The sequence below is a fragment of the Saimiri boliviensis genome, chromosome 7, assembly GCF_048565385.1.
Source record: "Saimiri boliviensis isolate mSaiBol1 chromosome 7, mSaiBol1.pri, whole genome shotgun sequence".
NCBI lineage: Eukaryota > Metazoa > Chordata > Mammalia > Primates > Cebidae > Saimiri > Saimiri boliviensis.
In genome coordinates, this window is record NC_133455.1 from 113853410 (window position 1) to 114404496 (window position 551087).

At 38.2% G+C, this 551087-nt stretch overlaps 4 protein-coding genes, 1 non-coding gene and 2 pseudogenes across 20 annotated transcripts; 3 read left to right on the top strand and 4 right to left on the bottom strand.

Annotated features, from left to right (window-relative positions):
- Window positions 1-3810: 3810 nt before the first annotated feature.
- MGST1 (microsomal glutathione S-transferase 1) lies at window positions 3811-133219 on the bottom strand. Of its 6 annotated transcripts, none has more exons than XM_074403251.1 (4): window positions 132970-133219; window positions 13680-13827; window positions 10375-10469; window positions 3811-4413 (listed from the first exon to the last, which is right to left on the bottom strand). In XM_074403251.1, the coding sequence occupies exons 2-4, from the start codon at window positions 13803-13805 to the stop codon at window positions 4167-4169; spliced, it is 468 nt and encodes a 155-aa protein (XP_074259352.1). In that variant the 5' UTR covers window positions 13806-13827; window positions 132970-133219; the 3' UTR covers window positions 3811-4166. The 6 variants fall into 6 exon arrangements, with proteins under 6 accessions (XP_074259352.1, XP_010343424.1, XP_010343425.1 ...); XM_010345122.3 differs by lacking the exon at window positions 132970-133219 and adding an exon at window positions 27057-27176; XM_010345123.2 differs by lacking the exon at window positions 132970-133219 and adding an exon at window positions 20231-20394.
- SLC15A5 (solute carrier family 15 member 5) lies at window positions 79785-158085 on the top strand. Its single transcript, XM_003934574.2, has 9 exons — window positions 79785-80145; window positions 84961-85183; window positions 97095-97264; window positions 104405-104625; window positions 108687-108873; window positions 123449-123637; window positions 130836-130967; window positions 152865-152973; window positions 157506-158085. Exons 1-9 carry the CDS (start codon window positions 79785-79787, stop codon window positions 157651-157653), a joined length of 1740 nt encoding a protein of 579 aa, XP_003934623.1. The 3' UTR covers window positions 157654-158085.
- A 41675-nt stretch (window positions 158086-199760) lies between these two features.
- Window positions 199761-439866, bottom strand: DERA (deoxyribose-phosphate aldolase). 11 transcript variants are annotated; one of them, XR_012518583.1, is made up of 11 exons: window positions 439777-439866; window positions 399954-400051; window positions 398664-398811; window positions 397112-397207; window positions 395083-395217; window positions 373606-373734; window positions 323772-323884; window positions 286060-301588; window positions 281998-282106; window positions 223244-223315; window positions 199761-221947 (listed from the first exon to the last, which is right to left on the bottom strand). XR_012518583.1 is itself a non-coding variant. In XM_074403246.1 (9 exons), the coding sequence occupies exons 1-8, from the start codon at window positions 439805-439807 to the stop codon at window positions 301526-301528; spliced, it is 813 nt and encodes a 270-aa protein (XP_074259347.1). In that variant the 5' UTR covers window positions 439808-439866; the 3' UTR covers window positions 281998-282106; window positions 301515-301525. The 11 variants fall into 11 exon arrangements, 8 of the variants coding, with proteins under 8 accessions (XP_074259347.1, XP_074259350.1, XP_074259349.1 ...); XR_012518582.1 differs by having other exon boundaries at window positions 199761-223315; XR_012518581.1 differs by lacking the exons at window positions 199761-221947; window positions 223244-223315; window positions 281998-282106 and adding exons at window positions 318709-318828; window positions 320094-320243 and having other exon boundaries at window positions 301525-301588.
- On the top strand, window positions 205791-205897 carry LOC120360801 (U6 spliceosomal RNA). Its single transcript, XR_005577220.2, has one exon. It is a non-coding gene; the product is annotated as a U6 spliceosomal RNA (small nuclear RNA).
- On the top strand, window positions 384342-385400 carry LOC104652426 (prolyl hydroxylase EGLN3 pseudogene; annotated as a pseudogene).
- Window positions 439867-447963: 8097 nt separating the features above from the next.
- Window positions 447964-468873, bottom strand: STRAP (serine/threonine kinase receptor associated protein). Its single transcript, XM_003934571.4, has 10 exons — window positions 468432-468873; window positions 467579-467714; window positions 460877-460958; window positions 460217-460289; window positions 457420-457516; window positions 456072-456209; window positions 453390-453526; window positions 451373-451522; window positions 450396-450461; window positions 447964-448554 (listed from the first exon to the last, which is right to left on the bottom strand). Exons 1-10 carry the CDS (start codon window positions 468541-468543, stop codon window positions 448493-448495), a joined length of 1053 nt encoding a protein of 350 aa, XP_003934620.1. The 5' UTR covers window positions 468544-468873; the 3' UTR covers window positions 447964-448492.
- Window positions 468874-536691: 67818 nt separating this feature from the next.
- LOC101037513 (small ribosomal subunit protein uS7m pseudogene) lies at window positions 536692-538897 on the bottom strand (annotated as a pseudogene).
- Window positions 538898-551087: the final 12190 nt, after the last annotated feature.

The window sequence follows — 551087 nt, forward strand, 5'->3', positions numbered from 1 at the left end:
ATACAGAATAGATATGCCAAGTCACTTCCTGACTGGTAACATCCAAGAAGTAGCCTCTTTGTGTTTTAATATAGTGAAAGGGAGACTGTATCGGTCAGAAGACTGATTGGACAGCCCAGGAAATAGGAAAAAAATATACAAAGATAAACATTGACTGCACCTATCCAAGCACCCACAGTGGTGAGGGTCCTGTGTCATCAGACTTGGCCTTCCCAGTCCCAGTGGCACACTCATTCCAAGTGTAAAGGTGAATTGGATGTGGGGTGCTGTGGCCAACGGACTGTGAGGTTTTTAGTTTCAGGGAAGAGATGATCTTCACCTTGAAATGAATAATGGATGTGTCAGATTATCTTAGTCTTATCCCATTTAATATTTGATTCCTATAACTCTCTTTGGTTTAAACCCACACCCATCAAACATGCTGTTTTGCCACACACAACACACGGCACCGTGCAGAACACTGGGACGTGGAGTGACTCTGGGATCTTTAGCAGTGATGCCGTAGGGAGAACCAGCAGCAGCTTCTCTTATGACTTAGCTTCCAGGGCAGCTTGACCACGGCAGGAGAATGGACTAATCTCTGGGATTTGGACAACCAGGCCATGGGTCAGTTACAAGTCTGTTTCCATGCATTTCCTGCCATTCTCATTTCCACTTCAGTCTCACTTATGTTTAGGTTCTTCTGAATCTGCCTCTCAGGGCCTAAGATCTCTTGTGCCCTCAAAGAGGCAGTTTCTCAGCCTTCAAAATAGAAGGACTCGTCTATCTGACATTAATTCAGCAAGGATCTCTCCACCTTGTTTAAACCACAGAGCCTTTCAATGTACGTAAATATCTCATGACCTACCTCCATCTATCAACATGCCCAAGACAATATCAGTGCATCTTACAGATGTCCCCACCTATTAAGAAGATTCTACACCATGTAGTATCACATAAAAATATAAAGTTTTGTCCAATATAATACAGATTCAATATCTATATAAATATACATTTGCCTTTAATACAGTAATTCTGGTAAAACCTACCTCTCTCCAATCTCATTTGAGAGTCACTGAACCCTGCCCCCAGAACTCCCAACGCTACCCTATATAATGCCCCATAAGAGGTACAGACAAATATCTTCCAGTTTCAGTGGACCTTGATACTTGTGATAGGGTTGGCTTAGAATAGGTGAGGACAGAACGAGACCTGAATGAAGACAGATGGTGGTTATCTGAAAAAGTAACAGGGCTGGATGTGGTGGCTCACCCTGTAATCCCAGGACTTTGGGAGGCCAAGGTGGGCAGATAATGAGGTCAAGAGTTTGAGACCAGCTTGGCTGATATGGTGAAATCCCATCTGTACTAAAAAATACAAAAATCAGCCAGGCGTGGTAGCGCATGCCTGTAGTTCCAGCTACTCAGGAGGCTGAGGCAGGAGAATCGCTTGAACCTGGGAGGCAGAGGTTGCAGTGAGCTGAGATTGCACCACTGCACTCCAGCCTGGGTGACAGGTAAGATTCCGTCTCAAAAAAAAAAAAAAAAGTAACAATGTTACCTAATTACTAAGCATCCATAATGGTTACACTGGTGATAGTAGTGTGAGTGTGTGCGTACGTTCGTGTACACAGCTATGCATACAAATACAAAGATAAATAAACCACAATTTTTGTTTTCAAATTAAGTAGCAGAAACATGAAAACAAATGCCTCCAATTGCTCATAGGTAACAGTGTTAAGGCCAGTTGTACAATTTCACTTGAGTCCCTGAGTCCCATTACAGGTTAAAGTCACTTAGCAGGCAGACTTCACTGTAAAGCCAACTCTGTTGTGGTCAGGTGGGGAATCCTTGATGCAGGAGAGGCTCGACCAGTAAATATCTTTCCCCTTCATCCACCCTCCTTCATAACAGCAGTTTCACTAATAAATCCCCCAGTCCTAAGGCTTCTCTTCTGAGTAAAAGGATAGTTAGAAAACTATTCTAAATGGTTTTTACAACTTATACTTAAATTTAGAAACTGAACAGGATAATTCTTAGACTTTGTCATTTTTCCTTCAGCATGTTCTGCTCATATACATAGTCCTATACCTCTGAGAATATAACATTTAAATGTCCTTTTCCCCTAAAAATTATCTACTAATGAATATCAAATATTAGTTGCTAAATGGATAACCGCTACAATAACCACAATCCACTCTGCTTCTACTCAGAGAAGCATTACCAAATGAGAAGAAAATTTGAGAAAACAATGAAAGAATTGATAATGGTTCAACAAAGATCTGACCCAAAACCAGGAGCTCAGTTATCTGAATCTTTAGGATTGACAGATTACTGAAATAATTTACACATGGGAAATGCTTAATGGTTTAGAATATACTTTTTTTAAGGGCTTCACATACAGAAAAGTATATGACCTTCAACAAATCTTATAAAGTTTGAGGAAACTGCAGATCAGACAGGGTGAATCAGCTGCCCAAATCTGGAGAGTAGGTGTGTGTGTGTGTGTGTGTGTGTGTGTGTGTGTGTGTGTGTTTATGTGTTTATGCAGGCAGTCAACTCATGGGTTTTGGACTTTTCCCTCCTGAGCTCATGGTTTTTTCTATTAATTAGAGTTCCTAAAGCCAAGATCCACAGTATGCAAAGCTGCTTTTTAACATTAGAAAAAAGAAGTAAAAAGAAACTTGTATGGAATGCTACATAGTCAATTGTCTAATAGGTTTTGTTTACGGACTTGAGTTGCTCAGACTGTGAAACCTAAAACATAACACAGTGAATTTTCTCTAGAGTGGCAAATCTAAATGAACAATTCACAAATGCCATTAAAAGTACTGTTTAAGAAATACATTTCAAATTAAAATGAATCAAAAGATAGGAAAATCCAAAATTAATATAAATTCCATGGACAGCATATATAAGGAAAATATTGATATTTTAAGAGCTCACCCTTTATTATCAAGACTGAAGTATACATTCCATTGAAGAGCAAAAAAATCTAAATTCGTGTGATTTATGTGTTACATATTTATATGTAGAAACCATACAGCATTCTGAGTGCTAAATCTATTAAGTGAAAGTTTGTAGGGAGACAGGATAATCGTAGGCTCAAGTTATCACCCCACATATGATTATAAAAATAAAAGGAGACCTTTAAAATAGACAGATTTTGTTGACATTACCTTACTACATTGATCAAACAGAGCACACTGATATCATATGCCTATTGATGTATTATAATGTGAAGGACATACTACCAAAAAAGTTTAATGTGAATCTAAGAATGAGAAAGTCATAGATGAAACAAATCCAGAATAAGGGTCATTCTGTAAAACAACTGATATATACCCTTCAAAAAAAGTCAAGGTTATAAAAAAGAAAAAGAAAGTCAAAGAAGTCTCTCATTTAAGTGAAAACTAAATAGAAAAGATAACAGAAGGCAAGTTTGGTCTTTGATTCCTGGATCAAAAATAAACCAGTTATGAAGGCAATTATGGGGGAAATTGGAATAATTAGAATAAGGACTACATATATTAAATATTATATTAGTGCTAAATGTCTTGGGTGTAATAATAGTGTTATAGTTATTTGGAGATTGTCTTTTTCGTAGGAAAAACATGCTGGACTATTAAGGAGTGACGTGTCATGATATGTGCCATTTATTCTCAGATGTTTCTGAGAAAAAGAAAACAGAGAGAAGAAAAGCAAATACGAAAAATGTTAATGACTGGTGGGTCTAAGCGAAGGGCATAGTAAAATTTGTACTGTTTTTCAGCTTTCCCTAGGTTTGGAACTTTTGAAAACAAAGTGTTAGGAAAAATAAAACCAAACAAAGTCATTCTCTAAATTTTTTATTTCATATTTCCGTTTCAGCAGTATTGAAATGTTTCTCATATATGTGATTATTTTATAGATTCAAAAGTGCGGCGTTGAGTGAATGTCACAAATCATAACATGATTAAAATGTATAAGAAAGTACTTTAAAAACCAGACAAAAGACGTAAGAATTATGATGTTAAATTTCTAATCCAAATGTAAATCAAGAGTACAGGATACTAGCAATGCTAATATTCAAAATGGGTTTACCCCAGTTCATAATTCCTCTGCTTCTCTCTTACCTAAAACCTAAGGAAGTATTGGAAGTAGAGAATTCTTAAGAAACCAACTGGACGATGAGTTGTATGATTCTCTTTACAGATACAATCTACTTTTCAGCAACCTGTAAGCCATGGAAAGAGTAACTGCATATCCAACAAGAAAGCCCAAAGCTCTGTTTGGCTGGGGAAGGGGTGTCAGATACGCAATGGTGTGGTAGATCCGTGCTCCGACAAAGACTCTGAAGTGCAGGATGGCTGTGGAGGGGTCAGGACCACTCAGGGAATACAGAAGGCCAATTCCAAGAAATGGAACAATATTTTCAAGGTCATTCAGGTGGGCTCTGTAAAAAAAGATAGCTATTAAAAACACTAATTTCAAATTAGTAGATACGTATTCTTTTTTCCCTCTCCTCTAAAAACTAAATCTGAGTACTAATGAATCCTTAAATTTCAAAGTAAGATTTCTTTTTTCTCTCAGATTGCCTTGCTTCCTTATCCACTTGACTTTTATTAAGAATGTCTCATTATTTTTGTTTCTTTTTACTTTTAGTGTATCTTTTAATATCACAGAAGGCATTTTGTAGTTCCTAGAATATCAAAACAACATCTATCTAATAGAACTCATTTCATTTTTGTAAACACAAAATACTTTTTTCTTATGAGGTTCATAACGATTAGCAATTCAAGACTCTTTTTATAAAAATTCTTTTTCCCAAAGGAAGAAAATCCTTTTGGTGTTGATTTTTCTTAAGACTCCTCCTTCACTTCTGCTACTCTACCAAATGATTATTGAGAGAATCCCTGCCAACCCAAACCACTAGGTTGCCAATAATTAATTACCAACTTAATATCAAGAATCTCACGTTCTTACATCTAAATAACAGAACACATAACTAGCCTTTGAAATACAGCAAAATTTTGGCTAATATCGTCCAAATGCCAAAGAAATTAGTTAGGAATGATGGTGTGAAAGTACAAAGGGCACACGAAACGTGGGACAGGTGAAAGAGAAAGAGAGAATTTCCTAAATGTTTTCTTTATAACAGAGCTAGAGGAAAACAAAAAGTATGTTTTAGCCACAGTTTTGCTCCGACTATGGCATCGTGGGTTTTTCTGGCTAAGACCGAATACAGAACACATCTACTATTGACTTGACATTTTCACTAGTGTTGCTGTTGCTGCTCCTGTTGCTTTTAGAGGTGGGGTCTTGCTCTGCTGCTCAGGCTGAAGTGCAGTGGCGCAGTCACAATTCACTGCAGCCTCAAACTCGTGAGTTTCAGCCTCATGAGTAGCAGAGACTACAGGCATCAGCACCATGCCTGGCCAATTTTTTAAATTTTCTTTTTAGAGGTGGGGTCTTGCTATGTTGTCCAGGTTGGTCTTGAACACCTGGTCTCAAGCAGTCCTCAAACCTCAGCTTCCCAAAACACTGGAATTACAGGTGCAAGCCACCCTGACCGGCAACATTTTAAAAAATACTAATTTTAAAATTTCATCTCTCTTCAGCCTACAGAATTAGAAATCGCTTTAGAATCTAGGCTAGAAATGGAGAGTTTGATAGTGTTTGTCAGCTATCGATATGTATTTCAAAATGAAAAAATATTTGATGTTACTCTCTTCTCTAGCATAAGCATATAATCATTACATATTGCCTGCTCAATGATCCCCACTCCATTCCCTTCCTTTCTTTTCTCCTGTCTTCCCTAGATTATTCCTACGTTTGCCTCACAAAGACGACAACTACACAGAGATAGGAAGAAGACAGCAGCAGCCTAGAGAAGCGATGAGTTGAAAAGGCTTCAATAAAGGATGAAAGCAAAGAGAGAAAGGTGTGAGTGTTCTTGTGCCCTGTCTTTCACGGAGCAATACAAGCACTACGGAGAATGAGATGGGAAAGAAAAGACAGGAATGCCATTTTCTATCAAAGAAGGGCCCGCTTTGTCAATTACACCAAGCGTATTTATTTTGACGCTGACTTCTGCAGCACCACTGAGACACCTTCACCTCCAATCTTACGCATGTTAGTGTCCCCCTTCATAACATGCTAAAAAGACAGAAATTCTAAGGTTAAGGAAGAGACTTTAAAGAGAAGACTCTCTGGAAAACAATGTCCACTTCTATCCCTGTGTTGAGCAGTTGACCGTTGGAGCAATGTTAAAGCAGAGGAGAAAGTCAAGGACAGCAAGAGGGCCCCAAGGGCAGAGGGAAGGAGGGGCAGGGGCAGGGCTTTCTTCACCTTTCTAGCTCCTGCATGTTTTTCTAGCCTCATTTCTATCCTATTTTTCCTTTTGAATTCTCTTACTCTTTCATCAGCCCTCAACATTTCTCAAAGATAACACTCCTCATTATCCCAGCAAGGCCTGCTTTCCACAGACCCTTATACTCTATACCAGTGTATGCCATTTTCTATACTTCTTTGAGACTCTGTTCCAGGCACACACCTCTCCAGCTCTCCCTGTGAGCACCTGCTGCACTGCAATATCACCCTTCCATCCTAACCCACCCCCTGCTCCAACGACAGCCTCCTTCCTGGAGCGGCATCTTCCGGAACGTTAGTGCCATTTACGGACAGCTGCCAAAATCTATCACCAGGTGGAAATCAGCCTTCCTGAGAGACCGCTTTCTACCTGGGTCTATTACCCTTCTCCCGCGTGATTACATTTGCCCGTTTTCCTTTCTCTTTTGGACAGATGCTCCCTGGTACACATCTGCTCTGTGACAGACCTTCCCACCATCTCTGTGCTCCTGAGGCCACAGCCGTGTCTCCTTCCTCAGATCAGAATTGCTCGGATCCCAGCATCCACCTGTCCTGGACTAGAGTTGCTACACGCACCTGGGCATTGTCAGGCTGTGAAGAACTACAAAAGGAGCTGCTCAGAAGGCTTCTCCAGACTCCCCCATCTCAGCCAAAGCTCTTCACCCTCAGTACACAGCTGTGTGTTCACATTCTCATCAAGGTATTTTCCCAAATTGACGAGACTTCTCTCCTCTTTCTCCTCCAAAATCCTAATATTCTTCAAGGTCTTCCTTTATGGAATATTCCATGGAACTAATGAAACATGGCTTCATAACACTCTCCAATTATTACATGCACAGGGGTCTTATTTGGGGGGAACATTATAAACCGCTGAGGGTCAGGAACCCAGTCTTAAGGCTCTTTGATAGCATCCCAATAGAATAAACGACAGTGATACATACACAATAATCTCTCCATATAGGTGTGTTCATACACTGGGTCACAGAGGACATCATCCAGTTTAACCCCAGCCTATGGTCGTCTCCTGACAGAGTCCCCAGCAAGTGTCACTTAGACTTCATGGAACACTCTCAGTGAAGGCGTATTCTCTACCTTTAAAGGAAATATATTCTGAATGTCTCCCCTCTTTCTAAACATGAAACACAAGCCTTTATTTTGTCTTTCGAATGACTCCTGTATGTCACCAGCTGGCCTGTTTGCCTTTCAACTTTCTTTTTATCTTTGTGTATTGAATGTGTATGGTCTTGAATGCTTCCTAGACAAGGTAGGATAGCATTAAATAAATACATATGTAAAATACTTTCTATCACTGGTTTCTGTCTGTCCAGAACTCAAATAACTGACTTTAAGCCACATATCTTGATATTTCAACACATATTCCTTTAAGTTTGTAACTAATTGTTCCATATGTGTATGTATTTATTTTCTGAATTATTGCACGCGGTAAAGCATACCTTTCACTTCATCTGTAGCCCCATTCTGTCCCTGCCATTTAAATATGCTAATCATAACAGTTTTACAATTACTAAAGGAACTAGAGAGGTTGGGGGGGGGAGCCTAGCTTAAAAATGGAAAAGAAAGATTCTGGAAACTCTCTTTGAAAAGCATCTCCAAAAGTGTGTTGTTAGGTACTGCTGCGATGGAACAAGCGCGATCTCAAAAAGTATGACACGACTGAAAACTCCACTGTGTTGGAGACGCTCCTCTTACGATGAGGAAAAGCCAGTGTCTCATCACCAGGGGGCGCTGTGCACGCAGTCGCTGCACCTCCTCAAGGGCACGGCCCCTTTTCAGAACCAGGGTCAATTGTTCTCCCTAACATTTATTTGCAACCTGACTAGCTGATCAATTTGGATAATGTCTTCTCCTCTAAAAGTACAATCCCCCATGGGCAGGGAGTAAGGGTGGAAGGTCAGAAAGAATAATAGAGAGGAATCTCTAAAACCCCCCAAAATATCTTTTGTTATGCTTTCACACATGAGATTGACTTGGTTTTTCATTTCAATCTTACTAATGCTACTTGAGGGTCTAATTGCTTCTGATCACTTTCCAGTCCTGGGCAATTTTATAAATACAAGGTCATGACTAACATCATGCATGTGGCTGCCTGCTCTAAAAGGGAAGCGCTAGAGGACCAGACAAGGCTTTAAATGGTTTTGTGTCTCTTTAGTGGTTTTGAAAACTTCAAGCTTCACTCACTTTTTTTTCAGTTTATTATTTTTCATCTAACACATGACTTTTCCTTTGATATTGTTCTGCTATTGTTTGAAATTTCTACAGTGATTCCTTGTCCGAAACTATTATATATCCATATTCTTCACACAACCCATTTTCAAAACTGGCCGATTTACTCAGCAGGACTGCTGAATCAACAGCTTTATAACTAAGGGAGACAGAAGGTGAAATTTTGTGCTAAGTACCTGCACAGACTTTTTCTTAGAAGAGAAACATTCTTGCTTGATGACTAGTTTGGGGGTAGAATTGTTTTGCATGAGTAAGAAGGTACCTTTAATATTAGTGCTGATAGGGTTGAAGAGTCTGTGGGGCAAGAGGAGAGCCTCAAAAATGGTGTAACACTGGATACTGCTTGAGTGAAGGAGGTATAGGTATGGGGCATATTCCCCGGAGAGAGAAGGCTGAAGGACATGGTCAGACAGAGTAATAACATACAACTCGAAATGTTTGTGTAGCCACAGTGTAAACGCCTCTGCACCTCCACTTACTCAAGTCTATTTTTAGCCACTGTTTTTGTGTGTGTGAAGGGAACTGATGAAAGGGCTGGATTAACATCCAGCATCACCAACTGCAAAATACGGAAACGTGCATAGAAGCAGGAACCCAGATCCAGAGTTAAGCTGGAGATGATATGCCGATAGGGAATCTGCAGAAATCTTGGGAGGGGCTTCAGACTTTCACAGAGGATCAAAAAAGGGATAATGCAACCTAGGTATCCATCAATGTGAATTGGATAAAGATGGCCGGGCACGGTGGTTCATGCCTATAATCCCAGCATTTTGGGAGGACAAGGTGGGTGGATTACCTGAGGTCAGGAGTTCGAAACCAGCCTGGCCAAGATGGAGAAGCCCTGTCTCTACTAAATACAAAAAATTAGCCAGGTGTGGTGGCGCATGCTTGTAGTCCCAGCTACTCGGGAGACTGAGGCAGGAGAATGGCTTGAACCCAGGAGGCAGAGGTTGCAGTGAGCTGAGATTGTGCCATTGCACTCCAGCCTGGGTGACAGAGCAAGACTCTATCTTAAGAAAAAAATAGAATGAAATCAAGTCCTTTTCAGCAACATGGACACAGGTGTAGGCCCTTACCCTAAATGAATTAACACAGGAAAAGAAAAACAAATACCACATGTTCTCACTTATAAGTGGGAGCTAAACACTGGATACATAAACACAGATAGCACAACATGCAATAGGGACTATTAGAGGGCGAAGAAAAAGGGAGACAAAGGTTGAAAAGCTAACGGGTACTATGCTCACTACTTGAGTGACAGGAAAAATAGTGCCCCAACCATACCTTGGCTTATTGCTTTTCATTGTTCATTGAATCCCCAATACATTAAAACATAACATCTAAAAAGAGATGGCAGTGGCGAAAGGGACAGAGAAAAAGAGGTTCCGATTTCTCCAGAGTGTCAACATTCTCATTGTGAATCTTAGGCAAAAATACTTAATTCTTCAACCTTTTACATGAGTTGGCAGTCTCACCTATGGAGAAAGATGACAAAACTGCAAGCATCGACTATTCCCATTTTACTCCTCCCTGCCATTACTGTGGATACATCTCTATATAAAGCCATGTCGTTAACCCCAAGAGAGTGTCGATAAAAGTACAGTATAGCAACACTGGCAATGGATGCGATTGCAGGGATAGTTGGAGACTTTCAGATGTCCAGTTTTCTGTAATTGTTATGAGGAGTAGGAAAGAGGTCTGACTTTTTATCCGCATTCTCCAAGACCCTGAGACATCTTCACTGAACTCCTTGATCAAAATTATTTGATCAAATAAGTAATTTCAAGAGACATTGGTTTACCTGCGTACACGTTCGACTCTGTCATCTGTTCGAAGATACTTCTTGGCGTTTTCTCCTTTGCCAAGTGTTGCACAGTCTTCTGGGTTGGCAAAAACCTTTTCCAAATACCAAGAAAATAAAAAACTTATTTCAAATACTGGCTGGGTGTGGTGGCTTACACCTGTAATTCCAGCACTTTGAGAGGCTGAGGCAGGAGGATTGCTTCAGCCCAAACACTCAAGACCACCCTGTCTCCACAGATTTAAAAAATATATATATATATATAGCTGGGCATGGTGGTGTGTCACGTGCCTGTGGTACTAGCTACTCAGAAGGATCAGGTGGGAGGATCACTTGAGCCCAGGAGTTTGAGGATGCAGTGAGCTGGGATTGCACCACTACACTCTAGCCTGTCTTAAAAAAACAAACAAACAAACAAATAACATGGGGATATTCTACTTAATAAATTATTTGAATTTTAGTGGAAGAAATACAGACATCCAGGTTGACCCATTTGGAGCATTAAATCAAACATAAGAGTAGAAGAAAGCATCTATTGTTCAAACTGAATTTTTATTAACAACGCAAAGTTGTAAAAAAGAAAAGCATAAATAAGAACTTGAACAAAAACCAGTGCATAAGAATAGTGAAAAGGAAGCAAATATGGGCAAAGACGTAATTCTAAGTCACCATGGACTATTACTATGGTTCACTGGCATCTCTTTCACAGTAATGTTGACATACCTTCCCTCAAGTGTATTAACATTTCGAAGTGATTGGCTCAACTGAAATAAATACATTTACCAGCCAAAGGTTTCAGAGAACAGACAAGAAGCATAAAAGAGTAAGGGATGGGAAGGGTGTCTTATAGTTTGTTAGAACATGTGCACCTCTTTTCTTTTTCTAAACTAGATAAAACTTTGGGCTGAAGAATATTGTATCATGAAATTTGAGAAGCTGAATTATAGTCCTAGGAGTAACAAGTACACATTCATGTATTCCTTCCTGCAATTATTATGCTGTTTGAAATAATTTCCCCATCCCTTGAAACTTGAAATCTACATTTAAGAAACATTTAAGTATGTGCCACTATTTAATAATTTATGGCAGAGAAAAACACAAACTGCAAAATTCATCTTAATTTAAGCTTAAAAATCTTGTAAGTTTTCTATTTTTTTCTTAATATGATATGAACATTTATTAGAGATGAAGATGTTGAGGAGAACTGATATGCAGGGCTGGGAATATTTATTCCAGATAAAGTTCTTAAGGTCAGGCCTGTCTGTCTTGCTCATCATAGTGTTCCCCTAAATAAGTGCCTGGCACATACTGGATGTGCAATAAATATATGTTGAATAAAGAAATAAATGGTTTATTACAATGGAAAGAGCATGAGACTGGGTTTAACGCAATTTCAGTTTGAATCCCAGTTTCACCCTTTATTTGTATGTAACCTTGGGCAAGCTATTGCTATGCACTGAATGTTTGTGGTCCCCCAAAATTTGTCTGTTAAAGCCTAATCTTCAATCTGACAGTCTCTGGGACCTGAGGCCTTTGAAAGGTAATTAGGTCAGAGAGTGGAGTCCTCGTGAATGGGATTAGGGTCCTTACAAGAAGAGGAAAGAGAGAGCTCTCTTCCTGCTCTGTCTCTCTCTCTCTCTCTCTGCTCTGCCAGTGTGAGGATACAATGGGAAGACGGCCATCTGCAGGTCAGGGACGGGGCCCTCACTGAACACCAGATCTGCTGGTATCTTGGTTTTGGATTTACCAAACTCCAGAACTGTGAGACAAATGTTTGTTGCTTAAGCCGTCTAGTCTATGGCGTTTTGTAAGGGCAGCGGAAACGGACTCAGACAGCAACTTAACCTCTCTTTCACTTCCCCTTTTATATAAAATGGAAGGATGAATCCTCGTTTCACCTGACAATGCTAACAACTGTGTAAAACGACTCCACGATCAAGCACACACAGAAAGTATTGTGGCTCCTGGCACTCTACAAATTTGAGTTCCCTTCTTCTTTTCTTATAAGGCAGGGTCCATTTCCTTGCTAACATTCTGTTTCTAAAGTCAGCGTGGATCTAGGGGGTAAACAGCCACTTTGTGGCCTGATGCTTGCAACAGATCAGCACATGAGAGACTTAACCATGTGAGGATGTGCCCTCCATTAAAATGCAAATATCCTTCCATTCTACCTCAAGGTAGTTGGCCAGGCTCATGCCTGTAATCCCAGTACTTGAGGAGGCCGAGGTAGATGGATCATCTGAGGTCAGGAGTTCAAGACCAGCTTGGTCAATGTGGCAAAACTCCATTTCTACTGAAAATACAAAAATTAGCTGGGTCTGGTGGTGTATGCCTATAATCTCAGCTCTTTGGGAGGCTGAGGCAAGAGAATTCCTTGAACTAGGGAGGCGGAGGTTGCAGTGAGCCAAGATCCTGCCACTGCAGTCCCGCCTGGGTAAGGGTAAGAGCGAAACTCTGTCTTGAAAAAAAAAAAAAAAAAAAAAAAAAAAAGACACTAACAAGGAAACACCTTAGGGAAGACTGTGGCCTCTACATAAAATCAGTGCTCTAGAGGACAAAACTCAGGACAGGTCCTAAAAGAGAAGCCGATGATCTCAAGGATGAAGTTGCTGAATGGGCACAAGGACTACACTGGTGAAAATATTTTAAGTTTGTAAAGGGAGCCTTGCTCTGACCCCTTCCAGCAGGCCTAAACCCCGCCTGAATACAGAATGTATGCTTCAGAATCTGTCTACCACCTTCCCCACATCTGCTCTTTAAAAAAAAGTCATTCTGATAATACTGGGTAGAAATAGTATCCATGAAAGAAGTCAGAAGTACCCAAAATTCAAATGATCATCCCAATCAGATGAGGGTCTACTTTGAAAGTAAGAACTTTAATTCTCAGCCTTTTTTCTTTTTCTTTCTTTCTTTTATTTTTTTAATCAAAATCATACCCTTGATCTGTACCAGAGCTGAAAATACCAGTTAACTGTAAAACAATTATTTTCTAAACCCACTTTGGCAAAATTAATTCCAAAATGAAAGTTTCCTTGAAAACTTTTGATATTCCGGAATATCTCATCTGCTTAGCAGAATGACAAAAGGTAAAAGCCATAATGAAAAAACCATTTACTAGTTTCTAGGAGAAGCGACTGTTCCATAAATATATCAGATCCATCTGTGCCAAACGGTTGCATACTTCACTTACAGCATAAAACAGTGTGCTATTGGGCTTTACCAAAAATAAAAAAAGAAAATTAAGAAAACTCCTTTCCAGAGTTCAACTCTTAAAAGTGAGAAAATATTACCTCCAAATTTCTTACCTTTCTTGTCATTCTATAGAACGCAGTTGTAGCACTCATAAGCATCATTTTTGAAATAATAATTGTTGCATAGGAGGCAAAAGCCCTGAATACTTCATCATCCATTAGGTCGGTAAGGTCAACCATTGTTTCAATTTTGGTCTAGAATCTTAAAAAGATTTTAAAAAGATAAGAAAAAGCAGACATAAATACACAAAATAACTGGAAGATCATTTGATGTTCTTATATTGCAGCATTAACTATACTGTTCTTAAAAATATCTTGGACTATTTGGAGAATAAATGATTATTTAGTTATTAAAATGTCAAAGTAAATAGGGGCTGAGTGCAGTGGTGCAAGCCTATAATCCCAGCACTTTGGGAGGCCGAGGCAGGTGGATCACTTGAGGTCAGGAGTTCGAGAGCAGCCTGGCCAACATGGTGAAACCCCATCTCTACTAAACACAAAAATTAGCTGGCTGTGGTGGTGTGTGCCTGTAATCCCAACTACTCAGGAGACTGAGGCAGGAGAATTGCATGAACTTGGGAGGCAGAGGTTGCACTGAGCAGAGATATTGCCACTGCACTGCAGCCTGGGCAATAGAGCAAGACTCCATCTCAAAAGAAAAAAAAGTAAACATCATTATATTTTATCTAGTTTTATATTATTAAGCTTGAGGACATCAAAGAAGTACTAATTGAAAAAAGGGTACAGTACAAGCAAAAATAAAGAGCAAAAATTCTCTAAACAAAGACTAAAATCACATACTTGCATTGAGGTGAACTATATACAGGTTGAAATCAAAAGGCCAGAGATCATAGACTGATCTCTTTGGAAACATCAAACTATGTACCTAGTAGCAACACTGATGTTTTATTAGGAAGGCCTAAGTTCTTACGTATCCTCCTTTGGAGACCCAACTTACAACTTTTTGTCATTTCAGTAGTATTCAAAATCGTAGACTTCTGGACATGAATTCCAGTCCCAGCATTTAGCTATTAACTTTGCTTGAGAGGTTTAGTCTCTGAGACTAAATTTCTTCATTCTTAAAATAGAAATAGTAATAGCTTCTAACTTAATGGGTTGTTGTCGAATGTAATTGAGATAAAACATGAACTGGTCCAAGAAAATCCCTCAATAAAGTTTATGATGTCTTTATCATGATCATCATCATGCTCACCTTCATCATCAATTCCAAGACAGGCTAAAGAAACGCAGGATAATGGAAACATCAAAAAACAGGAATTAAGGAATTCTATTTATGGTATGGAATTACTATTTATGGCTCATGGGTTTAAGGTAATAGGGAAGGTGAATTCGTTTTACATGATCCTCAGATCATTTCACATTCTGAAGTTACATCCAGCTGAAAGCTGTTCAGTAGAGGAATACAGCTGTCTACACTTGGAAGTATAGTTGGGAAGTGCTGAAGAGGAAAGCTAAGACACACTGGTGATACTGAAGTCAAAACAGGTAGGAATTTAGGGTAAAGCTTAAAATGTAAACTTCCAGTCCTCTGACAGTCATTCTTGTAACCTCCTCTTGTTCTTTTATCAGTCCTACTGTCTACTTCTATCTCTTCCCCAGAAACACGTATCTTTTCTCAGACCCAAGCTTAGATGCTATTTATCCTGCTTGGCATGTAGCACTACTTCTTCTAGATGATGACCGTTCCCGCTTTTAAAGCTCAGCTCTGGCATGTATCTTTATTAGCCTGACATCTATCAGCTCCAGTCTTTCTATCCATCTTCCCTGTAATTTACACATTTATATGTATCACTATTGGTCATATAGCTGTCTTTGCATTGCTGCTAAATGTGATAAAAACCACATACATATATATTTAGCTTTATTACAGTTTGCTATGTGTCCAACTATGCTATGTACTAATTCCATCACCTTTGTTAATCTGTTACAATTGTCATAGCTATATCCATTTCACAAAAGAAGAAAACAGGAATTAGAGATGTTAATCTGCCAAGCTGGAACATGAACATCCCCTACACTCACCACACGATACTCCCTCTTTCCAGAGACTTGCTTAAATCTGCTCTCAACTCTTTAATTCCGCTTAATTCTAATTTGACTGACATGAAGTGAATGTCTACTCTGTGGCTGGTACAACTAGACACTCCTTGATCTGTCATCTTCTTTCTTCTTCCAATTATGTTGTGAGGTAGGTATTATCATTCCCATTTTGCAGATAAAGAAATCAAAGCTACCTAAGTAACCCCTATTTTTGTTTTCTCAGACTAAAAATGTACACGTGGATTTAGGCAAACAGAAACTAAATGTTCAAGGTTTAAAAAAAAATCCCCTATGATAGCAAATTAATCCATCTCGAAAAGTTTCTGGTCTAGAAAGCACAGTATGTTAGATTAGCTCTCAGGGCAAGATAATACTTTCGGTAACATTTAATGTGTGTGCTTTTGTTCTAGTATTGAAGGGGTGAAAGTCATGAATAAACTGCACTATCCTTCAGAGTGTAGGTAAAGTAATTAGCTTAATAAAGGATCCCTAAATCCGAGACTTCTATACAGACTTCTGAAGAAATCCAGCAAGCATGTGAATTTTTTTAAAAAAAATTATGGTAATTTCATTAAGTCGAAAGTTGCTACTTAACAATAATTTTAAAACTAAAATATTAGGCCTCTACTAATGTTTCCAGAATGAAATTTATTTGGTGATGGAACAAAAAAATCCAGAGAACTCTTTTTTTGCCTCAGTGAAAATCAGTATTGAAAGAGTAGAGAAAAAATGGCAGCCTCCCAGGACTGCCAGTGGGAAAGTACACAAAGAAGTCAGTGGCTGGGGAAAAGGGCAATGGGAGGCCTTTCCTTTAAAAACAACAACACAGTGCACTTCACACAGAGTTCTCAATCACGAACAATGTGGCTTAACTCCTCATGTCTGTGATTTTGGGAGACAGTCCAGCACGGAGCCTCCTCTGACACACACCCAATGATGGGTCAATGGGCCGCCTCTCCTCTCCACTTCACAGGTACTCGAGAGCCAGGTAATCAGCAGTAAAGGTAAGAACATTAAGAAACAGTAGTCATTTATAGTATGGATTAAGGCAATGCTGGTGTAAACCTTTTCTTCCCCCAAAGCTGATTTATCAGTAAGTTGCCATGAGTTTGCTGCACAAAACTGGAGCCATTATCATGGTTTGCTCTGCAATCAAAACAAAATTACTGAAAGCCTTTTACCAGGAAAGGTTGCTGGGAGGGAGAAGAACGGTCCAGTATCATAATAAATAACAGGGTGAAATGTTAGGTGCTTTGAGTATTCAAGAAATGAAGGAGAAATAATCTAAGTAAAGTAAGCAGGGAAAAACATTAATCTGGTTACCAATTATAGGAAATATTTACAATGATGGATCATATCTGCACAGTGGTTTGTTTGCTCACTATATTCTCCATTCATTGGCCAGCATGGTAATGAATACCTCGATTCAACGGTATTCTGAATATCTCTCTTGCCAGAGACCAGAGCTCTGTCCCCTAATGTGGAGGTGACTTCCTCATAAGAGGACACAAGGTAGAATGTCAAGTATTCAAAACTCTGGAACTAGATTGGCATTTGGGTGGATCTCAACCCTCCCACTTAATAACTGTGACTTAACTTCTCTGGGATCTCTTCACCATACCTATTAAACGAGATGGATAAGAACTCCTATTTCACCGGATTCTTGAGAGAATAAAGTTAACTGAATATTAAGTCAGAAACCCATTAAATGCTGTGTAAGTGTTTGGTAAATAAAAAAGCTCCAACTTTGGCGCTGTTCTAGACACTGAAGGCTTTAGAATTTTTCTAAAAGCGTTTGCATATTTTCTGTCTCATGACCTGAAAAACTCCAAGGTAGTCAGAGCAAATAATATTGTTTTCTACCTTTAGTGTATAAGGAAATTGAGTCCCAGAAAGGTAGTGAGTAACATGACCCAAAGTCACAGTGGAGAGGCCGAGATGGCAACTTGGTTTTCTCAAGTGTTTCATGTGTGGGCTCCCCACTGCCAGGGTGGGGTTCTCTACAGCCCTGGTCTTCTGGAGGCCGTTCCTTGTCAAATCCCATTCCTGTTTTGTGCGCCGCTAAAACCCCAGTACTATTTATCAGAGAAGAATCTTCACTTTTCAGTCGAGGAACATCCTTTCGCTTTACAGGCTTTTGGCCAAAATGAGCAAAGTTCTCTTCTCAGGATGACGTGGCCAGCCTTTCTATGCCAGTACTGCGAAACACATGAAAAATCTGGACACACATCCCTAGGGCCATGACTCTGCAATTTTGTACCTTCTGAAACTAACAAGTACTACATATGAGATAAAGAAAAAACATAATTTGGTGGCCATGGCAATCTGGAACTCCAGATTAATTCTAGCATGTCCTGAAGGCATTGCGGTGGCTGCAGACTCAGCCCCCTATGTGGTCTCATGCAAAGTGGGTTTCAGAACCCAGGGACTAGGGTGAGATGCTGGTGCCTCTTGGGGGAGTCGTGGGGAAAGGCCTTCCTCAGGAAACTGCTGTGATCTCCTTTTCCAGTCTCGGGGATTAATAAACACCACTCTAACACAAAGCCTTAGAAAAATTTTACTTGTGACTGGGGGCGGTGGTTCACGTCTGTAATCCCAGCACTTTGGGAGGCCGAGGCGGGCGAATCACAAGGTCAAGAGATCGAGACCATCCTGGCCAACACGGTGAAACCCATCTCTCCTAAAGTACAAAAATTAGCTGGGCATGGTGGCGCCCACCTGTGGTCCCAGCTACTCGGAAGGCTGAGGCAGGAGAATTGCTTGAACCCAGGAGGCGGAGGTTGCAGTGAGACGAGATCGCGCCACTGCACTCTACCCTGGCGCCTGGTGACACAGCAAGACTCCATCTCAAAAAAAAAAAAAAAAAAAGAAAAAAAAAAAGAAAAGAAAGAAAAAGAAAAAGAAAAAAAGAAAAGAAAAGAAAAAATTTTTACTTGTCTGCCACAGAGTAATATTCAAATTTGGACTGATATGCGTTTTTTGTAAATGACCAAAGATAATCAGTATACACAGTCCTCTTATTTTGGGAACAGCAGAGGACAACAAAGGCCAGTACTATCCTAATGCCAAGGAGAGATATGCAAAAGGTAGGTCTAGGCTGGGATTCACAGGAGGTTGGGACCTCAAGAAAACTGGGCTTTGCAGATTGCTAGCTGGAGGCCTGGGTGCCATACACCAAAGCTTGGGGGCACCCACTCAGCACTCACTCGGAAAGGAAACGGGGAAAAATAAACGAGGAGCTCAGAGTACCACATTTCAAGAGAAGCAGAGAAACTCGAAGAGTTACATGCACGCCTGTCTCTGCTGTCCCAGGCCAGCTAGGCAGTAACTGAGACTTTAATTCCCTCCAAAAGAGCTCCGTTTTCTCCTTCCGCATGGCTTCCTCCTCCGGATTGGGGGTGGGGCACAGGTGAGAACCCTCCCAAGGGGTTCATCCTTAGCTCTCATGTCACTGGCTACAATATCACACAATAATATCATAATCTAACCCACATCCTCTTGTAGCAATAGCTAACATTATTATTAGTATTGTTATTTAGTATTAGTTTAAAACTTGCTGATGTTTCTCCTATCAAAGTGAACCCGGAAGAGCAAACCCTGTCTTGCAATAGGCATAAAGGCCATTACGTCCCTGAAACCTGAGACACCGCAGGCTTTTGCACTCTTGGGGAGAACAGAAGCCGCTTAAACGACAGGCATTTCCTCGGTTACTACAACCTGCACGTGCTTGTTCCTCCTTCCCCAAAGTGCAAGGGACCCTTTCAAAGAGGAGGCTACTTTGGCTTGAAAAGAAAAAGTTGGGAAATCATCACGCCAGCATGAAAAGACTTTCTGGTTTCCTTCTTGGAGTTTGAGAAACGGGAAAACTTACCCGCACGGGGACAGAAACACAAGTCCCTTTCAGAAGTGATCGATGGAAACGCTAACGTTTAGCGGCTAAGTGGAGCCAAGGACTTTCGGGCTGGCAGAGACCCCCCACGCCTTCCACCTACCATGCGCCCCGGCCCTCCCTGCCCGCCGCCCTCTGCCTGCCGCCCCCTGTCCCCTCCCGGTACGCACAGAGAGGCCGAGGAGGAGAAGCAGCGAGCCTGTCCCGCCGCCGGTTCGCGCGCACTGCGGGACCGTCACCGCGCGGGCCGGACGCAGGCGCCGCCCCTCTCCGGTTAATCTCCTATTAATTAGCCCTCCCACTCTTAAAGCCCGATCCCAACCTACCCAAACCCCTCCTCTAAATCACCCGATTTCCCGCCCAGAGTAACCATCGCCTGCTGCTTCCCTTCCAGCCCTTCTGCTTGGCGCCTTTAGAAGCTCTGGTTCCTGAAATGCCAGCTCCCCTTAAGAGTGGGATCCCTTTGTCCAGGAACTGCGAATCCTCGAATTCATTTCAGAATTGGCGAGGGGAAGGAAAGGGAAGGCGGTTAACCTTTCGTTACCTGAAAACGGTGAAAAAGATCACGCTGAATTTTGAAAGTACTTTTAAAAAAACTTTGCAGAAAGTTAAAGTCTCCAGGGTAAAACTAATTAGCAGGCACTGACAAAATTACCTCCCGTTAGACTTCACCTCCCCTGCGCTGGTGGCAAGGCCTCCTTAAAAGGCTGACCGTGGCAGAATGTAACCTTCACTAAAGATCAGTTACGGTGTTCCAAATTCAGGACACCGGACAACTTGCTTTGTCACGATGTCCCCTCCCCTTCAGGGTCCGCAATGACCCTGGAGGCAATTGTACTGGATCGGTTCATTACACAATCAGCTTAGTGTGTTTTTTTACAGGAAGGTTTAGAGGAATGCTTTGGGAAGCGGTAGATACTTACTCTACCGTCTAGATTAGGGATATTTCCAAGCTTCCTAGTCTCCACAATTCCCACAATACTTACGGATCTACCTTGCATGAGTTCGTTAAGGTTATGTTTTCAATCTCTATTATTTCTCTCCTACTGCTATATCTGACATGCATCACCTGTTGCGATGTCTACTTCCTTTTTTTTTTTTTTTTTTTTTTTTTTTGCTCTTAATTTACTCCTTTAGGCTTTAAGTGCTATCCCTAGGACTAACTTTCTAGGATTTGATGCACAAGTTCACATTCTATTAAAGAAGAAAATAACTGCCAGTTTGCTCTAGGAACAGAAATTAATCTAAAGAAGATCTGAGAATGATTTCTATATAAGCAGAACAGTAGGAGTTTTGGGAAATTTATCATTAGAAGGCATCTGTTCTTCATTTTTATGTCTGTATCTTTTCAAAACTCTACTTATTCAGCTATCTTTGTAAAGTATATTATAATCTGTCTGTAACACTAACTGGGATAGGATAGAATTTGAGATGACATAAATCTATCTATTCTGAATTCTCTCCAAAGAAGTTTGGTATTATAAGTATTTAAGACTCTCTTCATTTTATTATATGGTGATACAGGCCAAATCTTATGAATAACATTAAAGAAAGGAAGAGGAGAGCTATTATTTAGATAATTTGATCTACAGAATGCTAGTTGAATGATTCTAACATGTTTTTTAAAAAGAAAGTAGCACTTGACTCATCTAATGCTCTAAATATAGAATGTGTTCAAACTTTTAACTGATCAATAAATAAATACTGAGTTTCTACTATCACTAAATCATGAACTGCTATTGCCTGTTTTATACATATATACATTATATATGAGGCAATAATATATATATGGCACTGTATTGGGTAGAATATTAGCACTTGATTTAATTGAATAAACAGCTATTAAATAAATGCAATGTACTTGGTTTGATGTTAAAATCTAAAACTAAGATAAACAAAATCAAAGAGTTGTCCTTCAGGATTTTACAATCTAGTAAACACAAAGTCCAAAAAGGTAAAAAGTTGCCATTAAACTTGTGGAAGAAAAGTTTTCATTTAGAAATAAGAAGGACAATTAGGGTGTGAACCAGGGCGGTAACAGGCAGAAGTTGTAAAATAATTGACACCTTTTATTCATCTTTGTTATAGGCTGTTAGATGATTGAGGAAGAGAAAGGGTTGTTACTCAGCTTAGTTTTGTCTGGGTGAAAGAAAGGATTCAGATTTTCAACTCTTCCTCTCACCACCATTTAAATTATAGAATATCATCTTTTAGAGAAACTCAATCCAAGCTTCAGGACAAGTAATACCCTAGTAAATATTAAAACAATTTATAAGATCATTGATTTGGGGTGGGGAGGGCAAAGGTTATTCATCAATAAAAGGAGTTACCACAATAAAGAAAAAAAAAACAAAAACAGCCTGTTCAAGCTATCAAATTAGAAATATCTGGAAGAGCAGAGGACTGCAAGTCCAGTATTACTTTGTCTTTTAAAAATGGACAAAGGAAAAATGTCAGAAAGAATTGCCATCACCCCGTGTTAAGGCTTACTGTAACTAGGAAGAAAACAGGTGCCTATCACTCCTCTCAATTATATTGGACTTTTATTTTTCCCTAAATCCATAGAACAGGTACCCTGCCACAATCTGAAACTTAGAATGCAGACCCTACTGGGAGATTTCAGTGAACACACATAATAATATATTTTAAGGTCAAGAGAGCAATAAAAATAAGCAACATTCTAAACACTGAAGTGTTATTTTAGAATTACAATACACTTTAAACATGTATACTAGATTGTTTATTTCTCCTAATAAACCTGTAAGGGAGTACTTATTTTTCCTATTTTTTTAGATAGACACTCTGAGATACACAGCAGCTTGAAAGCTGTGCTAACTTCTGAAATAAACTCTTAATCTAATAACAGCAGGAGGCAAAAGTAGCCACGATGAAAGGAACAGAACTAAAAAAATGATAAAAATTCTTGAAGCTAATCAAGAGAGTATGGTAAGGGTATAAGGATAGACAAGTAGGTCAAAAGAATAGAATAGAATCCAGAAATAGAACTACACTTAATTGGTCAATTGATTTTCAACAAAGGTGCCAAGACAATTCAATGAAGAAAGGAAAGCTTTCAACAAAAGGGGCTGGAACCACTGAATAGCCACATGGGAAAAAAATGAACTTTGACCCTTAACTGACACCATACACAGAAATTAATTCAAGCTGAATCATATACCTCAAGGCTAATACTATAAAGCCTCTGGAAAAAAAACATGGGCTATCTTCATGACCTTGGGGTAGGTAAAGATATTTTAGACAGGACACCAAAAAATCATCTATAAAACAAAAAATTGCTACATTGAACTTCATCAAAAGACATCATTAGGTAGGCAAGTCACAGACTGAGAGAAAATCTTCCCGATACTTATATCTATCTGATAAAGACCTTGTATGCAAAAGAACACCTATGACAATAGGGAGGCAAAAGTAGGAAATGAAAAATAGAAAATATTCAAAATATATGAACAAACACAAAAGAAGATATCGGAATGACTAAGAAGCACATGAAAGGGTATTTAATGTTGTTAGTCTTCACAGACAGGCAAATCAAAACCACAATGATTGGCTTCTTCCCAAAAATAGCAAAGGTAAGAATTAAAGACAATCAAATATTGGCAAGCTGTGGAACAAATGGAACTCTCATACACTGCCAGTGAGAGTATAAAATGGAAGCAAATAGTAAAACTGTTTCATAGTCTCTTATGAAATAAACAGAGAACTGTTTTATATTCCAACAATTCTGCTTCTAAATACAGCATTCACACAAGAGAAATGAAAGCATATGGCCACCAAAATGATTGTTAAAGAATGATTTTTATCATTTTATTCATACTTACCAAAAACTGGAAAATTCATAATGTCCATCCACAGAAGAATGCAAAGACAAGTGGCAGTATATTCATACAAGGAAATGCTAACTACATCACATAAAAGAGTAATAAACTACCAATACACACAAAAATATCTAACTAAAGCTCAGTATTACACCGAGCAAAAGAAACCAGATGCAAAAGAGTATCATTTCATTCACATGAAATTAAAAAATAAACAAAACTAATGTATAATCATCAAAATGATAATAGAGGTTGTTTCTAATGGAATGGGGGCAGTGATTAGCTGGAAAGGAGCATGGCTTAGTTTGCTCAGGTTGCTGTAAAAAAATACCTAGACTGGTTAAGTTATAAATAACAGCAATTTATTTCTCCGAGTTCAGCAGGCTGGGAAGTCCAAGATCAAGGCACCAGCAGATGTGGTGTGTGCCAGGGCTGCTCATTGCTTGTAAGATTGCTCCTTCTTGCTGCTTCCTGACATAACAGAAGGGGCAAGGCAGCTCCCTTCAACCTCTTTTATAAAGATATTAATCCCATTCATGAGAGCTCCACCTTCATGACTTAATTACTCCCCAAAACATCCCATTTCCTAAGACCATCACAATGGGGATTAAGTTTCCACATGAATTTTAGAGGGACACAAACATTCAGACCTTGGCGAAGCATAAAAGAACTTTCAGGGTATTGGTTACATGGGAGTATACATTTGTTAGAACTCGGCCTATACATTTACAGCTTGTACATTTCACTATATACAAATTATATCTCAATAACAAATTCATTGTTAAAAACGCATGAGTTTCCCACTTCACCTATAAAGATACACACAGGCTGAAAGCGAAAGAGTGGGAAAAAAATATTCCATGTAACCGGAAACCAAAAAAAGAAGAAGAGTAACTATACTTACATCAGATAAAATAAACTACAATTTAAAAACCATAAAAAGAGACAAAGAGGCCACTGTATAATGATGAAGGGGTCAATTCAGCAAGAGAAAACAATTATAAATATCTATGCACCCAACACTGGTACTCCTAAGTATAAAGCAAACATTAATAGATATAAATGGAGAGATAGACTGCAATACAATAATAGTAGGGACTTCAGCACCTGACTGTCATTAATGGATAGATCATCCAGACAGAATATCGACAAAGAAGCATCAAGTTAAACTATACTCTAGACTAAATAGGCCTAACTGACATTTACAGAACATTTCACCCACCTGCTGCAGAGTACACAGTCTTTTCATCAGCATGTGAGTTCTCTAGAGTAGACCAATTTTTGGACAAGTCTCAGCAAATTCAAATAAGTAGAAATTATTCCTAGTATCTTTTCTGATCACAGTGGAATAAAATTAGACATCAATAATAATAGGAACCTCAGAAAATACACAAACACATGAAACTTAAACAATGTGTTCCTGGATGACCAATGGGTCAATGAAGAAATTCAGAAGGAATCAAGAATTTCTTAAAACAAAGAAAATGGAAATACAACATAACAAAATCTATATGACACAGCAAAAGCAGGATGAAGAAAAAAGTTTATAGCAATAAACATGAATATCAAAAAAGTAGAAAGACTTTAAATAACTTAATGATGCACCTCAAGGAACTAGAAAAGAAAGAACAAACCAAACGTCAGTACAGAAGGAAAGAAGGTCATAAAGATCGGAGCAGAAATTCATGAAATTGAGACTGAAAAAAACCACAGAAGATCAATAAAACAAAAAGTTGGTTTTCGAAGATAAAATCAACAAACCTTTAGCTATACTAAGAAAAAAGAGAGAAGACCCAAATAAATGAAATAAGAAACAAGTAGCTCATGCCTGTAATCCCAACACTGGAAAGACTGAAGTGGGAGGATTACCTGAGACTAAGAGTTCAAGACCAGCGTGGGCAATTAGGGAGACCTCATCTCTAAAAAAAAAAAAAAAAAAAAAAAAAAAAATTAATAAAAATGTAGCCAGGTGTGGTGATTCTATGTGAAGTGAAAGATCACAGGAACCCAGGAGTTTGTGGCTACAGTGAGCTATGATTGTGCCACTGCACTCCAGCCTGGGTGACAAGGTGAGGTCCTGTGTCTTAAAAGAAAAGTAAGGAGATAAAGAAAGGAAAAGGAGTCACAACAACTGAGACTACAGAAATATAAAGAATCACTAGAGGCTATTATGAACAATACCTGCCAACAAATTGGAAGACCTAGAAGAAATTAGATGAATTCCTGGACACATACAGCCTATCACCATTGAGCCATGAAGAAACAGAAAACTTCAACAAACCCAAACCGAGTAACAAGAATGATACTATAATAAAAAGTCTCCCTTCAAAGGGAAACCCAGGACCTAATGGCTTCATGACTGAATTCTACCTGAACATTTAGAGAAGAACCAATTCTACTCAAACTCTTCAAAAATAAATAATAAGGGGGAATACTTTAAAACTAATTTCATGAGGCCAGGATTCCCCTGATAGCAAAAGCAGACAAAGATACAAGAAAAGAAAACTACAGGCCAATATCACTGATGAATGTAGAGGCAAAAATGCTCAACAAAATACTTGCAAACTAAATTAAACAATGCATTAAAAAGATAATTTATCATAATCAAGTGGGATTTATCCCAGGGATGTAAGAATGGTTCAACATACACAAGTCAATAAACATGATGTATTACATTAATAGCACCAAGAATAAAAAATGTGATCATTTTAATAGATGCTGGAAAAGCATTCAATAAAATTCAACGTTCCTTTATGCTAAGAAAAAAACCTTAGCCAGTTGTGTAGTGGCATATGCCTATAGTCGCTACTACTCAGGAGGCTGGGGCATGAGGAATCCTTGAGCATGGGGTTCGAAGCACCAGCCTGGGAAATATGGTGAGACCCCCATCTCTAAAAAGCAAAACAAAACAAATCCCTCAACAAACTTGGTAAATAAGAAACATACTTCAAAATAATAAAGCCCATGTATGATAAATCCACAGATAATATCACACTGAGCAGGAAGAATTGAAACTCTTTCCTTTAAGATCTGGAACAAGACAAAGATGCCCACTATCACCACTTTTATTCAACATAGTACCAGGAGTTCTGACCATAGCAATTAGGCAAGAGAAAGAAAGGGCATCCAAACTGATTTCATCTTTATAAATTAATGAATGTATAAAATAATCACATGTACCCCCAAAACATGTATTTTATTATGTATCAGTAAAAAAAGGAACATTTTTAAAAATCAAAAAATTATAAATTTCATTGAAGTTGACAATAAAAGAATAATAAGATAATTATGTAACTATCACAAATAGTTCCATCTTAATATTAGATTGAAAGTGTTGAAGGTAAATGTAGGTAAATATGTTATAAATGAGTCTGTGAAATTCTACTTTATTTCTGTGTTTTTGTCTTTTCTAGGGGAACAAGCAATTTTATTGTTTGTTTCCTTGTTTTTCCCAGCATGGGGATAGTCTTAAACGCAATTGTGTACCAAGGATTAAGAGGGAGATTATCCTTTCATTCAAGTAGTCAAGCAGCAATCTTCCCAGAATTCCCTGGCAAATGTTTCAGGCAACATGGAGACTAAATTATTTATCTGCTGGATTCATATTGACTTTTCCAAGATACAACATTACACTGATTCACGTACCAAAGGTTCAGGGAGGGCATCCTGCCACTCTAGTTCCAAAACTGCAGCTCCACATTTAAGTTAACTTAATCCCTTTAGTACAGGTGATGTATTGCTGGCTTTAAACACTAAATTCGCAGAAGCAAACCTGAAAAATATGGTTTCAAGTTAAGAAAACAAACATTATACACTATTCGCTAATATCTCCATAATTGCTTTCATTCTTTTGACATCACGTAAGCTTCCTGACAACAATTATCTGAATTGATTAATAAAAGTTATCATCACTATCATGGAGTTTCTTTTAGAATGATCATAGCCTTCCATGTGCTGCAAGACATCACTTGGTAAATCTTATAGAATCTAGTGTTTTCTTTTAAGTCTGTTTAAAATTCCTCTTTTTCTCTGTTTTGATTTAGTAACTTTAGATCTCTGCATTATGTTGTGTTTCGCAGGGAGCTATTGACTTCAGCTAAGGAACCACGAACAATAATTATTTTGCATTACTAAGCTCTGGTACACCATTGTCAGACAGGCACTTTGCAGTACCACTAGTTTCAAAATTTAGAACAGAACTGTCAAACAAGCAAATGCCTACACCAAAGACTTCTATTTTCCAGCTACAGGCATGAGTTCTATGATGTGCAGTAATAGAGTGAATCTTTGTGTTCTCGGGAAAACTTCTGATTTGACAGTCCCAGAAACGAAAGCCTGTTAACTTTCTAGAACAGATACATCCGTGGTAGCAACAGTACACATTTTCAGGCAAGGCTGAAGTGTGGCATAAGTGCTGGAAAGGCACACTGAGATTATTAAGTGGCAAAGACAATTGTTTTTTTGATGAGCAGAGGTCAACTTACCCCAAACTGAGAGCTTCTGATTTGATTCACCTCAGTTGGACATTTTTCCAACCACTCAAGAAAACTTTTACGGAGTTACCAATTTATAGGCAATTATAATTTTTATCCAAGAAACATTATACATCTAATACTACTGTTTCCCAACATTTTACAAAGCCCCACATTATCAGGGACATACATTTTATATAAGTTAAATGTCTTCTGTCTTTTCAGCACCGCCATGTATGACCTCCTTAGATACACAAGGACAAACAACTTCTGTTTGCAAAGTTGACCTTTTATCCCTTCACATTTTTATAACACTTCAATTATTTTCTAGTGTCCTCTCTTCTACTGATAATTCAATTCCCAAAATAACACTTTAGAGTAAGTATTATCTTCCTTTCATAGATAAGTAAACTGAAGAACAGAGACTAAACGACCTTAAAATGTTACATGGCAATTAAGAAATAAATGGAGGGCCGGACACGGTGGCTCATGCTTATAATCCCAGCACTTCGGGAGGCTGATGTGGGTGGATCAAGAGGTCAAGAGATCGAGAGCATCCTGGTTAACATGGTGAAACCCCGTCTCCACTAAAAATACAAAAATTAGCTGGGCATGATGGTGCACGCCTGTAGTCCCAGCTACTCGGGAGGCTGAGGCAGAATTGCCTGAACCCAGGAGGCGGAGTTTGTGGTGAGCCGAGACAGAGCCATTGCACTCCAGCCTGGGTAACAAGAGCGAAACTCTGTCTCAAAAAAAAAAAAAAAAAAAAAAAAAGAAAGAATAGAAAAGAAAAGAAATAAATGGAGGGTGGGAAGTATAACTGATTAGAAGGTGGGTGGGCTAAAATGCTGAGCCTTCACAGATGTCTCTGTCTTTAACTATAAAAAAAAGGTTAATTATTTCCTTTTTACTGGCCTATGCAAGGCTTCGGAATGAATTCATACTCATATATTTATTACTGCTGAATTATAAATCAGAATTCCAATTTAATCAGTAAAAAAGAGAAGTTTTGTCTTTCTGCTCTACAGCTACCGAGTCCGCTTTATAAGGTGCTCTCTTCTTAGGTGGAAACTCATATGTGAAACAGCAAATTGTCCAGAATGAAAGCAATGCTTTTTCCAGGCTGTAGTAGAATTTGGATAATTATCTCAGGTTTTTATCAGAGGACACCTTCTGATTGACCATAGAAATATTATTATAGTTTTCCTAACTGGATTCTCCAGTTTTATCCTCTCTTTCTTCACCTTCCACTTCCAGAGAGCCTCCCCAGGACTTTTTGAAGCACAGCTCAGAATAAGCCACCCCTCCACTAGAAACCCTTAGGGGCTTCCCTTGTCTGGAATTTAAGCACTTTAATTTCTGCCTAGTCTACCTTTCCAATTTTATCTCTGGAATGTGCCATGTTGCAATAAAATTAAAGTGTTTGGGAAATGGAATGGGTCGTCTTTTACCTGGTTTGGTCAATGTCTGGGGTGTCAAGATCTTGACTGTAAGAGCTAGGTAAGATTCACCCGCACTCAGTGTTAACAGTGTCGGAAGGCGTTATGTCACTCAAGCTTCCTTCTTTGAAGAGAGTGTGGAAGATTTTTTGAGAATCACTATGCAGGCATCTTGAAAATAAACATTAACCCTTAGTATACATATGGAAAATTTAAAATTTCTACCTACGAAAATTAGTAATTTGCAATGTCTGGCACCTTCAGAAGAGGTTGGCTACTGAAAATGAGAGAGTTTAGCCAGGTCTAGATAAGACAGACGTAGATAAAAAGAAGAGACGGTTGCTGGAATAGAAACCTACTGAGGCAGAGTCAGTGAGGCTTCAGGAGCAGTTGGAGAAAGGGTTGAGACAGAGATGAGGTAGCTGGGGCAGACCTGATGTGACTTCAGAAGAATAGACATAACTAAAGGAAGGAAGGGGTGTTTTTTTTTGCACAACTTTATGGGGTATATGTAAAATTGTGTTAAAGTATATAATGCACAGTGATCAAGGCAGGGTATTTACCATGTCCATATCCCAAGCACCATGTATTTTTTAACTATAGTCACCCTGTTCTGTTATCAAACATTCAATCGCGTGTTTGTACCCTTTAACTCACTTCCCTTTGTCCTCCCTACTCACCTCTCCCAGTCTCTCTTTCCTAACAGAGATTTTTATTGAGTTTTTAGACATAATGTCTAATGTAATCCTCCTCCCCTTTCCCCATACTGTCTTCAGTGGAGTATTCTGCTCTCTGTAAAGTCAGGAAATTGATTTTCGTTTTATTGGCCTAGGCAAGTCTAGTCTATTTGCCTAGGCGAATCATGAGAGTATGGAGCTGGGCTTCAATGGATGGGTTGAGAAGAGAGGGATCCCTCCAGCATAGCCACATCTTGGCGAAACAACTAATGCACAATAAGCATAGAGCAGGTTTTTATCACTGTTCCAGTTCCTCCTTGGGAAGAAACTGGCAATCATTTGATTCAGTTACTCAATAACTGGCAATAACTTGAATCCAAGTGGTTTTTTTCTTCTGTGTGTTCTCTTTTTATGCCAGCAAAACCTATGCTGCATCCTAGTACAGAAACTATTGGGAAGTCTCAATCTTTAATTGGAGATTTGCTCAGAGGGCAGTCTGTTTATAGAAGTCTATATATGACTTATATAGACTTTTCTTTTCAGTATCATCTTTAAATGCTGACTGGCTGTGAAAAATGATGCCCTCCATGTCTGCCATCTTTTTGTAAGAGAAAAATCCTTTTCTTCTGTTTTCTTATTCAAAGAGGATTGGAAATACAGAGATAGCGTTTAAAGCTCCTATCCTGATTTTTTAAAAATGCTCCTTGGTTCAAATGAGATCTGTAAACAGGGTGCACCATGTTAACAGTGATGAGAGCTTTCCTGTGAACACCATGAAGCCTCACTCCTTCACAATCCCTGTGAACTAGGTCTTAGGAAGGACAAAATAGGTATATTATGGGGCCAGTAGAAAAATTACCACTATCTTAACTATATATGAAATTTATGATGAGGCAGAGAAAGTAGAAGAATAGATTGAAAGGATAAATGTGTGGAGGTGGTTAATTTACGCATGTTGCACTTACTTCCATTGCCATACATGTCTTCTGTCCTGGCTGAAAGTATCTCTTTTCTTATATCAGTCTCTCTAAATCTAGATAGCCTAACCTACCTCCTACTGCTTCTTAATTCTGAAACTCTCACCCAGTTAAAAGTGATTTCATTCTCTGCTGAACTTCTGTGGTAGATTATACTTACCTGTTTTATGACATGTTTATGTTATCTTGTAATTTGATTACTTTTGTAATTTTAACACTCCTGCTAGACCATGCTAACTCACTCTTGACTACAAACCATGGCCCTAAGTTTGTTGAAAAGCTATACACACACACACACACACACACACACACACATACATACATACATGTATATATGTATATTTGTGTATCCATATTCTATTTTTCAAAATGTTCATTATGATATATATTATCATTATGATATATATTATCATAATATATATTATGTACATATGAAGTGCAATAATAAATACACATAATACAAATACTGTATTATGTCTTTTACCAACAGTACTTAAGGCCCTTTACTCCCAAGATCCTCTCAAGTGATAGCAACAAAAATTACAGAACACTTACCACCTAGGGTTATTTGCTAGAATAGATCATCTCAGTCCTTATATTCCTACCACTGAAACACACCCTGCTAGTATTAGATCAAGTAGTTTTCAAACTATGTTGTCCCATAGGGTTCTGCATTCAAATGAAATCTTAAAGATAACTTTAATATTTAAAATAATTGATAGCAATATGCAAGTCTTTCAGATGTTCTAAAATATTTAATGACTGGAGAAAATAAGTAATTCTTTGGTTAGGAAATCCCTGAAGCATCTCCATGACATCTGGGGATTTATCTAGTCCAACTTCTCCTTTTAATTGGAGAGGAAATTGAAGCATAGAGAGGCTGTTGTAACCTGTTCTACATTACTCAGCTAGTAACTAGAATATACATGTTCTTGGTCTAAGGATCTACCTATTGTATCACTGTCCTAATTCTTCTTTGTGATTATTTTAGAGCATGACATTTCTTGGACCTAATTTCAGACTGTGACATACATCCAGTTTGAATCCTAGAGCTCCTACACTCTGCTTACACCCAGTCTCTAAAGTCTAGGGTCCTGCTTCATTCCAGACCCCAGGAAAGGCCTTCCCTACCAAGAACCTCTGTCACTCAATGGCTATGCTCCGGACCTCCTCAGGGCTTGTCCTCAACACCTGGCCTGTTGTGCAGCCATCTTCTTACCACCTACATTGCTTCTCATTTGACAGATAGTGAAGATTTATTTGAACCTGAAGATACTTACACATTTTCTGACTATTCCACATCTGGCCTGATTTTGCAGTTGAAAGCACTCCAGCCTCCACATGCCTGTCTCTGAATTTACCACCCTCAGGCTGAGTAACAAATCTACACTATCCCCCTATTCTTCTGCTTTCTGTGTTGCTCAATGTACAGGGAATAGAGCTTGAGTTCATTCCATCTTGGTTCTCTAAGAATCAGGTCGGGTAATACCTCTCTCTTGCTTTCTCCTTCACACATACACAAGTGTACAAGGTACTAAGACAATACATAACTACACGCTTATGAATAGAACAGGTAATACTGAGAGAATGTAATTAATTTCTCTTCTCGGGTCCACAAGGGGTATGATTTCAAAGGCAAGAACTTCCTAGCAACATTCCTGGCCTGTCTTTTTTCACATCTCCGTCTGGGAGCTTAGAGATCTTTGTTTAACTTTTGCGCACGGGAAGATAGACTGAGTAGGTGAGCTTCCTTTGTTTAGAAAAGCCTTCAAAAAGCTATGGGAGGGCAGTGGGCCAAACAACAAATCAGATGTCAAAAATCAAAGCTCAATCCCTCCAGCAGAAATTTAAATGAACTCCTTTCATAGGACAAAAAACTTAAATGGGGCAGGAATAACTCCCAGGTTAAAAGTCTCCTTCTCTCTCATCTGTGCAGACTCCATCTTTGGATCCCCTCCCACAACAACGTGGGAGCTCGCTCACTCTCTCTATTTCTTTCTCTCTCTCTCTCTGCATAAATAAATCAATTCTGCAAAACTCTCTAGGTCTGATATTTACTTCAGTGAGCTCACTGTGCCCAGTGGGGTCCTCTCCCCCACTCTTGGGTGAGTGAGGGACCAAGGGCCTGGAAGAACACATCCTATGGGGGAGCAACCTCAGCCCATCATCCACAATTCTGTCACAATATCAACTTCAGTGCCTTAGAAAAAGGAAAGACCAACGTTGGTGAAGACAAACCAAAAAATGCTTTTAAAGAACATCTCTTCCCAGTACCACTGGATAGAAAGTCAGGGAAAGGGGGCCATATCGGGGACAATATGAGCAAAATAAGAGTCATCAGAAATACAAGGAACAATGTGAGCAAAAGAGTCACCAAAAACACAAGGAGATGGACTTGGACTGAGAAAAAAAGTGAAATGTTTATATAGGGGATTCTTTCAAGATTATTTTTCATTGGACTTTGCGATTAATGATTTTGTAGTCTATTACTATAACTTTGGTCACAAATCCTTCAAGGTTTCTGGTGTTGATTTAGTTGATTATAACCACATCCTTCTCTTTACTTGTCTTTAGGTGGGCCTTAGGCAAAACCATGAAGTAGGCAATAATTCCTCTGTCAAAAACGGTCAACCAGACTTTCCTCTGCACATAGAAAAACAAGAAAATGTCTGCAATGCTATCCTAAATCCATCTAACAAACAGTTGCCATGGTCAGAATATGAAAGAGCATGGTAACTACCTGCATCCTGAAGCTGATCTCAAAGACTTTGGGATCTTTTCCTGACTTCTCTCTGTATATTTGTTAAAACTTTTTATATTGCAGGTATGAGAATACCCTACACAAATTCAACTAAAAGGGATTTACTGACTCATATAATTAGGTAGTCCACAAGTATATCTAATTTCTGTAAGGGCTTGCTTGAATCAAGTGTCATAAAATGAAATTAGGATCTCTCTCCGTTTCTCTGCCCTGCTTCCATGGTGTTGATTGCATTACAGGCAAACTCTGCTCATGTTTGGGTGATATGTCAGACCCTGTGAGCGCATTAAGTCACAGAATTAAACCTTCTTGACCCTAATTGTTTTAATTGGATCTGATAGCTATCTCTAAAAGTAGATGAAATGCACTAAATGTTTGACACTGGATGAGTGTACCTGGAGAGGCAGGGATGGAAGCAAACTTTAGTCATGTATCAATTGGGAAACTTGGGAAGAGTTTTAAGAATGGGGTAGGGATGCTTGTATTCCAGGCAATAAACAAATACTAAGACATAGCAATTTTCTATGACTCTTTGTTCCCTCTGCTTCCTTTTATTGTTTATTTCTGGAGCCAGGTGGTTGACTGGGGTTGAATTTCACTTCTGCAATATACATATCTGCCATTCACGCCCCCTCCCACACACCCACATTCACACACACACACACACACACACACACACACATATTCCCTTCAATAAGTTATTTTACTTCTCTATACCATATATTTCCCTTCTGTAAACTAGAGATAATAATTGTACCTATCTCATGGGGTTTTTGTGATTATTAAATAAATAAATAAATAATGCTTAAAACAGGGCCTGGCACACAGAAAGTATTCTCTTGTATTTATTACTATTATTTTATTATATCACCTCCTTTGATCCTGACTTCTTTCCTATTTGTTGAGTTTCCAGTTCCTTCAAATTGCCTTACTCAGAGTTCCCAATGGAACTGTTTCTTGGTCGAGTTTTTCCAGTCTTCTCTGGCTTCTTTATCCGAATGTACCTATGCCAATGAGATTTTTATCAGTGCATTCTTTCTGTGATTTACAGTAGGCTGGTGGCTGAGAAACATAGGGGTGGCTTTTTTTGCCACCTTTCCCCCAAATTAATATCAGTGGACCCATAATAGTGTTGGCCTCAGAATTCTCAGTGAGAGAAGTTTAGGGGCAGTGTTCTGTTTGGGAAGAGAAATCAGGAACTTATCCTAAAGCTGGTTGCAAATATACTGTTTACTTAGACATACGTTTGTTTGGAGTAGTACTTTTAAGGGGGTGTTTCTACCATCTCCCTTTAACCCCCCAGCCACAAAGTCCCCCAGCCACAAAGTCCCCCAGCCATCACTGGTTGCTGCCACTGGCCATCACATATCTCTGAATTACTAGCTTAGTTCTTATTGTTCCGTCTCAAAATCCTATGCAAACAACAATAAATTTCCTTCGTATTCCTATGTGCTCTAAATAGCCACTATACTATGTAAACTGTTCCCTTTCAATGTAATAAGTCTTCTCATCACTAAATCAAAACTAATTAGCTTTGTTTTTCAAATTGCTGACACTGGGGGGTCTTCGCCATAACAAACCTGTGTGTGATTAGTGATATAATGGCTGGTGCTGAGCTTGGGCAAATATTTATAGAGTAATCATATTCGATAGGGTTGAATAATCTCTTGGATTAAGTGTGAGCTTCTGCCAGGCGATGCTGCAAAATTGTTCTAATTTAATGGTACAGTCCATTGTTCCGTCTGCTGATATAACCTCTGTAGACACTGATACAAATATAAACAAGGATATTAGGGAACATTATGGCTCCTTTATTGGCATTCCTGGCAGCAATATGCCAGAAGAATCCAAATATCACTTTGTAAATATAAATTATGTGACAGATAAACAGCAGTACATACATGGAGCAGATCAAATATACACACATCTAGCACAGGTATGAGCCTAAGGTAAGTGAATTGTTACGCCATTAATATATTAAACACTACAGGAAAAATTTTGCTTTTATTTACTTTCAAGAGCATTAATTGGGTAAATGAGCTGTAGAGTTAGAGGAGGATTTCTTCTATATCAAGCTATATTGATATTAACTCCAACTTCTCAGAGAGAGATACAGGAAATGAACCTGAAGATACATTGTTAATTCTTAAAATGTAACTCTTAACTGGTAGTCTGAAAGGAAACTCAGCCCTTGGAAGGAAGAGATGAAGGCAGTAGTTTTTCCAGATTTATGTACATAAGCAGTGGCCAAATGGATACTAGAAATCCCATCTTTACACACCTTGCCCCCCAGTGCTTTCCCAACCAGGTTATAGGGAGCCATGAAAGTAAAATACTATCATACTGACAAATGACTTGAAGAACCCGGGTCATTTCCTTATGCATATTCATAACTTATCATGTTATACAATTTTTTTATTTAAAAAAAGTTATATATTTGATATGTATAGGTAAAAAGACCTTGAGCTTTTTATTTGCATTGATTAATTGCAAGTGCACCATTTTAAAAATACAGCTTCACTATCTGTCTTAAACACTCCAACCAGTTAGCTATATTTAGATGTGAGGAGGAGGCAGAGTAATTCTTAAAGAGTTCTATGTTTCTTACAACTGACTTGACTGACAGTCCTTAAGTGCTATTTCTTTCAAAGCAAATATGACTCACAGCCCTTAGGTAGAGTGTGTGCACAGGCTAGAAATATTGATCGTCCACGTCCTAGAAACATTCAAACACAATAAAAAAGAATTTTTAACTTAATTCTGAATAATGCAATAGCAAAATCATATGAACAGGACACAATCGACAATGGTAATGTATCTGTAATATTTTATAATGTCAAGGATTTAATTTAAACTCAAGAAACAGTAACTGTCTTTCCAGCTTGAACTCACCCTCTTCAGCTTAACTGTGACAATTCATAGAACAGGAGGTGCCTAAGGAAACTAATTTAAAGATATAAATAAATATGCACTTATTTAAGTCATTTAGTACAAAGTACCCACCTTATAAGTAACTCTAGTCACCAGCTCAAAATTTAGAAATGAGAGCAACCAGGAAACAGTTTGGTAGACTTCCCTTGGGGATTACTGATAACGGAATGAAGAAATGTTGTTCCCCAGTAGTCCACATCAACACTGGCCAGAGCTCTGTGGAGGAAGAGGCAGGTTTCAAAAGGGATCCTGGGACCTGGAGGTTCCAGTCAATAGTTGCTCCCCTCCCTTGTGTTTCCTGAGCTACTTGGAAACCCCTTTTTCTTCTTGCCCGTGGCCAGCCTTCTTGCTACAATTATTTCTGGTTCCCACAGAAGGCAGCAGAAAATAATCAATACTGCTGTGAGTTACAAAACATGAAGTTTTCTCAAATTTGACACCACAGAGGTGCCAGCAGCTGGATTTCTTTTCCTTCCAGCAGTGGTTCAATGACAGATTTGCAGTCTACACTTCTGTCACTCATTACCTTGAGTAGTATTTTCTATTTTTTAAAAAAAGTTCAGTTTTCTACAATTAGCTCTTTTCCATTTAATAAATGTATATAATCCTTTCCTGGGGTAAGGCAGATATGCTTCCATACAGTTACACGACTTGGGGAGCAGATGTCAATGAATGAGAGAAATGAGCTAGAGGCAGGAATTGCTGGTGAATGTGAGTTGACAAAGAATGACATCCCCAACGGGCAATTTCCATGCCTGCTGACTTCTGTTTCCCAGGCCAGCCCCTCTGCAAGTCACCACCTTCCTTTCTCATCCAACCCTTTCCCAGTATGCCCTAGCATTGCTTGCTCTTCCATTATAGATCAGAGTAGCAACTGGAAAAATGTCTGCTTAGCCTTCGTCTATACAGTATAATCAGCCCAGTCCTTAGGCACTGATAATTTCAGGGCTTGTATTTAAGAATTTTAATCTCCATACTCAATCAATGTATTTTCTATCATAACACTGCAACTAGTGCAACCAAGTTTTTCCGAGGCTATATTCTTGTTTCTGACCACCTTTATGATCTAGGCCCTCACATAGTGGCAGAGGCTGAATGTTTGCATGCCACCAAAATTCGTTTGTTGAAGACTAATCTTCAGCGTAACTGTATGTGGACTGGAGGTAATTAGGTCATGAGAGCTGACCTCCCATGGTGGGATTAGTGCCCTTTTAAGAAAAACACCAGAAAGGTGATTTCTCATTCCACCAAGGGAGGATATCACGAGAAAGCATCCATTTGAAAACCAGGAAGAGAGCCTTAACCACAAACCGAATCAGCTGGCATGAACCTGGACTTTCCGGCCTCCAGAACGTCGAGAAATACATGTTTATTGTTGAAGCACCTAGTCATGGGGTTTGTTATAGCAGTTTGAACTGACTAAGACGTCTAATTTGATCCCCATCCCTACATGTGGGTTCTTGAATATCTGAATACCCGCTTTTTTTATTTCTGCCAGTTGTCCACTGTGTATGCCCCATAATAACTACCTGTCCCACCTCTGCTTAAGGTAACATGTGAGTTTCACTCTAACCTTAGTTTATAACATGTCTGTCCTTTCCTCTTTGACCCATCTCCCAATTTCAGACTCCCTTTCTGTGTTCACATCCTTGTTCTCCTATGGCTAGATTAGTACTCTGGCTAACAATTCTATTTTAGAAGCCCTGGGGGTATATATGAATTCTTGGTTCTGGTCTTTGTCTCTTCAGCCCTATACTCCAGGTATAACAAGTGTATTACAAGTCATAAAACCATAAAACATAATAGTAACTTATATTTGTTAAATACGCACTAGGAATTAGAAACTACGTTTTTAAGTTTTATGTTAACATGTACAACCACCTTTTCATTTATGCAGGGCTGATAGCCAGCTGATGGGCATATGAATATGGCATTTCCAGCTGTGAAAATACTGCAGTGTTTTCTCACAAGTTAGTAAATAGCCACTGCTCCAGTCTCCCAAAGACCTCCCACCTGACTTCCAAGTTTTCCAGGCTTTCTTACCATCACCTGCTCTCAAGCCCCATAATCCGGCAATCAAAAGGTTGATTCCTGGCACAGTTCTCTGGCCAGTGTTGATTCTGATTGGTTGCTGCCATGCCAGGATGGCTGTCAATTATCTTCAATTCAGCTCTTCACAATCTGAATTATGCCTAATCTACAGATCAGCAAATTGAAGCTCAGAGAAGTATACTTACTCAAGGTCATAAGTTAGTAAACGATAAAGCACAGCCTCAAACTTTGTCTTCCTATCTTTGTAGATATTTCTCTTTCCCCTATACCAGATAGTTCATAAATGCAGAGGAGTCCCCAAACTTAAGTGTTTTGTCAAAATCACAGCTTTCCAGGCCACTCCCCCTAGAGATTCTGATCCAAATCAGTCTAGTTCAAGGCTAGAAATGGTGTTTTCAAGAAGGCGAATTTCATGGTTATACAACCCTTGAAACACTGTACAGGGGCATTTTATTTCAGAGTATACTTTGAGAATGACTGGAAAATATTGTAATATCTTCATGTTTTAGGTGAGCAAGTAAAGACTGTATTACAATTCCCAGCTTGGAGGAAATGTTTTTTTGTTTTGTTTTGTTTTGTTTTGTTTTTTGAGACGGAGTTTCACTCTTGTTACCCAGGCTAGAGTGCAATGGTGCGATCTCAGCTCACCGTAACCTCCGCCTCCTGGGTTCAGGCAATTCTCCTGCCTCAGCCTCCTGAGTAGCTGGGATTATAGGCTCGCGCCACCATGCCCAGCTACTTTTTTGTATTTTTAGTAGAGACGGAGTTTCACCATGTTGACCAGGATGGTCTCGATCTCTTGACCTCATGATCCACCTGCCTCGGCCTCCCAAAGTGCTGGGATTACAGGATTGAGCCACCACGCCCAGCCTGGAAATGTTTTTTGAATAGAATGGAATGTGTGTTTCAGGTGGAAGGCTAGCTAGTGGTTCTTTTAGATGGGGTGTTGTAATTCAAAAGTACAGTCAATCTTTGACAGGTCTGGAAACATCACTAGTGACAACTAGTGTTGAGAATGAAGCAAGATTTTGGTTTATCAATAGGTCAAATGAAAGGACACAGAATGAAGCTAAAGCTCAAATAAAAGTAATTTCATGAAAGGTAGAAAGGGGCACTGAGTTTATTGAGGTAAAATTTTGGACTCTAAAAACTACCACTTTACCCAAATAATAATCCAGAATATACTTTGCAGAATAATAAACTGTGAAAAAATAACTTAAAGGAGGTTAAAAGTATAATGTTATCTGTGGTGGCCATTGGTGCTTTCTCTGAGTGTTGCCATAATTCTGCAGTGGTGTAGATTCTATTAATGTTTGACAATATGGTTCATCACATAAAGCCTTTTTAGTAACATCCCTCACTGGACACTTCTCTCCCATTTCTGCTGTTAGCCAAAGCTAATCATGAAACATAAAAAGGTATCCAGAAAAAGGCAAGTACAGTATCACATATTAATTGCACACAGCCGGTTTATGGTGCAATTCTCTTTTGCATGATGAAAAGGCTGAGAGAGAGAGAGAGAGAAAGAAAAAAACAGAGAAGAAAAGAACAAAATAGATGAGCAATTGTCTCTAGTCTGGTCTTCTAATGGGCACTGATTCATTAAATATTTCTGAGGGCAACAGAGTCATCTAACCCAGTAGAACCTCCTAAGATGTTCTTCCTGACATGTAAATCAGCAATGAGCAGGAGAAACCTACAATGGAGCTGAAATTTACTACCACAGGACGTGGCCCAAGCTGGGTTGGTTCTCTTCCAAGTGACAACCCCTGCCAAACGCTTTAACACCTGCTGCAGTTATCAGCACACTTATTTCCTTAGACAACTGAGAAACAACTTATCGGATAAACCAATAAGTAAAATAAAGTGCCAGATATATCCTCAGCAGAGGTTGATAAAATGAAACATTTAAATAAATGTAACCGAATACTTCCAAATGGCACATCTGACAATGACAGGAAAGCACAGGAGTAGGAGCCTTAGGAAGCAAAACAATAGATAAGCTTTTTTTTTTTTTCCCTATCATTGTACACAGGCAAACCGATATCAAACCTCACCCTCATCATCTGCAAAAAATGTGACTTCCTACCCGGGATGAAGAAAAATGAAATGAAGTAAAACAATAGCAATAACAATAACAAACCTTAGAACTGCATAGTGCAGGGGACCAGGACTAAAGAATACTGCCTTCCCTTATTCATTTGAGCAAAAATCAAAGCTTCTCTTTATTTATTTGTTAGTTGTTTTTTGTTTGCTTGGTTTTGGGGGCGGGTTTTTTTCCCTCTCTAGTACTTAACACCTGTAAGAAAGTCCCTGACTCTAGAGGTAGGGCTTAGCTAATGAGGTGTGTCTACACAACTGGAAGCCCATTTCTAAATGGAAATTGCACTGTGCTGTGAGTGCAATCCCTCCAGGTTGGAGAGAGCATTTATAAATCAGCAGGGGTGGTAGCCAGTGCTTTCTTTTTAAGAAGGGGCCTGTAGGGTTACCACAGCTGGGAGAGAGAGAGGCTGACCTAGAGCTATGGGCTAACGTGATAATTCTCCTCCAAATTAGTCATATTTCTCCAGGTTACCTTCACAGATAGTGAGTAAAAGCAGATATAATCCCTTTCCTAATTGTAAACCAGCACAAGCCTAATTATATTCCCATTTACCCCAGATACTCTAAAATCATAGGCTTTCTGTTTGCTAATTCCTCTTATTCATGGTTTTATGACTCTGGAGGAGGCTTTCGGGAGTACGAATGGAAAAACAGTGCAGTGAGTTAGTTCCACATAGACATTAACTATGAAAAAGTAATGGCATAGAGGAGAATGGGGGTGGAAATAAAAAATCTCATATGTAGTTTAGACTGATTTGGATGAGTGTTTGAAGCCTTGTCTAGTAAGTGCTGTGGCTGAGGCCATAGTTGCAGGAGTACACAGCAGTGTTTTAGCCATCAAGGCTGTATTTGTTATCAATTAAACAGTCTTTCTGCGATAAACTTTATTCCCTTTGTCTTAGAATGCCTATTATCTTTAGTTGACATTTAAGATTTATATAATTTTTTAGTATTTTTTATGTCAAACTATTAGCACTAGCCTGCAGAGGGCCCCATGCACCAAAGCTTATGGGGTCGTGCTAAAGACCATAAGGTGTTAGGAACATACAGTAGGACAAAGCGTGGTGGTTGCAGTGGCAACCAAATTCATTCAAGTCTTTCCAGATAATGTTGCCTCCATGTCCCTTTCTACCATCCTTATGCACTTACGATGTACATGTGTGCAAATGTGCATGCGTGTGTGCATGTGTATGTGTGTGTGTGAGAGGGAGAGAGAGAAAACGAGAAAGGAAGAGAGTTATCAAACTATGTAATTTTTGATGGAAAAATGAACACTCTAAGATAGTTTTAAATGGTTTATTCTGGTTTTTGGTGTAAGCAAATAAAAAAAAATCTTCCAGGTTATTGGCAAGATCACACAGTTTTTGTCTCTTAAGTTTTCCCAAGGTCACACCTAAAAAGGGAATTACGGCACCTGTGTTTAGTGTCACTATCATGGAAGACGAGGCACTCTTTTAGTCTGTAGTTGCAAACATGTTCATTGCTCGTGAACAGGTCAGTACCAGTTCACAAGCTAGAGGAGGAACACGAATTAAGTTTGAACAGGTGCCAAAGAAGTATTCTGAAAGAAAAAGCGCTTGCCACTTCTGGAAATGCAGGCATTTCTGGTGGAGACACATTACTCCAAAGCTATACGGGCCCAGGATTTGACCTTCTACTGCTACAGGTCAAGAAATTTAATGGTCAGCTCCTCTAGATGATAATAAGGCCCATATTTATATAAAACAAATTCAGCCTCACCTTACAACTTTGTAAGCAAACTGAGAACAGGGATGATGTCTCACTCATTTTTATACCACCCCCACAGCCTAGAAGAATTGCTTGCATAGATTACGTACTCAAGCAACATTACTCAAATTGGTCATAGAGAGCAAATTTAATAATTTCCTGTGAAAATCTATACCTTAAAACAGATGGGTTGTGTTTTATTTTTTGTTTCTGAGTGCTTTCTTATCCAGGTCAGGAAAGTTGAATTTAAATTTGAAGGTTGTTTGGTAAATATGAAACCAGAGAACTAGAAATTGCGTGGCCTCAAAAGATGTTATTTTTATCAAGCTATGAAGCCTGGTGAGTCATTCCTCTCCACCAAAGGATCATGTTTGCCAATGTAATCACATATTTTTTTTACCATTGTCAGGTTACATTCTTTCTTTTGAATGCCACCCTCCTGAAACACATTCATTCTTACCCTGCTTTTCGCTTTTCTAGATTCCACAAAACTATTTGTATTTATTGCTGTGTTCCGCATTTTAATTTAATCTTTATCATGTTTTCCTACCAATCTGCAGAATATTCTCCCAAATAAGTCATTGATTTTAATGTTTAGCTTAGAACCTTTCTTTCCTCACCTATCCTGCTGACATTCTCGGACCCTTCAACATCTCATTCAATTTGATACACAACAATCACAGGTAAGGCAGTGGATTAAGGGCTAAGTGGATAATAACATTTATAAGATATGGCCTTTGCTTTCATCATCTGGTATCAAAGACCACACTGGTGAACCTGTTAGGGTATTCTAGAGTAGGGTGGTTACACTCATGGGCTCTGAAACCAACCTGCTTGGATTTACTCGCCTTGATATTTCCTAACCATGTGATCTTGAGCAAAACTTACTCAACTCCTTTGTGACTATTTCCTCATCTATAAAAGAAGAATGTTAATAACAGTTTCTACTTTTTAGGGTTGTAGTGATAATTAGATGAGTTAACGTAGCTAAATTTCTTAGAATAATCCCTGGTAAACAAACAAACAGAGCTCAGTGTATTTGCTGTTATTACACACTGCTTTCTCAACTTTTAAAACCTTTGTATTAACTTATTTTCCATTACCCATAGGTCCACGGACACCTTGTAAATTATCATGTGAGAGGTCTTCTTGTCACCTTATTCTCTGACTTTGCTAACCATGGAGCTGTGGCTGGGCAATAATTCTTCCTAATGTTCATTCTTTCATTCCCTCAACAATTATTTATTGTCTGCTCTGTGCTAGGCTCTTTTAACACTGAAGATATAAAAACAAACAAGATAGACATAAAGCGTCTGGCCTTGTGACATTCTGCTAGAAAAGAAAAGCATATACAAATACAATAATAAAAAGGTAGTTAAAAAGGTGATACCAGAACTTTGAAGAAAATGAAAGGGGTATTGTGTTAATAAATTGCAGTAGGAAGATCATTTGTGAATGATCCGGACATATCGTGAGCTGGGAGACAGCATTTCATCCTGATGAGATTAGGGAAAAAGCCCAAGAAAGAAGATAATCAAGAAAGAAACAAAAAGGGTTTGACGTTTTAAGGAACAGAAGAAAGCCCCATGAATGATATAAAATGAGATGGGAGACCAGGCAAGAAATCTACTTACGTAAGTAAATGGAGTTTCTATGGTTTGGGATTTGGATTCTACTCTAACCAAAACAGGAATTCATTAAAATTGGATATCAGTGCAGAAGAAGGAAACTGGACTCCAACTCCTACCTCTAATAATATAAAAGAAATCAAATAAAAAGAGATTGAAGACTTAAATCTAAAACCCAAAATTATGAAACTACTAGAAGAAAACATAAGGGAAATACTTCAGGTCACTGGTCAGAGCAAAGTTTTTATGAAGAACTGAAAAACACCGAAAACAAAAACAAAAATAGGCAAATGAGATTATATCAAACTAAAAAGCTTCTGCACAACAAAGGACGTAATCAACAAAGTGAAGAGACAACTCACCAAATGGGAGAAAACCTCTGCAAACTGTTCATCCAATGGGGTTAATATCCAGAATATACAAGAAACAAACAACTAAACAGCAAAAAAAAAAAAAAAAAAATCATCATCATCATCTTATTTTAAAGTGGGCAAATAAGCCGAACAGACACCTCTCATAAAAAGTCATACAACTGGCTGAGAAGCCTATGAAAAAATGTGCTACATTATGAATTATCAGGGAAATGCAAATCGAAACTACAATGAGATGTTATCCCATCCCCTTTAGAATGGCTATAATTAAAAACAAATAACAAATGCTTGTAAGAATGTGGAGAAAAGGGATCTCTTACATTCTGTTGATGGGAATGTAAATTAGCTCATCCATTATGAAAAATAGTATAAAGATTTTCAAAAAAACTGAAAATAGAACTAACACATGATCCAGCAATCTCACTATTGGGGATGTATCTCCCCCAAAAAAGGTACATTAGCATGTCAATGACATATCTCTAATCCCATGCTGATTGCAGTACTGTTCACAACAGCTAAGACATGGAATCAATCAGTGTCCATCAATGGACAAACAGATAAAGAGTATGTAGAATGTATAGACACAGTGGAATACTATTTAGCCATAAAGAACAAAATCCTGTCATTTGAAGCAACAAGAATGAGCTTGGAGAACATTAAGTTAAATAAAGCAGGGACAGAAAGACATATACCACACATTCTCATTCATGTAGATTATAACAGTTGATCTCATAAAAGTAAAGAGTAGAATAGTGGTTACTACAGGCTGGGAAGGGTAGTGGGGAGAGAAATTGATTAACAGATGCAAAATTGCAGCTAAGTAGGATTAAGTTCTATTATTGTCACTCTACAGTGTTTTACAGCACTGTAGGGTGACTATAATTAACAATTTACTATATATTTACAAATAACTAGAAAATCGGATTTTGAATGTTCTCAACACAAAGAAATAATAAATGTTTGGGTGGATATGCTAATTACCCTATTTTGATCATTACACATTGTATACATGTATCAAAATACTACACTGTACCCCATAAGTATGTACAATTGTTCTGTGTCAACTAAAAATAATAATAAAAGCAAAACAGAATTCCTCAGAAAAACCCCAAGAATCCATTGAGGGTTCTAAATATGGTCTCCGGGCCATGAGGTGAAAGATTATAGAGAAGAAAAATGGAAGTAGGAGTCCCAACAGGAGGCCACTGCCATTGTGAAAGCCATGTAGAGGAGAGAGGTGGGCAATTTCAGATGTATTCTTGAGATAAAGCAGACAGTGCACCTTTCAAGTAAATGGGTAAGCACCGTGATGCTGACAAGCTATTTTCTCAGTGAACCGGTAAGTGAGGTAGGTAGATGAGTCTTCCAAGGGGGTGAAGAAGGAGTTGCTTGAAATCGATTTGTATATTTATATTACAAAGTAAATGAATTAAGAGAAAAAATTGAATCTGAACTTATTTGTAAATTATTATACCTCATCAAAAAGGTCTTCTATGGACAATACTATATAGATGGTAATGTTTAAAGCATTACAATCCACACTATTAAAATTATTAATAATTTGTGAGAGCTTGCTGTAAACTAAGTGCCCTTCATCCATTTTCTCATTTAATTCACAAAACAGCCCTATAGCCGGTCACCATAATTATGCCCAATTTTATGGATGCAATGAAATTGAATATAAGTGAAGTTACTTTTCTAAGGCATTAGAGCCAGGTAACACACAGCTGGGTTTGAACCCAGGTCACTGACCCAACAGCCTGAACTGTTAACTCTAAATAGAATGCTATTATTCCCTTTTATATCGCTGATAGCACTCTGCCTCCCCCAAACATGCACACACACAGACACAAGCACATATGCATCCATGTTTCCTTACCATCAAAATCTTCACTCAGAAAGAAGCTTACTCTCAGTCTCTCTAAATCCACTAATCACCTACCCAGTTTTGATAAATTACATCTTTCAACAGTAGAATCAGTAATTGTGAAAATCAAGCTTAAGCAAGGCGGTAGAAGAGATACTTCTGGAGACAGAGCAGCCTATTTGTGCCTCTGATAGCACATCATAGCCAGCCCTGTGGATAAATGTGGCCTTAGCTAGGAAAGGATAAATGATAGATGATTTGGAAGAAATAAATGACAGGAGCGTTAAAATGTTTTAGGGCAAGGGACATTCAAATAAATGCTATTGGATGATTTATTTTCCAAAAGGTGTTACATTCACTGCTGAAACACACCTACATGTCTGCCAGAAATGTGGTCGTAAAAAATCTATGTGTATAAAAAATTTACACTGTAGCAAGCTGACCTCAACCCTTCATTTACTAAAGCTGCCACCTTAGCTGCAAGCACACATTTTCAACTTGCACCTAGATTTCAACACCTGGATGTCCCAAAGCTACTTCAAGAAGAATATATTCAAAATTCAGCTCATTACCTTCTCTCCAAACACCTAATATTTGAAATCCCAGTTAACGCATCATTTCAGCAGTTTCCAAAGCTATAAACTTCAAAGTTTTCATAATAGCCTCTCTCACTCTCATTCAGTTCTCCAATTCCAATCCCACACAATAGCAAATATGAACAATTCATCTCCCTTAATTGTCTCACAAATGTACCTACCTCTCTTTACCGTCTTCCTTGACTCCTGCAGTTCAAGTTTTCAGCATGACTCAAGCAAAATATCTTAGCCCTGGTTTTCAAAAATCAGATTTTAAGGCAAAGCATCAGCGTTAAAATTGTACTGAGATGAAGAATGAAGGAAAAAGAAAAGTGAGGCAAGAAAGGAGGAAAAGCAAAAATAAGATGATCTGTTACTGAACTGGCCACAGCTTCTTGAGGAAGTCTGGACAATGCTTCAGTTTCACAAGGTGGAAGGAAAGCACTGCTAAAAAAAAAAAAAAAATCTGTGAGAGAGTAAGCAGATGACCTGATCCTGTCTTCTGTCTCTCATTGGTCAAAGTTCAACTCTTGGGGATTTATTTTTCCCACACTTCTGTTATAGTTCATTTCCCCACCCTGGACAACCACCAGCGATATTAGAGTCTCCAGGCATACTTGCAAGTAGAACCTAAGCACTGAGCTACTATAGCTTCTCTATAGAATTGTAGTGCATGAGATGAAGGTTGCCCAAAAGTTCAGCCCGAAATTCCCGGAGAAGCTACAAACGATTGGAGGTATTAGGAGATGGGATGACTGAGGCTGCAGCCCAGTGTGGTGTGAGCAGTTGCCCTTTGGACCAATCCAGATAGAAAGCAAAGCAAACGGTGAAGGTTGGAGTGTGTAGGCAAGGGAGGCAGGCTGATGTAAAATTACGCAGAAACTGAGTCTGCTAAAATTCACTGAGTGCCACTCCATTCCACTTACACTCTCTAATAACATATGAATCTTATATGTGAGCAAGATGCCCTTACTTCTTCCCTGGAGGGGAGGTAAAAAACGTAATCTTCCAAGATTGTGCCAGTTGCCATCTTCTAAAACAACGTATAGAGGCTTAGCAACCCAAGCTACACCTCTAGCTGCCTTTGCTGATCCAATAGCCCTACTGACATTCATCACCTCTCCCTTCCCTTAACCCATTCTAGATTTTCTTTGCCCTTGGCCAGAATTCCAGTTGATCTGGAGTTCTTGTCTCATAATGTGATCCAGACCTTCATTTTGGAAGAATCTGAGGTCTTAGTCACCTTGTCTTTGTCAGGCTGTTATTGGTACAATTACCTGTTAACAAATATCAGAGTGCACAGAAGCACCAAGGGAAGAGCCAGTGAATCCCCACATCCTACCCCCATAGTGTAGTAGAAACCCTAGTTCCTGATAGTAGTTGGGATCAATTAGCCCAGTCTATAGAGCAACTCCTTTTTGCCTGATGATCTACTGGCAGGGAAATCCTAAAGTAGCCGAGCAGTATGTAAAGATTTCAGTTCCTAACTTTTCTAGGATAAGAGGCATGTGGGAGAATGGAAGTTGAGTGAGAATGAACAAATCCTACTGATCTCTCTTTTTTCTTCATCTCAAATATTCTTGCTATCAGGGACACAGTTCCATGTTCAGGTTGTAGGTGTAGCACATATATGGCACTAACCTCTGAAAGGTTGCCCCTGAGCTGGTGCTTAACTGAGACTATTCCACATCTTATCAAGCTGTCTATATACAAGTTATGAGGAACACACATCAATTTTATATGAACGAACCCAGTGGGGCACCTCCTTTGCCAAAAAATGGATCTCTTGGCCCAAGGCAATGTTGTGCGGGATACCATGTCAATGGATATGGCTTTCTATAAAGGCTTAAAATATAAGGTTGGTATTTGCACTGCAGGCAGGAAAAACAAACTCTCTATATTTGTTTCCTATTGAAGCTATGACAAATTACCATAATTTACTGGCTTAAAAACAACACAAATTAATTATCTCACAGTTCTATAGATCAGAAGTCCAACATGGATCTCACTGGTCTAGGATCAAGTCAATGGGATGGATACATTCCTTTCTGCATTTCTCCACAGGAAGAATCTGTTTCTTTGCTGTTTCTGGCTTGTAGGGACTTTCCACATTCTTTGACTCATGGTCCCCTTCATTTTCAAAGCTCTCAGGGTTGAGCTGAGTCCTCACATTGGCATCTCTCTTCTGATTCTGTATTTTTATTTTTCTTATACAAAACCACAGTGATGATTACAGGCGTGAGCCACTGCACCCAGCCGCTCTTAAGACCTTTCTAAGTCCTATTTCCAAACCCCCCAGCAAATCAAACTCCAAAAACGTTATAAAGACATATTTTTACTGAGGGTTTCCTGGAAAGACAAGGAAGTTGTTTACCTCACATATTACCAAGTAGTAATTTATTTAAAATTCACTAAATATTTCTCTTTGACTCTTTAAAAGTACTCTGAGATCCACTTTTTAGAGCCACTTCTCTCTCTCTTTTCTACTCCATGCTCTCCCTTCTCATGCAAAGCTCATCACCATTCTGGCTTTTCTCACTCCATTCTCTGGCCACTTCTAGCCTCCTACTCTTCCATTAGAAACTTATGAACAGTTTTCCCTGTTCTTAAGTAACTTGGCCACACTCAGTTTATTCCAGTATTCATCTCCAAAATGATTAATAGCTGAGAAGCAAAGGATACTTTCTCCTAGGATCAATAGGAGTAAACACGGGAATTTCAAATAAATATCTCATATTTTCCCTGTATTGTCTTTTACCAGCAGATTTCATGCATCTTCACATTTACCTTAAAGCTGCTCATGCACAAGCCTGTCCACATATGGGTACTCAATAAATATGTGTTTATTGACATCTTAGGAAAATGTTTCAGGAATTTTCATTACTGGTCTCTCAGAGTGTTTAACAATGTTAATCTAACACGTAACTCTTGGACCCCTACTATGAATGACAATGTAGTAAGGGAGCCACACAGCTTTGGATGGAACGAGGGTGTGATCAGAATCCAAAAGTTCTATTGAATCACGCTGTTCATGCCACCAACCAAATAAAACTTGAAAATTGACCTGACGAGGCGATCCAAATGTCTCTTCAGGCTCATAATTTTCTAAGGCTCATTATATAATTTCACATTAGAGTTTTCAGCTCTTTCAATCACAAAGTAATAGACCCAAAACAAACTAAGAGTATAAGCAATATCTAGATCACGGTAGGGAGACTCATCCCCCTCTCAGCTAATTGACTGAACCAGAAAGCCTAATTAGTGCTACAATCACTTCCTAACGGAAAGCATTCACTGTACATTAGAACAACCTAATGTTAACTAACATTGTACATTAAACCTAGATCATGTTCACTTGCAAGGAAATCATTTTTTTAATAGAAAGAATTCAGTTTTAATGTTCTGTAATGGGCCATTTATTAGTATACAAGAAGGTCAGAAGAACTAATTAGAGACTATTTGAGCAAGTGTAAGTAATATGGTTTTCCCAGGTTACCGATTGGGATTCTAAATCCCAGAGCCGTATACTTAGATGCAGATATAGTATCAGATTTTACATGCCTGTGGGACTATCTGAGTGCCCCAAAGCTCAATTTAAATACCAGGTTGTGAAAATGTGCTTCAGTAAAGCAAGTTTAAGTCACATTCGTCCTTTTGATTTTTATGAGATCTGAGCAGCTAAAAGCCTGCTTGGGTTAAAAATAAAAAAAAAAAAATTAGCTCTGTGGCATTCCTTTTTCATTTTAGGTACTTCGGTATAAACACTGAAAAGCAATATCTTTTCTCTTTTTCACACCATCCAGCATTCATGACAGTAATTATCTGGATTGCTTAATTCCTGCTCTCTTCCTGTTTGCATGTAACACACTTTACCAAAATTTCCTCAATGTGAGACCATCCTAACGGTTTCTTTTTTCAGCAGTTGTGAGGCAAGCTGTCTAAGCAAAGGGAGTAATTTTGGAATTTGATAGCAAGGCCCCCGAGGATATGAAAACTAGCTCAAAATGCATTGTACAACCGCCTCAGGCAAGTAAGGTATACCCAAGCTATGAACATCTGGCTTGCAACTATTATTTACATAATGAATTCATTCTACTCCACCCTCACTATTTATCTCAAGATTCTCAGCTCTCTCCCTCAGGGATTGCTCCGGAATACAGCTGAGTGGTTCCTAAACCAGTCTGAGCCAGCCAGGAGCCAGTCCTGACTCCTCTTCCTCACCTCCCTCTTCAAGGAGGTCAGACACAGGTTTTGATCCTCACTCTCTCTTTTAGGATTCACACTTTCCTTGTTTCCATCTAAAGTTATTTTTTTCTCAATCTATAGATTTGTCTTTTAAGCAACAATATACAGACATCATTTAAGCAACAGCAAAAACTCCTTTTCTTCTTTTTTAAACAATTTTCCCCAATTACCTCTTTACTTTTCTTTGTTTACATTTGAACCAAAATTACAAATCATATGAACACAGAAAAATATTAAAGTCAGACTTAAATCATACCAAAACAGACAAGGATTTAAGTCAGACTTAAAGTCAAATTATATAAAATAATTGTGTTTAAGTAAATTTAAAAAGAAAGAACTAGAGCTAAAATTCTCCCTCCAATTAATCTATAGAGACAATGAAATCTACAAGTCTACAAAGGTAGTACAGCAGCGCAACCGTCTGATTCCGAAGTTAAGATAGAGGAACAAAGAAAAAGCGTATCCAAGGTAATCGTCAGTCATAAAAAAAGGAGTAGGAGATTTGTCCTACCTGACACCCAACATTTTTACTAAATCTATAATAGTTAGGACAATGTGGCATTTGCATGAGAGTAGATAAGCAGAATAATGGAAAGGAATAAAGAATCCTAAAATAATCCCACACGAATAATTTGAAACAGAAATTAAAAGTCACTGGGGAGAGTCATGTTATTCAATGAATGGGCCTGGGACAAATGGTTATCTACAGGGAGTAAATAAATTTAATTCTTAACCTGTATCATACCCTAAAATCAGTTACCAGTTTTGTAAATATATATATACCACACTCTCTCTATATATATACATTATATATGTTACTATTATATATATTACATATGTAATATATACTGCCTTTGCTATACAATTACTATTCTATATGATATATAGAATAGTAATATACATAGTATATGTAGAGTAATATATATGTGTGTGTGTGTGTATATATATATATATACACACACATATACATGCATATATGCATATAGATACACACACACATACACAGAGAGAAAGAGAGAGAGAGAGAGAGAGAGAGAGAGAGAGAGAGAGAGAGAAACAGGGTCTTGCTCTGTTGCCCAGGCTGGAGTAGAATGATGTGATCATGGCTCACTGCAGCCTTGACTTCCCAAGCTCAAGTGATCCTCCTACCTCAGCCTCTCAAGTAGCTGTGACCACAGGTATATGCCAGGTTAATTTTTAAATTTTTTGTAGAGATGGAGCTCTTACTATGTTGTCCAGGCTGGTCTTGAACTCCTAGGCTCAAGTGATTCTCCTACCTCAGCTTCCAAAGGCTTGGGATTATAGGCTTGAGTCACTGCACCTGGCCACTAGTTGTATATTTAAGGCAAATATGAAAGGTAAAATTCTAGAAATTAAAGAATAAAATACAGGATATCTTTACAACTGCAGAGTGCAGAAAACTTTCATAAACAATAATAAAACCTGCACATGGTAAAGTAAAAGGTGTATCACTATATTCAAACGTTTGTGTTCATCACAATACACGAGGAGTTAAAAAGACAAGCCACAGAATGAAGGGATTTTGCTATACATATTTTTTGACATAGGATTTATACATAGAATCAATTTTTAAAAAGACAACCCAACAGAAAAGGAAAAGCACGAATGGACATTTTATAGCAGAGGCAGAAAAATGGCCCTGTATATGTGAAAGTATACTTATACTTACTCCAAATCAGAAAAACACAAATTGAAGCTACAAAGAAAAACAATCAACTTTTATAAAAATTAAAAGGATGACTGCTGGTAAGGCTGTGGAGAAACAGGAACACCTTTGCACTGTTGGTGCTAATGTAAATTAGTTCAATCAATGTGGAAGACAGTGTGGTGACTCCTCAAAGACCTAGAACCAGAAATAGCATTTGGCCCAGCAATCCCATTACTGGGTATGTATACCCAAAGGAACATAAATCATTCAACTATAAAGGTACATGCATGTGCATGTTCATTGCAGCAGTATTCACAATAGCAAAGACATGGAATCAACCCAAATGCCCATCAATGATATACTGGATAAAGCAAATGTACATATACACCATGGAATACTATGTAGCCATAAAAAAGAATGAAATCCTGTTATTTCGCAGGATATGGGTGGAACCAGAAGCCATTATTCTCAGCAAACTAATGCAGGGACAGAAAACCAAACACCATATGTTCTCACTTATGGGTAAGAGCTGAACAATAAGAACACATACACACAGGAAGGAAAAACACACACTGGGGCCTGTCAGGGTTGGGAGAGAGACAGCATCAGAAAAAATAGCTAATGGATTCTGGGCTTAATACCTAGGTGATAAGTTGATAGGTGCAGCAAACCACCATGGCACACAGTTACCTATGTAACAAACCTGCACTTCTAGCACATGAACTCTGGAACTTAAATAACATTTAAAAAAATTAAAATGATGACAAATTTTAAAACTAAAACTCAACTGAAAACAAGGTGACGTTCTCTATCATGTTGCTGGTGATAACATAAATTGTTACAGTCACTTGAAAAAAAGTCTATCTTGACATGACTAAGGAAAATTGAACATGGGCGTATCCCATGTTTCAACAATTTCATTTCTAAATGTATATCATATATTTAGGGAAACTCCATGCATAGGGAAACTCTTAACTATGAGGGAGTACGCCTTGTGCAAAGTTATTCTTAGTAGCCTAAACAGGAAATAATCTAATTCCAATTAACAGGTCAACAAATAAACTGTGTTGTAGTCACATAATAAAACAAAACACAGGAGTGGAAGTTAATGAATGAAACTATTACATGCATCACCATATGCATGTAATGGGATATATTGCTGAGGAAGTATATATTGCTTAGGAAGGTGAGGTGTGAGTGGAATTCAGTATAGGTGGAGCTGCAGGGGACATCTAAGGCACTCACAGCAGTTTATTTCTAATCCTATGTGATGCTCTCCTGGGTATTCATTTTATTATTATTCTTTAAACTATACAGTTGAGTTGTACACACTTTTGTATGAATGATATATTTTACAATAATCAAACATCTTTTTAAAGAATCAGAGTAGTAAAACTTCAAAACCCTTGGAAGTTCCCAGAAGTCCTCTTCAAAATCTTTGTTCAGATTGTTTGAGTAGAGGGTCATTTGAAATAACTACCTCTCTGCAGTATTCCTCCAACTGAAATGAGGTATAGAGTAGAAACATAAAGGTTACTCATTGGCAAGATCAAATCCAGAGATTTTAGGAGCAAAAACATGCTCCTCTAAGGTCATTACCACATAAATTTTGCTCATTAGTATATCTCTAATATCTGGCCTAGTAGATGACACATAGTTGGTGCTCAATAAATATTTGTTGAATGAATGAATGAATGAATGAATGTGACACATCATGTACTATAGCAGACTGGATCCATGAAGGACCTTTAAAATTCTATTTAAACATACCAAAAAGTAGTAATAATAGTACCCTCCAATTATACCAGTTAATATTAATATATCATCTAAGCTGATGTAACAAAGAGATCCCCCTCAAAAATTACAGTACTTCAAATAAGATAGAAATGTATATTTCACACATATACCAGTACAAAAACAGGAGTCAGAGGACCTAGACTAGATATGCAACTCAGATTTTGGAGGTCTCGGGGACTCAGGTCCTTTCTTTATTGTTTCAACATCCCCCATAAGAGGAGTTAGCAAATATCTGTAATATTTTAAAATAGTATTTTAGGCTTTGCTGGCCACTTAAGGTATCTGTGGTATATGGTTCTTATTTTGCACAACTCTTCAAAATTATTTTTTTAAAAAAATCTTACCTCAAGGATCATATGAAATGAGACCCTTGGCCCAAAGACCCATGACCCCTATCCCAGAGCACTGCCTGCGTCTTCAGGATTGAGGACTGAGACTGGATTATCCACATTTCATCGGTATTTCAACACATGGGAAAGGCGAATGAGAGGAGGTAAAGACATGCCGTTTCCTCTAAGCAAGTGCGTGGGAAGTCACACATATCACCTCTAATCACATTAACTTGGCAAGGATTTAGTCATACGATCATATGCAGCTGCAAGAGAGACTAGAAAACCTAATCTCTAGCTAGGCAGCCATATGCCCTGTGAAACTCAGATTAGAGTCTCTATTCCTGTAGAAAATAAAGAGAGTAAAACAATACCACAGAGAGAGATGTGGTCTCCTCTATAAACATCTACTCAGTTTTGTTCCCTTCACACTTTCCTTGAAGATAACCTCTATCCTGAATTTACTGTTTATCATGCATATTCATTTGTACTTTTCTATGATAATTATTGATTTTTTTTAGTTTTAACCTAAATGCATATTATCATACTAGATATTATCATTTTGCAAATTCTTTCCATTCAATCTTATGTTTTTGAGATCCTTTCCCTCGTAAATACACGTAGCTCACTCAATCTGCCTGCTGTATAGTGTTCATTAGGTGAATGGAATACAAGCTATTTATCAGTACTTCTGTTGGTGAAAATCAGATTGCTTCCCACTTTTCTCTAAAGTCCAGAGCTCAGAGAAAAGGTATTAGTGAAAGTCCAGGATGGAGATAGTTACGCCCTGAGCAAAGGTCTGTATTATGAAAATTAAGAAAACAGCAGACTTGGAAGAAGGAAAACTTGTTTTTAATCTCCTTCATTGGCAGGTCTTCTTCCTCTTGAATGTTAGTTTTCTGCAAAGTCTTGTCCTTTTTCTTTGTTTCACAGTATCTCTCTTTGTAATATCATCTGCTCCAATGGATTAAAGTAGATAGCCAGCTACTGGAGAAATTGGGGTTCAGGTCTGCCTTCCCTACTCAGACCTCCTCTGCTCCCCATTTCCTCCCTCTTCTCAAAACCAACTACCACCACCATTTACCCATGAAGAGCAATTATGCTCCCTCCGCACCCCACCCACAACCTCTACTTTTAATTCTATATCTCGTTGTTTTTCTTGGGAATGAAGCATCTCTAAAACCTCAGCAAAAAAAAAAAAAAAAAAAAATTTAAACTATCTATGGAGGCTCCATTAAGTTCTTGACAAAGGCCTTCTGACCCACCAGTCTGTGTGTGTGATGTTATTTGTGGCAGGATTTTTGTCTTATGTTTTGCTTTTATGTTTTTTACAGGGGTTGGGTGGTGGAGAGGGAGGAGTTGGAAGACAGTGGGCATGTTTCTAGTTATAAATGTGAAGAAGGTGTCTGAGGCATCTTCCTGTGTGTGTCTGAATACTTCCCTTGTGTGTCTCCTCTAAGCATGAATACACACTGATTGAGTTAATTATTTGTGCTTTTCACCCGTGTTCAACACATTGAATCTTGGGCTTTAATATAGTTGACAGAGGTAGCACCAATTGTCTCAGATATTAATGCAGATTTATGTAAAAAATAGCCAAACTAACGCTGCTCTAGCACGTCTCATTTTTAATTGGCACATAATTGTACATATTTACGGGGTAAGAGTGATATTTCAATGTAGGTATACAGTGTGTAATGATCAAATCGAGTAATTAGCATATCCACCACCTCAAACATTTATCATTTCTTTGTGTTGGGAACATTCAAAAACCACTCTTCCAATTACTTGAAAATAGACGTTGTTAACTCTAAGTCTCCCTATAGCGCTGTAGAACACTAGCCCTAATTCCTCCTATTTGTACTTTATTTTTTTTATCTGTTAACCAACCTCTGGCTACTCTCTGACCCCTTACCCTTCCCAGTTTTCTACTCTCTTATTCTACAAGAGAATAGAAGCCACTTTTCTACTCTCTATTTCTATGAGATCAAATTTTCTAGCTTCCACATACAAGTGAGAACATGTGGTATTTATCTTTTCTGGCACTGATTTTAATGGGACAAGAGTCTAGTTCTAAAGAGAAACAAGTTAAAGTAAACACCTGCCTTTGGGAACTGTTTTTCTTCAACCCCTTTCACAGACTGGTCTGTCTCACAGAGAGTTGTTCCAAAAAAAAAAAAAAAAAAAAAAGAAAGAAAGAAAGAAAGAAATGTCTTAAAATATAATGTGCAACTTAAATGCTAAGGCAACAAAAATCCTTTATTTTTTTCTTTTTTTGAAAAACAAACTAGAGAACAAAAAAAGGTTGGATTCTTCTCACTGAATCATAACTTTGCTTTTATCACAATCTAGAAGTCCTTGTCACCATTAACTTTTATTTTTATTTATTATTATTATTATTATTATTATCTTTACAGATAACCTGCATAAGACTGCAATTCACAAAGCACTTTATCCTCTCCTGGATTTCCTACACGACCTTGGTCAAACCGACTTCCTTCAGGCCTGACTGGGAGTTGGCTGAAGCCTATCAGGAAGCATGAGGCTGGGGCACTGCCGCCCATCGCATATCCCACACCCACGTCCTAAATCCAAAGACTCCACTGCTTTTAGTATTGGGGCAACAAAGTAGGATACATAATAATACAAAATAAAGAATAATGCTTCAGGGACCTAAGAAATCAGCCCGAAGGATGATAGAATCAGAGACTGGATCCCCTCAAATGGTATAACACTTCTATCACTATCCCCACTCCCCTGCATACACACACACTTCACTTGCTTTGAAAATTTAACATTCTCAATCAATTAATTAATTGTAAACAAAAGGGGAAGAAAGGCCTCCAGAATGTCTGGAATAAGGTTTTAGTATAATATGTTTATACCCTATTGACAAAAACAGGCAAGATTGAGATGACCTGAATAACATTCAGGTATATAGACAGATATGTTGGAAAGAAAAGTTTAAAGAGCTTTCCCGGTCAAGAGGGGGCTACTAAGTGACTGTGACTTTTAGCTGATCACTAAGTAGATAATAATACTAGCAGTAGCAGTGGTATGTTGAACTTACAGGGAACTTTCTATTTAATATCATTTGTGGTAATTTATTAATAATTAAATATAAAGTATACCTTGGTTTCCTATCTCCATAAAATGCATGTTAAATTCATCCCAGATGTTCATCCACATTAGCCAACATACCTTCATCAATTCGCATAGCAGAATAGTTTTGTTAGCAAACGGGAAAGGGAGAAAAAAATTAAATTTTATTGTCCACCCTGTGCCAAGACATACTACGAACATTACAACACTGAATCCCCACAACAATCATAGGAGTATTATATTACTATTTTCAATTTATAAATGAGAAGTTAGAGATTTAGAAAAGCCAAATAACATTTTTAATGTTTCACAACTAGGAAGTGGCAGAATCAGTACTTGAATTGTAGCCCATCTGGCTTCAAATCCCAGCAAGCTTTCTTTCCTCAGTGTTAAAATCCTCCCTAGTGAGTGTCTTATGCAACTGTGAAGCAGTAGAATGGGAAAATTTTTCCTACTCTCCTAATCTAACCTTGGGGATTATTTTTAATGGAGAAAACTGACATCAGGCGGGGCGTGTGGCTCATGCCTGCAATCCCAGTACTTTGGAAGGCCGAGACGAGTGGATAACCCGAGGTCAAGAGTTCAAGACCAGACTGATCAACATGGTGAAACCCCGTCTGTACTAAAAAAAGAAAGAAAAATTAGCCGGTCGTAGTGGCAGGCGCCTGTACTCCCAGGCTACTTAGGAGGCTGAGGCAGGAGGATTGCTTGAACCGAGGAGGCAGAGGTTGCAGTGAGCCCAGATCGCATCATTGCACTCCAGCCTGGACAACAAGAGTGAAACTCCGTCTCAGACAAAAAGTAAAAATAAATTGACATCAAGCCTCATACCAAACACTGCTAGTAGTGAAGACCTTAGTGGAAACTTCTCGGAAGACGTGGTTTTGCCTCCTACTACTAAGTCATTCACAGGCAGTGCCTTTCACTAAAACACTGTTGATTGCAAGTGACTTCCAAATCCAAATAAGCGTTTTAGGTCTGTTTAATAGATCAATACAGTAATTCGCTCCTGGGTCCCTGAAATCATTTGTTTGGACCTGATGTCTATGTAGTCAGATTGAGGTGTATATATTAGCATGTGCAGGGAATTAAACAAATAACTTGCATTGCAAAATGTTAAGCCAATTTAGATCGTGTGAAGGAGGGAGTACTGAACTCATTTCCGAGTGACTGGGATTAAATGGGTCATTATAAAGACTGCACCTTCAACAAGCATCAAAAAGGAAAATAAAACTTTTGGCCCAAAATGAAGAAAAACACTCCATCATGTAGAGATGCTTTGGAGTTCAACTGAAACAGAGGTTAGAAAGAAACTAGTAAAGAAAACCTGATATAAGTTGAAGAATTTTTTTTTAAATTTTTCTTTCTTTTTAAAAAAATCACTTCCACTTGACAGTGAAAGACTGTCCCAAGGGAAATAGTAGAGGACCTGTTTTTGATTCTCTTGAACTCAGTGGACAAAACACCAGAGGGAAACACTTTTGCCTTCTCTCCTGGAGGCACAGGGTCTATGTGAAACTAATAATAATTTTCCATTTCTAATTCTGATGACACAAAAACCAGAGTTATGTGCTTATTTCATCGAGTGTTGGATTGGATTGGAGCAGCAACATTTCATAGCAACTGAAGTTTGCTCATTATGTGTGCTGGGACGCCAGCCAAAATACTGTTACAATAGTCCAAAGGGAGTAAAATAAAAAGTTTGAACATGGATCCTTCCATCAGGAACAGAGAATTGGCAGTAAAAGAAAAATTTCATTACAGTTGAGGTGTGACTTATTTGTCAGGTATTGAAGTAAAGGAGGATTCTCCATAAGAGAAACAAAAAAGATGCCTTTCAAAATAGCATAAAAGGAAGTTCTTTGCTGATCAATGAATGATTTGAATGTGTCCACTGATGTAATGCTGTTTACAGTGAAGTCATGCACACGTTCATTTATTCAATCACTCAACCAACAGTTGTTTTTTTTTTACCACAAAGTACTTGTTTTATTTTGTTTTTAACTGACACCTAATAATTGTACCTATTTATGGGGTACAATGTGATGTTTCAATTTAAGTTTACATTGCACAATGTCCAATCAGGATAATCACCATATCTATCACCTCAACATTTGTCATTTCTTTGAAGTAAGAACATTCAAATTCTCTTTTCTAGCTATTTTTAAATACACAGTACATTATTTTTAACCATAGTCACCCTACCAGAACTTATTCCTTCTATCTAAAGGTAACTTTGTATTTGTCGATCAACTTCTTCCCATCTCCCCTCTCCGTTACCCTCCCCAGTGGTTACAGGGAACCACTGTCCTACTCTGCTTCTGTGAGATCAACTTTTTTAGATTCCACATAAGTGACATTATGTAGTATTTGTCTTTCTGTATCTGGCTTATTTCACTTAAAGTAATGTCCTAAATTCACCCGTGTTTCCACAAATGACAGGATTTCATTTCTTTTTATGTCAGAATAGCATTTCAATGTGTATATATACCACTTTTTAAAAATCCATTCATCCATTGATGAATGCTTAGTTTAGCTACAGCTACCATATGATCCAACAATCCCACTTGTAGGTATCCATCCAAAAGGAAATGAAATCACTATAAGAGCTATCTGCATTTCCATGTTCATTGCAGCACTATTCACAATAGCTAAGATAAGGACTCAACTAAAATGACCAAGTACTTTGCCAGATGCTGTCAATACAAAGAGGAGGAAGACTCTGTTCATGTATGAAAAACAGAAAGAGAAATCAGGAAAGGAGATGTATATTGATAATTATACTGCAATATTTTGAAGCACAGAATATAGTGTTATGGCAAAGCAGAGGAACAACATCTTACCTGCCACCCGCTGAGACATGAAGACATCCTCCTGGGGGACAAGATCACTGAAATTAATCTTGAAATATAAAAATAAAACTTGCCCAACTGGAGAGGGTAATATTTATGAAATTGGAGACAGCATGAGTTAAAAGAAAGAAACTAACACCAGAGTTATATTAGGGACTACGGGTAGTTCCGTGCTGATGAAGTAGAAAGAAAATTGAAGGATGAAGAGCAGGCAGAGGCAGATTATGGTGGGCAGTGTGAGGCTTCTCAAGGGGCCCGGGCTTTATTCTGGAGACTGAGATGCTAACAGAAGACAATGGCAGCTGAGTAGAGAAGAGATCATGATGACACAAAAGTGGAGGCAAGGTGATCAGTAGAGAATCTCTTATCATAATTACAGCAAGAAATGATGGCCTGAATAAGGGACAGTATGGTTAATGGAAGAAATGGACAAGGGAACACACCCCCTTCACCCTCGGAAGGGTCACTGAAGATGAACTGACAAAAGGCAGATTCATAGAAGAAGAGGTATACACATTTATGTGATCATAGTTGTATGTGACATGGGAACCTTCAAAATGAAGACCCAAAAATACAAAGGAAACTGTCCATTTTTATGCTAGATTCAACCAAGTACGAGCAGTCACATAGAAATAGGATTGGACCGAAACAGTACTACCTAATGCAATAGACTGGATGGGAAACCCAGCCAGGCCTGTCCGGGTTCTTCTTGGCCTAAGCATGCATTCCTTCCAGCTATGGGGCAGGAACCATCCTGAAATGAGTGTTTTACGACCTACAGTCAAACAATGCATGTCAGATAATTTCTTTCTGACCAGTTTTTTCCACAGAAAGGTGGCGAGCCGGGAAGAGGGAAGTTAGAGTAATCTTTTTCTGTTTTATAGCTGGCTTTGGAAAAAAGAGATTCTGGTTTCTACGGCCCACCCTAGGAAGAGGAATTCTAGTTTTATGGCTGGCCTCAGGGGAGAATAAAGGGCCAGAGACAGGAGGGCAGGAGAAAGTCAGAGGAAGCTTGTGCTTTTGAGGCTGTGTCTGAGGCCTTCAAGTGGAGCTATCATTTTCTGAGTCCCAAAGTAGAAAAGAGAAAGGAGTATGAAAAATATTTAAAGATAAAATGGGTAGAGCCTGATGATTGGATGTGAAGGATGGTGAGGCAGAAGGGCAAATATCTGAAACCTCAGAATTTTAAATGAGAAAGGGGAAGGGAGTAATAACATTTGTCCATAGGGCAAGAATGTAAGAGGCTCAAAGAAACAAGTGATAAAGATGGCACAAAGAGAGAGCTCTGAGAAATCCTCAGTAAATTATGTCATTTCCCACAATACCTGGGCTAATGACCCATTTTTACTTGGAGTTCTTGATTAGATGCCTTCTAATAACATATTCAGGTCTATTATATTTGTTTTCTAATTTTTATTTTTTTACTAGATAACATATAGCTGTATGCTATATATAAAAGTGCTTAAGTACATTTTGGTTGATTCAATTTCAATCTAAATCTGCAAATACGGAACTGTGCCATGCCTGCTTTAAAGTCAGCTGCCAGGCCTGTTCTATAACGCCCTTTCAGGCCCATCATTTACTTCTCTTCATTTTTCTATCAGTGTCTCCAAACAAGGAGGCACAACTGAAAGTTTCTGTTTCATCTGATCATCCTGAAGCACAATTCTGATATCGATCAGCATTTTCATTGTATAAATCTCAATTTTCAGTTCCAACTATTAGTATAGAAGGCATTACATTTTCTGCTATTTGGAATCTCTGACTCAGAGTTTACCTGTTAGTATGAGTTAAGAAAATGAAAAAAACAAAAACATAATTTTGACAGCTATTTAAACAGATCAAACAATATCAAATGGCCTTTCTATTCTAATTGTCAGTAATTTGCCCTGACATATACATTTTTTCTTTCATTTAACAAATATTCATCGAGCACTATTTTGGGGCCCTTGAAAATGCTTCTGTTAGAAAAAATGTAGCAAGAAGTTCTGCCATCGTAGAACTTAATCCTAGTATGGAAAATATTCAATTAAACGTGTGTGTGTGTGTGTGTGTGTGTGTGTGTGTGTGTGTGTATAGAAAGATAGGTAGACTTGATAGATAGGTTAAAACTTGGGCAGAGTAAATGATATTGGACTGAAGGGTTTCCTGGATGTGGAACTTTCAGTGTTAAAACCAGGAAAGTCTCAGGCAAACTAGACAAGTTGGCTTCCCTGCAGTGCGGAGGAGGGAAGTGGTAAACAATTTTGAACAGGAAGCTCAGTGTCAGCTTAATTGAGACTATGTTATCTGAGCAAGTCATGATGGAGATGAGGAAGCTGGGCAGGTGGACATCTGGGAGAAAAGCTTTGTAGATGGAAAGAAGAGGTAGAGAAAAGCACCTAGGGTGATGGAAAGCTTGGTATGAATATATTAGGTCGGTGCAAAATAATTGTGCAAAACCACAATTACTTTTGCACCAATGTAATACATAGAAAGTACATATTAAGATAGATTATGTCTATAAGGCAGTAAAATAAGAGTGAGGTATAAGTCAGAACAGTGTTCAAATCTAGACTCTTCTAATTCCCAAGACTCATACTGGACCTCTCCAAACTCTTGAGGAGCACAATTATGCGTTGTGAGAAATAATAAAATATAACAAGCTTGGATATTCAGTGAATGGAAAGGGATTTAATAAAATTACATTTGTACCAAATCAATGAACCAGAAGAACTTTGGAACCAAAATTCATCATCCTTTTTCTTCAGTATCCTTTGAGTCATTTAGACTTTGTCAATATAAATAAACCCAACATGAAACCAATCAATATAATGTTTTCATACGTATTTCTGGCACTTAGTTTCTGCCTTGTCTTAATGATAAAATATGGGCATGAAGAATCCTGAAACACTCAATAAATATTTGGTATGACCTTAACAATCCCAGTCTTAATCTGTACCAAGACTAAGTCAGCATTTCACAAGAAAAATAGAATCTTGCATTTTCTCAGTATTTTAATTCTTATTGACAGCTTCTCTGGATAATTCACACCAAAGAAAATCCTTAGCTGAGAAGGACTTTATTTGAATTAGTTAGAGCTATTTCAGTAAAGCATGCAATTGTATTAAATTTTAGATTTATTTTGCACGTTGTGGACAGAGTATACCTGTTCAACTAGATTGAATACTTCAAATAAAAGCAGATTTACAAAGCCCAAATCTTTCCTCTTTGGTTATTTTTTCAATTCATGGATGCATTTTGGCCTAACATGTACCAATTCACAGCAGAAGTCCCTTTCTTTTTACTTTTTACCACATCCTAAGCAATTCCTCCAAGGACTTCCTCAGCGTTATCTGCAGATGGGAAAAGCAATTCACAATGCAATAAAATTTATAGCTCATAAAATTATGAATAAGCCAAACGTTAAAAAAGAAAAGTTAAACTAGGTTTAAAATGATTTTTATAATATCAACCACATGAATTGACACAGAAAATGAATTGCAAATGTAAGGGAATGCAACAACTAAATGCTCTGTGCTCTCTGGGTGTTAAATGGAGACTGTCAGCACAGCACAAAGAGATTCAGGAAACAGTCAATGATTTCTCTCAGTAGAGGTGGCCAAAGTAAGGCCCAAAGTATATTTTTTAAAGTAGATTAACTTGGCATGACTGTATGTACACAAGCCCCAAAAAAGGAGGTATCTGGAAATGAGATGATGAAATGATGTGTCAACTCAAATCATCACTGTGGTTTTGTATAAGAAAAATAAAAATACAGCAAATGAAGAATTGAACAATCAAAACTTCAATATCATTTTTAAAAGAAATATTAGAATACATAGCAATGTTAGAACAGACTCAATTTTCCATTTCCCTTAGCTGCTCATGAATACCTTTGGTCAGAGTGACATCAAAATCTAAAAGGGTGAATAATGAAAACATAAATATTTAACCCAGAATGTGTGGATCTGTCACAAGGTTCGTCAGTGGTGGCATTTTGTTTCTTACTATACACATTTTTCCTGGATGACCTTACCTATTCAATTGGCTGTAGTGATTATCTATACATTGATGATTCCCAAATGAACATCATTATCACTCACATGGTTGTGCCCCAGGCCATATTTTTAACATTATCTGAATCTTTTTCAGTCACTTTAACCAGTATGCCTAAATTCTATCTAAATATCCAATCCCAACCTGTCTTTTCCTCTGTATTCTCCATCCCAGTTAAACATCATTCAACCCAATGAGTGTGGGATGGCAGAGGAGGCAGAGATGGGGGAACATGGCATCACTCTTGATACATTCCTCTGGACCCAATATTCCTAGCCCACTCCACATAGTTAGCATATTTAGACACTGATACCTATGACATGTTTGTTGAGTTTCCTTTTTCTCTCTATCCCCAGTATTACTTTCTCTCAGGTCTATTCCCAGCCTGTCCTCTACTTTGCTGTCTATAACTGGGAGGCTTACCTCTGCAAACTCTGTTTATGAAACTCCCTTACCACTTCCTTCTACTTTGCTTTGATCAACGGGGTACATATGGAAAATTGGAGGCTTGGAGAAAGGGGTAAGGTCAGGTTATTTCAAGCTAAACATTGAGCCAAATACACCATGTTTATGAGGCTCATGTTGTTTTTTCTGGGTGGAATTCACTTTTTACCTTTTCCACGTAACAAATTCCCACATTCTTCATGCTCAGCTCAAATACCACCTGATTGTCTCCTCATCTCAGGGGAATTAATTTCTCCCTCTTCCTGAGCACTTTAAAAATACCTTAAGTGTAGTATTGAATGTACCAATCAAATGTATCCCTTGCCAAAGACACCAATATGTTGGTTATTTAAATCAAATAAGTACATTTTAATTTTTAACAACTTGACATTTGACTATTTAGTTCTTCCTAAATCTACCCGGCAATTCCAATCCTGCCATTCTCATTTTCTTCCTACACTCCCACATAAGCAATGCTTTTTCTCTCTTTCATACTGAAACCCTCCAGGAAGCCCTGCTTTCCCTTCTTCTTACTCTTACTCACTCCTTGAGTGACTTCAACCACTCTTACGGCTCCCTCTACCATCGATAAACAAATGACTATTATTTAATCTGTATCTCTGGCCCAGATTGGTCTCCCCGACTTCCGATATGAACAGTCTGGGCATCTCTTTCTCTGTGTCCCATAGGCTTCTCAAAGCCATATATCAACACTTGGTTTATTCTCTTCCCTCACTGCCACCCAGTCTCCTACCACCCACCCTCTTCACTCATCTGCATCTCAGGGAATAAATAGCACTATAAAATTTCTCTAGCCAGAAATCTGGGAATCAAGATTGATTCCCACCCCCCACAGCACAGATACTAAATCAGTCAGAAATTTTTGTAAATTTTTCCTCCTTAATGACTCGTTAATCTGTACAATTTCCTATTCCCCTCATTATAATGCTCATTAAGAGGCTCCTATCACTTATCACTGAGATTAGTTCCATACTACCCGGTTACTATGACCTCCTGTCCATTCTTCCCACTGCTGCTAGAAAAATGCTCCCTTTGCTCTCTAGAATATAGTTCTGACCCCATTAATCCTCAGCTGGAAACTTTTAATGGCTTCCTACTGAGCTGAGAATAAAATCTAAACTCTTCATCATGACTGGCAAGGCTCTCCACAATTTTGCCACATCTAAATCATTTCTCACCACTCCTTCTCTTCACATTATGCTCTAGAACTAGCAAAATGTACCTACAGTTCTCAAATTCTATTTGCTTTCCTGTTTCATTTCCTGGCTCTTTCTCCCCTCTTCCCCGAATGCAGTTTACCTTCTTGTCCTAGACTACCCTGCATTCTTCACTGAGATTTCATGCAGACATCACTTCCTTCAGAAAGTTTGTATTGTACAATCTCATTAAGGTGCACTTCATCCAGTATCCCACAGTGCCCTGTGCGTACCTCTCTGAGAACAATCTTCAATGTTTTCTAATTGTATTTATATGCATTTATTTATATCTCAAGCCTGAGGCTATGAATTCTTTGAAGGCCAAATCTGTGTCTTTTTCTTTTGGTCTTCCTTACTTAGCACACAGCAGGTTTTAAATAAATATTTCTTGAATGAATGAAGTAATCTCATCATACGTATCTGTATACATACGGCATGTCTAAAATATGTAACATATTTCCTTCAGTAAATTGAAAGTTAATGATCGGGCCTTATTCACTTTAGAAACCACACCATCAAGCAGAATGCCTGACATGTAGCAGGTGCTCAATAAACGTTGAATTTTGTTGGCTACAGAAGGTTTAGATCAAGATAATTTGGTGCCTGAGTTTATTGGATAATTAGGCTAGCCCTCTGCTCTCTTGTCCTATGCCAAACTATTAAGACAGTCTGTGCCTTCTGAGGACCTATATTGGGCTGAGCACGATGAAAAGCTTACAAGTGGTACAAAGCTTGGTCTTTGTTCTCTTAGAATTTTACAATCTAAATATATATATTCAGGAATATGTAGATTTTCTATCAGAGTCCATCATATGAGTGGAACAAACAGGACCTTACAAGACCTATAAAATGGTTCACCACTCCTCCTGGCCCCCATGAATCCAGAGCCAACGTTGTTTCCATTCATATATGCTGTTCCACAATACAAAAACTTTTCTAAAATCCATGTCAAGAGCTGGGAAATGAGTCAGAAAAGGACATCTCACTCAATGAGATAACGTACTCTAATTTCCTCATTAGTGAAAACGACATCATCATAAAGAATATCTGCCAACAATCTGATATAAAAATGTACATGCATCATGAAAAATAATTGCTGTTCAATTACTATTGAATTATAAAGCCGTCATTGTACAGTTGCAATAATGCAAGAGCCTTGAAAAGTATGAAAAATTGCTTAACTCAGGTAATTACATGTGTGTGAATAAAGTCCCCAGAATAAAATGTGCAGAGTTTGAAGAAACAATGAAATGAAAACCAAAGAGCTATTTATAACTATATATTTTTTTTAAGTTCTGGGTTTTTTTTCTTCTGTATAAATTTTGAAAGGCCAGGGATAATTTTTGAACTATGAGTTGCAGGAAGAAAGAGAGATGAAATAGCTCTTCCTTTGCTTCCCTCTGTCTCTATCTCTCAAGTTGGATCCTCAAGGAGGGCACTACAAAGATAGAAATCTATCCATAACCATGGTAATTGCATCTTTTAAAATGGTTAAATCTTATTTGTGCCCTGTGCATAGTTTACATATATGAAAAGTAAAATTTATAGGAAGATGATTCTATTACTACTCTGAAAAAGATACATTTCTTGTAAATTTCCAAGGTCTTTAGAAATTAGACTCAGAGAACAAGGAAGTATTTTAAATGTCATCTAATCCAAAGCCCTTAGAACTGAGGTTCTAAGAAGTTAACTGCAAATTTGTGTAGATAGTGGAAGAACTAAGTCTAAAAGCATTTCTACAGCATATTGATTTGATTAGGTATGTGCCATATTGGTCCGAGTCAATTTCTAATTTTTTTTAGTTTTTTTGAGACAGAGTCTCACTCTGTCACCAGGCACCAAGCTGGAGTGCAATGGCGGGATCTTGGCTCACTGCAACCTTTACCTCCCAGGTTCAAGCAATTCTCCTGCCTCAGCCTCCCAAGTAGCTGGGACTATAGGTGCGCGCCACTACGCCCAGCTAATTTTTGTATTTTTAGTAGAGACGGGGTTTCACCATGTTGGCCAGGATGTTCTCAATCTCTTGACCTCGTGAAATTTTTAAGATACTCAAACTTCAAAGCCCTAGGACATATTTTATCCAAGTACAATGTTGAAAAAAATGGGAATAGCCCCAAAGGGGCATGAATTTTATTGTAGGACAAGCTATTAATTGGTTAAGTTAGCTTAGACCAGTCAATTCAGGTCTCAGATCTTCAGCTGTAAAACAATGTATCATAAAAGGCTTGGCCAAAATGCCCTCTTTTCAATCTCATGTTGTATAATTTTGAAATTAGGGGAGAATTGGTCTAAAATGATGAACTTTAAAAATAATATGTCACCATCCTTACTCTTTATCCACCTCACCAATCCTGCCCCCTTCCATGATTTAAATTTAAAATCAAATTTAATTTAGTAGCAACTCAGCCTTTTGGCTAAGAACAAGTGCAGAAATTAAAATTAAATTTCGTTTCATATTTTGCAATTAATTCCAAAACAACCAAAACCTGTCCATTTTCCTATTTTAATAAAAACTTCAACTTTTTCTCAAATTTATTGTTATTCTACAGTTTATGTTTAGCCTTGTATAGCCTTTCCTAGGCACTTTGCAAAGGAATAGCACAGTGTCCCAATACATTTTTATGAAATCCAAATGTTATTCAATACAAGGTGGTTAAATAGTAATGTTCTAAGCTGCTTTTGGCTTGGGAATATTTAACGTTGTTACATAAAGTGTCATTGTGTTCTTTATGCACAATGGGGTATATGCTTCACCTACACTCAAAGGAAAAAGTAATTTCCTATTAAAAAAGAGAGAGAGAGAGAGAAAAGCAATTTGATTCCCTTCTTTCATCAACTATTGGATATGCCCCAGGTGCCTCAAACTCAAAATATCAAATTGTAAAGTCATGTTCCACTCCGTTGTCCTGGTGTGTTCCCTCGTGCAGAACAGCATCACCATCCACCAGTATGCCTATGCTAGAAATCTGTACAGCATTTTTGATGCTTTTGCTTCTGTCATTAAGACTCTACCTCTAATTTTCTATCAAATTCTAGTACTTCTGGCAAACCTTGGTACTTCTTTTTCTGTACATTTTGCCTAGATTATGACACCAGTAGAGTGGTGGTAGTAGTCAAAGAAATAGCTAAGAATGATCAAATCTGGCTGGTACTTCTTAAATGGCACCCAGACTTCAGACCTTAAACAGGCAAAATGGCTTTACATCAAAGACTTTAACTCTTTATACCTTGCTTTATTGTAGAAATTCACTCTGTGTAGACAGGTCCAGGAATGACTTCAAGAATGAGTTAAAATTACATCTTACAAAGTTATGTATGATCTGACTTTTCTTACTCTTCAGTCTCATTTCTCCCCCAACTCCTGCAGCTCCCTGACCCAGGACTTAACAAATCTGCTCTTGCCTTGAATCATAAAAAGCTTTTTTTTAAGGTCCTTAAACAGTAACATGCTCGTCATCACAGAGAGCATAGCCTCTGTTAAGAACAATCCTCGCCTTATACATCTTCTTCCAGCTGAATTCTTTTCCTCCTTTAGATCCAAGCACAGATATTATTTCCTTGGAAAGGTTTACATGGACTTGCTTAGGTTGAGATGCGAGCCTTGCTATATGCCTCCAGGACATTTCTTTCTTCCTCCATCATAGCCTATAGCTCACTGGACTGTCATTCTTGCTAATTGTTGGTATCCCTCACTACACTGTAAGATCCATACAGCCAAGATAGGTATTTTGTCATCATAGCGTTTTGGTGCCGGGCTTCTATTAGGTGCCCAGTACATATTTTTTAGTAGTCAGATACAGTCTACTTGCTATCTGGTAATGCTTTTACTTCATTCATAACATCCTGGCAATGTATAAACCTACATTATTCATTCATTCAGAAAATCAACTAGGCATTCATTCATTCAAAATATTTTAATATATAGGTAGCAAGTGGATTTTAACCGGTTATCAGATCAGGCTCCTGGGAGTCAATTGGGAGGCAAACTTAGTAAGCAGTACTTCTTGTAGAACTCTGTCTGAATGAAAGTAGTTTATATCTGAGTGAAAGTAATTTATGTCTGGTTATTTCAGTACATGCCCAGGAACGTACTGAAATAACTAGTATATTCCAGGCACTGTGCTAGGCTTATAAAGATAAATATGAAACTGCCTCCTGTTATCGAAAAAAAACTCATGGTAAGCAAGAGGCATTCAAACTAATTAATATAATATAGTATGTATTAGAAGAAAGAAATATAAACAGTGTTTTAAGAGCCCAGAGAGACTATCTTTGAGAACCAGAGAAACATTTACTGAAGACGTGACATTTATGCTGAAGTTTAAAGACTGAAGAGAAGTTCTCAAAGTGAATGGAAAATAAAAGTGTGCCCCAAACAAGAAATAGCATGTGAAAAAGCATGAAGAAGTAAAAGAACATGGCATAGTCCTGGCACTGTGAGCATGTTATCCAGCTCCATAGCAAAATAGCAATAGAAGACTCTTATCACAAGGCAGGAGCTTGATCATAAAGGGCCTTTTGTGCCCCAGAGAATTTCTAACTTGATCTCATAGTTTAAAGAAATTGTTTACAGATTTTAAGCAGAGGGGCATATTGAACAAGTTTAGATTAAACAACAACAAAAAAAATTCTGGAGGTTTAGGGAGGATTAAATAGAAAAGTGTTTCCCAACATATTGGATATAGGAATGATTTTAAGTGATACGTGGTTTGGGCATTAGGTAATGTAGAATCCTGCAGTAAAAAAGTGGTTGTTTATGTACTATCTTTCAATCTTTTTATTATACAAAGGAAAAAGCATATGTTGAGTGGAGGTGGTGGCATGAGGCCACTTAAATTTTCTGCTCTACTACTTGTAATTGATCTTGAATAAGTTATTCCCATTCTGTGCCTCAGTTTCCATATGGTAAGACAGGGCTCATAAAAATGATATCTTCCTCATAAGATAGTTTCAAAGATAAATGGATTCATACTTAGAACAGTCTGGCCAAAGAAAAGCAGTTAGTAAATATTAATAATTATTTTTAAGTAGTAGTATTATCTTTATCATTACCTTCCATTTATGGCAAGCAATTTCATTTATGGTAGTTACTTAAAGTTTCCTTGTAAAGGAGGTAAAAGGTCTCTACAAGTAGAACTATAAAACACCGATAAAAGTTAAAACTTTTTTTTTATGGTAAACTATAAAACACAGATAACACAAACAAATGAAAAGCCATTCTATGCTCATAATTTGAAAGAATCAATATTGTTAAAATAGCCATACTGCCCAAAGCAATCTACAGATTCAATGCTACTCCTACCAAACTATTAGCACCATTTTTCACAGAAATAAAAAATAAACAACAACAACAAAACAAAAACCACTGTTCTAAAATTCACAGGGAACCGAAAAAGAGAATGAATATCCAAAGCAGACTTAAGCAAAAAGAACAAAGTTGGAGGCACCACATTACCTGACTTCAAACTATACTATAAGCCTGCAGTAACAAAAACAGCATGGCACTGGTTTTTATATCATAGTATTGGTATAAAAACAGATACGTAGACCAATGGAACAGAATAGAGACCCCAGAAATGAAGCTGCACCCCTAAATCTACCTTTGCTGATATTCAATGAAGTCAGTAAAAATAAGCAATGGGAAAACAACACCCTAGTCAACAAATGGTGCTGGGATAACTGGCTGGCCATATGAAGAAGAATGAAACTAGACCCCTACCATGCACTATGTTTAAAAATTAACTCAAGATGGATTAAAGATTTTCATTTAAGACCTCAAACTATAAGAATCTTAGAAGAAAACCTAGGAAACACTATTCTACGCATCAGCCTTGGGAAGAACTTACGACTAAGTCCTCAAAAGCAACTGCAACTGCAACAAAAATTGACAATTGGGACCTAATTAAACTAAAGAGCTTCTGCACAGCAAAATAAACTGTCAACACAGTGAACAGCCAACCTAAAGAATAGGAGGAAATATTATCAAACTACACATTTGAAAGAAGTCTAAAATCTAGAATCTATAAAGAACTTAAGCAACTGAATGAGCAGAAAACAAACAATCCAATTAAAGAAAAGACAGAAAGACACGAACAAATACTTCTCAAAAGAAGACACACCTTTGGGAGGCTAAGGCAGGAGAACTGCTTGAGCCCAGGAGGTGGAGGTTTCAGTGCACTCCAGCCTGGGTGACAGAGTGAGACTCTGTCTCAAAACAAAAAAAAAAAGAAAAAGAAAAAATCCTTTGCAATAACATGGATGCAGCTAGAGGCCATTATCCCAAACAAATTAACGCAGAAACAGAAAACCAAATACTGTATGTTCTTGTTTATAGGTGAGAGCTAAACACTGGGTACTCATGGATATAAAGATGGCAATGATAGAAACTGGGTGCTACTGGGGTGTGGGAGGGAGAAGGGAAGGATTGAAAAACTATCTGGTACGATGCTCACCACCAGAGTGATGGGCTCATTTGTACCCCAAACTTCAACATCATGCAATATGGCCAGGTAGCAAACCTGCACATGTACCCACTACATATAAAATAAAAGTTGAAAAAGAAGTCTTCTTGTTCAATAAATTTACTTGATTTTTAAAAATACGATATTTTAAATAAGACTATTATGAAAATAATAAGAAAGAAGGCAAAAAAAAAAAAAAAACAATATAACCAATGGCAAAAATCAGGTCAGTCAGAGGGACAAGAAAGGCAAAGAGAGCAAACTGATGAAAATGATGCGCAGGTGACTAAGGTCCACGAGAGAAGGAAGCAATGCCTGAGGCAGCAATGCAAGGGAGACATACCAAAGGACTCAAACTATAGTAGAGTAGAGAAGGCGGAGAAGAATGGATTTGTAAACTATTAAGAATGTTGAATTGGCAGCACTGCCCCTCCCAATCACCACAAAGTGTAAAATAGCCTAGCACATGTTAGGGACTCAATAAATATCTTCCTGAAAATGGTAAATATAATAAGCAAAGAAGAAGTGAAGAAAGAGGCGAGGACATCTCAGTCTTTTACCTTGAATATGTGGGTGAGTGGTGATGCCATGAACCATTAAGAACGGGAGAAAGAGGAGTAGGATTTGGCAAGAAGATGGTGAGTTAAACTTGGAACACGGGGAGTTTGAATTTTCAGTGAGAAAGCTAGACAGAAGTGTATACCCATCTACCAAAAACTCAAGAAGCAGTCTTAGTTCAACACATCAATGTGGAGGCTACCGTGTTGTATTTAAACCAGGCGTTCCCAAACTTTTTACACAGGGGGCCAGTTCACTGACCCTCAGACTGTTGGAGGGCCGCCACATACTGTGCTCCTCTCACTGACCACCAATGAAAGAGGTGCCCCTTCCTGAAGTGCGGCCGGGGGCCGGATAAATGGCCTCAGGGGGCTGCATGCGGCCCGCAGGCCGTAGTTCAGGGATGCCTGATTTAAAGTCTTATTTTCCTTTATGATTAAATAGGGGAAAGAAGAATGAACAATATGGATAACATGGACAGTGTCTGTATTCGTGTTCTTCAGAGAAACAACCAATAGAATATGCTTGTGTGTATATTTCAGTGGATTTTAAGGAATTGGCTCATGTGATTATGGAGGCTTGGCAAATCCAAAATCTGACGGGAGTTTGACAGCATGGAGATCCGGGAAAGAGTGGCAGTTGAGTCCAAAGGCAGTCTGCTATGAAACCAGGTAAACCTGATGTTGCAAAGGAATTTCGCAGTCTGCTGGAGAATTCCCTCTTTCTGAAGGCAGGGGTGTGGTCAGCCTCAGCCTCTTGTTCTATTCAGGCCTTCAATCAATTAGATGAGGAAATCTACCTTACTCAAAGTCCACTCGAAAACACTCACACAGAAATATCCAGAATAATTTTTGACCAAATATCTAGGGCCTATTGCCCAGCCAAGTTGATACATTAAATTGACCATTATGGTGTCCATGTGGTAACTCATTCCCCCATTTTACTTACTTTATACTGATTTATCTGGCATGTAGAATTCAACAAAATAGCAGGGTTTGTAATGATCATTACATAGTGTGGAGGGACAAATAGGAGAAAAACACCCTCCATTCTTAGTTATTCCCAGAAAAGGGAAAAAACATACTATGTTGGAGAAGAATTGAGTATCTTACATGTTCTTGGGACTATCTGAGTTATTTTCTGCTAGGGGCTTGCATTAGTCCATTTTCACATCACTGTAAAAAAACTACCTGAGACTGGGTAATTTATGAAGAAAAGAGATTTAATTGACCAACACAGTCCTGCAGGCTTAACAGGAAGCATGACTGGGAGGCGTCAGGAAACTTGCAATCATGGCAGAAGGTGAAGGGGAAGCAAGCACTTCTTTCCATCACGAAGCAGGAGAAAGAGAAAGAGAGAGAGAGAGAGAGAGAGAGAGAGAGAAGGGAAAAATGCCACACACTTTTAATCCATCAGATCTCATGAGAACTCACTATCATAAGAAAGGCAAGGGGAAATGACCCCCATGATCCAATCACCTCCCACCGGGTCCCTCCCCCAACACTGGGGATTATAATTCAACATGAGATTTGGGTGAGAACAAAGAGCCAGACCACATCAGGGCTGAAGTAATTCTCTTTCACACTGGACAGAAGGATCAAGGTATAGATATACAACTCCCAGAGCCTCTTTATAATGGAAGAGTACAGGTTTACACAGAGAGTGTCTTTTTCACAAAGCAAAAAGTAAACCATAATATGGTATCTTTTCATTTCTGCTTCACATCTTGAACAATGAAGCAAAAATTTCACTCCAAGTCTTTGATGTGTCGTTTTTAACAATTAAATTATAGTAAAGCCAACCTTCATGTTCTTCACAATGCTTTCAAACCAGCTACCAAACATCAGAGTCAATGGAATTAAATGGAATCAATAGGCCTAAAAGAATAAATATCTTCAAATGACCTTTGTGTATACCATTTACAGAGAATTATTCCGATAGAAAAGCTCTTCCCTTAAAAATACTTACTGTTTAGAGGAGCTATGAAAAGTTATTCTGAAAATAAGTACACAAATGGAAAAGCATTGCAGCTGCCCACTGTAAAAACATTTTAAAAGGCACCACCATTTTCTCAAAATCTGTAATCATCTTGGAAGTAGCTTATAGAGATCCTTTGTAATCCTGAAGATTTAAAAATAGCCTCGTTAGAAGCAGGGCTTGCATTCCTAGTGTGTTCCCTAAGCAATCCTTACAAGATCTTATGTATACATGCTCTGGGCACTCAGAAAAACACAGGGATGTCATCAGTTCATCAGGTGAGTATCTGACTAATTTTCTCTATTAAATAAGACGCATTTGCCAATATGTACAAATCTGGTCAATGTTATTACTCCCTGTATTTCCTTTGTGACTTTGTCTTTCCAATGAAGAATTCATTGGAAAGTATAGTCTTTGCCTTCCAATAAGTATAGTCTTTGCCTTCCAAAAGCAATATAGGCTTTTCAATTTTAAAAAATTTCTGAAGTTTATATTGTAATTTTGCATTATACATTAAGAAACTTAAACACTTTCCCACACTTTTAGCCAGCGATATTGCTTCCGAAAAACCTGCCTAAGAATATAATCTGAGAATGGGGAAAGCTTTATGCACAGATATTTATTTCAGCATTATTTATAAAGGTGTTTTTTCTTTCAACTGTGGGTTCATGGTCAAATGTTTGAGAAAGGCTGGCTTACAACAGATCTGAAACAAATATAACTAACCAGTGATGGAAAAATAGTTAGGTAATCTATGTATCAATTAATGCAACCATAAAAAACTATGTTTACAATGAATTTATAATGGCATGTTAAAAGGCTTTATGTACTTAAGAATGGGGTAGAAAATGGGGTAGAACTGTATGGTGCAATAATTGTATACAATTATACAATTTAAATATTTTAAATCTGCTAATAAAAAAAAGAACCAACGAAATTCTCCAAAAACTTTCATGGTTTTTGGAGAATGCATCCAACGAAATTCTCCAAAAACTTTCATGGTTTTTGTTCTATTTTTAGATATTTTCCAAATTGTATCCAATTTATATATATTGCATACATTGCCTTGATAAAGGAAAAAATACCACTTCATTGCAGAGAGCAGAGGCAGGGATAGAGAACAAGCCTGGGTTGGAATAGGGGAGGGGTGGCATAAGACTGCAGTATGTGTAAGTCCCCACTCAAGGGCCCAAGTTTGTTGATAAAGATGAGGACATTCAGTACTCCCTGCCAAGTGTTATTCTCAAGTGGAATTACTACTTGTCCTTTGAGCTCACTCTGAACTTTGCACTGGGAACTAGTAGGGATGTGACAAATAAAAAGGGGGCGGTTTCCCATTGCTTCAACTCTATTCCACATAATCCAGCCCTCCTCACGTCTGCCTCTTGTGCAAACTGGAATTTGGAAGTGGTTCCATGACATTTCTTTGTGGCTCATTGCTTAGAGTAGCTAGAAAATGCAGGCATATCAAAGCAAGTAATAACAAAGGCATTTCCATGTACAATTCTTGACATTTCATAAGCCCTTTTTTATACCAAGCCTCAGAAATGATCTTCTGAGACCGGCTTTACTGTTTGTATTTTGCAGTTAATGTAATAGGCTCATAGACAGAAAGAAATTTGCCTTAAGTGATAAAGGGGCAGAAGTATAACTTAGTTCTCCCAGCTCCCACTTAAATGAATCCTATTTGCTAACTAGTATGTCCCTATTAAAGTCAGATTTCTTCCCCTTACAAATAACTAAAATAAACTTCATTTCTGCGTGGGTGGCTCTCTTGGAGGGTTACCAAATATCCCCTCCAAAGAAGGCAAATGCTGTTGCTCTTACTGACTCAACTGTCCCCAAACCACAGGTTACTACAACCTGGAGCCTGGTCTTGAGCAAGTATACAGAGAGGAGCCAAACAATTCAAATGGGATTATCGTCAGGCCCTGCGAAAGAGCAGTGCTCCTCTGCTTGGGGAGGAAAGCTTTGCCAGGGGCTAAAGAAATCAGCCAGTGGCTAGAGAACAGCTTGCCCTTGCATCTAGGGTAAACAAAAAAAGGAAAGTATCATTTAGGTTCTTTGTAAGCCACAGAAGCCAAATGGGGCTAAATCAAACCAAAATTAATTGGCATGCTTTGAGCCTTCTACAGAAGGAAAAAGCAAGCTTGCCTCCAGAAAGAAAAGAACCAGGGAAGTGCGGAGTTCTCCACCAGGGCCTCACGGGCAGTTCCTTTTGAGTACTGCTGATATGATTTGGCTGTGTCCCCACCCAAGTCTCATCTTGAATTCTAGTTCCCGTAATTCCCAAGTACTGTGGGGGAGCCTGGTGGGAGGTAATTTAATCACTGTTCTCATGGTAGTACGTCTCACAAGATGTGATGGTTCCATAAGGGGTTTCCCTTTTCGCTTGGCTGTCATTTTCTCTCTTTGCCTGCTGCCATGTAAGACATGCCTCTCACTTTCCATCATCATTGTGAGGCCACCCTAGCCATGTGGAACTGTGGGTCCATTAAACCTCTTTGCTTTATTATTACACAGTCTTGGGTGTGTCTTCATTAGCAGAGTGAGAACAGACTAACACACTGCCATCTGAATAACTCAGCTGCCACCATGCCGATTTTTGAGTCATTCCACTCAAGATTAAAATTCCAGAGGAGAAAAGTAAAAGCACTATCTTAGACCATGTGTTGACCCCCTTGGCCAGAAGAAAAGGGATATCCAACAGCCCACCACTGATCTCAGGTGATAGATAGGAGTCATTCTCCAAAGGGAGGGTGAACACATGTTCGAGTGTTGCCCTGGACAGTTCCAGTTTATAACTGTTTTTTTTTTAGGAGTAGTTACTCCTATAAATAGCATCACTTTTCACCCACAAAACTGTCCAAGTTTGGATAATAAATTGTAGGATCAATCTACACAAAGGAAAGATGGGGCATTGTTACCAAGGTAGCAATGCTGAGCAGATACAAATAGCTACCATTGCAATGAGGCTATTAGAAGGGGCCGAAAGAGAATGTTTTGCTCCCAGTCTCTCAGGACCAAAAGATGAGAATCAGAGTCAAAAGCCTCTATCGGTCTCTAGGTTTTGACTCCAGTGCGAAAATAACATTCCTATATTCAAGCGTTGAATTACTATGACTTTGACCCAACAGTTCCAGTCCCTTGTCTTCCTATGTCCTTGCAGCTAAACCACTAAATGTTAAGGTGTTCTCTTTCACTGCTGTTTTTTTAGCTTAATTGGCCCTCCTGCTTTCCAAAATAGAATGCTAACATCCATTCACCCAGCTGGAGGGTCAGGGTGATACCAGATCCAATATTCCCCAAAGCCTGTGCAGGCTAGTTGCTGTATTCCTGACTACTGATTAATAATAAAGGAGTCGAATAGCACCTTTGGATTCTGATTTCCTCTGAGAGGCTGTTCTACAAGCATGGGGTCAACTTAAAGGAAGCAGGGTTTTGTTTAATATTCTCTCCTTTCATTAGTGCACTTAAATTACTTTATTGTAAACTCTACTTGTTACCTAAATGTACTAGCACTTTTGTTACCTAATTAACTTTCTTATCAGAATTCCAACCAAAAATAACAAGAAATGTAATAATGATAAGGTATCGTGCCCCCTCAAAACAGATTTCCTTTTGCACTTTATCTCTTGCTACTATTCTGGCTTGTTTAATTAAAGTATCAGAAATTATTAGACTCAAATTATTTCTTGATCTAGTGCTCAAATTCTCCTGAAAAACTGCTGCCTCTGCCTCAGTATTTAAACCTTTATCAGTGTGAGGCAGATGAGTTTCCACCTGTTTGCAACTGGATTCATGTAATTCAATACAATTTTGGAAGAAGATCCTAATTTTGCTGCTAAGTAATTAAGCAAACAAATCAGATTTGGCTACACTGAGCTATCATGAACGTTTAAATACTTGTGTCTCCTCTCCTGTGCTCTTGGATCATCAAAATGAACAACATTAATGTGTAAAAACACAAACCTTATGAAATTTTAGCATGGGGATGTGAAATTCAAAGCAACGTTCTTACTTATTTTTTCATTAGAGGGACGGGGCTCAAAATATCACCAAGCTCAAACCACTAACATAAGTTGTGTTCAAGAAGGGTAGTCATGTCTGTTACAGACTTTACCGTAACGGATGAGAAAGTACGCTTACATCACAGCATTGAGGAGGAGAAAACTGTAAGACATATTGGTGATTTCTGTTCCTCATACTCTGTGAAAAAAATTCAGGTTGGCATCTGCTTGCTTCTGGTGGAGCTGTGTGAGAGGTTCACATTCTTCGAAGTGGTCTGCAACATGATCCCCTTTTGCACCGTCAAGCTTGGCTACCACAACTGCCAGGCAGCCGTTTTAAACTTGTGTTTTATCGGAACGTCAATGCTTACCCCTGTGTTTGCCGGATGGCTCACTGATGTCTATTTAGGAAGAAACAAACTGGTGTATATTTGCTTGTTTCTACATTTTCTAGGTGAGTTTCCTCTGTGGACTGGATTGCTTGGTGACTTAACTGAGTAGATTTTTGTTCGAATTTTTAGTTTATGTTATTTCCACATTGCTCTTAGCATAAAATGTGATAAACAAGTAACAATGTGGTTTCAATATATTTCATTCTCCGTACTATTTGAAGAATGCTAGTGTGTGTGTGTGTGTGTGTGTGTGTGTGTGTGTGTGTTAGAGGGTACTTTGATGCCTATATCATTGCACATGTATTTTACAATAATTACTCCTTCACCTATCTATCTTACTCCTTAGAATGCTATCCTTTCCCCCTTTTTTACCTCAAGCCCAAATTCATGACGAATTCCCTCAGAAATGTGAAATTCATTGGCTTCACAACTAAGATGAGATGCACTTAAAAAAAAAAAAAAAAAGGTTTTTGAAGTTCATGTAAAATAATTGAGAAATGTTTTTATCCAAAAGCGGTCTTTTAATTAGTCATATAGTAATTAAGATTGCATATGATGGCATGACTTCTATATTATTAACTATGATTATATGCTTTAAAAATGAGTAAATTAGACACTACAGTGTGCTTCTTTACGTATATATTAATGTATATATGCAAAGGTTTGGGACGAATTGCGAGAAATACTGGGACAAGATCAACATAGTTTAATAGGGAAGAGAGAGCAAGTTGAAGAACAGACTAGAATTTTAGGATGAAAGTTCAATTATTCTTCTTAAACAAGAAGAAGTCTCTAAAGATACCATGAAAACAACCTTTGAGAAGTGCTATTCTGCAATACGGGATGGACAACCACAGTGAGGGATTAAACAGAGAAAGAGATCAGAAAAATCCCAGGATGATGGTTTAAGCAATAAAGTGCCGATTCAGGAAAGAACAAGTGAAAAGCTATAAAAACTTGGCAACTAAATAAAGGTACAATTGTGACGGGGGACAAAAATTAGCTCCTAGTTTCTGATCTGAGCAACTTGGGAATATAGCATGCTTTTCACCAATAATGAGAGGCACAGCTGAAATGAGTGTCGGTAGGGGAATGGTTGAGGATGAGATGGATAGATATCAGGTACCTGACATATTACACAATCTCAGGCAGGTGGTAAATTACCATTCAGAGAATCCGTTGGAGTGTAAGTCAAACGTGTAAACTTTGCAGCTGAAGTTCCATGAAATAAAAACTAAGTCACTGCATGGCAAGTAATCAGTCAACATTCCACAAATATTTCTTACTGATACTCTGTACAAGGCATTATTCCGGGTCTGGAAATGCAGTAGAGAAGAAAGTGGTCTGGTTTTGCTGAAGCTGACTTTCTGGTGCAGGGAGAGAGAAAATAAATGAGGAAATAGATATAAGGTGATGTGGCAATGAGTTAGGATGAAAAGTAAAGCTGGGTAGGGGACAGGATGGAATGGACAGTGATGGGGCTGCTACTTGGTGCTGAGAAAAAGCTTTCTGATAAGAAGACATTTAAGCGAACCCCAGACTCATTTACTCTGCTTACTTTGGTAACAGCCCACACCAGTAACATTTGGTGACTTCTTGTTTAACGTGGTAGTTTCTTTCTGTCAGTCTAAATTCTGAGGTCAGTCATCAGACAGGACGGAAATCCCAACTTTAGAATGGGGCAAACAAAAGATTTACGTCAACTCTACATCCATTCATTTTTTCACTAAAAGTTATTTCCTTGTTGCCCTCCACTTACAGCTGCCATCAAATTCCAACCAGTCACTAAATATCAGAGGTTGCAGGTTTTAAAAAGTCTCTTCTGCCTGAATGGCTACAACCCTAGCTGAAAAAATGCAGCTTTCTCATTTTTGACCATGCCAGTGGCCTACTTACTCAGCTGCCGGTTGTCAGTCTCCAGTTCACACTCCATTCTACCAACAACACCGACTTCCTGAACAAATAAATCTCTATATTGGCTCTAGTATCTAAAAAAAAAAAATCCAAATTTATTAATTTAGCATGCAAGAACCTCGCCAACCTATTCCAAGTTCACCTCTCTAGACTTCTCGCTCCATATGCAACCCCAACCTTACTGAACTTCTCCTGGCCTCCTTCCCTAGTTTTCTAATCTCACACATGCTCTTCTCTCTCCCTGAAATTACCACCTTCCCTTAACCTTCCATCCCTTATCCATGACCAGAAAACTCCTGCTGTTCTTTCAAGAACCAAATAGTGTTTGTTACCAGCTTCTCTGTGTTCAACCACACCCATATAAAACCTATATGATTGCATCCATCACTTTATAATATAATTGTCCACCCACATGGCTGACTTCTCTAATGGACTCATTAGTTCCTGAAGAGAAGAGCCAGTGGACCCCCACCACATAGCATCGGATATGACACGTCACGGTGCTTCTATAGCGCTACTAAATGCACATGTACTGATGATGCAATACACAATTGCACACATCACAGAGGAGACTTTTCATCATATATGTCATAGATTCGTCTTTTTATTGCATCATTTTACAACAGATAGGAATAAAGTTTTGATTTAACACAATCAGCCTATTATGACATTTTCTCAAAAGATGGAACAAAGTGCTTTTCTAAGTTACACAAATACACCATTCAAACTAAAAGTGCCTTGTCCCTAAGTAAATGGTTGCTGCATGAAATAGTTTCCCTGCCCATCCTCTTTGGACATCACTTAATCTAGCCAGCCCTCATGTTACACCTACAGAAAAGAAGACAGAGTGGTAGAAAGAGAGCAGTTAGTTCCATGTCTGGCTAACCTTGAAAGGAAACATTTCAAACTCAGTAATTTAAAGGGCCCACCTCATGGTAAATGAATCTGCTGCCGAATAGCAATTAAGTGCACATATTCTTTACATTGTGAAAGCCTCTGCAGGTGAGATGAAAGCATTAGACCACATTTTTATCTAAAGAAATTTATAATCTAATTGAGAAAACAAACCACACGAAGGTATAAAAAGGTATAAAAATTCATACCAAATAATCTTAATGCCAAATCAATAAAATGAAGATCAAAATGAACACGGAGGAACCATTTTTCACTAATCAGATCATCAAAACAAAACAAAAAAATGAATGATGGTAACCAGTATGAAGGAAGGTCTTCTCATACAATGATGGTAGGAGATTAACTTGTTGCATTTTTTTTTCTTTTTTTTGAGACAGAGTATCACTCTGTCACCCAGGCTGCAGTGCTGTGGCGTGATCTTGGCTCACTCTAACTTCTGCCTCCCGGGTTCAAGTGATTCTCCTGCCTCAGCCTCCCAAGTAGCTGGGATTACAGGCGCCTGCCACCACGCCCTGCTAATTTTTGTTGTATTTTTAGTAGAGACAGGGTTTCACCAGGTTGACTATGATGGTCTCGATCTTTTGACCTCACGATCTGCCTACCTCAGCCTCCCAAAGTGTTGGGACTGCAGGCGTGAGCCTCTGTGCCCGGCCATTTGTTGCACTGTTAAAGAACATTTGCCGGTGGTATTAAGAAGCCATAAAAATAGGAATGCCTTTGACTGACAACTTAGGCTAATAAAGAGGAGCACAAAAATTATGTGTCAGGGTATTTTATGGTATTCATTTAAAATGACTGGAAAGGTCTTTTAAAACACTTTATGATTAGAATATCACAACATCACTAGAAATCATGTTGGAAAACTATAAAGATACTTTAAAAATTGTTCATGTTATTTGGTTACATTAAAAAATTAACAGTGTAATCTCAATTTAAGTAAAATCTATTTATAAAAGTATAACTCTGAGTCATGACAATATGGGCCTTTTGTATTATTCTGAGTACTTTCCTCTATTTTTCAAATTTCCTGAAGTAAGAACATATTACTTTTGTAATCCGATGGGCGGAAATTCTATTTCCGGAAAAAAAAAAATTATTTGACTGCTTGATGGTAGGAGGTCCAAGAATAGGAAGAATCACAACTGGGTTACTTTGCAACACTGGGCAAATCACTTAACCTCACTGATCCTGTTTCTTAATAAAAGAAAAAAAAGAATAAGAACATCTATCCAAAATCTGTCCACTCACATCACAAAGTTTGTCCAAGATGAAACAATGTAGTACATGAACGTGCTTTACAAAATACAATGAGCTTAGCAAAAGCATGGAATTGTATGGTAAATTTTATTTGACAGGGAGAGTCATCAAATGTGACCCTGCAAGGTGGAAGAGAGAGGATACTCAACTGTCTTTTGTTATTTTATGTCCTTTCTCCTTCCAGCTCACACTCCTCTGTCCCCAGCCTTCTCACCTGTGTGTGTGGCAAAGACGGCTTCATCCGGCTTTGTGAGAAATAAAAGAAATATGAAAGGCATTACAGGGAGAAAGAGAAGTAGAAAAGGGGCGGGGGAGGGAAGACTGTGTTCTCCTGTAACTATAATAATGTTCTTCTTAAAAGTTTTTATGTAACAGGCTTCTGAGATTTCTGAGATCATGGTGTTTTCTGTCACTCAATTGATTAAGAATAAACAACCTCTGTTAACAGTGGTTTTCTCTGGGGGTGAAAATACTAACAGCTTCATTTTTTATACAATGCATTTCTAATTTTGCCAAAATAAGCATGATTTGCTTATGCTCTCTAAGATAAAAAAGTTCAAGCTTGAGGAGGAAAAAACACTAAAACTCTGGATTAGTTAAGACACATACGGAAGGATATGTTTACAATTAGAAAACATCAGGCTAGCCCCACAGCTGCAATGGTAACCATTAATGTTTGGATAAGACAATCACCACATGACGCTACTGTCAGAGGAAAAGCCCTGTTTATAATGTGATTTGGTGATCCAATTGTTCTATGCTATATTTATTTCTTTTTTCTCTACCTACAGGCACTGCTTTATTATCTGTGGTGGCTTTTCCCTTCGAAGATTTCTATCTGGGCACTTACCACGTGGTTAACAACATCCCAAAAACGCAGCGGCACAGGCTGTTTTACGTGGCACTGTTGACCATCTGCCTTGGCATGGGAGGCATAAGAGCCATCGTCTGTCCACTGGGTGCTTTTGGCCTTCAGGAGTATGGATCACAAAAAGGAATGTCTTTTTTTAATTGGTAAGTAGCACTGATTAGGGGAGAAAAGAGGCTTATGACCGTTCTCACTGTTTACTTTCCGATTCCATTGGGGTAGCAGTTGTTCAGTCTTTGTGATGAATTGCGCTAAGTGATGATGTGATGAATCTGTGACGATTCAGTCAGTAATCGCAGGAGATTCTAAATCTCATGGAGACCAGTACAGCTTACCAGCATCTTCCCAACACATGCTGATACATTTATCCTCCAAGTAAAAAGATTTGAAGTGCTTTGTCCCGCAGAATAGAACGTAGCTTTGGAACCAAACATACCTGGGTGAAAGTCTGGACTCTGCATAACACAAGCTGGCTGGTCTTGACCTAGTCATTTATTCTCTACTACAGTTTATTCATTTCTGAAAGGCAATAATACCTTTTCTCCAGTTTTATTAGAGGTAACACCATGTGTATTGCTGGCAAAGAACTTAGTGCATAGTAAGTGATCAAAACATGGTAGCTGTTAGTATGTCTATATTGTAATAGACGAATTTGGCAGAGATTATAAATTTCTAGGCCAATGAAGAGAGAAGATGCAGAGATGAAACATGGATTTTACAATTGGTTAAAACATCACCCAGTGTCTCTGTTTCTCACCCAGTTCACTCCCAATACCTAAGAGAATATATATTCCATGAAATCAAACAGCCTTCCTGTGACTCTTTCTGTCCCAATGAGTTCTTACGGAGTTCATTTGTTTTTGTGTTTTTTTAAGGAAATAATTTATATTACTAAATACAAATTCAAGGAAAAAATTAATATTTGGATCTTAAGGGGGAGAAGTTAAGCATTTAGTATAAAAATTCTTTGTTGTTGTTGGCTGTCAAACAGATGTGAGCTACACTGTCTATTTTTAGAGTAAATCGTGTCTACATGTATACGTATAGGTATACGTAGCTATCGCAAGCAGTTCCTCTTTTCTCTCTCTTTCTTTTTCTTTTTCTTGCTCCCCTTTTTTCTTTCTCTGATTATATTAGTATTACAAAGCACTCAGCCCTATTTTGGATTAAGTCCTAATGTCAGAGAACACTGCAGTTTTACTAAAGGTAGAAGGAACTCTTTACTTCCTTGCAGCAAATTCTGCCTCCTTGACCTGCCCAAAGGAGAAAGAAAAATCCTTCTTTTTTATTCTATTCGGAGGTTTTAATCCTTAATTAGCAACATCATTTTGATTAAATAAGACTCTGGAGGATTAAGACTGGAGAGCAATCAGTTGTTCTGAAAGATAGCTCTGGAGAATTTATTGTACTGTGGTCTTAGTCATTCAGAGTTGTGTTTAATCAAAGTGACATTTCTCAGTGTTGATTACAAAGGAGACATTATATGAATGAAATATTTCCTTTGGGAAACAGAGGGGACTCCCACTGGGTTTGTGCTTTAGGGCTTCAGGAAGGGGGATGGGGAACAGGGTAAAAATTAATTTCTGCAGCTGTAAGGAACTGGGCCAAATTTAGGATGAACACATTTGGATTTTTAAAAATTATTTTCTGATTTCACTATGTATCTCAGTGTTTTAAAAATTTAAAGTTAAAGCATCTAGAAATGTGTATAAAGAATCGGGCTGTTATTCTTTAATGTGATAAAAGAACTGGATGGTTAGCTCCTTGAAAGCTGAATCTGGTTGTTTTACCTTTTTTGTATTTTTCCAGTTTAAATATGAAAATAAAGGCCAACTTTTAATAATGTTTACTTACTTTACTGCAGTTGATAGGAATGACTGCTGATTCCATTCCTGTACATAGTACAGAGGTCGGTGGCAAGTCGGATAGAGACCTTACTGGTCAACCAGACAGCTGGTAGAATCCTGACTCTCTCACTTAGGAGTTTTGTGGTCTTTGGCAAGTTCCTTAATTTCTTCATCCACGAAGTGTAAATATCTTGGAGAGCTATTGTATCACTTATACATAAAGTATCCTAGCATATAATAGGTATTGAAATTATGATAGTGTTGTTATGATTATTGCTAAATCATGTATAAGCCATCAGCTGAAACCATTGTCTAAGTGCTGGGAAAGAGGGAACCCACTTAAGAGGAGGTCACCTCTAAAAGCAGCAGTTAATTAATTTGTAATCTGTGTCTTCCAGTCAAAAATGCCTCTAGAAATTACAAGCCTGGTAAATATAATTAATTTCAGTTTTGTCTTTAAAAAACAACATACCACTTGAATCTGTAACCACTTGAAGGCTGCATTCAGTCCTGTTTGCAGCACAGATGTCAGATGTTCATAGTTGTGGGACCTTTAATGAGATGTGTCATTGCTTCTGTACCACCTAAAGCTTCCCAATGATCATGTTAAGTAGCATAGACTGGAAGTCTCAGGCACTGAAAGCACCACTTCCGAGTAAGGCTGCCAAACGTAGGTGAGAAAACCACTCCCAGCCAACATTACCATCTGGTACTGGATCTTCCTCAGCTAACGCACCTCACTAAAAAAAATAAAGCTAAACTCCCTGAAATCAAGAGGCATCATAATCTGCCAACATCCTTGTGTCATTATCCAGATCAGAACCTGGCTCATTCCACATATTCTGAAAGCTAAGATGGACAATTAAGAAGCGCCATACTGGAGATCACCTAGGTAAATACACCTGTGCAGATTCTTTTTTTTTTTTATTTTATTTTATTTTGTTTTATTTTACTTTATTTTATTTTATAACTTTGAGGATACATGTGCAGGATGTGCAGGTTCTTTGCATAGGTAAATGTGTGCCATGGTGATTTGCTGCACCCATCAACCCACCACCTAGGTATTAAGCTGAGCATGCATTACCTATTTTTTCTGATGTTCTTCCCCCCCCCACCACCTTCCACCAACAGGCCCCAGTATGCATTCTTTCCCTCCCTGTGTCCATGTTTTCTCATTGTTCAGCTCCCACTTATAAGTAAGAACATGTGGTGTTTGGTTTTCTGTTCCTGTGTTAGTTTGTTGAGGCTGGAAGCAAAAAGAAGGAGGATAATGAAGTCTGTTCCTGGCCACGATTATAAATTCTACCACAATTAACCTCAAATCTTGTTTCTGCATTTCTCTACTTACTTCACCTGATAATTTGCATCCTATCTGCATATCACAATCTGTTGCTAAGGGGTTACTAGGGTGCATTATACATGATTAAAAGCCCAAATAGAATATTGGTAAAGTTCTGGAAAAAGTCTGGAGATTGACTTACTTCACCCCAGAAATGTTGAGTATCTGGTACTCAAATTGACTCTACGTTATTTGTCTCAAACTGAAACATTCTGATTTTAATACTCAAATTAAATATCTTTTATCTTAGGGAAGCACTAGAGGTAAAAATGTATTATCCCACAGCATTTTTCCAGAATCTATTTTAATATTCACAAGAACATTGAGAAAAGTGATTGTCAAGCCTAGGTGCACATTAAAGCCACCTGAAGATTCTTTTTTAAAAAGTGCAAATTCCTGGGTCCTGCCGCCAAAGATGATCATTACTTGGTTAGAGGTAGGACCCACAGACCAGGATTTTTTTTTAAAGCTGTGCAAGTAGTTAGGGTTGAGAGCCCGTGTTCTAATGCAGTGTTGCTGACTTTAATTATCACTTGAGAGCCTTGTTGAAAATGTTTCCCAGGTCCCATCTTGAACCTACCTCCTGGATCACAATTTCCTGGGAGGACGGGTGAGAATGCATATTTCAAACAAGTACTGTGTTGGTCTATTCAGGCTGCAGTAACAAATCAGCAGAAATTGGCCGGCTTACAAACAATAGAAATTTATTTTTCACAGTTCTAGAGGCCAGAATTCTGAGGTCAGGGTTCTGGTGAGGGTTCCCTTCCCGGATGTAAGACTGCTGGCTTTTCCCTATGTCTTTATATAGTGGAAGGGGCAAAGGAGCTCTTGGAGGTCTCCTTTACAAGGGAACTAATCCCATTCAGAAGGGCTCCAACCTTATGATCAAAAGCCCCATCTCCCAAATACACTACTTCCTAATACCATTGTTATAGGATGTGGAACACCTAATACCAAGTTAAGATTTCAACATCTGAAATTTGAGGGGACACAAATATTCCTACTATATCAAGTACTTCAGGTGATTCAGAAGATCGAAGTTTGGAAGCAATTTCAGAGCCACAAGGAAAGTCCAGTGCTACTTTTGAAAAGACATGAAACTAACCATTGATTGAACCCACTACTGTGTTTCAGACTGCTTTGGAACTTTTTGACAATTTTATAGCAATTATAATCCCATTTAGAAATCTACCTGATTGAGAAATTCAACATAATTCTGAAAAGAGAGAGAAAATATATAATTCTACATATATTCTTCAATCGTAAAATCAGTTTATAAGGTACATTTCAGCCAAAAAAACCAAAGCAGTTCATGAAATAATCTTAGTAATACTCAACTGTCCTGAGTTGCATGCTGAAGAGTAGTAGCTTGTAACCGGCTTTGAAAAAAATCACCAGACCTTCCCAAATTTTATTTGCAGTGGCTCTAGCCAATTTAACAAATGCTACCCTCTCACCCTGATAATAAAAGCACCTCCTTCTTTACCTTTCCCAAAAGTGTAACTTTTCAGGAAGTACACTCAGAACTTCTTTCCAAACATATGTAACTGTGGAAACCAAAGACCATTGAAGGAAAAAAAAAAAAAAAAAAAAGAGAGAGTCCTTACATTTCTTAAATTTTATGTTGCCTCCTACATTTTCTTAGGCCCTGCACATTCTTTTTTAAGCTTGAAAGATACATGAGTCAGGACAACTGTTAAAATTAGGATGTTTGCCAGGCACAGCAGCTCACCCCTGAATCCCTAGGCTCTGGGAGGCGTAGGCAGGAAGATCATTAAAGTCCAGGGGTTTGAGACAAGCCTGGGTAACCCCATCTCTACCAAAAAAAAATTCTTTTAATTAGCCGTGCTTGGTGGGGTGAGCCTGTAGTCCCATGTACTTGAGAGGCTGAGACAGAAGAATCGCGTGAGCTCAGGAGGCTGAGATTGCAGTGAGCTATGGATACCCTGCACCAGTCCAGCCTGGGTGACAGAGTGAGATCCTATCTTAAAAAAAAAAAAAAAAAAAGATTGGGGGTGGTTGTTGGCAAAAGAATGAGGGACTGGGAAAGGCAACAAAACAGGTCAAAGAGTAAGATACATAGGGAAAGCTTGGAAAGATTGTAGAGCAGTCCCTCAATTTTTTAAATTAAAAATTTCTTCAATTCTAATGTCTAGTTACCAAAATCAATATTTTATTAAATTGTCTTGTCTTTAACAGCTCTGTTGGAAAAAAAAAATTACAGATAAAAAGGAACCTTAAAGTTTCTATTTGCCCCTTCTTTCTCCAAATATTTGGCTGCCAGAATATTCTTTGAAGTACTTCAGCGGCCAATGGTTATGCTAAAAGAAGCAATGATTGACAACAGACATCCACCATGAAATCAGTGCCCGAGTATTTTATTTCACTGACTCCTCTAACCAGTTCAATATTATCCCATTGAAGAGTCACAGATCCCCTGGAAAATTATCTCAATATTGATCGAAGTAGAATAAAACACTTTCTCTGGAATATTTAAATGGTCCACTAATGCTGTGAAGACCTGAAACTTGCAGGAAATTTGACTCCCTTCTTTGATACTGTCTCAGGTTAGGAAAGACCATTTTAAATAGTTTCTCTTCAAATCACTAAAAATAAACATGAAACACGTCAAAAGTGGCCAGTCTAAGAAATGACAGAATATTTGAGTAATTTAAATTTATTACTAAATTAAGTGAATACTTAAAATAATCTCAGAAGGATTGCTGAGTTTTGCAGCAACAATTTTTTTCTCATTCGTATTCAATACCATACAAGCACAAAGACAAAAAAATTACCACTTATATATACTCCCAATTATTTGCAGTTCCCAGTCGGTATTTAAAAGTAGACTAAAGAAACATATTTTTACTGCTGCTTTCAATTTTTCTTAATCACTGGTATTTGTTTTGCTTTAGTGCTTCGCTCTCTGACTTTTTGTGTGAGAGGTGCTTTATAAATTCAATTTGCTAGTGAGCTATGAGATGAAAGAAAGCAGTCTTAATGGTAAGTTTGAAGACTGTGGGTTTTATTTCTTTTATGTTTTTATGGATGATGCGTATACAATTTCACCCTTAATTATCTGTGGCTTGTCCTGTCCATGGAACAACAAAGACATATATAAAACATGCCTATAATAGGTAATTCTTTCAGAAAATTACACAATCGAATAGGTTGGGTGGCATTTGTTAAAATACATTTAGTACTTCATGTAAAATCTCTTCCTAGACATTCAGCATTATAATTTTTTGGTTTCTAACTACTTTTCACAAGATTTAAGCCTTGAATAATCATAATTTTCCTCGACCCTCTTTAGAGCAATGCAGTTTACATCACCATTTGGTAGACTGAAGAGTTACACACAGTGTTTTCTGGGGAGTTTCTCAACAATGCTTGACATTTTACAAAGGGTTTCCTAAAGATTGAAGGAACTGTAACAGTACTTTTGGCTCCGGATTCTCTGTGTTGCTGCTGCCACAGTCAAGTGTACGGCTTGCAGCAGCATGAAAGGATAACCTGCAGCTGCGTCTAGGAACTCCATCCAGTTGTCCTAGAAAATCGTTACTTTTTGTACCTCACCTACATTGTGATAAATAAATTTCTGTTAGTGGATTACAGTAAATCAGTTTGCTCAATGTGATCATGTTTGACGTTCTATTACTCTTCTAGGTCAATTACGGACAGGTTTTCGTTTTTTTTTTTTCATTGTGTTTGTTTGATTGATTTTTATGAGATGCCATATTCTTAATCTATTTCTTATTTAATCTCCATTTATTTTGAATCTAGTACTCTGCTAGGTCTCATGGAGATAAGGAAATAAAGAATAAAATGTTACCATCAGGGAGATTCACAGTCTATAAACGAAAAGCAAAACTGACACAAATGAAACAATTAAAGAATGAGTATTTGCTTTAGAAGTTCAGAGAAGAGGCTGGGTGTGGTTGCTCTTGTTTCTAGTCCCAGACGCTATGGAAGGTCAAGGCAGGTGGATTACTTGAGCTCAGGAGTTCAAGACCAGTCCGGGCAAAATGACAAAACACTACAAAATATACAAAAAAAAAAATTGTCCAGGCATGGTGGTGCACACCTGTGGTCCCAACTACTTGAGAGGCTGAGACGAGAGGATCACTTGAGCCCAAGAGGTCAAGGTTGCAGTGAGTTGAGATCATGCCACTGCACTTCAGTCTGGGCAACAGAGTGAGATCGTATCTCAAAAAAAAAAAAAAAGTTTACAGAAGAGAGCAAGTAGAATATTCAAGAAAGTATTTAATTAAAGAAAAGAGACTGAATACGGGACTTCGAAAGTGAGACAGGGCAAACAAGAAAAAGGACAAGTTAAGAAGACCAACGTGATAGGTGTGTTTCAGGGCAGCTGGATTTGACGCATCTTTCCAAACACATTCTCACATAGCTATCCACTTCTCTCTCTTTCCTTTGCTACCACTGTGGCCCAGTTTGCCCTTAGCTCTCATCCAGACTGTTAAAATAGCTGTGATTTTCTCCATACCTTGCCCCATGTGCAATTCACGGAGCTGACACAATAATCTTTCCACTGAAAACAAGCTCATATGAGCCCTCTGCTCAATTCCCTTCAGATGGGTTCCCAGTGCACTGAAAATAAAATCCAAACTTCTTGCCATGAACTGCAAGGCCCTAAATGACCTGGATCACACTTCCTGCTTCATCTTTTCTTTGACTATTCTATCCCTTGCTCACCGTATTAGTCTGATTTCATGCTGCTGATACACATGTACTATACGATTATTTGGCAAGGATATGAAGAGACTAGAACTCTCATACACATGTGGTGATTATATTAAATGTTACAACTACTTACAAACTCTTTGAAAATTTTTAAAAATGTTAAATATACATATCTATCATATCACCAAGTCATTCCACTCCTAGGTTTTACCCAAGAAAAATGAATGTGTCTGTCTGTTCAAAGGCTTGTACATGAATGTTCTTAACAGCATTATTTGTAATAGCTATAAGCTGAAAAATGTCTATTAACAGATACATGCATAAACAGTGGTACATTTACATCATGGAATAGTACTTGGCAATAAAGAGGAATATGTACAGATAAATACATTAACAAGGATGAATCCCAAAATAATTATGCTAAGTGAAAGAAGTCAGAAGCCAGATTAAAAGACACAGATAATTTAATTTTTAAAAAATATATATGAATTGCAAACTAATTTATAGTGACAGAAAAAGATCAGTGGTTGCCTAAAGATGAGGAAGGGCAAATGAGAAGGCGAAGGGGGAAGGATGACAAAGGGACTTGACAGAACTTAAGAAGCAATGGATATGTGCATTATCTTGAGTGTGGTAATGATTTCATGTGTGCATATACATTCAAAACGTTATCAAATTGCACACTTCAAATACATGCAGCCTATTGCATCTCAATTATATCTCAATAAAGCTCTTTTAGAAAACAAGAGAAAAGAAAGTAACAGTAACCAAGTATAGTATTGGCATAAGGATAGATTAGTCCAGGCGTCCCCAGACTTTTTACACAGGGGGCCAGTTCACTGTCCCTCAGACCGTTGGAGGGCCGCCACATACTGTGCTCCTCTCACTGACCACCAATGAAAGAGGTGCCCCTTCCTGAAGTGCGGCGGAGGGGCTGGATAAATGGCCTCAGGGGGCCGCCAGCCCGCGGGCTGTAGTTTGGGGATGCCTGGATTAGTGGAACAAAACTGAGCATCAGAAAATAGACCTACATTTGTATGGTCAATTGATTTTCAACAAAGTTGTCAAAAAAATTATTGAGGAAAAGATCATCTTCTCAATAAATTGTACTGTAATAACTGAATATCCAAATAGGAAATAATTACCTCAAGACACCCTACTGAAAATTGATTCAAATTGAATTATTGACTTTCTATAAGATCAAAACCCATAAAAGTGATTTTTTTTTTTCAAAAATCACAGGGAAAAATACTTGTGATTTAGGCTTGGAAAGTATTCTTTACATGGGACACAAAAAGCACAAATCAATAAAGATAAAAATTGATAGACTGAAATTTAATAAAATTTTAAACTTTTGCTTCATTGAGAAAATGAAAAGGAAAGCCCCATATTATAAGAAAATATTTGTAGAACATGTAACTGACAGATGACATGCATTCAGAATATATGAAGAGCTTTGACAAATCAATAATAGGAAAAGAAACTACCCAATTAAATACATATATAGAGAGAGGATTTCCAGTATTAGCCAATATGAGAAGAGCTCTATTTCTCCCATGTACTCCCTCTTACATCAAAAAAAAAGCCCAAACCTAATACAACGAACGAACACGGGGAGATTCCAAAAGGCAGAAAGAAAACAGTCTCTTCCTAGGGTCCTTGGAACTTGAGAAACAGTAACGAGTGTCCTGGTTTTTGTTGCTGTTGTTGTTGTTTTCCTATCAGTGGGGGCTATGGAGAAGCCTAGAACTGGAACCAGGCACAGATGGGTGAGAGCCGAGGTGTGGCAAGGCATGGGTGGCTCCAAAAAAGTCCCTCTCCCCTTACCCAAAGTACTAGGAAAAAGGTTGCTGAAAATAGGAGAAAATATTTTTTACACTATCTGTCCTTCTCCAGCCAAACACTATTAAAATCCCTGCCTCCCTGCATATTGCTGGCCCCATAGTTTCAGCAGACATGAGCAACAGTCTAATATTTTACATAAACACTCGGAGAATCAGACAGGAACACTGATTTCCAAGTGGAGTGGTGTTGCTGAGGCCAAGGGAGGAACTTGTCTTTCATCTCCTGGCCACAGAAACTGGCAGTGCTCTAATTCACCCTCCTGGGTGGTGTCAGCTGGGTACAGAAGGGAGCTGAAGCTTTACTCCCAACCAGCAAGTATGCAGCAGGGCTAGTCTCCAATTAATTAACAATAATATTCCCTGTCCTCAATTACTCTTTCTCCCCTGCTTACTTTCGTGTACTCTCCTGTGTTACGGAGGAAATCATCTCAGTTAAAATTCAACTCTCCACATGCTCCATTATTGTGCTCACACAGCAACAAATCTGGAGAAAAATGCAAAATTATATTATGTTCACATTAAGTTCATGACCATCAAATTGGTTCCTTATCATTGCCTAGCAAGTATATGATGTCCAGTCAATTTCTCTCCTTCTTGAGATTACTATTTCTAAATATTTTCTTTCTTCTCAAATGCTCAATATTCCCTTTCCATAGCCAGTTTTGCCTGTCGGTTTTACTTCTCCTTTTACTTAGAAGAAATAGAGGGAAATAAGGGAGGGAATGAGAGAGGAAAGGAGGGAGGGAGGGAGGCAAGAAAGGAAGGAAGGAAGGAGGGAAGGAAGGAAAGAATGAAGGAGGGAGGGAGGGAGGAAAGAGCAGGAAGGAAGGAAGGCGGAAGGCAGGAAGGAAGGAAGGGAGAGAGAAGAATGAATGAACTAACGGAAAAGGAAGGAAGGAAATGGAGGGAGGGAGGGAAGAGAAAGAGGGAGGGAAGGAAGGAAGGAAGAAAGGAAGGGAGGGAGGGAGGGAGGGAATGAGGGAGGGAGAAAAGAAGGGAAGGGAAGGGCAATTAGAAGATGTTCAGCCTGGATAACACACTGAGACCTCATCTCTACTAAACACAAAAAATAGAAATAAAAATTACCAGGTATGGTAGTACACGCTTTTAGTCCCAGCGATTTGAGAGAAGCGAAGGCAGTAGGATTGCTTAGCCTGGGAGGTCAAAGCTGCACTGAGCCTTGACTGCACCACTGCATTCCAGCCAGGGTGACAGTAAGACTTGTCACAGAAAAAAAGAAAGAAAGAAAGAAAGAAAACAAAAGAAAAAAGAAAAAGGTGTGGACATGCCTCAGGATGACCCCCAGTGGATCACATTCTTGCTTAGACCCATTGCCCTGAGTGTGGGCACAACCAGTAACCTGATTCTAACCAATAGCACATGGGAAAGATGATGGGATATCACTCCCCTAATTATATTGTATGGCAAAGGTGAAGGGATTTTGCAGAGATAATTGAGGTTTCTCATTCCTCATTCGTTCATGTGAGTCAACCAGAGCCCAGATTATACTGGGTGAGTCTCATCTAATCACATAAATCACTGAAACACGTAAAAAAACAATATGTATACAAGTGATATACTTAAATGAGTAAATTTTATTGTATTTAATTTTACCTCTATTTTCTAAGGAAAAGTTAAAATCTCTTCTTTGCAATGGGATTCTAAAGGCAAGACTTAGACCCAGTGAAAGGCTGAAAGGTGGAGATGATTTTCTCAGAACTTGCCAACCAGACTGCTGGAGTAGGTATCTTTCTGTGATACTAATTATTGGAAGAAAATTTGAAAGTGTTATTCAAATGTCAGTCACTTCTTCATTTACATGCCTTTTCTAGGTATAACCCAGATATTCCTGAGTATTTGATGTTTTCCTATATTTTGAAAACTGGAATCTACAGGGAAGAATTAACTTTTTAACTTTTCCAGTTTCATTAGGGTTATTTGAATGATTAAATGTTGTCTATAGCTTCTTTAGCACCACAATGCTACAGAGACTGCATGGCCTTCAAAGCCTAAAATATTTACTGTCTACCCTAAAATATTTACTGTCTATCCAGCCCTTAATAGAAAAACTTTGTCAATCTTGATTTAGATGGAAGAGAATCTTTCTAAATCTATTCTAAAAAAGGATAAAACAAAGATAATGAAACTGGTAAATCAGGGCTGATATGTATACACTTGTTAAAAAATGTAATAATATTTGTGAAACTGGGTTCAGTTAACATGCCATCATTTCATAGTTTATATTTGAATAGAAGCATTAAAATTAGCAATTGTTATCTAAAGCAACTCAATGGTATTTTTATTTTTGTCTGTCTGTATACCCCAGGTTTTATTGGCTCATGAACCTAAACGCAACTATTGTGTTTCTGGGAATATCTTACATCCAGCAATCACTAGCGTGGGCCCTTGTTTTACTTATTCCTTTTATGTCTACACTTATGGCTCTGACAATTCTTCATATGATGTACTATAACCTGATTTATCAGTCAGAAAAACGTAAGTAAATTATACTTTACATTCATTCCTGGATTTATATTGTTTTCTTGACAGATCTCCTTTCTCTTTGATTTTTTGTAACTTCTCTTTCAACTCAGAATTTGAAGATTGAGTCAGTTATTACCCTTGATAGGAATGATTTAAAAGAATATTTTTAAGTAAAAATTAAGATTACTTGGATTCTAATGATAGGGAGACCCTGCTGTAAAATAATAATAATAGTAATAATAAATCACTTCACAGCCATCACTCAAGATGGACGGTATTACAAGATCAGAAAAGTACCGCATTGATGATGATGTGGAGAAATTGTGGGTAACCCTTGTGCACGGTTGGTGGAAATGTAAAATGGTAGAGCCATTATGGGAAGCAGTAAAAAGAGTTCTCAAAAAATTTAAAGCATTTTTTATCATGTAAACACTTTGATATGGTAGGTAAGGATTTGTTAATTTTGTCAGTCTTTCCAAAAACCAACATGCTTTCATTCAGTTTTTTTTCTGTTGTTTTTGATTCTCTATTTTATCTCTGCTCTAATCTTCATTATTTCCTTCCTTCTCCTGACTTCGTGTTGTTTGTTCTTTCTCTAGTTTCTTGAGGTGCAAGGTTAAGTTATTGATTTGAGATCATTCTTTTTTTTAATGTAAGCATTTGCCATTATAAACTTTCTTATGGAAATTGAAACAAATAAAAACAAAACATGCTATGCCAAAACTTATGAGCATCTCAAATTCTGATTTGTATTCTTTTTAGTTGTTTGAGCATCTCATAAGTTTTAGTATAGTGTGTTTTTGTTTTGTGTCCAAATAGTGTCTAAATTCCCTTGTGATTGCTTCTTTGTCCAATGTTAAGAGTAGGTTGTTTCATTGTTTCTTTTTGGTCAATTTTCAGAGCATTTTTATATTTTGGGAGTATTAACACTTTGTCTATGATAAAAGTTGCAAATGTTATTCCCTATTTATCATATATCTTTTTAACTTCTTTCTTGTGTTATTTTCCATTCACAAGTTTTTCCATGTGTTTGTTTTGTCTTACATTGGGGTTTATGTTTGTAATAAAATTCATCAATATTCTCCCTATTGCTTCTAAATTTTGAGTCATGGTAAAAAATTTTACTTGTTTTCAGGTTATAAAAGAATAATTCATCCACATTTTCTTTTAGTATTCACTTTACTGCCTCTTTTCTCACTTCTCTGACCCCCTTATAAATTATATTAGAATAGCTTTTAAGAATAAACCCAATTATATCTTTTTTCCATATTATTATCAACTTATCCTAACCTTACTTATTAAAAAGTCCATGTTTTTCACACTGGTTTTAAATGTCAGCCTTATTCCATACTTTCGCCTGTACTTCTGGAGTTCCTGTTCTGTTCTATTGTTAAGTCTGCCTGTTCATCTTGTTTAACTCAGACCTTAATTTGTAACATATTTTTCTTTTTCTGCTATTTCTCTATACAACTACTACCAATAGCAATGCAATGAGTTACATTTTTAAAAATTAAGCACATTCACCGATGTTACTTTATTTTTATCACATGTCTAGAAGATAGGTGGGAAGGGCACCTTTTGTAGACTAGACTCTGTAGGCTTTGCCTCTGCTCCTGTAGCACTTTGAACACATCTTTACCATTTTCTTCACCGCATATGTTGAAATTATCTATTTATAAACACAATTAGAAATTCCTCTGTCTTATAAATACTTGATTATGTTAAGTGTTCAATCAGTGTTTGTTACTGTTAAACTGAGCACAGAAGCTGAGACATAATATAATTAAATGACTTGCTCAAGATGTCACAGAAAAGAGCTGAAGTGGAACCAGAACCCAGGCCTTATTTTGCTTAGGCTGGAGCTCTTTCTATTATACCACATACGGAGGCAGTGAAGCACTGAAAATATTAGACACAGAAGCCTCTGCTTTGTTTCTGAGAGCTCTGTGGCCTGTGGACCACACTTAGCAGTACATGTTCTCCTGCTAGTCTATAGAATGGGGTCAATATCCAAAAAGTCCCAAATAGCAAAACAAGAAGAAAATGTAAAGTATAGGATTTTTCTTGAAAACCACTTTGGCACTTTCTCAAGTGTCTAATATCAAATAATTTTGCATTTTGTGAATATACACACACAAATGCACACATATGTATACATACATTCATATATACTATTTTTGGATTCAAATTTTCTAAATAGTTGTTCAGCATCCATTCATTTGCTTCTTAATATACTGTTTGAATATATCTGAATAGAGACATACCATTCTCTCTCCTTCAACTAATACAGATCTATGTAATCTGTTTACTGCCAGCCTATTATAGTCCAAATGTTACATAATTTAACATGTGATAAGGTAACCTGTTTTTGGATGTTAACCAGATAAAACTTTATTAGCTACAAGAACAATTAGCATAGAAAATGTTCTCCAGCGGTGGACTTTAAACAAAGCTCTATAAAACAAATATTTGAGGCTTGTGCATTGTTTTGCTTGTATTGTTTACTATTTCTAAATTATAAGATCACCCAACTATGATGAAGTAAAACTCTGTCTTTTCTCTAGTGAAGTATATAATCCCTATTTTGGCTTCTTTCTATCTGATGACTAAATTGGAAATTCCTCAAAGCTGTAATTCAAAGCCATAGGTGACCTTAAAGAAATGATTTTTTATATGCTACCTTTTATTTTAAGGTAACTTTTCAAATGTGGACCATGCATTCCATTATGTTTAGCTGTCAAGCACGGCTTTCATTTGCATTTCTTCCCACTGCTATAATTTTGAGAACTGGCAGGTGACCAAAGAAGAAAAAATGTGCATCTACCATCTAGAGTGCAATGTAGGCTTTTTTTTATTATAATTAAGTAGCATAGATATTCATGATTAGATCAAGGTCAGAAGAGTAGAACATTAGAGCCAAGGACTTAAAGGTACAAAGAATAGGAAAATTGCTATCTAAAAGTTTTTTAAAATAGTAATAACTACAATCGTTAAGTTTTGCAATAAAACACTTAAAATAGCTCATCTGTTTTATTTTAAAATCTGCACGCCTGGTGTGTTTGCCGTGCACATTTAAACCAGAGCCTGAAGTCTCAGTTGAATTTTTCATTTCAGTATTTTCTTCAGTTTCTCATTTCTGCTCCTGGTACAGAAAATCAATTTGAAAACTATAATGATAATGGACTTTTTTAAAGCCTGAGCCTACATGACATCCAAAATTATTTGCATAGACGTCGTGAGTTTTCTATTAAGGCTAATGGATTAATCCAAGGAGGTAGTGTGTTTAGATGTAAATGTTTTCAACAGGGTATCCCTCCTAATATTCAGTAGTAACTACAGTTTCATGGGACAACTGCCACTCCCTTTGTGTAGATAGATTATTGTATACTTCCTTTTCTTGGACTGTCTTGCTGACTTACTGACTCTCTCTCAGCCTAGTTGATCAACTTAGGTTTATTACGTCACCACTTTCCTTCCCTCTTGCAACTCATCTACACATCACCTAGCTTTCCCCCGTCTCCTTAACCAGCTTTTCTCCTGTGATCATTTCCTAACTGATGTGCAGCCCTAGGATTCATTCCAGTGACCCTGAATCTTCTCTTCCTGCCCTCTTTTCTCAACTAATCTCTAGACCCATGGCTTTCAATGCCATCTAATACACCAAATACTCAATATCATATTGACCCCTCTCCTTACCTTATAAAGCATATATGCTGCTTCCTCTTTGACATGTTGACTTGATTATCTAATAATTTCTCAAACTTAATTTGACTAAAACTCAACTCCTGATTCAGCCAACTACAAACTGGCTTCCTTTTTTCTCCCCCTCAATAAAGTCATCAACACCCAGTTGTGTAAGGGAGAAGAAGGTAGACATCTTCAAATCTTCCCACTTTTTCACCCCTTTCCCACATCAGAAAATTTTACTGATTGTTCAAAAACCATCCCATTCTCTTCATTTTTCTTCATGGCTACTACTCTACTAGTCCAGGTCACCACTATCTCTTGCCTGTTCTCCAGGTCCCTAAAATTCATTATCTGCTCAGCTACCAGGGTTCCAGAGTAACTTTTTAAAAATATACATCATAAGATCTCTCTAGTCTATTTAAAACTTCTTAATGGTTTTCTACAATATTGTAGATAAACTGCAAGTTCCTTACTTTGACCTATATGATCTGACCCCTGACAACCTCGTAGACCTCATCTCCGCCCAGTCTTCCCTCTAACTGAGTTACTGCCTTATTGGCCTTTATGATTTCTGAACCTTTCCTGGTTAATTTCTACTTCATGATAAGCCCGGCGTATGTTTCCTAGGTCTCTTTGCCAATTTCTCGTCATTTAATCCTCAAGTCAAATGTCAACTCTCTAGGAGGTCTTCTGCATACCCTACCCTACACTGAGTCCCTGTCCTATCAGCCCATTGTGTTTTCATCATAGACCTTGCCTAATATTTTCCTGCTTTTAGTGTCCCCACAACCACAAATAAGAATCAGGCGTTTGTAGGTACTGTTCACTACTATATTTCTAGGGCCCAAAACAGTTTCCTGGCTCCTAGTAGATTCTCAGTAAATACGTTGAATGAATCAATGATTGTAATGACATTTCTTTGGCATCCATTATATGTGCTTGCTGTGTTAGCTAGAGTTTTAGACCTCATTCATATGTTATCATTTCTTGTTTCTTGAGCATTTTGTTTTTGTTGCTTCATATCATTGTATCTGATACAATTTTATTTGTTTAAACAAGTTCATCTTTCAAATTACATATTCAGCAGAAGCCAGTGCTACACAAAGCCTGGTTCATGGAGCAGTGCTGGTCTCTGAACTGTTTATTGCCAGTATACAACAAAATAAAGATAAAACATATAGAAACATTATAGACACTATACAAAACATATAGAAAGTTACATCTTATGTCTGTTGAATCTAATAATGAAAATATCAGGGTTTATATTTTGTATGTCTTTATTTTATGTTTAGATATTTCATTTTTATTGGATTTCACACATGAGTTGAACATGATAGTAGAGAAATTTTTTAAAAAACTGATTTTTAACACAGTTTGAGAAGCACTAATCTGAACTCTCTTTAGAAATAAAATAATGGCAATGTTTGTTTAATAAGAGTGCATGTATCAATTTGTCATGTATTAGAAGCAGATTCAAATTTATCTTGCCACAAATAGTGATTGTTTATACAAAAAAGTGATAGTGAGTTCAAAATACATTGTATTTCATACAAACTCCTGAATTTTAAAAGTTGGGGGGAAACTGGGGAAAATATCTTTGGAAATAATCTTTCATCCTGCAAGTACTTATAATTTAAAAATAAAACTTATCTGAAAGCATAAAGTAATTTGGATCAGTGCTCAAATAACCCTACTATCTACACACCAAGGCTCTGCAAGACTTTGGCAGAGAACACGTTGATGAGTAACAGAGACAAGATTGTAAAAAATGTCAGGAAGTTAAAGTTAAGTCACCCAGCCCAGGCCTATTCAAATTCAGTTCATCAGCACATTCTCAGTTCTCATCTTACTTAAACCTTAAGTAAACTAATTGAAATAGCTAGGAAAGTCTCATAATAGAGCAGTTCGTTCTCTAATAATAAAGAGCAGTCCCTATTACATCTTTCCTAAAAGAAACAAATCTTGGCCTCTCACAGGTGCATCTGTCTTCTTGGCCTTACCAGTCCCTGGGCTTTCATCTACATCAGGCAATAGTGACCAAGAAGAGGCAAAAGTGACTGTAGCTATAAGTCTGTCTCCTGTCAGCAAGTATCCCGACTTACTCCCAGATGACCTAAACACACTTCACAAAGGCCACCAAAGAGCCACAGCTGTAATCATTCTTGGTCACTACCAGTTTGGGCTGGATTTGATTCAGTGACTTAGAGGTGAAAGGCTCCATATTCAATTACCAGGCCCCCAGCTTCCTCAATTAATCAAAGGCTGACATAATGGGTCTATTACAACTCTTGAAGAGAAGACCAGACCAAATCAATATAACCACTTTATAGCCATAAAGATATATTCATACATATTCTTTATTTAAATATAAAAACCAAGACTCCATGGCACATAAATGAATTTCACTAGAATGCATTTTATCTAGAATTTTATTATAGGAAACTTGAACACAATCAAAATGACTTTCAAACTACTGTATACTTTGAGTGTCTATAGCAGCCTTCTTTGGAGAAACTCAAACATTTTCACATTTATGATGCCATTTATCTGGCTACAATAGTTTGGTGTCTACATAATTTTTTGGAGGGAGGGGGGATTTGCCTGGTCAGAGGGAGTGCTATGAAAAATTGTAACCATCACGATGGGACAGCTGAACTGCTATCTAAGTGGGGGTCTCTCATCTGTCATTGTATCGGGAAATCCTAATGGAGTCAAAGAAAAGGTAAAAACTGAAAGATCATAAAAGAAGCAACAATGACGTTGCAAATCACTAGCAGCAAGTGATTGCTGCCATCTGAAGCAATGAAGTGCTTCTGATGGTACAGCAACAGCCATCTAAACTTACCAGAAACTACTGGAAAAGTCAAAAACCAATTAATCTAATCTGAACTCTTAATGACACTATCAGCATGTATAAAGTCATTTAGAGAGTTCAAAGTTTAACCTTATTTCTGAAATCCAAGGATAAAGTCAAAGCAGGGATTACATTTCCCTTCATCTCCATGTCAAAATAAGAAACCACCCTCTACCTGCCAAGTAAAATGGGGATTATTTATATAATAATTTATATGAAAAAATAGTACTAGTTCTTTGTGTTAAGGATGTTAAAGAAAGTTCAGTTTATTGTAGTTATTAATGCATTAAAGTTAGACACTTTTAAGAGATTCTGAAGTCCTTCACTTTGGTATATTATTTTGTCACCTTTCTTACCCTTTTAATATGTTTCACTGATCTTACCTTTTTCACTTTTTACATCAACTGCTAGGTGCTGGTAGGTGCCACCCTGGGCTCGTCATCAGGGTGCCAGAATCCCTGTCAGAGGTGTGGGATTTGAATCCAACCCCTCGTGTGCTAAAACTTTCTCACTTCACTTCCCTGCATTCTTGAGTTATCTTTCTGATTATCATCTTGAAAAACTGGAGAACAATTCCTATACTAATACATAATATCTCCAATTACTTGCAGGTGGTTCTCTCCTGACAAGCTCTGGGGTGTTGGCTAGTGCACTGAAAACATGCCAGCTGCAATACTGCCATCTTGACAGAGATGTGACAAGCCAGTTAGACCATGCCAAAGAAAAAAATGGTGGCTGCTACAGCCAACTCCATGTAGAAGACACAAGATTTTTCCTCACCCTTCTCCCTCTCTTCATTTTTCAGCTCCTATACAGAATGTGCATTATGCAGGTAAGGACCCGCGATGAGGACCACCCCAACCACAGGAAAGTGATTGCATGTCAACTGTACAAGTCAAAGCCAATTTTCTGCCCAACAAGCACTTTCCATGTACGTCGGCAGGGAGTTATCCCACAGAAGCTTCTCATCACTACAGGCTCTGATCTCCAGAACTAAGCAGGGTCAGGCAGAGGCATACCTGAGGAGACCCTGGGATGTGTTTCTTTTGTGGACCTATAAATGTCTGTCAGTAGGTGCAGACAGTACTTCAGAGTGCATAGTAAGGCAAAAGAGCAGTGCAGGAATGTATCAGATTTGTAGGCAATTACCAAACTTCCCTTTAGTCAAAGGTTTTGCCTTCCTCTCTCATTAAAGCTTTAGAAAGTGGTACTTACAAGTAGCTAAACTGATGGATTTGAGTACCGCCTCCACTGTACTCTTAAATGTAAGTACTAATGAGCAAGTGATTCTCTCCCCACCTACTCTATTAGTTCCTTGGGGAATTAGTTCCTGTGCTGCGAGGAAATCAAGGGAAAACACTGAATCTAAAGTATCTTTTTTAGATGTACGTGATTTTAAATTTTTTAAAATGTGGTTAAAGGCTAACTTATTTATAGAGAAAAATAAATGATTACAAAAGTCTTTGAACAAATCTGGGACTTTGTTCATTGCTAACCCCCAACTTGGAACTTAGAAGGCTAAGTAAGGAGTTACATTTAGAAATCACAGAATAATAGAGTTGCAACAAAAGTTAGAGATTAACTTCATCAGCTACTTTATTTGTTAAAGAGGAAACTTAGGTTCAGAAAAATTAAGTGAGTTTCTTTTGGTAGAGGTAAAATGCCATAGGTCACAGTTAACAGTAGTGCAAGGTAAAGCGGAATCTATCCTCTGTCTCTCAGTACAGTGCCTGCCCCTCTAAATCAGGGGTTAGCAATCCACTATCTGCAGGCCAAATCCAGTCCACTACTTATTTTTGTACATCCTGTAAGCTAAGAAGATTTTTACATGTTTATGTGCTTGAAAAAAAAAATCAAAAAAGAATAGTATTTTCTGGCACATAAAAATTATATAAAATTTAAATTGTAGTGTTCATAAATAAAGTTTTATCAGAACATAGCCATGCTTTTTGGTTTGTCCTATCTATGTCTGCTTATGCACAAAAATAGCAGAGTTGAGTAATTGCCACAGAACCCCTATGTGGACATATTTACTATCTGGCCCTTTACAGAAAAGTTTGTTGACCTCTAGACCAAATAATGCATGACAGCTAGTCTGATTTAGGAGATTCAAACTCCCTTTTGACTCTGCATTAGCAGTAGGCACAAGAACAGAATGCAGCAGAAATATTGCCCATATATGTAAGCATGATGTAATGAAGCATTTCAGAATGGAGAAACTGCTAAAGAGTACAAAATTACTACATGGTCCATAGCTAACCTCAGAACCTTATGTGTAAGTAGCACAGATTACCAGCTCCTTACCTTCATAATGCAATGAATCCTGACATTTCTTTCCATTAAGCTCAAGCCTCTTTGCACGCGGTCATTTTTTTTTAATTTAACATAAATTACAATACATTTTGATGAACTAATTTTTAAGCATCTCACCAAGTCTAGATGCCCAATTTATTGCAAAGCACAGAAACTAATACTTACTGATCACCTGTTATATGTCATATAGCTTCTAAAAGAAAGCTTCACAGTATGTAATTTAATCTCCTATTACATACTTTGCTACGTTGCTATTACTCTCCTAAATCTGAGGCTCAGAAACTAACTTTCAACTTATTCCCAGTCACCTTGCTAGTGTGTGGCAGAGCAATATCCCAACTCAGGATTCGTGTCAAGGGCCATGCTTTATTACCCTCGATACCACTCTTGCACTGGGTTAAAAATCCCAGATACAAACTACATAGATTCCAAAATTATATACAGTAATGCTGTGTTAGAAACTTCAAAGAAAATGCTTAGATCATACTTCGCCAGGGAGGCAGAGGAATTTCCAATAGGATAGGCTGGGGTTAGATTTTTGCCCCCAGATGAAATAGTCCCCAGTACAAAGGCAATCAAAGTACCAAGAATAAAACATCATAGAATTTCATACATATTTTAAATTTAGTAGCCATTATTGACCTTCAGTTGCAAGACATATCTCTAAAATATGTTGATATTATGGCTGATGAGGTTGCCATTTGACGTTACTGGCCACTGAAAGGTGAAAATGAATCTCTATTGACAGCAATTATTTCTGAATACTCATAGGCTTGGATAAAATAAAAGTATTTAAAATTTTACAGGGGGATGATTTCGGAACTTGAGGCAGAGGCAGAAATGATTTCAAGCTTTCAAGACACTGGAGCCTTTTCTAAGATTAGGCAATATATTAATATTGCTTCACTAAAGATTAATAGTACATTTGCTACATTATTAAGTTAACAGATTTCTGTGTCTGTGATTCATGCCGATAATAACTTTATTCCTATTAACAATAATTCTCATTTGAAATCAGTAACAGAAACTTCCAAGTTGTGCTGGGAGCCTTTCAGTCTTAGAGTTGTTCCGCTGCCAGCACTTTTTGTTAAAACACATCATTCATTTTCCTTTCATGGAGGATCCATACTTAATAATTTTATTGAAGTAGGGCAGAACTAACTAATGTTCATTTAACTCTTGCCATCTGTACCCAGCCAAAATAATCCTTGTTTACTATGCTAACAGTCAAATTAAAGCTCAGAAGATAATTGATCACAAGAACAGGTTTTCTATAGAAATAATTTCAGTGAAAACGTGGTCTTGTCCTGTGTGTTTGGGCAGTTAACATGGCAATAGGATCATTTTATAATTGGACTTGGCAACAGCTGTACTGACACCATAACATTGATTCTCCATATACCCTCTTGAATTGTACAATTGAGTAAAGAGAAGGAGTTAGCAAAGGTTTCAAATGAGAAGATATCGTCAGGATATTTGAATGAGGCTGCTCTCCCAGGATGGTGGTAAAGCAGGGTTCCCAATGCAGTTCCTATACTATAAGAGTTCGGAGGATTCATTCTTCAAGAAGACTTGGTTGACTTTCACTCCATGCCACTCAATAGCTTTGTGTACCACTGGGAATTAAAGAAATACTGTGAGCTACCAACGATCATGAGAAGCTGTAACAAAGCTCATGAACTAGATAAGTAAAGGGACACCCCTTTCGTGTGACATCATCCCTTGGTTCTAATATCACACCAGGTTGCCAAGAGGCTTGGAATACACTAAGAAGCTCCAAATTAGTGTTAGAGTTTTAGTTAGCCTTGGGGTTATTTTTTTAAATGAATAAATTCTAGCAATACATTGAGGGTTTGGCGTGGAGCACGGGTTTTTTTTTTTTAAATTATTTTGTATCTTTACTTTATTATGCAAATCTTTTTCATGGCATTTCCTTTATGGAATTCTAGTATCATGTAATTAGTTTGAAGGGAGGGCAAAGACACAGGAAGGTTTTTTTTTTCTCCCCATGTTACTTAGTTCGAATTAGAAACAAAGCCTCTCTAGAAAGCCCCCCAAAGAGCCTATAGCAATTAACATGTGTCCGTTGGGCCCCCTCTTCTTAGAAAAAGTCATTTCTATATTGCCGCCAAACTAGATGCTTTTTAAAGAACCTATTTTAGCCCCAATTTTTTTTTTTTCCAATCAGGGTAAAAACAGACATCCTTAATATTTTCTACTGGTTTTGTAGTAATATTCATGAAGAAAAGTTATTTTGCTTATTGGCAGAATTTAAGTTATTTGGTTTTTTATGTGTCATCTTAAGCAGAAAATTGGGGCCATCATTACTTTTCATAGAAAAATTAAGAGAGACCAAATGACGATAGAGTCTTCCGTGAAGAATCAGTACTATTGTCAATAAACTAGATAGAGTTCCTACCACCAAAGATGAAGACCCTTTATCAGCTCATAACTGGGACCTTGAAAAACTAGGGAACATCCAGCTCATCCATCACAGAATACATGCAAGCATCTGGTGGCTGATGCTTTTTTCAAAGTTAAAACACTGTCTGAATACATGGCTATTTCTCTCTCAAATAGATTCCTTCAGGATATTATCTGCAAACCATGAATTCCAACCTGAATTTGGATGGATTTCTTCTGCCAATTGCAGTAATGAATGCCATCAGCATCCTACCATTACTAATTTTAGCTCCTTTTCTGGAGTATTTCAGCACCTGCCTGTTTCCCTCTAAGAGAGATGGATCATTTCTGTCGGCAAGCATCAGTAAGTACAACTTAACCATTTCATGTGAATAGTTTGAAACTTTTTAAAACAACACTCTCCTAAGATCCGAACTAGCTATATGCTCCTGAGTAGTGTCAGATTTTGACAAATCGGAAAGAAGGTGAATTTGTGACTTACAACATCCATCTTCCCAAATCTCTAGCCAGACATGTGTCCCATCTTCTTCCCATCCTTTTATATTTATGTTTGCTCAGAAGACACACCTGATATAAAGAGATGGTGAAATTTCCAGCGCTGCCAAATGACCTATCCTTAAAGTCAGGCAGTCCTTATCCCTTATGTCAATGTTCTTAAAAATAAACATATTTTTAAGTGAGTTAAATGAATCTTAGTTAATGAATTCCAAATGATCATTTTAATTTCTGAATCAGTAACAAAATTGATTAAGGATTAGTATTATAAATTACGACTTCAATACAATACTTTATCAAGTAGTAAGTGGTATAACAATAATGCTTTTTAATCATATTTTAAAGTGAAACAATTTAGGACATTATTCTCAGAACATAGTCAATATGCCATAAAATAAAATGTATCAGATTGAAATGGAAGAGAAGGATGGAAATCCATTCTGATCATACGCTCCTCTGCCTGTCTTCCCTCGACACCTTCAGGGAACAAGACAAAAGTGCAGGTGCGGAAAAATGTTTCCATCTAAGAATCAGAGAACTCTGCCACTGAACTGCTCCTGATGACTTTGAAAAAGCCACCGAAGCTTTCCCGTTTTACTTTGCTTATTTTTTTTTTCACTGAAGGACATACCTTAGATAAATTTTGGATCCTTTTGTTCTATAAAACTTTTGAAATCACTCAGGATGACTCAGTGCTCAGAACGTAGTCCAGACACATAGCAAAAGCTCTATATAAATATTAGCTGTTTTTATGAGTCATCATGTGCAGGGGACATATTTAATTGTTTGGTGAGCATAAACAGAAAGCAAAGGCAGTTTGAAGTTCTTAAGTAATATGCAATGGTAACCTAACATCTTATCCTCTACTTGAGAAACAATTCTATTGAAATAGTCAAGGTCAGGCATGTAGAAGATTCTCTTCTCTCGCTTAACTGTTCTTATTCTTAAGCTCTTCTTTTGAAATAATCTGGGGAGACTACACAGTCTTCTAGTCATAGATACTTTTTGCTGCTTCTCTGTTTACAGAAGTTACATATCATTGTGTGTGTTTCCTGTTCTTTATCTCCTAGATCACTCAAGATCACATCATGGGGGTGGGTTTGTTTGGTTAGAACTAAAAGTGACTAAACTCACCTTAGTTTATTTTATCATCTTCAATTATAGAGGACTTCAGTACATAACCTTTTGTGATGTGTTTCTTAAGCCAGTAACCCCATTTTTATTTATTGTAATAGGCTTTAGCAAACTATAAATCTTAATAGGTTTTGACAATCCATCCTAAGTCTTAAAAAGTATTTTCTGTCTGCCGATGTAGAAATCCAAAAGCCAGCACATATTTGGTGAATGTCAGGACTAGCATGGGTACTTTGAAGATAAAAAAAAAAAAGACATGGTTTGTATATACCCCTAGCAAGTCCATGATTGAAACATAAGGCATGTAGGACAAAACGGAGGAGAATCGTACTGTGAAATGCCAAAAGTCTTGGCAGTTTTGTAGAGTATCAAGAAATATCCCAATCTGAGCTTCCACATCATGCTCATTACTACAAATTTTAAATTTTTGGATACCTTAGGAAAGTATCCTATACAACGTGGATAAAATAAACTCTTCCTGAGAATAAGAAATCTTAAATTCACTTTGAAGTTCAGCGACTTTCTTTTGGACAAGTCTGTACTCCCACATATTTGAAATCACATCTATTCCTAAAGAAGGTATTTTTTTCTGGATTAAGAAAAGTTAGAGTTATTTAGTATATTATTTGATGTTGTTAATGAATTAAACATTCCCCTTCAAAATTGGTAACAAGACCTATTGCACAGGAAAAAGGAAAAACTAGACTCACTTCAAAAGATACTAAACTGTGTTCCACTGGGTACAGAACACTGACTTCAGTTGTTTCTGAACCACACTCCATTCATTCATTTATTTGCATATGTTTTGCTATGGGAATATAAAAGTGTGATGATATGCATCTTTTCAACTAGATATTTCCTTAAGTTTTCCATATTCTGATTATGATTATGAAAGACTAACAAGTTTTTATCAAGACATAAAAGTACCAATCTGGGGTACTTTTTGATACTGATTTACGTAATTGAATTAGTCTCATAGTAAAGTTACCTTTCACTTTGAACTCAAGTGCCTGAAAATATGGGTGAAGTAGATGAGTATATGAATTATGAATGAACTTATATTTATGAGTTCCTAATTTGAACTTAGGTACCTTTATATACATATCACATTTAATTTCATGATAACTATCATTTAATAGATCAGTGATCACAAAGATAGTCATTTGAACAAGTTTTCTAATTTTAAGGGTATAACATTATTATTATTATTATTATTATTACTGTTACTATTCTGCTTACCAGCTAAATGTAGGTGTTAGATTATAGAAGTTAATGTATTGATGTTAGCTTGATGTTTCCAATTGGCACTAAGAAGTAACTGAAAAACTCCCTTTGTCATCACAATGGACAGTTACTCCTTAGACTCTCACGCTCCCTTCCACATTCAGGAATTCCCCTTCCAGGGATTGTCATGTTTAAGGAGGCAGATGGTAAAGTCAATGGCAATGCCTAATATTTGACATACAAAATCACAGCCCAGACCAAGAGTGAGAGATGGGGAAATCTTACCCATTTGGTCAAACTAGAAATTTACAAAGGAAAAATAAACTTTTTTTTTTGTCTAGTTCATAAACAATGCAATGACAAAAATATTTCTGATTCAAGATACAACATTCCTGAGTTCATCACCTATGGAGGTCAAAAAGTATATCAGGGTACCAACTATTAAAAATAAAATCGCTAAGTCTTCCAAGACTGTGAAAGGCAAAGACTTGATAGGCTCAGAGTGCTTTACCAAGGACTGCATTTTCCTGATAATACACTTGTGTGGATTTATCTATTTAAGTCAATCTTAATTCACTAAATATCCAGAAGTAATGATATTATTGTAATTTATCCTCTGTCATAATTGGGTTTACTTCATTTTATCTTTTTTTTAGTTCAAAAATGTTTACACTATGAGCATTTCCTTTCCTTATCATTAATTAAAATCCTGCAGTATGTGGTATTCAGTAGTTAGTGCTGACACACGCAAGTATTAATCTGACTAAAATTAGCCTAATTAAGATTGTTATTAGGGCTTACGCAAAGCAGAAGTGTACAACACAGTAGGTAGCAGTTATCTTGGCTTTTAAATAACATTTAAATTGAAATGTAGATGAAATAGATTCGCATAACTACAAGACCTTTCTCTTTAAAATAAAAACATAAAAATTCAAGTTCCAGCTAAAAGCCTTTATGACATAGACACAGCCAGTGTAAGTCCTTTTATACATAATCAGTAACTTCAACTGGTTCTAATAATTTGCCGTCATATAAAGTTTTTTTTTTTTTGGTTGAAACCAAAGTGGTTGCTAAACTTAAAACCAAGTCAGGGATCCCGTTACTTTCATTGCAAGTACAATTATCTCAGGAAAAATTATTTTTTAATAGAGCTTTCAAACTGATACATTTTCCCAAGAAACATCACAGTATGTACCCATCGTAGAATACTTGATAGGAGGAACTGTGTAAACACCAAAAGAAGTAAACCATGAATTGTAAACATCTAGCCTGAATAAGTCATTCATTCAGTTCCACATTTGTTTGATAAAAGCACATTAGTATTCTCAATTCTTAAATGTAACATCAAGTTGGAATTAAATCTAAGGTGAGGTAGATCATCTAATATGTAATCTGAAGCAAATAACATGCCTTGTAGAGATATATTTGTGTTTTTGATCTCTATGTAAATGATTACCTGTTCTACATTCAGAAATTAAACACAAACTGAGGCTGGGTCTTTTGAAATGAATTCCAATGGTCTGTAGAAAAACAAAAGATAGAGGGTCAAAACAAAAGATAGAAAAACAAAAGATAAAAAAATTATATATATATTATATATTGTCTGTGTGTGTGTGTGTGTGTGTGTGTGAGAGAGAGAGAGAGAGAGAGAGAGAGAACATGTGATGTGTTATGTATATATTATATACAGGAACATGCCATAAAAAGGGAGAAACAATAAAAATTTAAAAACATATGCCACACTAAAAGTGAGTGACAAATATCTTCCCCAAAGGCAGCAGATACATATGACAATAAAATTATACCTGCCTTTATGAGAGTGGTTCATGAACACTGATATATTAACACTGAGCAAATTTCCCATTCTGGGAATTTGCCAAAATTATGGATCCAAGGGGAATTTCTCAAGGACTCAATAGAATTTCATACTTATGGTTGTGAACTTACATATCAGAAATTCAAACATCAGCCTACCCATAGAAATCCATAGTTTTCTCCGTGAATAGATTTATATCTAAAGAATCTTTTACTAATACCTAAAGAATCTTAACATGCCCACTTTTTTAGTATTAAGTTCAGCTCATTATGAAATCATAAGTGCAACCCTAATGTTCAAATAAATTCTGAATTTTTTAAATTTCACTGCAGACTAATTTGGAAAATTATTACATGGTTTAATAATAGCATAAATTATAAGAGCTTCAAGACTCCTGTGGACTTGTCTGCAGCCACACAGCCAATATTAAAACACACATTATTTATCTGAATATAATATCTCCTATGCAATCGCTGTGCTTCATCTTGTAAATACAGATAGGCTAGAGGTTTAAAATGTGTACATTCTGATAAACTCCACTCTGCTTTGGGTGCGTTATGATCTCATGCAAGTTAAGAAATTAAAAATGGAGTGGATTAAACTTAGGCTGGAATCAAACTTTGCTTTAAATTTTAAGAAAGTCATTTTTCATTGGCACCAGAGTGCAGTCACAAATAAAAAGCAAACATAGATCCTTCAGATAAAATATGCTTTGCCCTAAAATACCTAGGCATACGAGTGCTGTGGTTTGACTGGTTTTGTTCCCTCCCTCCAAAATTCATGTTGAAATTCAATCCCCAATACAACAGTATTGGGAGGCATTGCTTTTGGGAGGTGCGTGAGTCATCAGCGCTCCACGTTCATAAACGGGATTAGGTGCTCTCATAAAAGGGCTTGATAGAGTTCAGCCCATTTTCTCTTCTACCTTCTGCCATGTGGAAGGTGCCATTTTGGAAGCAGAGAGCAGCCCTCCCCAGACAACCAAGCCTGCCGGCACCTTGTCCTTGAATTTTCCAGCTTTTAGAACTAAGAAAAAATAATTTCTGTTCTTCACAAATTATTCAGTCTCAGACCTTTTTTTAAATAACAGCATTAGCAAACGAAGACAATAAACTACATATGTGTGCTTTGCTTGACATTTTCTGGAGAACTGTCTTTCAATGGATTTTGTTAGATCAGGCCTGATAGTGCCATATGCTTGAGCCGTGCTTCTTGCAGTTCAATTCGTATAAGAATCATCCAGAGACTTGGTTTAAATGCAGATTCTGAGTCAATGGTTCCGGAGCAGAGCCTGAGATTCTACACTTCTAACAAGCTCTCAGGTGGTACCTACGCTACTGTTCAGGGAGGACACTTTCAGTATCAGTGACAAAGAAAGTGGCCAAAAGACTACTCTCTCAGGTTTCATGCACGTGTATAGGCAGCAGTGGCCCGGGGAAAATGTCACAATTTCTCAGTAGACCAGGACAAAAGTTCAGTAACAGGCAATAAAAGCTGATGACTAAACAGGGATTACCCAATCACTACAGCTCATGGGCCAAATCTGGCCCACCATCTGTTTTGTATGACCTGCACGGTAAGAATGGTTTTCATAGATGAACATTTGCAACTGATTTGATAATAGAAAACACCAACTTTGAACCCCAATTAGGTGAAATTGCACCCCTCTCCCAAAAGAAATTATTTTAAATTGTATCGATTTAAAATATTGTAGAAATTTATTTTCTCTCTTGTTACATAGGTACCTACTTATCCTCAATTTTGTTTTTCTCACAAAGTCTGAAATATCCCTGGCCTTTTACAGAGAAAAAAATAATGACGCTTGTATAAATTTTTGCTGAAAATTCCATAAATTTTCCTTGATAAAATATGAGCATTTTTACATAGCACAAGTAACATTCAAAAAAATAAAAAGTGCATGATATTTTTAAAATCTAGATTACCTCAAATTAGTTAGGATTAGGAGTGACTTAGAAGATACTCACAAAATTCAAATTCTGAAAGAAAACCAAAGAAAGCAACTTGAATTACTGTTGAAAAGTTCAGTGCTTTTCTTTTTCCTTCCTTCCTCTCTTCCCTCCCTCCCTCCCTCCTTCCCTCTCTCTCTCTTCCTTCCTTCTCTCTCTCTCTTCCTTCCTTTCTTTCTCTTTCTTCTTTCTTTCTTTCTCCTTCCTTCCTTCCTTCTCTTTCTTTCTTTCTTTCTTTTTCTTTCTTTTTCTTTCTCTCTCTCTCTCTCTCTTTCTTTCTTTCTTTCATTCTTTCTCTTTCTTCCTTGAGACAGAGTCTAGCTCTGTTGCCCAGGCTAAGTACAGTGGCACGATCTTGGCTTACTCCAATCTTCACCTCCATGGTTCATGCAATTCTTGTGCCTCAGCCTCCTGAGTAGCTGGGATTACAGTTGTGCACCACCATACCCAGCAAATTTTGGTATTTGTAGTAGACATGGGGTTTTGCCATGTTGCCAAGGCTGGTATGACTTAACTAGTCAAAACCTACTGTTGATGGAAAGCCTCATTAATAACATAAACAACCAATATACATTTTATGTTCTATGTATTACAAAGTGTATTCTTACAATAAAGTCAGCTTCAGAGAAGAAAACGTTATTAAGAAAATCATAAAGAAGAGAAAATATATTTACTCTGTGTTAAATGGAAGTGGATCATCCTAGAGACCTTGAACCTCAGTGTTGTGACACACTGAGTCAGCTGAGGAGGAGCAGGAGGAGAGGTTGGTCTTGCTGTCTTGGAGGTGGCAGCAGTTGAATAAAACCCTCATATAAATGTACCTGAGCAGTTCCAACTCGCGTTGTTCAAGGGTCAACTGTATTTTGGAAACAAAATCTACAGAACTTAATGATATATTTGGAGGTAGGGGGAAGAGAGGGGACCACAGATGTAGAAGAGATCAGATGAGTGAAGGAGAAGAATTCGAAAAATCCAAAGTTCTATTCTGTGTATCCTCCTCTTCAAAGCCTTTTCTTACACATGACCTATCTTCTGGCCTTGTTTTCAACCATTTTATTTCATTTTCTTGTCCCAAATGCAAACATGCTTGCAGGCACTCTGCCTCCCCAATCCTCTTTCAGTTTCACCTGGCCCTGAACACTAAGCAGGTGACTCATTATTTTTTCTCTCTTGATTCATCCAATTTCCTGAGCTATGACACATTTTCAATTGTTTTTTGAACACTTCTCTTTAGATGACCCCTTTGTACCTCCAACTCAACTCAATTAAATTCATATTTTCCCCATATCTACTATGGTCCTTATTTATATTACCACTACCATCTTTCCAGTCACCTGGACACATACTCATCACTAACTTCTGCTTCCTCCTTGCTCTTTGCTTCAGTTGTTATGGTTTTATTGGTGCACTCTGTTGCATTTTATGTTCCTACCTTTCTTATATTTTCCTGAAGTGGAAGCCCTGATTGTAATGTAAGCCCCCATTATACTTCACCAGATTATTTTTATCACTTCTGTCTTCCTACCTCAAATATCTTTCCTATTCTACCAACCAGCACATGACCTTTAGAGTAATCATCCTAAATGACAATTGTAATCATTTCACTTGTGTCTAAAATCTTCAATGATTCTATTATCTTCATTCTATTATCTTCAGAGTAATTTTCAAATTTCTTAAAACTGTATTAAATGCTTCTATGATTTGACCCCAATCTATCGTCTACCTTGAGTCTGAAATAACTTGAGTGTCTCGTTCTCCTGAAAATCTGTCTGATGCTTTCACAACGTTGTCCCTTTGCTCATGCCACATTGCTGCCTTCACCTTTTCATACTGAAACCCTTCTTTCTTAAAAGCATAAAATGATGTCTCTCACCTCTTCAACTAGCAGTAAGTTCTTCTTCTGATACTCCCCAATAGAATATGAGTCTGCAATGGAACAGACTTTTTTTATCTTTTATCCCCCACAGTGCTGAGCATACTATCTAGCATACAGCAGGAACAGAGCAAATATTAAATTGAATTGACATATTAGCACTCTTTCTGATGAGTTTGTAATGTACCCAATAATCTTGATAAATGTGATTATATAATGAATTTGGCCTTAAAGTCAGATGATATGTGAAATGTATATTTTTATGTGAGCTGTTTACAGAACCCAAATCTCTACTTTACTATGAGTAAGCTTTTATAGACCTTAATTTAAAATAGTAATAAATTAAGAATTCCTCAAATTTTTGAACTGAGATTTATTGAGATTTCTTCCTTTTTTACACCTTTGATTTCTTGGGGACACTGGAAAGAGCAGTCTTTATGAATATATTTAAACTCTGAGATATAATCAAAAATTTACCTACCAGTTTCTCTATCAACCAAAATAAACACTAAGCTATTTAAACATTAGATTGATTTTTCTGAACTGAAAGCTTTGCCTTATCTAAAATTTCATGCAAGTTAGCAAAATGTGACTATCTGTAAATTTCAAGTAAATTCTATCAAGCTAAAGTTTGCCTCCACTCTAACAATAGGATAAAGTCCAATAATATGAATGCTAAATGGAGAAATGGAATGGTTAGAGTAGATATGGACTCTGTAACAAAATCCCTACTCATTTTCAACAAAAAACTTCCAGATAATTCCTTAAAAGTAAAAGGAAGAGTTTGACCACTATCTGAATAATTGTTTGCATTTATACTCTTCACTTAGCTAATTTACCTCTTTAAGAAATTTTTTTCTATACCAAAGTTTCTAGTCTTTAATTCTCTAATAGCTACTTTACCTTCTCTGTAAAAAATTAGAGAAATGGCAGACAACTGAGGACCAACAATAGCTTGTTTATTTCAAAAATATGTTTATAATAATAATTAAAATTATATTTTAAAAATTACATATTTAAACTTCCTGCAAATCATTTTTAACTCATATATCTTTTTAATAAAAGTTATTTAGGATGATATCTCTTATTTGGGAATAGAAGTTTTAAATAATTGTTTTATCTGCAATAATAATTGCTACTAATTCAAGGGATCCGCATCTACAGATTTAACCAATCTTGAATAAAAAATAGATGGTTGCTAGTTGTATATCTAGGTATTTTATTATCTTTTTAGCAGTTGTGAATGGGAGTTCCCTCATGATTTGGCTCTCTGTCTGTTATTGGTGTATAGGAATGCTTGTGATTTTTGCACAGTGATTTTGTGTCCTGAGACTTTGCCGAAGTTGCTTATCAGTTTAAGGAGATTTTGGGCTGAGACCATGGGGTCTTCTAAATATACAATCATGTCATCTGCAAATAGAGACAATTCCTAATTGAATACTCTTTATTTCTTTTTCTTGCCTGATTGCTCTAAGAACTTCCAATACTATGTTGAATAGGAATGGTAAGAGAGGGCACCCTTGTCTAGTGCTAGTTTTCAAAGGGGAATGCTTCCAGTTTTTGCCCATTCAGTATGATATTGGCTGTGGGTTTGTTGTAGATAGCTTTTATTATTTTGAGATATGTTCCATCAATACATAGTTTATGGAGAGTTTTTAGCATCAACAGCTGTTCAATTTTGTCGAAGGCCTTCTCCACATCTATTGAGATAATCATGTGGTTTTTGTCTTTGGTTCTGTTTATATGATTGATTACATTTATAGATTTTTTTAGGTTGAACCAGTCTTGCATCCCCGGGATGAAGCCTACTTGATCATGATGGATACGCTTTTTGATGTGCTGTTGCATTCGGTTTGCCAGATTTTATTGAAGATTTTTGCATCTATGTTCATCATGGATATTAGCCTAAAATTTTCTTTTTTACTTGTGTCTCTGCCAGCTTTTGGTATTAGGATGATGTTGGTCTCATAAAATGAGTTAGGGAGTATTACCACTTTTTGTATTGTTTGGAATCGTCTCAGAAGGAAGGGTACCAGCTCCTCTTTGAACACCTGGTAGAATTTGGCTGTGAACCCATCTGGACCTGGACTTTTTCTGGTTGGTAGGCTATTAATTGCTGCCTCAACTTCAGACCTTGTTATTATTCTATTCATGGTTTCAATTTCTTCCTGGTTTAGTCTTAGAAGGGTGTAAATGTCCAGGAATTTATCCATTTCTTCTAGATTTACTGGTTTATGTGCATAGTGTTGTTTGTAGTAGTCTCTGATGGTAGTTTGTATTTCTGTGGAATTGGTGGTGATAATCCCTTTATCATTTTTTATTGCATCTATTTGATTCTTCTCTTTCTTCTTTTTTATTAGTCTGGCTAGCAATCTATCTATTTTGTTGATCTTTTAAAAAAATCCAGCTCCTTGATTTTTTGAAGGGTTTTTTGTGTTTCTATCTCCTTCAGTTCTGCTCTTATCTTAATTATGTCTTGTCTTCTGCTAGCTTTTGAATTTGTTTGATCTTGCTTCTCTAGTTCTTTTAATTTTGACAATAGGATGTCGATTTTAGAACTTTCCTCACTTCTCATGTGGGCATTTAGTGCTATAAATTTCCCTCTAGACACTGCTTTAAATATGTCCCAGAGAGTCTGGTATATTATGTCTTCATTCTCATTGGTTTCAAAGAACAACTTTATTTCTGCCTTCATTTCATTATTTATCCAGTAGTCATTCAGGAGCAGATTGTTTAGTTTCCATGTAGTTGTATGGTTTTATGTGATTTTCTTAATCCTGAGTTCTTATTTGATTGCGCTGTGGTCTGAGACTGGTTGTTATGATTTTCATTCTTTTGCATTTGCTGAGGAGTGATTTACTTCCAATTATGTGGTTAATTTTAGAGTAAGTGCATTTTGGTGCTGAGGAGAATGTATATTCTGTGGATTTGGGTAGAAAGTTCTGCAGTTGTCTATTACATCCACTTGGTCCAGATCTGAGTTCAAGTCCTGGATATCCTTGTTAATTTTCTGTCTTGTTGATCTGTCTAATATTGACAGTGGAGTGTTAAAACCTCCCACTATTATTGCGTGGGAGTCTAAGTCTCTTTGTAGGTGGTTAAGAACTTGCTCTATGTATCTGGGTACTCCTGTATTGGGCGCATATATATTTAGGATCATTAGTTCTACTTGTTGCATTGATCCTTTTACCATTATGTAATGCCCTTCTTTGCCTCTTTTGCTCTTTGTTGGTTTAAAGTCTCTTTTATCAGAGACTAGGATTTAAACCCCTACTTTTTTTCTCTCTCTCTCCATTTGCTTGGTAAATCTTCCTCCATCCCTTTATTTTGACTCTATGTGTGTACTTGCATGTGAGATGGGTTTTCTGAATACAGCACACCGATGTTTCTGTACTTTTTATCTGGTTTGCCAGTCTGTGTCTTTTGATTTAGCCTATTTACATTTAAGGTTAATATTGTTATATGTGAATTTGATCCTGCCATTTTGATGCTAGGTGGTTTTTTTGTCTGTTAGTTGACACAGTTTCTTCATTGTTTTGATGGTCTTTACCATTTGGTACGTATTTGCAGTGGCTGGTACTGGTTGTTCCTTTCCATGTTTAGTGCTTCCTTCAGGAACTCTTGTAAGGCAGGTCTAGTGTGATGAAATCTCTCAGCAATTGCTTGTCTGTAAAGGGTTTTATTTCTCCCTCACTTATAAAGCTGAATTTGGCTGGATATTAAATTCAAGGTTGAAAGTTCTTTTGTTTAAGGATGTTGAATATTGGCCTCCACTCTCTTCTGGCTTATAGGATTTCTGCTGAGAGATCCACTGTGAGTCTGATGGGCTTCCCTTTGTGGGTAACCTGACCTTTCTCTCTTAGCATTTTTTCCTTCATTTCAACCCTGCTGAATCTGATGATTATGAGCCTTGGGGTTGCCCTTCTTAAGGAATATATTTGTGGTGTTCTCTGTATTTTCTGGATTTTAATGTTAGCCTTCCTTGCTTGGTTAGGGAAAATCTCCTGAATAATATCCTGAAGAATGTTTTTCAGCTTAGAATCATTCTCCCCATCACATTCAGGCAAACCAATAAAACAGACGTGAAGGACCTCTTCAAGGAGAACTACAAACCACTGCTCAATGAAATAAGAGAGGACACAAACAGATGGAAAAACATTCCATGCTCATGGTTAGGAAGAATCAATATCATGAAAATGGCCATACTGCCCAAAGAAATTTATAGATTCAATGGTATCCCCATCAGGCTACCACTGACCTTCTTCACAGAACTGGGAAAAAAACACCTTAAACTTAAACTTCATATGGAATGAAAAAAGAGTCCACATAGCCAAGACAATCCTAAGAAAAAAGAGCAAAGCTGGAGGCATCACACTACCTGACTTCAAACTATACTATAAGGCTACATTAATCAAAACAGCATGGTACTGGTACCAAAATATAGATATAGACCAAGGGAACAGAACAGAGGCCTCAGAAGTAACGCCACACACCTACAACCATCTGATCTTTGACAAACCTGACAAAAAACAAGAAACGGGGAAAGGATTCCCTGTTTAATAAATGGTGTTGGGGAAACTGGCTAACCATGTGCAGAAAGCTGAAACTGTACCCATTCCTTAAACCTTAGACAAAAATTAACTCCAGATGGATTAAAGATTTAAACATAAGACCTAATACCATAAAACCCTAGAAGAAAACCTAAGCAATATCATTCAGGACATAGGCATAGGCAAGGACTTCATGACTAAAATACCAAAAGCAATGGCAACAAAAGCCAAAATAGATAAATGGGATCTAATTAAACTTAAGAGCTTCTTCACAGCAAAAGAAACAATCATTAGAGTGAACTGGCAACCAACAAAATGGGCAAAAAATTTTGCAAGCTACCCATTTGACAATGGGCTAATATCCAGAATCTACAAAGAACTAAAACAAACTTACAAGAAAACAACAAACAACCCCATGAAAAAGTGGGCAAAGGATATGAACAGGCACTTTTTAAAAGATGTTTTATGCAGCCAACAAACTTATGAAAAAAAGCTCACCCAACCATTAGAAAAATGCAAATCAAAACCACATTGAGATATCATCTCACATCAGTTAGAATGGCAATCATTAAAAAATCTGGAGCCAACAGATGCTGGAGAAGATGTGTAGAAATAGGAACACTTTTACACTGTTGGTGGGAGTGTAAATTAGTGCAACCATGGTGGAAGACAGTGTGGTGATTCCTCAAGGACCTAGAAATAGATATTCCATTTGACCCAGCAATCCCATTACTGGATATATACCTAAAGAACTATAAATCATTCTATTATAAAAACACATGCACATGTATGTTCACTGTGGCCCTGTTTACAATAGCGAAGACTTGGAACTAACCCAAATGCCCATCAAGGATAGACTGGATCAAGAAAATGTGGCACATATACACCATGGAACACTATGCAGCCATAAAAAAGAATGGGTTCATGTCCTTTGCAGGGACATGGGTGAATCTGGAAACCATCATTCTCAGCAAACTGACACAAGAACAGAAAACCAAACACCACATGTTCTCATTCATAAGTGGGTGTTGAGCCATGGGGACACATGAAGGGGAGCATCACACACTGGGGTCTGTTGAGGGGTAGGGGGCTAGGGGAGCCATAGCAGGGGGTGGGGAGATTGGGGAGGGATAAGATTAGGAGAAATACCTAATGTAGGTGAAGAGGGGATAGAGGCAGCAAACCACCAAGGCATGTGTGTACCTATGTAACAATCCTGCAAGATGTGCACATGTACCCCAGAACTTAAAGTAAAATAATAAAAAAAAAAGGTTACCAAAAAAAAAAAAAGATGGTCATGTATAGACTTTTTTTCTTGTCATTATTCCCTAAACAATATGGTATAACAACTATTTACATACCATTTGCATTGTATTAGTGATTATAAGTAACCTAGATATGATTTAAAGAATAGAGGAGGAGCGTAGGTTATGTGCAAATACATACTCAGCCTTTTTATTTAAGGGACTTGAGCAGCAAGATTTTTGGTGTCTTTGGGATCTTGGAAACAATCCCCAGCAGATATCAATTGTCTTATTTAAATTATCACAAGCACCCTACAAAGTAAACATCATTAACCCCACCTTGGAGCTGAGGAAAGTGATAATGAGTTTACATTACTGGCCTGGGGTCATACATGCAGGAAGTCAGGGGGTAGGAAGTCAACTCAGCCCTTTCTGAGACCAGAGCTTAAGCACTGGATGGCCACACAGCACAGTTAACTGGTGTCTGGATATTCTGAGGGCAAACAAATGATGAGGAAACATGGAATATCAATGCATAAGAAATGCTATGACCTATTACATAAATCTCTAGCTCTTCCTTTAACTTTTTTTTTTCTTCTGCATTATTTCCTTTAGTTGCTGGAAATCTTTTTGCTGCATTGTCTGTGATGATAGCTGGCTTCTTTGAAATACACAGAAAACACTTCCCTCCAGTGGAGCAGCCCCTTTCAGGAAAAGTTCTCACTGTTTCCTCCATGCCCTGTTTCTACCTAATTCTTCAGTATGTTTTACTTGGAGTGGCGGAAACGTTGGTAAACCCAGCCTGTGAGTAAACACTTTTTCAACTAATGTTAGAACATACTGAACCTTTACAAAGAACTCATCACCTCAACCAGAACAATTAAAATGGTAGGTGATCTATTCACGCCCTAGAGAGTTACCACAATACTTCAAGCAAATGTATTTCTTTCATTTTTACAAAACACTTCATTTCTCCTCAGTCCTCTACCACATACAGAACAACTACCAATTCCACCTGGATGTAGATGGAACAAAAGATTTTTAACCTGGTTAAAGGCAATAACCATTTTGTCAGACATACCAAAAGAGGAAAACCTCTGCTGAAATCCAGAAGACAACTCCAAAACACTAAGATGAAAACTCTTCTCTTCTCCCTTTCCTCCTCTCACCTCCCTCCCTCTCACTCATAAACTCACACACATACCCCTTCGAAAATGACATTTAATGTTCTTTGAGAGTATATAAACATGCAAATGAAATGAAAATTTAAGCCAATTTTCCAGATAACTCAATGTCTTTAAATTAAATTACAGTAGATTAAATGTAATCACTAATGTTTCATAAGACAAGTTCAAAATAAGTTTATTAAATGTCAAGGGTTTCTGAATTATCTAGATTGCTTATATTAATTAAACTAGCCATTTTACAATTTATCACAATATTTCAGTGACTTCTTTCAATACAGTAATGTGTGTGTACATATACTTATCAGTGTAATTGATTACTTCTTATGTTTCTATCTTCCTTAAATTTTTCTGCCGTAAGAGTCATGATTGTAACTCAACCCTCTATTATACTTTACAGATAATATTTTTATAACTTCTAACTATCTTCCTGTCTCCAATCTCTCTCCCATTCTACCAACTGGCACATGGATTTTAGAGTAGTCATCCTAAATAACAATTCTAACCATTCCATTTGGGTCTAAAATCTTCAATGAACCTATTATCTTCAAAGTTGTTTCCAAACTTTTTAAAGATAAATATTTAATAAATATATATTTAAATACATACATACTTATGATACCAAAGCAATTCATTAAAAAATGAAAATCAAATTAGGTTTGAGTATAGCCATATATGTATATGTGTCTCAGACTTTGTTTTTTATAATTTTCAATCATTTCTTTTCATATATTTTGCATACATAAATTATGAGACTTTATACTGGGGACCTCGCTGTTTAACATTGCAAGAAAGACAAAAGAAGTGTAAAGCAATGCCACTACACAAATATTTGTGATCTCCTCTGATGTTATTCCCAAAAGTGTGTTGGAAGTAGTCAGCCAAAATTTTCTGGGCTGAGTAATTATTTTCTAGAATAAATAATGAGGAAAGGTAATGAGTAAATATGGGGAGGAAATTCCTAGCCAGCTTAGCAATAATGATTCAACATACAAAAGCCAGAGAGGTACATAAAACCAATGACTGTTAAAAAGGCAGATCATGTGCTATACATCACTTAATCCACCCGTCCTTGATATGCTCATCAGGAGATGAGGTCTAACTGAGGTCCTAACTAAGTCAATTGACTCATCTGCCATCAGGGTCATCAACCAGGGACTGAAAGAATTTGGTTTGATTTCTAGCTTTTCCATTACTACCTACCTAAACTTGGGAACTCATATAACCCCCAAGCCTCACTTTTCTGGTATTCAAAATAGAAATAATTTTATTCTTCCTTATATCAGAGCACTGATAGGGTAAGAATCAACAGGAATGGGAGACTACTCCTTCAAAATCAAATGACATAAAATATTAAAGGGTATTTTGAACTGTAAAATCAAGGATTACCCTTCTGGGAGACAGTACAGCATAGAGGTTAGGCTTTATGGTCTTAAAGTCAGACAGACCTGAATTCAAACCTAGTTCTGCCACTGACTAACTCTGTGACCTTGGGAAAATTATTCAGCATTTCTGGGCTTTTCTCATCATCTATAAAACAGGGAGTTGTTCAAATGACTAAGTGGAAGATTTTATGTAAAGCAAAAACCTCAGTGCCTTGTATATAGACAGCACTCAATAATTAGCAGTTATAATGTGTTGCTGTTATCATTAGTAAAAGTAATGGCAAAAACCGCAATTACTTTTGCACCAACCTAATATCATCTTTCACATGAATTAATAGTGCCAGATTCAGAACAGAAGCACAGGTGTCCTGCTCCCAGCTCTTTTTGCCATAAAGAACCTGAACAGCCAGGAGACCTGGCAGTGTAAGCAAAACTGTCTCTCACCAGAGTCATCCTACAGCCGTCTTTTTCCTCTTACCTCTCCCCTCAAATCCAACAGAAAAGTCTTAGCTTTTACTCTGAAATAGAACTTAAATCTGGCCACACCTCACTATCCCCTTTGTTCTCCTCCCGTCCTATAACACCATCATCTCTAGCCCCGATTCCACCAGAGCCTCTGTATTTTTCTCCCTGCTTCCTCTCCTGCCTATGAGTCCATTCTCTGTTCTTCTCAAAACCTTGGTCCTATCGTTCCCCTGCTTGAAATTCCACAGTAGGATTTTAGAGAGAAATTCCTCACCATGGTGAATAAGGCTCCACATGACTTGGTCTCTGCGTGTTGTTCCACCTACATTTGGTTACATTCTGCCCCTTGACCACATCTCCAGAAGTACATGTGTCTCTAAGATGCCAGAGTTCTTTCTACCCCAAGGCCTCTGCACTTGCTTTTCTCTTTATTAAGAATTCCCTTTCCTCTGTTTTCAAATGAGTGGCTTCTTCTCATTATTGTGCCTTCTCAAAGGTCATCTCTTTGTAGGGGCTTCCTTGAGCATTCCATCACTTTCTATTTCATTACTCTGGATTTTTTTTATTGCATTTTAGGTTTTGGGGTACATGTGAAGAACATGCAAGATTGTTGCATAGGTACACACATGGTAGTGTGGTTTTCTGCCTTGCGTCCCCTCGCCTGTATCTGTCATTTACTCTGTATTTTTTTTTAATAGCACTTGTCAGCATCTGAAATTACTTTATTTATATTTGTATTGCCTGACTCTTACTGTAAGAATATACACTACTGACGTCAGTGTATGCTTTTCCTTCCTGAAAAGTACATGTGCAAAATAGACGATCAACCAATATATTTTGATTGAAGAAACAAACAAATGAAATCTATGACTATTTTTATATGGTATGATAAAAACATATTATTCAAACACTTGACAATGTCCTCCATTGATGGCATTAAGCAAGGAAACACAATGAATCACTCCATAAATGACAGTGGACATAGTCTATCCTACTAAGACATGTTATACTTTGGAGATGAGCTAGAGAAAAAAGAGCAGTAGAAAAGTTTTCAAATTATGTTTTCATTGTAGCAGTGTACACCTCAGTTGTCTCATACTCTATGTTTGTTTATTCAAAAAAATACTGTGTGGGTATCTACAATGTGCCTACTATGGCTCTCCAGGCTTTAGACACATCAGTTAATAAAAATAAGGCAAAAATTTCTGCCATTGTAGAGCTTATAGCATTTCTGTGGTTGAGTAGTAGAGAGTAAGCTGGGAAGACAGAAGGCTCTAGTCTGAGGAGAGTGCACAAAATTGTGATTATGGAGTGGGTGCAGTTATTGATCCAGGACATGGCTTTGCAGGCCAGTCTCTGTTACAATTACTCAACTACGTCATTGTGGTATGAAAGCAGCCATAGACAACATATACTAAATGAATGTGACTGTGTTCCAATAAAACTTTATTAAAATAGGTGGCAAGCTGAACATTACCTGGTCATAGTAATGGCCAACTGCTGGCTGAGGTACAAGGCATAGGCCATGACCTTGTGTGTGAGTGGAGTGGAAGCTAAGGTAGATTGGAGATCAAGGACATTGGAGGTCAAGGAACTGGACAACCAAGATTGAAAGGATGGATGGTTGGAAGGATGATCTATATGGATAGCAAAATTGCCAAGCATTAAGGCAGGAGTAGTACCAGAGAGTGTGACAATGAGAGAGGAACTGACAACTTTGAGAAATAGAGGAAAATGTCCTATAGATTGGCAGATGACAGCACAAAAGAGAAATAGTAGATGATATAATCTGATAACATGAAGCTCAAAGCTGAAGTTTTTTTAGGGTGAAGGGGGAAATAATGGTCTAAAAATGGCAACAGGATAAGGTTCCATTTACTGGGATTATGGTACTTCACACGTTCAAAATAACTTCTTCACCAAACACAGTAAACACATTTTAACTGTTTAAGAACAACTAGAGTAAAAAAATTTCCAGCAATAAGTCTCCAGTACCAGGTGCCTTAGGAAGGTGGTTATGGCCCTGTGTTTTGTAGATTCTGCATATGCCGTGGTGCGGCATCTTTGCAAGCAGTTACCAGCTACTATCTGGAGGCACATTTTTAGCACTCATTTGCAAGAAGACCAGCTTTCACATACACATTGAATATTTCTTCTATTGTATCGTCTTAGTAAAATGGGAATTTTAGAATAATGACAGACTTCTTGATATTATCTACATTGTAATGGGCTAAAAGAAATATCCTGGAGCCTAAAAAACCAAATTGATGATCACAAAACTTTCAAAAGATCAGAACACGCAAGTAGATGCCTAAAAATGTAGATTTGAGAACTTGAAAAGCTAAGTCCTATAAAAGGGAACTGGAGGGTTTCAAAAACGACTAAAATGACACCAAAGAGAGATTAACCAGCAGGCAGAGAGCTGGCAAAGTGTGTTCATGAATTATATACCATACCAGAAGTTCTAGCAAGAGAAAAGCGTAGGATTAATAATTAACTAGCAGAGTAATAATGGGATTGTATGTTCTGCTTTTTCTCAGTGAAAGAAATCAGCCTACTTACTCTTTCTGCCCATTGCTAATTTCCTTGTATTTATAGAGAGGAAAGTTTATAAGCCAAATCCTTTTTATGGCTGTGAATCATTTCTTCCCAAAGCCTATCCAGGCTTCCTCTCATACTCCCATTTGGACCTTTCTGAAAATACTCCAAGGCTCCTGCTGGTGATTGGTACTACACAAAAGAGCTGTGTTACCTTCCCACGAATATTTGAAGCCCTTCTCCACAGTATTTTATCTATCACCATTATTATTTGCATTTCCAATCAGCATTTGTGAGAAAAGTGTGCATTTAGCACTTTCCTTTATATTAAATAATGTACTGTTTCTGCTCCAGAGTTTAAAGCCCAGGAAAGATAAACTGATGCCTTTTCCCACCTCTCAGTTCCAGCACTCGGCACTTTCCTGAAGCACAAAGAGGGACTCCTTTAAATGTTTATGGGATAAATAAATCAAAACATGTGGAGGACACACCAAAAGTAAAACAGAAATGTTACATTAATGAAGGAAAGAACATTAATGCATTTACATCATGTATTAATAAGTTCATGGAAAAGTTCTGGTAAATGCAGAGTTTTGCTGCAGCAAGGTATTAAAAAAGAAAAAAGGAAAAAAAACAGGGTAAATATTCCGAGAGGAGCAGGAGGAAATAATAAGGTCTCTTACTTTTCATAGTAAAGGACACTAAAGGTTTAGGGTTTACTGTACAGTCATGTACCACATAACAACATTTGGTCCATGATGGATCACATAGTGGTTTCATAAGATTATAATATCATATTTTCATAAGAATATAATATCTTTAACTGTATTATTTTTGTGTTTAGATATGTTCAGAATCACAAATACTTACCACTGTGCTCCAATTGCCAGCAGTATTCTGTACGGTCACACACTGTACAGATTTGCTGCCTAGAAGGGTGAGAGGCTACCCATATAGCCTAGGTGTGTAGCAGGCTAGGTCATCTAGGTTTGTGTAAGTATACTCTATGATGTTTGCACTACGACAAAATCGCCTAATGACACATTTCTCAGGACATATCTCCATCACTAAGCCATGCATGACTGTACATCTCTTTTCTATCATCACTTTTCTTTTTAAAATGAGCTTTAATATTTATTAATGATTTCATTGTAGAAAAGATTTGCAAGGCACAAAAGAGTAAGAGGAATATTAGAAATCCAGTAATTCACCCACTCAAAACTAAGACTGTTAATATTATTTAGCATATTTCCTTAAAACTTTTTGGCACACATATATAAAAGAGATTAATATAATAAACTCCCCTGTATCCACCTTCTAGCATCAATAATTTTCAACTCATAGCCAAAACTTGTTTCATCTCTCCCTCATTCACATTTTTTTCCTCCTTGCCATATAATTTTGAAGCAATCCCAAATATCATGTTAAAATAAACATAAAATATTTTAAGACATAGCCCTAAGATCATAGTGCATTTTATTATGTTTATATAGCACGTACAAAATCTTATATACTTATTTTCATCTATTTCTGATTTCAAAAGAAAGTTGTTTTTAATAGAAAATTTTAAAAAATTATCTTTGTGGGTTTTTTTTTAACCTCTTGGCACCATCATTACTTCCAAAAAATGACATGGAAAGAAATGATAACCATTTTGGAGATTCAATGCTTAAGCTATTGTCTCTGTCTGAGTACCTCTCCTGAAATGAGATAATATATATTAAGGGCTTTGTACAGTGCCTGCACAAGTAGGAGCTACTCAGTTTGATAAGATTAATATTGTTAAAAATACCTAACCCTTATTCAGGACCTACCAGTCAGCATTATACTAAGCACTTTACATGTAGTATTGCAGGTAAGTGTCCCAACACCTCCATGAGTGAAGAATGATATTATTTCCATTTCACAGAGTAGGACATTGAGGCTTGAAAAGTTTAAGTCAGTTATAGTAGATAACTGACATGGTATTTTGACACTATCTTGTTTAACTCCAGAGCCCATGCTCTTAACCTTGATGCAAATTTTATATAATACAAGTTTTGTACAAGGAACCTAATGAATTACACAGAATCACAGAATTAGTAGACTGTCATGATATTGTCTAATACAGGCCATCCCTCAATCCAAAATTTATCAGAAATATTCAATTTGGAGTGAAATTAGGATGAATATATTAGGTGACTCAACTACTAAGTAATCAAATTCTCCTTGTAGCGGGGTCAAGGTATATTTTGTCTTATTTTATTCCTTGAAGACATCTGTAAATTGTATCACAGTATAGCTTAGTATAGTAACCTTAACAAAGTCCAACCCAAATTTTGACTGTGTCAGTAAATTTTCTTTGATATATAATCAACATCAATTTCAACAGTATCTATGAAAGTGCTTTCGGGAGAGTGTTCTAAATTCTGACCTCTCTTTCTCTCTCAGTCTCTGTAATATCATACAGATTTGTTCCAAGCACCGTCAGAGGAACCTCCATGAATTTTCTGACACTGTTCAATGGATTTGGCTGTTTCACAGGGGCACTGCTGGTGGAGTTGGTATATCTCATCTCAGAAGGTAAAAACAGGTTCATGGCATGCTTATATACATTGATTTGATGACTAGGGAACTGGGAGACCAACCCTTAAGAGAGGGGCTTTGCCAGTGTGGTCTTCTTTTTTTAATTGATCCACTTTTGCAATTAAGATAGAATTAAGATAGGAAAAACACTCTTGCTGTATTCATTAATTTCTGGGAATTGTTTTTCTTTTGATAGGAGGAGGTAATTACAGAATGTCACTTCTCATGAGACACTGTCTGCTGTCCTTAGTGTATTTTAAAACAAACTGATCATTATATTCTTATTAGATCTTTCATTGAGGCCATATTCAATAATGCCTCACAGCTGTCATAGACAGGCCTCAGAAAACGTAAGACCTGTGTAAATACAGGGCATAGGGTACCTAAATGATCTTTTTTTTCTCATGATTTGCCACAGTTTTTATCTATGCAAACAAAGAGAAACTGTGAGTTGAATAATAAATGATATTTGAAAATTTTCCCAATAGAGATTTTGGTCAGAAAAAACAACTATTCTGAAAAATTCAAATATTATTTGAAATACTGAAGTACCTACTAACGCAAGTATTAAACTAAAGCAAATATTAAAGAACTACTCTTTGATTGCATGTTTTGATGAAAACAACAACCAGACAGGATGACAATAATGATTAACCATCACAGTGAAACGACTTTGTCTGTATTTTAAATCTGGACTTTGGAAATGTTGTTCTAAATGCCAATACAGCTTTAATTGAATTTTAATTTACTTTTGCTTATTTAAGGGAAATAATCACAAGTGTATTCTCTACTTTCAAAAACACTTCCAGTTGTGCACTTAAAATGATGTAAGGAAAGTGTTAGTTCCTGTTATCTTGTAACAAACAAATTTAATTTATCTGCTTTTAAACTATGAAAAAAATCAAATTCTATGAAGGAGATACTCCTTTTAACACTAAATCTCCATTCAAAAAATATTTATCAAGGACCCAATCTGTTCCAAGCACCATACTGGGCACTGGTGACACCATGGCAAGCAAAATAAACACTTGCAAGCCCTCAGGAAATTTCCAGGGGTACAAGGAAGCAATGAAATTTAAAGTGAAAAAGCCAATGGTAGGTATAGTAGCAAAGTTCTTGGGAAAAAACCTAGTAATCCTTGATTGATGACTGACAGGATCAAACTCTACCCTTTTCTTAGTTATCTGAGAAAAATAAGGTCAAGCGTGTGTTGAATATTTACTATGTACTAGGCTGTGTGCTACGTGGAATTGTATGAGACATGGTCCAGTTCTCAAAGAAATCAAATTCAAACCGCCATACTAACTGTGTGAACTGAGGCAAGTTGCTGACTTCTCTAGTGCTCAGATTCTTGGTACATAAACTAGACACAAAGCACTGGCATTAAGATTTTGTAAGATAACTTTGAAAAGTCTTACTTATATTCACACCTGAAACATTTTCAGTGTTGAACAGGTTTCCTTTCTTTACATTGCTCAGCAAAGATACCTCCAAAAATTTGCAGAAACAGAATTTCTAGAATCAAATCACATTTGACATACACATGAAGACCTGCAAAGTCAAATATTACTACCAGTTTATCTTTTATACAAATATAAATTTTTCATAGGCTTAAGCAACTTATCCAGAGTTAGACCAAAAAGCCTGGGTTAACTTCTCCCCAAGATCATCCTCACTTTAGATACTAGCCACAAATTTGGAAGTTCCTAGGGCTGTCATTACCTCTGACAAGCTGTGTATAAATGTGGGGGCCCCACAGACTCCCTCAGGTATGATAATTTGCTAGAATAATTCACAGAACTTAGAAAAGTACAATACTTATGATTACAGCTTATTATAGCAAAACAATACAAATCAGAATGAGCTAAAGGGAGAGGCACACGGAGCAAAGTCTGGGAGGTTTCCGAAAGTGGAGCTTCTTTTATCCTCAGGGATGCACTACCCATCGGACACATCAATGTGTGATGATATAAGAATAATACTAACAAGGAAAGCTCACCTGAATTTCATGCCCAACGTTTCTATTGAGACTTATCACATAGGCACTATTGATTGAATCATTGTGAGCTCAATCTCCATCTTCCTTCTGCTCCACAGAAGCTGGGTTGGTATATGTGGCTCAAAGCTCAAAGTCTGATCATGTGGTTGGTCTTCCTGGCTGGCCACTCTCCATTCTGAGTCATCTCATTACCATAAATTATCTGTGGGCCCTCTCCATTCTGAGTTGCCTCATTAGCATAAACTATCAGATGGGAACTGAGGGTCCCACCATAAATAACAGACATTCTATAGACGGCCTCCACAAATCAGTCCAGGCAAAATTTTTAATCACACAACTATTCTTACAAAAACATTTCACTGAAAATCTAAATTTTTATTGAAAATCTGTTTAGCATGGTAGGAGCTTTTATGCATTATTGTAATTATTACAGCAACTTTATATTGTTATTCTTATTTTTTAAATGTAACAATGAAGGCCGAAAAAATACAGTAAAGTTCTCTAGTCATCACAGCTGGTAGCTGACAGAAATTTAATCCTCTTAGCATTCCAAAACCAATTCCAACATTGATTTCAATACACCAAGCAACTTGTAGAAATCCCCAGATGTAAGGGTTTTTAAGGACATTTGTTACTTTTGCAATATAAACTCCTTTGATGGAGGTCTGTATGATATCAATAATATTCTAGACATAGAACAAAGATGGAGAAACAAAAGTTTATGTAATTTTGGCACAATTTGGTGCCCATGAAAGGAAATTTATCAAGGACATATGGTGAGGGCATCCTAGCAAGATGGGTTGTGGGGTGGGACACTTTCTCAACTGTGCTCAAGAGAACATCATTTAAATTACCACTAATCAGTGTAAGCTATTTCTTCTTTTAAGTGTATTCTTTCCAGTTTATAATAATAGTGTGCTATATCAAATTATATCCCAGTAAATTAGAATCATATAGTTGAATGTTGCCTTAGATCTCAACTAGTCTAATGCTGTACCAAAAATAGAAGACATAGTAACATAATCTAGTGCCCAGAAAGATTCTCTACTTTGAGACAAAACCCATCTATTGATGTGTTTTGTGTACCCATCTATTGATTACCATGTTCTACAGAATAAGTCTGATTTTCCATTCACACAGCAGGTCTTCAAACATTTGATACATACTTGGAGAAATAATATGGCATAATGGTTAAGATAATAGATTCTAGAGTCAGACCACCTGAATCTGAATCCAGGTACTCTAGCTATGTGTTCTCAGTTTCTATTTCAGTAATGATAATAATAATTCGTTATGTTGTTCTGAAGATTAAGTAATTAATATGCATAGTAAATGTTCAATAAAAATCGTAATCATGATCCCTTCGATTTTACACACAAACCATCCCAGTCTTTTCATATTGCAGGATTCCTTGATTTTTCACTATCAAGGCCCCTCCATATGAAACATACAACAACTTGTCAGATCTTTCTTAAAATATGGCTTCCAAAATTGAACATAATATGGGTTACAAGATGGGTACAACCAGGATAAGTACGTTACTTTTATCAACCTGGACTCTCTCTCTCTCTGAATGCCAACAGAGATTTTGTTGACCTTTTCATAGTTCCGTCCTGCTTATGGTCAATTAAAACTTGAAACTTTTTTTTAATTTTCAGGAGTTGCTTTCAGTTCAGTTCTATTCATCGCAGTTCTTTTTATCTAATTAAATGCAGTACCTTATTTTTATCTTTAATAAATGTCAACCCATCATCCTAAGTAATAGACATTTATGAAAATTGATTCTGTGTCATCTAGGGAATTACTAATCGTTACTTCTTTACTTGCTTTGTGTCATCTGCAAATCTGGTAAGCAAGTTCCTAGACTTCTTCCAGGTAATTGATAAAATTTTTGAATTGGACAGGACCAAAAAAAAGTCTTACAGAAAATTCCTAGACCTCATTGCAAGTTAATGACAATCCATTAATCCTCTCCTTTTCGATATAATCAGTTCCCAATTCACCTAATTACTATCATTCAGCCCACATACTTCTCCATCATTCACTAAATGACATCACAGGAGACTTTTCACATGTTTTTCTGGAAAGAGGATAAGTCTCTCTTTGTGACAGTCCCTTAAGCCATCAGAATAGTATTCCTCAATGAAAGAAATGAGGTTCATTTAGATAATTTGGCTATAGTAATCCTATAGTGGTGTAATAAATAAAGGCCCTAAAAGAGAGTGACCATAGCATGGTTTTGGGTAGGTTAGTATCTCTCTAAAACTGTTTTTTCTTAATTAAAAAAAGGAAATTACACTTCACTTTTCTCAGAGAGGACGAGGGAATACAATTAAATATTTGAACATTTCTATGCCAGAGATTATTTTTAAATATAAAATTGTCATACATTATAATTGTCCACTTGGCTAAAGACCAGATCAGTCCACTCAAACAATCAGACCAATTTTTTTGGCAGAAGTGACTGTAATGAAACAAACACTCTAATTATATATTTAGGCACCCTGCATCCTTCAGCATTTCATTTAGTATATAGGATATTTTCAACCTTTAAGGATTCATGTCAGCTGAGCATGTGTGCATGTGAGTGTGTGAGAGTGTTAGTATACGACTGGAAAAGAAGATCAGCTATCACAGTCTTCCAGTCTCCAAGCTGCATTAGTCATTTTTAGCACCATGATGGAGAATGGTGTGAATGCGGTAAATTCAAAAGATTTCTCAAAACTTGACTATGCAGACAGATAACTGTTAGAGTGACATTTTCAGTACAAGTGAGAAAACTGATCCTTCTGGGATCTCTAACTCTGAGTGCTTTAAAGGAGAAGATACAGGACTAAACCCATCCTCCTACACTAATCATTTCAGGAATAGTTTATCTAAAAGTAGCAATGCTAATATAAAGGAATGAAGAAGTCAGTCAAACTGCTTATTTCGACTCTGTCCCATTAACAACAAGATCAATTTCCTCACACTCATAAATTCGAACTTAACTTTTCACAAAAATAACAACACAGAATTCAGTAAAAAATGACATCTTACTTATGGACATACAGGTGACTGCAAGATCCAAAGCAAAATGTTTAAGAGAAAAAAGGGATAATTGGGCAGAATCAAGAGGTCAAGCGGTAAATCTCCTTGTCCCTACAAGCTCTTTCTCCTCAAACTTCAGGAAAGGGGCAAAGAAAGTATCTGTTTAATTTCCATAAGGATTATTTTAATTAAAAATGAGATCTCCTAAAAGACTCATTTAAATATCTATGATTATTGAGGCCACTGACAGTTATGTCAGCATGAATCACTGAGTTGCTTTTGAAGCAGGAATTTGCAGTTGCAGTAAATTTGAAAGAAGAAAATATTTATGCATCTGGAAAAGTATTCCAACTGCATTTCATGGGCTTATGCCTACTATCTAAGAGATATGCTCCTTCAAAATCAGATCTATGCCTCCGGTCCAACTTCATATGAGATTACAGATTTTTAGATTCAGAGGAAAAAATAAGTGACCTACTGCTATAATTCACCCTTAGCCAGGCCCATATTCTACTAGTCAAATGGCTTAGTACCAGTGTTCCTGTGGCTAAGTCAGCAGGGCCCCAGCAACTTTCATAGGCAAACCCTGTTCATGGTCCTCAGTCAGAATTAGGTGCAAAGCCCCTCTCATACAATGGTTTTATGCATTTCAGATACAATTTGTTCTATTTGTTCTATATCCTTAAACTTTTACTCCACAGAAACCCCCGATGCTGCCCAGAGGACTTTGAGTTTATAACAGCCTCAGGAAAGAGCCAGCTTTAGACTATGGAAAGCAACTGTCCATTGCTATTGGCTCATGAGAAGTAGAAAAGGCAGACATTTGAGTCAGATGAACTTGAATTCAAACTCAAGTCACCTCTTAATGAGCTCCTAAATCTGAGCTCATTACTTAACCATACTGAGTCCTAGTTTCTCATTCTCTAAAATGGAGTCTGTTTCTCTTTCTAGACTTCAGTAGTAATTTATCTTTCAAGCTTTTCACAAGGACCAGGAGAAATAGATAAAAACCACCAAGTAAATGTAGGTGGACAAAAATATGATTTTTTATAAAAAATAATGATATCTTAATTTAAGTGGGACCTCAACATCTTCCAAGTGGACTAAATGTATTATCGAATGATGTTTTGGTATGGCACTTAATTCTTCAGAAAAGAATAGATTCCGTATTTGCAGAGTTCATTTGTCCTGTTCAACTCCAATTCCAGGTGGAGATTGGGAGGAGATGAAATTACAAAGTGTTCTGAGATTTTTCTTGGCCTCATGGACCCATGTAATTAATGGAGCCTCCTATGCATGATAAACTTATAAGTCTAGGTAGAGTTAGAGAACGTGCACATGCACACTAGGAGTACCTGGAAATAGTCTTGAAGCTGAAACTAGAAAGATAGTACAATTAAGCTTAGTAAGCATAGGAATGAAGTATTTCTGATAGAGACCACATATATCAAGGCCCATAAATAGAGAATTGATAGGTCCATAAGAAGAACCCTGAGAAAGCCAGCAAGCTGCAAATATTAAAAAAAAAATGAAGAAATGGCATGAAGTATTGTTGGAGAGTTAGATAGAGGCACAAAATCACGTGGGACCTTTGGCTACAGGGATTTTATTTTTACTTGAGTGTTATAAGAATGATAACATTCCAAACACCAGTGATCTATTGGTGTCTTAGGAAGATCATTATGGATGCAGTATGATTTTGAGGGAAAAAAGAATAATTTGGGAGAAACAAGAAGGTATAATTGAAGTAATCCAGGTAAGTCCGGAGTAGTAATGAACTAGAGAGGAAGTAGGCAGATGGAGCTAGGTGAATGGATATAAGCTATATTTTAGATGTAGAATCAGTGTCTTAGCGATGGTTTTGAGCAAGAAGACATTACGGTGCAAGAGAGAGGAGGTAGTATCAGGAAAGTATCCCGGGTTCTGCCAGGAGCCACTGAGTGGGCAAAAATTCCATTTACTAAATTGAAAAGACTGGAAAAAGAACAGACTTGAAAATTTGACATCCATTTGCTTTTTAACACATTGTTTGACATACCTTAAGACATCCAAATAGAAATATCTGGAGGCCAGGAAAAAAAAGGTCTTTGTTAGATATATAACTATGAAACTCTGTGGCACAAAAATAACATTTGAAATCATGGAAGTAAATGAAATTACCTAGTGTGAGTATTAAGAATGAAGAGAAAAAGGAGCCCCAACATTAGAGGTTGGATGAAAAAGAAGTAGTTTGCCATGGAAAATACATAGCAGCCAGAGAGCTAGGAGGGGTGAATTATATATGTACATATACACACACGTATTTCTGAGAGACATTTGAGTATATTTTTCTGATAAGAATGCCTGGGGTAAATAGAGAAGTTAAAAATGGAAGAGAAAGAAGAAAGAATTGATGGAGCTAATGCCCTGAGGAAAGGCATGGTGGACTCGGTCAGGTACAACACAGAGAACTTGGCTTCTTTTCAGAAGGTGGATAACTTCTTTCCTGCACTGAAACAGAAGAGAGACGACAGGCACAGGTGCACGCAGATGTATAGTTCTGATACTGAAAATAACCTGGAGCCTTCCTTTGGCACCCGCCATTTTTTAATGAGGTATGCAGCAAGCCACGTGTGAGAGCAAAGAGAATAGGATGAGAATGGGGAGTAGGAAGAGAAAGGATTATGAAATTATTACGAAGATAAAAAGCGATGTAGAAGAGAAGTGTTAAGATCGCTGGTGGTGGCCAGACATGGTGGTTCACGCCTATAATCCCAGCACTTTGAGAGGCTGAGGTGGGCGGATCACCTGAGGTCAGGAATTCGACGCCAGCCTGGCCAACATGGTGGAATCCCTCTCTACTAAAAATACAAAAATTAGCCAGGCGTGGTGGTGTGAACCTGTAATACCTGCTACTCGAAGAGACTTGAGAATTGCTTGAACCCAAGAGGCAGAGGTTGCAGTGAGCCGAGATCATGCCACTGCACTCCAGCCTGGGCAACAAGAGTGAGACTGTCTCAAAAAAAAAAAAAAAAAGAAAAGAAAAGAAAGGAGATTGTTGGTTGTTGAAGGCCCAATTGATGTTGGTGATCATGAAGTGATCCCAAACCACCTAAAGCATGAATTTGCCCAGTGATATTCAGAAGCTCAATGAAGGTGTAAATATGTCTGATAGATTTTTAAATAGCCTAAAGAGCACAAGACACAGGATGAAAGGCACAAAATCTACTCTTAAAGTAATTTGAGGTAAAAGTCTAGTTTCCTCCAAATATGCAAAATATAAGAAAGGCTTTCTTCTAAAATTAAGAAATTAATGTATCTATACTATTAGCTTAGTAGAGCTGCAAATGAAGAACCAACTGTACAAATAAGCAGGTTCTGGGCAAAAATTGGTGTTGTTATATCCATGAAATTATTTAAATTCAATACTTTCCTATTTTAAATAACCCCACTTATAGACTGATTTATTAATTCAATCACAAATACATATTGGGTTCCTACTATGTGCAAGCACTGGCTAGATACTGAATTAATAATACCAAGTCTGATGTTTAATTAACAAGAAGAACTTATAGAAATATTTGACACTCAAATTAATATCAGATATATTCATTTGATTAATGCTATTACAATTACAGTTCATAGCTAGTGGCATTATCACGCTATTATCACAAAGCATTACCTCTCTTCTAAAACTCATTTCCATGATAATTCACTGAAATCATCATGAGAACACACTATCTTGATGGGTTTTTACCTCCCAATGCTCTTCAAGAGGATGAACTCTTCCTTCTAAGCTGGTTATGCCAAATATCACCCATGCCGGTTCTTTCTGCAGTTCAGGTAAACAATGCCTAGCAATTTCTCTACAATTTTGAAAGACACAGTGTTCCTTCCTGGAAACAGCAACCTGACTTCATTTTTATCCACAATTCCCAAGATCTAGAAATGCAAATTAAAGTCGTGATGCAGGCATTATTATCTAAAGCAAAGTATTGTGCATGTGCAGATCTGAGGCCCAATCTCACTTCATCAATTCATTCAACAAATATGTATTCTGTCCCTTTTCCATGACTTTAGGCAAAGAGTTCAGCTGCTCTGTGCCTTTGTTTCCTTGTTTGTAAATTGAGGGTAATAATAATTTGAGTCATTATTAGATAAATATGAAAAATTGATAGAAAAGTCAAAGTTAGAATACAGTTGGTAGGTATTATTTCCTTCAGGTATCATGAAAATTAATGTGTTTTAAAAATTAACTCAGGTAGGAGAGCTATGAATCTCAAATGAAGCATTTAAATCAGGTTACTGAAAGGAGGAAGGGAAGAAATTAACATTTATTAAGTGTCAGTTATATGCAGACCTTGCTATATGCATTTCACAAAGATATTATTTCATTAAATCTTCACAACAATTATTTGGAGGTAGGTATTTGTAGCCCCATCATATATAAGAGGAAAATGAGCTCAGAAAGTTGCATAAATTGTCCAAATCACATAGCAATGGTGGATTCCGGATTCCAAAGCTCTTGTTACATCCACCCTGGAGACAGACTGTTACATCTTTTTAATTGCACCCTTTTTCGCTCCCAAGCAAAAAGCACATAGTGAAGTAGAAGGCTGCTTCAAATAAAGCAGAGTATAAAATCTATTTCAGTTTTGTCTCAACAATTTTGGACTTTTGCTAAAACACCAGCACTACAAAATAACAAAAAAATCTAATGAAGTCTGAGGGAAATAATTGCTTCCTGACTCCAACTATCTTTTGAAGAGATTCCAAAAGGCACATTTTAAGATTTTCATAGTTCCATTACATTCAAAATGAAACAGTAGTTTGTAAAAAGGGAAAATATTGCATCTTTCTCCAAAGAGAGATAACAGAAATCTGCCTTGAATCAAAAGCAATATGCTATAGCACTTAATACCATGTATACTTGAAGTATCTGGTAAAGCTGTGATTTCAGTAGGACATGGAGTGACATATGGCTGAAGTGAGTGAATCTTAGGGTGCAGAACTGATTCATTTCTGTAATTTGAGGTATCATGATTTCTAGAATAATAGCTTAGGACAGTTTTATAAATAGCAAATAACTTCCAAGCTACACTATCAAGGCTGCTAATGACAAGCCTGCTCTTCAGAACTTCAGCTGCTGAAGAGTCCGTGGTGGTAGAAAACCACCCCTTTCTGTTGTTTTATAATTAACCAGAAATTATTTTTGGTAGTCAAATTTTTCCAGTATGTTTGAGAAATTGGTGTTAAAACACTTTTTTTTTTCCTTTTTTGCTGTAAAGGTAATATATAATCAAATAAATCCAAACAATAAAAGAGAAAAAAAAGACCTTGAAACTATGATGGCTATACTGCTATTTGAGTAAATTTTCTTCCAAATTTTCCTATTTGTGGATATTTATCACAAAGCATTACCTCTCTTCTAAAACTCATTTCCATGATAATTCATTGAAATCATCATGAGAACACACTATCTTGATGGGTTTTTACCTCCCAATGCTCTTCAAGAGGATGAACTCATCCTTCTAAGAAAGCTGGTTATGCCAAATATCACCCATGCCGGTTCTTAATAAAATTAGAGATTTTAAATAAAATTAGAGTTTGAATATAACCTACTGAATGCTCAACCAATACATTTGTATAAAGTCTCTGCTTTCTTGCTTCAAATAATATTGTCAGCATATGTCTATGTCATTTGGAGTTTTTTAAAAACATCACTTATGGTATTATATGTTTCATTGCATATACACATACATACATATATGTGTATTATATATGCATATTGTGTGTGTGTGTGTGTGTGTGTGTGTGTGTGTGTGTGTGTGTGTATACCCTTCCCTCCTTAAGGAATATTTAGGTTGTTCCTAATTTTTCTTGCTATAAATATTACTAAGGTGAGCGTTCTTTTCTATAATCATTAAGTACATGACTTATTTCCTCCTTAGAGTAGAATCCTGGAAATGGGATTATTCCTTCAATGAGGATAAATATTTTAAAGACCATTGAGAATTAAAGCAAAATTGATTTCTAAAAGACTGCATCAATTATATGGCCATTGTGAAATGACAATACTTGTCTCAAGATATTAATTTCAGCCCTAAGCATAATATTTTGATCTTTGTCTATCTGATTGGAAAATATTATATTCCATTGCTATTTTAATTTGTATTTTTTAGAGTGTAAAATTGAAATGTTTATAGGACACTTTTCTCTTCTCTTTTGTGATGTGCTTAGTCATATTCTTCGCCTATTTTTCTTTTGGTCATTTTTTGTCATTTTATATATGCTCATTATACTTTAAGAATATTATGATTTGTGTCATAGTTATCGCTAGTATTTTCCCAGTTTTAACTCAGCATTTTATTTTATAGATAAATCTATTTTATACAAGTTTTGCTGCTATGTGTAATCAAATTTGATGATTAATTTCATTGCATTTATCTCTGGTGGTAGAATTTTAATGGTTTCACATTTTGGACTAATTTTATTATTCATACGGATTTCATTTTGGTTCTATTAAAGGAAATACTTGCTTCAAATAAGCAATATTCACAAGAGAATTTAATATACATTGTGAAAAGTTGGTTAAACTTTAAATATTTCACAATCATATAGTAAGTGAAATGAAACTAATCAGTTTTATGTATTTTAACATATTCTTAGGTGGTCTTGGGACTGTTTCAGGGCTTTCTGTCTTGTTCCTTTCAGCTACCTCTTTATTTTAGCTTATTATCACTCTCCTTTTAATTATTATAATAATTGTATGATATATAGTTTATATCACCTATTACTAATCATACTTTTCTTTTTGGTTATTCTTTATTTATGAAAACCATATTCTCCATGGCTTATACTTCTAGACGAATTTCACATTTTTTTTTTTTCTCGCATCTTTTTTTTTTGTTTGAGACAGTGTCTCACTCTATCACCTAGGTTGGAGTGCTGCAACTTCTGCCTTCCTGGTTCAGGCAGTTCTTGTGCCTCAGCCTCCAACTAGCTGGGATTACAGGCATCTGCCACCACACCAGGCTAATTTTTGTATTTTTAGTAGAGACAGGGTTTCACCATGCCAGCCAGGCTGGTATCGAACTCCTGACCTCAAGTAATGAGCCTGCCTCAGCCTCCCAAAGTGCTGGGATTACAGGCATGAGCCACTGCATCTAGTCCCCCAATCTTATTTTTATTTTAATAAAATGAGTAAAACTTTTATGTTAATTTTAGAAAAACTAAAGTTTTTACAATAGATAGTGGTCCATGCAAGTATATAACATACTTTTTAAATTTAATATTTCAAAGTTGAGTTCAGTAAGCATTTTTCTTCATATATATCCTGAACACTTCTTGTTGAAATTATCATAGACATTTTATACATTTTTCCTTTTTGCTATTTGAACTGAATCATTTTCCCTCATTTATAACTCGCTGAGGTGAACACTGTTACACAGGGAGATTATTGCTGTTTATTAATGTATGTGTCTTTATCTGCATCCAATTTCATAAACTTTCTTAGTAAATTTATTAGTATTTCAGTTGATCCTTTTACATTTTCAGAAAAATTATCCTATAATTTATCCTAAATTTAATATGATATTCTAAAATTATCCTATATAATTTTCCTTATTTCCAGTATTCACTCCCATGCTTTGCGTCTTTCTCAGGACCCAGAACTTACAGGGCAATGGTAACACCAGAAGACAGTCACATTTTATCTTGCTCATGATCTTAAAGAGGATACCTTATATTTTTTTATTAAGTATATTTGTAGGATTATAAACATGATCTTAAAGAATATTCCTTATCATATGAAAACTTTATTCTTGTTTTCTAAGAGGTAAACAAATCAGGTTAAATTTTATTGGATGTTTCTTAAGTAGCTCTTAAGATCACCTTATAATATTTCTTAATCATAAGAAACTGGACCTATCATTAGGGTACATTTAATTAATGATTTTTTCAATATTAAATCATCTTTACATATGTGTGATAGACAATACTTAGCAATTATTCTTTTGCTATGTTCTGGAAAGATCCAGAGAAAAGATTTTTTTTTCTGTGAAAATTAAAAAATGCCTAATCTCTCTTTTTTTCTTAAACTGCATTTTATGTTTAATTAACAAATAATAATTGTATATATCTATGGGGTACAATGTAATGTTTCAAGATATACATACATTGTGGAATGACCAAATCAGTCTAATCAGCATATCCATCACCTCACATAATTATCATTTCTCAGTGGTGAGAACATTGAAAATCCACTCTTTTAGCAATTTTGAAACATACAATACATTATTATTGACTACCATCACCATGCTGTGTAATAGATCACCAGAACTAATTCCTCGTGTCTAACTCAAACTTTGTACCACTTGGCCAACATTTCCTCTTTCTCCATCCACCCCCCTGCCCCACCTCAGCCTTTGGTAACCACCGCTCTACTCTCTTTTGTGAGTTTGACTTTTCACATTTAAGTGAGATGATATGGAATTTGTCTTTCTGTGTCTTGCTTATGTCACTTAGCATAAGGTACTCTAGATTCATCCATGTTGTCAAAAATGACAGAATTTTCTTCTTTTTTAAGCCTGAATATTCCACTGGGTATATACACCACTTGTTAAAATGCACTAATCCATTGATGAACACTTCAGTTGCGTTCATATCTTAGCCATTGTGAACAATACTGCAACAAACTGAGAGTCCAAACTGATTTCAACTTCTTTGGATATATATCCAGTAGTAGCATTGCCGGATCATGTGGTAATACTATGGTAATGCTATTTTTAGTTTATTGAGGTACTGCCATACTGATTTCCCTAATAGCTGTACTAATTGGCATTCTCACCAATAGTGTACTAAGGTTTCCTTTTCTTCACATCCTCATCAACACTTATCTTTCATTTTTTTTATAACATTCTAACTGCTGTGAGGTGATACCTCATTGTGGTTTTAATTTGCATATCCCCGAGGATCAGTGATATTGAACAGTTTTTTATATACCTGTTGGCTATTTGTATGTCTTCTTCTAAAAAATGTCTATTCAGGTCATTTGCCCATTTTTAATCAGCTAATTCAGGTTTTTTTCTTACTGAGTAGTTGGAATTCTTTATATGTTTTGGATATTAGCCTCTTACCCAATACATAATTTGCAAATATTTTTCCCAATCTGTGAGATACCTTTTCACTCTGTTATTTCGTTTGCTGTGCAGAAATATTTTAGTCTGACACATTCTCATTTGTCTATTTTTCCTTTTATTGTCAATGCTTCTGTTGTCATAGTGAAGAAATCATTACCTAGACCAATATCATGAAGCTTTTCCCCTGCTCTAGTAGTTTTACTGTTTCATGCCTTACATTGCAGCCTTTAATCTATTTTGAGTTGATTGCTTTTTGTATCTGGTATGAGGTTAGTGTCCAATTTCATTCTTCTGCATTTAGATACACAGCTTTCCCAGCACCATTTATTGAAGAGACTGTACTTTCCCCTTTGTTTGTGTATTACTCCATTTTCACACTGCTATAAAGAATTGCCCAGTACTGGGTAATTTATAAAGGAAAGAAGTTTAATTGACTCACAGTTCAGTATGGCTGGGGAGGCCCCAGGAAACTTATAATTATGGTGGAAGGTGAAGGGGAAGCAAGGCACCTTCTTCAAAGGCGGCAGGAAGAATACTGAGTGAAGGAGGAAGAGTCCCTTATAAAACCATCAGATCTCCCAAGAACTCACTCACTATAATGAGAACAGCATGAGGGAAACTACCCCCATGATTCAATTACCTCCACCTGCTCTCTCCCTTGACACATGGGGATTAGGGGAATTACAATTCAAGATGAGATTTGGGTGGGGACACAAAGCCTAACCATATCAGTTTGTTTTTGGCACCTTTGTCAAAAATCAATTATCTGTAAATGCACAGATTTATTTCAGGACTCTATTATGGTCCACTGATCTATGTGTCTGTTTTTATGCCATGCTGTTTTGATACTAAAGCTTTGTAGTATTCTTTGAAGTCAGGTAGTGTGCTGTCTCCATCTTTGTTTTTTGCTCAAGATTACTTTGCTATTTGGGGTGTTTAGTGGTTCCATATAAATTTTAGGATTGTTTTTCTATTTCTGTGAAAAGTGTCATTGGAATTTTGGTGGGGATCTTAATGTCTCTTTTTAAAAAAACATTCTTTGTAACTTTTTCCTACTATTATTGTTCATTAAGTATTTCCATTTCTTCTTGGTTCAACTTTGGCAATTAATGTTTACCTACTCATCCCATTTCCTTAAGAGTTTTGACTCTAAAATTGCATACTCATAATTAAACATTGCTATCTCCTCTGCATCTGTTGTTACATATTCTGATTGGATTTGCCAGTTTATTTTGTTATATTTTCTCCAATGAATCATCTCAGAACTATTACATCTAAAAATGTTTAATATATTGATTTCCTGTCCTCATCTTTATTTCCTTACTCCTACTTTCCTTAGATTTGTTGCATGTATTTTCTATTTTTTTGTCTTGAATGTTTGTTTTATTTATATTCTTACTTTAAAAATGAAAACCTATGTGTCTTTAAATGTACCTCTGGTTAGAGTTTATATCTATATCTTTAAATGTGTAAATGTAATTTCCTCATTTTCTTCATTTTTCTAAATAATTTGAGATCAGGGGTTTCTTTTTGGATGAGTTAGTTATTTAAGAGGCATATCTGGCCGGGTGTGGTGGTTCACGCCTACAATCCCAGCACTTTGGGAGGCCGAGGCAGGCAGATCATGAGATCAAGAGCTCAAGACCATCTGGTCAACATGGTGAAACCCTGTCTCTACTGAAAATACAAAAATTAGCTGGGCGTGGTGGTGCACACCTATAGTCCCAGCTACTTGGGGAGGCTGAGGCAGGAGAATCGCTCAAACCCAGGAGGGGGAGGTTGTGGTGAGCTATCCCTCCATTGCACTCCAGCCTGGATAACAAGAATGAAACTCTGTCTCCAAAAATAAAAATAAAAATAAAAAAAGAGGCATATCTTCAATTTCTTGAAGGTTTGGTTTCTTATTAATGTTACTGAAACTTCTGTAAGAGGGTGAAGTATTATTTCTTTATACTAACCATGTTGTAATCGTCATTAAACACTTGTCAATCACACTAATTTAATTCTCTACATCCCTTCTTTGCCAATTTGATTTAAAAAGAAAAAAAAAACTCGCCAGAATGTGTTATAGTCATTGATACTAATTACTTATATACTGTTACTTCCAAAAGACAACTGATTTTGTCATGATTTCATTACTTACAGGAAATTCACTGGCATATCTTTAGTTTGAATTGTGTTTTTTATCAATATAAAAAAACTCAGTGTCCCTTTAAAATGTTTTTTTTTTAATTCAGCTTTTCCTGAAATTAGTATTTTCCATTATTTTTTGTCTTCGTCTTACGAGTTTCTCATTTATTATATTATTGTTATTATTATTTTAAGCTTTGTGATTCTGCATTCAGGGTGTTTCCTGTAAGCAACAGTTATAATATGTATTGTAGTCAGTTTTCCTTACCCATATTGGCCCTTTCTCTGCCTCAAAAGAATAGATTTGCTGAGAGGCAGTGTTTATTAACGGGATATTTTTGCTAAGGCCTAAGAAGTATTGGATGCTGTGCAGCCTACGTATGTCTTGTTCCCATTACCTCTTTTATTTGTTTATCACTTTTTGAAATTTTTTATTGATATGTATTAGATGTACTTGTTTTCAGGACACGTGATCATTTGATAAAGTGATATAATCAAATCAAGGTAATTTGGATATCTATTACCTTAAATATCTGTTTCACTTCTTGTCCTATGATTCTATGGGAGTTGCACTCCCTGATGTAGTTTAGAAGCAGAGGTACTTAGTTCTGAGTAGTGGTACGGAGGGATGTATAGAAGAGTTCCTTTTTCATTTCTCCTCCCTCCAAAAGAAAAATAAACAGTAATTATGCATTAAAGCAAAAGCTATTAATATTTTGTCTAGAACTGACCTTGATTTCTGTGGTGAGGGCATGTTTTTGATCATTTCCTATTTACCACATTGGTGACCGGGGGTTACCTCTTACTCTAAATCGTATGAGATTATGGAAAACAGGTATCTAACACTAGACAGATGAGACTGACAGCAGTTTATTAGTCACACACACTCACAGCCTGGGAAAGGAAAATACCCTGATATGTGCAGGGTCACATGGGGTTGTGCTCAGGCATGCAGTGAACAGGCAGGGTCTGTGGGGGGCAGGCTTTGTAGTAACAAAGTGTTGTGATGACAGCCTGGTTCCTGTAGACTGGATGTGATTGGTTGGTTTGAATAATGTTGAGAGCTAGCAGGGGAAGTGAAACCTGTTAGGTTGAGACTTCTGTAGAGTGTAGATAGTCTGGCTAATAAGGGAACTAGTCAGGTGGGGAGGTCTTCCCTCTGGGTGAGGAGCATATCTAATGAAAGCAGGAAAACATGTGGTTAGACCTTTGGGGTCTGTGAGGTTCAAAGGCATCAAGGCAGCAAATGAAATTTTGAGCCTTATAATGTAGGGCACTAGACAGAGGAAAAATAAGCTATATTTCTCTTTCGTATTAGCAAATTTGTGTAGTTGATAGTGTTATAGTATGTGTGTGTCACCACAGATGTTTCTCAATCCAGTTTCAAAAGCCTTAAATTCAGTGTAAATTGCTCAAAGAATCTCACAGTAGGTTGACTGCCAGTCTCAGGACCGGAGTAGAAATGTTGTCCTTAGGTATTTTAGAAAGAATTTGGGGTAAGTGGTTTCAAAGACTGACATCCAGACATTTCAAAACTTTTGAGAAGATGTTAAAGCCGTAAAAGTGGTAGTTGCATTTAACACCAAGAAGCGGACTATAGCAGTGCATTTGATATAACAGCAGGAAGATGAGGGTTCTGCTGAGTGATGCTTCCCTTGACCTCTCTGTTCCTTCTTTCTTTTATATATAAAATAAAGAATGAGTCTAGATGGTTTTACAATCCTTTGTCTCTAAACTGATGGTGATAATTTCAGATAAATAGAAACATTTTATTTAGTGTCTACAAGGCCTAATTCTCCAGAAAAATTACCCTTTGCCTGTCCCCTACTAATTTATGATTTCCTTTTCTTAAGCACTTAACACAGAATGCACATTTCCTGGTACACAAAAAAAATTCTAAAAAATGATTTTCTAATGAACAAATACATCTAGCTAAGCAAGAGATATTTGGGGGAATTCTAAACAATGTTAAATATTTTGAGTCCTCTATTACTTCAACAGTCAAACACTATTACTAACTAGCTGGTTCTATTACAAAAGTAGTAACTAGGATTCACTGTGGGCATTACAAATGGCATGGAATGAATGGCCCATCAGACCCTATGTGGTACATTGTTTTTCACGAGCCTGTTCAGCTAACCTGCAATCTGGAGAAGTTTAGTTAGTCTCATTCTAGACCTCAAGTCTTCACTTTGTCTCCTTTACAAGGATGCTCCTGATTTCAATCAGCTACTGGAAACGTGAGATGAAAAATGGCACAAATGTGAATTATGACAATAAAAGTTTATAAGCTACTAAAATAAAGTTATAGTACCTAAGAGCTGAGTCAACTGACAATGTTAAATGGAACATTTTACAACCGGTCCTGGGATAATGATTAAAAAAAAAAAAAAAAGGCACACAGAGCATGAAGAAATATCTGACAGGAAACAGGCCCAAGATCCAGCTCAGGCTGCATGATGATGTATGAGCTTACCTGGAAAGCCGGCAGGAGGAGGCGATAATCTAAGGTTTGTGGACTGCCTCCTCTGTGTCCAGCCCTTGACAGCCATTATCTCTTTGACTCCTCATGACAACTCAGTGAGGGAGAGTCTGTTGTCATCATCTCATAGAAACTGAGGCTTAAGTGGTCCAGTGATCTGCCCAACGATCACACTGTTAAGGCAAGACTTAACTTTAAAAGTCTGCCTGACTCCAAAGCCCATGCTCTTTCTATATCTTTTTATACCTATTTCTGTCTCTTCACATAGATAGATAATCTCCATACAAATAAAGTACATTTTAAGTATCCTGAGGAACCTTTCTGTCTGACTTGATACAAGTGTTTGTCCCATGCTATCAATTCAGGCGACACTTCTCTTTACCATGTAAATTAGCTATACGGAGAATGTTAAATGATACCTAAATATGGCAAAAGATATGGGACTAGAATGAAGATGAGCATTAGAAAGAAAGTCACATGCTAAAAACGATGTTTAAGGATGACTAAAGGAGCATTGTAGAAATTCTGAGTAATATAGTAGACTTTTTTTTTTGTTAGATAATCCCACTCACAAAATGTTTTGTCCATATCCAAAGATTTATATTACCTTTCTCTGACTTTTCTACAAATGTCCTTCTCTCCTTTCACACAAAACCCCCAAATACCAAGTCACAGTACTTCTCATTTCTGTTTTCCACAGCATCCCCCATGACGACAGTGCTCTGGTGTGCCCAGGGAGATCCAGTGGTATCTCCTAAAAGGCTGGTATTTGCCATAATGACACAATTTCTTAAAAATATTATGTTTTACCTTTAAAGATCTTAGAAAATTTGTATTCTTCCTCTTCATCTGACTCTGTTATAATATAGTCTTTTCAATTACTTCTTATGGACCAGAATTCATGCTCCAGGAAGAATTAATGTCATGTTAATTCTGAGGTTTCACATACTCTATGCAAACTCCTCTCACTCTAGCCAGAGAAACACGGTGATAAAAAGGTATAATCGCATGACATGCAAAGTGCTGATGTGAAATGGAAAGGACAGAAATACGATTGTGATATTAATTCAAGAGGGGGAAAATGGCACTGTTTGAATAGGCTTAGAAGGATGGTTTAGTTCTTCCTGAAAATAAGTAGGATATTATCTCACCGTATCTTGACCTCCAACTCAACTCTCCCCATTCAAGTATAATCAGATGTTTAGTTCCTGTGTGCACACACACACATGCACACACACACACACACATGCATACACACAAAGCACACATATAAACATCAAAAAGGCTACACAATATCCAATAGACAGACTTACAGAAAAACAGTGAGTGAACTTCATTTACTCATCTAAACATCAGATAAAGGCACCATGTCACTATAGCAATAAAACCATATATTTTCATTATAATAGGACCCAAATAAAATTGTAAAGTGGAACTTACAAAATAGGTATGGTAATATTTATTTTGATAAGTATTATGATACCTATCATAATTGGCATTATTTTGCCAAATAACCCCTATTTGTCAGGCATTGTTCTAAATACTAAAAATAAAAGGATAAATAAGATACACACGGCTTCTGAAAATTAACAGCATAATCAAGATTACCTTTACAACACAGTTCTGCTGACAAAATAATACCTATTTTGTAAGTTCCACTTTACCATTGTATTTATCTGTGCTATAATTTATTTAGGGTAGCTTTCACATATAGGTCCAAGAATATAATAGACACAGCTAATTTTCATTGTTGATCCATAGTAACAGTTACCGAGAAGGTAAAAAACTAAAGACAAACAGCTTTAAATGGGAAGCGGCACAATTAATCACAGTTGCCATACCTACGCACTTGCTGACTGTGATCAGATCAGTTAAGTTAAATCCCATCTAAGAGTGTGCGTTGTCAAGGGAGACGCCAAAAACCACTTTCTACTGCAGGAAACAACCCTACAATCCATGTGTCAAAGATGGTACTGAAGCCCAGTCCTATTGGTTCATAGACTGATTGCGCTGGTCCCACACCCTCTTCACCTCCCCTTCTAGGACTTGTTCCTATAAAAAGGCAAAGAAATGATGAATCCTCGGCATTTTCATGTTCAAAGATGATCATTTCCTGTTCTCATAATGCATAGCATTTAAAAAATTCAACTCATTCAGAGTTACAGTTAAATTCTCTCTGTCAAGTTAGATATTTCTCTTTTAAGCATTCTGTAGTGCTACGTATCTGTAATACATTTGGTAACACTAGATGTCCTTGCTGTTTTCAAAGTATTGCCTATAAGTAAGTATGGCATATATAAGATGTATTATATAATGCATTGTATTTTATGTATTAAATGATACCCCAAAATTCACTGAAGAAATAAAAAGTATGTGTGTAGATAGAGACAAAGAAATATAGAGTTATAGCACAGATCCAAAGCAAAAGTCAAAACTTAGAAGCAAATTAAAGCAATTACCTTGAATCCTGAATAGTTTCATATATACCCCGTATGAAATCATAATGAAGTACAGATACTTTATTTGGTAGTATCAAATTGAAGAATTTACTTATTAGGTCAAAAGAAAATCTCCATGTTAGCCAGAGATTGCAAGTAATTTGACCAACAGGGTTATGTGAAATTACGATAAGGTAGCCCTGGATTTATCTAAGTTGTGAAAATAATTTAACATCTATCACCTACATACATTATCTCACTACCCTTACAATTAGCGTATGAAACAGACTATTTGATCACAGAAAATATTTTTCATTCATTCACTATATATTTGCCAAATAATCCCTACATGCCAGGCACTGCTCTGAGTACTACAAATATAAGGATAAATAAGATGCACCCATGGCTCCTGCAAATTAGTAAAATAGGATTACCTTTACAACCCAGTTCTTTTGACACCTATATTGCATGATGCAAATTAAGGGTGTTTTGTGACCTTCAAAATATTTGGGGTGCTTTGCTTATCATTTTACTGTTAATTACAGAATTAAATAAATTTTGACAAGTTTCAAATGAGCTTTTTTGCTTTGTGGATATTACTGAAGCAAATAAAGCTCTATGAATTGTGGAATGATAAAATATTCACAGAAACTTACAACTCTGCAGCTGAATAACAATTACATTTGTTCCAAACAGGCAATTGGTTTCCAAACACATTAAACAAAGGCAATTTAGAAAGCTTCTTCTTCTTCCTGGCATCATTAACATTGTTGAACGTCCTGGGATTCTGGAGTGTTTCACAAAGGTGAGTAAGTGTGTGGTAAGATGAAAAATTTCTGAGTCCATGAAATATTGGTCTGGGAACCACCACTGAGCCAGCGGGAATTCTGTATGCCATGACTGGACAAATTAGCATATTAGAGAAATTCAACAGATTATTCAGAGCAAGAAATTTCAATTTAGACTTCACTTTTTCCATCGATCCTCATAATAAAAGAGTGCTTTACAAATTCTAAAACATGTTCTAACACAAGATTTTCCTCTCCACTACGTAGCATCACTTTAGAATTAGAAATAACCATATTGATAATAAGAATGAGTGAATCATTATCATTAAAAGCAAATATCATTAAACAAATAGCTAGAAATCTAATGATGCTTGAGATTTGGATCCTATTCAGGCCTTTAAATCAGCAGTGACCATTTCAAGGTCAATTTAAAAAAAAAACTGTACAAAATCCCCTAGCTTGTCACCTGAGACCACCTGAGGGTGGCTTAATATGTACCATCTACTATCCATCAATCCATTGTCAGACCATGTCTCTCTCTCTCTCTCTCTCTCTCTCTCTCTCTCACCCCTTGACATATTCTTGTACAGCTGTGTACTTTTGAGAAAATTCTCTAACATCACTGTGCCTCTGTTTTTACACCTGTAAAATAAAAAACCTCTTGTGGGTTTTAGGGGGACGAATATTGATAAAGCGCTAAGCACAATGTCTGTCACAAAGCAGGAACTAAACAGATTTTCATTTTCCTCATTTCCTTCCATCCATTTATCTCTTTAGTCATGTAGTCATATATTATCTCATCCATTGTCACTTCACCCTTGCCTAGATCATTATTTTATTAACCTAACAAATCTCTTTTTGAACATCAGCTATGTGATAGGTAGTGTCATAAACTAGAAAGATGCAAAGTCAGTAAGTCGATAAAGGTTTAATTCCATCAATGTTCTGCTCTGATTGGCTTATAGTCCAGTATAAGAGAGGATCAAACCTCATGCAAGGCAGAATTGATGACAAAATTAAAAACCTTAATGGCTTCCTGAATTTTTATATTTCGTACACACTAAAGTATATAAATTATCAAACTGATCCTTTCACAGTGCATACTTTTTCTAAATGCTGATCTCATTCTTAGATGGACAATCATATTAGAGAATTAGAAAGTTTAACAGAAAGATCCAACAGGAATGTTCTTAGCATTGTAGCAAAATAGATTTCACAATGAAAATGGAAGTTGGAGGCACGGCCTCCTTCCCGTCCATCCACTGCCTCTAGACCCATAACTGTTGCTCATCCAGTGATTCTCAAACACCTGCACTCTCAATTTTTACTGTGTAGCCTATGGTAAGGTTTGATCCTTGAAGTAATTTAGTTAAATTACTTGAGTCCAGTTCCACAATTCGTCTACTATACAACTTCAGCAAGCTGTTTAACCTTGCTAAACCTCAGTTACTTCATTTTAAAAACAGAACTGATAAGAATAGTAACTGTGTCAAAAGGTTTTTGTGAGGATGAGTAAATGCTCCAAAGTGTTAGCAATTACAGTGGTCTCATACCTAGCCTATGCTCTCTTCTTCCTCCTTTTTATTCTTCTCCTAGACTTACGCAGAGGTGTGGCCAAGATGACCACAGTCATGGACAGAGTTCAGGTAGAACTGGCACTGGACCCAGAATCCATTAGCCAAGGGATTGACTCATTAACATACCCACTCAGCCAACAGGCTAAGCATTGTTTCAGGCACTAGAGTTGAACAGGCAAATTCCCAGTCCACATGGAACCAACATCTAGGGCCCAAATGAAAATATTCACCTGCGATTCTTTCTCTGTGATTGTGGAACAAGTCAGTTCCAGTAAAGAAGTGAGAAATAGTGGTGTGGGGTGCAGAGGATGAGATAAGAATAAAAACAGACAACACACCAGAGATTGGAAGAACCAAAGATGAGAAGGAATGAAGTAAAAAGGTAAAGTTCATTCAGAAATAAATCTAATTCTTACCAAATCTCCATCTCCAATCTACACTCTCTTCTCCTGCATACTTTTTTAGGGAGAAAATAGAGAGAGAGAGGAAGAAACAAAGCAGGAAGAAAAGAAATTAATTTTCCATGTGTTGAGCAGCCTGTGTGTCTTGGGTGGCATGCTATACACACACACACAACAACTGCACTTAACTCCCCACCACCTTCTTGGCATATAGATCTTATCATTCTACTTTATAAATCAGAAAACAAAACTGCAAAGCTAGTTAATTAAATTCACAAAGTTCCCATAACTAGGATTCAACCCCAAATTTGTCCCTGAAGCCCACACTTCTATACTCCTGTTCTGTGCTGCCCCCAAGTGCCGTGGAAGAGCCCTCTTCTTGCTCTCCGACAATTCCTAACTTCGTTTGGGAGAAAACGATGGCCTTCAGTTAAAGTAACTCTACCCACTACCACCTGTTGACCAGCACCCCACAGGAAAAAAATGGATGTCACACAGAAGAAAGGAGAGCCTGGAAAATTTGCCTCCAGAGATTAAGTAGCTAGAACCAATGACATCAATGCCAAAGCACATGTTGCCTTGGGGACCTATTGGCCATTGGGATTGGACAGGCCAAGTCAGAAGAGTTAAGCAAGACACAGTAAGAAATCTGAGAAAGAAAGACCATTGCCTGCAGTGAGGAGCGCATGATCGCGATTTTTTTCTATACTGATGGTTTTTGTCAAAAACATAAGCATGCTTATTATTAACATAAGCAAGAACAATGGCATGCAAAGAAACAGGCAACAGTACCAACGGCCCAGGGACAGCATTATTGAAACATATTACTTATAAATCAAATTTTATTTAATCTCAGCACATATGCAATCATAATCCCATTTTTATCAAACCCAAAGGTGTATCTGTTCAAAGCCAGGTGACAGTGGTAAATCTTTCAAAAACAAGGCAGTCTCAACTTATTCTTGTCCTCAAGATCTTGAGGACAGTGGATTAATTATGAAACAACATCCTCACCAAAATACAGGTAGGATGAGGTCTGTTTTAGCACCCTAGATACCTCCACATCCAAGTTCATATTTGTCTGGCATAATATTAGGGTAAGTCCTAGAACCAAACCAATCTTGTGAGGGCCCCTGGGACATTATCTCAAATTCCCAGCTGCATAAAGCTAGGAATTATACTTACATATAAAGCCACACTTACCTGTCACAGGTACCAAATCAAAAAAAAAAAAATCCCTCCACAATCAAACCTGAAGTACTGCATTGGTGACATGTCATCCTCGAGGCTTTCCAGTTTAGGGATGAAGAAAGTAGGTAGATGAAATGTATTTTCCTTGCTGAAAAGTATTAGGTAAATATGTCTATAGTGCTTCATATAAATATGTATCCTATCCCACATTGGGTGCTAAAATAAAAAGAAATTTCAGGTGTTTTGAGGGGGAGGGGGCAGAGAGTGTTTTTATAACTAACACCACCATCCTTCCAGTGTTGTAAAACACACCTTATAAAGCTGATATTGCACTTGTTTTTTCAAATATTTCAGTCATCTTTTGTGCCTATGCCATAAGAATTTTGAAAGTGACATAAATCAGAGACAAATGACCAGAATTGTTCAGGCAGTATTCATTCTCTTACAGTTATTTTTAGTGATGTATTGAGAAGGAAAAGAAGGTAAAATTAACTTTTGAAACCTTCACAAATCAAAAATAGATGACTGACCTCATCTATTTGTGAGACTCGTGTATACGTGATAAAATTATTCTTATAGCTGATACTCATTTGTTCATTTGCCAAATATTTATTGAACATCTACTATGTATCAATCACTGGGAATAAAGCAGTTAATAAAGCAATTTGAAGTTTCAATTTTTTTGGAACTTACACAAAAGTGTTTAAGAAAGTAATTTGTCTTTAGAGGCAATATGCCATAGAGGAAAAAGGCCAGGATTCAGAATAATCAAGTTCTGGTTCCAAATCCAAACTCTGCCAACTACTATTTCTATGAACGTTAAGCAAGTTAGTTAACCTCTTGGACATTTCAGTTTCTCAGTCTGTAAAATGGGATGATTCTAAGTACTAGCCCCTTATATGGTGCTAGTACTTAGAAGACACTGGAAAGGCAGGCTTTCCTGGATGTTGAGGATGTAGAGTGCACAGTCTAGAAATATATTCATGGAATCCTTCTTTGACAATGGCGGCTTCCACATAGTCTCAGTGCTGAATTTACAAATCCCCAGTAAATCTCTTATGAGTCCCGACCGCCATGAAATCTGTCAAGTAAACAGGCTTTCAGACTTATCACCTTCTCTCCATCAGCACTGAAGATGGCACAGCAGGTTATAAAAAAGCGCCACCTAAAGGTCCTTATGAGACTCTTTACTAAGTCATGAAAACCCTTTGTCCTTTTAAAAAGACTGTTTTGGTGAGCAGCGCTCTTAAATAATCGACAGTGTTGCGCCAGTAGCTATGAGCCCATCATAAAAGGTAGAGAAGCACAGGATGGAAGCAAATGATTTATCAATTCATCTACATCTGGTCCTAAGAAAAGCTTTCTTTCTTTCTTTTTTAGATATTGTAATCTAAATCATTTTAATGCCCAGAACATCCATGGAAGTAATCTTGAAGAAACACTTCTCCTCCACAAAAAGTCTCTGAAATTTTATGGCAGTATACAGAAATTTTCTTCAAGTATTGATCTTTGGGAGACAGCCCTGTGAAACTGTATTTGAGTCTACCTGTCTTATGAGAACAGTATTCATTGTTTTCTTCTTCAGTTGAGCATTTTATGTGTTTCAGTGTAAGAGCCAATATATATGAAGGTGATTTTATAAATATCATCTGTATACTTTACTTACAAAGACTAATTACAACCTTTTTGGTAAACTGTGATGCTTTTGCATTAACATTATGCATTAGAATTAATAAAATAATTTCAAAGTCTAGGTGATTATGACAAAAAAAAGAGTTTTCTATACACTAGTAATACCTTACAACTTTCTACAATGGTTCAGTCATTGAAAGCACATGACTTTTTTTGGAGTTTTAGTGATTCATTAGAAGCAAAATGACAGTATTTTAATACAATCTCTTTCAATACACTTATTGAGAGCTTATTATATGCCAAGCATTGTGACCATATACTATATATAGCTGAGTAAATAATAAACAAATACATGATTTTGCTATATTTGCTCTTTTTTTTTTTTTTTTTTTGAGGTGGAGTTTCGCTCTTGTTACCCAGGCTGGAGTGCAATGGCAGGATCTCGGCTCACCACAACCTCCGCCTCCTGGGTTCAGGCAATTCTCCTGCCTCAGCCTCCTGAGTAGCTGGGATTACAGGCACACGCCACCATGCCCAGCTAATTTTTTGTATTTTTAGTAGAGACGGGGTTTCACCATGTTGACCAGGTTGGTCTCGATCTCTCAACCTCGTGATCCACCCGCCTCGGCCTCCCAAAGTGCTGGGATTACAGGCTTGAGCCACCGCGCCCGGCTATTTGCTCTTAATATTACATTATCAAGATATGACTTCATTAAAGAAATTTTCTCTGAATTTAAAAGCAGTATTACTAAGATAGATGTTCTTAACAAAGAAAACGTCCACACACTAAAAAAGTTGAAAAATAAATGTAAGTTACAGAATTGTTAAATTTAAAGGAAAGAGGAAATTAAGGAAGATAAAATGAGGAGTGAGAGGAGGGGAAGTGACCAAACCAAATAGAGCTACTTAAAGGAATTACATGAATAACATCTTTTGGTCTCCACTGCCAATTGAGAAGCATTCAGAAAGTCATCTTCTAAGAGTTTGTTCTCTTATAAGCAAAAATATGTATAAACTCATTTTAAAAAATCAAATAAAATTAATGTCTGTTTCTTTGTAGCAGTATTTGTCAAAATTTGGTTGAGGACAACTTGCTACAGGTGAATCTTTCGGGCCTCTACACAGACTGCCTTAACCCAAACCTTTTTTCAGATTGGGGTCCAGGAATTGGTGGTTTTAATAAGCACATCTAAATCATTCTCATGCTCCCTAAAGTTTAAAAGCCATTGCTTTTCCAGGACAATTCATGCTGGATAGGACAGGTGAGTTTATCAGCTGACTGCAAATTATTCTACAATTATGCACCTCCCTTGTGTCTACATAAAATATTTTAGGTCTGTAGAATAAAAGATTTATTCAACTTGATTAGGTAGGCTATGCATTTTTAATTGCAAAAGAGGAGCTGTAAAGCACCAGGTGTTTTTCTTACTCAAACTATTTTTTGTTTGAGGACAAATGAAAAGACTTGCTGGTACAGGCATAAATCCTTTCCCTGTAACTTTTTCAAATCCTTTCTGTTTAGCAATCGTTTCCTAGCAAAACAGTGAGGCAGACCCCTGATATTCCTTAGAAGCTTTCCTTGCTGCAAAAGGTTAAATGCCAAGTTTACAATTTGGGTTTAATGAACACCCAAAAGAGCAAGAAATCTTTAAACACTTCACCTCAGTACAAGTGGGAAGCTCTAGTCTCTGCTACTGTTAGAAAAGGGGTCTGCTTCATCTCGTTCTCCCCACTCCCCACAAATTTGCCTTCATCTCCTTAATTCCTACATCATAATAGAAAAAGGTGCTCATTATGCTTTCTCTTGTCCTTAGAGATGAAAGATCTACAGAATTATAAAGTTGACCCAAAGCAAACACCAAAAGAGCTTAGAATTCTCACGTTGGCGTTGACACTCGTGATTAGCTAAATTGCAGTAACTACACAGGCTTCCATTCAGAACAGGATGCATTCGCACAGCAGTTTCTTCTCTACTGCCTAGCAACATTATCACTGAGCACCTGGAATAGTTTAGGCATTAAGTGTAATTGGTTTTGCTTTACATAAATCTGTAGCTTTGTAAATAAGCGGAGCATTTCAGCTTCTATATAACACCAATTAACTTAAAGGGATGCGTTGTTTGCAGAAGCCTGCTGGGTTTCGTACTGTATTTCTCCAGTAATATGCTCAGTGGCGGGTGAGGTTCTGTGTCCCTGCAGTGTTCCATTTACTCCAACCACTTGGTGCCAAGGGTCTGTACCCAGCCACTCATTTGCTCCATTTTTCATTGGTGGCAAAAGGTTGGAAAAGTGAAGACTTCCCTAAGAAGCACCTTCTGTGCTCTATTTCTGTCCATGATCAAGGCCTGAAAGGCGAGGTATCTGAAAGTATTTTCTGTGACCTGCAGAGCACAGGTCTGACCCCACCTGATTCTGTTCACAACTGGCAGTAACATCTCTTTTCTCTCGCTTTTTTTCTTGTAACACTTCAATCCACTGTAGCCAAAAGTCACTACATTGACCCTCTATACAAAATTAAGAAAACCATACTCTTATTACATACATTTACAAGTGAAAATTATTTTCATCAGAGTGACTTCTTCAACGGCACAAAATAACCTTCAAGATCTGCTCCTGAAAGTGGATAAATGTTCGCAAGCTGCATGGATATTTCTCCTTATTTCTTCTTTATTCTGTTTAATCCCTTATCTCTCATATCCCCTTTAGGTAATCTTGATTTATAGCATTCTTCCACCCTGGCCAACCTTTAATTCTCTTGGTGTCTGAAAGTGTTTTATCAACTATCAGAGTAACAGTATCACCAAATAACAGCCCAAAAAGTTTCCTATTATAATATTGCACGATTTATAAGTTGAAGGAGAGAAAATAATCTCTTCTGAAAACTGTCAGGACCCCTTGTTCTATGAAAACAGTTTCCACACTGGTGCTCTGAGCCAGTTGGGCGAGAGGCATCTACCATCTACCCATTCTTTCACTACAAGAGAAGCCAGTGTACAATTATTGGCCCCAGACTTATGAGTAAAGCCCTTAAATAAAATCAGCAGCCAAGTGATGACAGCATACAGGTGCTGCTAGAATTCAGGTCTGCTTGTAGAGAGCAGGGAAATTAAAGAAACCACTAATAGTAACAACTCACATCTATGTCACCTCTTACAGTTTACAAGTTGCTGTCACACATATTATCACATTTGATTAGCACCCCCACTCCGGGAGGTAGGCACATTTTAGCATGTCCATTTTGTAAATGAGAAACTGTAACTCTTGAGACCTTAAGTGATTTATCAAGCGTCACAGAGACAGTAGGTGGCACAGACAGGCCTTGAACTTTGGTCTGTCTGTCGCTAGAGTGCCAGCTCCTTCTGCAACACTCCTAATGTCACCAACATTGGATCATTCCCCAGCCACTTAGGTGAAACACTCTCTACATCATTCCAAAGGGAACAAGAATGGGAGAGAAGATTATGTGAAGGTTACAGACTCCGACAAAAGTTTCTTAAGCATCCCTTCTCCCTCTCAGCTCTCCCAAGGGAGCCATACCGTGTCCGACATGGACCTCAGGATGTCAGAAACAGTCCCTGAAAAGACCCACCCAGATTGAACACCATGGCAGGGGAGCAGTTCTCAATGTCAAAACCATCCTTTCCTCCTTTCATCAAACGGACTTGGCTGTGCTACGGTCAATTGCAAACTCCTTTAGAAAAGCAATTTGAGAAAAACCAAGGTACCCTGAAAAGTGTTACTAACAATTATGATGACTTCCATAGTACTTGTTAAGTTCAAGACATTGTTCTAAGTGTTTTCAATGCATTTGCTTATTTAATAATCACAGTAACCCCGTAAGTTAAATACAATGGTTAATTGTATTTTATAGATAAGAAATATGAAAGATACGGGAGCTAACAACTTTCCAAGGGTTATGCAGACAGTATGAGCAGAATCAAGGTTTGGACCCAGGAAATTTGTCTACAAAATCTGGGGGCCATTCCTCTCTACATAACTGTCTCTCAGTATAGCTGTTATCTACAGGAGGTTTTTCTATATTCCGAGAGAAGTTGAATTCCAGGAAAGACAATGCCTAAGCTTAATGGATTTCAGTCTTTTGCTGTCTCAACACATAAGAATATGACTTCTTCCATTGGTCATTACCAGGTTGAAACAACATTGATACTCAACATCCCTACACTGTCCCCCTTTCCCTCCTTTCAAGAATAATTTTCTCCTGCTTACATGTGAAAGTAAAGAGATATTCTAAGAAGAATAAATATTTCACCAGCAATATTCAGTAAGATGAGAGAAGACATATGGTTGGGTGATCTGAGGTGGAAACAGTTATTGTAAGGCAAGGGAAAGAGTTTGTTAATGCCAGGCGCAGTGGCTCATGCCTGTAATCCCAGCACTTTGGGAGTCCAAGGCCAGTGGGTCACCTGGAGTCAGGAGTTCGAGACCAGCCGGGCTAGCCTAGTGAAACCCCATCTCTACTGAAAAGACAAAAACTAGCTGGGCATAGTGGCAGGTGCCTGTAATCCCAGCTACTCAGGAGGCTGAGGCAGGAGAATCACTTGAACCTGGGAGGCGGAGGTTGCAGTGAGCCAAGATCGCACCTTTGCACTCCATCCCATGACAGAGCGAGACTCCATCTCAAAAGAAAAAAAAAAAAAAAAAAAACAGTTTGTTAAATGCTATATAAAGTGAGGAAGCTAAAGAAGAAACCCAAAGGCACAGTTCTTGGGGCAAAATGCCAGGTTCTGTGGCAGTGAGTGGGCAAATCTGTTTAAGAATTGTTGTAGGCATACTCTTCTAGTGTTCCTCAAATGACAATATATGCCCTCGGTTTCTCATCTGAAACAGTCACAGTTAGATCAAGATAGGAGCTGGAGGTCAACTAGGCTCTCTGCTTCCTTAACTTCTATGCAGACATTCCTGACATTTCCTGGATTCCTCCAGCCCTGTCCTCCTGCCCTTCTTCTCCAGGAGTACTCAAAGATAGTGATGATAAGACTTCCTCTCTCTCTCTCTCTCTCTCTCTCTGGCTGTGTGTTCCATGAAGGCTGTCTAGAGTACAAAAGACACTATGTGAAAATAATAATAATAATAAATAAATAAATAAATAAATAAATAAATAAAAGATGCTACGTGACAGCCAGGACCATCACCCAGGTGATGCACTGTCCCTAGTCCACTCAGAGGCTTTACTAATTATTAAATAATAATAGCACCCAAACTCTGATCTATCATTCATCACACAGGTTCGAATCCATTTCCTGGCTGAGAGTCAGTTTGTTTCTTAAGCTTGGTAAACCACAAGTGACCAAATCGCATACACATACAGTAATGAGTCAACAGCCTATAACAAGTGCCTATTACCATGGTAGCAGCAAATCAGGAGCACCTTTAATGACATTTATGCAAAGAGAAAGGCAATGGTTCTACCAGGGACACAAAATGGAGAAGAATGAGATCAATGGGAGGCAGAGATTTGGCAAAATCGGGGGAAAGACATCAGATCATTAAAGACATTACTAAGAAAACCTACATCTCATCATCGTGGTCAGTTTTTATTTTCCCAAAGCAATCAATAGAAGCAAAATGGGGAGAGTGGAGAAGACATGCCAAATTTTAAAATAAATGCAAGAGCTCTCTCTCAGAAATGCCAGAGGGGAAGTGAGATCCTCAAGTGAGAGCAGTGAGTAGCCATCTGGAAGTTTTGATTTCCCGTTTTGGCACACAGCACAGCACATAGTAGGCATCTTGCTTCGTCTGAGTTGACTATGACTCCACCTTGAGTCTGTCATACTGCTTTTTTACCATTTTCCCAAGCATCTCTTACACAAGCTAAACCTGCCCGATCAATTTCCACTGCGTCTCCAGAAATACGGACTTTTGTTTCTAGTGCAGCTTGTACAGTTCTGCCTTATTTCATTGCAGCCAACCATGCCTGAAAGACAGGAACAAACAAGATGGACAAGCGTGGCAGTGAATACACCATTTTACTGCAATTAGAAGTTCACGGAGAATAAATTATCCTCCAGTTCAAGCTGTCCAGCAGTAATTCTCATTAATAACAACACTTCAACAACAGTCTGCTTCCCACATCAACAGTGAGTGCTAGAAACTTTTTCATTGCTCTTGAAGCAGGAGTCACATCCCAGACGCTAGCCCAGATTGCCATATGCAACACACAAGAGAAGTTTAAATTACAAAGAAGCTTGAATGTAGAACTGGCCGTGAAGTTCACTGGCTAGATAAGCAGGTGAAACATTTCAAAGCGACCCTCTCGTTCAAACTTCCTCTTCTAATTCATGCTAAATAGTAAATGGATTTTCACATTAGTGAGTAAGTCTACCTAATAGTACAGTTTCCTGAGGTCTGTCCTCTTGTTTCATCAGAGATATCTCTTTCACTACCTTTCCAATACATGGCCACAAGGCTACAGAGAATATAGGGTCCATGAAGGTAGAGATTATTGCAAAGATATACACACACATGTATATACATATATTCGTATATATACAGAAATGCATATATATACACACATATATATATGAAGTCCTAGCTAGCAGTTGATGCTGGATGTTATCTAGAAGACCCTCCACATGGGAGTTGCATCCCGGATGGTCTCTTCATGTTGTCTTCCTAGATGAGCTACTTTGACTTTCTTCAAAGCTTGGTGGTTGGTATGGAAAGGGAAGCATCTCAGTAAAGAAAGCAAGCCAGGCTGAAATCCCACTGCCTCTTATGTTCTAGCCTTGGGGGCTAAACAATATCACTACCACTGCATTCTATTTGCTGAGGCAATCTGAAAGCTCTATTTAGATTTAAAGGGAAAGAAAATAGGTTCCATTTCTTCAGAGAAGTAGCAAGATTCTAGAAATTCACTGGGACCAGAAACATTATTTAAGTTGAAAGCTAAATATCTATCTGCTAGCCAAACAAAGGACAGTGGCAGGAGCACTCCAGGTCACCTTAGGAAGTAACATAAGCAAAATACCAAAGCATGAAATAGCACAATTTCTGGGAAGTTCAAGTCATTTGCTGTGACTGGACCACATGACTCAAGGGCAGAGTAATGTGACAGAATCTGTTTCAAAAAGATCACTCAGTCAAAAATGCAAAGGATAAGTGGGAAGGACTAGATAAGAGTTAGAGAGCCCAGTTAGGTGACTACTGCAATATCAGTAAGAGAGAATGAGGTCCAGGTAAGGATGGGATTACTCTGGATGAAGAAGAGGGGAAGAGCATCAGAGATTCAAAGATCGAATAATAGGAAGGAACCATTTACTGAATTTCCATTCTGCATGTAATTATCACTCGTGTAATCTTCACAATAAATTCATATCTTGGAATTATTATATGTATTTTATATATAAAGAAACTGAGACACAGAGAAGTCAAGCTGCTTTCTAATTTTCCCACAGGTAGAGCCAGGATTTGTTGACTCCAGTAATGAAGCCCACACATTTAATTACTAAGCTATACTGATTGTATGTGCTGGTGACAAAGGAAAAAGGAGTCCAGGATCACTACTAGGTTTCTGGATTAAACAACTTATGTGGGCCAGGCATGGTGGCTCATGCCTGTAATCCCAGCACTTTGGAAGGCCGAGGTGGGCGGGTCACAAGGTCAAGAAATCGAGACGATCCTGGCCAACATGGTGAAACTCCGTCTCTACTAAAAATACAAAAATTAGCTGAGGGTGGTGGCGCATGCCTGTAGTCCCAGCTACTTGGGAGGCTGAGGCAGGAGAATTGCTTGAACCCGAGAAGCGGAGGTTGCAGTGAGCCAAGATTGTGCCACTGCACTCCAGCCTGGCGCCTGGAGACAAAACACGACTCTGTCTCAAAAATAAATAAATAAATAAATAATAAAAAAAACTTATGTGTCTGGTAATGTGACAGAAATAAAGAAATGCAAGAGGATGAGAAAGTGGAATGGATAAGAACGTGTTTGTACACAGTGAATTTGAGACATCTGTAGGAAATTGAGTGGAGATGTCAGGTATCTTTATTTGTGATCTAAACAAGGCATATTAGGTTTTGTTCATATGGAAATGGGTTGGAGTCATCAAGCATTTATACTCAAGAAGGACCTTAGAAAATATCTGGCCATATTTTTAGTTTATAAATGTCAAATTCTAGGTCCAGAGAGGTGATGTGACTTAGCCACGGGTAAATAGACTCTTGTCTAACTTAGATAGTAAAGCTTTCAGGACCACTGACTCTCAGTCCAGCTCAGTAAAGTATGTATTTGCCAAAGAATTATAAGGAAAAAAGAAAAGCTTTCATAATCCAGTGCTGGATTTAGCAAACTTAATTCAGTTTAATTTCTATAGAACTTTTCAGAAACTTTATTACATGCACTGGGAATTTGCTAAGAAAGGAGTTTGCTATTCAGAGTGTTCTAAATACATAGTCACTTACTATTTTTTCCCTCTAAATCAGCAAATATTTATTTGGTATCTCCTAGGCTTCCAAATCATTCATGGACATATATTAATTATTAATATATTTCTTACTACTATTTCAGGAAAACTAAAAGCATCTGTCTTTTCTATTTATTTCACTCCAAACAAAATTTTTATCCATTAATACCAATGACTTTGATACCAGACTCTAAATGCATCCAACTGTGGGGCTAAAAGAGATGAAGCCCCAGAAATCTTATTTATCAGAACAAAAAGTTCTGGTCAATTCATCACAACAAGTCTTCAGTCCACGGAATTTGGAATTTCTCCAAATACATAAATTACATGTCTTTTCTTCATTGGTACTGATAATTAAGTTTAAAATGGAGTTAGAGCATGATACACATAGTCACCACATATAGATGCAAAGAAACAAATAAGGTCTGGATTGCACATTGAATGTTTGCAGAAGAGATGTTCTTTAAAAGAGTGCAAGCTTTGGTAGCATTCACTTTGTTCCTCTTTAATGAACAGCAGTTGTTAAATTTGTCTGCCTTCCTGCCTAAACCTCTTAATAATGAGTGAAATTAAGTCCACTTATCTGCCATGTTTGCCAATAGTTATGCCCCCCTTCTTGTTTGGAAGACAGGCAGCAAGTCAATAAACAGACTTTAGCCAAGATGCTGTGAGTCTAGCCTTAGGAAAGCACTACACAGGATATCAAAGAAACCAATCTCACCCTAAAGGCACTTAAAATCTCCTTCCAAGATGGCCAATTAGGAGCAGCTCAGGATTGCAGCTCCCAGCCAAAGTGCGGAGGTGAGTGGGCACTGCATTTCCAGATGGATTTTTATTGCCCACAGACCAGGAGATTCCCAGGCGGAGGAGCCCCAAGGGTCACCAGCCTGGCTGTTTCAGCCAGCGCAGCTATTTTGGCTGGCACCCCAGCGTGGCGATTCTCCGTACAAAATAGATGAGTCCGGGTACTGTTTTAGCTGGCAATTGGAGTTCCCGGAAGACAGAGTCACCCATTCAACTGATAGGAAAGGGGACTGAAACAGGGAGCCAGACCAGGAGATTCCTGGGCAAAAAAGTGCCACAAATATCAGCGCAGCTGTTTCAGCCAGCACAGTGGGTCTCTGCATGGGAAATCACACAGATCCTGGTACCTTTTCAACAGGTGACTGGAACACCTGGGAGACAATCAACCATTCAACTGAAAAAAAAAAAAAAAAAAAAAAAAAAAGGCTCTGAGGCAGGGAGCCAGGTGATCAGGCTCTGCTGGTCCCACACCCACAAAAAAACAGCAATTTGAAACGCTCTGGATTGAGAGTTTCACAGCAAGCACAGCTGAACCCAGGACAGTCCAGCTCTGAGGGGGAGGGGTGTCTGCCATTACTGAGGCACTCCAACACTACGGAGGTAGTCCACCATTGCTGAGGCAGCCTGTTGCTGAGGCAGCCTGCCATTACAGAGAGAGTCAACCATTACAGAGAGTCCATCATTACAGAGGTGGGCTGCCATCACCTAGGCAGTTCTACCTATACCTGTATAAACAGGGCTGCAGGGAAGTTCATACAGCAGCTGGGTGGAGCCCACGGCAGCTCAGGAAAGCCTCTGCAGGCAGACAGTGACTAGGCTGCCTCCTCACTGGGCAGGGCAGCCCTGAAAAAAGGCAGTAGTACAACAGAAGCTCATAAATAAAGTCCTAACTCCCCAGAACAGAGCACCTAGAAAAAAAGGGGGGGGGGGTATGAGTTCTGCTGCAGCAGACTTAAACGTACCTGCCCAGCAGCTCTGAATGAACAACAGAGCTCATAGCTCAGCACTTGAACTCCTATAAAGGACAGACTGTCTCCTCAAGCAGCTCTTTGACCCTCGTATATCCAAAGAGACACCACGTAAAGGAGAGCTCAGACTGACATCAGGCAGGTATCTTTCAAGGACAAAGATGCCAGAAGAAGAAACTGGCAGCAAGACTTACTGTTCTGCAGCTGCTGCAGGTAATCCCCAAGTAAGCAGGGCCTGGAGTGGACCTCAGCACTCCTACAGCAGAAGGGCCTGACTGGTAGAAGGAAAACGAAGAAACAGAAATAAATAACTTCATCATCAACAAACTGGACGTCCACTCAGAGACCCAATCTGAAAGTCAAAAACTACAAAGACAACAGGTGGATAAATACACAAAGATGGGAAGAAATCAGTGCAAAAAGGATGAAAACACCCAAAACCAGAATGCCTCTCCTCCTACAAGGGATCACAACTCCTCACCAGCAAGGGAACAAGGCTGGATGGAGAATGAGTGTGATGAATTGACAAAATCAGGCTTCAGAAGGTGAGTAATAAGAAACTTCTGTGAGCTAAAAGAACATGTTCTAACCCAATGCAAAGAAACTAATAACCTTGAAAAAAGATTTGATGAAATGCTAACAAGAATAAACAACTTAGAGAGGAATATAAGTGAATTGATGGAGTTGAAAATCACAACACGAGAACTTCGTGAAGCATACAAAAGTTTCAACAGCCAAATTGACCAAGCACAAGAAAGGATGTCAGAGGTCTAGGATCAACTCAATGAAATAAACCAAGAAGGCAAGATTAGAGAAAAAATGGGAAAAAGGAATGAACAAAGTCTCCAAAAAGTATGGGACTATGTGAAAAGACCTAGTCTATGTTTGATAGGTGTACCTGAATGTGACAGAGAGAATGAATCCAAGCTGGAAAATACTCTTCAGGATATTATCCAGGAAAACTTCCCCAAACTAGCAAGGCAGGCCAATATTCAAGTCCAGGAAATACAGAGACCACCACAAAGATATTCCTCAAAAAGAGCAACCCCAAGGCACATAATCTTCAGATTCAACAAGGTTTAAATGAAGGAGAAAATGCTAAGGTCAGCCAGAGAGAAAGGTCAGTTTATGCACAAAGGGAAGCCCATCAGACTCACAACAGATCTCTCAGCAGAAACCCTACAGGCCAGAAGAGAGTGGGGGCCAACATTCAACATCCTTAAAGAAATGAACTTTCAACCCAGAATTTCATGTCCAGCCAAACTAAGCTTCATAAGTGAAGGAAAAATAAAATCCTTTGTGAACAAGCAAGTACTCAGATATTTCATCACCACCAGGCCTGCTTTACAAGAGCTCCTGAAAGAGGCACTAAACGTAGAAAGAAAAAACCAGTACCAGACACTCCAAAAACACACCAAATGGTAAAGAGCATCAACACAATGAAGAAACTGCATCAACTAATGGGCAAAACAGCCAGCTAGCATCAAAATGGCAGAATCAAATTCACACATGACATTAACCCTAAATGTAAATGGGCTAAATGCCCCAATCAAAAGACACAGACTGGCAAATTGGATAAAAAGCCATAACCCATCAATGTGCTGTATCCAGGAAACTCATCTCGCATGCAAGGATACACAAAGGCTCAAAATAAAGGGATAGAGGAAGATTTTCCAAGCAAATGGAGAGCAAAAAAAAAGCAGGAGTTGCAATTCTCATCTCAGATGAAATAGACTTTAAAACAACAAAGATCAAAAGACACAAAGAAGAACATTACATAATGGTAAAAGGATCAATGCTACAAGAAGAGATAATGATCCTAACTATATATGCACCCAATACAGGAACACCCAGATACACAAAGCAAGTTCTTAATGACTTACAAAGACACTTAGACTCCCACACAATAATAGTGGGAGACTTTAATATCCCATTGTCAATATTAGACAAATCAATGAGACAGAAAATTAACAAGGATATCCAGGACTTGAACTCAGACCTGGACCAAGCAAACCTAATAGACATTTACAGAACTCTCCACCCCCAATCTACAGAATATATATTCTTCTCAGCCCCACATCACACCTACTCTAAAGTTGACCACATAATTGGAAGTAAATCACTCCTCAGCAAAAACAAAAGAACGGAAATCATAACAAACAGTCTCTCAGACCACAGTGCAATCAAGTTAGATCTCAGAATTGAGAAACTAACTAAGAACCGCACAGCTTCATGGAAACTGAACAACTGGCTCTCGAATGTTGAATGGATAAACAATGAAATGAAGGCAGAAATAAAGATGTTCCTAGAAACTAATGAGAATGAAGACACAACATACCAGAATCTCTGGGACACATTTAAAGCAGTGTCTAGAGGAAAATATATAGCAATAAATGCCCACATGAGAAGGAAGAAAAGATCTAAAATGACACCCTATCATCAAAATTGAAAGAGCTAGAGGAGCAAGACCAAAAAAATTCAAAACCTAGAAGAATACAAGAAATAACTAACATGAGAGCAGAACTGAAGGAGATAGAGACACAAAACACTCTTCAAAAAAATCAATAAATCCAGGAACTGGTTTTTCAGAAAGATCAGCAAAATAGACAGACCACTAGCCAGATTAATAAAAAAGAAAAGAGAGAAGAATCAAATAGATGCAATAAAAAATGATAAAGGGGATATCACCACAGATTTCACAGAAATACAAACCGTCATCAGAGATTATTACAAACACCTCTATGCACATAAACTAGTAAACCTGGAAGAAACGGATAAATTCCTAGACACTTGCCTCCTCCCAAGCCTAAACCAGGAAGAAGCTGAAACCCTGAAGAGACCAATAACAAGGTCTGAAGTTGAGGCAGCAATTAAGAGCCTACCAACAAAAAAAAAGCCCAGGTCCAGATGGATTCACAGCTAAATTCTACCAGACATACAAAGAGGAGCTGGTACCATTCCTTATGAAACTATTCCAAACAATCCAAAAAGAGGGAATCCTTCCCAAATCATTTTCTGAGACCAACATCATCCTGATACCAAAATCTGGCAGAGACTCAGCAAGAAAAGAAAACTTCAGGTCAATAGCCATAATGAACATAGATGCAAAAATCTTCAATCAAATACTGGCAAACCGATTGCAACAGCACATCAAAAAGCTTATCCACCATGATCAAGTAGGCTTCATCCTGGGGATGCAAGGCTGGTTCAACATATGCAAGTCTATAAACATAATTCACCATATAAACAGAACCAAAGACAAAAACCATATGATTATCTGAATTAATGTAGAGAAGGCCTTTGACAAAATTCAACAGCCCTTTATGCTAAAAACCCTCAATAAACTAGGTATTGACCAATCATAGCTCAAAATAATAAAAGCTATTTATGACAAGCCAACAGCCAATATCATACTAAATGGGCAAAAACTGGAAGCATTCCCTTTGAAATCTGGGACAAGCATACCCTCTCTCAGCACTCCTATTCAATATAGTATTGGAAGTTCTAGCCAGAGCAACCAGGCAAGAAAAAGAAATAAAGGGTATTCAAACAGGAAAGGAAGAAGTCACATTGTCTCTATTTGCAGATGACATGATAGTATATCTATATGATAGTATATCTAGAAGACCCCATCGTCTCAGCTGAAAATCTCCTGAAACTGATAAGCAACTTCAGCAAAGTCTCAGGATATAAAATCAATGTGCAAAAATCACAATCATTCCTATACACCAACAACAGACTTAAAGACAGCCAAATCAAGAACAAACTGCCATTCGCAATTGCTGCAAAGGGAATAAAATACCTGGGAATACAATTAACAAAGGATGTAAAGGACCTCTTCAAGGAGAACTACAAGCCACTGCTTAACGAAATAAGAGAGGACACAAACGGATGGAGAAACATTCCATATTCGTGGTTAGGAAGAATCAGTATCGTAAAAATGGCCATACTGCCCAAAGTAATTTACAGATTCAACGCTATCCCCATCAAGCTACCAATGACCTTCTTCACAGAACTGGAAAAAAACCACCTTAAACTTCATAAGCAACCAAAAGAGAGCCCGCATAGCCAAGTCAATTCTAAGTACGAAAAACAAAGCGGGAGGCATCACACTATTGGACTTCAAACTATACTACAAGGCTACAGTAATCAAAACAGCATGGTACTGGTACCAAAACAGAGATATAGACCAATGGAACAGAACAGAGGTCTAGATGGCAACACCACACACCTACAACCATCTGATCTTTGACAAACCTGACAAAAACAAGCAATGGGAAAAGGATTCCTTGTTTAATAAATGGTGTTGGGAAAACTGGCTAGCCATGTGCAAAAAGCAGAAACTGGACCCCTTCCTGACACCTTACACTCAAATTAACTCCAGATGGATTAAAGACTTAAACATCAGACCTAACAACATAAAAACCCTAGAAGAAAACCTAGGCAAAACCATTCACGACATAGGCGTAGGCAAGAACTTCATGACCAAAACACCGAAAGCATTGGCAATAAAAGCCAAAATAGACAAACTGAACCTAATCAAACTCCACAACTTCTGCACAGCAAAAGAAACAGTCATTAGAGTGAATTGGCAACCAACAGATGGGAAAAAGTTTTTGCAATCTACTCATCTTAAAAGGGCGGATATCCAGAATCTACAAAGAACTAAAACAGATTTACAAGAAAAAAGCAAACAAACCCATTCAAAAGTGGGCAAAGGACATGAACAGACATGTCTTTCTTATCTTTTGGATATCCACACAGAAATACTGGTGAAAGAAATAGGACAATGTCTAGGATTTGCTTCAAAATAATTGAACCTAAGGGGAAGTGAGTGAGAGTTTAGATAAATTAAAATTGGCTGTGAATTGATAAATGAAATTAGGATTTGGATGCATAGAAGTTCACTGTGAAATCTTCAGTCCTTTTTGTATATTTTAGATATTTTATAATAGAAACTTTTAAAATGTGCTATAAATGCAGTCAGTATGTCAATGACAGAGGCAATTAGTTGCTTAATAGACTGTTTTTGATAATCCAGTTTTCTCATCTAATGTTTGGAGGATCCACTGTCAGAACTAAGGGAAAAGGAGAAAGAAAGAAATAAAAACACATTGAATATATGCTTGCCCCAGATTTCAAAACTGTAGTTAAATAATCTTTCCCAAATCTAAGACAAAGGAACAACATCTAACTCTCATCCTTCCTATTGACTATGCTGCCTTGAAGTGATGAATCCAAGTTAATAAAGATCAAAAATTTCATGCACCAGATGAATTTTGGGTTTTACCCTGAGGACATATAATAACTCCTTAGTGTCTGATGGAAGGAAGGCATGTATCCAGAGGAACTCCCAGATTATTAAGTATTTTCTCAGATTTTATTCTTTATCCTGAAAAGAATTTCACTCCTATGTATAGCTGAATTGGATATGGATGAGGTTTAAACAACCAGAAATAAGCATTCTTCTCACCCCACGTGCCAATCATAAAAACAATTACTTCTGTGCAAATCTAGTTGAAGGTTAAAGACATAGTAGCTTAGAAATGTTACAGATAATGGGCCAGGGGCAGTGGCTCACACCTGCCCCTGGTGGCCAAGGTGGGAGGATCACTTGCGGTCAGGAGTTCAAGACCAGCCTGGCCAAAATGGCGAAACCCCATCTCTGTTAAAAATATAAAAATCAGCCGATATAGTGGCACCTGCCTGTAATTCCAGCTACTTGGAAAGTTGAGGCATAAGACTCACTTGAACTTGGGAGGCAGAAGTTGCAATGACCTGAAACAGCACCACTCAACTGCTTCCTGGGTGACAGAGGAAGACTCTGTCTTAAAAAAAAAAAAAAAAAAAAAAAAGGAAAGGGAAGGAAGGACAGAAGAAGGGAGAGTGAAAGGAAAGGAAAAAAAAAAAAAGTTGACCCTTCTCAGCAGAATACAGAACATTTCAATTTAGTAAGTTTGGTGCAGCTGTTCTCATAAACCCATGAAGAATAAAGCCAATTGTCCATTAAAGATTTACCAGCCATTTCTAATCTTCACTGTGCAAAGTGTCCATTGGAGATTTCCCTGTACTAGTTGGTGATGAGCACTCTTCCTTTCAAAGTCATTTATGGTCACTGAGGAATCTGAATTGTAAGAAATGGATTGTTGGTTATACAACCAAACATTTACATATGATTACTGACTTTGCTAGATCTCAACTTGTTCCAAAGTATTCTAACAGGACATTTAATACGTGAAAAAAAGTGTTTAAGAAACTAACTGAAAAGTTAGATAAATGGCATCTTAAAACCAGATTACCTTTTGTTTTTGATAGCATAAAGGATGTTTACTTGGGAACTACAACTTTCCCCTCTTAACCCACCACCCCCAGGTTTGCAAAAATAGAGAGAGTAAAAATATATATATATATATATATTTCCAGTCTTCTGAGATAACTAAACTAGAAATATCTAGAGAACTCCAGTAACACTCAGAAATACCAAGCCTAGCTCAAATAGTTCAGTTATTCATACTCACATTAATTATTTCAAAGATAAGTACTGATTAAGTGTGGTGACTCATGCTTATAATCTCAGCACTACGGGAGGCTAAAGCAGGAAGATTGCTTAAGGCCGGAGTTTGAGAGCAGCCTAGACAACACAGTAAGATCCTATCTCTACAAAAACAAAAATAAAAAATTAGCCAAGCATAGTGGTGTGCCTGTATTGCTAGCTACTCAGAAGGCTGAAGCAGGAGGGTTGCTTGAGCTCAGGAGTTTAAGGCTGCAATGGGCTATGATCACACCACTGCATTTCAGCCTGGGCAGCAGGTGAGATCATCTCAAAAAACAAAAAAGATCACTATTGACAACCTGATATGCCAAGCACAATACCTAGTAGCAAAAAGGTGATGAGGACAGAACAGAAAAGACTCCTCATGGATTACACAGTCTAAAGAGGAGTCAAGGTTGTCTCATCTGACACCTAAAAGATGAGGATAATTTAACCAAATGAGGTGGGACACTTGGCAGCCTCCTTACATGACTATAGAAAGTCCTCAGAGACCTAGAATTCTTCTTGCAGGGTCCAGGTGAAGGGGCTTTATCCGCTTCTCTGCACCCCATCTGGGATGAGTTTCAATGAGAATAGCGAAGAAAATAGAATCATTACATAATTTGGAGAATGTAAAAGAAGAGAAGACATATGCCCTACTTCCAATGTGGAACTCTGGGAAATAGCATTTGCATTCATTCAGTCAGCCAGCCAATCAATAAATATTCAGAGAGATCCTGGTGTGTGCCAGGCATACCTTTATAGGGCTGTTGCTGTTTTTTTCTATAGCACTAAAGAAAGGCAGCAACAGAGCCAAATGGCTTCAAGAGATGTCTGGGGCAGAGGATCCAAGCGTTTCCCAAGTCTCTGGCACTTTTAAAAGCTGCGGAAGATACACTGATCCTTCCCTCTTTCTCACAATTTTGTGAAACAGAACTTAGCTCTAAAAGAGAGAGGAGAGTGGGAGTGAGAGCGAGAGCAAGAGCAAGAGAGAGAGAGAGAGAGAGAGAGAGAGAGAGAGAGAGAATAAGTGACCCCAAATGGGCTTGTAGTCATGACGCAGGGGCAAGGCAGCAGGAAGCAGCATGAGGGACCAAATGAGAGAACTGTGTATCTCAGGAGAGACCACTGCAGGACAGGTAATAACCAGGGACTACATACTAACTCTCCTCTTCACTTGCTTGAGACTGAAGACCTCACAGCTTAGATCAGCCCTAGGAAAAAGGAGAAAGTAATGACTTGATGGAGCTTAAATCAGAAACTGAGCAAACTCAGAATTCACTTGGCTGGTATTTATAACCATGGAATAATAGTGTCTCTGAATGTGTATTTAGTAAAGCTACATAAAACGAAGCTATACAAATACTTTTTAAACAACAAAGATACTTGAAAACACTGCAATTGTTGCAATCTGTACACAAGATGGTGTGTGTGTGTGTGTGTGTGTGTGTGTGTGTGTGTGTATTTTACAGGCATAACCAAATGTTCCTGAATATTGGAACCTTCAGAATCGTTACCTTGGGAGCCTCTATTTATGATGATGTCATTTTTCACTCTTTTAAGCCCTCCACATCATTTTATAAACCATACAAAAAAGTCAATCCTAATAGTTTACATTGAGTCTCCATGTTTGATAACCAATTGTAGAAAAGGAAGGAAGGAAGGAAGGAAGGAAGGAAGGAAGGAAGGAAGGAAGGAAGAGAGGGAAGGAAGGAGGGAGGGAGGGAGGGAGGGAGGCAGGCACTCAGATCATGGCTTTATTCACCAAACTTGGCACTTAGAGTCTTCTGGCAGCTCTAAAAACTCGACTGACAAATGTTTATTAGCTCTGAATATATGAAAAGAATAAAAGCAATCCTAGAGATATTTAAGCAATGGACACTGTGTTGAATATACGTATTGTTAAGATGACTTCTGAATGAAAACATTCATTTGGATTTGTTAATACATTTGTGGGAAAATAAGAAACAACACAAAAACAGCCACATTTCAGTCCTGTGTATTTAGGGCAGCGCAAACATCTCATCTCTGACTGAATGGTTATTCCCTTTGAAGTCTCCTGCTCTCTGTCACTGTCTCTATCTCCACTTTGCCTTGTATTCTCCATGCTTTGAAAGGAGCCTTTTCCATGGGCCTGAAGCACTGGGACTGCCATGGAAGAAGAGAAGCCAGCTTGACAAGGCCTGGGTCATGCAGCCCCCGCTGTCTCTCAAGCAGGTATCTTTGCATTTTTAGAAGCATTACTCTTAATCTCATTTTTCATTCCCATCTTGCAACTTTATGCCTTACTATTGATCTTAGTTCTGCTGCTTAGAGACACCAATGAGAAATGCTGAGAACATTCAATAAATAAAAAATATCCATCCCCCTGTACGTGATTCCTCTTTAAAAATTTGTGCAAGTAAAATAGTGTTATTTCTGTTCCCTGTTAGTTCTTCAGACTAAAAGTTTATGCCCGGAATGTGGAATTAATGTCAGGGGATGGGTAAAAGGCGTTCTAAATTTCAAACCCCAATCCTAGTTCTGAGGTCCGTTATTGCCTTTGAGAAGTTGCCTTCTATAATTATTGATTACCTCATACATACTATAATTGAAGTCACATCTCAAAGATCTCAGTTTAGATTGTAGCATGTGTGATTTTTCCAGAATGAGACACGCATTTATTTGCATCACTTCTATTTTTTAAAAGTTGTTGAAATGAGAAAACACTCTTCTACACCACTTATTTTGCTAGTTTGGACTCAACAGGGGATCTTAGTAGATCGGTGCATATTTTATTTAAATAGTCTTTTGTTTAAAAAATACACAAAAACAAATTGAAAGGAGTTTTTATCAAACAGGTGAACCAACTCAGAGATTAAAATTATACCCCTGATCTCAGTACTATGAAAAACTCAGGTAAGTACCATGAAGTAGGATGAGAAGAATCCTGACAGAGCCATCAGGGACTGTGATTTCTGATATTTTTGTTTCCCGAGCTATGCAGATTTCATTTCACTCCTCCATATCCTGATTCCATAACCTGTGAAAATAAAGGGGCTGATCTCCACTGGCACTAGTATTTTCTAGTTTTCATGAATAAAGGGTGAAGATATACTTTCACAAGCATCTTGTTCTATTTCATGACAACTTTGGCTCTCTCTTTTCCTCATTTCTAAGTTGCTTAAGATTATTAAAAATATCCCATCCATGGGTAGCAGAATAGAGAGGGGTAGATGCTAACTGGTTACAGTATGAAGCTGTCGCAACTGGGCTCTTTTAAGTTCTAAGGGATAAAAAAAAAAAAATCTAAGCTGGTGTAAAGAAAAATGGAATTTATTGGTTCATGCCACTGAAAAGTACCATTAGGGGTTCAATTGTGCCCCACTCTCAAATTTATAGGTTGAAGCCCTAATCCTCCCTCATTCACAAATATGTGATTATATTTGGAGATCAGGTCTTTAAGGAGATAATTAAAGTTAAATTAGGTTCTATGGAGAGGCCCGAAGGCCATCTGACTGGGGTGCTTAAAGAAGAGGAAACTTGGAGACATCAGAGTTACACGCTCACAGGGGAGCGGCCATGTTTAGAGGCGCACAGAAGGTAACCACCTGCAAGCCAACGACAGAGACCTCAGAGGAAACCAGCCCAGCCAGAACCTTCCCCTTGGACGTCCAAGCCTCCAGAAGGGTGAAAAGGTAAACTTCTGTTGTTTAAGTTACCTATGCTGTGGTATTTTTTTATGGCAGCCCTAGCAAACCAGTACAAGTCCCTTGTAGGGCTGGCTAAAAAATTTGCAGAATCCAGTGAAAAATGAAAATACGGTTCTCCTACATTTTAAAGTAGGAGACTCATGATGCTAAAATATAAGGCGTTTTCCCTTCTGTGGTCTCGTTCTTACTTGTAATGGTGATTTGTTGTGCAGGTTTTCTGGAATTTGGGGATGATTTTGGTTTGCTAGTTAAGTGTTTCTAAGCAAAGAAAAACTAATATTTTTAGTCACTGAATATTTTAATCACTGAACAATGAAAGTAACATGAATAATTTTGTTAATCATGAATTTAATAAAGCCAAAGGTTTTATTAAAAAATCAGAAAAATTTAAAAATTGAAACTAACTACAGTATAAATAATATTTCATCCATAGTAGGCAATACTAAACAAAATGAGAATTTTAAAAAAATTCCATGATTTGACTTTTCTATTATTTAGTTACTTCTGTTGGTCAGAAAATCAAATTACTGAAAATTACCAATCAGCAAAATTTTTGTCACTTCTCATTTTGTATAATTACATGCATAGTGGGTGTGGTTTTCCATTAAGCAATAAAGTATTTGGTGAAAGTGCCACTGACCTCTATGGGAAAGCAGTTTTTCAAAGGATTCACCCCATTTCACCCCATTTACCTAGTGGTAAATTCAGCAGGAATTTTACCACTTATCTGTGTATTGTGTAAAACCTGTTTTAAATGGAAATACAAAAGCTCTTAAGCCATGTGTAGAACATCAAATTGCACAATTTATATTTCATAGCTCATACGTGCATATGTGTGTGTATATATATATATATATATATATATAATTTTTACCAGAATAGTGGAAAAGCTTCAAAAACTCAACTGTGATGTTGTTTCACTTCTTGACACACATTCTACCAACAGCTTCTATTCTACATTCATGAATGAGTGAAGGAAGACCTAAAAGGATTTTTCCATCTATGTCATTATTATTTCCAGTGTAAATGATTAATACAGAGATGTAATATAAAAGAAAGGTTCTGGCAGATCACCTGAGGTTGGGAGTTTGAAAACAGCCTGACCAACATGGAGAAACCCTGTCTCTACTAATAAAGTACAGAATTAGCTGGGCATGGTGGCACACCCCTGTAATCCCAGCTACTCAGGAGGCTGAAGTAGGAGAATTGCTTGAGTCTGAGAGGCGGAGGTTACAGTGAACAGAGATCACGCCATTGCACTCCAGCCTGGGCAACAAGAGTAAAAATATGTCATTGAAAAAAAAAAAAAAGGAAAGGAAGGAAGGGATAGAAGGGAAGGAGGGAAGGAAGAGAAGAAGGAAGGAAGGGAGGGAGGGAGGGAGGGAAAGAGAAAGAAAGAAAGAGGGAAAGGGAAGGAAGGAAGGAAGGAAGGAAGGAAGGAAGGAAGGAAGGAAGGAGGGAGGGATGGAGGGACGGAGGGAAGGAAGGAAAGAAGGAAGGAATGAAGGAAGGAAGGTTGGTTCTAACAGGGCTCCTTGGCTATTTGTGTTTCTTAAAATGCCAGGGCCTTCTTCCTGCATTTGAACCAAGTTCTGATTCCAAGAAAAAAGATGAGTTTTCGGGTCATTAACACACCACGTACTCAGCCATTGACATACCTCGTACTCACTTTGAGTCACTGAACCTCTGCACACTGCGGGGTTTAGGGGGCTAGCAGGAGTTCTGTACTCGTGGGGTCACTTATGCAAATGGCATGGCAAGGAATGACAGAACGTGCTGATTACATGGGCTCCTCTGTTCACACATCATCTCACTGGGCTTTATTTATGCAATACAAGTTCAAAGATAAAATGTATTAAGATTTTCAACATACCAACAGGAGAGCATTAAACAAAGCACAAGGTCCTTGTGATCATGGAGTCCTGTGCAACTGCACGGGATGTATGACCGTGAAGCAAGTCCCAGTCCCTTGATATGGGGTTATGGAAAACTCATGATAACGTCAGGACCTAATGCCTCTTTTTCCATTATCTGCCTCTACTCTCCTCAGCCAGGCTCTTATTTCATGGTCAGAAATGCAGACGGCTGCAGAAAACAAGCTAAAGAGAGCTTCTTTCTCCCAAGTTCCAGCAGCTGTCTCAGGACCTCTCATTGATTCCAGTGGGTCATGGGAATATTTCTGAGCCAATCATTGTGACCAGAACAGTATAATTCTCTAATTACCCAGGGTTCTATCCTGCTGCCTGTTTCTGAAGTTGGAGATGGAGACTACACATAGGAATAAAGACTGTGAAGAGAAAGTTGAATAGAGTAGTCTACCAGAGGAGAATTGGAGTACAGTTGTCAAAAATACAGTAAATGGATGCCGGGGAGCAAAATAAAATAAATATTGGAGACCATTACAGAGGGCCAGATCTGGGATGTCAGGGTAGGAAGCTTAGTGCAATTAAGCAACTTTACTTGATTCTGGAACTGGAAAAGTCATAGAACTTATGTTGATTATTTGTCCATTCCAAGCTAGGACCACCAGGTAAGGTTGATAGCACAACATACGCTGTGGCTCTTTTTCAAGGAATTGTGGTATGTGCACAAATTCTGCTCCAAGATATTCCATTTGGGTGCTCCTTTGAGCATTTTTCCTGTATTCTAGACATTATCATTCCAAATTTGCCATCAAATTATCCTGAAACCCCACAAAATCATTTCTATTTCCAACTTTCATACAAGAATTGCTTTCAAACATTGCAGTAACCAGCACAGCAATGGTTTTAGCTCTGTTCTATTCAGACCTTCCATGAGACGTGACCTCTGATGAAATGGTGTTTAGGACACCAGCCTGGGGATGGAGGTGGTTCACAGAAGGAGGTTGAGAGTGGAATTAGAACAGAGGAGCAAGAGTGAAAACAGGAGGCCACATTGACAGTTATGCCCTGTGTTTTTTAGAATCTCTCCTGGACCTATTACAGTAGGGAGCTTCGGTCCCACTTGGCATCCCACATAAGGGTACTTTACAAGTTCTCAAGGCAGAGCTTTTTCCACTCCATGTGGAGTATGCCATTGTTGCGTCACATCTCCTCCCCAACACACACACTACCTAAAAAGCCACTCAAGAGAGTCCTGTTAGCACGGTGGCAGCATGCTCCCACAGTGAGACCACAGCCGCCAAGTGTCCTGCTTCCCAGTGCTCCAGAGACCACCCCAGATATTACCATTGTCAGAGACGCTCGCCAGAGCCCCAAGATATCTTGACTGCAAGCAATGTTGGTCTGCTGGAGTCTTTTTGATGCTGTATTCTGAAGCCCTCAATTTGCCAAAGCCATACTTTTGCTACCTGCTGCTGAAGGGTTTCCCCATTTTGTGCTCCACTCTGACACACAAGTAACAAAGCAGAGGAGCCAGGCACTCTCAGGTCTTGTGGAGGTATCAGCGGAAAGAGGAAAATAGAAATAGTGGACACTGTTATGTATACTCAAAGCTCTTTCAACTATCAAAGATAGTAGTTGGAGCAAGCTTGAGTGCCTAGCACTCTCTTCTCCAAGAATTTCTTCCCTGGACAGAGCATGCACAGAGTTCATAGGTCTCTTGCACAAATAGATTCCTGGTGAGTAACCTCACTGGCTTGGCTTTGCCAACAGGAGCAGATGTGACCAAAGGGCTGAGGTGACTGCAGCATAGTTCAAGCTTGTACCACTAGGAGTAAATTAATTTTGATGATATATTTGGCCAGGATAAGATCTGAGTTTGAAATCTTGTTCAGGATTGAGGAGTTTCAGGATTATAGATTACAGAAATGTTATTTCATTTCTCTTAAAAACTTCTGTCATAGATTAGATGTGGTGGCTTACACCTGTAATCCCAACACATCAGGAGGCCAAGGCAGGTGGACCACTTGAGTCCAGGTGTTTGAGACCAGCCTCCAGCCTGGCCAACATGGTAAAACCCCATCTCTCCAGAAAAAATGCAAAAATTAGCCTGGCATGGTAGCATGGATCTGTAGTCCCAGCTACTTAGGAGGCTGAGGTGGGAGGATCACTTGAGCCAAGGAGGGAGAGGTTGTAGTAAGTCAAGATCATACCACTGCATTATTAAAAAAAAAAAAAAAAAAAAATTCTGTTATAGAAAGTTGCTTGGGACTGAATTTAGTGTTCTTGAAAGATCATGGATGTAATCCCAGCACTTTGGGAGGCCGAGGTGGGCAGATCATGAGGTCAGGAGATCGAGACCATCCTGGCCAACATGGTAAAACCCCATCTCTACTAAAAAACACACAAAAAAATTAGCTGGGCGTGGTGGCGCATGCCTGTAGTCCCAGCTACTTGGGAGGCTGAGGCAGGAGAATTGCTTGAACCCAGGAGACAGAGATTGCAGTGAGCCAAGATTGTGCCACTGCACTCCAGCCTGGTACCCGGCGACAGAAGGAGACTGTCTCAAAAAAAAAAAAAAAAAAAAGAAACAAAGAAAGATCATGGAACTGAGTTTATATAAATGTAATTCTGAACAGGAAGTTAAATGTCATCTGGTTCAATTACCTCTTTTGGTCTATGAAGAAATCTTTTTTTTAGGTAGTGGCAAGGCTGGAACCAGAGTCCAGATAATTCTTTCTTTTCTCCTCATGGAAAAATCCCATGATTACTAACACCCTTATAAATTTGGCATCTGCCACATTTAGTCCTGGATTATGGAAAATTTGCCCCTGTTACAATCTAGATCACTCCTTATTCTGTACTCTCAGCAGAAAGATTAGAGAGAAACTGTCAAAATCCTGCAAACTTTGACTGGCTTCTCTTCTCTAGGCCTGTACAACAAAGCTAAGGTCTAAACAGTGTACATCTTATTTTCGAAAGCAGGCATCTTCCAGTTTTCTTTATTGAATTTTTAAAAATCTGTGATCCATCTAAAAGGATTTTTTAAATGATTTCCTTTCTCACACCCACTCTATTTTCCCCACAAACTAGGCTATAACTTTAGAAAGTTAATGAACTCGTGGCTCTTTAAATTGCACAGCCCTCTGTGAGGTTAGCCTTGCTTTCAAATGTAGTTCTCCAGAGATAAGGAAGGGCTTTCACAGAACAGAAAATAATAAAGGTTTAGGCCATTTTAATGATGAAGAGACTGAAGAAAAGTTAAGTGAGAGTCACACGAAGACACTCTAGGGACACAACTGGGACCCATGTGATCCTGTCCCCAGGCTACTAGACAGAACCTGTATATTATTCAAAGAATACTCCTGCTGGTTCTATGATCTCTCTATATAATGAGACAAAGATCAGCCTCTTCTTGAGATAAGTGTGTATAGATGTGTGTATGTGTATGTGTGTGTTTCGTTCACAGCATTTAGCTCAAATAAATATTTTGCTACTTGTTTATAACAAATGTAATGCTTCCTAAAAGCTTACTAATGTCATTCAGTTCTGCCTCCCTCTTTCTGACTAAATGAGGGCCTGTGAGATTAGTCACCTAGGTCACCACCATGAGTGATTTAGCTGTCAGCCTTTCTCCTTAAGCTGCCTACCTGGATCTCAATTAGTGCTGATTATTACAGGGACTTCATTACCCAAGTGAGGAAATGTCTCCCCTGATAAAGTCTATGCTACAGAGAAAGAATTTAAGTGTGTCTGCTTCTGAATCAAACGTCCAAATTTTCAGTGAGCCTGACATCTCATCTGTGAGTGGAGTAAGTGGTGAGACTCAACATGGTAGGAGTATGTCCCTGTAGTACCAAGTCATGAAGACCAAAAGAGGGTCCTGGTAGGAGTGTCTTCTACAGTTACAAAGATAAGTTGCCATTGGCAACTGGCATAACACTGACAGGAAGCCCATGCCATTGCTCATGGAATGATAATCTCTCTTGTCCCCAGCTCTGCGACTCCTCCCCACTGAGTTCTCAGCTTCACCAGACTTGCCCCTAGTCACCAGCTGGGCTTCTGCTGATAGTACCTCTAAGGCAGGGCTTCTCAACCTCAACACTACTAACATTTCAGGTTGGATAATTCATTGTTGTGGGTGGCTTCCCTGTGCATTGTAAGATTTTTTGCAGCATCTCTGACCTCTACTCACTGGATGCCACTAGCACTACCTAGCTGTGATAACAAACATATCTCAAGACATAGCCAAATGATTCCAGAGGAGAGAGGCTCAAAACTACCTTTGGTTGAGTACCAACTCATCTGGAATCATAGAAAGTAGGGTCAGAAAGAAGCCACAAAGAAGCTGGTTCCTACAGGATGATTTTTAACCTTTTGGTGTCCCAATGCTCCTACAGAATTTGGTGGGGAAAACATTTTTACCTAAGATCCATAAACGCATTTAAATACGTAGTGTAAGCAAATTTTATTTCACAGACCCTCTGAAGCCCAAGAATTAATGCTCTGGGGCATTACTTTTTTATATCAATGCTGATATTTTACATACAGGCTTTCCCAAGAAGCAAAGCAAAACCGAAATCCAAAACAAAGTCTGAAAATGCAGAAGTTCAAATACAGAGAAGTTTATAAGACAGAGATATTTTTAAATAACTGAAGTCTAGTCACAAAATAGCTTGGCAAAATTTAGGGGCTCACAAGCTCTACATTTTTCCTTCTTTTCTGAGTGACCCCATCCCTTTGCCTCATTTTCCAGCTTTACCTGCATCCTCATTCTTCCCAGACAAGCATCGATTAGAACAGTAGTAATGGCTCACCTTTATTTAGCACTTTCTAAGCAGACACTATTCTCAGCACTTTTATTTATATTCATTCATTTCATTTTCACAACTCTATGAGACAAATACTATTATCATTTCCATTTTACAGATGAGGGGAATAAAACACTTGGTGATTAAATCACTTTGCCAGAGTCACACAGCTAATAAATGGCTGAGCCAAAAGTCACTTAGGCTGGTCTTAGAGTTCATGCTTTTCGCCCTTCTAGCCTTCAAACTATGTGTGGTCCACAGCTAAACACACACTGGGTAGTAGTTTTCTGATCGTGAAAGGAAATTTTCATATATTTCCCAGGATGTGTGAATACAGCAATCAATGCTACAGACACTTAGCCAACTTTGTTTCCTTACTGCCTTTCTCTACCCCCAGTCTCCCTGTCTCTTAACACCTCTCTTCCCTTTGGAGGAACACAAAGTTTTGTTTCATCACAGCATCCTGACTAATCTCTTCTAGTTAATTCAAGTGACTAAGGCATCATTCACCAATGTTTCTCAAAGTTTGGTCAAGAACCATCTGAGTATGAGCCATGAGTAGTGCTTAATAAAGTATAGACTGCTGCATCTTACCTCATATCCACTGAATCAAAATCTCTAGAAATGAGGCCCACACTTTGTACTACTGTAAACAAGCTCTGTGAACGAATTTGCAGCATGAAAAAATGAGCTCAATGGAGACTTTTGTGGTGGGTAATTCAACTAATTAGGGCTAATTAGGTTGAAGTTCAAATTCTCAGACAGAAGAGCCAAGTTTGGTTGGCAGTTTTACTCTGGCCCTTTCCTTATTTATTTATTTAGCCATCTTCCAAACAATAAGCAGCTGGAACACATGAGGACATGGAAAGACTGTTTGGAAAGATAAAGTGAAGCTAGTACCCAAACTGAAAAACTAATTTCAACTGCATCACTTTTACTGCAATGGGAAGTATTCTTTTCCCGTTGGCAGTTATTGAATGAGTAAAAGATCTATAATCAAGACATAGGATAAGTTTCTAAAAAAGGAAACCATCAAGGAGACTTTACCCCAGTTCTTAGTAAACTCAAGTCTGTGTTTTAGGTAGAAGGATCTTAAAGGAAGCAGAGGCTGCACTTTCCTGCGTGCAGAACCTTACGTGGTTGCATTGTGAGTAGATTCGTTTCACAAAATATGGTCAATGAAAGCTCTGGATAGGTTAGCCAACACCAATTTACAAGAGTTATGCCTTGGCCATTAACCCCAATTAGATGATTTCTTTATTCACCCAACTCCTGATCTACCAAATCTCTCAGCAGTTTAGACTCAACTGAGCCAAAGCTAATCAAAGATTAGGAATCTTACTCACAGTCATTCAAATCAGACTGTATCTCTAAGTGAACTTTGATTTAAGTTGCCAATGCCAGAAGTACTATCTGGTATGTGTGGGTTTTTTTGGCGGGGCAGGGTATGTTGTTGCTGTTTAATTGCTAATCTATAGAGATATTGGTGCTATTGTAGAGAACACATAGCCAAAAAACAAAGTTAGCTTCCTCCTTTGGGAACTATTAATTAGGAGCCTGGTAGTCAGTGCTTAGAAGGGCCATGAGTCCTTTCCCAGTAGATGAGACCCAGTACTGTTTTCCCAGCAGGAACTGAGTGCTGGGACTGCTCCTTAGTTACAAGCAAGTTTTATTGTTTTCCCCAAAGGAAAATAAAATAGTCTAGTGGTAGAATGGAATTAGAGAAACAGAACTTCATTTGGGAGCCTGATAAAATCTTTCAGAAAAAGGAAATCCTCGGTTTTCCATATTCTCTGAATGTCTCAGACCCTAGGTGAAAAAGACATGACATAAATTCTATTGCACTTTGTCTTCTCATTTTGACGTCTACGCTGCCAAGAGATTGGTGGTGCAAAGTCACCATCAAAGTTGGACAATTTTGTCTCAACATTGCACAGAGTTCTGTACTTCAGCTACTCACCAGTAAAGAAATTAATTTCATTGGCACTCTCCTTTTCCTATAAATCCTAAGAATTAGCTGAGTATCCACTGTGCTTTTCATTTAAGAAGGTTCCACTTTCCAAGGCTTTGGGAATTTTTCCTTTTAGGTGATGCATTCCCTAACTATGTATTATTCTTCCTTCGGGACAATTGCAAAGGGGGAGCTGATGTAGTTAAATAATTTTTATTAACTCTAAATAGATAATAAAATATATTGTAAGTAACACTAAATCCTTCTATTTCTATTTTAACTAGACCAAAAATATTTTGAAGATATAAAATCCTTATTTAATTTTTAATTGCCTCCCAAATTCTTAAGAAATTTGACAGTTATTCTTTAACCACTGTGTCCTAGGCTCTTTCGTATAAAAAATATAATTTAAGCTTTTCAAGAAATCTGAGGAAAGTACTATATCACCCCATTTCACAGACAAGGGCCCATGGTTCAGAGACACAAAGCATACTTGTCACATGTCATGAAACAAATAATAGAAATGAGATTCAAATCCTGGTCTTCTAACTCTTAAGTTCAATGTTCAGTCAATTGCCACACTGCTATTACTGACTAGGTATAACTGCTGAGAATAAATGAGTGATCAAAATGCAGATCTTTCACCATGCTCAAGAATGCCATGTATGTTTTATCCTTCATTCCCATGAAGTAATTTTCCATGTATGTTGCAAAGTTGTCACGCTCATTCTTTCATGTTCTTGTCTTTTCCAACTCATACTTGTTTCACCTCTGATGATTACAGTAAAAGTACCCTCAGAGCGACTCCCCTTTTAGAGCTTTTTAAGGAGAAAAAAAGCAATTGGAGAGGATTATGGAAGTAAATATGCAATGACGCAGAATGACATGAGCCAAATAATTCCTCTCACTGACCTCGGTCTCTTCAGTCACCCATTTCTAATCAGTCCTGCTATTGCCAGGGAAAAGCAATCCTGCCAAGCACGCCCAGAACTCTTGCAGGATCTTTCTGAGGGTTCCCTGGAAAAGGCATTGTTTTTACAACTGCCAGTTAAGTGATGCCTAAGCTGCATTTGAGGAAGAGTGGGGACATCCAGTGGCCGTACGGGTTGATAACAACTAAATTATCAGTATGAAGATATGTTGGGATTTTGATAGACACTCTTAAATTGCAAAAGGTCTTCAAAGGTTTCCGGTTTGAATGATTTTTAACTTATTGTACATGGGACTCTTTGGTAGCCAGTCTACCTGCATCTAGAGTTCAATTGCCAGGTATAGCTCCCCAAATAATCTAATTTGTGGACACCTGAGTCACAATCTACTGCTCAAAATTACCTACTACATCAAACTAAGTACATGATGATGTTAATTTCTTCCACCTCCCTCCCCCAACCAAAACAAAATCTGATCGTAACAGGCTGTTTACATGTTTCATTTACATAGATGGCCTTCTGGCCTTGGGTGACCAGAATACACCAGTATTAAAAAGAGTCTTATTTTTGTCAATATAAAGAAAAATGAAAAAGTTCGAGCGGGTCAAGAGGTAACATATTTTGGCTAGCACAATTTGGGAACTGAAATCTTTCAGGGATGAAAGAATACTGTGTCTTTTAGCCTCCCTAGAACAATGTTAGTGAAAGGTATTTGGTGGTGGTCTAATATGAGGTAAATATTTAGTCAATATAAACACTATATAAAAGCTATTACCTTGAAATGCAATTTAATTGCTATGCTTGTAATTTTTTTCCCATCACATGGGGAATTTTAAAACCATTCTAAACCCAACATTCAGATTCTTACATGAATAGGTCAGGTAAAGGACAAGTGGAACAGGTTAAGAACAAAGGAATATACATTGATCTAACTGCTCTCAAGTGGCTTAACTCAGGGGCAGCCTCCTCAAAGAAGTTGTGAGTAGAGGCATCTAGCTTTGAGGCTTTCTCAGTTTCGGTCCTTCCCCTTGTGTATCTGCAACACCTCACTGCAGAACCTAATAGGCTTGCCCTGGACACTATTCACTAACCTTCCTTATAATTCCCATCAACTAGCAAAATTTAGCATCATATACAATCACAGTATTAGAGCAGCACCTTGTTTGCAGTGAAGTGTTCCCTAATCAAAAAGGAAATTAGTGAATCTTTTCAAATTAAAACGTAAAGAACAGATGGTGGTTCCACAGGGTTATTGCTCCAGAGGAATTTTTCCCTAGTAGAAGACAATGCCTTATCACCTGAAAATAACTTGCAATGTTGGAATTTCAGGTATAATGGCAGGTATTCAAGCAGTCTGTCTCAGAGTTTTGCAAATCTCACAGTGTAGACTCTCAGCTATAAATAAAACCAATCCCAGTTCTTATCCCATTAAAAGTAATCAGCAGAAATATGCATTCTGGCATTCCATAAATCCCTAAATTTTTGCTTAAAAATGGTATTTTGAGATTCAGACACAATACCTAAGCCTATTGTCACACTCACCTTGACTACAAAATCTATGCAGACAGCTTACCACTTAATAATTCTTCTAGAATATATTTAAGTTCTTTCATCTCTGTTGCAATGCATCTCTGTGGTAACACAAAGCTGTATTTTAGTATTGCTTTGGAAAGACTAAGGATCCAGAAACCAGTGTTCCAACTCTGACTCTCCCACTCATTGACCATCTGACCCTATGTTAGTCGATGCACATTTTGTGCTTAGCTTTCTCATCTGGAAAATGAGTAAATTAGAAGATCTATAAGAGCATATCCTTATAAAACATCTTCTCATTACATTCCCTTGTTTCTAACTGATCTATTTCTGAACAGCATTAAGATTGTACAAAAAGTTATCTGACACCTTGAGGTCTTTGTAAGAGTCTCTTTCTAAAAGAAAAAACTGCAGAAGTTTCACTATCCAAAAGAGCTTCTCTAATCAGCAAATCATATGTCAACATTTAGGCTAAATATATGTAGCACAGAAATGCCTCAAGGTACATCCACCTCTAAACTTCCGAAGTACTATAGTATGCCTTCTAATTTCTGTGAGATGTGGAAAAAAGGTCAAAATGAGAACCCAGGAGTCTTGCATCCTCATTTTCTACTGTAAACACTATGAAAGCAAAAAAAAAAAAAAAAAAAGAAAGAAAGAAAGAAAGAAAAAAGAGCAGTGACACTGCTCATGCCATCGTTCCCAACAGTTTGCCATGGCATGCATTTGAAGATTGTTCCTATTTCTCTCCTGCCAATATGGGAACAGGAGGCAAATCAGCAATAAGGGATATCACAAGAATTTGCTTTCTCTGTCTTAAGAAGAGCCATTCCATTTCTTGCCTGAAGTTTAACTTGATTATGCATTCATTAAAGACGAGTGATGGCGATGATTAAACAAAAACATCTTTAAAATGCAGAGTTCATTTCAGCCCATTTGGTATTGTTACACACAAATTGGATTTGCGTTGCATCCTGCACAGCAGGTACTCCACTTGAAATCAAAGACAGATGCTTTTATGGGATTAAAAGGAAAACCTAGAGGAGGGGGAGTGTGTTAGAGATTGAGATATTTTGCATTTGGTAATAATGGCTCCAAAATGAAACAGTGATCATATTGCTGCATTACCCATATAAGTGTTTGGACTATGATTAAAAGGAAACAAGAATCCCCATCATAACTTGAATCATTGTCAAAGAAGAACATTTAATTTGCAGGGGGAAAAATGATTTTTCCCATAAATATCTAATAATACCTTAGCATATTTGAAATTTAATCATAAGTGGCTTAGAATTAAACCATTTGAATTATTACTGAAACATTTCAAGTGGTGACATTAAACGCTTTGTTTGAAATTAGCCATTAATTCAAAAGTCTTCTCTAGAGCTGCTGTGAGAGTTTAACTCCTTGTCTGTAAACAGTAGTCCCTGGTTCTCACACCGTATCATTAATCTTCATGCGTTTAGAATATTCACATTGCTGACTATTTACTCTGGCACCTTTGGTTAAATTGTTCTGAACACTACAACTTTATAATTGATATCATCTGCTGTTTTAAAATTATAATACAATTGTCAGCTTCTTGGAAATATCCTGGGAATATTGACCAGTTTTCTTAGAAAAAAGTCAGAACTGATCAATCTCCAGCATAATTCACCTTTCTATTACCTCCAAGAAGCTTTATATGGTAAATTTGGTTACTCTCTTGCAATGTCTTGCAGAGTGTCTGACTCTATAACATGATTTTATTTAGCACTTTTCATCTATTTGATGATTGTATCTCATAGACTGATTGTGCTGGTGGCCCCAATTATTGGCCTCCCTATATCCATGATCACCATTCTAACTGGTGTGAGATGGTATCTCAATGTGGCTTTGATTTGCATTTCTCTAATGACCAGTGATGACCATTTTTTCATATGTTTGTTGGCCTCATAGATGTCTTCTTTTGTAAAGTGTCTGTTCATATCCTTCATTTCTATCCACTGGATTTATTTCCAGCCTTTAGAGCAGCAAAGGAAAACTCTGTTTTCTCTTACACATTACAGACCTTCAAAGAGGTGACCTTTCTCTTCTCATTCATTCTTTGTCCAACATAGTTTTCATGTTCTCCACTAACTTGATCAGCCTCCTAATGAAATTTCTAGAGCCTCCCACTACCTAGCTCACCATTTCAGTGCAGGAGACTAGTCATCTTTGCAGCCTAAAATAGCGTCTGGTTTTTATATGTGGCTGGTTGGTGGGTGGTTGATTGATTAGACGATTTTAAGTAGAAAAAAATCAAGTCTGAAAACTTACATCAAACACTGAATTACTAAAACTAGAAATATTTTTAAGCTATTCTGTATACATGGAGTTATATATTTTTGTTCTTTACTAAAGTGTAAGGCTCCAGCTAAAGCTCAGAAGGACACATGAGAACAGGTACATTATCAGATTCAAAGCAATTTTGTTAGCCTATCATAAACATGCAGAACTCAGAAAATGGTACAAATCTATTTATTTTTTCCAGGTGGAAACTGGTTAATTCAGGATCTGACTGGTAACCTGCATCACTTCTCACTGAGGGCCAAATCCCAAGGTTCCACATCCTTTTGGGTGGTACATCTATGTTCTAAAGTCATGAAGTCCATGTTCTTAGTATGGATATGGTGCCAAGAGTAAAGGTTTCTTCCAGAGTCTTCAAAACAAAGCATCTAATGGACAACGAACTTTCGTTTTGCTAATATGGTCCAATTCCCATAAGAACTTAAAGGATTGTTATGCCAACAAAGTATCTGCTTCATTTGTTTCTTTTTCTTTTTTTTCCTTCTTAACAAAGTCTTTGTCTATAAGTTAGTGGCATTCTGTAATAACCTCAGCTTACATTCATGTATTTCATTCATTTGTATTTTATTTCATATTTGGATTTTTATATTTTACATACCCAATTGTAGACTACTGGTGATGTCTCAAACTGACCCAATATATTTTTTAAATTTGTAATTTAAAAAGTTGGCATTTAAACAATAAAATATATTCAATCTGAACTGTAGAGTCTGGTGAGTTTTGAAAAACGAATACATCATGAAACCACCACCTAAGTCAAAATAAAGGACATTTCCAAGATAGTCCCTTGAATGTCTTTTCAGTGTAAACCAGCTGCTCTCTTTGTGCTTCCAGGCAACCACTGATCTCATTTCTGTTACAATGGATTACTTTTGCCTGTTCCAGAATCTCACTTAAATGGAATTGTACAGTAAATACTGTTTTGTGTTTGGTTTCTTTTTCTCAGCATTATGTTTCAGATTTCTCAGTGTTGTTGTAGTATTAGTTTATTTTTATTGCTGAGTGATAATATCCCATTGTATGTCTATAACACAATTTATCCATTCACCTGTTGACAGCCATTTGAGCTGCATCCAATTCGGGCCTGTTACTTTTTTTAAGCCACTATGAACATTTGTGTACAAGCCTTTCAGTGGACATATGTTTTCATTTCTTTTGGATATATGCCTAGGTATAGAATTTTGGGGTATATGTTAAGTGTTTATTTAACTTTATAGGAAACTGCCAAACTGTTTTCCAAAGTGATTGTGCTATGTCACATTCTCAACAGCAAAATAGATATTGTCCGTCTTTTTTCATTTTGATTGTTCTAGTGCGTGTCAGGTAGTATTTCATTCTGGATTCCATTTGAATTTCTCTAATGACCAGTGATATTGAACATCTTTTCATGGCCATCATGGTCTTCTTTTTTTTAAATATCTATTCAAATCTTTTGTTCATTTTGAAGCACTGTTTGTCTTATTAAGTTTTAAGAGTTATTCTAGATTCAAATTCTTTATTAGCAATTGCAAATATTTTTTTTTCTCAGTTGGATATTTTTCTTTTTATTTACCCAGTGGTGTCTTTTGAAGAGCAAATGCTGACAGTTCCGAGGCTATTTTGATGCTGTCCGTTCATTAACTATTTTCTTGTATAGTTAGTGCTTCCTGTGTCCTAAGAAATCTTGTGTACCCAATTGTTAAAAATATTTTTTGTTGGCTTGGCATGGTGGCTCATACCTGTAATCCCAGCACTTTGGGGAGCCAAGGTGGGCAGATCATGAGGTCAGGAGATCAAGAGCATCCTGACCAACATGGTAAAACCCTGTCTCTACTAAAGTACAGAAAATTAGCCAGGCGTGGTGGTGCATGTCTGTAGTCCCAGTTACTCAGGAGGCTGAGGCAGGAGAATCTCTTGAACCTGCGAGCTGGAGGTTGCAGTGAGCCGAGATCATGCCACAGCATTCCAGCCTCTCTCTCTCTCTCTCTCTCTCTCTCTCTCTCTGTGTGTGTGTGTGTGTGTGTGTGTGTGTGTGTGTGTGTGTGTATTTCATTATAGTTTCTTCTAGGTGTTTTAGGACCATGTCTATCACTTGTCTTTAGGGCTATGATTCATCTCCAGTTTACTTTAGTGGATGCTGTAAAGTAGAGATTGAGATTATTTTTTTTCCATACAAATAACCAGTTTTTCAGCACCATTTATTTAAACAATTATTCTTTCTCCATTGAATTATTCAAGCATCTTTGTCAAAATTCAACTGACCATGTATGTCTGGACTCTATTCTATTCCATCTGTCTATATGTCTATAATTACACCAGTATCACATGGTATTGATTACCATGGTAAGGCTTGAAATCTGGAGGTATAAATTCTCCATCTTCCTTTATCTTTTTCAAATTTTTTCTGTCTCTTCCAGATCTTTTGTGTCTCCTTGTAAATTTTAGAGTCAGTGTATCATCTTTTATCAAAATCACACTCACATTAAGGTTTTTATTGGCACTGGTTTGACTCCATACATTAATTGATGAAGAATTACTCAACTATATTAAGTCCTCCAATCTATGAGTATGATATATCTTTTCACATATTTAGGTCTTCTTTAATTTTTCTTTCAATGTTTCTTGGTATTCAGTCTACAGGTCTGGAATATATGTTAGCAATTTATGCCTAACTGTTTGAGTAATTATTAACTACACTTTTCAAAGGAAAGAAGATCATCAGAGATTATGCAATTCTCCCAATGTCACAGAGCCAAGTGCCTTGGCCAGGATTTAAATACAGAAGTAACTGAATCCAAAGAATGTGTTCTTAACTACTAGGCCAACAATTCTCAGAGGAAAGATAGGCAGAGAGATTGAACCAACTAGGAAGGTTTTCTAAATCTCACGTGCTCATTGCCCCATCAGACATTCTGATATCTCACTGGAGAGAGGATGAGCAGACCCAGATAGTTTGAGAAGCTTCCAAGGTGTTTCTGTTACAGCCTTACTGGTTGAGAACTGGGTAGAGAATTCTTTTACACTCAGTAACCTACGGCCTGGTTAGTTTCAGCTGGTCACCCTTTGAAGCCCTTGCCAGCAGCTTTCTAAAAAGATCAAACCAGGAAAGAAAGCACCTGGCATGTTAATTAAGAGCCAGACAGGTCTTACACAGTAGCAGCAACTTCAGACACAAGAAAAATGGATATCTGTTCTACATTCGGGTCTCACCCAAGCTTCCATTTGACGAATAAGCTTATAGTCTAGTTTTCAGAGATGAGACTGACTGACACAAATTAATTTTGAATACAAATAATGTCTTAAAGTCCAACATTTATTTAAGATACTTTTTCTTGCCGGGTGCGGTGGCTCAAGCCTGTAATCCCAGCACTTTGGGAGGCCGAGGCGGGTGGATCGCGAGGTCAAGAGATCGAAACCATCCTGGTCAACATGGTGAAACCCCGACTCTACTACAAATACAAAAAATCAGCTGTGCATGGTGGCGCGTGCCTGTAGTCCCACCTACTCAGGAGGCTGAGGCAGGAGAATTGCCTGAACCCAGGAGGCAGAGGTTGCGGTGAGCTGAGATTGCGCCATTGCACTCCAGCCTGGGTAACAAGAGTGAAACTCTGTCTCAAAAAAACAAACAAAAAAAAAAAGATATTTTTTATTCACTCATTCTACTTCTGCCCATTTTGCTCTGTCTTCTGTCTCTCCTTCCTTAAATAAGCTAAATCAAATAATGAAGTTTGAAGGAAAGTTCACTAAGAAGCAAACAATAAAATAAAGCATGGGATCTCATATTGCAGATTAGATGTACCTGGTGCTATGTTTATAGAAAAGAGGATCACGGTTGCTGGCAACATGGCAACAAGGAGGTGTGCTCAGCAGTCACCCTGCCTGAAGAGACCACAACATGCTGGTTATGGGATACATCAAGGGATCTAACAGCAGCATGGATGTGAGAAATAAATGGGCTCTGTAGTAACATCTGTGTATGTGTGTTAGAGAGGGCAGGAATGGGGTCGGGCATGGTGGCTCACGCCTGTAATTCCAACACTTTGGGAGGCTGAGGCGGATGGATCACCTGAGGTCAGGAGTTTGAGACCGGCGTGGCCAATCTGGTAAAACCCCGTCTTTATTAAAAATACAAAACATTAGCTGGGTGTGGCAGCACATGTCTGTAGTCCCGGCTACTCAAGAGGCTGAGGCAGGAGAATTGCTTGAACCAGGGAAGTTCCGTCAAGCCATCAGGCAACTGCACTCCAGCCTGGGCAACAGAGTGAAACTCCATCTCAAAAAAAAGGAGGGGTGGGCAGCAGTGGCTGGCAGTTCTCAATAAGGTATTTAACTGGGAAGCAAACTTCCAATAGACATTTATGATAACATTAATAATTGCTAAAATGTATTTACACAGTCTATTAGGTACATCTACTGTCCTCAGAGCTGAATAAGAAGAATAAGACGGTGCTTACTGCTCTCAAGGAGTTTTCATTTCATCAGGGAGAAAATGTACACGTGTAAAAAACAATCCAAGGCATCCTGTAGCAAATACTGCTGACTACCCAGGGAAAATTTCTGTTCCCCCAGTCCACTCTGCACAACACGCAGACATCCTGCCTTTTGGAGAATAAAGGAGCAGGCCTCTTACATGAAATAGCAGTGAACCTGGGTTCACAAGAGCTGAGTCAATTTACTTGCAATATAGCCTCAGACAAGTCATTTGAGGCATCCAGATGTACCCTTTTATCTGTAAAATGAATGGGTACATTAGTAGTTTTTCATGAGTATTCATAGAGATAATAAAGAATGTTAGGTAGACTGTCAACATATTGTTATTGATGGTGGTGGAGGTAGTAATAATAACAGTGTAATTACCATCTGTGTCATCTAGGCCACTGCCTATAAGCCTCATCTCATTTCAATTATTTCCAACTTCATGTGTATTTAGCAATGTCCATGATATCCATTCATCTATAAAAATCATCTAGTTCCTTAGCTCCCATTCAATGGCATTCCAAATATCATCAGAAGACCTGACCCAAGATTCAGATGCCTGAGTGGTGATTGTTGGGACCATTAATTGGCCATGGAGCAAGCTCCCCTTGTTGCCAGTCAGACTTAGAACCCTGTACTTTAGTTACGACTGCATGGGATCTATGCTACTCCCAAGTCACAACACTTCCCGTCCCCTTTAGTCGGCCAATCAAAGTCTTCAGTATTGGCCTCTGATTCTTATCACTGATATAATTTACCCAGAACAACTGGCATCCTGCCAGGAATAGCACTCTTGATTTCTCCATTGTGGAAAGAATATGCTACTTTATGATTAATAGAGCAACTTCCCTTTAAATGCTGCCCTATAGCGTCGAATATAAGAATATTTGTAACAATTCTAATATCTAAATAGCACATTCAATTAGAAGGAACTTGCACATTCACCCTCATAACAACTTTAAAGAGAGAGATTATTTTATCCCCAAATTTAGGAAAATGTGACTGCAAAAGGTTAAGTAAATTTGCCAGTATCATGCTATTATATCCAAGCTAAGACATAAAACCAGGGCTTCTGACTGCAGTGCCTATTATCTTTATATGCCCAAACTTCAGTTTGGTAAATAAATTCTTTATTTGCAACTTGATCTGAACATTTCTTCATTATTCATAAATTCAAATATTCATTCAACAGATAGTGAGTACCTATGTGCTACAAATACATTTATCCTCAAAGATGTTCACAGTTTAGTAAGACTGCAATATATAAAAAAAGGAGCAATGTCCTATTCATCTTTGAATTATCAGCTCTGACACATCATCTGGCACACAACATACTAGAATGAATGAATGAATGAGTAATATATGAATGGATATATTAAAAATTAAATTACTTTTTAAGGCAAATGCTACCACAATAAGAAATTACTTTGAAAAGTACAAAGTGCCATATAAATTTTAAGCATTATAACTGTATTCAGTTATAGGTGAAATTTTCATTTCAGTAGAATGCCAGAGTGAGTTTTCAGATAATCTTAGTAATGTCCTTTTTTTCCTTATTTAGCATTATTTCCTTCATATTCAACATACAATAAGTAGGAAGACTGTTTTAAGTCCCTACTTCAAGAGTTTTTAATCCCTTGACCTGATTGCAATCACTTCAGCAAATTCACCCACACCCTGATTCTGTCATTGCCAAAAATTCCCATATGGAAGGGGAGGAGCCCTCTCAGAGGACTTGGCACAAATTCTTATAATAGCACTTATCACATTTTATTGTAATTATCTGTTGACATGTGTATTCCTCCTCGAACCAATGCCACTTGATAATTCACCTACAAAAAGTTTTCAAGATCTCAAAACATAACTCACAATATTTTTAAAGTAAGATTTTTCTCCCTAAAAAATTAACCCCAAATAAAGTTCCTTTATATTTAGCAAAATATTTAACAATACTCCCACTGTTTGGTTCAGCTTCACAAATACATATCTTTCACTAAAGTCTTAAATCAACATTTAAAATCGTAAGATGAATATTCAATTTTGGAAAACACACACAAGATAATTTGAAAGGACACTTTTGAACTAGAAGGCCTTCTGCTTCTAGTTGATGGTGATGATGCCCAGGCTAATACATTTCACTTAAAAAAGTCAGTCTACTCATTCATTATCAAATTGTAAGCTAAAAACTGTTGTGTGGCTAAGAATCCCATGAAACATTTTCAAACAGAAGTCATGGACCTTGAGCTGATCTTTTACATAAGATAAATTTAAAGTAGCTTCTTTTGATGTAAGGAAATCACTGTTTAAATATCAAATGGTCATTGCTTCAAATTCATTTTCTTGTATGTTAAATTTGTCTTTATATGCGGATATTTCTGTATACCTGCTCAGAGACTCCAAATTTTGTTAGGATCTGATCACTATAAATTTTTCAGAGAAAGAGAAGTAGTAGCATTTTGAAAGTTCAGTATCTGAAATAGTTGGAATAGTTTTTGGCATGATCTGTTACTGAGACCCTTAGAAGCCCGAGATTTTTCTGCTTTAAATAAATATGTCACACACAGATGTTTAGAGTTTGTGCTACATACCAGCACCATGAGATATTTGGGTTTGTCAGGCTATGAGATGTACAAGAACAGAAACAATATTTGATTCTTCAAATTTAGCTAATAAGAATAGCTGGTTAATTTTAAGTAAAATCTGGAACAAAATATTATATAAATAGCATATTATGTGACATTCATTGTTTAATTATGTATTACTTATGTACATAATTAATTTTTTATTTCAGCTTTTACTTTATATTCAAGGGGTACATTTACCAGTTTGTTATATGGGTATATTGTGTGATGCTGAGATTTGTGGTATGATTGATCCCATCACCCACGTAGTGAACATATGTACTGCTATTTCTTTACATGAATTCTAAAGTCCATCCTTTGCACTCATTACTCCCCCAAGATTTTTTTTTTTTTTTTTGAGACGGAGTTTCGCTCTTGTTACCCAGGCTGGAGTGCAATGGCGCGATCTCGGCTCACCGCAACCTCCGCCTCCTGGGTTCAGGCAATTCTCCTGCCTCAGCCTCCGGAGTAGCTGGGATTACAGGCACGCGCCACCATGCTCAGCTAATTTTTTGCACCATTAGTAGAGTCGGGGTTTCACCATGTTGACCAGGATGGTCTCGATCTCTTGACCTCGTGATCCACCCGCCTCGGCCTCCCAAAGTGCTGGGATTACAGGCTTGAGCCACCGCGCCAGGCCAAGAATTTTTTTTAAAAATAAATCCAGGCTATGATGTTCAGATGTTAGTTTTAATAGTGAATACAGTGGTAAAAATGAAAAGGCTCACAAACAAGTTAAAGAAAATATTTAGGAGAGGAATGTTCTGTCAAAAGAATTCCAACCACATTGACAATAGTTCTTTGACAGCGGTTACTCCTGATAACCTACTGTCTAAGGCAGAGTTGCTGGAAAATGACTGACACATTTCATCAAAGCCTCCACTCAGCTGCCTTAGCCAACTGTCGCTGGTAAATGACTTAATCTTTGCTAAACTTTCATGCAGGAAAGCAGAGCAGTTGAAAATGCACCCACATATAGACCTGAAACTCTAATGAGATCATTTGACATTCTGATTGATACAAAATCTACATTGTGTTTTGACTTGCCTGCCATCATTGATATGGTGTATTTCCAGTTTGAAAGGTTCAAAAGTGATAGTTGTTTTACAGTGCATTCCAACTGCAACTGAGAATGAAGAAATGTGGAAATGAATGAGTTAATTGCAAGTTATTTGGTACAAGGTAAATTTTTAATCACATTTCATATGTATTATTTTTTTTCTTAGGGAAAGTAATTGGTTAGGAAGACAGAGGGATATAAATATTTTATGTAATCTCCTAAAAATAAAGAGAGTCATGTGGATTCTTTCATGAATGTGTGTTTATATGCCTTAGGTTGAGGGAATTTATTCATGAATGTTGAAATGCAAGATACAACATCTGCCTAAGTCAATTGTGGATAAGCCACCTCCACCCTAAGACACTCGTAACTTTCTGACCGGGATTTTAGATTGGCTTATATTTTATGGTAAACTCATGCTTTCCAAAAGTGTTAGTATGGCTGTGACTTTTTTCTGCTTAATGCTGATCTTTTCTACAAACCTACATAGCCTTTGTGAGCAGGGGTAGGAATCAAAATGAATTCTGGGAGCTTCCACTGTACTGCTAAGTCAGGTAAATCCTATTATAACATTTACATATAAGGTGGGCAGAGAGGTCCAGCATCTGCATTCGTGTGCATTCCTCCATTTCCATCACTGCTTGAAAAAGATAAATTGCTATTACCAGGAGAATTAAGAAGAAAAATGTTTGGCTTATGTCATCCAAAGCTCCTTTACCAGGAAAATCGGCCTAAGCTTGTAAGTTATCCAACATACTAAGGCTATGTGACCAAAAGCAACGACCCCCAAACTGCATTCTGACACTTACTGTTTTCCCTCTATTTTCCCTTCTATCTCTTAAGAAGACATCAGTCCATCTGTTTCCGATTTTTTACAATTAACCCTGCACGTTAGGTCTCTCTCTCTCTCTCTCTTTCATAATCTTAAAAACGGATTTTCTTTTAACTGGAAAATTTTATCTTGCCAGCAATCAGAGCTTGAATACAGACATCTACAACTTTCAGTCGAAAGTCTTAATACATAAAATTTGAATTGCTTCTAAATTTGGCAAAATGCCCTGCTTTCTCCAAATTCATAAGACAGATGAGACACAAAAGTGAGATAAATGATGGCGTCCTGCTATTTCAAATGCCATATTGATGTAGTCATTATTTGTGCCAATAAGGCTCACTGTCATCTAATTTTAACCTGTTTCTGTGTTAATTATGCTCATTTTTTTCTTTCCTCTCTTTTGATATTTTATGTTCTTCATTTCATGCAGTCTTAAGTTTTCGAGCAACTGAATCTTTCCAACAACTTACTGAGGCCTACTATGTGCAAAATACTGTACTTTTTCCTCTCAAGTAGGGCTTAGGGAATCTAAAAATATAAACCAGATATGCCTGATACATAATATGGGCTCCAGAAAATGTGCGAAGGAAGCAAAGGGGAAAGAAAAAGATGTCAGGAGAAAGACAGGAAGGAAAAATAAAAAGGGTCTAATAATTCACTTTAGGCAAGAAGATGTATATTCTATCTCACCATTCCGCTGTAATTTCTTCACCACAGATGTTATTACCTGATATTTTCTTGCTTATTTGTGTGTTTATTGTCTTTATCTTTAGCAAAATAATAAGGGCCATAAAAGAACAAACTTATTGGTCTTGCTTACACTCGTGAAAAAGTGTTTTTGCCTGGAACCTAGGAAATGCCAAAAAAAAAAAAAGTTTCAGTAAAGAATGAATGAATGAATGAATGAATGAATTCCCTGAGCTGAGAAGAGCAAGAACACTTTCTTTTCTCCGCATTCACCCCAATGTACAACCTTCCTTCAAGAACTGTTACTCCACAACAGTGAGGGTGCCGACTCTGGGTATATCTTGCTCACCCAGTGATCAACTGTTATGTGTAAAAAGGAAAATAAAAATAGAAGCTGAATTTGTGCCTGTTGAATGAAGAATTTTCTAACGAAATCCAGGCTGGAAGTTGATTGTCTTTGATTGGACTCCCCATAGCAGGTTGCATATATGATCTTTGCATCACCTTTTTAGCCCACTTCTCCACTCCTCCAATTTCATGCTTATTTAGGTTTCTCTCTTATTAAATCCTTCTTCATTTAGCTTGCAAAAGTTCTTCTACCTCTTCTTGACCCGGAAATGCTTTCTCTGCTTTCCTGAAGTCCTAGCTCTCTTATTTCCCACTTCGTTGTATGCCCTTTTTTCCACATACATTTGATTTACAGCAAACAGTAATCTATTTTCCCCTGGGAAAAGTTTGGTGGCCTCAGAGAGCACACTGCTAAAATAATGGAAAGTTCATAGTTGATTATTTATCTTTAATTGTAGTTCAAATACTCATGAAAAATCCTTTGCTCCTCTTTGCAATTAGGTGTAGTGATGAGAAAACCTTGTATATTACTCTCCAGTTATCTTTTAAAAACGCTCCTCTATTTGATGACAGTGTAATTGGCTCTTAATTTTATATTGCATAGGTAGATTAAAAAGAGGCAGCTTACCCATGAGACACCTAAATGAGTAGGTTAAAATAGTCATTTTTATGTTATGTATTTAACAAAATAAAAAATTAGTTTAAGGAGGAAAAAAAAGCAGATAAACGAATGAAGACTACCTGTCACCACAAATGAGTCTGGGGTCTCCTAATGACTTGTAAACAAACAGCTCTAAACCAAACAGCTAATGCCTTGAGCAATGTTCCTGACTCTGCAAATTCATTAATTGCAGCCTCCTTTGTGGTCTTATAGTGAAGAATAACTATTATTATTATTTTTTTCACTTAAATAAGATCCAATACCTCCCTGAAAACTGTCATTTGGTAAAAATATTGCTGTAGGGCAGGCCCCTACTAAGAAATGTAAGACATGTGCAATTCACACATCCTTGTGAAATGCAAGTGCCTGTGAACCCTGACAGGCTATAATTACTGGCAGGCAGAGTTGGCTGTCAGTAACTAGTATGATTTTAGTGGGGTAAAATGCTTCACACTTCAGATTTCTTCCTGAGTGGCCTCTTGCAGATCCCTGAGCTTGCCCTATTAGACATTTATATGTTTAGGTCAATGATTCTCAAGAGGGTGGAAGGAGGAAGAGATGCGGGCAGCGAAGGAGAAGGGGAATGTGAGAATCTTCGTGTAGTTTGGAAAACATAATACATTCATTGTTTCATTATGACTAGAACTGAATCTTTTAGTATTCTTATTCATAGCTTAGGAAACAAAGTGGAAAAGTATTGAAAGATCCCTAAGTTTTTCCATGTTTAATAATAATACCTTAGGTGAAAATTTGCCTTCTCCATGGTCCTTACAGTAAATGAAAGTGCCTAAGCACGAATTAGTTTCTCCACTTACTTTCTCCAACAGGATTCATCTAGCAGATCTTTGTGATAATTCTGAACATTGACAGAAAAATCAGATCTGTTCACATGTAGAACCCTCTTCCAGTCTTTCTGGGGTCCAAATGGGTCTTTCAGTGCATTACAGAGTGTTGACAAACGGTTGTGCGGGTCATACTGTGCACGCTTCCAGAGACTGCCATTCCAGCAGGTTACAAGAGTGGCTTCTTTTTATTGCCTTTCACCTCCTTTTCCTTCTCACCTTCCTCATCCAGATAAGATTCCATGATAATTACAATCACTCTCTAGCATACAACCTCACTTTTCTTGCCTACGCTGTCCACCTCGTGCTCATCTGGTTGCACCAGTTACTAAGTTGTTGTCTCTCAATTCCAAATCCCAGTCTTCTTTGCCCTGCTTTGTAATACCAGAGCTGGTTTCTGTAGCCATTTCTCCAGAATAAGCTCTGCCCATAGAGAATGATAGAGGGAAAGTGCAGGGCTAGAAGTGAAAGAAGAGACATTTCTGGTGCTGTGACTGGCATGCAGGCATGCAGTCTCCCTCTGCAGGCACTGCCTCCGTGCACCCCTGTCTAGTAGATAACCATCATTCACCTAGGTATTGTTGTTTATCTTAGATTTTTCTCTGTTCTAGTTGGTGGTATGGTTTCTGTCTTCTGACTGGACCTTGACAGACACACCTGGCTAAATCCCTGTGCTGGTAAACCAATTCTTGTCTACTCTGCACCTACAATCACAAAGATAAACAAGGTTGGAAAAAATATTCAATTCTCCTGGTTGTTTCACTTTAAATCTATCATCAGGAATAGCAAGCAACTCTTCTGCATATGCTGAACTCATTCACTCCTCTTCTTCTAGACCACAATTCACAACTTCTCATCTCTTCTCAAACCTCCAGTTCCTCTCTCCTGATGCCCTCTTAGCTGAGGACCCTGCTTCCTGCGTGATTGATAAAGTAGAAGCCATCAGAAAAGAATGTCCACACATTTCCACTGCCGTCCCTATCAATTTACTTGCATCTACATTCATTTTCCTTACCTTCCTTCATGACAATAGGTGAAGGGTGTTACTATTTGAGATCAAGATCAACACTGGAATGCCAGATCCCATCACTTACCATCATTCCAATGATTATCACTCCCTCTTATACATTGTGATATGTTTCTTTCCCTACTGGATCATTCCTATGAATATATAGCCTGTTTTAATATCTCTCATATTAAAAGAACCCACTCATGTTCCCATAGTTTCCTTCAAGTTACTACCCACTTCACAACTTCCCTTTATATCTAAACTTCTCCAAAATTTGGTCATGTTTGTTCTTCACGTCCTCTAGTCCCATTATCTCTTCAAATCACTCCATCCAATGTAACAACTCTGTCAAAGTCACCAGTTGGACTTAACGTTGCTGATTGATTGTCATTTTCAACTTCATTGAAATACCAATATTTGACCTATTCTGCCACTTTCTCTTTCCTGAAATACCTTCTCTTTTATTTAGGGAAACTTTATCTCTTAATTCTTTCCCTACCTCCATGGCCACCCTGTCAATAGTCTTTGTTGGTTTCTCCTAATCTCCTTCGCTTCTAAACACAGGAGTGCACTAAAGCTCGGTTCTTAGAGCTCTTTGCCTTTTTTTTTTAAGCTTCACTAATTCTCTAGGTGGTATTACAAATGCATGGCTTTAAATACCATCTACACACAGATGGCCCCAGAAATTTATATCTTCAATAATATTCCTGAACTTCAAACTTATATATCCTCACATGACCTCCTTACTTGGATGTCTAATCAGTCCAAAATCTAACTCTTTATTTTCCCCATCTCAAAATTGCCCTTCCTCCAATTTTCCCTTTCTCAGTACATGTCACTACTCAGGTGCACAAACCAAAAATCTTAGAGTCACCTTCTTTCATATCCAACCCATCAGCAAATTCTACTAGCTTTCAAAATATATCTAAAATCCAACTCCTTCTCAACACCTTTACTACTACTACTACTACTACCATTCTACAAAGACATGATCATTGCATACCTTATGATTACGGCAGCCTCTTAACAAGGGTCCCGACTTTTAGACTGTCTCCCATAACAGAGGCTGCTGACTAACATTCTCACTTTTTTATAATACGACTGAAGCTTTGTACAAGGCTGCTTATCTACACTACACCTCCCAGATTCCCTTTCAGTTAGATGTGGCTTTGTTTTCACCATTAAAATATGAGCAGAACATAAATGTGCCCACTTCTAAGCATATCTCCTCCAGAATCTCCTCTTTACGTGATGGACAACACTGAGATATAGTTTTAATCTTGCAAATGAAGACAATGCCCCATGAGGTAATAAGAAAACAACATAGAAAGAATCTGAGTCCCCGATTATTTATATGGCAGAGAGCTACCATCAGATAATTATGTGAGAAAGAAAAAAATTTCCATTGTGTTTCAAGCATTGTGTTTTATAGTTTCTTTATTTAGCTGCTATCCTTAACCTAATACAGAAAAAACTACCATATATGCAATGCTACCATTATAATACCTAAAATGTGACATTGGTTTATCATTAGGGCAACAGAAGGCTGTTAGAGATGAGAAACCCACAAATATTTGGCATACCCTGGCAAAACACCTGGTAAACTATTGCCTCAAACGATTTGGAAGGCAGACCACATGCCTACTGAAGTAGCAGGTCTAGGAAAATTTTCTAGAAAGAACAGCTCCTTGTGCTCACTTTGGCAGCACATTTACTAAAATTGGAAAGACGCAGAGAAGATTAGCATGACCCCTGCACAGGGAGTAGATGCAAATTCATGAAGCATTCCATATTTTTCAGCTTAGAGAAGTATATAAATAAATTGATGGAGCTGAAAAAACAACACAAGAACTTTGTGACGCATACACAAGTTTCAATAGCCAAATCGACAAAGCAGAAGAAAAGATATCAGAGATTGAAGATCAATTCAATGAAATAAAACAAGAAGGTAAGATTAGAGAAAAAAAGAGTAAAAAAATGAACGAAGCACTCAAGAAATATGTGATTATGTGAAAAGACCTAATCTATGTCTGATCGGCGTACCTGAGTGTGACGGACTTTATGAATCCAACCTGCAAAACACTCTTCAGGATATTATGCAGGAGAACTTCCCCAGCCTAGCAAGGCAGGCCAATATTCAAGTCCAGGAAATACAGAGAACACCACAAACATATTCCTCAAGAAGAGCAACCCCAAGGCACATAATTGTCAGATTCACCAGGGTTGAAATGAAGGAAAAATGCTAAGGGCAGCCAGAAAGAAAGGTCAGGTTACCCACAAAGGGAAGCCTATCAGACTCACAGCGGATTTCTCATCAGAAACCCTACAAGCCAGAAGAGTGGGAGCCGATATTCTACATCCTTAAAGAAATGAACTTTCAACCTAGAATTTCATATCCAGCCAAACTAAGCTTCAAAAGCAAAGAAGAAATAAAATCCTTTATGAACAAGGAATTGCTCAGAGATTTTGTCACCACCAGGCCTGCCTTAAAAAAGCTCCTGAAAGAAGCACTAAACATATAAAGGCATAACTAGTACCAGCCACTCCAAAAAAGTACCAAATGGTAAAGAACATCAACACAATGAAGAAACTGCCTCAACTAATGGGCAAAATAACCAGCTAGCATCAAAATGGCAGGATCAAATTCATACATAACAATATTAGCCTTAAATGTAAATGGGCTAAATGCCCCAATCAAAAGACACAGACTGGCAAATTGGATAAAATGTCAAAACCCATCAGTGTGGTATATCTAGGAAAGCCATCTCACATGCAAGGATACATATAGCTCAAAACAAAGGGATGGTGGAAGATTTACCAAGCAAATGGAGAGCAAAAAAAAAAAAAAAAAAAAAAAGCAGGCGTTGCAATCCTAGTCTCTGATAAAATAGACTTTAAACCAACAGAGATCAAAAGAGCCAAAGAAGGGCATTACATATGTAAAAGGATAAATGCAACAAGAAGAGCTAACTAGCCTAAATATATACGCACCAATACAGGAGCATTGAGAAACATAAAGCAAGTTCTTAATGATTTACAAAGAGACTTAGACTCCCACACAATAATAGTGGGAGACTTTAACACTCCACTGTCAATATTAGATCAATGAAACAGAAAATAAACCAGGACATCCAGGACTTGCACTCAGATCTGGACCAAGCAAACCTAATAGACATATACAGAACTTTCCACCCCAAATCCACAGAATATACATTATTCTCAGCACCACATCACACCTACTCTAAAGCTGACTACATAAATGGAAGTAATTCACTCCTCAGCAAATGCAGAAGAATGGAAATCATAACAAACAGTCTCTCAGGCCGCAGTGCAATAAAATTAGAACTTAGGATTAAAACTCAGCATTAAGAAACGAACTCAGAACTGCACAACTTCATGGAAACTGAACAATTGGCTCTTGAATGTTGACTGGATAAACAATGAAATGAAGGCAGAAATAAAGATATTCTTCAAAACCAAAGAAAATGAAGACACAATATACCAAAATCTATGGAACACATTTAAAGCAGTGTCTAGAGGAAAATTTATAGCAATAAATTCCCATATGAGAAGCAAGGAAAGATCTAAAATTGGCACCATATCACCAAAATTGAAAGAGCTAGAGCAGCAAGATCAAAAAAACTCATAACCAAGCAGATGTCAAGAAATAACAAAGATCAGAGCAGAACTGAAGGAGATAGAGACACGAAAAACCCTTCAAAAAAATTAATAAATCCAGGAGCTAGTTTTTTGAAAAGATGAACAAAATACACAGACCACCTGACAGATTAACAAAAAAGAAAAGAGAGAAGAATCAAATAGATGCAATAAAAAAATGATAAAGATGATATCACCACAAATTCCACAGAAATACAAACTACCATCAGAAATTACTACAAACAACTCTGTGCACATAAACTAGTAAACCTGCAAGAAATTGATGAATTTCTGGACACTTGTACCCTCCCAAGCCTAAACCAGGAAGAAGTAGAAACCCTGAATAGACCAATAACAAGGGGTGAATTTGAGGCAGGAAATAATAGCCTACCAACCAACAAAAGCCCAGGTCCAGATGAGTTCACAGCTGAATTTTTCCAGACATACAAAGAGGAGCTGGTATAACTCCTTCTGAAACTATTCCAAACAATCCAAAAAGAGGGAATCCTTCCCAAATCATTTTATGACACCAACATCATCCTGATACCAAAACTCAGCAGAGACTCAACAAAGAAAGAAAACTTCAGGCCAATATCCATGACGAACATAGATGCAAAAATCTTCAATCAAATGCTGGCAAACCGATTGCAACAGCACATCAAAAAACTTGTCCATCACGATCAAGTAGACTTCATCCTGGGGATGCAAGTCTGGTTCAACATATGCAAGTCTATAAATGTAATCCACCACATAAGCAGAACCAAAGACAAAAACCACATGATTATACCAATAGATGCAAAGAAGGCCTTCAACAAAATTAAACAGCCCTTTATGCTAAAAACTGTCAATAAACTAGGTATTGATGGAAGGCATCTCAAAATCATAAAAGCTATTCACAATAAACCTGCAGCCACTATCGTACTGAACTGGACGCATTCCCTTTGAAATCTGGCACTAGACAAGGATGCCCTCTCTCACCACTCCTATTCAATATACTATTGGAAGTTCTAACCAGAGCATTCAGGCAAGAAAAAGAAATAAAGGGCATTCAATTTAGGATACAGGGAAGTCAAATTGTCTCTATTTGCAGATGATATGATTGTATATTTAGAAGACCCCATCATCTCAGCCCAAAATCTCCTGAAACTGATAAGCAACTTCAGCAAAGTCTCAAGATACAAAATCAATGTGCAGAAATCACAAGCATTCCTATACACCAAAAACAGACTTAAAGAGAGCCAAATCAAGAACAAACTATCATTCACAATTGCTACAAAGAGAATAAAATACCTAGGAATATAACCAACAAAGGATGTAAAGGAGCCCTTCAAGGAGAACTACGACCACCACTCAAGGAAATAAGAGATGACACAAACAGATGGAAAAACATTCCATGTTCATGTTTAGGAAGAATCAATATTGTGAAAACAGCCATACTGCCCAACGTAATTTATACATTTAACGCTATCCCCATCAAGCTATCTATGACCCCTTTCACAGGAAAAAAAACACCTTAAACTTCATATGGAACCAAAAGAGAGCCCGCATAGCCAAGACAATCTTAAGCAAAAAGAACAAAGCTGGAGTCATCATGCTACTGGACTTAAACTATACTACAAGGTTACAGAAATCAAAACAGAATGGTACTGGTACCAAAATAGAGATATACACCAATAGAACAGAACAGAAGCCTCAGAGGCAATGCCACACATCTACACCCATCTGATCTTTGACAAACCTGACAAAAACAAGCAATGGAGAAAGGATTTCCTTTTTAATAAATGGTGTTGGGAAAACTGGCTAGCAGTGTGCAGAAAGCAGAAACTGGACCCTTTCCTGACACCTCACACTCAAATTAACTCCAGATGGATTAAAGATTTAAACATAAGACCTAACACCATAAAAACCCTAGAAGTAAACCTAGGCAAAACCAATAAGGACATAGGCATAGGCAAGGACTTCATGACTAAAACACCGAAAGCATTGGCAACAAAAGCCAAAATAGACAAATGGGATCTAATTAAACTCCAGAGCTTCTGCACAGCAAAGGAAACAGTAGTTAGGGTGAACTGGTAACCAACAGAATGGGAAAACATTTTTGCAATCTACCCATCTGACTAAGGGCTAATATCCAGAATCTACAAAGAACTAAAACAGATTTACAAGAAAAAAAAACAAACAAACTCATTCAAAAGTGGGCAAAGGATATGGACAGACACTTTTCAAAAGAAGACATACATGAGGCCAACAAACATATGAAGAAATGCTCATCATCACTGGTCTTTAGATAAATGCAAATCAAAACAACATTGAGATACCATCTCACTCCCGTTAAATGGCGATCATTAAAAAATCTGGAGACAACAGGTGCTGGAGAAGATGTGGAGAAATAGGAACACTTTTACACTGTTGGTGGGAGTGTAAATTAGTTCAACCATTGTGGAAGACAGTGTGGCAAATTTCTCAAGGATCTAGAACTAGAAATAACATTTACCCAGCAATTCCATTACTGGGTATATAATCAAAGGATTATAAATCGTTCTATTATAAAGACACAAGCATACGTATGTTCATTGCGGCATTGTTTACAATAGCAAAGACCTGGAACCAACCCAAATGCCCATAGATGATAGACTGGATAAGGAAAAGGTGGCACATATACACCATGGAATATTATGCAGCCATAAAAAACGATGAGTTCGTGTCCTTTGCAGGGACATGGATGAATCTGGAAACCATCATTCTCAGCAATCTGACAAAAGAACAGAAAATCAAACACCACATGTTCTCACTCATAGGCAGGTCTTGAACAATGAGAACACATGGACACAGGGAGGGGAGCATCACACACTGGGGTCTGCTGTAGGGGGGGATTTAGGGAGGGACAGCAGAAAGTAGGGAGTAGGGGAGGGGTAACATGGGGAGAAATGTCAGATACAGGTGGCAGGGATGGAGGCAGCAAACTACACTGCCATGTATTTACCTATGCAACAATACTGCATGTTCTGCACAAGTACCCCAAAATTACAATAAAATACATTTTAAAAAATAAAAATAAATAAATAAAAAAAAGAAAGAACAACTTCTTATTGCTTGCAAGTTATAATAAAGAAGTGATGAGGTCAGTTGAGAATTAGCCTGTTGGCAGGCAGAAATGGAAAACAATAGAAAGGATCCGGGTTTGAAGACTAAAAAAGCTTTCTGATCACAGAAGCCAAACTTTAAGGCTCTTATCTTGCCTTCTTATCCGAAGTCTACTGTTTCAGAGAGCTACTAAGGTCGCAAGTGGGTGGGTCATGGAGGTTCTTGAGGGGCAGCAAGGCAGAATGACATAAAACAAGTAAAAACACTAAGGCTAGGGGGAAAAAACCTTGGATTTTGCTACAGCCAAATGTGGCTGAGAATGAATACAGCAGAAACCTATCATGTTTTTGAGAAATGTATTTCCAAAGGAACCAAAGCCTGGTCTGCAAAACACCTGTGACTGAGCTTTAAAACAAATGTAGTATCATCAAATTTGTACCAGCAAGAAGCAGGCTGCAAAAGTGACACAGTCCCTACAGAGGATACTTCGGATATTTTCCAGGAAGAAAATAGACAGTAAACTCCTTCGAGAAAGCAGAACCAGGGTTAAATCAAGTAAGTTCAACTGCCAGATTAGGGCATTTAAGCAATTTCTACACAGCAGGACCCATCACTACATAAACCACTGACTTGTTTGTTCATTTGTTTGTTTCCAATAGAGAGTTTTTAATATGATTATCTTATCCTTAGTGCATGATTGTATATAGGGTGTGTTGTTGTATTTTTGTATCCTAGGAATATATCCAGATTTGATGGAGAAAATTGTTCATCACCCAGAGATTTTAGGCTCTGATCTAAATTCAAAACTTAGTGGGACTTAGGGTTGTCTTTTTTGAAGAGGGATTGTGTGTATTTTTACATAAAAAGAAAGGTACACAGATGTTTGGTGGCCAAAGGATCAGGCAGTAGTAGAAATAATTAGTTGTCCAATATAATCTGTTCTCCCCTTCTCCCATAGTCACGCAATCGGTCACCAGCTTTACTCCATTTCCTCGTCTCCCTGCCCTACTCATGTGACAAAGTTCATGACAACGGAGTATGAACCACGACTGAGACAGATCTTTTAAGAGACTGAGATTGCTCTTTGATACATCTTTTCTTCTTCTCGTCAGTCTGCTGCAATATAGAAATATGCCTTTAGCAATGCAGGTGATGACAATACTGAAAACTTGATAGAGAAACAAGATGGAAAAGCCTGAGCCCCTGAATAATCGAATGGAGTAGAATTGTGCACCAGCCTAGAACTTAGATTACTCTATGAGAAAGAAATGTACCTTTATCTTACATACGGAAGTACCTTTGTTATAGTAGTTCATATCAGTCTCCTAGAGCTGCCCTAACAACATACCACGCAGTGGGTGGCTTAAACCACAGAAATTTATTTTCTCACATTTATGGAGGGCAAAAGTCCACGATCAGGGTGCTGCTGTCAGGGTTGGTTTCTGGTAAGCCTCTCTTTCTGGCTCACAGACAACTGCACTTTTTCTTTGTCCTCACAGGGCCTTTCCTCTGTACCCACGTGTAAATCGCTCTACAGGTTCATCTTGCCTGCTGCCCAGAAAAGCTGATGAACTAAAAACAGCCGATTTTGCAACAGAGAAAGAGTTTAATAAACACAGAGCTAACTAAGCAGAAGGACTGGAGTTATCACTCAAATCAGCCTCCCTGAAAGCGAAGAGGCTAGGGATTTTTAAGGCTAGTTTGGCAGACAGGGGTTAGGGAATAGGGAGTGCTGATTGGTTGGGTCAGGGATAAAATCACAGAGAGTTGGAGCTTGTTCTCTTGCACTGAGCCAGTTTGTGGGTGAGAGCAACAAAGCTAGATGAGCCAGTTTATCAGTCTGGGTGGTGCCAGCTGGTCCATCAGAATTCAGGGTCTGAAAAATACCTTGAACACCAATCTTAGATTTTACAACAGTGATGTCATCTATTGAAACAATTGGGAAGATTGGGAATCTTGTGGCCTCTGGCTGCATGACTCCTGAGCCACAATTTCTAATGTATGACGAATTCATTAGTTTTGGCAAGAGTGGTCTGATCCTCCAGCAAGGAGGGGATTTGTTTTTGGGAAAGACTATCATCATCTTTGTTTCAAGTTAAACTATATTGGCTGGGTGCAGTGGCTCACATCTGTAATCCCAGCACTTCGGGAGGCCAAGGTGGGCAGATCACTTGAGGTCAATAGGTTGAGACCAGCCTGGCCAATATTAAAAATACAAAAATTAGCCAGGCGTGGTGGTGGGCACCTGTCATCCCAGCTCCTTGAGAGGCTGAGGCATGAGAATTGCTTGAACCCAGGAGGCGGAAGTTGCAGTGAGCTGAGATCATGCCAGGGCACTCCAGCCAGAGAAAGACTCCAACTCAAAAAAAGAAAAGAAGTTAAACTATAAATTAAACTCCTCTCATAGTTACCTTGGCCTATGCCCAGGAAAGCACAAAGGCAGCTCAAAGGTTGGAAGCAAGATGGGATTGATCAAGTCAGATTTCTTTCACTGCCATGATTTTCCTATGTCAGATTTTTCTGACTGTAATAGTCTTTGCAAAGGTGGTTTCACATGCAGAGACAAAGAAAGAGGAGGGAGGGAGATTGAGATCTGGTGTCTCTTTCTCTTCTTGTAAGAACATCAGTCATATCCGATTAGGGCCCAGCCTTAGGACATCACTTAACCTCAAGTACCTTCTAAAAGATCCTATCTCCAAATATAATGATGTTACGGGTTAGGACTTCAGCATATGAATTTTGGGGAGATAAAAGTGTCCACAACAACCCTAAAACTATAGTCTGTTTCCCATTTCCACAGTTTTCATACTGTTCTTTTTAAAATGTTAGATTAACTCATTATTTGGCTGGAAACTCTCCAAAGACTTCTCCTTTTACTCCATGAAAGCCAAAACCTTACAATGCCCTCCCTCAATGTGATCCCACCCTATGTCGATTATCCTCTCTGTTGGTGTCTGCTGCCATCATGCCCTTGATCCTTCCACTTCAGCTAATTGGGACTCCTTGGTATCCTTTGCATGTACACTAACCCCTATACTTTCTGCTGTTCTGTATACTGAATCTCATTTTACTCCCATATCCACATTGCTGGTTCTTCTGTTTCCTTAACGTCTTTGGACAAATATTATTTAATGAGAGAAACTTTCCATGACTATCCTGCAGAAAATAACAACTCCCCACTGCAAACTCTCCCTCTACCCCTTCCCTGTTTTATTTATATTTATTCACATATTCACTCTCTCTTCCCAATAAAATATAGGCTTTATGAAAGCAGGACCTTTGTGTTGCTCACTGTTGTATACCAATATCTAAAACAGATCTTTCACATGGTAGGTATGAAATTTAGACATGGAAAATGTGGCTCGAATGAACATGCGACTGGACATCCTATAGAAGATGGATTGAGAGATGCAAAAACTGTCAACAGGTATCATCTGGTGGAGGGGTCTAAAATGACTCCCAAGTTTATGGCTTAGATTGGGTTGGTGAAATGGTAAGCCAAGATAGAGAACACAGGACGTGGAACAGGACTCAAGGTGTTCAGTTCAGTATTAAATATAATGGGTTTGAGACGGCAGCAGGAGTTGAATTATATTTGGACCTAGGCACTGATGTGAGTAACCTCTATCTACATATGACTGTATTTGAAGTCCTGAAAGTGGATTATCTCCCCATGAGAAAAAGTGTCACGAGAAGATCAATAATATGTCTTCAGAAACTCCAGCTGCTTACTGATGATGGGCCAAATGAATGGCATTCCTTGTGTCTGAAGATACCTTACTGGGACGATTACATTTATTTTATATCCAACTCTAACGCTGAAACTTTGATAGTTCTCTTCGATGGACAGCATCCCAGTAAGCTCATACTATGCTGTCAACTTTTATGCTGGCTACAAAGAAAAACAAATGTAGTATCAGAAGAAATGACAGCGTTTCACACAGGTATTTCGTTGTCGGTCAAGAGCCCATTTCCTGGGGGAGGGACGGTGGGGTGGGGAGGTGGGAAGAGATAGCATGGGGAGAAATGACAGATACAGGCGAGGGGACGGAAGGCAGAAAACCACACTGCCATGTGTGTACCTATGCAACAATCTTGCATGTTCTTCACATGTACCCCAAAACATAAAACGCAATTTTAAAAAAAAAAAAGAGCCCATTTCCCAGAGGTGAACCTTCTGTTTTCCAAGGGACTGTCAAAAAAAGGTGACTGTCCTCCAATGGCTTTCATGAGGCAGGAGGCACTAGGTCTTCAGTGACAGCTCAGTTTGCCAATTCCTACTCTAAATAGACCTAAGTCTTTGGTCTTTAGCAGAAGCTGGGCTTACAATCTCTTTAGTAAGCCTGCAGAATTGTGTACTGAATTTTGTAATATCAGTGCATCTCCTGTTCCCGCTGCTCACCTGCCCTCCTTCTCTCTCCTGGTATGGATTTTTGATGTTGTTGACACCAGACTAGCTCCAGGAATGAACAAGTCACTCAGAACTGCACAAGAATAAAATTTCAGCCTTCTAAACTAGTTAATATGTGAAGTTCTATTTTCCTAGAAGACATGGATTTTGAAGGATGTGGCACTGGGGCTAAAAGCTGCCCACCTGCCTCCATAAAGAGCTGTGAATGAAGTCAGTAAAGGAGGTGGAATGAGGAGACGAAAAGAGAATTGGTCTTGTTTGCATCATTTTAGCCTCCAGATCAAGGGATATATGAAGTTAGTTCTAGCTTGACTTTTCACAGCTCCCCAAGCCAATAAACTCCTTTTACCTGCCTAAGCCAACTCGAGTTGGGTTTTCTGTCATTCACAGATCTAAGAGCCTAACTATCATAGATAATATAGAGTTAAGATATATCCTCAAGAAGAAAAGGCCAGACCACAACCACAGATGACCTGTGGGAAGACAGAAAATCCACATCATTCACATAACCCCATCTGTGTCAGTGTTAACACAAATGCTGAATCTGGCCCTCAGTTTCATTAGGGTCAAGTTGGTAGAGGAAGTCCACTTTATTGTTTTCAGGCACAATTAGGACTTGCAAATCTGCCCCCATCTAGTAAAGGTGAGATCTATCTGAATCTCACAATCTCAGGGAGCACAAAATCAGGACTGTCTTGGAGACTGCAAGACAATTTAAATCAGATTGTCCAGCTCTAAACTGCTCCTTAGGATAGGTTATAACTATGAGCGATGTCATTGCAATTCTAGAACCTAGGTTTATTTAAGTAAACCTAATAAACTTGTCCCCACGTTTCCTGTTCTCCAGCTTGTGGGTTTGATTAGTGTCATCATCAATTCATCAATGATCTGGATTCAAAAAGACTTTTATCTCAAGATTTTCCACCCTTAGCCTCCTCCCTTTTAGGCAGAATCTTAATGAAATGCGTTAATTAAATAAGCTTCTGAAATAATTCTATTACCTTTTTACACCAATCAATGAATAGCAGGTCAACTGAAATTTTACTCGATCCACCTGGCAAACTACTGGAAGAGGTAACTGTTTTTGTTGTTTGTTTGTTTTTTGAAGGGAATAGGAGCTGGCACTGCCTACACAAACCTTGTTCTTTTCATCCTCTGACAAGGATTCCCGGAGGAAGATCCTGTGGGACACTATCTGTCCCAGCAGGAAAACAAACAAAAGCCCATTCCGCTTTTGAAGTTTATCACTTTTAAAATATTGCTATTATGATGATAAGCCCTTTTGAGATTGACTTTTTTCATGGATATTCTGATAATGTTCAAGTCGAAAGCAAAACAAAGTCACCTTTGGATTTTTTTTTTTTGGCATTTGAATTGTAATTTACTGAAAACTGAACATCTCATTAGCATGGAAAGAGGAGATCAATAAAGTAGGCTGGCATTTAGCCCTAAAATCTGTATTACTGGGCATAGTACGACCATCTCCACAATGCAGGCTGTCTAAACTTTAGCACTTCGTTACACAGGGTCCCAAGTATGGTCTTAAGGTACTTCCAGTGTTTCTTCCTCCACACCTGCTTTCTAGAAAAATGCACCTTATGGCTCAGACTGCTGAGAAAATGCTCATTGTATCTCCGAACCCTCATAGCCAATTTGGAACTAAAAGATAATGCTTTTGGAGGACGTTGGTAGAGACAAGATTTCTTGTTTCTATGGGATTCTAAGTAGGATATTCCTAGCCTTTTCCTAATAAGCGATAATCAGCAGACTCAAGGTAGTTATCTTACACATTCAAAAAATAGTTGTTGGGGATCCACAATGGCACAGGTGTTCCTTAGCCCTTATCCTCTAGGAAGACCATCTAGAGTTGTGTTATTGACTGAATATTTATTCACCATTATAAAGACTGCTTTGGTCTTGATATCAGAGAAATATGTTTCACCCTATTTCCATACAGCCCATACAGTATAATATCTTCATGTAAGTTGCAAATGCCAGTGGCAGTGGATCTGAGTAGACAATTCATAGAAGAAAAAAATGAACAGCCAAAAAAATTTTTAAATCATATGGGAAAAAAAATGTTCAGCCTCATGACTAGGAAATAATATCTAACTTTAAATATCTGTAAAATATAACCCAATTTAGTTTTTAAGAGAGGAAAAGCTTAACTCCTGTAGAGCTCTTCAGAATCACCTGTAACTCTTTCTAAATCTTATTCCACTTTGGGTCCATGAGTGCAGAGCATAAATGGAGCATCTTGCCATTTCACAGGGTGAAATGTCCTTTGGAAACGATGCCACAGACATGGAACATATCCCTTCCTTAATTTCCATATCAAGAACAGACTTTCCAAAGGTTTATGGTGACAGAGAGGTTGACTATTTTTTCTACTTCCTTTAGAAAGTGCTAGCCGCTCTCTTTCAGAATTCCTCTCCTCAGACTTGCCCGCACCCCCACCTCCTCATCTCCTACCCACATCAAAAACTCAAGTTTCTCATTTATCCTGCAGTTTTCTACCCCCTAGTTAGCTCAAGGCATCCTGAGTCACTGATATTTTCCCCTAAATAATAAATCTCTATTCCGTGTTCCACCTCAGTACAGAAAAACTGAACTTATAGAAACTTTGAAATTCCCTGCCTTGCTCTTCTCTTGATTCCAAAAGTTTCTCTGAGAGGAATGGAGTAGTTTAGATATTTGTTTTCTCATTATTTTGAATTATGCTATCTTCTTTAAAAAGCATAAATTGCTGTAATCATTTTTTGTTTCAAATAACACTTTTTCTCCTTTGTATTAACTAAGGTTTCACAATACTCAATGCCAGTCAGAGTACAGTGAGAGAGTCACATTCACACATTGCTACCAGCAGTGCAAATTGGTAAAAATTTGCTGAAGAATAATATAAAAATAGCATTAAAATCAAGACATTTTAAGACTCTACACTTTTGAGCCTAGTCATTCCACTTCTAGAAAATTATAAAAAGAAATAACAATTTAGTGGCTGGGCATGGTGGCTCATGCCTGTAATCCCAGCACTTTGGGAGGCTGAGGTGGGCAGATCACTTGAGATCAGGAGTTTGAGACCAGCCTGGCCAACACAGTAAAACCCCATCTCTACTAAAGATACAAAAAAATTAGCTGGGTATGGTGGAGACTGAGGCAGGATATTCACTTGAACCTGGGAGGTGGAGGCTGCAGTGAGCTGAGATCATGTTAGTACACTCCAGCCTGGGCAACACAAGTCTCCATCTCAAAAAATAAATAAATAAATAAATAAATAAGTAAAAATTTACTAATTAAGTTTTATATGTAAGGGTGTTCCTTGCAGTATTATTTATAATGAAGAATTAAAAGACCAATGATAAGAGAATAAGTAAATAAATCATGATATATTCAATAGGCAGCCATTAGGAAAATTTTGTTTTAGGCAAGGGGAAGGCATGCAAAAGTGTATTATTCTTATTACTGAACTTTAAGCTCTCTAAAAACATGATAAATTATGACTAATTTATATGTGTACCTCCTAAAGTTTCAGCCCAGTGTCTGTGCTATGGTTTAAATGTGTCCTCAGAGCTGAAGGGTTGAAAACTTAATCTCCATTGCAACCTTGTTGAGAAGCGGTATTTCTTGTGTGGGTGTGTTTATGTGTGTACACACGTGTGTCAGGGTCTCTGTCACCTAGGCTAGAGTGCAGTGGCACAGTCTTGGGTTGCTGTAACCTCTGCCTCCTAGGTTCAGGTGATCTCCCACCTTACCCTTCTGAGTAGGGTGGACTACAGGCATGTGCCACCACACCTGGATTTTTTTTTTTTTTTTAAGACAGTGTTTTGCCATGTTGCCTAGGCTGGTCTCAAACGCCTGGGTTCAAGCAATCCACCTGCCTTGGCCTCCCAAAATGCTGGGATTACAGGTATGAGCCACCGTGCCTGACAAGAGATGGAATTTTTAAGAGACAATTAGGTCATGAGGTTCGGCCCTCATGAATGGATTAATGCCATTATCGAGGACATGGATTAGTTATCTCAGTAGTGAGTTCCTGATTAAAGGACGAGTTTGGCCCCTTCTTTCTTTCTCAAGCTTGCTCTCTTGCCCTTCCGCCCTCCCTCATGGGATGATGCAGCAAGAAGGCCCTTACCAGATATAACCCCTCAGTCTTGGATTTCCCAGCCTCCAAAACCACAAAACAAATAAATTTATTTTCTTTCTAAATTATCCAGTCTCAGGTGTTCTGTTATAGCAGCAGAAAACAAAACAAGACAGCCTGTCACGTGCTAAGTGTGCAATAAATATTTGTTGGATGATGAATGAATAGATGAACTAACAAGTGAATTTCGGCTTTGTAAATGAGTGCCCTTCCTTTTCCTCTAATGCTTTGCGGCTTTGTGATTCTGCATGGGCTCCTCTCTTTCAGAGTATACAATTTAGAAGGAAAGACACAATAGACACAGATAACAATGGTGAACAAAACAAGACTCTTCTAAAAGAGATACTGAATAATGTTCATCCTATGGAGACGTGGAGGGAAAGAAATACATGTTCTGCTGAGCACTCATAAACTCTTTTCATGGCTTGGATTAACAGACCCAAGTATATTACTAACTGCCTTTCAACATTTATGTAGTATTCATGATCAGAGGGCAGCACACTTTTCCAAAATCGTAAAAAACATCTTCCACCCACTCTCCCACACTCTCCAACAGTTCAGGGAGACTAACAGGTAGATAATCTGTGCAAAGAACTCAGACTTAGGTCCACTGGCCCACACAGGCTCTTCTTTCATTTAGCTGTTAGTCTTGAAACAAAGTTTCCTACAAAGCAAAGTCCTCCTAAAACCACCTGGTTAAATATCCTCCAAAATAATACATTCAGAAAGAAACATTTCCATAATTAAAGCTGTTGTTATAAGGAGAGATCGAAATAAAAGACAGACACTGTATATCTATGTATGTACTATGGCTCATTGGAGAGCCATAAACTATAATGAGATCTAATTATTTCACCTCCCCCCCAAATCAGTTCTTCTTCTTCCTTCGGTGCAATATTGTCCCCATTGACAATGAATGGTCTGCACTATTCCTGTGGTAGGGGAAAATAATTTAAAGTGCAGTGTTCTTAACATGTGGTGCTGGATCAGAAGGATTATCTTTATACATAAGATTCACAGCGTATATAAAAGGCAGCACATTTTTTTTTTCTTAAGCATTGGTTCAATCAGTTTATTATTCTTTTCCTAATAAGGACTATTTCTTTGGAACTTTGACGGAGGGAAAGAGAAGTAAAATTTAAAAAGAAACAACACTTTGATAACAGAAAAACAACAAATGATTAAATTAGAGATAAAATCCACCAGCTATTCTAGCACTCCTGACATTCCTTTGATAGATTGCTATTGGCAATTCTAAACATAGTGGCTTGCGTTTCTCTCATGCCCCCCTCCCTACTTTTGCTCTCAATCATTCATTCTGCATATAACATACACAGCCACATATCTATATCACTGAGAAAGGATCAATCATTTTTTTCCCTATGCTGCTGAGGCATACAATATTTATCACAGGTTATAGAAAAGAAGAAAAGAAAATCTAAGAATATTCCCTTCAGCTGTATTTCTGTTGTGGAACCAAGAGCATCCCAGTCCTCAGTTTTGCTTAGTTGTCAACTCAGTCCAGCACAATCTGCAGTGCAACGAGGCTGGTAAACTTAGGTGCCCACTGGCCATTGCAAAGAAAAACAGCCCTGGTTATTGGTGATCTTCCTCACTATATTAAACACAACTCCCATTAGGCAAACTCCCTTGCATTTCTTCAAACCTCTCAATACCTTGTAAATCAAATATTTATCAACTGAGAACCTCTTTTCTAGCTGTCTGTTGTTTCAGCTCTGACAAAGTTGGCCACTGGCCAGTTGGTAAAGAAACCTGTGAAAGGAAATCAGCCACAAGAAAAAAGAAAACTCTATTTCATTTTTATTTCACAGAAACAAACTGCCAACAAATCTTCCCCTCACCCCTTTTTTTTTTTTAACTTACTCTTGTGAAAAAGCTTTCCTGGAATGAGTATGGCTTGACCACTCACTTACCCAACAAATATTTACTGAACATTCATCAGCTGAGTCCATATGACCTTGGATCCTTGCAATTCATATTAAAAAGTCGCTAAACTACTATTAAAATAGACATCGTGACTAATATGCAGCTCATAGAAGTACTTGCATACAAGTATGTGTGTAATAAGACGCTGTAATTTACAAAGGTAAATTGGCTTTAGTTTGACAGTGTGCTTAAGAAGAGTAGATGGAACTGTTTATGGGAACTTGCTAAAGGAGACAGGCCCTAAAACCTGACTTAAAACAGGAGAAGGAATCCATATGGTGAGTGGGTGGAGGGAGGTGACAAATCTACATGAAGGCACAATTGGCATATTTCCAGAAAAGTAATTGCTCCCACAGAATTACTATGTAGATGGACCACATTTAAAATAAGTCAGAACCATTTTCATTACTGTTCTATAACCAAATATGTAGACAGTAGACTAACATAATACTATCAATGGTTATCTACAAAAAATTAATGTCTTTGTCCGTTTTATGCTGCCGTAAAAAAAATACCACAGACTGGGTAACTTATAAAGAAAATAAATTTCTCACAGTTCTGGAGGCTGGGAAGTCCAATGTCAAGCTGCTGGCATCTGGCCTTCTTGCTGCATCATTTCACAGAAGAAGGCAGAAGGGAAAGAGAGAGAGAGAGAGCACAAGATACAATAGAACTTGCAGCCTCAAGCCCTTTATAATCAGCATTAATCCATTCATGATGGTCGATCCATCATGACCTAAACACCTCCCATTAGGCCCCACCTCCCTATACTGTTGCAGTAGGAATTAAGTTTTCAATTCATGCTTTTTGGGGCCACAGTTAAATCATAGCAATCAATAAAATTAAATATCATGCATAATCTGCAGCCACTGTAGTGACTTACTGATTTTCAAAAGAAAATACTCAACACAGCAAACACAAATTTGGTTAACCAAGACCAAAGTTTGTTCTAAACTCTGGGTATACAACAGAATCAACAGAATGACAAGTGACAATTTAAAAATATATACCTGCCCAGGGCCCATCACTGGAGTTTCTGATCCAGTGGATCCTAGGGAAGGGCATCAGCGTTTTTCAGAAGCCCTGCAGGTGATCTTACTTTCCACTACAGTTGTAAACTATGGCTCAGCTGATAATTATGCTGATAATTTCTTATTGCAACCAGGTTCTCACAGTAACTGGTTTTGGCTTATTCCGTAAGTATGCCCACCTGATGTTTTGCAAGCCAGTTCTTTAGCTTACCACGCATTTTCCACTTTCAGAACCTAAATTTCCTCTTTGGAAGAAGTAAAAAGTGATCACTCTACTTCCAGGCCCTATAGCTAATGATTTCTGCATGCTTGCACTAGTTTCTTTCATATAATACAAACATAAGAACTCCCATGCGGAGTAAAGCTGCAACACTACCAGCAAAAACCTAATGGCAATCACAAGATCAAGAATTTTAAGTAAACGATGGTGCCAATTTATCTCAGGGGTCGGGGTGTGTGTGTGTGTGTGTGTGAAAAGAAAGAAGGTATGTTCTGTTCTCGGCTCTCAAATCCGGTACCTACACAGTACCAGGCATCTTCCTGGGGCACTGGGTACAGAGTGGTAAGCATCACATCAGAAACCTTGCTTTATGTGTCTTACAGTGTAGCAGAAAGGGCAGAAAATAAGTAAGAATGCAGCATATTGTGGTTCATATAGTAAGTTCTAGGAAGAAAATCAAGAAAATGCAGTGATAGAGAAAGGACAAATATTTTTCTCAAATAAGAGAGTCCGAGACGGTCTTTTTAAAGTCATGACATTTAACATTTCAGCTTTCAGCTGAGACCTTAAAGGAAAGGTATGGTTGCCATATGAAGAAGAAGAGGAAAATGTTTCTGGCATGTCAGAAAACTCAGGGCTAAAGAGAACTTACCCATCTTAGGCCATCTGTAAAATCATGAAACTGGGCTGCACGGTTTCAAATGAGACTTCTTGCTCAAAAATTCTATAAAGAAAATTCTATATTTAGTGAGTAAGGAGGTAGATGAAACACATTAAGCAAAGCATTTTATCTCAGTTTGATAGACACACTAAAGTTAGAGACGGGAAAGATCTGTTTGTCTAATTCCAATTCTACCGATTGGTTTAATGACCCAGAAATAAGGTTACTCACCTCTTCATATTAGTATAACCAGGAACTTCTACTCACAGATGATCAATATGGCATTTCTTGAAAACATCACTTTAAAAGGGAAAGCTTAATGGACAAAAATACATAAATGTATAATGTAAAAAGAAGACAGGAATCAATTATTCTCATTAGTCAACAAGACAGAATAAGAACTAATGGCTTTTAAGCTGTAGTAGGGAAAGCTTGGGTTAAATAGAGCAGAACCTCACTAATTCTCACTTCAATAATTTCCAAACCCTATAATTTCCAGAAAGAAAACTGGTAGTCAAAGCATATTTCAATAAGCATTTAATAGTACAAAGGTAGATGGAGAGATCTTGTGCATTAGGATCTACTATTCCTCAAATTATTCTACAAGAATGTTTGCTAGGTAGAGCCCCATGTAATGTTACCCATAAAGGAGAAGTCCTTTGTCAAAAGTAGTAAACTACTACAAAGTTGGTTATAGCAGTCTTTTGTCTTTGTAGAACTTTCTCTTTCAGTTGAGCTCTTGCTCTCAAAATCAATAAATCATCAGGGTGGTTTCCAGATAGCAGTGTGAATTAAAAATCAGACATCAAAGTATCCTCTTTCCATCAGAAAGGATAAGATTTATTTCATAAGGTTTTCTATCATGTTTATTTTAAATTGATACATATATCACATAGATGGATGAAAACTGTCCTACAGTGTCATCTTTTCTCTATACTCAGAATACAAAGAAAAGCATTGCTTAATAAAGCAACAGAAAAGAAGTAAATGATGTCATGTCTGTATTAGCATTTAAGAGGTGAATCACTTGTCCCCTTTAGTTTACAAAGTTGATGACTATCTTTGGATATGCAGTTATTCAGTACTGCATCAGTGGATTTGAATCAGCTCACCATCACAGCTGATGGGCTGCAAACCTTCCCAGGGGTATGTTAGCAATTTACAGTTGAAGTATGAAATGTATTGGTATTAAAACTGAGGATGCATACTGTTGTATGACAGGCAATGGCTTGCCAGAGAAAATGCCACAGAAAGAGGGCTACAATTTTCTGGGAGTGATAAAGAAAAAGGCATAGCATAATATCAAAGTAGACAATACAAAATACTACTACTACTAATATTGGCCAACATTTGAGCAGTCATTATGTGTCAGGTGCTCTTGGGAAATCTTGCTACCTCTTTCAATCTTCCCAGTAATTCTCAAACGAATTATTGCTATTACTCCTACTTTCAAGACCAGGAAACAGTGACTCATAAAGACTAAATAACTTTCCCAATTTCAAACGGTGAGTGATGAACTGGGATTTGAACCCAGGGAGTCTCACTCCAAAGCCTATTCTCTTAATTAATACACTATAATCCAAGTTATTAGCATGTGAGATAATATTTCTGTGATGTTATTCCTAATTCAAAGACATCTTCAAGTTCTCATATCAAAATCCATTTCTAGAAGACACAAATCATAGTTTCTTTCAAACTGAAAAGGGCGTACCTCTTCTTCCACGACAATCTGGCAATAAAATAAATTTGTTGCCCTGATGTCTAAGGTCAGTTTTACACAGAGGGAAAAAAAGGCCTACTCCTTTTAGCCCAAGGGATTGTGGAAAGAAGGTGGAAGACAGAGGTAGAAAAGGAAGGTAGATGTCACAGTCCTTTATTATTATTATTATTATTTTAAATTTTTTTGAGATGGAGTCTCGCTCTCTCATCCAGGCTGTAGTGCAGTAGCTCAATTCTCAGCTCGCTGCAACTTCTGCCTCCCAGGTTCACTTGATTCTCCTGCCTCAGCCTCCTGAGTAGCTGGGATTACAGGTGCGCATCTCCATGCCTGACTAACTTTTGTATTTTTAGTAGAGACAGGGTTTCACCATGTTGGCCAGGCTGGTCTTGAACTTCTGACCTTGTGATTCACTCACCTCAGCCTCCCAAAGTGCTGGGATTACAGGTGTGAGCTACACACCCCACAGTCCTTTATTATTATTTTCTTCCTCTTACCTCATCTCAGGCCAATCTTGTGAAAGTAGATGGCGTGGGAAGCAAAACCCACAGTTAGGTATGGAAGAGCTCAAAAGCAGAAGGGATTTCACTCTGCCTTCTATTTATGCCTCTGGGAAGAGGCTGCTTATGGAATTACATTAATCCAATGTGACTAGTATCCTTATAAGTACATGGTCATGTGAAGACAGAGACACACTGAGAATGACAGCCCTTATGCAGGAGTGCTACAGTAATGGAATCTTTTTACTTTTTTTTTGAGACCAAGTCTCGCTCTGTCGCCCAGGCTGGAATGCAGTGGCATAATCTCGGTTCACCGCACCCTCTACCTCCTGTCTCAGCCTCCTGAGTATCTGGGATTACAGGCGTACGCCACCTTGCCCAGCTAATTTTTGTATTTTTAGCAGAGACAGGGTTTCACCATGTTTGTCAGGCTGGTCTCGAACTCCTGACCTCGTGATCCACCTGGCTCAGCCTGCCAAAGTGCTGAGATTACAGGAGTGAGCCACCACACTGGGCCAGTAGTGGAATCTTAATAGCTCGTCATGTTTAGGTGGAAGGAAAGCCATAAATCAACTCTCCTGAGAGCCCTCAGTCTCTGATGGTGGGGACAGGATTGAGAAATCAGGCAGCAAATTTCCCACATGCTTTGAAAGGAAAACTAACAAGTTAGTTGAGAAGTGACCAAGCAGAGAGAGAATGGATTTTGGGTATGCCAGCATCACATTTTGGCAGTGGACATTATTAGAACAAGAATAGACTGAATTGTACTTCAGTGATCACTCCTAAAAGCAACTTAGAACACCAATCCCTCAGCAGAGACCAGCATAAAACAGAGACCCATGGTCAGGTAAGTCATCACTCTCCTTCATGTACTTCAATGCCACCTTAAAGAAAAGACAGGAGGTCCTGGTTTGAATTGTGTCCCTGCAAAAACTTAATATTGTAGTCCTAGCCCCCAGTACCTTGGAATGTGATGTTATTTGGAAATAAGTTTGTTGCAAACATGATTAGTTGAGATGAGGTCATACTGGAGTACAGTGGGCTTCTAATCTAATGTGACTGGTGTTCTTAAAAGCATGTGGTCACCTGATAACGGAGACACACTGAGAGAATGCCAAGGTCATGACAAAGGCAGAGATGACAGTTACGCAGCTATAACCTGAGGACCAACAAAGATTGCCAGCAAACTGCAAGACACAAGGAAGAAGCAAGGAAGGCCTCACTGCAAGTTTCAAATGGAGAAGACCCTGCCAACACCTTAGCTTTAGACATCTAGCCTCCAGAACCATGAGACAATACATGTCTGTTTGAAGGTACCCACTTCGGGACATGTTGTTACAGCCTGCTGAAAGCTAATACAATAGGCATAAAGAAGAACTTGTTAAACACTGAGCATTTTATTTGAGTCCTCTAAACAGAGGCCAATATACATAAAGAGACTATTTAAACATAGGATTAGAATATAGCTAAGTTTTTTCTTCCAGTATCGAATAAGGGGAGGCTTGTGAAGAAGATCAGATTGCTATTGAAAAATCAAGAGACTAAATTTTCTTTACACATCTGACTGTAGTTTGAGTAGGTTTGTGATCTCATGGTATGTGATCCTTAAAATTGTCAGAAATTTACCTGATAAATAAATTTTAAAAATGTGGCCAGGACAGTAAACAGTCCTACTTACATTGATGAATGGGAACAAATGATTAGGGTTACAGCAATGAAAATTTCTCTTCTCAGTTTCTCCAATGCGTTTATTTAAACAGCTTCTTATGTTTTAATTCCTTTAAGTGTGTTGCCAGAAATGCTGGTATGGCACAGGGTGTTGACACCGATGTTTGAGAACCTTTGTTCATGACTCCCGCCTTCAGACACATTGTCAACCAGACTCATGCATTCAATACACACAAGGGTTGCGCATTAGAGATGATAGCTTAAAAAGACAAAGTCTCTCTCCTCAGGAAATAGTCAGGTAAGTCACAGACTATAGAAAAGTGTGCTAACTACATGGCAGAATATTATTTTTTAAATAACTTCCCTAAACTGAAGTAAAACACCAAGGGGAGCAGAGACACAGTGAGCCCTGTATAGTGAGTGTACCTGGAGCCACAGGGAACCAGAAAGATGCCCTCCTTAACAAGGCATGGCACCAGCAGAGGCCTAAAGAGGCCATGAGGACTATGGGTGGACTACTTTCTTATGGATGCCATAAGAAAATTCCACAAACGAGGTGCTTAAAACAACAGAAACTTTCTCATCGTTCTGGAGGCCAGAAGTCCAAAATCAAGCTATGGGCAGGCCGTTCACCCTTGAGAGTCTGTACGGAAGGATCTGCTCCAAGCCTCTCTCCAGCTCCCGGTGCTTGCTGGCAAACCTCAGCATTCGTAGGCTTGTAGATGTGTGCCTCCAATCTCTGCCTCCATCTTCACATGGCCTTTTTCCTTGTTTCTTCTTTGTCTTCAAATCTCTCTCTCATACGGACATGAGTCATTGAATTTAGGACATCTTCTAATCCAGTATGACTTTATCTTAACTTGACTATGACTGCAAAGACCCTATATCCAAATGAGGTCACATTCACAGTTACCAGGGGTTAAGACTTTAACACATCGTTTTGGAAGATACAATTCAATCTAGAATATGGGGTGATGGATATTTTACAGACGTTGCCTTTGAGAGGCAACTTCAAGGATCAAATGTTGGTCCCCCTGCGCCCAACCCATCTAAAACCTCCCCACTGCCCAAGCCTCAGCACCACACAGGGCCTTATATATTTAGTCTTACTATGTATAATGCACTCTGGTATTTTCTATTCCATTGTTTTTAGATGCTGGTCATGACTCCCTATATTGATTTTATAACCCATTCATGGGTCACAATTTAGAAAGCACATAGGAAAACACTTACTGAGGGGATGATGCTGCTATCACAAGAGAATCAAATGCAGGAGGAGGAGAAGTTGCTGGGGAAAAGGATAGATGAAGGATTAAGTTTTAGACCTGTTATTTTTTACATGCTGGAACTAACACTTGTGTAGGCTGCTTTTGTTCAGACCATACAATGGGCTAAAGATCAAGGGCTTGTATTAGTTTTCATGCTGCTAATAAAAAATACCCAAGACAAACTGGGTAATTTATAAAGGAAAGAGGTTGAATTGACTCACATTTCCACACGCCTGTAGAAGGCCTCACAGTCATGGCAGAATGTGAATGAGGAACAAAGTCACATCTTACATGGTGGCAGGCAAGAGAGCATGTGCAGGGGAACTCCCATACATAAACTCATTGGATCTCATGAGACTTATTCACTATCATGAGAACAGCATGGGAAAGATAAGTTCCATCACCACGATTCAATTACCTCCCACCAGGTCCCTCCCGTGACACATGGGAGCTACAATTATGGGAGCTACAATTAAAGATGAGATTTGGGTAGGGACATAGCCAAACCATATCAGTGCCCTTTGCCCCTAGAGCTGGTCTTTCTGAGGAGATCTACCTAATGAGAGACATGCCGAACCTACAAGAGGCAGCACTGCACTCCTCACCTCCATGTCCAGGCATTGCTTTGCTCTGTGACCCTATTGCCCCACAAGAGGAGGAAGTAACTTTCCCTGAGCCTGTACATGTTTCAGTAAATACCTGGCAAGAAACTAAGTCCATATATGTTTGATGAACAAGTTATAAAATAAATTGACCCAAAGAAGAATAAGCACCCTCTTATTCTGAATTTTTGAAATTGTAAATGCACCTTGTTGACAGACATGAATGTTAGAGTTATCATTTTAAACTTAGTAGTAATATGTTTATGAGGTGGATGATGCATATGGTCAAAGGCTCATGTATATCCATCAGTTACTTCTGGAGTACATTTCTATACATAATAGTATTTTTTTTAAATGGCTGCTGAATGCAAAGGGATATTCACTGAATATTCCACAGCTCCGTTTTGCCTACACACACTCATATGCATACCCACACATATATTTTCCCCTCCCTTTAAACATACTTATCTCTACTTCTCTCATTATCCCATGCTCTGGTCCTCAGACCCTCCACATGCAATTCTCTATGAAATCTTGCCCTCTGAAAGATACTGTTTTACCACCAACCACCACCATCTATCTCAGAGTATAATCTATGAAGATGGCTAAAATTTTATCAACATGGTTTAGACCAACAGACAGTTTTTATTTCAATTTCAGTTGGGTATCATGTGTCCTGGCGGTAATTTTTATGTACTGATTTTCTTCTGCCTTCAGGGCCATAAGACCTTGATCCTCCACACTCACCCTATGCACCATTGTTCCTAGGAAATCTCACTTAAATGTCAACTACTAACTAGGCCTGAATGAGCCATGTTCAGCCCTTATCTCTTTTCTGAATTTCAGGACTATTTCTGAACCCATCTATTAGTTATCTCTATGTGAAGCTTCCATTTCAATATTTCCAAATAAAATTCATTTTTCATATCCCTCTGCAAACCCGTTACATCTCTTGTATTTTTTTAACTTAGTTAATTGTAGGGTCACGAGAGTCCTATAAATTAAAGGAGAGATGGAAAGTCAGAATAACCACTGTCCCAGAATTCTATTGCTTTGACAGAGGCACTTTACCCTCATATAAGAAGAGATTTAGGACTTTCTATCCAGGGAGTTGGTCTTATCAATAACAGACAATGGAAATCACCCTGCAAAAGCACCCCACCATGCTTATGGAAAAAAAGTCCTATGGACTGTCAAATTCAGCTTGAGCCCTCTTGTTCTCTTTTATTTTTCTCCTTAGTCTATGAATTCCAGCAGGCCAATAAAATCAAGTGAAAGCCTATCTAAAATGTGAAAAAGGTAAGATTACACTGAAGGCTCCAAATCCCTTTAGCCCAGAGATAGGACTCTCAAAAACAAAACCCCCCAAAAAAGGCGAATATTGTATCGACCCAGCAAAAATCCAGATCTGGAATCCCAGTGTGTTTACCTTAAAAAGCAGGTGCCCATTTTAAGCATCTGTGTTCTCTATGAAACACCTTCTAGGTAGGCACTCAAGGAAAGCTTTGGTGTGAATGTCACAGTCTGATTAGATAAGGTGCACTAGCCTGTTAATTGATCTCTAGGCTTTATTCATCTATGTCTTATCAGTAAACATAATGCTCCTCAGGAGACACAGAAAAGCTCTCAAAAGCTAGTGAGTAGCTTTATCAGGACTTTAGCATTCTGTCAGAGCCTAGAATACTTGGCTGCTGGGTAATCTGTAGAGTATGAAACTCTGGCATAAGAGTACAGGAGTATGCCTTGTCTATTTAGCAAGGCAAGGAGGAATTCTTTTTCCCCCATTCAAAGGTGCCACTTGACTCAAAGAGATAGTCATTATTTAGTTATTGTCACTTAATCTGAAAACAATCAATTAATCTCAAATGTTCAGTAATCACTGGAATAGGCAAAGACTGTGCCACACTGTATGATTTAACCTCCTAAAATGTAAAACGCCTGATGCAGTGTTTGACACACAGCAGATGCTCAATAAATGCTCCTGTCTTTTCACTCCTTTCCTCTTCTATATCTGCCCCCTCCCTTTCCTTCTCTGTCCATCTGTCTCTACAACCACTTGATTTACATGACCAAAAGGTATAGAAAATAGGCAGAAAGTATCCTGTGAGCACAATTACTTTAGCTCAATAAGTAACATGGGAAATCCTACTTAAGACATGAATACTTAGAAGTCTTCAAACTCTTTTTTTGAGAGGTATTGGAAGACTAAAGGGAAAGACCTGGTTTTCTGGCTGAGTAGTCTTTTATTCATCCCGTAAGAGAAAATATTTCTGTTTATCATGTAGGTGCCACTCCCCAAATCTCCACAGTCTAAAACCTGTTTTTCCTTCAGTAAACCAAGTTTAACTAGCCTTGCCAAGTGAGAGAATGATTAAATGCTAGACGAAGCCTCAGCAACATTTGAAGTGCAAGACATTTTATTTCACCTTTTTAGGCTTCCTCTTACAGTGCCCCTTCCCTGCTCCACCTGACTAATCCTTAGGAGTCTGTCTTGAACACTTTGCTCTCCAGAAAAAGACAATCATCCTCTCTTTACTGTTCTTCACGACCACTGATGTTTGTTGTCATGCCGCTTCCTGACATGTATAAAGCTGTGGGTATTTCATCAGGACTGTAGCTGGTATTTACCAATTTTAGGTTTGCCAACTCTGCAAAGTAAGAAAAGCAGTTGTTGTCTCTGTTTAATGAATAAAGTGATGATCAGGACTTGTTCAAGGTCATACAGTCACTAAGTGAAAAACTACATAAGCCAGCCTTCCTATTGGCCTTACTGAGATGATGGTGCGCTAAGAATTCTATCAGGAAGTGTCTCCACTAAACTCTAAGGGAGTGAGACATAATTTCAAGATAACAGTTGAGTTTTCATGGCTGAGCTATACAGCACCAACAGTGTGAGTTTTTAAAATTAAAAAATTGCTCCAAAAAATAGACTACCCTAAATCTGAGTTGCGTTCCTGGACTTGTTTCACTAAAATGTCTTTCTCTGAGTCTCATGCCCAGAGTCTACAAGTTGAGGAAGTTAATGAAAGAGATAAATTCCATGGCTTTTTCAAAATGAAGTAACTTAAACATACCTCACCCCTTCTCAATCTCTACATTATAGATTTGGTAGTTGATATCTAGCCAACTCATAAATACTGATGCCTTTAATATGTTAGATTTTAAATTATGCAAATAATGATTGGAAATTACTAGAAAGCAGATTGTTCCCATTTGCAACCTTGGAGCTAAGGGAACATGTATAACCTCTGTCCATATATAAATTGATATTTCCCACACTCTTCCTGCTGATGACAGCAGGCTGTCACGAGAATGTCACCCACAGCATGTGGGTTAAAAAATGCAAAGAAAGAAGGAGAGAAGGGAGGGGAAAGAAAGGGAAGGAAGGAAGAGAGGAAGGAAGGAAGGGAGAAAAGGAAGAAGGAAGGGAGAAAGGAAAAGAGGAAGGTAAGCAGAAAGGGAGGGAGGAAAGAAGGAAATCTTCAGTCTTTATCTAAATACTCAGTATTGAATAAGTCATTTTGAGAACTAGAGAGCAGAGTCAAATTGCCTTTTTGAGTCTTGAAGTAAATTATCAGCCTAGTACAGACCCCGGCTAAGACAGATATAGCATTTAACTTCACGGGTGGCTATAATTTCTGGATTTGTGAAAGAGTGATTCCTGCTTAGTACATTCCAAAAAGGACATGAAGTTTCTTAAGGCCCTGTATAAATCAATTCACAATCATACTGAGGTAGTTTGACTGTGACTCCAAAATGTCTGAGTTTCATTTTCTCCCTGTTAAAGATGAAACCACTGACATTCATTTTTTATGGACATTTCCAGCTGAAGACTTTTTTTCGTAAGTTAAAATTTGAAGAGCATGAAAGAGAAATTATTCTGATTTATGATGACTTCCAATCAGGACCAATTAAGAGAAAATGAACCAGGGAAATTGGAGTGGGGGAGGGAAATAAGATCTGGCATAGTGAAAGTGTTTAAACTGAAGTTTTCTTTCCCTTACAATCCCCTGGGTAGAATCAAGCAAAGGCAGCTTCAGGATCAAGGGCCACTGTGCCCCCAGGCCTCACCCACATCCACTCTTTCACCTCTAATCTTGCTCTAGGCACAAACAACTACCTGGGACTGGTCTATGCACCCACTGCCCTTTCATCAAGAGTCCTTCAGACTTACAGAAACACTTGTCCTTTATTACAGTATTCAGGAATAAATGGAAAGTGAAATCTAGTATTACAGTAGGGTCCATTGATTTCCTGACTTGATTCCCAGCTAAACACCTTCTGGTTTCAAGTTGAAAATCCAAGGTCTCAAATTTCACACATTTTAAAAATATTTATGACAGAACTGTCTTTAGATCTGAGCACAAGAGGCCTTTGTGCTGCGCTTGTGCCTTAGGAGGTCCGCATAGCACATGTGCACATGCACGCGTGCACGCGCACACACACACACACACACACACACACACACACAGAGTCATTGAAGACTGCAATTGTGCCTCTGTCCCTCAGGATCTAATATTGGCACAACACTTCTATTCCAAGAAATGCTCTTCATCTCTTGGCCCATATCTCCCACAAAAAGCATAACTTCATTCAGTTGCTGTAAAAGTTTGTGGGTTGTGGCACTCCTAATGAATGAGCCCTGCTTTGGAGTATGAGGAAGATTTCAGAGGCAGAGACACTTAAGAGGCAAGACAAATTAATTAACTTGTCAGATCTTTCCTCTGAGGTAGCATGAACACAATAGATTATTGCATAATGAAGTATTGTTTCCTAGGAATGCTAAATGTTTTTCTTGATTTTCTTTGTGTTCCACGGTTCCAGAACTACTCACAAATTAGTACAATATAGGAAACCATCACACGTGGTGGCTGAGGAGCATCTTAGGATCTTGTACTATTCATATTACTCTTACCTTTGTGTGTGTGTGTGTGTGTGTGTGTGTGTGTGTTCCTCAACCTCTAACCTATTTACATTTGTAAGTTATCTATTTTATGTGTTGTGGGAGCTATTCTGCACTTTGTAAGATATTTACCAGTATCTCCAGCTTCTGTCCAGTAACACCTCCCCACTCGCCATTCTTTCCCCAATGCCTGTGACAACCAAAAAATATCTCTAGGTAATATTTCTTGCCAATTCTCTCCTAAAGGGCAAAGTTGCCACTGCCTCACTGGTTCAAAACCTCTAGGCTAGACAACATACATGAAGCATGTTATCATTTCTTTACACTGGCAATCTGATGCCTATTGAAGTCTAGAACTTTGAACAGTTCTCTTTATAAAAATATTTCATAAAATTTAATTCAATATTTTTAACTTCAAAATGTCAGTTATATAAATGTGATTTCTATAACATTTAACATGTTATATTCATTTGCCATGATTTGTATTTTACCTTTTAATTGTAATAGATTCTCTTGACTGTTTTGGGAGAAAATATCTTGTTACAAGCATAGATTTAAAAATCTTTAATCTTTTTACACCCACTTGAATTTACATTTTTGATAAACTTATATTACAATTTTGTATTTTGTATAGATTACATTGTATTGTTAATATTTTAAATTATTTGAAAATAACAGAAATTGAAAATACCAACACGGGTCTCAGAAAAATTAAACAAAAAGCCCAAAAACATAGATAGAAAATCTTTTAAAAGATTTTGAACTTTGAAAGATTTTGGACTTTGAAAAACTGACCCACTATTTTAACCATATTACCTTGGGTGAGGTATGGTGAGGCCAAGGTGCAGCTTAAGAGAAAGAAACCAGAAATAATTTTACAGTTTTACCACTTGCTATGATTTTAGCATGTCCCTTACAAAATTCATGCTGAAACTCATTCCCTGTTGTGATGGTATTAAGAGATGGGGCCTCTTGGGAAGCGATTAAGTCATGAGGATTCTGCCTTCATAAATGGTTAAGTGCCTTGTAAAAAGGCTGAAGCGATGCAGCTTAAGCCCCTTGTGCCCTTCTGCTTTCCTCATTCCACCATGTGAGGGCGCAGCAACAAGGAACCATCCTGGGAGTGGAGCGAGCCAGCCCTCCCCAGACGGTGCCTTGATCCTAGACTTCCTAGCCTCCAGAACTTCCAGAAATACATTTCTGTTCTTTGTAAATAACCCAGTCCCAGGCATTTTGTTACAACAGCCTAATTGGACTAAGACAACCGTGCTGGAGAAGCCCTGGGGTCAGAGGAAGGAGACTGCAGGGAAACACCTTCATTGTGGTTTGCGTGGGAAGGAAAGCATGAGGCCAGCAAGCGGGTTAAGGATTGGCTACTTTGAATAAATTCAGCAGTCTGCGAAATAGGGGTGAACTCTGGTTGCCTAATATCCTGACCCTGGGACAATTAGAGCAGGTATAGTGGCCCAGAGTGTGAGAACCCAATCAAGCAGATGCTTGAGGTGCAGAGTTAATGGGATGCTCAAGAAGGACCAGCGTCTAGTCAGTGACTCCAAACCAGATCAAGACAGCACTTTACAAATCTGTTTTACATGAGCACACAGAACTCAGGAATAGGATTTTACAAATTATTTAATAAAGATGTAATTACTAATTATAACAATTAAGTGACCAAGAAAGTTTTTCTCAAAAGACAATAAATGGAACAGACCATATACACTGCTAGAAACTTCATCCTCTCTACTAAGTGAAGATATAATTAATTACTGACCAAAACAATGAAAGGTAAAGTTAGGCTCCCTCTGTACTTCTTGGCCTGACGTGGAAACTATTAGGTGTAGAACTAATATAACTTGATTTTAAAAGACTGAAATGCCTCACAAGAAAGTATATATACTAGGGAATAAATGATGGATGAGGAAATCACAATGAAGGGAAAATGAACAGATTAATAGAGAGATGCATCTCTGTTCTCCAGATAAATAACTACATAAAAGCTCCTGTCTTTAGGGATATTATAATATTTGTTGAGATGAGACACACATGGGACTCCCTAGTGATCAAATCAAAGAGATAATCATTATTAGTTTCAAGAGTCAGAAAATACTTATCAGAAAATAAACACATCTAGTTGTTCAAGAAAAAAAAAAAAATATCTACCTTCTATAGAAACTGGAAACCTGAGGAGAATCCATTCTAGATTCTTGGAGCTGAAAACCATCTGTGTAGTGACAACCACAACTCACATTTGTAGCAGGAGGTTTTCTAGCCGGCATGTTAGCTAACAGATTCTTTTCACCTTAGGATTTCCCATCATAGGAATGTACTGGAGCCAGTGGTACAGTTGTTGTCACCCAAGCTTATTGTCTGTCAGCCTTACCGGACTTCCCCAGTGGGGAGCCAGGCCCAGGAAGGCAGAGGCACAAATCCAATCACTAACTACCCGAAATGCTTCTCAACTGGCAACACTGCCTGCAGTACTGGGGAATTCCCCTTACAATAAATGCACCATTCCTAACCTTCTCTATCTTCCCCACATTGTGGCTATGGAAAATGACCTCTATATCACTTATGGATGATGCTAACAGGTATCTTATCACTGAGCAAATGATGTCATAGCCCAAAATTTGAAAGGGAGAAATCCTGTTTATCCATTTTAATCACGTATTTGTGCTCAATAAAATAAAATGCTTCTATTATCCCAACAGCAACCATCACAACATAGCAAATTCAGTGGGGAAGGAGAGGTGGGTATTACACTGTTGAAGGAGAACAACACTCTTATAACCAATTAAACTCGTTGCTGTTGAATAGCCTAACAGTTTGCACCAACACACATTTCAAATTACCACTTCAGTACAATTTGCTTACAGTTATCAGGGTTACAAATGGCCTTCCAAATCAGTTCCTTGGGAGACCTAAGTTTTCTGTCAAGTATATACTGGCTCAGCAGGGCAATTTCCAAACTGTCCCCAGAACACTACAGGAAGTTAATTTCCAAGTTGCAACAAGTATCTGACCTATACATGTGTGATGTGTGAGCTGTCAGTTCCGCACTGGACCACCTATTCTAAGACTACTTACTTTAACTCTCATTTCTTCCAGTTGTGAAAATATTTTTAAGGTACTCATTGATCTCTGATAAATTGGTTAAAAAAAAATCCCCTCCCCTCTGCAAAGCAAACAAACAAAAAAGCCATCTATTTCTGCAGGCTTGACATTACACAGAATTTTTTTCAGAATAGCTACATTCCTTCTTCTATTTCTACTACACCTGATTTTTTGTTACTGTTTTGTTTCACAACTATTTATATTTGGTGACTGCTTATTAATGCTTAGTACTGCCTTAAATACTTTGCTTCACATGTATTACGTTGTTTATGACCAGGACAATCCTTTGAAGTTATTCCACTTTACAGATAAGGAAACTGAAGTTTGAATGAGGTGAATAAGTCACCCAGCGTAACCAGATAAGACAAAGACCCAGTGTTCAAACTCAAGTCTGTCTAAACATAAATCTGACATCTTTAACCATTAAGCATCTTAACAATTATGCTATTACTATTACTTTTGCAGATGCATGATTTGCCACTTTAATCAAATGTATGTGTATGCATAAGTATCTACACATACATACATACTATATTCCAGGTACATCACGAATTAAATAAACATTTGAAGACTCACGGAAGAACTATGCAGCCATGCTTGTTTTAATTTTCAAAATAAGGTGTATTGGCTGTTTCATTTTTACTTAATGTAGACTCATTAGAGAAATGTGAGGATGTCCACAAAAGAAAAAAATCATCCAAATTCTCATGCTCAAAAACTAATATTGTCCAATATTTTATTAACCATAAATTATAATATTTTGGTTAGAAAACATTCTACGGAATCTATAATTTAAATTTTAAAAAACTGATTTTAGGCCAGGCGCGGTGGCTCAAGCCTCTAATCCCAGCACTTTGGGAGGCCGAGGCGGGTGGATCACGAGGTCGAGAGATCTAGACCATCCTGGTCAACATGGTGAAACCCCGTCTCTACTAAAAATACAAAAAAGTAGCTGGGCATGGTGGCACGTGCCTGTAATCCCAGCTACTCAGGAGGCTGAGGCAGGAGAATTGCCTGAACCCAGGAGGTGGAGGTTGCGGTGAGCCGAGATCGCGCCATTGCACTCCAGCCTGGGTAACAAGAGCGAAACTCCGTCTCAAAAAAAAAACAAAAAAACTGATTTTAAAATATTTTTGACATAAAGATTAGCAGACTTAGTAATCACACAGACACAGGTTCAAATCCCCGCTCTACCACTTCAAAAGCTATTTGACCTCCTGAGCCTGAGTTTCCCTCTACGTGAAATAAGAATGATAATTATTCCTACTCCACCCAGATGTTGTAAAAGTTGAATGAGACAATATGTAAGAGAGTGCTTGGCAAATACTTAGTGTTCAAAAGAAGACGGTGTCAGTGGACGTGATAAACATACATATTTTATCTCTCTGAATTCCTGCATTAAAACAGACAAAGTAATCAGATACCAAAACAAAAATCCATGGCTAACATTTGCAATGAAATTAGATGACTACATATCTTTACAAATCTCAAATATCAGCCAGTGAGGACAAACCACCAACAGCTGCCAGACCACAGTGGTAGCAGTGTCTGTGCCGAGAAAAGCAGAGAGAATCAAAGACAAAGCACTGAGCGCCCATTTAAAAACAGCCACTGAAACTGGGAGGTTTCCATTCCAACAATGGGCAGTACAAAGGGGCCTGTGGTGGGAACTGGAGGAACCTTAGGAATCTAACACTTAGGACCCTTCTTCCAGGATGGAGCTCTTTTCCAGGAAAGGCTCTTGCACTGAGGTGAAACTGCTGGAATGGAATTAAAACTGAACAAATTAGGCCCAATAGAGACAAAGGAAAGAAATGATCCAGATTAAAGTGGAGGTGGAAAACAGAACCAGGAAGCCTTGGAAAACAGCAGAAGTGGGAACTCTCCAAAGTTACAAAAGCTACCTGAGCCAGGCCTCTACAATTTCAGAAAACTGATCTCACATAAAAATGAGCAGCAGAAAAGTATTGAAGTCAAGTCCCATGCAAAGTTCTTAGAAGATAAAAGAGAATAAGGAGCAGAATAACATCACTATAGATAATAAAAGCATATCAGAAAGACAGGGACAGATCAAAACTGTAACCTATTTCAAAATGAGCTAAAAGACATTAGGAATATGATACAAGACGTAAAAGAACAGCTTAAATCAGAATTAGAAAAACTCAGAAATCAGGTGACAGAACATAGGAAAGAATTATAAATAAATGAAAAAGTCATTTCAGAAGTGAAGACTAAACTAGAAGGAACACAAAAGCAAATAAGCACTAAATATGCCTGAAGAGAATATTTGGTGAAAAGGAAAAAAAAATTAAAAATCAAAAAGAAATAAAGAGCTAAAATGGATTAAAGAGAAATCGACAAAGAGAAGATAGGAAAAGAAGATTCACATTATATAATATAGGAATCCCTGAGGAAGAAAATCAAAATCAGGATAAGAAAAAGTAGGAAAAACAATGAATCAAAAATACTTTCCTGAAATTAAAAAGGATAATTGAAAGTACATAGTACAAGAGCACACCACACATCTAAGAATATCATCTCAAAATCACCAACAAGGTGTATTCTAATAAAAATAATTGGATTTTAAAGAAAAAAGTTTATTGAGCATTCAAGAAAAAAAGGCAAGTGGCTTATAAAGAAAAAATTAGGTTACCATCAGACGTTACAATAGCAGTATGTTATGACACAAGAAAATAGAGTAGCCTAATTAATATACTCAAGGAAAGAAATGTCTAAAGAAAATATCTTTAAAGGACTTTTTTCCCAGTAAAAGTGACTTTCTGGTAGAAAGAACATAAACAAACTGTCATCAATATGCAGGAACTCAAGGAATATTACTCCCATGAGCCCTTACTGAGGAATATACTAGAAATGAGCTTCAGATCATCGAAATCACTAGAGAGACATAGGTATAAGGACTGATGAGTAGGACTAAATATGATATGTAAAACATAGTTACTATACAACTAAGATCAAATGAGCACTCATAAAAGAGGAAAGCATAGTTTTAAGGCTACATGTTTAGGTAATATAGATGTAGCACAGCTATAACACTTAATGGGGAGACTGAAGAGAGTATTTGCAAAAATAATTTAGTTATTTTCAGTAACTATATTGCCAGTGGTCTACTAATATTGTTTGGGTGTGTAATATTAGAATTGAGTAAATGATTAATTATATAGTGTTCTGATTCTATGATCTCCTTTGTCCTTGGGAACTAAGATTTTGGGATGCAAGACAGGAAATACAGATGTAATACAGAGGTTAAGTAAAAAAAATACAACAAAACTTGTGTTTCAGAATTTAAGTTGGAACTATCAGTACGAACTCACGAAATAACTTTGTCCACTGAAGATGCTCAGAAACAATTACCATCTCTAACAAACAGGTTGTGACTTTAAAGTATCATTTCCCCCAAAAACAACTTGAAGAAGTGGCTATTTCCATGTCTAGGGTAAGAAATGTACAAGATGCACCTGGAAAACCTTGTCATGCCAAATAACAACAACAACAACAAAATTATCAGAGTAATGTTAAAAGAACTCAATGGCTGGTACAATGGCTCATGCCTGTAATCCCAACACTTTGGGAGGCTAAATGGGGTGGATCACTTGAGGTCAGGAGTTCACAACCAGCCTGGCCAACATGGTGAAATTCCATCTCTACTAAAAGTAGAAAAATCAGCTGGCCATGGTGGTGTGCACCTGTAATCCCAGTTTCTCAGGTGGCTGAGGCAGGAGAATCACTTGAATTCAGGAGGTGGAGGTTGCGGTGAGCTCCGATTGCACCACTGCACTCCAGTCTGGGTGTCAGAGCAAGACTCCATCTCAAAAATAAATAAATGAATAAATAAATAAATAAAAGAACTTGAAAGCCGACCCAAAGAGGCTCCCACTAGCCAAATGCAGGACAACTTGAGCTTCAGTGAAGATATTTGAATGGATTGAATTGAGATTGAAATTTCATCTTTCAGAAGGGATCAGCACGACTCTGGATCCAGCTGCCAATTTGTAGAAATACAGAGAACAGAAGAAAGTGTTAAAGGGGAAAATCCAGACTGTAAGAAATTCTGCAGATCAAATCCCTCATGTTCTTCAATAAATAATTTGTGAAGAAAAGAAAGGGACAGAGGGAGGACCTGCAGATTTAAAAAGATTTAGAAAACTTAAAATTTGAAAAATAGGCAAGACAAAATTATAGTGTCTAGGGATACACAATTTTGATGAAACTATAAAGAACTGCCAAAAAAATGCTTATTATAGAATCAGGATAGTGGTTACTTTGAAGGGAGAGAGAAGTGTTGAAACTGGAACGGGGCTCGTTGGGTAGCTAGAAAAGTTCTATTTCTAAACATGAGTAATTATTTCAACAAATGCTTCGCTCATTAATCTACAGAGTTCTGTGTGATTTTTCTGAAACTGTGTTTAATTTTACAACAGAAATAGTAAACAAATAAGTGCTAAATAAATATTAACTATACTTAAAATTAAACTGAAAATATTTTGTAATATTCTAACGTAATAGTAAGTAGCTAAATGGTAGAAAATCAGAGATTCAAAAGATGACATTCTAAGCAACTGTCCCTGATTGTCTGATTACCACTTTACATTTTTTGGAATACATGGATGCCTAGCACTGAGCTTGAACCAAGTTCTCCCGGGGATGGTTTAGCCTTTAGATGAGAATCCTCTTCTTTACTTAGAAATAATAAGTGACATAGATTATTGCTGGTCAGGCTCCCCAGCACACCAACTCTGGGACAGAGAACTGCATGCATGAAGTTTATTGGGGAGTGCTCAGGGGACCCACATCTGTGGGGAAGTGAAGGAAGAAGGATTATGCCAGTGGAAGAATGCAGTTGCGATGCAGGCGGTCCTCAGACAGTCCCACGGAAGTCCTTGAGCTGGGATAAGTATTCCGAGTTGTCTCACCCTGAGGCAAGGAGCATGGGACTTTATTACACATACCTTGTTCCAGGCCTTATCAATGAGTCATAGATGAGGGCCGCTCTAGGGAAAGGAGTGTGAGCTACTTTTGGCCAAGTAGCTCTCTTCCTTTGAGGGTAATTCCCAGACAGTTATTCAGGTCAGTGCTGTCAATCTCCAATTTCCCAGGTGTTAAGGAATGAGTGCCTCAGTCCTGAAGGAAGATCTGGACAGAGATCCACCACCAAGAGCAATTCAACTATTTTGCTTCTCTTCAGTCAATCTGTGTGTCAAGCATGCTTTGTCTCCAGAAGCGTGCAGTTCACTTTGCTCCTTCGATACCTTTTGAGCCTATGTTCTGAAGAAGAGTTTTGCTCCAAACTTTCAGATGTCTAGAAGTTTGGCCTTTAAAAGATTTTCTGTGCATATCAAAATTGAATCTAAGTGAAAATTTGCAACGCATTACTAGTATCACAATATTCTTACTCATTCGATCAACACTTATCGAATGCAAAGCCGTAGGAACCCAGTGGTGAACAGAGTCCCCTTTTGGTTAAAGTTTACTATATCATGCTTATCATTGAATGCTATTCATTGCTGCAAAATGATGACACATTCTGCATGTACTCTGAGTAATCCTTCATTCACCTCCATTCTGGGGATGAATGCTACAGAAGACATTTATGCCATTCCTTAAAAATCAATAACATTTCAAGATTTTTCTGTGACATGTCTTCTCTGTGCCAAGTAGTTTCTTTAACTTGATATCTACTTGAGATTGCAGCCAGAAAAATGAGGCAGGGGCTTTAAATAGCAATTTAAGATAGAGTTCCTGATGTCTTTATAACAATTGGGTTTCATACTCTTGAGGCAATTGAAAAAAAAATCACACTACTTGTATTTGCACCTGTATTCACTTTTTTGCATAAATACATAGAACATGTGTTAGGATTTAATTCTCCATGGGTGTTTCACATTTCTGCATGTTTAGACATACTACTTGGACTACAGAATATACTTCTCAATCTATAATGATGACTATTATTGGTATTTTTATCATTCTTTAGCCCTTTTGTCATGATTGATTTACATGCTGGTGTCCTCCACACTATTGGGAACTGCTTCAGAGTAGGGGACCACATTCTGTCCACCTTTTTGCCTCCAGTATAGTGCAGTCCCTTGAACATAGAAGAGACTCAATAATTTGTGTTAAAATAAATTGAACTTGAGTACACAGAACTGTACTGTGATTGATGCATAATATTAAAACTTTGCTCTAGCTAATGTTAAAGCTGTTTTGCATTTCTACAAGAGTTTAACAGAACTCTCGGAATTTAAATTTCCAAATATAAATTCCACTGGCTTTAAATAATTGCTTGATAATAAAATCCAGTGTTAAGTTAAATAGGATTTTCTTGTATAAATTGTTTCTACCTTTCATAAGAGCAATCTGGCAGTACCTATCAATTTTTTTTATCTACTTGTATAGAAGTTTGCATGTAAGAATTTATCCTAAATAAATAATCTTAAATATAAACAAATATGTAGCCAAAATGATGTTGAAGTTTTACTTTTATTTCTTTAATCCTTCCTGAAAACCTGAATGGTCCATGCTATCTTTAGTTATTGCACTTCTGTAATTTAGGGAATACATTCTATAAAGGAAAGGGGCTTCCAATGTCCCTTAATAATTCATCTAACAAACTCAAAAAGAAACAAAATTTGCACCTTTAGCAAAAAGGTTGACTATTTATTTAGGTTGTTTATGGCTACTAATAGTTATCAATACAAGAGATTTTAGGAATAGGTGTAGATTCTTGAAAATTTAAAAATGATTACGTAAAGACGTCATTTTGACATGCGTTTTAACTTCACGCCCTGATTTGGTCTTTGTGCCTGTTGGAAGACAACATTCGTTCTCTTTGATAAGCAGTATAAATTTTATCAGATTTTGTAAAAATTAATGAAGTACAAGAAGCCAGAGACAAATGTTCTGTGATACCACTTTGTTAGAGCATGATGACAGGGAGGCTCACTAGGGAGTTTCTGAGCACACATGAGGGAGAGTTAGAAGATCCGAAGATGGAGTGCAAGAGCTGGGAAGCCCTTCTTGGTGGACTGTGGGTACACCCATAGTCTATAGGTTATTTCTTCTCTCTTCCAGCTGCCATCTAACTATAGAGTAGGGGATCCACAGAGTCTCCTATGAACTCTTGAAACAATTCTCCTTCCCCTCCTAGCCTTCTATCTAGGGAGGGCCAACAGAGCTGTCCCAAATATCCTTGAACTTGAGGCAGATTAAACTGTGTAAAGGCTTCAGTTTTCCCCATCAGCACCACAAATACTTAACTCTAGGCTCAGTCTGTAGCAAAGACCATAGTTGCCTCCTGTCTTAGTCTGTATTGCTATAAAGAAATACCCAAGGCTGGGTAATTTATAAAGAAAAGAGGCTTACTTGGTTTACAATTCTGGAAGCTAAAACAGCACCAGCATCTGCTTCTGATAAGGGCTTCAGGCTGCTTGCACTCATACCAGAAGATAAAGGGGAGCCAGTGAGTGGGAGATCACAGGACAAGAGAGGAAAGCAAGGGCAGGGTGGTGCCAGATTCTTTTTAACAACAGGCTCTCCAGGGAACAAACAGCAAAGAGCTCACTCACTATCAAGTGAATGGCACCAAACCGTTCATGAGGGATCTGCCCCCTGAGCCAAACACCTCCCACAGGACCGCATCTCCAACACTGGAGATCAAATTTCAACATGAGATTTGGAGGGGACACATATTCAAACCACAGCACTCCTTTCTTCACCCAGGACCTAGAAGCAAGGCCTGACCACTGTGAAAGTAACGATGGTATTAATACATGGCTTTGAAGTCATTAGCTATGTTCAGAATAAGAGGACTATGGGAGAAGACTATCCTTAGTCTCATTTAATAATAGTAAATTGGTCCAAATTCAAAAATAGCTTTCTGTTGCAGGGAAGTAAAATTCTTGTAAAGGATTTATTTCAAAGCAGTGCTAATTAATCCCTGGAGCTAGACAAGGGTGTTGTTTCATGCTGTTCCTGAGAAAAAGCCTCTCAGGGCACCAGCATTTCTCTCCCAGCCTCTGAGGTTCCAGGGGGCCTGCACAGCTGCACTCGGCCCACTGCCCCTGGGCAGAACCTGCAGAAGCTTCCTTTCTCTTCCTCCCCGGTAGCTTAGCAGACACCCCCAAAATGGATAGAAATTTAAGCAGACACAGAATAGGATGTAGGGAGAAGAACCCAGGAATTCCAGAACTTAATAAAACTGAAAAATTTTTATGGGCTCTGAATAAAAAGGAGGAGATTCCATAGTTACCGAAGGAACAAAATTTCAGAATCATAGCCTTGGGGATAAGTGTCAAAATGTCCCTGGTGTTTCACAATACTGAAGTAGAGAGGCCACTTGTAGCTGTAGAGTTATTAAACTGGGCTAGCCACAGTAGTTCATGCCTGTAATCCCAGCACTTTGGGAGGCCAAGGGAGGAGGATCATTTGGAGTTTTAGACCAGCCTGGGCAGCATAGTGAGACCTCATCTTCATATTAAAAAAAAAAAAAATTAATCAATGTATTAGTCTGTTTTCACACTGCTGATAGACATATTGGAGACTGGGAAGAAAAAGAGGTTTAATTGAATTTACAGTTCCACATGGCTGGAAGGTCTCAGAATCATGGAGGGAGGCAAAAAGCACTTCTTACATGGCAGCAGCAAGAGAAAAATGAGGAAGAAGCAAAAGTGGAAACCCTGACAAACTCATCAGATCTTGCGAGACTTCCTATCAGAAGAACAACATGAGAAAGATTGGAGAAAGAATGACCTCTCCTTGGGTGCCTTCCACAACACGTGGGAATTCTAGGAGATACAATTCAACTTTTCATTTGGGCAGGTGTTACACTGCCAGACCATCTCAATCAACAAATAATTTTTTTAAAATAAAAAATGAAGAAATATTAAACTGCCTCTTTAGGGGAGAAGAAAGATGAATCCATTAGCATCACTATTTGGAAAAAAAATAAAATATAATGGGGGCTTAGGAAGACAAAACATCAGTTTATGAAACCAATATTATTTACAAATTAGGAAAAGGGAAAGTGGCCATGGAATGATATTTTTGAGAGCTGAATAAATGCCAACATGAGGAAGAGCATTTGGGAACAGAGAATTGCATGAGGGAAAGAGGAGCAGAAGGAGTGAGCCAGCAGAGTTCAGGAAAGCTGTACCATGGATATCGATTGATGAAGATAGCTGAGAATACATCTGGAGAGACAAGCAGGGGCCATACCAAAGTCTCTACTTGATGTGTTGGGCAGTAGGGACTCAGGCCATCAATACAACTGTGTCTTGAGATGTAAAAACAGGAGATTAAAGGTAGAGAAACACAATGCACTGCAGTCAAGATAAAGACAGCCATATCCTTGGGAGGGAGGATGTGGAAACCCACCTCTTCACTGACCTACAGCAAACCTTGTGCCCAGAGGCTTATTCACTGTGTGAGTAAGTTAGCTACTCTCTCTGGAATTTGCCTTTTAATTCCTTTGTGGTGGTGGATATTTATACCTATTTTGCAGAGTTTTTGAAAGGGGTTAATAATATAGGTAAAATCATATGTAATACAATGTCTGGCATGTAAATACTCAGTGAATGCTATTTTATTTTATTTTTTCCTTTATTCTGTATTTTTATATGTGACCATACTCCTACTGGAATGAATTTCTATTCCTTTCACCTGTTCAAGTCTGACTTGATTTGTTTATTCGCTTATTCATTAGTTCCTTCATTCAGTGATGGTTATTAAGTGCTTGTCGTGTAACAGGAAATGCGATAGGGGTTGAAGATGAATATGGCAGTGCCTACTGTATTTGAAAAGAGAAATAACTACACAAAGGCAATGTAAAAATTATATGAAATCTCCCGTCACTGCTCCAGTTGTAAGTGATCAATCATCTCTCTGATTTTTTATGCCACTCTCATCACTTATGGCAAAATTACCTTGAAATGTAGTTAACTTTTCTCGTGGCTGTGATTCTTTTCCCCAACCAGATGTAAGTTCCATAAGGATGGGCACTATAGCTCCTCATTATTGTAATCTCCTCGGTGACTTGATCATCAGAATTCAATAAATACATGTTAATGATTGTGATAAGACAAGAGGCAGGACTTTATTCACTCACACCGTTAAGCAGGTGAATTCCTGTCATGTGTTAATGAGCTAATGTTTGGCTCCCCTAAGTTAACATCCATAAGAGGAATGTGTCCTTGTTCATTCCCTAGAAATAATCCTATTCCTAAACGTCAACACTTCTCAAGTCTTTATTCTCACTCCTACCCCACTTACATTCTGTAGATGGGTGATCTCGCTTTTTCTTCCACAGAAAAAGTAAAATGTACTAAACAAACATTCCTCAGACTTTTCATCTCTCGTCCTCACCTACACACTCATATATATCCCCATCTGTATTTCTTCTTCTCCATCCTGTCTTCATTCTTACTTAGCAGTATACTGTACACTTCAACTGTCCTCTGAATTTTTTTTTCTCAAATTCAGATGAAACTTAATTCTTCACTTATTCTTCTCTATTGCAAGCCCAATATGTTTTTGAAGCCTTTTTCTGATGGCTACTTCCTTGGAGCAAATAAGCATTTTCAAGTATCTCTAATTAATTAAAAAGTAAGAAAGATGATGGAAGAGGGGAAGGAAAATGAAGGGAAAACCCATTCCTTGACTGATTCCCCTCCACTACCTTATCTCTATTCTCTATTCATAACCATGTTTAGTTTGGGTGTAGGCAGCATTTTTAATGACTTTCCCCCAAATTACAAAATGACTACAATCTCAATGCAGAAATCTTAGAAAACATATTTCACAAACATTTTTTATGTCTGCATATTTTCTTCAACATAATTTTAAGGGTTGATTATTTTTTTCATGACTGAATCCTAAATTGCTTAATCAATGCCTTAGAGTTGCACATTAAAGTTGTTTCCAATTTTTTTTATTATAAACAATGCTGTGATGAGTATCTGTAGATGTACATTTTTTTGCATATCTGTGATCATTTCCTTAGTAACAAAATGCAATTTCTTGGCCAGAGGCTATATTTTGGAGGAATTTAATGCCTTCACAGCTAACTTGCCTTGAAAGAGTTCACTCAATATCTGTATTTCTCCTGATGTTCTCTCTGAAGCCCAATGAGGTTGAGCTTCCACTTTCATGACATCAGTGACATCACTGAATCTCTTTGAATTGCTCTCCAAGGGCAATTTTTAGATTGGACTCACCAGTCCCTTCCAAAGCATTTGGCACCATTGATAATCCCTTCCCCACTCCACGAAATTTCCTTCTCTATTGTTTTCTGTCACATCACTGTCCTTCGTTTTCTTTCTTGCCTTTCTGTGCCCCCACCTCCCCAGTCAGTCTTTTCCATATATATTGTGCTGCCAATTGAAGTTGTTAAACTGATCTTCCTGGGCAATCTCATCAACCAAAGTATTAAACTACCACCTAAAAACAGATAACTCCAAAATACCTAATTTCAATATAGAAATTTGTCTCCTTGTCCAAAACAGTATATCCAACCACCAACTGGACATTACCTTCAAACCCAGTATTACTAAAATTGAACTCATTATTTTCCACACAAATTTGTTCCTTTGTCTGCATTTTATATATTTATTTTATTTTATTTATTTATTTTGCAATGGAGTCTCGCTATGTTATCCATGCTGGAGTACAATGGTGCAATCTTGGCTCATTGCAACGTTCACCTCCCAGGTTCAAGCAGTTCTCCTGTCTTAGCCTTCCAAGCAGCTTATAGGCACCCACCACCATACCCAGCTAATTTTTGTATTTTTAGTGGAGGTGGGGTTTCACCATGTTAGTGAGGCTGGTCTCAAATTCCTGACCTCAGCTGATCCACCTGCCTCAGCCTCACAAAGTGCTGGGATTACAGGTGTAAGTCTCTGTGCCTGGCACTGCCTGCATTGTATATTTCAGTTATGATGGCTCTATGATAGTACCTAGTTGTCCATGCGAGAAATCTTGGAGCCATCTTCACTTCTGGTTATTTACCAAGTCCTACTCCTGTTCTTCTAGAGTTCTCCTTTCCTCTAAATGTGAATGAACTATGATACATTCACTATATCGCACATTATACTTTGAACAATGATCAGCCTTCCATATTTTTCTGTAACCTATTATTCTATGACTTTTGGTCTCCATGTCATGTCCACACCAGGAACCAGGTCTGTGTCCCCAGTAGATAAGACAATACTTATTTTTGTTACAAGGAGAGATATAAATTAATACTTGTTGACATTCAATAAATGCTTGTTGAATTGAATGAATGAATGATGGCATTTTGCTCCTTGGCAAAATTCTTAAGTAGGAGATATATCTTTGGTGCTTGTCTTCCTGTTCCTTGTCCCTTCTATTATTTCTCCCTCTCCCAAGGCACTCAAGCCTTTCATGTTGACCAGTCTCTCTAGTGAAATAGCAAAAGTGACTTGATAAAAACTGTCCCTGTGAGATGCATAATTCTGGAATATTTGCATGTTGAGAAGATAATGGGATATCACAATTTAACAAAAGCAGATGAATGGCAAGGGGAAGACAATTTGGGATGTACCAGAGGATGTTTGCAGCCATCTCATGTTGCCTGTGTGTAGCAGAGACAGAATTCTTATATGATATATTAGTAATTAGAATTATTTTTATTTGAAAAGATATATGAGGGTAGATTCCAGTATCTCTCATCTACTATATAGAAACCATGGTCCTAGCTCACCCTCTTGGTTGCCCGCTCAGTGACATGGGCTACATTGTGGAAGTCAGTGAAAAGGAAGCCCCTGTAAGGGGTAAAAGCAAAGCTACATTACCATGGTCCAAAATAGTCCCTGCAGTACGTAGTTTTGCTATGTCAATGCGCCACATATCTCAATATCTCAATATAGAAAATATAGCGTCCTTTATTCAATAGTTTAAAGCAGGAGGGGAAAAAATCTTCAAATATGCTAATTCTACACACAGTTCTTGCACTAAGTCATTAAAATCCCTCTTCAAAGCTTTGCAGGTACTTAAGTGGATTTGAAGAAAAGTGCAGGACAGTTCATGTTCCAAGAATTATATAATACTCAGTCAGCTTAGCCCATGTTTTTTCTTTTCAAACTCACAGTGGCCCCAGCTTTATGTGGAAGATAATGTGCTCACAGCAATGCTGATAGGCACAGCAGTCTCCTACTTTTTCAGTCCACAAGATTCCTCATGACACACAGCTAATCTAATGTTCTGCATTGACATACTGTGTTCTCCCAAACAGCACTGCATTCATGCAATGTTGTTTCACAGGTGAGGAAAGATGAAATTTCAGGGTAGGATAGGGACAGCAACAGACTAGTGTTTGAAGTGCTATGACATTATTTCACGAACTGTGTATCTCAATCCAAAGATATTTTATACAGTAGGCACTATAAATTTCACTTCACTTTTTTTAGTATCTGCTGAAATGTATTTTCTTTTATTCCTGTAAAGGCATTAGAATGAAAAATTGAAGTGTTCCCATCTTGCCAAACAGTAATCCTTCATTTCACTGGAATCCGCACTTGCCACTGTTGCTTTCAAAAGCAATACTATTTGGCAAATGACCTCACTGCAGATTCTTTTCCTGTTATCCCCACCAACAAGATGTGTATGAAGAAGGCAATCATGCTTCTCTTCCTCATTCGTATCTCTCCTCAGAAGTATCTCCTCCAAACACAGGACTTTATTTATTAATCTGTGTAACATTTATTGTCAACTATGTGCAAGGAATTCGTATTACTCATTATTCCCCCCTCGACTTCCTAGAATTCACAGCCAGGGTTTCTTTCTTTTTTCTTTCTTTCCTTCCTTCCCTCCCTCCCTCCTTCCTTCCTTCTTTCTTCTTTTTCTCTTTCTTTTCTCTTCCTTCCTTTCTTTCCTTTCCTTTCCTTCCTTCTTTTTCTTTCTTTCTCTTCCCTCTCTCCCTCTCTCCCTCTATCCCTCCCTCCCTCCCTTCCTCCCTTTCTCCCTTCCTTCCTCCCTCCCTTCCTTCCCTTCTTTTTTTCCTTCCTTCCTTCCATGGTGGCAGTAGTGAGATTTTAGTCAAGAATGGAAAGGCACAGTGGCTCATGCCTGTAATCCCAGCACTTTAAAAGGCTGAGACAGGCAGATCACCTCAGATCAGGAGTTTGAGACCAGGCTGGCTAACATGGTGAAATCCCATCTCTAATAAAAATACAAAAATTAGCCAGGCATGATGGCACGTGTCTGTAATCCCAGCTACTCAGGAGGCCGAGGCAGGAGAATCACTGGAACCCAGGAAGCAGAGGTTGCAGTGAGCCAAGATCACACCAATGCACTCCAGCCTGGGTGACAGATAGAGACCCTGTCTCAAAAAAAAAAAAAAAAAAAGATATAGAGTCATTTACATACTTCCAGCTAAGGTGAATACCAGGGATTAGACTTAACCCTTGGCTGAAAAAATTAGACAAAAAAGTTGTTTTCAAGACATTGAACATCAGAAAATTAAGGGCAATGATCACTGAGAAACAGGAAAAAAAATGTTATGACCCTTATGAATGCATCAGCCTACTTACTGAAGAGTTCTAGGCTGTAGGACAAGAAAGAAAAACTCAGAAAAGCCCAGAAGGGTCCCTGAATTGAGGAAACAGAGATGAAACTCTCAGTATGCCAAGGCAACCAGAATTCATAGTGCAGAGTACCAGAGAAGAGAGAGCTTCAAACAAAGAGAGCTCTGAAGACTTCAATGGGTCTCCCTGGGGTGTAAAAGAATTATACCCCATAGAATTCTGCCCCAAAATAGCACAGGTAATAGAGTTACTAGATAAGGACACTGAAATAGTTTTTTTAACTGTAGTCCATGTGTTCACTAAGTTAGAGGAAAGCTTGAGCAAAGATAGACAAATATTTAAAAGATATAAATCAAATTTTCTAGATATGAAAAGAACAACGACTAAGATGAAAAATATAACACATGACAATAACAACATATTAGATGATGAACATGAAAATAATAGCAAATTTTCAGATACAAAATTAGTGATATGGTTTGGCTCTGTGTCCCTATCCAAATCTCATCTCGTAGCTCTCATAATTCTCACATGTTATGGGAGGGAAACAGTGGGAGATAATGCAATCATGGGGGTGGGTCTTTCCCATACTATTCTTGTGATAGTGACTGTGTCTCCTGAGATCTGATGGTTTTAAAAACAGGAGTCTCCCTGCACAAGCTCTCTTTTTGCCTGTTGCCATCCATGTAAGATGTGACTTGCTCTTCCTTGCCTTCCTCCACGATTGTGAGGCCTCCCCAGCCATGTGGAACTGTAAGTCCAATTAAACCTCTTTCTTTTGTAACTTGCCCAGTCTCAGGTATGTCTTTATCAGCAATGTGAAAATGAACTAATACAATTATAAATTATTAAAAATGAAACACAAAAAGAAAAAAGGCTGAAAAAATGAACAGTGTCTCTGTGAGATGCGAGACAACTTCAAGTGGTTTAAAATACATGTAACTGGTGTCTACAAAAGAGAAGGGGCAGATAAAACATTTAAAGGTATCACGGTCAAATTTTTTCCAAATTTGATAAACTCACAAATCCTAGAATCTCAACAAATCCCAAGCACAGAAAACGTGGAAAAAAAATGACATCAAGGAATATCATAGTTAATTTGGTCAAAACCAGGCATAAAATTTAAAACTTGGCCAGGTACAGTAGCTTACATCTATAATTCCAGTTATTAAGGAGACCATAGCAGGAGGATCTCTTGATGCCAGGAGTTCAAGACCAGCCTGGGTAACAGAGCAAGAACCTATCTTTACAAAATTTTTTTAAAAATAAGCCAGGTATGATGGCATGTGCCTGTAGTCCCATCTAGTTGGGAGGTTAAGGTGGGAGGATCACTTGGGCCCAGGAGTTTCAGGTTGCATGAGCTATGATGGCATCATTGCACTGCAGCCTGAACAACAGAGCCAGATCCTGTCTCAAAGGAGAAAAAGAAAAGGAAAAGTTATAAAGCAGCAAGAGGGGAAAAAAGTATAATATGTATAGAAGAACAAAGATAAGCATAACAGCAAACCTTTTATTAGAAACAAGACAACCAGGAAGACAGTAGAGCCATATCTTTTTTTTTTTTTTTTTTTTGAAATGGAGTCATACTCTGTCACCCAGACTGGAGTGCAGTGATGCAATCTCAGCTCATTGCAACCTCCACCTCCCAGGTTCAAGTGATTCTCCCATCTCAGCCTCTCAAGTAGCTGAAACTACAGGCATGCACTACCATGCCAGTCCAATTTTGTACTTTTAGTAGAGACAGGGTTTTGCCATTTTGGCCAGGCTGGTCTTGAACTCCTGACCATAGGTGATCCACCTGCCTTGGCCTCCCAAAGTGCTGGGATTACAGGTGTGAGCCACCATACCCATCTCAGTATCTTTTAATTGTAAGAATACAATTGGCAACCTAGAATTTTATAACCAGCAAAAATATCTTTCAAAAAATTAAGGCAAAATACTCTTTTAAGTGCACTAAGCTGAAATAATGCATTAGAAACTATGTAGTTAAATATAAAATCTTTTTAATAAAATAATAAAAATAATACATTATTATTAACCCTCCCCCTAAAAATTAGCATGTAAAACAAAAATAATAAAAATGTATTAGATCTTAAACATCACTAGTAGTTAAGGAAGTACAAATTAAAACCACAATTAAATACTAGTACATATCTATTAAAATGTCTAAAATTAAAAATACTGATAATGTTGAGTAACTGGGACTCTTGTACACTGCTGGAAAAATATAAAATGTTACAACCACTTTGAAAAAGTTTAACAATTTCTTAAAAAGTTAAAAATACACCTGCTAGTCATTCTCCTCATAGATATTTATGTAAAAGTAATGAAAGCCTATGACCACACAACAACTGTTCACAAATGTTCACAGCTTTATGTGTAATAATCAATAACTGTAAACAGTCTAACTGTCCATCAGCAAATAAAGGAATGGACAAACAATGTGATATATCCATACAAAGGCATTTTATTCAATAATACACAAAAAAAGAACTACTGATACATATACCCACATTAATGAATACCAAGATAATTATGTTAATAGTAATGGAAGTCCTAGCCAGAGCAATCAGGCAAGAGAAAGAAATAAAAGGCACTTGAATTGGAAAAGAATAGGCCAAATTATCTCTGTTCAACAATAATATGATCTTATACAAAGATAACCCCAAAGATTCCTCCAAAAGACTCTTTGACCTGCTAAATGACTTCAGTAAATTATTGTGATATAAAATTAATATATGCAAATCAGTTGCATTCCTATAAAACAACACTCAAGCTAAGCACCAAATCAAGAACTCAATTTCATTTATAATAGCTACAAAAATAATAAAATACCTAGAAATACATTTAATCAAGGAGGTGAAAGAACTCTACAAGGAGAACTACAAAACACTGATGAAAGAAATTACAGATGATACAAACAAATGGAAAAATATCCCATGCTCATGGATTGGAAAAATCAATATTGTTAAAAATTACCATACTACCCAAGGCAATTTAAGATTCAATATAATTCTTTTTTTTTTTTTTTTTTTTTTTTTTGAGACGGAGTTTCGCTCTTGTTACCCAGGCTGGAGTGCAATGGCGCGATCTCGGCTCACCGCAACCTCCGCCTCCTGGGTTCAGGCAATTCTCCTGCCTCAGCCTCCTGAGTAGCTGGGATTACAGGCACGCACCACCATGCCCAGCTAATTTTTTGTATTTTTAGTAGAGACGGGGTTTCACCATGTTGACCAGGTTGGTCTCGATCTCTCGACCTCGTGATCCACCCGCCTCGGCCTCCCAAAGTGCTGGGATTACAGGCTTGAGCCACCGCGCCCGGCTCGAGATTCAATATAATTCTTATCAAATTACCAAAGTCATTTTCATAGAGTTAGAAAAACAATTCTAAAATTTATATAAAACAAAAGAAGAGCTGAAATGGCCAAAGCAATTCTAAGCAAAAAGAAAAAAGCCAGAGGCATCTCATTTCCTAAATTCCAAATACACTCCAAGGTTATATAGTATCCAAACAGCATAGTTCTGGTACAAAAATAAACACATAGATCAACAGAACAGAATAGAGAACCCAGAAATAAAGCCAATACCTACAACTAAATGATCTTTGACAAAGTCAACAGAAATAAACAATGGGGAAAGGACACTCCATGCCATAAATGTGCTGGGAAAACTGGCTAGCCATAAGCAAAAGGTTTACCATACACAAAAATTAACTCTCTTACCATACACAAAAATTAACCATACACAAAATCCATAGGTAAAAATTAACTCAAGATGGATTAAAGACTTAAATGTAAGACCTGAAACTTGAAAATCTGAGGAAAAAAACTAGGAAAAACTTTTCTAGACATTGGCCTAGGCAAATAATTTATGAGTAAGACCTCAAAGGTAATTGCAACAAAACCAAAAATAGACAAATGAGATTACTTAAACTGAAGAGCACAGAAAAAAAAAAAATCAGCAGAGTAAATAGACAATTTACAGAATGCAAGAAAATATGCATCTGACATATGCACCTAATAAACTATGCATCTGACAAAGCCCTGATGTCCAGAATTTATAAGGAACTCAAACAAATCAACAAGAAAAAAGTAGGCAAAGGACCAGGTGTAGTGGCTCACACCTATAATCTCAGCACTTTGGGAGACCAAGGCGGGTGGATCACTAGGTCAAGAGAACGAGATGATCCTGGTCAACATGGTGAAACCCCATATCTAGTAAAAATACAAAAATTAGCTGGGCATGGTGGCACAGCTTGTAGTCCCAGCTAGTCAGGAGGCTGAGGTAGGAGAATTGCTTGAACCCAGGAGGTGGAGGTTGTGGTGAGCTGAGATCGCACCATTGCACTCCAGCCTGGGTAATAAGAGCAAAACTCTGTCTCAAAAAAAAAAAAAAAAAAAAAAAAAAAAGGAAGGCAAAGTACATGAACAGATATTTCTCAAAAAAAGACATACATGTGACCAACAAACATATGAAAAAATGTTCAAAATCACTAACAATCAGATTAACGCAAATTAAAATCAAAATGAGATACCATCTTATACCAATCAGAATGGCTAGTATTAAAACATCAAAAAATAACAGATGTTGACAAAAATGCGGACCACCAACACACTGTTGGTGGGAATGTAAATTAGTACAACCTTTATGGAAAACAGTATGGAGATTCCCCAAAGAACTAAAAATAGAACTGTCATTTGATCCAGCAATCCCACTATCAAGTATCTACTCAGAGGAAAAGAAATTGGTTTATCAAAAAAACACCTGGCCTCATATGTTAATCACAGCACTATTCATAATAGCAAAGTTACAGAATCAACTAAATTGCCTTCAGTGATTGACTGGATAAAGAAAATATGGTATATGTACACCACAGAATACTACACAGCCATAAACAGAATGAAATTACATCTTTTGAAGTACCATGGATGGAGCTGGAGGCCATCATCCTACGTGAAATAACACAGAAACAGAAAACCAAATACTGCATGGTCTTACTTATAAGTAGGAGCTAAAACAATGTGTTCACATGGATATGGAGATGGCAATAATAGATACTGGCCACTCAAAAAATGGGAAGTTGGGAGGGGAGTGAGGGTTGAAAAATTACCTGTTGAGTACACTGTTCACTGCTTGGGTGATGGGCTAACTAGAAGCCCAAAGCTTACCATTACACAATATATCCATGAAACAAACCTATCCATATATCCTCTGAAACTAAAATTTAAAAATTATTATTAATATTATGTTGAGAAAAAGAAGCCATCACAGATAATAGCACACATATATAAAATTCTGGAAAATACAATGTAATCTATATTAATGAGAAGGAGATTCATGGTTGTCTGGGGATTAAATAGGGTAGGGAGAGGGTGTCACCAGGTTATAAATATGCTAAATTATATTTAAGTGAAAGTTAAATAATAATATACTTTGAATGTATGCAGTTTATGTAGGTCAACTATATTTCTATAAAGCTGTTTCTAAAATATAAAAGAATTGCATAAAATATAAGTGCTATGAATCAGGGTGTTTTTTTTTTTTTTAGTCTATCTTAACTGTGGTATCCAAGCATAGACACGTAAGTATGCTCATTTAATATTTCTTGAATCCAAAGTACTAGAAAAACTGGCATGTGGTTACAGTTGTTACATACATCTGTGCCATGTTGCCTTTTCACAAGGCCATGTGCAGAAGATGCCCATCTACTAAGATATGCCCCTGTAATAAATGTTTACTAGCTGAGCTGGTGACATTCTGTGATTTAGAAAAGTATTAAGTTTACCAGCACTTAATTTTGCCTCTTCTCACTTGACTACTGGGGATTATTAAATAATGAATATTTTAAAATATTATACTGACCCTTATTTGTTACAAACTTGGAAACTTTAAACTTGGGTAGCAGAGAGTGCTGACTGTCGACCAGATATTCTTGATCATCTTCCATACAGTAGAGCTGCTATTGAGAAGGGGCTGCCCTGTTAAAGCCTCAGGCCCTGCTATATAATTTGTGTGGACTAGTGCAAAATAAAAATGATAAAAATGCAGACCCCTCTTTAAAATGTATAATATATTAAGAATTTCAAGATGGTAACAGCAGAACATTAAATCAGGCATGGAACCCTTCTAAGTGTGGGTCCCTGTGCCACACAGGTCACATCACCATGAAGCCATACCTGCTCAGCCCCTGTTGCATATCAGGTAGGAGTTAAGGAAAGGATGTGATTAGTTCTTGCCATGGGAATGTGAACAGAAGTGATACGTATCACTCCAAGCCAAGATGTTTAAAAAGCAAGTGTGCCTTTGCTATCCTCTGTCTTCTGCCACTTAGATATCCTTGATCAAAGTGATCTCAGATGCTTTGTGGTGAACATGTCAGAGCCTCCATAGTCAAGTCTCAGAATTACTGCGAGCTACAGAGCCTGCCCTCCCCTCCTCCACTTAAACTAGTACCAAACCAAAACACTGAATGTTACTTTAGTGAAATAGTGTCTGATATGATAAGCCCTTAAGATTTGGGGGACTTCCTGCTACAGCAGCTAGCATTAACTTAACTAATACTTGAGTTGAGAATGCAAGACTTTGAGCTGAAAATCCTTAAAATCCAGAGAGACAAAGGGGGGTTGCTGTTCCACTCATATCAAGTCTCTATCTCTAATTCTCCTCTCTGTTCTAAGTTCTCCATAACTTTGGACACATAGTAGATGCTCAAAGCATATTTGTCCATTCATTATTTTAACAAATAGTTTCTGAGCAATTCCTATGTGCCAGGTACTGGGTACTATGGATTCAGCAGTGAATAAAATAGAAGTCCCTACCCTCATGAAACTTACATTTAAAAGGAAGGCTCCATTAAATAAAAGAATGAAACAAAGGATGAATATATCAGGAGGAAAGCAGACAATACGTGGTAACACTGAGGAATATTATTCCCCCGAAATTGTCATGATACATATAGAATTGCTGTATCAGTTAAGACTAACTTATACATACACTATACATACACTGTAGGATTTAGCTGCCTTTGAGCAGAAAATGCCCCTGCAAATGAATGGGTTTCAAACCATCACTCAGTAGACCTGCAATCATCCATGGTGGCAGGGAGTAATAGAAAGTGGAAGAATTATTCATTCTTTTCTTAACCCAAAATGAAAGGCTTAGAGAGATGCCATTTAAAAGAAATCCATTTCTGCCCATTAACTAGATTCTAATCCACCTGGCAGTGGAATTCTATTCCACTAGCATCACCTTTAGCAGATAGACCCCACATTTTCTAATCATAAACAATATAGTATTTTGGATCTTACTGTAAAAATCTTATAGAAATAGCTATAAAACTCCTGTATAATAGTGAACTTGAAGTGAGTGCTATGAGAAGCATACACAGGCTAGCAGGGATTTCAGGTTCAACATTTGAAGCAATAATCATTTTTTAATTATTGTAATTATTTTACATCTAAGTAAGCATTTTTAAGAGCAAAATATTTTAATTAACATATGCAGAATCTATACAATTTAACTGAAGCCCTTACTTCCCAAAACTCAAGGAATTTCTGAAGGCCCAGCCCAAGCACAGACACAGCTTTATATCAGTCCAGTATTTTACCTACCCTTTTCAAAGTTCATCCCAGCAGAAATAAGCTATTCTAAAATGTTAATTCTCTATTCTGTCTTTTTAAGTACAAAATATATATATATAAAATATGCACAAATAATAAGTATGAGGCTCAGTGACCTAGTTGAATGAAATATACCCATTTAATCACTTCCCAACTTAAGAATGGGAATAATCTCAGATCTCATCTGTGCTCCCTGCCAATCACAATTTCTTCTGCCCTCCCCAAAGGTAACTTCTAACACCACAGATTATTTTTGACTATTTTTTAACTCTATATAAATGAATCACATAATACATTTTCTTTGTTCTCCAAACTTTCTATTTTAAAAACTTTTAAATCTACAGAAAAGTTAGAATACAGTATCAAACAAATCTGGATATTATTAACTTATGTTTTCTAGTTGTTAACGTTTACCTATTCTTGCTTAACCTCTCTCTCGATAGATGATAGATAGATAGATAGATAGATAGATAGATAGATAGATAGATAGCTGAATCACCAGAAAGTTTCAGATTATGGATATAATTCCTCATTTTTAATATCCATATCCCAAAACTAAATTTATACTCTTATATAACCATATAGCCACATCTAAAAAATTGGTAATAACTCCATGATACCTAATATCCAGTTCATATTTAATTTTCTTCAATGATACCAAAAATGACTTTTATAAACTTTATTTTCAACAGTTCTCATTTATTATGCTTGATTGTTAACTGTCTCTTTAGCCTCTTTTAATTTAGGACCTAACCCCTACTTCTTTTTTATCCATAACATTTCCTTTTTGGAAAATCCAGACCAATTTGTCTTTTTATGGTGTGTCACACTCTGGATCTGTCTACTTCTCTGTGGTGCTGCTTAGTTTGTGTCTCCATCATCTGTATTTCCCCTACATTGTAGGTTTGATCTGGAAGCTTGATATATTAAATATTTCTGGCAAGCAGAGTTCATATAAGGACATTCTATCTGTACATCTATTCAGTACACTTTGATATCCATTCTTCTCATGTAACTTCCTTCATAATTCTCTGTGACCATTTCCAAGAATTGCAGCAGATAAGCCCCAGGAACCCTTCAGTAAAACTGAAGACATTAACAGAAAATATGGAGCAGAGATGCCTGTCCATAAGCACATGGCAGCTTGATTGAGTTGGCTGTAGCATCATTTTCACTGAGGACTTAATTCCCCAATCCTCATGGTTGGCTGCTATAATCTGAATGTGTGCCCTTTAAATTCCTACATTGAATTTCTAATCCCAAAGGTGATAGTATTGGGAAGTGGGCTCTTTGGGAGGAGATTAAGTTATGAGGGCTCCACCCTCATGAACAGGCTTAGCCACCCTTATAAAAGAAAACTGAGACCCCTAATTCTTTCCCCATGTAAGGTTACAGTGAGAAAATGGTTGTCTGTGAGAAAGTGGGCCCTCACTAAACTCCAAATCTGCCAGTGCCTTGATCTTACACCTCTCAGCCTCCAGAACTGTAAGGAATAAATTTCTGTTACAGAGTCTTTAATTCCATGAAAGAAGGATAATATACTTTTCAAAAAGTTTTACAGAGAATAGCCAAGCCTGTTTCTTTAGTGACCATTTATTAAAGATAAATATCTCCCTAGCATATTTCATGTCTACTGACATCAAAAAAAGGCGGGAAAATAGAAGTAAAATGAAACTAGAGAATCAACAGGGAGACAATGATAGCATTAGAGAGGTGGTTCTCAAATTTTTTAGGCCATGACTTAACAACCAATTATACATGAGTATGTATCAGGCGTCCCCAAACTTTTTACACAGGGGGCCAGTTCACTGTCCCTCAAACCGTCGGAGGGCCGCCACATACAGTGCTCCTCTCACTGACCACCAATGAAAGAGGTGCCCCTTCCTGAAGTGCGGCGGGGGGCCGGATAAATGGCCTCAGGGGGCCGCATGCAGCCAACGGCCTGTAGTTTGGGGACGCCTGGTATATATAAACTGAAATACACATTTCACAAAACTTATGCTTACTACATGTGAAGAAACCCTTGTATTTTATATCTTAGCCTATGTCATCAAAAAAAAAAAAAAAAAAAAAAAAAAAAGAATCTGTGTGTATCCATAAAATGTTCATAACTCCCAAAGGTCCACGAGTTGGAGTTGGAGGGAAAAAATGCATTAGGCTAGCTAGGCTAAGTGTTTAACAAATAAATGAGGAGGAGTTAGAATAGCTTATCTCAGCTGGGAATTAGCTGTTATATCCTAATTATTCAAATCCACTTTTTTTCTCAGCTATAGCATCATGCAAAGACCAGTTGGAATCAAAAGACTTGAGTTTGAATCCTACTTATCTGCTTTTAGCTGGAAGATCTTGGATGCGTTCTTTGGACTTTTCTGGAAATGTATTCTTCCTCTTTGAAACAGATAATGTCAAGTTCACAGAGCTGTTGCACAGGTTAAAGGAAAAAAAGGAACGTGAAAGTGCCTGGCACAAAACAAGCAAATGCTGTTTTATGGTTCTGGGGGTAAACTCTAAAGCTATAGCGCAATTTCCCTTTTGCTGGAAGAAACCAGAGTAAGTAAACTAAGTGGGCTTTCTCGATCATTTTCAACTGTGTACCATCACCCTGACAAACCATCCCTTCTTGTATTTCAGGCAGTCTGTGAGAAGAGTAGTTTGGACAGGGAGAAGCACTAGGCAAAATAACAAAACAAACAAACAAACAAACAATCTCAGTACATATCTAAATCCTCCAGAGTAACAGGATTCTTGGATAAAGTAACAGTGAAAATTGGCACAAATGACCAGCTCAGACTATCCAAATTCCTGCCATGAAAACAGTAACTGAAAACCAGCAAAATGGTTTAGGTTTGTGCTGGTTTATTCCTCTAAGCGGATGCATCTCGCTTATCATTTGTTTTCATTATTCCTGATGTGTTGCCTATCACATCGCAAGCTTCTTCAAAGGGAAAGGAATAAGCAGTTGTCATAACAACAAAGCTCTTCATTACCCTGGGAACCTTCAACAGCTTTATTTAAAATGAAGGAGAAAAAAGAACCCTAACCAATTAGCTTTATCAGTCTGATTCATGTTCTTCTTAAACTGATAACTGTTTCCTGAAGAACTTACAATTTGATGGGGAATGTGTCATGAATATTTATGCTAACATAAAACTCAGAGAAAAATTGGCAAGCTAATTATCACTTGGAAGGTGTTTCTGGTCAAATTCCTGCCCGGTGATCCATTTGATTTTTTTTAATGACTTTTATTAAACAAATCAAAGAATTAGTGGGACTTTTGCCAACATCTATCCAATGGTTCAAGAACAGCAATGAGACCTATTTAGGTTTAAACTTTAAAGCCAAGGCTTCACCCTCACTAATTTGATTTGCGTTCACTTTTTCATTCAGTTAAACCGGAAATGTTCTTGCCTGCCTTCCTCCTTTCCTTCTCTGTGCCAGAGATACAGTAGAAGTCCCCAGACAGTTTTAATTCTGCCCTTCTCTGCAAAATTAAAAAAGCAGATGTTTTCTTCTGGCTGCTGGAGATAAGACTGAGAAGTAATTATTGTTCTGGTCCCAAATCCCACAGGTGTTTTCATTCCTGCCCTGTGACCACAGGAAAAATAAATAGTGAATCTGAGAGGGTCTTGTTGGGGTGCTCTCCAGGTTCAGGCTTAAAGCCAAATCTTTGAATATCTCCTGCAAGTGAAAATCTATGCAAGAGTCAGCAAGCTTTTTCTGTAAAAAGCTAGGTATTAAATATTTTTGACTTTGCAAGACATAGAGTCTCTGTTGAAATATTCAGTTCTGCCATCTTTGAGTCAATCAGCCATAGACAATATGTAAATCAATGGACTAGGCTGGGTTTGGTCCAACCACAGTTTGCTGACCCCAAAGGCTTCCCAAGAAATTAGATACCTACCACCAAAGAAACAAGTGCATAATTTACTTAAACAATAGTAAACACCTAGATAGCAGGCTCACAAAGGGTTTTCACAAATACTATTTCATTTAATGCTGAAATAAACATTAGCCTAAGAGGTAGTCATTATCATTTTCTTATCTTACACATGAGAAAGTCATACTTGAGTGCTCAGGTAACTTCTCTAGTAGATTGACCAGATGATACCTTTATTTCAGTTTCAGTGCTCTTTCTACCACATACCCAGCTGCCTAATAAACAATGCACATTATACAGATCAAACAGAAATAAATGTAAGTGTTAATAATTTCTATAGATACAGTTAGTGGTCAGCAGAGTGCAATATATCAACCATCATCTAGCTCCATTGAGTCTCCCATGATACTAACTCAAGCATTAGACCAAGCTGAGAATAACCAAAAAGCCAGAAAATTCAGTGTGCTGGGTCCCAGGGTCATTTCTGGAGTGATCATAGAGGCCTAGTTCACTCTAAAGTGCTTTCTCAAACTAAAACCAAGAAAGACTTTGGCAATTATTTGGGGTCAAGGGAGGAATACCAACCAGAAAGAGTTTGCACTGAAGCATACTTCAGGAGCCGTATGAGTCAAGCTTGGAACATACTTAGAGTCTACATATAGGTAAGATTCTTCAGTTATGGAAGATTTTGCAGGCAACTATTCTTTAATTATGACAACTCTACACAGTTAGGACATTGCATTAGGAAACGCAGATGCACCATCTGTTAAGAAAACATGATTTAACTGATTTTTTTGTTAGACTTTAGCCTGACAAATATTAACTCTGTATTGTCCAGCTCAAATGAAAGTCTCAATGAAAAATACTGCTGATGAGGCATCTGTAAGTGATGCCCTATGTATCTAATTCAATGCAATTATATGCCTGACCCCTAGGTGTTTATTGAGCACCTAGGTGCCAGGAAAAGTAAAATAATCTCTGCTTTTAGCAATAACAATAAAACAGCTATATAAATGAATATGATAAAAGAAAGAATTTAGTTTGAAATGGATTTAGTATTACCTAGATTCAAAAACAGAAGAGATCTGGAGACAGACAAGGGAGGTTTCATAAAGCAACATGTCTTAGTCTGTTTACACTGCTATAAAAATACTATAGACTGGATGAGTTACAGACAATGGAAATTTATTTATTCCAGTTCTAGAGGCTGGAAAGTCCAAAATCAAGCACCAAGAGAGGCAGTGTCTGATAAGAGCCTGTTCCTCATAGACAGCCATCTTCTCACATGTCCTTATGGATGAAAGGTGTAAGGAGGCCCTCTGAGGTCTCTTTTGTAGGGACCCTAATCCTATTCATGCAGCCTCCACCCACATACTCTAATCTCCTCCAAATGTTCTACCTCCTAATACTGTCACTGACATGGTCTGGCTCTGTGTCCCCACTCAAATCTCATCTTGAATTGTAATCCAAATTATAATCCCCACGTGTTCAAACAGGAACATCATGGGAGGTGCCCCCATGCTATTCTCATGATAGTGAGTAACTTATCATGAGATCTGATGGTTTTATAAGGGGATTCTTCTCACTTTGCTCTGTACTTCTCTCTCCTGCTGCCATGTGAAGACCACATATTTGCTTCCCCTTCCACCATGATTGTAAGTTTCCTGAGACCTCACCAGTCTTTCCTTTATATTTTACCCAGTTTTGGGCAGTTCTTTATAGTAGTATGAGAATGGACTAATACAGTAAACTGGTACTGAGATTGGTACTGAGATAGTGGGGTGCTGCTGTAAAGATATATGAAAATGTGGAAGCGATTTTGGAACTGGGTAACAGACCAAGGTTGGAACAATTTAGAGGGCTCAGAGGAAAACAGGAAAATATGGGAAAGCTTGGAACTTCCTAGATACTTGGAGGGCTCAGAAGACAGGAAGACGTGGGAAAACTTGGAAGTTCCTAGAGACTTGTTGAATGGCCTTTGTCCAAAATGCTGATAGTTACATGGACAATGAAGTCCAGACTGAGGTAGTCTCAGATGCATATGAGAAATTTGTTGGAAATTGGACTAAAGGTCACTCTTGCTATGCTTTAGCAAACAGACTGGCAGCATTTTGCCCCTGCCCTAAAGATCTGTGGAACTTTGAACTTGAGAGGGATGATTTAACGTATCTGGCAGGAGAAATTTCTAAGTGAAAAAGTGTTCAAGAGGATGCAGCACAAAAAAGTTTGGAAAATATGCAGCCTGATAATGTGATACAAAAGAAAAACCCATTTTCTGGGGAGGAATTCAAGCCCACTGTAGAAATTTGCATAAGTAACAAGGAGCCAAATGTTAATCAACAAGACAATGGGGAAAATGTCTCCAGGGTGCCTTCATAGCAGTCCCTCTCATCACAGGCCCAGAGGCTTAGGAGGGAAAAATGCTTTCCTGGGCTGGGCCCAGGTCTCCCCTGCTCTCTGCAGCCATGAGATATGGTGTCCTGTTTCCAACTGATTCAGCTCCAGCCATGGCTAAAAGGGGCCAAGGTACAACTCGGGCCATTGCTTCAGAGGTTGCCAAGACCCAAGACTTGGCAGCTTCCACATGGTGTTGAGCCTTTGGGTGCACAGAAGTCAAGAATTCAGGTTTGAGAACCTCCACCTAGATTTCACAGGATGCATGGAAATGCCTGTATGTCCAGGCAGAAGTTTGCTACAGGGGTAGAGCCCTTATGGAGAACCTCTGCTGGGGCAGTGTAGAAGAGAAACGTGGAGTTGGAGCCCCCTACAAGGAATTCCCACTGGAGCACTACCAAGTGGAGCCATGAGAAGTGGACCACTGTCCTCCAGCCCCAGAATGGTAGATCCACTGACAGCTTGCCCTGTGCACCTGGAAAAGCTGAACACCCAATGACAGCCCATAAAAGCAGACCAAAGTGGAGCTGTACCCTACAAAGCCACAGAGGGAGACCTGCCTAATGCCACAGGAGCCAATGTCTTGCATCAGTGGGACCTGGATGTGCAAGATAGAGTCAAAGGAGATCATTCTGGAACTTTAAGCTTTGATTACTGCCCTATTAGATTTCAGATTTACATGGGGCCTGTAGTCCATTTGCTTTGGCCATTTCTCCCATTTAGAATTGGTGTATTTACCCAATGCCGGTACCCTCACTGTATCAAGGAAGTAACTAACTTCCTTTTGATTTTACAGGTTCATAGGCAGAAGGAACTTACCTTGTCTCAGATGAGACTTTGGACTTGGATTTTTGGGCTAATGCTAAAATGAGCTAAGACTTTAGGGGAACAGTTGGGAAGGCATAATTGTGTTTTGAAATGTGAGAAAGATGAAGTTTTGGAGGGGCCAGGAGCAGAATGATACGGTCTGGTTCTGTGTTCCCACCCCAATCTCATCTTGAATTATAATCCAAATTGTAATCCCCACATGCTGGGGGAGGAACCTCGTGGGAGGTGATTAGGTTATTGCAGGGTTAGTTGGTTTACAGTTTGCCACAAAGGTTAAAATTAGAAGTCCATAGACCATATTCAGCCTGGAAACTTTGTTTTCTTTTTCTGGTCTACACAGGTTTTTTAAATTTTTATTTTTTATTTAAATGTGTTGCCAACAATAAAAAGTTGGAAGACTTTACATAAGAGTTGGATTTAGGGATTTTCTTAAAAAGTCAGATGATCTAACAACCAGAGGCGTGATTACTGCATGTGAACAATTGGGGCTGTGTAGAAGCTGACCTCTAACATAGGGCATGACCTCTCCTCCCATTTTTCTGGTCCCCTCCAGACCCACTGCACCCATTTGTGTTATGTACATGGCCTCTGTAGGCATCTGAGTTTGCAACAACTAATTCAAAACACGTGAGATATAGTCTAAGATAAGGTGAGAGAACTTGAAACAATTTCAGTATGATTAGAAAGTGCTTGAAATTATCCAGTTCACTTTAAAAATAAGTGACCAACTATTAAGTTATAAGCCATGTATTGCTGAAATAGGAAAAGCAGATTGAATCACATATACTGTGGAGAAGATAATTGAGTTGCCTATCAGCTGAAAATTATGAATTTGATTCAGTAAACAATGCTGAGCAATTGAAGGTTTTTGCATTTAAGAATGATATACAGGAGCTAATTTTGTTTTTTCAAAAAATGTTAATTCTGATTAAAATACATTTTAAAAATGTATACACTTTGTTTCAGAAAGTAAACAGGTTATTTTATGAACTATGTTGAAACTAAATGTACTGTGAAGTTCATTTATGTTTTGATTTATAACTTGGATGACCTCAATTTGAATCTTGTGTCCTATAACTTTTCTTCCTTGTTCTGCATGAATTTTGAAACACTTCCCATAAACTCAAGCATAAATATATGTGGAACCACAATCATTAAAATAGTTTTATAAGTTGTGTGTTTGCCTATTACTTTTCTTTATACAATTTATACGTATTTTCAAATAGAAAATAATTCACATTTTGAAAATAATTCTAAAATACATTTATAAATAAAAGGCAATCATTTTTGAGACATCTATATTCCAATATTCTTCACATTTGCTGTTGACTTTTTTTGAAGTTCACTATAAAATGCCAGCTGGGCATAGTGGCTCATGCCTGTAATCCTGGCACTGAGGTGGGTAGATTACTTGATAACAGAAGTTCAAGACCAGCCTGGCCAACAGAGTGAAACTCTGTCTCTACCAAAAAAAAAAAAAAAAAAAAAAAAAAAAAGCCAAGATGTCAGTTGATGACATTAAGGTGTTTAAAGCTATTTCTTATATAACATTTATATAGACATAGTCAGCCTTTTGAGTCAATAGTATCTCTAGCAAGGACTATTTTTATCCTATATTTAAAATATTCATATTTCCTTTATATGTTCATATAATAATTTCAGTAATTGGTGGCTTATAATAAGCAGGTTTTTTTTGAAGTAAAAAAGGTAATTTAAGCACTTTCCCAATGATAAATTTGTTCAATATCTTACCTTTTCTAAGAAACGATGTCACTGGATGGGCACATCTCACCCTTTAGCTATTTTTTTTTTAATTTCTCTTTTCCATTCCATTACCTTTCTTCTCCTGAGGTTATTAGTCAACTCTCCATTTAAGATATTAGTACATTTATTAAAAATTTCAAGCCCTGAACTTGGGCTATTGGCCAAGAATAAGTCCAGCAAAAACTATAGTTATTTATCAGTTAAGGTTATATTTCATTTCTATTACCACTATATTGCCACTATTAACCATTTGTTTTTAGAACTACAGTCTCCTCAGTTTATTACAAATGAACTTGAATTTAAAAATTGCATGAGAATTTCACGTATTTTTGTTTTTTTGAAAGGACCTGCCTGATGACAAAATAATTTTCTCTTCAAGGCACAGGATCTTACTTAAGCCAATAAATGCTTATTTCTCGCAACACAAATACAAAGAAAACTAGTTATTTTGATAATCACTGGGTTTCTGCAAGAGATACCTACATGTATGCATATATTTAGGTGGTGGTTGTGCCACTCATGCCTCATAAATCAGTATGGCAGGTCCTTATGATGACTTCTGCTTTCATGCTTGACTTCCTTTGTTTTTCAACGTCTTCATTGCACTGAAATCCTGAGATCAGGTGTACTAGTCCAGAAGTGTTTTCACCAAAGAGACATAAACAGACTGGCCTGTGTTCTTCCCAGCCTATCATGTGATTTCTTTGCTTAGTCTTCTACCTAAAGTCATTTTGCCTTTTTCTCTGCACCCCTCACGTTACATGCTCATCTGAGTTTGTTGCCAGTTACCACCCCAGTCTATTTAGCATTACTGCTTTCCGCGTTTCCCATTCTATATGAGTGTCAGTGTTTCATTATATGTTCCCAAATATAGTCACTCCTTATTATCAAAACATCACTATTTGGAATAAATTTTCTGCATTTCTTTAGTCAGCAAATTTTCTTTTTACATTTCATACTCAAACACATTGAACAGAAATTTGGTGATGAGTTATGAGAGTCCCTCTAATATATAAATGAGTCAAATTCCAAATATGTTACTGATTCTGAATTTATCTTATGTAGTCATTTGTATCGCTAACTTATCCTTGGTCAAGGTATTAAGTTCATCTAGTAATTTTGGAATTAGGCGATCTCTACATCTACACAATCCAGAGAGTAAAGTTAACCCTATGTGAAAGATAAAACCAAAACCCCTAAATTATTCACAACAGAGACTGACAATGTGATAGGCTAAGTTTGTAAGGACAATTATTAATCGCGTATCTTAAGCAGCCTTGGTATATATCTTACAATAGGGTCTTGTCTTGACATTCAAATATTATACTTCAGGTTTTATGCCTTGTCGTCTCAAATGATTTTAGACACTTGACAACGTGGAGAGTGTGTGAGTGTGTGTGTGTGTGTGTGTGTGTGCACATGCGTGTGTGCCCGTGCACACACATATGTGTATTTCTGGGGTTTTCCACAGCTTCTAGCTCTATGCAGTGTATGTAACAGGGGCTTGGAAATTTGTGAAGAAAGAAAGAAGGGTAGGAAAAGTGGATGAAGTAAACCGTGGGCATGGCGGCCCTTAAACACCACCAAGATAGAAATAGCAGGGATCAAGGGCTTCCTGATCACCCCAGCTGCTCATTTATCACCAAAATTCCTACAGGGAAAGGGAGGATGACAGGAGAGGTGACCTAATCATATACTGTCCATGTTTGTTTTTCAGGTCTCTGGGTTAAATTACTGGTCTTTTCATTGACAAATGCCCATAGTTGACTTTAGGTGCCCCCTTTTTTAAGTTTCCTTATGACTTTCCTGCCATCCGATATGTAGAGTTCAAGGTGTTTGTCTTCCTCATTTTATTTTTTGGCTTAGAGCAGTCTGTTCTCCTAGAGCCCTCTTTGCCAATTAGTCTTTTTACCTCTTGGATAGGATCAAAGTATAGATTCTAAAGTCCATTCTAATCCACCAAAACAGCTTCCTGTTTTGAACACATTTTTTCCCAGTATCCCATGCCATGATACTCTATCAGTCTGCACGTGCTATTGGAAGCAGTGGTTTAGAGTCATCGCTGCTTATTTTCTGTCCAATATTGTGACAACTCAATATCTACTTGTAATCCACCTTTCATAGCTTCAAATCCTTTCTCTGTGTTCCTTAGGACTTTACCACTGGCCTATGTCAGTATTCTCTGTTCCTTTTCATCCTTTGAGATTCCCCAGTACTGTGGTCCTGGAACAGAGAATAAGACATAGAAAAGCCTAAATTTCAATCCGTGGCACATCACCCTGTAAATCTCTGATGTGAATAATTCAGTGATTCTGCCGTGGTTCCTATCCTTTCATTCACACGAAGATCATCTTTCATTCATCTTTTGGGTGTTGCAAACATTTGAAATACTCCAAATGCTTTATTCTGAAATGAGTAAGAATATTTGTGATCAGAACTAGAGAAATTGTAACTTCAGCCGTGCAACACAATTTTTATGTTCTAGAGAAATAGCAGTGAACAAGGTAAGCCAGGGCTCTGTCCTCATGGAATTCACCTATTACTTTGTAATTAGTTAATATTCATCAACTACATTTGATATGGAAAACGTATGTTAGGTGTTTGGGAATAGCCAATAAATAACATTCCTCTTTCCCAGTTGAATTCAGAACCAAATTAGAGATAGAAAAGATAGACAGATGGAGATCAAACCAACAGCTTTATAGCTGTTAAAGCTGATCAGAGAATGTGGCTTTAAATCTGCCTTTAGCATGGAATTTAAGAGACATGCTTCCTTATTCTCCAGCATAGTTTGACAGCTGCAGGGCATTCTCCCTAGAAACAGAGACCTTACTGTGTGTCAGAGGGCTGACAAGAATGCATGAATCCTGTGGACATGTTAACTCTGAAAAAGAAGTTTAGAGGGGACCTGGTCTAGCATGTTTGGTTTCTTCTCTTGAACATACAGGCCCGATAGTGACATTGCAGGCTAGGAATATTCATATAGAGATCCCGTCACATGAAAACGTGAGGCCAGAGTGATAATAATAAATGAAACTGAGAAAATATATAGTTGAATCAGGGAAAACTTGTTTGTCCTTGGAACACTAAAGATTTATTGAAACTTAGGAAAACCTTTCCTAAGAGTCACGGGCCCACAGGTTAATTAACAGCGATTGTGAGAGTCTGTGCTACGCAATGATTTCAGTAATGGTCATAACACTAATGATGACTTTCATTTTGAAAGCAAAAACTGCAGGGGAAGTAAAGGTATGTAGATTAGGAATTGCCTGCTTTCCATTCACATTTGAATTAAAAGAAATAGCAATCTAAAATACAGTTAATATAACAGTGAGGAGTAATTATGACAATAATTGAAGGAAATATTTTTAATGAAGCATTACACATAGAGACAAGTTGTTTGAATAAGCCTATTAATTGAAAATTCAGTATCACCTTCTTGCAGGTTTGGATTTATTAAGCTATTTTCCAATATAATCTAAGAAGAAACAAATGGTTTTCAACCATAACAACGAGAGTAATCACCAATAAGACCTCAATTGATGTTGGATGACGACTCCCTCACTCTGGAGGCTGCTGCAAACACAGGAATCAGTTATATTCCAAAGCTGTTGCTTGCTCCTAAGAGATCAGGTCACACTGTTGAGTCCCCCAATTTATTTAAATCTGTTATTTTATTTCAAGTGCTAATTGTCTCTCACAACAAACAGAGACTCCTTTCAGCTGCAATTATTGGTATTACAATAGATAATCAACAGGAAAGCTTGAACGCAGAGAAAGAAAAGTTGCCTTGGTTACAAACCTGAAATGCTGTTGGTACTACAGTTGCAGCCATGTTTCTAAATCTCCTGAAACACCTCAACAGCAGAGGGTTGCATTTATTTTCTTCTTTGTGGCCCATCTAACTTAATTTTAACCAACATGGAGACCTGGTCTTATACAAATAGTTTTACAAGGTCTCTTTAATAAATAGCCCCACAAAATAAGGCTTTCATTTAATTAGAACATTTGTATATACATGGTCATGGACTTTCAGAATAAGAAGAAGGAATCAGAGGGTTTTTTTGTGCTAAAGTAGCATATTATTAAATTTTCTCTATTCACAACCATAATATGCAGCCATTACTCTGCATTGTACTCTCATCTCCTTTTTCTTAAAAAGCCAATGGAAAAATAAATCACTTTATGGTCCATCTCTATTCCAGTCTCAAAATGGTATTCTCCCTCTTGAGTGCAGATGGAATGAGGCTAGCTGGGTGGATCCAAAGGTAGATCTCCATAACAGGGCTTTGCTAGTAATTGTTTCATTTTGTTGCTTCTGTATCTATACAGTAAACTGAGGTTTAAAACACTAGGATAATTATTCAGATAATGATCCATTGATATAACTAGCAGTCTAAAACACACATAAGAAAATTCATGCCATACTTCATAGGACATCTTACTGTTTATCAGGCTGTTTTAGTGGCCAGTACAATTTCTCCCTCCACCCATTTATCTTGGTTATGGGAGATTTTCTTGTTTACTTTTGAAATATCTTGTGCACACTCAGAAGACTTACATTTTACTACCTTAGTGAAGGTATTCAGATGTACAAACAACCACCATATATTAAGTCCTTAATACCTGACAAGCACTGTATTAGAACTTTTAGCAAATAGTGTACTAACTACAATATACAACATTACAATCTAATATCTACAATAAATTAACAAGCTCATCATGCAAAAATTATTATCCCTATTTATAGATAAGAAAACTAACTTGTGATTTGAAGGAATTTTGGGGGATTTTTTTAATGCAAAATGTTTTTACTAACAATGTAGAATGGAGTTTAAGGGCCAGAACACCTTGAATAAAATCCTAGCTCTGTCACTTGGAGCTGTGTGGTTATTTGCAAGTAACTTAGCCTCTCATCGCAAAAATAGTCCTTTTATCTATAAAATGAGGAAAATAGACAAATAGGATTATAGTTAAGAACGGCATGATTTAATACATGTAAAGCATTTAAGGCAACGCTAGATACATGGTAATTATCCAATGTTAACTCTTTAAATATTTGGAATATTGCATAATTTTCCAAAGTGATTACATTTTAATGTTTGATTGTATTACTAGAATTATTTCTTCTATCTATAGTAAGTTCAATCATTTCTATCAAAGCCATTGAAGATTAGAAAACACAAGTATGGGTATAAGGTATTTCTGTACCATGCTTTGTATCATTGAATAGGCAGTACAGATTTTAAGCATAAATGTGTATTGTTATTATTTGCTATTTAAGTAGATAATATTTGCAACTGGCTTTAGCCTTTCTTTGTTAACAATATCTAAAGGGATGAAATATCTCAAGTCAAAGCTTAAACTATACAAAATGATGATAAGTATACCTTCCTATTCTGCTGTCCACCATTGTAATTTCATTCATGTGCCTCTCCAATTTCATTAGAATCTACCTCCCTAGGCTTTCTTCTCTATCAAAACTAGTTTTCAAATTTTTCCATTGATAATAAGTGTGCCGATTACTAAGCTGCTCTTTCAGGTGGAAATCTATCCCTCTATACTTAGATCGTATTGCTAGGACTTTACCAAAATTCTCCTTTGTCTGTTAGGCACGACCAACAGAGGGCAGTGTATATATATAGAGAGAGAGAACCGGGAACTTGCTTTTTATATGCATGTTGTTAACGTATTGCCAACAATAGCCTAGTGGTAGTAGTGGTTCCAGTCTTCAGCTTTGTTCATTACTCCTTAGAAACATCAAGTGGGAGGTTTCCCTCCTCACAGTTCTGAGTCCTAATTCCATGGGGCCACTCTCCTGTGACTACCTGAGATATCAGAAGCAGCTGAACAGCTCCCCCTGCCAGAAAGTCTGAATTCCAACTCTGCAGGGCCTTGTCCCTAAACTTCTAGGTTTGGCTAACTCCAGCCTCTTCCCTCCGTTCTCCGTGGCCTGGGTATAATGACTATTTCTGCATTACCTAAATGCTCATTTTTTTGTTTTTTCACTCTTCTAACATATGTTTAGCCAATTCCTTTTTTAAAAAATGCCCTCAGCCAGGTGTGGTGGCTCATGCCTGCAACCCCAGCACTTTCGGAGGCCGAGGCAGGTGGATCACCTGAGGCCAGGAGTTCAAGACCAGCCTGGCCAACATGGTGAAACCCCATCTCTACTGAAAATACAAAAATTATCCAGGCGTGGTGCGGGGAGGCGTCTGTAATCCCAGCTACTCAGGAGGCTGAGGCAGGAGGAATTGCTTGAACCCGGGAGGAGGAGGGTGCAGTAAGCCAAGTTCGTGCCATGACACTCCAGCCTGGGGAACAAGAGCAAGGCTTTGTCTCAAAAAAAAAAAAAAAAAAAAAAAAAAAAAAAAAAAAAAAGCCCTCTACTGAAACATCTGATGTGGTTTCTGACTTCTTGTCTGACCCTAACTGATTCCAAAATGCTACAAATGTTTAAAAGTGTTATACTCTGGGAAGTTTTGCAGATTTATCAAAAAAAAAAAAAAAAAAAAAAAAAAGAAGGGGAATTTTTGGCAACGTTCAGTAAATAAAGAAGTTTTTGTGGGTGTAGCAAAAGTTTTCACTGCATCCAACCCCACTACAACAAATTAATTATACCTCACCTAGGCAGCCAGTTCTGTCCTTGGCTTAAAATCTAACATTTCCTAAAACACACCTATAGAACAATTAATAAACTTATGAATTAGGGCTTTACTGTGTATCTATTAGGAAGAATTAGCCAGTTTCAAGTGATGTAGCTTTATTTGTGAACTTTCATAGCCTGGCTTTTATCTATTGCCCACCAGATTAAGTCAACACTTTTATTTTCTGGCAACAATATTCACTCTCTAGGCTGTTAGTTAGTTGTGTGGTGCTACAAGGAAATACCTGAGACTGGATAATTTATAAAGAAAAGAGGTATATTTGGCTCACTGTTCTGCAGACTGCACAAGAAGCATGGTGCCAGCAACTGCTTCTTGGTGAGGGCCTCAGGCTTTTTCCAGTTACGGCCAAAGGTGAAGGAGAGCTGGCATGTGCAGAGATCACATGGCAAGAGAGAAAGCACAAGAGAGAGGTGGGAGGTGCCAGGTTCCCGAGTCTCACTCTGTCGCCCAGGTTGGAGTGCAGTGGTGCAATCTTGGCTCACTCCAATCTCCACCTCCTGGGTTCAAGCGATTGTTCTGCCTCAGCCTCCCGAGTTACTGGGACTACAGGTGTGTGCTACCATGCCCAGCTAATTTTTGTATTTTTAGTAGAGACGGGATTTCACCATATTGGCCGAGGCTGGTCTCAAACTCCTGACCTCATGATCTACTGCCTCAGCCTCCCAAAGGGCTGGTTGCACTCCAGCCAGGGCAACAAGAGCAAAACTCCATCTCAAAAGAAAAAAAGGCTGACAGCTTTTACTCTTGCCCTGAGACTACATGAAGACAGATAAAAGTCCAGCTTCCCTAGCTGTGCCCAGCTTCCAGACATTCTGCTCCCTGAGTACAGTCACACAAATCACCACTGGCAAGACTGGCAGAAGGACCATCCAGCTAAACCTAGTCCAGCTGGCAAAATAATGAACACATGAAATGGTTATTATGTTAAGCCACTAAGTTTTGGTATGGCTCATCACACAGCAATAAATAACAAACACACACTAACTGGTACCAGGTTGGGTCCTCTTCCCCTTTGCATACCATGAAACAAGCTTATTGTGCCATCTGAATCTGACCTGACCCACTGTTGCCTACAACTCCTTGTTGATACCATTGTGGTGACACAGAAACTACACACATACTTTTTTCATCAATGCATAATGACTTCTTTTGTTACTTGGACTTTTGTGTTTCGCTGCCTATCGTTGCTATTTTCCAATTTTGTCACTACTATGAGATTAGCATCACTCTTGCTTAACTCATTTGTCTAATCTCAATTACTGATGTCTTCCTCCTTTGCTGTCTTTGTCAGGCTTCTCCAGAGAAAACAGTATCAATAGGTTGGATGCAGTATATGCACGTATACTATATAGAGAGATACAGATATAGATATACAGATAGATATTCTGTTTCTCTGGAGATGCCTGACAAACACAGCAAGGAAAGAAGGGAAGACTATATAGGTACATTTATTACAAGGAATTGGCTCATAAGAATGTGGGGGCCAAGTTCCAAAATCTGCAGGTTGAGTTGGCAAGCTGGGGAGACCCTGGAAAAGCCAACAGTTCAGCTGAAGTCAGAGGCAGGAAAAAGTCAATGTTCCAGTTCAAAGGTAGTCAGTAAGGAGGAGTTTTCTCTAATTTGGGGAAAAGTCAGTCTTTTTGTTCTGTTTAGGCCTTCGACTGATTGAATGAGGCCCACTCACATTAGGAAGGGCAATCTGCTTCCCTAAATCTACAGATTTAATTTCAATTTTATCCAAAAACACTCCCACAGAAATACTCAGAAAAAGGTTTCACCAAATACTGGGCACCCCGTGGCTCAGTCAAGTTAACACATAATAAACCATTAGACTTGCTAATGAACTAAATGATCAGTCAAGAGTTTGTCCATGATCAACTCAAATATCTAATGAAGAAAGCAAGCTTTGTGTTGACCAGCATTCACCCAAAGGTTTTGTCCTCCACTACGCCACTGCCGTGATTATCCTTTATGGAAATTTGTTCCTGCCTGTCAGGGCTCTCTGTATCTTTCTGTACAGCTGGAATAGCTTCCCAGTCCTTGGGCCTCTGCAGTCACGAGTAATGCAAGTCAGCAGCAAAGCACAAGGAAAACTTAGAAGAAACACAGTAGTGTCTTTGGAACAGTAGATTGATGAAGGAGGACCAGTTTAGTATTCAAATATATACCTGTGTGTGTGTGTGTGTGTGTGTGTGTGTGTGTGTGTGCATGTGTGTGTGTTCTATATTTTATACAAATGGACAGTGAATTTTAAGAGTATACAATCTTTTCCCCAGAAACTGTATTAATTCAGTTAGGATACTCTCAGAAAAAGACTAGGAATCAGCAAAACAGACTTCATTAAGAGTTTTTTGATGACTCTTTCCTTCGTAATCTGAGTAATGTCAACAGCAAAGTCTAGTGGTATATAAAATTTTTGATTATTCAGAGACTGGTTGTATGTCTTGTGAATTACTATACCTCCCTTCATATCTCACACTTCTCATATCTTTTACCAACTCCAAGAAGAGTGTGGCTTCAAAAAGTGAAATTTGTAACATGGGATATTTTCAGTCTGAAAGAGACTTAGAAGCTAACTATGCCTATTTCTTAACTTTATAGGTTAGCCAACTGTCTTAGGAAGAGAAAGTTTGCTGGGCGCAGTGGCTCATGCCTATAATTTCAGCACTTTGGGAGGCCAAGGCAGGTGGATCACCTGAGGTCAGGAGTTCGAGACCAGCCTGGCCAACATGATAAAACCCTGTCTCTACTAAAAATACAAAATTTAGCACTAGGTAAATACATATATATATATACAAACACACACACACACACATATATATATACACACACACAAACACACACATACATATATATATACGTATATATACATGTATATATACGTGTATATATATACGTATATATATATACATATATATACATATATACGTATATATATACATATATATACATATATATATACATATATATATACACACACGTATATATATATATATCAGTTAGGCCTGGGACACTGGATTTTATATATATATATACATATACATATATTGAGATATACATAGATAAAATGCTGTCCATTATCTTTGAAAATACTAATGCTGACAGCATTATTTTCCTTGTTTACAAGGACAGCTGAAAATACAGCATCCGCAGCTGAAATGCACATGAATAAAATGTCCTTTCAGTATGGTGTCCCTTGACTCAAGTGCTGTCACTGACTGATATCATTTCGTGTGTCTCTGACCAGAGTCCCTACAACACCCACAGCAAGCCAGCAAGTCCACACAGGGCATCTGCCATCATGACTGGGGAAACGTGGAACGTAACCTCTCAGTTCACACTAACCATGCCCTTATGCTTCAAATGTGTTTAAGGAGAAAAGAACTGGAGAAAGAGAAGAGAGGAAGCCAGAAGATGCATATAGAAAGCGATTGACTCCACAAAGAAGAGTTGGAAATTAGCACTGCAAAAAGTGCACTGAATTTGGATGGCTTCCTTCTGAGATGCAGGTACTAAGAATAATTACAGTCTGTCCGTGATTGCCCTTATCCTATGAAAAGAAAAATTCCAAGCAAGGTTCCTTATGACTTCACCTTTGGTGATTTATCCAGCCTCACAGCATTATTTCTCACTGAATTCACCCAGCACGAACTTCCTGTCTCTAAACCCCAAATCCTAGAACAGAGTGGTATCTCACTACCTCTCATTACTCTTTCACTTTCCCATGCCTTTGTATGTGATGACTCCTTTGTTTGGAGCATTCTTCTGCCCTACTTTGCTTTTTGAACTCAGACTGCCAGACTCACCTCCAGAGCCTTCTGCTGTGGAAAGCTTGCCTCCCTCCAGTCTGTTCTAGGAAGTCTGTGGTAGCCTGCCTCCACGATGGCCCCCAATGATTTTTACTTTCTGATGGTAAGGTCTCCACATTGGCTTCTCCCCCACTGAATAAAGCTGACCTGACATATGTAATCTATGCAAAATTATCAAATGTCTGACTTTTGAGTCTAAGTCATAATAAAAGTTGTAAGTCCTACCTTGTTCTCTCTTCAATCACTTACTCTGGGAGAAGCCAGCTGCCATATCCTGAGATTCTTCAGTCATTCCTATGGAGAAGTCAGTGTAGTAAAGCCGTGTGCCAATAACCAGCACCAACTTGCCAGCCATGTGAGTGAGCCATCTTAGAAGCAAATTCTCCAGCCCCAGCCAAACCCTCAGTTGACTGCAGCCCTGGCTGACATCTTGACTAGAACCTCATAAGAGACCACAGGCCAGAATCATTCAGCTAAGCTGCTCCCAAATTCCTGACTCACAGAAACTGTGTAAGGAAACGTCTTAGTCTGTTTAGGGCTGCTCTATGAGATTACCCGAGACTGGGTAATGCATGTTTTGGAGTGATTTCTAATGCAGCAATAGATACAGGATCTGTCCTATATTTCTCCATAGTATCCTACATTTCCCTCCATCAAAACCTATTTCCCTTTGTCTCTTTACTGGTCTGTCTCTTCCACTAGCCTGAGATCATCTTGAGAGCAGAGATGTGGCAATTCGTCTTACAATTTATAGAGCTTCAGTGGCCCCAGGAAAGGCTAATCCTAATGGTTCTACAAGCTGTGCACTTCCTCAAAGCTGTCTGCCAAATGTACACAGGTAAATGGAGGCTGATGTCCAACTTTCATTTGCCCAACAAGTTGAAGGTCTTGGTAAGGGCTGCTGTCACTGGCAGAAAGAGGCATATTTTTTTTTTTTTTTTTTTTTTTTTTTGCACAAAGGCGCCATTACTCAGTAAATCTTGTAAAACGGTCACTATTCTAATTCATTCACTGTGTCAGTCAAGGTTCATTCAGGAGACAGAAACCATAAATAAATAGAATAATTAACTACAACAGTAGATTGGAGGAACATAAGGTTAGTTACTAAGCATCAAAGGAAGTCAAAACAATGCAAGGAAAACAGATTTAGGGAGCAAACACTACCTCTAGGACACAGGCAAAGCACCCAAATAAGGAATAAATTAGACCAAAGACCCCTGCCTACCAGAGCTGAGATACAGGCTTTGTTATAGAGAAGATGGTAGGGTCCGCTGAATGTTGACAAGTTTGCTGAGGTGCAGCAAGAGCCAAACTCGCTGGGAAGCCATCCTTTGGAAAGCTGGGGGAAGATGCCAACGTAGAGGTGCCACAAATGCCGAAAGAGAATACACTAGAACCAGGAAGAGGAGCTCCTTCGTCCTCCAGTGTTCTTCCAGTGTCCTCTATTGCCAGCTTAACTTAGTGTCAGTTGGCAAGGGAGAAATGCTCCAGTATCCATTAGCAGGCCAATGAAGAGGGAATTAGTGGGTGAGTGGATTGATAACTGGCACATCCCACTAGGAATCAGCCTTTTTCTACTATGTCCATCCAGAAGGAATGCCCTTTCCAGATTCTCCCAAAGGCACTCTATGGCCCTACTGGGTTTTTTGTTAGAGTCATGAAAACATGGCTTGGGCTACCTGGTGCTCAAGGGTTGTTCTTAGTCAACTTTGCTCCTAGTAAACTGTCGTGTTTGGATGACTGCCTCTCAGAGGCAATGTGTGTTAACGTAATCTCCCGGCTATTTCTATTGATCATGGCTCCAGCCTAAACTCAGTAGCCATTTGGCACTAATCCATGTCTCATGTCTGACTGAGTTCGCCTACATGGCAACTGATTTCCTATGCCGGTGGCTCCCTTTCCGATAACACAGCAGCCCAGCCTGTACTTTCTGAGCTTGATGTCAATGGAACAGCTGGCCAACTTGTTCTTACAAATGTGGTCCTTGCAACTGATGTTATGTACATCAAGTAAGTGTGAAAGATAAAACACAAAACCCTTCCTAATGCTGGATCTGATGACGATACAGGACTTCTGTCCTTCTGAGATTGACTGGCTCTTAAAAGCAGTTTGGCTTACAGCATCTGTCAGAGAGAGGTGATGTTTTGCGACATCAAATCACAACAGAATCTCCACTAAAAGGGATATAATCATAATAGAAACTTGCATAGAGTTACACAACAGGAAACTATGGCTTGTCATCTCCTCCTATCTGTAATATTTTTCTATAAAATTAAATTATAGCATTGCTAAAAAACACCTAGTAGTCTGCTTATCCTGCTGCTCTGAAGAAATATGCTAATTATATCTTGAAGGAAAACATTCAATTTCCAATGTATTAAGGGCAGAACGAATTCAGTCAACATTTATTGAGTGTGGTGAAGTTATAAAGAAAGGAGATATTATATACTTACATATATACTTATTACATATATACATACAACCTAATATTTCCTGTCATGTCTTCTGTTGGATCCCATACACTTTACTTTTAAAAACTGTTTCTCCTCTTTAATATTTTGATATCAAATGAAAGCAGAAAACGGAAGAGCTGCACCCTAGGATGACCTAGATCTTGCGAGCATCACTATAAACAAGCCTTGAGATGGATATTATCATTTACTGAAAAATCGGGGGGAAGTAAACAGTTGGAAAGTAAATTTAAATCTAGTACTACTAAAATGTCTTCGGTCAACAACTCATATATTCCAGAACAGTGTCAAACAAAACAAAAGTCTAGGACAAACCTTTGAATGTGTTGCCATATTTCTTGGAGAAATACTGAAAAAATAAGATTTGCAAGCAAAGAAGAGGTAAAGGGCCTAAGAATCACCACTTTCAAGACAGGAAAAACAGACAGCTACTGTAAGTCAAATGTACCAATGATGCCTTTGCACAGAACTTAAAGAGTGCTCTTGGTTGGTACCAATCTAAAACGTAGGAATTATGCTGTTGAGAAAGGTAAGAGGTCAGTGGCATAATGATGATAATAAAAATGATAATTAATGCAAACATTCAAACTTTTTCAGTGAGCCAGCCACTGTTCTAAGCCTATGAGGTGGGTGCTCTTGTTGTCAGCTGGCCTGACTCCGCTTTTAACTATACTGCTTCCCTGCACATTCCTCAGCTGAAAATAGAGACACACACTTTAACAACGTGTTCACATAGTTCTGCAAGAGTTAAGATTTCCATTGGTATTAACCTATAAAACACAGAACACAGAATTGCTATAATTCTACTGAATAAATAGAAATGAAGGAAAACATTGGCTGAGCACAGTAGCTCACGCCTGTAATCCCAGCACTCCGGGAGGCTGAGGTGGGTGAATCATGAGGGCAGGAGATGGAGATCATCCTGGCTAACAAGGTGAAATCCCGTCTCTACTAAAAATACAAAAAAGTAGCCGGGTGTGGTGGCACCTACCTGTAGTCCCAGCTACTTGGGAGGCTGAGGCAGGAGCTTGAAACTGGGAAGCAGAGGTTGCAGGGAGCCCAGATTGTGCTACTGCACTCCAGGACAACAGAACAAGACTCTGTCTCAAAAAAAGAAAAAAGAAATGAAGGAAAACAAACTTTTTTTATATTATAAGTTTTGGGGTACATGTGCAGATCTTGCAGGATAGGTGTACACATGTCATGGTGGTTTGCTGCCTCCATCCTCCCATCACCTACATTAGGTATTTCTCCTAATCTTATCCCTCCCCAATCTCCCCACCCCCTACTATCCCTTCCCTAGCTCCTCACCCTCCAACAGATCCCAGTGTGTGATGTTGCCCTCCCCGTGTCTATGTGTTCTCATTGTTCAACTCCCACTTATGAGTGAGAACAGGCAGTGTTTGGTTTTCTATTCTTGTATCAGTTTGCTGAGAATGATGGTTTCAGCTTCATCCATGTCCCTGCAAAGGACATGAACTCATCCTTTTTTATGGCTGCATAGTATTCCATGGTGTATATGTGCCACATTTTCCCTGTCCAGTCTATCATCTATGGGCATTTGGGTTGGTTCCAGGTCTTTGCTATTGTAAACAGTGCAGCAATGAACATACATGTACATGTGTCTTTGTAACAGAATGATTTATAATCCTTTGGATATATAACCAGTAATGGGATTGCTGGGTCAAATGGTATTTCTAGTTCTAGATCCTCGAGGAATTGCCACACTGTCTTCCACAACGGTTGAATTAATTTACACTCCCACCAACAGTGTAAAAGTGTTCCTGTTTCTCCACATCCTCTCCAGCATCTGTTGTCTCCAGATTTTTTAATAATCGCCATTCTAATTGACGTGAGATGGTATCTCACTGTGGTTTTGATTTGCATATCTCCAATGACCAGTATGATGAGCATTGTTTCATATGTTTGTTGGTTGCATAAATGCCTTCTTTTGAAGAGTGTCTGTTCATATCCTTCACCCACTTTTTGATGGGGTTGTTTTTTTCTTGTAAATTTGTTTTAGTTCTTTGTAGATTCTGGATATTAACCCTTTGTCAGATGGGTAGATTGCAAAAATTATTTTCCATTCTGTTGGTTGCCAGTTCATTCTAATGATTGTTTCTTTTCCTGTGCAGAAGCTCTTTAGTTTAATTAGATATAATGATTGTTTCTTTTCCTGTGCAGAAGCTCTTTAGTTTAATTAGATACCATTTGTCTATTTTGGCTTTTGTTGTCATTGCTTTTGGTGTCTTAGTCATGAAGTCCTTGCCTATGCCTAAAATCAAACATTTTTTAAAGAGACTTGTGATAGGTCAGTTGACATATACTGTCTTGTTAAAAGTCATTCCCGATCTTGTCGGTAGTGAGCAGTACTTGGCCTCTTTGTTTATGCTGTCAGCCTTGCCTTCTGCTAACAATATCAATACTAGGGGTAAAGGGGGATAGGTGTTTTGGGAGGCTGTGGATGAACATACGTTTTGATGTAACTACTCAGAGTGGTTTGGGGTGAAACAGAACAGAAGCACCTCAAAGAAGAATCATAATTCTTAAGCATGATTTGGTTGTATTTAACAGAAACTTGCTCAAACATGGCTAAGAAAAATTTGTAAAAGGTTTTAGTAGAAGGCCATAAGGATTTTCCGTGGAACTCCATCACAAGTAATACATCAGATCTCCTGCAATCAAGAGCTGGGGAGTAAAATGTGGACAGTTGAGTTTGTTCTTTCCTACTCTTGGCTCCTTCACCCCCACTGCCCTCTATGGTGGTCCTTCCCTGGGTTAGCCAATGGCCTCTTCTGTTTGCTCAGGTGCCTCTGGGTCACCTCAAGCCTAAGATAAGTCCCACAGGAAAAGAAATGTTTGGCACAATCCAGACCTTGTATAATGTGATCCATCCTTAGATCCAATTTCCTATGGTTTGAGAAGGGTCATAGTCAGAAACTACAACGGTGGGCTGTAATGGCTCACCTTAGGGCTGGTGAGTATATGGGGGAAGGGGCAGGGGTCCAGAAGGTTTTACAGACAAATTAACCAGTTTTCACTCTACATCAATAATAAAAGGAGTTAACTGCTATACTCCTTCCCCAGGGACCTTAAATAAGGTGCTTGACACCTTTTTGCCTTAATTTCCTCATCTGTGAAATGGGGATAGTAAGGTTTTTCGCTTTTGTGAGGATTATGAAATTGAATTCACATGACATGCTTAGCATATACATACATTTTACCTATGATTATTGTTGCTGTTTCTTGTTATTATCTGAAATCAACTCCTAACACCTATAAGTTCAAGAACCTAAAATATCTGAAGACATTCAACAACATTTACCCCACCTGCTTATTTTACTGGCTATTTCTCATTTCATACATGAAAATACATCTAGGATTCCATGGATTTTGGGGAAAATTATTTAAAGATTCCAGAATGGGAGGAAAAGAAGGTTTTTTAAAAAAATCATTTTAAGTTGCTCACACTTTCTCTGCACTCTTTAGGAATAAATTTTAAAAACTGTATTTGAAGAACAATGGAAAGTTTTTAGATTCGAAAGAGGAATATGGAGAAATGAACTTTGGGCAGTGGTCCTTAGGGTAGTTGGTTGAACTGTTGTTATGAAACTGGTCAGTCATTTAGTTCTAGCAACCACTTTCACTGGCTTTTCCATTTAATTAACTGGTCTATTGACCATTGTAGAAACGCTCTGGAATGTGGGCATCATTGAACAAAGCAAGACAATGTGCCCACTATAATAGATCACAGTGAAAAAAACAAGGCTCTGCTGGGAACTGGTTTTAAACAAACTGCCCTATTTTGGAGAGCAGAGGCTTCTTTTTCAAACCTTCATTATTTGGGGTTAAGCAATGATTTCTGGGATAAGATATCATTTTGTCACCATTCTCTATCTCATGAAACAATGATCTCCTCCATTTCTAAACCTCTGTGTAGCATACTTGACAATTATTCCGATTCTAGCCAGTCTCTGAATCCTTATTTTTCTCTGAAATCTGACATTATTACTGTACTAAAGAATTCAGATAATTTCCTAGTTTTTCCTATAAAAAGAAAAACTGCTTTTCTTTTTTTGTTAGATTGGTGTCTCTACTCCTCCACCTCCCTGTATTAACTTATCATTCACTTTGTACTGCCTTCTCCTTGTCAAAAAAAAAAAAAAAGCTGTTTTTTTAGTCCTTTCTCTCTGTACTGTCACTTCAGATTCACAGTTGCTAAGTATTCCAGGAGCCCACCAGAGGGACTTTCTCATGGTGTGATTTGCAAACTTTGAAATAACACCCACCAGCAGAAGCACCATATGCTATGGAGTTACACAGTAAACTGACAGGAGCATCTCATTTGTCATTTGAAATTCAGAAAATGTCAGCAGTTTTCATACCCGAAGATTGCCTAAATGCCTCTCTGGGTAGCAAAGAGTAACATTTACTATAAATGCACATAAAAATATGAAACTTCATATTGTGATTCTAGAGGAATAATAATAGCAGAGCCAGTATTAAGATCTTCACAACTCCATGAACATATGGACAGACATATCAAGTTTTATACTTACTTTATACCCTACATGTGCATCTGTAGGTGAATGGTTCTAGCCATAAGGTTTATGGCATTTGGACTACTCACATTCTATAACATTGGTGATTCAAATTTACCTCATTATGATAAAATATTATACCAAAGAATATTTTTTAATCCATTAAAGGAAAATTTAACATAAAACACAAGCTGTTTCCTTTGTGATTAATTTTTATTAAGCTGCACTTAGCTACCTACAACCAAGCCAAGAGAGAAAACTACTTGGCAATTCTTTCAGATTAAAGGATGTTAATTACTGCTAAATACTATACACTTTCTATGTTATAAAGGTTCACCTAAATTAATGGTATTACAATGCTAAATAAATTAATGATAATTTCAAATCTAGTAAGTGTAGCCAAACTACCCATTAGTTCAGACATTAAAATGACGTCACAATGAAGTCTCTGAATCAGCATTGTAAAAAGCTTAGAATTCTCAAGCACATCTTTCATGTATTAATCACAGTACCTGGTAACGCATCACAACTAAATGTGGGTGATGTGATAGAAGCAGGAGCAAAGACTGCATGAAAACAAAGAACAAAACATGATAAGACTCTGGGTTTTTCCTTTACTCTGAATTCACCATTCGCCACTATGGCCTCCCTGGAATAGAGAGTACTGGACTGGGTTCTACACTACCTGTAGAATTAGCAAATCATGACCTGTAGGGTCAAGGAAACTATCATTTACTGAGCTTCGACTTTTTCTCTTATTTGACATAACACTTTTGCAGGGTAAGTACAGATACCCTTCTTAGCATATGGAGACTTTGAAGCTTAGAAGTGAAAGTTGCCAAGTTTACCCAGTTAATAAGTGGTACAACTATACTTAAAATCCAGTCTCTATGATTCAATACCAAGTCCTTTCCACTAAATTATGTTCCCTGTCATGCAAGGGAAATCTGAAAACCTCATTCACTTTATGATCCAATTTTCTTCCATCCTTTATCACTTGTCCACAAGTCCTGCTATACTTATTTCAGTTCTGGCTCAAGAGGTAACTTGCCTTAGTTCATTTGTGCTGCTATAACAAAATACCTGTGAATGGGGACTTATAAACAATAGAAATTTATTTCTCACAGTTCTAGAGTCTGGGAAGTCCAAGATCAAGGAGCAGCCAGCACATTCAGTGTCAGGTGAGGGCTGGCTGCCTCTGCTTCCAAGATGGTGCCTTGTGGCTGTGTCCTCATTTGGTGGAAGGAAGAAGGGGAAAAGGGGCAAACAGCTCTCTCATCTCTTTCGTAAGGTCACTAATCCATTCACGAGGGCTCTTGTTTTCAGTTCTTCCTTACTCATCAGTAAACCAAAAGTAGAGAGCATTGGTAGAATGTGCACATCTCAAGAAGCTTAACAAAATACTGTAGTTAGTTTTGTGCAGCATCCAGTAAAGGTCAGCTACTAGAGATGATTGTTCTTGGAGGTGTGTATCATTAAAAGTATTATGGAGATGCAGTAGAGGGAAGAGGGTAAGAACACATGCTCTGGAGTAAGAATGCCTACGTCTTGGTTAAAATCTATGTTCTTTTGGGCTGGGGACAGTGGCTCCTGCCTGTAATCCTAGCACTTTGGGAGGCCGAGGTGGGTGGATCGCCTGAGGTCAGGAGTTTGAGACCAGCCTGGCCAATGTGGTGAAATACTGTTTCTATTAAAAATGCAAAAATTAATGGCCATGGTGGCTGACACCTGTAATCCCAGCTACTCAGGAGGCTGAGATAGGAGAATTGCTTGAACCTGGGAGGTGGAGGTTGCAGTGAGCCAAGATCAGACCACTGCACTCCAGCCTGGGCGACAGAATGAGACTCTAACTCAAAAAAAAAAAAAAAAAAAAAAAAAAAATCTATGTTCTTCCATGTTCTAGCCATAAGATCTTGGCCAAGACACTGAAGTATTCTGGGCCTCAGAATATCACATTACGGACAACATAGGATTGTTGTAGAGAATCAGTGAATCAATATGCCCAGACTAATGCCTATAGGATATGTAAGTGTTCATTAAATTTTTGCAGCTGTTAATTTTATTGTTGTTGGAAGACAGAAAATAAAGAAATTAATTATAGCTTGGAGAAATCAAGGAAGGCTTTACAGAGGAGGTAAAATTTGAGCTGTACCTTAAAAACTTCACATTCATAAGTAAAGGTAGTAGAAATAAAAAGTCAGCCACCTAAATGGCTTAAAAGGACCTGCACCATTTATTGACTTTGATGGACAAACCACACTAATCAGAGCTATATACAAATTTCAAATAACTTTTGTAAAACCACTTAGGCTAGCATGCTATTCTCCTTACATGTTGATTTATGTTCTTAGAAAGAACACTGAAAGAGAAAAATAAAGCTCTTTAAAAACACATAGTTGTCAGAAACAATCCAAGATTCCCTCACTGGAAGCCTGCATAAGAGGACTGCTTAGCAGAATAAAATTATTCCGAATGTGTGGGCATACACAGGAATCAATCAGCCCTTTCCTACAGCTCTTGTCTGTTCATTTTATATAGTTGCCCAGTTTGACAAGAAATCCAGAGAAGGGCTGAGAAGTGTTGTCAGCATAAAGATGGGAGAGAAGTGATGTACTAGGCTAATAAAAGGACTCACAAAGGTCCCTGAAGTCATAAATCCTTCTTGCGGCTTTTAAAAGCTGTTTCCTTTGTAGGATTGCTGTGCTGGAGCACAGACAGAGTGCCCTTTCTATCCTCTCCCCTGCACGTTGGAAACCCCGAGCTAAGTGCGTGGAAGGAAGACAAAATGCGATACAACTTTCTGCCTTAACTATTCTCCTCTTCCCTCCATGTGATTATGTTCCAGCCTCGTCCATGGAGAAAAGGGCTCTGCTGCCCAGGCCTCCCCAGCCCTCTCCTGCCTGCGCTGACCTGCCCTCCCTATCAATTCTGATGAATACTTCCTTCCCACATGCATTTGGAAAACTACCAGATTCTCTTATGCATTAATCTAAATCCTTGGACTCAGCCTTATAAGCATTTTTATTAAATAGATAATTTTGGTGGTTGTTTTTAAGTCAAATTCTTTGGGCGAATCTGGCATGGGAAATATTGCAAATGATGCACTGCGTTTTTGACATAGGCTAACATATGAACAGTATCCAGGACATCTTTGAGCATGAGCCACGACCTTAGACACAGCTTCCCCATCTCTCTGTTTGGGATAATCTGCTTTCCCACCTGCGGAAATATGAATTCATTTTATGTTAATTAAGGCAAAATGCAGGTAGGAAAATAAATTGATAAATGCTATTATAAAAACGCACTATCCAAATAAATGACTCATGTATTTTAATTATTGCTGTTTTTATTTACCCATTCATTACTTTTCTTTGTACAGTGTAAATATTTTAAAGTCGTTGGAGATATATAAGAACATGCTCACACCCTACTAAAGATGTTTAAAATATATTTTTTATACTACCTTTTTAAATAAATTTAGTTTTCCCTTCAGGTGTCTATGGTAAGCTATATACTTATTCCCACTCTGCCATCACTGTCCCTAAACGTTTGTGAGTGTGTGTTTCACCACATCTAATTTTCCTGTATCAGGAGATGAGTCCCATCAGCAGAGGTCCCAGAGCAAAGATGACATGAGGCAGAGGTACAACTGACCCGCTGGTAGTGGCAGTGAGAGCTGAACCTTCACTGCATGTGAAAGTGGCATTCCCTACTCTATGGAGAATAATTCAACGTAGTATTCAGAGCCACAGGATAAACCCAGTCTCATTACTTTATAGTCTCTTTTTCATTCTTTGTTTTCCACACACAGCATGGGTTCAAGATGCCATTCATCAGATTTGGTACCAAATGACTTTGGGCTGTTCTAACAAATAAATTTTGTTCTTAGAAGATGGGGATGAAGCGCCACTGAGTCTTCAGCCACTGCTCATGGGGATGATGGGTGCAGTGGGTGGGTAGCCATATATCTAGGGGTTGAGCTAGGATAATTGTTCCACGTGTCACACTACACCAAAAAGATTTTTACTTAGAGCTGCCTGAAGCTGTTAGGCAGAAGAAAAATCAGAAATGTGGTCCGGAAGAGAAGTGAAGATTACAACTAAAATTGTGAAGCTAGTGGTCAGGTTAGAACTCTACGCTAAGCTGCGAATGGGAGATTGAGGAATGGATTAAAAACTCTGGCGATCAGAACTGGGTAGAGGTTTGGAGTAAGGAGACTCAGAATAAGAAGACTAAGACTTGAGGCACTAAAATGGTGAGAGAATGCATGAAGCATCCTTTTTTATGAAGCCGCAGAATCCTGAAAATATACAAAAGAATGTTCCGAGGCTCTAAAGGCAATTCCGAAATAGCAATTCCAAAAGTGTTTCTATCAGTGACAAAGTGACATTGAAGTAAGTGTATAAATATCCCAAGATGCCTCCTTTGAGGAAAACAGCACCTATTTGGGTGTGTCGATTCTGGCATATTTGTTAAACATCAGACATATTACTTTAGAGTGACTCTTTAAATATGCAATATGTTCAGATGCAGGAAAAGCCAACGTGGAACACCGAAGTATTTTATTTCTTTGTTGCTAGTGGTCCTACACATTTCTTTGTTATTTTTTCATCAAAACGCAGAGTCTTCTTATTTGAAAATATTTATGTGTGCATGAAAGGATAGCAGGTTTTGTGCATTGTTCTTTGAAACTTGTTTTTTACATTACTGCATTTTCACACATCTTTTTCCGTGGGCAGAATGACTCTGTTCTTCTTTATAACCATCGGTTCACAAATCCATGGGGACTCTACATGCACAGCTTATGATAACTTTCTAGTTCTGAAAGATTTGGGGCAGAGAGAACTATATTAACTTTATAGCAGCAGATGAAGCCACTTGACTTTATTTGAACCTTTTATCAGTCTGTCTCCATTAGGAAAGGTGACTTGGTTTGCTAGGTTAAAGTAGGTCTGGTGACACATCGGATGACTGTGATTCAAGTCTGAATTTCATCAGTTTACTTTAAGATTTGGGCTAAGTTGCTTTGCCTTCTGGAATTTCAACTTCTCCCAGTGCTTCCTACCCACTTCACAAAGATGTTGTGAATATTAACATCAAAGGGCTTTGAGCACTCCAGAAGAAAGACATGCTCCAAATACAAGGCATTAAGAAATCTGAAGGCTCCACTTCATGATTACCATATAAATTATCAGGAGGATTTTACCAAGAGAGTAGTTACTTTATGCTAAATCCAGCTAAATAATGGAGGAACACTGCACAGAAAGGACAGGAACTAACATAATGTCTTTAAGGTGTATATAAAATAACACTTCAACCAGGTGGGATTAAAGGTTAATCAACATGCAAACTATTTGTAGCAGATATTTTACAGCATTGATATGCTTGATTTTTAATTACAGCATTCCCTTTTGATCGTGGGCATGGAGTTGAGTACAGACGACCAAAAATTGATGGCAAAATGGTCAACATCATTAGTCAGCAGAGAAATGCAAATTAAACCACAATGAGGAAACTACACATTCAGTTGAATGGATAAAATAAAAAAGATTGACATTACCAAAGGTTGATGAAGGTGTGAAGCAACCAGAACACAGGTAAGCTGCTAGTGGGAGGCTGACGTGGTATAACTACTTTGGAAATCAGTGTGGCGTTTCTTACAAAGCTAAACATAAGCTACACAATGACCATGCAATTCCATGTCTACCCAACAAAAGTGAAAACAAATATTCACAAAAAGGCTTGTAGAAGAATGTTCATAGCACATATATGCATCATAGCTCTGGACTGAAAATAACCCACATGTCCATCAACAGGTGAATGAATTAATAAACTGTGATATCCATCCAACAAAACACTAGTCAGCAGTAAAAGGGGCAGATTCCTGATTCAGTAACAATATGAGCACACCTCACAGACATCTTGAGTGAAAGCAACCAGATAACAGAGTGTATCAGGTTGGCAAAAACCTTCTGCTATTATGTCCACAAAAATAGTTCCCAATTTCTAATCATATTGTTATATATATCCCCCCCCCCCCCACACACACACACACTCTCACGCTCACACAACTTGTGACATGTTGGAATGTAAATCCATTACATTAAGAATAAAACTACAAAAATAAAATTTTTGAGTGTTTTCTATATGTCAAGCATTATCATGGGTGTTTTATATGCATTGTATCATTTAATGGAAAAAGTACTATTATTATCCCCATTTTATAGACCAGAAAACTGAGGTTTAGAGAAGACAACTGCAATCACACAGTTCACTGTTTAGTGCTAGCTTTGTTTTTGTAAGAATATGGAACTTAATATATAATCCCTTATTAACCTGTAATGGCTTATACCACTTTGTGACACAGAAGAAATGAAATAGACTATGGATTAGTTCCTGATAAATACCTATGTTTATCAGGACCTAGTAGCCAAGAAGTAATAGAAACTTGATCCAAACTGGAAACAAAGAACATAATTTGCTTGCAAGAAAAGATATCAATATTGATGACATAAGTTTTCCATTTTCTTTTGTACAGTTCTACTGGATTCAGTCCCTGGACTGCCCACTCCTAGGTTTTACCCATCCCCTTTAGTTTCCTACTTTCTGCCTTCCCAAGAAACTCACAGCTGTATCAACTCATCTGCATTCACACTGTGCACAGCTAACTCAAATAATCTTTGCTCTCACATACATAACAAGGACTCAAACTTCAGTTCCCCCAGGAATTAAGGCAAGGAATAAGACATATGTAAACAGCCTCAACTCCATTCGTCCTATAACACACATATAGATATACATATGTACAAACATACATATGCATATATACACAGACACATTTAGGGGGGCTTAGCATCATTCTCCTATGTACTCCAATGTTGACCGATGGGATTTCCCACATCCCTCGCTGCAGATCCTAAAACTGGAGATCTGGCAACTCAGAAATAACTACTGTCACTTATCTTACTACCTTGGTTGAAGCTCTCCTTGCTCCCATGTATCAGGTGTTAGGAATGAGTTGCCACCATGGTTCTTTCTGCCCTGTTCTGTTCTTCCTGGTCCCCTTTTGTTGGGGACTAAAACCCTGCTTATGAGACTCATAAAGTGGCTAAAGTCCTGCAAAAGCATGGAGACAAGCACAGTTAGCCATGCTCTTTGCCTGCCTGGCCATAAGTACCCCAAACCAGATTCCTTTCCATGAGTATCTATGCAATCCAAGGAACTCTCTTTTTGAGGGCAGTGGCGTTCTGGTAAATGTTTAAACATGGGTTATCTCAGGAAAAAAGATCTGATTTATTGAATTTACCAATTTCCATGGCAAATGCCTTCATTTTTAAAAGCTTTATTTGTAATGCAATTTATTTAATTGTTAAGTTTATATAATTTAAGTTTTTGCCAATGGCTGTGTTTAACAAATGGCTTTCAAAATTCCTGAAAGTTTAACTGACTCACAAAATCTAGTACAAGATGGCTCCAGTACACCACTCCTTGAGGGCATGGGTCGGTCACTTTGTTATTTATCGCTAAGCCCTACTTTAGGGCACGTATAGACATTTAATAAATCTATACCAATCCATAAATGAACACATGAATGAATGGCTAAATAAAATAATACACTCCTTCTGACTGAGACAATAAAAGGAGGCTTCAATTTAGTATGCTATTTGAGGGTTGTATTACTAAATATTTCAAATGAGTAAATGTTACAATTTAACATTTGTTCATTCCATAAATATTCAGTAAAGGTATGTCTACCCCATGTATGCACTGTTCTAGGATCTGGAATGCAGCAGACATTAAGACAGACAGTGCCTGCCCTGGAAGAGTTTAGATACAGTGGGATTGGAATAAATACACATATTTTAGCAAGCTTCCCATTTCCTTTTCCACGATGATGTACAACCTTTCCTCCTAATTAGAGCAGCCCTCCTTCACTAACATAGCATCTCTTCCATTTCAAAGTCTTTGTTAGTACCCTTCTTCAGCTCCCCCAAAACCCACCCATCGCCCCCTGACTCCATTTTGTTACAGGCTATTATTACTTCTTACCTTTTCATTGTTTTTGCTTTTCTCGGTTCAAACTTTCCAAGATACACTACTTTTATTACCACAACTAACAACTATTGAACATATTCTGTATACTAGGCATTTATGTACCTTATTTCAATTCTGTTTATAGCTCAAATTATGTAGGTATTATTGCTCCCACTATTATATTTTTTAAAAACTCAACTTTAAACTTTTTTTAGAGACAGGGTCTCGCTATATTGTTCAGGCTGGTCTTGAACTTCTGGGCTCAAGCAATTTCACCTCAGCCTCCTGAGCATCCTTTTGGCAAGCACTGCTATGCCACCCTTGCCCCCAACTCTGAACTTTTTTTCCTTTTTTTTTTTTTTTTTTTAAATAAGGTCAGGACTTAAAGCCAGGTCAAATTTGACTGACTGCTAAGTTTACATTTCTGTGTTTACACAGACTTTCTCTAACTCTGATATAAGCTTTATTTGATTATATGAATGTTTAGGTGTTCCTTACATCTTATATTTGCTTATCTGTTAGATTACATACTTTAAAAATATTAAAAAGTATGTATATCTGCATAAGGCAGAATAATGGGATTTTAATAAATTTGGTTGACTTATTTTTATAAAATATATTTTATCTATTGTTTTCTTTACAAAAATTATACATGAGCAACATTTAAAAATGAAAATCTTAGGCAATCACAAAGAAGAAAATAAATCACACATGTTCCTCTTAGGCAGGGTTATACAATTATTACCATTTTGTCATTTCAGTGTTTTTCTATGAAGTACAACCTTCAGAACTATAACTGGCATCATACTACACATATCTTTTCACATTTTTTTAAATTTGATTTTTTGATACCTATTGTTTTTCCAGGCCATTTAATATTCTTTTACAAGGATAGTATTCCCTTGTATTTATGTAATCATTTTTCTATTATTGTTCATCTGACTTATTATAAATAATGCTTAATGAATATTCTCACAGATATATCTGCACATATCCTTATTTCCTTAAATTTCCATGTACGAAATCATACCTTCCTGTGCCAAACTGTGGGTTAACAAATTGGTTTTCTACAAAATTACACCAACTCATCCTGGTAGCAGCAGTAGATGGAGTACCCGATTATGCACACAGTTGACAACATTTGTTGTTATTACGATGTCCACTGTTCATCATTACCAGTCTGATAAACAGAAAGTGGTATGCCCTCTATTTGCTGTTTCTTGACCATAAATGAGTTTGAATAATTTTTCACAAATTGAGCTGCCATATTTTGCAGACTATCTACTTGAAGCTTTTGCCCATTTTACTACTTGGATGTCCTTCTTATTGATGGGTAAGCCTTTTGTATAGCAAAGCTGTGAAATTTTTCCCTCACATTGCAAACTTTTTCTCTATTTTCATTTACTTTTTTAAAAAACTTTATTTTGAAACAGTTATAGACTCACAAAAAGTTGTAAAATGTAGTCAGAGCTCCCACATCCTTTTATCCACCTTCCTGTATTGATAACTTGTTACATAACTGTGGTCCGTCATCAAAACCAAGAAAGTGGCCTTGGTTCCATACTGATAAATAGACTGCAGACCTTATTTGTATTTTAGTGTTTACTTTTAAATTTCTTATTTATTTATTTATTTTTGAGACAGATTATCCCTCTGTCACCCAGGCTGGAGTGCAATGGTATGATCTCAGCTCACTGCAACCTCTCCCTCCCGGTCCAAGTGATTCTCCTGCCTCAGCCTCCCGAGTAGCTGGGATTACAGGTGCATACCACCATGCCTGGCTAATTTTTATATTTTTAGTAGAGATGGGATTGCACCATGTTGGCCACGCTGGTCTTGAACTCCTGACCTCAAATCATCCATCCGCCTCAGCCTTGCAAAGTGCTGGGATTATAAGTATGAGCCATTGCGCCTGGCCTACTTTTAAGTTTATTAATGGAGATTTTAACATAGATTGTACACATTTCTTATTTTTTAAAATCCTTTATGATTTTCTAGCTTGTATTATTTAGAGTATACAGTTTACAAAATTAGATACATAATTTACCTGTACTTTCTCTTAGATTTGTTGTCATAGCATTTGTGCATATAACTTCTGAAAGTTGTTTGGATAAAGCTGTATAGTCAAGAGTGTTAGTTTTTCTCAAATGGATATGTAATAATCCTTTCTTACTATTAACACATAAGTAGAGTTTACTATGTAACAGTCACTGTTTCAAGCACAGTAAAATCATGCTCATTAACCTCAGAACCCCATGAGGTAGGTCCTTTAAGCATTCACACTTTACAGCTGAGGAAGCTGAGGCACAGAGAAGTTTTAAGCAACTTGCTAAGGTCATAAAACTGGCAAGTGACAGAGTTGAGATTTAAATTCAGTTAGTTCAGCTCCAGAATTCATACTTTTATACCATTATGCTATGCTGACTTACTTGCTGATTTGAAAGAGCCTATTTGTTTTCATCTTAAACAATACACCCTTTTTTATTCTTAGTTTAGCTCTCCAAGACATAGTGGAATAGCGAATAGTTCCAGGGTGCTATTTTCGTAGACCCTGGTCCATTTTTACCAGAGTTTCTACTCTTTTCCACGCTTTGTTCAAGAAGCTAAGGGTAGGAAGAGGAAAAAGACATGGCTCCCTTGAGGAGCCTTCTGACTGCTAGGAATGGAGTTAGATCCCAAGCAACTATGTCTGAACCCTGACAGGCATCACTGAGCGAACAGCTTTGAATCCCAAACTGGAAGATTGCAAACTTAAAACAATTCTTGTCAAACAAAGGAAGGTCTTTGGAAGGGAGTATAGCTAGAAGGGAATTCTACGGGGCTCAAACTCCTCAGTTAAAGACTAGTATTGTTTAGATTAAGAATAACGGGGCTCAAACTCCTCAGTTAAAGACTAGTATTGTTTAGATTAAGAATTTTCCCTCAATCTTCTCTCTGAACTTGTTCCTGGGAAATTCATAACCAGCGGTCTCTTGTGCATAAAGCAGCTCCAGTACAGTATTTTTAATTTACATTGGGACCTTTTGTATATTTATGTACATATAAGAACCAGATATCCACTTTGGGAGGCCAAGGCGGGTGGATCACGAGGTCAAGAGATCCAGACCATCCTGGTCAACATGGTGAAACCCCGCCTCTACTAAAAATACAAAAAAATTAGCTGGGCATGGTGGCGCGTGCCTGTAATCCCAGCTACTCAGTAGGCTGAGGCAGGAGAATTGCCTGAACCCAGGAGGCGGTGGTTGCGGTGAGCTGAGATCACGTCATTGCACTCCAGCCTGGGTAACAAGAGCGAAACTCCATCTCAAAAAAAAAAAAAAAAAAAAAGAAAAGAAATAGATATATTCCAGTAAGCAGTCAACTTCGCCGTCACTGATTAAATCCTCATATTGAGAAAGTTCAATGGAAGGAATATGTGAGAAGATACAGGATACTATCAGAGAAGAGACAAGGAGAGTGGAGAGTTCGTATGGATGAGTAACAAAAAGGATGGAAAAAGAAATCCCCATTTGTGCTAAAGGCCTCTAGTTAGATCCAGATTAGGAAACTGGTGATACAACTTCGAATGGAGTTTGTAGTGATTTTTTAAATACCAACATTTATTCAAAGATACAGCAATCGCAATTTATATTATCTCTGTAAGAATTTTAAAAATAAAAAGAATCATAATATGCCGGTGTAAAGGACATAATGTGTTGTCTGCAAAATGCAGAAAGTAGAATGAAAAATAAGACACGGTGATCTCAAAAAAAATTGCCTGAAGTTGTCTTCATGCCCCTAACCTGAATTTATGTGTCTAAAACGAAACTCAACACTTTCTTAAATCTTCCTTCTGAATTTCTCATCTCAGTGAAATTCATCACCATCTACTCAGTCACCCAAGTTAAAAATCTCAAAATGTTTACCAAGCTCCTCCTTGTTCCTTTAATCGTCTTAACATAACTAACGGGTGAAGTCCTTTTCCTTCTACCACACTGACTTTTTTTTTTTTTTTTTTTGGAGACAGTGTTTCACTCTTGCTGCCCAGGCTGGTGTGCAATGGCGCGATCCCAGCTCACCGCAGCCTCTGCCTCTGGGTTTCTAGCGATTCTCTTGCCTCAGGCTCCTGAGTAATTGGGATTACAGGCATGCAACACCACGCTTGGCTAATTTTGTATTTTTAGTAGAGACAAGCATTCTCCATGTTGGTCAGGCTGGTCTCAAACTCCCAATCTCAGGTGATCTGCTCGCCTCGGCCTCCCAAAGTGCTGGGATTACAGGTGTGACACACTGCACCGGGCCCACATTAACATCTTTCTTTATCTTTCCCCTCTTGACTCCTACTGCTGCTTCAGTTCACAGGCCCTTGCTCTGCCTTCCTTGAGTTATGTTAGTTTCTCCTTGTAATAGATGCTTGTTGTTTGCTACCCAGTCAAATCATGAACAAACCCCCATTCACAATTGCCACAAAAAGAATAAGAATACTGAGGAATACAGCTAACTAGGGAAGTGAAGAATCTCTACAAGGAGAACTACAAACCACTGCTCAAAGAAATGAGAGATGACAGAAACAAATGGAAAAACATTCCACACTCATCAATGGGAAGAATCAATATTGTTGGCCATACTGCCCAAAGCAACTTACAAATTCCATGCTATTCCTATCAAACTACCAATGACATTCTTCCCAGAACTAGAAAAGACCTATTTTAAAATTCATATGAAATTGAAAAAGAGCCAAAATAGCCAATGCAATCCTAAGCAAAATGAACAAATCTGGAGGCAAAATACCACCCAACTCCCAACAATGCTACAGGGTTACCATAACCAAAATAGCCTGGTACTGGTACAAAAACAGACACATAGGACAATGGAATAGAAAAAAGAAGTAAGGCCGGGCATGGTGGCTCAAGCCTGTAATCCCAGCACTTTGGGAGGCCGAGGCAGGTGGATCACGAGGTCAAGAGATCGAGACCATCCTGGTCAACATGGTGAAACCCCACCTCTACTAAAAATACAAAAAAATTAGCTGGGCATGGTGGTGCGTGCCTGTAATCCCAGCTACTCAGGAGGCTGAGGCAGGAGAATTGCCTGAACCCAGGAGGCTGAGGTTGCGATGAGCTGAGATCGCACCATTGTACTCCAGCCTGGGTAACAAGAGTGAAACTCCATCTCAAAAAAGAAAAAAGAAAAAAGAAGTAAGACCACACACCTACAACTATCTGAGCTTCAACAAACCTGAAAAAAAACAAGCAATGGGGAAAGGATTCCCTATTCAATAAATAGTACTGGGATAACTGGCTAGTCATATGCAGAAGTTTAAAACTGGACCCCTTCCTTACACCATATACAAAAATTAACTCAAGATGAATTAAAGACTTAAATGTGAAACCCAAAACTATAAAAACACTGGAAGACAATGTAGGTGATACTATTCAAGATATAGGCACAAGCAAGGTTTCATGATGAATACACCAAAAGCAATCGCAACTAAAAAGCTAATCAAACTAAAGAGTTTCTGCACAGCAAAAGAAACTATCAACAGAGTAAACAGACAACCTACAGAATAGGAGGAAATTTTTCCAAATTATGGATCTGACAAAGGTATAATATTCAGCATCTATAAGGAAATCAAATTTACCAGAAGAAAACAACCCCGTTAAAAAGTGGGCACAGGATATGAACAGACAGCTTTCAAAAGAAGACACACATGTGGCCAACAAACATAGGAAAAAAAGCTCAACCTCTCTGATCATTAGATAAAAACAAATCAAAACCACAATAAGATACCATCTCACACCAGTCAGAATGACTATTATTTAAGAAAAAACAGATGCTGGCAAGATTGTGGAGAAAAAGGAACACTTATACACCATTGTGGGAGAGTGTAAATTAGTTCAGCCTTTGTGGAAAACAGTGTGGCAATTCCTCAATGACCTAAAGCCAGAAATAATATTCAACCCAGCAATCCAAAGACTAGGTATACACCCGTAAGAATATAAATCATTCTATCACATGCACGTGAATGTTCACTGCAACACTATTCACAATAGCAAGGACCTGGAATCAACCTAATGCCCATCAATGATACACTGGATTAAATAATGTGGTACATAAACACTATGTAATACTATGCAGCCATAAAAAAGAATGAGTTTACGTCCTTTATAGGGACATGGATGGAGCTGGAGGCCATTCATTATCCTTAGCAAACTAACACAGGAACACAAAACCAAATAGCACATGTCCTCACTTACAAGTAGGAACTAAAGGATGAGAACACATGGACAGATAGAAGAGGACAACACACTGGGGCCTGTCAGATGGTGGAGGTGGAGGATGGGAGGAGGGAGAGCATCAGGAAAAATAACTAATGGGTACTAGGCTTAATGCCTAGGTGATTAAATAATCTGTACAGCAAACCCCCATGACACAAACTTGCCCATGTAACAAACCTGCATATGTACCCCTGAATTAAAACTAAAAGTTAAAAAAGTTAGCCAGTTGTGGTGGCACATGCCTGTGGTCTCAGCTACTCAAGAGGCTAAGTAGGGAGGACTGCTTGAGCACGGAAGGTCGAGGATGTGATCACACCACTGCACTGCAGCCTGTGCAACAGAGTGAGATCCTGTCTCAAAAAATTAAAACAGAAAAAAAAAAAGTGGGCAGAGACTCTGAATAGACATTTCTCAAAAGAAATGGCCATACAAATGGCCAAAAATGATATGAAGAAATACTCAACATCACTAATGATCAGGGAAAATGCAAATCAAAACCACAATGAGATATCATCTCATCCCAGTTAGAATGGCTATTATGAAAAAGACCAAAAGTAACAAATGCTAGTGAGAACTGGAGACAAAGGAACTCTTACACACTGTTGATTTATAAATTAGCAAATACAGCCATTATGGAAAACGTTATGGAGCCCTCTCAAAAATTGCAAATAGAAATACATATAATTCAGCAAACTCACTACTAAGGATTTATCCAACGAAAAGGAAATAAGCATATCAAGAAGATGCCTGCATTCCCATGTTTATTGTAGCACAATTCACAATAGCAAAGATATAGGGTCAACCTAAATGTCTATCAATGGATGAATAAAGAAAATGTAGTAAACGTACACAATGGAATACTATTCAATCACAAAAAAGAATGCTGTTCTGTCATGCATGGCAACATGAATGTAACTGGGGACATTATGTTAACTTAAATAAGCCAGACACAGACAAACATCACATGTTCTCACTCATATGTGGGTGATAAAAACAAAACAAACAAAACATTTATCTCAGTGAGGTAGAATAGAATGATGGCTAGCAAAGGTTGGGAAAGGCTGGGGTGGGGCAGAGGCCGATGAAGTAAGGTTGGTTAATAGCTACAAACACACAATTAGATAGAAGGAATAAATTATAGTGTGTGATAGTACAATAGGGTGATTGTAGTTAACAATTATTCATTGTTTATCTCAAAATAGCTAGAAGAGTTTAAATGTTCCCAACACAAAGAAATGATACATACTTGAGATGATGAATATCTTAAGTACCCTGATTTGATCATTACACATTATATGCATATATCAAAATATCACATGGGACCCATAAATATGCACAATTGTTATATATGAATAAAATAAATAAACTTTTAAAAAGAAAGAAAAAAAAAGAGCATAGCCTTTGGCCCAGAAATTCCACTTGTAGAATAAAGAGTATCTGTGAATACTTATTGTGGTATTGCTTATAATGATTAGAAAACAGAAAACAACTTAAATACCCACGTGTTAGGTTTCGTTCATTTTGGGAATCACTCCAAGGCGAGACTGAGCCCTAATACATTTCATTGCAATGAGATGTAGAGTTCTACAATTCAAGAGACAGAGGTTGATCAAAGGACCTATATGCCCTTTATTTACTCTATCAAATTCAGCACCCAAATAATATTTCAAACTCACCTGCACTGACTTTAGGCATCTTCCTGAAGGTAAGAGTCTTTAAAATCCAAAAGTGATATTGTTCCCCCGCAGGCCTAGGAGAGAGCAGTGATGGAGCAGTTTTTCATGGCCACAGTGAAAAACTTTGTTTTTATAAAAATTGTATAATTCAACCATTGTGGAAGACAGTGTGGCGATTCCTCAATGACCTAAAAATAGAAATCCCATTTGACCCAGCAATCCCATTACTGGGTATATATCCAAAGGATTATAAATCATTCTACTATAAGGACACGTGCACACGAATGTTCGTTGCAGCACTGTTTACAATAGCAAAGACCTGGAACCAACCCAAATGCCCAACTATGATAGATTGGATAGGGAAAATGTGGTACACATACACCATGGAATATTATGCAGCCATCAAAAACGATGAGTTCGTGTCCTTTGTAGGGACATGGATGAACCTGGAAACCATCATTCTCAGCAAACTGACACGAGAGCAGAAAATCAAACACCGAATGTTCTCACTCACAGGCGGGTGTTGAACAATGAGAACACATGGACACAGGGAGGGGAGCACTACACACTGGGGTCCGTTGCGGGGGAAAAGGGGGAGGGACAGGGGGTGGGGAGGTGGGAAGAGATAGCATGGGGAGAAATGACAGATACAGGTGAGGGGACGGAAGGCAGAAAACCACACTGCCATGTGTGTACCTATGCAACAATCTTGCATGTTCTTCACATGTACCCCAAAACCTAAAATGCAATAAAATAAAAAAGAAGTTAAAGAAAAAAAATAAAAAAATTAAAAAATTAAAAAAATTGTAGTGATTTTTGCACATTGATTTTGTATCCTGAGACTTTGCTGAAGTTGCTTATCAGCTTAAGAAGCTTTTGAACTGAGATGATGGGGTTTTCTAGATATAGAATCATCCCATCTGCAAACAGGAATAGTTTGACTTCCTCTCTTCCTATTTGGATGCCCTTTATTTCTTTTTCTTCCTTGATTGCCCTGGCCAGAACTTCCAATACTATGGTGAATAGGACTGGTGAGAGAGGGAAACCTTGTGCTGGTTTTCAAGGGGAATGCTTCCAGCTTTTGCCTATTTAGTATCATGTTGGCTGTGGGTTTGTCATATATGGCTCTTATTTTGTGAGGTACGTTCCTTCAACATCGAGTTTATTGAGTTTTTAATGTGAATGGACGTTGAAATTTATCGCAAGAGTTTTCTGCCTCTATTTGAAATAATCACGTCGTTTTTCTGTTTTTAGTTCTACGTAATGAATAACATTTATTGATTTGTGTATACTGAACCAATCTTGCATCCCAGGGATGACGCCTACTTGATCATGGTGGGTAAGCTTTCGAAGGTTGCTGTTGGATTCAGTTTGCCAGTATTTTTTTGAGAATTTTTGCATCAATGTTCATCAAGAACATTGGCCTGAAGTTGTCTTTTTTGTTGTTGTTTCTTTTCATCTCTGCCAGGTTTTGGTATCAGAATGAGGCTGGCCTCATAGAATAAGTCAAGAAGAGGCTGGGCACAGGGGCTCATGCCTGTAACCCCAGCACTTTGGGAGGCTGAGGCACGCAGATCACCTGAGGTCAGGAGTTCAAGACCAGCCTGGCCAATATGGTAAAACCCCATCTCTACAACAAACACAAAAATTAGCTGGGTGTGGTGGCACACAGCTGTAGTCCTGGCTACTCAGAAAGCTGAGGTAGCAGATCGGTCAGAGTGGTGGGAGAAACTACTATAGGTAAAAGAGCAGGTCTTCTGAAAAGTCAGAAGATTCTGCAAAGCTGTGGGGGAAAATAGCTGAAGACAGCTGTTCTATAACCCCGAGGCAGAGGGCAAGGAATAGGCACTGAAGATTGTAGGGGCATTTATCTTAAACAGGCTTGTTTACTTATGTTGACCAGGAACTGACCTTTGATCATCCCAGCCTGTGATGTCCCCTGAAAGGGGAACAATAAATGTTAATTACCTATGGGTTGTGTTTGCTCCAGGCTTTCAGCATTATGCTTGCACTGAATAAAAGCAGGAAGCTCCAGCTTCTCAGGGCTGCTGCACTTTGACCACTAGAGCCAGGCAGTCCCCTACACTGCATACCTGTGTCTGAGTAGTCATTTCATCCATCAACCAGGGTCTGCAGGACAGACCCAGAAAGCTGAGGCATGATAATTGCTTGTACCCGGGAGGCAGAGATTACAAGGAACTGAGATCGCACCACTGCATGCCAGCCTGGGCAAAGGAGTGAGACTCCACCTCAAAAAAAAATTTAATAAAGTTTTTAAAAAAGCATAAATTAGGAAGGAATCCCTCCTCCTTAATTATTTGAAATAGTTTCAGTAATTCCTAGGCTCAAGTGAACCTCCGGCCTCAGCCTCCTTAGTAGCTAGGAACATAGGCACACACCACCATACCCAGCTAATTTTGTTTTGTTTTTAGAGACATGGTCTTACTGTGTTTCTCAGGCTAGTCTTAAACTCTTGGCCTCAAGGGATCCTCCCACCTTGGCCTCTCAAAGTGCTGGGATTACAGGTGTGAGCCACCATGCCTGGCCAGGTTATGTACTTTTATTGCCAAAAGACCTTTTTAAAGGCTGTATCAATTCATATTCCTACCATTGGAACATAGGCATGCCAATTTCCTACATCTTTGCCAACACTAGGCATGCCATTCTTTGTAATTTTTAAAGAATTAGCTATCTAGTATAAATTGTGTTAACTCCTTGCTATAATACCTCTAGGGGCTCTCATTGTCTATAGTACTCATCCTCAAACATTTTCATATCAGGACTTCTTTATAGTTTTAATAATTATTGAGGGCACCAAAGAGCTTTCGTTTATGTGGTTTATACTGATTTCAAACAGAAAAAAAAAAACAAACCCTGCTAGTGAGACATGGCATTGCTTTATATTTTCATAAATCTCTTTAGTCACTGGCTTATTCTACAATAGTAGAAGAGGAATTCTCATATTTGCTTCTGCATTTGATCTGTTGCAATCATGTAGCCTCCAGAAAACTCCCTGGTACACTTACGAGAGAACAAGAACAGAAAAAGTAAATAATGTCTTAGTATTATTTAAATACAATTTTGGCTTCATGAACCCCCGGTAGGTTCATAGGAGTACCTAGGGGTGTTGAAAATACATGTTGAGAACCATGAAGTCCCAAAACATAGTCTAACTCTGTAGCATATCATACTAGGCCTTTCTTGATTTCATACTAAACCTTCCTCAGTTATCCTCTCTGGCACGGTCCTTCTTAAAGCCATGCAGAATTCTGACTGCTTCTCAAGAACATGAATTTCCAGTTCTATATATTTTTGTAGTTACCATTTTCTCTTTCAAGAATGCCTGTTTCTGGCTGCTATCTTGGTGTCTAAAGGAACTCAATACTGTCTTGAAATTCAGAATAAAATGAAACAAAATAAAAAAGCAAGCAGATAAACAGAATCAAGTGTCACCTTTAATACTAGTAAAGCTGATTTTGAAGAATGTGCGTGTTAAATGTAAATTTTTGGTGCTCCAGAAGAAGTAGCACTCGAACATAAATTTCCTCAGCAAGGCAATTTACTTCTATAGAAGGGTGCGTCTCACAGATGGAAAAATGGCGAGTGCACACCTGGATGAGGGAGGGGAAGGGGCTCTTATTCCTGATGCAGGTCGTCCCTACTGCTGTGTCGTTCCCTATTGGCTAGGGTTAGACTGCACAATCTAACTAATTCCAATTGGCTATTTTAAAGAGAGCAGGGGTATGAGCCGGAGTGGCAGGGTAGGTAGTTTGGCGGGAAGGATGGTTACGAGACTGGTCAGAGCAGGTGGCCAGGGGTGAATGAGGTCAAAGCAGGTGACCAGGGGAACAGATGTGAACTACTGATTAGAACTGGCTAGAAAGTTGTTTGCTGAAACTAGAGGCAAGGGGGTGCAGAGAACCAGGAAGTTAAACTTTAAAATGTTGATTTAAGCCAGGCGCGGTGGCTCAAGCCTGTAATCCCAGCACTTTGGGAGGCCGAGGCGGGTGGATCACAAGGTCAAGAGATCGAGACCATCCTGGTCAACATGGTGAAACCCCGTCTCTACTAAAAATACAAAAAATTAGCTGGGCATCGTGGCGCATGCCTGTAATCCCAGTTACTGGGGAGGCTGAGGCAGGAGAATTGCCTGAACCCAGGAGGTGGAGGTTGCAGTGAGCCGAGATCGTGCCATTGCACTCCAGCCTGGGTAACAAGAGCAAAACTCCGTCTCAGAAAAAAATAGAAAAAATAAATAAATAAATAAATAAAATGCTGATTTAAAGAATAAGAGAGCTGAACCTACTGACATACTGATTATTTGAAGATAAACTTGGAGTTCACTATATCTAACATGGGTTAATGTATGGCAACAATGGGTTTCCTGATACTCCCTACCCAGAACTTTACAGACCCAACTACCCAGGTACAGAAAGCTCTAGACAACTGCAAGCTTCCCCAAGTAAACTTTCCTGCCCTATTATTATTATTATTGAGACAGAATTTCACTTTTGTTACCCAGGTTGGAGTGCAATGGCATGATCTTGGCTCACTGAAACCTCCACCTCCTAAGTTCAAGTGATTCTCCTGCCTCAGCCTCCTAAGTATCTGGGAAAAGAGATGTCCACCACTCTGTCCAGCTAATTTTTTGTATTTTTAGTAGAGACAGGGTTTCACCACGTTGGCCAGGCTGGTCTTAAACTCCTGACCTCAGGTGATCCACCTGCCTCGGCCTCCCAAAGTGCTAGGATTATGAGTGTAAGCCATTATGCCCAGCCCCCATTATTAAATTTTGATAATGGAGGAAAGGCTCACTACAAAGAACAGGGAGGAGAGGAAAGACTTGAGCAACATACAAACACCCAGTCCCTTATCCTATAGTCAACAAGGTAAATCACTCCATCTTTCCTGAAAAGTGTTGATCAAAAACAATAACAAAAAACTCTGTAAAATATTTAAAAAGGGTTATTCTAAGCCAATATGTGTGACCACGGCCCAGGAAGCAGTCTCAAGAGGTCCCGAGAAAGTGTGCCTGAGGTGGTCAGGTGACATGTTGGTTTTACATATTTTAGAGTAACAGAAACTGTAGGTAAAATCTTAAATCTGTACATGAAAGGTGTACATTGTTTCAGCTTAAAGAGGTGAAGCAGCCTTGTTGTCTGGAGTAACACACAAAGTTCGCTGTCCCATGGCCTAGGAGAACAAGGATGCAGACACACGAAGAGTGAGGTTAAGAGTATAAGTTTAATAGGCAGAAGGCTCACTGCTGCAGAGATAGGTCACAGAGAAATGGGTGGCTGGATCCATAGTGAGATGCAGGGGCATGTTATAGATGAGCTGGTGAGGAGGCGGTGTCTGATTTACATAGAGCACTACACACTGGTTGGACCAGGTGTGACATTTGCATAGGATGCGAAAAACTGGTTAGGAGTAGGTATACCATTAGGATAGGGTGTACATTTCTGGCTGTCCCCACCCAAATCTTTTATTATGCAGGTAGGTTCTCTGCCTGAGCTGCACCAAATGCCCATTTCTCTATTACCATACATGTGGTAACAAAAAATGAAGATGGAGCCTCCATGTTAGACATGCCTGGCCCACAGGTACCCTTTTCTATTGACACAGCTGCTGGCATTCTCCTGTGTGAGTTTCCTCCATGCTTATCTATGTTTGCAGCTTGATTTTTCAGTCTGCTCTTTGTTAGAAAATAAATTATTTGGGAGCTGCTTATTGTTAGAAGGGAAGCTCTTCTGAGGACTCTGTTGACCTCACTATCTGCCTACATAATTTCTTTCTACCTCCTGTATCAGAAGCACGGTATCTTGATGTTGAAGGTTGTATTAGTCCATTCCTGAACTGCTATAAAGAAATACCTGAGACTGGGTAATTTATAAAGAAACGAGGTTTAATTGGCTCACAGTTCTCCACGCTAAACAGGAAGCATGACGCTCGCATCTGCTAGCCTTCTGGAGAGGCCTCAGGAAACATACAATAATGGCAGAAGGCAAAGGGGTAAATAGCACTTCACATGGCTGGAGCAGGAGGAAGAGAGAAGTGGGGAGGCCCATTAACTTTTAAACAACCATGTCTCCTGAGAACTCACTCACTATACAGTACCAAGTGGGAATGGTGCTAAAACATTCATGAGAATCCACCCCCATCATCCAATCACCTCCTACCAGGCCCCACTTCCAACACTGGGGATTACAGTTCGACATGAGATTGGGTGCGGGGGAGGGGGGGTGGTGGTCACAGATCCAAATCATATCATGGGGCTTATGGGCCATAGATGGATTCAAAGATTTTCTGTTTGGCAATCGGTTAAGCTTCATCTAAAGAGGATGTCAATAGAATGGAATGTTTGTGTTGACATAAGGGGTGGGGTTTGTGGTGACCAAAGTTTTCATGTAGATGAAGCCTCCAGATAACAGCCTTCAGAAAGAATGTGTGGCGAATATCTCCTTGTGTCCCTTACAAAGTGTCAAATGTTTAATTTCTCCTAGATCCCAGAGAGGTCTGCCATATTAACAGAGATTCTCACAGATGCAAATTTCTCCCACAAAAGACAGCTTTGCAAGGCCATTTTGAAATATGCCAATGCCAAAGAAATACATTTTAGGGTAAAGCATTTTTATTTCCTTCAGGGTCTATTTGTTATATGATGTTATACCAGAATCAGGTTGAAACTTGGTATCTTACTGCCACGAGTCTTTTTTGTCAGGCTTATGATCTCTGATTTTAATGATGCCTAGTTATGTCCAAACCTTAAAAGAAAGGGGATTTAATGAGATGTGTCCAACCTCCCTTCCTTTCATGGGTGGGAATTCAGTTTTTCAGGCATCTCTGAGATCCCCTTGGCCCAGATGGGGGCCATTCAGTCAGTTGGGGGGCTTAAGATTTTATTTTTGGTTTACAGGAGGGATGACTGAAAGAGAAACCAGGAGTGGTACCCTAATTGCCCTTTCTCCCCAAACATACACACAGTACAACCATTCTTTGCATATAAATAAATTCAAGTCATATTAAGATTTACATACAAGGCACCGAGGATACAAATAAGATACTACTTCTACTTTGAAAAAATTTGGGAAAAGATATCTATGACAGTATCTCTGATACAGCTGCCAGATTTTTGTTCCCTACATTAATTCTTTCAACAAATTTAGAAGCACCAACTACACAGGCATGCTTATTCCACCAAATAATAATTTACGCATGTCATTGCACCATCTGAAATCTTTCTACGCCATTTGACCCTCACAAATCTCTACTCAACTTTCACCCTGACCCTGAAATCTTTCCAAATTACTTTCATTTCCTATCAAGATCTAGCCAGACCAAGGTCACCAGTAATTATCTCCCAAGCCCAACAATTCATTTTTTCATCCTTCCTATCTCCCTAGAAATTTTATACTTGGGTGGATGCCTTTGAGTGTTTGTGTGTTTTGTATTTACAGCTATAATGGTAGAAACCTGGAGTATCACAGCTCATTTTATAAGGATTTGGAAATAACATGGGCTGAATCCCAGATCCCAAGACCCAGCAGTAAATATAATAAAAGCCTGATATAACATGTTTAACCTGGAAGGAGGGCATTGCTTCTGTCCCTTAACAGCTCATTACAGAGATTCCACTTCATTGCTATTTCTCCCTATCTCCACAGCAGCCTGCAGACTGCTTGAGAACATGATCATTGGCTAGATGTTTAGATTAAACGACCTTTGGGGGTCTCTTTTTACTCCCCTGAAATTCGATAATTCTGGTGAGTTTCCTTTTCTTAGAAGTGTGGTGCAAAAGCATCATCTCAAAACAGTGCCTAGCTCATAGTAGATAAAAACACACACACAGGAGCCAGAATAACTGGTCTCAAATCTTGGCTATATACTTGAACTTAAGACAAAGCATTTTAATTTCTCTACCTTCATCAACTCATCTATAAAATGATGATCATAATCATACCTATCTCATTGGCCTGTTGTGAGGAGCAACAGTTAATAAATTTAAATCACTTAGAACAGTGAACACTTACTAAGAGTGCAGTAAATTATCATTACTAGTTAGCAAATATGTGTCCAAGGAATTCTACAATTCCATAAACTCTCAGTAACTGACAATATATGTTAATAGGCACTAAGGAAACACTGGAACCTGTTCTTAGGTCTGAATTTTACAGACCTCATTCAAACCCTTGAAATTTATACCTGGTCTCATCAAAACAAAAAGATCTTTTAAATTAGAAAGGCAGTCAGGACTTTTTGAAAACTAATTCTCAGCATAAATACCAGGTATATACATACTAAACCTACCAACTAAAATTCTATTATGAGACCATGTTTGCATAATTCTATTATATTCAAAAATTCATATCCATTTTTTTTAAACTCAAACCAAGCATTCACACAACTGTAATACCTCTTTGCAAAATCTTACTCTAGGTGTGCCAAAGTTTTAATCAGTCCACAAGGATATAGACACTGACTGCTGTTTAAAAGACATAATCCAGTAACATATTACCTAGTTCTATAAAGCTTGGAAACAAACAAACTTTCAACCTTGGAATGGCTTAAGCAGAGGGTAAACTTGGCACGTTTACTCTTAAGTCATTTAAAAGGCATTAAAACATATTTTAAGGATTTCAAATATGCAATTATTTTTACTACTACTCAAAACATGAAATAAATGTTGGTTTAAAAAAGATACGTGCTTTTTAAATCTATCAAAACAAACAGCTTAATGAATAAAAATTGTTTCCCCAAACTAAACCATTTTTCATACATTTGCAACACATCCAGCCGGTTTTAGCAGTCTGAACTCAGAAAAGCTGTTGGTAAAATGTAGCCCCTTCCCATGTTAGTATATAACAAACTTTAGGTGTGGTTATTTTATGAAAACTCCTCTAAAAATGCTTCACAATGTACTTTGGAACTTAATTCACTAGCAAAGCTGCACTTCTGTCTACCTGAATAGCGCTGATATTTATGCTTACCTTGCGGATTGGGTCTCACTTTATAATTGCATCTTCCTTGTATTAATCCCAAATGTTAATTATCTTTCAAATTCGCTTAACAAATACATTTGGAGCACTTATTCTCTAAGATACTTGGCTGGATGCTATAAGGAGTTTAAAGCTGGTTACAATAGGCTTCCCCTCAAAGGTCTCCCGCTCAGGGTGGGCAGAAAGGCAATGCAGAGAAATAAACCTAGCACAAGACTATCTGCTCTGCCCCTGTCAATTTACAAGTTCTGGACCTACCGTGCCATCATGGTGAAGGAAGGACATACAGGCCAACCAGACTGCTGTCCCAGGCCACCCCTATCGACTTGTTTGCCACTGTCTGCTAATTACTTCTGCAATATCCTAGTTTAAAGCCTGGCCCCTTATACTCACCCCAAGCTTGTGCCTTTTTTGACACATTAAGAGCCACTTACTGACTCAGATTTCTCTTCACTCTTGAGTTCCAGACTTGCAAAGCTCCACATTAGAGTCATCTCTGCCAGTTCTGCTTTAAAAGAACTACTTAACCTAGACCCCTCCCACTCTCCACTTCCCCCTGGCCCTGCAACCTTCCTGCTGTAGAGATGAATCAGAAAAAGACACAAGGCAATCATTTTATAAGAATGATACAAAAAATGATAGAAACCAGTTTTTATAGTTAAGTCAGAAAAGTTGAGAGACGGCTTCTGATGTTGCTTGGTGATGAGCATAAAAGACGCCCAGTAAATAAAACTAAAGCAGAAAAAGCATGCTTACACTCATTAAAAAATTATATTTGTATTAACAATTTTTTGTAGTGTCATCATGGTGGAAGAAAGACTAACAAGAACTTTTCAAACAGCTTCTACATGTCAGGCACTTTCCTGATCCAATGTTATTATTTCCCTCCACATTCCAATGGGGATAAATTTTATCTGAGGGAGAAATATGGAATAATAACAGATGCCTCAGGCACTGCGACTTAACCTCCCCATTCCTTAGCACTTTAATTTTAAAGTTGCTATTGCTTTTACTACTATTTCAACTTCAATCAGAATTTGTATGCATTCCAAACATAAATCTTCCTATTCAAATGTAACATGTATACAAATTCCAACTCATTGGCTTCAGGCAAAGGCAGCAGATCAAAACAGGTGGCATGCTCTAGGAAGACAATCCCAGAACTTCTATGAATCAATGGGTATAGGTGCATGGGCTGACAGCAGTCTTCCCTGCACCCAATTGGGCATCAAAGAGAAGCAAGAGAGGTGGAGCTAACAGAAAAAGCATATGACAACGCCATATTTGTAGGAAGCAGCCTGTTATTGAGGCAGAATCAGAGAAAATGCATGTGAGCAGCCCTAAAGTTGCTAATCTCTGGTGATGAGGGAGAGTTAACTCCAAAATAATTCACTCAAATACAAAATCCTGTGACATAAAGAAAGCATGTGTTTGTGAACAGTAAGAATTCCTACCAGCCTAGAACATGGAGAAATGTGGCATGTATTCCACACAAATCTCTTGCCAGTACCTGGTCCAGAAAAAAATGTATCTCATTAGAACATGAGTACTTATGTAAAACTACTCCAAGAAAATAAGAGAGAAAATAAATGGGGGGGGGGAGGAACATAATACTCACCAGGAAAAATATTTCCATAAAGTAGATAAAAACAGGTCAAACATATTGCTAAAGTCTTAAAAACAAAAAACTGAAACTAAGCTACCATATCTATAAAACAAGAGTTCATATCAAATATACAAGAGCTCAGGGAAGATAATACCTGATAATAGAAATGAAATATAATTGTTAGAGCTCAGAAAACAAACATTTCACTGAAAGCAACCAGATTGTGCTGAAAACAGAAACAAGGATGACAGGAATAGAAAATAGTACAAAATGAAGAAGAAGAAAAAAAAAACCCTCGGGACTAGAGAAAATAATAGCTAGACAGGACATATATCCAATAACTGGTATCCTGAAGAAAAGTTTAAAAATAGTAAGAAAAAAGGAAAAATGTTAAAGATAAACTTCAAGATAACTTTCCATATTTTACAGATATATAGACAGAGAGGGCACACTAAACCCAGGAAAAACTGACACAAAACCTTCAACACTGAATCTTGTTCTATTAAGGTTACTGGCATTGAAAGAAAAATCTGTTGTTAGACTGAGGCAAAAAGTTTAAGTCAGACCCTTACTACGTACAGCAATGTTCAATGCTATCAGACATTGAAGGAATAATACAAAGTCCTCAAGGAAATAAAGTCTGTGATCCAAGAACTGTACATGTCCAGAAAAAAAATCACTAAAGTTGAAAAATGATAAACATTTCTGAACTTGCAAAAACTCAGGGAATGTAGTCCCAAAGCCCTCCTTCGGAGAACTACTAGAGGCCAAAATTTGAAAAGAAGAGATAAACAGAATAATGAGTATTGACTGTATTTAACTTTGCAACTAAGATGAAAACAATTGTGGAAATTATGGTCACAGAACAGAATTTAAATATTATAAACTGTAATGATGTAGAATATATCAAATGTTTGGAGAAGATGACGAGATGGTTGATGGGCATGCTGATTTTCTCATCCATAGAGGATAGAAGGTTATTGCTAAAGTGATAAATCATGTAATACAGCTGTAAGTACATTTCCAAGCCACAAGAATATGTTATAAATGCTATATGACATCAAAAATCAGATGAGTTTGGAAGGAAAATAAGATTGAGAAAGTAGAAAGAAATAATTTAATCATGCTTTTGGTGGGAAGTCAATAGCTGTCTAAATAAACAAAAGTTTACATATTTGGAGGAAAGGGCATTGTCATATATTACTGGTGAGAATGCAATTCTTTTTTTTTTTTTGAGATGGAGTTTCGCACTTGTTCCAGACTGGAGTGCAATGGCGCAATCTCAGCTCACTGCAACCTTCGCCTCCTGGGTTCAGGCAATTCTCCTGCCTCAGCCTCCCGAGTAGCTGGAATTACAGGCATGCACCGCTATGCCCAGCTAATTTTTTGTATTTTTAGTAGAGACGGGGTTTCACCATGTTGACCAGGATGGTCTCGACCTCTTGACCTTGTGATCCACCCGCCTCAGCCTCCCAAAGTGCTGGGATTACAGGCGTGAGCCACCACACCCGGCTGAGAATGCAATTCTCCTTAAACAAAAGGACTCCATGGAACTTCTCTGGACCTATTATATGGGATGAAGAAACAAGGGGTAACTTTACAGTGTTCAGCTTTAAAGACTAACTGAAAATGGAAATAGAGTAGAGGGGCAATGAGTTTTTTCTTAACAGAAAGCATTAACTGTCTCTCCAGTACCACCTTGTTATATTGTAGTTGACAACTGTGATGATGCTTGACCATTCACTATCTTTTAAACATGATGTGTCCCTTTCCCCAAGAAGGTAGCCAAAACTTGCTTTCTCAGCTTTCTTTGCAGGTAAGGTACAGAGATATGACGAATACTGTAACAAGATATAATCAGACAGGAACTTGATACCCAAAGGATCAATGAGAGGAATTGATCTTTGGCCACTGTGATAAACCCAACTTTCAGGGAAGGCAAAGGCAGGGGTTCTGATATCAAGTGCCCTGAGGCAGTACCAGTGAGGTAGTACCAGCAGGTCTACACTTGATCTTAGCCAAAAGGCCAAAAGTGATTAAGAGCAGTTCTAATGAATGGTTGGGGCATTATTCTTACCTAGCTGCCTCTTTTGTTGATATAGTTTGGATTTTTGTCCCTGCCCAAATCTCATGTTGAATTGTAATCGCCAATACTGAATGTGGGGCCTGGTAGAGTGTTTGGGTCATCAGGACAGATGCCTCATGGCTTGGAGCTCTTTGCCATAGTTAATGCTCCCAAAAGCTGGTTATTTAAAAGTATGTGACACCTCCCCATTCTGCCTTTTGTCCTGTTTTCACCATGTGATGTGCTTGCTTCCCCTTCACCTTCTGAGGCCTCCCTGAAGCTAAGCAGATGCCAACACTATGCTTCCTGTAAAGCCTGTAGACCCATAAGCCAATTAAACCTCTTTTATTTATAAATTACCCAGTCACAGGTATTTATTTATAGTGATGCAAGAGTGGCCTAATAAAACTTCCCACTATTTGCCCATCCCGGATATCCTGTGACAGCATGCTTTAAGAATAAGTATCCTTTCTCACATAAACTAGGTAGAGGAGAGTTCTGTTGCTTACAATTAAGAAACGTGCCTACATGCAGTATGGTCCTGGCAAAACAAACACTTAGAAAGCAAAACACAAATTTAAAACATTCTTTTACGTGGAAAAGACCAAGCAACTAGCATTTTCATTTGCCCTAGACACCATTTACACAGTACCTTCAAAACAAGTCAAGTATCTGTAAAACATGCCATTCCCTACAATATATTATCTATTCTAAATGCAAGTTGAAGAATGGGCTCTGTTAAGATATGTCTTCATTTTACAGTACATTAAATTGCCAGTTGTAGCATTCCAGACTGGTGGAATCAAATACAGCTGAATCTTACAATCTTAGCTTGATAAAATTATTTGAAGATTTTATGGATAATAATTAAACATTCATCTAAGATGTTTATTCTAGGATCCAAAGCTTGCTTTTAAGCTCAAAGTGAAATCTAGTTCATTGCCTCGTGTGAAAGGATTAAGGGATAAGTCATTTCCATTGTCCTCTCCCCTGTTCTTGGCTATGAAACGCAGCAAAATATACACATTTATCCTAGAGCTTCAGGATACAGAAGTGCTGCAGCTGGTGGATTTTACTGCTTAATAGATACATTTAATTTGGAATCTAGATATTGAGTACAAGGATTTCTAACGCAGTGGTTCCCAAAGTGTGGTTCCTAGAGCACAACAATAGCATCACCATCACCTGGGCATTTGTTGGAAATACAAATTCTTAGGTTTTACAGCTAACTTAATGAACTGAAAATTTGGGGAGGTGCAGCTGAGACTTGCTTTATATAACTCTCCCAGTGATTCAGTTTGAACACCACTTTTTTTTGGCAGCACAACTAAACCATCAAATAAAAAGACAAGTCTACTACTGAGAATAGGAAGATGTACCTTCTTATTAACACATTCTAGCCCATTAAGTGAGTCCTTACCTAGAACTAACCTAACTTTCACCTGTAGCATAAATTCTACTTCTTCTAGAGAGGAGATACAGCACTGTGTCACTAAAATCTAATACAGAAGTAACTTTTCCTGGGATTTTCAGGCATTAAGTACCCTTTGATCTTCCCTTCAGGCTAAATAATCTCAGTTCCTTTAACCTTTACTTATAACCTTTGATCTTCCCTTCAGGCTAAATAATCTCAGTTCCTTTAACCTTTACTTATAATCACATCTTATAAGGTACTTATAATCACTTCTTAAAACTCGTTGCCAATCTCCAGAATAAACTATAACCTTATTTTATTGTTCAAATGAATTGAACACATTCCCTGTCATTGGACGATAGAAACTCATGCCACACAATCTAGGTTTCTTATATTCTACGTGTTTTACAAGACGTACTTCTAAAAATATCAAGTTTCAGGCCTGTCCTTTGTAGATATTCCAATTCTTCCTCCTCATCCTGTGTTCTTTTTCCTAACAAAAAGTTTTAGTTCATTGTAAGGTCACTAAGTATTTCACATATATTGCATGAAATATCCTGATCCTCATCTGTCCTATTAAGTGTGAATTGACCAGATGGATATTCGTCTGACTCTCTCCTGAGCAGGTTTTAGTTAATTAAAAATGATTATTTTTACTACATATTTTATATATCAGCCAGATGTTACCTGTGGTCATTTCTAGAAAGGATCATTTGGTGGTGGTTGTAAAATACATATTTTCTTTGGGAGGCAAAACCCCAGAGGGTGATCAGGAAAATAAATGTAGAAATTGATTTCACCTCCTATCTTTTTCCTAGTGCCAAAATAGGCATAACATTTCACTGCCTTGGAAGGTTAAGATCTATACAAATTCTTTCTTCTTCTTTATATTTCTGCACTCTGGCCCTATTTATGATGTGTACAGTATCAGGCTGATGGAATAAAAATCAATGGTTTCCCTCTGTACTAGAAATATGTTAATTTTTCCAGAGAAATGGATTTGGTTTCTCTAGATTTGGTTTCTGTAAGACATGTATGTATGGCATAGCAAACCTCTGCTCAGTCAGGATGGAGGCTGTTATGTTGCTGTGAGGATGCACTTCCAGATACCTGTAACAGTTTCTACTGCTATACAGGTCTCTTTCCAAGCTATTTTTCATGTGAAACACTTTGTCTGAATTTCTCATTAGTGTTGAAATAATCCAGAATGAGGCAAAAATACTTTAATTATAAAACAGTTTTGTGACTCCATGTCATCTCCTCTCCATGTGTATACAAATTAGAATCCAAACAAGCCCCCCAACCGCTGTATTTTTTTCCTTAAAACAAAGTTAACATTCAATGTTTAAAAAAATTCAGTTCCAGACGTCATCCAAAATTCTGAGATTCTAACAGATTAAATCAACCATACTATCATACTATCACATGGGCTAGATTGAGAAGGTTGGTCTCTAAAACACCATTTAGAAGACTCTTAGAGGCAAAAACGAATCTCTTGAAAGTCTTACGTTCACATGCTGACGAACATGATTAGGTATAGCAGGATACATAAACAAGCAAGAAATTTTCAGTTCCAAAGACCAGGGTATGTCTTGTAAAATACTTCATCATATGGTGGGAATGTACATTCTGTATCAGCTCTGACATTCTATGTGACCTTGCACAAGTGACTTCTCTGTTTCTTTTCTCAACGTGAAGAAAAGACATTGCTGAACTAGATGTTCTCTAAAGTCTCTTTACGCTCCCAAATTATATGACTGTTTCAAAAATAACTTTCATGCCTAATATGCTTTACTGAACAATTGCAACAAGGCAGGGTGCTTGCATTAACTTGGAGGCTTTAAACACAGAACATAGCAAGTTATTTTCTGATTGTATAAAGCATCTAATCCCAATGTTCTAAAGTACACAAATCAGCTTGTAGTAAAAAACAGTCACCTCAGAAATGATCTCTTCCTCTTATGTTTTCATAGCAATCAACATTAATAAGAGTGTTCCTATTAAAGTCATCTGTGTTACATTTGATGTCGAGAGCCAGGTAAGGATGGGCAGACATTCCGGATGAACAGTCCCATAGTCCTTGGAATAAATTTTCCTCCCAAATATAACATTACTTACCTTTAGATCGGGCTATGCTCATCAGCCTCTAATAGGTCTGAGGGACTCACTAGTCTTAATTTCCTATGTGAATCTGTAATTGTCCACAGAGGTCAATTTTGGTGAATGCCTCATATAAATTAAAATTGAAGATAATGATGCCTGTTCACTTGATCAACTAAAATGACCAGCTGGGTTTAATGGGAGGAAAACAGAAACCCCTGTGAAATTGGAATAGCTTCAAAGGTGACAGATTGATTATTTTTCTGTAATGTTTCTTCTCCAAAGGTGACTGGCCATTGTAGTGGTGGGCACCTGGGCTAGCGTATGATGAGGCTGAATATGGCATTCAGAGCCACTGACCATATCCAAAGGCACAAGTCAAAAGCCGGCATCCTCCTGAGGCACTGGGGGGAAAAGAGAGTTTCTTTTCTATTCTTGTTTTAGTCATCTCATTTATAGTTAGAGAGGTGCTTTGAAGGACTTGCTAAATTGTCTCCCAAGAGGCAACTTCTAATTTAGATTGGTAGAAAAGTGTTTTCTCTTTTCAGCCATAAAACATTTTCTTGAATTTGTTCTAATTATCCTTAGGGTAACATAATTTTAGGTCTAAAGGAACTTTCAAATCATCTGCCCCAACCCCTTTACTTCATAGATGATGACACTGAGATGTGAACTGACCAGGCCAAGGAGTCAAAGGCAGAAAGAGGGAGAGTTCAGGCTAGAATTCAGCAGGTGAGAAGATAAAACCAAAACTGACTTCCAGTCCAGGTTTTTGCTTATGACAACTAGAGAGCCATTCAGGGAAGAAAGACTCTCTCCTGACGAAAATCACCATTTAAGGAAACACATTCTGTAACATGCTAGAGATGCTAGTAAGCAGAATCTCTGAAGAATGAGGCTGAGACAGACAGAGAGCAAAAAACCAGCGGACCACGAGGCAGATTACTGTACCCGAGCCTATGGGGAGCTCTTTTTATGCACACTTGACTATGTGTACCGAGGGTCCGGGATACCTGGAGGTCATGGCATGCACTTCAGAGCCAGCCTGTCTGCTTGGGCTTGATTCTTAACTCTGCGAATTTTGAGCAATCTTTGGCATGTTGCTTAAATTTCTTTGTTCCTCAGTCCCCTGTCTGAATAAAAGGATGATTACATCAGTACTTACTGCTGTAAGGATTAAAACCCTTATTATATTTACCTTACTATTATGAGGATTAAATCAGAGTTAAATAAATGGATATATGTAAAGCTTATTACATGGCAAGTGCTGTTAATATCTACTGTTTTCCTCCATTCAGTACACCAGAAAATCTGAAGAGTTTCAGAATACATACGTAAGTTGCATTCATTAATAATATACTGAGGTGCTTTACAGATATATACCCAAGGAATCAACTAGAGAGATTCAGGAACTCACTGATAAAACCTCTTTTTATGTGTAACGGATTACTTTTTCATTATGTATTGCAACAATTAAAAAAAATATATATAGGAACTTTATTATTTTAAAAATTTTAATGATATTCACAGTTGTACATAACAGTACCAGAAATTACATTAGCAAAACAATTAATAAAAGAGTATATCCACAGAGAAAATGAAAGATGAGTTTTCAGGGCAGGAAATTAGTGCAGAATCAGTGACTCCTGAAGTCGTTACAGCAGCATTTGTGGGATGTTGCATTTTCCTTTGCTAGGGCACACTGTTTGGGCAGTTTAACGTTGTTTTATTCCCCCTTAGAATTTGATGTTGTCAAAGCTGCCATTAACATTTTACTTAGAGTTGTTAGGAGAAACCCCTCATAAAGTTAATAGCGCAGATCTTCAAGTAATTACGGTCATTTCAGATGTGTCTGAAATGAGTACCTGTGAATGTGGATAAGTTTGGTTTTTAGTTCCACTCTTTAAGTTCAATGGAAATTTTAAGGAGAGAAATGCCAGTTACCTATTATCCTACTTTTTAATTAAATAATTTTAGCAATTATGTAGAAAAATAATTTTTAAACATTGTCATAAAAAACTTTTCTGGAACTGGTGACTAATTTAAGACATTGGAAGATCATGATAAGCTGCATATCTTCCAGTCACATGATGGTAAATCTGTGAGGAAAAGCAGAGTTTAGTTAATTAACAATCATTCTATAATTATACACATCAGTTAATAATTATACTATCAAATAATAATGAATAGTTTTAACGAACATTTCATTATAAAGCCTCATTAGTATGTGTTTCACCCAACTGACTTCTGATGGAGATTTGCTTGGAAGAAAAAGTGGAGGATTGGGTGGGATGAGGTCAATCAAATGAATTTTTATCTCTAGTTCTCAATTTGACTTTTCAATTCCTTTCTCAAAAACACTTGTCAATTTATTCCAAGGATAGAGATTATTACTCACCTGCCTCTCAATGTCTGAGAGCAGAGTACTGGCACCTATTCGAAAGAGTTCTGGCTTCAGCCACTCATCTCCAAGCTCCTCCTTTACAAGAGAGAGCCAAGCAAGGGAATCCTTTGCACTGCGGATGCCTCCTGCTGGTTTAAAACCTATCTAAATGGGATGGCAGAGAATAGAACAATCTTTATTGTTATTGGTTTTTTTTAAAAAAATGATACTATGTTTATCAGAGTATTGATTCTCTCTCCCTCTGTTGTTGAAGAAAACCTTTTCACTTCATCCAGCAAAAGGGCTTAGATCAGTGACTCATGCCCATTCACACTACAAAACACTTTCCCAAGATGTTTGGAGAATGTCACTGCTTTCGAAGAGATATTAATGAGGGTTACTAACCCTCATTAACATTTCACTTACTGGAAAGTCATAAACCTCAACCATCTAGACTATAGCTGTGAACCTGGAATAAACAAGGAAGGTGTCAATAGGAAAACAGATCACAAAAGCCCATTCATTCTTCATTTCTACAAGTGAGCCTTCTCAGCCTTCAACTTGAGGTTCAAAAGACACGTGCACTTAAAATAAAAGGACAGAATCAGCAAGGCTGCAAGGTTACCATAACCAAACTGACAGCAATCCAGCAAGGAAAGTTGACAGTTTTTTTAATCAATTCAAAGGCAGGCATTTTTTTTTTTCTAAATTGCAGGCACACAGCATCCTAGAAAGCTGGCAGACAAGTTACATAAGCGCAGTAGAACATGGGGTGGCGGTGTCCACATACTCCAGTAGACCATAACACAGCCCAATCCAGCCAATATCTGATATTCGCAAATGATGTCCCTGGATTCATTAGGAAAGGAAAGATATGTTCCATATACAATAAAACTCTGATTATCTGGTTTTACATGTTTCAGGAACTTGACTATCCAATAGAGGAGGGAATCCATAGATGTTAGTGGTCAAAACAACACCCCAGAGCCTGAGTACTAAATCTCTCACATTTTGTCACACAGAGCTGTGATCGGTTGCACCAGTAGATTACTGCTAGTAGAATGCTAGAGAAGGGAGACATTAAATGAATATAGTCTATTATCAATCAAAGCAGGGAAAGTTATAGTTTAACCCAAACTCTACCATTTCTTGGCCACACCACACCCAATCAATATTTAAGTTCTGCCAATTCTACCTCCTTAACTTCCGTACCCACCATGCACACTTTCCTGTGTACTCACTTGTTTCAGTTTAGACCCTCATCAATTCTCACATGAAACAGCAGTAAAAGTCTCTTAACTTGTTTCCCTGCCTCAATTACACAACGTCACATAACTAAGCAACAGCAATGCAAGGATTCCAACCGTATCTGCTATCACTCTAGAGCCCAGGCTATGACTCTGTAAGGCAGCAAGGGGGTTAAACAGGATGAGGTTACTTGTTGAGAAGCAGCCAAAAAAATCAATTAGTTGATATTAGCATACATGTTAATCATAGGAGCAGTTTTGTCAATTAGGTAGTGCTTCTTATAGATTTTCTACATAGTTCAGTTTGTGTCAGCAAGTCTGTTTCCAGAGAAGTTCTAACGTAAGTTTATCCTTTTTTTTAAGAGAGAGAATATGGAAAACATAAATCTGCAATGAAATCAGTTATGAAATATTAAACCTCTGCTTCTCAGGAGTGACACTAAGCATGGTCGTGAAGGTGGCCTATCACATTTTAAAATACCCTTTAAATCAACAACGCAGAAACTTAATAGTCTAAGGACTGCCCAAGCAACTTGTCAACAACCCAAAAGGCTGCAACTGATTTGCAAACAAACACAACCTCTGTTTGAAATCAAATAAGATTAAATGAATACAATTTGACTTGTACCTGTCTTTTTCTTAATAAAACTAGGATGGACTTATTTATTAGCTGGGGAAAGAATCAATACAATTAAAAAGAAAGGACTGAAAGACAGCAAAGTGTCCCTCCCTCTGTACTCTGGCCTGGAAGACGGAGCACTTAAATTTTCATTGACATTCTTTGCTTGTTATCTAAGAGCTCTCCTGAGAAGGGACGTAGTCATTTTTCCATTCCTAACATTTAACACAGGTTAACATGGCACATGGTTAACTACCCAAAAAATGTTTGTTGAGAACGAAACAGGATTGGGTCCCCAATGGCAAGTCTGAACCCTGACAATGGAACTTAATGCATACAGATGCCTGAGGACTACACCAGACCGAAAACTACCAGGGATGGGGCCCAGGCATCTATCAAGTATAAAAAGCTTCACATTTGGTTTTGATGTTCTTTGGCTAGAAGAATCACAATCTAATGAGTGGTGGTAGTTTCAACTGAGGAACAAAGATAGATTTATCATTTTTACAGCTTAAACAAAAAATCTTTTCGCTTATTTGGATCACTGCAGACAGGCTATCAAGTAGAGGTTATTCAAGTTGGGTCACCTTTCTCATGTAGGTCACAATAGATATTTATCCTATTCATAATTAAGATGTGAAGTTTTTCTAAGAGAGAAAATTCTGGAAGGAGTTTATTTCCTCTTGTAAACCAGCATATTCCAAAAAAAAGTCACGTATTCCAAAATAAACTGAAGGTACAGTTACATACAAAGTCATCACATCAGGTGAACAAAGGACTAAAGGTCTTTTTTGGGTTTCTTTTTGGCAGAAATCAAGAGACTGGTTTTAAAAGACGCCTCTTAGGAAGGGAAAGTCTCATTAAACACACACACACACACACACACACACACACACACACACACACACCCTTTCTCTCCAATCATGTAAAAAATATCCTTTGAGATAATTTGCAGCTAAACAAGCAACTTGAGATGAAAAGGAAAATCCAAACTCATTTTTAAAAAAACACCTCATACAGATTTTTCCCTTTAACTTCGTATGTTTCAAAAAATATGTGTTATTTTTCGAAAAGCTGACAAAAGCTAGTATACACTCTCCTCAGCTTAACAGTCTTCCAAAGAGCACATCCAACTGCCATAAAACGCAAAAATTGATATTTAATTCAAGAGCTATATAACGTCTAGCTACCTTTTCCCTGCTGTTTCACAGCATTTCATTATTTTGTTTAATAAGTTCATCTCCTCGAGAATTTTCTCTTCACCTCATATTATTAAAAGTAATAAGTTTTTCTGGACCGGGGGTTTCCCAACAGAAAAACCAATTTATGTATGTCCTTCAATAATGACAGGAAAAGATTATTTCCCATTATATTGCATACTTTTCATATCACCACCACAGCTTATCATTCAATAAATGTTACTCTGCAATTCTTTCCATTCCTCAAGGAAGTTTAATTTCTGCATTAACCTGTTTTCACTGGCCAACACCTTGCGAGAAAGCCTCTGTGTTGCAGCGGAATTAGTTCGTTAAAGAACCCATTTAGGAATCTCTTGTCAGTGACAAAATTGTCTTTGGTTAACAAAAGGACATAAAGTGAGTTTACATCTTGATCACACATACTCCCACACTCACACTCACTTTCTGTTAATCATACATTTTTCTCCATGAATGTGGTCTTTTATAATGAAACATAAATTAAACATTTATCTTAATAAAGATAATTCATTCACAACTTCTCCATATAAACACAGTTATCCTGCCTGTAACTGGTATTATAAATAACATTATCTTTACTCTGAAGAAAGATTTGCTGGCAATAATATACCTTGTTTCCAGTTTTCCAGAAGAAATCTCTAATGGCCCGTAGCATCACTATAGCTACCGGGAAGGTGGCATTTACTGTTTCTTTTCCAGTAGAGGTCTTAATAAAATCTGATCCTAAGACAAAAAGAAGAAAAACTCCATGTTAATTAGAGATTTATTTTTTACACTTTTGAGTCAGTGGGAGAAATGAATTGTGTAAATTTTTTTCCCAAAGAAACTCAACCTTATTTTTCATTAATTATTGGAGAAAGCAGAACCAAAATCTCCCTTTAAAATAATTATGCCCATACTATTTCCTCCTCACTATCACTATATCAGGCACCAAATATATTCTCACTGACCTCTGATATTCTTACCTCCGTATTTCCACACTGCCAATTAAAATCAAGTTGGTTCATTTAATACATAACTGAGATGAATAAAAACAATTTTATGCCCTATGCTTAATATCATACATCATAACACTTTACTACAAAACTGGAGTGCCTACTCATTTTCTCCTAATTTGCTCATGCTTAATGAAAAGTACACAGTATACAGTTGTGACAGTTCAAGAAGAATCACCATTAGCTGATTTCTATTGCATTGTTCATTAATGAAAGCACTGTCTTCCAACCAGATTAGCATTTCCATGAAAGACACCATGCTGTTTCATACCTTCCAAGTATCTTAAACTTCCTTCCTTCAAATGTATCTTAAACCTCTTAATGCAGTTTAACAGAATAACACAAGGAAACAAAGAAAGGATCACAGTAGTTAAGATTCACTGAGTGCTAAGCATTATAAATCTAGGTGCTTTACAAGTATTAATTCGGTCAATACCTGCATAAGATAAGTAATAATATGATCTATTTTTAAAGCGGAAATTGAGGCACAGAAACGTTAAGTAACTTACCTGAGATCACACAGTAAACGCAAAGTTAGGATTTTAACCAAAGTAATCGAACCTAAACAGTATGTCATAGTGTCTCCAAGAAACTTACCTAGGCTCACACAGTCAGGTAGCCAAACAAAGAATACATCTTTCACATGTTACACGGCCCTGAAATACTCAGTGTGGAAGATATACCAGCAGCATCAGCACTCCCAGAGCTTGTTAAAAATGCATATTCTCAGGCACTACCCAGATCAACTAAATCAGAACCTAACATAACCAAAGTTTCTAGGTGATTTGTGTGCCTGGCCCTAACCTACCGAATCTGTGGCACCATACCTAAAATCAATCTCTTAGAGCCTCCTGAAGTCCATTAATGAAGTCAAAGATAAAAGCTGAAGTGGCCAAAAGGCCAAAGAAACATACTTTATTAAGCACACTGTGTATAAGGCATGTGGAAAATATAAAAACAAAAAATTCAAGACCTTGCTCTCAAAACCATACAATGGTAGACAGACACTGGTAGGTATGAAACCAGACACTGGTAGAGATGAAATGTGAACCCCATGTAATGGCCAGATGAGCTAGAAGTCGGGAGATCTGGTTTCTAGCTCTGGCTGTGATAGTTACCTTTGAAATTCCATTCCCTTACATTCCTCATTTGTAAAATAGGTTTAAGAAATTCCTACTTGCTTCATAGTACTATACATAGTATTACACTACATAGTATTCAAGGCATCAAAAGGGACAATCTATGCAGAAGCACTTTGAAAACCATCAATTACTATGCAAATAGAAATGAGGCAAGGACTTAAGCAGGACTGCAATCTGTATAAATTCCATACACACAGATGCATCAGAGCAGGTCATTGGAAGCCTTCATTTCCTTGGGTCTGTAGGGTGACTGGGAAAAACTGGAGATGTGACTATCATGCCTGCATTTGTTCAACAAATATTTACTGAGTACCACCATGAGCCGGACTCCGCTCTAGAGATAAGAGTTGGTCTCTCTCTAGAGCGGAGTCCGGCTCATGGTGGTACTCAGTAAATATTTGTTGCTGGGAATAGACCAACCAACCAACGAACAAAAAGTTCCTGCCTTTGTGAGCAGGTGTTCTAGAAGAGAAAGACAGTAAAGAAATAAATGTCAAGTGGAGATAGGTTCTAAGGAGAAAAATAATACAATGTAATGAGATAGTGATGGAGTTGGTGAGGGACAGCTATATTTAAAGAGCTATCATAAGAGCATCTCTTAATTAATGAAGTCCAAATAGAGACTGAATGAAGGAAATGTGGGGATACAGCATTACAAGCAGGAAAACAAAGTGTAAAGGTCTTGAGCTAGGCATATACTAAGTTCATTTAAAAATGCATGGATGAACAGACTATAGAACTGATGCCTGGTGCTTACAACATTAGAAATGACATGATCAAAAGGAAGAGATCAAAGCTTCCACATAGTTTGTTTATTTTTAAATAAACATGTAGTTTTAGAACAGATTTCAATATACAGAAAAATTAAAGGTAATACAGAGTTTCCATATACCCCACACCCAGTTTTCCCTATTATTACTATCTTATATAATTATGGTACATTTGTAACAGTTAAGGAACCAATGCTGGTACATTATTAACTAAAGTCCACACTTTATTTAGATTTCTTTAGTATGACTCAATATCCAGTCCCATCAAGCATACTACATTTGTCACATCCCCATAGATTCCTCCTGGCTGTGATAGTTTCTTAGATTTTTATTTTATTTTGCTGACCTTGATAGTTTTCAAAGTACTGGTCAGGTATTTTGTGGAATGTCCCCCAATTGGGATTTGTTAAATGTTTTTTTCATCACTGGACTGAGGTTATGGATTTGGGAAAACCATAGAGGGGAACTGCTGTGAACATCACATTATGCCAAGGGCACATAATAGCACCATGATTTAACACTGTTGGTGTTGACCTTGAGCACTTAGCTGAGGTAGTTAGTGTTGGCTCAGTTTCACCACAGTAAAACTAATCTTTTTTTTCCCATTTTTCATACTGTACTCTTTGGGGAAAAAGTCATCATGGTTATCCCATACTTAAGGAGTGGGAAGTTATAATCCACCTCCTCAAGGGGGGCTTAGCTACATAAATTGCTTGAAATTTTTATATGGGAAGGTTCGTGTCTTCTCCATTTTAAAATTTACAATAATTTAATTACTATCAGTATAGACTTGAAGATATTTATTTTACACTTGGGTTTACAATCCCACACTACCTTATTTATTTTATTGTTCACACAGTTCCAGCTTTGGCCACTGGGAGCTCTTTCAGTTGCTTCCTGTATCCCTTTGCATCATGCTGATTTTTCTGCTTTTTAAGCACTTGCTTTCTGAGACTACAAGATGCTCAAGGCTTATCTTGTGTGTTTTTTGCATCAGTCCTGGTACAAGCCATTTCTTCAATGAACCTTGGTTCCTTTCACTGAAGAACAGTATTAGAAACCACTATCTTGGTGCTAGGTGTGCTCACTGCTGCTCTAGTGTTCTTACTTTCATCTCCCTCAGCTGACCACACAGGGAAATATATCTGTGTATATTAACCCATTTATATACAAATATCTGTAAATAGATGGAATCTGGGCAAACTGGGTGCTTTTGCAAATAGTACTTGTCTAAATGTCAAATTCAAATTGTACACTGCTGGTAGATAGGACGGTAACTACATTTTGTATATGAACCTTGTATCAACCTCAGCAAACTCATTTAGCAATTTCAGTAGTTTGTTGATGTGGGGGGATTTTCTACAATCATGTTGTTTGTAAACAAAGACAGTTTTACATCTTTCTTCTTATACCCATTTCTTATGGTTGTTTTAACAAGTGATCACAAACTTGGTGGCTCAAAACAACAGAAATGTATTCTCACACCAATCTGGAGGCCAGAAGTCCAAAATAAAGGTGTCAACATACTCTCTGTGGAGACTCTGGGGATAATCTGTTCCTCGCCTCTTCTAATGGCATTCAGCATTTCTCAGCTGCATCACTCCAATTTCTGCTTTTGTCTTCATATCGCCTTCCCTTTTGTTTATAAGTCTCATCTCCCTCTGTGTCTTTCTTATACAGTCGTCATGCAGGCATATAAAGCCCATCTGGATAATCCAGAATGATCACCTCACGGCAAGACCTTTAAATCAATCACAGCTGTAATAGCTCTTTTTCCCAAAGGTAACATTCACAGGTTCCAGGGATTAGGATGTGAACCTATCTTTAGGAGTCGTTATTAGCCTATCAAACTTCCTGATTTGTATCCACTTTATTTCCTCTTCTTGTCTAGCTAGGACTTCCAGTACAATGCTGAATAGCGGTGGTAAGAGAGAATATTCTTGCCTAGTCCTTAGGAGGATCTTAGCCTGCAGTCTCCCAATATTACGTATGTTGGCTGAGGTTTGTTTGTAGATGTTCTTTATGAAATTGAAAGATAATTCCCTCTATTCCTAGTTTGCTGAGTCTTTCTTACAAATGGGTGTCGGAATTTGTCAGACGCCTTTTCAGTATCAACTGATATAATCATATTTTCTACTCTGGCTTACTGATATGGATTACATTATGTTGATCCAGACTTGCATACTTGGATGAAATCTCACTTGGTTGTGGCATATAATTATTTTTATACATTGCTGGACTCATTTCGCTAGTATTTTGTTAAAGATTTTTGTACCTATGTTCAATTAAAGATGATCATCTATAGGTTTTCTTTCTTGCAGTATCTTTATCTGGTTTTGGAGTAATCGTGATCTCACAGAATGAGTGTTCTCTCTTCTATTTTCTGGAAGAGATTGTGGAGGACTGGTATTATATCTTCCTTCAATGTCTGGCAGAATTCACCAATAAAGCCATCTAGAGCTGATGCTTTCTTTTGGAAGGTTATAAATAGTTTTTAGTAATTTGTTAAATAATAAATAACTTTATATTATATAATTAAAATATTTCATATATTTAAATGAGTAAATATATTTATAACTTACATAAAATAGTCACATTAAGTATTTTATAAAAGAAATTAAATGTAATTTAAGTAATTTCTTTAATAGATATAGACCTATTCAGACTATTTCTCCTTATGAGTTCTGGTTGTTTATGTCTTTTGAAGAATTAATCCCTTTCACCTAAGTTTTCAAATTTGTGAAAATACAGCTGTTCATATATTCCTTTATTATCCTTTTAATATCCACGGAAACAGAAGAGATGACCCTTCTTTCATTTCAGATATGGGTATGTCTTTTCTCTTTTATTCTTGATTAGACTAGCTACCTGTTTACCACCCTTATGGTGGGGGGAAAAAAGCTTTTAAGATATTTTTAAAAAAAAAAATTTCCTCTGTTGTTTTGTTTTCGATTTCAACAATTTTGTTCTAATTTCCATTTCTTCTGTTTGCTTTAGACTTAAAGTGCTCCTGTTTTTCCACTTTCCTAAGATGAAAGGTTGCATATTGTCTTTATTCTTTTCTAATACATGCATCTCATGCCATACATTTCTTTCTAAGCACTGCTTTTGGGATATTCTACAAACTTTGGTGTTGTACTTTTATTTTCATTTGGTTCAAAGTATTTTAAATGTTTTCTTGAGACTTATTTGACCCATATGTTATTTAGGAGTGTGTTATTTAATTTCCAAACATTTGGGGAACTTTTAGCTATCTTTCTGCTTCTGATTTCTAATTTAGTTCCATTGTGGTCTGAGAACATACTTTGTGTGATTTTTAGTCTTTTAAATCTGTTAAGGTGTATTTTATGGACCAGAATGTGGTCTATCTTGGTTAATGCTCCATGTAACTTGAATATGTATTCTGCTGTTGTTGAATGAAGTTTTCTATACATGTTAATTTGATCATATTGAATGACAGTGCTGTTCAGGTCAACTATATCCTTGCTGTTATTATGCCTGCTTCGCCTATCAGTTACTAAAAAAAGAAGTTTTGAAGGTTCCAGCTATAATAGTAGGTTTGTCTATTTCTTTTTTGCCATTCTGTCAGATTTTTGCCTCATATTTTGATGCTTTGTTGCCAGGTGCATACATATTTAGGATTGTTATAGCTTCTTGGAGAAATGACCCCCTCATCATTATATAATACCCTTTTTTTTTAATCTCTGATAGTGTTCCTTTTTCCTGAAGTCTAGTTTGTGTGAAATTAACATAGCTACTCCCACTTTACTTTGATTAGTGTTAGCATGGTACATCTTTCCTATTCCTTTACTTTTAACCTTCTGAGTCTTTACATTTAAAGTGGCTTTTGTGGCTGGGCATGGTGGCTCACACCTGCAATCCCAGCACTTTGGAAGGCTGAGACAGGCAGATCATGAAAACAGGAGATGGAGACCATCCTGTCTAACATGGTAAAAGCCTGTCTCTACTAAAAATGCAAAAAATTAGCTGGGCATGGTGGCACATGCCTGTAGTCCCAACTACTCAGGAGGCTGAGGCAGGAGAATTACTTAAACCCAGGAGGTAGAGGTTGCAGTGAGCCAAGATCATGCCACTGTACTCCAGCCTGGGTGACAGAGCAAGATTCTGTCTCCAAAAAAAAAATGTGTCTTTCTTACAGATAACATATAGTAGAATATTGATTTTCTTATAATCTCTATCTTTTAATCAGCATATTAGACTACTAACACTTAAAGTAATTATTGATGTAGTTGAATTAGTATCTACCACATTTATAACTTTTCCATTTGTTGCATTTCTGTTGTTAATTTTTACATCTCTTTTTCTGCCTTTCCTGGCTTAACTGAGCATTTTATATTATTCCATTTTATCTTCTCATATCAATCATACTTCTTTCCTATGTATTTTAGTGATTGCCCCAGAGTTTTCAATATACATTTTTAACTAATCTAAGTCCACCTTCAAATAACACTATACCACATAGGTACTGCAGGTATGTTTTAACAAAATATTCCCAACTCTTTTCTACTGTTTCTTATAGTGCTGCTGTCATTCATTTCAACTTATCCATATGGTAATATAACAATCAAATAAATTGTTATATTATTACTTTAAACTGTAATCTTTTAAATCAGTTCAAAAATTTATTTTTCATTTATTCCTTCTCTAATGTGCTTCCTTTTTAAATGCAGTTTAAAGTTTCTGATCTATATCATTGTTTTCTCCCTGAGAAACTTGTTTTGACAATTCTTATAGCGAAGTTTTGCTGGCAATGAATTACTTCAGTTTTTGTTTGTCTGAGCTCCTTCAATTTAGAAAGCTAATTTCATTGGACACAGAATTCCATGTTGTTGTTGTTGTTGTTGTTTCTTTAAACACTTCTAAGTATTTCACTCCACTCACTTCTTGCTGACATGGTTTCTCATGAAAAGTCCATTGTAGCAATTTTTTTTCTTCTAAAAGAAAACTATTTTCTTTCTCTGGCTTTTTACAAGATTTTCCATTTGTCTTTGGCTTCCTTCAATTTAATTATAATATGGCAAGGTGCACAGTTTTTAAATACTTGTTCAGTTATAGCCCAGGGACACACAGGACCACTAAAAGATAGAGATGTAATAATAGGGTGATAGAACACTTCTCCTCCCTCATCTGTTACCACCACAGCAACATGGTTTCAGTACAATAAGAGTAGATTACAGCTGACAGAGCTAAAATACATAGATTCTCTGAAAAGGAATTTTAGGGAAGCCCAGAATAAAGAGGGGAGATAAAAACAAGCATACTTTTTCTGTATGCTTCAGCTTGGTGTTCTCTGAGCTTCTTGGATCCGTGGTTTGGCATCTGACATCAATTTTGGAAAGTTCCTGGCCATTACTTCAAATATGTTGTCTGCTCTATTTGCTTTCTTCTTCTACTGTTATTGCAATGATATAACATATGCTATGCCTTTTGAAACTGTCCCAAAGTTTTTGAATGTTCTGTTCTGTTGGGTCTTTTTCCCCAGTTTTTTCTCTTTACATTTCACATTAAGAAGTTTCTATTGACCTGTTTTTAGGGTCACTGATTTTTTTCCTCAGCTGTTTGCAGCTTACTGGTGTGCCCATCAAAAGCATTCTTCATTTTGTTCCAATGTTTCTGATTTCTAGCATTTCCTTTCAATTCTTAGAGTTTCCATCTCTCTGATTCTATTATACATCTGTTTTCATGTTAGGTCTGTTTTTTTCATTAAAGCCATTAACAAATTAGTCATAGTTATTTTAAATTCTCTGTCAGATAATTCCCATATCTATGCCATATCTGAATCTGGTTCTGATACTTGTTTTCTCTATAAAAACTGAGTTTTTTTCTTGCCTCTAACATCCATTGTGTTTTTTTTGTTGTTGAAAGCCATGCATGATATATTGGGTAATGTGAACAGAAATAAACGGGCCTTTGGTGTGAGGTTCTATGTTAATCTGGCAACGAGTTGGGCTGTGTTTAAGGTTTGCTGTAGCTGCCACAAACTTCAAGTTTCTACAGTATGCTTGTTTTTATCTCCCCTCTTTATTCTGGGCTTCCCTAAAATTCCTTTTCATAAAGCCTATGTATTTTAGCTCTGTCAGCTGTAATCCACTCTTATTATACTGAAACCATGTTGCTGTGGTGTCAACAGATGAGGGAGGAGAAGTATTCTATCACCCTATTATTAAATCTCTATCTTTTGGTGGTCCTGTGTCCCTGGGCTATAACTGTCACAAATATTTCTTAGCTTTTCTCCCCAACTTTGATAAGACAGAAATACTAGAGAGGAAATGCCCCTCTCTCAAGTGAGAAAAGACTCTCAGTATTTGGTCCTAGAGAGCAGGCTTGGCTATGGGGAATACCCTGGGCATATTTCATAATGATTATCTTCCTCTTCTCCTGCCAGAGCCAAGAAGGAACCTTCTTTGGCTCTTCACTGTGAGAACATGGTGGGGTTCCTGGAGGTAAAACCCAAAAGTGTGGGGGCAACACTCAGCCTCCAGTAATTTGTCAAAACAACCACTTAAGTGTTCCTACTAGGTTCTAGTTCTAGTAGCTTCTGCTCTAGGTAACCAAATCTCAGCTGTGACACTCAGGATATATCTGTCTCTCTGGATTTCCAGGTGACAGTTTACCTTGTGACCTCAGTTCTTTGATGAATCTGAGAAAAGTCACTCATTTTCAGTTTATTCGGCTTTTTCTTGCTCTAAGGACAGGAATGACAACTTCCAAGCTCTTTATATTTTAAAACTGAAACTGGAAGTACTTAAATATCAAACCAACCCCTTATTGTCTAGAGATTAGGTGTGAGTGGAAATAAGAATATATATGATATCTAAGGTGTTTTGACTATATGTTGTGTTAGTCCATTCATGTGTTGCTATAAGGGAATACCTGAGGCTGGGTAATTTATAAAGAAAAGAAGTTTAATTGGTTCACAGTTCTCCAGGCTCTGCAAGAAGTGTGGTATCAGGACTGGCTCCTGGTGAGGGCTTGGGAAGCTCTCAATCATAGTGGAAGGCAAAGAGAAAGCACACATGTCACATGGCAAGAGCAGGAGCAAGAGAGAGAGTGTGAAGGTGCCACATCCTTTTTAAACTCCCAGATCTTGTGAGAACCCATTCCTCACCAGCGGGATGGTGCTAAGACATTCATGAGGGATCTACTACCATGATCCAAACACCTTCCACCAGGTCCTGCCTTCACCATTGGGGATTACATTTTAATGTAAGATTGCAAGGGGACATATATCTAAACTATATCATTCTGCCTCTGGCCTCTCAAATCTCATGTCCTTCGCATATTGCAAAATACAATAATCCCCTCTTAATAGTTCCACAAACTCTTAACTTGTTCCCAATTTAGCTCAAAAGTGCCAAAGTCTAAAGTCCGAAGTCTTATCTGGAGATGAGTTCCTTCTTCCACCTATGGCCCTTTGAGATCAAAAAGAGGTTATTTACTTCCAAATTACAATGGTGGTACAGGCACTGGGTAAACATTACTATTCCAATAGGGAGAAATTAGCCAAAAGAAAGGGGCTACAGGCCCCATGCAAGACCCAAACTCAGCAGGGCAGTCTTTAAGTCTTAAAGCCCCAAAATAATCTCCTTTGACTCCATGTCCTGCATCCAGGGCACACTGGTAAAAGGGGTGGGCTCCTAAGGCATTGGAAAGCTCTGCCCCTGTGGCTTTTACATGCAGAAGTTGCAAGCTGCTGTTGGCTCTACCATTCTGGGATCTGGAGAATGGCAGCCCCCTTCCCACAATTCCACAAAGACAGTGCTGCAGTGGAGACTCTGTGTCTGGGCTCCCGCCCTACGTTTCCTTTCAGCACTGCCCTACTAAAGAATCCCTGCCTGGGTACCCAGTCTTTCTGACACATTCTCTGAAATCTGCATGGAAGCTGCCAGACCTCTTTCACTCTTGCGTTCCATGCACCTCCAGGCTTAACATGAATCACATGGAAGCCAGCAAGGCTTACAACTTGCACCCTCCACAGCAGCAGCCTGAGCTGTATCAGTTGTCCTTTCAGCTGAGATTAGAGCCAGAGTTTCCTGGACTCTAGTGACAGCATCCTGAGGCTGTGCAAGGCAGTGGGGTTCTGGGGCTGTCCCCTGAAACCATTCTTTCTTCCTAAACCTCTGGGCCTGTGATGTCAGAGGCTGCTTCAAAGACCTCTGAAATGCCTTCAAGGCTTTTCCCCATTGTCTTATATATTAGTACTTAGCTCCCTTTTAGTCAAGCCAATCTCTCTAGCAAGTGTTTGCTCCACAGCCTGTTTGAATTCCTTCTCTACCACAGGGCAAGGCTGCAAATTTTCTAACGTTTATACTATGGTTCCCATCTAAACATAAGTTCTCACATTAAGTCATTCCTTTGCTCTTGCATGTGACTGTAGGTTGTTACAAGTAGCCAGGCTACATAATGAATGCTTTGCTGGTTAGAAATTTCTTCCTCCAGATACCCTAGTTCATCACTCTTAAATTCAAATTTCCACAGATCCATAGAACTTGGCTGCATGAACACAATGCAGCCAAGTTCTTTACTAGATATAACAGGGGTGACCTTCATTCCAGTTCTCAGTAACTTCCTCATTTCCATCTGAGATCTCCCCAGCATCGACTTCATTGTTCATATTTCTGTTGGCATTTTGTCACAACCATTTAACCTGTCTCTGGTAAGTTTCAAACTTTCTCTCATCTTCCTTTTTCTGAGCCCTCCAAACTCTTCCAACCTCTCTATTATCCAGTTGCAAAGCTGCCTCCACATTTTCAGTTATCTTTATTTATAGCAACGCCCCGCTCACCACTCCTGGTACCAATTTTCTATGTTAGTCCATTCTTGCATTGCTACAAAGGAATATCTGAGGCTGAGTGATATGGTTTAGGTCTGTGTCCCTGCTCAAATTGTAACCCCCAATGCTCAAGTGTCTCTGGGTAGGAAAAGACTGGATCGGGGGAGTAGATTTCTCCTTTGGTGCTGTTCTCGTGATAGTGAGTTACTGTGAGATCTGGTTATTGAAAAGTGTGTAGCACCTCCCCACTCTCTCTCTCTTCTTCCTGCTCCAGATGTTTAAGACATACCTGCTTCCCCTTCCACCATGACTAAAAGTTTCCTGAGGCCTCCCCGGCCATGCTTCCTGCATAGCCAGTGGACTAATACACTGGGTAATAAAAAAAAGAGGTTTAATTGGCTCACAATTCTGGAGACTGTACAGGAAGTGGGGTGCTGGGATCTGCTCCTAGTGATGGTCTCAGGAAGCTTACAATCACAGTAGAAAGCAAAGAGAGGAGGCATGTCAGATAGCAAGAGTGGGAATGAGATGGGGGGAGGTGTCACACTCCTTTAAACTACCAGTTCTCACATGAACACAGAGCAAGAACTCACTCATCACCAAAAGGGATGATGCTAAAGCCATTTATGAAGGATCCACCCCCATGATCCAATCACCTTCCACCAGGCCCCACCTCCAATACTGGGAATCACATTTCAGCATGTGATTTGGAGGGAAAAAAAATCCAAACTATATCATATGCCCAGTAAGTATTATGATCAATAAGAATTAGAAAGGATCAGAGAAATAACTTTAGCCAGAATAATACAGGAAGACTTCATGGAACAGATGGAATTTGTTATAGACCTTGAAAGAGAGACAAAATTTAAAGATGAGAGGGCACACTTGGAAGAACACTGCTGTAAGAAGAAACACCAAAAGCAAAGAAAGCATAGGCATACCAAACAATCATGAATGAATACATCTAAGAAGTCTGTGTTGGAGATAAGGTGGGAGGAGGGGCATATACATATATATATATATGAATGTATGTTTTAGAACATGTGACTATAAATATCCCTTAGGAAAATATTATAGAGAACTTTGAACCTACAGACATTGGGCTCTGCCCTTTAGGTAGAGTGAGGTCTCATCACATGAAATCGGTGTTTTAAGATGCTAAATTTAGTGTCTGTATTGGATGTGTTGAGAAAGGACAATTAAGAGTCAGAGACCACAAGATATTAAAAAATTGGTCAGGCATTCAGACACTGGCTATTTTTTAAGTGAGGAATAAGACCTAGCTTTAATTACACAAAATATTTTAGAAAGTATATTAGTACTTTACTACTGTCAAAAGAAAAATGGATTTTCCAGTGGGACTAAGTAGGACATACTTTTGTTTTAATTCTCATTTTAATATTGGTTCCTTTGCCCTTCTGCCAAAACAAAATTACCTTAGAGAAATAAATGCTACAATCTGAATTACCAACACCACACAGCACTATAGACTCTCTTCAGTGCTCACATAAATCCAACATTAACCAAGCTTACCTCTGCTCAGCTTGGGGAAAAAAAACCCTTATGAGAAAATATCTCAAATTACAATAGCTATCCCTACAAATGTTCTTTCATCAGTGTCCACAATTTCAACTAAATGACTAAACTGAGATGAAGGGCTGAAAAAGTCAAAAGTAACAAATTAAGTAGACTAATATTCAACTGTGATTAGTTGAAATTAAAATTAATAATAAATTTATAGTATTATATTAAATTGTATTTTCTTATTTTCCTAATTTGAAATCTTTAGCACAATTCTATTTTTGTGGTCTAAGGCAACTCAAAGCTTTTCTAAGGCCTATAATTACAAGTCTCCATGGTACAGTTTCATTAAAAACTTTCATTAAACAACAGCTGCCCTTGTATATGGTCTTCTAATCAATTTGGTCAAACAGAATGACTTCTAATCAGCTGTTGATAAAAATAGAAGATGAAATTTTAATTCTAATAGATTAACCACAAACTCAAGACAGTCTTCAAAATCCATCTAGCTCTATTCTCCAGTGGATTTAATGACTATTCAGCAACTCATTACTAAATAGAACAAGATGAACATTTTCCAGTTCATTAAAGAAATGTACTATGTATTTTTGCATTGTCCTCATGATTCGTTACAGGGAGTCTTAATTACAAGATAATGGATAATGGTTATTAAATGCAGACTGCAGTAATGAAGCTCTATTCATTTGCGAACCTCAGAGACTGCAAAGAGAGGAAAATAAAATTACTAGCTTCAAAAGATTAACGGATCAAATTATTATTCAATTTTGAAAATCTCATTCAGACTTCATAGAAACAAGAAGAGATTAAAAACTAGTATTAAGACCAAAGTAGTACATTTAAAAAAATAATATCTTAAGGCTATTACTGTATAATAAGCTTCAGATGTGATTATTAGAAAAACATATAGCTAACAATGGGAAAACACACATTTTTATTTCTTGAACAAATCTTATTTATGAAGTTACTAGTAAGATCTTAAAAAGAGTCTGGTGTGAACACGGAAGACACATGCTACTATGCTACAAAAGAACAGCACAATGGAAGGTATTATTAACATTTTATACTTCACTAATGAAAAATAGGATTTAAAATCAACTGCTGCTTGAGAAAGCTTGTCATTAAGTGGAATTCATGCCAACCCTATAATAAGAGCTTCTGGGTACATTATTCATTAGTACCATGTTTTCTATCGCTCTCTAAGAAATTACCGATTAAAGTTAGCAAGAGGGTTTTGTAGGGTAATTCTGACACTAATTTATACTTAGAATCTGCAATGGGACACTTTGAAAAACAACAAGGTATACAAAGATATGAGCTCTCAAATTAAACGAGTCTTTAATATTGTGTTCTTTTGTTCAACATAGGTTTGGAAATAATTTGGGACAATATAATAAAGATCCAGCGTTACGGTTGAAGCACTGGCCAGAGTAAAGATGGAAGCAGAAAGCCCCTCCAAAGATATCAATGTGACACTAACACTAAATCTGGAGACTGTGATTCCACAAAGACATGCTTACATGATTCAAGAATAATTAGCTGCCCACGTGAGAAAGGGGGAAAAGAGAAAGAGAGAAAGAAAAGCATAAGAAGAAAAATTCAAACACCTGCTCTTTCTGGTGCTTTCTTCCAACCTGAATAGTGAGCTACAGAGTAATTCCCTGTCGGTCCAGTCCATCATGTTAGCAAGGCAATGGAACACCATAATTAAACAATGACGAATACTCAAGCATAATGGCAGTCAGAAAGAAATCACAATTTTAGCTTGGAAAATATCTCTAATACCCCAAAGATAAGATTATCTTAAGATAGTCACATTCCTTCTAGTTGCCTTCCCCTCAATAAAAATAAAGATGCGGCCATTTAAAATAATGCAAAACAGTGTGATTAAGTGGAACACAAAGGGACTCTGACTGCATAATCCTTGGTTACTGACACCAATGTTCCTAGGAGAAGATTCTGCATTATATGCAAACCCTTCAAAATATGTGGTAGAATCACTTGATCAAAACAAGAGTCCTTGAGTTATGTCCAATATGTCAGATGTTCCCTTTCACTTTTAAAACTTAGGTTGTTCAGAATGAACCTCAGAACTGTAGCAATGCTGGAAATGAGTTACTAATCAAAGCACAAAATTTCTATTTTAGAGTAGGTTTAAGTTGTTTAATTTTTCTTTTATTTTTGAGACAGGGTCTCACTCTGTCACCCAGGTTGGAGTACAGTAGTACAATCATGGCTCACTGAAGCCTCAACCTTCTGGGTTCAAGAGATCCTCTTGCCTCAGCCCTCCAAGTAGCTGGGACTACAGGTGCACACCACCATGCCAGCTAATTTTTTTGTATTTTTTGTAGAGATGAGGTTTCACCATGTTGTCCAGGCTAGTCTTGAATTCCTGAGCTCAAGTGATCTGCCCGCCTTGGCCTCTCAAAGTACCAGAATTACAGACATGGGCCACCACATCCAACTTGTTCAACCCTTCAAACAACTCTAAGGTTTGGGTTTTGATATATTTGAAAAAAGAAAGGTATTATGTAATTCAAGTGTTTACAGGGCCACTTCTCTAATTTTCAATACTGTATTAGTTCTCCTGAGGGTATTTTAAAATATCTACATAAAGTTAACAGTTCAAATATGGGTTCTCCAAAACAATGCTGCACTTCTCCCCTTCCCCTCCTTTTTTCTGAGTATGGCTGACAAGGAAGGAGAGTTATGTTAAGGGAGATTTGTAATTAAATCAAAGGGCTCTGGAGATGGCTACACAACTTTGTGAGAATGCTAAAAATGCTCGAAGGCGATTCACTATAACTTCAGTTTAAAGGGTGAACTTTATTGTACATAAATTATATTTCAATTAAAAAAAGAACAAAGCAAGTGAGTTCATAAGGGAGAAAGGAGGAAAAAAGAAAAAACTGCCTACTAAAAGTAACTACAAGTAAAAGTATCATTAGCTGACAAATGGCAAATATATATAATGAATTTGTACCTTTACTCTTTTCCCTGAACTTACACTTTAAGGCTGCTCCTAATCTTTCTTGGACAATGTTCCCCATTAGCTGCCAAACATGACATCTATAATCCAGGCCTCCTCTCTAATTAACAAGATGTAATAACCCATCATTGGTCTAAATAGATACCGTTATCTATTGATGATGCTTCTTCATTCCATAGATAAGGTTGACCAAATTGTATTAGTACATTTTTATGCTGCTATAAAGAACTGCCCGAGAATGAGCAATTTATAAAGGAAAGAGGTTTAATTGGCTCACAATTCAGCATAGCTGAGGAGGTCTCAGGAAACTTACAATCATGACAGAAGGTAAAGGGGAAGGTAGGCACCTTCTTTACAAGGGACAAGAAGGAGACATGCTAAGCAAAGGGGGAACGAGCCCTTTATAAAACCATCAGATCTCATGAGAACGAGGAGAACAGCATAGAGAAACCACCCCCATGATTCAATTACCTCCACCTGGTCTCCTCCTTGACATGTAGGGATTATGGGGATTATAACTCAAGATGAAATTTCGGTGGGGATATAAAGCCTAACCCTAAATCACCTCTCTCAAGTTCAAAGTTCCACAGATCTCTAGGGTATGGGCAAAATGTCACCAGTTTCTTTGCTAATGCACAGCAAGAGTGACCTTTGCTCCAATTCCCTGCAAGTTCCTCATCTCCATCTGAGACCACCTCAGTCTGGACTTCTCTGTCCATATCACTATCAGCATTCTGTTCAAAACCATTCAACAAATCTCTAGGAAGTTCCCAACTTTCCCACATCTTCCTGTCTTCTTCTGAGCCCTCCAAACTGTTCCAACCTCTTCCTGTTACCCAGTTCCAAAGCTGCTTCCACATTTTCAGGTATCCTCATAGCAGTGCCCCATTACCTTGGTACCAATTTACCGTATTAGTCCATGTTTTTACTGCTAAAAAGACTAGGTAATTTATAAAGGAAATTGGTTTAATTGAACTCACAGTTCAGTATGGCTGGGGAGGCCTCAGGAAACTTACAATCATGGCAGAAGGAGAAGAGGAAGTGAGGCACCCTCTTAACAATGCAGCAGGAAGAAGTGCCCCTTATAAGAGCCCCTTCTAAAACCATCAGATCTGTGAGAACTCACTATCATGAGAACAACATGGGGGAAACCGCCCCCATGATTTAATTACCTCCACCTGGTCTCACCTTTGACATGTGGGATTATGGGGATCAAGATGAGATTTGGGTGGGAACGTAACACCTCACCATATCACAAATGAACAGTATCTGTAGTCAAGCATTAAACTAAGCATTACTACTGAAGGAAACTACTTCAACACAGTCATAACTATGGTTCTTTAAAATGATTTTTAAAGACTGGTATCAACACTGGGAATTTCACACTGGCCAAAGAGAGAAAATTCTGGTTAAAGGGCCTTTGAGGACCAGCTCAATGATGCCAACTGGGAGTCACTGACAACTGAATTGTCTAGGGCTGTACATCTTGGTCCAATATGATCGTTATACACTGTATGTGTCTACTGAGCACTTGAAATGTGGCTAGTTTAAACTGAAGTGTGCTATGGGTATAAAATGTACACAGAGATTTGAGGACCTATTATAAAAATACAATGTAAAAGAGCTCAATAATTTTTATATTGACTACACATTAAAATCATACATTGTGGATTTATTAGATTAAATAAAACATATTATTACAATTACTGTTTCACCTGTTTCTTTTCACTTAATTAATGTGGCTATTAAAAATTTTAAATTAAATATCTCTATTAAACAGCATTGTTCCAGGGCTTCGATGAGACACCAAAACATGTGTTTGGTAATCATTCTGTAGGTTAACAATCTGACACCAGTTCACACCAGTATCTTTTAAATATTGGTTTAAAATTTATTGAGAAAAAAGGCTTAATTCTGCCTAGAGGTAGAATAGAATAAGATCCCTCGTGACAGTACTTGACTATTCTCTCTTGTCTAAACAATGTAGTTCTGCTCCCAAATTTGAATACTTCACTCAGCGAAGCAAAAGATCTGTAATTAACTCAACCTACCTTCCTTAGAAAAATGAGAATATCTCTTTAAGGCACAGGAGAACACATCCCTGGAATGCCTTATGTCTGATCCCAATGACAGACAGTAGAGAAATTCTAGGAAATACAGTTCCCTCTGGCATGTCATATTTTCAGTGGTTTCAATGCCTCTTAGAGATTAGCACACTGGGAAACTGCCCAGCTGGCTGGCCCCTTAATCTACTGTTCTGGAACTGGCTTTGCTTTCAGTTTTCAAACATACAGGAGTAACTCTAAAACTACACTTATAAACGCATGACTGTGTAGGACTTGTACCACATCTCTGTGTTCAACCCAACACCTCTCTTTCCCAACCCTTCAACATCCATTTAACTGACACTTACTGAGCACCTACTGTATGCTAGTACTTTTCTATAAACTGCATACACAGCCATATACAAGACAAGGCTTTTTCTTTTTTTAACCAAACTCTGCCCCTTTTGAGGAAACACTCACTCAGTTATGCAAGTTACGTATGCTTTTTCTTGCTCTGACCACCTAATTTAGAAAAATCCTTTATCTGTCTCTATCACATTATCCTGTTTTTCAGTGTGCCAGTGGCATTGCTGAGAAGAAAAAAACTCGATTCATGGCAATTAGGTCTGTAAACAAAAGAAAATGCCAGAAATATCCACAGGCATTGTTGTTATATAGGTATAATAGTTTGAACAAAATATTAAAGTATTTTAGATTCAATATAAAATGAAAACATCTATCCATAAATAAAATTATCAATGCCAAATGCCTCAAAATCAAAATATTTTTCTTTCTTGGTCAGCTCCTATAGCTGACCTTATTGATGAGGGGACTTACTACGTTAGGCAAATACCCTTCATTGATATGATAGTTTTAAAAGTCATCTCATCTTAAAATGACACACTATACTAACACGTTATTTTTTCTTTTACTTTTGCTGAGAGGAAAGGGGGAGATGGAACCTCAATACAAGCAAAGTACAAGTTGAGCATTCCAAATCTGAAAGTCTAAAATGCTCCAAAATAAAAAATCCATTGACACAGCACTCAAAAGAAATGCTCACTGGAGCATTTCCATTTCAGATTTTTGGATTTGGGATGTTCAACCGGGTCAGGGAAAGCATATGCAAAATTCCAAAATCTGAAAAAAATCCAAAATCCCAAACACTTCTGGTTCCATGCATTTCAGATAAGGGATATTAAACCTGTAAAATATGATTTGGTATCACTATGCTTTGGCAAAGATGAATAAAATAAGAAACATTTTAACAAAATAACAAGCTAGATATGCTTTAAACAACTGAATTTCATTTTGATTGTGCTTTCTATTGTCACTAGCAAGTTTGGAATATATAGTATACATTAACATTAAAAGTCAGGTATGCTTGTGTGGAATCTATTAACTTGAGAGAAAATTACTCAAATTGAAGAAATAGCTGCTTAAAATGGATTTAGAAATACATTTTACTGAACAAAGCAAGCTAGAAAATTAGGCTACTTTATCAGGATTAGAAAGTGCTATGAATTTTAAACACAAAGCTTTTAAAAACAATGCAGAATGTATTTGAGATTATCATACCTCAATGTCATCATAAATCTTTTTTTTCAACAATTGATGATAAGTGGGTAGAGTTTCTTTTTACAGTGACCTGTCTTTCATAAAAGAAGTTGTGTTAATTTTTCTGTGGGGAGTTTTATCTCTAGGTGGTTATTTCACTGTAGTACCTGGAGACGCATGTGCTTCCCATTAGCAGATCCATAGATGGCTGAACTTTGAAACAGCCCTGAATGGAAAGCATTTACTATGTGGAGTCCTAGGGTTGGCCATCCGGGTGACTGCAGTCTCCACTTACTAACCACTTATAAAGACAATGCTGTCTCTCTCCTGTTCATAAACAATTTTCATGTTAAATTCTGTCTCTATTTTTCAACTAGTCATGCCTTCATTTTTATCTTTATTCCTTTTCACTCGGTGACTACCAGAGACCTCGATTACTCAACAAAAGCAGTATATGCTGGCAAAGGGGGAAGCAACAGTACCCAGAAAACCTCATCTATGGGTAAGGGTACAAGCAGAAAAGGTCACCATCAAGTTTGGCCAGATCACATTTTATATCACTGGGATATCAGAATAATTCACAAATTCCTGAAGATACATGAGGCAAGGAGAAAGCAAGGAAATGGTTTGTGAAGGGGGCCAGGAAGAATGGTCCTGAACTAGACTTTACAGAAGTTATGCATTAATACTGAACATGCCACAACCTGGATCCACTCTGCTGATCAACTCAAACTCATCTAGGATCTCCCTGGATGCTACACACTTGTTTTCAAGGCACTGCTTTACCCACAAATACATAGGCTCACATGATGCTGTATTTCCCTCACAGCAGAAGGGCTTGGGTTCCTTTTCTACAACTCTTAAATAGAAGTAACATACAACTGTACAGTAATCGTGTGTATTTCAGACAAATAGGTTATACTGCACACTTAATACAGAGGTTTTATCTGTCTCTCACAGAACTTCCTATTACAAAATTAATAGGTCTGATTTAAAGGCTATTTGTTTTTAGATTTCTGCTCAGCAGAAAACAGAATATAAATAGTTTCTTAACATGTATACTGCCAAAGTTAGGGTTTTACCTACTTCCCTCTATACCTGCATTTTAAATTTGTGATACATATTTAATGTTTTTAATACTACCTGTATAATTGCTTTGAGTGTGGCATTTATTTCCTCCCCTTAAAGTACACGTTAGAGTCTTCTAGTCGTAGATATAACTTCTTCCATATATTTCAGGGAAGTTATTAAATGTCAAAGTCCAAAGTGAATACATGGATAACTTAAAAATATAAAACCTTAGTAAAAAAAAAAAAAATCAGCTGTTAAATGTATTACCAAAATGGAAAGTGAGATTCATAATGATAACCTACAAAGTAAAAAGGCATTTGGGAAATCCAGTTAGAGACAGTTAACAGTGCCAACTTATGCTAGAGATCTATTTCTTTGGTTGGTTGTCACAAATACCATAAATAAACTCTTGAGAAGAGGTTTTCTGGGTTGACTTGGCCCAATTTTTTATATTTAATACATGGAAACTGAAGATGATGAAAAATTTAAAATATAAAGATCTAAAAAATGTTATAACATCGGATGAACAGGTAAGACTGGTTTGATCATGACACTTTCATCACAAAACCTGCTAAAAGAATAAAACCCTAGGATTTCCACTCTCCAGGATCTGAGTTTAATCCAATATTCCATTGCTCTCTTCTGCTACTCACCCGAAAGCATCTTAGATTCTAGTTAATTCTGATTGACAACCATACAACAGTAAGAGGAGGAGGAGCAGAAACAGAATAGGTCTCCCTTTCTGGGAATTACTAAGTGCTTGGCTTCACCTTAAAACTTCCTTCATTTGATCTTCACAATACCTTAAAAAGCAGATGCTCCTCTCACCAACAAAGAAAAAAAGCCTTTGTAGAGACTGAGGAACACATTAAGACAACAGCTTGTAAGTGTCATGAATCCACATTTTTCTAACTTAAAGTCCAGGCTTTTAACTGCTACACACTTCTGCCTCTACATTGGACCAGCTATTGTTTTGCAGTTTCTACCTTAATCAAGTTTGTAGTACTCTATATCCTTTCTTTCCCAGTCCAGATCCTACCTAGCCCTGTTCAACTGTTTCCTTCGATATGAAATGGCACTGTCATTGCTTTCCTCCTATTCTGAATATACAAATGATGACTGGAGCTGCAGTAGCCATCTTATAACCACGAGAGGCATGCCAAGAGAGGCCCCAATCCTGACACTGATGATAAGCCAATAGCAGTGACTGGCGATACCTCGGAGTTCCTGTTACACAAGGAAAAACAACTTAAGCCACTGTTAATCGTGTTCTGTGCTTTGTGGCCATACTCAATCCTAGCATGGACTGTTGACTTTCACTCTGCTGACCTGGACATCCAAAGATAGCCTTCATTAGTTTACCAGGGGATCACCCACACTTTGCAACCAGGGACACAAGTACTCACACACTCTGTTCTGTGCAGCTGAGACCCCTAAGACACCACTAGCTATGCCTACCCAGGTAATTCCCACCCCATCTACACTGGTAAATCAGATAGGAGCCAAAGTCCAACTGAATAAAATGTGGAAGGAAAGGACCAACGAAAGAGAGATTTGAAGGGGCTGTTAGGAAATACTAGAAAAAGCTAAAGGTGAGAAACTACAAAGTAGTAGGATTCCTGCTGGAGAACAATCATCTAAGAGATTAGTGAATGCAGCATCTGTACACCAATGTGTCTGCACGTTGCTTAAGAAACAGCGAAAAAGAAACTGTGTTATCTGGCCAGGTGCAGTGGTTCATGCCTGTAATCCCAGCACTTTGGGAGGCCAAGGCAGGCAGATCACCTGAGGCCATGAGTTCAAGACCAGCCTGGCCAACATGGCAAAACCCTGTCTCTACTAAAAATACAAAAACTAGCTAGGCACATGTTGACACACACCTGTAATTTCAGCTACTAGGAAGGCTGAGGCATAAGAATCACTTGAACCCAGGAGGCCAAGGTTACAGTGAGCCAAGATTGCGCCACTGCTCTCCAGCCTGGGTGACAGAATGAGACTCTGTCTCAACAACAACAACAACAACAACAACAAACTGTGTTATCAATAAGCAGAAAATATAAGGAGCTTCAGCAATAGTAGAAAATGAAAGAAGAAACTAAGGTGCAAGTCTTAAAAAGCTAACTGAAGATGACACTGGGCCTGAATGAACTGAGAAATGTTTCTATGTGTCTGCCCTTCACCCCCCACCCTAATAAACTACAAGCTCTTTGAGAGCCATGCCTGCCTCACTAACTATCATTATGTTGACCATGCAGCTAGGACACTGCCCTGCGTATAGCAGAAATTTAATTAATGCTTACAAAATCTGAATGAATTCTGTATTAGACCAGCTTTAATAAAGAGTAATATCTATCGACAGGGTGCAGTAGCTCATGCCTGCAATCCCAACACTTTGGGAAGCTGAGGCAGGTGGACTGCCTGAAGCCAGAAGTTCGAGACCAGCCTGGCCAACACGGTGAAACCCAATCCCAACTAAAAATAGAAAAGCTAGCCAGGTGTGGTGATACACACCTGTAGTTCCAGCTACTCAGGGGGCTTAAGGCACAAGAACCACTGAACCCCAGAAGCAAAGGTTGCAGTGAGCTGAGATCGTGCTACTGCACTCCAGCCTGGGCAACAGGGTGAGACCCTGTCTCAAAAAAGAAAAAGAAGAAGAAGAAGTGTCTGTAATGAATATAACTAAATCCTACAATGACTCTATGGCTGCAATTGCCTACTTGTATAAACAAATGGGTTTTTATTTAAAGACTTTCTCTAATACCCTTACCTAGCACTTAACATGGGCCAGGCACTATTCTAAGAGCTGTATACACAGCCTGACAATTTAAAAAATAAAGCAGTTACATGACAGTTGAGGCTCCTGCTGAAGCCACTGGCTGAGAAAGCTGTGGAGGTACACATGGAGAAGACGCATTTTCAAGGCTAAAGTAACCAAGAAGGAATTTCCAGAATTTCGTGATAGCAATACAGGCTTACATTTCCTAGCTCTTAGGAACTTAACTATTTCTGTTCCACCAGAGACATGTGTGAATGAATACCATGTTCCAGACTGTGTGCTCAGCACTGATGAATGAATCTGTGTCCCTGACTAGACACTATTCCATCAGAGATAGGCAGACATACATGCTGAGAGATTTGTCCAAAATGCTGGAGAGGAGGGGGATCACCAGGAGGTGGGATCAGGATGCCAGAACAGGTTAGGAATTCATGTGGGGTACGACGTGTAGAAGTGAATAAGGTTTCTGGCTCCAGATGGCGGGGCTGAAGGAGCCGAGTGGGGAGAAAGAGTAGTTTGGTTTCAGTATACTCTAATGAGGGCTGCTGACTAACTAATTGGTAATGTTTGGGCTTTGTTTTCTTGATTTTCATCCTAGACAGTCCATTTAACTGCATAAATTTGTATTAAATTTTTCTGCTGCTTTTTTTCCAGCTATTTATTTAGTCAGAGCATTAATATTAAAAAATCTCAACTGGCAACCCAATTTTCAGCCTAAAGAGAAACTTCCTCTTTTCTTGGATTCTGATTTGGGGTTTCGGATTTAGGTCGGACAAACGTCCTGACTTCTTTTACTTAGAAGAAAGTGGGAGAAGGTGAGGAAAGGATTGCCACCTATCGTCTCAATTCAATGGACTTTGCTTTTATTGAGTATTTTCACAAAGTCCACATCTAGCTCTCATCATCTATTAGCTGGTTTTCCACCAGTAAGGCCACACATTTGCTGAATGTTACATCCTTTAAATAGATTTAAGTTTTAATAGGTTTAAATCAAAGTGTGAGGACCGAACAGTGGAATTTCAGACAATAACCACAGAGATGTGGAGGAGGTGGTGTTTAAAGAGATTGCAAGGAAAGTTTTCTAAAATTGGACCACTTATACCTGCATGCTTATGCTCTTACAGTTATGTGTTCACAGTAATCTTGTCTGCTTAAAATTTTATATTCCCACAGAGCATAATCTTCTATGTCTACAGGACTTAACAGAACCTAATAACTATTCACTTGCTCTATTCTTTGGTTCAATATTAATAATGATACATAAGAAAAACTTTTCCATACCTAAAATGTTTGGTATGATGAACTTACCCAAAAATATACATTTTTTTTTTTTTTTGTAAATTTGCAGTCTTTTCTAAATGCATGTGTACTGTGAATGGCTTGCAGGGGTATATTCATGCAGTATTCCCCAAACTTATAGGACCATGAGATGTTTTTTGTCAAAGAAGTTTTGATTCAGATATTGTTTAACAGAACGCAATTCAGAAATCAGTTTTAGCAGAAAATAGTTCCAAACATACAAGCTTTCTTCATTCACTCGGTTGAAGACAAGCTGGTTTTCAGAATAAGCTTTTTAATTTTTTTTTCTCTGTTACTCAGACTAGAGACCAGTGGTGCAATCATAGCTCACTGCAGGCTTGAACTCCTGTCCTGGACTCAAGTAATCCTCCCATCTCAGCCTCCCAAGTAGCTATGATTGTAGGTGCCCCTCACCATGCCCTGTTAATTTTTAATTTTTTTGTAGAGACAGTCTTCCTACATTGCCCAGGCTGGTCTCAAACTCCTGGCCTCCAGCAATCCTCGCGCCTCAGCCTCCCCAAAGCACTGGAATTACAGGCATGAGCCACTGGGCTTCGCCCCTTTTCAGTTCTGACACTAACTTTTCTACTACTCCAAATCATTCCAGGGCATGTCTTTTGAGTTCATTATGATGACTAGTTCTGAAGTAGACTGCATGAAAGGAAAGAGAAGTTAATCTTTTAAACTTTTAAACTGCCTTTTAGTAAAATTTAATTTGAACTCTACAGGGCATAAAACTGAATCCTCAGTTGCTCTGTTTCTTTTTTATCTAGTTATTCACAGACTCTAGCTCTTAAAATAGGTTCATAAATCCCATTAAATTATCAAAAGTTTTCTAACTCCTTGCACTAAGAAACACACATATGTAGACAATCTTTATAAATCAATGGTTCCTAAGGTATTTTGGAAACTCCCAAGGTATCTCTTAGTTTATAGTAGGATTTTCTTAAATTCTTTTAAAAATGTAATAAACATAATCCACCTTGGTTTGTGAAATAAAAATGTAACAAAGAACCAAAGCCCCATTAAGTCATTTGTTGTCAAAAGATACATGTGCAAATACCCTCTTGTTTTTTAAGAGAGCATACAATTTAATAACATGGGCAAATACCCTCTTGTTTTTTAAGAGCGCATACAATTTAATAAGTTAATGTGATTACTATTAAACATTTAGGAAGCTGGTTAGTGTTGGGAATCCATGAGCCCCACCCATTGGGTGCCAGGATCCATGAGCCCACATTGGGCACCAGAATGTAGGGAGCCAGCCCTACATCATCTGTGGGTACCCCAAGTTTGGTGGTGACAAAGGAGTGAGAAAAAGACAGATTAAGAAAAACAGTGGGCCCAGGGGGGCATCACTTTATTACTCTGGAGGAAACAGTGAAGGCCCCGAGCTCTGATCGTCCATACTATTTATTGATTACAATCACTTTGATTTATAGGGTAGGAGTACAGTGATGGAGGAGTGAATCAGTGAGCTGGAACTGGTGCGTCATTCTAAGGATTGGTAACAGTGGCAGTCTGGGAGTTTCACAAAACAAGAACATGTGGTTATATTTAAGTTATTATCTATGTGCAGCTGGTAGAACTCAGGCCTGACAAGGAGCCTACAAGTCTGGCTACACCATAGTGCTACAAAGGGGTTTTATGTCCTTGAGCACAAGGATTATGGTAACAGAGCGGAGGTCACCCTGCACTGGAACATGAGGCATGGAGGGGTCTTTCTCCTCAGAGGCCTCCTGTGGCCTTCCGCAGTTAATTGTTCTTTGTTTATGTGTTACTCACAACCAATTTATGTAGGCACTCTGTAAGTCCTTTCTCCTTTGCTGTTTTTCCCAACACTTAGCCCTTTTCTTTCTTCTTTTGTCAGAAAATACTGGGACACCTATTTTCTTTTTTAAGCTTTAACTTTTTCCAGTGAATTAAGAAAACTCAAGAATTGTGGCATTTAAAATCATTTTTTATTAAGGATTTCAGAAAGCATGAGGCTTCTAGATTTATAAATCAAAGAAACAAGATTTGGTCAAAGAACAAGATTGTTAGGGAGGAGCTGGGTGTTTCCTTTTCTGCAGTGGTTCCTTTTGCCTTATGTAGGGTCTCTGGGGGAATTATATGTGCTTTTAATTTTTTCTCTGCATCTATTTATATTTTGAATGCTTGGTTGTACATTCAGATTCAAATTATCTGCATATATAAAACTGCTATCTGACCACAAAGATAAACCAATTATATTTTCTACCTCTAATTATTAAATTGAGCAGTTTAATAATGCAATTCTCCAACCTAGAAATAGATTGCATTCCAAAAGTTTGTAAATTCAGAGCTGGCTGGAAATCTGTACTTTTCCAGATTTCATGAGTATGTTTTACTCTTACTGCACCTAAGGAATAGCCCTGCCAACCCCCTCTAAGCATTCTTCACAATGATGTTTTAGGAAACAGAGGAAGGTCAGGATGCATCTCACTGGCCATCTCTACAACCCAGAACACCTCTCTCATCTTCCAAGTTGGGGATGGAGTTCCTCAGAGCTTTAAATTACTAATGGAGTTTAAATTTGGATAAGGAATCTCAAGATGGTGATGCAAAGAGGGTTGTTGAGGGAAGGGGCAGTGAGGAGTTATGGAAGCTGGGAGCTTCTCAGACACAACTAACTAGGACAACTTCACACTCATAAGCCAGAAATTGACACTCTTGCTTCCTGGCACTCCCCCAAGTGCAGACCCACCTGTTTTTCTTCCATCAACCCTACAGTCTACTTCACTTTCCACTGCCCCCAGCAGTTGTTTTTAGCTGGCATCTAGCCCACAGTAGTAGAGAAATATTACCTTACAGCTTCTCTCTTACCTGAAACAAGCACTCAACCCTTAGGCACACAAGCAAAACGAGCCAAAAAGATTACCCCCAAACTCCAGCTTTGCTTTCCTCATTTTGAACTCATTTGTTGTGGATTGAACTGGAATCCCCAAAATTCCTATGTTGAAACCCTAGTCCCCAGCATGTAAGAATGTGACCTTATATGGAATCAGGTCGCTTGAAGATATAATTAAACAACATGAGGTCATAATGGAGTAGGGTAGGCTCCTACTGCAATACGATTAGTGTCCCTATAAAAAGAACACGAGGTGAAGAGACACATGCAACATGAAGAACCCCAGAGGATCACAAAGGCAGAAATTGGGGTGAGATGTCTACAAGCCAAGAAACACCAAAGGTTGCCAACAATCCACGGGAAACAAGGAGAGAGCCACAGAAGGGATTCTTCCTCAGAGCCCTGGGAAGGAACTAACCCTACCTTATCTCAGACTTGTAACTTCCAGAAATCTCAGCTAAATTTCTGTTGTTTATGGCACCCAGTTTGTGGTGATAAGGGGTAGGAGCCTAAAGAGTGGGTCTTAAATATTTCAAAGATTACAATTAGGTCCTTTATATTTCAGAATGAATTAAAAATCAACTCTCTCTCAGCACAGAGCTGGGGCAGGGGAGGAGGTAAGAAAGAAACTGGCCCTAGGCCTAGGAGAACATTTGTAGGGAAGAGACGAGAACAGTGCTACTGCCCTGTCTAAGACAAAGTAGAGGTTCAGAAGAGGTAACGGGCCAGGCGTGGTGGCTCACGCCTATAATCCCAACACTTTGGGAGGCTGAGGCAGGCAGATAACCTGAGGTCAGGAGTTTGAGACCAGCCTGACCAACATGAGAAACCCTGTCTCTGCCAAAAATACAGAATTAGCTGATTGTGGTACGGTGTGTGCCTGTAATCCCAGCTACTTGGGAGGCTGAGGCAGGAGAATCCTTGAACCCAGCAGGCGGAGGTTATGGTGAGCTGAGATCACGCCACTATACTCCAACCTGGGCAACAAGAACAAAACTCCGTCTCAAAAAAACAAAAGGTAAAGAAGAGTCCTAGGTGGCAACTTGCTAAGGAAATAAGAGAAGAGGACGTATAGCATGGGCACTCTCATTAGTGATGTTGTATAGTATACCCAGAATTTGCTGAGAGGACTTGTGTGGTTCTTCACACACACACACACACACACACACACACACACACACACATTAGCCATGTGAGGAGACGGGTATGTGACTGTAGTAATTATTTCACAATGTATATAAAAATGTCACTGTATGCCATAAATATGTACAATTTTAATAAAAATTAAAACTTAAAAAAAGGAGAAAAAGGAAAAATCCTGTAGAGCAGCTGTGAGGAGTGAGGGTATTCTTAATTTCTCTGCCACAGTTCTTGCCAGTTCCTGGTCACAGATAAGAGTGCATTTAACTAAAGGTTATACCTATTGGGTCCTATCTGGTACTTCTTTCTGCATTTGTAATTTCTCTAGCAAACAATTTAGAGTTTAGAATCACCTTAACTTTGGAGTTAAGAATAACCTTGCTGTTACAAAGTGCCTAGTAATCACTATCCTAACTTTACTTGACTAGGCAAAGGAAGCAATATTTTGTCTGAAAAGTCCACATTGGGGTTTGTTTCCTTTCTAAGCTCCCAAGCACCTGAATTCTAAACAGTCTCCAACAAAATACTGCTTCCTCTAGTGCGCCCACTGCTTCTGACTCGGGGAAGCAGGAGACAGAACATTCGGTCTAAGCATTCTCCTAACTCATGACCCCGCCCTTCACCTCTGATACCATTTGCTCTATTCTTGTCCTTCCTCAGTTAAAATTTTATTTCAATTACTCTACTAAACCTATCAGTACTATCTAATGGATATAAATTGAGGCAGATTCTCCAGACATGGGTGGGGTCTAGTCACTCCAGAAACTGACCACCTTGCAGAGTATCAAACACATTACACAGACCAAAGACCATGGCTCCACAAGAGCCCATGTTACTCTCTCTGTTACTGAGCACAAATCTCTTTCTGGTCTCTCTGTGAGTTTTTCTTTTCTCTCAGTCAATTGTCTTGAATAAAACACCGAACTTTTCCACTCTAGCCCTGAAGGAACAACCAAAGAAAACAGTTAGTGGAAAGGGGTGGGTGTGGCTGGAAAGTATATTCAATTATAAAGAAGTACCTGATCATCTCTTGAGAGCCTGACTTGGTTTTCTTTTTTTTTTAATTTCTTCTTAAAAAAAACAAAAACAAAAACAAAAACAGGATACATATGCAGAATGTGCAGGTTTGTTACACAGGTAGACATGTGCCATGATGGTTTGTTTGTACCTATTGACCCGTCCTCTAAAGGGAGCCTGAATTTTAGCAGGAAGAAATAGAATATCATCTATGCCTGGGTATGCACTTAAGGACAGAAAATGAAAACGATACATGTACTTCAAAAATAATTTCAGCTGAAAAATATATTTAATAGCCACTCAGTTTAGAGAATACTGATTACAATGAAAATGTCTCAGAGCAGTTTTAAGGATTTTTATTTTATATTTTTGAATGGCATTGTAATATTGAATATTGTAAAATAAGGATGCAGAAAAAAATCTGCTTTTTAATTGTCTAAGTTGTCTACTCTACAATCCTAGTTTAAAAAAACCTCAACATCTGACGGATGCAACTATAGGTATCATTACAGACTCTGAGGTAACATATACGCTTTTTCTTTTTATTAAAAAATAAACAGGACTATTTTAATTATTCACTAGAATGTTAATATCAAGCCAGTGTGATAGCAGCTAACATTCTACAAACAGCCTTTGCTGGCTTTGTGTGACATGGATGATCTAAATTCTTTCCAATTTCATTGACTATTCAGTGCCTTCTCTGTTGTCCCTGCCCAATTTAGCAGCTGTGTAACATAGGAAACTTGCTTCCAATGCCCCAGTTGGTGATAAATATTTTACAAAAAGCATACTATAACACTCATTCTTGGGTCACCGGTAAAGAAAAGCATCACCCTGATAATTCAAGTAAAAGCATGAATTTCCTTTTCCTCCTGAATCACTAAAACAAATGTATTAGTTCCCCATTGTTATTTACATGTTTTATCTTGCCAATGATTTCTAAACCAAAAAATAGCCATTATTTTACCTTCATAGCCTTAATCAGATTTCCTTTAAAACATTAGTATTCTTTTCCTTGTTGCAAGAACAGAAAAGGAGAGGAAAAGTGGTGAGACTACACTATGTTGTGCAATAAACCAATAATAGGATGAATGGGTGCAGGTCTAATAAATGGAAACAGAGGCACTGGTTCCTGGGCTAGGAAAAAGACTTCCTCCTCTTAAATTCCCTATCGTGACAAATGGCACCATTAGGAGTTGAGTCTGCCCTCCCCTTCCCTACTCAGCACGCAATCACTCACCAAGCACTATCAATTCCGCCCCCCAATACATCCCACAGACAACAACCCTCCTTCATCCCCACCAGTCGCACTGCCTCAGTTCAGCAGCTCCTGATGGTCAGCTGGAGTGTTATCATGGCTTCCTAATGGCTTTCCCGTCTCCAGCCTGAACACATTGCCCAAAGGTTATGTCCCTAAAATGAAAATCTGATCATTGTTCCCCTTCTACAAAGTATCTGGATTGAGGGTGTCATAATAATCTCTGTCATCCTGTGTCTGACATAAAGCAAATTTCCAATACATCCTAACGACTGAACGAATAAATGGATGAATGAGTTACTCAGATTATTCATTCCTCAAGCTAAAAACTTCCTGTACCCCCAAACAGGAAACTTCAATTTCTTAGCATGAACTTAAACTCCAAGCTATTTACTAGCTTCATTCCCACCTCTCCTGCCACTTTCCATTTTGTCTCCACCCCAACCAGACCAGCTTTCTCACCATGACATGTTTTTTCACACCTCTGTGTAAAACAGCCAGTGATTCCCCACCTGGAGAAGTTTTAAAATGCATGTTTCTAAAAGTATGAATTTCCTTGGCTCCATTCATGAACCCTGAAATCAGAATCCCTGGTAGGAAGATCATTGCAACAGTTCATTACAGAAGCTCTTCAGGAAACTCTTACGTGCAGCCCAGTTTGAGAACCCTGTTCTACACTCTATTTTGACTTAAGTTATTTGTCTTTGGGCAAATTTCTTATGAATTTGACCTTTCTGGATCTCGGTTTTCTCACCTGCAAAATGAGAGGTTTGAGGTTAATGAAGCTTCTTTGTACTTTACAATCTTTATAATTTTCTAAACATTTACAATTTCTCTGAGTCAACTTTTGAATGTTTATTTGTTCTGTTTCTCTTGGCTTGTATATGACAATGTACAAATAATGGGAAAATGGCAATGAATTTGTAAACACCTTTTAGTGATTTTGACAAAAGCAGTGACAGGCAAAAGTTCAATCTGAAAAGTGTGTTCTCCACATCTCCACATAATTTATTAGCTGCTGGGCAGACTAAACGTTACATATACAATAATAGATTTTATGGACGTTTTTACAGCCATGTTAAAATTTTTAAAAAGAAGAGAAAAAAGTTCCATGCTATATTTCCCTCTCTTCAGATATGTAGTTTCCTTATTCTAACAATGACTTTCTGCATATACTTCCATTAAAGTCATGACTGCAGAGTAAGCTGATGATTTCAAGAACGCCCCCTCACTCAAGTATTTTTACCGAACAGCTTGCTGAGCAATTTAACACACAGGGCCCCTAATTTCTTTAGTCTAGTGATGGCAATATAACCTTTGTCTTGCTTCAACCAATTTTTTCCTATTAACATATCTTTCCAAATTTAAAAAAAATACTTTTTTCATTCATTTGGCTTACAATGTAATCCTAGAAACCTGCAAATATTTTTTTTTAAAGCAAATAAAGAAATATTCACCCATGCAGAAGAAAAGAGAACACAGGAGAATTGCCTGCTCCATTTTATAATATTATGGTACATTGTGTAGTCTTGTGTCAGTATTTATTATCAGTCATTTAGTTTATGATAGAGAATAACTTTTGATTACTGATGCTTGTAGTATTACTCACTCTGTCTTGGACTGTTTGAAGATCTGTATTTTTATTACAAAGTCCAATAAAAATAAAGTGAAAAACCCATAGGTCCCAAAACTGATTCCTGGCTTGTGCTATATGTCACTCCTTTCCAATCTAAAAAGTATTTCCTTCTACTGTTAGTATCTGTCTCTTCCTCATAAGCAAATTTATCTCCTAATGCTTCATTCTTTATGTTAGCCATTAATCTCACATTGAGAACCTTACCAAATGCTTTCTGCAGATAAAAATATTTAATATCTACTAGATTTCCCCTATCCACAAAACCATCCAACATTGGTGAGAGGGAAAAATCAATCTTTTGTACCTGAATTCGAGTTTGCTGGGTTTGAGTAAAAATATTTTTCTCTAACTTCTTTAGATCTTCTTAACAGAAAATAATAAGACCACAGAGCAAGAATCCTATTTCTCCTTGCTTTGAATTATATCCCCAAAAAAGAAATGTCAAAATCTCACTCCCTGCCCCCATACCTCAGAAAGAGACCTTATTTGGAAAGAGGGTCACTGAAGGTGTCATTAGTTAAGATAAGGTCATACTGACTAAGGTGGGCCATTACATTCCTGGTACCCTTATAAGAAAAGAGATACAGAGGCACACAGAGGGAAGATGGCCATCTAGTGACAGAGGCAGAGACTGGAGTGATACATCTAAAGCCAAGGTATGTATGTCAAGCACTGATGGCAAACACCAGAAGCCAGAATAGGCAAGAGAGGCTGGTTTACAGGTTTCAGAGGGAGCATAGGCCTGCTGACACCCTGACTGCAGGCTTCTAGCCTTCAGAACTATAAGAACATATTTCTGTTGCTTAAAGCCATCTAGTTTGTGGTACTGTTACAGTGAGCCTAGGAAACTAACACACTCCTCTTTTCCCACAGTTTCTACGTTTTGGGGCTCTGTGTATACTAGACTGTAATCTACTCTTAAGTTACACACACACACACACACACACACACACACACACACACACACAGTGACACCTGAATCTATCAGTAAGCATGTCCTAGTGTGTGTGTGTTTGCATATAAAATGATTTTCTCTTCTACTGCATAAAAATCACATTAAGCCTGAAAGAGAAGGCCTTGCTAATGTTTGCTGAGTATCGCATGCCTTAGTGTAGCTCCGTCAGGCTCATTCAGCCTGTGCCTAGAACATCTATCTCCTGATGTGGCACAACTTCTGGGTGATTCAGGCACTGACAAAATTCTTCCTATAATAACTAGCTAGAAAGCTATCTTCCCACAATGTCTAAAAGTTGGTCCTAGTCCTACTACTTTGAGTTAACAGAGAAAAATCTTCCTTTATCAGGAGAATCTTCCAAGTATTTGAACATAATACCACAACCCCAAAGAGTCCTCTTCCTAATTTGATGTCCACTTTCTTTCCAACCACTCTTCATAAGAAGGGTTCAATTCATCTCATCCTGTGCTGTAACTTCCCTCTAAATATTCTGATACCACTTCCGTTCTCCCAAAAACCTCCATCTTCCTTACTCTGTTCCTTCATTCTCAGAGTGCCTTCAGCTTTGACATCTCTCCTACTCCTCCGTCAGGTGGAAACGAGAAAGATATGCTTTTCTTATCACTCCCTAAGCTGTTCTCTCAGCACCCCAGGTAAGAGAATCCGGAAAACAAGTACAGAACTCAAGAGGCAGTTGTATCATAACCCTGGGTAATTTTCTAAGTGCATCACTACAGAAACATCAACAGGGTAGGTAAACACAACAAAAACAGCGGAAGCTGCCTGAGAAAAGATCCTTTAGCTCCAGGCATCCTACCTTTTCTTTTCAGCAAGGAGTTACTGTGGGCCTATCATAGGCAAGTGGCCCTGGGCTTGCTGTCATTTTTCTCTTTTATATTGGTTGCACTCCCTATAAATTTCTGCAAACACCTTGCCTCTCTAATGTCTTCCTTTTCTTGCCCTCAATAGAAAAGTAAAGTGCAACATACAATCTCATTCAGGGGCCTCTGGAAACACATCTGTGCCTCCACAAGTTAAACACAGCTTATACATATTATCTGATATATAGATCAATTGCAGGATAGAGAGCAGGATTGTGCATTAATAAAACCATGGAGTTTATAGTCAGAAGTCCTTCAGAAGATTCTGCCACTTATTCAATGTGTGGCCTTGGTCTACTCACTTAACTTCTGAGCTTCAGGTTTTCATCTACTAAATGACAGTAAGATACTCTCCTCCCTCCTTCCCTATTGGGATTACTAAAGAAAGAATTTATAAACTACCAACTTCACATGATTTATTACTCTTTTTTCATTTATTCATTCAATAAATACGCATAATCGAGCAACTACCTGGAACAATACTCTGAGGGATCCATTCAAGGATTCCGATTTCCCACCATTTTAAGCATTTTCTAATAGATCAATAACTATGTGGCACAGAAATTAAGGAATAAATAGCCAAAAGTTAAAATGTTAGGAATTACAGATAAAGGAATCACAGAATCTCAGACATATGAACACAGGTCTAGCCTCTATGTCATATGCCAGAATTTCACTTAGAAAATAAAATCCCTTAATGTTTAATGGGAAAATACAGCTTTATTTAAGAATTGGTTTTTATATATGTTGATTACAAATATATCTATTGATGTCCCTGTACATATATGTATGATACCTGAATCTATCAGTAAGCGTGTTCTAAGTACTTACTACGTACCAGCCTTTGCACCTATGAATTTTTCTAGGCAAGTCAGGTCTGCAGGAAGCAGTTCTGTGATTTTTGGAGTAAGCTGGGCTACATTTTTCACAATTTCATACAGTAAAATTTTACACAGACCAGCATATATGCCACATAAAATACTAAGCTTACAGGCTTTTTCTTTCTTTGCAGAAACCCAGCCATGAAGAAACAAAGACAACAGTTTATGTTTAAATGTATGTCATATACTCAACACTTTCTTTAAAAGAATATGCACAGGCCGGGCGCGGTGGCTCAAGCCTGTAATCCCAGCACTTCGGGAGGCCGAGGCGGGTGGATCATGATCGAGACCATCCTGGTCAACATGGTGAAACCCCGTCTCTACTAAAAATACAAAAAATTAGCTGGGCGTGGTGGCGTGTGCCTGTAATCCCAGCTACTCAGGAGGCTCAGGCAGGAGAATTGCCTGAACCCAGGAGGCCGAGGTTGTGGTGAGCCGAGATCGCACCATTGCACTCCAGCCTGGGTGACAAGAGCGAAACTCCGTCTCAAAAAAAAAAATAATAATAATAAATAAAAAATAAAAAATAAAAATAAAAGAATATGCATATACCAAAATATACTATCAGTAGTTCCTGCATTGCCGGGAAGCCAGAAAACAGAACTTCTTTCCTCTGTAGAGTTCTGTGTTTCCCACTCAACAAAGGACGGCGAGGGGCCAGGTGGAGGTGAGCTTTATAAAACTTTTGCCTGGGGACGTGAATTTAAATCTACTCCATGGATGAGATAGCAAGTTAATTAGTTTTCACCCTGTAAGTAGTCTAATTTCCAGGGCTACTTTAAGAAACTGTAAATACATTTACACTTTAAATCTTTTAACTGTTAACCCAATACAAACTATGGTCTTATGCTTTCCCCAGTGATGAACTTTCAGTTGTAGCATGACTTTTCATAAATTAAATGCTTTTTCCTATGAAAGGCAAGATCTTATTTAAAAAAAAAAAAAAAAAAAAAAGGCCACAACACCACAGGAGTCTAGATGTGCCATCGGGATCAATACTCCTTGACCGTACAAACACTTGCAGCCTAAGGTGAGGGACCAGTGTGACTTGCGACAATCTTTAGAAAAAAATCTTAGATACTAATTTGCTATTAATAACTGCATTTTTTTAGTGTTTTGGTTTTGTTCAGTCATAGCAAGTTTCCCACTACTTTTCCCCTTTATTTTATTTTTTAATGGCTTCCCCTACACTCTCTTATTTCTCTGCTTCCTCTCATTGTTTCTGTATTACTTTGATCTTATTGGGTTGAATTTTGAATGTTCCCTCCCCGGATTCTACCTTTTTCATGTTTCATTTTCTACACGTTGCAACATTCTAGCCAAGTTCAAAACTCATTTTGCATTCCTTCAAGGTCTGCTTTTCTCAAGCCCCATATTTTTGTGTTAGTACTCTTCCCACAGATCTTCATCAGCAATTCAAACCTGATGACATTATGATTGCATCTTTAGTGCTTTTCTACTCCAACCTATTTATCATGCCTGCATTATTTCCAAAGATAAGGTCTAGAATAACTTCAGAGCAGAACTTGTTAGCCGTTGCGTGTGTGCGAACAGTCCACCGCTACCGAAAGATAAAGCCACTTTGCTATATTCTGGCATTATTCTTAATGTGTGCATTTGCTGGGCTGAAATCCCTTAGCAGCAGATTGACCTGCTTTAGACTTCCCTTTTCGGTAAGTATGTTTCCCTATCTTATTTCCTATCATCTTGTTCTTGGATTGTTCAATGAAAAAAAGTATAGCTCTCGTTTTTCTTCTCTGATTATATTCCCTTCAAATTGTTTGCTCCTACTTTAGTTCCTCCTGTATTTGTACTTCCCTAACTACATTCCCAGTAATGTACATGGAAGATCAATTTTTCTTCAACCCCAAAACAAAGCGAAAAGTTCTCCCTGGTTCTCCTTTGCATGCAGATTCATCTCCACATTCTTACAAATCATTAATATCCTTGTAATGCCTTACATTGCTTTAGAAATACTATATCCTTGCTAAAATATAAATTCTCCTTTTGTTCAATTAAAATAAAAGTTTGCTCTCTAAAATAACATGTTCAAACTCTGCAAGATTGTGGTACATCTCAAAAGAGGCATCTAAATTTTCAAATTTCTCTCTGTCTCTTTTCACTTTTCCTTATGTCTATCTTTTTTCTCTCTTTCACTCGTTCATTGGTGTATATGGAAATATATTCTTAGGATCTACTATATGCCAGCCTTGATAGTAATCTCAGAGGAATAAAATTAAGGAAGGTGCAGTCCTTAGCCACAGGGAAGATCAAAGTTTTGCGCGCGCACACACGCACACACACGCGCGCACACACACAATCTAACAGGTAAAACACTTGATACTGATACTATGTAACAAATGCTACTGGTATTTACAACTGTCTTAGGAGTATAACAGCATGATCAATTAATTAATTCTGTCTTTGTTGTATGATCAACAGGAAGTTTGACAGAGTACAGAAATTTTATTTAAATCTTTTTAAATGGCCAAGGAGAGGGAACAAAGCTGTAAAAGACAGAGGAACTGGTAAAACAAAGAAGTACCTGGAATGTTTTCAAACATTAACAATGACCACATAGAACAACAGCAAAAAGATCTAATATTCTAACTGTATCACATAAGAGTACCGACTTCAGAGGGTTGCTGTGAAGATTAAATGTAAATGTGCATAAATCTTCAAAACACTGTCCAGATCATAGTAAATGCTCAAAAAACTTTAGCTACTATCGTGTTGCTATTGCATTATAGATTAGGTTATATATTTTTCATCCATTTAAAATGCTTTCATTTGTTTTGGTTCCTGCCTTCGTTCTGGATAATTATAGCTGCTGATTAAGTGACTGCCAGTTAAAAGATTTTTATTTGGATACATGTCTGAAGAGCTGATGTTGCTGCTATGGCTTCTAAAATAAAATAAAATAAATTAAAAGAACTGATACATAAACATGGCTGAAAAAGAAACTATCAACAGAGTAAACAGACAACCTACAGAATGGGAGAACATTTTTGCAAGCTATGCATCCAACAAAGGTCTAACTTGCAGCATCTCTAAGGAACTTAAACAAATTTACAAGAAAAAGCAAACAATCCCATTAAAAAGTGGGCAAAGGATATGAACAGGCACTTTTCAAAAGAAGACATATGTGTAACCAACAATCATGAAAAAAAGCTCAACATCACTGATCATCAGAGAAATGCATATCAAAACCACAATGAGATACCATCTCACACCAGTCAGTATGACCTCAATTTAATTGTCAAAAAATGACAAATGCTGGTGAGGTTATGGAGAATAAGGATCTACTTTACACTGTTGGTGGGAGTGTAAATTAGTTCACCCATTGTGGAAAACAATATGGTGATTCCTCAAAGACTTAAAGACAAAAAAATCACCATTCGACCCAGGAATCCCATTACTTTGTATATATCCAAACAAATATAAACCATTTTATTATAAAGACACATGTATACGTATGTTCACTGCAGCACTATACACAATAGCAAAGACATGGAATCAATCTAAATACCCATCAATGATAGATTGGATAAAGAAAAGGTGGTGTAGATATATATATCATAGAATACCATCCAGCCATAAAAAAAAATGAGATCATATCCTTGGCATGGACATAGATGGAGCTGGAGGCCATTATCCTTAGCAAACTAATACAGGAAGAAAACCAAGTACCAACTATTCTTACTTATAAGTGGGAGCTCAATGATGAGAACACATGGACACATCAAGAAAAACAACAGACACTGGGGCCTTTTGGAGTGAGGAGGGTGGAAGGAGGAAATGGATCAGAAAAAAACAATGAATGGATACTAGGATTAACATCTGGATAATGAAATAATCTGTACAACAAACCTTCATGACACAAATTTAACTATGTAACAAACCTGTACTTGAACCTTGAACTTAAAAGTTAAAAATAAAATAAAAAAAATAATAAACATGGGGAGACGTGTACCAAAAACGTATCATTAACTGGACCACATCTAATTGTGATTCTCAATTAATCATTCTTTTTATAGTTTTCTTTTTAAATACAGAGCCAAGTGTTAGCAAGGTAAGTTCAAATATAAGATTCATTGAACATTTCTGCTAATATAGTAAGCTCTGGAATCAGTACAGAAAGAAATTCAGCTCAATGTTATGTACCTCCCCTACAGCTACACCAAATGGTTTCGAAAGGTTATGCTCTAAATAATGCCTTGTAAGAGTCTAGAAAAAAAGATTCCATTATGTTTCCTTTCTTACTGAGGTAGGATGAAGAAGGAAAGTATACTAATATTTTTCAATAACTTGCAAAGTAGTTTATTTACAGTTTATGATGCATTCACATACTGTGCTGCATTTGAATTGATAACCAGCTTAATTTATTTGCTTAAGGCCACAAAATATGCAAGACAGAACAAGAATTCTGGTCTTCTTACTGACTGTGTTCCTTCCTCTAAAACATTTTGAAAGATTTCTAAACAAGATTAAACCAATCATCCTTACAGTTTAGACTACTAACATTTAGTTGACCAAAGATGGTTAACAGAATTTTACTTATAATGATGTACAATTCTAGACTAACACAGTTAGGTATCTGTATCTAGTCTCTCTTCAAAGAATTTTTTTGGGCCATAATCTAAATGGCTACAACATTACTAAATTATTGTGAATGTAATGATAAACCTTTTTCCTTTGAGATTCGGATTCTAAATTAATGGGAAAACAAAAGCAGAGAAGAATTACAGACATAACAGAATGTTGCCAGACTTGCCCTCCTGCTATAAATAACAATAAAACTCAGGCACTAAAAAAATTAAAAGCTCAAAATACAGACCTTTGAAATAACCCAGCTGTACAAATTAGCAGACAAGGACTTTAAATCAGCTATTACAAATATACTCAATTGCTTAAAGGAAAATATGATCTCAACCAGTGAAAAAATGGGGAGACGTCAGTAGAGAAATGAAAATTATAAAAAAGAATCAAATGGAAATTCTAAACTAAAAATGTACAGCAGCATTCATTTCACTGCATGGGCTTAAAAGCTGATTTGAGATAGAAAATGAGGATCAAAGTGATGGCGGCAATGGCCCATCTGCAGCAGCCACCGTGGGTACACCAGCTGCAGCCGGGGAGGCGTGGCTGGGGCTGCACACTCCATAGAGCTAGTGAGGGCTGGAAACAAGTGAGAGCCTCATCCTCTACCATGATGGTAGGGCAAGAGCCCCATCCTCCCAGGAGCAGCTGCAGCCACCCAGCTGCATCTCTGGACCCAGGCATCCTGCTCTTAGGAGCCTAGGAAGCCCCCTACCCATGCAGGCTCAGAAGTACCGGCTCCCACTCCCTGGCCTCTTCCTGGTCCTGGTGCCTCCTCCAGTGTCGAGCAAAGTTGTGGCCAAGCCCAGGTGCTGCCACAATCTGGCTGGGTATGTACATGTTCAGGACGGCACTGACACACCAGACTCCCACCACATTAGCCCCTTCCGGACTTTCAGCAACAATAAGCATAGGAGAAAAGTCAAGGGGCTAAGGGCAGCTTGGTGTGTGTCTGCAGGCGCCCATCAGTGTGAACAGCCTGAGTGTCATGCACAACATGTTGATGGTGGTGGGAGGCAGACAGGTTCCTAGGAAGGAAGGGATGGGCCCCTGGTGAAGCCCCACCTTCAAACCAGGGATGGCCTGAGGCCAGGGGTCCATGCTGCCAGTTCTGGGTGAAGGCCATAGAACTTCATTGATGACTGTTCAGGCAATCAGATGGTGCTTTTTCTAGGGCCATCCATGGCCACCCATGGACCAGTCAACACGCACTTCCTCTATTCTGAGCACATAAAAACCTCAGACTCAGCCAGAGTCACACACTCATAAGGATAACCTGCCTGTGGAAAAGAGCTACCCATTACATGTCTCCTCTCCACTGAGAGCTGGACACTCATTGGGACAACCTGCCTGCAGAAGGAGCTACCCACTTTAGGTCTCCTGAGAGCTGTTCTGTTGCTTAAAGAAGCTCCTATGTGCCTTGCTCACCCTCCAGTTGTCCATGTACTTCATTCTTCCTGGACACAGGACAAGAACTCAGAACCCACTGAATGATGGGACTAAAAGAACCGTAACACAAACAGTGCTGAAACACACCCCTAACAAGCCACATTATAGGTAATAAAAAGGAAGAAGGAGCTGTGGCCCTTCTGGGAGCCCAGACTTTGGGGCTCCCAAAGCTAGAGCTGTGACAGCTGTACAACTCTCTTTGGGGCTCTGTGCTTCCTGGTATCTCCAAGTTTTGGGGCACCACTGTGTTCCCCTTGTCCAGACACTGGTGTCCACAGAGGAAGCTGCATATGTCTGGTCTAGACACAGCCTGGCATGGAGCCTGTACCCGGAGCTGCCTGCCCTGCCGCAGCTGGTGTGCCTCGCTGAGCATAGTGCCTGGACCTTGCATGCACTCGCTAACATACCCCTTGCCACTCCATGCCTGGCTTGCTTTGGCAGGTGTCAGTTCCAGGCCAGCAGTGTAAGCCAGGTGGAGCCTGCCAGGCTGAGTGGGTGGAAGAAGCCCGGCAGCCAGAAGCAAAACTCAGGCAGAAGCGCATGGAGGTTTCTGACTGGCAAAGTGACACCCTAAAGATCCTGTGACGAACTTGAATAAAGATCCATGTAACCAATCAGGAGAACAGAGGAGAAAACAGATTAAAAATACAACAAACAGGACCTCAGTAATATATAGGGTAATATCAAGTAGTCTAACACTTATCTACTTGGGGTCCAAGAAGAAAAGACCAATAGAATGGGGTAGAAGATGCATTTAAAAATATGGTTTTGAAAATGTCCTAAATTGATAGAAAACATCAATTTCCTAATCCAAATAGCTCAGAAAAGTTCAGGATAAATACAAAGAAGACCATAGTTAGGTAGATCGTGGTCAAATTATTGGGAAAACAAAAAAGACAAAAGGAAAATATTGATTGACCGTAGCCAGAGTAAGATAAGATGTTATATACAAGGAAACAAGAAGAAATGGAATTCCACAAAATTGAATGATTTATTTAAAGGCTAAAATAAGAAAATTCCTAACCCAGAAATCCATAGTCAGCAAACTATCCTTAAAACGGGGTTGAAATAACATTTTCAGATGAATAAAACCAGAAAGAAGTCATCACCAGCAGACCTGTACTGCAAAAAAATACCTGTGGAAATTTCCCACACTAAATTATATAAGATGGAAACCCATATTTATAAGAAGAAATAAAGACTGAAGTGATACGTTTATGGGAAAACAAAACACTGGCTTATCTTAGTTTTTTCTTTGTTAATGTCCTTAAAAGACAAATGACTGTTTAAAAAATCACTTCATTGTAATAAGAGGTTTATGATATTTATAGAATAAAAGAGTACTAACTCAAAGAACTAATGAGAATATAAATTGAACTGTTGTAAGGTTCTTACATTTATGACATGTATAGTTTAACATTAATTCAAAGTAGACTGCGATAAATTAAGAATGCACACTGTTAGAGCAACCATTTAAAATTTCTTACAAAGAGTTTATACATAAAAAGCCAACAGAAGATACAAAATGTTGCCGGGCGCGGTGGCTCAAGCCTGTAATCCCAGCACTTTGGGAGGCCGAGATGGGTGGATCACGAGGTTGAGGGATCGAGACCATCCTGGTCAACATGGTGAAACCCTGTGTCTACTAAAAATACAAAAAATCAGCTGGGCATGGTGGCTCGTGCCTGTAATCCCAGCTACTCAGGAGGCTGAGGCAGGAGAATTGTCTGAACCCAGGAGGTGGAGGTTGCGGTGAGCTGAGATTGCACCATTGCACTCCAGCCTGGGTAACAAGAGCGAAACTCTCCGTCTCAAAAAAAAAAAAAAAAAAAAAAAAAAGATACAAAATGTTATAAAAATAGCTCAAAAGGTGGCAAGAAAAGAGGAACCAAAAATAGATTCAAACAAATGGGAAAAAGTTTGTGAGATGACAGACTTAACTCCTACCATATCAACAATTATATGAAACATAAATGAATAAAACATTTGAAAAAGTAGAAACCGTCACAATAGATTAGAAAAGAAATGCCTACAAGAAATAAATTTTAAATATATAGCCACAGATGGGTTGAAAATAAAAGGATGAAAAAATATATACCATGCAAGTATTAAACACAAGAAAGCTGGTGTGGCCAGATGAATATCATTCAGTAGACGTTCAGACGGGGACTAGTATCAGAGATAAAATGAAACATTTCATAATGACAAATGTGCTCCTTCAATAGGTAAACATAACAATCCTAAAAGTGTATATACCTAACAAGAGAGCTCCAAAATACATGATGAAAAAACTGACAGACCAAAGGGATAACCAGACAAATCCACAATCACGTTTGGAGACTTTAACACTCTCCCAGTAATAAATAGAACCAGTAGACCAAAAAGAAAATAAAATTGATCTGAAAAACATTATCAACCAATTTGATCTGTCATTTGCTCTAACAGCTGAAATACACATTCTTTTAAGTGTGCACTTGAAGCATATAACTAAATATAACCATAAAGTGAGCTATAAAATAACTATTAATTCCAAAAGACAAAAGATTCTTACAATGGATACTCTCTGAGGATAACAGAATCTTAAATTATAAAGCAACAGTAGGATATCCATAAAGCAAAAAATATTTGGAAAGTAAATATCTCACTGTAAATAACACTTTAAATAACAAAAGAAATCACAAGGGAAATTAGAAAATACTTTTAACTGAAAAGTAAAAAAAAGCAACAAAATAAAAAATTGGCTCTTTGAAAAGATTAATAATTGGCAAAGCCCTTGAATGAACAAGCAGAGGAAGAGGAAAGGAAGCAAAAACAACAGGAAAAGAAACAAAAATGACCAATATAAAGAAAGAAGAAAGAAAGAATAAAGAAATAAAGAATAAAGAAAGAGATGTAACTACAGATCCCACAGACATCAGACTAGAAGAACATATTACAAGCAACATTATGCCAATAATTTTAGCAACTAAGTATACTTATACAATAAAATACTTCTAGGCAAACTCCTTAAGATCTCCCATGTATTACTTTCAGTGAGGGCAAAAACAAACCAAAAACAAAGCACAAAAGAGTACACACTATATGGTGAGATAATATTCCAATACTGACAAAGCTAAGTATGATGATAAATGTGGAAAAGTGGTTACAGCTGAGGCAGCAGATGAGCTGAGTGGAGGTTACTATAAAAGGACACAAAAAGTACTTCTAGGAGGATGGAAATGTTCTACGTCTTGAAGAAAGGAGTGGTTACAGGTGTTTGCAAACTGCCAAACTCATCACACTGTCTACACAGCATCTGAATTTTACTGAATGCAAATCTGCCTCAATGAAATTGATTTAAAGAAATAATTTTACAACACCACAGAAGCAGAATACTGAATTTAGTCAGAAATTTTAAAATTACTTTTTGGGGGATTATTTTGTGCAAGTTACATATGAAATTGGAACAAGAATATAAAAATATTTTAAAATGTGTAAAGTTCATCAAAGAATACCTCAATTCTATTATATACCTTCTTAACACAATAGGAAGTATAAACTATGGGCCAAGAAGTATGTTACATGATTTCATATATTATACCTCACAAAGACTGTATCTTTCATTCATGATAAAATGAGCGTGAGCCTTGGGAAACAGCTGTGTTACAAGTGAAAAAGCAATAAACCTAGAGCCTGAAGACCTGGGTGTTCATAGAGTGATGCAGATTATTTATTGGCTTTGTGACCTTAAGAAAGTCACGCAATCTTAGATTTCTCCAACTCCAGAACTGATGTGAGCACTAAGGAATATTATATCAATGTACCTAGTAAAGCACACCATGAATACAGTTTTATTACTCACAGTTAAGTGTTTAATAAACACTGCTTAAATGAAGAAATGAAGTGGATAAACAACATGAACAGAGAAACAAGCAGACAGGTAAAAATAAAGGGACATGTTTATAATCACATTTTTTTCTGTGGACAGGATGGGTAGAGGGTGGAACAGAGCTTCCAAAACATGATGACCTAATACCACATTCCTATCATGAGTACTAGGTGCTTTGGGTAGGACAGGGCCGGCTGATCTCCCAGAATGAATACACTTTCATTGTGACCAGGATAACAGCCAGGTAACAGATATCACAAGATTGGCTCCAATGTGACCATATGGAGTATCTCCGGCCGATGTGCACAACCAAGTGTGGCTACCACAAACCACGTATGATATGTGGCTGCTGATAGTCGTTTCCAAACTTTTACTTTGTCACATGGGCTAACAATCACTTGTGCTGGCAAGGAACATAAAAGGGGTGCTATGTGTATACCAAGCAGCCTCCAAGGGGCTTTTCCCAGGTTCCTAAGAGGCATAGTGAGTCTTCTACTCTGAACCTTTGAAATGCCAACATCACTGATGAACAATTGTTCAATGTGTTCCATTCCTTGTCATATTGAGGTTTTTCTGAGACTTTGCTCTTGGACAACAAGTGAAGATATTTTCTACATACAGCAGCTGTGACCAAAGCAACAGAACCATTGATGACTAGCAGGCTGATTTTCAGAAGAGTTGCAGGGAATGATCAACTAGGCCTGCCGAAGCACTCAAAAAGTATACAAGAGTGTTCAATGCATAGGGTGACTGCAATCACTGGCCCAGATTCAAGACCAGAGAAACCAGGTATCCTCATCCAAATATAGGGGCCCTAGAAGGACACTTAGAAATTCAACACTCAAAAAACAATAAAGGGGATATCTCCATCGATTCCACAGAAATATAAACTACCATCAGAGATTACTACAAACAACTCTGTATACTAAAAAAGTAAACCTGGAAGAAAGAAATGGATAAATTCCTGGACACTTGCACCCTCCCAAGCCTAAACCCTGAACAGACCAGTAACAATGGCTGAAGTTGAGGCAGCAATTAATAGCCTACCACCCAAAAAAAGCCCAGGTCCAGATGGGTTCACAGTTGAATTCTACCAGACATACAAAGAGGAGCCAGTACCACTCCCTCTGAAACTATTCCAAACAATCCTAAAAGAAGGAATCCTTCCCAAATCATTTTAGGAGACCAACATCATCCTGATACCAAAACCTGGCAGAGATTCAACAAGAAAAGAAAACTTTAGGCCAATATCCATGATGAACATAGACGCAAAAATCTTCAATAAAATACTGCCAAACCCCTTACAACAGCACATCAAAAAGCTTATCCATTACAATCAAGTAGGTTTCATTCAGGCGATGCAAGGCTGGTTCAACATATGCAAGTCTATAAATGTAATCCACCACATAAACAGAAAGACAAAAACCACATGATTATCTCAATTGATGCAGAGAAGGCCTTCGACAAAATTCAACAGCCCTTTATGCTAAAAACTCTCAATAAACTAGGTATCAATGGAACGTATCTCAAAATCATAAAAGCTATTTACGACAAACCCACAGCCAGTATCATACTGAATGGACAAAAACTGGAAGCATTCCCTTTGAAATCTGGCACTAGACAAGGATGCCCTCTCTCACCACTCCTATCCAATATAGTATTGGAAGTTTTAACCAAAGCAATTAGGCAAGAAAAAGAAATAAAGGGCATTCAATTAGGAAAGGAGGAAGCCAAATGGTCTCTATTTGCAGATGACATGATTGTATATTTAGAAGAGCCCATCATCTCAGCCCAAAATCTCCTGAAACTTATAAGCAACTTCAGCAAAGTCTCAAGACATAAAATCAATGTGCAGAAATCACAAGCACTCCTATACACCAATAACAAACTTAAAGAGAGCCAAATCAAGAACGAACTGCCATTCACAATTGCTACAAAGAGAATAAAAGACCTAGGAATACAACTAACAAAAGATGTCAAGGACCTCTTTAAGAAGAACTACAAACCACTGCTCAACGAAGTAAGAGAGGACACAAACAGATGGAGAAACATTCCATGCTCATGGTTAGGAAGAATCAATATTGTGAAAATGGCCATACTGCCCAAAGTAATTTATACATTCAACGCTATCCCCAACAAGCTACCTATGACCCTGTTCACAGAACTGGAAAAAACCACCTTAAACTTCATATGGAACCAAAGGAGATCCTGCATAGCCAAGACAATTCTAAGCAAAAAGAATAAAGCTGGAGGCATCACACTAGCTGACTTCAATCTATACTACAAGGCTACAGTAATCAAAACAGCATGGTACTGGTACCAAAACAGAGACATAGACCAATGGAACAGAACAGAGGCCTCAATGGCAACGCCACACACCTACAACCATCTGATCTTTGACAAACCTGACAAAAACAAGCAATAGAGAAAGGATTCCCTGTTTAATAAATGGTGTTGGTAAAACTGGCTAGCCATGTGCAGAAAGCAGAAACTGGACCCCTTCCTCACACCATATACTAAAATTAACTTCAGATGGATTAAAGATTTAAACATAAGACCAAACAACACAAAAACCCTATAAGAAAACCAGGGCAAAACCATTTAGGACATAGGCATAGGCAAAAACTTCATGACTGAAACAACAAAACCACTGGCAACAAAAGCCAAAATAGACAAACGGGATCTAATTAAACTGCAGAGCTTCTGTACAGCAAAAAAAAACAATCATTAGAGTGAACCAGCAACCAACAGAATGGGAAAAAAATTTTGCAATCTAACCATCTGACAAAGGGCTAATATCCAGAATCTACAAAGAACTGAAACAGATATACAAGAAAAAAACAAACCCATTCAAAAGTGGGTGAAGGATATGAACAGACACTTTACAAAAGAAGACATACATGAGGCCAACAAACATGTAAAAAAATGCTTATCATCACTGGTCATTAGAGAAATGCAAATCAAAACCACACTGAGATACCATCTCTTGTCTGTTAGAATGGCGATCATTAAAAAATCTGGAGACAACAGATGTTGGAGAGGATGTGGAGAAATAGGAAGGCTTTTACACTGTTGGTGGGAGTGTAAATTTTAGTTCATCCATTGTGGAAGACACTGTGGTGATTCCTCTAGGACCTAGAAATAGTAATTTCATTTGACCCAGCAATCCCATTACTGGGTATACATCCAAAGGATTATTATAAAGACACATGCACATGTATGTTCACTGCAGCACTGTTTACAATGGAAAAGACCTGGAACCAACCCAAATGCCCACTGATGATAGACTGGACAAGAAAATTCGGCACATATACACCATGGAATACTATGCAGCCATAAAAAACGATGAGTTCGTGTCTTTGTAGGGACATGGATGAATCTGGAAACCATCATTCTCAGCAAACTGACACAAGAACTGAAAACCAAACACAGCATGTTCTCACTCATAAGTGGTTATTGAGCAAAGAGAATACATGGACACAGGGAGGGGAGCATCACATACTGGTGTCTGTTGGTTGGGGGAATAGGGGAGGGACAGCAGAGGGTAGGTAGGTTGGGGAGGGATAACATGGGGAGAAATACCAGATATAGGTGACAGGGGGATGGAGGCAGCAAATCACATTGCCATGGATGTACCTATACAACAATCCTGCATGTTCTGCACATGTACCCCAGAACCTAAAATGCAATAAAATATATATTTAAAATAAAAAGAAATTAAACAATTGTGATGTCATGTGATAAGTTATATGATAGGGCTTTTAATTGAATGCTGCAGGAACACACAGAGGAGATAATGAGCCAAACGGTAGGGGAAGATGCAGTATCAGGGGAAATAATGCCTGAAAAAGGTAGTATCTGAACTGAACCTAGAGATGTTGAGTTATGTGGGCAAAAACATTCTAGGTAAGAAGCACAGAACATACAAAGACTCAAAAGAGTTGGATGGCACCACTGGCAGAGAACTGCAAGTCATTCTACATGGCTAGAGAACATGGTGTGAAGGGAAAATGAGATGACAGAGGCACAGCCAGGGTCTCAGGAAGGACCTTTTTAAAATAAGAATCAAGAAATGTATACTTTATCTTAAAAGATTAAGGGAAACCACTGAAGACATTTTAAGCAAGCAGTACCATAGTAAAATTAGCATTAAAAAAAACACCTGTGGCAACAGTGTGGAGAACAGATTGGAGGGGAACAAAAGTCAAGAAGACAGGGGAACAGTTGAAGAAACTCTTGTGGAGGAGGATGGTGGCCTAAGAAAGCAGCACTCAGAACAGAGGGAAGATGTGTCAGACACAGCAAAGAGGTCTGGAGAGAACTCTCAAGACGTCACTGATTTATATGAAGGTGAGAAAAAGAAAGAACCAAGCATGACTCCTAGGCTGCAGGCTTGGATGTCTAAACGGAAAGACCTGCTGTTCACAGAGATAAAGAATAAGTCAACTCATATTTGAAAGTATAAAAAACAATGATACTGCACTAAATTTTAAAAAATTAACACAAAGGCAGAGGCTGCCTCAGATAGTATGGATACATATCTCCAAGATAAATGGAAAACTTAAATTCAGAGAGAAGTCAGAGTTAAAGAAATTTCTAACATATGTTGATGAGTGAATAATCAAAGAATAAACAGAAGGCAATTCACTAACAAGAGAGCCATCTACTGCCTTATAAGCATAGTGCAGCAATGAAATGCCACCCAAAAAAAAAAAAAAAAAAAAAAAAATGTGGAAGAAAGCCAGGCGTCTTTGACCACTTCACATTGGACGTGTTTTTACAAAGTTATCTGATTCCTCCCACAAAAAAATTCCAAGTGGTTAACATGTTTAATAGCTAAATGCTTTCACATAATTAATTTCTCCTAAAAACATCAATTCAATAGAAAACATCGTATGAATATAAAACACTTACCTGCCATCATTGCTATCATACTGGCTTTGTAGACATTAGTAAGAGATCCAAGTTCTCCTGTTGCTAATATAGTTTTAAGATGAGCCTCCCCACAGGCCTTGCGAAACTGACGAATCTCATCATACAGGGCTGGGGAAGAAAATAATTGAGGCAGTTACAAAGCAGGCAAGTGATAACATAAGTTGGCAGCCGTTTAGAGCTGGTAGAACCCATTTCACATTTAGGAAACATAAAACATTTGTCACTTTCTAAAAATCACCCCAATTTAACATTGCCTGGAGCATTCTGTTGCAGTTCACATCCTGTTACAAGGAATGCTTAGTTTGCTACCATGAAACCGTTTCTAAGCCCTGGCCTGAGGTCCAGAGACATAGAGCTTGTTAAATATCATGATAATGACATGTAAATTATAAATAATTTCTGTCTTGTCCATATGATGGTTGCTTCCAACAAAAAACAAATGTAGCTACCATACGTACAGCAGTGTACCACTTCGCAAAGTAATAAAAAAAAAATCTTAGGTTCTTATTAATTCTTCCATTCATAAGTAATAGGTTCTTTGTTTGAAATATAATAAAGTACATCTTTCTTGAGGGTTATGTTAAGGACAACAAAGACATGTCAGCTTGCCCCACTACCTGCCAGAGTGTATCTATATATCTGACTAAAAAGTGTTGGGCCTGGCCAGGTAGTGTTGGACATATGTTCACAAAGCCATCTTTAGGGAAGCTCAGAGATGCTGCCTTGAATCTAATATCCCCTGATCCCATGACCCCAGTACCACATCTGGCTTTGGAGGGTTCCACATTGTGCCCAGATTTATTTTATATTTCATAATCAAGGTAACAATTTATATGAAAGGTAACAGGATTTTAGTAAGCAAATTAGACCAAAATCATGGGTATTAAATCTTTAAAAATTGTTTAAGTCTTTTGTCAATGACACCAGTGAATTTTGGCCTTTACCCTGTATCAGGCTGGCCACTTTCATTTCTTAAACTCAGGCTACTGCTATGGTATCAGGACAAAGGCTTTTTCTTTGTATTTGAGTATCTTTCATTAAGAAGTCATTTATTGGGTTTTGTTTCGTTTTGTTTTTTTGAGACAGAGTCTCACTCTTTCACCAGGCGCCAGGCTGGAGTGCAGTGGTGCAGTCTTGGCTCACTGCAACCTCCACCTCCCAGCTTCAAGCAATTCTCCTGCCTCAGCCACCTGAGTAGCTGGGACTATAGGTACGTGCCACCACGCCCAGCTAACTGTTGTATTTTAGTCAGAGACGGGGTTTCATTATGTTGGCCAGGATGGTCTCCATCTCTTGACCTCATGATCCACCCACCTAAGCCTCCCAAACTGCTGAGATTACAGGCGTGAGCCACTGCGCCCGGCTGGAAGTCGTTTTATGAGCACAAACCAAGCAGGAGGGAAACATTCACAATAAGGGTTGGGGTAAGCATTTCTTAAAGCTAAAATGAGCGTTCTATAATGAAAGGTTGACTGAAGTCCATTAAAAAGATGCATATTAGCCTCAGTTAACAAACTCAGTTAAAACCACAAGAGCTGTAACAACCAAATAAAACTTGCCTTCTCAATGCTAGAAAACATGAACTTAACTTCAAGCTCAGAAGTGAAAAATGAAGAGAAACGAAAGCAAATATTCTATTCCAAGATGTTCAGTAAGTTTAGAAAGTTTGTTACCACTGAGAGATGGTAGCCACAGAAGGTTCTTCAACAAAGAACAGACGATTTTCACACATCCTTAGTAACGTGCAGTTCTGAGTACTAGGGATGATCAGAGATGCCACACCACCTACCTTACCCTGCCCATCCACCTAACCTGGGAGAAAATCATCCTACTTATGCCTGCCTCCAATATGACAGCCTGTGTAAGAATGTTAGAAATAGTAATAGACTATGTAGCAATAAAAATTTATATTCTTTTAACTCAGAGAATGAATTGGATGGAATGACATTTCTTGAGTTACCGAATCTAAAAAAAGAAACTTGTCTGTAAGAACAAGTGACAAGGAAATCTCCTGATCTAAAAATCCAAGAATGCTAATCCAAGTTAACTTGTGATTTAATTAATGATTTTCTTCCATAATACAGTGTTGCCATTAAAAGCAGGATTTAGAGTCAGACAAATGCAGATTGAAAACCCAAACCCATCATTTTCTGTGGGACCTTAAGCAAGTTTATTTCTCTCAGATTCGGTTCCATCCTTAAATTATCAATAATATTTACTTTACAGAGTTAGTAGGATTAAGAGAGAGATATACAAAGTACTTTGCATACTGCCTGACGTTATAAGCACTCAAAAAGTTTAATTATATTAAGTTCAGAATTCTAGTAAAATGAATTTCCATTAAGTGTTATGTTCTAAAAGTTAAATCCTATTTCATGGCCTGACCCACAGTTCCTTGTACTGAACCAAACTTCTGTTGTATGGATTAGTGCTAACAATCAGAGAGCCATTAGACAAGGCTTGAAAGTATTTTATTACAGCAGTTGTTAAAGTGAACTTTGGCCTGTAAAACAAATTCTTAAAACACTGATCGCAACCATATTTGTGAACAAAAAAACACCATCCTTTTTCTAGAGTACTACCTTCTGATGTCCAGTAAATTTCTTGAAGTACAGTTAAAATTAACCAGGAAAACCAAAGGTATTTTACGACTTAGTCATTGGGAAGCTATGCTCTTTAATCCATGATCCAAACAAAATGAGCCAAAAGTGGTCACTTAGAGCATAACTGGATTTACAAATATGCAACCAACGCCTTCTCATTCTTTAACTGGCAATTTCTAAAATCATTTTACTGATCTATTTGACTACATAACAGAAGAAAGTTTTTCTGAGAAAATATCTTAATCCTTAAGGTTCAACAGTTGGGAAGTTGTCATTTCTTGCCATTACACGCACAAAATATACTGAACAATTAAATCAAAAGTTATACCAAATCTGGCCCTTTTTTTTTTTGAGACAGAGTCTCACTTTGTCACCAGGCTGGAGTGCAGTGGCGTAATCTTGGCTCACTGCAACCTCCGCCTTTCAGGTTCAAGCAATTCTCCTGCTTCAGCCTCCCAAGTAGCTGGGACTACAGGTATGCGCCACCATGCCCCGGCTAATTTTTGTGTTTTTAGTAGAGACAGGGTTTCACCAGGTTGGCCAGGATGGTCTCAGACTCTTGACCTCATGATCTGTCCGCCTTGGCCTCCCAAAGTGCTGAGACTGCAGGGGTGAGCCACTGCGCCCAGCCCCAAATCTGGTCTTTTTAAAATGTGACCTGGGCTCTATCAAGTGACTGCTTCTACTCAGGTCTTTGAATCTTAGAGTGAGGCAAAGATGAAATAATAGATATTTTCTTCATTATTGTGGCATCAGCAATAGCAGGAGATCCAAAAGTCCAGTGTCCCAAGGGCCGGCCACCAGTCAACAGTGTGGTATCTGTGCTGGCCAGTAGGAGCAGCACCAGCAATGGCCCTGGGACTAAATGCTTCCTGTGGTACAGTCTGGCTGTGTACATCTCTGCTCCTTATTCTCTCATGGTCCTGCTTTTTTTCCAAGCAAGGCTTCATACTTATTCAGTTTGTGCCTTTATGTCTTCCTAATAAATCCCCTTTCAGCTTAACTTAATCAGAATTAGTTTTATTCATTTCCAACTCATGAATTATTTACTGAAGAAGTATGGTATTGTAGACAATAATGCAGGTTATCCTAAGCACATGTATTCACACCTCAGCTCTACTACTAATTTATTGTTTGATTTGGGTTAGTTAACTCTAAACGTGTGTCCCATGTTTGTCATTCACAAAATAGAAATGATAGAAGTATGCACACCTCATGGAGTTATTTTGAGCATCAAACAGGTTAATATACACAAATTGATAAAAACAAACAATATCCAGTACATGGTTCATGCTCAAAGAATGTCACTTCCTGTTTTCAAAGCTGGTGGTAGCAGTGATGGCTTTACTGTTATTACTCAGTGCTTATCAGGCTTAGATTACAGGGGGATTTACAAAAGCAGAGGACATTGTGATCTATGTTCCTTAAAGAAGATAAAATAAAACCTCTTTGGGGCCCTAGAAAAACAGTCTGGGGGAAAAGTTTACTACATATCACAAACAAGTTTGTTTTTAAGCTAAGATCCCATGCTACTTTGAATAGTGCAGACTCTTGAGATATGATAGTTTTTGCTACTCGCTAGTTGTGTAAACATTTAGGAATTATTCAATTTCTCTAAGCCTAATTACTCAGGGAGGCTCAGTTTGCTCACATATTTTTGTGACAATTAAATAATACATGTGGCTAGAACAGAACCAGGCATTTAGTAGGCATTTAATCATTTAATACTAGCTTCCCATATTTTTCCTTATACACTTTCAGAAACCCAAAAATAACTTTTACAGACAAAAACAAAAGTAAGCACTGTCCTAATGCTTATGAAAGCACAACTAGAATTTGCAGACCTTACATGTAAGAAAAAACAGACCACTTCACTCTAACATAAACCAGAGAAACCACAAAGAAGTATTATTAGTGTTCAGGTCGTTTTGAGCACGTTTACAGTACCATGATAGACACCTTGGAAACTAGATGAATGACATATGCTAATCAAAGCGGCTTGATGACTGAAATATAACCCAGTCAATCTCAAATTACGTCCTTTAACAAACTCAGCTGGCACTTTCCTTTCAATATAAATGAGCCACACAATGGACAAATGAATGGGTAGGTTTTACCCTATGTTCGTAGGAAAGGACAACAGTGGGGTATGGAGTTATTATAACTGCTGCTAGACCACACACACGCAGACAAAATTACAAGTGAAGTAGTAAGTTCAACAGATGCCCTTTCCAAAAATCTTTTCATGAGGAGTAATTACTCTAAAGGATGAGAAATCCCCTAGGTTTTCAAAGCTTCTTCCCTCAAAAATTACTCAGGGTTCTCCATACGTCATTTGACTGTCCCTTGAGAGGTAGTTTGCAGTTACCTCTACGTTTCCCATGTGAAAAGTGAGATGTGGACCAGGCGCAATGGCTCACACCTGTAATCCCAGCACTTTGGGAGGCCAAGACAGGTGGATCACCTGAGGTCAGGAGTTCGAGACCAGCCTGGTCAACATGGTGAAACCCCATCTCTATCAAAAAAAAAATACAAAAAATTAACCGGGGGTGGTGGTGGATGCCTGCTACTCAGGAGGCTGAGGCAGGAGAATCACTTGAACCCGGGAGGCGGAGGTTGCAGTGGGCCCAGATCCCACCACTGCCCTCCAGTCTGGACAACAAGAGCAAAACTCTATCTCAAAAAAAAATAGAAAGAAAGAAAAGTGAGATGTGGCGAGATGAATGACTTGCCCAAAATCTTATTGTGGGTCAGTGATAGAACAGAGAGGATGAGTCATGTCTTCACACATGGAATAAAACTGTGTTTCCTCAAAATTTTCTGCCTATATTCCAGTACATACACACACATGCATGCAAGTGCACACTCACTGTGGTTACAATGTGTTCTCAGGGAAACAGACTGCAGTGATTCATGCAACAGAGTCATCAAAACTCAGAACATAAAGGGATGTCAACTCTCTTTTAGTTCAAACTATTCACTTGACACATGGGCATTATAATCCTAGGACCTGGTTTTCATTCTCCTAGGGCAGAAAAGCTGCATAAAATGAAAAGTTCTAAGGTAACTCAGAAACATAAGCTACTTAATTTTGTATAGTACACTAAAAATGATCCATAAATTGCTCTATTAGCTCCCTGGATGGGAAGAAAATAAGTGTATGGTGTTACAGTAGAGTTCACATGTTTCAATCAGGACTTTTCAGCCCTTGCTCGGCCACTGATTAGTGGTGTTACTTGGGAAAGTTACTGAACCTCTCTAAGCTTCATTTTTCTCAAGATTAGATAGGAGAGCTTTACTTTTACAGCTCAAACCCTTCTCACATTCTGCCAATAAATATAAAAGTAATTATTCAAATGGTTAGGAAGGTAATCAATCATTTTTCCTTCAGATCCACCATTAATAATAAGCACATGTAAAATGATGGTAAATGCTGACTTACTCCAAAAGTTTAAGCTATTTTAACTAAGATGAAATAGCCTCTTATTGTTGATTTAGAAAGAATGATTCTGAACTCTATCTTTGGGAGCTCTCAACCACAGAAAAGGGGAAGCAGGAATTTTCTCAGCCACACACACTGCCATTAAAGTGGAGAGAAACCTGGCTCCCATGTCACTGGAGCCCAGGGAAATTCTGAGTCTGCATGCTGTCACATCAGGGTGGAGGCGAGGTGAGGGGGACTTGCAGTCAGCTCTGGGGAAAGTGAAGGTCACCCTTACTAGTGAGGACTGGAAATTCTAGGGGTTGGGGAAGACTTGGTGAATACAGCCAGGAAGACAAACTGCGGGGTCTAGAGATTGTCAAACACAAAGCAATTGATCAAATAGGTAAATATTGATCAAAAAGATGACAATACTGAAGATAATGGGATAATGGGAGCAAGGTTTCTCACTGACAAGAAGAAGGGATATAAATATAGAAGGGGAACGTAAGAATAAACCATGCAATGCTGGAGTATAATAGAGGTTATCAGTGTGAAGTTGTCAGTTCTAAGACAGACAGATTTATAGACTGACATACAGACAAATATAAATGAATGTGTTTCTGTGTGTGTGCTGTGTATGTGTGTACATTCATGTATTTACTACATCTGTCTGTCAAGAGGGCCTAGAAACAATAACACTCCAATAGCAACGAGTTATACCTAGCACCCAGATCTTGGTTTCTAAATACAATTCATCAATAAAAGGAGCAAGAGCTCCTTGGAGAAATGACTGATTCCAAAGCTAGAGAAGAAAAAGTCAAAAATACACTTGAAACACCTATTACAAAACAGCAAGGAAATTCTCAAAGAATTATGGGAACATAAAAAGGATAGAGGAGCCAGTTTGAAGCAGCTCCTGAAACCGCCTTTGCAAAATTATGACTGAGACAGTAAAAGAGATCTAACCTGACTGACTCCATCTTGTTTCTAACCTTAAACTGTCCTGTTCCTTCCTGGGCATAGGCTGAACTAACTTTGGGAGGAAGTTTATAGTTTAAAACAAAGACAATAACAGACCTTTCCCGAAACAAACCTCTTTCTTGCCTGGCCACTAGACTGCCTTTGTAGAACTAATAAGCTAGCTACAAGATTAGAAATTATGGCTTAGGAGTCATGCAGCTGGAGGCTACAAGATTGTGACTCTCCCTAAACTGCTCCTAAGATCAGTGTTTGAGATATTTTGCCGACCCTGCACTTGATGGATCAGCTGGCACCACCCAGATAGATAAACTGTCTCAGCTGATCTTGTAGCCCCCACCCAGAAACTAACTCAGCAGGAGAAGGCAGCTTCAATTCCCTAGGATTTCATCTCCTACCCAACCAATCAGCACTCCTGGTTCACTGGCTTCCTCCACTCACTAAGTTGTCCTTAAAAACTCTGAGCCCACGGCGGGGCCCAGTGGCTCATGCCTATTAATCCCAGCACTTTAGGAGGCCTAGGTGGGTGGATCATGAGGTCAAGAGATCGAGACCATCCTGGTCAACATGGTGAAACCCCGTCTCTACCAAAAATACAAAAAATTAGCCGGGCATGGTGGCGTGCGCCTATAGTCCCAGCTACTCGAGAGGCTGAGGCAGGAGAATTGCCTGAACCCAGGAGGCGGAGGTTGCGGTGAGCCGAGATCGCCCCATTGCACTCCAGCCTGGGTAACAAGAGCAAAACTCCGTCTCAAACAAAAACAAAAACAAAAACAAAAACAAAAACAAACAAACAAAAAAAACCTCTGATTCCCAGAATGCTCTGGGAGACTGACTTGAGTAATAATAAAAACTCCGGTCTGCCACATAGCTGGCTCTGCACGAATTACTCTTTCTCTATTGTAATTCCCCTGTCTTGAGAAACTGGCTCTGTCTAGGCAGCAGGCAAGGTAAACCCACTGAGCGGTTTACACTCTCACTGGCCAAATCTGGGACGATTTGAGTATCAAAATAAATAATGCTGGTAAGGGATTACAACCAACTGAGTAAACTAAGAATCCATGAGTTCTTACAAACAGGAAGGAAGGAAGAAGGAAGGGAAGGAGAGAGAGAGGTAAGGAGAGAAGGAGGAAAGGAGGAAAGGAAGGACCTCAGTGCCACATCTGGCTTCGCAGGGTTCCGTACTGTGCCCAGATTTGGTAATGCCAACTCAAAAGTATAAAAGAAATGACAGAATTAGAAAATCAGAGTAATAGCTGAAAAATTATCAATGGATGCCAAAAGAGTGAATAAAAGTTAAATGAGGGAAAGGATATTAACAGTCTCAAAATATCTCCATTCATAATCTGTATTAATTACTTATTAAAATGCAAAATACTTATTAATTTTACAATGGAGAAACTTGGCAGAAACCATTTTTGCCAAGTAAAAAAAGGAACATCATCAATAATGGGACAAATTAACATCTTGTGACTCCTGAAATAATGCACTGAGAAAAACAGAGCAAAGCTTCCGTGGTACGCCTGCCAAAAATGTATAACTTGAATCTAATTGTGAGAAAATATCAAGCTGAGGTATATTTTATAAAACAATAGGCCGTAATCGTCAAAGACAAGGAAAGACTGAGGACTGTTCTTAGTATTTTTAGGTTAAAGAATATTAAAGAGATATGAAACAACTGATCCTAGACCTAATAAGGAACATTACTGGGACAATCTGCAAAATCTAAACAATCTGTAGATTTACTAGCAATATAGTATCAATGTTAATTTCCTGATTTTGATACAGTACTGTGACTTGGTACAAGAACGTCCTTGTCCTTGTTTTTAGGAAACACACACTGAAGTATTTAAGGGTAACAAGTGAACAGTTCTGCAACTTATTCCCAAAGGGTTCAGAAAAATATGTATATACACATAATTTATATATGTATGTACATACATCACAGAGGAAATAAGCCAAAAAAGGTAACTGGGATAGCACTTTATAACTGGGGAATTTGAGTGATAAAATACCAATTTTACCACTTCTCTGTAAGTTTAAAATTATTCAAAAATAAAAGTTAAAAAATAATTTGATATGGCCAGGCACAGTGGCTCATGCCTGTAATCACAATACTTTGAGAGGCTGGGGCAGGCAGATCACAAGGGCAGGAGTTCGAGACCAGCCTCACCAACATGGTGAAACACTGTCTCTACTAAAAACACAAAAAAATAGCCGGGCATGGTGGCGCGAGCCTGTAATCCCAGCTACTCCAGAGCCTGAGGCAGGAGAATCGCTTGAACACAGGAGGCAGAGGTTGCAGTGAGCTGAGATCATCAGGCCACTCTCTCCAACCTGGGTGACAGAGCAAGACTCTCTCTCTAAATTAATTAATTAATTAATTTGGTAAGTTTGTTATAATTTGTTTAACTTTCAGGTGTTTTTCTTACAGGAAGGCATTTTAGACTATCAACCACTCTATGGCTTCTATAACTTAAAAAAAGTGATTATATATGGCACATATTATTCTGTAAGTTGCTTTTTTTCCCTTCAATATATCCTTGACATCTTTCCATATTAATAAATATAGGGTTATGGAGCAATTTTTAATGGCTGCACAATCTTCCATCACATGGCCATAAAAAATTTATTCAATCATTTTCCTATTGGATACTTCAAGCTTCCAGATTTTTTGCTATTATAATACTTCAGTAAATGTCCTTACAGTTAAATCTTTGCAAACATTGTGACCTTATTCTCCAGAGCCTTTATTATTTTTTCTGCTTACATATTCACATGTAATGTATGTTTGTTGTTAAAAATTCAAACATGAAAACTGGAAATTTCCTATTAAAAAAAAGCAATTCATGCTATGTACTAGAAATATAATAATTTGGTAGGGTATTATCAAAGATGCCCGACAAATGAAAATGGAATTCTAAAACCACGACTGCAAATCAGTCAGAATAATGCAAAATTTAACAAAACACATACACCAGAGAAGTGGCTGGCACAGTGATGTCACATTAAAAACCTATTAATAAATGTTTTGACTTATAATGAGGTTTTCAGGGGTAGCGAAAGTGAGTGTGCTAGAAACCCTGGATATATTACACTGCGGATGCTTAATCAATATAGTGGTACAACTAGCAGAAGAGTTGTCTCCTGTTTGTCTCCCACATCCCTCCTACTACTGCCACACTGAGGAGAAGTGGAGGTCATAACCTGACCTCTGCCTGTTGTTCCCAGCTCAGAAACAAGTGAGGCTGTGTCAGTGGAGTGCTCACTGACAGGACTTAGAGAACTCTGTCACACTGAGAAAGGCCTGTGTGCATCAGAGTGTGGATCCAAGGAGTGGAGAGGAGGCGAAAGGTTCAGACTGCATGTTTGAAACAGCATCCAAATCAGGCTGGTTGACAACTGGCCCTATCTTCTGCAATGCTGTCCCCATACGCCAGCAGGAACTTACATCTACAGGATTTTAGTTTTCTCTACTTAAGATTAACTTGCAAGTCCAGCACTAGGTTGTAGAGTCCTGCACCACTCCTACTGGTCTCTGAATGCAAATCCCTTCTCCCAAGAGTTATGGGTAACTTTCCCCTGTCCTTGGTACTGACTGCAGTGGCTTGGGACTATGGCCACAATCCCCATGCCTTGGCTTCACATTGCATACATCATTCCCTCTCTGGGTGCATGCTGGGGGTCCCTGACTACTACACTGTGGGTGAAATGTCCCTGGGAACATCAGGAGCCAGGAACTGGAGAAAATTGCCCTAGAGTACATCATGCCCTGTCTGCAGCAGGTCAGTTTCTGCTACCTGCACAACTTCCTGGGCAAGATGGTGGGCAACTGCATTCAGGAGCGCATTAAGCAGCTGCATTGCAAGGGCGCCCTGTGGGAGGACCCGCTGGCTGGGCTGTGTGCAGTGTCTCCAAAGGGTGAACTGTGGGGTGACCAGATCATGTAAACTGGAAGTAACAGGGAGGGCTGTGAGGCCATTAGCTTCCTCCTGTCCCTCATCGACAGGCTGGTCCTCTAGTGCAGGAGCCACTGGGAAAATACTATGTCAAGGAGAGGTCCAAGGCAATGGTGCCTTACTACCTTAAAAACGGAACAGGTGGCTAGGCGCAGTGGCTCACTCCTGTAATCCCAGCACTTTGGAAGGCCAAGACAGGCGGCTAACCTGAGGTTGGGAGTTCAATACCAGCCTGACCAAAATGGAGAAAACCCGTCCCTAATAAAAATATATATAAAATTAGCCGGTCGTGGTAGCACATGCCTGTAATCCCAGCTACTCAGGAGGCTGAGGCAGGAGAATAACTTGTATCTGGGAGGCAGAGGTTGCAGTGAGCCCATATCGCGCCACTGCACTCCGGTCTGTGCCACAAGAGTGAAACTCCATCTCAAAAAAAAAAAAAAAAGGAATAGGTTACATTCATCATGTGGACAACCCCAATGGTGATAGCTGCTGCATCACCTGCATCTACTATCTGAACAATTGGGATATCAGCCTACACGGCGGGATCCTATGGCTATTTTCAGAGGAGAAATCGTTCATGCAGATGTGGTGCCCATTTTCGAAATACTCCTGCTCTTCTGGTCAGATTGCAGGAACCCGTAAGAGGTGCTGTTCATACGAGACCAGATGTGCTATGCCGTCTGGTACTTTGATAACGAAGAAAGGACAGAAGCCACAAAGAAATTCAGGAAATTAACTAGGAAACCTGAATCTGCCATTACTGAAGATCGACTGTGCTCCAAAATCTCCTGGCCCGATTCATTTTAGCAATGATTCCCGAATTCTCTTTAAGGGCTGAGATCCAGCCAGCCATTGTGGTTCACACCTGTAATCCCAGCACTCTGGGAGGCCAAGGCAGGTAGATTACCTGAGATCATGAGTTTGAGATCAGCCTGCCCAACATGGTAAAACCCCATATCTACTAAAAATACAAAAAAATTAGCCGGGAGTGGTGGTGCATGCCTGTAATTCCAGCCACTTGGGAGACTGAAGCAGCAGAATCTCTTGAACCCGGGAGACAGAGGCTGCAGTGAGCCAGTATCACGCCATTGCACTCCAGCATGGGCAACAAGAGTGAAACTCTGTCTCAAAAAAAAAAAAAAAAAAAAATGGAGTTGAGATCCAAAGATGGCCTCTTCAGTGACAAAAAACTCCCCATCCCTGAATTATGTGTGGGACTTTGTGTTTTCTTGCCAAAACTGCATGGACTTTCAGATGCTCTCTTTGCCAGATGAACTCATTTGCTATTCCACCTCCAGAAATTCCAGCAGACATCTCAGTTAGCCAGCAGTCTACCTGACAGATTTGGTAATACTGGCTATCAAGACAAGAGCCTAGGAGCATAGGTGAAGGAAATAATCTCGTATTTTACGTATATTTCCTGATTTGAAAGGTGGCTTAAAACAAACAAACAAACAAAGATGGCAGATGCCACAGAAAGGCATCATGGAAGCCTTAACAACAGAAAGCAGAAATTTGTGTCATCTGAACAACTTCTAGATGTTCTTAACCCAGGGCTGTTGGAGTTTCTGAAGAATTATCACAACTTAATGACATTATTACCTCTAGAAAAGCCTGCTGTCACAGTGATCAATTTATAAATGTCCCATGGGATGAACACTCCTTTTTCCAAGTTTTACAACCTGGATTTTCTGCCTTGGCCCCTTTTTGCTGAAAACAATGACTTTCTGAATAAAGATGGAAACATCATTTATTCTCTATTTTCACCTCTTACCTGGAGAACCTAATTTCCCTGAAGCTAAAACTAGACATTAGGTTTTGTTGTGTTGCTTTGCCAGAATGGATTTAAATCAAAGGAAAAATATCTACTTTGTAGTTTGGTGTTGACCTCTGATAACAACATGGAAAGAAGTAGGTCTACTGATATACAATGAACATGTGTGTATCTTGAACAATCTGAAAGGGGAGATGGAGTTGGAAATAGCCTGTACCTGGCTTTTTTTTAGTTTTCTTTTTTAATGAGCTAATTATTAACATTATAAAAAAAACAGAATGGTATATTTTTAAAAGGGAAATAGAAATTTAAAAAATCTCAAAAAGCTGAAAGCACTTATAAATAAATAAATAATATTAACTTGCTTCTCTCTAGGGTCCACCTGAAAGGAGAGTATCTTCTTAATTTTGAAGCAGCCAGCAATCTGCTAAGTATTCTGGAAAAGCACTGCTCTAGACATCAAAAACTCTGTTAGTAAAACTTACATGTATAAAATTATGATTTAAGTAAGAATCTAAGTGTTTAAAGACTGTTTCCTATCTAAAAGTCATAAAGTATATTTCCTTTTATATCTCATGCTATTCAAAGGCACTTAAAAAATAATTGTTAATGAACACATCTAAGCAATTATTTTTTTGAGTATCAGAAAGATGTTCAACACTGCGCAGGAATGGCCTGAAAATAACTCTTAAGATAATTATATGTATAGTAAAACACTTAATATAAAATTGTACAGCAACCTTTTAAACTAAAATAGTCACAAAATGTTCAAGAACACAGTTTCATCCACCAAAGCAACTAATTAATCCCACATGTAAGACTAAGGCAGAGATGAGCTAAAACACCAGATACTAAAATAACCCACAAGAGATAAGACACACATTTTTATCAATAGTATCTGAAGTTTTGGAGAGTTGTAGCATAAAAATAAAAACCATAAAAGCATACAGTTGTCATAAGTATTTCCAGAACTTGTTATATACAACTCCCAAAACAGAGAAACCACAAATTATAGATTATGTAATTCGTCCCCAAAAAATGTCGACAGATTTACAGATTGCTTTTCTAATAAGATATGATTAACGCTCTATACAAGAAATATACCAGTATATTGTTGAGATGTTCTTTCTACCATCCTTCTTGTGTAAAATCGGCAAAAAAGAAAAACAGATTATTGTCCAGAATCAAGATCTTTAGGATTCTCTTCATGCAAGAAAATGAAAAATAATGTGACTTTGGTGCTGATATTTCATTCTCTTACCCTAAAATGTTTGATAGCCATGAAGTATGTACTTCACAGGCTAGCTTTAAGAGAGAGCAACTCAGGGGTAAACAATTGAAAGAGATGAAAAGCACACGAAGCTCCGGATACAGGAGACAGACAGTACTTCCAATTGCTCATTGAACATAAGACGATGCAGAATGTCACAGACAATTTTGGAACTTGGTCTGCTGGTGCTCCAGTGTGGAATGAGTCTCCTAAAACTAGTAAACCCAGCTTTAGCTCCTCAGCTCATGGAGCTAGATTCCTGAACAAAGTGCAATCTAATCGCATTTCCCTGTCACTAGTAAATATATTAGGTAAATACATGCAACAGAAAGAGGTCATTAAAGTAAAATGAACAACTCTGTATTTACAGAACATGGAAATTACTCAATTTTTAAAACCTGCTCAATAAGATTTATGACATGATGAACCACTCTGGTGAATGCCTTCTTCAAAGAACTGCTTAAGGAATGCACATTAGATGTCAACTTCAACATCACCATAAAGAAATATTGTATTACATGTAATCATCATGGGAATAATATTCACTGAAAATGAAAACACCAAACTAAAATCAAACATCATTATAGATGTAAAGGGTTGTAAAAATCATTATGTCCTATCCCCTCATTTGTAACATTTACATGGAAGCAGAGAGAAGTGTTTACCCAAGGTGTAGGTATAAATTATCAAAATCTTAAAGACTAAAACCCAAGTCTTTAGAGTTCTACTTGATTCACTCGACACATGTGCTATGTGTCACTTCACTTTATAAGAGACCATCATCAGCGCAGGAGGAGGAAGAAGGAGAAGGTAACACTGCAGCTGGCAAGGAGGGCTTCACCTGGAACAAGCAACAAGATGATCATTTTACATAGATCTCATTTCTTCCCTATTCTAACCCTGTGAAGGAGGTGTCAATTATCTGCATTTTATAGAGAAGGAACAGAAGGCAAAGAGAAGAACCTGTCCAAGAATAAACAGTAGAGTCAGGATTCCAACCAAGATCTGTCTAATGCAAAGATGCAGCTTTCCACTTTTCCTGCTTTCCCAGTACTGTCCTCCCTTCTTACCCCACAGTGCATTTGCTCTGGGTCTCACTGTGACACCAGCAATGACTGGGTGGCCTGGCTGGCTGGCTGGGTGATGTCGCCACTTGGATGCTATCTTTATCAGAGAGCACAGTCATCCTAGGGAGACAAAAGTCTTCTTTTCTCAAGAGCACAGGAAGCAGATGCATTTCTTAGCCAAACTCACCAGAATAACACTATTAACACTATTCATCAAACTCTCCTTCCGGCTAACTGCAGATACAGGCTAAATGCATAGAAACATACAGAAAATATGATATGTACTAATTAATCAATTAGTATTAGTAATAATAATGTATGTATGTAAATTCATACATTGAATAAATTCGTATACTGTATGTAATTGGAAATGACAATTACATACAACATATAAATTGTGAATTACATATAATATATGAATTTATTCAATGTATGAGTTTCATTGTTGTATGTAAATTCAACAATACTTCCAAGATCTGGCACCTAAAGTATATGCAACTAAGAATTAGAATTATGTCAAAAAAAAAAAAAAAAGAATAGAGAGTCCTGAGTTAGTACTTCTTTTTTATTTTTAAGATGGAGTTTCACTCTTGTCACCCAGGCTGGATTGCAATGGCATGATCTTGGCTCACTGCAACCTCCACCTCCCGGGTTCAAGCAATTCTCCTGCCTCAGCCTCTCGAATAGCTGGGACTACAGGTGTGCGTCACCACGCCCAGCTAATTTTTGTATTTTTAGTAGAGACGGGGTTTCACCATGTTAACCAGGATGGTCTCCATCTCTTGACCTCGTGATCCACCTGCCTCAGCCTCCCAAAGTGCTGGGATTATAGGCGTGAGCCACCGCGCCCGAGTTAGTACTTCTTAATAAGGACATGGCACTGGTGGGGAAGGGGAACAAAATCACCTGGAGAGATTTTCCCTATTTAGAAGCCTATTCCTCCAGCACGTCCACACCTCAATTCTGATATCACAAATACCCAGGGTGATATGCTAGATTCTGTGAGGAAAGAAGTTGGAGCAAATCATTTGAAAGTGCTTGTCAGGTATTATAATTTTGAGAACCAACAATACATTCCACACCCTAATCAGTTAAAACTATGTTGATAAGTGAGAAATGTAGTTGTCTGCGTTTCCAAGTCCAGCTGGACAGGAATGACAAAAGGACAAGCAGGGAAGGACAGTGTGCAGTCATGAGCTCAACGTGACCTGACAGTAAACAGCTTAACCACTAAGGAAGAGGCAAAAAAAAAAAGGAAGAAGATACAGAAATCAAAAAGCACAAGAGTCTGGACTGTGAGCTGTGAGGCCAATCATTTCAGAGATTCCATTGGCCCTTGAAAGCATCATTCTATTCTGGGATAATATAGTCAGAAATGAAGCAGTTTGGAAAGCATAATCAAGAAAAAAATAACTTGTATTTAATAAAAAGTGTTAAGGGAAATGAAAGTACTTTTTTTTTTTTTTTGAGACGGAGTTTGGCTCTTGTTACCCAGGCTGGAGTGCAATGGCGCGATCTCGGCTCACCGCAACCTCCGCCTCCTGGGTTCAGGCAATTCTCCTGCCTCAGCCTCCTGAGTAGCTGGGATTACAGGCACGTGCCACCATGCCCAGCTAATTTTTTGTATTTTTAGTAGAGACGGGGTTTCACCATGTTGACCAGGATGGTCTTGATCTCTTGACCTCGTGATCCACCCGCCTCAGCCTCCCAAAGTGCTGGGATTACAGGCTTGAGCCACCACGCCAGGCTCTGAAAGTACTTTTTAATAGTTGTGTGTGTGTGTGTGTGTGTGTGTGTTTGTGTGCGTGCGTGTTTTGAGACAGGGTCTCACTCTGTTGCCCAGGCTGGAGTGCAGTGGCACAATCATGGCTCACTGCAAGTTTTGCCTCCTAAGCTCAAGGGATCCTCAGCCCCCACCCTGAGTAGCTGGGAGTATAGGCACAAACCACCATGTCTGGCTAATTTTTGCGTTTTTTTTTTAAGAGAAATGGGGTTTTGCCGTGTTGCCCAGACTGGTCTTGAACCCCTGGGCGTAAGTGATCTGCCTGCCTCAGCCTCCCACAGTGCTGGGATTACAGGCATAAGCCACTGTAATGTGCCACATAAGCCATGTGCCTGGACTAATGGATTTATTTCTAAAATAGCTAGATTTCTCTGATTTTGTCAAGCTTCACTGATGTTGAATGTCTACTTATATGTAAATGATAGATGAAATGCCGACACACAGTGTAGTGAGACAATGGAATACGAGGTCTGGAGTCAGGTGGCCCTGGGTCCAGGTGGCTCTGGTGCTCAGGAGGTATGGTTGTCTTTGGCATATGCAATGTAACTGAAATCAGCAAGGACAAGACATTTTCAAAGGAAAGTACACCAAGGCTGAGGAAAAGTCACACTGGATCAGAATCTGAGAACTTCAGAATCTGAGATTCTAAGAACCATGGACACTTCAGGGATGACCGAGGAGGTGGAGAAGCTTGAAAATGAGATGCAGAGGTAATCAAAAACAGAAAGAAGAACCTCAGGAATGTAGTCACCAAAGCCATCACTAGAAACTGTTACCAGAAGGAAGAAACACTCTGCTTTGTCACATGTTGTTACATGGTAATGCAAAATAAACAATTAGGGAGTATGCCCTGGACATGAGATGAGAGGTCATTAGTGTATTAGTTTGAACTTCCCAAGACAAACAAATAAATATAACCCTTTTCAGATTTTTTTTTTTTTTCAAAATGGAATCTCACTCTGTCACCCGGGCTGGAGTGCAGTGGTGCAATCTCGGCTCACTGCAATCTCTGCCTCCCAGGTTCAAGCGATTCACTCACCTCAGCCTCCAGAACAGTTGGAATTATAGGCATGTACCACCATGCCCAACTAGTTTTTGTATTTTTAGTAGAGCTGAGGTTTTGCCATGTTGGCCAGGCTGGTCTCGAACTCCTGACCTCAAGTGAGGACGCCCCACCCCTGAGTGGTGCTGTAGAACCAAAGCACCAAGCAGTGTCAGCAGCTGCAGGAGAGCTGATGAGGTCTCCCAAAGTGCCCACTTCAGGCTCCCAAGGTGCTGGGATTACAGGCGTGAGCCACTGCGCCTGGCCGTTTTTCAGAATTTCAGTCATGGAGGGAAGAGAAGAAGGGAGGAGGTGGCTGGGGATGAAGGAAAGGGAAAGTTGGCATGTGCTCTCTTTCTTAAGTGGCTAAGAAAAGCTTGAGTATGTCTAAATGCTTACTGGGAATGAGCTGGCAGAGAGAGGCTGATGACACAGGAGGAAGAATGCCCAATAGATACAGTAGGGCTTCTGAAAATGCAGGGGGAGATGAGAGCCACAGCACAGCGGAGGGACTGAATTTAGGAAGGAGCAAAGGAAAAAGCAAAGCAAAGCAGTCCTGATGCAAGGACCTGGAGGGAGTTCCTGTCTGATGATTTTACTTTCTGAGAAGTAGCAGGTAGTTCATATGCTAACAGTGAAGCAGCTTCAAGGAGGGTGGAAAAGTTAGAAATTCAGGAAAGTGGACATTTTAAATGGTCACTAAGGAGAACCCAGAGAGGAATATGAGACCTCCCCTACCACCCAACTCCAGTCTCCTCCTTGAGTTCATACCCTAAACTCTGGCCCATGTCCATGAGAAATGGTTAAGACCACTCTGAATGGCCAGGTTTAAAAAATGAGGTTCCTAATGAGAACACATGGACACAGGGAGGGGAACAGCACACAGGGCGGCCTGTCAGGGGAGGGTAGAGGCAGAGAACACATCAGGGAAAATAGCTAATGCATGCGGCACTTCATACCTACCGTGGTGATGGGTTGACAGGTGCAGCAAACCACCATGGCACACATTTGGCTATGTGACAAACCTGCACATTCTGCACGTGTACCCCAGAACTTAAAAAAACAAAATGAAGTTCTTTCTATTGTGCTTTACCAAGTATCCCGCAAACCTCACTGCACAAGGGAGAGGGCCCTGGATTTGAAAATGCAATTGCTTGATAGACAATTCCATCCACAAATTCCAAGAAATTAATTTTAGGCTCATATATTAAAATATGACACTGAAAAATACAATAGGTAATCAAATTGAGAATCAAAATTAAGACAAAATATTGCAGTGAAAAAAAGACCTAAGTCATTTCAGGTTTCTATTTAGAATTAAATTTCTAGTATTAAATGTTCCTTTTCAATTTGTTTTGAGTCAAGAGGTTATTAACACCATAAAAAGAGTTAATAGAGAAGTATGGTCCAGGACAAAGATGTGTCATTATATTTTGCATAAATGCCTGTTATTGGGAAATTATCAGTTCTTAAAAACAACCATTCCTAGTTTATTAAGGGGCAGACAGTCGATTACATCAAAACCCATCTCCTATTGTATTTTATTTTCCAATTAGTAGTATAATATAAACCACATTTCTATATCCACAACTGCTTAATAAAATGTATAAGTTATAATATAAACTCTATTTCTGTATCTACACTTGCTTAAGATATAAAGGACATATATAGGTTTGTGTACAACTAAATCACTTAAAGTTTATTGCCAGATTTGTTTTAAATACTATGCTTACTGTTTCTTTTTAACTCAAGCCTTAAATCTTAGTGAAATCCGTGGCTAAAAGCAGATAAGCAAAATTAATATACAGGAACAGAGACATCTATTTAAAATAGGCCTTTTAAGAATGACTGCAATTGGCTAAAACACACACATGAACAATCATAAAAAGGAACATAAAATACAAAAATGTACTTGTGAACTATCAAGAATTTAAACCTGACAAGAATTATAAACATTGATGAATATTAATGGGGAACTTGGGGGCAGTGAGGGGAAGGCAATGGAAATGGGAATGTAGGAATGTAGCTAATATTCCAAGCTAAAAACTCTATTTTCCAGCTTACTTGGAGCCAAGAACGGCCATGTCACTCAGCTCAGGCCAATGGGCAAAGGTGTAACAAGCAAAGGTGCTGGGTGAGACTTGACAAGACCAGCCTTTCTTTCCTACAGTCTAGAAGATGAGTCTAAGGGGCTGGAGCTTCAGAAGCCATCTCCAACAATGAAGTTCCCTTAACATTGACAGCAGAAGCCACATGCTTTGGAACTGGAATATAAACACAGCCCAGGTCTCCAAGAACTTTGTGGAGCTGCTGCACACCCCTGAGTACCTACCTCTGGACTTTACGTAAGAGAATAAATACTGAGAGTTTAAACTACTGACTGAACCTTTGCTACTTCATAACCAAAAGCAATTCATAATTAATAATCAATGGAATTAGGCTTCACAAATAGACAGATAAAGGCTTTATAGATATAAAGAGATATATAGAAAGAGTCACAGGAAAGTACGCATGAGATACAGGCAAGTTCAATAAGCAGGTTAAATAAGAGATATAATTCTATCTTTTATTTAAACTTTAAGAGAGTGTGGGGATAGCATGCTATGTAGAGAAGTGTGGAAAGTTACACACTGCAGTGTTACCAGGGGTTATTTCAAGGGAGTGAGATTACAAGGAATATCTACTTATTTTATGAGTAGTGGGGATTTTTGTTTTAAACAGTGAGTAGGTATATCCTTCATAATTAGAATAAAATATGCCTTTTATTTGATATACACACATATAAAGACACAATATATTATTCTGCTTTAACCTGTGATTTCATTAAAAATTTTTGGTTAAACTATTTATCATAATGACTTTTTTGAAAGAGATAATTGTACTTTTCTAGCTACCAATAACCTCATCTTTAGTATACAAAATATACTTAAGACAGAGGTAAAATCTACTTGATTCTTTAATATTTACTTAAAAAAACAGAAGCCTGTTGCTGGAAAGGGCAATGTCTTATTGTATTCTGACATGAGAGTGAATCATTAATCTCATAACAGTTATCGGAGCTGTGTAAGAATGCTAGAAATAAAAATAAACTTAGTCAACTTAATAATCCCACATCTTCAGACTGTAAAAATTCACATAAAAAAGGGAAGTTTCCTCCAACATATTCAAATAAACTTTGCATAAAAGACCTGCCTAGAGTGACGTATGTTTTGAGTAACAAAATAGTACAGAATAGTGGTAACTTTTCCCTTCTATAGGAAAAGCATATTGGTAAAATAAAACTGTTTTTGAAGTTATGAATCTGTTGCATGGAAGTCAACTATTCACCTAAGCACTCAAAAGAATCTGAAAAGTTCATGCAGGTAGGCAACTGCCTAGATTTATGAGGGGCACAAGGATGAATAATCTCAGCCATGCTTTCTCCTAAATTCACCCTTTGATCTACTAACTTGTCACCTAGAACAGTGACCTCTAAAACACACTACGGCTTATCTCATCATCTGATTCACCAGGGAAGAACTATGACTCTTTCAGGGAAGAGCATGCAACCTACCTTCCCACTGGCCTGTCAGCACCAAGCTTCTGTTAATTACCACGTCAATTTCTGTAGCTCCATCTTCCACAGCCAATCTTATCTCTTCTAATCGTGTCTTCAAATGGGTCTGTCCAGCTGGAAAGCCAGTGGCCACTGACAGAGATAAAAAAGAAAAGGAGGAAAGAGGGAAGGAGGGAAGAAGGAAAGTAAGGAAATAGGGGAGAAGAAAACAGATTTCGATTGGTCAGTCGTCACCAAAGAATTCCAAACCCCAAAACATCAGCATTTAAAGACCAATGCATCAATGGCACTTAAGAACATCACTTTTGTCAGGCATAAGTATGAAGAAATAGAATGTTCTCTCATACTATATTAGTGTTAGGACAAATACTATCATTTTCTGGAAGACCTGAAATTAAGATGTTGCCGAGATGCTCATGAAGGTGCATTACAGTGATGGTCTTAAAACAGTAGTTGTAGCCCTGTCTTAGTGAACACTAGTTATCCAGCACACTGGTTCTGGATCCAAATGTTGATCAAGTTAGCGATCTTGATTAACTCATTTACTCTTGATTTATCATGATTAACTCACTCATGAACCTCTTCAGCTGTGATAAACAAACCAACCGTCCTATGTGTTCTCCCACTGCCTATTTTAAAAACAACCAGCCTGGCAGATGAGAATAAAGAAAAGAGAATGCAGAAGGAAAACACACCTAATTAATTAGTCCCCCAAACTGGGGCAAGGGCAGATCCAAGTGTGAATACGAGGAAAATGAAAACATAACTACACTCTTGAAAAATGGTAACATCTTTTAAATGCACATCATTAACTCTCCATCCCCGTTTCTAGATACAACCTCTTATGTTTCTTTGACATTAAATTCCTTGGGGCCGGGCGCAGAGGCTCTTGCCTGTAATCCCAACATTTTGGGAGGTCGAGGTGAGTGGATCACCTGAGGTGAGGAGGTTGAGACCAGCCTGGCCAACATGGTGAAACCCCGTCTCCACTAAAAGTGCAAAAATGAGCCTGGCCTGGTGGTACGTACCTGTAGCCCAAGCTACTTGGGAGGCTAAGGAAAGAAAATTGTTTGAACTCAGGAGGCAGAGGTTGCAGAGAGCTGAGATCACACCACGGCACTCCAGCCTGGGTGACAGAGTGAGATTCCGTCTCATAAAAAATAAAATAAAATTCCTTAGGTCTGCCACCTTGGAGGACAGCATGTGTCTGTTGTTGAAAGCAAAAACTGAACTGACCAGGCTAATGAAAAATTAAGGTCTATACAGGTGCAGCTGCCAAATACTTTGGGAATCCTCATAAATCAATTCTATAGAAATACTGTGCACCATTTTCTTTTCATGTATTCCTAATAAATGAGTGATCTTTATAAACTCCTTTTAAATTTTTACTTATTTTAGTTTATTTTTTTGGAGAGATTTTTGTTGCCCAGGCTGGTCTCAAACTTCTGGCTTTACTCAGTTTTCTTGCCTGAGCCTTCCAAAGTGGTGGGATTACAGATGTCAGCCATCACGCCTGGCCTAGCCCCCCTTTTTAAAGAATCAAATATTTCTCTAACATCTCTTAAAACAAGAATCTAATTTTATATCTGTCTATTCGTCCATCCACATACACACAGATACATATTTACCAAACTAAAGCTTTAAAGACCTTTCTTAGGCCTGGCCCGCATATCCTTATTGTTATAGCTTACATATATATAAAACAGAACATGCATATGTGTGGGTTAGTATGTGTGTATATATATCAATACAATATATCATGCTTTATGAGTTTTTTTCTTTACTTGACTATTCCTCCTAAATGAGTTTCCTTAAGGATAGGAATGCAGTTCTGTATTCTTGGGAATAAATATGTCTGCCACTTACTAAGTAATTAGTATATACTAATAAAATCATGAATAAATACAACTAATTAAATATAGGAAACTAATTTAAATCACAGTACAAAAATAAATATAATACCCCATTGTATGAAGAACTGGAAACATGTTCAAAAAAGAACGACGAAAGCCCCAACAGGTTTTACCTGATGCCACCGGGATACTACAGCCTGCAGCCTTGAGCGCCTGCACAGCATCGCACACCCGGGCGGGATAAACGCAAACAGCGGCTGTGGTGATGCCTGCCAGGAAAACGGAGCAATAGCCAACTTTAAATGAAGTTCAACTCACGTAACATGCTTTTAATCATTATTTATATCACAACGTTGGCAAAAATTAAATGAGAGAAAAAATAATTCCCCCACAATGCTGCAATAAATTTAAAGATTTTTACTTTCCACATTCCCTTCTAGTTGTTGACAACATGAATCATTTTCTCATTGTTAGTCACAAAAACAAGTTTGATATACTCTTCGAGATTAACGTAGTACTGCTTTCTAAAAATGTCTAAATAGTAAACTTGGCAGTCATGACTAAATGAAAACATTCGTGTAGATAACAAAATCCAGATTTGTAGAATATTCACACAGGACAATCTGAAGAAAGGACAGTTTGAAGAAGTAAAGATGAAGAAAAATGTAAGTGAAATTTAGAGAGTGGTACCAAAAAAAGGACATTTAACTAATCCTATTCCCTCTTTTGCAAGGAATAATAAAATCTGAAATGGAAGCCCTCATTTTAAGGAACAAGTTCATCAATTTAAAAAAATTTAGAAATCAATTAGTCATTATAAAACAAAGCAATATCATAAGACCTTACACCAAGTTATCTTTAAGTGCAATAAATAAGGCGTTATTTTTATTGCCAACTCGAAAGACACATAATACTTTTCAAAAGCCATAGAGTTGTTTAGGTTTGTATGTTATCTACAAATTATTCAGGATAAAAGACCTGCACTGGGCCAATTCAACTCTCTAGCTGCACTCACAGCAGACAGGCACTCAGAAGCCATGAAGCATACTCCATGGGAAGGAGATCTGGCTCCCAAAACCAGCCCAACAAGAAACAAGACATGCCTGGCCTTCCAGGTCTTGGTTTCCTTATTTAGAAAACAAGGAAATCAATTCTCACATGTGTCCAACATCCCCAAAATGCTAAGGTTCTAAACTTCAGCAACTTTAGAAAAGTCCTTCCTTTCATGTACACTAAAGCAGTGAATATGACTTTTTTTGAAAGATCTAATCTAATATACAAGCAGGCAATATTTCTCATTTGCATTTTATTTTCAAAAGTATTTCATATACTCACAGAAAATACTTTATGTATGAGATGTGATTATTAAGTAATGAGACTGGCTTTTTCACACGTGGCTAGGGAATCGGAATCAGTATTTTAGAGTCACTAAACAGAAATTTTCCAAAACCGAAAATTGAAAAGAAATATAAAGGCACTCTCTACCAAGCACTTTAATCCATGGATTGAAAGAACTGACCTAAAAAAAAAAAAAAAGACTCAGATTCTCTTCCTGCTGTTTTGCAGAGAAGAATTTCAATTATTTGTCTATATATACACAGCAAGAGTTTCTATCATGGATTCTAACACTGCTATCATTAGCAGCTGTATCTTAAGTCCTCGTAGATTTAGTAAACAGTATTGTAAGCAGGTAACCACCACAGAGATCACACACAATAACATTACCTTTATCATGCATATTTAAAGCTTTTAAGAGATCTTCCCGGATTGGGTATTTGGCTTTATAACAGAGCCTTTGAATGTTGGAAGATGTATCATCGCCTGAAAGTGTAGTAAGATCTATAAAGGTAACAGCTTTCAGGAGCCAAGCAGCCTGGTTTGAAGAAAAGTAAAAACAAAGTAACTTTAATAAATAAACCTCCAACCCAGCTGGTTAGTAGAGAATCATTAGACAAGTATGAGAGTTAATATCTTATGTCTACACTGTTCTGTGGAATATTCTGATACATGATATAAACACAGTTCAAGAGCTGCTAACAAGATGAACACTATCCAAAATAAAACAAGAGGGAAAAAGGGCCTGAAACATTTTTTTCCTCCCGCAAATATCCCAAATTGAAACCCCCATTTGCCCATGTCTCCCCTCTTCTGACTGCTCCATCTCACCCACAGAGAGAACCCATCATAGCTACCCTGACATAGAAGAGTCTGAAAGAAGGTTTCGATCTTACATTTTACCTCCTGCCCTGGAATCTGGAATGAAATCATTATTTTTAAGTTTGAGTTTTTTTGTGTTTTGTTTTTCAGTGTAATCCAATTCCATTTTTAAAACAACATACATATTTCACAACTCAGTCTGATGAATTTCCTTTTATCTTTTCAATCAGAATATTTCTAAGGATGAGCAAAATATGAAATATCACTCTAAAGGATTCAATCACAATATTCTGCCTCACTTGTAAAATGAACTCTGAATTCCTTTTAATCCTACATAGCACATCTTTGGTTGGGATACACTGAAGAAAATGCTGACCATAAGTACTCTACGAAACATCATTTTTGGAATTTTGAAAATTGATTTATGGAAAGTAATAGTAAGGTAAACATGATGGTCAAGAAAGGTCAACTCATATCTAAGGGCCTCAACAGTGGACATATCAGGTTTAGATGTTAGGGCTTTAAAATTAAAATAGAAGACAACCAAAGAAGGCATGTCTAAAAAACTGAATAAATGTGTTGAGAAAATATGCCATTTAATTCACTCATGAATAAAGATGCCTCAAATTCATTTGCGGCTTTGCCACTCAAGAGTGATAAGATTTTTAACTTGTTTGGATAAATGTGTTATCTTTCTCCAACCCATCATCATCATATATGAATTATTAAAATAAGTCATGGACAGCTGCAATCTTTTAAGTTTAGATGCATCTTGAGCGAAATTCAATATTGTGGCCTTGAGGGAAGAGACCATGCATTGTAAAATACAGGTACGGAATGCTCAAGAAGAACCCTTACCTGCCACTCCTTTTTCACAGTTCTGCGAGCCTGGATTTGTTCCGCACGCCTCAGAACTGCCGGGTGATTCACTTGTATTTTGGAGATCCAGCTAAGGTCTAAAACAGACAGGAAAACACTTTTTGAAACTTAGAATTTCATTAAATATAGTCACCAATTTTTACATGGTCCTTGAAAGGATACATTTACCATTTGACATCAACATTTTTTTAAAGCTTCTATTTCTTTTTCCTTCAGCTATAAATAAACAACCTTGTTGAAGGAAGCCCAGTCAACAAAAGGCATACTTCATGCAAAATCATTGCCATTACTTTCAAAGGCAAAAACCACAATTGCTTCCATACCAACCTACCCTTTGGAACTAGAAGAACCTGTATTGATTCATCACACAGACATGTCTAACAATGGGGAGATGTGTGTTACCCATGCCACGTACCTCACCTCTGACAGCAAGGACTTATTTGTGAGTGTCCAGCCCAGGAGAGCAAATGATTAATAAATACTTAAGTGAACTAACGGTGGGGCTTATAGAATCTGTGATCACTACCCCCTTACTGGCAAGATTAATACATACTACATGCTGACAGGATACAGCCCATTCGTTCTTCAAAGAAGAATTTTTCAAAATGTATTAGAAATAACATCATCAACTGATATAACAGAAATTAGAAAAAGAGAAAAAACAAATCATTTAACGTTTCAAGAGATATCTCTGTTGCTTTTGTTCTGAAATGCTCTCTCCGACCTTGATCTATCCTTCTTTCCCTTCTGGTTAACTGTAATTTCTACTTTCAGACCTAGTCTAAATATTAGCTGTTGTGAAAACACCATCAGCTCCCCAGACAGAGCTAACATTTAGATAGACCTCTACCACGAACTTGTAATGAATTCATCGAGGAGTCCAGGAGAAACTATTTGTTGTACTTAGTACATTGTCAGCCATGATCTTACTCATCTTTGGGTGTCTAACATCAAACAGTGTTTGGTACACGTATTTCGACTTTATCCACCAATATCCTACAATATAGGGGGCCTCACAGTAAATTGGGCCTGAACCGATTTACCTTCTGTAACTAACTTCACTTCTGTATCCCTCTAGCAATTCCATGTTTTTAAAAGAGCCTTAAAAGAGTACTGTAGAAAAAGTTATCCATTAGAAAAAAATGCACTAATTATATAACTCTTTAAAATGTAATGAGGAAAACTGATCACATACTGTATCATGTAACGATATAAATTTAAGTATTTGCATCTAAAGTAATGTTTACAAATGACATTCTTTCTCTCATTTTCATTTTATTCTTCTTAAAAGTATCAGTATTAAAGGCATAGAAATTGCAAGTGGGACTCTGAGTGATTAATAATGATATTCTTATTTAAATTTCAACTATGGAAGAAACAGAGTTTGGGTGTCTCTTTTTCTCTCTAATTATTTTGTTAGCTGAAATCATTTAACAAACCAGATTTTTAACATTTCAATCCATCTGCTCCTGCTCCTCAAAGATATTGTATGTTTTCTTGCTTGTTTGCTGAGCCAACTTCACAGAGAAAATGGGAATCTGGGGTCAGTCCGATGAAATCTGCCTCTGCTTTCTCACCCAAGGGCTGCTTTTGTTCTAGCAGAGCCCAAGATAATCAGACCAGACACACTAGACTTCGTCCTAATTTATTTAAGACCTCTAAGAAACACCCCATACTCAAACACAAGGGAGACTTTTTTTTTTTTTTTTTTTTTTTTTTACACAGTCTCTCTCTGTCACCAAGGCTGGAATTCAGTAGCACGATATCGGCTCACTGCAACCTCCAACTCTGGGGTTCAAGCGATTTCCTGCCTCAGTCTCTGGAGGAGCTGGGACTACAGGCATGCACCACTAAGCCAGGCTAATTTTGATATTTTTAACAGAGACAGTGTTTCACCATGTTGGCCAAGCTGGTCTCGAACTCCTGACCTCAAGTAGTCTACCTACCTCAGCCGCCCAAAGTTCTGGGATTACAGGCTCTTTTTTTCTCGGATGATTGGCAATAGTGATTGGGTTCCTGGCAAAGACTGTTCAGGCAGATATGGAAAAATGAGTTAAGCAAAGAGTACGTGAAGGTCAGTGCCAAATAACTGTTGACTGTGATCTAAAAAAGGTAGGCCTATTAGTGGGGCAAGGCTTTGAGAGGTTGTTCTTTATCGGTCATAGGACACCCCTGAAGTCCTTCCCCTTCTTTTCTCTACTCCCAACTCACCAGTACTGTCGCCACTGGCAGCACTGGCACCACTGTCGGAGAGGGATCTCGGGCAAACACAAGCCTCTTCACCATCTGGCTCCTTCCTTCTTCTCAAGCCCCAGCTCCTTCCTTGCCGCTCCTCTGACTCTGTGGTACAGCCTTCCTAAACTACTGGCAGTTCCTGACACATTATGCCAGACTGCCTCTGGATCTCTGCATGCTGTATGCTCCTTCTACCAAGAATGCCCTTCCCTGCCTTGCCGAACAGAGAACTGCTGCTCATCTTTTAAGACTCAGTTCAAACGTCACCTTCTCTGGGAGCCTTCCCTGAACCTCACAGGTTGAGACATCCCTTTGCTTCTTTATGCTTCCACGTAACTCTGCATTCTACCTTTAGTATATCCCCTTCACTCAGAATGCCACTGATGTGTCCAAATGTTTATGTCCCCAAAAGATTTTTTAAAACTCCAAGCAAAGGATCTGACACACAGGTGGTATACGATAAATAAGCCAAGTGGTTACCAAAGACCAGAAATGATTGAATTCTGGGCAATGTCCTTCTCCACTGCTTCTGACTAGAAAGGACTTTTAGATCTCTACAAGAAAAGGTAGGACTGAGGTATAAACGGGATTCCTGGGAAATTTCACCTTAAAAAACAATTTTTAGGCCCGACACGGTGGCTCACACCTGTAATTCCAGCACTCTGGGAGGCCGAGGCAGGCAGATCACCTGAGGTCAGGAGTTCAAGACCAGCCTGGCCAACATGATGAAACCATGTCTCTACTAAAAATACAAAAATTAGCTGGACGTGGTGGTGCACACCTGTAATCCAAGCTACTCAGGAGGCTGAGGCAGGAGATTTGCTTGAACTCAGGAGGCGGAGGTTGCAGTGAGCCAAGATGGCACCACTGCACCCTAGCCTGGGTGAAAGAGCAAAACTCTGTCTCAAGAAAAATAAAAAACATACAATTTTTAGTACACCAAACAGTAGAACTCACAAGGACCTCCTGCCAGAGGTACCTGCAAACCATCTAGTGGAGAATGTAACAGAATTTCTACTCTCACAGTATCAGCCTTGACTGCTAAAAATATTAGCGGTCATAAAATTATCCAGCCCCACATTTAATGTAGCCACAAAATTTGCCTCTGTGACCTCCCATGGCAATGAATTATGTAAGTGACTATCTCATTTTATTAGCACTTAATTTGCTACTCTTTAATTTCATCAAATAACCCATGTTCTCATATTATGGGGTCTGGGGAAAAGAAAGGACTTATTGGCCTTTGTTATGTCCTTCATAATTTTTAATATTTTATTCAAGTACCCTTTAGCGTCTCCTTTACAGGAGAAGTGATTCTAATGCACATAGTCTCATCAGGACCAAAGAATCTTCTTATGAGGCCAAGAGGGGTACACATGCCTTTGGGGAGAATAGACATGAAACCATAATTGGAAGGCAATGATACTCTTTTCTTAAAATTCTCCAATGAAAAAAACCCCACTATTTATCTTAGCATGTCATTTTGCTGGTTTTCAGGCCCTTGTGTTGGTTATAAATTTGTCCTCAAATACTTTTCTCACAATTTATTATTATTATTTTCCAGTTCACGTCTTAGTGGAAACAGAGGTCATTTTCCCTGTAAGCCTACTTTCTGGCCTTTCCATAGTTTCCATTTGTGTTTCTAAAGAAGTTCCTGTATTTTTCACAGTATTCCTAAAATGTAACACCTACAAAAGGAAGTGCATTTTCTATATTGATTTTATCAAATATTAGAGACCCTCTCCCTCAAAATTTGGGGAAAATAAAAGAGATTTAATTTCTCATGCTTTCTCTGCTTTCCAGTTTTTTCTATCTACATGGACCACCAAAATTTGTTCCCTAGTGTTGTCTTTAAATAGTCATTTTCTGATATGCACTTACATATTTTAGTAACAGTATATTGCTGAATGCATGCGAATCCTCAAACTTTGTTTTACATAGCAGTGTCACATCATGATTTTATGGTTTTCCTACCTTCCTTTATACCTCCTTAAGACATAAGCTATTTCCAAATTATTGTTGCTTTTTAGTAATCAATTGCCTATTTCTACCAATTACAATCTTCAATTCATTAAGTAATGCCAGTAGGTTAATCTTGGCACTTAATCACTTATTCTGGCATCTAAAATACTGTTTGTACAGTGCTAGGGCTGGCCATTTCAGTTCCAGTTGTTCTCAGGCTGCCCATGATCACACAGTTATCGGCCTCAGAGTATCAGCAGCAGTTGGATTTTACAGTATCTAGCTGTAGTTACACAGCTAGAAGGCCACAGCTCCTTGGTGGAAGGAAGTAGATTATATATGAGTGCCATATGCAAGTCATACAACTTCTCCATTTAGCACTTCGTGAGTACAAGCATTGTGCCAAATGATGTGAAAAATGCAATGGCATAGAAGAGTTGTTCCTATCCTGGAAAACTTTAGGGAGAAAATCAGAGAGAAAAGCCATAAGCATGGGAAGAGGTGAAAAATACAAAATAAAAGCCAGTGGAGGAGGGCAAAAAAAAAGGTGCTTCTGACCAACATTTCCTGAAACCTTTCTGCTGAAAATAATGAAAACTGACTTTTGTGATTAGCACAAAAAGTGAAAGCTTGGGCTCAGAAAATTGAGAAGAGGTTGGAAAACCAAGCTCAGAAAACAGATAAGAACTAAAGACAACAACAGAGAGCCAAGAGCTGGAAGAGCAACACCAGCATTTAACAGCAACAGCCTGGCCAAGTTGCCACAGCAGCTGCCACCTGACACCACAGTCACCATTTTCCTTAACTCACTCAGAGCCCCAAGCTCCCTATGAAAGCATCCGATGACTGGACCTCAGTCATATGCTATGCATGACTATGGGGGAATCTCTTTCCTCTGTTGTGCCTCCAACCTAGTCTACATGTTGGAGGATTCCCTAACAATGAGAGGATGCGAGTTGGCTGCTGGAGATCAATAAATCTGGGACATGCCAGAGGAAAAACTTCTCTAGTAGATGCATAAAGCACATTAGCATATGAAACTCTATGGCCAAGTCTCATCGTAAAAACAAAACAAAACAAACCCTTGAATTTTCTTTAATCCAGCATTTCTCAAACTTTTTGACCACGACAGGCATTTTATATGACATATATTTACCACACTAGCTGGATAAGAAGTCAAGTTCAGAGAAGGGTAGGACACAGTAGGTTTATCCAGTTGGCTAAAACAACTCTAATGGTAAGTTGAGATTTGTGATTGACCCTAAAGCATTATTTCTCAGTCTGGAGACATTTTTAGTTGCCATAGATAGGGTAGTGGGATTCCAGAGAAGATGCCACTTGCATCTGGTGGGTAGAGGCCAAGGACACTGTTTAATATCCTACAATGTACCTACAACTTAGAATCATGTGGTCCCAAACGTCAACAATGCCAAAGCTGATAAATCCTGCCCAAAAAACTGGGCAGGATGCAGGAAAAATAAACAGGAAGCACTTGCAAGTTTGTAGAAAGTGGGACTATCAGAAGCAAACACAGGTTGGCTTATTTGACTGACTGTGGCTTTTACCTGTAAAGTGCTGTAAGCACCAGGCTGAGTGTAGAAATGTGCTGTCCAATCAGTAGCCACAGACGTGTGCCTACCTGTGCCCTTGAAATGTGGAGAGTCCAAACTGAGATGTGCTTTAAGTGTAAAATACACAGATTTCAAAGATTCAGTACAAAAAGAAGGATGTAAAATATCTATGTTTTAACACTGATTACACAGTTAAATTATAATATATGGCATACATTTGGCTAGGTAAAATGCTATTAAAATATTTTCATCTGTTTTTATTTTTTTATAATGTGTACTCTCGAAATTTTAAAAATTATTCCATATCTCACATTATGTTTCTCTTGGCTCTAGTCTAGAATTTATGATATAGGTGACCAGAAGTCACAGATATGTAAACAGGGCTCTGACAGAATTAAAGGAGTATTAAAAAAAAATTATCAGCACACAAAATATGTCCCATGGAAATATGTAAGTTTGCAAATGCAAATATGAAAAGGCATTTATGGTAGCACTGCTGCAAATGACACCAAGATCTAGGTCCAATTCAGTAATACATAGTAAATCCATAATATGGAATACAATTCAGCCATTATAAAGAATGAGAAGCTGGGCACAGTGGCTCACTCAAGCCTGTAATCCTAGCACTTTGGGAGGCCAAGGCAGGGAGATCATGAGGTCAAGAGATCGATACCATCCCGGCCAACATGGTGAAACCCCGTCTCTACTAAAAATACAAAAATTAGCTGGGTGTGGGGGCGTGTGCCTATAGTCCCAGCTACTCGGAAGGCTGAGGCGGGAGAATCATTTGAACCTGGGAGGCGGAGGTTGAAGTGAGCCAAGATTGTGCCACTGCACTCCAGGCTGGGCAACAGAGCAAGACTCCGTCTCAAAAAAGAAAAAAAGAACGAGATACATCAGTAAGTAATGTTGTGTAAAACCGATTATGATACATTACTCAGTAAAAATGAGAAATATGCACAAGTGTGCTTTTTAAAGTAAAACTGTTAATAAAAACAAAAAAGCATACAAAACACGTATCTGTTGGTATATTTGCAAAAAAAAAAAAAAAAACTATATTCCAAATCGATAGAAGTGTTTCTCTTCAAAGGTAAGATTATATTCCTACTTTCTCATGTTATATATTCCTCTAACACTTAAACATTCTTACAAAGAGCATGCATTATTTAATTGAGCAGGAAATACATTAATACTTAACTCTTGAGGAACTGCCAGGCAGCAGTGTGAAGGACAGGTAGAATGAGAGGCAGACTACAGTAGGTAAACCAGTTAAGGCAGTTGTCTGCGGTCCAGCCACCAGCATTCATACAACACCTACCTGGGGCATTCTCACAGCTTTAAACCCTTTTTGATCAATCTTTGGCTACTCAGCTGTTCCAGAGAGCCAGCCTGACACAGCTACACAATGTCAGGCAGAAATGATGTCAGAATGCCCTGTTTCTGCTTCCATAGAAAAGATTGGCAAAATGTTCACCACAGGCCCTCAGGTAGAAACTGGTAATTATATTGCTCCTACATGATACCTACAAGGGGATGAGATGGGCCCACACTAGTTAGGGCCTGCTCTGGCCCATCCATAGCTATGCTCCTCCCCATGGGCAAGAGTCTGTGAGCCAAGGTTATAGACTGTCCCTGGGCCAACATTCCCCTTTAGTCCATACTCAAAGTGCACAGGACCTAGAATTCCTTGATCAAATGGTTCCAGCCTTGTTTACAGAGTCTGCAGGGATCTCTACCCAAAGTCAAGGCTTAAACAAGATACAAGACAGATAAAGGACAGAAAGCCTCCTGGAGAGTTTGAGAAATGCAATTCTATGAATACCATTTATTCAATCAACTAATATCAAAGGGCTACTCACAATGGTGCCAGACACCATTGGAGGCTTTCGAGACTGAGCAGTGATGAAAACGCATAATTATTACTTTCACAGGCCTTTCCTAACAAGAGATAAACATATAAACATCTATTAACTATATTATATATCTGAGCTACAATGAAAAGTCATATAGGATAAGAACATGGAGAATGAGGATGGGCATGGGCCAGGAAAATCTGATAATAAAACATTTGAGCAGGGCCCCAAGTGAAATGAGCAACGAAGCCATCATCTAAAGAAACAGTATTCTAGGCAGAAACATCAGAGGCATTTGAATGAGAGCAACTCCATCTTGAATAGTGGCTGGCTAAGACTTACTGGGTTGCAATCCCAGATGATTAAGGCATGCTACGTCACAGGATGAGACAGGAGGTCGGCACAAGATTCAGATCATAAAGACCTTGCTGATTAAACACATTGCACTAAAGATGCTGGGTAAAAACCCACCAAAACAAAAATGGCGATGAGAATGACCTCTGGTTGTCCTCATTACTACACCGCCAGTGACACGACAGTTTACAAATGCCACAGCAACACCAGGAAGTTACCCTATGTGGTCTAAAAAGGGGAGGCATGAATAATCCACCCCTTGTTTAGCAAATAATCAATAAATGACCATTAAAAATAGGCATCCAGCAGCCCTCAGGGCTGCTCTGTCTATGGAGCAGCCATTCTTCTATTCCTTTACTTTCTTAATAAACCTGCTTTCACTTTACAGACTCACCCTGAATTCTTTCTTACGCAAGATCCAAGAACCCTCTCTTGGGGTCTGGATCAGGATCCCTTTCTGGTAACAGAAAGAGGAGAAGGCAAGAGTGAACAGTCGTATCTAAGGCAAAGCAGGGACATAGTATAATCAGAGGAAAGTAGGCAAGGCCAGGTACGGGGAATCGAAGAAAGAGAGAGCAGCAAGGGTCAGATCATATAGTAAAACATTTTCCAAAATGAGGGTAATAACCTATGAATATGTCATGAAATCAATTTTGTCAGTGGCAACCAGCATTTTTAAAAAAGAAGAAAGGGAAAATACAAAATGTCAGGATACGACGCATGTTATGCAGGTAGGATTTGTGGAGGTTCTGTTTCAATCCACACGTGCAGGCATGTACTGCATGGCAATATAAAATACATTGCATGTGCTGAGCCATGGCCGACAGGGTTTGAAAGGTCCTTAAGGAGAACTTTTTCAGCACGAAAAGGTCTTCCGGTGTGACATGGGAAGTCTTTTGGAGAATCTTCAGCAATAGCTGAAATGATCTGATTTACGTTTTAAAATAATCCCTCTGGCTGTGGTAGGAAAGTCAAGTAGGAAGCTCAGGCAAGAGCAAGTGGTAGCCCGTACCTAATCACTGGAAGGTTCAGGGTAGAGAGTGGTCAAAATTGCATCAGTCAACTGACTATAGCTTTTCTACTCTGCCTTTAACATTTGTCTTCAAATAAAAAGAACTACTTAATCCTGGTGCTATTATTCCCATTTGGAGAGTGAAAAGTCAAAGATCGAGAAGCAGGCTGTAATATTCACAAAGCACAAAATTCAAAGAGCTTCCTCTGCTCACTACCCATCAACAGCCTCAGGTCAAGTCTCTCTGTGGAAAAGTTTACAGATTAGAACAGCTGTCAGAGCTGACCTCCCTGTCCCTCTCCCCAACCACTCTATGTGCTAAGTGACTATTGAAGTCACATTCAATAGCTCTTCCCAATATGGCCCAACTACTGCTGAGCTTTTGGTCCTCACTAGGGTGACCACGTCATTGTGGGTTGCCCAAGACAAGCCTGGTTTATGCCTCCTGTCCCTTCTGTGTTAGCATTTGTCTTGTATATTTCATTTCTTAACAAAGTTGAAAATAAACAGAGATACATTTGGGAGACTCCAGCTTCTGCCATAGTCTCCGGCAATGTCGCATAGCATGTGAGAGCCAGGTGCAGTGAACAGTTACTTTACCAACTGGTTCACTCTAAAAGGAAACCAAAATTTGACTCTTTTCCTCACCAACCTGGACATAACAAAACTAACACTCCCAGCATGCCAGGTATTCACTGATTATTGCAGGTACTCAGAATATTCATGGCTACTCTATTCAACACATGGTGCTAGGAAAACTGGCAAACCCCATGTATAAGAATGAAACTGGATCCCCATCTCTCACCTTGTACAAAAATCAACTGAAGATGGATGAAAGATTTAAATCTAAGATCTAAAACCATAAAAATGCTAGAAGGTAACATCTGAAAAACTCTTCGAGACATTGGCTTAGGTAAATAATTCATAACTAAGACCCCAAAAGCAAATGCAACAAAAATGAAAAGAAATAAATGGGACCTAATTAAACTAAAAAGCTTCTGCACAGCAAAACAATCAGCAAAGTTAACAGACAACTCACAGAACGGGAGTGAATATTCACCAACTATGCATCCCACAAAAGAATAGCATCCAGAATCTACAAGGAAGTCAAATCAGCAAGAAAAAAAAAAAAAATCCCATTCAAAAGTGGGCAAAGGACATGAATAGACATTTCTCAAAAGAAGATATACAAATGGCCAACAAACTATTTTAAAAAAAAGCACAACACCACGAATCATCAGGGAAATGAAAATTAAAACCACAATGAGACACCACCTTACTCCTGCAAGAATGACCATAATTAAAAAGTAAAAAAATAATACATGTTGGCGTGAATATGGTGAAAAGGGAACACTTTACACTGGTGATGGGAATGTAAATTAGTACAACCACTATGGAAAAGAGTATGGGGATTCCTGAAAGAACTAAAACTGGAACTAGTACTCAATTCAGCAATCTCACTATCGGGTATCTACCCAAAGGAAAAGAAGTCATTATATGAAAAAGACACATGCACATGTATGTTTATAGTAGCACAATTTGCAATTGCAAAGCTACGAAACCAAGCTAAATGTTCATCAGTCAATGAGTAGATAAAGAAAATGTGGGATTATGAACATCACAGAGGCCAGGCACGGTGGTTCACGCCTGTAATCCCAGCACTTTGGGAGGCTGAGGCAGGTGGATCACTCAAGATCAGCCTGGCCAAGATGGTGAAACTCCGTCTCTACTAAAAACTACAAAAAAATTAGCTGAGTTGGGTGGTGGGAACCTGTAATACCAGCTACTCGGGATGACTAGGCAGGAGAATCACTTTAACCTGGGAGGTGGAGGTTGCAGTGAGGTTGCAGTGAGCCGAAATCGTGCCACCGCACTCCAGCCTGGGCAACAGAACAAGACTCAGTTTCAAAAAAAAAAAAAAAAAAAATATATATATATATATATATATATATACACACACACACCCACACCCACACCCACCCACACACCCACCCACACACACACACATCATGGAATACTGAGCCATAAACAGGAATAAAATAATGTCTTTTGCAGCACCTTGGATGGAAATAGAGGCCATAATTCTAAGTGAAGTAACTCAAAATGGAAAAATCAAATATCCCATGATCTCACTAATAAATGGGGGCTTAGCTGCAAGGACACAAAGGCATGAGAATGATATAATGAACTTTGGGGATTCAGCGTGAGGGAACAGACGGGGGGGTGACAGATAAAAAGACTATATATTGGGTACAGTGTATATTGCTAGAGTGATGGGTACACCAAAACCTCAGAAATCACCACTAAAGAACTTATTCATGTAATCCAAAACCACTCGTACCCCAAAAACTATTGAAATTATTTTAAAAAAAATATTTGTGGATAAAGATGGCTAAGTCCTTCTCATCTTGGGTGGTGGCTGGAAAAGTAATCACCACTGTTATGTCTCTGTTATATCCATCTGATACAGCAGCTAGTCGTGCCCTGGATTGAGTCCAAGCATGCAAGAGACACAAACGTACAATACCCCCAGTCAGCAGGATCAATGAGCCTCTATTACAGGTTAGGTGAACCTGAAATATGTATGGGAAATCACTAGTTTCCTTGCAGAGAGTGGACTGAAAGCAATGCTTTTATGATTTATCATATTCTGTAAATCTAAAACTATTTACTTTGGGTCAGGTTTTTAAATTCTGCAACAACAACAAAAACTATCAGCAACGATGGCCTCAAGAAAAATTATGTTTAACAAAAAATTTTATTCTGAATTCCCATTTCTCGGGAAAGCTGATTATCTGTAATTTGCACAAAATGTTTTACAACATTTGCCATGTACCATGGAAAACCAAAGATATCTATCTATCTACATATCAGATTCTAGGATGACCAAAATCTGCTAAAAAGCATCAGTGTGTACTTCAAAAAATTAGTAGTTAAGATGCCTATGTCCAAAGATGGCATTTTAACACATCTTCAGAAGATACAGTTACATAAAACTCTTAAGCTTGACTTTTTAGATAAATGACTATTCTAAATATTGCTCACTTTTAGATCTAAATTTTCTATTGAATGTATAAGAAATAAAGCAGCAGTTATTAAGTTGTTGGTTCCACTAGCAGAAGATTCACAAAATAGAATACATCAGTTTCATAGCAGAGTCATAGGTGCTTCAAATATAAAATCAGTTAAATTAATTTGAATATTGACTCATTTTCAAAATCATTTATCAAATAAAAAACCAGAAGTCCATTTTGCTGAAGGTAAAACAACTGACATCTGACATTGCTGTGACTACCACTATAAATTCAGTTAAAGAGGTTAGAATAAAACACATAATTATGTGATTTTGCAGTGATAACATGGATACAAACCTTGATACAAAAGCATCAAGACAAGAACATGTTCTTATTAAATTAGAAAACCTATGGAGCAGAAATATATCTGGATCTCTTTGTGACAGACACATAATTAATAATTTCATCCAAATATGCTTCTATAGACTAACAATTAAAGTACAAGCTGTCAATGTCAAATTTTAAACATTTTATTTATACACAGAATAAACAAACTATCTGATCTTTGTAAGAAAGCTGACATTAAACATAAATCTTCCTTCATGGCAAGAGGCACTCTCTCTCTGCTGATTCTCATCAGTTGAATACTAGAAACATCTGATTCTTTGAAGAGTTAAGAGCCATTCTGTCACTCAATCTAAGCTGATAGTCTTGAACTATCTTCTAAGTAAGACCTATGAATGTTAGCTTTTTTTTCAAAATCAGTTGAAAATCTTTTATTTAAAAAAAGATTAAATAAATAAAACACCAAAGCCTCTTGTTTTTGAAACTGTTAGTGAACTACAATTACTGATGACAATTTTGCAAAGATAAGGACACTAAAATTTACCCCTACAAAAGAATAGATTTGAACAAATTAAATAACAAGATTTCAACTACTGTACAGGGGTTAATTTTAAAATTCTAAAGTTATACTTCGGAATCCTTCAGTTTAACTGTTTTGACTACCTTTTGTTACATAACCACCACCACACAACACTGCAGCTAAAAACAGCAATCATTTTGTTTCTCCTGATAGGCTGACAGGCTCAGCTGAGCAGTTGTGCTGCTACTCTCAATCGAGATCTCTTATGTGGCTAAAGTCAGACGGCGGCTGGGATTGGAACATGCTAAACAGCTTCACTCACAGTTCTGGTACCTTGGAGGGTGCAGCCGGAAGACTGGGCTGTGATGGGGCATTAGGTCTCCTCCTTTCTCTCCATGTAGCCCTCAAACTTCTCCCTTTCCAAGTGCCTTTTCTCCCTTTCCAAGTAGCTGAACTACTTAATAGGCAGCTCAGAGCACCCAAAATTGTTAAAGCAGCTGTAGAGCATGACTTCTGCCACATTCTATCGGTTAAAGTGAGTCACACAGCCAGCCCAGAATTAATGCAATACAGGACTACAGAAAGGCATCAACACCAGAGATGTGGCCCATCTCTGGAGACTAGCTACAAAACGCTCCTATTTTAAATTAGGTAAGTTTATATTCTGTACTGGAAAGAAATGATATTGAGAAGGCTTATAATTTTACAGTATTTGAATTTGCAAAATATCCAAAAGAATCATAGAGACATCTTATTTGACATGTTTTGTCTTATAAAAATATTTACTATTTTGTCTCAGAATGAAGGCAAAAATATTATTAGCTGTAAAAACATTTCTGGTAAAATATTTACACATTTCAATTTAAAAATGTGAATTGAAAATACTCTCCATTGACAGAATATGATAAACTTACCAAGTACCTCAGCATTTGTAGAGAAAATATTTTCTTAATTTTAAAAACATGTTTTATGGATAAGAATCAGTTGAAAACTATCAAGAATTTTAAACATAATAAACACAAAATGCAACCTTGACATGTAGATTGATACAGCTAAGAAGCTAATTAAAGCAGAGTAATAACTCAATTTATTTTATAATGCTGAGATAATATGAATACCTTTTTTGGCTTTGATGTACATGAATGTATTTAGAGTTAGAATGAATTTTTTAGTGTTTGAACAGAACTGTTTCCTCTTGAACAGAAAATCTACCAATAAAATAAAAGCAATGTATCAATCATTCAATATTTTAATTATATAATTTTAAGTATTTTTAGTGTTCCCCTTTTACTGTCAAAAATATCTAGTTTGCATGCTAAGTCACCCTACCAAATATCCAAGTCAATGTCACTTCTGAACAACTTTCTCCAGCTCCCCAACCGCTAACTCTTCCTCCAGGTTCCACTGAACCTTAACAGATCAATATTACAACTCTTACCCAAGTCAGTCAATAAATATTTAGGTATTTGTTGTATATCAGGCCCTGGCACATGATCTAGTGGTTATGTTGTGATAGTTGAATTATTTAGTTGGATGCTGCCAACAAGATACTGGAGCTCCCTCAAAGCAAAAGGATTCAGATCACTTCATTAATAACAGCCCAGCTCTTCATCACTGTACTTAAATGACGCATAGCATATACATAAATATTTGATGAACTGATGACGAAAACAATTAGCTTAATGAAAAAGGGAGCTGGTAGTTTGGGGAAGCCCTGATACACTAGAATAAAGGAAGTAAAGCCATCCACTTAACCAAGATTCATTAAGTAACTACTACTTGATAAGCAAACCTAAAAATAAAGGAACATCTAGGGGCAAGAAAAAAGGATTCAAAACCACAAAGATGTGCAGGTGGTGTTACTATCAAAGAAGGGAGAAGAAAAACAGGTAATTTAACAACATAAGAATCAAATTAAAGCAAACTACATAATTTTGTAACCCTTAAAGAAACAATTAACACATTTAGCATTACCAGTGGATGCTAAATACAATGGGTGAAAAGTTAATGAGAAACCAGGCATTCATCTGGTATGGGAGTATCAACTCATACAGGACATGCAGATCAAGGGAGGAAATTGGAACTATACCACTGGCAGATAAGGCTACAACCTCCTTAAGCAAATGATCAAATTTAACTTCACTTATAATGAGATAGCCAGGCATTCATTCTGTGCCTCACGATGTGATACATACAATACACAGCATCACTTCTGAAGTACTTTTACCAGAGCAGTATAACCTGAGTAGAATCAAGTTTTAGATATAACTTTCCAAATTAAAGAAAATACAGGCTGGGCACAGTGGCTCATTCTGGTAATCCCAGCCTAGGCGGGAATATCTCTGGAGCCCAGGAGTCGGAGATCAGCCTGGGCAATATGGTAAGACTCTGTCTCTACAAAAAATTTAAAAATCATGCTGGTGCATGCCAGTGGTCCCAGCTATACAGGAGACTGAGTTGCAGGATTGTTTGAGCCTGGGAGCTTGAGGCTGCAGTGAGCCATGTTCACGCCACTGCACTCCAGCCTGGGCACAGAGCACAATCCTATCACAAACATAAAGAAAGAAAGAAAACACAGAAGATGGAGAAATAAGTTAAATGACATTATGAGAAAATAATCAGACAAATCGAGAAGGTGAGACAATCTACAGAAAACATAACCCAGTATCATGATACTAAAATTGGAGTTCTGCTCTAAAGGAAGACAAACACAACTATATAAAATACATAGTTTTCATTTGTATCATGGCTTGGATAAACCACCTATAAAATACATTACATTTTGGGGACAACAGGATAAATTTAAATATGGTATCACTATTAGATGTTAACCAGGAATTATTTCAAAATTGGCAACTGTGAAAATGATATTATGGTATTGTACGAAAATATATTAATTTCTTTAAAGTGCAAACTTTTTTATGTTTATGAGTGAAATGATATATATATATAATTTTAATTTAAGATATTGCAGAAGAAACTGCCAACACAAACAGTAAATTATTAATGTGTCAGGTCATGACAGATTTATGAGTGTTCTTTATACTAGTGCCACTTTTCTGAATGTTCGAAATCTTTAGTCGTAAGAAGAAACTAATACGAAAGCAAATTAAAATAATTAACATAGCAAATAAGGGAAACTGGAGGCCAGCCTCAAAAATGACCCACAATGATTCTCTCCTCCTGGTGTTCATGCCCCTTACATAATAAATAGAGCTGACCTATGTAACCAAGAGGATATGATGGAAATATCCATGTGTGACTTCAACATTTGGTAAGAAAACACATGGTGACTTCTGCCTTACTATCTTGGATCACTCACCCTGGGAGAAGCCAGCTGCCACGTCATAAGGACACTTAAGCAGCCCTAGGAGGGTGTTCACATGATAAAGGGTTGAGGCCTCTCACTAGGTGCCAGCACTAAGTTGCCAACCTTAAGGGTGAGCCACTCTGGAACTGGATCCTCCAGCTCTAGCCAAACCTTCAAGTGATGGCTGCCTGGACCAATAACTTGATTGCAACCTCATGAGAGACCCCGAGCCAGAAACACCCAGCTAAGCCATTCTCAAATTTTTGACCCAGAGAAACGTTGTGAGATCATAAATGCTCATTGTTTCAGGCCACTAAATTTTGGAGTAATATATTACACAACAACAAACAACATACAGAAACCAATATGAAAAGATTCCAGTAGCAACCTGCTTCATAAAAATAAAATTGCAGACTAGGAATTATTTTCTTTTTAATCTTCCCCAAATTTAAAATGTAAATATTTAAAATTCCACTAATACATATATAAATCAAATTACACCGAAATTCTTCTATAGACATGTAAAAACTGAACTATACATGTAAGATTAGTACACAGTACTGTACACGTTATACCTCAATGAAATTTCTTTTTAAAAATTATACTGAAATTTCCTTTTTTTGAGACAGGGTCTCACTCTGTTGCCCAGGCTGAAGTGCCATGGCACAAGCACTGCCCACTGCAACTTCCACCTCCCGAGTTCAAGTGATCCTCCCACCTCAGTCTCCCAAGTAGGTGGGACTACAGGTGCATGCCACTATACCCAGCTAATTTCTATATTTTTTGCAGAGACAGGGTTTTGCCATGTTGCCCAGGACGGTCTTGAACTCCTGGGCTCAAGTGATCTGCCCACTTCAGCCTCCCAAAGTGTTAAGATTACAAGCGTGAGCCACCATGCTCAGCCAAAAAGTTACAGTGAAACTTTAAAATATCATAGCAATGGGCGTCCATGTCTTTAAATTCAGCTTTATTTAGAAAACTAGTATATTTCTAGTTTTTCAAAAACCTCAACTTGATGTCCATCAATTGTTTTTAAAAACTCTCCTCCAAAGAGTTTTGTTAGCTTTGGAAACATTTGCTTTTAAAAAAACTGGTGTCAATCAATGACTGACCTCTCTGGAAGGACAGGACCTTTTCACTCACACTCTTTTTTTGCTGTTGTTTTAATATGTTTAAACCTGTGAAAAAGGCGGTACTTTTTACTCTGCTGGCATTTTCCTTAAACTCTTAGGGGAAGCATTATCAAAAGACTTTTCAGAAACTAAATACTTCTACCAGGTTTCCAGTATGAGATATTTCATTAACAATTTCAAAGAACTCTTAACCTGCCAGGTTGGGACTATACAGTTTTCCTCAGCAACTCACATATCAAAAGTTGTTTGAGAAATGTACTTCTTGTCTTGAATCAAGAAGTCGAAGAAAGAAACAGTTAAAATATCCATTAAATTTCCCACCCATTTTGTTTTGAATTTACTATAGTTCCAAGTGAGTTTACTGTAAAACTTTTAACAGCACAGTTCTTACACATCCAAACCCACAAGCTGTCTACTGTGGCCAAGTACTGAGTAGCCAGGAATGGAGATTCACAGGAACATGCAAGGCACCAACACTGGGTACACAGCCTTGACCTGGAAAAAGGGAATTCTAGGTTCTGGTTCTGTGATACGGGTCATCACTGGATTGGCAGTTGAAAACCATGGATAACAGTTTATGAAGCACTAACTCCACCAGGCACTTCATTAACTGTTTTACAATGCTTTATCCTAGTACAACCAACTTGATGTTGGAGGCCTTCTATGAGTAACTTAAGAATTAGAAGGCAATCATTGACAAAAAGGAAAGAAACAGTTAATGTAGTCTGACAGTCATCATTTAATTGATCTGAGCTGTAGTGCTAAATATAGGGCACAACAGTGTAAAAAAAAGCAGGAAACTGGGTTTTAGCGCCAACTCTGTCACTATGAAAAGACGAGGCTGGCCAGAGAAGGTTTCAACAAACCAACGGACCTGCCTGGACAGATTCGTAGAAATTAACTGGGAATTAAGTAGCAGACAGACATTTCAAACGTTTAGTACAATATGAGACCAATTTGGAAATGGTGACAACCTGTTTCCAGAACAGTAACAATGGTAAAAGTTACACGTGGGAGTAAAAATATGGTTGCATGGGTATAGTGGTATCAGGTCACAGAGAATCCTGAAATTCAGACTTTAGACTTGAAACACTGGTAGACCACATTCATTGATTTGATCAGACTGGTGTGTAAGTTGGACTGGAGAAACAGAGAAACTACAGCCAATTTTATGCCAATTTGATATAACGAACATTTACTTATTTAAAAATCTGGGAGGAAAAAAATTAATTTAATAAAATAGAAAACGAGAAAAACAACTAAATTAGATGATCAGTGTAGAACATCCAATATCTAAGGAGTAGAAATTCCAGAAAAAGATAATTTTAAAAAATGAAAGGATGTGCAGAAAAGGGAACCCATGTTCACTGTGGGTGGAAACGTAAGTTAGTATTGCCATTATGAAGAATAGTATAGAGGTTTGTCAAGAAATTAAAAATAGAACTACCATACGATCCAGCAATTCCACTACTAAGTATATACCCAAAGGAAGTGAAGTCAGTATGTTGAAGAGTCATCTGCTCTCCCATGTTCACTGCAGCACTATTCACAATAGCCAAGATAAGAAATCAACCTAAGTGTCTGTCATCAAAGAAAGGATAAAGAAAACGTGGCCCATACAATCCAGCAATTCCACTACTAAGTATATATCCAAAGGAAGTGAAGTCAGTATGTTGAAGAGACATCTGCTCTCCCATGTTCACTGCAGCACTATTCACAATAGCCAAGATAAGAAATCAACTTAAAGTGTCTGTCATTGAAGAACGGATAAAGAAAATGTGGTATACCTAAATAACAGAATACTATTTAGCCTTTAAAAAGAAGGAAATCCTGTCACTTGCAACAACAATACAGATAACCCTGGATGGTATTACATTAAGTGGAATACCACATAATTTCACTAAATATGTGGTGGACTCTAAAAAAGCTGAATTCATAGAAACAGAGAGTAGAATGGTGGTTACCAGAGCCTGAGGAGAGACGACTGGGGAGATGTTGCTCAAAGGGTACAAAAATTTCAGTTAGAAGCTCTATTCGGTTCAAGAGCTCTATTGTAGAATATGGTGACTACAGTTAATAACAATGTACTGTATTCCTGAAAATCGCTAACAGCAGAATTTAAATGTTCTCACCACATATTAAACCTCTGTGAAATTTCTTTTTAAAATTACAGTGAAACTTTTTTTTGAGAGACAGGGTCTCATTCTGTCACTCAGACTGAAGTTCAATGGCACAATCATTGCTCACTGCAACCTCCACCCTTCCCGTGCTCAAGCAATACTCCCACCTCAAGTAGCTGGTTCTATAGGCATGCACCACCACACTCTGCTAACTTTCGTATTTTTTATGGAGATGGGGTTTTGTCGTGTTGCTCAGACTAGTCTCAAACTCCTGGGCTCAAGTAATCTGCTCTCTTTAACCTCCCGAAGTCCTGGGAGAAAGGTACGAGCCACTGTGTCTGGCAAACAGATTATAGTGTAACTTTAAGGTAAAGTATCACATGGGTTCATACATGCTTGTCAAACTTGGAAAACATACACATATTTACATACCTAACGTTGTGAGTTGATCTTTGAACTAACAATGCTTTTGAAAGCTGTCATGTAAAAATCAGTTATCTTCCATGCTTTTCAGTCAAATTAACAACTTGGATAAACTGGGTAACAGAAAAGTTTCCATATCCCAAGACAGGTTATTGCCAATATCTTGGTTATACTATTATATGCTCTTAGTCCATTTTGTGTTGCAGTAAAAGAATAACTGAGACTGGGTAATTTATAAAGAAAAGGAGTTTATTTGGCTCACAGTTCTGTAGGCTGCAAAGTTCAAGGGTGTGGTGCTGGCTTCTGGTAAGGGTTTTGCTAAGTTATAACATGGCAAATGTCAAAGGGGAAGTGAACACGTGAAAGGTAGCAGGTGTGTGAAAAAAACTCACAGGATCTTCCTCAAGAGAAGAAGCAAGAGAAGAAAAAATGAGGAAACCATATTATTTTTAACAACCCACTCTCATGAGAATTACTCTATTCCCAAGAGAGCAAGAACTCACTCATCACCTCCATCCCCAGAGAGAGCATTAATCTACTCATGAGGGATCCACCTCCATGACCCAGGGACCTCTCACTAGGCCCCATCTCCCAACACTGCCACACCAAGGATCAAATGTGAACATCAGCGTTAGTATAGACAAACCGCATCCAAACCACAGCATGCTCTCATGAAGATAACTTCATAAGAGACTTAATAAACCACATTTAGATTTCCAAATATGTAGTTTTTCAAAACTTCTGATGAGAGTTTCACCAAGCACTTAAATGTGCTTAATGTACAGAGACACATTAGACCTTAGAGAAATTCATCAAAAAGCTGGATAACTTTGGCCCCCTGTTGGGTAGAGTCAACTCTCAGTCCTTCGAAAAGATTTAATCAATTATTCTAAGAACCAAGAGCTTTACAGAAAATCCACTTAACTCTTTCCTCTCAATGAGAAACTAGATGAAGAACTTTCCAAAATTAAAATTTTAGAATTCCCAATAATGCTCTGCTACTTACTGAATTTATACTATCAGTCAACTGAAAATATTATTCATAAAGCTGCTACTTCTGCTGGATGCTGTGCTAGTCATGCAGGTTAGAGTGTCTGCAAAAATACCTGCATGCTAAAACAGATCTGCAAAGAATAAATCCTGTGAAAATATCGTAAATATTATTTATATCTACATAAAACACTTAAAATAAGTAGAAAACTATTTCATTTAAATAAGTATACTAAGTTCTTGAAAAAGGGATACAACTAAATATATTAATGGAACTTTAAGATTATACAATATCTCTACCTATTTTTCCTGAAACTTATTCCACTATTACCACAGCTCAGTACTCAATGTCCTACTCTTACCACAAACTATCCCATTTAAGTCTCACTTCAGGAAAAATCTATTATTGGTCATTTATACTTTACCATGGATTTAAGGTAATACATGATCTCTCCCAGGAACATTTACTTTTAAGTTTTACCTCTAAGGTAAAATACAGTAAACTATGAATAACATATCTTATGAGGGGTGTTAACAACTTCATTTCCTGAAGTTTTTGAGTTCATATTATTCCTGATGCCTAACCTTTTAAGCAACTGTTTTTAAATGACCTACTAGGAATTATAAAAGTAATTTTGTTATTAAAACTTGTATATTTAAATTCTGAAACCAATGTCTATTTTGGCAATAACAACAACAAAAAAAGCTTACTTTTCTTAAGTAACAGTGTATGAACACTTGTCTCTGATTATCTAAAATAGTCATAGGATGATACCAATGAGACTTATCAAATAAACACCTACTCTGTTGTTTGGCTATTGATTCATTTTTAAAGATGCTGATCAAAAAAGTTTCTAAAAATAAAATAACTTGGGATGGATAAATTCCCTCTAGAGAAAAAAAAAACAATGATAACTACCTTTAATCACATTTCCATATGAAAGAAAGTCAGCATAAAGATATTAAATACATGTATAGTTTCAATGTCCATTACATCCTAGCATATACTGAGGCTCCAACTGCCTAAACTTTGAATTTTTTTCCCTCACAACCCCATGTTATATTCTAGTCAGCAAATAACCTGGTTCACAATCAGTGATTCTTTAGCTTTAAGGTAAGAATTTTCCAACATTCCTAATATATTTTGTGTAAAGGGAAGGGTCTGTAATTCTCACTGGGCTCACTATATACTAGGCACCCTGCCAACTACTCTACATATAATACCTCATTTAATCTTCACAGTTACTCTATGACCTAGCTTTTATTCATTACATTTTTTGCCATATAAAATTCAAAAATCGTAAGTAGAAGAACGAGGATTTGAATCACCGTCAGGCTTACCTGAAAGTCCAATTTCTTTTCAAAAAAGCTACATGTAATTGAGTAACACCTCAACTATATTTGTGAAAATTTTAATTGGGGTAGGCTCAAACTCTATAACCAATCTTTCTAGCCGGGGTATTTTTTGAAAATGAAAAACCCCTGTATTTGAAACTGAAGTGAGCTAAGTTTTCAAAGAAAAATTGAGAAAAGAAAGATTTGTTGTGTAGCTACTGTATATATATCTTACCTTTGTAGTACCCCTTGACATGCAGAAAAAAATCAAATACTCTTCGGATCCCTACTTAACAGTCTCATGCTCTCCAATAATGCCTTTGTCTGTGCTTAAATATTTATTTAAACACGCACACACAAACACACAGAAGGAGCTTGGAATGTAGGTGTACCCCTTAAACAGCAGGCATCTAACATGTGCTAAACTACTGAGACTGTAAGCAGACAGGGCTTGAGTTGATACTGTCTCCCAAAACAAACAAACAAGCCTCCCCTACATTATGGAGCACAGTGATTGCCAACACTGTCTGGGAATATCTGTTCAAAACCAAATTAGAGGGGAAATCACCACCTGCTGGGTGCTGATTCAAAACACTTGCTTGCCGCAGCACCTGCTCTCTTTCCGTAATTTCTCCTCTGGAAGAAGTTCTTTTGTGGCACAGGTTTTGACAAGGTGGCTGGGTTTCCCAGTGCTTTCAAAAGCTCTGTGACAAGTCATCAGAAACTTTAAAGCACCCCATTCTGCCTTTAAAAGGGAAGTCCTTAGATGTGCCCACTCAGAAGTCAGTGTGAGTTAGCTCTGCACTGCAGCGTGGACACAGGTCGTTGGGAAACATTCTCCCTGGTGGGGCTCCACAGGAACACAAGCTTCCTGCCTCTGCTCCCCAGACCTGGCTGAACCCGAAGCCCTGGTGGAAGTTATGTGGCTGAGCCCGTGCTCTACAGGAGCTGACTCCTGTCCAGTTTTCACAGAAAACCGTGCTACAAATCTAGAAGGCAGAGAAAAGTATGTAAGGTCAAGTGTATAAAAACCATGATGGACAGAAGTCAAAACGGCAAGATTCCAGGCCCCACAACCAAGTATTCCTTTTGGTTAAACATTTTTAAACTGCACAAATAAAGTGTCAATCCTTGGTACCAACCAAACTTACCTTTCCCAGGAAAAAGCTATTTATACCAACAGTCTTTCACACTTCAGTGAGAACTGAATTTTCCATTCTTCTCTCAGACAGCTTTCAATAGGGGAAAGGCACATTCCAGGTAGACACCTCGGGGTGGAAAAGCATGCAGCAAAAGTCCACACCTGAAGGCAAAATCTCCCCTGCTTCATAAGGGCTGTCCTTGCCATCAGCTGTCCCAATGACTCAAAGGTAAATAGTCTCAACAGGGTACGGCCCATGGCCTTTTCCTGTGCTCACCGTTTGCTCATGGCATGTCCAACATATAGTCCAACATGCAAATATAGAAAGATTGGAATTTTAATCTTTTTGTTTCTTGTTCAAAAATCTCTGTAAATGGAATAATGAGCAAGAAATTTAAATGTGTTAATTAAAATTACACTTAGCGATTACCTGTAGATTTCATATCTACCTTCATTTTGGTTTTCCAACTAAGGCAGGTAATTAGATATGCTGGGCAAGGGTACAAAGTTTCAGTCAGACAGGAAGAGTAAGTCTTTGAGATCTACTGCACAGCATGGTGGCTGCAGTTAATAAGAATGTATATTTCAAAACTGCTAAGAGTAAATTTCAGACATTCTCAACACAAAAACTAAGTATGTGAGGTGACGATGTTAATTAGCTTGATTTAATCATTTTGCATTGTATACATATATCAAAATATCACATTGTATTCCATAAATACACACGGGTATTTTTCAATCAAAAAATTTTAACTATTTTTAAGCCAAGAACAGGTTCATTAAATTAAAAGTTAGCAGGAAAAATATGAATTAACATCTAATTCATTTGTCTGCTACTTTTTCTTCCCTTATATGGTTTTTAGCCACTATTCTATGCCATATCAATCTACATGTCATCCATGTAATCTCATTATATTTTAAATTCCTAATTTTTAAAAAAGCCTTTCTAAAAAGACAGATAAATTAGCAGCTACTTGCATATGGAATGTGAAGGTTATATGAATTAAAAAAATACATAAGTATATAAGGAGGCAATGTCGTTTTCAGAGTGAGGGTGCAATCTCCGGAATCACAAAGACCACAGCTAATTCCTGACTCATCATTCTCTTGCTAGCCATATAACTATGAGCAAGTTGCCTTACCTCTCAAAATATCAGTGCCTGCATTTTTAAAATCAGAATAAAAATCTGAATAAAATTGCTGGGAGGACTAAAAGATAATGTATGTACCTAGAAATGCCCATATGTTCTAAATAATCGGTAAACATTAATCTTTATTATATGTATTACTATCTCCATAAAGAGCATCTCCCTTTCAAAATATTTTAAGTAAACCAACTTTGACAAAATCAATTATATGCTTATATAACTAATTGATCATTATCATATGTTAGAAAGACAGAGATAGCATATAGTTTATGTACTTGACTAATCAGAAAGACTCCAAGTAGCCTTTTCCAACCAAGGTTTCTCATTTGAACCACAGAACAAAATACTCGATGAACAACTATTTTCTCAGGTCTCCCAGTGAAGAACTGGTATCCTCCTAGATGCATTGGAGAGTTAACTCATTACATATAATGAATGCCCTAGCGCATGAGGGCTGAATTTTTTTACAGAATTCCAGTTGTAGACAGCTGCTAGAACCTCCACTCAGAACTATTTCTTGCTCTTAGTTTACCCACAATTCTGGAAACTGTGATTTTCTTGTTTCTTGTCTATTGCATATTTGAAATAGCATATCTGAAAGTGGAAATTGCTATGACAGAGGAATGAGAGCCTGATCACAGCAGAGGAATCAAAAAAATTATTTCAAAATACACTCAGTGAGCCAAGAGCAGTGGCACACACCTGTAGTCCCAGCTACTGAGGAAGCTGAAGCAGAAGGATTGCTTGAAGCCAGGAGTTTGACACCAGCCTTGGCAACATAGCAAGACTTCATCTTGAAAAGAAAAAAAAACAAAAAACAAAAAACAAACAGTGCACCAAAAAAGAGGAGCCGCACTGGCCAACTGATTAGCAGAAAGTGGCTTTAAAAGCCTCAGGAGTCAGCCAGACATGGTGGCCGACACCTGTAATTCCAGCACTTTGAGAGGCTGAGGCGGGCAAATCACAAGGTCAGCAGTTTGAGATCAGCCTGACAAACATAGTGAAACCCCATCTCTACTAAAAATGCAAAAATTAGTTGGGCATGTGATGGTGAGTGCCTGTAGTCTCAGCTACTTGGGAGGCTGAGGCCAGAGAATTGCTTGAACCCACGAGGCAAAGGTTGCAGTGAGCCAAAACCACGCCATTGCACTCCAGCCTGGGTGACAGAGTGAGGCTCCATCTCAAAAAAAAAAAGCCTCAGGAGTCGATGGGGGCTTCACTGCATGAAAACACAGCAGCTTGGACGTGTGTAAGGTCCTGAGATTAAATTCTCCCCAGTGCAGTCCACCTAACACAGGGACTAAACCTTCAAAGTCCTACTTCTTCAGGAGATGATACTAGGCATTCTGATTTCCTTAAAAATTTGTAAATTTTAATTTCCTTGCTAATTTATGGATAAATTATAAAGATAACCTATACAATTAGGCAAAAACATTTTAAAAAATATTTTCAAGTTTTAAACATCTTTTGTTTTCACACTTAAAAGAGTAAAGCCTCCACATTGATTCATTCTCCAAAGTTTACAGACAAACAACTTCTCCCAGAGAAAAACTGGTATCCTTTTTTATATACTAGTCATTGTCTTTGGTGTTAAGGGGCATGTAATCAAAACAGAAGAATTTACAGAGGAAAAAAAATGAAAAGAATTAAGCGTTAAATCTCAAGAATAAGAGAAGGATTCATGAAAGTGAAGGAATTTAAGCTTGACCTTCAAGGCCAGGGATAACTTCCAATAGCAGAGAGGATAATGTCAAGAGGCATTCCAAACAGGACCAACATTCCCAAAAAACAAAGACCAAGACAGCCTGACCAGAGCAAAGGGCTTGGGGCTGGGGGATGGGAGGGTAACAGGATTGGGGCCAAATGACCCAGGATCTTCAAAGAGAGAGAGAGAATGAACTGTCTGGCCTTGGTACACCAGGCAGTAAAAGGCCACTGTAAGTTCCCAGAAAAGGGGAGCAATGCTTCCTTATTCATTAAATAAACAGTGATGAAAACAAGTTCTCAGCTTATGAAAAATACTGTTCGAGGTGACATAAGGGATACAGAGACCTGATAAGCACAGATCCTACGCTCAAGCAGCCTATTAATAAGGCAACATTAGAACATAAAAACACAAGACTGAAATTGGTAGGTACCATAAAAGAAGGAGAAGTATCTTAGGAGATCAGTGTTGAAAAGTCTAGCAGAGGAGACCAAGTAATACCATGGAGGAGGTGAAATGGTGAAATCCAAGTCTCTTAGCAGGATCATACAGAATCAATTGGAATTACTACAATAGTGGCTACCATTTATTGATCACTCATTAAGTTAAAGGTTATATTTCTCATTTAATATTCTTATTAACTCTACCAGGTGGGCATTAGGTCCATTTTACACATAAGGAAAAAACTGAAGCTCAGATATTAAATTATTTGTTTAAGGTCACACCATACTTGTCAGGGCCAAGATAGAAATACAGATCTCTCTAACCTAAAAACACAAGTTATTTCTAGAACATTGTATTTATAATCTCTAGAGGGAAAAACATATTTACTGAGTTGGATTATTTAACATATATATACATATTAATTTTAGAAACAGTGTATTGCTCTGTCACCCAGACTAGAGAGCAGCAGTATGATCATAACTCACTGTAACCTTGTCCAGCCTCAGCCTCCCAAGTAGCTGAGACCATAGCGGCGTACCACCACACCCACCTAATTTTGAAACATTTTGTTGGAGTCTGCTGTATTGCCCAGGCTAATCTAAAACTCCTGGGCTCAAGAGATCCTCCCACTACAGCCTCCCAAAAAGTTAGGATTACAGGCGTAAGCCACCAATCACACATATAATTTTAATAGAATTCTACAGACATTACTATTTTCAGTCTTTAGAATTCCTACCTGGCCAAACTCATTCACATACTTCTGGATAGAATTATTTGGCTGTTACCCACTAACTCAATTATTTTATTCAACTAAAGTCAGAGAATATGGTAATTTGTTTAAGTAAGATTAAATACTTTTCATGAAATGAAAGAACATTCTAAAGAAACCAAATAATCAGAAAAGCAAACTGGAGATGAATATAATGTGTTCTATTTGAAAAAACAACAAGAAAAGTTTAACCAAATATGGATTTTCCAGGGGCAGATGAGAAAGCCCAGAGATAAAGAAACAAGCTATGAAGTCACCCATTGTGATTCAGATGTACTAGAGAATGAGCCAAACCTAGGCAATAGAAGAGAGGAAGAGATGAATTCACAAGATATTTTTATGAAAACAAAAACAAAAACAAAAACAAAAACAAAAAACAGTAAGACTATAACCAATATTCTGTCATGCAGAGGAATGAATATAAAATAAAAGGCTCTGTTCACATAAGAAATTTTAAGTCAAGGTATACATGAGACATCTAGAGAAAAAAATATATATAATAATGTGTCTAATCATCAGAGAAAGGGTGGAAAATGTAAACCAATCACTGGAATTGAGAGCCTTGAAAGCCAGAGAAGATTATGCTGGCCAGAGAAGGAAAGAAAAGGTCTGAAGTCCAAGCACAGGGAACATTATAGACCTACAATTCTACCGAATAGTCATTTTAAGGAAGGATCAGAAGACTCAAAGCTCAAAACAAAACAAAACAAAACAAAACAAAACAAAAAAAAGGCCGGGCGCGGGGTGGCTCAAGCCTGTAATCCCAGCACTTTGGGGAGGCCGAGGCGGGTGGATCACGAGGTCAAGAGATCGAGACCATCCTGGTCAACACGGTGAAACCCCGTCTCTACTAAAAATACAAAACACTAGCTGGGGGTGGTGGCGGGTGCCTGTAATCCCAGCTACTCAGGAGGCTGAGGCAGGAGAATCTCCTGAGCCCAGGAGGCGGAGGTTGCGGTGAGCCGAGATCGCGCCATTGCACTCCAGCCTGGGTAACAAGAGCGAAACTCCGTCTCAAAAAAAAAAAAAAAAAAAAAAAAAAGAAGACTCAAAGAAGTTCAGAACTATGATTTTCAGAGTTCATGTGTGTACGCACAAAACGAAAACAGTTTTAGAGCAGTTTCAGATTCACAGCAAAGCTGAACAGAAAGTACATAGATTTCCCACACATGCATAGCTTCGCCCTTTATCAACATCCCCCACTAGAGTGGTACAAACCTTACAACTGATGAACCTATCTTCTCATGTGTCTGCTTTACAGACTTGGAAAGTACAAGCCAACGTACTAAAGCCCCTCCTACCCCCGTTCCCCTGCAATGTTCCACAGCTAGATACCATCAAATCTAGGACTAAAGTGCCTGGTTCTGATCCTGTATCCTTCCCAGATAAACCACAATGCATTCGTTGAAGCATAACTGGGCAGGTACACATTCCCTGACATTCATTCCACAGGATACCTAATTTCAACTTGGCCTGGAAAAATTACTACTGTCAAGCACCAAAACAACTGAACTTTCCTTAGGATGCTTTCCTTTGAGGCAATCTTCAGTATTATCATCACCAATGGCTATTTTCTAGACTTTACATGCTATTCCCAAAATGTCTCTTTATTATAGTTTAATGCAACAGTCAGTCAAATATAGCATTCATCTGCAGACTGAAATTATGATTTTTTTCTTGCTGGAAGCAGATCTATAGAAATGTCTTCACTAATAAAAATCCACATTAAATATCTGCCTAGCTCAAGAGATTTCCCATAGTATTTTTTAATGATTATCTAAAGATTAATAATACAATGTTGACTGATTAGTCATTTCCAGCCATGCAAGTGTATATCCTGATGATGGCCACAGTTTGCTTTCACTGACAAGAATAAGCCAGTGTACTTCCCCAGGGATATTTTAAAATTTGATGAAGGTAAGCTTCTCAAGGGCAGCGCTCCCAAGTTCTATTGCTCTTTTAACTTTCACAAAGACATGGACAGTGATGAGTTCATGGTATTCAACATCCATGTGCTCAAAGAATGACTTTGAGATTATAATAATGATTGCCTCTTAAGAAGTCAAAAGTTGAAAGAGAAAAACTCTGCTTATAAAGACACAAAAGTAAAATACATTTCTTGTTTAATTCTTTGAAAAATTATTATTATTTGAGATGGAGTTTCACTCTTGTCACCCAGGCTGGAGTGCAATGGCAAGATCTCGGTTCACGCCAACCTCCACCTCCTGGGTTCAAGCGATTCTCCTGTCTCAGTCTCCCCAGTAACTGGGATTACAGGTGCTCGCCACCACACCCAGCTAATTTGTTGGTATTTTTAGTAGAGACAAAATTTCACCATGTTGGCCAGGCTGGTCTCAAACTCCTGAACTCAGGTGATCTGCCCGCTTCAGCCTCCCAAAGTCCTGGGATTACAGGTGTGAGCCACCGTGCCAGCCTCTTTGGAAAATTATTCTTAGAAGCACTTAAATTTCTTGCTACTTACTGAAGAAAAAATAATATCCCTCAAAATATCACAACATACAGATCTTGAGCTCCTTCACCAAATACAATAGGAATTTGTTACGACCTACTTTCTTCCCTGAGTCCAAAATACAAACTTAATCCATAATCTCACGGAAACATGAATATGTGTTTTTCTACCAGAAAATTAACTGAATTACTCTTTCTGGGCAGATAATCTCACATCTTCAGCTAATGGGATTAGGGGTCGATCTTCTCCAGTCTCTGACACCAAAGAGAAGATATCCTCATATCAATTTCCAAAATCATCAGGAACACTGATTATATCCTTCCACCAGTCACTGTCATGATTTGAATAAAATATGTACCTTTTCAAATACAGTGCACTTTTCAGACACATGCACTTACTTCACTATGTCACTCCGATTTTTCCAATATGCCTTCACATTCACTTTAACACACTTCTTCACTTAATAAAATAAAAAGGCTAATTTATCTCCGTATTTGCTTACAGAAACTTTGCTTATCAATGTAAAATATGTGATAAATATATATAAAGATAATAAGCTAAAGGTAAAAATGACAGAAGATTTATCAAAAAATAACAGATCATAATGAAAGATTCTCTGAATCTGAGCCTGGGTCTACTCCACAGCGTATTGCATGGTTCTGACCCTGCAGTATTCATTCATAAGAGCTATCTGGGTATCTTGCAAAAATGCAGACCCTGGGCTTTCTCCCCATAATGCAAATAATTAAAGCTATTGTGGGGCTCAGGAATCTGTAGTTTTAACAAGCATCTTAGCTGAGCCAAGGCCAGAGCCCAGCCATGCTCATGGTAAACTAGTAGAAAAGAAGGTAACGTAACGTAGTAGACTAAACCAGCATAGAGAGAGCCCGAATTTCAATTCCAGCACTGCCTCTAACCAGCCATGTGACTCATCTGGAACAGAAGGGGGCTGGACTGATAGCAAGCATGCCTTTCTGCTAGGAAATTCCATGATACAACAAAAACAACAACAACAACAACAACAACAAGAGGTAGCCTTGTAAGTGTGGACACTATTATTTTCCTAGAAAAGAGTATCTGAAATATTCATAAGGGATAATGTTTATTCAAGGATCTCTACATCACAGATAAGGCATCTCTAACTATACTTTCAGCAGGCCAGATACCTAGTTAAATGTCAAATTTTAGACATTTGAATGAAATCTCTCTCTCTCTCTCTCTCTCTCTCTCACACACACACACACACACACACACACACACACAAACACACACACACACTCCTTTCTGAAGCCGTGGGGCAGCCCATTAGGTGAACAGTTGCAAACCTTATCTGAATCTGGACTATGAGAGCAGTTAATTTGGATGTTTTTCCAGACTAAAGACCTTAGCATCATTAACCACCTTCCAAAAGAACAAAGGCACCAGTTAAGTTGCACCTTTTTAGGAAATAACTACCAGCAGCTACTCTTATCTTAGACTGCTTTGGGGGAGGAAGGCCTGACTATACAAAGAGAGCCAGAAGTTGCAACTAAAGTGTCTCAACATTTAAAAAATCTGTATAGTTTGCTGGAGCCAAGATTAAACATTTATCCTTCCCTTGCAACCACTTTGGTTTCCAGGGAACTCACTGTTACGGCTGAGGCAGGCTGAGGAGAGGTACATCCGTGGATACACACATAACACACACCAAAGTTAACTGAAAAATTTCAAAGTGCCTTTTTATGCCTTTAACTCAAAAGATGAACACATTTCAAGGTGACCCAATCCTCAAGTGACAGACAGTGTTTTAAAAGGGCCAGAGCTCTCCACTTAAACAATTTCTGGTGACATGTTTAAATCGCATCCTCAAGGGCTCTGTCTGCTGTCTCATTTACTAGTCTTTCTTTCCTGGCAGAGGCATCCCATTTTAAATAAGTGCTTGAAGTTTTTCTTCCTTCCTAATAATTAAAATCCACCGGGCTTAGATGCTTTAAAAAAAAAATGTTTTTTAACTTGGCAGGCACCACGGAGGACTTTTAATTATTTAATTATACAACAAACCCAAATTATTACTTTATAGTATTTCTATTTATCAAACAGTATCAGAATAATAAAAGACAGCCTCATCATTTATGCTTACAAGCGAAAAGTAAGATTTCTAAGATAAAATCAAAGTAGTTAGCATTCACAAAAGGATGACCCACTTAAAATCTAAAATGTACATAATTATTGACTCAGTGTATGTATTTCGTACATAGGCTATGAAGGATTCTTTTTCTTTTTTCATGAAAACATTACACTTAGCCATTATAGTATAATGAGATTACACTAGATACCTGAAAATTGAGTTCCTACAGTTAATGAAACATGCCAGGCTGCTTTTGCTAGTGCCTTTGCAGAAACTACTCCATCAGAAATATCTTCTCCAAAAAAACCTCCCCTGAACCATCTGTGAATTCATCTCCCTTTCCAATCCCACCACGTTCCTGTTGTCAGTTTTACCATACTGCATGTGGTGATTTACATCAACATCTCCGTTAGTTGACTGTGAGTTCTGGGAAAGCAGAGACCAGGTTCAGGCTCACCTTGGCCATGACCATGCCATGACCATGAGCAGCAAGTAACAAGTGCCAGGAACAGCAGGCACTCCACATAAAGGTTTTTAACATATTCTTATATATTTACATTTCAAAAATTTAAAAAAAAAAAAATTATTCTGGCCCCCTTCCCCTTCCCAAACAATTGTCCTACACCGCTGGGGTGAGGCACTGGAGAGAGGGTAAGAAAGGTAGTCATTTGAGCCAGGTTCAAATGGGGGCACCAACATGGCCCAGAGTAAGCCAAACAGCATGGGGACAGCCCAGAGTCCAATCAGAGCAAGGAAGGGATCTGCACAAAAAGGGAGCAAGACAGGGATTGGAAGCGCAGGCAGGGTAAGGAGGATATCCACTTGGAGAGGCAGCCGGCCAGTCACAGAGCTCCATAGCCCCCCACCAGGGTAACAGGGAGAATCCTGTGGGTGGCAGCCTGCTGAGGCCAAGGAAGTACCAGCTGGATGAGGAAGACAGCCTCATAGGAGGGAGCCCTAGCTCAGGGGTCAGAGCCTGAGACCAATGAGAAGAGCGTCTGCTGGGGTCAGGGGAAGCACAGCCCTGCATGTGGAGTGTTCTACACATGAAAAGGGAAAAAACTGGAATAAACCCTGTGGTGATGGACCAGAATTGGAGGCAACAGTATGAACTCATGGTTTTCATTACATAGATACAGAGAGATGACAGGTAGATGAATATATAAGGTGTATTCATTCATTTTTCAGCTCTCCCAGCTGAGGGCCTTGGGAACAGAGACACCCATCACAACGAGCATACCTAGTGCTCAGATCTTGGTTTCTCAGTATCGTCATCCACTGAAAGAACTGCTCCTTGGAGAACTGGCTGACCCTGGTGCTGGGAAAGGGAAATTCTAAGATAAGCCAGAAACACCTTGTTGAAACACCCACTCCCACCCAAGTCGGTGGAAAAACTGTCTTCCACAAAACCAGTCCAGTCCCTGGTGCCAAAAAGGCTGGGGGACTGCTGGTGTAAAGCAAAGGGCAAAGAACTTGTAATCAGAAGTTCTGCATTTGAGTCCTGACCGCAACTCTTACCAGTTCTGAGGTATTAAGCAAGTTACTTGTGCTTTCTGAGCCTTAGTTTTCTCATCCATAAAATGAGAATGATAATGCCTAGCACAATGGATTCCTGGGAGAATTACAAGATTATGTTAGTAAAAGTACTCTATGAAACCTAAAGTAATATATGTATGCTAAGTATTAAGTATTAAAGAGGAAAAAATATTAGATTCAGACATAAAATCCATATTAACTTAAAATTACGCAAATCAATTTTATTGTTTAAAGAAATCACAAGTTAACTCGTTGGGAAATTCCCTGCAGAAATTACAAATTCTTTAATTCTCTTACCACCTGAGCTAAGAGCTAGTGTCAAATTTTCATATGCCACCTAGTGAAGAATATACTGACTTATGTTTTAGTTCTGTTTTTGTTGTTGCTGTTGTTGTTGTTTTTTAATTTCAGTAGGAATTGACTTTTGAAACTTAAAGACAAATTAAGCCCTCTGTCTCAAGAAAAAGAAATACAGGAACTTTATAAGGTGATATTAGGTCACTTCTCACTTGTGACCCATAGATTCCTTAAATTGTTTACCTTGTTTACAAATAAGATATTTCAGTTCTATTTTTCAAGAAACTACTAAGAGAAACTCCAGATACAGAAATCCAGGTCAAAAAAAGTCACTCCAAATTAACAAAATTATAAAATATTTTACTACTTCTACTTAATTATTTTTTTTAACCTAAAGAACAAGAGCCTGGCACCGTGACTAGAGCATATATTCCCAGCTACTTGGGAGGCCAAGGAGGGAGAACTGCTTGAGCCCAGGAGTTCAAGACCAGCCTAGGCAACAAACCAAGAACCCACCTCTTATTGTAAAAATTTTTTTAAAAGCATACATCAAGAAACAGGTTTGGGCTGGACACAGTGGCTCAAGCCTACAATCCCAGTACTTTGGGAGGCCAAGGCAGGTGGATCACCTGAGGTCAAGATTTTGAGAACAGCCTGGCCAACATGGTGAAACCTGTCTTTACTAAAATTGTAAAAACTAGCCAGGCATGGTGGCACATGTCTGTAATCCTAGCTACTCGGGAGGATGAGACTGAAGAATCGCTTGAACCCAGGAGGCAGAGGCTACAGTGAGCTGAGATCGCGCCACTGCACTCCAGCCTGGGTGACAGAGCAAGACTGTCTCAAAAAAAAGAAAGACACAGGATTGGTTTTTAAACCTAGAAAGCTGAGGTCAGCCCAAAGACTGCAGTATGAAAGGTGAAGAAAACTGCAAGAGACCAAAACAAAGACAACACAAAGAAAAGCCCCATTCTGTTCACCTGGAGGTCACTCCCTGGTCACCATCCCATGATGCTCTGAGGCTCATCAGTATATTCACACGAAGCAGTTACAGAGGAAGTCTGGTTTTAATGTGAAACTTTAACTAACATCTAAACCAGGCATCCCCAAACTGCGGCCTCCTGAGGCCATTTATCCAGCCCCCGGCTACACTTTAGGAAGGGGCACCTCTTTCATTGGTGGTCAGTGAGAGGAGCACAGTATGTGGCGGCCCTCCAACGGTCTGAGGGACAGTGAACTGGCCCCCTGTGTAAAAAATTTGAGGACGCCTGATCTAAACCTACTCTCATAATCTACCAAAGTTTGGACTTTTCCACTCTCCCTCGGGATAAACTCCATCTTCTCTGAAACAAACTGCAATAGTTAAGATGTGGGTTATGGCAATAAAACAATAACCTTTTACATTTTAAACAGACAAATGAAACCTAAAAGAGTAACATTAACATTATTCACCAGTTATCTATTTGACTTTCCTGGCATTCGGGTGTAGCACTCCTAGTTAGCACAAGTAGACAGAGTGTGGTGGTTTAAGCATGCAGCATGATTAGCACCAGATCACCTGGGCTTGAATTCTGGCTCTGCTACATTAGCTGTACCTAACTGGTTTTTGGCAAGTTACTTAAAACTCTCTGTATCTCAAGTTGTTCATGTGTAAATGAGGATCATAATATCTCCCTCACAGGGTCGTTGTGGACTAAATGAGAATTTCAAGCATTCAGCATAATGCCTTACAAGTAGCTAGAGTTCTATGTTAACACTATCATTATGCCCAGCACCTAATCACAGTATCTGGCACACAGTAGGCATTAAATAAAGTGAAGAATTATTGTGCAAGCAGATAGCCTTGCCTATCATTAAGGTTTAAGACTCCATTCCAGGCCATTCATGGTGGCTCATACCTATAATCCTAGCACTTTGGGAGGATGAGACTGGAGTTATCACTTGAGGCTAGGAGTTTGAGATCAGTCTGGTCAATACAGTGACACCCCGTCTCTATTAAAACAACAAAAAATAATAAATAAAAATCCATTCCAAAAATTAAACGTTAACTGCTGTGGCAAGTCACCATCATCCAAATCAGTAACACTCTGTACCCAAGTTACGCCTTAGCAGGAATGTCAAAAATTAGCTCCCTAAAAATGAGTTCCCTAAGTCCCTAATTCATAGGTTCTTTTAAAAGGAAATTAAAAATTATAATGCAAAAGGACCAGAACATTCTGTTTTCACTGCCCATTTAAAGCACAGTGTAGGTACATCTATCTAATTTGCAGACAAAAATAAATGAAAAATAATTGCATCTCACACTTGCATTTATTTAAATTGTAGCTCTAGCTTGATGCCCAGCTCCTGAACCACACCTATTAATAGCTCTGTGAAGGCAGTTACCATCCCAGACTACCTTGTATCCCCCAGCCTAGGGGAATACTACCTAGTACAGATTGGTTCTCAAGAACTACCTAAATAAATGTGCTTCTTGAAACACAAAATCCCACCAGCCTTGCCAACATGGCAAAACCCCACCTCCACTAAAAATATGAAAAAATTAGCCGGGTGTGGTGGCAAACGCCTGTAATCCCAGCTACGCCGGAGGCTGAGGCAGCAGGATCTCTTGAACCTGGGAGACGGAGGTTGCAGTGAGCTGAGACTGCACCACTGCACTCTGGCCTGGGCAAAAGAGCAAGACTCTGTCTCCAAAAAGAAAAATACAAAATCCCATCATGGTGATTTTTCAGATGCCTTTGAAATTTTCTTTTGTACAAAAAAGTATTTGGACACACGGAGACAAAGCAGGGAGATTCTTAGAAGTCATCTAATAATACCCCCATTCTCCAGACACCTCCAAAGATAATATTTGCAAGGAGGTTACACTGTCTACATCCTTTATAGGCTGATTGAGGTATCTTTGAAGATAGAAGTAACAAAATTCAATCTTAAAAATATTCCCAAAGGGGAAGAAGGTGCCGTGTTTCACAGCACTTGTCCATGCAACCATGCATGGGGCCCAGGTAGATTCCGCAGTTCCCCGAAACAAGAAGCAGGTCTCAATTCATTCCTTCATTCAACAGACTTTTTTCTTTTCTTTTCTTTTTTTTTTTTTTTTTTTTTTGAGACAGAGTCTGTCTCCAGTCTGTTGTTCATTGGCACAATTCCGGCTCACTGCAACCTCCACCCTCTGGGTTCAAGCAATTCTCGTGCCTCAGCTTCCCAAGTAGCTGGGACTACAGGCATGTACCACCATGCCCAGCTAATTTTTATATTTTTAGTAGAGAGGGGCTTTTGCCCTGTTGGCCAGGCTCGTCTCCAACTTCTGATCTGAAGTGATCCGCCTGCCTTGGCCTCCCAAAGTGCCAGTACTACAAGCATGAGCCACCGTGCCCAGCCTTAAGGCGTTTTTGAAGGTCTTCTGTGTACCAAACACTGTTCTAGGCACCTGGGATACATTAGTGAACAAAAGAAAGATCACGCTGTACAGCTACATTTTAGGCAATAATTAAGTGGCATCTAATAAAATAGAAGAATACCTGTACATTTTAATAGACTACATAGAGCATAACAGTCTAGGTACAGAACTTGACAGCACCATGGAGATCCTTAAGCTAATGGTTCTCAAACTTGGGTATGCTTCAGTACTACCTACAGGACTTGTTAAAACTCAGAATGCTGGGCCCCATCCTCTAACATTAAAGCTAGAGGGTATGTTCCCTATTTGGAAAACATCTTTCATACATCTAAATGCCAATGTTTTCCTTAAAGAATTTTTAATCATGAAGGTCAGGTTTAGTCTCAAAGGAACTCTTTTTTAGGTCTATGAACTAGAAGTATATACAGTAAATATAAATAACAGTGACTGGATTAGTAATAATTCTATAATATTTCTTGTGCTAACTGTATTTTCTAGAATTTTTACAATAAACATGAATTTTTTAAGAGAACAAAAATGTTAATTTATTTTAGAAATTAGTTACGTTTATTAAAAAGACCTTCAATTAGAAAACTATTTTAAAAATCATCAGTTAATATATTGCATAAATTAATACTGAATGATTTTTTTCCTTAGTATGTAATTCAAATAACTTATTTTAGCATTTCAGTTTAAACCTGTTTGGATTAAGGATTAATACCTGTGAAGGAAAAAAAAAATCTGATTTTAACAAAGAAAAAAATAAAAACAAAGCTACTATCATATTTCAATAGCTACAGAAAAGTCACATTTACTATTATTCTACCTGGCAATTACTTATGTCTATGCTTTTACTTTTCAATAAATGAATGGAAGTTATTCTAATTACTGCAAATGAAGAAATTTAATCTAGATGCAGTGGCTCACACCTGTAATCCCAGCACTTTGGGAGGCCGAGGCGAGTGGATCATGAGATCAAGAGATGGAGAACATCCTGGCCAACTTGGTGAAATCCCATCTCTACTGAAAATACAAAAAATTAGCTGGGCGTGGTGGCGGACGCTTGTAGTCCCAGCTATTTGGGAGGCTGAGGCAAGAGAATCGCTTGAAACCGGGAGGCGGAGGTTGCAGTAAACCGAGATTGCACCACTGCATTGCAGCCTGGCCATACAGCAAGACCCCGTCTCGAAAAAAAAAAAAAATGTAAAAATGGTTTTTGTTTTTTGAAAGACAAATTTAAAATGTCTAAGTTTTGGGAAACTTAAGGCACATCCTTGATGTATGCATAATTATATGGTAATATCCCTGGGAATACCAAGGTAAGACACCATCCCAAACCTGTCCCATATTAACCACTTTCAAGGATATTCCATTCTAAGAAATATGCCGTTATTAATAAAGTCCACGTTCCAGAGATGGGATTAGAATTTAAGACATAATCAGCTAGAGAACGGTGACTAAAACAAAAAACTAGGTTAGGAAATCAACTGTCTTTAAAATGACAGATTTACTCTCTTACCATTCAACAAAAATTCCAGAACATCTCAACAAAAATTCCAGAACATCTCTTAAAATGCAGACTGTTTAGTACAAGTCATTTTTAAGGGGGGCGGGGAGGAAGTACCTGTATGTGTTACATATAATGTATAGCCAATTTTCTCAAAATTAATCCCTAAAACTGTAACTCCATATGCTATCTATACTGAAGACTTTCTAGATGCCCACAATATACCAAACTACTTTATAGTTTACTTGTATCCTCCCATTTAATCTCCTAACAGCCTTATAAGGTAACTACTACTATAATAACCATTTCACAGATGAAGAAACTTAAACGCAAAATGATTAATTTGCCAGAAATCACACAGGTAAGAAGTTAATCCTGGATACACAGATATCCAAGCCATAATACTTAAACTGAGACGCTTAATCTTTATTTTAATCATGGTTTTGCTGTTTGAATTATAAATTTTTCACATTTCAGGCAATATGAACTAAGTTTTCTTGCCAGTAATATTTGAATATAAAAAAGATGAAAACTGGGGAACTAATACAGGCACTTTAACAAATTTCTGTCACTCTAAAGTCACACACAATCTGCAGTGTTACACTTTGAGCCCAGAAGGCTGACAACTTTTCCACCAGCACGGCCGCAGGGATACAGTTAAAATTATCTACGGAAATACTGCATTGACTTCCACAGGTATTGTATTAAAAGGAGGAGAAGGAAGGTTTTTATCTGGTTTTACCTGCTTGGGGTTTGTTCGTTGGGGGTTTTGTTTTTTAGGTTGTTGGGTTTTTCTTCTAACCAGGGAGCTAGAGTGAACCAACAGGTTGGAAGGTGATAACCTAATCCTTCCCTACTCCTTCCACATACAAGAGCAAAGCTTGGGTGCAAAGGCCGGCAGCACGAAAATGCCCAAGAGTTACGCCTCGCGGGTTCGGCCTTTGCTTGGGGTGGGTGCGGACCCGACGCCATTGCTTCCCGCGCCGGCGAAGACCCCTCGGGGACCCACGGCCGAGGCACTGGGAGGCGGCGGGCCCCGCGCTACTCCCTGCGGCGCGGGACGCGAGGGAGAGGGGATGGGGAGCCCCGCAGCCCTCTTACCGAGCTCGGTGCCCCGACTGCGCGCAGACATGGCGCGGGCCGCTCCGCAGCTGCCGGCTGGTGCGCACCCGCCTCTGCGCGGCGCCGGCCCTTCCGCCTTCCCGCCCGCCCGCGCGCGCGCCCCGCCCCTGCCCGCTCCGGGGGTGGAGTCGCGGGCCTGGGCCACGCGGTCAGGACCCTTGGCCTGTTGCTCCGCGAGGCAATCTCACCGCTCCCCTGCCCTGTCTTCTCCACGAGATGCGGAACGGGAGCGCTACCTAGCTCCCGGAAATAATGCTACCAACACCCTTTTAAAAATACTGAAATTGCCAATTGAAATGTAATAAAAAAGCATTCCTAGAAACTTTTTTAACTGTAAGATTACATAACCAGAAGGGAGAGGATCCAAGTGCAGAGCTCTGCAAGTTCAAATCTGAAATGTCAGCAGTGATCCCGTATCTTTGTTAGGGAAACCAAGGAGCGATCACGGGCCCCAGGGCACAGTGACTGCTAATCTACACGTCATGAAAAGCAGCAGCTGTGTGGCCTGGAGAACGCCAGGGCTTAGAAGTCAGTAGACCTGGTTTCTTAGTCTAGTTCCGGCAATAATTAAATGTGTGACACTGGACAAATGAACTGCTTTTCTGAGCTTCATTTTTCTCATCTGGAAAAGACGACCTTGGTAATTTCTTGGTTCTTTAAAATTATATGATTCTATAATGGTAAAATTCTTCAGCCTGATTTCTCTGTGACCAAGAAGTTAAAATCCTCGAGTCACTCCACAACCTCAATAAAGTTAACTTACCTGTACTCACATTTAGAGGCACCTTTGCATGAAAGCAGAGTAGAGTTAGTTTTGACCTGTCTACCGTGAGCCAGTGATTGTGCTAGATGCTTTCATACATCACACATAGATGTATGATAGCATCTGAGTCTCTGCACAATCCTGCCAAGAGTGTATTTTATCTTCATTGCTATACCTTTAGACATCAAAGTTCTGAATAGAAAGGCATCCTGGTACAGTGGAAATACAGTGGGCTCCAAATGAGCTGAACCCATTAACATACCAGCTCTTCCATTTAATACTGTAATCCGGCGGTTCTGGAAATAATAGTCTGCCTACTTACTTGTAAAATGGAGATGATCAAAATATGTTCACCCTGCAAAGCTGTTGAATATATGCAAGGCACCTAGCACATAACATGGCATACAGCAGATGCTTAAAAAATGGAAGCTGTTAATGTTATTGTCAGGTTCACACAGTAATTACAGAGCTGTTTTAAATAGCAGTAGTAATCTTCGTATACTCCTCTACCCTGAGCTTTCAGCCTTGTCCACACACAGCCACTGCTGAATGTTTCAAATGTGTCTACATCCTATTCATACATACTATAGCACTTACCTTTTTTATGTATGTATGTATGTATGTATGTATGTATGTATGTATGTATGTATTGAGGCAGGGTTTTGCTCTCGTCGCCCAGGCTGAAGTGCAGTGGAGTGATCTCAGCTCACCGCAACCTCTGCCTCCCGGGTTCCAGCAATTCTCCTATCTCAGCCTCCCAAGTAGCTGCGATTACAGGCACACACTGCCACACCTGGCTCTTTTGTGTGTGTGTGTGTGTGTGTGCGCGCGTGTGTGGTGTGTGTGTGCGTGTATTTTTTTTAGTAGACAAGGGGTTTCTCCATGTTGGTCAGGCTGATCTCGAATTCCTGACCTCAGGTGATCTACCCATCTTGGCCTTCCAAAGTTCTAGGAATATAGGCGTGAGCCACAGCACCCAGCTTAACACTTATCTTTTTTATATTAACCTTGAAAAACAGAAAAGCAGGCCCTGAAAGCCTGGAGCTGGCCTGAAACTCATAACTGGACCATGGTTTTCCCTGGTTAAAACATACACAGTTTCACAGAACAACATCAGCCAAGGCCATTGTGAGCATAATGAATCAACAAAAACCAGGACTATTCATAATCATGCCTGAAAATAGAAAACCATGAATATTGTCTAAATAGCCCCTATCCTAGCTAGCATGACTTCTTTATGAATCAGTTCTAGCTTTGCTCCATTTCTATGTTTTAGATAAGAATTAAGATACCCTATTATAGAATTATCACCAGCTCCTACCATCATCCAGTCCAGATCAAGGTCTTTCCTTCCTTGAATTTTTCCAAAATCACGTACGATAGGCCCAGATCCTATGTTGCTTCTAACACCCTCTTACTGAGACACCTCACATTAGGTCCCCATGGAAAGCATTCTCCTTTGTTACAATAAGTCAATAAACCCAACTTTGTCCTCTTGTAAGTGTGTTACTGGTGGCCTCTGGCTGGAGAGCACTGACAACTCTAGAAGATACAAAGGCAATAAATGAAATTCTATTTTTAAAAGTAGACACAACTCCAACACAGAGTCCATGCCATTCATTACATAAGTGTGTGGGTTTCTTATTTTAAGTTGTGATATCCTAACTTCAATGAAATATCAGAATTAGGGCAGCCCTTTAAAGCAAATGTTTTAGCAATATATCGGTCAAGAAGTTCTCAAGGATTTTTTTCTAAAATAGGCCTGTTGACTGTATTAATCTCAAATTAATCTCTGCAGTTTAAAAGTATGTTAATTTGGCAATCGTAGGAGAGACAACAGGGATAGTATGCAAAGTTTATTTCACAGAGAAATGTTCCTATATTTCACTTTGTGAAGATTTCTTTTAAATTTATTGCCTTCTGAAACTTCTGAAGTATCCCTAAGGCAAGTCCTCTCAAAGAAAGATCTATAGACCACTACATGGGAATCACCGAAGAGTTTTTTCTAAAGCAGATCTGGACTTCCGCACAGCCCTACTGAATCAGAATCTCCAGGACCTTGGCATCTGCCATTTTAATGTTTCTTCAGAAGATGTTTATTCAAAATATATGTAAAGAACCACAAAGGAGTAGAGGAAAGTAAACTATGCATGCCTATCGGGAGCCATAGCCCAAACTGACTCTTGTAAAATTGCTTTTAAAGTATTACATGTTGTATTTTTTAAACCATGTAAATTTTGCATGCCATTCCTAGTCATTGATGTTTTTCACTGTAAATTTTAAATTGCCAAATAAATTACCTAATTGTCTTTCCACCCTCACTTCTCCTTTAATTAAAGCTCTATGAATAGGTAGTATTTATTTTGAAGCTTCTAAGAATCTACCAGTCCTGGGAGATAGGAGTCAAACAAATTTCAGGTTCCAAAGGGCATATATCATTTGTGTTTGGTTCATCATATGTAGGGTCTAGTACAGTAGTTGGCACATAAATATTTGTTAAATGAACGAGTGTATACTGCTGTCTTTGCTACTTCTCTTACACTGTCTATTGTTTTATCCAGTCAAATTTCATGTGATATAGTCTCTACTCCTATGATTTCTAAGAACAATTATTCACAAGTTCCTTAGGTAAATAACCACTCAGACCAAGAACTGTCAGCCAGTATTTCTAGGTCAGATGGAGATAAGTGTAGGAGCAGGGAGGACTCTGAAGAATGTGAATATTTGAGTCAAAATATTTTAGAACTAGAGGGAGACTAATAGAACATCCAATTCCTAGTTCAAGGTAAAATTAAAAAAAAAATAATAATTATACTGGAATCTTTTATGAAGCTAAATTTACTCAATTTAAAGAAGTCCTTCATCCTCAAACTACATTGTTCACTACCAATTTGAATTTTAAAATGTCCTTTTATAACGATTGTGGTGATAATTATTTTTTCTTTTTTAATAGTCTCAGTTGGCAAGAAGCCAACCATTCCATCTCCTCTCCCCCATTTCAAAATCTATTGGCCACAAAATCTTAAAGCTTGGGAATGACTGATAGAATATATAATACTAGCTACTATTAAGTGCTTCCTATGAATTAAGGCCTTTCCATAAATTATTTGGGATTTTACATTTGTAAGATTTTTCCTGAAAAAAATCTGTGAGAACTCTTTTTTCCCTGTACAGATAAAGAAACTGAGTCTAAGAGAGATTCATCTGTAAGTGCTAGAAGACTGCTTAAAACCTGGCAATATATAATCACATGCTATTCTCTACTCTTTTGGAAGCTAAACTTATTAGACAAACAATAAAACATCTCTGAAATTCAGGTTTCCCATATATGCAACGGAGATAATTACCTATCTTATTGGATTACTGGGAGAGATTAAAAGGTGACACATATTTTAACATTAAAACCTAACATAAGGCACTTATATCATTTTCATACTCATCCTTAAACTAAAATCAGTTACTTTCCACTTGCCCACATTCTATTCTCTCATTAAAGTGATTCAACCCATAAAGTACTATTATCGTTCATTAGCTATCATTTAGATGCATACTTTGGCCTTGTTTCCAAAGGTAAGTTTGTTAGATGCCTCCCAGAACTCTACTGATATAAAGTCGCCTCAGTCAAAGTAAGTGACACTATGGCACACTTGCAATTAAGCATTTGTATGTTAAATAGATAACCAAAGAAAAGCTAAACCCCACTTATCTAAGAATGGTCTTGCTTTAAGAATGTTTTGATGGGTATCACCCCAGTGTAGTACAGACATGAACAGTAACACACAGTAACCTAATAGGAACTTCTTTTTAAGGTATTAATACCCTAGGTGTAAAGCATAAGCAATGTACCTAGTAAAGAAATATTTTCCATTGGTCTTTTTCAATGCCTCATTTTGCTGTTGCTCCCTTATGAAAATCTGCATCCATTTCCCCCCAACCTTCATCTCAAAGAAAACGCAGCTAAATACTTCCATGGAATTTGAGCAACTACTAAAAGATGTAATCTGTAATTTGTTATAAATTATGGTCCATCTTTACTATACTATTTTATAAACATTAAAAACAATGTGTTTACTGACATGAAAAATATTCTTAAGAGAATTGAATGACCACACTCAATCCTGGCTTCCTGGAAGAAACCTCTGGATGACACTAAAATAGAGAAGCAATTGATTTATAAAAAGGTAAATTACTCTCCTGCCTCAGCCTCCTGAGTAGCTGGGATTACAGGCACACGCCACCATGCCCAGCTAATTTTTTGTATTTTTAGTAGAGACGGGGTTTCACCATGTTGACCAGGATGGTCTCGATCTCTTGACCTCATGATCCGCCCACCTCGGCCTCCCAAAGTGCTAGGATTACAGGCTTGAGCTTGCCCTCCAGCCTGGGTAACAAGAGCGAAACTCCGTCTCAAAAAAAAAAAAAAAAAAAAAAAGGTAAATTACTAATATTAGGTGGAAACTTGGGATACCATGACTTCCTAGAAATTAGGACCTAGAGAGGAGTCTCCACAGAGGATGAATAGATGGGAAGGCAAGTGAAAGCTGGATTCTTCCTGGGTAACTAAGTCTCACACCAGCTGAAGCTATACACAGGTTCACTGGAGACCTTAAGAGCTTTGAATAGGTTCCTGCCATGTCTCACTCTTCAGTGGAGGATGGCCTGCTGCATATGAGATAACTGGAAAATAGTCTTCCTGGTCTCACATGATTTGGTGAGGGACTTGTTTCAACAACTACTGAGTACTCACAATATACCAGTCACCTTTCCAGGGAAAGGGAGAGTATCAATGAAGCTGAAAAACATACAACATAACTTCAAATAGTGTTAACAAGTATAAATAAAATAAGATTAAATAAGAACTGACAAGAGATGGAATACAGACCGGCTTGAGGACTGAATGTGAAGAAAAGATCAGCCACACAAACCTTTAGGTAAGAGTAAACCAAGTAGCAGAAATATCAAGTGAAAAAAACTTAAGACAGAAATGAGGCCACTGTGACTAGAGCAGGGCAACAAAGAGAAATATGAAAAAGTCACCAAAGTTATCAAGAGCCAACTCAATGTAAGAATTTGACACAATGGGAAGCCATTACAGATCTCAACAAGGAAATTACCTGGTCTCTTCAAATCCTAAAGCAATACCTTTCCCACTGTGTGGAGGAGGGATGGAACAAGAACCAGGTGAGTAAGTAGGAGGGCAAGAGGGAGCGGTTACCGAGAAACTGAGAAATAAAGGTAGCCTGCCTACGGTGGTAACAATTCGGAGGAGGCAAAGCACAGCTTCGAAAGAGCCCATAGGATTTGCATATAGATATGGGGATGAGAGAGAACTCAAATGATTTCCATGTCTTTTAGTTTGAACAAGTAAATATAAGTTAGTACCAGTTAGTGGAATGGGAAAATGTTGAGGGAGAAATAGGTTTGATTAAAAAATCAAGACTTAATGATAGGTAAGTCTCAGAGGTTTATAAATGGTTAAAATGGAGCACTTAACTATGCTGTCAAACTCTGTGCTCAGAAAGGCAGGCCAGATAGACAATTTAGAAGGTATCAGAAGATACTCAATGTCATACAGCAGATGATATTTTAGAGAACAGAGCTAGAAAGTACAGTCCAGATCTGAGGTTAATAAAAAAAACATACTGGCAAATACAGGAGTCAGTAAGGTATAAAAAGAGCATAGTTTCATAGAAGCTTAAAAAAAAAATCAAAAACAAGGAAGTAGACAATTATTGAATGCTGCTGAAGGTTTGGTGAGAACAGAAAAGTGACCACTGCTCTAGAAACATGTACTTGAAAGTTTTGTTAAATTCTACTGTAGGATTCTACCATTAGAATTTGTGGTGAGCAGACTAATGACTAATAGCCCCCACAAAGATGTCCACTTTCCAATCCCCAGAACCTGTGAATATGTCACTCTATACGGCAAAAGGGACTCTGCAGACATGATTAAATTGAAGATCTTGAAATGGGAAGATTATCCTGGATTATCCAGGTGGGCCCAATGTAATTATAAACCTCCTTATAAGTAAAAGAAGGGCAGCAGGAGATGCAGAGTCACATTAAGAGTCAGAGATTAAAAAATGGAAACTGCTGGATGTAAAGACAGAGGAAGGAATCATGAGCCAGGGAATGCAGCTGGCTTCTAGAAGCTAGAAAAGGAAAGGAAAGATTGTCCTGTAGAGCCTCTAGAAGGCTTGCAGCTCTGCTGACACCTTAACTTAAGCCGAGCAAGACCCACTGTGGACTTCTGACCTCCCAAAATATAAGATAACGAATTTGTGTTGTCTTAAGGTACACATTTGTGATCACTTGTTATAGCAGCAGCGGGAAACGAATAGACAAAGGATTGTACCCATACAGGGTCATTAGACTTTTATGAAACCTAAGTCGTAATTCCCTTGGTTCATAAATAAAAGGCAACTTTATGATTCCAATCTGATAAATACCAAACTTTATTGAGGGTAAATCAGACTCTCATTAGAGTCTGAGCAACCGCTGATACAAGGACAACACTGCTGCAAACCAGAGGTTCAAGCATGTAACAAGCAGACATGAAAATACTACCACTCTATGAAAGCCCATGTGGATCACCAGTTGGCTCCCCTAAATTTCTCTTGGCCCTCACAGGTTGTCACAGCCTACAGAGCTTCCTTCTGCTTATCACAAATCATCAAAAATTAATCTTATTCTTTGGTTGATTCATATTGCTTTTAAGAAAAGTTATCAAGGGTCACTCACAAGACTGATCAGGAGTAAAAGGAAGTTGGCAGAGATTTATTCATTTCAAGTATTTTCAAATTACTAGTCTAATATATCCTCTCTATATAAATAACTTATAAATAAATTTTAAGTCTGAACTTAGTTGATGTAATTTATTAGAAGGCTGATAAAAGGGCTTTCAGAATGCTACCCAAATTTAAAGAATGAGGCAAATTCCATACTTCTTAAACCACTGCAGGTCTATAGTAATCCCATTTTTATAAAATCCACTCTATCTATTTGTATATACAAATAGAGATGCCCTAATGTGCATTAACAATCATTCTATTTTAAGTTTTTTGAGGAGTGGTAGGATTTTAAGTGATCATTCTGCTTACTGCTAATTTCAGTTGATTTTCCCCCCCATAACTAGCATGCATTATTTAAATATATCATTTAAAAACACATGCCAAACACTTCTTCTATCCAATCTGGGAATAGAGGAAGTAAATGAAACACTAGTAAAGGACATGAGAATTTCAAAAACTCAGTACAAGTAATGAATCTCAGTACTAGAAAATAATGTTAATATAGATTATTTAATCAGCTTACCTTTTGCTACGGTTATGATACAGAAAAACCTTCTGGCTATTTCCATTTATAAAACTCAAATTAGGAGTTTTTCCCCCCAAAAAACAACATTGTTTTGTTTTAGAGGCATTTTATTTAGACAACTAAAAACAATTAGATGTTCAGAAGCTGTGTACAATGAAAAGAGGAATCAAACCAGTTACTTTAGCATGTATTCCCTCTTCTTTACAACTAAAGCCAAAAAAAAAAAAAAAAAAAAAAAAAAAAAAAGGCATTCTGCTTTAAGGAAGAAAAAGTCAGAAAAATAAGCCAATATATTTTTCTTCTCCATAATAACATAAACAGCTACAAGAACCCTAATTGTAATAATAGAAATTGGATGTTGGCTTGTATATATTCATTAAAAAGATGGCAGGCCACTGTACTACAAGAGGATAACCACCTCCCTTCATCTGATACTCCAGTTTTCACTTACAGGTAACACCAAGTTAGTTGTTTCAGCATTGGAGCTAATTGATTTTCCCCATTATTTACTGCTGTTTCTGCATTAAGCAGAGTAACTCTGGAAGGCTGATGCTTTTCTCTGCTTGCTCGTTTTAGTCCATAAGTTGTATACTAACTGCAGCATATGATTGATACTCAGGCCTTAACATCAGGAGTTGAAGAATAGATGCAATCTGAATTCTCTGATGCAATTTCTTCTGCAAGTTTAAAAAAAAAAAAAAAAGTCATATTAGTCAACTTAATAAAAGCAGCAATCTACATTTCCGTTTAAGAAGGAATAAAAAAGTGCTTTTAAAGCATACTATGGTAAGGAGAAGAGAACAATTTGCATGCCACTAACAACTAGAGACGCATGTCATTGAAAAGGATTGAAAAGGCAAAGAAGAAAGAGTTCATGTGTTTTATCCGCTAGACTATCTTACACCATAACTCAACCTCCAAGGGTCCCTTCCTGGCCTAAATTTTCAATGACTCCAGCTATCTAATAAACCTTTAATTAAAGCTATGTCTTTGAAAGATCTGGCCCTCTCTTTTAGTGATTCAAATCCAAATAATTAATGCTATTTAAAGCAAAATGTTAACTATCAACATTAAATTTTAGTAAGAAGGTGATTTAACAATAAAAAATTTTAAGGAAAATTCTAATCGGGTAAATGGTAGTAAACACCTTCCCATTCTCCCCGAAAATCATCATACCCAGTTTCTTGTGGCAGCTATCTCAAATCTTCCTTATTATACCCCACTTAATCAATCTCACAACTCTAACAAGTCTAACAAAAGACTCTCAACTCCATCTACCATTTTTGCTTCTCACTGCAATTCCCTTATTAAAAACTACATGTTTGGTGGCTCATGCCTGTAATCCCAGCACTTGGGAGGCCAACGGGGCAGGTCACTAGGTCATGAGTCCAAAACCAGCCTGACCAACACGGTGAAAGCCCACCTTTACTAAAAATACAAAAATGAGCTAGGTGTGGTGGCGTGTGCCTGTAATCCCAGCTACTCAGGAGGTTGAGGCAGAATTGCTTGAACTTGGGCGGCGGAGGTTGCAGCAAGCTTAGATTACACTACAGCACTCTAGCCTGGCAGACAGTGAGACTCCATCTCAAAAACAAAACAAAACAAAACAACCTGCATGATCACTCATCTGAACTACAATGCCCCCTAACTGTCTATGTTCACTCTTATTCCCAGTCCAGTTCTTTCTACATGCTACAGCCAAGGCAAAATATATATATATATATGTATTTTAAGACAGTCTCTCTTGTCACCTAGAGAGCAGTGGCACGATCTCAGCTCACTGCCACCTCCACTTCCTAGGTTCAAGCTATTTTCCTGCCTCAGCCTTCTAAGTAGCTGGGATTACAGGCATCTGCCACCACACCCAGCTAATTTTTGTATTTTTAGTAGAGACAGGGTTTCACCATGTTAGCCAGGCTGGTCTCAAACTCCCAAGGCAATCTTTTAAATTCCTCTTCTTAAAAATCAAAGGTTTCTCATTGCTTTTAGTATAAAACTCCCCAAGTCCTGACCAAGAGGCCCTCAAATGATCCAGCTTCTCCAGCTTCACTTTGCCTTTGCTCTTTAACCTCAAGAAATGGAGTTCTCTTAGTACCTCATATGCTATGCTCCTTTTTGGTTCTGCGCTTTTAGTTAACATAGGTTTCCTGCTATGAACTTTTCCATCCTGTCCCTATCAACACCCCATCTCATGACCTCACCGAAATCACTCTAGGAAGCTTTTTAAAATGCCCCTTAAAATAATTTTTTTTGGCATGTCTCCCAAGTTAGACTCTAAGCTCTGAAAGAGTAACCACATCAGTCGTGCCGATATTACATCTCTGTGCCTATTACTATGCAGAAGGTACTTAAATATTTAGTTTATAAATATATATATATACATGTATAAATATTTAAACTTTCCATTATTTAAATATGTTCATATTCAATAAATCTCTTCTGCCAATGAGTAAAACTTCCGTTACAGTCAATTTTAAATCCCCTAGGACTCTTACAAAATCAATTCATTAGCATTTACCTAGCTCCTCTTCTGTTGTCTCTGGAAAACCAATCTTCGGCTTTGCCAGCTCACCACTATCTTCTTCTGTAAAAAGAAAAGCAGTGATGATTATATGAATTACACTATTACAAGTAATTTCTAGTGTTCAATAAGCAAAAAGAGTAACATAAAACTATTCCAAGCAATGGCTATAAAATATAGAAATAAATACTTTTTAAATAATTGTGAACCTAAAGTAGTATGTCTTTCTTCAAAATTACTTTTGGGTTCATACTGCAACTACTTAGGGATTAATAACTAGGTATCTATTTTTATTAAAAATATGTTTACTTTTATTGGTGTGGATCAGTGAGTAACACTATTCAGAGATCAGATACATTTACTGGTAAATTCTTTACTGCATATTGCCTTCTAGCAAATTTTGAATTAGATCTATTCCAGTCATAAAATGTGCTAGTAAAAAATTTAGGAAGAGACTAGATAGCACAACAAATTTTTTTTTATTTTTTTTTTGGACTGAGTCTCACTCTGTCACCCAGGCTAGAGTGCAGTGGCGTGATCTCAGCTCACTGCAACCTCCGCCTCTTGGGTTCAGGTGATTCTTGTGCTTCAGCCTCCCGAGTTGTGATCACAGGCATGTAGCCACCATGCCCGGCTAATTTTTGTATTTTTAGTAGAGACAAGGTTTCACCATGTTGGACAGACTGGTCTTGAACTCCTGACCTCAAGTGATCTCTACCCACCTTGGCCTCCCAAAGTGCTGGGATTACAGGTATGAGCTACCTTGCCCAGCCATACAACAAAAAACTTGAAACAAACACAAGAACGCAACCCTTTCTCTGGTCAATTTACAATCCTGGGCTTCTCTCTGCTTAAACCATAATATATAATTTAAAATTTATAGAAGACAGATACCCTAAAATAAAATTAATGATGAAAAATGACACAAAATCACACATTTTTAAAATCATGTAATTCTGAATAAAAATTCTTACCAGGAAGCACACATTTCCAAAGGCCATATGTTTTTCCTACCACAGTTTGCCATAGTCTCAATGTTCCATCTTCAGAACCACTGGCATAGAGTTCTCCATCAGGACTAAATCTCACACAGTGAATAGGACCGAAGTGTCCCTTGTAGGATTCTGAGAAAGAAGAAGGCTATTAGATAATTTTAACTATTAGGTTAAATATTGGTATGGTAAAAAATACTGTCTGTGTTATTGGGGAGATGAAAAATTTTTAAGGACAAACATTAAAAACTTTACTTAATTAAAAATAATTTCTCATCACAAAAGTGGTACATCAGTGACCATTTCTCTGTAAGATTATTCCTTTCCAAATCTAGCACATATTCTAGTTGCAGTGTCTCCTTAAAAAGGCAAACAAGGCTTCATGTCTCATTAAGAATAGAGAAAAACAGGCAAATGAACACCCTATAAATTCTACAGAAAGTAGATCTAAAGTCTTATCAGTTCAATCTCCAATTTCCATATCCTACACTAACTGCCTATTTCTCAGAAAACCAATTTTTATCATGACTCTAGAGAGCCACCAGATGGAGCTCTTTCACACACTTTGCCTCTTAATTTCCTACCAAGCTATCTATAGTCCACTGTCACACAGAAAGGTGAGATATAGGATCAACACTGATCCATATTTTAATCTATGGAACCTAATGAGAAAATGTACACATTAGGAGCGATGTTATATTCAAGTAGTACCTTTATGTATGAACCTTTCTCACTTACTTTCTAATACCTCATCACCTAACCAGTTCTCAAAGGTCCTTACTGGACCAACGTTCCTATTCTGTCTCCCATCTCTGTCCAACCAGAGAACAGAAAACTTGTAAGAGTAGAAAAACACAGGTTTTGGAAAGAGAAAGGCTGGGCAGGTCTGGTATTCACTGTGACTTCAGATCTCAGGCAAATAATTCCGTTTTCTCATCTTGATAAAGAATAAAATACAGACCCAAAACATTCTAAAACTTTGAAAACTGGCATTAAATAAAAATAACAGAAAAGAATATCTTATTCATAAGTCGCTTGTATTCAAGCAATAAAAGCTGAACTATAAGCAATTAAAATAGATTCTACATGGTCTATCACCAAGGTTCCATTTGTGCAACCCAGACAAATCAATGCTCCCCAAGAAACAAAACACAAAAAATTGTCTTTTGTTCTTTGTGTATAATTCTAGCAAGTTCAGTTCTTTGAGTGGTAAAGCAGGACAGCTAGAAACAGATAAGAACAAGAAGTGACAGCTGATAGACAAAAACATAGATTTATAAAAGCTAAATATATTTTTAAATTAAAAGCAGAAACTGTATGGGAAGGCTAAAAGTAGACACTTGAGAACCACATGTAACTATGTGAAATATCTGGTCCATCAGATAAATACACGTTAACTTCGAACTAATGCGCAGGCCTTTTCTCACCCCTTACAAAGGACTGTTATAAAAACGAAAGCAAAACTGAACTCCAAAACAGAATAAAATAAATAAAAAACAGAAAAATAACTCTCCAATTCAGATTCCTAAAGGTATCCCTGCAATAAGCTATAGTGGTTTTTCCCATACACATTGTTCTTTATAGTCTTAGGGATTCCTAAGTTGGCCAAAAGGAAGACGGACCAAGTAGCTGGGGTTACACACGGACAACAAACTTCAGAAATGGATCTCCTTGCATCTGTTTAACATATGACTTTGACATAAGATTCCCTCCTCCCTCCCAGCCAATAAAGCCTAAAAATCATGGTACTATAATGCATAATATCAGCATAATGATGAACTTCAGTTAGGACAAATTTCTGCATACTTTTTTTACAGATCTATGAAAGCATCTAACTCAAATGGTTAAAACTCCTTTAACTTTTTCACTTATAAGCACCAAGCATTAAGTTAGCTGAAAGATTGGCTTTCAGCATGTTATACAAATGAGGTGTTAATGACTGGAACTTAACATATGATAAAGGTAATCACATCACTGTAAGGGAAAGACAACAACTCACCTAATTCTTCTCCACTATTATAATCATACTTATAAAGTTTAAAATCTTCACCACCTGCAACAAGAAATTCTTTCTCAGGATGAAGAGAGGCAGAATTGATGGTTGCAGGAGCTTCAAAGGATTTAATTGGGTCCAAACTGAAAAAAACAAATTAAGTAGTATTTACAAATCTTGAATATTGTATAAATAATATAAGAAAATAATGAGTTATTTAAACGGTTCTTAAATTCTGAAATCCAAGGAACAATATACATTTACTCAAACATAAACACTGATGTAAAAAAGCTCTATTAGCAAAACAAAAATTCAGATGTATACTATGTCCAAGTGGAGCTCATCTCAGGAATACAAAGACATTTTGATGGTGAGATATCCAGTTTATGGAGTGAATGTCTTCTTGGAAATGAGTGTTGGCTAATTAAAACAGTATGAGTAATACATTGGGATTTTTGCTTTTAAATAAATTTCACCTATATTGTTTCATTTTTCTATAAGCACATATTATCTTTGTAACAGAAAAAGTTTTCACAGTAGATAACGAATTAATATAAAGGATTATTTATATATTATCAACTGCTTAGGAGTTAAGCTCTTCAGCAAGATAAACTTTCAACGTCATAAAACATAAACTGTTAAAAAGTTTTTACTATAAGGCAATAAAAAACTAACAAAATTTGGGGCTCTAGTTACATAATAAAAATCAATGCATAATAATAGCTTAATCTTAAAATTAATTAGTCTGGACATTAGCTCTTTTTCAGTTTAACCCTAAAACTCACAAAAGGCCTCCAATACAAAACATTATAGTATCCCTGCTCCTAAATGTTTCCCATCATCATATACTTTAAAGCATGATAATTAAAGTCAGTCATGACTTATGCAGGATCACCACATAACGTCTGGCTCAAATGCTAGAATATTCAATGGGCCAGAAAACTTTTGCCACCAACATAGGATTTGTCTGACTGCAGAAGTGAATGAACAGCATTAATATAGCAATTGACAGCTCCAGGCAATAGTATTCTACTATTATCAGTTCACTGTATGTGCACAAACTCCTTGACATTCTTAATTGCTCTCCTCCAATTTTACTGCCTTTTCTTTCCTTCTCCCAGTTTGGTGAAGTCTAACTCTGCAAGCAGCCCTTTAAACACACGGTTAAGACACTGGTCAAATACCAATCAAAGTGCAATGTGGTATAATCTTTATGGAAATCAATTAAGTGTCATGTGTAACTAAGAACTTTAAACCCATTTTTACCCTTTGAGCTGATAATTCTACTTACAGGATCCTATCTCCTGTAAAGAAACACTCAGAGATGTACCAGAGCATTCACTGCAGTGCTAAAATAGGGAAACTAACCCATAATTTAATACATCCTATAATGCAATATAGTGTATCAACTAAAAACGTTTTCTAAGAAGCTTTAAATAGCTAACAATATTTTTAAATTAAAAAATCAAAATGACATTAATTATGGTCCTAGTAATTAAAGAAAAAAACACAAATACTATATACCCACAAACATAACATAGAAAAGACTAGCAGAAAATATAGCTACCATTAACATTCTTGCGCCTATGGTTATAATATTGTGTACATTTTTTTCAATTATATTATATCATCCAGTCTTTCTACAAGAGTATTTACTACATTTATAGTTGCAAAACTTGAATCTCTTTAAAAAAATAGTTAAGTCTGCACATAGGAATAGAAGTAAGATTATTCCTTCTCTAAAATTTTAAGGTGAAAATAAATAGTGGAATCAAGATCACACTGTTTTGTTTTTTTGAGACAGAGTCTCACTCTGTCACCCAGGCTGGAGTGCAATGGCACGATCTCAGCTCACTGCAACCTCCACTCCACCTCCTGGGCTTAAGCAATTCTCCTGCCTCAGCCTCCCAAGTAGCTGGGATTACAGGTGCCCAACACCACACCCAGCTAATTCTTTTTCTTTTTGTATTTTTATTTTAGAGACGGGGTTTCACCATGTTGGTCACACTGGTCTCCAATCCTTGACCTCAAGAGATACGATTACCTCAGCCTCCCAGGGTGCTGGGATTATAGGCGTGAGATACCATGCCCCAGCCCACACTGGTTTTATATAGTAAAAAACATCAAGTACAGCACCAATGCAGTAGTTTTTTAATTTTTCTTCTTTTCTTCAGAGGAGGTCTTGCTCTGTCACCCAGGCTGGAGGGCCAGCGTCAAGATCACAGCACACCGTAACCTCAACCTCCCAGGCTCAAGCAATTCTCCCACCTCAGCCTCCAGAGCAGCTGGACTACAGGCGTGTGCCACCACACCCAGCTAATTTTAATTTTTGAAGAGATGGGGTTCTCACTGTGTTGTCCAGGCTGGTCTCAAGCCATCCTCCCTCCTTAGCCTCCTAAAGTGCTACAATTAAAGGCATAAGCCACCACATCTGGCCTCTTTACTTCTTTTTTTTTTTTTTTTTTTTTTTTAAAGACGGGGTTTCACCATGTTGGCCAGGATGGTCTCGATCTCCTGACCTCGTGATCCGCCCACCTGGGCCTCCCAAAGTGACAGGATTACAGGCATGAGCCACTGTGCCCAGCCTTCCTCTTTACTTTTAAAAAAAGCAAATATCTTTCAATTTTTAAGTTGCCTAATGGACCTTTGTTACCTAAAAAAGAAAATGAAAAGTATTCTTGGGCATACCTTACTGCACTATGAAAAGCAATAGATCGTCCGTAAGTTATAACCAAAATCTCTCCCTCAGGAATATATTCCATACTACTAACAGACATATTAAAATTTAGAGATTTCACTTCTGTCATAGTAGCATGATCCCAAAGTCTGCAAAATAAAGATAAAAATATGATGTTTAGTCATTTAAGGAAAAAATTTTTAAATCCTAATTACATCTACAGATTAGCCAACAAAAGAACAATCACAATTACAGAAAAAGAACATTCATCCCAAGTCACAACTACAGATAATAAGAAATTCTGGGTTTCTGTATACAATGTCAAGTTACGCATGGTGGCTTGTAAGTAAAATCGACTTTAATACCTAAATACACTTCCCAACAAGGCAAAACTACATTTTTTAAGACAAGTTCTAATCTAGTCAATTTCAGTATTGTTATAAATAGTGGTTCTTATAATCTGCTTTTGTGACTCTAATGACAGCTACACATCTTTCCAAAGAAATATATATCAAGTATAAGCACATAAAATTTTGTAAGGAATTTCAAAGGCTTCATGGACCCTCCCTTTAGTCAGCCTGTCCACAGACCCAGGTTAAGAACACCTGCTTATAACGGTATCAGTAATTTTAGTTTTCTTCTGAATTTTGCTGTCAGTATATACAAGGTGAGTATCCCTTATTGAAAATACTTGGGACCAGAAAGAAGTTGGATTTCAAACTTTTTCAGATTTTGGAATATCTGGATTAGACACTTAGTGATTGAGAATCCCTAACCTGAAAATTGGAAATTCAAAATGCTCCAGTGAGCATTTCCTTTAAGCATCAAGTAGGCACTCAAAGTCTCAGGTTTCAGAGCATTACAAATTTCAGATTTTCAGGTTAAGGATACTCAACCTATAATAGTAAATGAATAGCTCCACATAAATGTGACCTGTGTGCAAATTAAATTTTAATGTTCAGACCATTTTCCCCACATAATAATTATTAAATGTATTTAAAATATAATCTAAGCTAAAATATTTTTCAAATTGTAATTTTTTTTTTTTTGAGACAGTCTTGCTCTGTCGCCCTGGTTGCAGTGCAATGGTGCAATCTCAACTCATAAAATCTTCGCCTCCCAGGTTCAAGTGATTCTCCTGCCTCAGCCTCCCGAGTAGCTGGAATTACAGGTATATGCCCCCATGCCTGGCTAAGTTTTGTAATTTTCGTAGACAGTGCTTTGCCATATTGGCCAGGCTGGTCTTTTATCCCTTACCTCAAATGATCCACCTGCCTCGCTTCCCAAAGTGTTGGGATTACAGGCATGAGCCACCATGCCCGGCCTCAAACTGTAAACTATTAAAGAAAAATTACTTACCGAACAGTTTTGTCATCAGCAGAAAGAATCTGTTTATCTTCACTGCACCACAGAGCTTTTTTTATACCAGAAGTGTGACCACTAATTTCCTTAGGTTCTTGAGATAAAACAATATAAAGTACATTTGTTAATATGTGATTTTTTAAACTGAACAAAATTGGAACAATTATATATTTTAAAAACACACATTTTAAATTAGACTGCAACTTTTCAAAGCCCAGCCCAATTCAAACTTGATGTTTATACAGAATACAGTTAGTTTTTCTGTGCTGGAACATAAACTTACCTGCATGACAGAGACCAAAGGAACTACGATGCTTGCTACATGTCGCTGAGTGAATGCACGACTCACTCCCTCTAGGCTAATATTCTGAACAACTGATAATAGTCAAAAGCATTATTCTATTGCCATGAAATAAAGAATAATTAATGTGGCATAATTTAATAAGAACGTGGACCCAGGAACAAGACGGTTGAAACTGATTCTAGCACTAACGCTAACTCTGGGACATTCATTCAAGCAGCCATTGGTAGTAACTAATGGGAAATAAGGGTTGGAAGGAAAAGGGAAATAGAAAGCAGGACAGCAAAGAAAATGTTTCTACACTGCGAGGAAAGCATAAAAAAAAAGGAATGGAGCTTGAGTCTGTAAATTATCCTTTCAAAGGACTTCAAAAAACTTTCACTGCTGCCTCTGGGAACAAAAGCAAACACTGAAGGCAATGCCATTCAACACTATTTTCACCTTTGGGCATGTTACTTAACTTTTTAACTCTATTTCCTTATCTGTAAAATGAAATAACAGTGGTTACAAATGAGAACGGTGCTTAACAGATGCCTGACACACAGTAAAACCTCAGGCAGTTGCTATTTCTGCTACCAGCACAGTGAAAGCGCAACTTTCAAAAAGCAGCTTTCGGAAAGGTAAAGAGATAGAAAATGTCCACCCAATCCCTGAACCAACTTACTTTGTCGAATGAATTCATAGATTAAATGAGGTCAGAGTATTTTGCTATGTTTCGGCATATATTTATCAAAAAAGAAAGGAGAAAAAACTCCTACATATAATGGAGAATTAAAAACTCTGTAAATGCAGTTTGTCTCCTCACTTTAAAAAAGTTTTCATAACAAACTACCCTAACACTTAACAAGAAATTTTAAAAATGTAAAATATTTTTAAAAGCTCTCAGAAATGTAAGATATTTCCAGAGAATAACTGCCTACTTTCCAATGTGGTTCTGATTTTCTTAAATTTGATAGATTTATGACTACATAAAGGCCCACATGATAAAATTTGAAAGATGCCAAATATATAATAAAACAAAATTATAACTGCCATGTTTTGATAGCTAAGTATATGTATGTATGGTGAGGGAAATAATTAAAATATTATAAAGGTGAATATGTGGACGGGGGAAGATACCCACCCATTTTCCTGTAAAATCAGAGAATGAATAAAGGATTTCGTCATTGAAATTTTTAAAACATATATACCAAAAAACCACCTTAACAAAATTTAAAAGCAAATGATAAATTAGAATTCAATAAAGAAACTGTAAAAACCAGTAAGAAAAACATGAATAACACAACAGATAAATGGGCAAAGGGTACAGACAGGCAGTTATTTATAAAGAAAGAAATACATTAAAATGGTATTCAACAGCATTTTAATCTAATATTCACATTAATACCACAGAATTATTCTCTTCTACTAAATTGACAAAGTTAGTTACCAGTGTTCACTAAAACATGTTGGGTATAGATACATATATATACACTTATACTTTGTTGGAAGACACTTTGGTAGTATCTATCAATGGCTTCCAACAATTCATTTTTTTTTCTTTGAGGAGTTTCGCTCTTGTACGCCAGTCTGGAGTACAATGTCATGATCTCGGTTCACTGCAACCTCTGCCTCCCAGGTTCAAAGTACTCTCCTGCCTCATCCTCCCAGGTAGCTGGGAATTACAGGCACCCACCATGCCCAGCTAATTGTTTGTATTTTTAGTAGAGAAGGGGCTTCACCATGTTGGCCAGGCTGGTATCGAACTCCTGACCTCAGGTGATCCACTGGCCTTGGCTCCCAAAGTGCTGGGATTACAGGCGTGAGCCACCATGCCCAGCCACCTTCCAACAATTCTACTCCTCTTTATCCCACCAATTCTACTTTTGCTTAATTATCTTAAAAGAAATCATTGTGAAAATATTTACAACTACAAGGATGTTTAGCAAAAATACTGCTTTTAATATTTAAAATTTGCAAATAGCCCAGACAGGCCAAAACGGGAAACTAGTTAATTCACCGATGATATATCCACAGGATGGAAAACCAGGAAGTCCTTACATATAGTTCATAGACTATTTAGTGACGTGAAAAAAACTGTCATTGCAGATTTTTAAAAATTCTTTTGAATAGCTATATTTACATGCTATTCGTGTACGTGTACACAACTGAGAATTCTCACCATCACCACTTCCCATATAAGTAACCACTCTTTTGTACCAAGAAATAGTAACACTGTTCTGCACTGTTTTAAAACTTAATGATAAAAATTCGCCACAATAAATTTTCAATTTGGAAGAAAGTTATACAAGAGCAACGTAGCAAACTCATTTTTTAAAAACTGTGCAGGAAAAAAAAAAGAGTGAAAGTTTATAAACAAAAAACTGATGATTATGTTTTAATTTTCTTTTTCATTACATTTTTCAAATTTGAGTACTGAGCATGAAATCCTTTAATCAGTTATTTAAATGAAAAGGAAATAAAACTACAAGGTGATGCATAAATTATGCTTACCTGCTTCAGGTCTGTTCAAGTCATAGATGCGTAACAGTTTATCCTGTCCCCCGGTTAACAAATAATTACTATCCTGAAAACACAAAGTAACATGTTAAGAGATTAACCATTTTAATAGTTATTTCTCTTTCAAACTTCTTCAACACCAAATAAAATCAAAATCTAGCTCACAGACATCACAAAGAGATGCAAGACATAACCAATTACTTCTGAAAGACATGGTGGAACAGCTGCCCTTCTTGTAACTGCCAAGCCTTTTAAGCTTTCCAGACCAAAAGTGTCACACTACACTACATGTACATGAATTCTTTCATTCTGCTCTGATCCTACTCTTCTTCCTCGTGAGAGGCCCTTTTGTGATTACTTCATACTTATCTTCTCCCTTCTGTAAGTAGTTGGGAAAGGTTACTGAGCTTTTTAGATGTTTTTTGCTATTGTTGAAGGACTGGTACTTGTTCCACGGTATCTTAAAAGCTTGACAGGATTAACCATGAAACAAATTCACAAAACTTAATATGCAATCAAATCAAATATGAACCAAGAAATAAATATTCCACACAAAATGTATAAATCAAATATACACACCAATCAAATATAAAAGCATTATCACACTATATAACAAGAACTTAACTCGCTAAAATAAATTTCATTTTCTGGTACCTGTGTGAAATCCACAGTCTTGACAATGTGTTTATGAGCCAGGGTCATCAATTCATCTCCTGAGACAGCATCCCACACTTTGCTAAAAATAAAAAAGGAAAATTAGTAGGATAAATCTTACTCAATATTAATATATTAAAAGTATAAATATGATTATAATATTGATGAGTACCAAATAAGTTAGATACATGAAATGTTAAACGGATTATAAACCTCCTTTATCTCTAATATCCCTCACAGACTTCATTTGATAAAATATTTAAACAAGCTTAAGGGAGAAGAAATTTCTCTGTAAAGACTTTATAACTAATCTGATTTTATTTGACAGTAGAAAAGATATTAACAATTTAAGTAAGATTCATGAACCAACCCATCCTACTTACTTTTGTTTTAGTTGATAGCCATAATATCCCTTTAGCAAGCATGGAATATATTTTAAACAATTTTTAGTTTCACCGTGCCAATTTCTTCTCTATTTCCACTCAAATGAACAACAAAAAAATAAAAAATAAATAAACAGAAATCCTTAAAAATTTTACAGGGGAATGAAAACCCTTCATACAGGGTAAGTAAAATTTTAAATTAAGATAGTGGAGAGACAATTCCCACCTCATCTCTTCTTCAAAGCTGACTTAAATTTTCACACTCTAGTATAGTTAACTTCCCCCAAAGGATCAGCCTTTGATTAAATAATGCTGTTAGATAATTTTAATCTTTACATTTGTTTTTTCTGACCCACCCTCGCCTTAAAATACATGGTGGTTGTAGGTATACATACATGTATGTGTGTATATTCTAGGCAGGTAATAGTTGAAAAATGCTTTACAAAATTACTCTAAAAGGGTTCTCCCAAATAAAAAAGCTTAAATAAGGAAAAAAAGTTGATTTTATATCAGAACAGGTCAGTGAAAAATCAACAAGAAAACTTTGCAGACAGGGAAAAGAACTGCTAAGAGTAAAGAAGCTATGTTCCAAAGAGATTTCCACTTTAATGTAATTGGTATTTATTTTTAGGAACACAGTGGGCAATAAAATGGTACAGGGAAAAGAAAAGCAGAGAAAAGCAAGAAGCATCTTTTCCTTTGCCTACCTAATAAATACATAATAAAGTGTATTAAAGACGTATCATTCTACACTTAGTGCTAAGGCACAAATGGGAGACAAAAAATATCCCGCAGTAGGTTCTTGCCCTAGCAGAGCGTTAGCTGAGGAGAAAAACATGCAATAAATAACACATTTAAGAAATATGGGCCGGGCGCGGTGGCTCAAGCCTGTAATCCCAGCACTTTGGGAGGCCGAGGCGGGTGGATCACGAGGTCGAGAGATCGAGACCATCCTGGTCAACATAGTGAAACCCCGTCTCTACTAAAAATACAAAAAACTAGCTGGGCGTGGTGGTGCGTGCCTGTAATCCCAGCTACTTAGGAGGCTGAGGCAGGAGAATTGCCTGAGCCCAGGAGGTGGAGGTTGCGGTGAGCCGAGATCGCGCCATTGCACTCCAGCCTGGGTAACGAGCGAAACTCCGTCTCAAAAAAAAAAAAAAAAGAAATATAATTAAAAGACAAATATATATGGCTATAAAAACTAAAAAAAAAAAAGCACTTAGATATTGTCCAGAAAATCTAAGTAACAGAGCTAGCCGTCTGAACAAGCAAAGAGAAATACATCAGGAGGAAAAGGGAAGATCCAGATAAGCATTAATAGCACATGTAATGTGGTTAATAAATACGAGAGACCATCTAACAGGAATTCTGATGATATACTACCAAAGCTTGCAATATTATAATAATGTGGGTCACATGGTGGCTGAATAAATACGTTTTAAAAGAAATAATGACAACTGTAAGTGATCTTGCTATTAAACTCCCCAGTATTCATTTCTCTTTGCACAGGAAACCTGCTTCTCTGTCATTCCAATGCAACTCTCTGCGCCCCCCAACCTCATTTTGCATTGCTTCTCTGAATCTAGCCACATCAGATTATAAACTATTCCTCAAATAACATGTATTTTCTTGTTCATATTATTCTCTTAAGTCTGTATTTTACATTCTTAGCTATTCAAGTTCTACTCACTATCAGGGCTCATTTCAAATGCTATCTTTTCTTTAAACCTATATTCTCAACTCCAGTAATTAACCATTCCTTTCTGTGTTGCCACAGAACTCCACTTATACTTATTACTGTGCTTAATTTTGCCTTGTGTTTTGTTTACATACATCCTTAATCACAGGGAAATGCACTTCATGGTTGTGTTAAGAGTTCCCAAGTATTAGAATGACAGAAGGCATCAAAAGTGAAGAAAACAACAAAGTTATCTAAAATTACTATTCTAGTTATTCACAAGTCTCAAAAGAAATCTGGGGAATGTCCTTTGACATGGTAATTTCAAGTATATTAAGTAATCTTCCATAAACTTAAAACCTCTTTTTTTTTTTGAGACAGAGTCTTGCTATATTGCCCAATTGCTGTATTGCTATATTTGAACTCCTGGTCTCAAGATCCTTCTACCTCTGCCACCTAAGTAGGTACAGGCTAAGGCCACCATGCCAGCTCTAAAATCTTAAGATCTGCTTAGACTGTGTCTATTTACTGGTGAGGACAGAGTTGGAGTGACCAAAGTAGTAATATTAACAAGAGGTCATGTGTCTGTAGTTTTTCCTTCTATTTAGAAACAGGATTTCTCCTATTTAGAAACAGGATTTATTTTAGTACTAAAATAGAGGCATGACATTTTCTAACAGGGCATGTACTAACTCTGACATATTTCCATTATTCACAGTTAAGAGTCCTAAAATGCATCTAACGTAAACATTTCCTAATGTATTATTCAATCTCCAGGCAAGAAACTGATATGTATTAGTTGGCAGCAGACCTCAAATCAAGACAGTAAAGTGCCATTAACAATATCCTTTCAGCAGCTAACCCTCCAACATTTATTTTCTTCACATCTCACGAAGTACTTGTCAAATCCTTAAACTACTGATACCTCTTATAGCCCCAGTTTCTTGCACATAATAATCCTGTCTGATTAACTTTTTGTATCCTCAGAATGAACTTACTGTAAGTCTCATAATAGGAGCTGCTTAACTTGCTTATTTAAACCCATTTAAGATTTTTTAAAAATTGCCTACCTACCTTAACATGTTGACCAAGTCATCTAGGAGATACCATTTTTGATTTGTCAACAAGCTTATTAAAATTAAAATTAGACATTTCTATTGGCTTTATAAGAAAGAGTGATATACTTTGATTACCTATAAACTCCTGGGCCCAATCCCAGATCTACTTAAGCACTCTTGGCAGCACAGCACAGAACTGTCTTTACTTTGGCACTCTTCCCAAACAGATACAAAGAGGATGGTGTTTTGGGGATACTGTACTCAACACTGGACTCAATTGCCCGAATTCTTAAGATAACATGCTACACTAGTCCACAGACCTATTCTGCTGAATGTCTCTAAAAGAAACAGGACCAAAATCCACTTCTAGATAACCACACCATAAATGAGTTTTCCAAGAAATTTAAGAGTGAAGTAAAAAAAAAGATGTTTCTAAAAATGCTTTATACCAACTATGACTAATCAGGTAGGCTGTGGTGCGTAACTTCTTGGGACTTACACACACACACACACACACACACACACAAACACACACAAATACGAAAACACATTCCTATACCTCACAGACAAGACATAGACGAAATAAGGGATAAATCTCAACTAGCATTTGGAACACGAACACACACACACACACACACACGAAAACACATTCTTATACCCCATAGACAAGACATAGAGGAAATGAGGGATAAATCTCAACTAGCATTTACTGAGTACCTACTACGTGACAGAGATCATATTGGACTTCAGGGATATGTGGTGGAGAAAGATCTCTCTGTTCCTCCAATAATCTCATGGGTCTTAGCCCCATTTTACAGAAAATCGAGGTTTAAGAAACATCCTGCCATGGTGGGCAGATCATTTGCGCCCAGGTGTTCAAGACCAACCTGCACAACATGGCAAAACCCTGTCTCTACAAAAAATACAAAGATTAGCCAAGCACAGTAGTACATGCCTGTGGTCACTACTCAGGAGGCTGAGGTTGGAGGACTGCTTGAGACTGGGAGGTAGAGGCTGCAGTGAGCTATGATCACGCCACTGCACTCCAGCCTAGGCACCTAAGACCCTGTTTCAAAAAACCAAACAAAAAATCCTATGATGATCAAACTGGAAATACATAGCATAGTTAAGTGTATGAATGCAAGCCCCCCCTAGCGTCAATGTTTGTTATTATTTTCTACTCCAACACAGCACCTAAAGCCTTAACTGAGAAGAAAAAAAAAAAAAAAATCACAAAAATCTTCTCTCTTGACATTTAAATCTACTCAACCTTCCTTATATGAAGCCAAATGTTTCAAGGCTTTAGCCATATTAGTTTCAAAATAATATATGATTTTGATCAAGTGTGGGTGGTAATAGTTTAGTGGTAGCTATCATTGTTACTTTACATATGTAACACTTTCATAGACTTAATAGACTTCAGGCAATGTTCTAAGTATCTGAAATGTATTAATTTATTTAATATTCATAACCAACCTATGAGGTAGGTACCATGAGAGAAAAAGAAAGGTTAAATAAAGTGTCTGAGGCCACCAATTCAAATACAGGTTATCTGGCTCCAACCTTCATGCTCTTAATATCACTTGTAAACACAGACATTGAGACTTGAAATGTTAAGAAAGCATAAAAACAATGCTGTTTCAACAAAGAGCATACAGTCATGTATCCACCACCAAAATCAATCTACCTTGATTTTTTTCATTCTAAAACTGGTATGTTTAATTTACTTAAAATGAAGGAGGTAGCACATTTACAATTACTCCTTAGTGTGAGATTCTGTTAAAAAAAAAAAAAAAAAAGGCCAGGAACGATGGCTCTCACACCCATAATCCAAGCACTTTGGGAGGTCAAGACAGGCAGATTGCTTTAGGTCAGGAGTTCGAGATCAGCCTGGCCAACACAGCAAAACCCTGTCTCTACTGAAAATACAAAAACTAGCTACACGTGGTGGCAGGTACCTGGAGTCCCAGCTACTTAGGAGGCTGAGGCAGGAGAATCACTTGATCTTGGGAGGCAGAGATTGCAGTGAGCTGAGATCACACCACTGCACTCCAGCCTGGGCACAGAGCAAGACTCTGTCTCAAAAATAAATAGATAAATAAATAAATAAATAATCAAAATACTTGTACTCTCTAGCCTCTTAAGTCTAATAAATCTGTGTATGTACAACAGTTCTTGATATTGCCTTCATCAGTTTAAACAATGCAGTGTCAAATTCCTAAGTTACAAATACCAAGTAGGAACTGGAGATAACAAGATTTATAAAATACGATACATTCCCAAAAAGGCAAAGAGGGCCACTGCAAGTCAGTTTAATAATGTAATTAACAGTCAGAAGTCAGAACAGGTAACGTATATTCTGGCAACAGTAAGTTTAGTATAATTAGATTGTAGGGTTTGTAGTGTGCAGGGCCAGAAGATGATGCTGATGAACTAGGATGAAGCAAACTCTAAAGTTTCAACAACTGAACAGTGTCCTTCAGGTCAGCGATTCTAAGGCTGCACATAGGAAAGAAAAGAAAGGAAAAAAAAAACACCAATGATCAGTATGATCAGTACTCCATGCTCAGCCCAATCAAACCAGAACTTCTGTGCCAGGCATGGCAGTTCACCCCTGTAACCTCAGCCCTTTGAGAGGCTGAGGCATGGAGGCCAAGAGTTTTAAGACAGCCTGGGAAACACAGCTAGTGTCTGTACAGTAAAAAGCATTAAAAAATATTTTTACATGTAGCAAAAAGTATAAATAACACATATACATATATAGTAAAAAGCCAAAAAAAAATTTTAAATCCGGATTTCTGGGACACATACATTTGAATATTTGAAAAGCTCTCCTGGTATTCTAATGTATATCAAAAGTCATCAAATACTAAAATGGCAAAGGGAAGACAGGAAAATCATTAGGTAGAAAAGTGACATGATCAAATATACTTTTAGGAAAACAACTGACAGCAATATGGAATATGAAGAGGAGGAAAAGAAACTACTGGAAGAAAGTTAAAAATGATCCTGAACTAAGGCAACAGCAGACACTAAGACTGTAATCAGGAGACACTCCACGGGCAGAATCAAAAAAAGATGATGATAATCTAGATGTAAGGGAAAATCAAGAAGGCTTTACATTTCAACCTTTAAAAACTTAGGAAATGAAGAGAAGTTGAGTTTTTTGTTTGTTTGTTTGACACATGAGTGTTGGTGATGCCTAAAGCCAGTTAACAAAAACTGGGATTGAAATAAAAACCTAAGGCCATCACTTAGTGTAGGATATCACTAAAGAGTACACACAGAGCAGCATTCATAAAGGAGATCAACATTCACTATCTGGAGTGTTTGTTAACGCAGATTCCTGAAACTTAATCAAAACATAAGGAAGAAGTCATTTAAGCCTCTGAAAATATTGAGAACCACTGAAAACAAAGCAGCACACAGAACCACAATGGAATTTTGGTGAGCTCAAACATCTGGCATTCTACATGGCAGCCAGTGGTTCAGAATTTTATGAATATCTGAGGTTGAAGTTTTTCATTATTTCTGGACACAATCTACGGAGAACACCAACGTTAGCCATCTTGGCTACACTTACGCTGTGAAATCTGCAGCTGCTGTAGCTGCTTTGGTGGCATCCTTATTCAGTGTTGCACCCCAAACAGCACCTTTATGACCCAAAAACGTTCCAATCCAGTCTCCTGTATCTCCCTGGCGTAGCATAGGTTTACCATCTAGAAAATATTTTTTAAAAACATGTGATTTAAAGCTCAGATTAAAATCTACGATTCAAATGTAAATATACAATGATGTTCAATGACAAAGTGGAAAAATTGTTTCAGCTATTTAACCGCCCATTGAAGTCACTAAGGAATGTCCAGGAATAAATTAACTGAAGAGCTGAACCGATCATTCTCTCTGAAAAGCATCTGTAATTCGGTGGGAATACTGATCTGCGTCAAAACAATCTAGATTTGAGTCTTAATTTGGACAAACTTCTTAGCCTAAATCTCAGTTTCCCATTTGAAAAATGAGGCTAATGCCACAAAGGAAAACCCAGTGAGACATGAGCGAACGTCTTCGTAAGGTATTGCACGGCCTGGCCTGATTTCTCCTTTCCCCAAATCCTTGAAAGCTGTTTACAACGCTGTCCCTCGAGTCTAGGCAAGTGCTGTCCAGCTCCTCCAAAAACAGCAATAAAAAGAAAACAAGGAGAGGTCTTCGTTGGAGGTAATGTCTCTACAAAAGCGTCCAGAGGCCTCTCGGCTCCAGTTGCGGATTCCCTAACACACTGCTTTCTCCACGGGACCTCCAGCGCTGGCCCTCACTTCGGAGGTTCACAGCGTGCCCTCCCCGCCCCCACCCCGCGCTTCGCCACCGGGGCGTGCGGGTCCCACTCCCTTTGAGCCCAGTCCCAGCCGACGGGGACGAGGATCAGAGGCCTTGCTCACCTTTGCAAGCGCTGATTAAGAAATACCCATACGGCGTGATGCCGCTGAAGGCCAAATCAACGACGGGCCGCGTGTGGCCAGAGCAGGTGAGCGGCGTCTGTCTCATTGCCATGGCGGCGGCGAACCCAGCGAGCGGACTGGCGAGCCGAGGGTCGTCGTTGTCTTTTCTCTCGTCTGCTGCAGCGCCTCTGGCTCCTCCAGGCCCCCGCCCTGACACTGGGACTGGGCTGGGAAACAGGAAAAGGAGGGCAATCCGGTGGCACGCAGGTTAGGAAGGGGTGAGGGAGGGGTCAGGGAGTCTGCGACGGGCGAGCCACCGTCGACGAGGGAGGGAAAGGGAGGGAGGGAGGAAAGTAGGGGATGGGGAGAAGCGGAGAACCGAGCCAGCCACGATTCACAGCGTCCACACCGGCATCGACAGGAAGTGACGACGTAAACGATGCGGCGCACCCGCCGGAAGTGACGATTGGCGGGCGGGCGGGCTCACGGGGTGGAAGTGCCTGGAAGAAACAGCGGGAAGTACGGAAAGGTGGAGGAGTCGGTTGCGTGCTTGTCCGGCCGCTAGCGCTGGCCCAGGCCGGCCACGGCAGGCGCCTGGAGGCGCTCTAGGCACCGGGGTGGGGTCCCTCGCCCCGGTCAGAACGCCTTCCCGGCTCGCGGCCGAGTTGAAAGCCGTTTCCACTCCCGTAAGCCCATGGACCAGCGGCTGCCGTGTGCCGGCCGAGCAGCCCTGCAGAGGACTGTGCTGGGCATCCGATCATAGACGGACACCGGAGCCGTTCCCATGGACGGCCCAAACCAGCGAACACTGGCTAGCAGCATTTTTTTGCAATTTGTCTTGTTTAAAAACGACATACGGGCTTGGCGTGGTGGCACCTGTGGTCCCACCTGCTTGGGAGGCTGAGGTGGGAGGATGACTGGAGCCCGAGAGGTCGAGGCTGCAGTGAGCGGTGGTCGCGCCACTGCACTCCAGCTGTGTAAATTTTCCTGTGTTGCTAATGTTGTAGGCGTCGATACTATGTGGTTTTAAATGCGGTTAAATTCAAGTTACTTTTTCCTTGGTTAACTTTGGAGAATTCTAGAGTTGTAGATCCTAAATTTTTTTGGTGAAATACAGTCCTCGATAAAGTGAGCATGCACTCATAAGTGAATGAATGCTGAATTCTATCAAAAACTTCGACACATCTTTTGATACGATGTATGTATGTATATGGGTGATAATTTGCAAATTAAATACATGAACAAAAATAGAAATGTTAAAAGAATATTTAAATATAAACAGAAACTCTGATATTGTCTGCAGGAGGCAGCCTACTGTGGCTCTGTGTAACCACCAGAGCTGTTCATTATTCATACAGTTTCCTATCCAGGAGAGAGGCCTTTTCTCTGGGCAGGTTGTTTATTGTTAGAATGTAAGCCCAAGCCGGGCGCGGTGGCTCAAGCCTGTAATCGCAGCACTTTGGGAGACTGAGGCGGGTGGATCACGAGGTCAAGAGATCGAGACCATCCTGGTCCACAAGGTGAAACCCCATCTCTACTAAAAGTACAAAACATTAGCTGGGCATGGTGGCGTGTGCCTGTAATCCCAACTACTCAGTAGGCTGAGGCAGGAGAATTGCCTGAACCCAGGAGGCGGAGGTTGCGGTGAGCCGAGATCGCGCCATTGCACTCCAGCCTGGGTAACAAGAGCGAAACTCTGTCTCAAAAAAAAAAAGTAAGCCCAATACAACAGAGATTTTTGTGTTTTCTTTAGTACTTTATCCCGAGGGTCGAAACGTCTTGGCACATACCAATAAATATTTCATCAACATAAATGTTTGTGAATATTTCCTTCATCTTTTTGCAGCAAACACCGTCTGTAAGATTCAAGTCAAACAAATTGATTGAGAACTCGAAATGTGTCTCCATTCTTTTTCCTTACTACTCGTTCATTCACTTACAGTAAAGCACTTACTATATGCTTTTTATTTTACTTTGTTCAACTCCTCCTTTGCGCCAACCTCACTCTGTTGTCTCTCACATACACACCATTTACACACTTATGAGCTCCTTAATAGCAATGGTTATGGCTTTGTCATCTGTACTCTAGTGCCAGTAAAGTGAATGGCATTTAGTGAATGCTCAGCATGACTGTTTACAGATTAAGTAGATTGTTGCATTACTGATGGAGGTAGATCAAAGATCCACTCCAAACGACACAACTGGTCAGTTAAATATTGATAAATGTTCATTTATTGCTCATTGTGTGTAGATAAGAATGTAACTGGTAAGTTATGCTACCTACTTTGGCTCTAAAGAATGTATTACTTCCCGCACATTTAGAGTCTGAATTCTAAGAGTATTCTGTTTTATGACTAATTGTGTGGGCTTCAAGGTCAATTTAATATCAGAAGACAGGTTAATGTAATTGATATAATTAATAATATTAAGAGTTAAAGGAGAAAAATCATATCAAAAGATGCATAAAAAGTTTTGATAGAATTCAGCAATCTTTCACTTATAAGAACTTGTAGACACTAGAAATAGAAGGGAATTTTTTAACCTGATAGAGTATCTGAAGCCCCACACCTAATAATGAAACTCAGAAAGCATTCTCTATTAGGTTAGGTACAAGACAGAGGTGATTGCTACTGCTTCTTCAATATAGCATCATACTAGAGGTTCGTAACTTTAAAATGCGTAAATGTTCCAAAGAAAGTTGTAAATCTGATTAGAAATTGTTTTAGAGGTTATATTATAAAGAAAGAGGCAAGATGTAGTGGCTCATGCCTGTAATTCCAGCTCCCAGCTCTTTGGGAGTCTCAGACGGAAGGATCACTTAAGCCCAGGAGTTCCAAGAACACAGTGAGACCCAGGCTCTACAAAAAATAAAATTAAAAAAATAACTCGGCATGGTGGTACGTGCCTGTGGTCCTAGCTGCACAGGACACTGAGGCAGGAGGACCTCTTGAACCCAGGAGTCCAAGGCTGCAATATTGCCGATTTCCGCCCCTGCACTTCAGCCTGGACGATCGAATAAGACCATGCCTCAAAGAAAAAAAAAAAAAAAAAAAACTAATACAAATTATTAGAATTAATGAGAGAATTTAGAAAGCTACTGGAGTTTGTTTTTAAAGAAATGAGGTCTCACTAGGCTGGAATGCAATGGCTAGGTTACTGGGTTTTTAATATATATATATTATATATATATATATATATATATATATATATAGCAACAACAGAAAATGTAATTTTAAAATATTCTATATTAAATAGCATCAAGTGTTATAAAGTACGTAGGAATAAAAAAACAAAGTGTACTTCCTAGCAGGGGAAAAAAAACAAAACAAAACAAAAAAACAAAAAAAACCGGGCACACTGAAGTGTAGACGTTGAGGGCAATGTAGTGCAGGGATCAGTTACGGAAGTGTTGCCAGGATCAAAAGTAACCAACAACAAATGGTAAAGAACCCCAAGGAGGAAATGGAACACTAACCATGGATCTGAATGCAAAACTGAAAGGGAGCCGTTATCTGAACCTGATTTCATCGAGAAAGGTATGGCTGCAGGAGAAGGCTACTGGGCGAGAGCTGGAATAATCAGTAAAGGAACACAACTGCTACCAACTGTCATCAGCCCATCAGCCCAAAAAGTGAAGAAATGAATACCTCCTTTTAGATCTGCCCATGCATCTCATTGGTCAAACTCAGCCAGAGCCCAGAAGACAGGGGAGCCCTTCAGTGGGGTCCATAAATGTCAACCTCTAGGATTTAAGCCACAGTGCAAAACAGAGAAAATGGGATCGTGTTAAAAGATTACTCAACACCTTCCTCTTTTTAATCTTTGACACAAGTAGCTAACACTTTCAGTTAATTCATTTCTTTTTTATTTTGGAATATTACTTTCTCTCCTCAAAAGAAGTGTTACTGTTTCCCAGATAAGAAGAATACAACATCCACCAAACAATCACAGCAAAAGTATGGAATCCATCCAGAGGATAATAGTAAGACTAAAACAATATAGCAACTATCACTGTGAAAAGGACTTGGGGTGAAGGTCATCAATAGATGCTTAATCTAGAGGGATGATAAGTATGATAAGAGTAGGATATTTGTTTTTTCCAAACTTCTTTTTAGTTGCAAAAGGAAAAATAATTTCTGCACAGTGGAGAAACCATGCAACTTCTTGACCAAGTGATGGCAGAAAATTTTCCAAGTTTCCCCACTATTTCTGTAAATCTCATGAGCAGAAACATGCTGCATTTTGTTCTGGATTCCCTGTTTAGGAATGTTTTTATTGTAAGCAGCTTTAGAGGATAAATAGCTTCTTCCTCCATATGACAATGAAATAATGTTTATCGTTCATTATAAAAGATTTGAGTTCCCTAAGCCCAAAGTCTTTCTCCTGTAATGTGACTGACTGGATACGTGGATACTCATCAGAACCTATTTGTATTATTCCTGTGGAGTTTGGGGGCATTGAGAATCGATGTAAATGTGCTGCTTCTCATATTAGCAGCAGCACCACCTTTTGTGTCTGACTCAAGAAGTCAGACCAGAATCTTCGCTAACCTGTGTCAGCAAAATGTGGCAGGTTAAGTTTGTTAGCTTGCAAGTAGCGTAAAATCTCAGACCTTTCACAGTTCTTCACAGCAAGATCAAAATTAACATCATTAACATCATCCATAGGGATAGACTTTGTACACTTCCAAATACTTTGAGAAGGATACAACATCACTTACAAAGTATCTGACCAGGGCTGCATAACTAAAATCTAATTAGAAGGAAACCTCAGCAAACCAAAATGAAGAACATATTCTTTCTTTCCACATTTTTTTTTTTTTTTGAGACAGGTCTTGCTTTGCTGCCCATGCTGGAGTGTAGTGGTGCAATTAAGGCTCACTACAACCTCTGTCTCCTGGAATCAAGCTATCCTCTTGCCTCAGCCTCCAGAGTAACTGTGGTTTCTCTTTTTACCCTTTCCTCCCCATACAACTCACTATTTTAAAACCACATTGCCAGCAGGGCACGGTGGCTCACACCTGTAATCCCAGCACTTTGGGAAGCCGAGGCGGGCGGATCATGAGGTCAAGAGATCAAGACCATGGTGAAACCCCGTCTCTACTAAAAAATACAAAATTTAGCTGGGCATGGTGGCGCGCACCTGTGGTCCCAGCTACTCAGGAGGCTGAGGCAAGAGAATTGCTTGAACCCGGGAGACGGAGGGAGGTTGCAGTGAGCCAAGATCGTGCCACTGCATTCCAGCCTGGCGCCTGGCAACAGAGCAAGACTGTCTCAAAAAAAAAACAAAAACACATTTCTTAGGGTCCACCTTCCTCTTTTTAATCTTTGACACAAGTAGCTAACACTTTCAGTTTCAACAGTTTCTCCTCCTTAGAGCTGCACCAAACTCCTAGTACTTTGCAAACTCTATCATTGTTGACTCAGAGCAAATGACCACTTAATATTTTTTAAAAGGCAGCAGATATGGTCAAATTGCCATCCTAACTTACATCTATGCACACCTTTGCCAATATTGGGTATAAACTTTACCAATCTGTCAGTGGGAAATATTTCATTATTCTAATTCATATTTGCATTTGTAGTTATTAATGGTGTTGAACATTTTTATGTTTATTGGCTGTTGGTATTTTTGTCATTTGTGAAATACGTTCACATTCAGTCTTTTGAGGTCTATTAATATTGCCTTTAGATACTTTAGATAGTCTGGTAGTGGGTGCCATTTAATGAAGAACAAGGATGAGATATAATCTGCCAGCTGAAGAATAAGAAAAAGAACTTTCCAGACACATACTGCTGTATGTTGGGAAGGTATTTGACAAGTTTGAAGGACAGAAAGATGGGAAAGGTAAGCAAGCTTGAGTCAAAGAAGACAAGGATAGCTATTACTCAGGACCTCATAGGCCAAGTTCAGAATACTGGACTTTACCCTTCATGGAGCTGGACGCAGTGGATGACACAGTCGGATTTATTTTGTAAAAACAGAACTTTGGCTGCTGCATGAAGAATGGGAATGAGAGCAGATACCAGGAGAGCAGTTAGAAGTTTATTATATAATTTAGGCTAGAGATGATGGAGGCAACAATGAAGATTGTCACATTGGATTATTCGAATGTAGTTAGCAGGAAGAATTTATAGCATGATTAACGAAGGTTAGGAGAGGAAGGGAAAGGAATTTGTCAGTCGATGTCTCAATTTCTCATTTAAACAACTGGATTATAGTGTTGCTACTTAAAGAGAGAGGGGACACTGAAAGAAGAGCAGTTTTGGGGAAGAATATTACACATCAGTTGGGACATGTTGAGTTTATGATGTGTGTAACGCATGTACAGATGATGAATAAGCTATTGTATGTCAGGTCCAAACTTGGAAGAGAAGGCTGCACATTCAGGAAACTGTCTTTTCATTGTGTCACATGTGCTGCAGGTATTGTCCCGGTTCCTCTTTTGACTTGCTTATTTCTTTATTTTTATTTTGAGAGGGAGTCTCGCTCTGACTCCCAGGCTGGAGTGCAGTGGCACGATCTGGGCTCATTGCAGCTTCCACTTCCTGAGTTCAAGCAATTCTCCTGCCTCAGCCTCCCAAGTACCTAGGATTACAGGCATGCACCACCACACCCAGCTAATTTTTGTATTTTTGTATTTTTAGTAGAGATGGTGTTTCACCATGTTGGCCACACTGGTCTTGAACTCCTGACCTCTGGTGATCTGCTCACCTCGGCCTCCCAAAGTGCTAGGATTACAGGCGTGAGCCAGTGCTCCTGGTCCTGCCTTGCTTTATTATGTTTCTAATCATACAGACATTTTACTTTATATGGTGTGGTATAATTTGTCAATATTTTTCTTAGGGGCTTCCAGGTTTTATGTCGTGCTTAGAAAGGTATTTCATAGTCTTCCATTATAAAAATACTAATCCACGCTTTTAAAAGTAACTTTGTGGTTTTTCTAAACATCTAAATCTTTGATGTACATGTATTTATCTAACAGACCAACCTCTTGCACATAACAACTACAAATGCAGGACAAAATAAAGGAACCAGTACCTGAAGGCACTGGCGAACAAAGAAAACCAGGTCAACTCTACAGGAGAAGGTACACTGGAAGAAGGAAAGGGCATTGGGTGATTTTACCACTTTTATGGGTCCTGGACTAAGGGCAGGCCATGCTATTGCTAGGTAGCATGGTGAAAACTCAGATAGCACATCTATGTTTTTACCAGCTTAAAGAACCAGAGGTCATCATTCAAGAAAACCACAGAAACTGGGAAATGTAGAGACATATCTTGGAACAGAGCTTCACAGAGACAAAACGCTCTAAATACTGTGTACAAACTCTGCCCATATCATGTAGATGACTCCTGACCTACAAATGCATTGTTCAGACTATGCAACCCAGCCAAGGTTAAGTGACTTTATAGGAGATTTGTGCTGCTGTCCGCTGCTGAAATGACAGAGTTGAGAGTTTCTTGCTTTAACAAAACATGAATAAATAAATAAAATAATTTCAAAGAATTTAGAGACTCCAGAATCTCTAAATATATGATTTACAAGTTACAAGTTCCAGTGTAAAATCCAAAATTACTAGCCATGTGAAGCAACTGAAAAATACGAAGAATCCTGAAGAGGAAATCAATACAGAACTACCCAGAGGTGATCCAGATACTTAGCAGTTGTTTTTATTTTTATTTTGAGATGGAGTCTCACTCTGACATCCAGGCTGGAGTGCAGTGGTGCAATCTGGTCTCACTGTAGCCTCCGCTTCCCAAGTTCAAGTGATTCTCCTGCCTCAGCCTCTCGAGTAGCTGAGATTACAGGCACACACCACCATACCCAGCTAATTTTTGTATTATTTCATTTTTAGTAGAGATAGGTTGCCCTTCTTGAGGAATATCTTCGTGGTAATCTCTGTATTTCCTGGTGAATCTGACTTGAATGTTGGCCTGCCTTGCTAGGTTGGGAAGTTCCCCTGGATAATAGCCTGAAGAGTATTTTCCAGTTTGGATTCATTCTCTCTGTCACATTCAGGTACACTGATTAAACATAGATTAGGACTTTTCACATAATCCCATATTCTTGGAAGCTTTGTTCGTTTCTTTTCACCCTTTTTCTTCTAATCTTGCCTTCTTGACTTAATTTGAAGATTAAGTCTTTAATCCATCTGGAGTTAATTTTAGCATAAAGTGTCAGGAATGGGTCCAGTTTTTGCCTTATGCACATGGCTAGTTTTCCCAACACCATTTATTAAACAGGGAATCCTTTTCCCATTGTTTGTTTTTATCCTGTTTGTCAAAGATCAGATCGTTGTAGATGTGTGGCATTGCCTCTGAGGCCTCTGTTCTGTTCCATTGGTCTACCTCTCTATTTTGGTCCCAGCACCATGCTGTTTGAATTACTGTAGCCTTGTAGTATAGTTTGAAGAGGAACTTTCTTAATCTAACAGAGCCCTCACCACCTTTACCTCACTTACAGTACCAGAAACCACAGTATTCCCTTGGCAAACTCCTGTGTTTCTTTGGCAATATGCAGGCCAAGGAAAACCCCATCACCATCTGCCCTGTGTAGTTTAATCACACATAATGATGACAGTTCTTCTGTCACATGGAAAGAAGTTGTATTTTCTGAAGAAAATACAATACATGAGGACCCTAGATGGTGGAGGAGAGAGCAGGGTCTGCAACAGGAAGGTCAGGATATGAGCAGATAGAGTTCAGAAACAAGGGACAACCATATGAAGGCTTAAATGCAAGGACTTTCCCTGCTTTGTCTCTCCCTTGTGTGGTACAAGAGAAAGAATCAGATAAAGTCATCACGACTCCTAGGTTCTTCTATTTTGCAATGATTGGAATACTTATTTAATTCTTCTATAAAAATAAGTGCTTAAATTGCTATTATAGTTAAATATTTATTTAATCTGGAAACATGGAGTGGTCGTCCTTAGAAAGGCTGCCAGGCCAAATTATTGCAGAGAGGGCATGTTTTATCCACAGTGGCCCTCTGTGGTCTAATCATGAGACAGAAAATACACCTGTTATTTGAATAGAGAGAACTTAATATAAACAATAGTTATATAGCTATAAAGGCGTTAGCTATGAAATAGTAAAAAGAGAACTCTAACAAATAATGGAAAAAGCAATTCAGAAAACAAGTAACATCCCCAAGCCTGAGAGATCAAAAAGAACAAAGAAAAAAACTTATTAATAGAAACAGAGAAGGGCATTGTGGTCCTGAAACTCCAGCCTCTCAGGAGCAGACACCAGCTAGCTGATGCTCGTGTTGGTGGTGCTTGAGTGGCTGGTGGTGGTCATGAGACTGGTTCTTCAAGTAATGAAGAAAGTGCAACCGGGATTCTGCTGCTGCTACAGAAAATATATATATATATATATATATATGTATGCTACAGGGGTAGGGAAAAAAAAGTGCAGCAGGATTAGTTTTTAATAGAACCAGAAGAAGACAGGAAGCCATAAAGCAGCAAACTGGAAGAAGCAGTCCCTTCTTCCTCTCCAGCCTTGCTGTCCTCCTCTCAGGCTCCCTGCTGGAAGATGCTACTACAGAACAACATGGGGAAGCAAAAATGAGGTTTGGTAGCGTCCTGGCCACATCATCGCAAAGAAAGTAGGGTGGAGCTAAGAGACAATATCTGGCAAAACGATTTACAAGAGGGCAACAGAAAATATGTCTAAAGGTGTTTGTGATGGATCTAAAGGAAAGTGGTAGATTTAATGAACACACCTTCCTTGCCTCCCACACACTTAGCTAATCAGCTGTCTTTCCTGTTGGTACCACCATTTACCAAGGCACTGTTATAGAATAATTCCTTTTTTTTTTTTTTCGAGATGGAGTTTTGCTCTCGTTACCCAGGCTGGAGTGCAATGGCGCGATCTCGGCTCACCGCAACCTCCGCCTCCTGGGTTCAGGCAATTCTCCTGCCTCAGCCTCCTGAGTAGCTGGGATTACAGGCGCGCTTGCCACCATGCCCAGCTAATTTATTGTATTTTTAGTAGAGACGGGGTTTCACCATGTTGGCCAGGATAGTCTCGATCTCTTGACCTCGTGATCCACCCGCCTCGGCCTCCCAAAGTGCTGGGATTACAGGCTTGAGCCACTGCGCCCAGCCCCAGAGAATAATTCTTGAATCTTTTATTTTCATACCTTGTGTTCAATTAATTGGCAACTTGTGTCAGTTCTGCCGCAACTTCTACACACATAGACACTAACCTAATTTAAGTGTACCTCATTTTTCACATGGTCTAAAGCAACACCCTTCTAAATGCTATTTCTGTCTCTAGTTTCATCTCCTTTTAGTGAATCTGGACCCTAGCAGCATAATAGTATCATCTGAGAAACTTTTTAAACTATCTCATTTCCAACGACCCTAATTTAATTAGTTTGAACTGAGGTCTAGGGATCAGCACTTTAAAAGCTCCCTGGATAGTTCTAAAGTGCAGCCAGCTTTGACAGCTATTTTTTTAGTCGGGCCTCCATATTAGTGTCAAATTATTTTATTATTATTTTGTGGTGTGCAAATCCAATAACCTTGGTTCATTACCCAGAATTCCTCAATAATTATCCATATAAACAGACAATGTAGATAAATGACAAGCCTACGGTTCTTCTTGGTCAGCTTTCCACATACCTCTCCACCTCCTGTTAATTCTCCTCCCAGACACTGTCAGTGAACTGGAAGCATTTAACTTTCATTTTCCAACAGCATTGAGCTACTTACAATTTCCTGAACAAAAGAAATTGTCACCTATTCATACATATGCATATTTTATTCTCTCCCAGGAAAAGAACCTCTCTCAAAAGACAGAAAACTTGAAACACTTTTAAAAAACACATAATGTGCTCTTAATGTTTTTAAAGTAATATTAAAAACTAAATATTTTCCGTGATATCAATTATATGAAAAGAATGTGAATGTATAGAAAAAAAGGTTGCAGGAAATTTATTAAAATATTCATTGTAATCGTCTCTAGGTGGTGGAGTTATAGATTTCGTTTCCTTCTCTATATTTTTCTATAGTTTAGAAATACATGATATATAAAAATATATTTTTTCCACAATGGCATATATTACACCTCTAAATGGAAAGAATACATACCATTAAGAAAATCATTTATATATTTAAAAAGTCACCACATATACCTCTATATCTGATTCGATTCTTGAATTAACATAGAAGTGTTTGGTTAATAAAATGGAATAGTGGGCCTAGGCAGGAGGATGGCCTCAGGCCAGATCATCAACCCAGGCAAGAGTGAGATCCAGTCTCTACAGAAATTTAAAAAAAATTAGCCGGGTGTTGTGGCACTTACCTGTAGTACCAGCAGCTTGGGGAGGCTAAGGTGTAAAAAAAGACAGCTTGGCCAGGAAGTCAAGGCTGCAGTGGAATATGCTGTCTCTACTGCATTCCAGCCTGGGTGACAGAATGAGATCCTGTCTCTAAAATACAAATAATAATAATAATAAAATAAATTTTTAAAAGGGATAGAGGGGAATACTAACATTTATTTGCTTAAACAAGTTTTTATACCTGTCCTACACAAAAATGCATTTTTTCCTTCAGCCACCAGATGGCAATCTCTTCCCATATATTGTCCCATTTACAGCTTGCTGAAGCACCTTTTTAGGGATTGTGCATAATACATAAATACTTCTGATTTTCAACTAACAAATTATAATATATTTTTTTGTGTTTAGAGCATATTTCAATACACACTAAGAAAATTATGAGGTTTAATTATTTAAAATTTAAATTGATTTTCCTGTAAACATCTCATGTTTATTGGTATCATCTCAAGTAATTCTATCCCAATTAACTCACCACGCAAAAGCTAGTAAGAATTCCCTTCTCTTTTGAATTTCGTTTTGCTTTTATTCTTGATTTAGACTTTTAGACTTGCAGATGATGCCCACAGGAATTCTTCAGTCTAAATGGTGTTGTTGAAGGATGAACAGACTGCCATCCTCCTTCCATGTATGCCAGCTGACTCCACAATGGCAGAGGCTTAAGAATTGGCATTCATAGTGGGGGGAGGGGTCAAAGTGAACCAAGCTTCCCAAGCTCAGAGCTGGTAGGAAAGGGATATTCCTGTGGGGAGTGTCCTGGTGGCACATATTCTAAATGATTCTAAAATCTTGCCTGCAATAATGTATTCAGGAATATTAATGAATATTCCTACAAATTTGGAGGATAATGGCTTCTCTAGCAATATATTTTTTAAATGGCCATTTTCCACCACTGTTTTTATATAAGGTATCATTGGCATCAAAGAAATCTCAAATTCTCTCTAGAGTTTTTTCCCTTTTCTCTATTCCTTTCTTTCCAAAGTCTGATTGCTGGTCAAAAATGATTCTTCTTTAAGTTTCACTTTTGTCGGATGATGACACATCTGCCTGGCATTACATTTCCAATTTGTAATACACGGTACTCAGGGAACTGGTAAAATTTGGTACATTCGGAACTGTTTTTCTGCTGGATCAGCCAAGCCTTTTGCTTTTGAACACGTGAGGTGCATTTATAATGTCTACATTTTAGGACTGAACATTACATTCAAGGGTGATTACTACACATTAGAGAAGACTATATAAGCATGTAGTAATTTTTTATAATTGTCTTCTGATTACAGAATACATACTTTTTATAAATCTTTTGCAATACTCTGAAAGCTCAAGGAAGAAAAGTTGAAATCGTTAGTAATTTTCCAACCCAGCAAAAGTGCCTGATAAGTGGCTATGAAATCAATTATAAGGGTTTCTGTCTAAAAACATCAATACCTCTACATTCTTATCATTTTCCATAGTAAAACTTTAATATTTTGAGGTTTTTTTGCGATTGTGTATGATTTTAAAGTTAGTAACAGAAAGTATACTGTGTTTTGTTCTTTAAACTAGATATCAACCTATACTTTAAAACCATTTTTATTCACATTTTATTTTCTTGTGTTTGTTTAGGGTTAAACATTTTTCTTAACTTATGTTAACACCTAGGGCTACAAATCAACTCTGCATCATGAACATGCAGCTATTTGACTGATCGATCTTCCTTGAAATAACGGAAAGTCTGAATGCTATTCTTGCTATTCTACACATTTCTGTGGGACCTCAGCAAGTTAATTATCTTCTTTGTGTGCTTAATCCTCTTAGAGCACAGCCCTCATCACTTCTGTATGCTATGCCATTCTATGAGGATGAATGTTTCTCTTTATCCTCTGTATATAGAAATGGAAAAAAATAGAGTTAAATACAAAACCAAGAAGCCTAAGTGTATCAAGCTAAGAAACGGCCTCAATATCTGGAGAATTCAATGTCTGCTTTACTCTTTTTCTAGGTTTTAGAGCACAATTTATATTTAAAAATGATTGGAAGTCAATATTCAAATGGTTTTCTTTTTAATTATTTTCCTAATCTACTAAAACAAACAAACTTAAAAATAATATCATCTCTGCTATTAATTGCTACTTGGTGTGAGAATAACATGAATTTCAATGTAACAAATAAAACTACAGATTTCTTTTAGAACATTTCATATTAATTCATTATAAGAACATTTGTGGAGCACTGACATAGATGAATAAAATGCCATATTTACTTGGAGTCTAGTGAACGAGTCAGAGAAAGATACAATTATATGGTACTGAAAAATTATTTATTGAGTGCTACTGTTTCAGGTAATGTTTTAGAGACTGCAGAGAGAGCAGTGGAAAAAAGCATACCAAAATTTCCACTCCCATGGAGCTTACATTTTAGAGAAGGCAGACAGACAGTAAATAAATAATCAAATAATACCTATGGTGTGGCACATGGTGATGAAAGCTGCAGATAAAAATAACAGGCTATAGGAAGTACCATTGAAAATGTCACAGTCTAGCAAAGTTCTGAAGGAGATGAAAAGGAAGCCATGCTTATATTTGCATGAAGAACGTTTTAGGGGAAGATAAGACCAAGGTCCACCAAGGTTTCAGTGCCGTAGTCTACGTGGGGACTGGTAGTAGACGAAGGGAGAGCATATAGGTCTTCGTGAGTGTTATAAAGACTTTGGCTTTTACTTAAAAGTGAGATTGTCAGAGGCATGCTCACCAGAGCTACTCCATCGTGAATAGGGGCTTGGTAAAATAAGGTTGAGATCTACTGGGCTGCATTCCCAGGAGGTTAAGCCATTCTTACTCACAGGATGCAATAGAAGGTCAGCACAAGATACAGGTCATAATAACCTTGCTGATAAAAACAGGTTGTAGTAAAGAAGCCAGCTAAAACCCACCAAAATCAACATGGCGACAAAGTGACCTCTGGTTGCCGTCATTGCTCATTATACACTAATTATAATGCATTTGCATACTTAAAGTGACTCCCACCAGCACCACGACAGTTTGCAAATGCTATGGCAACATCAGGAAGTTACCCTATATGGTCTAAAAGGGGGAGAAACCCTCAGTTCTGGGATCTGGGAATTGTCTTCCCCTTTCCTGGAAAACTCATGAATAATCCACCCCTTATTTAGCAGATAATCAAGAAATGATAATAAAAATGGGCAACCAGCAGCCCTCGGGGCTGCTCTGCCTATGGAGTAGCCATTCTTTCCCTACTTTCTTAATAAATTTCCTTGCACTTTATGGACTCGCCCTGAATTCTTTCTTGCTCGAGATCCTCTTGGGGTCTGGACTGGGACCCCTTTCTGGTAACAAGATGAGAAGCCAACTAGAGAGTTTTGAACAAAAGAATGAAGTGATCTGACTTTAACACATGAACCCAAATTAGGAGGATATTAATATCCTTGAGGAGAGAGGATGGAAATCTGGACTGGGGTGGTAACAATGAAGGTGTTGAAAAGTGTTCAGATTCTAGATACGTTTTGAGAGAAAAGCTGACAGAATATGCTAATGGGTTTGATGCCAGCTGAAAGAGTCAAGAGTTTTGGTCCAAGGAACATTACTTTTAATGAAAAACTGAGCTGATACTTTTATATTATGACATAGCCTATGTAATTGCTTTGACATTGAAGTCATAGATTTCTGCCAAAAGGGATTTATTTCCTGTCTAAAGCCTAATATATCCCACACTTCATGTCATTGGTTGGGACTGACGTAATTGTCAGTCCGATGAAGAAGAAGAAGAAGAAACCCTTGTTCTGTGGTGGTTATCAGGCTTTAATACTATCTCTACGAAGGGCTCCGCCACATTATTATTATTATTATTATTATTATTATTATTATTATTAGAGACGCAGTTTCGCTCTTGTTACCCAGGCTGGAGTGCAATGGCGCGATCTCAGCTCACCGCAACCTCCGCCTCCTGGGTTCAGGCAATTCTCCTGCCTCAGCCTCCTGAGTAGCTGGGATTACAGGCACGTGCCACCATGCCCAGCTAATTTTTTGTATTTTTAGTAGAGACGGGGTTTCACCATGTTGACCAGGATGGTCTCGATCTCTCGACCTCGTGATCCACCCACCTCAGCCTCCCAAAGTGCTGGGATTACAGGCTTGAGCCACCGCGCCCGGCCTATTTTTTTCTTTTTTGAGATAGAGTCTCACTCTGTCACCCAGGCTGGAGTTCAGTGGCATGATTTCTGTTCACTGCAACCTACCCATCCCAGGCTCAAGGGATCCTCCTACCTTAGCCTCTTGAGTAGCTGGAATTATAGGCATGCACCAACCAGGCCCAGCTAATTTTTGTAGTTTTGTAGAGGTGGGGTTTCACCATGTTGCCTGGGGTGGTCTTGAACACCTGGACTCAAGAGATCCTCCCTGCTTGGCCTCCCAAAGTGCTGGGATGTGCTCCACCTCTATCAGATATTTTGAAACTGTTTAAGGTACCAGGTCATTTCCCAAACCGTAAGACATATTTAAATGAGGCAAGTAGAAGGCCATCCCCATGTATTACATGACATAAATGTAATTCAAATGTTTGTTTGCATCATTCAAATAATGCAATGTCCTTGCCATCTTCTAGTGAGTCAGAGTCTTTCACTATGTAGCGTAAGAGAGAATTGTTGCCTAGGGAATACAGTTTGACAGAACTTCCCTATAGGAAAACCTCGTCTAGCCATCCAGATGTGACCCAGGCCTCACTAACTCGGTTTCACTCAGAGCTCCAGCAGCCGCTTACAGCTTTCCTTCCTCATGGCATGATTGGTTTGGGAATTCACTTGGGTTTAAGTTGGCAGGCGGTGCTCTCTGTGGGCATGGGTAGCTGGGGACAGCAAAGGTAAAGGAAGCGAGACAGGGCTGACATTTCATTCACAGTTGTTCCCGAATGTCACCTTCTAAAGCTTCAAAAGTCATCACCAACTTTATCAGTTCTTTAAATAAGGGGTCCTGGGACACATTTCTTCTACTGCCATCGTCATACCTGAGTCCTAGGAGGTATGATTCATTTAAGAAATACATCCTGAATATTTAAATTGATACTTACTATCCCAAGGTTAAAGATTCCTTGGTGAGCAATGGCTCATCCAACATGACACTCAGAGTCTCTCAGAAGGGACAAACAATGAATTAGTACGTATGTTAATTCAATAATTTCCAAAAGCAGTAAGGACTGTGACAAACATAAAATAAGATGATGCGATAGAGTTTCTTTTGTGGGAGGGGAGATGGTAGAGTGGAGAGGCTTCTTTAGACTGAATTAGTGGAGAAGCCACATTTGACATGAGCCTTGAAAGATGAGAAGGACTCTGTCATTTTAACTTAATAAGCATTTATTTAAAGTCTGGTGTGGGTAAACCTGGGGTAAAGTATTAGGAAGGGAATACTGTGAGAAAAATACAAGGTGAAGAAAACATGGTCCTTGCCTCCTGAAACCAATCTCCAGTAAGGAAGACAGACAGATGTGTTAATCACCAAAATTCACGGAAGTGCTATAGGAGAGGTGTAAACAAAGTATTGAAGTAGGACGGAAGGAGAAAGATAGTTCTCTTTAAAGTCTCTGAAAATATTTGAGAGATAGACTTGGCAATAAGAATAATGGCTATCGAGCCCTGTCTATCGTCAGCTATTGTGCTAATGGGATTTACAGGAATTCTCTCACTTAATTCTGCCAACCCTAAAAGGCACATAGATGACCTGGGCTTTGAGCCCAGTTCATCTAAGTATGGAATTCCTTCTTACGGAGTTACTTACCGTAAACCTTAAGATAATCTGCTTGTTAGCTGTGTTTTCTGTTTTCAACTCATTCTCTCTGTGTTATATATCAACTAGACAGCTCTTGTCACTGTTTACTTTTTTTTTTTTTTTTTTTTTCCGAGAGAGAGTCTGGCTCTGTCACCCAGGCTGGACTGCAGTGACATGATCTCAGCTCACTGCAACCTCTGCCTCCTGGGTTCAAGCAATTCTCATGCCTCAGCTCCAGAGTAGCTGGGATTACAGGGACCAGCTACCACATCCGGCTAATTTTTGTATTTTTAGTAGAGATAGAGTTTCACCATGTTGGCCAGGCTGGTCTCAAACTCCTGACCTCAAGTGATCCCCCTGCCTCGGCCTCCCAAATTGCTAGGATTACAGGTGTGAACCACTGTGCCTGGCCTGTTTAGTCTTATTCATACCATCATTCCCAAAATATATGCACATAATAAAAACATTTATAACTATGAGGGAAATCTTATAGCACCACACTTGAGAATGCATAAGTTGTTTGTTTGTTTGTTTCTTTTTTGAGACGAAGCCTTGTTCTGTTATTCAGGCTGGAGTACAGTAACACAGTCTCGGCTCACTGCAGCCTCCACCTCCCAGGTTCCAGCATTCTCCTGCCTCAGCTTCCCCGGTGGCTGGGATTGTAGGCATGCACCACCACACCTGGCTAATTTTTGTATTTTTAGTAGAAATGGGGTTTCACCATGTTGGTCACGTTGGTCTTGAACCCCTGGCCTCAGGTAATCCAGCCTCCTCAGCCTCCCAAAGTACTAGGATTACAGGCATAAGCCACTGTGCCCGGCAAGTTTTTAAAGTATATTACTTGGTTTACTGTTTAAGAGAATTGTATTTGATTTATTTCATCTAAAATAGATATTAGAAAGTACATGCATATGTTTAGATGAAAAGGGAAAGTGGATCGCTTTTCAAATCCTTTCTCTATATCATCAGTCTAAGTTACAGGAAGTCCATAAAGCCACAGAGTCCAGGAAGGATCCATAGCCTCGGAAGTGTGCTAGTGGGGAGAACTGGGCTCTTCCTGGAAAGCTATGTGGGAGTTTTGGACTCAGAAAAATGCTTTCTTTGGAAAACAAGATTATAGTTTGTATACTTTGTATTCGAAAATAAATAACATTGCCCTTGGCCGGGCGCGGTGGCTCAAGCCTGTAATCCCAGCACTTTGGGAGGCCGAGGCGGGTGGATCACAAGGTCGAGAGATCGAGACCAACCTGGTCAACATGGTGAAACCCCATCTCTACTAAAAAATACAAAAAATTAGCTGGGCGTGGTGGCACGTGCCTGTAATCCCAGCTACTCAGGAGGCTGAGGCAGGAGAATTGCCTGAACCCAGGAGGCGGAGGTTGTGGTGAGCCGATATCGCGCCATTGCACTCCAGCCTGGGTAACAAGAGCGAAACTCCGTCTCAAAAAAACAAAACAAACAAAAAAAAAAAACATTGCCCTTGCTTTCTTTTGTCTTTTATGAAACAGTAATATTTTTATGAGCCTGGAAATATAATAACATTGACATGTTGATTTGTTATTTTCTATCTGTAGTAGATGACAGGTGATCCTAAAAGTTACATTCAGCTATATTTTAGGCAGGCATGCTGAGTTAAAGTTAAGACAATATCAGATCTTAAAAAAGAGAGACATTAAGTGTTACTTCTAAGGTCCCTGGATTAACTTTCCTGAGGTGCTGACTTTACAGTCAATCTTTCTTTCTAATCTTTTAAAATTTACATTTTCACAGAAATAAATTGAGGAATGCAATTCACATTCTAGTAAATGGGTAACCACTTATAAAAATTGGCCATCTCAGTAGAAAGAACATAAACTGAATAGATGATCTGTCTGACTACCGCACTTACGTAAGGTTTATGCTTTGAAGCTATGTCGGGGAGTTATGATTTGTTTCCTTTACTTCCTTCTTCAAAAGCCTGGGGGGAAAAGATGATATGCTGACTGACAAACAGGGGTATAGATTTGACTCTCATTTGGCAGTTAACCTAGATAGTGCTCTGGGAATTTTATGTATAAAATTATATAAACATGGCTCTGTATATATATATATATATATATATATATATATAAAATTTTATATATATGGTTCTGTATATATATATATGTGTGTGTATACATATGAACATGACTTTGGAAAATAACTTTCCTTTAAATCCCTGAATATGGCAACCAGGGAATATCAAGAAATTAAGTATTTCCTATGCAGGTAATATGATTGCAATTCCAGTATTTTGACAATGTTAAAATGCTAAGCAATTTTTCGCCATATTCTAAAACTTCCACCTGAAACCACTCCTGACAGCTGCAGAGGCAAAGAAATCACCTAAAGTGAAAGAGATATATGGAGAAAAGACCCAGAGAAAAAGCCACCCAGGAACCGTAGTTTTTGAGGGTTTTGTAGAAAAGATGAAGTCAGCAAAGTTGGCATAAAAGAAACTGTGAAGTAAGAAGAAACAGCAGAGTTTGTGGTACCTAAGAATCCAAGGGAATAAAGTATTTCTTCCCCCCTCCCCTTGGAGATTCTTGTTCTGAGGAAGAGAATATTTTAAGGATGAGGCATCTGTCAGAGCTGAGCATATTTTATTTTTATAAGAAGTGATCATTGAAAACCGGGATGTTATATAGATAATATTGTAGGTTAGTAGGATGAAGGTAAAAAAAATTGATTTTACATGTGAAGGATATTTTAAAAAGTAGCATATATACCTGCTATTTTAAAGTCTACAGGTATAGTTGAGAAATATATTTTATGCATCATGGCACAGCAGTGATATGGAGGAGAATATAATTAGACTTAGGAATATATTATAGTTCAAAGACAATTAAAAATTGTCTAGGTAAGATGGTTGGAGGTGGGGCTCAAGCTGTAGGAGTTAGCATAGCAGAGAACAGGATAGGAACAGAAGGATGGATGTGTGCAAGAAATCCATGTAGATAGATAGATAGCAATGAAGCCACAGGCGCTGGAGTTATCACCAAGGATCAATATATTAGCACAAAAGATAAAGATTTGAAAAGCCTGTGGAAGATTACCTAATGAAAGATCTTTGAAGACATGGCAGATTTCTGTTTGAGTAGCTAAAAGAGTAATGAAAACCTTAAAAGAATTGAAACATGAACTTTTTTAATTTTTTTATTACAAAGAGATAGTCCATGATATTCAAAAGTAGCCTGAATTAGTGAAAGATGCATTTTTCTAGAAACAGTTAATTTTAGCATTTCAATATCAAATATATTTATCTTATATTACTAGAATTTAGTAATTCTATAGCTAGTGAACCATCAAGTTTGAGTAGTACCAGGCCAAAGAGTTGTTCTTTTTCATAGCGTAGCTTTGTATGATCCAAACATTTCACATAATAGTTCATCCCTTTATTTTAATTGTGCATATAGAAGTTTTACAACCTTTCTATCTAGCCTTAGTCTTATTTTTCCATTCACTTTAACTGTGAAAAAAATCAGAGAATATTAATTTTTCTAAGTCTTAAGTTTTCCCATGCGTTCAATTCTTTTTTCTAGATGTCAGAACTAATCTTATTGTCTTTAAGTTTAGCTCAGAACTGGGCTCTGATCCCATAACTTGTCTGGCCAAGGAAACTCCGAATCATTGGCTAACTTTCAAAAGATCAACAGATGTTCCTGCTAACATAGTTTGTTAGTCTCCTGAGTCAAAAGGCATCCAATGGAGGCAGAATTAACAACGTACTAGATTTCTAAACCAAAGACTGGTTGCCAAAGAGAAAATAAACCACTCCTAAGAATGTGAAGAAACAAAAGTTCTTAGAGTGAAGACTTATCCATACCATTATTTTCTTTCAAGTTAAATTCTAACATCTGAGATGCCCTATCATAGCTCTAGCAACCTAAGTGTCAGTTCTCATCTGACTCTGGCTTTTAGAATACTCACATCAATACACCTGAAAGCCATAATTGCTTGAACGATTCAGATGATAGCCTAGTTATAGTATTGATTAAGCCATTTTGTTTTGATTGACTTGAAGTCATACATTTTTAGCGTAAATTTGCTTTTGAAGCAAGGGTGTAAGACAGGTGTCCCCAAACTATGGCCCGTGGGCTGCATGCGGCCACCTGAGGCCATTTATCCGCCCCGCCCCCCACCCGCCTCCTGGCTGCACTTCAGGAAGGGGCACCTCTTTCATTGGTGGTCAGTGAGAGGAGCACCGTATATGACGGCCCTCCAACGGTCTGAGGGACAGTGAACTGGCCCCCTGTGTAAAAAGTTTGGGGACGCCTGGTGTAAGAGAAATCTTAGCTTATTTGCTGCCTACCAACAAAAAACCTTCAGTGTTTGCCAAACTTACTGTAATATGCTATAGTGGGTGGTCAGCTTAATTGTGGGTTTTGTTGTTGTTTTTCATATTTATCTTATTTATGAAATACATATATTATCAGAATATATTTTTTAGTGTTAAAAACAATTATGTGCCACAAAGGTTTTAAGAACTAGCTGAAGCCGGGCGCGGTGGCTCAAGCCTGTAATCCCAGCACTTTGGGAGGCCGAGGCGGGTGGATCACGAGGTCGAGAGATCGAGACCATCCTGGTCAACATGGTGAAACCCCGCCTCTACTAAAAATACAAAAAACTAGCTGGGCGTGGTGGCGCGTGCCTGTAATCCCAGCTACTCAGGAGGCTGAGGCAGGAGAATTGCCTGAACACAGGAGGCAGAGGTTGCGGTGAGCCGAGATCGCGCCATTGCACTCTAGCCTGGGTAACAAGAGCGAAACTCCATCTCAAAAAAAAAAAAAAAAAAAAAAAAAAAAAAAAAAAAAAAAAAGAACTAGCTGAAGAAGCTGAAGAACAACATGAATGGGACCACATATTTCTGAGTGGGTGGAAAATGAAAGATACATTTTGTTACCTAGGGTTTTCGATTGTCTCAAAGGTCACTCTTATCTGTGACTCCAGCTCAGTGTTTCGTAACTCTGGGATATTTATTGGACGTTAAATATAACCGCCCCCTAGAATTTATTATAATTATTTTTACCTTTTCCATCTAAAATAATCTTTTAAAATATAAAGTGCAGAACATCCTCACTTAAAGCTGTAAACTACAAAACATAATTTTATAATGTACGATTAAATTTAATTTAAAATTGCTTTAATGATTTAAACCTTATATTGAACATTAATTCTAATTGCACAATATGGCACATGGAATATAGATTGCCTCTTTTCAAATAACTAATGTGAATCTGGGCGCTCTCAAAGCAGATGTCAGGACAGCATTAAATGGTCAAGTATTTTACTGCTGATGTGAAATGGCTGTGTTAATTAAAAAAAAAAAAAACAAAAACAGGGAGGGAGCTAGAGAAGTCTGGGAGACAGATGAGACCATTGGACCAGTATGCAAATCTGACCCCAAGTGAAGGAGAGAAGAAAAGACTGGATAGAGGAAGACGAGTGGCAGCTGTCTACACTGCAGCACAACTGAGTTCTGGAGCTAAAGTTGGCTAACGAAGGAATTCTTTGTCTTCTTAGGAACGGATCTGCCTTTCTATCTCCACAAAAACCAGTCATCAGCAAGAAGCCGCCTGTGGGGTGCACATTCTCAGGTCAAAAGGTAAAGTGGGTCTGAAGTTCAATCCCTGGGCCTTGAGTTAATGTACTTTCCCAGTGTTAGGGATGTGTTGGGCATAGTCTCATGGCTACCACAGCCACCAAGTCAGCATCTCCAAACTTGACCTCTCTTTTGATTTCTGCTTCTAAGCTGTGAACCACCTACTGGAGAGCTCAATCTGAATGATCTTTTGACCCCTCAAATTCAGTAATTTTGTGCATTCCAAAATGGCCATATTAGTTCCGTCGTAACTCATACCACCGTTATCTCAAATACCAAGGGAAATTTTTTTACCTCTTCTCTCTTTTTTTTCTTCCAGATCTGAATAACTAATGAATTCTTTTGATTCAGTCTCTAGCCTATCTCTTCCTTCTGTCCCTGCTATGGGTTTTCAATGCACCTGCTCTAGTTTAGACGCTCGTTACCTTTATGGCGCACTCTCTGCACCTGTTGGCCTCTCTGCAGGTGTTGCTACCTGCCAGCTCTCTCCTCTCTAATTCACTTAAAGTACTGTTGCCAGATTAATCTTTTTTAAAGGGCAGCATGATTGTATTATTTCTGTTCTACCAAAAAAAAAAAAATCAAAGAAACCTTCGATGGCTCCCAATTTCTTACAAAATATACTTCTGTATCCATAGCTTGTCATTCAAGGGCTTCCATGACCTGGTTCCAGTCAAGCTTTTTAATTTTACCTCCTAAAATTCCTTTCATACACACTGATTTTAGTCTTCTGAGTTACAGCAGGAACACAATTATGCTGTGAACTTTCCTACCTTTGAGACACTTCCTCAAAGATCTGCTTTTATTTGCTCAGTCACTTCTGTCTATGTAACTTCCAGACCATCAACCACAGTCCAGCTCAAACGTTACTTTGAGATCTTTCACCAAATCCCCTAACCAGGAATAATCTATGAACTGACATTTGCTGGTATATAAGCTATATCTCCAGTTTATAATGAAATTCGTGTATGGGAGTGAGGATGAGTGCATATTATCAAGCAACTATTGAAATTAGTATTGTGAGGGAAAATGTCGTCTTTGGACAATGTAAATACTGAATATTGTAATCTATCAGGAAGGCATACATTCTGAATATGCAAAACTTTTAACCTTTAATCCTGAAAAATGGAAATTACAAATTTCAAAAGAAATGTTTTGTTGTCATTGAACATTGATATATAGCAGGAAGCTACCCAGCACATACACCAGTAGTTGGAGGTCACATAATACAGTAGAGCAAATACTACTACAGTATTTCAGGGAGTAGTTTAGCGAGCCACAATATGAAATAAATGTGGCTGAATTATTGTACAGATAGCCAAAGTACATATAGAAAAAAATGTTCATTAAGAACTGGAACAAAATATAAAGGAAAGGCAAACAAATTTTAATATCATATTTATGCATGAAGCAAGTATTTGTTGACTATTAGTACCTAGCATAAAACCATAAAAGTGTAAATAAATACATTAGCTTGTATATGATGTTACAGCAATGCCTTCGTTGAATTTAGCTATATTTATTAGTCATACATTTAAATATAGAAGGTTTGAGGAATAACTTCAACACCACATTGGATCAGCTTTGTGGTCTGTAGGGTTTTCTTTTTCATTCGTTTGCTTTTTAAGACATAGTCTAACTCTGTTGCCTATACTGGAGTGCAGAGGCGTGATCTCGGCTCACTGCAACCTCTGCCCCCTTCAAGAGATTCTCTTACCTCAGCCTCTTGAGTAGCTGGAGGCACCCGCCACAATGTCTGGCTAATTTTTTGCATTCTTAGTAGAGATGGGTTTTACCATGTTGGCCAGGCTGCTCTCAAACTCCTAACCTCAGATGATCCACCCACCTGCCTTCCATAATGCTGGGATTACAGGTGTGAGCCATTGTGCGAAGCCTAAAAGGTTTTTTTGTTCTTTTTTTAACTACAAAACATTCTTGCTTGAATGAATATTGAACTGTTTCTCCATTCAAAAGCAAACATACTTGCTAAAAAATTAAATCTTTGTTATGATAAGCTCACAGCCAACATAAAACAGCTCAGTGCCTTAAAAAATGTATCTTGTAAAGGATACAATTATCTCCATAAGGCCATAAGTAAAGGTTTTGCCTGAGTAAAAATTCTGGGACATCCTATCCTACCCTATCTCTTAACATCACAAACTTGAAAAAGTATCTTTTTTTCGTTATTCAAATGTGTTTCTAATGAAAAAGAAACCTTTCCTTTACAAGTGCCTTTCTGTAATGCCCCCAAACCAATCAGAACCCTGGTGAAATCAGCCTGTAGTATGCTGACTCTTTCTTCACTATTAAAGAGCAAGTTTAAATGCATCTGTTTCATTCATAGTACTTGGGATCCTGAAATGGTCAAGATCGCTTATAAATTTTAAAAACCAACAAACTAAAATGGCCAACGAACATGTATATGAGTTAGAATCATTTATTTGTACAAATGATATGGAACCATCTCTGGCATCATACAAACAGGTCTCAACTAGTAGCAGTTCGATGCATAACTTCATTTTTTGTTTTGTTTTTTAACAGATAGTGTCTCACTTTTTCACCCAGGCAGGAGTGTAGCAGTATGATCTTAGCTCACTGCAGCCTCAAATTCCTGGGCTCAAGCAATCCTCCCACCTCAGTCTCCTGAGTAGCTGGGATTGCAGACCTGAATCACCATACTTACCTAATTGAATAAACTTTTTTTTTTTTTTTTTTGGTAAATGTGGAGTATTGCTATGTTGCCCAGGCTGGTCTTGAACTCCTGGCCTCAAGACATTCTCCCATTTTGGCCTCCCAAAGTGCTGGGATTACAGTTATAGGTCATTGGACTCAGTTCAAAACTTCTCTTAAAACAGAAAGTGAGAAGCTTTAAGCTATAGGAGAATTTCTAAATTTTAGCCAACACACGCTTACCTTGGAATGTGTTCCAAAACCTTGCAACCAATGCTCAAATTATCTATGATACATAAACCAGGATTTAAACATTTGAATTCTCAACACAGAGATCATCTTATATACATGACAAACAGATTTACAGCTGCCAAGTCTATGAGTCAGTCATGAGACAATTTGTTTGAACCCTTTCCCATGATGTCAGTATCCTTGGCCTTTAGTGAGTAAAAGACTGGGAAGCTGGAGAACTAGCAACATTGTCAAATAGTTTAAAAGATGAGATATTACGTTTCTGTCTTTTAAGAACCAGGAAAGACGCTTGAATTCTTTTTATGCCGATTCTAAGACATGCAGATAAAGTTAGTGACTTGTTTTCTTTGTTTTGATCCCTGGATTATCAGAGGGAGTCAAGAAATGGTTTGACAGTGCTGTCTTTCAATAGATTACTGCATAGCATTTTTTGTTTAACTTGTCCTGGATGGTGCACACTTTTTCTTGCTAATGTTATCTGATCACTTTGGCAATGATGGAAGAAGAAATTCTGTATTTCAGAAGTCCTGTGGGAAAAAAGTCCTACAAATATTTAGTGTCTTCTGTATTCCAGACATTATACTGAATATTTTCACTTCTATTTAATTGAAATGGACTCAATTTATATCACGAATGAGAAGTACATGTTTTCTACTGCTGTGTAACAAATTGAGCAAATTACTATGAATTTAGCAACTTAGACAACACCACCCATTTATTAGCACACTGTTCTATAGGTCAAAATCTGAGCACAGTGTGACTAGATTCTCTGTTGAGGGTCTCACACAGCTAAAATCAAAATGTCTCATGGACCTCAGATTTTCCAAGCAAAATCTAGCTCCTATGCTTATAGAAGTGAGGCCTGAGTTTCTTTGCTGGCTGTTAGCCAGGGACAGTTCTCAGCCTGCAAAAGCTGTCTGCATTCTTTGCCACAAGACCTCTTCAATCTTAAAGCCAGCAATGGAGAATCTCCCATGTATTGAATACTCCTCACACATCAAATCTCTCCAGGAAGGTCCCAGTCCCTTTCAAGGGCTCACCTGATTAGCTTAGGCCAGCATAAGACAGTCTCCCTATCTTAAGGTAAACTCACTTGAGAATTTAATTGCATCTACAAAGTTCCTTCACGGTAGTATCTAAATTAGTGTTTAATGGAACAACTGGGAGAAGAGGTGTACATGTCGGGGTGAGGAATCTTGGAAAGTATCTCAGAATTTTGACTATCACAGTCTCATGAGTCTTCAATCAGTGTTGGTGAGGCTGTGTTCTCAGATGGAGGCTTCACTGGGGGAGAATCTGTTTCCAAGCTCATTCAGGTCATGTGCAAAATTTATTTTCTTGTGTTATGTGACTGAGGACGTTGGCTTTCTGTTGGCTGTTGGCTAGAAGACACTTTCCAGTCCCAGAGATTGCCTGCTGCTCCTTCTCTCCCATGTAGCACTCTCCATAGGCAGTTCACAACATAGTTGTTTGCTCCAATTTTTTGTTAAGGAGATGGCATCTTGACACATTTTCTAGACTGGTTTCCAACTTCTGGGCTCAGGCAATTCCCTTGCCTCGGCCTGCTGAGTAACTGGGATTATGGGATCAGAGGCACTGGCTACTGTGCCTGGTTGGTTCTTTGCTTCTTGAAGGCCATCAAGAGAGTCTCTTTCTCCAGTCTACTAAGACTGGATCTTATATGATATAACCTAATCACAAGCTTGATGATTACACATTACATGTGTTATATATACATATGTCTACACATGCATGTGTATATATTATTTATACATATATTATATATACACATTATATATGTGTGTATATATGTATGTGTGTATATTATACTAATGTAATATAAATATATACATATATGTATATATGTATGTGTGTGTATATGGATACCTAGATACAGTTTGTAGTGGTGAGAGAAGAGAAATATCTTTTAGGTTGGAGGGAAGCTGACTTAAATTGACTGAATTGAGAGGTTTCACCATGTTAGCCAGGCTGGGCTTGAACTCCTGACCTCAGATGATCCACCTGCCTTGGCCTCCCAAATTGCTGGGATTACAGGTATGAGCCACCACACCCAGCATTCTACATTTCTTTAATAAAGAGTCAAGCATGTTTTCTAGCATGTTTGTAGTTTTTTTATATTTAATTGTTAATATATCTGAAATTTATTTAGTTGTTAAAAAAAGGTAAGAATCATCAACTTGCTATTAGTTGTTCCAATATAATGTATTGAATAATCTTTGTCTTTCTCCCCAAATCAAAATGCAACCATATAGCAAATTGAACAAATAAATAAACAAAATTTACTGAATTGAGTAGCACCAATTCTGTGCTCAGCTCTACACCAAGCTCTATACAGAAACAAAAATGAGATAAGCTTCATTTCCTATTCTGGGGCTTGCAGTGTTGCTAGGGAAACAAGTTTCATACATATTAACAGATATAATCTAACATGGCATAGGATTACATCAAAATTAGTTAAATGACTACAAGGATATAAGTGACATGGGAACTCCAAAGAGGGAGGACAGGTTGGGGAAAGCTTGCTAGAGAGGCTTCAGATAAGTTTGGAGTAGGTAGGATAGGGAGATGTAGGAAATAATGAAAGAAGCTGGGCGTGGTGGCTCATGCCTATAATCCCAACACTTTGGGAGTCTGAGGCAGGAGGATTGCTTGAGTCCAGGAGTTTGAGACCAGCCTGGGCAACATGGAAAAACACTGTCTTTACAAAAAATACAAAAATTAGCTAGGCATGGTAGTGCACACCTATAATCCCAACTACTGAGCAGGCTGATGTGGAGGATCACTTGAGCCCAAGAGGCAGAGGTTGCAGTGAGCCAAGATCATGCCACTGCACTCTAGCATGGCTGACAGACTGAGGTTCTGTCTCAGAAAAAAAAAAAAAAAAAAAAAAAAAGGAACAGAAGAAGGAAGGAAAAAAACATTCAAATATGGGAAATATTTTTAACACAAATTTGTTTTTAGGACAAGCCCAATCTTTCACAAGATAGTGAGGAGGGCAAAATAAATGATTTGTATTAGGGAGAGAGATGTAGGGCGTTTACTTGACTTAATCATTACAAGGTTATCTCTGCTCTCATTTTGTCCAGTAGATTTTAGGGTAACAGGGATTAAAATATCCATGTGAAACATGAAAAACAAAATGCCAACATCTGAAGTGTGATCAGTGTTATAGTGCAAGGTGTTGACATAGGATCCGGTTTTCTAGCTTGTTTTAAACAGAAAAAAAAAAAATCCTACCAAGAATTTTAAACTATTTTACCTTAAAAAATTGCAGCTAGCCTGACATGTAATTGCAAATGAGTATTAGAGACCATAAAAAGGATATTAATTTCCCATTTAATTACCAGATATCAAAAAGTATAAGGTGCTTCATCTTATCTTACAATTATATATGCTGAAAAAGTACTTTTTGGTCTACATTTTCTTTTGAGTCCCACAATAAGTCTATGAGTAGAAAGCGTGGTTTATCCATACCTACATTCTATTGCAATAACATGTCTGAAAAATTATATTTCACTGTATGTAATGGGACAATGTATCTTAACTGGTTATTTACAAATTGCATTACATCATAAAAGGCAGTATTATCAGTTGAGAACGCTAGTAACTGAAAGTCATAATTCAGTCATATATGACCTTATCATTTCTCAGAGTCTCTTATGAACCAGTTTTCTACGATGAACTATTGGACTGAGTTGAAAGAAATTCTCAGAAGCTGAAATCTACTTCTCTCAGCTATAAATTCTTTGGCTAGTAAATACAAGCTCATCTTATGTGCATAAAGTAAGGCACTATACTTTTATTCAACTATTTTAGTACATCTTGAATTTGGTTTCTTTCTAACTGAAAAAAGAATTGTGCTCGTAAATTCTCCCTGAACTTTTCAAAGCCATAGTGAACACTGCCTACAGAGAATCTATTCTGTAGATACCCTGGGATCAATATTGATTGTGACATTAAATAAATGGGTTTGATCTTCTCTTAAACACTCAAGGCTACAAGTAATGCAATCTCGAGGTAACAGAAAAAAATAGGCATAGGGATAGGAAATCTAGGCTTATATCTCATTGCACTAGAAAATAGCCCAATTGCCATCTGAAACCTCTATCTATTCCCATGTCAGCTAGGAGAGTGGGATGGGGCCTCTCAGATTCACTTTAAATCTAGCTAGATGTCTTAAACCCAAGGGCTTCCTGATTTTTTCATAAAGGTTGTACATTACTCAAGGGCACATGACTAGTGGGCAAGTTGGTTTAAATTCAGCTCACACTTGTCTTGCCAATGTATATGCCTGCTTGAGCCTGTATCTGTTTGAATAAAGGAGAATCTTTTCCTTATTCACATAAAGGCTCTGTATGGATTGGTTCTGTCCCTACTAAGGACCACCCTGCTGGCTCCCAAAGCAAATGCATTAGCTCTGCCTGGAGGATCTTGAACAACTGTGACAAATGTCTTCACTCTGCCTACTCTAGCTAAAACAGTCTTTCTTTCTCTGTGTGAAAACTCTGTGAAGAAGAAAATTTTCAGTTCATGTTGAAGACAATTCTCCCTTTAGTGGGGAAGAAAAGAGAAAGCATCCCAGCTTCACAAAAGGCTATTGTTTATGTTAATTCTCTCTTTCTGCCATAAAACTAAAAACAAAACAAAAAAAAAGGCGGGCGCGGTGGCTCACGCCTGTAATCCCAGCACTTTGGGAGGCCTAGATGGGTGTATCACAAGGTCAGGAGTTCAAGACCACACTGGCCAACATGTGAAACCCCATGTCTACTAAAAAAATACAAGAATTAGCAGGGCATGGTGGCTTGTGCCTGTAATTCCAGCTACTTGGGAGGCTGAGATAGGAGAATTGCTTGAACCAGGACCCAGGAGGCAGAGGTTGCGGTGAGCTGAGATCGCTCTGCTGCGCTCCAGCTCTAAGACAAAACGCGATGTCATTAGTCCTTTACGTGAATTCTCATCACTTACTAAATGGTTCTACAGACTCCCAGACACATTTTGTTAACTCCATAGTTGATAGTTTTATTCAGTCTCAGAAAACTCTCCTTTACTTTCTCTGTGTTTCAAAATCTAGCTGCTCCTACCACCACCATTTTCCAAAGCTCAGGACAAATTCTACCTTATCCAAGAACCATTTCATTTTTTCATCTTCAATTCTGTAACATTCCTTCATCCTATCGGTTCATCCCCGTAACACACACCCAGGCTGTAGCGCAGAAGACCCCACATCACACCTCTCAGAGAAGAACATCGTGTATGTGGTGGGGATGGCAGCAGCAGCCTCAGTAGGAAGAGAGATTGGGAGAAGGGCAAAGTTGGCGGCAGCAGCAACCGCTTCAGGGGATGAGGAGATGAGGCATTTGTCCTGAGGAACGGCATTGCTTCACTCTGTAGGCTCGCTGCAGAGAGTGCTGCCATTAGCAATGCCTATGAACAAACGTGGGGAGTTCCTTAATCCCTGTGATATGCCTGGGAGGAGAGAAGAACTCAGGGTGGCTAGAAGGATGGCTTTCATCTGGTGGGTACTCATCTGGAAACTCTGTAGAGCATCCACCTTGCTGCTCTGTTTCTCATAACCCTTAGCCTCAGGCTGATGAACAGGGAGTCATGGTATATACCATCAGCAACATGCTCACATTGCCTTCGCACAATTACGTTCCACCCTCAAGCTCTTTCCTCCTTTTTTTTTTTTTTCACTATGTATTTATTTTCTTCTCCCATTTCCATTCCTTTTTCTTGCACAATATTATTCCTTTTCCCTAATAACAGGATTAGTCCTTGAGTGTGAGGATGGTGTGGGCAAAATTTGCGGGAGCCGAAGAAGGCCCAAGCGCAACAAACTACTCCATCCACTTTTGGGGGCATATGTCCCGAGGTTTTCTCTGGTGTCTTTGCTCATATTAGTTCCTCTGCTTAAATTCTGTTTTCTTCCAATGTTACTTGCATGCCTGCTGGCAGCATATTTAAATCAAATGCTAATTGTTTCTTAAAGTATTTCCTGAAATATGATTTTATCCTCTTAACATGTACAGACTTAGAAGCAGAATGCGAGCATAAAAGACAGCCAGGATGCCAAAGTCTCAGAGCAGTAAATAGGAGTCTAAGAAGTTAGAAAGATTCATGGACCTCCTCCAGTATGTGAAAGCCACAACGGTGGAGCAAGTGGGAAAGCAGATCAGGATCCAGGAATTGTGACCACAATTTTGGATGTAATTAGGGCATTGAGGCCAATTGGGAAGAACTCAAGGATGATCTGGGCATAAATATGGAGCAAAGCATGCTGGAGAATTTTGAATGTTGAAGTTCAGGTCTAGCTAGAGAGGAAACTTTCCTGATAAAGGAGTTAGTGTCTGTGAGAGAGTCCAGGCATCGCAGTCCTTAGTTTGTATTTCTCCCATAATACTTATGCTGTGCTTTGAAAATGCTCATTTCTGCTTGGGACCAGTGGCTCACGACTGTAATCCCAGCACTTTGGGAGGTCGAGGCAGGCAGATTACCTTGAGGGAATGTATTCTCTTCCCAGGTCCATAAGGGGGCGTGGTTTCAAAGGCAAGAACTTCCCAGCACCATGCTTCCCCCCACTTCTCCATCCCGGAGCTTAGAGGTCTTTGACTTTTGGGCGAGCAGGAAGATAATCAAAGATCAGTCACTCCAGTGGAAGTTTAAAGGAACTCCTTTCATAGGACAGAAAGCTTGAATGGGGCAGGAATAACACACAGGTTAAAAGTCCCCTTCCCCCACATCCGTACGGACTCCATTTCTGGATCCCCTTCCACGACACCGTGGGAGCTGCTCTCTCTATCTATTTCTTTCTCCTTTTTCTCTCTCTGCCTAAATAAATCACTTTCTGCAAAATTCTTTGGGGTCCGATATTTACTTAAACAAGCCCACCATGCCCAGAGGGGTCCTCTCCCATTCTTGGATGAGTAAAGGACCATGAGACTGGAAGAACACATCCTATTTGGGAGCTAAGCCTCTCCCGCATCTCAGAACCCGCTCTCAACCTTACATCAGGAGTTTAAGACCAGCCTGACCAACGTGGAGAAATCTTGTCTCTATTAAAAATACAAAAATAGCCAGGTGTGGTGGTACATGCCTGTGCTCCCAGCTACTTGGGAGGCTGAGGCAGGAGAACCACTTGAACCCAGGAGCCGGAGGTTGCAGTGAGCCAAGATCATGCCACTACACTCCAGCCTGGGCAACTAAAGCAAATCTCTGTCTCAAAAAAAGAAAGAAACAAAGTGCTCATTTATCTGACTAGTCTGTAAACTTCTGGAGGGCAAAGTCTGTGATTCACCGTTGTTCACATCACCTGCGTTGTCTAGTGCAGTTCATTTACACTTTGAAATTACGGACTTACACTGTGATAAAGTTTGGATATGTGTCCTTCCACAAATCTCACAGCAAATTGTAATCCTTAGCTTTGGAGGTGGGGCCTGGTGGGAGGTGACTGGATTATGGAGTTGGAATTTTCATGAATGATTTAGTACCATCTCTTGCTGCTTTCCTCTCAATAGTGAGTGAGTTCTTGCAAGATCTGGTCATTTAAAAGTGTGTGGCACCTCCCTTAACCCGGCTACTGACCTGGCCATGTGATGTGCCTGCTCTCTCTTCTGTCATGATTGTAAGTTTCCTGAGGCCTCTCCAAAAGCTAAGCAAATGCCAGCATCATGCTTCCTACACATTCTACACAACCATGAGCCAATTAAATCTATTTTCTTTATAAATTACACAGTCTCAATTATTTCTTTATAGCAATGTGACAACAGATTAATACACAGAGCATCCAGAGAGAAATATCCAGCAATCAGTTGGAGTTGAAAGTCCCAAGAAGGAGAGGGAATAGAAGGATGACATACATATTTGGATAAAATTCACATATAGGTGGAATCCAAAAAAAAGTGCGTGTAGAGATAAAAAGGTAATAAGTTGAGGGTTGAATTATAAATTTATTCAACCAACATTTATTAATAATGTACAATGTTCCAAGCACTGAGCTGGGCACAGTTATACAAATATACTTAAAGAGTAAGAAATGGTCTGTATCATCAAGAATCTTCAGTCTTCCAATGGTGATGACAGAGTGTAGAAAGAATACTCAAGAAAGTGGATATGACTAGCAATGTTGTACAATACTTTAAAAAATGAAGATGAAAGACAACTTCATTTACCTGTCATAGGATCATTGTTCATCTTTAAAAATTCTGTTTCAGAGCTTCAGAGAGGCAAATCTGCATAATGTTTGTCATCCTGGTTATGTGGTGACATAGGAAATACATTACATTTAGGAACTCTTGCATTGTTTTTAGGTGAAACACCTAAATGAAAATTTACGACTCTATGTTTCTTTTAATTCCAATGGAACTATTTTTGGCCTATTGTAATGGTCTGAATAGTCTAAGTAGTTTTGTTGATATTCATTTATAAAGCTGAGATTTTCATGACCGATAAAGCAGTGATCCCCAACCTTTCTGACACCAGATACTAGTTTCATGGAAGACAATTTTTCCATGCATGGGGTTGGTGGAAAGGTTTTGGGATAAAACTGTTCCACCTCAGATCATCAAACATTAGTTAGATTCTCATAAGCAGTCCGCAACCTAGATCCTTTGCAGTTCACGATAGAACTTGCATCCCTGAGTATCTAATGCCATTGCTGATCGGACAGGAGGCAGAACTCAGGTGGTAATGCCCTTTTACCTGCTGCTCACTTCCTGCTGTGTGGCCTGGTTCCTAACAGACCACGGACAGGCAGTGGACCACAGCCTGGGGTTTGGGGAACCCTCCAATATGTCCAAATTCCAAAATTCCAGAATTCTCTGTGAACAAATTGTTTTGAGAGAGTGGTGGTAAAACAGTATGAGGAAGTTATCTACAGGGTCCTATTTTATTCTCTCTTTGTGAAAAAGTACTTTTCATTTCGAGTGGGACGCAGTGGCTTGCTCCTGTAATCCTAGCACTTTGGGAGGTGGAGGAGAGTGGATCATGAGGTCAGGAGATCGAGACCATCCTGGCCAACGTGATGAAACCTCATCTCTATTAAAAATGCAAAAATTAGCGGGGTGTGGTGGCGCGTACTTGTAATCTCACTTATTTGGGAGGCTGAGGCAGGAGAATCGCTTCAGCCAGCGACTTGGAGGTTGCAGTGAGCTGAGATCATGCCATGGCACTCCAGCCTGGGTGACAGAGCAAGACTCCATCTCAAAAAAAAAAGTACTTTTAATCTATAATATAGTTTAAGACATCTAGAGAAGATTATTCAGGAAGATCCTTTCAAGGCAGTCACCATTCTTAAAGATTTGAACTAAACATTGATGATTCATTTTGCTTGAAGTTTTGTTTCAGTGTTACTTGTGGCCATGCTAGCAGCTTAGAGTATCAGATTACCTGAAATGAAAAGGAAGTTCTCCATTTCGGTTAAAACAAATACCATCACCTCTCACCAGGAAAAAAAAAAGTTGCTTTTCCTGTAAATTACTAAGTACTTAGAAACGCGTGGAACCCACATGCAAAAAGAATTGCAACACATTGAAAAAAATACAATGAACTAGTTACAGAGACTTAACACTGGCCATGTGTTGCTAAGAGATTATGCATTACTGTTTATGTGAAAGTGCATAGCACCCAGATGGGTATACAATACATGTCCTGCAAATGTTAGTTCAAGTGTAAACTGTTTAATTCTTTTTTTTTTTTTGTAAGTGGAAAAAGATTATGTTGAAAGGTATAACTAATCAGAGGTTATTTTATTAATAAATCAATTATAGACATAAATGAGAGGATTATCACTGAAATCTGAACGGAGCTCAGAGGACCTTGAATCAATGTCTTCCTAAGACCAAAGGGGGAAACTGAGTTTCTTATTTTTCCAAGGCTTCTTGGTCTGGATTCTGGTCTGAGTACACTGAAAAATTAATAACAAAGGATTTTTTAAAAAAAATTTCCTTATTATTGGTGTTTCTTATTTTTATAAAATGTCTGTTTTTTTGAAATTAAACAAATGCATTCAAACATTATGTGTAATGCAATTAAAATGCTGATGCTCTTTCCCAAATTTTTTTTGTAACTGTTTAATATATAATTTGACAAATATTCAGAAATTATTAGAAACATTTCTTAATGGAAGTCCCATTAATTCAATTTAATTAAATTTGAGCCGTGAACACCTGGCATGAACTTTTAACCACTAATACATAGTGTGCCATGTGATTGTACTCTTCTAGAGGCTGGGGATAGAGCTGTCAGAACTATAGACAGTCCGGGATTTTACTCTACTTACAAATTAATAGGCTAGCCCATTACTGTATCATGGACACTAGGAAAAGACACGAGACTCCTGAATCAGAGACAAAGGACTCTATTACTCATGATGCAACCGGTAGCATGATCTTCACATTTTCTTGTATCAATTTTCTACAACCACCAAATTTCATGGGGATGACATGGGGGGCCTGTTCAGATGTCTACACACTCATTAGAGAGGTGACCACTCTACTTAGATAACTTTCAGAGTTCAGGGTAACAAATCTGTTATTTGTCTAGGAGAAGATGCTTCCTTATGCCTCCAAGGATGACATTTGCTACAAGCATAACCCTGAAGAAAGGCCCAGGTGAAGACCAGTGAGAGCCTTGCATTCTTGGAATATCCAGCAAGACTAGGCAGGGACTTTTAGGGTCTGTTAGCAGGTTGCCTTTCCCAACAAAAGCCATATGTTCTTACCCTTAAAGAGCTTACATTTTGAAATTAGAAGGATTTTTGCTGGTTAAGGGATTTCATCCCTAGGCTGTTTTACTCCTTCTCAAATACTGTCAACATGACCTTGAAGCTCACATTGGCCTCTTCCCCAGTTTTAGTTTTACACTCACTGTTTCTCCATCTTCCACTGTTATTTACATTTTCCTTGTCAAGTCTCATGAATTAGTCAGATTTTAGCTACACCCAGGAGCTATGCTACTGTCACAAAGCCTGGATTGACTTTCTCAAGACATTCCCAGGCAATTTCCTTAAATCCTGACCATCCATTCTGGATAGTCAGTTACTCTTACCTAAAGCAATTGTGTAAAGCAAGTGCCTCATGCAGACCTAAAGCCTCAGGCCAGTCAGAATTTTGCCCAGGTCATGGTATAACCTGGGTTACCCTGAACTAGTCTTCAAGACTCTGGGCATCTATGTCTGCTATGTCCAGCTAGATGTTACATGTTTGTGGCAGAAGAGGACTGTCTGTCTTCTTCCTCTATTTTTTTTTTTTTTTTTTGAGACGGAGTTTCGCTCTTGTTAGCCAGGCTGGAGTGCAATGGCGCGATCTCGGCTCATGGCAACCTCCGCCTCCTGGGTTCAGGCAATTCTCCTGCCTCAGCCTCCTGAGTAGTTGGGATTACAGGCACATGCCACCATGCCCAGCTAATTTTTTGTATTTTTTAGTAGAGACGGGGGTTCACCATGTTGACCAGGGTGGTCTCAATCTCTTGACCTCATGATCCACCCGCCTCGGCCTCCCAAAGTGCTGGGATTACAGGCTTGAGTCACTGCGCCCGGCCCCTTCCTCTATTTTTTTTTAAACAAAATTTGGAGTTGAATTGAAATCACAATAGGGATACATTAAACAAACAAAAGTACTTTTCCGATTATCAATTTTTGGACTCAAAGCATTTTGAAAACATTGGGAATCCAGCTTATCCCTGAGAGACATCCATTATCACTGAAGGTTTTCACTCCTTGAAGTCTTCAATCACATTTTGTTGCAGAAAACAGAACAAAGTTCCAGAGACATCCTTCCTTTCTTCTTTGTAAAATGTACTCATGAACAGAGTCTTTTCATAGTTCAAAAGAAAAACAAATAGCTTTCTTTCTTGGCTTGTTGGCCTGTTACTCTCATCCTTGAATCTGATCTCTCAATAAAAGGGTTAAGAGTACCAAATCCAAGCAGAAATTCCAAGGACATCACTTTACTTGTCTTTCTATGATGGTAAGGATGCTTCAGTCTTTCTATGGGGGAGACAATCTCCTGGGATTATTATACCAGTCAATAGTACCAGAAGGGTGGGGCATGGGGTAGAAAGGAGAGTGAATGCTAAGGGATGAGGGAAAAGCATTTCTTTCTATCATCAGGTCTAGTTCTTTATAGCATGATTGTGCATTGAAATTTTGCTATGAGTGATGACCAACATTAGAAAGAAAAAGGTTTGTTTGCCTTATAGTTGCTTGACTCTGAAGATTCTGAGCTGCCCCAGCCTACATACATGAAGGACTGTAAAGAGCCTTCAATTCACCTGTGCTCTCCCAAGAGCGAGCCAGTGTGTTATGGGATGGTAGCAACCCACCATTTTTAGCACCAACTGCTGAAAGATAGAAAATAAAAGAATTGAGAATTCTTAGAAGAGATAATACTTAAAGGTGACCATGTAAGGCTTATCCTATAGCCTCAAGTAAGATGAGATAATATAATTTTTTTGAAAAAAATCACACTGTTCTCTGGATTCCAGCTGTGTTCATTCTATAAAGCAGTGTATTAAAATGTTTTTCCAGTTATATTGGGCATGATAGCCAGTTTAGGCCGTAGGTCATTGTCCTGGTTATGATGAACATAGTTAAGAAGTAGAAGAGAGAGAAAGATTGGAAGAAAATGGAAATGTGAGAGATTATGGCTGTGCAGCAACAGTTAATTTATTATTGTTATTATTTTTGAGACAGAGTCTTGCTCTGTCGCCAGGCTAGAGTACAGTAGTGTGATCTCAGCTCACTGCAACCTCTGCCTCTTGGGTTCAAGCAACTCTCCTGCCTCAGCTTCCCAAGTAGCTGGGACTACAGGTGTGCACCACCATGCCCAGCTAATTTTTGTATATTTTGCAGAGACAGGGCTTCATCATTTTGGCCAGGATGGTCTCAAACTCTTGACCTCATGATCCGCCTGCCTCGGCCTCCCAGTGTGCTGGGATTACAGGCATGCACTACTGCGACTGGCCTGCAATGGTTAATATGTATATGCATGGCTTTGTATGTGAATGAGAATGTACACGATACATGGTTTAAAGATGATAGTGTAATACATGCATCTGTATGTATGTATGATGGAAATAGCTAGCTCTAAGCTAATATACAATATAATATTGTAGTTTTAAAAAGCAGAAACAGTCATTTCCTTGCCAGTTTCATTGTGTCCCATATAAATATATGTTCTGTGTAGGAAGCAAAAATATTGTATAGCCAAAGGAATTTCTATGAGAAAGATACAGAGTCTTTGAAAGAGACTTAAAATCTATGACTAAATGAGAGAAGTAAATGACACTTCTAATACAATGCCCTTGTCAGGTTATATTAGAGAAAATTTACATCATTGACAAGCCAAAGAAGGAGGCATTTGTCTGCTACTGACAGTTGGTACAATATGTGTGCAGAAATGAACTTAAGTGTGGCAAACAAAAGAAAAGACAAGAAAAATCTGCAAGAGAGCTGGCTAGAAAGAGAACAAGTAGGAAAAAATGGAATACTTAGCTATATGAAACAATTTTTAAATAGCATTGCGTTAGATTCTCAAGGATGAATATGTGCTGACACAGTGTCTGGGATTTCAGATCAAGTGCTCAGGTTCACTTTGCAGTGAAGTTATTACCCCAGACCTGAGACAAGAGCTCACCTTCATCATGACCCCTCAGCTGTTAGCATCGTGGAGCACAGCAGTGTAAATGGATTATAGAGAAGTCCTTCTGATTTTAGAATAAAGTGCCAAAGTTGCAGAGCCCCCATAAAGATAATGCTCTAGTCAGACCTGCAAACACTGGCTGAATAGATGCTTTGGGCAGAAAGTTTCAAGCAAAGAGTCTAAGTACTTTTATGAGTTAACTAAATTGAGGAAATCTAAATATTTCTTATAAAGGTTCAGAATGAAATTAATTTTTATGCCACATTTTATAGATATCCAGTTTCTTAAGAAATTGCCCTTGTTTTTGGAGAAGGAGTCACATCTTGGATTCATTCGAGGCCCCTGCATTTCTCCACTGGTTGAAGCTGACTGCCCTGGCAACATGGCTGTGACTACACAGCTTGCAATAAAGTAAGCTTTGGACCACTGGTAGGGGGAACTCCCTCCCGGAAAACCAGAGAAATTCAAGAGTGGGGAGAACTATGAGTTATATTTGGTACCTACCAAAAAGTGCTGCTGAAAACATGGGATTCTGAGGCCAAGGAATGAGGGAGGTTGAGAGTCCACGTGGTCCAGCACTGGGAATCGTTTCGCTGATATGTACTAAGCACAAGCAGGAATTTAACAAATACTTGGTTGATGAGCTCATTAAATATTTTGTATCCTCACTGTGGAATTGTGGAAGCTAAAACTGGATTTGGTGTATCAATGTCATTTTCATTTATGTATTACAACACTAAGCAAAGAAGTAATTTTTGTTGGTAAGGTATCTTTTCTTAAAATGACAGGGATCAAAAGAAATATTAGAAATGACTCTGTCACTAAGGGCTTATACCATGGGAGACAAGCCATACTGATAAAGAAATAATGCAAATCATACTAGATCAGTTCCAAACACATTTGTTCCCCCAATCCAGGCGTCCCCAAACTTTTTACACAGGGGGCCAGTTCACTGTCCCTCAGACCGTTGGAGGGCCGCCACATACTGTGCTCCTCTCACTGACCACCAATGAAAGAGGTGCCCCTTCCTGAAGTGCGGCGGGGGGGGGCCGGATAAATGACCACAAGGGGCCGCATGCGGCCCGTGGGCCGTAGTTTGGGGACGCCTGCCCCAATCCTTCCGGAGACTTGAAAGGCAAAGCCTTACTTTTGGAACTAGTTTCTCTTTTCTTTTATCCCTCTTCTATCATCTCTCTATCATCCTCAATCTTTAGTGTTGAGTTGGAAAATTTAGATCATATTTAAATTCTCATGATAATTTGGTTTGAGAAACATAGCGTAGGCAGCAATTGTGGGGGAGGAACAGTCCCAGGGGAGTGGTAGTTGCTGCGCATTTTGCCGAAAGAGCAGGACTCTGATAACTAGGCATAAATGTGATGGGTATTTCAGGAAGGAGAAAGAGCCTGAACACATCATGTCTAAGGAATGAATGAGACCTGTTTTGCTACAGTGAGTACCAAACTCTGGAAAAGAGAGATGGGGCTGTGGGCAGGCTGTTAAAGGTTTCTAATACAGACTTATTTGATCTCTAAGCAGCGAAAAGTCAATGCACGCTTCTACATAAGAGTTTAATTTATACCAAACAGGTTTTCATTTATACCAAAAAGGTTTTAATTTTAAGAATTCTGGATTGATGTATAGAAGATGTGAGGAAGCAAGAGGCAGACTGCAAAATGGTACTAACCAGAGCTAGAAAGAAATGTAATAATCATCTTAATCAACTTAATTTCTGGTGTCGTGTGTGTGTGTGTGTGCGTGTGTGTGTGTGTGTGTGTGTGTGTATTGTGGGTGGAGGGCAAGGAAATTTGGCAGCGAGGTTGCCTAAGGTCACAAGCTAATTAACAGCAGAAATAGACTAGACCTGATTCACAGTTTAGGACTAGATCCCCTATATCAAAGGTCCCCAACCCCCAGGCCACAGATTGGTACCAGTCTGTGGCATGGTAGGAATTGGGCCATACAGCAGAAGGGGAGCAGTGATTGAGTGAAGATTTATCTGTTTTGATAGCTGCTCCCACCCCTCCCATGACCACCTGAGCTCCACCTCCTGTCAGATCAGCCCTGGCATTAGATTCCTGTAGGAGTGCAAATCATATTGTGAATTCTGCATGGGAAGGATCTAGGATCTAGTTTGCATGCTCCTTATGAGGACCGAATGCCTGATGATCTGTCACTGTCTCCCATCACCCCCAGATGGGACTGTCTAGTTGCAGGAAAACAAGTTCAGGGCTCCAACTGATTGTAACTGATGGTGAGTTGTAGAATTACGTCATTATATATCACAATGTGATAATAATATAAATAAAGCTCACAATAAATGTAATGCACTTGAATTATTCTGAAACTATCCTGCACTCACTAGGTCTGTGAAAAAATTGTCTTCAATGAAACCCATCTCTGGTACCAGGAAGTTTGGGGACTAGTATCCTATATCATTGTTAGACTCTGTGGCAACATCCAGGAGTTAAGAAATGAAGGCTTGAAGTGGGGCCTGCCATTTTATCCAGACTATAAAGCCATTTGAGAGGTAGTAGAAAATAAGAATCAACTGGCTGGGCTTGATGGCTCATGTCTGTAATGCCAGCACTTTGAGAGGCTGAAGTGGGTTGAGGTCAGGAGTTTAAGACCAGCCTGGGCAACATGGAAAAAAACTGTCTCTACTAAAAAAAATCCAAAAAAATTAGCCAGGTACGGTGGTGTGTGCCTGTGGTTCTAACTACTTGGGAGGCTGAAGTGGGAAGATGGCTTGAGCCCAGGAGTTCAAGGCTGCAGTGATGCCATCTTTTGAGCCAAGATGGCATCACTGCACTCCTGCCTGGGTGACAGAGCGAGACCCTGTCTCAAAAAAAAAAAAAAAAAAAATAAAGGATCAATGAATATATCATTAGTAATTGAATTCTGTATTTCTTTCCCCTTACTGCTCTAACCAATTACTACAAACTAGTTGGCTTAGAACAGCACAAGTTTGTTCTCTTTATCTGATTCTGAAAGGTCAGAAGCCCGAAATTGGTTCCACTGGGTAAAATCAAGGTTTCAATAGGGCTCATTCCTGCTGGGGGCTGTAGGGGGTCTGTTTTGTTGCCTTTTCCAGGTTCTAGAGGTTGCTTGCATTCCTTGGCTCCTGAATCCCTGTATTCAAAGCCAGAAATATCCTGTTGAGTCTTTCTGAAGCTACGTCACTCTGACGCTGACTCTTCCATCTCCACCTTCCATACTTAAAGGATCCTGGTGATTACACTGGGCCCACCCATACAATCTAGGGTAAATACACCCTTGCATATAACATAGCATATTCAAAAGTTTCAGAAATTAGGACATGGACATTTCTGGGGAAAGGGAGGAAGCCATTATTCTGCCTACCATAGATATACAGAAGTAAAATAAATAAAAGATAACATCAAGCTTTTATAATTGGGAAACTGCAAAGTCAAGGGTACACATGACAGAAATAAAGAAGCTGAAGAGGGGAAATTGATGGGGGGCAATCATCTGAGAAATGTCACGTTTTAATTTGTGGTGTTCTATTCAGATGAAATACCCCAACAGGCATTACAAAGAGCTGAGGGGTAGAAATGGTGCTATTTAGTTAGTGCTGATTCCTACTGTAGTAAAACTTTTTTCATGTTCTTAATTTTTTCTATCTGTATGTTTCCTTATATTCAACACTTTTTGGCAGTAAAACTTAAAGACAGAATATATATAAATGTCTGCTATGTCTGACAGATTTCATATTATGATTAACATGACTTACTATTCCAGAATGTAGTTATCTTGCATTTAAAGTGATTTTCTCATGGACACAAGTTTTATGTTATGTATAAGAAGCTTAAAAAAGCTTCTATGTGTTTCTTATAGCACCAGTTTTTAATGGTATTCTATACAACTTCAGATGAAAACCCTTCTATCAGTAGATACACTATTCAAAGTCCAAAGAGAATTATCTTTATAAACTAAAATTATAGCAGTTGGCTGTGATTAAAAACATTTTCAGATAGTTGCACACATCACTAACAGGTACCTCTGTGAATCATTCCAAATAGCATTCCAGAGGCAGTGCCAGCTTCTTATCATTTTGAGAAATTTATTTTATCCAAGTATACAGATTCTCAAGTTTATTCTGATTCTGTGACTGTTCAGTGTTGATAGGGTACAGCAGCAAGATAGCAAGACTTATATGACTATATGGTATAGTAATGAAAACAGCATTTTATTAACATAAGGCAAGACAAATTAACATCTATATATGACAACCAAAACCTTACGATGTTTAGAAAAAATACAGCAGAATATGTTCATATCACTAAAATTACTGGCCATTAAGATATAAATGGTTAAATTTAATGATATAAAAATTTAAAATTTGCATCTGACAAAGATGCTATTTAAAAATTTAAAATACAAGCTAAAATTGGGAAATATTTTTGAAATATATATAACTAACAGAGGATTATTATACAGAATATATAAACAGTCCTTGGAAAGGAAAAGAAAAACATTTACAGAAGCAACACTTAAAAACCAACAAACACAATTAAAAAAGTTTAGTCTCATCTGAATTCCAGAAAACAAAATTAAAATGCAATGAGATATTATTTGATTACCGTCAAATTGACAAAAATTTAAAATGATAATTTTAAATGATGCCCAGGGGTTGGAGGAAATAATATTTCAAACACTGCCAGCAAGGATGTAACTTGGTACAAATAATTTGATAATAAGCTTATACTGTACTTCATTTAAACTGATCATAACCTATAACCCAGAAATTTCCAACTTCAGGTATATGCCCCCGGATAAACAAATGTAGACATGCCCACAGAAACATATTTTTCCCAGTATTTTTGTAGTGCTGAAAATTTGGAAACAACTTACATTTTCACCACTAGAACAATAGATATTAATTGTGTTATTTTAGCACAATGGAATACTAAACAGAATTTAAGTACATGAACTATATCTACCTGTTTATATGGTCAGATTTAAACTTTTAAAACACCATGCAATGCGTAAAAAGCAAGCTCTGAAGGCTATTTTTTCATTACATTTATGCAAAATGTAAAAAGCATTCAAAATAGACTCATGTTTTATTTATACACATACACATAAGTAGTAAAAGGACAAAAATGTGAACTGGATGCAGTGATGCATGCCTGTAGTCTCAGCTACTAAGGAAGCTGAGGTGGGAGGATCTCTGGAGCCCCAGGGGTTCAAGACCAGCCTGGTTAATACAGCAAGACTCCACCTCAAAAATAATAACACACATAAAAAAGACAAAAATATAGATGGAAATGTTGTACAAAAACTTTCTGATAGTGGTTCTTTCTAGGCAAAATGGGCAAAATGAAGATGGGAGATTTCAACTTATTTTGTAACTTTTTGTTTCTTAAAAAATATCTGGTGCAAAATTGCCAAACATATATATCTATATAATGTATATTATTTAAATATATATTTTTAGATGGAGTCTCATCACTCTGTCACATAGGCTGGAGTGCAATGGAGCAATCACTGTAACCTCTGCCTCCAGGGTTCAAGTTATTCTCCTGCCTCAGCCTCCCAGGTAGCTGGGATTACAGTTGCACACCACCACATCTGGCTAATTTTTGTATTTTTAGTAGAGATGGGGTTTCACCATGTTGGCCAGGCTGGTCTTGAACTCCTGACTTCAAGTGATCCACCCACCTTGGCATCCTAAAGTGTTGGGATTATAGGCGTGAGCCACTGCACCTGGCCTGGCAAACGTATTTTTAGATTTGGGAGATATTTTAATGGGTATCTACTACATATTACCTCTGTCATTATTTAGGATTTTAAAAATCATTCATTTCATTTATTTCCTAACAGTTCTGAAATATCATATTCCATTTCATGTGTATTACTCAATTTGAATTGTTTTTTAGGATACTCACAGAGTTGTGCAATTATCACTACAATCAACCTTAGAGCATTTTCATTATCCTAAAAAGAAATCATGTACCCACCAGCATTCACTTTCCAGCTCCTCCCAGCCCTTCACAGCCCTAGAAAAGCACTAATCTACTTTTGGTCATTATAACCTGAACGATTCTGGCACTGCATATAAATGGAATTGTACAACATGCAGTCTTTTGTGACTGGCTTTTTTCACTTAGCATAATGTTTTCAATGTTTCATCTATGTTGTGGCATATATCAGCACTTCATTTCTTTTCCTGGCAAAATAATATTCCATTTGGGGGCATATCACATTTTGTTTCTTCATTCATCAGTTGATGAACATTTGACTTGTTCTACTTTTTGTCTGTTATGAATAATGCTGCTATGAGCATTTGTGTACAAGTTCTCATGTGAACATATGTTTATATTACTTAGGAGTGGAATAGGTAGATCCTATGGTAACTCTATGTGCAACCTAGAGGACCTGCCAAACTGTTTTCCAAAGCAGGTTCATCATTTTACATTTTCATGAACAATATGTGAGGGGTCTAATTTCTTCACATCCTGACCAACACTCATTATTGCCTGTCTTTTCTAATTACATCCATCCTATTGAGGGTGAAATGGTACCTCACTGTGGTTGTGATAAGCCTTTCTCTGATAACTAATGGCATTGAGCATTCCATGTGCTAATTATCTCTACCTGTTTTTTAATGTATGAAATATTTTATAATTGAAAAATAATTTAAATAATCCTTGCAAATGAAATATTTATACGGAGGCTGATAGCATATAGAGCCTGTTAACATTGACTTGGGTGAGTGTTGAAAAAAGAATAATATTTTTAATACTTTTTCAGACACATATTTGGTGAAAACTGCACAGATCATGAAGCAAAAAGAATACAAAATCAGTGGTAGAGAAAAGTAGTTAGCAGATTGTTAATGTAACTACATAAAACATAAAACTTCCATTCCACAATTAGTGTGTAAGGTTGTCAACCTCATTAATGAGTCACTATTCATAACCGTTTTTATGCATTGAAATACTAGCAGAATAGTAGAATTGGAACACAGTGAGACAAAGAGGCTAGTGGATGCTCTCCCCCAGTAGTTAAGAATAGAAAGGTCAGGCTAGTTGCAGTGACTCATGCCTAGAATGGCAATGCTTTCGGAGGCTGAGGGAGAGGATTGCTTGAGTCTAGGAGTTTGAGCCAGCCTGGGGAACATAGGGAGACTCCATCTCTACAAAACAAAACATTGGCTGGACAGGTTGACATATGCCTGTGGTCCCAGCTACCCAGAAGGCTGAGGCAGGAGGATCACTTGAGCCTGGAGGTTGAGGCTGCAGTCAGGAGTGATTGTGTCACTGCACTACAGCCTAGGTGATAGGGAGATCCCGTCTCAAAAAATGTACATATCTAGAGAGAGATCATAAAATCTGGGACAGAATTTCTAGTGAAAACAGTCTTGTTCTGTAAAAATATATTGTTTAAAAAGCAAGCCCCAATCTCTATTCCAGACTGCTGTAAATCAAATTTGTATAAAAGTTTGATGAAATTTGATTACTAGGTCAGGAATCAGACCAACACATTCTTTTACTCCACAAATAAGATGCCCGTGCCAGAAAATCACATGACTGTGAAAGACTTATTTACAAAGAGCTGTGCTGAAGTCACAGTTGGTATGAATAGGGAGAATTAATCCAACCTTTATTTCCTAAAATGCTCTCATTCATTTCAAACACTGTACCTTGTTTAAGGGGACCTTTTTGTGTGTACCTTTGTGTGTATGTGTGTGTGTGAGAGAGAGAGAGAGAAAGGGGCACTAGGAAAGTGTCCATTGTGAGAAAATCAGAGATTAAGTGAAAAGAAAGATCTGCCTCCTCTAGCAGCCATATAGGGAGCCACAAACAAGATATCTATATTTTAAATATTTGAACATGCTCTAAGTACGATCAATTTAGTTCATATAATACATGAAGGAATAAGCAATAACATCAATGACTGCAGCTAAAGAAGGAAAATAAAATGTTGTTAGAATGTTTAAGTCTTTTATGCCCTCCTCACTAATTTCAATTCTGGTCAAGTTAATTTGCAAATTAATGGAAGGATCAGCCTCCAGGATACATAACTTCTCACAAAAGAAACAGCACATGCAAATCTCTGAGGACTACAGCAGCTACTGTGAATGATCAAGAGAATTACCGATCATTCATTCACTCAACAAATATTATTGCATCCTACCATGGGCCAGGCACTCTAGGAGCGCATGATGCAAAGAGGAAGCAGATATGTAAACATAGCATAACAATACAGTGTGATCAATTCTAAAGGACAAGTTTTCTTAGGGTTTTAATCCGAAATAGAAGAGATCACGTAAATTGCATTCTAGTCACAAAAGCTCTTTTAAAAAGAGGACTCTTGAATTGAGCCCTAAAGAATGAGTTTTAGGGGAGGAACCAGATGAAGAGTTTGGGGAAAATAATTAGAGAAAGCGTCATGTGTTTCGAGGCAAAAGAGGATAAAAGCACTCATTTGGAGAAACGCTCCTAATTCAGTGTATTTGAATTTGAGGGTCTTTGCCTGGTGTCAGAGGCTGGTGAGAGAAGACGTTAGCAATGGGGCTGTTGGTGAATTGCCTTGTTTGTGGGATGCTCAGGAACTTTTCCTTTTGAAGATAGTAGGAAGGTACAAAAGGTCTTGAAGCAGGTGGTCAGCATGATGAATGTGATTCAGAGGTCAGCCTCAACAATGTGCAACTAAAAATAAGATCACATTTACTTTAAACGATCAACATATGTTGAATCATTTCTGAATTTGTTGAATACGTCCTTCTCTACTTTGTATCTGTTGGGGTGCTCCGTTGCCCCCGACCCTCATGAAACATCAACCTTGCTAGGCACAGTTACTTTCCCTTGTTCACCGCTTTTGTTACTTCCACACTGGTCCAGGAGCAGCTGTGCTACTCTGTACTCCTTTGCTTTGTTGAAAGCAAGGCCACAGGCTTGTTCCTAGTTTTTTTTTAACTCCTCATGGAAGAAGTGAGATCAGACCGTAACTTTTATTGGAATCTCACTGAACGTTGGGTGACTATGGAGAGGGTATGCAACCCTGAGAATTAAGTACAGCTTTTGCACCAATCCTTGTTCTTGTCCCTCATTTCTGATCAGGCTTGACACACACCTTGACTAGATCTGTGTGTCAGGGGCGACTCCTCAATTCCCACAAAGCCATTCATGTGTGTCCTTTATCGGGAGACAAAAATCAACCACTTTCTAGCCCAAGAGAAAGGAAACATCTTTTCTCTCCTATGTCCATCTGGTATCTGCTGTCCAGTTATCACTCTGAACCTGAGATTTATTCAGTGGATTGATGATCGACAGGGGAAGCATCTTTACTTCAGGGGAAAGACCATTCCCACCTGTTGCTCTTATGATCCCAAGAGCAAGGTCACAAAATTTCATCTTATCTGACTACTAAAATTACTATAAAGTTTGATTCAGATATGATTCCTAATTTCTCCTCGTAAAAGACTGGAGAAACGTGGTCAAACATGGGTAAGAAATTGTTTCTTTGTATGTAATAGATAAGAGCTCCCAAGTCGGAATTTAAGATGTGGTTCTGCCACTTACTAGATAAACTATGTGATCTTGGTAAATTAGGTTGATTAACCCTTCTAAGACAGAGGTTCATCATCTTCAAAATAGGGTAAATAATAATAATATCTACATTCAACATTACTGTGAGGATAGAAAGATAAGATTGAAGGGGTGCAGCACAATGCCTGTCGTGTCATAAGCAATAAATAGTACTGGTTATTATTACTATTCTTATATATAATTTCTGTTCTTCCTTTTCTGGGTTATTTTATGTGTTTCACATTGTTCTACATTATTATTTTACTAATATCAAGGCTTTCATACCATAACAAACAATTTTTAGCCTTTTCTGCCTCTACAATTATTCTAATACCAATTATTTTACTTTTTTCCCCAATGCCCATGTTTTCTGAAAATTTCTGGCTTTAATTACTACATAGGAAAGCATCTGATATTAATTATTTAATTAATTATTTAAAACTGATAAACTAGTTTTTTAAAATTGTGACTGAATTCCAAAGTGTTACTTATTCTGGCTATTTGAACTTTAAGAAAACTCTGTCAAAGTATAATGAGGTTCTTATTCTTGCGATATAATTTCAGAAACTAATAAGCATTTTATAATTAATGTAGTTTTCTTTTCTTCATTCTACACAGATTAATTTATAGGTTTTGTGGTGGATAATGCCACTAGATGCTGCTAGCTGCCAGTAAGTAAGTCATGTTTCCTATCTTTTTTTTTTTTTTTTTTGAGATGAGGTCTTACTCTGCCACCAGGCTGGAGTGTGGTGGCATGATCTCTGCTCACTGCAACCTCTGCCTCCTGGGTTTAAGTGATTCTCCTGCTTCAGCCTCCCGAGTAACTGGGACTACAGGTGTGCACCACCATGCACAGCTTTTTTTTGTATTTTTAGTAAAGATGGGGTTTCACTATGTTGGCCAGGATGGTCTTGATCTCTTGACCTCATGATCTACTCTCCTTGGCCTCCCAAATTGCTGGGATTACAGATGTAAGCCACTGCATCCAGCCCATGTTTCCTATCTTTAAAGAATCATAATTTTCATCCAGGTGCAGTGGCTCATGTCTGTAATCCCAGCACTTTGGGAGGCCAAGGCGGGCTGATCACTTTGAGGTCAGGAGTTCAAGACCAGCCTGGCCAACATGGTGAAACCCCGTCTCTACTAAAAATACAAAAATTAGCTGGGCATGGTGGCAGGTGCCTGTAATCCCAGCTGCTTGGGAAGCTGAGGCATGAGAATTGCTTGAACCCAGGAGGCAGAGGTTGCAGTGAGCTGAGATCGTGCCACTGCACTCCAGCCTGGGTGACAGAGTGAGACCATGTTTCCAAAAAAAAAAAAAAAATTGTAATTTTCTACAGAAGAGAGATATGCAAGAGATAATAGAAACACAATCTTGTAAGTACAGTAATAAAAGCCATGTTTGATTTAGGCACACTTAGCAGCACAGTGTAGGGAGTGGCAATAGGCAGCAGAGGTGGAAGGATAATAGAAAGCTTCAAAGAGAAGGTCATGTTTACACAAGATCTTGGCAAACGGGGACACTGTATACCAATGAAGAGCGGGAAGCCATTCCATTTAGAAAGAGTGTGTATGTGCACTTACGTATGCATGCATACATATTACATATGTGTATGTATGTGATATATGTGTACACTTATATATGCATACATTATATGTATATGTGTGCTGTGTGTTTATGTGTGTATGCATGCATGAAGGTAGAGGAGCAGGAAACAATATGATAGGCCTTTCAGGAAATTGGAAAAAGATAATAATAGAGAGGAAGACATATCATGGCAAGTTTATTCTACCTGATGACAGATAGTGGACCCTGCTCTGTAAATAATAAAGGATGATGTTTTATATATGGTTGTCACATGATCGTATTTATATTTTGGGGACAGTCAGTCTGGCAGCAGTTTGAGGAATGGCTTAGAGTGAAACTGAATGTGATTTGACCTGTAAGGAGACCTTTTTAACAACCTAGGGAAGAAATGCAAAATCCATGAAATATATTAATGGTCATGAGGATGAAAAGGATGGGGCAAACATAAACATATTTTGAGAAGGAACTGATAGGACCTAGTGACCTAGTGACCTAGTCCTAATTGATAGGACCTAATGACCTATGGGTAAAGAGTAGCAACTCTTAATAATTTTGGAAGAAGGATGATGATTTTAATCTGGGGCTGATGAGTTTGAGATTCCTGCAGGATATACAGATAGCAATGTGGCTTGTATGTGTGGAACTCCGTAGAGAAATTTGAATTAGAGATACAAATCTTGAGAACCATGATCAGGAAATGTAGAATTATAATTGAAGACCAGAAGGAACACCCTGCAGAACACCGACACTCTCCAGGGAGAAGGAGGACAGACCATCAGAGGCTATGAAGCCATTGACTAGACAAAATAAAGCTCAGGTGAAAAACCCCAGAAGCAGAGCATCATCAAGACGTTCAAGGAGGAAGTAGTCTCCTCATAGACCCAGAAAATCTTCATAACTTATCCTTGGAAGGAAAGACACTACCAGTTCCTACTCCTACTATTTTTTTCTTATTCTTTCACTTTATTGCTTTGACCGTTCAAGCCTAACCTTGCACATTGTTGTTGAACAATAACTGACAAACAGTATTAATGATGCTTGTAAAACTAGAGAACATAGAGTTTTCTCACAAATCAAAGAAATAGAATGGCATTCTCTTCTTCAACAAATAGAAGTAAATGCTATCAGGTATGTCATTTACTGTATCATGAAATCTTTCAGTTTCGATTAAATCCAAGCACATATCCTCATAAAAACAAAAAATTAATTGAAAACTACCTGGCTATGCTTCACATTCAGTTGGTACAATTCTCTTGCTACATAATAACATTTTTAATTTATCATCAGAAGTGATCTGCTGTGTTCCATTTAACTCTACGCAGAAAAATTTTCTATTCTAGTTTACTTTTTACTACATTATCAAAATACAGTTTAAGAATATTCATCAGGGCCGGGCGCGGCGGCTCAAGCCTGTAATCCCAGCACTTTGGGAGGCCGAGGCAGATGGATCACGAGGTCGAGAGATCGAGACCATCCTGGTCAACATGCTGAAACCCCGTCTCTACTAAAAATACAAAAAAATTAGCTGGACATGGTAGCGTGTGCCTGTAATCCCAGCTACTCAGGAGGCTGAGGCAGGAGAATTGCCTGAACCCAGGAGGCGGAGGTTGCGGTGAGCCGAGATCGCGCCATTGCACTCCAGCCTGGGTAACAAGAGCGAAACTCCATCTCAAAAAAAAAAAAAAAAAAAAAAAAAAAAGAATATTCATCAGAAAGAGAATTAAAATATTACCTTTTAAAAGAAAAAATGGTCTACCCAATAAAAAATATTTAATCAAAAAGTATAGCAAGAAACATTTCTTAGTTTTTATTACCAAATAAATATTACACCAATATTGTATCCTGGTGACACAGTATTTGTTCTGACCAGTTTTTTGAGTAGAAAAGCATTCGTTAGACATGAAACTTGAATCCTGACTGAAGTTTAAATAATCCTGACTCAAGTATAACTTTGGATCTAAAAATTCTGCTATATTTTCATTGTGGTTAAATAAACCACAATAAAACTCTGCAGTATTTTTATTGTGATGTAAAAATAAATAAACTCCTTAAACTCTGTGATATTTTTACTGTGGTTTTATTTACAAAGCTGGTCATCTTCACAGTTTGACAGTATTATATAATAAAGAAGAAAGAATTTCCATGGGAATGAATCTTGAAAATAAAAATAAACCCTGTTTCCAGTCTATAGAGATTAAAGATGGTTACATTTAGTTTTCATCCTTTTATCAAAAGAAGGAATTTATGTCCACTTGCTTTAAATCTGGGCAGGGTCTGTGTGACTGCTTGACCACTAGCATATAGCAGGATTGATGCTAGGCTGAAACTTCTGGGCCCAATTCATAAAATACTGACAGTTTCAACTTCCTACTGGAATATTTGTTTCTGGAACCCAACTGCCATGTTGTGAGGAAGCCCAAGCAATCCCACGGGGAGGTCCACATGGAGCCAAGGTGCCCATCAGTATCTCCCCCCTCTCTCTCTCACTCCAGCTTGTAAAGATATAACAAGAAGACAACCATCTGTCCAGGAAGAGGGCCTTCACCAAGAACCCAATTATGCTAGCACCCTGATCTCAGACTTCCAGCCTGCAAAACTGTGAGAAGGAAAGACTTGTTGTTTGGGCCACCTATTCTGTGATATCTTTGTTAAAACAGACACTAGCTATGTAAGTGAACTAACTTGCCAGTGGATTCTGTCCCAGGCAAGCTGCCTCAACTGATGCTGTGGGAAAACAGAAACTCACCATCCCAACCCAGTCATTCCAAAATTGCAAATTTATGAATCAAATAACTGACACCTATTTTGTTTAAATTTTTATTTTAAGTTGAGGGGTACCTGTGCAGGTTTGTTACATAGGTAAACTTGTGTCAATGGGGTTTTCTGTACACATTATTTTATCACCCAGGTATTAAGCCTACTAGACATTAGTAATTTTTTCCTGATCCTCTCCCTCTTCCCTCTCTCCATCCTCCAAAGTATCCCAGCATGTGTTGTTCTCTATGTGACCGTGTATTCTCATATTTAGCTCCCACTTATAAGTGAGAACAGGTGGTATTTGGTTTTTTGTTCCCACATTAATTTTCTGAGGATAATGGCCTCTATCTCCATCCATGTCCCTGCAAAGGATATGATCTTGTTTTTTTTTACGACTACATAGTATTCTAAGGTGCATATGTACTACAGTTTCCGTATCTAGTCTATCATTTACAGACATTTAGGTTGAGCCCATGTCTTTGCTATTGTGAATAGTGTTGCAATGAACATATGCATGCAAATGTATTAATAATGAAATGATTCATATTCCTTTGGGTATCTGGATACCTGTTGTTTTGGGTGGTTTGTTTTAGATGACTGAAATATAGTTTAAAAAATATTGTTACCCAGTCTATGAGCATTATTTGATTCAGTCTTGATGACAATACAGAATCCATGCCATCACCTGAGTCACAAAACGTGTTTTGTCCCCTTTCCCACTTGTGGCAGACCAGTATCACATTGAATGAATGGCAAACGTTACCACCTACATTTCTAACTATCTATAAACAGTAGTGACGTATTTGTTGGTTTGAAACCTTTTAAAAATTAAACTGTTTTACGTAAAAAAAAAAATTGTAATAAGGCCAGGCATGGTAGATCGTGCCTGTAATCATGAGCTACCATACCTAGTGAAGGCAGAAGAATCGCTTGAGCCCAGGAATTTGAGACACATCCTGGCACCATAACCTCATCTCTATAAAAAGATTAAGAATTTAGCTGGGTGTGGTGGCATGTATCTGTAGTTCCAGCTACTGGTTAGGCTAAGGCAAGAGGATTGCTTGAGTCTGGGAGGTTAAAGCTGCAGTGAGCTCTGGTTTTCTCTGGTTGCACCAGTGTGCTCCAGCCTGGGTGACACAGAGATACCCTCTCTCAGGGAAACAGAGAGAGAGAGAGAGAGAGAGAGAGAGAGAGAGAGAGAGAGAAGAGAAAGAAAGAAATACAGATTTATTGCAATATAAATAAAGAAGCCCTTAAATAAAACATTTGTATCAGAGTTTCAATAGTCACATGATATAAAAACAAAGCCTTTTTTTTTTTTTTTTTTTTTGAGATGGAGGTTTACTCTTCTTGCCCAGGCTGGAGCACAGTGGCATGATCTCTGCTTACTGCTATCTCCACCTCCCAGATTCAAGTGATTCACCTGCCTCAGACTCCCAAGTAGTTGGGATTACAGGAGCTTGCCACCATGCCTGGCTAATTTTTTGTATTTTTAGTAGAGACAGGGTTTTGCCATGTTGAGGAGGCTGGTCTTGAACTCCTGACCTCAGGTGATCTGCTCGCCTCAGCCTCCCAAAGTGCTGAGAATACAGGCATGAGCCACCATGCTGGGCCAGATTTTGTACTTTTTAATAGTTAAAACAGTTTTATCCTACTATATATAGTATATAAACATACTACTTTAATGGTTGATCTGACTGAAGCAGAAAGTGACATTCCAGGAGAATATAAGTGTAAGAAATTGACACAGTAAATTGAAACAGAGCGTTACTCTGACAGGTACAATGTTTTCAGATATGCCAGCCATATTAATTTAATTTGACTGGCCGTGAACTTTACTATAACACTTCAGTAATAATTTCATATGGGTTAATTTTCATTCACTAGTTCCTAGCTGAAACCAACTGACTCAGCAAAATTTTAGGATCACAGATTGGGCCAAATGCAAAGACATTAAACAAGGCTTCACCTTGGCTGGGCACAGTGGCTCATACCTGTAATACTAGCATTTTGGGAGTACAAGGGTGGTCTATCACTTGATCTCAGAAGTGCAAGACCAGCCCAGGCAACATGGCAATACCCCATCTCTATAAAAAATCAGCCGGGGCCAGGCGCGGTGGCTCACACCTACAATCCAGCACTTTGGGAGGCCGAGGTAGGTGGATCATGAGGTCAGCAGTGCAAGACCAGCCTGGCCAAGAAGGTGAGACCCTGTCTCTACTACAAATACAAAAATTAGCCTGGCACAGTGGCGGGCGCCTGTAATCCCAGCTGCTCGGGAGGCTGAGACAGGAAAGTCATTTGGGTCCAGGAGGCGGAGGTTGCAGTGAGCCAAGATTGTGCCACTCCATTCTAGCGTGGGCAACAGAGCAACACTCAGTCTCAAAAAAAAAAAAAAAATTAGCTGGGTGTGGTGGCACATGCCTATAGTCCCACCTATTGGGGAGTCTGAGGTGGAAGGATCACCTCAACATGGGAGGTCCAGGCTATAGTGAGCTTTGATGAAGACACTGCACTCCAGCCTGGGAGACAGAATGAAACCCTGTCTCAAAACAACAACAACAAAAAACCTTTACTTTAATTGATCACTATTTCTATCTGTAGAAGGCTTATTGTTTCTTGGTCACTAAAATAAGATTAATATACCTTTGTGGGACTAAACTTTGACCATGGCTGAAAAATAGAAAATTATCTTAATAACTGTACGAAGGCCAGGTGCAGTGGCTCAAGCTTGTAATCCCAGTACTTTGAGAGGCTGAGGCGGGCGGATCACGAGGTCAAGAGATCGAGACCATCATGGCCAACATGGTGAAGCCCCGTCTCTACTAAAAATACAAAAATTAGCTGGGCGTGGTGGCGTGTGTCTGTAGTCCCAGCTACTAGGGAGGTGGAGGCAGGAGAATTGCTTGAACCCAGGAGGTGGAGGTTGCAATGAGCCAAAATTGTGCCACTTCATTCCAGTCCGGCGCCTGGTGACAGAGTGAGACTCTGTCACACACACACACACATTAATAATAATTGTATGAAAAGCAATAATTTTAAAGTTCCATTATCAATGCAAACATGTTGCTTATTTACCCTGGAGTGTTGGGCGACAGTGGAGAAGCATTGTGTGCGGTGGTTACTACGTTATGGCGGTCCTCTTCTCCTTCATCGTTGATTGCTCAAGGCATGGGTATGTGAGCCATGTCTAGCCAAAGAGACCTGGGGAAGTTAGCTGGGGACGTTCGGAAAAGATTTTCTCCCATGTAACAGAGAGAGGCCCTTGAAGAGAGTACCTCATTTCTTACTGTTTTTAAAGCTTTTGTATCTTCATAATTGTATTGTACATATATATGAAGAGGTGTCATGCACAATTCTAGAGAAAGTCCCCTAGTCACCCCACAATCACAAAATTGGCAGAGGGGAATGATGGAAAGAACCTATGTCCTTTATGACATTGTTAAATCACTTCCCTTATTCCTCAACTGCCTGACTCCAGACGTCATTTTGAGTGAAATAACTAAATGTCTCACTACTGTTTAAACAAGTTGTAATAGAGTATTTTGATACAGCCAAAAGCAATTTTAATTGATTCAGTAGTGCTGTAAACTGCCTACACAATGCTGGGAAAAACAGCACATGTTTAAATACTTTGGTTATTATTCCTATAAGTAAAATATAAAGATTAATATGTCAAAATCACCATTGATTCTGCTAGCTGCTCATAATCCTTCCCTACTCTGATAACTCAAAATACTTTGTCCTTTGATCTTACATGCTTTACATTTTAATCATTTGTGAACATGATTTATATTGCCTTTTGAATTGTAATCTCTCTTTTGTGCCTTCTATACAGTACATACTCAATAACTATTTGTTAACCGAATTAATGATTAAGGCATTGTATTTATTTATTTATTTATTTATTTATTTATTTTACTTTTTAATTTTTTATTTGTTTGAGATGGAGTCTCACTCTGTCACCCAGGCTGGAGTGCAGACGTGTGACAGATCACTGCAGCTTCCGCCTCTTGGGTTCAAGCAATTCTCCTGCCTCAGTCTCTCAAGTAGCAGGGATTAAAGGTGTCCACCACCACTCCTGGCTAATTTTTGTAATTTTAGTAGAGACAGGGTTTCACCGTATTGGCCAGGTTAGTTTCAAACTCCTGACTGCAGGTGATCCTCCCACCTTGGCCTCTGAAAGTGCTGGGATTACAGGGGTAAGCCACCATGCCCAGCCATAAGTCAATGTATTTAAATTGCATTGTTAGCCAGGTGTGGTGGCTCATTCCTGTAATTCCAGTGATTTGGGAGGCTGAGGTAGGAGGATCACTTGTGGCCAGAAGTTTAAGACCAGCCTGGGAAACATAGCAAGGCCCTCATCTCTAAGATATAAAAATACTTAGCCAGGTGTGGTGGCACACCTGCCTGCAGTCCCAGCTACTCAAGAGGCTGAGGTGAGAGACTCTTGAGCCCAGGAGTTTGAGGCTGCAGTAGGCTATGATTGGGCTACTGCACTCCAGCCTGGGTGATAGAGCTAGATCCTGTATCTGAAAAAAATTAAAAAATAAAAATAAATGTATTACGGAAGTGTGCAAAAACAGACATCATAATTCTCAACGACTGTACCCTTGTGTGGTGTATGTGTGTGTGTGTGTGTGTATGCATGTGTGTGTAATTTAACAGACTTACTTAATAATTAATGAGTTTGCTGGTAGTTTCATTTTTCACTTTCAGACCTTACCACTGGATTTAATTCTGATGCTGGCTTTAACATGGAAGTTACATAAGAAAAATTGAAGCCATTGTGTATTTCAACCAGGATTCTTCTTAGGAGATAGATATCAGCCTAGTGCAGTGAAGTCTGATTGGAGGTGGACAATGAGGATCCTGCCAAGGTGCTACCCTAAGCTTCTGTTCAGTCCAATTTAAGTTCATTCCTTTTGATTACAGTCATTACAAAGACATTTTTTGCCCATAAAATGGGCAGATAATTTTTTTTTTCTTGAGGCAGAGTCTTGCTCTGTTTCCAGGCTGGAGAGCAGTGGTGCGATCTCGGCTCACTGCAACCTTTGCCTCCTGGGTTCAAGTGATTCTTCTGCCTCAGCCTCCCGAGTAGCTGGGACCACAGGCTCGTGCCACCATGCCCGGCTAATTTTTGTATTTTTAGTAGAGATGGGGTTTCACCATGTTGGCCAAGATGGTCTCCATCTCTTGACCTTGTGATCCGCCTGCCTCAGCCTCCCAAAGTGCTGGGATTATAGGCGTGAGCCCCCACACTATGCCTAATAAACAATGTTTCAATCTCAGAAGCTCAAGGATTATGAAACAATAAGACCCAAGATTTGATGAAGGGAAAAACCAGAATTTAGTATGGCTGAAGATAGGTGGGGTTACAGACCATGGCAGGTAGACCCTGGACGAGGGAGGGATTGTCCCTCGTAGAAGCTTCTGAGGTTGATTGGAAGGATAAGTCAAAGGATTTGGGCACTGAAAGTTAGGTAGTAAGGGGAAAGGAAAGATATATGGAAAAATCAATTCTACTTTAAAGTTTTCTCTGGGACCAGCCATGATAAATGAAAATGGGAAAGAAAAGTATTTGTATGGCTTAAGTTTGTTTTTCATGTTATTCAAAGAGCCTGCCTTTGGAGCTAAATAATTTGCAACTGTCTATCAATGTAAATTGTACCTGAGTAGAGTTTCTCTTTTTCTTGAGTTTCTGTTTCTTTAAGAGTAAAATGGGAATAATAATGTCTACTGCACAGAGTTGTTGAGATCACGTGACATCGCATATAATCTATGCTTAGCACAGTGCCTGAGACATAAAACCCCTGCCAAGCAAATGTTAGAGTTATTCCATAAACAGTAAATGAGTGTCTGCCAGATTCTCTGCTTTAGGCACTAGTAATACGAAGGTGAACAAGATGTGGACTACATTCTAGAGTATGAATGAAAAAAAAAAGTGCTTATTAGAAATGACTGACCAACTTTAGAATCTAAAGAAATACTCAAAGCAGAGTCTTGGCATTTAGAAACTTAGGTATAGTGTGAAATGAAGACACATACAAAAGGTTGGCAAATATTTATAAGCGAAAATACATACTGCACTTGAATACACAATAAGTTTGTTCTGTTCAACTTAGAATTTGCCTTTCAAACATTTGCATTTCTGGATCATAGCGGAAATGGGAATATGATCTGCTGAAAGATCTTGTAAAGAATGAAAAGGAAAAGCTGAGTATTTGAAAAAGTTGAGGAGTTAGAACATAAATGGAACAAAAACATAGAGGGTTTAGATTCGTTTGAATCTAAAGATCACAAAGTACAATCATGAGATATAGTGAGGTAGAAAAAAAGAAATATTGTATTGTTTGGCAGTTGAGTATAAAAAACAAAATAAAAATCAATTCTTCAAATAATGTCAACATTAAATGAACAAAAAACAATGACAACAGAACAGTGGCTAGAGGCTAACTGGGAAGAAATAGCTAAAGTAGATGCTACCGAAGGCTGAAAGTGAGATAATGTCAAACGCTTTGCATGCTATACGGTAGTCTTTAAAGGGGAGAGGATTAAATATGTGCTGGGTATGCTTATATCCTACCAGGGTACCCTTTAAGTTAAGCCAATGAAAAAGCTGAGAAAATGACAGGAGCCTAAGTGGTCTACCAGCAGCAGTTATTTACACTGAGGGGATTGGGAATGATTTTTTTGTTTGCACTATATTCCCTTCCAAGAGCCTATGTGTATACATGTCTGTATGCACGTTTTAGAAAGAAAAGTAATCTATGTTATACCATTAATCCAAGGCCATGTCTAAAATGTTTTGGTAATACGGATTGGTTAAGATAAATATTATTGTTTTCATTTATGTCACAGACCTGTGTGTTTTCTTAGCAAATCAATTTTTGAGCCAGAGCAGATCAGAAAGGATGCAGTTGTTTAGAGTTTCAAAACATCTGGAAAGTTACTCTGGCAATAGAGTCCAATTCACTAGCAAAACAGATGTTTTCCACTGTGGCGGGAAAATGCAGCTTTCTTATATGTATTGCATATGGTCCAAATCCATTTAAGAAATAACACTCCACCTCTTAAAGGGCCTTGGGACCACAGTGCTCTCATGGATTCTGCCAAATGTAAGCATGGCCAAGGCCATTTAGGTGTTCCAATGGCAATGTTTTATAATAATCTTTTAATCTTGTGTTTCATGAAACAAAAGAACAAAGTTTAAGAAGTCTAGGTTGCCTCTCCAAGGCCTCAGTCGAAAGTGAGAATTGGGTTAAAGCCAGTTGGTAACCTTTGGCAGGAGTTCTGGGAGCTAAGAGTGAGGAAGGACAGGAGGTCAGGAGAGAGAACTGTAGAGTGAGAGTTCTGGCTTTTTCTCCCAGAAAAAGCAAAGAGAAGCTTCTTCCTACTACACATTTGGAAAGAGTATCAGAAACTCTAGGAGACAAGACTTGTCAAAAACTCAGAAACTATTGGGACCCAGGAATACAGGAAATTGATTCATTCAAAAACTCATTTAGAGAAAATGTTTTCTTTTACAGAAGACTCACGTTCTTTGATGAATTTTAACTATTAGATGGTACAAAGCACATATTTTAGTTTTTTTAGCCCTTGTAAAAATAGAAGTAAAATTTAATGAAAAGCATTTGCCTTGGTCGTTTGCTAATTAACTGTTTTAAGCTAAAATGTTCCATATTCTTAGGGAACCAATTTCCTGAAAATTGAATGGTTTCCAGGAACATTTTCCTGGTTTAAAAATTAGGCTTTCAGTATTCTTGATTAACTAAGAAAAAAATAAAAATAAGAAGTAGAACAAAGGAATGGCTTTTTAATTGTATTAAATAACATAAAAATATTTTTTACCAAGAATAAGATGGAGGAAAGTATACTTATATAAGGTAATTACATTGGTTTGGAATCATCAGGGCTGTCAGTATTTGAAAATGTGGCTCAATTATATAGAGAAGTATTTAGGTTGTCCAGGTTACTGCTGAGCATTCTACAATATTTTATAGTTCCAGAAGCCCATCCTGTAAAGATAAAGGGTGTAAATCATTATTTAGATTTAGAGATACTGAGACTTTTTCTATTATTTCTACAGAAGGGTTGCCTGCTGTCACAAAATGTTTTAGATCTCTTTATAATGAGGTGCCATTGTAGCATAGGCTACGTCCTGACAGAATTATTTGTGCTCTGTTCATCTCAGCTTGGTACATATATGCCTGCCAAAATACAGTAACTACTATTATGAATGCTGGTATTTGGGTTAACATGTGTCAGGGAAAATGTGAATAAATCAATTATTGATACTAGGCCGCCACATCTCATTTCCAACTTATTAACATTATAATCTGATCCACTTAGGATATCATCACCATCCCTGTTTTTCTCATTCTTGTCTGAAGGTAGCTCATCAGGATTTCAGAGAAAACACCTTTGAACCTGAAACACTTTCATTTTCACCTTGCTCCAGGGAATTGTGAGTTAGAAAGATATCATACTTTAGAGAAAAACATAAAGATCTCTCGATTATTTGCCTTTGTCTGAGAGATAATGCTATTCATCCATTGTATGGAGGAGTGCCCAGAATAGAAATGAGCAAGGAGCAAAGATTTGCTAAGTGAATAGCTCCCTAATTCCTTTTGAGACGAGTCTTCCCATTGCAACATGACTTTGTTTGAAGTATTGTGAATTTCCAAAACTGAGTATGTACCAATTTTGGTAGGTGCCAAAACACATCTGAAAGCCAGAGAAAAATGAGTTCTATATTTTTTGCAGCCAATCTCTCCCTTTCTTATAGCCCTACTAGGGGATAATTGAAAACTGACGTATGGATAGGAAAAGGAGCAACTGGAGATAAAAAAGTGAAAAAAGCATGAAAAAAAAAAAGAATATGTATAATTGAAGCAGGCATGCTGAGAAAGGGCTTTGTGCAGTGATGTAGAGAGAAAATGAGGCTCGGAGTCATTTCTGGGATTAACATGCATCCGTTGCTACTAGTCTATCCAGCTACCAGTCTGTCTTTTCTCTCTTGCTCATAGGAAGAGAAGGAGAAAAGAGAAAGCTTAGCATAAGTGAAAGATACCAGGTTAGGAGAAAGCTGAGGTGTTTCATGGGATATTTAGCAGACAGAAAATTACAGAAGACACCTTCACTAGTGATTACATTCGTTTAAGATGTGTTGTGAAAGAAACATGGCTTTTTTTTTTTTCTTCCATAAATCCCTGTACTTGATTTTTTTTTCTTATGTGGAAAGGAGCAGAGTACAGAAAGGAAAAGGTGATGGAGAAAAAGAATATGAACCCAAGATGACCATGACTCCTTTCCTAATCTTAGATAGGAAAGTAGAAACGTGTATTTAGGCCAAATCTAAAGACAATAAAAACTTTAGGTTTCTCTTTAGGCCAAGAAATATCACAGACCAGCTGGGGAAAACATTAAAACTCATGAATTAAAAGGATATTAGAATAAATAGGTCTTGGGGTTTCTATTTAAATACCTCTTTAAAACTGTAGTAAATGATTTTTCCAACTAATTTTATCAAGTGAAATCTTCCATCTGGCTTCGCTGAGCAAGAATTTTAAAGTTGTGGAATAGTAGACTCAGAGCTGGAAGGAATCTGTATCTTTTCATCCAACCTCCTCGTTTTCCTTGAGCAAATTCTACAGTGTAATGTAAACAGAATCTATCAAGCCCACATGCTCCAGACTTGCTCATTAAAAACACAAAACAGCTTCTGTCACTCCTATGTTCCCTTCCAGCTACTAGTTATCATTCTTTTTTCCTAGCTAAGCTCTTTGCAAAAGCAGTTTACCTTTGCTTTCTCTACTTCCCCGCCTTCCTTTCACCTTCCCAGGCCACAAAGCTGCCATTCCATTGAAATTGCCTGCACTTAAATTCCCTCACAAAGTACACTCATCCATCTGTGCAAATGTCGGCTTTGAAGCCGGACAGCTGGGTTTCAATCTTGTCCTTCTCATTGATTTCTTGTGTCACCTTAGGGAAGTTCGCCTCTCTGTGCCTCATTTTCTCATCTGTAAAGTCTGGATAATAATAATCCTTACTTTACAAGGATGTCATAAGAATTGACTAAATTAGCTATGGAATCTGGTCAAAACAGTGTCTGGCATGTTAATAAAATACATTTCAGGCTGGGTGTGGTGGCTTACACCTGTAATTCCAGCACTTTGAGAGGCTGAGGCAAGAGGATCTCTTGAGCCCAAGAGTTTGAGCTTGCAGTGAGCTATCATCACGCCACTGTACCCCAGCCTGGATGATAGGGGAAAAGCCTGTCTCAAAAAATAAATAAAATGAAATAAAATGTGTTTTGAATTCTTAGCTATCACAATCTTTCTTGCTACATTTGTAGTTTTACTATTAACCAGTTCACTCCTTCCAAGCTCCCTTCCATCCCTCCCTCTTTCCTGCTTTTCACGATTCCTTTTTCTGGTGTATTTGAGTCTTTCTGATGAGCCAGAGCACTGGGACCACTGGTGATCTAGATAGCACACTGCATGTTTTCAAGGGGCTTGAACCCATAGTTTTCATCTTATCACCCTGAGCTGCTGCTTCTCAGTTTTCTGTGAAGTCTCCTTTTCTTCTCTCTGCCTCTTGATTTCTTAAATCGTCCTTACGTTTTGTCTCCTTATTCTAACAGAATTTTCTGAAGATGAAGACATCCATCTATACCAAATCTGTCTTCTGTCTTGACTATATTCCTAGGCCTACACTTTACACTACATATTAGTTGTCTTCACTGTTAAAAAGGCACTTCGATCTCCAGATCTCCAACAAGGAATGGATTATCTCCCTACTGCGACCCCCTTGCCTGGTTTCCCACCTGGACACCCCTACCAGAATCCTCTGTCTGCTTCGACTCCTCCACATCAATCACATGACGCTTTGGCTTGCTTCTCAGATGTGATCTCTCTTCTCTATTCTCATGTTCTAGTTCAGGCCTTCATTATTTTTCTATTTCTTCATGGTTCAATCTTGGTAGGTCATATGTGTCCAGGAATTTATGCATTTCTTCTAGGTTTTACAATTCGTTGGCTTATAGTTGCTCATAAATCATCTCTAATTCTTTGCATTTCTGTGGTCTTAGCTAGTATGTGTCCTTGTTTTTATTTCTGATTTTATTTCTTGGGGTCTTCTTTCTTTTTTTCTTAGTCTAGCCAAAAGTTTGTTGATTTTGTTTATCTTTTCAAAACGCTATCTTTTTGTTTCGTTCATTTTTCTGTATTTTCTTAAGTCTCAATTTCATTTATTTCTGCTCTGGCCTTTATATTTTGCTCCTTCTACTAATTTTGGTTTGGTTTGTTCTTGATTTTCTAGTTCCTTGAGGTGTATCATTAGATTGTTTATTTGAAGTCTTTCTACTTTTTTGATGTAGGCATTAATTGTAATTAATTTCCCTTTTACTACTGCTTTTGCTGTATTCCATAGATTTTGGTATGTTGTATTTCCATTTTCATTTATTTCAAGAAAATTTTAAATTTTCTCTTAATTTCTTCACTGACCCACTGGTCATTCAGGAGAATGCTGTTTGATTTCCATGTGTTCGTGTATTCTCTGAGGTTTCTCTTTTTACTGATTTCTAGTTTTATTCCATTGTGGTCAGAAAACATACTTGATATGATTTCTACTTTTTTGATTTAGTTAAAACTTGTTTTCTAGCATGAGATATGGTCTATTCTGGAGAATGTTCCATGTGCTGATGAAAAATATGTGTATTCTGCAGCAGTTGGATGAAATACTCTGTAAATATCAATTAGGCCTATTTGGTCTTGTGTGTAGTTTAAATCTCTTGATTTTCTGTGTGAAGAATCTGTTCATTACTGAGAATGGAGAGTAGAATCCCGAACTTTTATTGTGTTACAGTCTATATCTCCCTTTTCATCTATTAATGTTTGCTTTATACACTTGGGAGCTCTGGCATTGGGTGCACATATATTTATAATTGTTACATTCTCTTGCTGAAATGATGCCGTTATCATTATAATAACCTTTGTTTGCTTTTAAAGACTTTGATTTCTAGTCTATTTTATCTAAATATAGCTTTTCCTGATTTTTTTGGGTTTCCAGTTGCATAAAATGTTTTTTCCACTCCTTCACTTTTAGTCTATATGTGTCTGTATAGGTGAAGTGAGTTTCTTGAAGGCACCATATAGTTGGCTCTTGTTTCTTTATCCATTCAGCCACTCTATGTCTTTTGGTTGGAGAATTGAGTCCGTTTTACATTCAGTGTTATTGTTGGTAAGTTAGGACTTACTACTGCCACTTTGTTGCTATGTTCTAGTTATTTTTAATTTCTCTCTTCCTTTCTCTCTCTCTTACTGTCTTCTTTTGTGACTTCCTTTGTTTTTTTGTTTTTTTGTTTTTTTGAGATGGAGTCTTCCTCTGTCACCCAGGCTGGAGTGCAATGGGGTAATCTTGGCTCTCCACAACCTCTGCCTTCTGGGTTCAAGCTATTCTCCTTCCTCAGCCTCCCGAGTAGTTGGGATTACAGGTGCCCACCACCACACCCAGCTAATTTTTATATTTTTAGTAGAGACAGGGTTTAGTCATGTTGGCCAGGCTGGTTTTGGACTCCTGACCTCAGGTGATCCACCCACCTTGGCCTCCAAAAGTGCTGAGATTACAGGCATGAGCCACCGCACCTGGCTGTGACTTCCTTTTTTAGTGAATCTGTTATAGGTTTTGGCATGGTGGTTACTATGAGGATAGCAAAAATATAACAAGTTATTTTAAAGAAATAAAAACTTAGGTCACAAAGAATAGAAAGAATGAAAAAAATCTAAAAACCCTACACTTGGACTTCATAATCTCCACATTTTGACTTTATGTAGCCTCAATTTAGATATTTTCATATTGCTTATCTCTTAATAGGTTGCTGTAGCAATTTTGGTTTTGATAGGTTTGTCTTTTGGGCTTTATATTATAGTTATAAGTGGAGTGCATATCACAAACACGGTGTTAAGAGTTTTCTGGATTTGTTTGGGTTCTTAATTTCACTAGCGTGTTTTATAATTTCAAACTTTTTTTTCACGTCACTATTTTTATATTTCAGCTTGAAGAACTCCCTTTAGCATTTCTTCTAAAATGGCTCTAGTGGTGGTGAATTTGCTCAGCTTTTGTTTGGGAAAGATTTTATCTGTCCTTCATAGTTAAAGGATAGTTTTGCTGAATATAGTATTCCTGGATTACAGTGTTTTTCTTTCAGCACTTTGAAAGTGTTTCCCCCTCCCTCTTGGCCTATATGATTTCTGTTGACAAGTCTGTTGCTGGATAAATTGGAGCTCATTTATATGTTATATGTTTCTTTTTCTCTTGCTGCTTTCAGGGTCCTCTCTTTGTTGATCACCTTTGAGAGTTTCATTACTATATGCTTGAGAGTAGTCTTATTTGGGTCAAATCTACTTGGCAGTCTCTGACCTTCCTGTATCTGGATATTTATCTTTCTCAACTATTGGAGAGTTTTCCGTTACTATTTCTTTGAATAAGCTTTCTACCCTTTGTTCTTGCTCAATTTGCCTTGAGCATCAATAATTCTTTTATTTAAAAACTTTTAAGTTCAGGGGTACATGTGCAGTTTTAAACATGAGTAAACTTGTGGCATGGGGGTTTATTGTACACATTATTTCATCACCCAGGTATAAAGCCTAGGACCCATTAGCTATTTTTTCTGATCCTCTACACCCTCCACCCTCTGATAGGCCCCAGCATGTGTTGTTCCTCTCTATGTGTTCATGTGTTCTCATCATTTAGCTCTCACTTACAGGTGCAAAGATGTGGTATTTGTTTTTTGTTCCCAGAACACCAATAATGCCTAGATTTGGTCTGTTGAGGTAATTTTCTGTATCTTGTGGGTGATACTCTGCTCCTTTTCATGCTTTTTTCTTTTTAATTATTTGACTGTGTACTTTCACATAGCCTATCTTCAGTGAGAAAAGTCTGAAAGAAGATAACTCATTAGTGTGGAAAAACTGGTTAGAGGTTTGTGCCTAGGGGAATCAGCCTGTGGAATGTACCTGTGGGTTTGTGCCTAGGGGAACCAACCTGTGGAATATACCTCCTGCTGCATGGTGCTGCTGATTGGCCTCTCTGATTTGGCATTTTCTTACAGAGCAGAGTTACAGAGCAGAGTTTGCAGGGTTGGGAATGGTAGTTACACTTCCCTTCCTTGTGTCTGGCTGCCCTCAGGGATATTTCTACCTACGTTGCTCTGTATGCTTCCTGTATTTTGAGGCAAGGACAGGTTTCCTGCTAGGGAACCCGAGATGGTGGAGAAACTTGTTGCTCACCTTGATCTCACTTTTTCCAGTATAGAAACCATGAGTAAGGGAAATTTTCCACATTTTTGATGCCAGTAAGGAGGAAGGGTGTGCTGGATATGGGCATCTGATTTTCTTACCATCTGTTCAAAGCTGTTTCACTTTTCTGTGTTCTCAGGAACCATCTCCTTATATTTGAGTTCTGTATATTACTACTGATAATCTCAACACTATATATTTGTTTCTGGTTTTCTGTGGGGTTGGGGCAGGGCAGGGGCTAAAGCCATTTTGGAACCCTATTTTTCTCTTTATAGAAGACCAGTCTTTGAGGTTTCTTTACTTCCTATCTTCTATTCCATCAATCTATCCTTATACACTTTCTTTTTTCCCCCTCCAGATAGTTTTAGTGAATGGTAGTACTATACCACATGCTATACAAGTTTAGTGTGAGAATTTTCTAATAACTCTTTTCTAATAGCTAAAACTGCTTCCTTTTATGTCATCGAAAGGTCCATTCCAAGCTGAGGGAGGAGAAACCTGGGTCCCAAGTTTCTAGGAGGACATTTCCAAGACAACGTGCCCTCTCTTTACAAAAAGATGGGTACAGAGAGAGCAAATTTTAGCCTCAAAGAAAGAAAGATTACCAGGCAATAATCATGCTGCTCCATCCTTCTCATGAGGCCTGCCAATCCCTAAAAAGGAACTACATTCTTAACCCACAGGTATTTTTCAAAGTGACAGTGGCTCACACTATTTCTTGCAGCGGAGGGCCCTGGGCTCCTTCTGGAACCTCTACCACCAGCCGTGGTGGGCCAAGGTTGGCCTTGGCCATCTTGTGCATGTCATGCTTCCTCTTGATCATGGGGCCCTGGCTGTAAAAAGCCTCCAGCAGCCCATGTGACAGCTTCTCTGGCTGGCGTCAGCATCCCTTGGTGCCACTTAGTGATCATCCACTTTATGGCCAGGAAGTAGTGATATTGGTAGAGTAAGGATACAGGGACCCAGGAGAAATGGCCTCCCTTGAGGATGGGTACCAGCCCAATCACAGGCTCACAGTTTTTCACTCCCTAGTGGAAGATGGTGTAGGAGAGGGGTTCCTAACCCCCAGGCCATGGACCCGTGATAAGTTTCATGGCCTGTTAGAAACCAGGTCACCAGCAGGAGGTGAGTGGCAAGCAAGCAAGGTGAGCAACCAGCATTACTGCCTGAGCTCTGCCTCCTGTCAGATCAGCAGCAGCGTTAGATTCTCCCAGGTGCACGATCCCTATTGTGAACTGCACATGCGGGGATCTAGGTTGCACACTCCTTATGAGAATCCAATGCCTGATGAAATCTTCAATCCCCTTCATCCCTCCTCCCATCAACCCCCTCTCCCGTGCCTGTGGAAACCAGTTTCTGAAAGGTTGGGGACCCACTGGTATAGGGGTTGCATTCAATGGTTAGCTGTTCCCCTGCAGAAGCATCATGGTACTTCTCAAACTGCTGCCTTTTCATAAATTCCAGAATCTGAGTCACGCGGGATCTGGGCTAGTACTTTGTTTTCCCCTTCATCATCGTGGTGTCAAATTTACTGATTACGGGGTCTTTGAACACAGAGCTTGTTATTGTTATTGGAGCAGCTTTGATGAGCTGAGTCTCCTTGAGCTCCTGATGATACTTCTCCTCAGTTACTTCAGCCACTGGCTTGCCATAATGTTTCTTATCAATCTGGGGATCTCTGAATTCAGGACTGTAGCAGCTCCACCTCACCTGATTTAGCCCTGCAAGCTGGAAGACAGCCCACAGCGCACCCAGCGCCAGGCTTGCCCCCTTACACACTTTCCAAAGCACAACCTAGTTTATTAATTCAACCATTTATTCACGCATTCACTCGTTTATTTAATAGCATGTAATATAAACACACTGTGTGCCAGGAACAGATTATTTTATTTCCCTCTTTAAATTCCTTTAACAGTGCCTTGACTCCTTGTTATTTGTGCTTATGTACATTCTGTGTTCCTGCCTCTACCTCCTGCCCATTCCCTTGATAAACTGCTACATGTTCTTCATAACCCAGCTCAAATTTCTCCTTATTCCTTAATTAAACTCTGCCCAGCACTGGGGATCTATAGCAATAAACAAACCTGACAGATATCCCTGCTCTCACAGAATTTACATGAGGGAAACAGACAATAAATAATTGAACAAGATCTTCAGATTGTGATAGGCGCTGTGATAAAAAAGCAATGTAATACAATAGGGAGAGAGAATGAAAGGAGAGAGTGTGCACATGTGTGTATATGTGTGTGTGTGTGTGTGTGTGTGTGTGTGTGTGTGTGTGTTTGCAGGGTAGGAGTATAATTTAAATAGGGCGGTTGGTGAGATAAATCTTTTCTGATGAGGTGGCACTCGAGCTGAGTCCTGAATGGAGTGAGCCGTGTAGCAATCTGGAAGAAGAGCGCCCTTGGGCAAGGGAAGAGGCCGTGCTAAGGCGCTGTGATGGAAGCACCTCAGAGAGCTGGAGGGGCATCATGGAACTTGGAAGCCATTCAGTGAAAGGAAGCACAGCAAGTCTCTGTGACACCACTCTCGGTTTTGCATAGCAGCATCAGGCACTCATTTCCCTCTGCTCAGATAGTGCCTGATATTAAATTGTACTATTATGACATGGTATATGGTTGCTGTTATTTATGTCTAACTGCTAACACTGCACACCCTGAAGGGCGGGGACCATTTTGTACTTTTTTTTTTTTTTTTTTTTTTTTTTTACCTCCAGGGCCCATCCCTGTGCTTGGCAGGTACTTGGACCTTTGCTAAATGGGTGAGTCAGAGGTCCTCAGATTCTCTCTTATGCTTGAGTCACCTGATTGGGTTTCTTGGTTCTTACTGCTCCCAGTATTCTTCTGGAGTAGGGCTTTCATCACTTCACCCTCTTAGCGCTCTGTACTGATGTTTGACCAGCTTTGGCAACTTCCCTCCTGAAACTTTGAGTCTTGGACATTCCTGTGTTGATTTCCATTCGCGACCCCTCTACTCCTCTTCAGATTTCTTATGTGTCACAGTGATAAGAATGGCCTGGGTGGGCTTTGCCTCTGAGGGGCTCCACATGATGGGGCTGTGGAAAGGCTCATACTGAGCAGTAATAAAGGAGGATAAATGCATAAGGCAGGGACAGAATATGAAGGACTGCGAGTTGAATGATAATAAAAATATTGGCAATTGACTGTTATTGTTTACAAAAGTCATGCTGAGATTCTACTTCTAAGATTTTACAAATACTTCACTCTTTATTATCATAACCCTTTTTGTGCTAGAGTGAATGTTTTAAATCTTAGCTTAATTTTCGATAACCAAAATGTCACATATGCATATATTATAATATGGTTTTATAAGATATCAGAGCCTGAAAATAGATTACATCATAAAATTAGACAATGAATCTCTCTCTTTCTTAAAGCAGAGTGGAAGTTTGTTTGTTTGTTTGTTTTTAGATAAGAATCTCAAAAATTGCAAATACAGGTGTGAATCACTAGCAAACAAAAAAGCTTTTAAATTGTTGAAATAGGTTTTTTTCATGAATATGAGCAAGGTTTATGTAGCTTATTATAAAACAACTTTTGGGTTTCTTATGTAAAATCTACTTACTGTAATTTCATACATAATTATAAATTTGGTATCTATTTCATTAAGTCACAGCAGATTAAAAGTAATAAATTAACAGAGCAGGAAAGGTGGCAGAGGAAATGATAGCAACGAAACTGATGGAAGGATGCCAGATTGCAAAGAGGCAGGAAGACTTAGAGAAGCTGGCCTCAAGCCCTCAAAATGTTAGCCAAGGACTCTTCATCCAAGACAAACAACGCAGGCACCCCTTAGGCACTGCTCTATAAAGTGCACAGTGACTTACTTGCAGAGGCAAATGCAAAGACTCATTTTGTTGGTTTGGGTTGTTTGCTTGTTTTCAAATTCCATTTGGTAGCAGAGCCTAACACATCTTCTACTTGTTTGGCAGCAAATCTTATCTGAATTGATGTGAGGCTACTTAGAAAGTTCATTCTAATTTTTGGGAATATGTTTTGCTGCTGAAATAATGTGTTAATTACAGAACTTATTTGGGGTGGGATGAATATACGGTATAAGCACCACGTTCCCTTTACAAAATTAAAAACATCTGGTTGCAAGGGTTTTGGATAAAGGGTTGCATACCTCTGTAGTGCAGTTACGAATGCTCAGAATGATGAGTGTGGTTAATGAGATCAGAAATGCATCCTTCAGCCAGGTGCAGTGCTTCACGCCCTGTAATCCCAGCACTTTGGGAGACCGAGGTGGGCAGATCTCTTGAGGTCAGGAGTTCAAGACCAGCCTTGCCAATATGGAAAAACTCTGTCTCTACTAAAAATACAAAAATTAGCCATGGGTGGTGGTGCATGCCTGTAATCCCAGTTACTCGGGAGGCTGAGGCAGGAGAATCGCTTGAGCTCAGGAGGTGGAGGTTGCAGTGAGCCAAGATTGTACCACTGCACTCCAGCCTGGGTGGCAGAGTAAGACTCTGTCTCAAAAAAAAGAAAGAAAGAAAGAAAGAAAGAAAGAAAGAAAGAAAGAAAGAAAGAAAGAAAGAAAGAAGTGCATCCTTCATACGATAAAATGTAGAAAATGCTTTGAAAGCTTTGCATCTTAAAAAAGTGTTCATTAAAGTGATAGGAAACTTTTAGTGTTTTTGGAAAGTGAACAGGTTTTCTATTATACTTTAGAGATTGTGTACATCTGTAGTATACTCATGAATGCCCAGAATGATGAGAGTATCTCTCTTTCTCTCTGGGTGTGTTGGGGGTTGTGTATGTGTTTCTGAGTCCTTTAAGATGAAGTTACACTTAAAATCTGAGGGATAGGCCAGGCACAGTGTGGCTCACGCCTGTAATCTCAGCACTTTGGGAGGCCACGGCGGGCAGATCACGAGGTCAGGGGTTCAAGACCAGCCTGGCCAATGTGGTGAAATCCCGTTTCTACTAAAAATACAACACTTAGCTGGGCATGGTGGCATGTGCCTATAGTCCCAGCTACTTGAGAGGCTGAGGCTGAAGTATCGTTTGAACCCAGGAGGTGGAGATTGCTGTGAGCCGAAATCACACCATTGCACTCCAGCCTGGGCAACAGGTGAAACTCTGTCTCAAAAAAACAAAAACAAAAACAAAAACAAACCCCCAAAAACAAAAAAACTGAGGGATATATTTGCTCTTGCCTTGCCCAAATTGGAATTTCTTAGCAACCAATGAATTTCTGATTAAAAAACAACAACAACAGTAAAAACAAAACTGGGATTTCTGTGCTGTGATCAGGAAAATGATCTTTAAGGTTGCCGGAGTTACCTTGAGTATAAGTGAGCTCAGTGAGATAGCTATTGATAAATGTGAATTTGCATTTTCAAACTTTCCAAATTTGCAATAGGAGTTTTCTTTTCTCTGCTGAGGAGTCTGCTGTTAAGTAAAAAGAAAGTTTGGGTGCCAACTAAAGGAAACAGTGTTTGTGTTTGCAATGCCAATGAGCTTACCCGGGGGAATTGCTAAATAGCCCAAGGATTATTCTAACTCAGCAATCCTAAAGATACAAAAATGCAACTTTGGACATTATGGGTGGAAGTTTTAAAAAGCTGCCTGAGTTCTAGCAGGAGTAAATAATTGAGAAACATGCAACATTCACAATGAGTAATCAAATATTACTAAGTTAAATTTTCTCTGCTACAAAATAATACAGGTCCATGGCTTAAAATTCAATTATAGAAATAAATTAACTACTGAAATAGGGAAAGTAACTCCTATTACACAGTTACCCTCTTCCCCATAAAAATACTGGAAGAATGTCAGCATATATTTCTCTTTTATTCTTTTTACATAAGTTAATTCATACTACATAATGTATGGCAACATGCTGTCTCCCCCCGACCTTAATAAATATCTATCTTGCTGTCTATCCAAGCTAGTAGTTAATGTCACCACCTCATTCTTCTCAATTGTATAGTAGAATTCCATTTTAAAGCTCTACTATAATTTTAAATAGTTTTTGGAAGGTTCACCCCAACAGTTATTTTATTTTCTTCTCTTTTAATTCTCATCTGCTTTTTTTTTTTTTTGCTTAGACACAAGTAGGAAAATAAAAACCTAGATTTGATTAGAAAAAGCTGTAAATAGCGAGATAAGTGCTTTGTAAATGGCAAATTTCCAGTCCTGCAGAACAAACAGCACCATTCTCTCAAAAGATAAAAGAAATGTCTCTTTTGCATTTTAAAGAACATTCAGCTGTTACTAGTAAATGGATCAATAACTCTCAAATTCCAAAATTAAATTTCCCTCAGTTGTACAGAACATTAAAATTTCTGGAGGAAATCAACCTTTTCATAAAAATAAACTTTCACATTTAAAATTGGAAACAGAGTATCTGTGGCCTTTTTCAGAAAGGAGTCTTTTTGTTGTTGTTGTTGTTGTTGTTGTTGTTTGTTGGTTTATTTGTTTTAATCTATGGAGCTCATCAGTCATTCAAAGGTCAGTAATAATAGGCAATGAGGCATTCTGATGACCTCAGTCCAGGTAAATAAGAGAATGTGACTGGAGCACTCTGACCACAAATCAGAGCAATTCCATTGTCCTTCTTCTGTCATTCTGTCTGAGGCTTTTAGCCTTTCCCTAGCCCTTGTTGTCTCCTTGCATTAAACTCCTCCCTACTGTATCCAATTCTACAACTTCTCCTCCTCAGAGGAACAAGAATGATAATTAAGATGAGCACCTATGGGCTGGGCACGGTGGCTCACGCCTGCAATCCCAGTACTTTGGGAGCTGAGGTGGGCTGATCATGAGGTCAGGATTTTGAGACCAGCCTGGCCAACATGATGAAATCCCGTCTCTACTAAAAATACGAAAATTAGCTGGGTGTGGTGGCAGGTGCCTGTAATCCCAGTTATTTACAGGCAGGGAGGCTGAGGCAGGAAAACTGTTTGAACTCAGGAGGCAGTGGTTGCAGTGAGCCGAGATCACGCTATTACACTCCACGCTATTACCCTCCAGCCTGGGTGACAGGGCGAGACTCCGTCTCCAAAAAAAAAAAAAAAAGATGAGCACCTGTGATCGACCTTTCCACCTTGCAATACTGTTGCAACTTACCTACGCTAGCCTCCTCATTTCATTCCTTTCCTGCCCTTCAGAGGTAACCACTATCCTGAATTTTGTGATAAGCATTCCTTTGTTTACAAACAAATTTTTAACAAATGTGTGTTGCTGCTAAATAATAAATCATTTAGTTATGCTTTTCTGAGCTTTGTAAAAATGGTATCTTATTATGCATAATCTTCTGTGATTTCACTTAACTTTGTTTCTAAGAGTAATCTATACTGTGGAACATAGTGGTTGCTTCCTCATGTTCATTGCTATAGAATATTTTGTTAACAGAATATACTAGAATTTATTTTCCTTTCTTGCAGTTTTAAGTATTCATAAATTTTATCATCATGATTTCTTCATTATGATTTCATACATTATTGGGAGTCTTTTTTGTTTTGAGATGGAGTCTCGCTCTGTCGTCCAGGCTGGAGTGCAGTGGTGAAATTTCTGCTCACTGTAACGTCTGCCTCATGGGTTCAAGCGATTCTCCTGTCTCAGCCTCCTGAGTGGCTGGGATTACAGGTGTGCACAACCACGCCCAGCTAATTTTTGTATTTTTAGTCGATATGGTGTTTCACTGTGTTGTTCAGGCTGGTCTCAAACTCCTGACCTTGTGATCCACCTGCCTTGGCCTCCCGAAGTGCTGGGATTACAGGCATGAGCCACTGTGCCTGGCCAGGCATCTGTTTTTAAATTCCATTTAAATTAATCTTTAGAAATTAAAATGCATACTTACTTAAAAATTCATTTTACACTTAAATGTTTAAAAAGTTGGTCTGCTATTGATTTCTAACTCTACTGTCTTACAGACAGAAATGAGTCGGGATCAAAAGTCAGTGACTCACTACCCTATGGGCCACATTTGGCCTGAATCACCTGCAGTTGGCAAGCTACGAGTGGTTGGTACCTTTTAAATGGTCAAACAACACGAAAGGAAGATAATATTTTGAGGTGGGTAAAAATTACCTAAAATTTGAATTTACTGTGTCTTACATTAATTGGAACATAGCTTATGTATTATCTATGGCTGCTGTTGAGCTATACGGGGCAGAGTTGTATAGTTGCAACAGAGAGCATTGACCTGAAAAACCTTAATTTTTGCTATCAAGTCCTTTACATAAAAAGTTTTTAAACCCCTTTTCTAGATGATGCAAATTCTCAGAAATGTGTTAAGGTACACTGGTTAATTTTTACAAATATTTCGTATGGGTTTGTTGAGATGTGTATTCTCTAATTGCTATATGCTACATATATATTATATGTATGATATATATATATATATATATATGATATATATATATATATATATATATATCTAGGTCCCTATATAAGTAATCTATCTATCTATCTATGTTGAGAGAGATAGAGATGGATATATGTGAAGAGAGATATCAATAACTTAACAGTAGTTGAATGGGTGTGGAAATAGCTACACCATGATAATAAGTTTTTCAATTTCCTTTTCTAGATTTTATCTTTATGTGATGATGTTTTCTAGCCACAATAATGCTGTTTCATCTTGAAGTCCATTGCATGTGATGTCAACATAGCTGTATCAGCTTTCTTTTAATTATTATAACTGATATATCTTAAGCTTTCCACGTTCTTATCTTTTTAAGTAACATATAGCTATATCTTTAAAAACTGCTTTGACTCCCTTTTAACTAGAGAGTTTAGTCCATTTGCACTGTGATTATTTACATGTTTGAATGTTTCTCTTCTCAGTCTTTACCGTCGATCTTTCTATGTCTCTCCTTTCCTTCTACATTTTTTTCTCGTTTTTTTTATGGCAAACAGAGGAAGATTGATTGTTAATATTTGTTTACTTCTTATTCTTTTTCCCTTCCTCTACTGGTTTGGAATTTCTACATCTCGTTTGCGTTCTTTTAGAGTTTTTAAGATATTGCAGAGCATAATGGTCAAAGCCACTTTCCCTGCTTGAATTTAAATCTCAATTTCATCACATACTAACTCTACGATTTATGACAGTTGTGTGTGTATGTGTGTGTGTGTGTGCGCGCGCACGTGTGTTTACCTGTAAAATGGAGGTTGTGAAGTACCATATGGATCATTTCTCTTAAAATCTTATTGTGAATATTTTTCTTAAGGACACTTAAAATTAATGTGTGAACCGGCTCGAACCAATTCGAGAACCTCAGAACGATTTAACCCTGATTATCCTCCTTCTGACTTGTAAAATTATTCTCCAGCATTTAAATTGTGTCTTTTGAACCTCACAAATTTCATATTATTATTTTATACAGACCAGGCTTCTTTATATTAACCCGAATGTTTATCAACTTATTTGTTCACCATTTTTTCCTATATTCCGGTTTTTCCTACTGGGTCACTTTCCTCTATTGGAAAGTGTGCTTCAGAAGTTCATCTAGTGAAGGTGGTAAAAAGAATAGTTTTCATCTAAAAATGTCTTAAGTCCAGTTTTGTCCTGAAAATATAATGTTTCTGGACACTAAATTATAGGTTGATAGTTATTTTCATTCAGCATTTTGAAGATATTCCACTATCTGCTGGCTGCCATTATTACTGTTGAAAATTACTCAGTCGACTTGTCTTTCTTTTGTAGATAATATACCCCCTGTCCATGCTTTTAAGATTGCCTTTTCTTCTGGTGTTTTGCAATTTCACTCTCTTTTATATTGGTTTGTCTTTTTTCATGTATCTTACATGATACATGTGTATGTAATGCCTCTATTTCATTTTCCTTTCAGGTATCCTACCTGATACATGTACAGAGCCAGGACTTCCTTGTTTTGTAGATTCAGGTCCTATATTAAACTTGGAACATGGTTAGCTATTGTCTCTTCTTCTCTTGCCTTTACTCCATTCTTTGTAGTCTCTCATTCTGGGACTCTGATTAGACATGAGTAATATCTTAACATTCTCTGTATTCCGTATCTCTTAATGTTTATTATTTCTTCTCTTTTATCCCCTTCTGTGATGCATTCTGTATAATTTCTTCATATGTAGCTTACATTATTCTTTTCAAATATATTTAATCTACTCTTTAACTCTCCATGAGGTCTCAAATTTTAGCAGTTATATTTTTTCTTTCCAAAAGTTCTGGTGGGTTCTTTTTCGTGTATACCTAGTCATCTTGGATAGAATTTTATTTATGATTTTAATTTTTAATTTCTTTATACAGCCATATCATAGCTAATTAGTTTTTTGCCTCATAAATTGAATTATGTTTATTTATTCTGCCGACTTGAGTGTCAGCAGAATTTTCTTACATGGCTTGCGATCTTTGATTATGAATTCCTATTTGGTTGATGTTTATTTGTGGGAAATTCTGAGACACTAACTTGAAGTTATTTTTCTCCAAAGAGGATTTCTGTCTATCTCTCTTGGGAACGTATGGGCCTAAGGACCTGAAATCATTCTGACTTCCTTCCAGCAGAGTCAGCTAACATGAGATTTAAAAGATTAGCTTCTTTACCTCGTAACCAGTTTAAGTCTTTATTAAAAGATTACTGCCCACCCCACCTGCTTCAGCAATTTTGTTTTGTTTTCGTTTTGGACCCTGAGAGATTCCCTTCACTATCTCAGAGTCCTACAATGCATACAAAGTATATTTCATGCAACAGCCAGGTGATTTGTAGCCGGAGAACTTTTCAAATGATCTAATTAACCTTTCCGTGTGAAGCTTAAACAAACATATGTGCCAACTCCATAATTGCATTTAAGTGTAGTGTATAAGGTGGGGAGTTCCTTGCCTGAAGGAGTACCCAATGTCCTCCATATTTTATTTTGTTTTTTCTTTTTCCTTAGATTGTTGTTACCTTTTCTGTCTGTCTCATTTGGTCTCTTTTCTCCCTTTTCCTTCTTTCAAAGGTCTCTCTTGATTTACCCTCTTACCTCAGCTACACTACTGGATTCAACTAAATTATTCATTCAAATTATAATGATTTGTTGAGTCCAAAAGTATTTGTTGAATGAATGACCATTTCACACTCATTAAATTCTTCAAAAGATTCAAGTTCTTCTTTACAGATGCTTTTTACTCAAGTAACACTGGTTGGATTTTCTTCCCTTTGTGGAAAACTAGTTCTTGATTATTAAAAAAAGATGGAAAAGAAAGAGTTCATCCATGAGTAAGCAATGTTATATAGTCATTTATTTATTTTTAACTAATATAGTTTCTTTTTGGTGAAAATAGAAGTTCTATTTAGAAAAAAATACCTTGTTAAGAACACTTACCATGCTTCAAAATTTCCATACATTTCTAATCACATAGTACAAAATAAATTAGAGCATTTTGACATTTGAAGGCTAAAGCAAACTGAGTTTGCTAACCCAAATGGGTGTAAGAACCGTAACTAACCAGAAATAGAAACATCAGTTGCAAAGTAAGAAGCAAGCCCAAGCACCTCCTAAAATGAGAACAAAGATAATAATCCAAGCCATTTGGTTTGTTCTTTCAACAATGTGAAATAATAACAATGGTGGTAACCAACCTGAAATTACCTGTCTACTGAGTTATACTTAGAAGATTTAGATCTTAAAAATAATAATAATAATATTCTAAGCTACGGTGTACCTTTTCCAGATTCACTCATGGACATGTTTTACGTTACATGGCTTTAAGGCTGTAAGTCTACAGAAGTATACATAGCAGTCCCTAAATTATATTCATACATCAGATTGAGTAGTGGGAGTGGACAGGGATGTTTGAAGAATTCTTCTGACTCTTGGGTAGTGTGGAGACAGCTCTTACTACCAAGATAAAATGCAGTCATTAAAATTTCTCACATTTTCTATATGTAGTGTTTACACCCAGCTATAGATTCTGCTTCTATATTTTGGGACAGAGTCTCTGTCACGCAGGCTGGAGTGCAGTTGTATGATCTTGGCTCCCTGCAACCTCTGCCTCCTGGGTTCAAGTGATTCTCATGCCTCAGCCTCCCAAGTAGCTGGGACTACAGGTATGCACCATCACACCTGGCTAATATTTGTAGTTTTAGTAGAGATGGGGTTTCGCCATGTTGCCCAGGCTAATCTCGAACTCCTGCCCACCAGTGATTGGCCAGCCTCGGCCTCCCAAAGTGCTAAGATTATAGATGTGAGCCAACACGCCTGGCCTGCTCCATATTTTCAATGCCCCATTCACTCCAGGTATCTATCTCCATTCTACATCATTCTTACATCATTTTCATCCCAAATGCCAACATAAACAAGTAAAATTTTCAAAAAGGAAAATGTTGTGTATAGTGACACTCCAAATAGGGAAGTTTGATATAGACTCTTAACAAAAGTATAAACCAGATTATTAACAATGGTTTTAGGCACATAGAAAAGGTAGTGGGGATCACTAATACCAGAATGGGTTAATCTGAAAACAGATCTTATTTAACTAGCTTCCTTCTTTTTGAAAGGGTTGCTTGGACCAGTAGATTTGGGGATGCTAGAAACAGTAAATCTTTATTTCAGCAAAGCATCTAGAAAACCTTCATGAACTCCATGTTGGTTATGGTATGGTTTCATGAACTAAAGTGCTTGAAAAGTGTTGGTTAATAAATGACTGTTATCTTGGAGATCTATTTTGGTGGCGGGCTGTCTGAAGATACAGGGTAAAGAAACCCAAACCAAAGTGTTTTTTTCCTCTTATTTTTTCTATTCTCTTATTCAACAATCAACATAGAAGACTTCTGTGAGCTCTGGTTACCAAGAAGTGTGTGTGAATTTCCCCTATCAGCAATCAACCGATCAATCCTGCAGCAGACACAGGCTGGGTATCTTCAATTCAATTCTGACACTATCTATCTGGAGATAACGTCAGATCCTACAGGTTGAGGGCTCAGTCCCACAAGACTGCCCTGACTTCAGATACCAATCAAAAAAGCCCCAGGTTGCTTTACTAGTGCTTCTGACTGAACAACTAGAAATTAAGAGTTCCCATGACTCCCTCCTTGGGTTTGGTTATTTGGCTAGTTCTATTTCACAGAACTCAGAAAAACATGTTTACCATTTTATTATAAAGGATATTACGGAGGATACAGTTGAAGAGATGCATAGGGTGATTTATGCCCTCTCTGGGAGCACGGCCATCCAGGAATCTCCAAGTGTTTTGTAATTCATGTTCCCCTCTCTGGAAGTTCATGTAACCCAGTCCTTTTATGTTTTTGTGGAGGCTTTATTATGGAGGCATGATTGATCAAGTCATGGGCCATTGATGATCTTAGCCACCCCCAGAGGTTTGAGGGTGGGTTGAAAGTCCCAACACCCTAATCATGCTTGGTCTCTACTATGACCAGTCCCCATCCTGAAGCTATCCAAGAGCCCCCAGCTATTAATCAATTCATTTAAATATAAAAAGGCATTCATCACTTTGGAAATTTCAACGATTTTAGGAGCTATATGGCTGGGAATGGGATGAAGACCAAATGTATATATTTTACAATATCACAGGCTCTCTTAAAAGCCTGTTCTGTGTTACTGTTCCTTACTAGACGTAAATGGAGCCAAAGAAGGCATATTTATTAATTTACAAATGTTATGTTAAAAGTGATCACTAGCATTTATCTGAAATTGTCCTAAAACAGGATAAAATTTAATAAGAATAAAATAAAAATTAAGATTTAAACACATGGAAGTATAGAAGCATAGACTATGTAAGTTGGAAGATATGGTTTAATTTAGCTCATGTGAAATGGAGTTGGGTGTTCTACTTGAATCTAGGTAGTGTGTTTGCTAAAAGAAAAACCTAATACAGATTTGGGAGGCCTTACTGGAAGGGTATGCTTAGATCAAAGGGGCGGCTGATCAGCAACTGGAGAACTGGAAATCAGTTCTTGGCCCACTGTATTTGAATGTTGTATTCCGAGTGTACAATTTAGAGAGGAGAACGAAAAATCAAAACACATTCAAAGCAGGGTGAGTAGTGTGACGATGACAGCTTACTATGTTATTTGAAAAAAACACTGAAAAGAGAATTTTTGAAGAAATGTATTAGATCTGTTGGTTACTTAATAGCTGCTGCCACTATTTCAAGGCTTGCAGTGTCGGTAAGAATGAGATTTGGCCAGGCGTGGTTGCTCACGCCTGTAATCCCAGCACTTTGGGAGGCCAAGGTAGGCGGATCATGAGGTCTGGAGTTCAGGACAAGCCTGGCCAACATGTTGAAACCCGGTCTCTACTAAAAACAAACAAAATTAGCCGGTGTGGTAGCATAGCCTGTAGTTCCAGCTACTGGGGGGGCTGAAGCAGGAGAATCGTTTGAACCTGGGAGGCGAAGGTTGCAGTGAGCTGAGAAAGCACTACTGCACTCCAGCCTGGGCAACACAGTGAGACTCTGTCTCCAAAAAAAAAAAAAAAAAAAAAAAAAAGAGATTCATTTTGTGTGCTTCCTAGGGCAGAACCAAGACCAGTGGTATTAGAGAAGTTGATTTGATGTTCATAAATGATACAGGCTTTGGTGTTATGCAGACCTGGCAATTCTGGCGTCAGCACTGGCTTTGGCAAAAAGAAGGAAACTTCTGAGCTTCATCTTCCTAATGTGTTTAATGGGTATAATAAGACTATTCTCATTTTAAGGCCTAGGAATACTGCATGTAAATTGCTTGGTTCCTGGCATAGATAAATATTCAACAAATAATCATGGTTATATGTAACGATAAAAATAGAAACTTACAACACTGGAAATGTTCAAGTGGATAGGGGTCCCGTGGAAATATTGGAGAGAGGATACCCACTTAAAATAGGGGACTGGACTTAGCCGTTAGATCAATTCCAACTTTTAGAATGACTTTCATGTCCACCTCGGCCTGTTATCTCATTTCTCCCTGACTGTGCTTTCATTTGCTTCACAAAGTAAGCAGGTCCAATCTCTCTTAACCAAGTTTAATTTATAGGCTTTCGTTGACTTCTGGAGCTCAACTGACTTTGAAGTTAGGACAGCATGGGAGGGTGGAGGGGGAGTAGCTATGGCAATGAGGGGGTTTTAAGAGAGACAACAGTGTCCATGAGAAGATGGACTTCTCTTTTAGAGGCTCCATGGGTTACTCAGAGAGGAGGTTATGAGGGTTGGTTAAGGCATGAGAGGCA

What these genes read in the sequence shown, in the direction of transcription:
- MGST1 (XM_074403251.1), bottom strand. Translation starts at nt 13,805, where the DNA reads ATGGTTGACCTTACCGACCTAATGGATGATGAAGTATTCAGGGCTTTT. An exon ending in TCTATAGAATGACAAGAAAG is followed by an intron (nt 10,470 to 13,679) that starts GTAAGAAATTTG and finishes TATTTGGAAAAG; the next exon opens with GTTTTTGCCAACCCAGAAGA. An exon ending in AGAGTCGAACGTGTACGCAG is followed by an intron (nt 4,414 to 10,374) that starts GTAAACCAATGT and finishes CTTTTTTTACAG; the next exon opens with AGCCCACCTGAATGACCTTG.
- SLC15A5 (XM_003934574.2), top strand. Translation starts at nt 79,785, where the DNA reads ATGTCTGTTACAGACTTTACCGTAACGGATGAGAAAGTACGCTTACAT. An exon ending in GATTTATCAGTCAGAAAAAC is followed by an intron (nt 97,265 to 104,404) that starts GTAAGTAAATTA and finishes AATTACTTGCAG; the next exon opens with GTGGTTCTCTCCTGACAAGC. An exon ending in TTCTGGAGTGTTTCACAAAG is followed by an intron (nt 152,974 to 157,505) that starts GTGAGTAAGTGT and finishes TTTCTTTTTTAG; the next exon opens with ATATTGTAATCTAAATCATT.
- DERA (XM_074403242.1), bottom strand. Translation starts at nt 439,807, where the DNA reads ATGTCTGCGCGCAGTCGGGGCACCGAGCTCG. An exon ending in CTGTGAAAAAGGAGTGGCAG is followed by an intron (nt 398,812 to 399,953) that starts GTAAGGGTTCTT and finishes TCTTCAAACCAG; the next exon opens with GCTGCTTGGCTCCTGAAAGC. An exon ending in GCTGACAGGCCAGTGGGAAG is followed by an intron (nt 373,735 to 395,082) that starts GTAGGTTGCATG and finishes TTTCTTCCCCAG; the next exon opens with CCCTGTATGATGAGATTCGT.
- STRAP (XM_003934571.4), bottom strand. Translation starts at nt 468,543, where the DNA reads ATGGCAATGAGACAGACGCCGCTCACCTGCTCTGGCCACACGCGGCCC. An exon ending in GCAGCTGCAGATTTCACAGC is followed by an intron (nt 460,959 to 467,578) that starts GTAAGTGTAGCC and finishes TTTTATTTTTAG; the next exon opens with CAAAGTGTGGGATGCTGTCT. An exon ending in CTTGAACAGACCTGAAGCAG is followed by an intron (nt 457,517 to 460,216) that starts GTAAGCATAATT and finishes TTTTATCTCAAG; the next exon opens with AACCTAAGGAAATTAGTGGT.